Here is a 506,833-nt window from a genome sequence, read left to right on the forward strand (position 1 = left end):
TTCTCTCCAAACCTGGGAACAGGGCTCAGAATCTATTCACAGTTCAGGGATCCCTGCCATAATAAACACAGACACACACACGCACGCACGCACACACACATAGTGTGGATCACTCAAATGGTGCTAACCCCAGTGGTAACATCCCCATTATGAAAATGTCTCTTTTCTAGAGCAGGAATATAAGAGAGAGATTCTACTTAGCCCCTACCTCTGAGAGCGTATTTTGAGTTCTTCTGTATCATAAAAGGGACATTGGAAGTTATGTACGGTGCTTCTTAAAGAGATGGTAGACATTAGTATGAATATGAGTTGAACCATAAAGAAGGCTGAGCACTGAAAAATTATTGTGATGCTGGAGAAGACTTTTGAGAGTCCCTTGAATAGCAAGAAGATCAAATCAGCCAATCCTAAAGGAAATCAACCCTGAATATTCACTGGAAGAACTGTTGCTAAAGCTGAAGCTCTAATAATTTGGCCACGTGATGTGAAGAACTGACTCATTGGCAAAGATCTTGATACTGGGAAAGATTAAGGGCAGGACGATAAGGGGGAGACAGAGGATGAGATGGTTCGGTGACATCACCCATTCGATGGACATGAGTTTGAGCAAACTCTGGGAGACAGTGAAGGACAGGGAAGCCTGGTGTACTGCAGTCCATGGGGTCACAATGAGTTGGACACCGCTTAGAGACTGAACAACCACCACCTTTTGTTCAGATAAATTTCCTTGACTGTTTCAGAGACTCTTGGAAGGGACTGTTTCAGAGACTCTTGGAAGGAGAAGGGTGGTGATATTCTCTTGGGTGGGATGATCCCTGAGGCCCTCCCATTCATTGAAAAATATGCTATTTTGATTTTGAATGTATTGAATTATAATCATCTTTTACTCACTTTAGCTCTCCTATGTTTGTTGTCCATAGCAATGTTTGTTAACCTCTGCCTGACTTTCTCTGGGAATCTAGAGACACCATGTGAATAGTTCAGATGAGTTAAAGAAGGTGGGAGAGTCAACTTATATGTATATATTGAAAAGTGGGCTTCCCAGGTGGCACAAGTGCTAACGATCCTGCTTGTCAATGCAAGAGATGTGGGTTCGATACCTGGGTTGGGAACATCCGCTGGAGAAGGAAATGGCAACCCACTCTAGCATTCTTGCCAGGAGAATCCCATGGACAGAGGAGCCTGGTGGGCTACAGTCCATGGAGTCACAGAATCAAACACAACTGAGCATGCACACACACATACATTGAGAGATGTGAGCTGCTACAACAGATAAACCCAGAAATCTCAAAGGCTTTAGTTTCTCATTTATGTAGACCCAAACCAGTGTTTCTGAATGCTTGGGCACTGGCTTTTGGATGGAGTTCTTTTCCTCACAGAGCTGTTCAGGGATCCAGGTTGGCAGTCTCTGTTCATACAAGTGACTTCCAAGGTCACCATGGGCACTGGTATCCAGCCAGCCAAAAGGCAAAGAAAGTGAAAGAGGCATACCCCCTCTTTCACCAGGAAGTGACTCACCACCTCGATCCGCAAGAACTAGGAAATAAAGTTCCTGCCTAAGGAACTTCTTCCCAACAAACACCAGACAACAGAAAAAAAGCAGGAATCTTTCATTCTGTTTTTTTTTTTTTAACTTTTAATTTTATATTGGAGTATCACTGATTAACAATGCTGTGATAGTTTCAAGAGACTCAGCCATACAGATGTATGTATCCATTCTTCCCCAAACTCTCCTCCTATCTGGACTGCCACGTGACATTGCACAGAATCCCCTGAGCTATACAGTAGGACCTTGTTGGTTATCCATTTTAAATGTAGCAATGTGTACATGTCCATCCCAAACTCCCTAACTATCCCTCCCCACCACCCTTCCCCCCTGGCAACAATAAATTCATTCTCTAAATTTGTGAGTTTGTTTCTGTTTTGTCAATAAATTCATTTGTACCAATTCCTTTTAGAGGACTCCTTCATTCTAGGTGAACATCTAGGCATACTGTATATTCTCTACTTCTACAATACAATTGAGAAAAGTAGCATGATTGTCAAAAGGTGACTAATGAAGTATGATATTTTAAATATGAAGTCTTATTGAATTTTGGTAAATATTTTACTGCAACTCTGAAAAAAATTTATTTTCAGTTGTTCTGGTCTTTGCTCTGGTACACACCTTGTTGCGTGCAGGCCTTCTCTCGTTGCAGCGAGGGCGGATTACTCTAATTGCCAGGGCTTCTCACTGTTGTGGCTTTTGTTGCCGAGCACAGGCTCAAGGCGTATGGACTCAGCAGTTGTGGATCACAGGCTCTAGAGTGTGGGTTCAGTAGTTCATAGAACCCATGTTCCCTGCCTTGGCAGATGGATTCTTATCCACTGTACCACCAGGGAAGTCTGCAACTTCAAAAATTATTTTGGACTATTTGCAGATCTATAGAAAAGTTGCAAAGATAGCACAGAGAATTCCCACATATCCTTGACCCAGTTTTTCCTAATATTAACATGCACCATGGTACATTTATCAAAACTAAGAAATTAACATTGGCACATTAATATTAACTAAGCTATAGGCTTGATTCTGGCTTCACTAGTTTTTTCACCGTCTTTTTTCTGTTCCAGGATCCAATGTGGGATACCGCATTACGTTTAGAGGTCATGTTTCCTTTGTTCCTCTAGTCTGTGACAGTTTCTCAGTCTTTCCTTGTTTTTCATGACTTTGACACTTTTCAAAGTAGCAATCAGGTATTCTATAGAGTTGCCTTCAATCAGGGTTTGTCTTGTATTCTCATGATTCGATGAAGCTGGGAGGAGGTAAGAGGCTTTTGGGAAAATACCACAGAGGTGAAACACTTTCTCATCACATCAGGATATCTTATTATATCAATATATAGAATATTTTATTATTATATCAATCTGTGGGGCTTCCCTGATGGCTCAGCAGATAAAGAATCCACTTGCAATGCAAGAGAAGCAGGAGACCTGGGTTCAGATCCCTGGGTCGGGAAGATCCATTGGAGGAGGAAATGGTAACACACTCCAGTATTCTTGCCAAAACAAATCCCATGGACAAAGGAGCCTGGCAGCAGTCCAAAGGGTTTCAAAGAATCACACGAAACTAAGTGACTGAGCATGAACACACACACATATTAATCTGTAGAATATAGAACATCAGTTTACTACTGGTGATGTTAACTTTGATAATCTAATCAAGGTCATGTTAAGATTTCTCTCTGTAAAGACACCTTATTAATCTTTCCATACTGTCATCTTCAGAAGTCAGTAAGTTCAGTCCATATTCATGGAGCGGGGACACTGCAGCTTTTAGAAGAGAGAAATAATTGAGGCTTTTCAGTTCAGTTCAGTTCACTTTAGTTCAGTCACTCTGTCGTGTCCAACTCTTTGCGACCCCATGGACTGCAGCACACCAGGCCCCCCTCTCCATCACCAACTCCCAGAGTTTACTCAAACTCATGTCCGTCGAGTTGGTGATGCCATCCAACCATCTCATCCTCTGTCATCACCTTCTCCTGCCTTCAATCTTTCCCAGCATCAGGGTCTTTTCAAATGAATCAGTTCTTTGCATCAGGTGGCCAAAGTACTGGAGTTTTAGCTTTAGCATCAGTCCTTCCAATGAACACCCAGGACTGATCTCCTTTAGGATGGACTGGTTGGATTTCCTTGCTGTCCAAGGGACTCTCAGGAGTCTTCTCCAACACCACAGTTCAAAAGCATCAATTCTTAAGCACTCAGCTTTCTCTACAGTCCAACTCTCACATTCATACATGACCACTGGAAAAACCATAGCTTTGACTAGATGGATCTTTGTTGGAAAAGTAATGTCTCTGCTGGCTTCCCTGGTGGCTCAGAGGTTAAAGCATCTGCCTCCAATGTGGAAGACCTGGCTTCATTCCCTGGGTCGGGAAGATCCCCTGGAGAAGGAAATGGTAACCCACTCCAGTATTCTTGCCTGGAGAATCCCATGGATGGAGGAGCCTGGTAGGCTACAGTCCATAGGGTCGCAAAAGAGTTGGACACGACTGAGAGACTTCACTTCACTTCACTTCTAGGTTGGTCAGAGCTTTTCTTCCAAGGAGCAAGCATCTTTGAATTTCAAGGCTGCAGTCACCATCTGCAGTGATTTTGGAGCCCCCCAATATAAAGTCTGCCACTGTTTCCACTGTCTCCCCATCTATTTGCCATGAAGTGATGGGACCAGATGCCATAATCTTAGTTTTCTGAATGTTGAGTTTTAAGACAACTTTTTTACTCTCTTCTTTCACTTTCATCAAGAGGCTCTTTAGTTCTTCTTCGCTCTCTGCCATAAAGGTGGTGTCATCTGCATATCTGAGGTTATTGATATTTCTCCTAGCAATCTTGCTTCCAGCTTGCCTGTGAATAAAAACATAGAGATTAAATAATGTTGAGGGAAATGGAATTAGCGATGCTAATTTTCGTACTCTCTTTTCTGATAATTAAAGAGCTGCGTAATGACAAATGACCAAGATATTGAACTGTGAATTCTAAAAAGCTGCTTTTGCAAAGAAAAAAAAAAAAAAGAGAGAAAGACAAGGATCTAATGCAATGCCTCAACTGCTGCTTATAAAAACGCTGGACTCAGAAATTCAGACAACTGAGAAATCTGAGGAAATATAAAACCATCTTAAAAGCATCAGATTTAACCAAAGAATAAGGAGTTACTGGGATAGGACCTCCAAAAAGAATAGAAATCCAGAGGTGTGGGCCCAGCTCTGGGACTGTATTTGGTCAGGGGCATCTACCCTGAGTAAGTGCCACTGAAATTTTAGGCTTTCAACTACCTTCTAAGTAAGGAATTTAAGCATTAGAGACCAGGGTTGTGGGACCAAAGAAAGGGTGAGCAAGAAATAACCAGCCCCCAGGATGTCCCAGGTGGTCCAGTAGCTAAGACTCTATGTTCCCAACACAGGGGGCCTGGGTTTGATCCCTGGTCAGGGAACTGGATCCCTCATGCCACAGCTATGATCTGCTGCAGCCAAATAAAGAAATGTTAAAAAAAATACAGAGATGGAGGTGGTATATGATGAAACTACAATAGGTTATTAAAGCAATGAAATTGGTACTACAGTTTCAAGTAATTTAGAATGTTAACATGGATTTTTAAAATGTTTGTATTGTCCTTTGACAGAGCAATCCCATGCATGGAAATTTACCTAAAGTGGATAGAAAAGCAGAAACCTGAAATGTTTGTAGAATGTCATTTGAATGTCATTTAAATGCTATCTGGATGAGCATAGTTTATTTCACTGCCCCCAGTATTTAACAATTTGGGGCATGAAATAAACTATAGCTCATTAATTCAGTGGATAAACACCAAGTAAAACTGGTAACTCAAAGAATGTAACAACATGGAACAGATGTTTCATACATAAAAATAATCAAACTACACACTTGTAACTACAGTTTGATTTTAACTATTCCTATTTAAAAGAACAAAATAGAAGCTAGGAAATTGAGAAAGTTGACTTATTGCCAGGGAATTATGAATGCTTCTCAATTGTTTATGTTATTATACATTGTGTAAGTTTTTCAAAATGCATAAGTATATCCATACAAAAGTTTAAAAATAAGATAACTGTGTATATCTTAAGGGTTTCCTTCTGTAATTCTGGAGTTTGGGGAATTAGAATGGTGAGGCAGTTCCTCACAATGGTTAGGGTTACAGTGTTTTGAGTCAGATAAACCTGAATTCAAATTCTGCACTTCTATTCAATAACTTAATGGCCTTGAATTTTAGTTTCCTCATCCATACAAAGAGGATGATACTTGAGCCTTGATATGAGGTTTGTTTAGATCAGAATAACACTGCCTGTCAGTAAATGATGGTCATCAAGGAAGAATGACTTCATCCTCAAAAGGACAGCCCACTGAGATCCTTACTTTGAGACAGAATGACTTCCTTTGACAGAAAGAATCAAATCCAGGGGAGAAGCAAAACATTTATTATACATCTTAAAGGTAGATAATAAGAAGTTTATTGATATATACATCTCATAAGTGCGTGGGAGAAACTTAAATATGAGTAACGAAGGGAGAGCTAGGACTTGGGTGTATACAGCATCTTAACAAAGAAACAATAAGTTTGTACAGAAACGACAGGACAAAGGAACATGTTTGTAGGCTTCCAAGGGCAGGAAACTGTGGAAATGTATCATATTGGGGGAAGTGAGTGGGGTGAGGCTTGTTTGCAGATTCCTCTGGTGTCATCTCTGGGCTAAGAAACTAGAACTCTCTTCAACAAAGGAAACTTATATTCTGCCTTTAGACAGAAAGGGGCTTCCGAGGTGGCACAGTGATAAAGAATCTGCCTGCCAATGGAGGAGATGCAACGGATGCAGGTTTGATCCCTAGGTCAGAAAGATCCCCCAGAGTAGGAAACGGCAGCCCACGCCAGTATTCTTGCCTGAAAAATCCCATGGAGAGAGGAGCATGGTGGGCTAGTCCACAGGGTCACAAAGAGTCGGACACAACTGAGAGCAGAAGAGAAGAGTTAAAACAGAAAGGAAGAGGGTAGAGAGAACTTTTTCTGCTTTTGCTCCTTCTTAATCGGATTCAGCTCAAACCAGTATGTTAAAGAGACATATTTGGGGGTGACATATTCTGGTTTCCTTCACCAGTAGGAAATACTGTTTTTCAGTATTTTTGCATTTCTTATCATATAAACTTTACCATTCTAAGGAGTGGGTGTCATAAAATTTATGGCATCAAAAGCTTTTGGAAGGGAAAGCAGCCCTGGGTTCCTTAGGACTGGTAGACACCATATGTATATGCATACAGTTATACTTATGAATCCATTTTAAATATATACATGTGTACATACTTATGTTAAGCAACAAAATTCTTAATACCTTTATAGTCAGACAACTCCTGTATGTTTGGATTAAAAGTGGTTAGCCGGGGGAAAGGGATGGCTATGGAGTCTGGGATGGACATGTACACACTGCTATATTTAAAATGGATAACCAACAAGGACCTACTGTGTAGCACAGGGAACTCTGCTGGATGGAAGGGTAGTTTGCGGGAGAATGGATAGATGCATATATATGGTTGAGTCCCTTTGCTGTCCACCTGAAACTATCACAACACTGTTAATCAGCTATACTCCAAAGTAAAAAGTTTAATAAAAACAAACAAACAAACAAAAAGTGATTAGCCAATTGATTGTTTAAGGGACTTAAGGAACAGAGAGATAAAATGATCAAGTGAATTCCATTTGATGTCATAATTCCCCTGCCTCAGGGAGGGTTTTTAAAATCAGATCAGTTGTAGATTGGGCTCCCCTGGTAGCTCAGACAGTTAAGAATCCATCTGCAATGTGGGAGACCTGGGTTCGCCCCCTGGGTTGGGAAGATCCCTTGATCCCTGGGTTGGGACGATCCCTTGGAGGAAGACATGATGACCCACTCCAGTATTCTTGCCTCCAGAAGCCCCACAGACAGAGAAGCATGGTGGGTTACAGTCCATGGGGCTGAAAAGAGTCGGACATAACTGAGCAACTAAGCACAGCACAGCACAACATGTTTGCAGAGTAGAAGAGAAACAGGAGGTGACAGGGAAGGGAAGGAAGGCCAGGGAAGAGAGTGGGTTTTCAGAACAGAGAAACCCAAGTAGAGACCTACAACGGGTCACTAAGGATGCCAGCTTTTGTAATATTTTCTTAAAAAGAAGTTTAATTAGAAGCTTCTGCTTTATTGGATTTGTGGTCACTCCTCCCACAGCCTCAATGATCTCCTGAAATACAAGTCTGTCCATATTCCTACTCCCCTCACTGCTGCTGCTGCTGCTGCTAAGTCGCGTCAGTCGTGGCCGACTCTGTGCGACCCCATAGACGGCAGCCCACCAGGCTCCCCCATCCCTGGGATTCTCCAGGCAAGAACACTGGAGTGGGTTGCCATTTCTTTCTCCAGTGCATGAAAGTGAAAAGTGAAAGTGAAGTCGCTCAGTCGTGTCCAACTCTTCCTGACCCCATGGACTGCAGTCCACCAGGCTCCTCTGTCCATGGGATTTTCCAGGCAAGAGTACTGGAGTGGGGTGCCATCGCCTACTCCAACTCCCCTCACTACCAAAACCAAAACCAGACAAATAAGTTTCTTAGTAGGGTTCAGGTGCTGCAGCCTCTTTTCTCACCTCTCCGTTGTCCACCTTACAGTAGTGTGTTTTCTTGTCTGTCTTTATTTTAATGGTTCACTTATTTATTTGGTAGTTCTGCGGCACAGTGGTAAAGAATCACCTGCCAATGCAAGAGAGGTAGATTCGATCCCTGAGGAAGATCCCAGGAAGAGGAAATGACAACCTCCTCCAGTATTTTTGCCTGGAAAATTCCATGGAGAGGAGTCTGACGGGCTACAGTCCAAAGGGCTGAAAAGAGAGATGACTGAAGGACTAAGCACACACACTGCACGTGAAATCTCAATTCCCCCACCAGGGATTGAACCCAGTGACTTCTGCAGTGGAAGAGTGTAGTTCTAACCACTGGATTACCATGGAGTTCCTCTTGCATGCTTTTCCAGTTCCAGAAAACCAGGTAGTTCGCAATCTATGTATTTTCTCCTGCCCTCTCCTTGAATTACAAATGTTAGTCTCCCCTTTCTTTGTGTGAAGAGCAATCGTTTAAAAACTGTAATAACTGTCAGGGAAAAGTTCTTGGTTCTTCATCTGAGCAGCAGCACCTGCCTCTCAACTCTATGCGTACCATTTTTTTAAAAAGATTATATTTGTTTGATATTCCATACAATGTATTTTATTTTGATATGTCAGTCGCCTAAACCCCATGAAACTATTTAAATCTTTGTATCTTGTCCCCTAGCAAAGTGTGACACTCAAGAAATGTTTATGTGGCTTAAAGGAACCCACGTTTGGTTACCAGTGACCCCGTGACGTCACATACCTTGGGCTCAGAATTCCTGAGCCCTATCTCAAAATCACCGTGCTTGCAAGTGCCTCCGGAGCACAGATCCCTTTCGCAGGGTTTGAAATGTACCAAGTCACTATTTACCAGTCTTACGACATAGCTCCAAGCCTGGGCTAACCCTGATCCGTGAGAGAAACAGAAACTTAATTTCTAGGAAAGAAAAGCCCGCCTGGGGGTGGGAGGGACGAGGGAAGCAGAACTGTGGGCGTCACAGGCTCTGCCAGAGCTCAGTCCGGCCCCCCACCCTCTCTCCCGCAACCCCCAGCCCCCACACGCCCCGGGTTTCCAGGTGGACGGCACCCACGTGGGTGCCACATCCATGTCCCATGGCCTGGAGAACGCCACCCAACCGTTCTGCCCGGAGCCGTGCAGCCGGGCTGGACGCGGTAGATGTCACCACGCGGCGGTCACGCTCTCCTTGGCGACGCGCGGGCGGCGGGACCACGCAGAGGAAGCCGTCGGGGTTCGAGCCCCGGTACCCCGGAAACCCCGAGGGGAGAAGGAGGGGCGGGGAAGAGTCGATCCTTTTCTCCGGAGTTGCGCAAGGGGCAGGACGGCGCGGGTAGACTGGGACCGCCTGCGCGGGCATCCCCGCCGCGTCCCGCGCCGGGAGGCCGAACCCAAAGCGAAAGGAGCCGGGTCCCCCGCAGCCCCGGCGTCGCGTCCGCGGGGAGGTCGCCGCGCGCCGGGCAAGTCGGCGAGGGCCGCCGCTTTGTGACTTCACTGGTTTCGCAACAAGCCCGGGCCGCCCGCGCCCCACCCACCCCCGGCCGCCGCCTCGCCGCCAGCTGCCTCGCTCCGCTCTCCGCGCCTCCCCGCCCTCCGGAGCCGGGCCTGCCCCGCCGTCGCGGAGCCTCGGCTCAGCCCGGCCGCCCGCGGCTGTTCACCGCACGTGCGCCGCCCCCGCCTCCCGGCGGCGCGGAGCAGCCCGGCCGCCAGCCCCGCGGCCCGGCCCCGTAGAGCGCAGCGCCCTCCCGGCGGTGGCGGCGCGATGCTGTGCTTTCTCCGGGGAATGGCCTTCGTCCCCTTCCTGCTGGTGACCTGGTCGTCCGCTGCCTTCATCATCTCCTACGTGGTCGCCGTGCTTTCCGGGCACGTCAACCCCTTTCTCCCCTACATCAGGTGAGGAGCCGGCGGAGTGAGGCTGGACGCGGGGCACCGCGCGGGAAGCGCTGCTGATGAGCAGGGGACGTGTTCAGACCCCACTGGGCGTCCTGCCGGAAGATCGGGTACCCACGTATAGAAGAGGGTGCCCCCGGTGGTCCCGGGATGGACTGGGAGACGGGGCGTGGGAGCTGAGCAGTTCCGATTTTACCCCGACACTGAACAGAGTGGCATCCTGAGAGGCTCAGGATAGACAGAACTAGCAGACTGGGTACCGGGCAGACGCCTCTTGGGCGGTGTTGAGACCAGAGTGGGTCCTGATAGATGGCACTTGCTGAGTGTGTAAGAGGTAGTCGCCCAAGTCGCGTCCGACTCTTTGTGACCCTATGGACTTTAGCCCGCCTGGCTCCTCTGTCCATGGGATTCTCCAGGCAAGAATACTGGAGTGGGTTGCCATTCCCTTCTCCAGAGGATATTCCTGACCCGGGAATGGAACCTGCGTCTCCCAGGTAGAATCTTTACCGTCTGAGCTACCAGGGAAGCCCTATGCTAAAGCAGCTCCTGGATTTCACTTCCTCTTCCCAAAATCCTCGAGAAGCGGCTGTCTGGCTCCTCTTTCTTGCGAGAAAACTAAGTTTGAGCAGATGTTGAAATACCATCAGTGTGACACTGATGTCACAGCTGGGAAATTGGAAGCAGAACTCACACCCAGATTAATCTCTATGCCATAAGCACCATCGTGCTACCCTTGGGTCTTTGAGAGCGGCTCTCAGTTCTTTTGTATGGAGCTGCCCAAGATCCCTTGGTCTTCAGATTGTCAATGATTGGTGACATCTCAGGTGTTGTTGCCATACAGTTTCATTTTTCATGAGTTTTTGCCTCTACTTATTTTTGGGGGTGGGGGCACACTGCTGGGATCTTAATTCCCTCACCAGGGATTGACTCGTGCCCCAAAATTAGAAGTCACAGTCTGAACCACTGGACCACAGGGGAAGTTTGGCCTCTACCTTTATTGAGAGTCACTTTATCAGTGCCCAGGACACATGTCTGGATTTCCTGTGGCTCCCAGCTCTGTGCCTTGTCCGTGTTAATGGCATTCCTTAAACGTCAGAAAGATCCATCCTTATCCTAGTGGTGTATCCATCCTGTCTTACCCCTCTGGATCTGTATTGATTGTTGAGGGGTTTAGAAAATTGGTGAGACCTAGGGTTACTGCTTAATTATTGTAGGGATTGTAGAGATTACAGAAACTGCAGGGCCTCTTCCTCTTGCAGCAATGCCCTATATAGTCTTTTTAGTAGGCAACGAAGGGGAAATGAAGGTGGAGCAGGTGGGGACTAGAGTTTAAAGCTGCAAGGAAGCAAGCACAGAAGGATGCACAGAAGCCAGTCTGGAGAACAGTGGGTTTGCCGACGCAAGATGACTTTCCCATCAGGCCTGCTGCCCCTGCAGAAACCTCGGCTTGGTTTCTCCTCGATAGTCTCTGTTTTCATTGTCTCGCTTTTCTTGATTCTGAAGTGGGATAGATCATTTTAGACTGGTGTAAAAAGAAAGAGTTCTCTCCTGTAATGCTTTTTATTGAGAAAGTAGTAGCTTTGTTTGTCACCAGTTTGAAGGTCGGGGCAGATAATAAAAGTGAAAGTCGCTTAGTCGTTTCTAAATCTTTGTGACCCCATGGACTATACAGTCCATGGAATTCTCCAGGCCAGAATACTGGAGTGGGTAGCCTTTCTCTTCTCCAGGGAGTCTTCCCAATCCCAGGATCGAACCCAGGTCTCCTGCACTGCAGGCAGATTCTTTACCAGCTGAGCCACAAGAGAAGCCCAAGAATACTGGAGTGGGTAGCCTATCCCTTCTCCAGTGGATCTTCCTGACCCAGGAATCGAACCAGGGTTTCATGTATTGCAGGTGGATTCTTTACAACTGAGCTATCAGGGAAGCTGGGGCAGATAGTATTTGGTATGAATTGGGTAGGTGATTGGACTTCCCTGGTGGCTCAGATGGTAAAGAATTGTCTGTCTACAATGAGAGAGACCTGGGTTCGACCCCTGGTTCGGGAAGATTACCTGGAGAAGGAAATGGCAACCCACTCCAGTACTCTTGCCTAGAAAATCCCATGGACGGAGGAGCCTGGTGCAGGCTACAGTCCATGGGGTCACAAAGAGGTGGACACGACTGAGCGACTTCACTCTCACTTTCACTTGGGTAGGTGATCAGAGGCAGCATTTGAGTCTTTGTAGGGGTTTCTGAGGGCTCCCCGGGTGGATCAGTGGTAAAGAATTCACCTGCTAATGCAGGAGATGCAGGAGACATGGGTTCAATCCCTGGGTTGGGCAGATCCCCTGGAGAAGGAAGTGGCCGCCCACTCCAGTATTCTTGCCTGGAAATCCCATAGACAAAGGAGCCTGGCGGGCTACAGTCCATGGCATTGCAAAGAGTCAGACATGACTGAGCAACTGAGCATATGAGCACAAGAGTCTGATATGGTAGTGATTACTACCACGTCCAGGTGAGATATTAGATGTGCAGAAAAGGGGAAACAGCTGACAGGACCAACCTGTTGTGAGATGCTCAAATCATAGACGTTCCAAGGAAGAAATTTTAAATTTAGCAAGGAAAGAAAACTTTCAGGAGAAAGCAGAATTATAGAAGAAAAAGGTACAAGATTGTTCTCTTGTTGCCTGGAGCCTTCAGCCTACAAGCACGTGATTGCTTGCCTAAGTGTGCCTGTGGCCTTTAGGTTGTTTGCTCTTTGTGCCTACAGGAGTGGCTAGAGCACTGGATTACCTCTGCCCCTCCTAGAAAACCTAAGTCTTTGAGGCCAGGGCAAGGGCAAGATTAGAAGGGCAAGGACAAGATGGGATTAATTCCAAATTTATCTGGTTGGCCTAGACCTTAGGTGGTAAAGAAGTCACCTACCAATGCAGGAGACACAGGAGACTAGGGTTCGATCCCTGGGTTGGGAAGATCCCCTGAAGAAGGAAATGGCAGCCCACTCCAGTATTTTTGCCTGGAAAATCCCATGGACAGAGGAGCCTGGCAGGCTGCAGTCTATGGGGTCGCAGACTGAGCCTGCACAGCAACTTAACTGTCTAGCTCATCTCTGCCCTCAAAGAAGCCTCCAGTTCTTCCTTACCCTCATTCCCTCCATTTTCCTCCAGCCTCCTTGGCCTCCTGTCTGGATCTTGAGCATGTTAGGCACACATCTTCCTTTAAGGAAGGAAGGCACACATCTTCCTTTAAGGAAGGAAGGCACACATCTTCCTTTGCACTGGCTGTCGTCTACCAGAATGCTCTACCTCCAGATTATCACAGGCTTTCCTCCTTATCTCCTTTGTTTGAATGTTATCTCTGTGAGGCCTGCTCTGATGGCCCACAGGGCTCCTTATCCCCTGGCCTCAATCCAGTCTTGTTTACCACAGCACCTATTACCTTCTAACAAATGATATGATTTGCTTATTTAGTATGTTGATCCTGTAAGATCCATGAAGGCTCCTGATATTTGTTGAGTTTTCTTGATATTTCTTGGGTGTTTATCTGTGAGGCTTGTTTCTCTTTCCTCTAGGGTGGGGCAGAGCCCTTTAGGGAAGGCTTGATAGGCCCTTGGTGGTGGGTCACTGATTTGGACATATTTAGGGTGAGCACCCAATACTTTGGCCACTTGAGGCAAAGAGCCAACTAATTGGAAAAGACCCTGATGCTGGGAAAGATTGAGGGCAGGAGAAGAAGGGGACAACTGAGGACGAGGTGGTTGATAGTGTTATGCCCAAGTCGCGAAATCTCCCAGTGACCACCAGGGAGCCGATATCCGAAGCAAAAGCAAGAGAGTTTTTATTAACAAGCTCGAGCTGGGGCTTCCACCGTTTTACCGACACAGCAGCTATAGGGAGGAGCCCCGGGTTTTGGATTACATTGCTTATATAGGGAGTGTTCATGAAAAAAAATTTCTAGGTAGGGGGACGTCTTATTGGTCACTTTATTTCGAAGGGTTGTGTGTTGGTTTTTGATTGGTCCCTATTACGTAGGTAGACCACAAGTTCCTGAACGCTAAGTCAGGAGATTCTGGTCTGGGGTCCGATTGGCTCCTGGGTGGTGGGGTGGGGTGAGGTCAGGGGATTTCCAAAGGCTCTTTTCCCGGAACCTTACAAAATAGAGTTTTTCTATTAACAAAATGGAGTAGTTTAGGTTCTTCAATAGCATCACAGACTCAATGAAGGTGAGTTTGAGCAAACTCCAAGAGATAGTGAAGGACAGGGAAGCCTGGCATGCTGCCGTCCATGGGGTCGTAAAGAGTCGGACACAATTTAGGAACTGAACGACGACCCTTTGATGTGAAGTCATTGTTCAGTCAATCTGATCTGATGTTTTTAAGCAACACTGAACACTTTAAATAAAAGCCATTGCATTTTACAATTTTACTTATCTTCCAGTTTTATTGAGATACAGTTAACATACAGTGGTGAATAAGCTTAAGGTGTAGAGTATCATGATTTAACTTGTGTACATCATGAAATGATCATCACAATAATTTTAGTGACTACCTATCATCTCATATAGATAGAAAATAAAAGAAAAAATATTTTTTTCCATGTGATGAAAACCCTTAAGATTTACTCTCAACATACAGCAGTGTTCATTATATTACTCATGTTGTACTTTACTTCCCTAGCACTTCCTTGTCTTATAGCTGGAAGTGTGTGCCTTTTGGCTTGTTGTTGTTCAATCGCTCAGTAGTGTCTGACTCTTTGCAACCCCATGGACTGCGGCACGCCAGGCTTCCCTTTTGGCTACCTTCATGTTATTCCTCCTTCCTTTCCTCTGGAAACTTCAGATCTAATGTTTGTTTTGAAGTGTAATTGACTTATAACAGTTCCTTAGTTCCTGGTGTGCAACATAGCAATCTCTGTACATTACGAAACGATCACCGCTAGCCATTGCATTTTAATGTTACTTGTTTACTTTTGGCTATGGTGGGTCTTTGTTGCTGCCCTGGCTTTTCTCTGGTTGAGTTGAGCAGGGACTACTTTTCATTGCAGTGTGTGGGCTTCTCCGTGCAGTGGCTTCTTCTGTTGAGGAGCACAGGTTCCAGGGCATGCTGATTTTCGTAGTTTGCAGCACATGGGCTCGATAGTTGGAGTTCCTGGCTCAGTAGTTGTGCACGGGCTTTGTTGCTCCGCAGCAGGTGGTATCTCCCCAGATCAGGGATCAAACCCTAGTCTCCTTCATTGGCAGGCAGATTCTTTACCACTGAGCCACCGGGGAAGCCCTAGCCAATGCATTTTAAATAAGATCCAGAACTGTGGAAGGACTTCTTTCCAGTAAAATAATCAAATTCAGCTTTCTTATCAGACATTTTCTGATAACATTGTTATTCTTCAGTATATTGGACAAATGGAAATATACTCCAACTCATGAATGGAACAAAAATTAAAATCTACTGGATTGGCAGAAACCCAAATGTTTGATAACACATTCTACTGTCGAGATTTTGGGACAATAGGCTCCTGTACATCGCTGGTGGGAATGTAAAATGATTCAGTCTCTGTGGAAGGACTTAAGCACTAGTTATCAAAATGACACAAATACAATATCTATAGTATTAATAACGGCTTTTAATAACAAAGGGTTGGAAACAACACAAATGTCCCTCAGTAGAGGACTGGCTAAGTAAGTATGATTTACCTAAGAATACCTCAAACATAAGCTCTCTACACATAGAATGCGCTCTTTAAAATTTCCATTACATTGTTACATGGAAAAAAGCAAGACTTAGAACCAAATAGCTACCATGGTAAAGATGGTGAGGGAGAAATAATATACATTTGTATTAGCTTGCATGAAGAAACTAATAAAAGTGGTGTATCTATGTAGGATTGAAGGAGGTGGTCATGACCACATGGTCATTGAGACCTTAGCAGATGGAAATAAAAGGGAAGGAATAAGACTTGCCTTGCCATACTTAAAAAAAAAAAAGAATGTTTTAATTTTAAGATAACTGTCATTTTACATCCAGTTATAAAAAATATTAAAGATCCCATGTGTCTTTTTTAATTGGAGGATAGTTGCTTACTATGTTGTGTTAGTTTCTGCATACAGTAATGTGAGTCAGCCATAAGTATACATGTATACCTTCCCTCATGAGCCTCCCTCCCATTCACACCCCGTACCCCCTCGATGGACGTAAGTCTGAGTGACCTCCAGGAGTTGGTGATGGACAGGGAGGCCTGGCGTGCTGCGATTCATGGGGTTGCAAAGAGAGACTGAGCGACTGAACTGAACTGAACTGAATCCCCTGTAGTTCATCCTCATGTATCTTTTTACCCAGTTTCTCCCAAAGGTAACATCTTCTAAACTTGGCATACCTTTTTAGATGAATTTATTTTTTAGCCAAATGAATGTTTCCTATCAGAAAATTAAATTAGAAGCATGGGGATTAAAACAGTCACCAAATTCAACAAGTAGTTTCTGTACTGCGTGCATGCTAAGTTGCTTCGGTTGTGTCCCACTCTGCGACCTATGGACTGTAGCCCGCCAGGCTTCTCTGTCCACGGGATTCTCCTGGCAAGCGGAGAATTGGAGTGGGTTGCTGTTTCCTCCTCCAGGGAATCTTCTCAACACAGGCATACCTCTCCTGCATTGGCAGGCAGATTCTTTACCACTAGCGCCACCTGAGAAGCCCATTAATGCAGGGATGTGAAAACCAAAGACAACTAAAAATCAACCTCAAAGAATTTGTTTAGATTTTTACAAGGCCACACCCATATTCTTAAGTACAATTATGCTTAGTTTGTTATAGTTTCTTTCATTTCTTCTCCTACCAAATCCCTCAGGCTATTTTCAGTCACCTTTATCCCAGCTGATAAGCCTTTCCCTTTTTATACCTTCTGCTTCGGCCCGTGTCTTCTACTTCCAGAGTGTTCTGTGGCCCTTTAGTTTTAAGTTTTTGCCATTTCTGCATCCTGATTGCTTTTCATTGGCTTAGTCTCACTTTTTGTGCAATTACTGTTTGCTGGGTGGCTTGTGTATACATGTTAGTCACTCAATCGTGTCCAACTCTTTGCAACCCCATGGACTGTAGCCCATCAGGCTCCTCTGTCCATGGGATTCTCCAGGCAAGGATACTGGAGTGGGTAGCCATTCCCTTCTCCAGGGGGTCTTCCCAACCCAGGGATTGAACCTGGGTCTCCTGCACCGCAGGCAGGTTCCTCACCACTATGCCACCTGGGTGGCTTGTGGTGAAAGGTTGCTGCTGACCCACGAAACACGCCGGGATTCTTGGCCTCCGAAGGAGAAGAATTCAATCTGGGGCCAGAGACAAGGCTTGATTGCTCAGAGCTTTTGTGTAATCAAGTTTTATTAGAGTATAAAGGAGATAGAGAAAGCTTCTGACATTGGCATCAGAAAGGGGCAGAAAGAGTACCCCCCTGCTAGTCTTCAGCTGGATGTTATATAGTCACTAGCAGTCTGTTAATGAATGAAAGGAATGTCTTAAAACTCAGAATGGCACCAGGCCCCTCACCCATAAGATGCATTTTGGGATAATCTTGGCACCAAATGGTTCATCCTGGGCCATAAAACGATAGACTTGAATCTTGTAGAAGGGCAGATTACCATACAAATAGTTTTATTTACATAGATTAGGGGAACAAATTCTGAGTTCAGCATAATGGTTTGTCGAGTAGGTTCTGAGCCATTTGGCGGAAACCAACTTGAAGACAGAGTCTAGGGTAAATGCTTAGTACATGAACATAGCTTAAGACAAATATTTCCATAAGAAAAATGCATTGGTTAACTCAAGGTTTGAGAATAATCAACTTAAGGTGAAACCAGGTGTCATTATGGCAAGACAGTATTTAAAGAGAAACCTCCTTTTAAATTTGTATAGAGAAGGGGAAAAAATACCACTAGTTTGTTTCCTCCTGCCGCTTAAGCGAGATGAAAATGTCTGACACTTGTAGCCTATTTCCTCTGTTTGGAGATCCCTGGCCTTCCTGCCTGTTACTCTCTCAGTGGTCTTTGGCTATTCCCTTTGTTCCTCCTCATGACCACACACCCTGCCTAGTGAGTGATGGCAGAAACCTGGGATCACCGAGGATTAAGCCAAAAGGGAGGCCAAATCACATAGTGAACAAAGTAAAAGAGGTTGGGTCTTTAACTCCAAAACTGGATCTAAAAATTATCCTTATTTAGTTAATAATCACAAAATTTAGGTTTTATATATATAATCATAACTATGTGCTAATGCTTATAAGGAACAAAATCCATTTCTAATGGATAAACCAGAATGAAAAGATAAAGCTCCTACAGGAGCAAAAGATAAAGTTCCTGTAATGAATAGATGGGGGAACAATGGAAACTATGACAGACTTTATTTTGGGGGGCTCCAGAATCACTGCAGATGGTGATTGCAGCCATAGAATTAAGAGATGCTTGCTCCTTGAAAGAAAAGCTATGACAAACCTAGATAGCTTATTAAAAAGCAGAGACATTACTCTGGCAACAAAGTCAACTGAAACATGTAGTAGGTGATTAGTATATACTGTGTGATTGCTAAGATCATTTGCAGCACAAGGGTCTGTATTAGTCTTCTCAGCCTCTCTTCAACTGTTAGCTCATTCTGCCCGTGTTCATTGTTCATTACCTTTGACTGTGATTCCAGTTGTTCTCCAAGATCATTTCTGTGGACTTCATGAAAGTTTCCATATTTTACACCCTCACTTTGTAGTGCTATTTGTGAGTATTTACAACACTTGATAATCATACTGAGAGGTAACATAGTGTGCTAAGTAAGGGAACAACTTTGGAGTAGATACCTTTGATTTGAATACAGCTCTGCCATGCACACCAGCTGTGGGAGTTCGGACAATTCATTTGACTTTCTTTGCTTCTCTGTGGGTTAATAATAGCACCTGCCTGATGCATGAACACGTGAACTCACTTAGAACTCGTCAGTGCCCTGGTCAAGAACATAAGTTCTCTGTTGGTGTTTGCTATTAGTCATATCAAGGGACCAGTCTACATCGGTCTGGATAGATGCCAGTGTTAAGTGGGAAAAGACGTTTGATTGAGGTGAGGGCTAATTTTATAACCCCTCAGTTTGTGAATATAGTAGTAGCTTTCTTAACCAACCTCGACTTAATCAACTTGCTCTCCTAACTGGTAAACTCATTCTCTGAAAAACACAGTGATGGAAGCTGGGGTTCCCTGGAAGCCTCTCCCAGCAGTGGCCTCTCTCAGGGCTGCTCGCTCTCTTCTCTCATCTATTTCTTTGTCCACCTGTTAAATGCCAGCTGTGTTGGTTCCCAAATGAGTTTATACCAGTTGTATTTTCTCTACTGTGATTGTGTGATTTAAAATCAATGTACAGGAACTGTTGGTCTGCGAATGCAAAAAGATAGTTGTCATTTCTAAGGGGACTCAGTTGAATGCTTTGGAAAGATTCCAAAGAGACAAGTTGTCAAAAACTGCAGTCCATTTAGTAGTGTTTATGACAAGTGTAAAGATGTACAGAACCTGATGAAAAACTAGAAGGATTCGGTGCTGCAACTGCTTCAAAAGTGTTTTTAAGATTTCCCTTCACTGTAAAGACACTGAAACTGGAAATGAGATCATCCGCAGCACACGTGCTGTGTACGCCAGGAGGACTCATGTAACACATGTTACAGCCTTGACCAGCGCCCGTACGCAGGCGAATGAATGGATGGACAGTTGTATATTTGTGGTGTGTACATATTCATATGATTTTTATTTATTGTTTTTAGTTGAAATATAGTTGATTTACGATGTTTTGTTAGTTTCAGTTGCATAGCAAAGTGATTCAGTTATGTATATACATATTCTTTTTCAAATTCTTTTCCATTATAGGTTATTATTAAAAGATATTGAATATAGTTCCCTGCGCCATACAATAGATCCTTGTTATATATCTATTTTATATATATTAGTGTGTATCTGTTTATCCCAAACTCCTGATTTACTTCCCACCCCACTCCCGCCATATCCACATAGTTTTTGATGGCTTCCTGCTTAAACCAGGTTTTTTGATTATTGTGGTTTGGTCACTAAGTCGTGTCCAACTCTTGTGATCCCATGGACTGTGTATAGCCTGTCAGGCTCCTCTATCCATGGAATTCTCCAGGCAAGAATACTGGAGTGGGTTGCCATTTCCTTCTCCAGGGGATCTTCCCAACCCAGGAATCGAACTCAGGTATCCTGCATTGCAGGTAGATTCTTTGCTGACTGAGCTACAAGGGAAGTCCCAAGTTTTTGATTCTTAACTACAGTGAATTTCAGGCAATGGTGACTTTTGCTTCCTTGTTCAGCTGCAACAATGGGACTTGAAATAATAAATAATAGGATAATGAGGTTTCTGTGTATATAGTCAGAGAAGGAAATGGCAACCCACTCCAGTATTCTTGCCTAGAGAATCCTGTGGACAGAGGAGCCTGGTGGGCTGCTGTCCATAGGGTCACATAGAGTCGGACACGACTGAAGCGACTTAGTATGCATGCATGCATTGGAGAAGGAAATGGCAACCCACTCCAGGATTTTTGCCTGGAGAATCCCAGGGATGGAGGAGCCTGGTGGGCTGCCGTCTATGGGTCGCACAGAGTCAGACACAACTGAAGCAACTTAGCTATAGCTGTAGCTGTATACAGTCACATTCAGTTCAGTTCAGTTCAGTCGCTCAGTCATGTCCGACTCTTTGCAACCCCATGAATTTCAGCATGCCAGGCCTCCCTGTCCATCACCAACTCCCAGAGTTCACTCAGACTCACCTCCATCGAGTCCGTGATGCCATCCAGCCATCTCATCCTCGGTCGTCCCCTTCTCCTCCTGCCCCCAATCCTTCCCAGCATCAGAGTTTTTTCCAGTGAGTCAACTCTTCTCATGAGGTGGCCAAAGTACTGGAGCTTCAGCTTTAGCATCATTCCTTCCAAAGAAATCCCAGGGTTGATCTCCTTCAGAATGGACTGGTTGGATCACCTTGCAGTCCAAGGGACTCTCAAGAGTCTTCTCCAATACCACAGTTTAAAAGCATCAATTCTTTGGTGCTCAGCTTTCTTCACAGTCCAATGCTCACATCCATTCATGACTACTGGAAAAACCATAGCCTTGACTAGACGGACCTTTGTTGGCAAAGTAATGTCTCTGCTTTTAAATATGTTCTCTAGGTTGGGCATAACTTTCCTTCCAAAGAGTAAGCGTCTTTTAATTTCATGGCTGCAGTCACCATCTGCAGTGATTTTGGAGCCCCCAAAAATAAAGTCTGACACTATTTCCACTGTTTCCCCATATAGATGGCAAATAGTTTCCCCAAATAGTTGCCATGAAGTGATGGGACCGGATACCATGATCTTAGTTTTTTGAATGTTGAGCTTTAAGCCAACTTTTTCACTCTCCTCTTTCACTTTCATCAAGAGGCTTTTTAGTTCCTCTTCACTTTCTGCCATGAGGGTGGTGTCATCTGCATATCTGAGGTTATTGATATTTCTCCCAGCAATCTTGATTCCAGCTTGTGTTTCTTCCAGCCCAACGTTTCTCATGATGTACTCTGCATATAAGTTAAATAAGCAGGGTGACAATATACAGCCTTGACTTGCTCCTTTTCCTATTTGGAACCAGTCTGTTGTTCCATGTCCAGTTCTAACTGTTGCTTCCTGACCTGCATATAGGTTTCTCATTTCTCCTCTGCTTAAGGTTTTCAACATCTTTGAATACATAAAATTCTTTTTTTTTCACCGACTTAAACCTGTGCATGTTTTTCTTCTGCTAGCCCTACTTTTTAAAAGGCAATAGAGGGTTGCTCAGAAGTCTTGACCGATGCAGGGTTGACAGCTTTTCATCATTAATGCTCAATTTCAACTTTTAGAGTGCTCCACTGAACAGTCCTCTTTCCAACAGTAATTACGTTTCGGTCCATCAGGAATATGAAGTGTAGAGTCACAGCATACTAAGGACAACTTACTAATGACTTCAGAAGGGAGCTGGTATGAACCCAATTGTAAGATACACAGTTCTGTAAATTCATGTGGAGAGGATATGTTATAATAAAAAGAAATGTAACCTAGTAGCAGAGAAGAGTTCTGAACTGTATCCATCGAAGTCAGACAGCTGCAGATGCATGCCTTGGCTTCCCCATTTACAGTTTCTGTGGCCTTGGGCAAGTTTCTTTTCTAAGACTCAGTTTTTCTTCTTTAAGGTGACAGTAAGTACTTTCCTTTATAACATTCTAAACACCAAATAAGATGAACCTGGCCAAGTATAAGTGTTGAGGAAATGTTAACTTTTTTCCTTTTGTAATCTTAGCAGCTATAGTCCAAGCAGAGATGGTCTTTTAGAGAGTCCTCTGAGAAAAATTCTCAGAATCTGACCTCTTATGCCTCCCTCTTCATTACCATTGGGGTCCAAGCCACTGTCCTCTCTTGATAAACTACTGAAATTACTTCCTAAGTCTCCCTGGTCCATGCCCGCCTCTTCACAGTCTTTTTGCAACATTCTTTAACATCAGTCAACTTGATATCACTTCTCTGCTCTCAGCCCTCAGTGGCTTCCCTTCATGTTTAGAGTAACAGAGTCCTTGCCTTGACTCACATGACCCATGGGGCTCTCCATGATCCCTTTGCCCCTGTGCACTCAGGTCTTGGCTCACTCCCCACCAGCCATGCCTCTTTCCTTCCATTTCCTCTGATATATTGCCACTTTCTGGCCTTTGACTTGGCTTTGCCCTCTGCTTGTAATTTTCCTGGCCCAAACATTCCGCTTCATTCAGATCTCTGTTTCAAGTACCCTTCCCACGTTGCCCTGTCTCGGGTGGGTGGCTCATCTCTCTCTCCCTGTCCTCTTATCCAGCTTGCCTCTTCTTCACAGCATGCATTACTCCTAGATGATTTTTATTGCCCCCCACAAGAATGTAATTCCACAAAGGAGGGACTTTTTCTGTTTTGCTTGCCACTGCATTTGTGACTAAGATCAGTTGCTTAGTCATGTCCGACTCTTTGTGATCCCATGGACTATAGCCCACCAGGCTCCCCTGTCCATGGAATTTTCCAGGCAAGGATACTGGAATGGGTTCCCATTTCCTTCTCCAGGGGATCTTCCCGACTCACAGATGGAACCCTGTGTCTCCTGTATTGGCAGGCAGATTCTTTACCGCTCGCTGAGCCACCTGGGAAGCCCTTCTACAGAATTGCCTGCTGCATAAGAGGCTATCAGTAACCATCAGATGAATCAATGAATCTGATTTTTGTTGTTGTTGTTAGATACTAAGCTTTTCCATGGGGTTGCAAAGAGTTGGACACAACTGAGCGAATGAACTGAACTGCCTGAAGCTTCTCAAAGTGAATTATCTGTTCATCTTTGTATCCTCATCACCAGGCACAATTCCCACCAAGTAGGAGATGCTTAGCACTGTTTTGAAAATGTTGTATGAATGAACAAAGAGGGAATTTGGGTTGATAGAGGTAATTGCATGTGGATAAAGTGAGAAAACAACAAGTTATTTGCGTTTATGACTAAGATATTCTTCTCAAGTTTAAAAGTAGTTGAATATAATATTGTATATTAACTACACCTCGAAAAAAAGTTTACATAGCTATGGGGTACCTCTTGCCCTAGAATAATCACTGAGTGAAGCTGCCAAAAAATTAACCCTAATAATTTAAGGTAATAAAAGGGTATCTTTTTTGGCCAAGAGTCTTGTGGGATCTTAGTTCACTGACCAGGGATTGAACCTGGGTAATGGCTGTGAAAGCATTGTGTCCTAACTACTGGATCACCAAGAGAATTCCCTGGAATGACTATTTATTATAATATTTACTTTGAATAATATATTTAAATGTGAAGAAAAAGGAAACGATCGTCTCCTTTTACTGGTGCATTAAGTGTTTTTCGGTTCTAAGTCCTGGCTGTCCTTGGTTCTAAGTCCTGGCTATCCTTGGTTCTAAGTCCTGGTTATCCTTGGTTCTAAGTCCTTGGCTATCATCCAAACAATGGGCCTAGGATTTTAGGGGAATCTAATAAACCTCAGTCTGGGCATGCAGATAATTTTGCATACTGTCAGCATCTCAGTTCCCCCAATAAACCATGAGCTTAGGCTTTAGGGTAATGGAATGGAATCACAGATATCCAATGTTTTAAAGAGCAGCATTCGATCAAACATATTATCATGTGTGTCTTACTTGTAATGTTTTTCTTCCTCTGAGCATCATCAGGTAGATTATGAACTGGCTTAATGTTTACATTATTTTGGAGAAAGATGTTAGATAAACCACTTGGAATTTTCCGTGATGAACTAAACTTGTAGAATGTAAACACAGTGAAGAAAGAAAGAAAGTGAAGTCACTCAGTCGTGTCTGACTCTTTATGACCCCATGGATTGTAGCCTACCAGGCTTCTCCTTCCATGGGATTTTCCAGGCAAAAGTACTGGAGTGGGTTGCCATTTCCTTCTTCAAATACAGTAAATATAGGTGTAAATTGGTTTCCTAGGCACAACTGTGTACACATAACAGCCTCAATAGCTTCTAAGCCCCAAGCAAGTGAACAGTGAGTTCCTATCCCCGTACAGTTTCCAGGAATTGCCTCCTTTACTGGGAGGCAAGTGAGGATGTGGATGGGACTCAGGCAGGGCTTAAGTCACGTGACAGAGAGTTCTATGATGGGCGTTGGGTAAGAGGACTCCTTCTGCCAAACTGGGAGGCAACTGGTTCGACTTGGTGTTTATTCTCCACTTTCCTAAACCAGATGCCCAGGTACTGCTGTGCCAGTCAGATCCCACTGCCTCTTCCTTTGCACAGTATGGTCATTCACTGTGAGCTTAAAAAGTGTAAAGTGAGGGGCTTCCCTGGTGGTCCTGTGCCTAAGACTCCATGCTCCCGATGCAGGGGGAGTAGGTTCAACCCTGGTCAGAGAACTGCTTCCCACATGTGGCAACTAAGACCCAGCACAGCCAAATAAATAAATAAAAAAATTTTTTTTTAATAAGAGTACCATAGATTCCCTTGGTACTCCCTTGGTTGTTATGCTCTGGATTCTAGTGTAGGGCAGAAAATGTGATATAATATTTACTTATAATGTATATTAGCTTGGAGACCAAAAGACTTAAAAGAGCATTTTAAGGTCAGAAAGTCTTACAGCCAATCCCCCGCCACCTCTGACACACACACACACACACACACACACACACACACACACACACACACACCCTTGATATTCTCCTCAGCTCTTCTGCTGAAGAATTTAACCTTCCTGATGATGTTACTCCCAAAACTGAGTCTATCTTTTGGTGGATATCAAGCCAGGAGACACAACCAAGCCAGAGAATGGAATAAAAAAGGATTTATTAGTTGCAGAAAGTAAGGAAAACACTTTTTCCCAAAGCTGTATCCCCCCCAAAGTAAAATTAGGTAAGTTTTAAGCTAAGGGTATAAGCATACTCATGAAGGGGCTTGAGTGGAGGGGAATTCAGTATAGAATTGAGGCAGAGGTCAACAGTATCCAAGCTTGAGAACCACAAGGTCAGAAAAGGTCAACATTCTCATCCCTTAGGGTCCCCTGGATCTGGTGGGTGAGCCCTCAAGAGGGGTTTTTCTCGGTTGCTCAGTCACGTTTGACTCTTTACAGCCACAGCTCTGTACATGAGATTTCCTAGGTAAGAATACTGGAAGGGTTGGCATTTCCTTCTCCAGGGGATTTTCCCCATCCAGGGATAGGACCCAGGTCTCATGCAGTGGAGGCAGATTCTTGACCATCTGAGCCCCAGTTCAGTTCAGTTCAGTTCAGTCGCTCAGTGCTGTCTGACTCTTTGCGACCCCATAAATTGCAGCACGCCAGGCCTCCCTGTCCATCACCAGCTCCCGGAGTTCACTCAAACTCACGTCCATCGAGTCAGTGATGCCATCCAGCCATCTTATCCTCTGTTGTCCCCTTCTCCTCCTGCCCCCAATCCCTCCCAGCATCAGAGTCTTTTCCAATGAGTCAACTCTTCTCATGAGGTGGCCAAAGTACTGGAGTTTCAGCTTCAGCATCATTCCTTCCAACGAACACCCAGGACTGATCTCTTTTAGAATGGACTGGTTGGATCACCTTGCAGTCCAAGGGACTCTCAAGAGTCTTCTCCAACACCACAGTTCAAATGCATCAATTCTTCGGTGCTCAGCTTTCTTCACAGTCCAACTCTCACATCCATACATGACTACTGAAAAAACCATAGCCTTGACTAGACAGACCTTTGTTGGCAAAGTAATGTCTCTGCTTTTGAATATGCTGTCTAGGTTGCTCATAACTTTCCTTCCAAGGAGTAAGCATCTTTTAATTTCATGGCTGCAATCACCATCTGGAGTGATTTTGGAGCCCCCAAAAATAAAGTCTGACACTATTTCCACTGTTTCCCCATCTATTTGCCATGAAGTGATGGGACTGGATGCCATGATCTTCGTTTTCTGAATGTTGATCTTTAAGCCAACTTTTTAACTCTCCTTTTTCACTTTCATGAAGAGGCTTTTTAGTTCCTCTTCACTTTCTGCCATGAGGGTGGTGTCATCTGCATATCTGAGGTTATTGATATTTCTCCTGGCAATCTTGATTCCAGTTTGTGCTTCTTCCAGCCCAACGTTTCTCATGATGTACTCTGTATAGAAGTTAAATAAGCAGGGTGACAATATACAGCCTTGACGGACTCCTTTTCCGATTTGGAACCAGTCTGTTGTGCCATGTCCAGTTCTAACTGTTGCTTCCTGACCTGCATATAGGTTTCTCAAGAGGCAGGTCAGGTGGTCTGGTATTCCCATCTCTTTCAGAATTTTCCACAGTTTATTGTGATCCACACAGTCAAAGGCTGTGGCATAGTCAATAAAGCAGAAATAGATGTTTTTCTGGAACTCTCTTGCTTTTTCCATAATCCAGCGGATGTTGGCAATTTGATCTCTGGTTCCTCTGCCTTTTCTAAAATCAGCTTGAACATCTGGAAGTTCATGGCTCACATACTGTTGAAGCCTGGCTTGGAGAATTTTGAGCATTACTTTACTAGCATGTGAGATGAGTGCAATTGTGCGGTAGTTTGAGCACTCTTTGGCATTGCCTTTCTTAGTGATTGGAATGAAAACTGACCCTTTCCAGTCCTGTGGCCACTGCTGAGTTTCCCAAATTTGCTGGCATATTGAGTGCAGCACTTTCACAGCATCATCTTTCAGAATTGAAACAACTCAACTGGAATTCCATTACCTCCACTAGCTTTGTTCATAGTGATGCTTTCTAAGGCCCACTTGGCTTCAAGCCAGAATGTCTGGCTCTAGGTGTGTGATCACACCATCATGATTATCTTGGTCGTGAAGCTCTTTTTTGTACAGTTTTTCTGTGTATTCTTGCCATCTCTTCTTAATATCTTCTGTTTCTGTTAGGTCCATACCATTTCTGCCCTGTATCGAGCCCATGTTTGCATGAAGTGTTCCCTTGGTATCTCTAATTTTCTTGAAGAGATCTCTAGTCTTTCCCATTCTGTTCTTTTCCTCTATTTCTTTGCATTGATCGCTGAAGAAGGCTTTCTTATCTCTCTTTGCTATTCTTTGGAACTCTGCATTCAGATGCTTATATCTTTCCTTTTCTCCTTTGCTTTTCACTTCTCTTCTTTTCACAGCTATTTGTAAGGCCTCCCCAGACAACCATTTTGCATTTCTTTTCCACGGAGATGGTCTTGATCCCTGTCTCCTGTACAATGTCATGAACCTCCATCCATAGTTCATCAGGCACTCTATCAGATGTAGTCCCTTAAATGTATTTCTCACTTCCACTGTTATAATCATAAGGAATTTGATTTAAGTCATACTTGAATGGTCTAGTGGTTTCCCCTAGCCTCTTCAATTTAAGTCTGAATTTGGCATTAAGGAGTTCAGGATCTGAGCCACAGTCAGCTCCTGGTCTTGTTTTTGTTGACTGTATAGAGCTTCTCCATCTTTGACTGCAAAGAATATAATCAGTCGGATTTCCGTGTTGACCATCTGGTGAGGTCCATGTGTAGAGTCTTCTCTTGTGTTGTTGGAAGAGGGTGTTTGCTATGACCAGTGCGTTCTCTTGACAAAACTCTATTAGCCTTTGCCCTGCTTCATTCCATATTCCAAGGCCAAATTGCCTGTTACCCCACGTGTTTCTTGACTTCCTACTTTTGCATTCCAGTCCCCTATAATGAAAAGGACATCTTTCTTGGGTGTTAGTTTTAAAAGGTCTTGTAGATCTTCATAGAACCGTTCAACTTTGGTTTCTTCACCATTACTGGTTGGGGCAAAGACTTGGATTACTGTGATATTGAATGGTTTGCCTTGGAAATGAACAGAGATCATTCTGTCGTTTTTGAGATTACATCCAAGTACTGCATTTCAGACTCTTTTGTTGACCATGATGGCTACTCCATTTCTTCTGAGGGATTCCTGCCCGCAGTAGTAGATATAATGGTCATCTGAGTTAAATTCACCCATTCCAGTCCATTTTAGTTTGCTGATTCCTAGAATGTCACCGTTCACTCTTGCCATCTCCTGTTTGACCACTTTCAATTTGCCTTGATTCATGGACCTAACATTCCAGGTTCCTATGCAATATTGCTCTTACAGCATCAGATCTTGCTTCTATCACCAGTCACATCCACAGCTGAGTATTGTTTTTGCTTTGGCTTCATCCCTTCATTCTTTGTGGAGTTATTTCTCCACTGATCTCCAATAGCATATTGGGCACCTACTGACCTGGGGAGTTCCTCTTTCAGTATCCTATCATTTTGCCTTTTCATACTGTTCATGGGGTTCTCAAAGCAAGAATAGTGAAGTGGTTTGCCATTCCCTTCTCCAGTGGACCACATTCTGTCTGAGCCCCAGGGAGACCAAATTCCACAAAACAGTTCCAGAAAGTGTTTCAGGCTAACTTTACCATTGAAACAAAACTGTGAGTCTTTACAATTATTTATTACCTTTGCTAGTTTTATTCCTCTTGCTTGATAACAGTTGTTTGTTCTTTTGTTCCCTTAAGATCCTTATTGCTGGGGCATGTTCTAGGGGAAACATTGTGGCCAGGCTTAGATGACAAAGTGGCTTAGGCCTAAAGTGGTTTCTCTTGTGTCAAATAGCTTCATCTGGTTCACTTCCTCCAGGGCCCCCTACCCTATCTGCTTACAAGGACAGGATGCTTTGGGAGCTCTCTTCCTCAAAGCTTGATAGTAGCCGGATCACACCTCATCAATGTTCAGAGCAGCTCCAGTCTTGTTTTTGACACATATTTTCCCCTAGTTGGTCCACACTTTATCAAGGTTGACAATCTGGACAGAAGCTCTGATTCCTCTCTTAGGTGGTGATGTCTTATTCCAACTTTCCCAAAGTAAGCTGGGTGATATTCATCAAGGCTGACTGTGTGGTGATGAATGCCGTCAGTATTACCCAGACCTCCCGGTCTTTCTGATGTTTGATGATGCTCCGTGGCCATGACTCACATGGACCCTAAGTTTCTGGGTCTTCCTTGTCAGGATGGCATGTCAGTGGCTGAGATGAAAGGGGGAGACTTCTGTTTGTATTAACAACAGTAGGAAACCACTACTATCCTTAAAGAGTTTCCCAGGTGATACAGTCAGAGAAGGCAATGGCACCCCACTCCAGTACTCTTGCCTGGAAAATCCCATGGACAGAGGAGCCTAGTAGGCTGCAGTCCATGGGGTCTCGAAGAGTCGGACACGACTGAGCGACTTCACTTTCACTTTTCACTTTCATGCACTGGAGAAGGAAGTGGCAACCCACTCCAGTGTTCTTACCTGGAGAATCTCAGGGATGGCAGAGCCTGGTGGGCTGCTGTCTATGGTGTCGCACAGAGTTGGACACGACTGAAGCGACTTAGCAGCAGCAGCAGCAAGTGATACAGTGATAAAGAATCTGCCTACCAGTGCAGGAGACACTGGAGACTAAGCTCACTCTCTAGGTCGGGAAGATCTCCTGGAGGAGGAAATGGCAACCCACCCACTCCAGTATTCTTGCCTGGAAAATTCCATGGACAAAGGAGCCTGGCAGGCTATAGTCCATGGGGTCGCAGAGTTGGACATGACTGAGCACATATACACACTATCCTTAAAAGTTCTTAGAAGTGGCCACTTTTTTTTGTTTTTTGGTCCCCACCCCCTGGGGGCCTTGCAGGATCTTAGTTCCCCGACTATGGATTAAACATAGGCCCAAAGCAATGAAAGCTTGGAATCCTAACCACTGGACCTCCAGGGAATTCCAAGATTCTGCCTGTATGGTTTAAAACGTACAGATAAGCAAGGACAAAATAGCATTCTGAAATCCTGAGCTTTCGAATGGCATGTTTGATGTCATGTGGACTGCACACCTGGGCCCTTGAAATATGTCCTGGTTTGTTCTCCCTGGATGGATGGCCCCCAAGTCTGGTCATCTTCTCATCTCCTGTTGGAGCACCTTTGTCCCCACTTCTGCCTACCCCCTTACGTGGCAGATTCCTCTCAGACCCATGACAACAAGTACTCTTGCATGAGTCACTGGGTAGCTGCTTTTCTATACTCTGAGGGCAAGGAAAGAAGGCTTCTTTCCCCTGTGAATTACTCTTCTGGCAAAGTGCTGCCCAAGGGCACGCATGTGCTGTCTCCACTTCTCCCCATCACTGATTCCCATCCCCTCCTCACCCACTCAGAGCCTTGTCGTGCTCAGAAGGGTGTCCTGCACATCGGGCAGCCTTCTCCATGTCAACATCCCTTTAGTGAGAAAAAGAACTATTAATAGGAAAATGGTGATGTTAACTCTTACAGTTACAAGGGACACTGAGGTTGGTTTGTTTGTTAATATTTATTTGCTGTGCCAGGTTTTAGTTATGGCACACAGGATCTTCTATCCATTGTGGTAGGCAGGGTCTAGTTCCCTGACCGGAGCCGGAACCTAGGGCCCCTGCGTCGGGAGTGCAGAGTCTTAGCCACTGGACCACCGGGGTAGTCCAGGTGTCACTGAAATTGAAGTAATTGGGACCAGAGGCATTTGTGGAAAGGGAAACATTAACGTCTTCATACTCGCCAACTATTAAATGTTCACAAAGCTCAAAGGCTCCTGCTTCCTGTACATACAGGACACTTCACTTTGAAGTGCATCTTTTCAACTCGATCCATTTTTCAGTACTTAAATTTCAGAGCTGTTTTAAAATGTGGAAACATTTAAGACGGGTCTGAGCTGTTTTATATTGGGAACGCTTTTGCTGTCACTTTGAAATGCTGCTTTATGTGAGCAGCTTGAGAGCATAAAAATGTAAACCTGGGCGTGAATGAATAGAAACCAGCATATGCCAAATGCTGCGTTCCAGCTTTAATTCCTTGATAGACTACATTTGAAAAATGTCTCTTAGCTATTTTTTTATTAAAATAATTTATCATCATGAGTATGCCCTTGATAGCTTATTATTTCCATAAAGCACTGATAAGCCTCAATAATATTTATTGTTCAGCCTTCCATCATCTTTTCAGCAATGTAAATTTTTATGGATCAATTGTCATTTTAAAAATTAAAATGATGTGTTTATATATATTTAATATTCAAATAGTAGATTTTTCAAATGTGATTTTTGGTCTCTTTTTTCCTCCTCCCTGGAAGAGTCAGTACCTCACCAGGTATGAACACACACACACACACACACACACACACACACACAAAATGAACACATGCATCTGAGTTTTCAGGTGGAATCATCTGCGAAACACCACCACCATTCACTTTAAGTATTTCCTCACATAGCATTGTCACTTATACTTCAAAACAAACAAATGTACAAACAAACTCATAGAAAAGGGGACCAGAAAAAGGAAACAGTCTCATAGCAAAAGTGGTTTTCAGATAAATGAGTACCAGAGATGTAATGTACAACATAGGTAATATAATTAACACTGTTTTATGTTACATGGGCTTCCCTTGTGGCTCAGCTGGTAAAGAATCTGCCTGCAATGTGGGAGACCTGGGTTCAATCCCTGGGTTGGGAAGATCCCTTGGAGAAGGGAAAGGCTACCCGCTCCAGTATTCTGGCCTGGAGAATTCCATGGACTGTGTAGTCCATGGGGACACAAAGAGTCAGACACTACTGAGCAACTTTCACTTTCACTTTCACTGTGTTACATATGAAAATTAAGAAAGTAGATCCTAAGAGTTCTCATCATAAGGAAAAAATTTTCTTTAAAAAAAATTATATCTTTATGAGATGATAGATATTCACAAAACATTGTGATGATCGTTTCATGATGTCTAAGTCAGATCATTATGCTGTACCCCTTAAACATATACAGTGCTGTTTTAAAATTGTATCTCAATAAAACTGGGGAAGAAAAGTGGATTTTTTAATTTTTCAGAGCCCACATGAAAATACTTTGGAACAAAATCAGATCAAATCTTTGGAATTCAAAGTGGCTGAACACATGGAAGGAACACAATATAGTACCTGCCAATTATGTGCCTGCCCAGGGGGCTGAACTGAATTCCTTTTTACTAATTTGGACATGCCTTCTCTTTCTCAGTGACACAGGAACAACACCTCCAGAGAGTGGCATTTTTGGATTTATGATAAACTTCTCTGCATTTCTTGGTAAGTACACAATGAAGTGAAGTGAAGTGAAGTGAAGTCGCTCAGTCGTGCCCGACTCTTTGTGACCCCATGGACTGGAGCCTACCAGGCTCCTCTGTCCATGGGATTTTCCAGGCAAGAATACTGGAGTGGGTTGCCATTTCCTTCTCCAGGAGATCTTCCCAATCCAGGGTTTGAACCCAGGTCTCCCACAGTGTAGCCAGACACTTTAAGGCAGAGTCATTAAGTACACAATAATTATTATAAGTAAATTAAAAACTCCCAATCTCATGTGAAGTAAAATGTTATAGTTTATGTATCATTTTTTATTGTTACTTTTTAACAGGCATTATTTTTTAAAAAATGTTTTATTTTGTAATAGGGTATAGCTGATTAACAGTGTTATGATAGTTTTAAGTGAACAGCAAAGGGGCTCAGCCATGCATATACATGTATCCATTCTCCCCCAAACTCCCCTCCCATCCAGGCTGCCACATAACACTGAGTGGAGTTCCCTGGGCTATACAGTAGATCCTTGTTGGTTACCCATTTTAAATGTAGCAGTGTGTACATGCCCATTCCAAATTCCCTAATTATTCCTTCCCTATTCCTTCTCCCTGGCAACTATAACCTTCTGGAAGTCTGTGAGTCTGTTTCTAACAGACATTACTTTTTAGAACACTTGTAGATTCATGGAAAAATTGAGCAAAATGTAGAGATTTCCCATATATGCCTTACTCCCTTGCACTCTTCCTGGTTGCTTTCTTCATTATCAACATCTCCCCATCAGTGTGGCTTTTTGCTTTGAGGCAAGGCGGAATCTGACATGAGTATCTTTGTTTAAAATGCTCTCTGATAAATGATTAGCTTGTAGTCTGCTTTTAAAAATTCAGTAAAAAATATGGCCGTCATACACTACTGAATACATAGAAATCTACTTTATCCTGACACATGCATAATATCCATCATGGACATATGATGATTTATAATCCAATCACCTTTAGTTATATTTTAGGCTGTTTCTTATTTTGCAATTTACATTGCTAAAGTGAATGTATTTTAAATATATCTGTGCATATCATGTGGAATTTTTCTGTAGGCAAAATTTGCTGAGTTAAAAGGAACAGTACCCTCTCACACCATTCACAAAAGCCAGTGGCGATTAAAGAACTGAACATGAAGAACAAAACCATAAGAGGATTTGGATGTAACTGTGGAAAAATATTTTTAAAACCTTAAGATGGAAAAGCTTATCTAAGCTTACACAAAACCCAGAAGCTAAATAGGAAAGAATTGACAGATTTAGATAGATAAAAAATTAAAACTTCTAAGTGATGAAAGATATGCAAAGTTAAAGACAAACAACAGACCAGAAGAAAATTCGTAATATTTATAGAAGACAATAGACTAATGTCCTTAATGTGTATAAAAACAGCTACAAATTAAAGAGGAACAAACTCAAGAGAAAAATAAAAAAAAAGATAAGCATACAATTTTCAGAAGAAATGCAAAGGACTAGTGAACATACTAACCCACTCCAGTGTTCTTGCCTGGAGAATCCCAGGGACTGGGGAGCCTGGTGGGCTGCCGTCTATGGGGTCGCACAGAGTCGGACACAACTGAAGTGACTTAGCAGCAGCAGCAGCAGTGAACATACTAAAGGTTTCTCAGTCTCATGGACAATCAAAGAAATGCAAATTAAACCAACAGGTTGCCATTTTTCATTTGTTAGACTGGCAATAATTAAAAGGACAATGGCATGCAGTAATTGCTTTCAGACGCTTCTGTGGGAGTATAAATTGCCTCAGTCTTGGAGCAATTTGGAGGTACTTCTTGGCATTTTAATTGAGCATAGTTTTTTTGACCCAAGAATACTACTTCGAGGAATTCGTCTTTCAGAAACACGGAAAGTGTGCCAAAGACATCGATACGAGGATGTTCACTGAGCATTGCTTATAGTGGGAAAAGCACATAATGTAGAAATCTATCATTAGGAGAATGATGAGATAAGTATGGCATTTCACTGTACATCATGGTGAGGTATATAGACCTATTTGTACTGACATTGGCAGGATCCCCATGGTGCATTTTTTAATTTTAATTTGTTTGTTTCTGACTACACTGGGGCTTCGTTACTTCTGCAGGATTTCTCTAGTTCCCGAGATCGGGGAGCTACACTCCAGTCACAGTGCTCGGGTTCTCAATGTGGTGGCTTCTCTTCCTGTGGAGCATGGGCTCCAGGGCTCATGGGCTTCAGCAGTTGCAGCGTGTGGGCTCAGAAGTGGCTCATGGGCTTAGTTGCCCCGTGGCATATGGGATCTTCCCAGACCAAGGATCAAATCCTCGTCCCCTGCATCAGCAGGTGGATTCTTAATCACTGGGCCACCAGGGAAGTCAGGTGTGTGTGTGTGAAAGAGAAAGAGAGTCGAAGTCTGAGTCTGATGGCAGAAAACAATAAGGTGAGCAAGGGCAGGGTTGAGAGCATGGGAAGACTGTTGCAATCAGGGGGCTGATTACGATCTTGATTACAACCAATACAATCTTGGTAAAAGCCATACAAAACTGTTCATGTATTTTTCCTTCCAAAAGGTCACTAAAAATTCATCACAGTCTGTTTCCTTTTCAGGGGCAGCCACAATGTACACAAGGTATAAAATAGTAGAGAAGCAAAATCAAACCAGCTATTTCAGCACTCCTGTTTTTAACTTGGTGTCCTTGGTTCTCGGATTGGTGGGATGCATCGGAATGGGTATTGTAGCCAATTTCCAGGTACGACCTGAAGTCTTTTCAGTTATTGGGGGTGATGGAGTTTGTGTCCGGAAAGAAAAGTGAAAGTGGTAGTCGCCCAGTCGTGTCCGACTCTTTATAACCCCAGGGACTGTATGTAGCCCCCCAGGTTCCTCTGTCCATGGTGTTCTCCAGGCGAGAATACTGGAGTGAGTCACCCTGCCCTTCTCCAGGAATATGTATCTGGAGGGAAGAAGCAAGAACAGCAGAGGCACGCTTGTGCCAACAGATCTCTCAAACAGCTGATGAGCATATGAAAATTGGGACAGTTTGCTTTTTAGAAACAAATCATGTTTGTGTTTTTTTTTAGATTGATTCATTTGTTTTATTTTGGCTGTGCCGTCTTCGGTGCTTCGCGGGCCTTTCTCTAGCTGAGGCAAGCGGGGGCTACTCTTCATCGCAGTGGCTTCTCTTCTCTGTAGTTGTGGCTCAGGAGTTGTGGCGTCCAGGCTTAGTTGCTCCGTGGCATGTGGGACCTTCCTGAATCAGGGATCGAACCTGTGTCTCCTGTATTGGCAGGCGGATTCTTTACCACTGAGCCCATGGGAGAACCCAGAAACAAATCTTTATCATTTGCAAGTCAAGTCTTGGGAGAAATGGGATGCACGTATGTATGACTGTGAAAAGGAGCATGCTTCAGCCCGTGCTGTGGGCTCTGGATGGCTCTGTGCCCTTCCTGAGGTGGTTTAATGTGCTGGGAGAGCTTCTTCAGTCATTGTGATGGTTTCGTTAACCGTGTGAACGTATTTCTGCATGTGAGTGTGTGTATATTTTCTGATGCTACTGTTTGAACCTCTGGTTTTCAAAGAGAAACATGTGATCTCTACCTTTCACAGATGAGGACCTAGGTGCATGGAGGTGAAAGAATCTGCCCAGGGTTACTCAGCTAATCAGTTGCGGGGCTGACATATGGCCTCGTTGGAACATATTAACTTATATGACGGCTACTGAAGAGTCTGCTTGATCTGTTCTTACTGTGTCAAGGGTTGGAAAGACATTGTTTATTCGGCCACACTGTGTTGCTTGAGGGATCTTAGTTCCCTCACCAGGGATTGAACCCATGCTTCCTATAGTGGAAGCACAGAGTTCTCACTACTAAACTGCCAGGAATTCTGCCAACTTATTTTATTCTAACTTGGGAATTCCTATGATTCCAAGGTCTCTTTCAAGGAAAGCTGGGACCTCTTTGTCGACGGAGACAATATTTTATATTTAAAAAATGTATTGTATTTCAAAGGAGTACTAACTACGAGTACTCACCTCACAGGGTTATTGCTGGCATGCAATGAGATAATGCACAATACCTGGAAATCTGTACTTGGTGGTCATCACTTGGTGATGGTCATTGGTCCATCACTAGAGGCCAGCACCCCAGAGGGCCTGCTCTGCCATCACCATTGTCCCTTTGTGGCCACGGTGTGGAGGTTACTCCTAGAGGACTTCTGGTTCTGCCCAGGAGATCTCCTTCAACCATTTTCCCAACGGAAGTGAGTTGATCTTGTGTGATGCTTACTTTCAAAAGAAGGTGTCAGCCTTCAATGCTAGCTGGCTGATCAAGTCCATTAAAGCCACAGCAGGAGTGTGCTTCCCCCCGGCGTGGACCTGGGAGGCTGATAACCTCGGGCCTCCACCTGCACCGTTTGCGGTGCCCCTGTTCTCTAGTGTCTGCAGGCATTAGGCCATTGTCAGAGAGCCCGCTGCCTCACCTGCACCACATGGGCCTCAGGGAATCACCTTTTCTGCCCTGCACCTGGAGGAAGCCATCTGTCGTCCTCGTCGTTTAGTCGCCAAGTTGTGTCCGATTCTCTGTGACCCCATGGACTGTAATCCTCCAGGCTCGTCTTTCCTCCACTGTCTCCCAGAGTTTGCTCACATTCATGTTGTCTGTGAGGGAGAGTATAATAAAGTGCTCTGGGAAATCCAGGGCTGGGTCATGAGGGGTGAGGCACCCTCCCTTATATGACACAGAATCTTCAGGACAGCCCAGGGCAGGGATGTTCCTCCCAGGTCAACAGCCAACGTGTTTTTGTTTGGGGCTGTTACCAGTCCACAACTACCAGTGTTTCCCTGTTAACACTGGCAAAAGGTGAGCGCCCAAACTGCAGCTCTCTGGAGTAAAACCTATCAGGCTTCCAGGGCGGCATCTGCAAACTTAGTTTGCTTCTGGCTCTGTTGAATTTTCCTACTGTTGTTGTCTCATATGAGGAAATAAGGGCTTCTCAGGTGGCTCAGTGGTAAAGAACTTGCCTGCCAATGCAGGAGACATAAGCGACATGGGTTTGATCCCTGAGTCAGGAAGATCCCCTGGAGGAAGGCATGGCAACCCACTCCAGTATTCTTGCCTGGAGTATCCCATGGACAGGATCACAAGAACTTCGGGCTTCCCTAGTGGCTCAGAGTATAAAAATCTGCCTGCAATGTAGAAGACCTGGGTTCAATCCTTGGGTTGGGAAGATCCCCTGGAGAAGGGAGGTGGCAACCCACTGCAAAATTCTTGCCTGGAGAATCCCATGAACAGAGGAGCCTGGTAGACTATAGTCCTTAGGGTTGCAAAAAGTTGGACACAGTTGAGCAACTTAGCACACACTCACACACGCATGAGGAAATAAACACCACTTGTTGCCACATTGTCATGTGGTAGAGCCCCTTAATGACATTTCCTTTTATTTTATGACTGTGTGCATTTTACATTCCATAAAAAACAGCATTTAGTGAAGTTTTCTAGGTGATGGACGTTTATGAAAACATTTCATGCTTTACTTGTATAATTCTAATAATGACCTCAGAAGATAGTTAGTAGTTTATCAATGGAGACATGGAGACACAGAGAGGTTAACAGTCTCCCCAAATCTCATGAATCATGAGAGGCAGAAGTCACCTTTGAATCAAAGCAATCTGCCCAGAACCTATAGGGAAGAGTTGATGTCAAGGCCAGAATGAGGCAAAGTCTGTGAGAACAAAAGCATGTATACAATTCACAGCTCTAGTGTCAGAAAGCACGATGGAAAGACATTTTTTTAATGGAAAGGTGATGAACTGGAAAGTTACAATTTGTCTGGTGGAGTGTGGTGTGAATTGTTCAGTGGGGGACAGTATGTCCTGTGGGATATCCTGCCAGGTCATTCTCACAGTAACGCAACATCACGAGTGATGCAGGTGTCTGTGTTCAAACCATAAAGGGCAGACTTTAGGAAGAAGACTTAGGTGGTTAGATAATTACACTTTTGGTTCCCTTTAAGGCTTGTGTGAAGTGATTTTATCTTCATAAAGACCAGAAATAGGATCTCTAACTTTTCCTGAGAGCAAAGTGTTTACTTTGTCATTGGGTCTATAAATATATCTTTACAACTTCCTTGTTTGATATCCTGTAATTCATTTTCAGCCTACTGTGAGCAAACCAACATGAGCAGTTATCTCAAGAAGATTTAGAGATGTGAGGGCAAGTGAGAGAGTTGAGTGGTGGTTTTTCCTGAGTTGGAGGAAACCTCATTTATCAGAATCTCACAGCCGGCTTTCTCTCCTGCTGTGTTTTAGTGTGTTCTCACCAAGCAACCTCTGTCATGCTTTTGAGTCCCTCACAAAGTCTCCTTTTTGGAAAAGTCATTTCCCGAGGTTGAATCCTGTCAATAGTCTAGTTTTCTCTAGTGTTACTATTAGGTTGTCCAAAATGTTCATTTGGGTTTTTCCATACAGTCTTACAGAAGAAACTATGAGCTTTTTGGTCAACTCAATATCAAGAGAGTTTCAAAAAAAAAAAAGGTTTTCATCTTAACCTCTATGCAAAATTCATGTCTGATATGAGTCATTTGCCTTCTGAAGGACATCTTGGATGAGAGAATATGTATTCCACCATGAAAAAAGGCACACTGAAAATACAGCTCCTGCTAAATTGAGGGCCTTTGGACCTGACTTCATCAGGGTTAATTTGGGTCTCTTAAAGTTTGCAGAATAAGATCCAAAAGGATACGTTGAATTGGCCAGGGTTGAGGAAGCAAATTTCCTGATAGTGCTAGTTAGAGGGGTAGGGTAGCAGTGGAAAACAAAGTATGTAAATTCCGGATCTGATTTGCTTACCAGCACGAAAAGAAACTGGAGGGTGGAAAGTACCAGGATCATCGGAAGATGCTCCTAAAATAACCTCAGTGCCTTCACAGTAGATGCTTTGTCTTTTGTTTATCTTTCCTTGCTCAGTTGTGCCTGAGTCAAGGGGTGAAAAGAATTTGTTTTTCTTATTTCTTTTATATATTTTTTCATTTAATATGGGCTTTCACACTCCCCTGCTCAGTTTTATTGAGATACTTTTACTGAACCAGGCCCATTTTGCTCAGCTCTTAGCAAGCCAAACGTATGCTGTGGAATAATCAAGTTGCTGGCATTTACTTCAATGCTGGAAAGGCCTTGATCATTTTCTGTAAGCTGCTGCATTTTCCCAAGACGGGGTGGGTGCCTTTGTGTTGCCTGGTGGGCTTGAGAAGCCCAGAGGCAGTGAGTGTTCGACTCTGGATGTGCGTGGAGTAACAGCGCGTGTGTGACGTTCTCTCTAGGAGCTGGCCGTTCCCGTGGTCCATGACGGCGGTGCCCTTCTGGCGTTTGTCTGCGGCGTCGTGTACACGCTCCTGCAATCCGTCATCTCTTACAAATCCTGTCCCCAGTGGAACAGCCTTTCCACGTGCCACGTGCGAATGGCCATCTCTGCTGTGTCCTGCGCAGCTGTCATACCCAGTATCCTTTGAGCGTTTGTCAGTGTCCTTGCAAGCCTGACACCGCCTTCACCTTGCTCCTATTCCCCTAAAATGGAGAAAGCTAAGGCTGACAGCCAGTTGCCAACAGGCTTCAGAAGAACAACTGGGCAAATCACAAGGAAAATAGCTCAGTCTTGTCTGGTTAAATCAAAAGAATCTTTGGGGGAAAGAATGGTGTGAAGGGAAAATGGAAAAAAAAAGTGTCAGGACACTTCAGTCTCTGTTTACTTTCCTTCAACAGGGTCCGTTTCATGAGCCATGTGAAAATATGTATTTTTCTTTGTAGTGGTTGGCTAAAGACATCAAATATTGATATTGTACTTAAGGTAATAGCCCAGTGGAGTTCCAAGAAGCAAGACTGTCCCTTCTCCCCACAACTAGTTGATTAGAGGGTTTGAATTACTTGTCCACGTTAAGAGGTTTTAAAAAGCTCTATACTATTTATTTATAAGTCATTTAAAACACATTTAACCTTTTCTTTTTACCACTGATTTCATTTTCAAAATGAAATTTTATTTTTTTCTATGTCAACAGTGTGGAAGGAAAACATAAATTTTTCATACTTATATATTCTGATTTAGAAGAAAAGAAAATGAACCCTTCCATTTTTTTTTCTTTCTCATTCTTTCTTTTCCTTTTTTCTTTCCCTCAAGAGGTATTTAACAAAATAAAACTGGTCTTTCATGGGTAGAAAATTTCCCATCTTTCAAAATATCATCTGCAGTCATATCGAATACTGAAGAGTCATTAAAAATTGATGATTGCTGTCAGATTATTGGAAAGCAGCAACAATTTTATTCACACTGGTTTTGTTCATTTGGGTTGGGTTGTGGTATGTGGTGGACAAGCTTGAGTAAAAAAAGCATGGTGTCCTCATGTGCTTCTAAGTATTAAGCCTTGCCTTTCTCTTTCAAAATTGAAGCTATACAAAATGTGAAGTCTAAGGATGGTTTGGGATTTTGTTTTTGTCATTTAGGGAAGGAAATATTTAATTATAAAAATTTCTAAGCACAAAGGAATGAAATCCTAGTATTGAGAAATGTAACAAATTATAACTGGTTCCTGAGATAGTTCCTTCTCTGTTTCCTCATCCTATTTATGGATCGAAGACATTCATGCTTTCTCTTGACACATATCTCCTCAAAACTTCTAGGTTGTATTAGTTGTCGGATTTATAAAACCATTTGTAAAGTTAGAAACAAAATTTCTCTATGCAGGAAAGCTTTCCTTGCTTCCAACTTTGGAGACAGATCTCTAGGTATTAAAATGAGAGAGTTTTAATAGAATTAGCATTTCAGGCCAGAGTTTCACATACTAATAGTTCCTGTTTCTAGAAGTTCCTAGGAGACATGCTGAGGGGTAGAATCCCTGAACAGAAGCAGATTGATCCAATTAACTTGAACAAATGCACCCATATGAAAAAGTCTGTCGTCTTAAACATTAGCATCATGGATTTATATTTCCTTACAAAGCTTTTCAGGCATCTTTAAAATGTTCTGTATTAGTTCCATGAAACAGCCTCATTTGACTCCTGAAGAAACCAAGGCCTGGGGTCAGGCTTCTAAGCTCTTCCCGCTAAATTGTCCATCTTGCATCCAGCTCCTGCAGCTTTCAGAAGCCTTCACAAAATCACTTATGATGCAGGCTCCTTTTCTTGAGATGTGTAATTGGAGGCTGCCTATTTCTCCAACCTCAGTTTTACACTTTCTCCCCTGTGTGTGTGGCTCTTTGCTATTCTCTGCGTTTGCTGGTGCTCTTCTCTTACCCAGATAACCTTCTCCACCTTGTCTTTCTAGAACTGAGCTGTCCGGCCAGCACAGTAGCCACTGGCCACACGGGGCTGGGGAGCACTTGAAACGGGGGTAGTCTGTGCAGAGATGGGCTGTAAGTGTAAAACACCAGATGTCAAAGACTTAATGAGAAAAAATGTAAACCATCTCATTAATAATTCTTTGCAGTATTACATGTTGAAACGAGAACATGTTTGGTATATTGGGTTAAATAAGATATGTTAAGATTAATGTCACTAGGTCCTTTTTTGTCTTTGTCAGTGTGGCTACTGTAGTAGAAAATTTGAAGTTATATGCCTGAATCTCTGTGGGATGACGCTGTTCTAGCTCACATGCTTGTGTGCTTAGTCCTGTTGGACTCTTGCGATCCCATGGACGGTAGCCCGCCAGGCTCCTCTGTCATAGGATTTCCCAGGCAAGAATAATGGAGTGAGGAGCCATTTCCTCCTCCAGGGGATCTTCCCAACCCAGGAATCAAACCTGCGTCTCCTGTATTGGCAGGAGGGTTCTTTACCACTTGAGCCACCTGGGAAGGTGTTCTAGAGAGCTCCTCAAATCCCACAACTTATTATTGTTGTTTTTTTGGCTGTGCTGCCTTCACCAACCAGATATCTAATCTTCCCTCTGAGTCATCACTGCACCCTATTCTTTTCTCTCCAACGAGGCACATTCCCTGGGTCCATCAAGGCTGTGATATTTCTGGGAACTGAAACCAGGTCTGTTTTGCCAGAGTTTTCTCCACCTCTCCACCTTCTCCCCAGCATGGTACTTGATGGGACTAAAGGTGAGGTAAAGAATTAAGTGAAAGAATTAAGAGAATTAAGCTATTAGAAACAGAAGTACGGTCATGACATGATCAGGGCACCTTCGATGCTCTCTACTTTTACTTTGAGAAACTGAGAAGTGTTAAGAATGGCAAAACATGGGAGGTGGGGAAGGGCAGGGAGAGAGGGTGCTGACTCCAAATTCAGAGATGCTCAACTTGGCATTAATTGACACGACACTTGGAATCCTTAACTCTTTGCAGAAGCTTCTCATTGAAGAGCATCCCCATTACTCTCTAGCTTTCTTTCGTCTTTCAAGTTCAGTCAGAATGGCTGCAACCATCCTTGTGCAGACAGTTTTGTCTACCTTGCTCTGTAGCCTCAGTTCCTGGCTTTATTAGACTGGCCTCTCAGAGTTTGTCTTTCATCCCCTAGGTCAGATGTAGGACGTCGGATGTAGGATGTATCTCTTTGATTTGTAAACCCTTTGGGCCAAGGACTGGGGGCTTCCCAGGTGGCCCTTGTGGTAAAAAATCCCCCTGCAATGAAGGAGACCAGGGTTCGATCCGATCCCTGGGTCAGGAAGAACCCCTGGAGGGGGCGTTATGGCAACCCACTCCAGTATTCTTGCCTGGAGAATTCCATGAACTGAGGAGCCTGGCAGGCTGCAGTCTATAGGGTCACACAGAGTCAGACACGACTGAAGCAACTTAGCACACATGTGGGCCAAGGATTAAGGGCTCTACTTATACCCAGTTACTCAATGGAAAAAGTCTGTTTTTTTTTTTTTTTTAAACAATAATATCTTAACTTACTGTAGCTTATTTTCGTATATGAGCCTTGGTACTTTGTAAATGCTTTGGTACTTTGAAATGTTAATTTTTCCTTGAAGCTATTGCCTGAACATAATATTTTAAGGAAAAAGAATTTTAATTGACATTTTAATTTAAGGAAAATAGTACTTTAGAAAAAATTACCCATATTAGACTGCTGTGTCAGTCATTTTGACCAAATTTAATCAACAGGATCAAGCAAAATGTAGCCACAGATTAAAAATCTTCTATACATAACTGCCAAAGTGTTGCTAAGGAAGGACTATTTTCATGTTGTATTTAAATTTCTGTCATAATCAGGCTTAAGGTTTCAGATGATAAGAAGCTGATATAACTGGTACTAACATTTGAACACTGTGTAATGGTTATATTATTAGAAGAATAATCTAGTCTTTAACACTAAAGGACCTAGTCTGCAGTTTCCTTAACCAAGTCCCCTTTTTCAGTGATTGCCTGTGCTTCACTAATTTCTATAACCAAGCTGGAGTGGAATCCAAAAGAAAAGGTAAAATTTAAGTTGTTTTAAATGTGACTGTCAAACCTGGTTCCTGCATTTTCAAAATTATTTTTAAAAATGTGAATTTCTAATTCTATCTTAAACCCTTCAACCATTGAGGCTTAGTGAAAGAAGTGAGATTGAAGGGCAGGGAAATGATGTGAATGAAGGTGTGTGGCAGTCAGAGGAAAGAGACATGCTAAGCAGATGGGGGATCTGCTTAGCAGGGGATGGCAACAGAGAAGAACAGTTTCTCAGCATAGCGTGAGAAATAAATGTGGATGGGGTAAGTTTGTGGAGGAGTAATCACCCATTCGATGGACGTGAGTTTGAGTGAACTCCGGGAGTTGATGATGGACAGGGAGGCCTGGCGTGCTGCAATTCATGGGGTTGCAAAGAGTTGGACACGACTGAGCGACTGAACTGAACTGAATTTGTGCAAGTCTTTAAGAGGTGGGCAGAGAGGCTCATGCTTAATGTAGGTGATCAGAATAAGCCTTTGAAGGCTTTTGAACAGGAAAGTAAAAGAATATTATTGGATGAGTATCATTAGAAGCAACTCCTGGGATGGATTGAAGAGGAGAGAGCCCGGAGGCAGGATGGCAGGAAGAAGGTAGTTCAACTAGATAAGATTTCAAATCGAGATTCACCTACACTGGAATTAATAGCATGAGCATGAAAGGAAATGAAGTGAAATCACTTCCAAGCTTTTGTCTTGGGTGAGCTGAAGAACATGTTCTTATGAACAGATTCAGTTCCTAACAGGAATTAATGATTCCATGGGGGGAAATGGATGGGTTTGGTTTTAGAATAGTTGAATCTGAAGCTACAGTGAAACACCGAAGAGAAATGTCCAGTTAGACACCAGGGACAGGATCAAGAGCTATCAGAGCATAGGGTGGAGTGACAGGTAATTTCCAGGCCAAACATGGGAACATGAGGAATCAGATGTTTTGAACTGAGATCAGCTCATGCCCTTAGTTAACCTACAGAGAGACGGGAGTTACTGACGAGCAGGAGTTTTTTCCCAAGGCAGATGCTTTTCGAAAAGCAGTTTCAAGGATTTCTCTGGTTGTCCATTGGTTAAGACTCTGTGCTTCCACTGCCGGGGGCATGGATTTGACCCCTGGTTGGGGTAACTGCAGGGTCTAAGGAAGGATTTTCCACCATTACAGAGGAACCTGGCAGGAGGCAAGAGAGACTGAAGGTGGTGAGGACCAGCCAGGCAGAAATTAGGAGGAAAAAGTTCTTCCTGAAAAGGAGAGCTCACAGCAGAGCAGCCTCAGGTGTATTTTACTTTTTAACCACTGGAGGGAGGCCTTCCACCACAAATCAAATGAAACACGTCTGCTGCTGGGAGATTAATCAATCCCCCAACAGTTAACCATCCCCTTTTTTCCCCATTCATTTTCTATCTTAAAAATATGGAGAGTACCTGATTTTCTATTCACTCCACAAATTGCTATCCCACTCATATTGCCTTCTGTTCCCAATATCCACAAATGCAAAGAAAACCCTTTACATCAATTCACGGAATACAATGCAGTGCAAGAGTCTGGACCCTTGCTTCAGTGTACTGTTATTAACATACAGATATCCTCCCCTCCCCCCAAATTCTGCTTCTATCTGGATAAGCCATCTTCATTGTCCAGGGATGACATGAGATGGGGTTAATGTTGTAGTGCTATCGCTTTTGAAAAGGACGTGGCCCTCGTTCTGGACCCCCTAATATAGCTGGTCACATGCTCCCCAGGGTGGCCTGGGTGAGAACAGCGGGTGGATGCAACCCTCCATGGGGAGGAGGAGCAGTGATATCAAGTTTGATGCACCTCGATGAGATCTTTGTGGTGGAGCAAAGAAAAGAACCCACCTGTAATCTAGCACATTTGTTTGTTCACCTTTGTAACTGACAGCAGAGCAGACAGTGAAGCAGGAAGAAAATATAGGTTATGATCTGAAATCGGAGGGCTGGAACTGATGACAGTCCACAGGCTAATTTGGCATGTGGGCTAAAATCAGAATGTAGACAAGCATTTTCGACTTGGACTCTACTGCTGCTGCTAAGTCGCTTCAGTCTTGCCCGACTCTGTGCAGCCCCATAGACGGCAGCCCACCAGGCTCCCCTGTCCCTGGGATTCTCCAGGCAAGAACACTGGAATGGGTTGCCATTTCCTTCTCCAATGCATGAAAGTGAAAAGTGAAAGTGAAGTCACTCAGTCGTGTCCGACTCTTAGAGACCCCATGGACTGCAGCCCACCAGGCACCTCCATCCGTGAGATTTTCCAGGCAAGAGTACTGGAGTGGGGTGCCATTGCCTTATCCAGACTTGGACTCTAGACAGTATTTAAAACTGTTTTTGTTTATCATTTTTTAAAAGATTTTTTGATGTGAACCATTTTTTATAGAGTCTTATTGAATTGTTACACTATCACTTCTGTATTTTTTTTTTTTTAATGTTTTGAGTTTTTTGGCCCTGAGACATGTGGGATCTTAACACCCCCTGTATTGGGATCTTAACCACAGAACCACCAGGGAGGTCCCTAAAAATGCTTTTAAAGTGGTTTCCAGCATTTAAAAAATCAGGGAAGATATCTTTGTCTCTGACACACGCACACACACTCCATGGGCTTTTTTTTTTTTTTTTTAATCTCAAAGTAACACTGGGGTCGTATTTTCCCACTTGACAAGAATGGAACAGAATGGATGAGGCATTGGCTCCCCATTGTCCCTGTCTTTTTGCAACCAGCTGTTTCATTTCTTTTTCCTGGCCTTCAGAGGTAGCCAACTTTGGAACCCCAATTGAAGCCCTTCTGTTTCATGCCTTGCACCCTCTCATTCCTGTCCCCAAGAAGAGAAGTCTCAGTATTGCCTTTGCTTTGTAGCTGTGCTAACCTTATAACAAGCAGACCTATTGTCTGAACTGACGTTTTCTATAGCAACAGAGAAACACAGAAGCCAGTCTCCTTAGATGAACACTTCAGATCTTAGGAATAAGCACACAGACGCTAGATAGGTGTTTTTCAAGCCTGTCTTTCAACTTTGGGGTTCCCAGTGGTGGGAAAACCAGTCATGCTTTGTATGGAAATTTCCTTCTTCTACTGAGTCCACATCTGCTTTCCACTCTCAGCCATTTTGTGGTCTTTCTTCTGCCCGTTGAAATTCCACAGACAAGTTATAAAGCCAGAGTATGCGAGAACCAGAGAGAACTTTGGGGTTATGTATTCACATTCTCGTTGGGCAGCTGCCCCGACGCACACCCACACGGCCTTGCTCACCATGTTTCCTCCGGGGGTTGATTTATGCTCCCTGGACAGCTTTTTCCTCTGTCCCGCCCTGCTCATTGTTATTTCAATATGTCCACTAAAGTGAATGCATGTAGGCTCAATTCTGTTTCTTTTGTTGTTGTTGCCCTTAGGATTATGTATATCACGTAGTGAGTGCGATCTGTGAATGGACAGTGGCCTTTGGTTTTATTTTCTACTTTTTAACATTCATCCACGATTTCCAGGTTGGTATTTATCCAGTCATATGTTATAAGTTACTGATGATAAGGGTTAGTAGGAAGCCATAGAACATTTCTCTCATTAAAGAAACATAAGAGCATTAGCTTTCTTTTTTACCCTTATGTGTTTGAAAAAAAAAAAAAAAGCAAGTATTGTGCAACTTAGTGTATTCCCAAAGGAGAGCATCTTGAATAGTTCTCCCAAACAAGGAAACATTCATCTGTCCCCTGCCATTTGATGCTTATGGTCATAGATCCTGGTTATTTACTTTGTGAGGAGGTCTCACTTACAAGTTCCAAATAACAGGAAATATGTCTTTTCTTAAAAATAAAAGTGTGTTGTTGAAAAATGTTCTGAAGGCGGAGAGAAGGTGGGACCTTGTCAGATTTGGCAACAGGGAAAGTCTTGCATCTTGAAACAAGTGAATTATTAACTAAAAGGTTACAGAAAGCCAAGAAAATTCTTGAGGACCCAACTCAAGCTCACTACAAACCATAGTGAGATCATCTCTGAGGGGGTGCAAAGCTCTTAGGAGTTTCAGAGCTGGCACTGGTGTTGTTTACCTTCTTTTAAACTTTTTTTTTTTTTAATAGAGTGTCACCTTAAGAATATCCACAGAAATCAATGGTGATGTTTGAAGAAAGAAGAACTCTATCTCCGTCAGTGGAAGTGGCAGACAATTCCTGGAAGTGGTACAGAGGACAGACAGGGTTTTAACGCTACCCTGTATGGAATTCATTTGCAGCACATCCAGGACTTGAATTTCTTTAAGAATTCCCAATAGTTGTACTATTTCCAAAGGTATGTTTTCCTAGAGAATGTAGAGCATTTATGACATTGTAGCAATGTTTTTATAACTTTCCAAATAGACACTCTTTTTGTATTAACAAATTCCTGACAGACAAAATAAGGTATTCCAGCAAATGGAGACCTCTTATTTTTATACAAATTCTGTTTTTGTTAATTTCTGTCTGTGTGAGTGATTTGTGGAGATACACTAACTGAGGAATTCATTCAAAAGTAAAATCAGGGGATGTTCTTTTTAAGATTTTATTTTTAGAGAATGCACTGTATAATTTTATATCATAAGAGCATTTCTAAAATTCCGTTTAAAATGATCATTAAGATTTAGTTAATAAACTAACACTAACTAAGAGACTGATTTTTAGATGAACCAAGCAAAAAGCTTCTATCAAAAGGCCTTAAGACCACTATGCACATTAACTCAGTGGCTATGGAAGACCTCAGTCTTGAAATTCCGTCCCCCACCCCGTGGGCCTCCCTGCTCACAGAGACCCAGCTTTTACCCTTGCTGCTCACTGACGGCAGGCTGTAGTGATGAGTTCCAGGTGGGATGGTTTCAGCCAGGCAAGTTAGAAATCAAATCCTGCTAACAACAGAGTGAAATGGAGGTGAGCAACTAACAAGAAGAACTCACTGGATTCCAGAGTGATGAGGGGAGTGAGGGGAGTGTGTCTCAGGGAACATCTGAGGAATGCGGGATTATGGGAAGGAGACTTGCTCAATCCTAAACCTCTGCAGAAACCAACCTGTGAAAAGCATTACACATTCCACTTACAAAGCTGCCCTTTATTGTTCCTGGCGTGACTCGACACACTGTCTGACTCAGAAGCCGCACCACACATCTCGCATTCCTCTCACGCCAGTCCACGGCGCTGACGGGAGTGCAGGTCTGAGAGGGGAGGGAGGGGAGCATGGTGCGGGATGGAGTTACTCTGCTCCTCTTCTTCATCCCCACGGCTGGATGTTTGCACACTTCATGAGGTGTGAAGCAGATCCTTTGCTCGGTAACAGCACATCATGAATGACGAGTGAAAAGCAAGTCATTCCAGGGGAAGAAGTGAGTCTTGAGATGCAAAGGTTTAAAAGTGGAAGAGAAGGAACTCACCTTCAGGGACCCTCCAGACCAGAAAGCCATGACTGGCCAAGAGGTTCCAGACCTTGAGGGCTCATGCCAAGGGCAGAGCAGCTCACTTGGCCAGCCGTGGAAGAAGGAGGCTCAGTAGTGGTCAGCCCCCTCAGCAAGGACAGACCCTATCTCCCCTGAGGGTTCAGCAGTGACAGACTGAGACCCACCCCTGGGTTGGTGGTAGCTTGGAACTGAAACGCTGGTTACATCTGTGTTCTGTGGAGGACGAAAGCCTCTTACCTTTGCTGTGGAACCTTCAGTAGAAGGAATCCAGGGTTGGGTCTCCCTTGGAACAGACTGTTGTTATCAGCCCTTCTTGACACATTCATTGTCAGCCTTCATTTCTGTGTCTCTCTGTGTGATTTAGATTGGGAGCTCCTTGAGGGCAGAAGTCTGTGCCTTAAACTTTGTTACTCCAGCATTTACCAGGCTGCCTCCTGGTACACAGTAGGTGCTTAATAAATAAAAACTCACTGAATGGATGAATGAGGGAGTGAGCAAGTGGAGACATGGCTGGGGGATATCTGTAGTACTGCATAATGAGATTTACTCTGGTTTACTAATGAGGTAATAAATAGTCTATGTCACCTTTTAATATTGACTGTTTTACTTTGTGTGCTGTGAACGTTTCAGTTGTTTGGGCCTCTCCATTCTATGATGACACTCATCATCCTGGACAGTTATCACAGAAATTGTTCCATGGGCTAGACCAAATGGTACACCTGGCTTGGCAAACTGAGAAGGCCAAAACTCACTCCAGACAATCACGTTCTGCTGATATCATGAAATCTCAAAAGCTGGTCTCCTCCATATTTTGGTATTATTTCTGATTTCCGTGAACTTGCATTTCCTTGGACCTCATGGCTGAAAGAGTAAAATAAAATGAAATATTTCTTTATTTTAAATCTATGTCTCTGTTAAATTATAATATGTTGACTTGGTACTACTATGAAGTATATTTATTCAGGAAAGTATTCTAGCTCCACTTGGATTCTACAGAGGTAGAGTTTAAATCTTATTATTTTAAAAAATTTTGGCCATACCATGCGGCATGTGGGATCTTAGTTCCCTGACCTGGGATTGAATACTTACCCACTGCATTGGAATGGAGAAGGCAATGGCACCCCACTTCAGTACTCTTGCCTGGAAAATCCCATGGGTGGAGGAGCCTGGTAGGCTGCAGTCCATGGGGTTGCTAAGAGTCGGACACGACTGAGTGAATTCACTTTTCACTTTCATGCATTACAGAAAGAAATGGCAACCCACTCCAGTGTTCTTGCCTGGAGAATCCCAGGGATGGGGAGCCTGGTGGGCTGCTGTCTATGGGGTTGCACAGAGACGGACATGACTGAAGTGACTTAGCAGTAGCAGCAGCAGCAGCAGCAGCAGCAGCAGCAGCATTGGAAAGTGGAATCTTAAACACTGGACCTCTGAGGAAGTCCCAAACCTTATGTTTTCTTAATTCATGTAGTTTTGCCTGTGGGCAGGATGGCTCATCTTTGTAGAGATTTTTGAATGGTAGTATTAGAAGTTTGCACAGAAATCCGACTTAACATTGTTGAAAGAAAGAGAGGCATCTATTGATTCAAGTTATGAGAGGTCCTGGGTGGAGCTGACTCTAGGGATGCTGGATCAGAAAGTCACCAGGACTCCATCTATTCTCTCCTTCTCTCTGTTGGCATCATTCTCAGGCAGGCTTTCCCCTTGGTGGGTGTGAGATGGCTTCTAGAAGCCCCAGGCTACAAACTCTCCAGTGGAATGAGAGGGCTTCCTAAAAGTTCTAACCAAAGCCCTCCAGTTGAAACTCACTTTTTCTGATTGGCTGCCTTGGGTCACATGCCCACCCCGTCACCCAAGGAAGTGCAATGCTCTGATTGGTCAGACCAGTGTCACATGTTCACCTCTGGAGCACTGAGAAGGGTCCACACCACCCAAACTACTGGGCTGATGGTGCTGGAAAGTTGTTTCTCAGAAGAAAGGGATGGGAAATGGGTCTTGCACTAATGTAAAGCTGCAGATTCCACTACAGAATTCAGTTCTCCCTGACCCCAGAGGCCTGAAGAGCCAACCTAACTTGATTCAGAGTAAACCAAATTTTATCAGCTGCCAATCTTTTCAGGTAAAAAAAAAAAAAAGTCATACAGGTGATCAGTTTGCCTTCAGTTAACTTCAAAGTCATGTTTCTATGTTTTCAAATTTCTTGTGTTCTTATTTAATCTCTGAGGTTAGTCAGACAGTAAACTGTCACATGTTTCAAATGAAGAAGCTAAGGCGAAAAAAAAAAAAAAAGAAGTTCAGTGACCTGTAAGTGGTTCTACTGCAACAGATTCCAGTCTGGAGCTCTTCTTTTCTTGATTAATAATCAAGTGCATCTCCCCTGCCCCCTAAACACTAACAGAGGATTCCACAGAAATTGCATTTCATAAACCAAATTAAGTGCATTACTGTTGTGCTGTGTCTGGATTTCCTAACATCCCTTACATGTGGCATGGTCCCATGCTCCCATTTTTCACTCATTTGGAGACGCCCTGGTCTGGTATTTGGGCCTGGAATGAGGAAGGGGCAGTGGGAGGAAGATAAGTGGTCTTCACTCTCTCCCACTCCCTGATTCTGGCAAGCCTGTAAGCCCAGCCGTCTCCCCACACACATACTCTTGGTCTGGCTCTGAATGCCCCGCATTCTCCAGGCCAGAATGTCATACATCTGTATCCTGTCTGTTGCACAAGAGAGCAAGCAACCACAGCCTCAAGCCCTGGAGGGGAAGTTTCTGATGCTCCTGGGTCACCCCCAGCAGATCCATCTTCTAAAATGAAGGGCAACAGGATGCCAAAGTCGCATTGGGGGTGGTGGTGACCTCCAGAACTGATGCTTGGAAAATGCTGACACGGCTACCAGCCATCTGCCCTGTGGTTTGGGCCAGGGTGCCGTGAGATGATGCCTATGAAGCCTGCAGCCTAGGCAGTCCCTCAGTGATGCGGAAAGCCCTCCATCCCCGGAGCCAGCTTCACCTCTGGACTCTTCAGTTACGTGAGTCTCTCTTTAACTTTGGTAGACTCGGGCTGGATTTCTCACACTTATTCCTAAAAGAGCCCCTATTTATACAAACACTCAAGAGTTCGAATATGCAGATTTAGCAAACTACTGTTTCCTGAACTTACTGTGCTGGGGTGGAAAGATAATTTCTAGATAAGTGGCCATTCAGCCGTTCCTCACTTGCAGTCCTGCAACTCTGAATCATGTTTTCTTATTTTTAAAATTTTGAATCAGTCATATATTGATGCGATTCAAACATCAAAACAGTATAAAAAGGTCCTCTGTGGAGAACCTTTGGACTTGCCTCTTCCCACACTTAATTCACCCCTCTTCTGGCAGATAGCCCCTTTCAATGAAAATACAAGCAGAAACATACCTATAAAATGATTTCCCTTTTAATTTCTTTCCCAAATGTAGCATACCTTGCAAACAGTTTTGAGCCTGCCTTTTTTGACTAGGCAGTGTGTCTCGGAGATATGTCCTTACCAATACATAGAGAGCTTCTTCGTGTTTCTTTGTTGTTCTGTTTTAACCCCTGTATAGTATTCCATGTGCCATCCTTTATTTATCAAGTTCGATGATCAGTCATGTGGTTTCCAAACTTTGCAATTACAAGTGAATGACCTTGTACCTACAGCGTTTCACATGGTTGCAAGGACGTCTGCAGGAGAAATCCTGTAAGTGGGAATGGTGGCACCCACAGGAACTGCATCTGTGATTTGACAAATTACTGTCATCTTGCCTTTGGAGCCGCTTTACTTGAGCATTTTTTGTTGGAAAATCTTCCCAGCTATTTTGCCTTTTCATCCAAACTGGGGATACTGATGGTAAATTCACCTTTTTTAGGCAACACATTCATTCATCATGTGGATTCTGCAGTACAGGGTATGGGGCAGAGACCAGCTGACTGTGTCACTGGTCTTCTACAAACCCCTCTTCCTTCCCCCTTGCATTTAAGCTCCCCAGGGTAGGGGAGGGCAAGGCTGTTTGCTCCCCTCTCTGCAAACAGAACACCATCCCTGTCTTCTGCCTCCTCTCAGGTGCCTGCTCTCCTGTCCATGGTCAAGAGTGTCTCCATCTCAGTCCAGTTCAGTTCAGTTCAGTCACTCAGTCATGCCTGATTCTGTGACCCATGGACTGCAGCACTCCAGGCCTCCCTGTCCATCACCAGCTCCCGCAGCTTTCTCAGACTCATGTCCATCGATTCAGTGATGCCATCCAATCATCTCATCCTCTATCGTCCCCTTTTCTTCCTGCCTTCAATCTTTCCCAGGATCAGGGTCTTTTCAAATGAGTCACTTCTTCGCATCAGGTGGCCGAAGTATTGAAATTTCAGCTTCAGCATCAGACCTTTCAATGAATATGCAGGACTGATTTCCTTTAGGATGGACTGGTTTGATCTGCTTGCAGTCCAAGGAACTCTCAGGAGTTTTCTCCAACACTACAGTTGAAAAGCATCAATTCTTCGGCACTCAGCTTTCTTTATGGTCCAGCTGTCACATCCATACATGACTACTGGAAAAACCATAGCTTTGACGAGATGGACATTTGTTGGTAATGTCTCTGCTTTCTAATATGCTACCTAGGTTGGTCATAGCTTTTCTCCTTCTCTCTTGGGTTTTTCATTGTGATCTTGTACTTCTGTCTCTGCCTATTCTAATCTTGTCCCTTTTCTATCTACTCTGTCTTTTGGGATCTCTTTGAAGGCCTGCCATTTCACTTACATTTCCTTACATACTGAGAACATTTTGCTTTTATAGACATCAGTCATCAATCACCATATTCTCTTTCCTCTTTCTGACAATTTGACTCACTACAGAACCCTGGGGGAACTCACAGGCTTTTGGTCCTCCCTGACCTTATAGCTTGGTGGTCAGTGTGGAATGACCAGTGGGAAATAGGGGGCACAGAGAGAGAGATTCCAGGTTTGAGAAACGTAACTTAGAAATAATAGGCTTTACCTATTATACAGAGTGAAGTAAGCCAGAAAGAAAAACACCAATATAGTATACTAACACATATATATGGAATTTAGAAAGGTGGTAATGATAACCCCACATGCTAGAGATAGCAAAAGAGACACAGATGTATAGAAGTATTTTGGACTCTGTGGGAGAGGGTGAGGGTGGGATGACTTGGGAGAATAGCACTGAAACATGTATATTATCATATGTGAAAAGGATTGCCAGTCTAGGTTTGATGCATGAGACAGGGTGCTCGGGGCTGGTGCACTGGGGTGACCCAGAGGGATGGGATGGGAAGGGAGGTGGGAGGGGGGTTCAGGATGGGGAACACGTGTACATCTGTGTTGGATTCATGTCAATGTATGGCAAAACCACTACAATATTGTAATTAGCCTCCAATTAAAATAAATAAATTTATATTTTTTTAAAAAAAGAAATGATAGGCTTTAAAGATGGCCTACTTTAATACAGGCCCTTGATCCACCATAATCCATAGCGTCCATGAGGGTTCACTCAGTGTGGTGCACATTCCACGAGTTTTGAAACATGTATACTGAAACGTATCCACTATTGTAGCATCATACCAAATACTTTCACTGTCCACAAAATCCTTTTGTCATTTTGAAAAAAACAAAATTGGGTTTACCTATGGGGAGACAGTGTTCACTTCTTTTCAGTGTTTTTCAGGTTTTCAGGGAATTTTGCTTAACCACTAAGAACGTTTTTTTACTTGCTTGCATTATTACTCATGTCCTGTTAATACTGATTGAGCATCCAACCATGGCAAAGATGATGTGAGAAGGTGATCATCTCATAGTTAGCTGCATTTTACCACCGAGGAAATTAAGGTGCGTGCAGTGAGGTTGTCACCAGGCAGGTACCAACCAAGTGATGACGCTTGGACCAAACCCAGGGATGGGACCTCGACAGCCAGCCTTCCCACCAGGACCATGCAGTTATCACCTGTTCTCACGTGAGTGTGAATTAACTCATCAGCATCTGTAGGATCACATCACACAAGGCCTTGAGGGGGTGAAATCCCTAAACCAGCAAATTTAGAAAAACGGGTGAAATGTCCATTTTCTTGCTTCAATAGAGTGAATCCCGGCTGTGCTCTGTGCTTCCAAGACTAACAGGGGTGGGGCAGGGTGGCAGGGAGAGGGCAGTGGGAACACATGAGGGAGAGGGCTCCCGTGCCACACCAGTCTTTAGTGGGAGTTTGAGATGAGCCCTCCCACGCCATGCACGACCCCCGAGGAGAAGTAACCAAAGTGGCCAAGGAGTCCATGGGGCAGCGAGGCTGCAGGCCAGGGGTAACACTCAGCATGGCCAAGTCTCTGGTGGTTATGAGGGTGGGTTCCTAGGTCTCTGAACTCTTGGTATGTCTTGCTTTTGGTTGCTGCAATAAGACAGGCTTGGGGTTAGAAACATCTGCTCTCTACTAGCCAAGCATGTGGCCATAGTAGGGTGAAGAGAGACCACTTAGGCTGCCCCCAACTGGGTAACAGAAGTCCTCACACTTGACAATGGGCTTGGCATTTGACCTCCGGCAGGCGACGTGGATGTAGGATGTAGAGTTCTTAGAGCCTCTAGCAGCAGCAGAAGGGTCTCAGGGCTCGGAGTCCTGGGTTCCAGCTCTGTTGCTCATCAGGCTAATATTAGCACAAGTGATAGGAATGCCTGAAAGACAAAATTCACCTTCCAGAACAACCTATTGCTCAGGGTCAGGCCAAAGAAGCAAGTTTCGGGTACCGCTGAAGATATCTGATTTAGGGTGAAGAGTGATGTAGTTAGGGTTGGCCAGCGATTTGACAGCTGCTAACATAACCTTTAACACGTGTATTAAAATGAATACTGAGCTTAGTTCTGTCTGTCATTTCCTCTTAATACTTGAAAAGCCACAGTTTTGTTTGCAGGTTCCCCCCAAAAGCTCTAGCTAGTGAATTTATTCTTCTGCTTGACTGCACTTGGAACTCTGAAGTCAGAGCCACCTTGAAATTGAAACTGGGAAAATCCCTGGTGTCTCTGCCTGGGAGAAGAAGCAAAGGTATATTCTGAAGTTTATTAAATAATTACCCAGTTGTTGACATGTTGTAGGAGGAAGAAAGAGCTGAGGTGCTGGCAAGTAGGGATAGAGATTAGTTAGGATTTGGGGTCACAGGGCTTATAAATATGGTAGAACATTCCAGTGTCCCCTGACCTTTGGCTCAAACCAGGGCACGTGTTCTTCCGAGTAGACTCAGTTCACCAGGCCTTGGCCTGCAACGTTGTTATTTTGACTGTCTGAATGACCATGGTCAGCTTGGATCCAGTTAATGCTGAAGATACTCAGAAGTCTTTAGCTGTTGGGAGCAGATATAGCAGTGACTTGAAAGGAGTGAAATAAGTGAGAAACAGACGTTGGAATTGGCCATTTCGAATCTCATCTGCAGTCGGTGTGAATGGCAGATGAGGGCAGGTTTCCTAATGAACTGTCCTGAAACTAATTCGCTTCCAAGGTTCAGAGTGGAAGGATAATCCTTTCACTCGGAATTCCCCAGACTTCAGCCATTTCTGTGTCTCCTTTGTGACTTTTGTGATGCTCTTAACTGCAATTTACTGAATACTTGTCAATGACTTAGCCATCTTTTCCATTCATCTGCTGAGGAACATTTAGATTGCTTACATATCTTGGCTCTTGTAAATAATGCTGCTATGAACATAGGGGTGCATATATCTTTTTGAATTATAATTATGTGTGGGTATTGCCCAGGAGTGGGATTTCTGGATCTTCTGGTAATTCTATTTTTAATTTTCTGAGGAACCTCTATACTGTTCCATAGAGACTGAACTAGTTTACATTCCCACCAACAGTGTAGGAGGGTTCCCTTTCCCCACACCCAATTTAGCACTTGTTAACTTAACTATTTTTATTTTACAGAGAAACTTCTTCTCCCACTGCTTCTTCTGGACTGCCTGGTTGGTAAATGGTGTTACCATTCACTGGGTCGCTCAAGGTAGAAATGCTCTGCTCCTCACCCCCACCTCATGTTCTGTTAACTTCCTCTCCTATGTACAGTGTTAAAAGATAATTATCATCCAAACCAGGGCATTCTGTAAATAAAAGTGACATTATTAATAAGTGTGCCAGAAATAAACTGGGTCTGTCGAAAGCAAATGGGGACTGTGTCGTTAATCATCTCTATGGCCGTGAATCCTCTTCCTCCTTCCTTTCCCACCATCACTATCTTAGTGCAGGCCTTCATAATTATTTGCTTGGACTAGTGCAATAGTCCTTGGAGAAGGAAATGGCACCCACTCCAGTACTTTTGCCTGGAAAACCCCATGGGCAGAGGAGCCTGGTAGGCTGCAGTCCATGGGATTGCTACAAGTCCGACATGACTGAGCGACTTCACTTTCACTTTTCACTTTCCTGCATTGGAGAAGGAAATGGCAACCCACTCCAGTGTTCTTGCCTGGAGAATCCCAGGGACGGAGGAGCCTGGTGGGCTGCCGTCTATGGGGTCGCACAGAGTCGGACATGACTGAAGTGACTTAGCAGTAGCAGTGCAATAGCTCACTATGGTTTTCTTGATTTCATTCTTGGTTCTTTTCAACACATGTTACACACAGCACATACATACACATGTGTTATATCAGCCTCTTAAAATCCTTCAGTAACTCCACATAGCTTCAGGATAAATTTCAAATTCCTTAGTGTGGTTTACCAGGCTCTTCACAGATCTGGTTCTCTTTTATCCTTCCAACCTGTGAGCTCATTTATTTATTCATTCATTCAACATTTATTGAGAGTTACTCTGGGTTGACACCATGCTGAGTTCTGGAATATAACAATAAAGAAGATGGCTTTCTGCCCTCAAGGTATTTATAGTGGAGAGGAGAAACAGCCAAGGAAACACTAGAGTAAAGAAAGTGGTGAAGTACTGCCCTTTCTGACCTCACTGCTCAAGGGACCTGGAAGCTTGATAGAAATGCAGAATCTTAGGGCCCCAACTCGGACTCACTACATCCAAATCTGCGTTTCAGTAAGACACACATGATTGGAGTTAACACTAGTTTGCAAAGCTGGGTCTGTGAGACCATGCTCGTTGAAGAGCTTGGTTGGGTCCTCAGGGAGGGTCATGCCCGGAAGGAGACTTGAAGGAGGAGACAGTCTGCTCAGTGGAGGCGAGGTAGGAAAAGGGATTCACCTGTGCTGTGGCACTGAAGCAACAGAACATCTGTTGTTTGGTGGGAATTGGGCTTTCCTGGTGGTTCAGATGGTAAAAAATCCACCTGTAATGTAGGAGACCTGGGTTCGATCCCTGGGTCAAGAAGGTCCCCTGGAGAAGGAAGGAAATGGCTACCCACTCCAGTATTCTTGCCTGGAAAATTCCATGGACAGAGGAGCCTGGAGGGCTACAATCCATGGGGCTGCAATGAGTTGGACTGAGTGACTAACACCTTCACTGCACACATTGTTCAGTATTTAGATTTGAGGTGGGAGCCTCATCTAACTCAGAGATACCCTTATTCAAGGAAGAAATTTGATCAATTTCAGCATCTCCATTTTTTCTTTGGGCCTATCTGGAAACCGTGATTTAGAATGTATACTTTAATTCATAGAGACGAACAATAGAATAGAAGTGACTAGAAGCTCGGAGCGGTGGGTGGGGTGGGGGTGGAGAGGAGAATGGGGAATTATTGTTTAATGGGTACAGAGTTTCTATTTGGGATGATGAAAAAGTTCTGGAAATGGATTGCAGTGATGGTTACACAATACTGTGAATATACTTAATGCCACTAAAACTGTATGCTTCAAAATGGTGAAAGTGGCCGTTTTTACGCTGTGCATATTTTATTGCAGTTAAGAAAAAAGAATCAGTACTTTTTTTTTGTCAGAGTCAAAGATTTTATTTTCAAGTTCCTGCTTTGGCACCCCAGCAAGTCAGGTAACTTCTTGGAACTTCAGTCTCTTTACCTGTAAAATGGGAATACCGATATCACCTGCCTCATAAACTTGTCATGAAGATTCACTGAAGCAAAGCACATAAGATATTGGGGAGTATGCTGGGTTTTCCTTATGCCCATCAATGACACTTTCAAAGTATGTTCTTCTTTTGTCTATTAATTTTTTTTCTTAATTTTGACTGCTTTGGGGTTTTGTTGCAGCTCTCAGGCTCCAAGAGCGGGTGGGCTCAGTAGTTTGAGGGTTTAGTTGCCTCAGGGCATATGGGATCCTAGTTCCCTGACCAGGGATAGAACTGTGTCCCCTGCATTGGAAGGCAGATTCTTAACCACAGGACCACCAGGGAAGTCCCTTGAAAAGCATGTTTTTATATCTTTAGCACAATGCCTGGCACAACTAATCCTCTACATCACTGCTATTTTCACTCCTTCCACATCCTCTTTGAGGTAGCTGTAGCTCTTTGAGCTGACACCTCTAATGCCTGGAACAGCTAAATCAATTTCAGGAATAGAGCAGAAGCATCATTATTCCAAGTGATTCCAGTGTGGAACCAAGGCTGAGGAACTCTGCTCTAGCAGTGGCTCACAAACTTTAGTGTGTATGGGAACCACCTGAAGGACTTGTCAAAACAATTTCTCGGTACTCTCCCCTTCTCCAAGTTTCAAGTTTAATAGATATATAACAGTCTCTCACTTTATTCATCTATCTGGTGGCCCTTCATTTTGTTTGGAGTCTACCCACTACTTAACCTCTTCCAGACCCATCACTCTACTGAACAATAACACTTAGCAATTAACACTTCTCTTAACAATGCTTGCCAGTCACCTTCTTCAGGCCAATGGTCTCAATATTTGCCAAATGTGGCATAAGACACGATTCACCATGTCTCAAAGTTCTCCTCCTTTGAACTCAGAGTTGCTACTCTGGGTAGTGTTGTCCTAATTTCTCTTTCCTTCTCCCTCTCCCTCTCGGAAGTAGGGATTCCCATGTGGGACTCCCATGACCATGTTCTGGGTTTCCTATATTCATCCCTTAAAATGAGCACAGTCTTAGAAGTGAGATGGACATGGGTTTATATCTTGCAACCTGGACAGTTCACACGGAGTTTCATTTTCCTCATTGGTGAGTCTTGCATGATGAGGATAGTACTCCTATAAACCATAAACATGTAACACCCAACGGTTACAGTGTTTTACCTTTAAGAGCATGGTAAAATCTTGACCTTGAGGAGAACTCCAGAAGTGGTGGGACTGACCTATAGGATGCAGAAGGCAGAGCCAGGGATATCAAAACCACAGTGTGGAGGAATAAAGCCAAGATTTACCAAAAAGCAAGGAAATGGGCCCAACCAAGGATTTTCCAGGATACCTGGGCAGATAGGGAGATGAGAGATGGGCTCTGAGAAAAGGAACTGACTGAGAGATTCCCTGTGACCGCATTAATGTGTGAGCCTACATACTGGCACCTGTACAGGATGGGGTGGTTAATAGTGCTATCATGGGCTTGTCTTCCCCAGAAGACACCCACAAGGGGATTTCAACCCCATCAGTGTGGAATTCAGTCCCTTTGGCAAGAAACAAAGTGATAAACCTGTTACAGTTTGCACCATTTATTATGGTCATGTGCAAAACATGAGCACGGGGTGTTACGCAGAGCTCTTGTTACGCAGAGACGAGGTCTGAGTGCTGTTTCCCGTTGGTGGTGTTATTCAGCAGGATGGCTCACATGTTGAAATCTGAGACTCCTTGGGTGAAGCACCCCTCTGCAGGCTGTACCAGATGTTGCTTGTGTAGCTCCCCAAGCCCAGAAAGATGAGTTAATCCTTGAAGGAAATTATTCTGAACTTGCCTCAGACTCAGAGGCTTTGATCCAACAGGCCATGGCAATAAAACACTAGGCTATCAGAGAGCTGTGGGTGGTAGTCCCATCTCTGAGAGGGGAACAGGGCCACTGGCCGCCAGCTGCATTCCGGAAGGCCTCCAGATGCAGAGAGCCAGGAGCAGAGGCCTCATTTAGTGTGATATCGTGAAAATCTTGCACTTTAAACACATGTAGTCATAAATGAAAACTTCCTCACCCTTTACAGACCCTGCTGGAGTATCACGCTCTCCAAGATGCTTCCTGGGAATGTTCCAGGCCTCACTGACCCCACTCACTTTCCTTTACCCTCGTGGTCCATAGCACACAGCCTACCCCTTCATGATTCTCCAAATACAGTCTTCTGCCTTCAGTTAAGTGGCAAGTTCCTAGAGATCCTAAACCAAGTCTAGTTTGTATTTCTTTGCATCTCTGAATGTCTAGCATTCTAAGAGCATCATGGCCATCGTTTCTTCCTTAGGATCCAGCAGAGTACCTGGCACACAGCATATGCTCAGTGAGTGTTTATTAAATGCTTATGAAATGAATGGAATTATTGGTTGATAGCAAAGCTGAGCTGGCATGACAAAACAAATAAGAGAAGGTGTTACAGGTACCTCTTGTTTTGTTTGCCCAGCACCTCACCCACTTTCTTCCAGAAGTTTCCTCATTCTTCACCCATCTTTGTGGTTCCATAGAAGCTGCCATGTTGTTTGATGGTTCTCTGGAGTTTATCTGACTTAACACTACTTCACTGAGTCCTTCTAGGGGGGTTCTAACCTTGGAACCAGAAGGAATGTTAAAACAATCTCTTTTAGGTGTCCAAAGCTATGTAGCTATACTGGTACATTTAAGAGCTATCCACCCCCATGTTTTTCACCACCTGGAGAAAGGTAATGGCTAGCTAAAAGGAAGAATGTAAGTAAGAAAGTGAAGGAATGGAGGTACAGAGACAAGAAGAATAAACAAGAACCCTGATGGTCTTGGAGTTCTGTGTTTTAGTGTTTGCTGTGCCCCAGGCATATGCTTGTCTTTGGGTTCCACAGGTGTCACATTATCCCTCATAACAGCCCCTTCTTTTGCATCAATGAGTTTGAGTTAGCTCTCTGTCATTTGTAACCATACAAGTCCCAACTAATACAGAAGCTCCTGTTCTGTGGTAGAGGTAAAGACTCCATCAAAAAATGAATAAAATCCCATTAAGCCACATTATGAAGTTTTGAAAACAGGAATATTTCAGAATTTCCCATCCTCATTTGTGATTTTTAATAAATCCCCCTGATAGCCCACCCAGAGCTTGCCCAGTTCTGAGCAGAGGGAAGGCACCGGGAGGCTACAGTTTCTAGTAGGTTGAGTCTTTATTTTTCATTTTTGATGACTTTTAAAAAAATTTATTTTTGGCTGTGCTGGGTCTTCATCACTGTGAAGGCTTTTCCTTAGTTGCAGCGAGTGGGGGCTATTCCCTAGTTGTTGTGTGCAGGCTCCTCATTTCAGTTGCTTCTCTCATTGAGAACCATGGGCCTTAGGGTGGGGGAGTGGGCTTCAGTCATTGCAGTTCCTGGCCTCGACAGCACAGGCTCAATAGTTGTGGCTCACAAGCTTAGTTGCTCTGAAGCATGTGGGATCTTCCTAGATCAGGGATCAAAACCATGTCTCCTGCACTGGCAGGTGGATTCTTTTTTTTTTTTTTCTTTCTTAAATTATGGAAGTATGATAACACATTTACAGGAGACTTGGAAAATATAGGACAAAGTTACATACAGTTTCATTGTATATTACAATTATTTTTTAAATAGCTAAATTAAGATTTTTAGATAGAGTTTCAATATCAAATTCTCAAAAATTAAACTGTACAGAAAAGTAGAAGGATATAGTAGACCTGAAAAGCACCATGAAGCAATTCAGCGTAAATAAGATTTATATGGGTTTCACACAAGAGATGACTTTTTATCTATGTGTGCATTTGCGTTTGCTGAGAATCAGATGTTTGGGGCTGCAGGGCCAAGTGCATGCAGAATAGTGGGCTCTGAATGGCAGTCAAGGACTAAACATGAAAGGATGGCCTTCATGAACAGAGGTGATGGAAAAGAGCCCTTGAACAGCTCCATGTGAGACAAGATGCTGCTAGAGACTTACCCACATTGTCTGAGCTTCAAATCCAGGCAAGTGGCCCAGTGCATAAGCGGGAACTTATGGGAACAATGGGAGAAGCTTATTTGATGTTGGGTCCCTAGCTCTATGGCTCTGGTGACCATATTTGTACAGCTAATCTTTGGCATCAAACCCTTCTCTAGACAGACTGGTCTACTTATTGCCACCCAAATAGGCCATGTGGATTTTATCCTTGGCACATCCGCTCTCAAAATTCCTGGTGCCAGATACCTCTCCTTCCCTTACTTCACCTCTTTCTGTTCATGTTAAACTCATTCTCCAAGGTCCAGCTATCTTATTTTCTACAGAAATGACTTTATTGTAATCAGTCACATCTGGCATTTCATCATTTATTCTAACAGTGGTAAATATGTGCAGTATAACCTCATTCATACGCCTCATTCCAGGAAAACATCACCAAATGGGATGGGTGCTCTCTTTCTCCAAGACTGTCAAGAACATTAGAATTCTTCTCCACATAGCGCTTGAGGCAGCCACTGAAGGCTGACGGCAAGTGAACGAGACCTAGTTGCTATCTCTGTTGCATCCCCTCATACTGTTATTTGAAGTTTCTAACTGTGCATGTCTTCTGTCACCAACTGGGCTATTAAGTCCTTCAGGACGGGAACAGTAATAGTAACAAGAATCTTAATAACAATAATAATATCCACAATCATTATAACAAAAACAACAATAATAGTAGCCACAAATACTTTTTAAACACCTACAGGCGCCGACACCCTACTATTTTACACACGCAGTCAGCCCTCTGTATCCAGGCTCTGCATCTGCAGATTCAAACAACCTTGGATTTCAAATTGGTTGGCTGAATCTGCATGGATGTAGAACCTTGGGTGCGGAGTGCTGACTGTACGACCCATTTATATAAGGGACTTGAACATCTGCAGATTTGGGTATGTGTTGAAGGTGAGTGGGTGGTGGAACCAATTCCACATGAATACCAAGGGACAACTGTATTCTCTAATTTAACACTCAACACAATTCTGTAGATGAGGGATTAGTGTTATCTCTGTTTTATAGATAGAGATTCTGAGTTTCTTATTTATTTTATAAATTGATTTTTTAAATAAAACTTGTAAATGTTTTAGGTGTATGGCATGGTGATTTGATAAACATATGTAGTGAAATGATTACTGCATTTAGGCTAATTAACATATCTTTTCTCATAGTTACCTTTTTTGGTTATTGTTAGTGAGAGTGCCTAAAATCTACTGTCTTAGCAGATTTCCAATAATCATTATGGTATTCTTGCCTGGTAGGCTGTAGTCCATAGGGTTGCTACGAGTTGGACACGACTGAGCGACTTCACTGTCACTTTTCACTTTCATGCATTGGAGAAGGAAATGGCAACCCACTCCAGTGTTCTTGCCTGGAGAATCCCAGGGATGGGGGCGCCTGGTGGGCTGCCCTCTATGGGGTTGCACAGAGTCGGACACGACTGAAGTGACTTAGCAGCAGCAGCAGCAGCAGTAACTACAACCTGAACACTAGATCTCTAGACCACATAACTGCAACTTTGTACCTTTGACCAACATCTCCCCACTCCCCTCACCTTCCCACCCCTGTTAACCACCATTCTATTCTTAACTCCCATGTATTCAACTATTTCAGATTCCACATATAAGCGAGATTATTCAGTTTTTTTTCTGTCTGGCTTATTTCAGTTAGCATAATGTCTTTCAGGCTCATTCACATTGTTGCAAATGGCAAGATTTCCTCCTCTTTTTTTTTTTTTAAAGCTGAATAATATTTCATTGTATACATTGGGTTGACCAATATATGGAAAACCGGAATAAACTTTTTGGTCAACCCAATATATACACTATAATTTCTTAAGCCTCTCATCTGTCAATCAACACTTAGATTGTTGCCACATTTTGAGCCGAAAGATGATAAGTAACTTGTCCAAATGTACATAACTGGAATGTGGCCGAACTGGAATTTGACCTCCAAGCCTTTACTCTTACCCAACATGGTATATCATCTTCCAAGAACCAGAAAGTCACGTGCATCATAAGTATTTGCTAAATATAGATTTGGGTTTTTTTTTTTAAATAAAACAATGAGTTCAGTTCAGTCACTCAGTCATGTCCGACTCCTTGGGACGCTGTGGACTGCAGCACGCCAGGCTTCCCTGTCCATCACCAACTCCTGGAGCCTACTTAAACTCATGTCTATCGCGTCGGTGATGCCATCCAACCATCTCATCCTCTGTTGTAATAAAACAATGAGGTTCTTCAAAAGAGAGAGTGAAATTGAATTGAAAATAAAAGAAGCAATTTCTCCTCCCAAAGAATTGGAGCATTCTTGAAAGGGATTTCTCGCCTAATGTCCTTGGCTGAGGGTGATGCCGTTTCGCATTCCCCAAACAAACACACTTTATGGAAACAGGAATACTAAGGATCAGCTCTGGGGAGGAGATGGACACTCACTCGGGTGAAGAAGCAGCTCTGAGAGCCTGGGAGCATCCTGGTGGATCTTCATGGTGGCTCTGCCACCTCCCAGCCTCTGGCACCTCTCTGAGACTGTACCCTCATTAGTAGAAAGATTCATTTGAACTCAATGAGCACTTTCCCAAAGTCTTCTCTGAAATATTAGCCCTACAAGAAATTCATACATAAAGTGGTTCTTGTTGTCAGATGATATTGAGAAACTGCATTTCCCCTTGGGAGACTCACAATCCATGTTCAATGATCTGAGATGATCAGCTGGAAAGAACCTGCTTATTTAGTATTTAATTAATGTTAATTTTTTTTTTTTTCCATGCCACATGGCACATGGGATCTTAATTCCCCAACCAAGGATCGAACCCATACCTCCTGCATTGAAAGCACAGAGTCATAACCACTGGACCACCAGGGAAGTTCCTAATTAATGTTTACTTAACCCAGTGTTTCCCAACCCATTTTGGTTTCACATAATAACTGCTAATATTTCTCAGAACTAATACCTACATTTAGGTAAAAACAATTGGCTAAATATTTTCTAAAGAGCCTTCCTACAACCCTCTATGTCTAGAAACAATAATATAACTTGACTATAAACTGCCCTTCAGTGAATCAAAGGTGGAAGCATAGTTTCAAAATTTTGAGATTTCTTTGTCAGAAAAGTTTTCAGGGTGTTAAGATAACTTGCTCAGGTTTAGCCATTCACCCTGCCCTGTGAGTTTCTGGAAGTGGACGATAGGGGGCACTAGTAGACTGCAGTAATGGTCACCCCTCCACAAACAGCAAGAAAGAGCAACTGTGGTTGTCGCAACCAGAGCTGTTCCTTTTCCAGGGCAGTGGAAAGCTACTGAGAGTCAACTCCTCCTTTTTGGGTCTCTCTCCCTCTTCTTTGGAGAAAGAATTGGGATTGAATCAGGACAGATAACATTGTACAATTGCCCTTTACCTTTCTATGTAGAAAATCATGTAAAGCAACTCTTTCCAACTGCTTGTGGTCGGTTGTGTTCACTTTGGGGCTTTGTGTTAGTTGTGTTCGCTTTGGGGTTGTGTTCACATTCGTCCATGGAAGTTCTTAGTGGACTAAATGTAGAGTCTATGAGTTGAAAAAGGAATTCTTTAATCAATTCTCTCATTAAAAAAAATTGTACAGGTGAAGAAAAGAACAAATTTCACAAAGATATAAAAAGTTCTTTTCAATTAATATTTTTCTCTAATCTTTGGGTGTAAGGCTTATACAGTAAGCCTTTTCAATTATGTGGCTCTAAGAGACTCGGAGGCAAATGGGGTATACACAACTCAACTTTTTCTCACCTATCCCCTCTTTGTCCTCATTTTCCTGTGAAGTAGGACAAAGTGGGCAGGCTTCCCTGCCCAAGTCAAACACAAGAGATTGGAGTGACTGGTTCTAAGTCGATATTTTCATTTTCCCAACATCTTCCCTCACTGTTAACTCCCACCTCAGCCCTGGGCTGCCCCTATATAGAACACATCCCTTAGGAAAAAAAAACTTTCCATGGGTTACACAACTTTTTCTTCAAGAAAAGCATAAATAAGATTCAGGAGTGTAGCCCACAGAAACTAACAAAGGACAGAGAAATCAATTTCTGCAGATAGAAATTCTCTACATCCCGGCTCAGATGAACTTTGAGCTTGGAGAGTCTTCAGCCTTCACACGATTTCATCTGGTTGTGTGTACAAGGGACCCGAGTGCCCAGGCCACACAGGGAGGTGTGCCAGCCTGGCCGCCAGAGCTTCCTCCCCCCTCAAGCTGGACCCCAGGCCCAAGCCCTTAGGTCCCAGGCAGTGTGGGGCACAATCAAGAAACAGCTACATTCCTCCCTGATTCTCCCCATTTGTATGCATGCTAAGTCACTTCAGTCACGTCTCACTCTTTGGGACCCCAAGGACTGTAGCCCACCAGGCTCTTCTGCCCATGGGATTCTCCAGGCAAGAGTACTAGAGCGCAGCTTCCCTGGTGGCTGAGAGGTAAAGAATCCACCTGCCAGTGCAGGAGACACACGTTCAGTCCCTGATCGGGAGGATCCCACATGCCTTGGAGCAGTTAAGCCCGTGAGCCACAGCTACTCAGCCTGCGCTCTACAGCCTTTGAGCCACAACTACTGAGCCTGTGAGCGGCAGCTACTGAAGCCTGTGCGCCCTAGAGCCCGTGCTGTACAATAAGAGAAGCCGCCGCAGTGGGAAGCCCGGGCACCGCAGCTAGAGAGTAGACCCCACTTGCCACAACTAAAGAAAGCTTGCATGCAGCAACCAAGACCCAGCACAGCTACAAACAAACACATAAATAAACAAAACAAAAAAGAATACTGGCGTGGGTTGTTTCCTCTTCCAGCAGATCTTTCTGACCCAGGGGTCAAACCCAAGTCTCTCATGTCTCCTGCGTTGGCAGGTGGATTCTTTACCATGCTTACCGTCTGAGAAGCCCTGCTTCTCCACCCTACGTGGAGCACCTTGCTTTCGACCATCCCATTCTTGTCCCACTGAGGACAGTGGAGACAGTGGAACATGGAGGGTGATGCTGGGCCAGGGGGCAAAGGCCAAGTCATGGGCCTGATGTTTTGGTCCATCTTTACCACTGGCCTCTCTCAGACAGGAAGGGTGGGAAGAGCTAGGAAACTTGAAATCAGGCAGCTGAAGCTCCTCAGAAAGTTTTCAGAGCCTTAGAATTCTAGGAAGTCCAAATCATAGTCTCAAAAGAGGGGAAGATTCATGAGTAAAGGACGAAATGACAAACACAGCATGGTATAGCAACCATACTCCAATGATAATCAGGTTTTAAAAAGGATGAAATGAGCATTTATTGGACACCTCCCCTTTTATTGGACACATTTCTTTCTCTAGGATTTTATTTTCTTTATTTTCTGGCTGTCTGGGGTCTTTGTTGCTGCACAGGCTTGTCTCTAGTTGTGGAGGGGTGGTTGCTACTTTCTAGTTACAATGCATGGGCTTCTCATTGCTGTGGCTTCTCTTGTGAAGCAGGGGCTCTAGGGCACGTGGGCTTCAGAAGTTTTGTGGCATGTGGGTCTGGAGGACAGGCTCAATAGCTGCAGCACACAGGCTTAGCTGCTCCGTGGCGTGTGGGATCTTCCTGGATCAGGACTGAACCCATGTCTCCTGCATTGGCAGGTGGATTCTTTACCTCTGAACCACCAGGGAAACTCTATATTTTTCTTCAATCCCATAGTCACTCTCAGAGTTAGGCATATTATAATCTCCTTTTATAAAGGGAGGGAGGGGATCTGAGTGGTTAAGGAAATGGGCCCGAATCACTGAACTAATTAACTCAGTTTTGAACTCAGGTCTGTGTTCACAGCTCAGAACCATTACACCATTACTTTCTGTTCTCAACTCCTGTTTTCTGCTATAATAACATTCAATTCATATCCTCTAAATGTGAAAGATTTTTTTCCTTTACTTTCTTCAAGTTTGCAGAGATAACTATATTTGACAATGACATTTGTGTCCACCTTTCATAGTCACTGGAGCAAGCAAGTTCCCTAACTTAACCCTGCACCCCATGTGCAATGGGAGCCCCTGCCTTGCCCTCAGGGAACTTGGATAATGGCTACAACATTCCAGTGAGCAGCAGCTCCTCCAGTCCTGCTTCCAAACTGCTTCTGTTAAAAGAATTGTCAGTTCAAAACAAATGTGCCGTCATGAAGTCTCACTCCTATCCCAGATGCTCAGCTCTGGGCCCCTTTTAAGGTGAGTCTGAAATATCAAATTGCCAACATTCATTGGATCATGGAGAAAGGGAGGGAGTTCCAGAAAACATCTCCTTTTGCTTCATTGACTATGCTAAAGGCTTTGACTGTGTGGATCACAACAAACTGTGGAAAATATTCTTGAAGAGATGGGAATACTAGACCATCTTACCTGTCTCCTGAAAAACCTGTATGCAGGTCAAGAAGCACCAGTTAGAATTGGACATGGAACTGGTTCAAAGTTGGGAAAGGAGTGAATCAAGGCTGTATACTGTCACCCTGCTTATTTAACTTATATGCAGAGTACATAATGCGAAATGCCAGGCTGGATGAATCACAAACTGGATTCAAGATTGCTGAGTGAAATACCAACAACCTCAGGTATGTAGATGATATCACTCTAATGGCAGAAAGTGAAGAGGAACTAAAAGAGCCTCTTGATGAGGGTGAAAGAGGAGAATGAAAAAGATAGCTGAAACTCAACATTGAAAAGAATGAGATCATGTCATTTCGTCCCATCACCTCATGGCAAATAGAGGAAAAGTGAAAGGAGCGACAGACTTTATTTTTGGGGGCTCCAAAACCACTGCAGAGGGTGACTGCAACCATGAAATTAAAAGACGCTTGCTCCTTGGAAGGAAAGCTATGACAAATCTAGACAGTGTATTAGAAAGCAGAAACATCACTTTGCTGACAAACATTCATACAGTCAAAGCTATATTTCTTCCAGTAGTCATATACAGATGTGAGAGTTGGACCATAAAGAAGGCTGAGCACTGAAGAATTGATGCTTTCAAATTGTGGTGCTGGAGAAGACTCTTGAGAGTCCCTTGGGCTGCAAGGAGGTCAATCCTAAAGGAAATCAACCCTGAACATTCATTGGAAGGACTGATGCTGGAGATGAAGCTCCAGCCATCTAAGGCCAAGAGCTGACTCACTGGAAAAGACCCTGATGCTTGGAGAGACTGAAGGCAAAAGGAGAAGCGTGAGGCAGAGGATGAGATGTTTAGATAGCTTCACTTACTCAGTGGACACGAATCTGAGCAAACTCTGGGAGACGTGGAGGACGGAGGAGCCTGGTGTGCTAAGGTCCATGAGGTTGCAAAGAGTCAGACACGACTAAGTGCCTGAACAGCAACAACAGCAACAACTGAAATATCACTCAGAATCAGGCCCTCTTATCCAGGCTGCAGCCAGGATGGATTGAGGCTTTTCTTCTGCCACCATTCCTGGGCTGAGCACTGATCAAATCCTTTCTTTAAAGTACAGTCCAGGGTTAACATTTTATGGGATCAAATACTTGGTCTATTCACATCTGAGCTGTCAATGACCAGAAAACAAAATTTCTTACTTGGGGAATTTGGGCACCTTTTTTGATTTTTTACAAAAAATTAAAAAAAAATTTGTTTTTAAATTTTGTGTTATAGAAAAATCTAGCCTGGGAATTCCTTTGCAAAAGATGTATGTGTCCACTGTATTTAACATGGATAACCAGCAACGTCCTACCGTAGAGCATATGGAACTCTGTTCAATGTTATGTAGCAGCCTGGGTAGGAGTGAGGGTTTGGGGGAGAATGGACACATGTATATGGATGGCTTCACCCCTTCGCTGTTCACCCAAAACTATTATAGCATTATTAATCAGCCATACACCAATACAAAGTAATAAGTTCAAAAGAAAAAAATGTATATGTGTCAGGCGTCTAGAAAAAGAGAACATGTAGCAATATAACAGCTTGCATTTAAGAACCAGTGAAGGCTTTCAGAAAATGTATGGAATTTGGAAGTAAAAAACTTGAGTGTGAATCCTATCACAACCTCTTATTGCTTAATCTCTCTGGGCTTGCATTTTTTTCTCTGTGGAATGCAAGTAATAATGCCTACATATACAATACATAGTTCATATATAACTGTTGAACAGATTCCTATAAAGTACTTCATAAAATTGTAAAAGATACTATTATTGGTATTGCTGCAACACTAAAAGACCTGCCTCTGATTTGACAGGATAACCTTCAGTCTTGCTCCCTTGGGGCACACTTTTACTCTGGGTGTTTACTGTGTGCCAGGCCTTACATGTGGAGAAGGAAATGACAACCCACTTCAGTATTCTTGCCTGGAGAATTCTGCGGACGGAGAAGCCTGGTGGGCTGCCATCTATGGGGTTGCACAGAGTCAGACACAACTGGAGTGACTTAGCAGCAGCAGCAGCAGGCTTTACATGTTTTCAGGTTCACAGACTCTAGCTCATTCCTACAACAATCCTAGATGGTTGATGCTGTCTTTAGCATCTACATTTTATTTATTTTAATTTATTTATTTGGCTGCACTAGGTCTTTGTTGTGGCATGTGGGATCTAATTCCTCAACCAGGGGTTGAACCCAGGCCCCCTGCATTGGCAGTTTGGAGTCTTAGCCCCTGGACCACCAGAGAAGTCCCTAGCATCTACATTTTGTAGCTGAGGCCAAGAAGTGGAACAAAATCTCTGTGGCTATGAGCTAATAAGTGATTGAGCCTAGGCAGTCTATTCCAAAATCTATTCTTTTAAGCACTGTATCAGTAAAGTCTCACTTTGGAGGTGAGTAATAGAACTCAAAATAACACTGGCTTGGGACTTCCCTGGTAATCCAGTGGCTAAGATTCTGTACTCCCAATATAGGGGGCCCAGTTTCAATCCCTGGTCAGGGAACTAGATCCCACATGTCGCAACTAAGATCCAATGCAGCCAAATAGATAAATTAAAATATTAAAAAAATAACACTGGATTAAACTAGATAGAAGCATATTTCTCTTTTATGCAAAAGTCCAGAGGTTGACAGTTCAAGACTAAAGCAGAGATTCAGCTCCATACAGTACTCAGGACTCCTAACATGTTGTCTCATTCTCAGCATCTGAAAAAGAGGCTAGAGCTTCAGTTGTTATAATACACCTGCCTTCCAAGCAGCAGGATGGAGGAAGGCACAGGATAGAAAAGGGATAAAACACATGCCAGTTGTTTATTGTGGACTGTTCCTGGGTGTGGCCATACGACATTTCTGCTAATATCTCATTGAACATAATAGCAAGAGGGCTGGGAAATACAGTCATTATTCTAGATGGCTTTGTGACCCATGGAAACCAGAGGGTTCGATTACTGAAAAAAGGGGAGAGGCAGTCAAGGGCTAGTGGATGTATGGAGTAACAGTGGCAGATAAAGTTGGAGAGGTGGGAAGGGGCTGGGTGATGAGAACTTGTAAGGCCCTACAGCTCACCACTCAGCTCACCAGTCTTTGGGTTCATCTCCCATTTGGGCATGTACCAAGGGAAGGCAGGGATGTCCCTTGAAAACCACCACTTGTGGCCATTGACTGGCCCTCAGAAGCTTTGTAATAGGCACTCCCAGAACACAGTGCAATAGATCCCCTTGGTGGTGGACTTGGGACTGGTTCCAGTCTCAGTCTCATTAGCTCTTTAGGTTAGAATGGGTATAGGTGGCTTCTGATTCATGTTTCCAGAAAGTCCAGAAAGAGGGGGTGGGGTAGGAGGATTCCAGGACAGACTACACAGCCACCAAATGGCCTTTTGCTGGCATCTCTGAATCTCTAGGGAGAGCCTGGATGCCACATGCTGGAAAGTGACTTCACTGTTTCCAAAGATCTTTCCCATATACTATTTCTTTTGGAACACATAATATTACATCATGAGAAACACTGGACTGGAAGAAACACAAGCTGGAATCAAGATTGCTGGGAGAAATATCAATAACCTCAGATATGCAGATGACACCACCCTTATGGCAGAAAGTGAAGAAGAACTAAAGAGCCTCTTGGTGAAAGTGAAAGAGGAGAGTGAAAAAGTTGGCTTAAAGCTCAACATTCAGAAAACGAAGATCATGGCATCCGGTCCCATCACTTCATGGGAAACAGATGGGGAAACAGTGGAAACAGTGTCAGACTTTATTTTTTGGGGCTCCAAAATTACTGCAGATGGTGACTGAAGCCATGAAATTAAAAGACGCTCACTCCTTGGAAGAAAAGTTATGACAAACCTAGACAGCATATTCAAAAGCAGAGACATTACTTTGCCGACTAAGGTCCGTCTAGTCAAGGCTATGGTTTTTCCAGTGGTCATGTATGGATGTGAGAGTTGGACTGTGAAGAAGGCTGAGCACCGAAGAATTGATGCTTTTGAACTGTGGTGTTGGAGAAGACTCTTGAGAGTCCCTTGGACTGCAAGGAGATCCAACCAGTCCATTCTGAAGGAGATCAGCCCTGGGATTTCTTTGGAAGGAATGATGCTAAAGCTGAAACTCCAGTACTTTGGCCACCTCATGAGAAGAGTTGACTCATTGGAAAAGACTCTGATGCTGGGAAGGATTGGGGGCAGGAGGAGAAGAGGACGACAGAGGAAGAGATGGCTGGATGGCATCATGGACTCGATGGACGTGAGTCTGAGTGCACTCCGGGAGTTGGTGATGGACAGGGAGGCCTGGCGTGCTGCAATTTATGGGGTTGCAAAGAGTCAGACATGACTGAGCGACTGAACTGAACTGAACTGAACTGAACTGAATATCATGGTGAAAGGGGTTGCTCTGCTCCCTATTTTGCCAAGGAGGAATAGAAAGTCAGAATCCTATGTGATATTCAGTAGGATGAGGGGAGGTCTTAGAATCTGCTTTTTTTTTTTTCATAAGAGTACCAGGGGTTTCTTGTATGTGTGATCAGTCATGTCTAACTCTTTGTGACCCCATGGACTGTAGCCCACCAAGCTCTTCTGTCCATGGGATTTTCCAGGCAAGAATACTGGAGTGGATTGCCATTTCCTGCTTCAGGGGATCTTCCCAACCCAGGGATCAAACCTGTGTCTCCTGTGTCTCCTGCATTGGCAGGCAGATTCTTTACCCCTGTGCCACCCACGAAGGTGATTCTTAGGTTGAAATAACTCTGAGAAACTGGTCCCATCTTGGGAGGGTGGCAGATGAATCAGGAGACCATAAGCTCCATGATGACTTTCAGGTGTGTCTTTTGTAATTACTGCTGCACCTCCACCTGTCACAGTGCAGGTACTCAATAAAAACCTGATGAAAGGATGAATGAAGACAAATTTAGGTATCCAGCCTCTTGGATACTACTGTTGGGACCAGCCCAACAATGAACTGACCTGAAGGAGTGGTGCACTTGGTGCAAGGGCCTTAGACTTAAGAAAAGACGAGGTTATGCTCTTGTCATTTCAGATGATGGACAACAACATTGGATACCAGGAAGACATGTCAAAGAAAGGAAAGAAGAGGACATGGTTCAACATCGATCCTCCTGGAAAGCCGCCAATGATGGAGATAACAAGACTGACAATCAGCAACTGCCCCGAACCGGCTCCAAGGACCAGCAAAGCCAAACTGCCCACTTGGGATCAATTGGAGAAATTTGATCACTGAAGGGGAAAAATGGGTCAAAGAACAGGGACAGCCTTTAACCTCAGCTACCTTGTTCTTGGCTATGTTATCTGCGGTAACTACCACGGTTAGTGCCAATCATACTTATTGGGCATATGTGCCCAATCCTCCCCTATTAAAACCAATTACATGGGAGGATTCTTCTGTTCCAATTTTCATAAATGACTGTTCTTGGTTACCTGGACCTCTTGACCTGAGCCTTCCTTTAAAACCAGAAGAAGAGGGCCGACAACGTTCAAATGTTAGTGTTAATTATACTGTGGGAACATATCTTACCCCTATATGTATGGGAGTGGAAACTCATTGTCTTAAAAGAGGATTACAAGTTGGCTATCTATAGTTAAAGAACCTCAAGTGAACAAAATTCATTTTTTCTTATTAGAAGCATTTTCCTTTAATACCACAGGAGAACATATTTCTATGTTCCCACCCCATCTACCTAACTGTATTATTTCTATAAAATCAGGAATAGAACACTGGGTACAATGGAAATTTGTAAAGCTAATACTGGACATATTATGGCCAATACTTCTGATGGAGAAATTATTGATTGCGTCCCAAAGGAGATCCTCTGGATAAAAATAACAACTTGGATTTGCCTATATTGTTAAACAATACTTTAGACTCCATGAATAACATTGTTAATAGTTCTATATATTGGCATGGAGGGAGTTTCTCCCCTCCCTTACCTCAATTACCTCATATGCCTTTACATTCAAAATTATGGAAAATATCAGCTGCCTTCCAACTCATAACAGCATGGAAGGGGCAATTTAATTCAACAGTAGCCTGTGTGCCATAGCTACTGAGCCCATGCTCTCTAGAGCTTGCGCTTTGCAACAAGAGAGTAACTCCTGCTCGCTGCAACTAGAGAAAGCCCATGCACAGCAATGAAGACTCAGTGCAGCCAAACAAACAAAAACCAAAAAACCAAACAAAACCCCTCAAACCCTCTATTTAGAAGCAGTAACTGAAGTTAAATGATTTGCCTAAGATTATAAAGATAGGAAGGAAGCACTAGAAAAGCATTCAAATTCAGGCTCTTAAATATCATGCTCTCTTTTTTCTCTCATAGAGAATAACTATTCCATGTCAGGAAATTTCCCATAGCTCAAATCATTCCCCATGAAACAGAAAGTCTATTCCATAGATATTTAACATAACAGTTAACCTGATACACAGATATGAGTCCTGTCATTTGACACCAATGTTATAGAAAAGTTCCACTCCACTTTATAGCCTATTTGCTTGTATTGAAGTGCCAAACTAGATTGCTGGAGAGCAATGTATATTGACCTTGAATGTTGACTTCACTAGTGAGCACACATCTGTTTTTGTTAATGGGGCTGAGGGCAATCAGAGTGAGCTGTCAGAAGCAGACATTCCTGACGTGGAATTCTCTCCCAGTCTGTGAAGTGTTATCTATCATCCCTTGGGCTGGAGAGCAGGTTGTCAGTTTAGACAGTGGCCTGTTGAACCCAGAAGCTTCTGGACTCTTCTGCTCTTTCAAAAGAGGCCTTGTTTCTTCAGCGCCTTCAGCTGAATTTGAATCTTGAAGGAGATGTGAGATTTTTGTGGAGTGACTACTTCAAAAGGACCCCAGGCAGGCTTGGAACAGTCACAACAGCTCTGTGGGAGTCCTATCTAAACACTCCTTTCTTTTCCAGCAACAGATTCCAAATACAGGAGCCGACCTCTTTTCTGATCTGCCTTCTCAGGGTCACGTCCCCCCCATAGCTCTCCTTTGCCCACTTTTGTATCCACTGCCCCGGCGCTAGCTTGTGTGGGGGAGGGGAGGTTGTCCACGCTGGGAATGACTTCCTTCCTTGACTGACATTCCTTTATAGACCATGTGACACACACATTGCACAGGCAGCACTGCCTTGTAACATGTTGGGCATTAGCAGCCTTCACGTGTTTCCTTGCAAGTTCCCCATCTGTCTTCTATGCAGGGGAGTTGGCTGACTGACCTCTATGAGATAGGCACATAGGTCAGTTAGCAGGTTTTCTGGGGATTCAGCTACCTTACCTGAAGTGTTAGTCACAAGTCCAACTCTTTGTGATCCCATGGACTGTAGCCTGCCAGGCTTCTCTGTCCATGGAATTCTCCAGGCAAGAATACTTGAGTGGGTAGCCATTCCCTTCTTCCTGGGACCTTCTCAACCCAGGTCTCCTGCACTGCAGGCAGATACTTTACCGTCTGAGTTACCAGGGAAGCCCTTACCTGAAAGAAGAGTTGATGACAGGACTGTATGCTTCTTGGAGGCCAGCAATTGTGACTGGGTTTGGGATCCACTCCACCATCCCAAGCGAAGAGAACAGTTGTTGATTCATCGACTGACTAAAACTGTATCCCCTGACATTTTGGTAAAGTGAAGCTTTTTCAAAGAGCAGTGTATGAAAAAACAATGGAGCTTCGAGGTGTGAATCCAGAGAGTCTTGACAGTAAGTCTGCTAATGAGGTGGTATTCATAATCTGATTTTATATTTCTTTTCTAACTCAATAAAAATGTGATTTTTTTTCTCAGTTACAAAAGAAATAAGATGACTTATGGTTCAATAATTCCATATGCAATTTCTTAGACTTTTGACATTTATATCCTGCTCTGAATAGTTATACTGCTTATCATCTGAGATATCTGCTCATTTCATTGGGAGAAGCTTTTTATTATTATTATTATTTTTAAAAGCCAGAACATTTATCGTCCAACTAATTGCTGAAATCCTTAAGAGGGACTGGATGTTGCAACAGCTGCTTCCTTGGGTTTAGGTGTTGTTTTTTTATGGAATCCGTGCCTGAATCTGAGGTATAAAATTTTTAGGTGCCTCATTCGACCAGTCTCTGTAGTATTTTGTCTTTTAGCTTTAACACTTCAATTATACTTTCTCTTTTGCTTGGTCGGGTAACCACACTTGCCACGGGTCAACTTCTGAAGCTGGTAGGCCGAGACCAAAGAGCAGGAGAAGTATTTTGAAATACCTGTTACCTCTGGTCATCCCAGCCATGTTCCATCACCTCTCTATCCCCCACACACCACCTATAAGTTTCCCAAATTATAACTTGGTCAAATCAAAGGAACTAGATGTTTGCATCTTGGGAAAACAACAAGTAGTTAAAGATATGAGCTGGAGGGGACCTGCACCCACTCTGATGCCCTTGAGGTAGCTGGACCTGAATAAGATATGTCTAAGTGTGAGAATTGGACATAACCTTCAAGGTCATGGGAACCCAGATGGACTTAGCTCTTCCTGGAGCTTCCCCTGCCTAAGCTTGCAGGGCAATAAGCCATCAGCACTGAATCTCATATCTTTACATTGCAGAGGTCCGGATTCTCCACCACCCTGGAAGCTAGGAAAGATACCTGGTATTGAGATTCCTGACAATTTTGTCCTTTGGGGCACTCAGATTGGATTTAATTTAATGTAGAAAAATAGGGAAATACTATCATATGCACTCTGAGTGTGGTGTAGGAACTTTTAACTATGAATAATATATGAAAGAAAAAGTCAACCTCAATTTCAAACAAATTTAAATTTAAATGAAATTTTTTTCTCCCCTGTTAAATTATTGCTGTGCTTAGTTGCTCAGTCATGTCTGTCATGTCCAACTCTTTGTGACTCATGGACTGTAGCCCACCAGCCTCCTCTGTCCATGGGATTCTCTAGGTAAGAATACTGGAGTGGGTTGCCATGCTCTCCTCCAGGGGATCTTTCCAACCCAGGGATCAAACCAAGGTCTCCCACAGTGTGAGCGGATCCTTTACCATCTGAGCCACCAGGGAAGCCCTGGTGGATGTTAGATTAGTAAAGAGATTTTTTAAATCTCGCACTTGATAGTGAGTGAAGGTACAGTGAAATGGGTATGCTTGTCTACTTTCATTAGATAAATAAATTGATGAAATCTTTGGTTTCACAATTTGGTAACTATTAAGAGGTTTAGGGACTTCCCTGGTAGTTCAGTTGTTAGGACTCTGTTCTTTCACTGCAGAGGGCACAGGTTTGATCCCTGGTCGAGGGGCTAAGATCCTGCATGCTGCATAGCTAAAAAAACAAAACCAAAACCAAAAACAAAACTTATTAAGAGTCTTAAATTTTGACCCAGTAATTCTTTTCCACCATTGATTATAATTAAATAATCAGAAATGTGGATAAGTATTTATGCACAAAGATATTCATGGTAGTGTTTTAGCTGTAATAAATGTGATATAATGAATTAGGTAACAATGTGGCTCTAAGAGCAAGAATATGGTTAAATAAATGACGGCACATCAAGATTTAATATTGAAATAGTCATTTTCAACTCAATTCAATTCATTTCAGTTGCTCAGTTGTGTCTGACTCTTTGCGACCCCATGAATTGTAGCATGCCAGGCCTCCCTGTCCATCACCAACTCCTGGAGTCCACCCAAATCCATGTCCATTGAGTTGGTGATTCCATTCAACCATCTCATCCTCTGTCATCCCCTTCTCCTCCTGCCCTCAATCTTTCCCAGCATCAGGGTCTTTTCAAATGAGTCAACTCTTCACATCAGGTGGCCAAAGTATTGGAGTTTCACTTTCAAGATCAGTGCTTCCAATGAACACCCAGGACTGATCTCCTTTAGGATGGACTGGCTGGATCTCCTCGCAGTCCAAGGGACTCTCAAGAGTCTTCTCCACACAGTTCAAAACCATCAACTTCTGAACACCACAGTTCAAAAGCATCAATTCTTCTGCACTCAGCTTTCTTTATAGTTCAACTCTCACATCCATACATGACTACTGGAAAAACCACAGCCTTGACTAGATGGATCTTTGTTGGAAAAGTAATATCTCTGCTTTTTAACATGCTGTCTAGGTTGGTCATAATTTTCCTTCCAAGGAGGAAGCATCTTTTAATTTCATGGCTGCAGTCACCATCTGCAGTGATTTTGGAGCCCCCCAAAATAAAGTCAGCCACTGTTTCCCCATCTATTTCCCATGAAGTGATGGGACCAGATGCCATGATCTTCGTTTTCTGAATGTTGAGCTTTAAGCCAACTTTTTCACTCTCCTCTGTCACTTTCATCAAGAGGCTCTTTAGTTCTTCACTTTCTGCCATAAGGGTGGTGTCATCTGCATATCTGAGGTTATTGATATTTCTCCCAGCAATTTTGATTCCAGCTTGTGCTTCCTCCAGCCCAGCATTTCTCGTGATGTACTCCACATAAAAGTTAAATAAGCAGGGTGACAATATACAGCCTTGATGTACTCCTTTTCCGATTTGGAACCAGTCTGTTGTTCCATGTCCAGTTCTAACTGTTGCTTCCTGACCTGCATACAGATTTCTCAAGAGGCAGGTCAGGTGGTCTGGTATTCCCATCTCTTTCAGAATTTTCCACAGTTGATTGTGATCCACACAGTCAAAGGCTTTGGCATAGTCAATAAAGCAGAAATAGATGTTTTTCTGGAACTCTCTTGCCTTTTCCATGATCCAGCAGATGTTGGCAATTTGATTTCTGGTTCCTCTGCCTTTTCTAAAACCAGCTTGAACATCTGGAAGTTCATGGTTCACATATTGCTGAAGCCTGGCTTGGAGAATTACTATACTAGCATGTGAGATGAGTGCAATTGCGCAGTAGTTTGAGCATTCTTTGGCATTGCCTTTCTTAGGGATTGGAATGAAAGCTGACCTTTTGCAGTCCTGTGGCCACTGCTGAGTTTTCCAAATTTGCTGGCATATTGAGGCAGCACTTTCACAGCATCATCTTTTAGGATTTGAAATAGCTCAACTGGAATTCTGTCACCTCCACTAGCTTTGTTAGATTTTTAAAAAGTTGCCAAGGTTCCCTCCCAGATGAAATTAGATGTAAACATGTATACAAGCCATCTCAGGCTGTATAACAAACCATCCCAAGATTAAACAGCTTAAAACATGCTCAAAATCTGTGGACTGGCTAAACAGTTCTTCTGGTCTGGGCTGACTGGAGCTGGATGGCTGAAAATGGACTCACTTACATATTCAGGATGCCCAGAACAGTTGTGGTCTGTCATCCTCTTGGTCAACATTGGGCTATTCTAAATGCTCTAGGGGAGATCAACTCCTAATGCACAAGGACCTTGTAAGTCTCTGCTTAAGTTATATTTGCTAATGTCCTATGAGCTAAAGTAAGTCACATGGCCAAGCCCATAGTCAAGATATAAAAAAAAAGACTCAATCTTTTTTAAAAATAATTAATTTATTTTTCATTGGAGGATGATTGCTTTACAATATTGTGTAGGTTTCTGTCATATATAAACCTGAATCAACCATGGATACACATATTGTCCCCTCCCTCTTGAACCTCTCTCTCCACCTCCCAACCCATCCCATCCTTCTAGGTTATCACAGAGCACTGGATTTGAGCTCCCCGCATCACAGAGTAAAGTTTCACTGGCTATCTAATTTTACACATGATAATGTACATGTTTCAATGTTAGTGTCTCTCAGTCCCACCCTCTCCTTCCCCATCCTGTGTCCACAAGTCTGTCCTCCATGTCTGTGTCTTCTCTGCTGCCTTGCACACAGGTTCATTATGTGTTAATATAAAATATTTGTCTTTCTCTTTCTGACTTACTTCACTGTGTATAACAGGCTCTAGGGCCACCCATCTTATTAGAACTGAGTCAAATACATTCCTTTTTATGGCTGAGTTGGACTGTGAAGAAAGCTGAGCGCCAAAGAACTGATGCTTTTGAACTGTGGTGTTGGAGAAGACTCTTGAGAGTCCCTTGGACTGCAAGGAGATCCAACCAGTCCATTCTAAAGGAGATCAGGCCTGGGTGTTCTTTGGAAGGAATGATGCTAAAGCTGAAACTCCAATACTTTGGCCACCTCATGCAAAGAGTTGACTCATTGGAAAAGACTCTGATGCTGGGAGGGATTGAGGGCAGGAGGAGAAGGGGATGACAGAGGATGAGATGGCTGGATGGCATCACCACTTGATGGACATGAGTTTGAGTGAACTCTGGGAGTTGGTGATGGACAGGGAGGCCTGGCGTGCTGCGATTCATGGGGTCACAAAGAGTCGGACACGACTGAGTGACTGAACTGAACTGAACTAAATACTCCATTGTGTATATGTACCACAATTTCTTTATCCATTCATCTGTCGACGGACATCTAAGTTGCTTCCATATCCTAGCTACTGTAAATAGTGCTGCAAGGAACATTGGGGGGTGTGTCAGACTCAGTCTTTTGAAGATCTGCAAAATATTGTGGTCATTAAAAAAAAAATCACAAAGTGTGATTTACTTTAGCTAATAAAATGTGAAAGCTTTGAGGGCAGAAGCCTTAAGACCCAATGAATGCTTCACTAGATTCTCCTTTCCTTCCTACAATGTAACCAGATGCATTTAGATGGTAGCTGCTCTGTTTGCCTCTATTCCAGAGCAATCAAGATGAGCACAGTTTTCATGCCAACCTGCACTGCGCATGTGGTTTCAATAAGAAATAAAGCTTTGTGATCTGAAGCCAGGTTACAAAGTTGAGACTTTTGTTATTGCTACAAAACCTGGTCTGTCCAAACTAATATGAAAATTGTGCAGGCATTAAGGTGATAATTTAAAAGAATGATTATTTATGTGGGTTCGCTATATAATTCTATATAAACCAGAAGGCTATAAAGCTGGTATACATTTGTATATGTTCAGTTCAGTTCAGTTGCTCAGTTGTGTCCAACTCTTTGCGACCCCATGGACTGCAGCATGCCAGGCTTCCCTGTCCATCACCAACTCCCAGAGCATACTCAAACTCATGTCCATTGAGTCAGTGATGCCATCCAACCATCTAATCCTCTGCTGACCCTTCCCCTCCTGCCTTCAATCTTTCCCAGCATCAGTATCTTTTCAAATGAGTCAGTTCTTCGCATCAGGTTGCCAAAGTATTGGAGTTTCAGCCTTAGCATCAGTCCTTTCAATGAGTATTCAGGACTGATTTCCTTTACGATGGACTAGTTGCATCTCCTTGCAGTCCAAAGGAGTCTTAAGAGTCTTCTCCAATACCACAGTTCAAAAGCAGCAGTTCTTCGGTGCTCAGCTTTCTTTATAGTCCAACTCTCACATCCATATATGACTACTGGAAAAACCACAGCTTTGACTAGACAGAACTTTGTTGGCAAAGCAATGTCTGCTTTTCAATATGCTGTCTAGTTTGGTCATAACTTTTCTTCCAAGGAGCAAGCGTCTTTTAATTTCATGGCTGCAGTCACCATCTGCAGTGATTTTGGAGCTCCAAAGAATAAAGTCTGTCACTGTTTCCATTGCTTCCCCAGCTATTTGCCATGAAGTGATGGGACCAGATGCCATGATCTTAGTTTTCCGAATGTTGAGTTTTAAGCCAACTTTTTCATTCTCCTCTTTCATGTTCATCAAGAGTCTCTTTGTAATTTTCAAAACAAGCAAACACATAAGCACATATCCTGGAAGGAGATATATCAGAATGTTAACAATGGGACTGCAGGTAATTTTTTCTTCTTTCTGCTGTATATTTTCCAGATTATCTATAATTAGCTTGTATTACCATGGTAGAATATATTATTCTTTCCAACCACTACCCACTCACCCCCTGTCCATTGTCAGGTGATTTACTGTGCCTCCTATGGGGAGATTTTATGTCTTCATCTCCCTGGATTTGGTTCGGTCATGTGACATGCTTTGCCCAGTGAAATGTGGGCAAACATAGCATTTAGCATGTTGGAGCAGAAGGTTTATGACTCATCTTGAGTTCTGGCCAATGCTCTTGCTCTTTCCCAGACATGACCTATGCAGAAGCTGTTCTTTCAGCCTGGGTCCTGAAATCAGAAGACAGAGCAGAGTCCAGGGTGTAAGATAACAGAAATATATATTTGATCCCAGTTCCTAGCCCATAGCTCCTAAAACCCTTGGAATTCTCTTAGTGATAAAAGCACTGGTGAGAGTATCTTTTGGTCTAATATCTGGTCTCTGACCCAGGTTCCTGACACAGAGCTTCTAAATCCCTTGGAATTTCCTGGGTGATAGCAATGTCTTTTGTTCTAATGCGGTGACTCCTGGTGGGTAGGAGGCTGATCAGCAGAAAAATAAAGAAGTGATTAGAAGCTTGGAATTTTCAATGCTCTGTCCCATTCTCCAGAGAAGGAAGGGGCCTGGAAATGGAGTTAATGATTGGTTATGCCTATGTGATGAAACCTCCACAAAAATCCTAAAAGTACAGGGTTTGGAGAGCTCCTGGTTTGGCAAGCACATGGAGGTGCTGGGAGACAGGCACCTAAAGAAGGTACTGAAGTTCCTCACCCCTTCCCCATACCTTTGCCCTATTTATCTCTTCCACTGGGATGTTCACCTGTATCCTTTATCATATCCTTTTATAATAAACAGATAGTAAGGGAACTCCTTTCCTGAGTTCTATAAGTTGCTCTAACAAATTAATCAAGCACGTGGAGGGGGTGGTAGAAACACTTGATCTATGGATGATTGGTCAGCAGCACAGATGACAACCTAGACTTCTAACTAGCATCGGAAAGGGTGAGGAGAGGGGTTGTCTTGTGGGACTGAGCGCTGAAGTTATAGGATCTGACACTATTTCCAGGGAGATAGCATCAGAACTGAGTTGAATTGTGGGACATCCAGCCTGTGTCATAGACCTGTTTGGTGCGGGAACACCCTCATCCCCACATCTGGTGTCAAAAGTGTTGTGAGTGTGGTTGTGGTGTGAGAGTAAATAGGAGACACACAGGAGGAGGCCTGAGTCTTTCTTGCCCACAGGGCCTGGTGAAAGTCACAGCCTAGCTCAGCCTCCAGATAGCATGAGGAAGAAATAAACCGTTCTTGTAATAAGTCCCTGAGATTTACTTACTAAGAAAATTCCTTTTTTTACTTTTAAAGACATACATAAAGATAAGGCCAACTGTGACTCTCAAGTCACCAAATTCTAAGTCTTGCCTGTAAAAGATACTGCTTTCTTCTTAATCCCACACCATCTTTCTTCCTCCTTTGCTTTCAATGACAAGGTGTACCAGGGTTGTCATGTCTTTGGACCTGAGAAGAAGTAAAAAAGGAGCTCATTTCTTCTTCAGTGAGAAACATGTTAGGACTTCCCTGGTGGCTCTGCTGCTGCTGCTGCTAAGTTGCTTCAGTCGTGTCCAACTCTGTGCGACCCCATAGACGGCAGCCCACCAGGCTCCCCCATCCCTGGGATTCTCCAGGCAAGAACACTGGAGTGGGTTGCCATTTCCTTCTCCAATGCATGAAAGTGAAAAGTGAAAGTGAAGTCACTCAGTCATGTCCGACTCTTCCCGACACCATGGACTATAGCCTACCAGGCTTCTCTCTCCATGGGATTTTCCAGGCAAGCGTACTGGAGTGGGTTGCCATTTCCTTCTCCCACTGGTGGCTCAGTAGTAAAGAATCTGCCTGCCAAGGCAGGAGACGCAGGTTCAATCCCTGATCTGGGAGGATCCCACATGCCAAGGAGCAGCTAAACCCATGTGCCACAACTACTGAGCTTGTGCTGTTGAGCCCAAGAGCTGCAAATACTGAAGCCAACGTGCCCTAGAGCCCCTGCTCTGCAAGAGAAGCCCCACAGTGAGAAGCCCAAGCACCACAACTAGAGAGCAGTCCCAGCTCACTGCAACTCGAGAAAAGCCTGTGCAGCAACAAAGACCCAAAACAGCCAAAAATAAATAAATAAAATTATTTTTTAAAAAGAAGAAGTACTTCAGCCTTGGTAGAGAGTATGGCATGATTTAGAAATCACCAACCAGCACTGAATTCTCATCATTCCAAATTAAAATAGTATTTCACCCAAAACCCAGCCAGGGATGTTCATAAACCACACATATAGGGGTTGATCATTTGTACACAGGATACTCAGTTATTCAAAGAAAATGTGGCTTTCTCAGTTTCCTACAACTGATTCAACTTTCCTTATGAGCCCAGTCTGCTGAGTCACAAGGAATTTATGTTTAAGTATCTCAACATCCCCTCCCTGTCTTCTCCCAGATTACCTGGAAGTAACAAGGGTTTGCTTGTTGTCACTGTAGAGGTAGGCACGTGGAGATACTGATCCCAAGCTGCTCCTTGGCTCTTCATTGACTTTGAAGAGTGATTTCCCCTTGTACCTTTACTCCTCGCTCTACTAGCAACCTTCTGCAGACACCTGGGGCTAGAATACCCCAGGTCTGCTGTTTCTCAGTTCATCAGGGCCTGGGGTCTTCTTAGTTAACTTGTCTCTTCTCAGCTTTCTGAGGTTGTGTGTTTCTTTGAAGAACAGCTGGGATTTCCGTTTGATTCCAGCTCAGGTGGTCTGCCTTATAGTTCCCCTTTGGTCACCCTCTACTGAGCTTGCCAGCAGCACCACTGACTACTTTCTGTGTCTTTCACTGGCCCTGGAGGTGGGCAGGCACACTTCTGGATGATCTCCATGCCAGATGGGAGCTGGGGACAGCGGGGCTTAGCCATGTCCCTTGTGGCAGCCCAGATTGGTAGAGGGGGGACTCTCTTTCTTTCCAGCTGCTGTCCTTGGGCAGAGGAGAAGGATGTGAGCTAGACTTCCTGCCCTTGGCCTTGGGTGAAGGTCATGGAAGAAAGTGGGCCATCGACCAAGGATCAGAAGTGAAAGCTCACTGGACTCCTCAAACTGAAGCAGGATTCTCTTCTGTTTCTCCAAGAACCATGCTCAGGCCATGTCTGGGAACACATTTCCCATCTGTTTTTCATTCCTCCAGCACAGAATGTGGGAGGCCAGCATCACACAACATTCCCTTCTTGCTCCCCAGATGCCTCTGAACTCCCTTGAATTTTTTGTTCCCATCCATGCTGAATTACTTGAATGGCTCCCAGCACACACCATACTGTTTCATACTTCTGAGCCTTTGCCCATGCTGTTTTCTCTTCACAGATTGCCCCTTCTAACACCCACTTCTACTCAGACCCCAAGACACTGCATAGGACTCTTCCCGCAAGCTGCTCACTTGCCTCTTGGCAACTTGCATGATGAACTTCTTCAGAGAGATCTGCTATGTGTGTTTTCATCACAAGACTCTGGGGTGCTGAAGGGAAGATTTCTTTTTAATAATTGAGGCTTGTTTTTAAATATTTATTTTATTTATTTTAACTGCACCTGGTATTAGTTGTGGCAGGCTAGATCCAGTTCCTTGACCAGGGCTCAAACTCAAACTCCCTGCATTGGGAGTGCAGAGTTTTAGCCACTCGACCACCAGGGAAGGCCCTCATCTGAAACATTTTTATTTTCCTGAGGCACAGAAAAAATGGTCAGTAGATGTTGGTTTAAAAAATTAAACCTCTCTCTCTACAGAGAGACATGGTATCTCTTTGTATTTCCTACAACTGCATGTGAATCTACAATTACAGCAAAATAAAAAGATTTAGTTAAAAAAATACTCAACTTTAATGTAGAGCATCAGTTATTCTCAGAAGCTCCCTAGTTACCCCCTGGGAGAAAATCAGATTTTGAAGCAAGTCCAAGGGCTTTATGAAGTTGCTATTTCCAAGTGTGTGTGTGGGAGAGTCTATGAACTACTAGGAGTCGAGTGCCCTGCATCCCACTTGCTCTCAGATCAAGTCCTGAAGGGCTTTGAGTTGAGGGACTAGCACCTACTAGCACACAATGATAATACCTATTATAAAAGGGATCTTTTCAGGCGGATTAATTGGAAAAGTGGTTTCCTCTAGGCTTTGTAGGCAGGTAGTGTCTGTGTGAGGAAGAAGACTATGGGGTCTTCTCCTCCGGGTGCTTGCACCTACACACACAGACCGAAAGAGTAATAAAGGCCAGTTTCAGCACCACCCTGCCCCTCAGCCTTGCACATATGTTTAAGGCCTCACCTGAATAGATCCCTGGCCTGAGTGTTCACCATCTTACTTCAAAGGCCTGATAGCTATGATTCCATCCACTTGGGGTGTTTGCTTATGTTGAAACATTACTTGTGTGTGTAGCAAAAACTTATTTATTGTTAATTTTTAAAAATGAGTCAGGGTAAGTAAAGAGTTACTGTGCAGTTCATTCATTACAAAAATTAGTTCCTTTTCCACAAAAATCTCCTGCTTGGAGTTTGTTCCTAGTGAAAGTCATCTATGCGGGGATTCTTTTTTCCCTGCGGGGTGAAAATGAGGATACCCCTTTATATGTGGCCCACCAGGACTTTGTTAATCAGGCAGGAGATGAGTTTTTAGTAAGATTAAAATCTGCTGCCTGAAGTGGGAGGTGCAATCATGGCCTGTCAAAATCCTTTCTTATATGTCTATACATGTTTGTTGTTCAGTCATTAAGTCATGTCTGACTCTTTGCGACCTCACGGACTGCAGAACGTCAGGCTTCCATGCCCTTCACTATCTCCTGGAGATTGCTCAGACTCATGTCCATTGTGTTGGTGATGCCATCCAACCATCTCATCTTCTGCTGCCCCCTTCTCCTCCTGCCCTCAATCTTTCCCAGCATCAGGGTTTTTTTCTGATGAGTCAGCTCTGTGGATCAGGTGGCCAAAGTATTGGAACTTCAGCTTCAACATCAGTCCTTCCAATGAATATTCAGGATTCATTTCCTTTAGGATTGACTTGCTGTCCAAGGGACTCTCAAGAGTCTTCTCCAGCACCGCAAAGTGTATTGGTGTCTGTTTTGTCTTTGACTTCTTTTTCATGAGGCTGTGAGCTCCTTGTGTGTTCTTCACACCTGCGTGCTGTCACACCAAGGTGGCACAGACACTTGACCGGTGACATGCAGCAGGAAGTAAAGCATGGTTTCCTGGGGAAGCCTCCACACAGAGAGTCTAGAGAATATGTGAGTACCTGGGCTTCCACAGTGGCTCAGTGATAAAGAATGTGCCTGCAATTCAGGAGATGTGGGTTAGGTGAAAAAGTCCTTGTACAGCTTTTACCATAATGCCTGGTTAATAGCCATGAGTAGTGGTGTAGTAGCGGGGCTTCCTAGGTGGTGCTAGTGGTAAAGAATTCACCTGCCAGTGCAGGAGACACAAGAGACTTGGGGTTCGATCCCTGGGTTGGGAAGATCCCCTGGAGGAGGGCATGGCAACCCACTCCAGTATTCTTGCCTTTAGAAACCCATGGACAGAGGAGCCTGGCAAGCTATAGCCCATGGGGTTGCAAAGAGTCAGACACGACTGAGTGAGTGAATGTGCACACACACATGAGGATGTACCCTGGGCCTACACCATTTAAGAGAGAGAATATGTGCTAGACCAACCAAAGTCGAGTGCACCCTGGAGACCATTCTGGGGGAAGGGTCCCACTCTGTACTGATCTGGTGTAGCAGGTAATATGGGGGCATTCCTGGTTAAAGAAGCTGTTTGGTTGGAAGACAGTGCTTCTAGAGCTCAGCCGCTGCACAAGGCTGTTCTTCCCTCCAGTGGACACAGACCCTCTCAGCCAGCCTTTTGCCAAACTACGGAGGGGGTGTCTGGGGTTTGTCTCTCCTCTGGCACCAAGCAGGTGATTGGGCACTCTGTAAGTGTTGAATGGATAGAACTATTATTGTTAGGAGGAGAAGGGGATAACAGAGGATGAGATGGTTGGATGGCATCACCGACGCTATGGACATGTGTTTGAGTAGGCTCCGGGAGTTGGTGATGGACAGGGAAGCCTGGCGTGCTGCAGTCCATGGGGTCACAGAGTCGGACATGACTGAGCGACTGAACTGAACTGATTATCGTTAAGAGGAAACTCATATTGATTTCATTTAAATTTTCTCTCCTCCTACACGGCTAGCTATGGTAAGGCCCCTTAGGGGTAGATGAGCTGGGTAGGGTGGGGGGATTTACTGTGCCTGTCCACTTCACAGGGAAAGGAGTGGGCCAGTTAGCTATGACGGTTTATTTTTGTACCTAGATCCCTATAATGGAAACCAAGTGAACTTCTTTTCCCTGCTGGGTAGAAGATGCAGCCTCTGGAGAGGCATGGGTGCAGAGGGACCAGGTGGTGTGCTTTCTGCTCTGCATCACAGCTTGGGCAGAGCAGCCCCTGCTGTGTCCAGGAGAACCTCGTGACCATTCTGGACAAGGTCTGGTTAGGTATGGCAGTCATGTTGTCTCGACCAAAACATGAGGGCACGTGGCAGCCATATGGAAACTGTTTGGTGCTCTTTTGGAGATAGGTGAAGGGGGAGAAACAACCCAAGATCCATCAGGAAGATGGGTTTCTATAAGCTCTGAAGCCCCAGCAACCCTAGAAGTTTCAGATCTGCTATTCTGGGCTCAACATGGAGCAGGATGAGGCTATGAAGTGGGAGAGTGAGTGAGAAGAGTCTATATCACTGAATGGCAGGCTCCCACAGTTGCTGTGATCAGGAGGGCTCACATTTTTTGGGGTCAGGGAAGTCAGGGCTCAGTGTGAGGTATCCTGGTCATAGCCAGCTGGCAAACACAGGGTAGAAGGAGCTGCATTTTCTCCCATGAGCAGTAGGAGCCACTACAGCTTTAGAAGGCAGAGGTTGTGCTTCTGAGCATGGGGCAAGCCTATTTTTTTTTCCCCTCAAATTTAAGAGACTCCCAGGGTGGGATGATTCCGTGACCTCCTGGTGATGGCTGGGTCCATGAACTTGCCATGGCCTCTGCTGAGGGACAATATGACCCACCTACTACTTCTATGGTTACTACTACTAATATCTGGTACTATGGTGGTGCTCAGTTGTGTCTGACTCTCTGTAGCCCCATGGACTGTAGCCCGCCAGGCTTCTCTGTCCATGGAATTTTCCAGGGAAGCATACTGGAATGGGTTACCATTTCCTACTCCAGGGGATCTTCCGGACCCAGGGATCAAACCCAAGTCTCCTGTGTCTCCTGCACTGGCAGGTGGATTCTTTACCACTAGTGCCACCTGGGAAGCCCCACTATTACACCACTACTCATGGCTATTAACCAGGTGTTATGGTAAAAGCTGTACGAGGACTTTTTCACGTAACTCTCAAAATAACTCTATGAGGTAAGTACCACTGCTTTAGGAATCTGAAGCTTAGTGAGGCCATGTCAATTGTTGAAGATAAAACAGCTTAGGGTGGTATAGCCTGGATCTGAGCTCAGCCCACAAGCTTCACTATTAATTACTCTGTTTAGCATGTGCCTCAGATGTCTCAACAGTCAGAAATCTTTGCAGCCAAGATATCTTCCTTGAGAAAGTGCCATGTGGCAGGAGTTGTATTATCCTCTTCACCTCTGTGGTCCCAATGCCTAGGCCAGTGCTTGGCCCATAGTCGATACTAGATACATATTTGGAGAATGAATACAGGGGTGTGGATGTAGCAGAAAACCAGCAGTCTGTCCTGAGCCTCTTTTGTGAAGTGAGCTAGGAATCGTATTCCTGTATCAGGTCAGGGGAAGGGAACCGAGGACTATCAGGCTATTCGTGCTTTTTTGTATTTCAAATTCAAAACAAGCATTGTTTTATGATCAGAATGAATTATCCTGACATTCTATCACATCTTATCAGACTCTTCTTTATTCAAAACATTGTTGATACTATTACTTAATAAACTGGAGCAAGCAATAAATTCCACTGGTCTACAGAGACTAAGGTTGGGTTCCCAGTACCAAAATGATTTTGATTATTGTGTTGGCATATACCCCTAAACATTCCTAAATCAGTGGTTGGCAGCGGCAAGATTCTGAGAGAAAAAGAAAAAAACAGTGCACGCGTGTGCTCACACACACACACACATACACACAGACACACATACCCATCCAGCAGCTTCAATGCATCTTGCACGTTAATGGATTCCTTATGGATTACATGGCTGTGATTGTGAAAGAGGACAAAGAACTAGAAGTAACCTTATTTCTCTAAACAACAAAAAAATTCTTTTTAATATTCCTTTGAAAAGTCATTTTTTTTTTCTGAAAAGAATAGAAAAAAAAAAAACCCCTAATATAATGGAACTCTTAAAAATGTGTGTCAGCAACACAATAGGAAACCAGAATAAACGGCAAGGCAACCACATGAAGCCGATCACAGAGTGAGTTCATTTGTGCTCTACCAGAGGATTGAGATGGAGAAAACAACCCGGGAGAATGCCGACTCATAGTAAGACGGCCTGGCGTGGGGGCAGGGGTGCAGTAGGGGAGGAACATTCTAGAATTCAAAGCAACAGACTATTCCTATCATATTCCTAAAGTCTGTACAATGAAACCTGTTTATATTATCCTCAAATTAATTGTTCACTGTTCAGGTCTCAGAGTCCTGGCCAGTGACCCACCAACGATTTCCTTATTCATAACATTTTCTTTTCTCGGTCCCTTGAAAAAAAATAACGAATGAGTTTCTCCGTTTGTAAAGCTGCTCTGAAATGTTTCCTTACGTCATGGGGGCTGGGAGGTCATCTTGGGACACTGGATGCAACGGGGGGCCCTTGGGCCGGGAACCAGGAGATTTTGTGACTGTGAGGCAACTTCTGATCCCATTAGCTGATGGTTGACTGACATTTTGGAACAAGATTTTGCGAGAGGCTGGGGAAAGAAGGAGCATGGGAAGGAGGCACTTAAAGGATTGAAAAAGCAGGAATGAGCTGAGTGCTCCCAGATTCAAGGAGAATTTTATTATTGGACACAGATCTGTGGTGAGCCTTCAGCTGGGATCTCAGAGGCCCAGCTTGAGGGGCATCATACAGGTTTTCTTAGCATTTTGCTGACCTTACCAAGAAAACTGTGTCCATGAGAAAAGACAAGTTAACTTCTCATTTAAAAACAGCAGCAATGTATACAGACATAATGGTGCAGCCCTTCCTGGAGGGTTAAAAGTGATATTTTAGAAAAAAATAAAAGGAATTACAGCTTCACATGCATGGAACTTGTTTATCAGAGATGTAACATAAGCTAAAAATAACTAGTATCATGAAAGATTAATCTAGATTCCTTGGTACTAGGTTTCTAATAATTAATTACTGGAAGTTAAGGACTTCAGGGGATATTCTTAAATTTTCATCAGTGTTCCTACCAGAGGCAGAATATTGGTTGGGTTGAATAGAGTCTGACTGAATGTTTAATTTCTCATTGAAAACAGTAATTGCATTTTGAAAGATCTCAGGAAGCTCCTCTATCCAAAATGTGTTGGAGGATTAAAAAAAATAAGAAAAGATTTTTCAGTTGGTGCACTTTGAAGCCCACTTGCACTCCATTCTGGTCATTCTTGGCTGTGGGACCTTGGTTAAATTATTTAACCTCTCTGAACTTCCACTCAGTGGTATAAAGACTAAAAACATGTGCCTAACAAGGTTTATGTGATGAGCATGTGTGATCATATGTGTAAAAATCTAGTGTAGGGCCTGGCATATAGGAGGTTACCAATAAATATTAGTACCATTTATTTTCTACATCTTCATTTTCACTCCTGCCCCACTATCTCCTGCTCTCTGGTTCTTGAAATCTTTTCACCAATGACAGAGCCTTTTCTTGCATATTTAAAAATAGGGATTTCCCTGGTAGTCCAGTGGTTAAGACTCTTTGCTTTCACTGCCATGGCCTGGGTTTGATCCCTGGTCAGGGAACTAAGATCCCACAAGCTGCATGGCATAGCCAAAAATTTTAATAAATAAAATATAAAATAATGTAATCAGTACAACATAAATATATAGCATAACATCATTAAGTACTGTACCATATATTTCATCTTGTTTAATCCTCAAAACAATCCTATGACATAGGTGCCATTATTGACCCCATTTTACAGGGAAAGAAACCAAACCTAAATAGGGTTAAAGACTATTTCAAAGATCTATTGCTATATAATAAAGACCCCAAAACTTGGTGGCTTGAAGTAATAACTATTTTATCTCATGATTTTGAGTTGTCTGGGCTCAGCTGGTCAGTTCTCCAAGTGATGTTGTATGCCCATGATGATGTGCATTTATCTGAAGACTCCATTTTCCTAGAACATCCAAGATAGCTTGCTCACATGGCTGGCAACTGGTGCTGAATGTCAGCTAGGAGCACAACCAGGACTGCCCATCAGAGCACATCCATGTTCTTCCATTGCCTTTCTTGGGATGGCTGCTGGACTCTGAGAAGGAGCGGTGCAAGAGGAAAAAAAAATGGAACCTTCCAGTTTGCTTAAGGCCTGGCCTCAGAAGTCTCATAATATTATTTCTGCTGTGATCCAATGGTCAAAGCAGTTACAGGCCCAGTAAGGTTTAAGAGAAGAGGAAACACACTTCACCTCTCAATGGTGGGCTTCCCTTGTGGTTCAGTTGGTAAAGAATCTGCCTGCAATGTGAGAGACTTGGGTTCGATCCCTGGATTGGGAAGATCCCCTGGATAAGGGAAAGGCTACCCACTCCAGTATTCTGGGCTGGAGAATTCCAAGGACTGTAGAGTCCATAGGGTCACAAAGAGTCGGACACAATGGAGCAAATTTCACTTCACTTTGGAGGAGCAGCAGGGAGGCAAGGAGTTGATCACAGCCATGGTTGGAGACTATTTGCCACAAATACTTTGCCCAAAGTCACAGAGCTCGTGGGGGTCAGAGTTAATAGTCCATATGCTCAGCCACTAGGTCACACACATACACATGACAATATACAATTAAATGCCAAAAAAGCACCATATCATTTCAGAGGAGAGATCATTACAAAGTCAAGAACTCTAAAAAACCCTAAACTGAAAAAAGTACCCATTTTGTGCCCCTTCTCCCCATGTAATATAGAATGAACATTATTTCTTGAAATGTCTCAAAGGTTACATGTGCTAAAATAAATTCTTTCTAGATTTTTACATTTCAAAATTCAGGATACATTAATTGAATCTGAGGTTTCTCTGTGTGTCTGTGTGTGTGTATGTGTGTGTCCATGAATGGTGAGGCAGGGGCGTGGGGTTAGAACCCTGACTTACAAGCACTCTGAACATTACTCAGCCTGCTAAATAGACTCCCCATCTTCAGAGGTATCCCAAAGTAGCATTTAGAACCAGATTACAAAGAAGGAAGATCTGCATGAAACCCAGGTGCAGCTGTGTAAACTCTGTTTTGCCTTGGCCTTGCTGAAGGTAGATGCCTAGGGAGCCCTGTTGGGGGCTGGGTAGGAAAGATACTGCTTGAGATCTTCCCAGTGACTGATGGAACATCCAGGTTTGCACCACTCTTACTAGTTTCATTTGGAAAGGGATTGACAAGCATAAAGCACACCCAGTCATCATAACCCACCTTACAAAATTTTCCAGAGAGTTTATCAACCTAAATCTGTCTTACATTACCTATCTACCAGGACTTCCTGGTAAAGACAAGGACTTGGGGACTTTTTTGAGTCATTCTCAGCAAGCGTCATCTTTAGATTATTCTCTTGCTAAGGTGGCTTCTATCATTTTCATTTGCAAAACCTTTTCTCTTTCTTCATATTTGAAAGAAACCCAGTATGACTGTTGTAATTTTTTCATGCAAATTACAAATATTTAGAATCCCTGTCAAAGGAATGAAATAAAAGCAGATGTTTTTCCCTTATGCTAGCCCCAAGTAATACCACATTAGAAAACAGAGAGTATTTTCAAGTCTCTTTAAAAAGTATTTCAAGAAAATAAACATTTGTTGGATGCAAACAAGAACAGAATATGGTATTTTTTTAATATGAATGTAGAATTTAGAGCTAAGCAGCCTAAGGCCCAGAGAGACTTGAGTGACTTGTGTAAGGTCACAGAGTGAGTTTATAGCCAATTCAGGATGTGAACTCAGTTCTCTCCAATTCAGCCTGATGTTCTTTCTATGCTCCATGTGGTAGATGGATTGCAAAGATGGCTCTGATACTTCATGCCTTCTTGCATTGACATCTTTGCAGTATAACTTAGCAGGTCCTCTCATCACCTCTGGAATCTGGGTCAATATCCCATGTAGTAGAAGGGTGGGATGTGATAGAAGTGATGGTGTACCACTTTGGAGCCCTAATCTCAAGACTTCTTAAGTGTTTCCACTTGTTCAATTGGAATCTTACTAACACCATAAGGACAAGCCTACACCATCCTGATAGAGAATGAAAAGTCACAGGGAGAAGATCCAAGTTACTCAAGCTAAAGTCAGACTAGCCAACAACCAGTCAACTAGGACATATGACAGAACCTAACTTGAGCATCAGAGCCCACAGCTGATCATGAATGAGCATAGCTGAGACCAGAAAATCCAGCTGACTCATGAGCAATAAAATATACTTATTCTTTAAGCAGACTCCAGCAAACCTTTTTCTAAAAAGGGCTAGATAGTGAATATTATAGGTTCATGAGGCCTATGCTCTATAGTAACTGTCTTCTGTTTGTTGTTTTTGTTTTACTGATTTGTGTCTGACTCTTTTGTGATCCCATGGACCACAGCCCACCAGGCTCCTCTGTCCACAGGATTTCCCAGGCAAGAATACTGCAGTGGGTAGCCATTTCCTTCTCCAGGAGACCTTCCCAACCCAGGGATGAAACCCATGTCTCCTGCATTGGCAGGTGGATTCTCTACCACTGAGTCACCAGAAAAGCCCTCGGTTTATTGTAGTGTAAAAAACAGACAAACATATAACGCAGATAACATGTAAATTAACAGGCACAGCTATGTCCAAATAAAGTTATATTTACAAAGACAAGCGTCTGGCTCACAGATTGTAGCGTGCGGACCCTTCATTATAAGTCATTGACTTTGGGACGATTTGTTATACAGCAAGAGTCAGCTGATACACTGATTTTGACTTCATATCCCAAACAAAGAAAAGTAACTGCCAAAGAACTTAGTTACAAAGATAAAATGGAGGAGTAGAAGGGAAACATCTCCATTTTTTTGAAGTTCACAATTTACCTGTAAAGTCTGTCACCAACCTTTCTCAAAATGGAACATATTATGATTGAAAACTCAGTTTTTAAGCTTGATTCTGGATTCCAACTCCAACTGAAACAGAGATGTGGAGAGACCTTTTTTCTTAAAAGTATTTTACTTATTTATTTATTTAAACTGGCTGCACTGGGTCTTTGTTTCTGCACATGAGCTTTCTCGAGTTGTGGCAAGCAGAGGCCACTCTTCATGGCAGCGTGAGGGGGTCTCATTTTGGTGACTTCTCTTATTGTGGAGCATGGGCCCCAGGCACACGGGCTCAGTAGTTGTGGCACAGGGGCTTAGTTGCTATGCAGCACGTGGAATCTTCCTAAACGAGGAATCAAACTCATGCAGCCCTGAAGGCAGATTCTTAAGCGCTGGACCACCAAGGAAGTTCCTGGAGAGCTTTAAAAGCCATAGTTGGAATCCTCTGCCTAGTTCTCCTCATTCTCAAGGTTTCTTTAGCATTGGTTCTTCTGATCACATCCTCCTTGAAACCAACTCTTCCCTTGGCTCCCATCATGCTTTGAGCTCATTTCTTTCATCTCTGGCCTATCAGCAGAAACTCCCTACTCAGAGTTGCTTTTCCTTTTTACATTTTGGCCCTGAGCCACTTTTTCTTTTTATTCTATACCAGTGGGTCTGAGGTAGAAATATGTATCAGAATTCCTCATAGAACTTATTTAAAGTTTGGAAGCATAATAGTCATGATTTGAAAAAGCTCATGTGACTTTGGTGGACACTCCAGTAGCATATAGTATTTTCCAAAGATAACCCCCAGTATTTCCCATTTCACATGCCCTTCCACAATGTGACTGTGTCATTTTACCTATCAAGAAGTAGAATCTATTTCTCAGCCTCTTGGATGTGGTTAGGTTCTGCAAAGTTTAATAGAAGTGAGACTGCCGGTCCTGGACATGGCCCTTGACTGACCTGGTAGCTTTACTCCTGCCTCTTGCAAGAAGTGTGACCAGAGATCCTGAGACTACTGTGATATGTGAAACCCAAGTCATATGGAGCAGCCCAAAGGATAAGACCTTACATGCAGAACACTGAGGCACCATGTGTAAATGAAGAACCGTCTTGAAAGTGGCTCTTCCAGGCCCAGCCATTAAAGTTAATACCATGTGGAACAAAACTATATAGCTTAGTCCTTACCAAAATCTTGGCCCACAAGATCATGAGCAAAATAAATGATTGTGTTAAACCATTAAGTTTGGGGTAGCTGTTACACAAAAACAGGTAAACCAGACCAACCTCTCTCTCCATGCGTACATACAACTGTGTGAAGAACTATTGCCCTATATTGTCTACCTGGCTTATATGGTTCCAGCCACTGATGATGGGTTGATAGTTCAGAAATCATCTTACCTCTTTTCTGAGTTCTGGACCTGGTATTTATTATATAGATTTACATAGGAGTCCTACTGGCAATACACTTCAAGTGCAACACATATTGAACTGAACACATCATCTCCTTTTTACAAACTCCTGTTCTTTTTTGCAATTAATTGCTCCCACTGTCTACCAAGTCACCTTAGAGTAATTTTTCACTATTCTCTCTTATCTGGGGCAGCCAGTAAGTCACAAAATCCTCTTTTTTCTCTCCACTGTCATGGTTCTGGTTAGTTCTGTCATCTCTCAGCTGCATTATGATGGTGGCCTCCCATGTGGTCTTCTTACTTATCCTTTCTTTCCTCCACCTTCCACATGATGGCCAGAATGGCCTTCCTAAAATGAGTCACTTCACACTTCTCACTGTGGTAATCATACCACTCATTGTTGAGGAACAAAGTAACTCCTCCTTTATAACTCCCAGCTACCTGGTCTATGAGTTCCCTTTTGAGGACTCTCATTTCTGAATGGGCTCTTTTCTCAGCATACAATGGCTTTGTCTTCCTTTTTCACATGTAGAAATCCTTTGTATTAATACATGCCAAAACTCAGTTCAATGTTCATGCTTCCCTGGATGCATTTTCTGGTTGCTCTTTTGCCCAGGGCTGCCTCTTACAGCTGTGCAGGACGTGTACTACACAACTGCAAGCAGAGCTGTTCACAGTGACTACAGAATTGCATCTCCTAAAGTTATATAAATGTATATAAAGTTATATAGTCATAAGTAATTTTTTCTTCTCTGCACAACTTCAACATGGTTCTTTATTTTATTTCCTTAAAAATCACTTCTATAGTACCCACTATATGCCAGGCACTGAATAAAGACCACAGACACAAAGGTATGTTATCAGGTCTCAGTCTTGAGTGACTTAAAGCTGGGGTAAACAGACATATAATGAAATGTATGTTATTTACAAAAAGAATTTCACCTCTATTTTATCTTTGCCTTATTTTTTTTTCCATTTTGGAGTTGGTTGAAAAAATAAAAGAAAAAAGGGAATTCCCTGTCAGTCCAGTGGTTAGGTCTCAGTGGTCTCACAGTAGGGGCTCTGGGTTCAATCCCTGGTCAAAGAACTAAGATCCCACAAGCCACAGGGCACGGAACCAAAAAAAAAAAAGAGAGAGAGAGAGAGTTGGTTAAGCGTTTCTATTTTAGAACACAGTTCTTAGGGAGTGAGGTCCTGTCTTATTTATCACGGCCCACAATTAACACTTGGCTTTGCTCCATATAGTCTCAGATAATGGTTATTAGCTTGTATCAGATGTACTGATTGTTAACAACAAGAGCAACCATTTATTGGCCTTTACATGGAACCCTGTTAGCAGCATGATGCTGTATGGAAAGTACACATGTAGAGCTACGGCAGACTGCTGTGAGTTCACTCTACCCTAGTTCCTTTTCTTACTGGGCACTCTGCTGGACTGCTTTTCCCAGTCTTCCCTGAAGTTAGGCAGGACCATATGACTGAATTCTGGCCAATAAAACGTGGGTGGGAAATGATATATATCTAAGTCTGTTCTACAAAACTTTTTGCTTAATCGTCCAGTCTTCCAGTCTCTCTCTTTCCCTCCTGCAGCTTAGTGGAGAAGACTTTGAAGATCTCGAAGAGGTAACACTTCAAAGACAAAAGAACTTGGGTCTCTGAGATACTATTTAGGGCATCATTGACTAACCAAGAATACTTGCATTACACTATTGCATGTGTCAGCCATAAACTTTTCTTTTTCTCTATCAAATGTGGTTTTTATTCAACTGACAAGAACTTTTCTACAGCTACACTTTTGGAACATCACATGGCAAAAAGAGGAATTTTTTCCTCTAGACTTTCCCCCCCTTTTTTTAAACGTTATTAAAAATGAGACTGGTCCTAAAAATATAGAAAGAAGTTGAAGACTGTTTTTTATTATTGTCAGTTTAAACTTGACTAATTCAAGTGCTAAGTTTAAGGCAACCTTCCTAGATTGATCATGATGACCTACTTTTCAAGAGTACCCAGTAGATTCCAAAACTGAATCTACTACTCTGTTTAAGTATGAGCTCTCTTATCTCCATGGTCAGAAATAACGGCTTGTTTAATCTCTCACTTTTATAGTCCTTGAAATATATATGAGTGGTAACAAAACCAAAGAGCTGATCAACTTCCCCAAAATATACTTTAGTAAACCCAGAGAAAACTCTTTGGTGTAGAATGTGAAAATGTCTAGGGATCCCCATGCCTGGTTGCTGCTAAGTCGCTTCAGTCATGTCCGACTCTGTGCGACCCCATAGACGGCAGCCCACCAGGCTCCCCCATCCCTGGGATTCTCCAGGCAAGAACACTGGAGTGGGTTGCCATTTCCTTCTCCAATGCAAGAAAGTGAAAAATGAAAGTGAAGTCACTCAGTCATGTCCGACTCTTTGTGACCCCATGGACTGCAGCCTACCAGGCTCTTCCGTCCATGGGATTTTCCAGGCAAGAGTACTGGAGTGGGGTGCCATTGCCTTCTCTGCATGCCTGGTTAGGACCAGGCTAACCAGTCTATTACCTACAGAGGCTGCCTAGGATGAGGTGGCTGATGTTTAGGTCTGTGAATGCTTGGAAAGAAATAGGGAGAACTAAGTTTTGACTTCCTTAATGCCTTGAGCCAGATTGGTACTTGTCACCACTCAATGGCTTGTACTCATGTGACAACCTTACCACTTCCTGTTTTGATCCAAAAAAAGGAACCCTAAGAGAGAAATGAGGCAACAAAACTGAAGAAGGCCCAGTATGTCCTTTTTTTCTCTTCCATTTATTCAACATACATTTCATGTTATGTTGTTATATTGCACCTATTATGTTCACAACTCTGTGTGTATGTTTGGAAGGATGGACTTCAAGTAAATGTAATAAACAGATCTGCTTCCAGGGAAATGTTTAGATTGATGGGATTAGACATGGCAAGTAGTTGTTTAAAAGACACTATAGAGAAGATAGGGCACTGAGTCTTATGAGGTTCAGATGCAGGCTTCACCAATGACTGTGGTTCGAACTTGAGCTCCTACTTAAACACCTAAATTCAGTTTCCTCATCTGTAATTTTTGAAGATTGCTGAAAGAATTAGAGCATTTCCTAGCACAGTGCCTGGCAAACAGTAGGTGTTTAATAAGTGATAGCTCTTCTTACATGGGGAGACAAGGCACACACACACATCTGAGCAGTTGGATGTTTAAGAAATGGCAAACAATTGGCATAGATAAGAAAAATTGTTTAGTATGGAGGAGGGAAATTATATTAGGCTGGAGCAGACAAAATAAGTCATTAATTTTTCTTTAGTCTTCCTTTTGAAACATTTCTCAGTTCTAATCTAATATGGATGCCAAATCTAAATGTATAATTCACATGCAGGCATCACCCTGAAAGGTATACATGGAGAGAAGAATTCATTGTTCTAGGAGAAAATTTCCTCTATTGGATGAAAAATTCACAGCAGACTTTGCTGACTCATATATACACATTTACATGTGTGTGTGCATGAGTGTGCACTCACATGTGTGTGACAGATATGCTACATACATGAGAGGTAAGTCATAAAAATTGTTTATGTGCTCAGGAACAAAGAATTATGGTACAGTTTCTAAAATTATAGAGATCCAGAATTCAAAGAGTTTCTCTCAATCCAAGCCAATCATCTTACTACAGAGGAAACAGACCCAAAGTGGTGATATGACTTGTCCAAGGCCATATAACTAGGTAACTGTAAAGCCAGGACTTGAATCTTAAATCTTCTGTATTTCTGGCCCAATGCCCTTACCACTAACTCCTTTCTAGTCAAGGCTTAAGGAGCTATTCCATAATGCAACTGGACAGAGCTCCCTGGATGTCTTAGTTCCAGGGAGTGAAGACTTCCCCCGAAGACTTACCAGTATTATGGACAGAGGTCAGATTTGAACTAAAACTCTATTAATGGAGTTCACAAAATAGTTAAACATACTTAAAACAGCCCTCATCTACTGAACACTTGCTATGTGCCAGGCGCTGTGCCAGTTGCTTTATATATATATATATATTTCATTTATTAAGTTACTTAACTTTTTATTTGTGAGACAGGGATCTAAGCTCTGTGCTAGGATCCAATAGTGAAAAGACATGGTTCTTGGCCTCACGGAACCCCTAGCCTTCCATGTGTACTGTGTTCTTAGTCTCAGTCATGTCTGGCTCTTTGCGACCCCATGGACTGTAGCCTGCCAGGCTCCTCTGTCCATGGGGATTCTGCAGGCAAGAATACTGAAGTGGGTTGCCATACCATAGTCCATGGGATCGTCCCAACCCAGGCATTGAACCTAGGTCTCCCGCATTGCAGGTGGATTCTTTACTGTCTGAGCCTTCCATAGGTTTGTTTATTACATCTATTTACAGGTGATTTAATGGGCCCAGAGAATAACAATGATGGCTACCAAACATTGACAACCTACTCCACGCCAAACACTTTTCCAAGCAGCCTCTGAGTAAATCTGTACAACAACTCTGAAATAGGAAACAGGGCATAGAAAGCTGAAATGTCTGGTTCAGGGTCACACAGGTAGTAAGCAGTAGAACACAGACTGGAATCATGGTTTTATGGTACCAGTGTCCATGATTTTAGCCACTACCTTACACTGACCAGTTGGATTCCAGTTATGCATGCTAAAAGATGGTACAGATGATGTCAAAACTCTGCCAATGATCCAAGAAGCATAAATTACTTTGTTTACAGACAAATTCTGTGTTTTTGGCAGTTGTATATAGATAATAATATTTGCTTGAGTGCTTATCATATGTCAAAGTACTGTGCCTGAATACCTGATATCTAGGTAAAACACAAGCATACTACTGGCCTGTAGTAGATCCTGAATACAGTAGGCAAATGGTAAGGAGTAGGGATAAATAAGTAAGGTTTGAGTAAACCTAGAAATTATTAAGAAATAGAGGCTGCTGGTAGTTATGTGTTGGATATGCATTTGGACAAAGATATGTTTATATTTTTTCAAGGCTGTAGTTTCTTACTTTAAATATAGAGATAACAAATCTCTATATAAACCTTCACTCACCTGTTAGAAAGAGGGCAATTTCTGCAGAATTATAAATTAGTCATAACATTTATTATGTTCTATATTTTATCCATCTGTTTAAGGCATCCTGTTGCAAGGCATGGACACACTCCTTGAAAATAAAAACACAAACTTGAATGATTTTTGGTTTCACATAAATTCTATTAAAGAAAAACAAAACAGTGAAATCACAAAATTTCTCCATTCCCTTCCACCATATGGGTTTCTTTGAGGTTTAATAATATTATAAATAAAGCAGCCTCAAGATTAAATGCAAAACAGTGAACAATTTAGAAACATTTTGAAGAAGCAAGTATTATATCCCAGTGTTGCCAGACTTTCAACAAAAGTAAGATAGAAAACAGAGCAAGGACTCTCATTTGTTCTATCAAGAAAGCATAAATATTGGCTCCGTATTAAGCCAACCTCTTGCAGCTGTACACCAGCTCTCCACTATTAAAAAGATTCTTAAATTCCCAGGGAAACAAAAATCAATTTCAACCCTATAAGTCTGTATATAAATCTATTGTGTTTTATTCCAAATATTTTCTCATCAAGGAGCTTGGAACACACTTTTTTTTTCCCTGAAAGAGAAAATCTCCAGTTCACCCATTACACCATTATAAATATTTGAATGACTTCCAGTAACTTTGCTCAGAAAAATCTCAATGTCTGCATAACATGTTAATGACAGCTCAGCAGCAATGTCAATACATTTCATTTCCCGGCAAGACAATCATTCATAGCAATAGATTGGAATTCTGATTGCCCTTTTCATGTATTATATTTCACTTTTGTCACAGCACATTGGATGGTTACTCTTGCCCTCTTGGCAATATACTCATTTCTGAGCTTATATTAAAAATCTATTTTATCTGTTAAAGCTTAGAATGAGCTAAGTGATTACTATTCTAATCCTAAATCAATATGCATAGTCAGGTCTTGAAAGAATTCCAATTCCAATTCACCGTAGTCCTCGTTTATATTATAGATGGATAATAATGCCATTGTGCTGTTTTCCTTGGGGCTCATTTTATATATTCTATTTGTCAGAATTAAGGTTGCTGTTCTAGTGGTTATGGTTCAAACAAAGAAACGGATGTGATATTAATTTTTGGCAAAGTGAAATATATATATTTGCTAAAGTTTGGAGAAATAGAGTAGGATAGAGTTGTACTTCTCAGACTTTAGTGTGCATTAGAATTTCCTGCAGAGCTAGTTAAAACAGATTCCTGGGCCCCACAGCCAATGATTCTCATTCAGTAAGTCTGTGTAGAGTTTGGGACTTTGATTTCCAACAAGTTCCTAGGCGATGCTGATGTTGCCAGTTCAAGGACCACCTCTTGAGGAGCAGTGAAACAAAATGGAGTGGTCAATAACAAAGGCTAAACTCTTGCCTTTGCCATTTACAGGCTTGTTGATTTGGGGTAATTTGCTTAACCTATTTTTAAGCCGTAGTTTCCTTATCTGCTCAATGGGCTTTTTATAAGGATTAGATAATCCTATGCGTCACTTGGCAGTGCTACACAGATACCTGGTGTGTGCTAAATAAATTACAATCTTGGCTATTAGAAATGATGAATTCTTCTTTTCTGGGGTCTGTCTGGTTGAATGTGTAGTTCTTCTGTTCCCTATTTTAGTGTGTTTGACAAATTCTTTGTTAAGTATGTCTAGATTAAGAGTTATCAGATAGATGCATGAGCAATGATTCAGGATTTGAATTGCTCAGGTGGGACTTAAAACAGTTAAATATTTTGATCCCTGGGCCTTCCAACCAAATACCATGCTGAAACTTTGATTCTCTCTCCTTTGAAATATTTTCATTTAAATTGCTTTCTAGTCCACATCTCTACAGTTATATTTCCTTATGAATGATCTTTTAAAGAACAACATCAGTTTATTTTCAAAATCAAACTCAAATCTTTGGAGACTAATATCCATTCTCTCCATATTTTGCTACTAAGAAGCCTGGTGTTCTGCCAAGGCAACATATTAATAAATTTAAGCTTGAGATTTTCATTGTCATGTGAACATTGAAATTGGCTCTCAATTACACAAAGCAGCCAATTCAAAAGGATACATGTACTGGATTTACAACAAATGTGTTTGTGAAAAAATTAGTTTTAAATCCCTGATTTTGTGGTTTGTGTTCAATTTGTTAAATAGGCATAATCCATCAGTTATAAGCATCTCAGCCAATTCAGGGTAAGTTAATTTTGAGAAACTTAGAATTTTACTTTAATCAAATGTTAACAAGTCAATTTGTCTTGCATTCAATCACTTATTGGTTTCTGCTTAACACTAAGTCCCATTTCTGTGGTAGGTGATGGCTTAGACTCTTGGGGAAAACACTTACCCTATGCTCACAGAGTTCACAGTTTAGGTAAAAGCACAGTTATTAGAACCTCATTTTAACAGGCTGATAAATCTCCAGTCTTTACCAGTTAACAAGCTGTAGAAAGTTTCAGTCCATTATTTGTACTTATACTTTGGCCACCTGACGTGAAGAACTGCCTCACTGGAAAAGACCCTGATGCTGGGAAAGACTGAAGGCAGGAGGAGAAGGGAATGACAGAGGATGAGATGGTTGGATGGCACCACCGACTCAATGGGCATGAGTTGGAGCATGCTCCCGGAGTTGGTGATGGACAGGGAGGCCTGTGTCCTGCAGTCCATGGGATCACAAAGAGTCAGACACGACTGAGTGACTGAACCGAACTGAACTCATGAATCTGTTAGCCATCATCCAAATCTTCAGATACACTGGAAAATGTCTTCTAGAAGGAGAACATTTCCAGAGCTCCTAACCAAAGGAGAATGTTACTTCCTATGATTTTTTTCTTTTTGTAAAATGAATGTAGAGAAAGCAAATCAAGTCAGCTTTGTAGCTTGTAACTAGCTGTTACACAAATTCTCTTGTAAAATGACATGATTGAAGACAAATGCGTGTGTGCACTAAGCTGCTTCAGTAGCGTCTGACTCTTTTTGACCCTAAGGATTGTAGCCTGCTAGTTTCCTCTGTTCATGGGATTCTCCAGGCAAGAATACTGAGGTGGGTTGCCATGCCCCCCTTCAGGGGATAGTCCCAAACCAGGGATCAAACCCACATCTCTTGTGTCTCCTGCACTGGCACACAGGTTCTTTACCACCATGGGCACCTGGGAAACCCTGAAGATAAATACTAGTCTGTATATCAAACTTGATTTTTTGAGCTTTTCAAAAAATGCAGAGATTTACATTCAAATGACCGGTTATGCACCAAATGTTGTGACTCTACCTACAACCCCCAATCTTACCAAATTCATCTGTTTAAGGCCTACCGTTCAGTGTAATGATATCTGGAGATGGAGCTTTGGGGAGGTAATCAGAGTTAGATGAGGTCATGAGGGTGGGACCTTCATGATGTTATCAGTGTCCTTATAAGAAGAGGCACTAGAGAGCTTGCTCTCTTTCTCCCCAATGTGAGGACAGAGCAAGAAGTTGTCTGTCTATGAATCAGGAAGCAGCTCTCACCAGAAACATGGCTCCTTAGATATTGGACTTCCCAGCCTCTAGAACTATGAGAATAAACATGTTTTTGTTTAAGTCACTAAGTCTATCTTACTTTGTTATGGCAGCCTGAATAGACTAAGACATGATTTAAGAAAGATGATTTGTTTTAATGCAAAGGGATTAGTATTAATACAAGAAGGTGGAACACTTCAAACTTATCTCTTATCCTCAAGCAGGGGCCTCAGCCTCGGTCTGTCAGTCTGGCTCCTGGCCAAAACCAGCACACGATTTGCTCTTTCTTGCCTCTGGTAGGCACTCTTTGTGCTATTTTCTTTACCCCAAAGCTTCCACTTCTGGCTCAGAGGCTCATATCAAAGTAATCTTGATTAGGCCTAGTTATTTCCCAAATGATCCTTCACTGCAAAGTTTGTTTCACAGTATACACTTATTTGCATTTCTCAACTGTGTCTTCATGTGGTTCAAGGATATAAATTTTATCTCCTTAACAAGACCTTGAGCATCTCCAGGACAAGCCTAGGGTCTAGACTTTTCCAATCTGTTGTGTTCTCTACTGGCCCTTGTAGAGTGTTGTGCAAATAAAATGGGAATAAAACTTACCTAATGAAGATTAAACTAAATGCTGAGAGCCAACGAATGTTCTGAGGCAAATGAATCAAGTAATGCAAGGAAGTACAATAAAACCCTGGCTCCAAAGCCTATGGGTGGGGGTGCAAGAGGGTTGTTCTGGACAAATGAGTTTAATAGATGGCTGAGGATTTATCCTTTTAAATACCAAGAGTTTTAATTATCTTATATGGAAACCTTTCCAGTATATTAATCTTCCCTGCCTTCTAAAATAATGCATTGTAAACATCATCCAAATTGTAGTATTGTGCTATTACGCTGAGAAGCCCTCAGGCTCTTTGGAGGTATGCAGAACTGTTTGTCTCTGTTCTAAATGGCTGCAGATCACTGTTTTATTTTTTTTAATTGTTGTTTTGTTTTTTAGCTTCTTTTGGGTCCTCCTTTGTTGCTAGACTGTCAGTCTCACTGATGCCAATGTGACTGATTATGCCATGTCTATTCCCTGCTCCTAATTTGCTGCTTCTCATCTGAAATGAGCTTGTAAACCAAATACTGGAGCTTGCTGTGGTTGTTGTCTTGATTGTTATTGTTAAGGATGTGTGTAATCCGAGAGCAAAGGGCTCTGTGTGAGGGCTTGCCAGGGTCTCCAGGGCTAAACTGCACAAGAGACAAATACATATATATGTTATGAACTCCTAGTTCAGCTGCTCTGAAGTCTTTTAAACTTCCATTTTTGCTTTTCTGGTCTGAAAGTAAAACTTTCTGGAAATTCATTTTCAGATCAATTAGGAATTTAGCCATGAGTTTGGCAAGGAATCACTGAGTGCTTACAAAGTGCAACATACATGCTGGGTGCTGTAAGCTGGGTATTTAAAATGGGTACTCTATTGTCCAGCTTACTCTCTGCTCTGTAGTAGCACATAGTAGGTACTCAAGAAATATCTGTTCATCAATGAAATGAACTTTATTATCTGAGCATATACAAGATATTGACACACCTACATACACAAACAAGCTTGCAATATAAGCTGTAGTAAGGAGATCCAACCAGTCCATTCTGAAGATCAGCCCTGGGATTTCTTTGGAAGGAATGATTATAAAGCTGAAACTCCAGTACTTTGGCCACCTCATGTGAAGAGGTGACTCATTGGAAAAGACTCTGATGCTGGGAGGGATTGGGGGCAGGAGAAGAAGGGGATGACAGAGGATGAGATGGCTGGATGGCATCACTGACTCGATGGACGTGAGTCTGAGTGAACTCTGGGAGTTGGTGATGGACAGGGAGGCCTGGCATGCTGCGATTCATGGGATCGCAAAGAGTTGGACACGACTGAGCGACTGGACTGAACTGAACTGAACTGAAGGATTAAAACAAAAATACAAAAAGGTATATACAAGGACTAAAAGATTATTTCCTGCTGGAAAATGCACAAAGTCTTCATGGAAGAGGCAGTGGTTGTGACTGGGACTTGAAGGATGGGGTCATATTTCAATTAGCAAGAAGTTAAAGAAACAAAAACACCACCCACAAAGGCCAGATGCTAAGATGGGCAGGGCGTATTTGGGGGACAACTAGTACATTTTGACTGTAGTACATGGAAGGGAGTAGGGAGATCACATTATAACATTATATTGGGGTCACAGCATGGGTGGGCTTTGACTATCAGGCTAAAGAGTCTGGATTTTGTTTATTAGGTGATGGGGAGGAACTGAGGGTTTTTGAGCTGGGAGATGACATGCTTTGAGCTGGGCTTTAGAAATCTTGGTAAATGTTGGAATTTAGGAGTTAAAGGGAAATAGGGCTGAGGTAATTCCAGGGGCACAAGTGGGAGACAATATGGGCCTGAACCAGGATGTAGGCAGTGAGAACAGCAGAGAAGGAGTGATTGTCAGAGACACTGCAGAGGTAGAATAAGAGGACGTGGCAACTTATTTTTGTCAGGAGCGATGGAGAAGGACATGTTGGGTATAACTCCAAGTGATGAACTTTCCAAAACAAACTAGAAGAGTCCAAAAGAACAGGCTTAAAGAGATGGTGATGAGTTTGTCTTGGGACATGGTGAGGTGTGAGAGTCAATTGTTGATAGCTCTGCTGTGAAAAGCATGAATGGGAAACTGCCCTGAAAAACACTAAAAGGATAACAAATATAAAATTAGGATTTACGTGAGCTCAGCTCACAAAAAGGAGTTAAAAGGTCAATGTCCTATTTTTAGTTCTTTCTTGACATGACTGTATTAAAAAATAGAGTTAAAAATGTAATAGTCATTCTTACTTTCAAGTGCACTTTGAAAAAACTTCTACTTGTTTTTCCTTCTCTTATCAAGAGTAATCTTGATACTCTTATCAAGATTACTCTTGGTAAGACTGGCGCTATAATATTAGTAACTTCCCTGGTGGCTCAGATGGTAAAGCGTCTGCCTGCAATGCGGGAGACCTGGGTTCCATCCCTGTGTCGAGAAGATCCCTTGGAGAAGGAAATGGCAACCCACTTCAGTACTCTTGCCTGGAAAATTCCATGGACAGAGGAGCCTTGTAGGCTACAGTCCATGGGGTCGCAAAGAGTCAGACATAAAGAGTCAGCGCTATAATACTACCTGAGCATTATTGGAATTGTTCATGGATTAGTAGCAGCTCTCATCTGAAATAAGACAGCGAACAAGAAATATACTGAGAAAACTTCCTCCAAACAGCAGGTGGATTTGACTTCTACCATCAGAAACAAAGGTGTTTTCAGATTAGCAGGCAGCTTCCCTCCATGGAACAAGAACAAGTACGGAAGCTAGAATATTAACTTGGATTTTGTAGATTGGAAATACAGGATTCTGACCTGTGAACAAGAGGGAAAGTACATTCTAGGCGAAGAAAGCTGTGTATATAAACCTAGCATGAGAGAATGATATGGCACCATCAGGGGATGGCAAGAAGCCATCTGGCTGGAGCATGTGTGTAGAGAATATGAGGGAGAGGCCACACAATAGGGAACTAGACAGAGCTGCAGCTTGAGAGCTGGGCTGGGGCCAGGGAGTGGGGTGGGCCTCATATACAGCACTAAATAAAGTCTGCATTTGACTAACAGTGGGAGTCATCCTAGGGGCCCGCTGGGGAGGCACGACAATCAGATGTGTCCAAGCAAACTCTGGTGGCTCTCGTGGATGACTTAAGAATGGAGGAACAGAAGCAGAGATGAGGATGCTTTGAGGTACTACTGAAAGCAATTGAGGATCTGAGTGAATGAGATTATGAGCTTAGTTTAGCCTATAATGGGCTTCCCTGATGGCCCAGATGGTAAAGAATCCACCTGCAATGCAGGAGATACTAGAGACACAGTTTTGATCCCTTGGTTGGGAAGATCCACTGGAGAAGGGCATGGTTACACACTCCAGTATTCTTGCCTGGAGAATTCCATGGGCAGAGGAGCCTGGTGGGCCCTAGTCCCAGGGGTCTCAAAGAGTCAGTAAGACTGAACAACTAACACTTTCACTTCTTTCACTTTAGCCTATAGTAGATACTCAGTGTGCGCTAGCTCATAGACTGTTCAGGTTGACAGCAGCGTTTAACCCACCCATCAGAATTGGATGAGCCTCCTTTTGGATTCAAATCAGCTCTAGCAGTAGGTTGCTGGGCCAGATGCCCTGAAATGTGAAGGGTGTATGTGTGTGTGTGTTAGTCGCACGGTCGTGTCTGATTTTTTGCAATCCCATGGACTATAGCTCACCAGGCTCCCCTGTCCATGGAATTCTTCTGGCAAGAATACTGGTAGCCATTCCCTTCTCAAGGGAATCTTCACAACCTAGGAATATAACCTGAGTCTGCCTCATTGCAGGCAGATTCTTTACCATCTGAGCCACCAGGGAAGCAGGAAGTGTGAAAGGTACTAGAAGATTAATAATGTAGCCAGAAGCCAAGTTTTATCTTTGGCTTGGGGCACATTTTAATGCAGAAGATACATGAAAGTGAAATACCACCAGCTTTTGTTTGATCTGCTTCCTTACAGCATACAGAGCACCCTGAGGCATAGTCATACTGGACAGGGACATGGCAAGTCCTTTGTAGCGGGGCACAATGGAGTTTCTAAAAAGTTCAAGGGAAAACTGCAAGAGAGCTCTGTTAAAGAGACTCTATTTGTTGTTTAAACATAGTGAATATGTACTGCACTATAGCTTCATTCTGTCCAACACAGTAATCACTAGACATTAAGCATTTGAAATGTGACCAGATTATCTGTGAGTATAAAATATACACCAGATTTCAAAGACTTAGTGTGAGAAAAATAATCTAAAATATCTCATGAATACTTTTTGTATTGGTTATATGTTGATAATACTGTTAGATTTATTAGATCAAGCAAAATGTATTATTAAAGTATACTTTTTGAAATGAAGCTCTTTAGAAAATTTTAAACAATTTTATGTAGCCTATATTCTATTCTGCGGGATAGGACTACTATAGAAATTTCAGTGTTATTTTTTATTGCAAAAATAAAATAGTTCTATCTCCTCTGATTTTTCTGAACTTTTTCCTTGTAGTGAAGCTGTCAACATGTGTACTAGGAAGAAATTAAAAGTGTAATAAACAGGTTAGTGTATTCATGTCTATTATCCAGAATTGTTTATCTGCCTTTCAATATTACTATGGATATTAGCTCAACCTGTGCACAGAGTTGGACACGACTGCAGTGACTTAACAGCAGCAGCAGCAAGCTTGTTTCAATGTTAATGGCCATGGTGTTCTGTACAGTTTGCAGAATATAAAAATTATATATATACATTTGAAACAGTTCATTTCTGGAGGTTATTAAAAGGCAAGAAAAGATAAGGAAGGGAAAAGGTCCCATGTTAATAACTTTCATATCAGGGCAAGCTGTATTTTGACATATTTGAATGGACTCAATATTTCTAAAGAAGTTGTTTGTTGTTCAGTTGTTAAGTCATGTCTTACTGTTTGCTACCCCATGGACTGCAGCATGCTAGGCTTCCCGGTCCTTCACTATTTCCTGGAGTTTGCTCAAATTCATGTCCATTGAATCAGCGAGGCCATCCAACCATCTCATCCTCTGCTGCCCCCTTCTCCTCCTCCCCTCAATCTTTCCCAGCATCAGGGTCTTTTCCAATGAGTTGGGCTCTTCACCTCAGGTGGCCAAAGTATTAGAGCTTCAGCTTCAGCATCAGTCCTTCCAATGAATATTCAGGACCGACTTCCTTTAGAATTGACTGGTTTGATCTTTCTGTGGTCCAAGGGACTCTCAAGAGTCCTCTCCAGCAACACAATTCGAAAGCATCAATTCTTCAGTGCTCAGCCTTCTTTATGGTCCAGCTCTCACATCTGTCCATGACTACTGGAAAAACCATAGGTTTGACTATACAGACTTCTGTTGGCAAAGTGATGTCTCTGCTTTTTAATACGCTGTCTAGGTTTGTCATAGCTTTCCTTCCAAGGAGTAAACACCTTTTCATTTCATGGCTGAAGTCCCCAACAGCAGTGATTTTGGAGCCAAGAAAATAAAATCTGTCACTGTTTCCACTTTTCCCCCTTCTCTAAAGAAGAGATTATTGCAAAATACCCCTCTCTTGCAAAACTTGGAGCCAATATCTCTTCCATTAGAATATCAAGTAACAATTGGGAATTCTCAAACCAGAGTACTCGAAGGATCAGCTTGCTTTCACATTGGTAAACACCAAGTAACTGTTCAGAAAAAGCATACCTGGATTCAACTGCAAGGCTTCCAATTCTTTTCTTTTTTCCCTGTGGGTTAGTGGAAAATGTAACACCTGAGTATCATACTGATCTTTAGCTTAATTTCCCCTAATTTTGCAGAACCATCCTGCTTCACACCCCTATGATTCTATGTATTTGGTGTGTTTTTAGCATTTAACATAATGTGAAATAATCTCAAGGATTCTCCACCAAATGGAACTGATTATGCAATGAAAATAAACTTGAGGAAGGTTCTGAGACATCACATAAAGTATTTTACTATGTTTCTGTAAGGCTCTTTGCATGTAGAAAGCAAGTAAGTTTGTTTTTTAAATAAAAATGGCCTCAAAAAAAAATAAAGCAAAGTCTTATTCACTGTCTTTGAAGTGTGAGAAAAAAATTTTTTTTCATATGTTAAATGATGACTATGAAATTCAAAGGGGAGAATTACAACCTGAGTGGTGCCTGCCACATGGATGGTCTGCTATGCTTCAAAGCAGTTGGGAGAAGTAATTATGTAGACACTCTGATAGTGCTCAGTAGATACTGAACCTTTTGGACAGAACAGGCAGTTCTTAAATACCTGTCACCAACATTACATGGCAGAGCAAGATGGAACTGAAAGATTCTTATGTCAAGCCTTTAATATTGGTACAACAAAGATGACTTCATCTGTGCAGTTAGTGTACAAGCTGTTCCCACTCATCTCATAGCTCCATGAGGAGAAACTTATTTTGACTTTGACTTGCCCTATTTTTCCTGCATACTGAATGTTGCAACCTTATGTCAACTAAAATTTCTCGGCCTAATAATTATAGCCAGCATTGAAAAACTCTTCCCTCAATTACTCGTGCAAACAAAATGAGGGGAAATAAACTAAACACAGCCTTCTCATCCTCTTGTTACCGCCCCTTCTTCACCTCACAAGCTGTGGTCAAAATGTTTCAGCACCTTTTTCATCTGTAAAATCAAACTCTTTTTCTGCTTAGTTTTACAGAGCTTTGTTTTACTACTATTATATTTTCATTGCTTTATTGCCCTGTTTGGGCAGTGTATTCCCTAAATTTTTAAATCATATTTTTTTCTTTTTTTGGCTGCCCACGTGGCTTGTGGAATCTCAGCTCCCTGACCAGGGATTAAACCTCGACTCAAGGCAGTGAAAGCACAGAATCCCACCCACAGCAGTGAAAGCACTGAATCCTAAACACTGTACAGCCAGGGAGCTCCCTAAATTCTTTGACTTAAAGGAAAGAAACACTATGAAATTATTTTTTCCCCCATTCAGATTCTGATGTCTAAAGGGAGAAATTTGAAGAGGCATGGACTTCTAGAAATATAGGGCTATTATAAGGCTTGTGTATATGAGAAATGAATTTTGACTTGATAGCTCATATACAAGAAAATTTTTAAAAACAAACATATTATGCCCCAGAGAAATCAGGAAATAGATTTGTGGCTTAATTTTGACTCAGCGGTGAGCCTAAATAAACAGACTCACTGCTTTTTCCATCAAAATCTGAGAAGAAATATCCAATACCCTTTCAGACTTACCATTCTTCCATATCTTGCTATGATAAGCCCTAGGAGTCTGGGGACTGTCCTCAAAGTTACTTCGAGTGCTGCCAATTTCTCCCAAGACATAAAGGGTCCATATTCATTATTCCAGAGTGAAAAATGGAAGTAGAATAAGGACAATAAGTTGGGAAATGTTCCCTTTGAAAGTATCAGTAAAAAGTCACATATGCTATGGCTTGTAGGTGGCACTCTCACCCAATGCCATGTTCCATTTTAATTTGGGGAGAATATGTTACCAAAAATTTTATTCTCACTTAAAATGTATTTCCATTTAATTCCACATCTTATTTATAAAAAATGAGGGGGGAAAAGATTTTTTCCTCTTAGTGTTGGAATGATATATGTAGTTTTATTCTCATGTCATTCTACTTTTCAAAAGAGCAAATGTGCTAATAGAGACAAAAGAAGACCAGCTGTAGAGATGATGGAAGAAGCCCAAATGCTCACTATGTACTAATACAGTTATTAGCTTTGAACCAAATTTACTTTATCCTTCTAAAAGACGATCTGATTTAGGGGATGATTTCACTCAAGACTTTTTTTTTTTTTCTTCTAGCATTTAGCCTGGTAGCCTGGAAGTAACAGAGTCAATGTGCTAATATTAGCCTTTTTTTTTTTTTTAAGCACTTTATAGTCTTCAGGCCATAAATTACAGTGTTAGACCAGGGCCAGGCTAACTTATTTTGGCAGATGAGGCATATGAAGCATTTCCTTTGAGGAAAACTAAGGCCACTGGATTAGATCACCATGTGATGGGTACACAATTGATTAGAAATGCTGCTCAAGGAGGTATCAGTAGATACCTCTGTAAGTTAACCAGAGGCACCTACAGTTTATGCAGGTTCTCTCTTAGGATCTTTTATTTTGTTCCTAAACATTTTATTTTTAAAAATTAATTATTTATTTTTTGGTTGCACACAGTCTTTCTCTAGTTGTGGTGAGCTGTGGTTACTCTCTGGTTGTGGTGCACAGGCTTCTCATTGCAGTGGCTTCTCTTGTTGTGGAGCACAGGCTCTAGGGGCAGGGGCTTGAGTAGTTGCAGCTCTGGGCTCAAGAGCACAGGCTTAATATTTGTGATGCATGGGCTCTGTTCCTTTGTGGCTCATGGGTACTTCCTGGACTAGGGATTGAATCTGTGTCCACTGCCCCACCAGGGAAGTCTTTTCCTAAACATTTTAGAACTGATATGGATGAATGTTAACTACACCAAGATGAATATAGGAAAAAACAGGGTATATTTTGGAGAAGAGAATCAATAATGTTCTTGGCATATTAGGAAAATGGTTAGAATTAAAAGAGGAAAAGTTCATTGAGGACAAACTTGGGAGGAAAGAGGATCCCATTCATTCAAAAAAATTATTGAATGCCTATGATGTGCTAAGCACTGTTCTAGGTGGTAGCTGAATTTCCAGAAGCTCACAGAATAATTCAACATTAAGGGTCTAAAGTTGACACATGGGGCTTCCCAGGGGCTGCTGGTGTTAAAGAACCTGCCTGCCAATGCAGGAGACATAAGAGACATGGGTTTTATCCCAGGTTTGGGAACTGAGAAGATCCCCTCAGGGAGGAAATGACAACCCACTCCAGTATTCTTGCCTGGAGAATCCCAAGGACAGAGAAGCCTGGTGGGCTCTTTGTGACCATATAGGGTCACAAAGAGTTGGAAATGACTGAAGTGACTTAGCATGCACACAAAGTTGACACACTGAATTGCCACTTGAATTTGTGGAGGATTAACAGGGACCACATGTATCCTTCCTCCTTAAACAACTGAAAGTCTGGTCAAAATCTATGAAGCTGGTTTTTGGACATTGGAAAATAGGCAATTCAGGGCAGAGAATTTTCTGCCAAAAAGGAGGAAGAAAGCCTAAGATGAGCCCGATGAATGTTTCAGTTTACTGCCTGGGGAGTTCTCAGGTCCTGCATAGAGAAGGGGATACCAGCAGGCTGGGTGATCTTCGTGAGCTGCAGGACAGAGTTCAGGGATGCTCAGGCAGATAGACTTCACAGGGCATAGAACTTGAGAGAAGGAAGTTGCAATGAGAGAGTTCCAGATATCTTCAGAGGTTCTCCCTGAGTCTTCAGTTAAATAATAATTCCCAAATTTCACAATATTCAGGAAACTACCAACACTGGAGAAGAAACCATAGCAAAGGAGATGGTGGCTAAGTTCCCAGAGCACACAGAGATCTGGGAATAGTTTGTTCCTGCTAGCTAGAATAGAAAGACTTCCAAACATACAAGGAACTGAGGGAGACTTCAGAAGCATATTGCCTCAATAGAAGGCCCAAATTAACCCTAAAGGCTGTTCTGCACCCACCAAACAAAGCTCAAGAGCAAGTCTTGAAAATATCAAACTCTTTCCAAGTAATTCAATTGCATCTTATTGGAAAGTACAAAAATATTTAAAGGATTACAAACATATCCAATACCCTCCAAAAATTAAACTTGCAAAGTCTGACATTAAAAATTACCAGATGTGCAATGAAGCAGGAATATAAGATTCAGTATGAGGAGAAAATCAATAGAAGCAGACTTAGAAATGATATAGATGGTGGAAATAGTAAAAGACATAAAACAGCTACTATAAATATATCCCATGTGTTCAAGGAGTTGGGAGGAAAGCATGAGCATGACCAGAAGAGTAAAAGACCCAAGTCGAACATCTACAGTTGAAAAGCAAACTGGATGGGACACAGATTAATGGAAGATTTGACATGGCAAGAAAAGATCAGTGAATTTGAAGACTGCAATAGAAACTACCCAAAATGAAACACAGAGATTTAAAGACTGGAGAACATGAATAGACCATCAGTGAGCTATGGGACAACACCCAGCAGCCCAGCATATGTGTACTTGGAGTTCCAGAAGGTAAGGAGAGGCAAGTGGAGACAGACCAAATATTTAAAAGAAACAATGGCTGAACTTTTCCATGTTTGATAAAATTTGAAGCATGGCTTGGAAAAAGATCCAGGGGATCTTTTTTTCTTTTTTAAACCATAGCTAGTTTTTTTAAAAAAAATATTTTTTGGCTGTGCTAGGTCTTCATTGCCGTGAGGGCCTTTCTCTAGTTGCAACAAGTGGGGGCTACCCTTTGTTGTGGAGCACGGGAACTAGGGCACACAGGCTCAAGTAGTTGCAGCACGTGGGCTCAGTAGTTGTAGCTCCCCGACTCTAGGGCACAGGCTCAACAGTTGTGGTGCTGGGCTTAGTTGCTCCACAGCATGTGGGATCTTCGAGGACCAGGGATGGAACCCACGTTTCCTTCACTGGCAGCAGATTCTTTCCACTGAGCCACCAGGGAAGCCATCAGCAGCCCTTTAAAAATTATTTTTATTATACAAAGCACTATCTCAGAAGCCTCTTTAGGTAGAAGGCTCTCCTTCTGTTTCTCCATCTTCTCTGCTTAGCATAGACTTTTAAAAAAAACTATAAATTAATTTATTTTAATTGGAGGCTAATTACTTTACAATATTGTAGTGGTTTTGCCATACATTGACATGAATCTGCTACAGGTGTATATGTGTTTTCCATCCTGAACCCCCCTCCCACCTCCCACCCCATCCAATCCCTCTGGGTCATTCCAGTGCACCAGCCCCAAGCATCCTGTCTCATGCATCGAACCTGGACTGGCGATCTGTTTCACATATGACAATATACATGTTTCGATGCCATTCTCCCAAATCATCCCACCCTCTCCCTCTCTCACAGAGTCCAAAAGACTATTATATACATCTGTGTCTCTTTTGTTCTCTCACATATAGGGTTGTCATTATCATCTTTCTAAATTCCATATATATGCGTTAGTATACTGTATTGGTGTTTTTCTTTCTGGCTTACTTCACTCTGTATAACAGGCTCCAGTTTCATCCACCTCATTAGAACTGATTCAAATGTATTCTTTTTGATGGCTGAGTAATATTCCATTGTGTTTATGTACCACAACTTTCTTACCCATTTGTCTGCTGATGGACATCTAGGTTGCTTCCATGTCCTGGCTCTTATGAACAGTACTGTGATGAATATTGGGGTACATGTGTCTCTTTCAATTCTTGTTTCCTCGGTGTGTATGCCCAGCAGTGGGATTGCTGGGTCATACGGCAGTTCTATTTCCAGTTTTTTAAGGAATCTCCACACTGTTCTCCATAGTGGCCGTTCTGGTTTGCATTCCCACCAGCAGCGTAAGAGGGTTCCCTTTTCTCCACACCTTCTCCAGCATTTATTGCTTGTAGACTTTTGGATAGCAGCCATTCTGACTGGGGTGAAATGGTACCTCATTGTGGTTTTGATTTGCATTTCTCTGATAATGAGTCATGTTGAGTATCTTTTCATGTGTTTGTTAGCCATCTGTATGTCTTCTTTGGAGAAATGTCTATTTAGTTCTTTGGCCCACTTTTTTGACTGGGTCGTTTATTTTTCTGGAATTGAGCTGCAGGAGTTGCTTGTATATTTTTGAGATTAATTTTTTGTCAGTTGCTTCGTTTGCTATTATTTTTCTCCCATTCTGAAGGCTGTGTTTTCACCTTGCTTATAGTTTTCTTTGTTGTGCAGAAGCTTTTAATTTTAATTAGGTCCTATTTGTTTATTTTTGCTTTTATTTTCAATACTCTGGGAAGTGGGTCATAGAGGATCCTGCTGTGATTTATGTCGGAGAGTGTTTTGCCTATGTTTTCCTCAAGGAGTTTTATAGTTTCTGGTCTTACGTTTAGAGCTCTAATCCATTTTGAGTTTATTTTTGTGTATGGCATTAGAAAGTGTTCTCATTTCATTCTTTTACAAGTGGTTGACCAGTTTTCCCAGCACCGCTTGTTCAAGATATTGTCTTTAATCCATTGTATATTCTTGCCTCCTTTGTCAAAGATAAGGTGTCCATAGGTGTGTGGATTAATCTCTGGGCTTTCTATTTTGTTCCATTGATCTATATTTTTGTCTTTGTGCCAGTACCATACTGTCTTGATGACTGTGGCTTTGTAGTAGAGCCTGAAGTCAGGTAGGTTGATTCCTCCAGTTCTATTCTTCTTTCTCAAGATTGCTTTGGCTATTCGAGGTTTTTTTGTATTTCCATACAAAATTGTGAAATTATTTGTTCTAGTTCTGTGAAAAATACCGTTGGTAGCTTGATAGGGATTGCATTGAATCTATAGATTGCTTTGGGTAGTATACTTATTTTCATTATATTGATTCTACCAATCCATGAACATGGTATATTTCTCCATCTATTTGTACCTCTTTGATTTCTTTCACCAGTGTTTTATAGTTTTCTATATATAGGTATTTTGTTTCTTTAGGTAGAAATATTCCCAAGTATTTTATTCTTTTCATTGCAATGGTGAGTGGAATTGTTTCCTTAATTTCTCTTTCTGTTTTCTCATTATTAGTGTATATGAATGCAAGGAATTTCTGTGTGTTAATTTTATATCCTGCAACTTTACTATATTCAATGATTAGCTCTAGCAATTTTCTGGTGGAGTCTTTAGGGTTTTCTATGTAGGGGATCATGTCATCTGCAAACAGTGAGAGTTTTACTTCTTCTTTTCGAATCTGGATTCCTTTTATTTCTTTTTCTTCCCTGATTGATGTGGCCAAAACTTCCAAAACTATGTTGAATAGTAGTGGTGAGAGTGGGCACCCTTGTCTTGTTCCTGACTTTAGGGGAAATGCTTTCAATTTTTTCACCATTGAGGATAATGGGTTTGCTGTGGGTTTGTCATATATAGCTTTTATTATGTTGAGGTATGTTTCTTCTATTACTGCTTTCTGGAGGGTTTTTATCATAAATGGATGTTGAATTTTGTCAAAGGCTTTCTCTGCATCTATTGAGATAATCGTATTGTTTTTATCTTTCAATTTGTTAATGTGGTGTTTTACATTGACTGATTTGCGGATATTGAAGAATCCTTGCATCCCTGGGATAAAGCCCACTTGGGCATGATGTATGATCTTTTTAATATGTTGTTGAATTCTGTTTGCTAGGATTTTGTTAAGGATTTTTGCATCTATGTTCATCAGTGATATTGGCTTATAGTTTTCTTTTTTTGTGGCATCTTTGTCAGGTTTTGGTATTAGGGTGATGGTGGCCTCATGGAGTGAGTTTGGAAGTTTACCTTCCTCTGCAATTTCTGGAAGAGTTTGAGTAGGATAGGTGTTAGCTCTTCTCTAAATTTTTGGTAGAATTCAGCTGTGAAGCCGTCTGGTCCTGGGCTTTTGTTTGCTGGAAGATTTCTGATTATAGTTTCAGTTTCTGTGCTTGTGATGGGTCTGTTAAGATTTTCTATTTCTTCCTGGTTTAGTTTTGTAAAGTTATACTTTTCTAAAAATTTGTCCATTGCTTCCAAGTTGTCCAATTTATTGGCATATAGTTGCTGATAGTAGTTTCTTATGATCCTTTGTATTTCTGTGTTGTCTGTTGTGATCTCTCCATTTTCATTTCTAATTTTGATGATTTGATTCTTCTCCGTTAGTTTCTAGATGAGTCTGGCTAATGGTCTTTCAATTTTATTTATCTTCTCAAAGAACCAGCTTTTGGTTTTGTTGATTTTTGCTATGGTCTTTTTTGTTTCTTTCGCATTTATTTCTGCCCTAATTTTTAAGATTTCTTTCCTTCTATTCACCCTGTGGTTCTTAATTTCTTCCTTTACTAGTTGCTTTAGGTTTAGAGTTAGGTTATTTATTTGACTTTTTTCTTGTTTCCTAAGGTAAGCTTGTCTTGCTATGAACCTTCCCCTTAGCACTGCTTTTACTGAGTCCCACAGGTTTTGGGTTGCAGTGTTTTCATTTTCACTCATTTCTATGCAGATTTTGATTTCTTTTTTGATTTCTTGTATGATTTGTTGGTTATTCAGCAGCGTGTTGTTCAGCCTCCATATGTTGGAATTTTTAATAGTTTTTCTCCTGTAGTTGACATCTAATCTTACTGTATTGTGGTCAGAAAAGATGCTTGGAATGATTTCAATTTTTTTGAATTTACTAAGGCTAGATTTATGGCCCAGGATGTGATCTATCCTGGAGAAGGTTCCCTGTGCACTTGAGAAAAAGATGAAATTCATTCTTTTGGGGTGAAATGTCCTATAGATATCAATTAGGACTAACTGGTCTATTGTATTGTTTAAAGTTTGTGTTTCCATGTTAATTTTCTGTTAGTTGATCTATCCATAGGTGTGAGTGGGGTATTAAAGTCCCCCACTGTTATTGTGTTACTATTAATTTCCCCTTTCATACTTTTTAGCATTTGTCTTACATATTGCAGTGTTCCTATATTGGGTGCATGTATATTTATAATTGTTATACCTTCTTCTTGGATTGATCCTTTGATCATTATGTAGTGTCCTTCTTTGTCGCTTTTCACAGCCTTTATTTTACAGTCTATTTCATCTGATATGAGTATTGTTACTCCTGCCTTCTTTTGGTCTCTATTTGCGTGGAATAACTTTTTCCAGCCCTTCCCTTTCAGTCTGTATATGGCCCTTGTTCTGAGGTGGATATCTTGTAGACAGCATATGTAGGGGTCTTGTTTTCGTATCCATTCAGCCAGTCTTTGTCTTTTGGTTGGGGCATTCAACCCATTTACATTTAAGGTAACTATTGATGAGCATGATCCCGTTGCCATTTACTTTGTTGTTTTGAGTTTGAGTTTACACACCCTTTCTGTGTTTCCTGTCTAGAGAAGATCCTTTAGCATTTGTTGGAGAGCTGGTTTGGTGGTGCTGAATTCTCTCAGCTTTTGCTTGTCTGTAAAGCTTTTGATTTCTCCTTCATATTTGAATGAGATCCTTGCTGGGTACAGTAATCTGGGCTGTAGGTTTTTCACTTTCATCATTTTAAGTATGTTCTGCCATTCCCTCCTGGCCTGAAGAGTTTCTACTGAAAGATCAGTTGTTATCCTTATGGGAATTCCCTTGTGTGTTGTTTGTTGTTTTTCCTTTGCTGCTTTTAATATTTGTTCTTTGTGTTTGATCTTTGTTAATTTGATTAATATGTGTCTTGGGGTGATTCGCCTTGGGCTTAACCTTTTGGGACTCTCTGGGTTTCTTGGACTTGGGTGGCTATTTCCTTCCCCACTGTAGGGAAGTTTTCAACTATTATCTCCTCAAGTATTTTCTCAGGGTCTTTCTTTTTGTCTTCTTCATCTGGGACTCCTATGATTCGAATGATGGGGTGTTTGACATTGTCCCAGAGGTCTCTGAGGTTGTCCTCATTTCTTTTAATTCTTTTTTTCTTTTTTCCTCTCTGCTTCATTTATTTCTACCATTTTACCTTCTACTTCATTTATCCTATCTTCTGCCTCCGTTATTCTACTGTTGGTTTCCTCCAGAGTGCTTTGATCTCATTTATTGCATTATTCATTATTGATTGATGCTTTTTTATTTCTTCTAGGTCCTTGTTAAACCTTTCTTGCATCTTCTCAATCCTTGTCTCCAGGCTATTTATCTGTAACTCCATTTTGTTTTCAAGATTTTGGATCATTTTCACTATCATTATTCAGAATTCTTTATCAGGTAGATTCCCTATCTCTTCCTCTGTTGTTTGGTTTGGTGGGCAATTATCCTGTTCCTTTATCTGCTGAGGATCTGCCTTTTCATCTTGTTTACATTGCTGTATTTGGGTTCAGTTCAGTTCAGTTCAGTCGCTAAGTCGTGTCCGACTCTTTGCGACCCCATGAATCGCAGCATGCCAGGCCTCCCTGTCCATCACCATCTCCCAGAGTTCACTCAGACTCACGTCCATCGAGTCCGTGATGCCATCCAGCCATCTCATCCTGGGTCGTCCCCTTCTCCTCCTGCCCACAATCCCTCCCAGCATCAGAGTCTTTTCCAATGAGTCAACTCTTCGCATGAGGTGGCCAAAGTACTTGAGTTTCAGCTTCAGCATCATTCCTTTCAAAGAAATCCCAGGGCTGGTATCCTTCAGAATGGACTGGTTGGATCTCCTTGCAGTCCAAGGGAACTTCGAGAGTCTTCTCCAACACCACAGTTCAAGCTCATCAATTCTTTGGTGCTCAGCCTTCTTCACAGTCCAACTCTCACATCCATACATGGCCACAGGAAAAATCAAAGCCTTGACTAGACGGACCTTAGTCGGCAAAGTAATGTCTCTGCTTTTGAATATGCTATCTAGGTTGGCCATCACTTTTCTTCCAAGGAGGAAGCCTCTTTTAATTTCATGGCTGCAGTCACCATCTGCAGTGATTTTGGAGCCCCCCAAAATAAAGTCTGACACTGTTTCCACTGTTTCCCCATCTATTTCCCGTGAAGTGACAGGACCAGATGCCATGATCTTCGTTTTCTGAATGTTGAGCTTTAAGCCAACTTTTTCACTCTCCTCTTTCACTTTCATCAAGAGGCTTTTTAGTTTCCTTCACTTTCTGCCATAAGGGTGGTGTCATCTGCACATCTGAGGTTATTGATATTTCTCCCAGCAATCTTGATTCCAGCTTGTGTTTCTTCCAATCCAGCGTTTCTCATGATGTACTCTGCATAGAAGTTAAATAAGCAGGGTGACAATATACAGCCTTGACGTACTCCTTTTCCGATTTGGAACCAGTCTGTTATTCCATGTCCAGTTCTAACTGTTGCTTCCTGACCTGCATACAGATTTCTCAAGAGGCAGGTCAGGTGCTCTGGTATTCCCATCATTTTCAGAATTTCCCACAGTTGATAGTGATCCACACAGTCAAAGGCTTTGGCATAGTCAATAAAGCAGAAATAGATGTTTTCTGGAACTCTCTTGCTTTTTCGACGATCCAGCGGATGTTGGCAATTTGATCTCTGGTTCCTCTGCCTTTTCTAAAACCAGCTTGAACATCAGGGAGTTCACGGTTCATGTATTGCTGAAGCCTGGCTTGGAGAATTTTGAGCATTACTTTACTAGCATGTGAGATGAGTGCAATTGTGCAGTAGTTTGAGCATTCTTTTGCATTGCCTTTATTTGGAATAGGAATGAAAACTGCCCTTTTCCAGTCCTGTGGCCACTGCTGAGTTTTCCAAACTTTCTGGCATATTGAGTGCAGCACTTTCAGAGCATCATCTTTCAGGATTTGAAACAGCTCAACTGGAATTCTATCACCTCCACTAGCTTTGTTCGTAGTGATGCTTTCTAAGGCCCACTTGACTTCACATTCCAAGATGTCTGGCTCTAATTAGTGATCACATCATCATGATTATCTGGGTCGTGAAAATCTTTTTTGTACAGTTCTTCCGTGTATTCTTGCCACCTCTTCTTAGTATCTTCTGCTTCTGTTAGGTCCAGACCATTTCTGTCCTTTATTGAGCCCATCTTTGCATGAAATATTCCCTTGGTATCTCTGATTTTCTTGAAGAGATCTCTAGCCTTTCACATTCTGTTGTTTTCCTCCATTTCTTTGCATTGATCGCTGAAGAAGGCTTTCTTATCTCTTCTTGCTATTCTTTGGAACTCTGCATTCAGATGCTTATATCTTTCCTTTTCTCCTTTGCTTTTCACCTCTCTTCTTTTCGCAGCTATTTGTAAGGCCTCGCCAGGCAGCCATTTTGCTTTTTTGCTTTTCTTTTCCATGGGGATGGTCTTGATCCGTGTCTCCTGTACAATGTTACGATTCTCATTCCATAGTTCATCAGGCACTCTATCTATTAGATCTAGGCCCTTAAATCTATTTCTCACTTCCACTGTATAATCATAAGGGATTTGATTTAGGTCATACCTGAATGGTCTAGCGGTTTTCCCTACTTTCTTCAATTTGAGTCTGAATTTGGCAATAAGGAGTTCATGATCTGAGCCACAGTCAGCTCCTGGTCTTGTTTTTGTTGACTGTATAGAGCTTCTCCATCTTTGGCTGCAAAGAATATAATCAATCTGATTTCGGTGTTGACCATCTGGTGATGTCCACATGTAGAGTCTTCTCTTGTGTTGTTGGAAGAGGGTGTTTGCTATGACCAGTGCATTTTCTTGGCAAAACTCTATTAGTCTTTGCCCTGCTTCATTCTGCATTCCAAGGCCAAATTTGCCTGTTACTCCAGGTGTTTCTTGACTTCCTACTTTTGCATTCCAGTCCCCTATAATGAAAAGGACATCTTTCTTGGGTGTTAGTTCTAGAACATCTTGTAGGTCTTCATAAAACCGTTCAACTTCAGTTTCTTCAGCGTTACTGGTTGCGAGCAAGCGCACTAAAGCGCAGGTGGCGAGGTCAGGGGCAGCGGCCTAGAGTGCCAGGCTGCCACGATGCAGGAACGGCGGAGAGGAGCTACCCTGCATCTGAGGTCAGTGGCGGCCAGGAGGAGACACCCCGCATCCAAGGTCAGGGCGGTGGCCTGGAGGAGCTACCCCGTGCCTGAGGCCAGTGGCGGCCGGGAGGAGACACCCCATGTCCAAGATCAGGGGCGGCCAGGAGAAGCCACTTCATGCCCCAGGCCAGGGGCAGTGACCTTGAGGAGCCACCCAGAGCCCGAGGCCAAGGGCGGCAGCTGGTAGGAGCCACCCACGCCCAAGGCCGGCCGGGAGGAGCAGCCCGAGGAGTGGTGGCTGTGCAGGCACAGGAAGGCCTAAAGGAGCTATCCCACATTGAAGGTCAGGAACGGCGGCGGTAAGGAGATACCCCTTGTCCAAGGTAAGGAGCAGCGGCTGTGCTTTGCTGGAGCAGCAGTGAAGAGATACCCCACGCCCAATGTAAGAGAAACCCAAGTAAGATGGTAAGTGTTGCAAGAGGCCATCAGAGGGCAGACACACTGAAACCATACTCACAGAAAACTAGTCAATCTAATCACACTAGGACCACAGCCTTGTCTAACTCAATGAAACCAAGCCATGCCTGTGGGGCAACCCAAGCTGGGTGGGTCATGGTGGAGAGGCCTGACAGAATGTGGTCCACTGGAGAAGGGAATGGCAAGCCACTTCAGTATTCTTGCCTTGAGAGCCCCATGAACAGAAGGAAAAGGCAAAATGATAGGATACCAAAAGAGGAACTTCCCAGGTCATTAGGTGCCCAGTATGCTACTGGAGATCAGTGGAGAAATAACTCCAGAAAGAATGAAGGGATGGAGCCAAAGCAAAAACAATACCCAGCTGTGGATGTGACTGGTGATAGAAGCAAGATCTGATACTGTGAAGAGCAATATTGCATAGGAACCTGGAATGTTAGGTCCATGAATCAAGGCAAATTGGAAGTGGTCAAACAAGAGATGGCAAGGGTGAATGTCAACATTCAGTGAACTAAAATGGACTGGAATGGGTGAATTTAACTCAGATGACCATTACATCTACTACTGCAGGCAGGAATCCCTCAGAAGAAATGGAGTAGCCATCATGGTCAACAAAAGAGTTCGAAATGCAGTACTTGGATGCAATCTCAAAAATGACGGAACGATCTCTGTTTGTCTCCAAGGCAAATCATTCAATATCACAGTTATCCAAGTCTATGCCCCAACCAGTAACGCTGAAGAAACTGAAGTATTTGGGTTGGCCTTTCTGTATTCTGGCAGTTTGTGGTTCCTCTTTATTGTGGAGGTTCCTTGCTGTGGGTGTGGTTGGGACGGGTGGCTTGTCACGGTTTCCTGGTTAGGTAAGCTTGTGTCGGTGTTCTGGTGGATGGAGCTCGATTTCTTCTCTCTGGAGTGCAATGAAGTGTCCACTGGTGGGCTCTGAGATTTCAGTGGGTTTGGTGTGACTTTGGGAGCCTGTATATTGAAACTCAGGGCTATGTTCCTTTTTTGCTGGAGAATTATCATGGTATTTCTTGCTCTGGAACTTGCTGGCCCTTGGGTGGTGCTTGGTTTCAGTGTAAGTATGGAGGCTTTTGATGAGCTCCTATTGATAATGTTCCCTGGAGTCAGGAGTTCTCTGGTATTCTCAGGATTTGGACTTGAGCCTCCTGCCTCTGGTTTTCAGTCTTATTCTTACAGTAGCCTCAAGACTTCTCCATCTATACAGCACCAATGATAAAACATCTAGTTTAATGATGAAAAGTTTCTCCACAGTGCGGGACACCTGGAGAGGTACACAGAGTTACATGGAGAAGAGAAGAGAAGATGGAGGAGGGAGATAGAGGTGACCAGGAGGAGAAGAGGGGGAATCAAAAGGGGCGAGAGCAAGCTAGCCAGATATCTCTTCCCTATGTGCTCTCCACAGTCTGGATCCGTCAGAGATGTTCATGGAGTTACACAGAGAAGAGAAGAGGGAGGAATGAGACAGAGGTGGCCAGGAGGATAAAGGGGGGAATCAAAAGGAGAGAGACAGATTCAGCCAGTAATCAGTTCCCTAAGTGTTCTCCACCGTCTGGAACACACACAGAGATTCACAGAGTTGGGCAGAGAAGAGAAGGGGGAGGGAGGAGACAGAGGCAACCTGGCAGAGAAAAAGGAGTCAAAAGGGGGAGAGAGCAATCAAGCCAGTAATCTCATTCCCAAGTAAAAATGGGTACTGAAGATTGGGTTCTTAAAGGTACAAAATTGTACCCTCCTGGCGGATGTCAACCATCCAGAATCCCAAGAAGACTTGGTTAGCAACAAAGCCTACTTGCAGTTGGTAGAGGATGCCTCTCTGGGGCCAGGATTGCCCCCCTTCCAGCTGTGGCTGCTCTCACCCACCTGTCTCTGGCGGGGGATGGGCTGGTCCGCAGCTGGCTAGCTCTGCTCAGTCCTTTGTTCTGTGAGTGGGCCTGGCAATGTCTTGGGTTAGGGCTTTTTGTGGGATAGCTATCTCAAGTCTGGGCTGCTATCTCAAATAGTTCCCTCAGATTGCCCTCAGGGCATTCAGACCTGGTCCTTACCCTAAGCAATGCAGCCCACGCCTCCCTGTCCAGCCCCTTCTTGCTAGTGGTGGATGCGAGCGTCTGGGCTGCTTCTCTGCTGGGAGTTGCCATTCGGCATGTAATCTGTGGGTTTTATTTATTTATTTTTCCTCCCGGTTATGTTGCCCTCTGAGATTTCAAGGGTTGCCACAGACCCGCCAGTGAGAGTGTTTCCTGGTGTTTGGAAACTTCTCTTTTTTAAGACTCCCTTCCCAGGACAGATCTCCTTCCCTACCTCTTTTGTCTCTTTTTATCTTTTATAGTTTGTCCTACCTCCTTTCGAAGACAATGGGCTGCCTTTCTGGGTGCTTGATGTCCTCTGCCAGTATTCAGAACGTGTGTTGTGGAATTTGCTCAGCATTCAAATGTTGTTTTGATGAATTTGTGGAGGAGAAAGTGGTCTCCCTGTCCTATTCCTCCACCATCTTAGGACCGCCCCCCCAGCACAGAGTTTTAAGATCCAGCAGATCCAGCTCAAATCCTACAGTCTCCCCAAAAGTTCCCAGTCCCATGCAACTGATTTCATCCTTTCCTGACATGGATCCCTTTTAATTACCATTTGTTTGACAATTAATCATGTTGACAGGAGTTCTTGTATAGTTGTTTCTATTTGTAGCATTGTGTGTGTGTGTGTGTGTGTGTGTGTGTGTGTGTGTGTTCAGTAGTGTCCGACTCTTTGCAACCTGCCAGGCTCCTCTGTCCATGGGATTCTCCAGTCAAGAATAACTGGAGTGAGTTGCCATGTTTATGTTTTTCTTTCACCCAAGCTCTGGATTCTATCCCTTCAACCTTCAGAATAGTCTCCTCTTTTCCTATTCAGGTATCTACTATTGCCAAAAAAATTTAAAGGTTTAACGACTAAAACCTTCCCATGTTCCTTCCACCCTACTTGATTCCTAGCTATTGTTTCATCTCTTCCTCTTCTTAACTAAATCTCTGAAAAGATTCTTCTTTTTTTCTCAGTGTCACTTATATCTCCATCCACTGCTTTATAGTTTTCCCCTCACCACTTTCCTAAAATTGTTCTCATAAAGGTCTCCGGTTACCTGTTGCTGTTGTTCAGTTGCCCAGTTGCCTATTTGCTACCAAATCCAGCAGATTCTTTAAGCTTTAATCTTTGTTTATTCAACAAATGTTATTAAATATATGCTGTGCACATGGAGCTGGAAATATGATGGTAAGAAGTACAGAAGTCCTCCTAGAGCTCAAGTCTGGCATGGAAGTCAATTAAGTAACAAGATATGGCCTTGGTTGATGGTGGCTACTCCCTCCCATCTGAACAACTCTTTGATATTGGCTTCTGAGATGCCATCTTTTCTGGACCCTCTTTACCTAATTCTAACTATACCTTAATGGCCTTTTGCTGGCCTGCTCTTCCTCTACCTGTCCCGTGAGTACAGGGGTTCCTTTCCCTCTGGTTCCTTCCTTGGCAGCCTTCTGAATCTACATCTCAAGTTTCCACATGATCTCATCCAGGTCCCTGGTTCCATCTTTGTACTACAGGCTGTAACAACCAAACCTATATCTTCAGTCCAGACTTTTCTCCTAAGCTCCAGACTTGCTCTACTGAACAGCTTCATGTGGATGTCCACAAGTGGTCCAAAATAAACAAGTCTCAAATTGAATTATTATTTACCCTAAATTTGTTCTCCTTTGTAGTCCTTAAATTAGTACATGCTACCTTGTCATTGGCTCAGATGGTAAAGCATCTGTCTACAATGCAGGAGACCCGGGTTCCATCCCTGGCTTGGGAAGATCCCCTAGAGAAGGAAATGGCAATCCACTCCAGGACTATTGCCTGGAAAATCCCATGGACAGAGGAGCCTGGTCAGCTACAGCCCATGGGGTCGCAAAGAGTCAGACACGACTGAGCGACTTCACTTCACTTCACTTCACTTCATCATAGCCTTAAACCTTGGCATCATCCTCAATGTCTCTGTCCTTCAAATCTCACAACCAGTTGGTCACCAAATTGTATTGATTTGCTTTGATGGGTCTCAAATGAGTCTTTATTCCTATAGCCAGTGCCTTAATTCAATCTTATAATTCTTTTGGATCCATTAGTCATACCTCCCTGCTTCTGGCCTTGGTTTCTTTCAGTCAGGTCCATGCATCAAGTAGATGCATCTAAAGTGGAACCCAATTATGTCACTTCCATATCTCGAATTGAATATCTTTTGATAGCTCTCCACAGATGTCCAAATAAAACTCAAAACTCACATCATGACCCATAATGCCCCAACCGCCCACCTCCTCTCTCTCTTCATCCAGAATTACTCAGTTCCTTGGATGCCTCATATATCCTGGTATTTGTCCTTGAACCTCTTTCTACTGATCTTGCCCCCTCTTCTTGGCATTCTTTAACACTCATATCACCCACTGCTCCACCTAAACAATTTCCCTGATACTTTCCTTCTCCAAGGTGAGATTAGATGTCCTTCCTCAGTACATCCATAAAATATTCCACATGTATTCTTTGTGGAACATTCATCTTTTTAAACTTTTTTATTTTAATTAATTAATTTATTTGGCTGATCCAGGTCTTAGTTGTGGCACATGGGATCTTTAGTAGTGGCATGCAAACTCTTAGTTGCATCATGTGGGATCTAGTTTCCTGGCCAAGGGTTGGATCCAGGTCCCCTGCATTAGGAGTAGCCACGTGACCACCAGGGAAGCCCCATCAGTATTTTGGATTTTAATCATTTTAATAGGTATGTGGTATAATCACCTTGTAGTTTTAATCTGCAATTTCCTAATTATATATGATGATAGCAATTTTCATATTTTTATTAGAAATCTGTATATCTTCTATAATAACAGATTCAATTTGCTAAGATATTTTAAAGAATATTTACCTCTGTTTTCATGAAAGGTATTAGTCTATCGTCTTATTACAATGTCTGTCTGCTTTGGGTATCCTATTAATTTTGGTCTCACAGAATGAACTGGGAAGTGGTTTTTCCTTTCCAATGTTCTGGAAGAGTTTGTGTAGAATTGGCATTATTTCTTCCTTAAATGTTTGGGAGGATTCACCAATGAATCCATGTGGGTGTCCAGTTTTTTTTATGGGAATATTTTCAACTATACATCCAATTTCTTTTATAAATATAAGGCTATTCAAACTATTTATTTCTTTTGGAGTAATTTTTGATAGTTTGTGGAGTTTTGTCATAGATTTTTACCCTTGGGGTTTTAAAAATTTTGCTCCCTAGGTACTCTGTGTTTATATAGGCCATTTAATTTAAAAACTATGCTGACAGTTTCTTAGAATTTTCTAAGGTTTGATTTGGAAAATTAGACTGATAGCATAACAGTGTATAAACTAGTACGGTTAAGATGTCCCTAAGAAAATGTAAAAGTAGCATTACTTGATTGTCATGGGGTCACATATTTTAATATAAGTAAAAAAATTGAAATATTGATATTGGAATATCTTTAATCATAAAACATTTTTCACAACTCTATTTTGCAGATTACAATGTGAAATTTTAATAAGATTACTGAAATTTTAAGTATTTTGTTTTGGTATAAATAACTATTAGTATTATTGTATTAATAACTATTAGTAACTATAAGTATTAATATTTAAGATAAGAATATTACTGATAGATTAAGCACTTCTGTTTATATAGGTCAACCTGTTCTCTTTTTTACTTTTCTTGGGGGTAATCATTCAACTCCTCTGGGCTTCAATTTATTCACTGATAAAAATGAGGCAATTAGACTAGATATTTTGCTAACATTTCTTCTAGAATGGTATTATTCCAGTACTTAGAACTTACCATGAAAAAAGCTTGTGATGTTAACTGTGAATCAAAGTATTTATTTTTAAAATGCTTTAATCTAATTATGTTAGTTTAAACATAAGTATACACAGATACCTAGTAAATATTTTGTAGAGAGTTTGTGAAATGAGTTTTTTCCAAATTTATTTATTTGTAAGCTGCCAATTGAAAGTAATATTGTTTGGGGAAGAGAAGAAATGGGGTCACAAATAAAATTGTTACACTTCATGTTCCAAAGGAAGATAAATGCTTAATTTAAAGCTATCTATCTGAAAGCAAAGCCAGAGGGACACTTGCTTTAGTGTCAGTTCTTTTGTTTATTAATCTTACTAAAAAGAAAGGTAAAATGGAATGATTTTGAAAGGATACCTTGGCACCATTGCAGCATTTGTTTAAAGTACAGGGTTAAATTGTGGGAATTTAAGTTCTTCAGGAATTCTGAAAATCAAGTTTGTTTCGGGGAAGAACTTGATCAGAAACAAAACAGTTTTTGCTGAATGTTACATTGTCTGGGCACTTCACCAGCACATGGACACAATTTATTCTTTGATGAGAGCCATGCTCTAGTTCAGATAAAAACATTTCACAGAGGGTCTTGGTAGAATATATTTAAAAGGAAACCTTTAAAAATCATATTATGATTACAACATACTGTATAAAGATATAGATTGGTGATGGACAGGGAGGCCTGGCGTGCTGCGATACATGGGGTCGCAAAAAGTCAGACACGACTGAGTGACTGAACTGAACTGAAGTCATTGTTTCTCCTTTGCTCATTCTTGGAATATTTTTAAAACTAAAAATTAAAAATTTTAATGAAAAGGTTCTGGAAATCTTGAGGGTGGCTTACCATTCAGTTTGTCTTTCTATCCCAGAAGAAAATTATACATTTTAAATAAAGGTAAGTTCAGGTTGGGCTTCCCAGGTAGCACTAGGGGCAAAGAACCTGCCTGTCAATGCAGGAGATGTAAGAGACACAGGTTCAATCCCTGGCTAGGGAAGATCCCTGGAGGAGGGCATGGTAACCCACTCCAGTATTCTTGCCTGGAGAATCCCATGCATGGATAGAGGAGCCTGGTGAGCAACAGTCCATATGGTCGCACAGAGTCAGACACGATTGAAGCAACTTAGCCCACACACAGGTTCAGGTCAGTTTGGTGTTTTGGATGCTTCTGGTAGTGCCTTGAAACACCTCCCCCAGGCCCACGTTAGACTTCAGCCACAGGTAGTGGACAGTTCACTTCAACCTCAGACTCACCTCTCACTGACAACCACTCCCCTCAAATGAATGCCTCATCTCTCCACTTCCCAACAGTGTCCTTTTCCAGGTCATGGGAGCCCTTGAGGCCTAAAGGAAAATGTATCCCCAAAGTGGAGAGGAGAAATGTCCTCAACTAATGGATCCAGACTAGTGGATATACAATCCAACCTCTAGTTCTTCTGGTGGACAGTTCTGAGAAGCACCTGCTCATTTCTAAAGGGGTGCTGGGCATGTCCCTGGTGGCTCAGTGGTAAAGAATCCACCTGCCAATGCAGAAGTGGATTTGATCCCTGATCTGGGGAGATCCCACATGCTGTGGAGCAACTAAGCCCCATGCACCACAACTACTGAGCCTGTGCTCTAGAGCCTGGGAGCCACAACTACTGAAACCCGAGTGCCCTAGAGCCTGCGCTCCTCAACAAGAGAGGCCACAGCAAGGAGAAGCCCACGCATCACAACTAGAGAGTAGCCCCCACTCACTGCAACTAGATGAAAGCCCAGGCAGCAACGAAGAGCCGGCACAGCCAATATATAAATAAATAAGTCCTTGTCCTGGAATCAAGTCCCAAACACTCCCAACAGATATCTTGATAATACATCCTTGTGTTACATTTTCTTCCCTCTCTCATTCTTCCTGCCCTCCTACTCCCTAGGATTAATTCCCAGATCAACTACTTGTACCCCAATGTTTGTCTCAAGGTCTGTTTTGGAGGACTATAACACACGATTTTGGTTTGAGAGTGATCCTCACAACAGACCATGAGGATGGGATTCTGGAATGGGATCACTTACCTCACTGATAGGATAAGCAGGGTGGTGGTAATCCCTGGCCTGCATCTCAGTTCCTGGGAATCTCACCTGGGATGGAATGAAACAAGAAGAAATGGGTTATCCAGTATCTCTGTCCCTAGAATGTTTTGGGGGTAAAGGACTTTGGAATTTGTTAGCATTTGTTAACTGTCTTGGAAGCCTTGCAAAAAGAAAGTAACAAATTCTGATCAGCCAACTGTCAAATTAGGGCACACTGAAAGCCAGAAGGTCACCTTGGCAGTGTTTAGAGTGACCAATATCTCCTTAGCCATAGGACTTCCATAGTGATAATCAGGCTCAGAGTGTAAGTTTAAGGGTGGCAGAGCTTCAAAGGAGATGAAATTTGCAGCTTGCACAAGTCTCCTTTGCAAGTATCATAGCTCTGATAGCAAAGGACAGGGACTGACGCTTGGGTTAAGATGATTTTGGGAGATGTGTTTCAGCTTGAATTCCTGGTTTTCTCTGAATCTTCCACACCAGACAAAGCAGCTCATTCTCCCTCTCTAGAGAAGAGCAGCCTCCCCATAGCTGGAGACTATGCAGTGGCCACCTGAAGTAGATGTCTTATAAGATGACTCTGATGACCTCAAAAGTGGACTATTTTCCTCCCATTGCCATGAGAAGAATAACTAATGCCAAGTCTGAGCTGAGAGAGAAAACATAGTTCTTGATTTGGGAACAGATAGCTTTTACTGAAAGAACTGTAGGAACTGGCTAATAATTACTGGCAGGAGTTTGGAGAACATGTGTGGGAACAGATCTTGAATGTGCTGGACCAGAGTGGCAGAATACAAGACTGGATAGAGGAGAGTTTATTGATATGGGAACACTCTCTTATGATTTAAGATTTAACAACCTGGCAAGGACAGTAGGTGCTAACAGGGTATTGGAATGACTTCTTGAAATTTGGTGGCCTACATCAACTGAGATGGAGATGCTGGAATTGCCTTGTCAAAGTACTAAAGAAGAGGCAGGAATGTTAGAATGGATTTATGTCATGTGTTGAGAAAACTAGCCTACTGTTTCCCCAGGAAGAGCCCAGAGACTACTCTGTTTACTAAGGCATTAAAGACTGTATTAATGAGAATGGCAACAATATCATTGAGAAAATTAGAATTACCTAGACCAGAATTCACAGTTGGAAATGATGTCACAAGATTGGGCTCTCTTGCATTAATTGAGATGATAGAGTAATGGCAGGGGCAGGTAGTATCCCAAATATCTCTGGCAAAGTAGCAGCAAAGCTGAAGGGGCAACTGAGGTTCCTTGATGTGTAGGGAGCACAGTGTACCTCATGTTCAAGGTGGAAGGCAGTAGACTAGAGTGTAGTTTTACTTATAAAACCCAAGAAAGCAAGAGCTGGTTAGCAGAAAATTGATGTCAACTGTTATATAATGGAAAAGTGTTATCCTATAACTATTATTTTATGTCCATCGGTTGAAAAGGTGGCCAGTGCTCTTTGAAGGATGCTATCTAAGCGACTACAAATATATAGAATAAATATTTGCCCACTTTCTCTAGAGTACCATAAACAACTTATCAAAGTAACTTTCCAATGCAATCATTTCAAAGGTAGTTGGATAAGAGGGCTGAATTGACTTGATACCAAGTGATCTAAAATGTCATGTCCCACACTTAAGAGTGGGAACTTACAGATGCCAGGTAATAAATGAAGTCCCAGATGGGTCCCTGTAGCAGTCAGATGGGTCCCTGAAATTTTCTTAACAGTTTTACATTGGTTCCCTGCCATGTGGAATAAAATCCATATGCTGGGGAGGATCAGGCAGAAATCCCTAAAATTGTACTTCTTTCCCCCAGGTAAGATAGTCATCCAAAACCAATATTGCACTCTGAGTAGAACTGCAGAGATGGGCACCACCTTCAAAGACGTAAAGAATGCAGAGGTGGCACCTTCTGCATTCACCTGTAAGGCCCCTGCTCAAACCACAAGCATCATGGTAGGAGACAGCTGACTACCATAAACTCAACAAAGTGTCAGAACTGATCGTGGCTGCCATGACAGTTAATATACTTTTTTCTGGAACGTATCAATGCAAGCTCTGGCATGGCACGTGGTTGCTGATTTGACAAACTTTTTTTTTTTTTTCCAATCATTAAGAACATCAAAAGTGCTATATTAACATAGGAAGGATAGCACAATGCATGTTAACGTATTGTCACTCTACTCTTCTCTCTTCCACAGGGACGTCTGCAGGTATCTTGTTCATCTTGTTATTCCACAGAACCTCATTCTGTTCCCCTATGCTGATAAATCAGGCTAATCAGATCTGGTGAAAAGGAAGTGGAAAAGACTCCTGGTGCTCTATAAGACACACACAAGCCGGAGAATGGGAGATTCAGACCCTGCAGATTTTAGGGGTCCAATGGTCTGGAGGATGCTGGGACATGCCCTCCAAGTTAAGGATAAGTTATTGAACTTGAACCCTCTACCATTAAGACGGTAACTTTGACTCTTGAAGTTAAATGCTGCTCTCACTCAATATTTGGGGAAGAGTGGAAGCTTCTCATTTGAAGTGGGACTCAGAGCAAGAGAGAGCACTCTGCTGCAGGCTCAGGCTGTGATGCAAGCGGCTCTCCTGCTCAGGCTATATGACAGAGTATCAATGCTACAGATATATGTGGTAGGACATTTTATGGCATCTCTGACAAGCTCCAACGGAAGACTAACAGTACAGCCATTAGGTTCTGGAATAAAGGCCTGCCCTCTCATTGTTTGAAAAGCAACCCTTGGCATGCCTCTATGCCTAACAGACTCAAAATCTGCTCCCATATGACATCAAGTTATGAACCAGAGCTACGCATCATGAGCTAGGTGTCAGGTTCATCAAATCATAAGGTCAGATAGTAACAGTAACAATCCATTATTTGATGCAAATGATACATCTGGGATCAAGCCTGAGCAAGTCCAGAGGGCACATGTAAGTTACATAGACAGTAGCCTAGGTTCCCGTATCATTTACTTCTCATGTAGTGATGTAGCTCCTTAACCTACTCCTGTGATCCATGGAGAATCCCCTATGGTCGGTTGTATCAGTATTTATTGCTGCAATAATATTTTGTAATAACCAAAAAAATCTTTGATACTCAACCATGAGCATTCATTATCGAGCAGTCAAGGGCCATCTGGGAATTGGCTAGGGGGATTTTCTGATCTTGGCTGGGCTTTCTCACATCCTGGGATTAGCTGTTAAGTCACTAGAACAACTTAGTTTTGCTCCACACATCTCTTTCTCCATCAGATTATCCCAGTCATGTTTCCATATCAGTGGCAGAAGCATGAGAGAAGGCAGACCAATCACTCAAGTATTTTTCAAGTTTTTGCTTGGATCAGATTTATTAACATTCTATTGACCCAAAGAAATCACATGTCTAAGTTCAAAGTCTCAAGTGAGGCAGAATGTTCCACCCAGAAAGCAAAGGCAATGGAATTTTATGAGAAAGGGTATGGAGACAAGGAGAAGTAAAGAAGTAAGGGTACTGCTGAGGTATTAAATAGCAGATGGCAGAGAAGGAAAATTTGGGCCTTGTTCCTGGATGGACCAGTTTGATATCTTGGTGTGAGTCAAAAATGGCTGGTTTTCACACTTAGCCTCTCTCAGAGGTGGCTAGGGTTAGTGACTGGGAAAAAATCTTCCTGACAGACACAGCTTCAGATAATGTACTTGGGTCATTCATGGTGATGGAGAAAGATGTGGCCTGAGTTAAGGATAAATATGAATTTTTCTATAACTTTTTAAAGGAAAGTGTGTAGATTTTTGTATCATGGAATGTCAACAAAAGAGTACTCAGCTGAGGAGGCAAAGATTAGGTGGACAGGATGATTCTTTCAGTAGATTTCAGCCAGCCTTGTCCTTGACCACTCGAGGCTTCCACAATAAACCCATTAAGTGAAGTAAGTGTGATGGTAGAGACAGAGGTTATGCATGAATCCAACAACTTGGGCTTTCTCTAAGGCTAAGCCAGGCCTCAGCAATACGTGAACCGTGAACTTCCAGATGTTCAAGCTGGTTTTAGAAAAGGCAGAGGAACCAGAGATCAAATTGCCAACATCCGCTGGATCATCGAAAAAGCAGGAGAGTTCCAGGAAAACATCTATTTCTGCTTTATTGACTATGCCAAAGCCTTTGACTGTGTGGATCACAATCAACTGTGGAAAATTCTGAGAGAGATGGGAATACCAGAGCACCTGACCTGCCTCTTGAGAAATCTGTATTCAGGTCAGGAAGCAAGAGTTAGAACTGGACATGGACCAATAGACTGGTTCCAAATAGGAAAAGGAGTGCATCAAGGCTGTATATTGTCACCCTGCTTATTTAACTTACAAACAGTGTACATCATGAGAAACACTGGGCTGGAAGAAGCTCAAGCTGGAATCAAGATTGCCTGGAGAAATATCAATAACCTCAGATATGCAGATGACACCACCCTTATGGCAGAAAGTGAAGAGGAACTAAAAAGCCTCTTGATGAAAGTGAAAGAGGAGAGTGAAAAAGTTGGCTTAAAGCTCAACTTTCAGAAAACGAAGATCATGGCATCTGGTCCCATCACTTCATGGGAAATAGATGGGGAAACAGTGGAAACAGTGTCAGACTTTATTTTTTGGGGCTCCAAAATCACTGCAGATGGTGACTGCAGCCATGAAATTAAAAGACGCTTCCTCCTTGGAAGAAGTTATGACCAACCTAGATAGCATATTCAAAAGCAGAGACATTACTTTGCCAACAAAGGTCCATTTAGTCAAGGCTATGGTTTTTCCAGTAGTCACGTATGGATGTGAGAGTTGGACTGTGAAGAAAGCTGAGCGCCAAAGAATTGATGCTTTTGAACTGTGGTGTTGGAGAAGACTCTTGAGAGTCCCTTGGACTGCAGGGAGATCCAACCAGTCCATCCTAAAGGAGACCAGCCCTGGGGGTTCTTTGGAAGGAATGATGCTAAAGCTGAAACTCCAGTACTTTGGCCACTTCACGCGAAGAGTTGACTCATTGGAAAAGACTCTGATGCTGGGAGGGGATTTGGGGCAGGAGGAAAAGGGGATGACAGAGGATGAGATGGCTAGATGGCATCACCGACTCGATGGACCTGAGTTTGAGTGAACTCTGAGAGATGGTGATGGACAGGGAGGCCTGGCGTACTGTGATTCATGGGGTCACAAAGAGTCAGACGCGACTGAGCGACTGAACTGAACTGAATTGAACTGAATGTAGTTTTGCCACTATTGAATATGCGACCTGTCAGCAGTAGAGACCAGTGATTTTGTAATACTCCAGAAGATAAATTAGTCACTATGCAGCAAGTTATTTGCATTAATTTTCTTCCATCTTGGAGGAGGAAGCAATTCTCTCCCATTGTAATTAATTTGCATTCTTGTTTTCCCTTTCATCAGTCCCTCTGTCATCATAACTGATAGTCTACAGAATGACTATTACCAACATGGTATCTTGCATTACCTCACCTCAGATCAAGGAACTATTCTGTGGCAAATGAAGAGCAACATGAATTACTGGATCCATGATCCTAACATATACAGTGTTATCTGGAAGCAGTCAAAAAGGAACCACAAAATGAACTATTGCAGCGTCTGCTTAGATACCAGCTTGGAGACGGCAGCCTGCAGGGTTGGGGTGCTGTTTCTCAGGATGGGATACATGCACTGTACCAAAAGCCAGTATGTGATTCCACGTCCCCAGCTGCTAGGATTCATGCAGCGAAGAGCCAAGGGTATAGAAAGAGGACTGGCCCTCCAGCATTCTCAGTGACCTACAGGCATAATGGTGCTTCCCACCCTTACCACCTTGGAGGTTACCAAGGTGGTCACCTTGACCTTGGGATTGGAGGTTATTTCCAGGGAACAGGAAAAAGCTAGCACATTTCTATCAAGAAGCACAGTAAGATTTAAACAGAACTTCTGCCAACTGATTCTGCTGGACTGCTCATGTCTCTGGGGCAACAAGCAAAAAAAAAAAAAAAAGGGAGTTAATGTGTTGGTTAACGAGGAGCTAAGATTACAACTACAAAATGAAACAAGGAAGATGTATCTGGAACTCATGCAATTCAGTGATTTGCCTGATTCCTGATGCTTCCATGCCTGGTGTGAACAGCAAACAGACAAATGCGGTAACTGTAAAGGGGCACAGTAACCAAGGCCCTAGATCTCTGAAAGGATGAAGGTCTGGATCACTCTACCAGGCAGCTAAACTAGACCTGCTGAATTTCTGGAAGAGAGCAAGCAAAGTCTCAAATTGGTAGTGCAGGAAGGAGATGATGAATATGAGTTTTGGTCTTTGGTTCAGTTGTAGCAACAGGAACTATAGCTTGTCTCACTAATCCTCCTGGGTAGTCTTCAATAGACTGTGACTGCTCATCACTTTGAAGATATGGTGATGGGTAGACTTAACATGGGACTCGATTCTGAATGGGCAAGGGGTAGACAGCAGAAAACACTTCTTTTGTCCCACATCACATCCTTCTGTCAGCTTCTGCTGTCAGCTCACTCTGAACCACACTGAAACTACCTACAATTTAATTTCTATCTGATGACAAATATCTGACTTTGATGGTATATCTAACTAATGCACAAGCTGTGAAAAGCTTTACATGCTAATAAATACTACCAGTAAGTTCCAGACCCACAATAAACGTGATATATAAGCTTCCAGTTGTCACAAAAAATTTCAATCCAGTATTAATTTCTGACAGAAATTTAACAACTCTTATGATACAAGTGTACATAATACTTATCATGCTAAAGTATTCACAAAAATTGAATCATTCACTTTGCCAAATTCACTTTTTTTTTTGCATTGAGTCTATTTTTGAACACTAACCTCACACTGACTTCATTCTACATGCTCCTTGCATCTCTGAAATACTCCATCTTAGTACTTTATTTAGGCTATTCTATTTCTCAGCAGGGACCTTTATTTTGGTAACAAGACATACTGCCAGCTTATTATAAATGCTTTATTTATTAATTTTTTAACACAGAGGAAGCTTGGTGGCAGATCTGTAGCCACTTGATGTTTTTATAACTAAGAATTAGTTCATGCTGTCTTATAGAATGTAAAGGTGTACTAACACGTGTATATGTAATTGTTATGAAAATTAAGCTTAGTCACTAAAAGAAGATTCACTATCTGAACTTTCTTCTGTGTTTTTTTCACCTTCACCATCAGGCACTGGAGCATCTGGCCTCCTGAAAGAGAAGGAAAAAAAAAAAAAGAAATTTAAAGGTTTTTCCAGTTGAAAAAAAAAATCACTAACTGTAAATTAGGTTCATCCTAGAATATTGCTGCTAATAAATCTGCCAAGTCTGCATCCCTAACTGAGAGCCCCCTGCTCTCTACCACAGCATGCTTCTCGCAGGCTTCTCCAGTACCATGGGGATTCAGTGCTATTCCTGTACAGGCCATGGCACCACTTCCTCCTGCCAGTCCTTACACAGTGTGCTACTTCAGCACTTTCTGCTTCTCATTACCACGGAGACCCAATGACAGACAGAGATGTGATCTGGAGAGGCTGGCATGACCAGTGCTAAATCCTTGCAGCCTCCAAGTGTCCGTAAGGTACAGAGAGAGAAAAGCTAGAAGTGGGGGAAAAAAAAGAAAACCTTCATGTTCAGGAAAGCTGAAGGGAGTAATTTTAAAATGGAAGAGATTTCAAACGGCCAGTAAGAAACACAGACAATACAGAAATCTTGTAGGGGAGGAGAGTGACTGTTCAAAGGTGGTTCTTAATGTCTGCTGAGTGTTTTCACTTATATGCTTTATCATCAGATAAACATAAGAAGAATTAGTTCATAAAAATAATGTTTTCATTGGTGTCATTGAAAACAGTCAACTTGATAAGTTCCATAGTGTTTGTTAATAAATCATTTAATCAATGTGGCAGCACTATCACTCAGCACCTATTCACTCTAACCAAGAAAGCAAATTAAGCTTGGGGGAAACTAAGAGGGAAAGGAAGACTAATACAGCAGCTCTGTTTCAGTAATTAAAAGCTACAAAACTTATTTTTCTCTCAGGCTCCTTGATTCTTAATAAGATTTAAGATACCAACAAACAAAACTCTTCTTTGCCACAAATATAATAATTATTGCTAAAATACAATGTATAGTCTACTAACTTATTATGAATTATGTTATTAGTTATTATGAATTATGGCCAAATTCTGACTTAGTTTTTAATACCATGTGTGTTGTGCTATGAAACAGAAGAAATGCTGGCACTGCTCCTTAGCAATGGGTCAAATATAAACCCCTTTGCTCTGCTGTACAATTTTAGATTATGGGGGGGCAGCCCTAAGATGGTAGAGGAATAGGACAGGGAGACCACTTTCTCCCCCACAAATTCATTGAAAGATAATTTGAACGCTGAGCAAATTCCACAAAACAACTTCTGAACATTGGCAGAGGACACCAGGCACCCAGAAAGGCAGCCCATTGTCTTCAAAATGAGGTAGGACAGAATATAAAAGATAAAAAGAGAGACAAAAGAGTTAGGGATGGAGACCTGTTCCGGGGAGGGAGTCCTAAAAGAGGAGAAGTTTCCAAACATCAGAAAACCCTCTCCCTGGCAGGTCTGTGGGGAGTTTTGGAATCTCAGAGGGCAACATAACTGGGAGGAAAAATGAATAAAACCCACAGATTACGTGCCTAATGGCAACTCCCAGCGGAGAAGTAGCCTAGATACTCGCATCTGCCACCAGCAAGGGGGTGCTGAACAGGTTTAGGGTAGGGCCTGAGCCTGAATGCCCTGAGGCCAATGTGAAGGAGCTAACGCGAGACAGCAATGCAAACAGTGTGACAGCCAGAGAGAGAGAGGAAAAAAAGAGAGAACTTTCCCATAAAAAGCTCTAACCAAAGGCACTGCCGGCCCGGTCACAGAACAAAGGACTGAGCTAATAACACAGGAGAGCTAGCCGTCTTTGGACTGGCCCATTGCCTGCTGGAGGCAGGGAGGCAGGCAGGCAATAGCCAGAGCCAGAAAGGAGAAATCTCGGCCCCAGAGATGGCATCCTCTACCAAACTGTGAGCAGGCTCCCAGTTGCTAACCAAGTCTTCCTGGGATCCTGGACAGTTGACATCTGCCAGGAAGGTCACAGCCAGAGATCAGTTCCCCAGAGGAGACACACAGCACACTTGAGGTGGTGCTCCGGCTGTGTGGCCAGGAAACCGAGCGGCTGGGACTGGGGAGGAGACAAGTCGCCCCGCCCCACCTGGGGAGAGTGCGCTCACCAAGCACCTGGTCACCTGAGCTGCTTGGACCTAGGAAAGGCACAAAATGCAGGCCCAACTGAGTCTCCGCCTTTGTGGAGTACCCGAGAACCTGAACCTGAGCCTGGGCGGCTTAGACCTGGGAAGTGCACGCAACCCAGGGCCCGCTTTAGACAGTTCGCCTGCAGAGCAACCTGGAGTCTGAGCAGTGCAGACTGGGAAAGCACACACACCGTGAGCTGGGGCAAACCCAGTGTGGCCGTGACAATGCGAGCACTCCTCACACACACCAGTGATATTTGTTTGCAGTGTTCCTCCCTCCCCACAGGATGACCGAACAAGTGAGCCTAAATAAGTGATCACCACCACCCCCTTGTGTCAGGGTGGAAATTAGACACCGGAGACTTGCAAACAGAAGAAGCCAAAATAAACAGAGGGAACCGCTTTGGAAGTGACAGGTTCAACAGATTAAAACCCTGTAGTTAGCACCAACTACATTGGAAGGGACTTATAGACCTTGAGAAGTATAAGTTGGAACAAGGAACTATCTGAAACTGAACTGACCCCACACTGCCCACAACAGCTCCAGAGAAATTCCTAGATATGTTTTTCTATTTTCATTTTTTTAATTAAAAAAACTGTAAGTCCTTTATTACTCCTTTAATTTTCATTTTATAACCTACTATTACCTTTCAAGAAAAAAGGACCCTATTTTTAAAGCAAATTTCATCTATTTTTTAATATAATTTTTGTGATTTTGTTTTTTTAATATTGTATTTTTGAGAGTCTAACCTCTACTCTCGGAGAAGGCAATGGCACCCCACTCCAGTACTCTTGCCTGGAAAATCCCATGGACGGAGGAGCCTGGTAGGCTGCAGTCCATGGGGTCGCTAGGAGTCGGACATGACTGAACGACTTCACTTTCACTTTCCACTTTCATGCACTGGAGAAGGAAATGGCAACCCACTCCAGTGTTCTTGCCTGGAGAATCCCAGGGACGGCGGAGCCTGGTGGGCTGCCGTCTATGGGATCGCACAGAGTCGGACACGACTGACGTGACTTAGCAGCAGCAGCAACCTCTACTCTAGATTTTTAATCTTTGCTTTTTGGTATTTGTTATCAATTTTGTACCTTTAAGAATCCAATTTTCAGTACCCCTTTTTACTTAGGAGTGTGATTACTGGCTTGATTGCCCTCTCCCCCTTTTGACTCTTTTTCTCCCCTAGGTCACCTCTATCTCCTCCCTCCCCCATTCTCTTTTCTACTCAACTCTGAATTTCTTTGGGTATTCCGGGCTGTGGAGAACACTTAAGGAACTGATTACTGGCTAGGTCTGTCTCTCTCTTTTGACCCCGTCTCTTCTCATCCTGTTCACCTCTATCTCCTTACTCCCTCTTCTCTTCTCTATATAACTCCGTAAACCTCTCTGGGTGTTCCAGGTGGTGGAGAGCACATAGGGATTTGATTACTGCCTAGATTGCTCTCTCCCCTTTTGATTCCCTTCTCCTCCTCCTGGTCACCTTTATCTTCCTCCTCCCTCTTCTCTTCTCCATGTAACTCAGCGAACCTTTCTGGGTGTCCCTCACTATGGAGAATCTTTTCTACATTAACCTAGATATTTTATCATCAGTGCTTATGAATGGAGAAGTCTTGAGGCTACTGTAAGAATAAGACTGAAAACAAAAGGCAGGAGATTAAACCCCAAACCTGAGAACACCAGAGAACTCCTGACTCCACGGAACATTAATCAATAAGAACTCATCCAAAAGCCTCCATACCTACACTGAAACCAAGCTGCACCCAAGAACCAACAAGTTCCAGAGCAAGACATACCATGCACATTCTCCAGCAACACAGGAACATAGCCCTGAGCTTTAATATACAGGCTGCTGAAAGCCACACCAAACCCAAGACATCTCAAAACTCACTACTGGACACTTCATTGCACTCCAGAGAGAAGAAATCCAGCTCCACCCACTAGAACACCAACACAAGCTTCCCTAGCCAGGAAACCTTGACAAGCCACTCATCCAACCCCACCCACAGGGAGAAACCTCCACAATAAAGAAGAACCATGAACTGCCAGAATACAGAAAGACCACCCCAAACACCGGCAGTCTAAACAAGATGAAAAGGCAGAGAAATACTCAGCAGGTAAAGGAACATGATAAATGCCTGCTGAATCAAACAGAAGAGGAGGAGATAGGGAGTCTACCTGAAAAAGAATTCAGAATAATGATAGTAAAAATGATCCAAAATCTTGAAAACAAAATGGAGTTACAGATAAATAGCCTGGAGACAAGGATTGAGAAGATGCAAGAAAGGTTTAACAAGGACCTAGAAGAAATAAAAAAGTCAATCAATAATGAATAATGCAATAAATGAGATCAAAAACACTCTGGAGGGAACCAATAGTAGAATAACTGTGGCAGAAGATAGGATAAGTGAGGTGGAAGATACAATGGTGGAAATAAATGAAGCAGAGAGGGAAAAAGAATTAAAAGAAATGAGGACAATCTCAGAGACCTCTGGGACAATGTCAAACACCCCAACATTCGAATCATAGGAGTCCCAAAGAAGACGACAAAAAGAAAGACCATGAGAAAATACTTGAGGAGATAATAGTGGAAAACTTCCCTACAGTGGGGAAGGGAATAGCCACCCAAGTCCAAGAAACCCAGAGAGTCCCAAAAGGTTAAACCAAAGGTGAATCACCCAAGACACATATTAATCAAATCAACAAAGATCAAACACAAAGAACAAATATTAAAAGCAGCAAGGGAAAAACAACAAATAACACACAAGGGGATTCCCTTAAGGATAACAGCTGATCTTTCAACAGAAACTCTTCAGGCCAGGAGGGAATGGCAGAACATACTTAAAGTGATGAAAGAGAGAAACCTACAGCCCAGATTACTGTACCCAGCAAGGATCTCACTCAATTATGAAGGAGAAATCAAAAGCTTTACAGACAAGCAAAAGCTGAGAGAACTCAGCACCACCAAAACAGCTCTCCAACAAATGCTAAAGGATCTTCTCTGGACAGGAAACACAGAAAGGGTGTGTAAACGCAAACCCAAACAATAAAGTAAATGGCAACGGGATCATGCTCATCAATAGTTACCGTAAATGTAAATGGGTTGAATGCCCCAACCAAAAGACAAAGACTGGCTGAATGGATACAAAAACAAGACCCCTACATATGCTGTCTATAAGAGATCCACCTCAAAATAAGGGACACATACAGACTGAAAGTGAAGGGCTGGAAATAGATATTTCACACAAATGGAGACCAAAAGAAAGCAGGAGTAGCAATACTCATATCAGATAAAATAGACTCTGACGTAAAGTCTGTGAAATGAGACAAAGAAGGACACTGCATAATGATCAAAGGATCAAACCAAGAAGAAGATATAACAATTATATATGCACCCAACATAGGAGCATTGCAATATGTAAGGCAAATGCTAATGAGTATGAAAGGGGAAATTAATAGTAACACAATAATAGTGGGAGACTTTAATACCCCACTCACACCTATGGACAGATCAACTAAACAGAAAATTAACAAGGAAACACAAACTTTAAATGATACAATAGACCAGTTAGACCTAATTGATATCTATAGGACATTTCACCCCAAAAGAATGAATTTCATCTTTTTCTCAAGTGCACAGGGAACCTTCTCCAGGATACAACACATCCTGGGCCATAAATCTAGCCTTGGTAAATTGAAAAAAATTGAAATCATTCCAAGCATCTTATCTGATCACAATGCAGAAGATTAGATGTCAAGTACAGGGAAAAAACTGTTAAAAATTCCAACACATGGAGGCTATCCAATATGCTTCTGAATAACCAACAAATCACAGAAGAAATAAAAAAAGAAATAAAAATCTGTATAGAAATGAATGAAATTAAAAACACAATAACCCAAAACCTATGGGACTCAGTAAAAGCAGTGCTAAGTTCATAGCAATACAAGCTTACCTCAGGAAACAAGAAAAAAGTCAAGTAAATAACCTAACTCTACACCTAAAGCAACTAGAAAGGGAAGAAATGAAGAACCCCAGGGTTAGCAGAGGGAAAGAAATCATAAAAATTAGGGCAGAAATAAATGCGAAAGAAACAAAAGAGACCATAGCAAAAATCAACAAAGCCAAAAGCTTATTCTTTGAGAAGATAAATAAAATTGACAAACCATTAGCTAGACTCATCAAGAAACAAAGGGAGTAGAATCAGATCAACAAAATCAGAAATGAAAGTGGAGAAATCACAACAGACAACAATGAAAGACAAAGGATCATAAGAGAATACTATCAGCAACTATATGCCAATAAAATGGACGGCTTGGAAGCAATGGACAAATTCTTAGAAAAGTATAACTTTACAAAACTGAACCAGGAAGAAATAGAAAATCTTAGCAGACCCATCACAAGCACAGAAATTGAAACTATAATCAGAAATCTTCCAGCAAACAAAAGCCCAGGACCAGACGGCTTCATAGCTGAATTCTACCAAAAATTTAGAGAAGAGCTAACACCTATCCTACTCAAACTCTTTCAGAAATTGCAGAGGAAGGTAAACTTCCAAACTCACTCCATGAGGCCACCATCACCCTAATACCAAAACCTGACAAAGATGCCACAAAAAAAGAAAACTACAGCCCAATATCACTGATGAACACAGATGCAAAAATCCTTAACAAAATCCTAGCAAACAGTATTCAACAACATATTAAAAAGATCATACATCATGCCCAAGTGGGCTTTATCCCAGGGATGCAAGGATTCTTTAATATCCACAAATCAATCAATGTACAACACCACATTAACAAATTAAAAGATAAAAACAATATGATTATCTCAATAGATGCAGAGAAAGCCTTTGACAAAATTCAACATCCATTTATGATTAAAAAACCCTCCAGAAAGCAGGAATAGAAGCAACATCAGTTCAGTTCAGTTCAGTTGCTCACTCGTGTCTGACTCTTCACGACCCCATGAATTGCAGCATGCCAGGCCTCCCTGTCCATCACCAACTCCTGGAGTTTACCCAAACTCATGTCCATCAAGTCGGTGATGCCATCCCTCAACACAATAAAAGCTATATATGGCAAACCCACAACAAACATTATCCTCAAAGGTTAAAATTCAAAGCATTTCCCCTAAAGTCAGGAACAAGACAAGGGTACCCACTTTCACTACTACTATTCAACATAGTGTTGAAGTTTTAGCCACAGCAATCAGAGAAGAAAAAGAAATAAAAGGAATCCAGATTCAAAAAAAAGTAAAACTCTGTTTGCAGATGACATGATCCTCTACATAGAAAACCCTCAAGACTCCAAGAGAAAATTACTAGAGCTAATCAATGAATATAGTAAAGTTGCAGGATATAAAATTAACACACAGAAATCCCTTGCATTCCTATATGCTAACAATGAGAAAACAAGAGAAACTAAGGAAACAATTCCATTCACCACTGCAACGAAAAGAATAAAATACTTGGGACTATATCTACCTAAAGAAACAAAAGACCTATATATAGAAAACTATAAAACACTGATGAAAGAAGTCAAAGAAGACACAAATAGATGGAGAAATATACCATGTTCATGGATTGGAAGAATCAATATAGTGAAAATGAGTATACTACCCAAAGCAATCTATAGATTCAATGCAATCCCTATCAAGCCACCAATGGTTTTTTCCACAGAACCAGAACAAATAATTTCACAATTTGAATGGAAATATGGACCTGGAGGAATCAACACTATGGTACTGGCACAAAGACAGAAATATAGATCAATGGAACAAAATAGAAAGCCTAGAGATAAATCCATGCACCTATGGACACCTTATCTTTGACAAAGGAGGCAAGAATATACAATGGAGAAAAGACAATCTCTTGAACAAGCAGTGCTGGGAAAACTGGTCAACCACTTGTAAAAGAATGAAACGAGAACAGTTTCTAACACCATACACAAAAATAAACTCAAAATGGATTAAAGATCTAAACGTAAGACCAGAAACTATAAAACTCCTTGAGGAAAACATAGGCAAGACACTCTCTGACATAAATCACAGCAGGATTCTCTATGACTCACCTCCCAGAGTAATGGAGATAAAAGTAAAATTAAACAAATAGGACCTAATTAAACTTAAAAGTTTTTGCACAATGAAGGAAACTATAAGCAAGGTGAAAAGACAGCCTTCAGAATGGGCGAAAATAGCAGCAAACAAAGCAACTGACAAAAAATTAATCTCAAAAATATATAAGCAGCTTCTGCAGCTCAATTCCAGAAAAATATACAACCCAATTAAAAAATGGGCAAGAGAACCAAACAGACATTTCTCTAAAGAAGACATACAGATGGCTTAACAAACACACGAAAAAATGCTCAACATCACTCATTATCAGAGAAATGCAAATCAAAACCACAATGAGGTACCATCTCACTCACGCTGGTCAGAATGGCTGTGATCCAAAAGTCTACAAGCAATAAATGCTGGAGAGGGTGTGGAGAAAAGGGAACCCTCCTACACTGCTCGTGGGAATGCGAACTAGTACGGCCACTATGGAGAACAGTGTGGAGATTCCTTAAAAAACTGGAAATAGAACTGCCGTACGACCCAGCAATCCCACTGCTGGGCATACGCACCGAGGAAACAAGAATTGAAAGAGACACGTGTACCCCAGTGTTCATCGCAGCACTGTTTATAATAGCCAGGACATGGAAGTAACCTAGATGTCCATCAGCAGACAAATGGGTAAGAAAGTTGTGGTACATAAACACAATGGAATATTACTCAGCCATTAAAAAGAATACATTTGAATCAGTTCTAATGAGGTGGATGAAACTGGAGCCTATTATACAGAGTGAAGTAAGTCAGAAAGAAAAACATCAATACAGTATACTAATGTGCATATATATGGAATTTAGAAAGATGATAACAATGACCCTATATGTGAGACAGCAAAGAAGACACAGTTGTATAGAATAGTGTTTTGGACTCTGGGAGAAGGTGAGGGTGGGATGATTTGAGAGAATAGCATTGAAACATGTATATCATATGTGAAACAGATCACCAGTCCAGGTTCAATGCATGAGACAGGGTGCTCTGGGCTAGTGCACTGGGATGACACTGAGGGATGGGATGGAGAGGGAGGTGGGAGGGGTGTTCATGATGGAGAACACATGCACACCCATGGCAGATTCATGTCAGTGTATGGCAAAACCACTACAATATTGTACAGTAATTAGCCTCCAATTAAAATAAATAAATTAAAAAAAATTTTAGATTATGCCCATGAGGAAGTCACATGTACTCAGTACAATAAAGTTTTAGAGCTAAGTACAGCATTTAGTGGTTTTGACTGATTCTCCACTGCATAAAATGCTAACATGGGAACACAGTCTTCCTTATTCTCCACAGAAGCAAGTACTCTACTAGTAGTGGGTATAAATATTGGGTTCAAATCCTAGCCTTGCTATGTAGTTTCTGAGCAACTTTGGGGAAACTATTTAACTAGTCTGTGTACCCAACTGACTGACTGGATTGTTGCGAATATTAGGATGAATTACTAACTGCAAAATACACTGAATACTATGTGGCACATTGTTGTTGTTGTTCAGTCACTCAGTCGTGTCCCGACTTTTTGTGACCCCATGAACTGTAGCATGCTAGGCCTCTCTGTCCTTCAATATCTCCCAGAATTTGCTCAAACTCATGTCCGTTGAGTGGGTGATGCCATCCAGCCATCTCATCTTCTGTCATCCTCTTCTCCTCTTGCCTTCAGTCTTTCCCAACATCAGAGTCTTTTCCAATGAATCGGCTCTTTGCATAAGGTGGCCAAAGTATTGGAGCTTCAGCTTCAGCATCAGTCCTTCCAATGAATATTCAGGACTGATTCCCTTTAGGATTGACTGGGTTGATCTCCGTGCAGTCCAAGAGACTCTCAAGAGTCTTCAACACCACAGTTCGAAAGCATCAATTCTTCAGTGCTCAGCCTTTTTTATTGTTCAACTCTCACACCTGTACGTGACTACCGCAAAAACCATAGCTTTGACTATACTGACCTTTGTCAGCAGAGTGATGTCTCTGCTTTTTAATATGATGCCGAGGTCTGTCATGTGGCACATAGTAGGTATATTAAATAATGGCTATCTATTATTATGATTATAATTCTCATTGTTATCATGTACCTACTACTTGGCCAAGCAAGTTTTTAGGTGCTGCAGGTACAGAAACAATAAGTAGTTGCTGCTCTGAAGCTGATAATTTAGTGGGGGAGACAGAAGGAAATAAACTATTCTTATACAGTGTGATACACAAAATATAGTTGTAGTAACTACACTTGTTTGAAAGGAAAAGGTAATTCATTCTACTAGCGTTACTGATACGGGAGACCCGGGTTCGATCCCTGGGTTGGGAAGATCTCCTGGAGAAGGAAATGGCAACCCACTCCAGTATTCTTGCCTAGAGAATCCCATGGACAGAGAAGCCTGGTAGGCTGCATAGGTCCACGGGGTCGCAAAGAGTCAGACACGACTGAGCAACTTCACTTCACTTCACTTCAGTGTTAATCACAGAAAACTCAAGAAAGGTGAATACACTTGTGAAGAGTGTTGGGATAGGCATGAATTTGTCAGAAACAGAAAATGTGGGAATAAGTGGGGATGAGAGCATTCTGAATAAAGAAAAACAGGGATGGTGCAGCACAGTGCATTTGGGACCTATAAATCTTTTGGTAGCTAGGGTGTAGAAAAGTAACTGGGGTAAAACAATAGATGAAATTAGGTCATTTGGTAGGGACAATAGGTGGAGAGTGCAGAGAAGTTATATGAAATGTCAGTTTTCAGTGAAATCACACAACTAAGTTTAGGAGTTTTACGAAGTCATTTTTAAAAAAATTTAAGTATAGTTGGTGTACATAATTATATAAGACACAGGTGTACAATGCAGTGATTCACAATTTTTAAAGGTAATATTCTATTTATAGTCATTATAAAATATTGGCTATATACTCTGTGCTGTACAATATATCCTTGTAACTTACTTATATATAAGTTTGAACCTTTTAATCCCCTCTTGATATTGCCCCTACCACCTCTCTCCCCCAACTGGTAAGCACTAGTTTGTTCTCTATATCTGTGAGTTTGCATCTTTTTTGTTATACTCACTAGGGTTTATTGATATTTTTCAGATTCCACATGTATAAGTCGTATCATACAGCATTTGTTTTTCTCTGCCTGACTTGCTTCACTAGCATAATACCCTCCAAGTCCATCCAAATGGCAAAACTTCATTCTTTTGTATGGTTGAATAATATTCTATTAGATATATATACCAAGTCTTTAACCATTCATCTGTTGATGGACACTCAAGAAGTCATTTATTTTTTTAATTGAGATATAATTCACATACCATAAAATTTACCATTTAAAATTTTACAAATTAGAGTTTTAGTATATTCACAAGGTTGTGCAATCATTACTGCTATCTAATTCTAGAACATTTTCATTACTCCAAAAAGAAACCTAAAACTCATTAGCAGACACATTCCATTTCCTTTCACCCTCATCCTCTGATGACCATGAATCTACTTTTCTGCATCTATGGATTTGTCTATTCAGGACATTTCATATAAATAGGATTGAGGATATTTAGCCTGTTTTTCAAGATTCTTTCACTTAATAAAATGTTTTCAAGGTTCGTCCATGTTGTAGCATTTATCAGTACTTCATTCCTTTTTATGGCGAATATTATTCCATTGCATGGATATACCAATTTGTTTATCCATTCATCAGTTGATGAACATTTAGGTTATTTCTACTTTTTGGCTGTTATGAATAATGCTAGTGGAACATCTGTGTACAAGTTTTAGTGTGAATGTATGTTTAGAATAATCGAGTACAAACCTCAAGTAGAACTGCTGAGTCATCTGGTTAACTCCATGTTTGACTTTTTGAGGAACTGTCAAACTGTTTTCCCCACTGAATGCATCATTTTATATTTCCACCATCAGAATATCAGAGTTATAATTTCTCCATATCCTTGTCAACACTTGTTATTCTCTTTGTTCATTTCTTCCTTTTCTCATTTCTTTTATTGTGGTATAATACACATAACATAAAACTTACCATCTCAACCATTTAAAAGTGTACAGTTCAGTGGTGCTGAGTACATTCACAGTATTGTGCAATCATCACCACTTAACCAACCTCCAGAATTCTTTTCATGTTGCGAAACTGAAACTCTGTACCAGTTAAACAATAACTCCTCATTTCTCTCTCCTTCTAGCCTGTGACAACCACTCCGCTACTTTGTCTCTATGAATTTGTCTACTCAGGTACCTCATGTAGGTGGAATTATACAATACTTGTCTTTTTGTGACTGTCTTCTTTCATTTATCATGTCTTCAAGATTCATCCATATTGTACCATGTATCAGAATTTGTTTTCAATTTTAGGATTAATAATACTTCATTGTATGCAGATAATACATTTTGTTTATCCATTCACTTATGGATGGGCATTTGGGTTGTTTCTACTTTTGGACTATTGTGAAAAATGCTGCTATGAACATGAGTATACAAGCATCTATTTGAATCTCTGCTTTCACTTTTTTGAGTATATGCCCAGAAGTGATTTTTGGAGAAATTGCCATACTGTTTTCCATAGCAATTATATAATTTTACATTCCCACCCAGAGTGTACAAGGGTTATAATTTCTTCATATTCTTACTGATACTTTTTTGCTTGCCCTCATTCATTTTTAAAATAAATTTAAAGCTACTTTGAATTGTAATTGCTATGAAAACAAAAGAAAAGCTGCATACTAGAGTTCCTTTTGTTATATAAAAAACTTCAAAAACTGTGAAAATCAAATGAGGTTAATACATGAAAACATTTTATAAGTTATAAAGCTTTAAAAATGTTAATGTAATAATAAAACTCTTAACAACATTTCCAGACTGGATATTCATATTAATATTCTTAGGGGGAATAGTATTTGGCTTTTTAATAATCAGAACTGCTCTGGCTTGATTCTGTGTGTGTGTGTGCATGCACGCGTGCATACCTTTTAATTTTCTTTCATAGAAAGAAGTTTTAAAGATATGTTTTAAATGGTTGCTACTTTACTAGTCACACTTCACTACTAAATTGTGGAAATGAAGATTTTATAATACTCTCAGTATTTTAAACAATATAAATGAATCACTAAAAATGACTATGTCAGCAAAATGCAGAAAAAAATAAGAAGTCATATTCATGATTTATCATGTATATATTTTTAAAAATCTCAATCTTTGGTGTTATCTTGGTAGCTATATTTTAATAAGCATACTTATATAATTTGTGGCATTAAGATTATCAATAAAAGTCTTAGTAAAAGCAAAATTTTTAAAGCTTAACTTTAAACTCCTTACTGTTTAATTTCTTTAAAAAGAGATATTTTCAAAGATTACTAGGTTGACCTCAACTAAAACTGAGCCAAAATTTAGAAAGGAAAGGACTGCTGCTGCTGCTGCTGCTAAGTCACTTCAGTTGTGTCCAACTCTGTGCGACCCGGGAGATGGCAGCCCACCAGGCTCCCCTGTCCCTGGGATTCTCCAGGCAAGAACACTGGAGTGGGTTGCCATTTCCTTCTCCAATGCATGAAAGTGAAAAGTGAAAGCAAAGTTGCTCAGTCATGTCTGACTCTTAGCGATCCCATGGACTGCAGCCTACCAGGCTCCTCCGCCCATGGGATTTTACAGGCAAGAGTACTGGAGTAGGTTGCCACTGCCTTCTCCGAAAGGACTAACCATATACAAATCAGTACTTTTTAGCAAACAGGATGCTGTGTGCATGTTTTTCTGTCATCTTTCTCCCATTTACATAAATAAGACTGTCAACCACAATCCCTGCTGTCTTCATCCTTTCCTTATACCGTTCCTCGTTTCAGTCACATAATCCAGGACTGGCAGGTCAGGAGAATCATTCTCTGTAAAGAGACTGGCATAAGGGAGGGCTCATAAGCCAAACGGGGACAATCAGAATGCTTCCCTAGAAATGAGCTATGGACTGTGGAGAAGGGGTTTTCTTTCCTTTCAGCTGGTGAAACTAGCAATATTACAGCCATTTAAAATATAAAGCATATATTATTTGCTAATTCCTTGTTTTCCAGGAGGAAGCTTATCAGCAGTAGGAGAAAAGTGGATTATTATGCCATGTTTGATTAAAGGCAGACCGAGGTACAGGTGAGAGAAAATACCAACCAGCCAGCAATAATGGTGCTGTGACCCTGATTTTGTCCTGCTTAGACTTCTTAGGAATGTGAGTCAATAACTTCCCTTTTTACTTTAGCTAGTTTGAGTTACGTTTCTGTGATCCTGTACATAAAGGAGTCTTAAGATATAAATATCATTGATCTGTTTTCATTAAAAAGAGATTTATATTTGTGCTTAAAATCAAAACCACTTTGATGGCAAACATTATAAATATTCTTTGGAAAAACATTTATTTATGTAGGTAAATAGTTTAAAGATATTTTTCATTTTCTTTCCATTTAAAACAGTGGAATTTAAAGCAGATGAAGTGCCAAAAACATGGTTAGAGCAAATACTGCTGAGTAGCAGGGTTGTGGGGATAGGGTGTGATAGTTATTCAAATCACTTTTCAATATCAACTATAGCACACACAGTTATAATGTTACATGATACTTGTCAATAAGTGTTGTTCTCAGTGTTAGTTGCTCAGTCATGTCAGACTCTTTTTGACCCCATGGACTGTAGCCCACCATATTCCTCTGTCCATGGGATTCTCCAGGCAAGAATACTGGAGTGGGTTGCCATTCCCTTCTCCAGGGGATCTTTCTGACCCAGGGATTGAACTCAGGTCTGCCTGTGTTGCAGGCAGATTCTTTACCATCTGAGCCACCTATGCAATAGTTAATAAGTGGTCTTAAGGAAACAGCCAAACACTGAATTCCTGAACTAAGATTCAGTTCAGTCCAGTTCAGTCGCTCAGTTGTGTCTGACTCTTTGCGACCCCATTAATCGCAGCACGCCAGGCCTCCCTGTCCATCACCAACTCCTGGAGTTCACTCAGACTCGTGTCCATCGAGTCAGTGATGCCATCCAGCCATCTCATCCTCGGTCGTCCCCTTTTCTTCTTGCCCTCAATCCCTCCCAGCATCAAAGTCTTTTCCAGTGAGTCAACTCTTCGCATGAGGTGGCCAAAGTACTAGTTACATTGACTATATAAAGACATTTGGGATAGTTAAAAAAAAAAAAAAAGACAATTTTGACTACAGTAACTAGTAAGACTTATTTCAGCACTACGTTTACTCAAACTACACACAGTTTGGTCTTTTCTATTCTGAATGCCCATCAAGGCAGGTACACCTGTTCTTTGCTGTGGTAAGCAGATTCCCCAGCCAGAGAAACAACACAATGCCTAATATGATAAAGAAAAAGAAAGCTAGTTATCCTAGGTAAGATGGGTTTCTGCCGTTTATCTTGGGGTTCTTACATCCCAATAGCTCCCCTAACTTCTTGCTTGCTAGACACTGGCAGACCCCAACTGTTTTTAACACTGCTTCTTCAATATTTTTATTATCTCTTATCTCTCACTGTTGTGAAGCAACAGTTAGAACTGGACATGGAACAACAGACTAGTTCCAAATCAGAAAAGGAGTACATCAAGGCTGTATATTGTCACTCTGCTTATTTAACTTATATGCAGAGTATATAATGAGAAATGCTGGGCTGGAAGAAGCACAAGCTAGAATCAAGATTACCAGGAGAAATATCAATAACCTCGGATATGCAGATGACACCACCCTTATGGCAGAAAGTAAAGAAGAACTAAAGAGCCTCTTTATGAAAGTAAAAGAGGAGAGTGAAAAAGTTGGCTTAAAGCTCAACATTCAGAAAATGAAGATCATGGCATCCGGTCCCATCACTTCATGGGAAATAGATGGGGAAACAGTGGAAACAGTGGCTGACTTTATTTTGGGGGGCTCCAAAATCACTGCAGATGGTGATTGCAGCCATGAAATTAAAAGAGGCTTCCTCCTTGGAAGGAAAGTTATGACCAACCTAGACAGCATACTAGGAGAAGGCAATGGCACCCCACTCCAGTACTCTTGCCTGGAAAATCCCATGGACGGAGGAGTCTGGTAGGCTGCAGTGCATGGGGTTGCTAGGAGTCAGACACGACTAAGCAATTTCACTTTCACTTTTCCCTTGCATGCATTGGAGAAGGAAATGGCAACCCACTTCAGTGTTCTTGCCTGGAGAATCCCAGGGACGGGGGAGCCTGGTGGGCTGCCGTCTATGGGGTTGCACAGAGTCGGACACAACTGAAGTGACTTAGCAGCAGCAGCAGCAGACAGCATATTAAAAAGCAGAGACATTACTTTGTCAACAAAGGTCCATCTAGTCAAGGCTATGGTTTTTTCCAGTGGTCATGTATGGATATGAGAGCTGGGCTATAAAGAAAGCTGAGTGCCCAGGAATTGATGCTTTTGAACTGTGGTACTGGAGAAGATTCTTGAGAGTGCCTTGGACTGCAAGGATATCCAACCAATCCATCCTAAAGGAGATCGGTCCTGGGTGTTCATTGGAAGGACTGATGTTGAAGTTGAAATGCCAATACTTTGGCCACCTGATGAGAAGAGCTGACTCATTTGAAAAGACCCTGATGCTGGCAAATATTGAGGGCAGGAGGAGAAGGGGACGACAGAGGATGAGATGGTTGGATGGCATCACTGACCCAATGGACATGGGTCTGGATGGACTCCGGAAGTTGGTGATGGACAGGGAGGCCTAGCATGCTGTGGTTCATGGTGTTGTAGAGTCGGAAACGACTGAGCAACTGAACTGACTCTTGTGATCTAAGTCTCCAACAGTGGACTAATCACAGTTTTCTGACATTGTTTTTTCCTGTCCTATACTTCTTTCTAGTCAGTATGCCAGCCAGTGGTCAAGGACTGGTTGTTGTTCACTTGCTAAGTCATGTCTGACTCTTTGTGACCCCATGAACTATAGCACATCAGGCTTCCCTGTCTTTCACTATCTCCCAGAGTTTGCTCAAATTCATGTCCATCGAGTAGGTGATATTATCCAATCATCTCATCCTCTGTTGCTCCTCTGTCTCATCCTCTGTCACCAATGACTGGTAATTACCTTGAATGAAATACCAGTTAAGCAAGAACCAGAAAAATGGAACAAATAAAAAAACCTGTTTTTGGAATTGCTCAGATGGGGAATTGAGATCAATTGTATGCTCAACTAGTCAAAATCCAACCTTTAATCCATTATGTTGTTTGGTAGCAGGAGACAGGCAAATCACTGGCAGATAAGGAATTCCCTTAGAGGGCAGGAAACTCTGCTGGATATGCCTTGAATATAATTAAATAAAGTTTTCTTGCTTTCCAATATCCTTTTTTTATCACTAATAAATCTCTCATCCCAGTGTAAGTAGGCTGAGGTGGTTACTTTTACTCCTGGCAACCACAATCATGGTCACTGCACAGTCTGAGAAAAGGGTATAAATGTCTTTTGAATAGATATATCCAGGACAAATGCCAACTTAGCTGGTTCTGTTTAAAGCCTGCATAACTTGATTTCTTCAGCCAAATCAGTATGCTGCAAACTGTACTCTCCTACTAACATTAAGAATGTGACCAGTTAAATTTAAATTTCAGAAGTCTGTTCTTTACTACAAAGTTGAAAATACAGATTTTTCAGTTTGGGAAAACAGAGAATATAACTCAAAAGGATAATTACTCTGTGTACATTATATATGTCTGTGTTGAGACCACAATGGTATACAGGCAACTACGGGACTATAAACAAGTTGTGATCTGAGAGCCTGGTAAATCCAGTTGTTTAGAACTTGCTACATATTCTTCCATTAAAACATTCATAAATCACAACTAACATTTACTGAACATTTACTGCTTGTTCAGAGCTGTGCTGAGTGCTTACTTAGTCTGAATGAATCTATAAAGGGTGAACTCTTCTATTTCACATTTACGAGGAAATGGATGCACAGATTGATTAGGTAATTAGTTCAGGGTCATACAGCTAGAAAGGAGCAGGACAGAATCTGGACCTCAGCAAATAGACCATTTCTAAAGTCTGCCTTAGACTGAGACTTAACCATCACGAATTTCATCTCTTGCTAGACAGGTTCAGAGGCTATTTATCTTAGAGTAGTAAAAGTAGTAATTACTAGTAATAGTAACCTTAGTTATGGGACATAAATGAAGCCATAGAATAGGATAGGGAGAAACATTTTTCCTTTTTCTTGGTAAGAGAATCTAGGCACTGACTGAAAAAATTTATAAGGCATGATTTATCTGTTCTGTATTTCTAAAACAGATCAACCTGAAAATTTTCTATTTTCTTTCCTTTGCATCAACTTGAGTGTATGATGACAAAGGTGACAAAGGTACTCTTTCACATATCTTTTTAATTCACTGCATTTTTTAAAACTAATTTTTACAAGCTAAGAACTAATTTTTACAAGCTAGAACTAAGAACTAAGTCTTGGTTATATAAGCCCTATCATCATTTTTAAAAACTTAGATTTTTAAGAAGATTAAATAATCACTAAGAAGTAGCAAACAAATACTATTTATTTGGTAATTATCTGGCATTTTCTTCAGTTTTATAGACTTTCTAAAATTCAGTGATAGTCATTTTTGTAAGAAAATAGCCAGGTTCTCTTCTCCCTTATCAAGTAAACTGTTTTGGTTCAAAGTTACATACTCTTAGTTTCCAAACTTATAAACACAAGCTAATTGAGTAACAGTATATTTTCTGATCAGTACTTATTCCTATATTAACCTCAGTTTTACTCTTTGTTCAGTGCAAACAGATTTAGACTACTTCTTCCTACAGTTACATATGTTTGTCTCACTACCTAGGGCTAAAAAAAAAAGTTTATGTTTATACTTTAAAAGAGAAAAGAACCGTCTTTACTCAAAGTTCTTGGCTTAGGCTTAATATGTACCTAATATTCTAAATAAAAGCACACTCTTTCCTTGGATGGTGCATTTTCTTCATCTCAGACTTTCCCCTTAAAGCAAGGCTCCTTAACTTTTATGTAAACATGATTCCTAAAGTGACAGAAGTCCTCTTTAACAAGGTGGTTGATTCCACTTATCATATCTAGCTAAATGTAGTTGCAGCTGGTTTTCTAGCTGTAGTGGTGATAGGTTATAGTGAGTCACCCTACTCCAACCAGTGCCCCTTGTGACCAATGGCATGTACTCATGAGGTAATGGGTCAGAATTCAGGCTCCAGGCTGTGGTTGAGGAGCAGCTTTTCTGTAAGACAATGTTAACTGTTACTGGAATTCTACTCTAAAACTTGGCACCACCTTACAGCTGAATGTTTCTCAACATTTACAGACAATGACGTGCGCTCAAACTTGCTAAGTGAGATACATCAAGAAAGTACTGGAGGTCCTAGGGGTTCTCCCGTTGGTAGTCATCCACTAACTTCTTAAAAAGGTGATACCTAAATGGGATCTTAAAGAATATCAAATCAGCCTGGCCAATAACATGGGGGAAGGAAGTTCCATGGGGAAGAATACAAACTTTCAAAGACACCAGGAAAATGGTACAGTCAGAGAACCATATAAGTAGTCTGCTACAGCTGTAAGAGACAGGGATGCATGGATGATTAGCAAGAGATGAAGCCAGAGTCTTGATGATAAATGCATTTATTTGCAATTCTAAGATGTCAGAGCATATGTTAGGGGCAGCAGAGAGTCACAGGAAGACTTGTATGTATGAACAGATGAACTATATGAAGACATCCACTTAAGTTTTTAGTGATGGACTGAAAGAGAATAGAAAACCCAAAAGGAGCAATTAAAATAAATCAGGTGAGAAATGATGAGGGCTTGAACTAAACAGCAATGGCATGCAGGCACATGGTCAGATATGAGATTAAAAATGAGAAAGCCACAGTGACTGACATAGTGAGGGGAAGGGAGGAGGGCAGAATCAAGGGTGACTTTCAAGTCGTTAGTGTGGTTAGCCAGTTGAAGTAAAGGATTATGAAGGAGTTTTAGGATAGGCAGGGGATGCAATGCAGCCAGGAGGGGGTGGAGGGAATGGAGAAATAGCATATGCTAATGCTCACAGGGCTGCTAGTTTCCCATTTATTACATTTTCTCCAGAGAGAAAAAATTATCATTTTAAAGGTCATTTTAGCTCTCTGTTAGTACAGAAGCTCTACGGTGTATTTCCAGAAGTAAAAAAGGGGTCATGGTCAATGTTAGATATATTTACAACATATATTCCAATGAGTACCAAAATGGATTGGACCCATATGTTCAAATCACATTAAAGTATGTGTCACAATCCATCTGCTTTTAAACTGTGTCAGAAACAATTTCCAGAACAAATGCCAAATATCCTGGAGATGTTTGGTTCAAATTACCAATCCATACCATTGTACTTGAACTGTTTGCTACTGAAATATATACTAAATGGAGATACGTGCAGGAAATCTGTTCTTCTAGACTTCAAAATATGTTTTTAAATTTCACATTTTGAAACATAAAATGAGAAAAAGATTGCATTTATGAAAGAAAAAATGCATACATTTTCTTGAAGGGCTCAGAGCCAAGAAGAATTCCAAAGTATACTGCTAGTATAGTATGAACGCCTGGAGAGCTAACATAGCTAAATACATTGGGATGAACTAAAACCCCCATACTGGAAAGACTCTTTACATGTGTCTAGATACTTGCAAAAGAGAATAGTTCTGAATAATCCATTAAGATATTTCTTATCCAGGATGAGCTGTGTAGCCAGGTTTGCCTGGATGGAATAAATAACTGTCAAATTTCTGAGTCACAACTTTTCAGCATTAAAAAAAATTTTTTTTTATAAAACTCACACAAACAATATCTAGTTCCATAATAACCATTACTATAGACTTACTCTATTTATTTTCCCATCTGGCTCAACCTACGTCATGTAGAGTAAATTTTCTATATACTAAGGTTTTATACATAAAAAACTGCAGAGAGACTAAACAACAACAAATTAAGAAAAAGAGGATGGGGAGGGATGGAGAGAAAAAATGCCTCACAGAAAGAAAAGGAACAATGCTTCTTGTGGATACTACTGCTGTGAAACAAAAATGTCATCAATTTCCATCTCTTTTGCATATACAGGTTTATCACCAATTTATTGAAAATACTCCTAAACTGCTTTAAGGCTAGTTTTAGTAGTATAGCATAGATTTTTCACTTTTTAAACACAGAAGACACATTATTTGTGGAGGAGGTTTACTTGACCATAAAACAATGTACAGGAAAAACATATATAGAGCTTGAAATGTTTTTATGAAGACTGATAAATTCAACACCTTGATAGTAATATCATTATATCAGAAGAACTACTTACTCAAGAAGATCTGGGTCTAGTCCTTCTGATATCATTTTGTTTCTTATTGCCATCACTGGAACACCCTAAACAAAGAACACAAGATAATTCAATTATTAAATATGCCTCCTTCATAAAGACATACAAATAAACCAGTGGAATAGAACTGAAAGCCCAGAAATAAACCCAAGCAACTAATATTGGACAAGAGAGCCAAGAATACTCAGTGGAGAAGAGTCTCTTCAATAAATGGTGCTGGGAAAATTAGATATTCACAGGTAAAAGAGTAAAACTTGACCACTATTTTGTACCACCCATAAAAACTAACTTGACATGGGTTAAAGACTTAAATATAAGACCCCAAACCATGAAACTCCCAGAAGAAAACACAGAAAGCTCCTTGACATGGGTCTAGTAATGGTTTTACAGAAATCATACCTAGAGATTAAGAGGCAATGTTAAAAGTAAACAGGTGAGACTACATCAAACTAAAAAGCTACACAGCAGAAGAAAACATCAGCAAAATGAAAAGACAACCTATGAAGTGGGAAAAATATTTGCAAATCATATTCCTAATAAGAGGTTAATATCTAAAATATATAAAGAATTCATAGAACTCAAGAACAACAACCAAAAAAACAATTTAAATAAAAAATGGGCAAAGAACTTGAATAAACATCTTTCCAAAGAAGATATATGAATGATCAATAAATACATGAAAAGATGCTCAACATCACTAGCCACTAGAGAAATGCAAATTAAAATCACAATGAGATATCACCTCATGCCCGTTAGAATGGCCATGATTAAAAGATAACAAATGCTAGTGTGGATATGGAAAAAAGAAAACCCTGCACACCATTTGTGACACTGTAAACTGGTACAGCCACTGTGGAAAACAGTATAGTATATAATTCTCAAAAAAATTAAAAGGAGAACTACCACATGGTCCAGCAATTCCAGTTCTGACAGCATATCCCAAAACCCCCCAAACACTAACTTGAACCGATGTCTGCATCCTCATGTTCATAGCAGCACTATTTTTAATAGCTAAGACATGGAAACAACCAACATGTCTACTGAAGGATGAATGGATCTACACTCAATGGAATATTCAGCCATAAAAACCAACAGAATCCTACCATTTGTGACAACATGGGTGGATTTTGAAAGCATAATGCTAGGTGAAATAAGTCAGACAGAGAAAGACAACTACTGTATGATCTTACTAATATGTGGAATCTAAACACAAAACAAAAAGCCAAACTCCCAGACAAAGAGATCAGACTTGTGGTTCCAGAGACAGAGAGGAGGGGCAGGAGTAATTGGAGGAAGATGGTCAAAAGGTACAAACTAGTAAAAGTTATAAATAAATATGGACTAAGGATATAATGTACAACAGGATGACTACAGATAATACTTTTATATGATATGAAAGTGTTAGTCACTTAGTCGTGTCCGACTCTTTGCAAACCCACTCTTTGCAACCCCATGGACTGTAGCCCACCAGGCTCCTCTGTCCATGGAATTCTCAAGGCAAGAATACTGTAGTGGGTAGACATTCCCTTCACCAGGAGATCTTCCCAACCCAGGGACTGAAACCAGGTCTCCTGCACTGCAGGCAGATTCTTTACCGTCTGGGCCATCTAACAGTAAATCCTAAGAATTCTCATTACAAGTGAACTTTTTTCTTTATATTGCAGCTATATGAGGTTATGGATATTAACTAAACCTATTGTTATAATCATTTCATGACAAAAGTGAACTAAAACATCATACATCTTAAATTTATATAGTGATGTATGTCAATTATTTCTCAATAAAACTGGAAAAATATAGAAGCCAGAAAAAAGGCCTCCTTCTACATGGTTCATTATTTTAAATAACTCTTATTTTGCTTTTATATTAATATGTGCACAGCACTTGAATAATCTAATAAGGTATATATTTTAAATGACTTAATGGAATCAGTGCTATCCAATACCACATAAGCCCAAATTAAATCATTTTAATTTATCCATTACTGATTCTGCTGGATAGAAGCCAGATATCATATTCTCACTCTTCTTATATCACCAAAAAAGAGAAAACACTGATAAGTCAAATGATTAAGGCCTTGGCCGGGATGGTGCCATGAACACTTAACAATATGAATAAATGTCTTTTCAAATCAAGATTTCAGGGCCTTCCCCTCTTAAGTATAGCTATGTCAATGTTCCTTTCATAAGCAAACGGTCCAATTTCACTTGGACACATTACGCACAAAGGTCAAACAGAATTCAAGAACTCTTCTGGGATTACATTATATATTGTCTCGATACCAATACAAACACAATGTAATGATAATCCTAGAAGTGTGTAAGTCACAAAAATATTGAGAACATGTGAATTTGAAAGTTCAGGGTAAGAACATTAAAACAGAAGAGGATATGTCAGAAATAAATATAAATTTACTTGAAAAGGGGGCTGATTTGATATAAACATTTATTGAAAGCTCACTTATACAGCTCTAAGGGGAGCAGATGCAATCAAGTCTCTTTGTCAACTCCTCCGCTTTTCAAAAGATGAGGAAACATTAATCTGATGTGTTAAATTTTAGGACCTGGATTGTATCACCTTCAAAATAAGTGAGGTCACCAAGCTTTAAAATGTTGTACATATGGTGGGGACCCTTCTCCCTCATATTGCTTCATCCCACAAGGCAGAAAGGGTAAGCTGAGCCAGGGTCCACATGGGAAAATCTCAATCACCTCTCTATGGTGTTGTGTGCTCTTCTCTTTGGCCCTCCCTTGTCACTAGTCAGTTGTGACATTCAGTTTTGAACCTAATGTATAGAAGAGGCCACTCCAGTCCAGTTTCACAGAGCCTTACCCGGAAGTTTCTGGGCAGTAACCTAGATAAGGGTCCCCTGCTTTCTTCTGCAGTTGTTCCTTGTATGTTTTCTGGTCTCAGGGATCTTACAGGGTGAAAATAAATTTACTGGGGTTAGCAGTAGAATTCTAATATCACAATCCCACACCTCAGTATTTAACACCACAATGGTAGCATAGTGCTTTATGATGAGAAAATAAAGACACAATCAGCCCCTGCCATCAGAAAGTATAGTCTAATAGATGTGTTAAAAAGATGATCACAATACAGTCATAAAATTGGTAACAGAGATCTGCACAATGGACAAGGTGAGATCCAAGGAAAGGAAGACTGAGTGAGAAACAGCAAAGAATTCGCTGAGGTCTTAAAAGAGGTGACGGGAATTTATTAAAAACAAACAAACAAACACAAAGACTTAGAAATATGTATAAATCTTCAAATAATCTATTATATATAAGCTTGTTTCAAAAATATTTTAAAGAACAAATATAGGTATTTCTCTTCAGAAGGCTGATTTTATTTTACATTTCACCCAATAAATATGTATTGAGATCCAGGCAAGTATATATAAAAATATGAGAGTAAAATGGCTTATAAATTTATATGCAGAGATTTCAAAGTTAATGATCTGTCACCGAAGTGGTACAGTTCAGTTTAGTCGCTCAGTCATGTCTGACTCTTTGCAACTCCATGGACTGCAGCATACCAGGCTTCCCTTTCTGTCACCAACTCCTGGAGTCTACTTAAACTCATGTCCACTGAGTTGGTGATGCCATCCAACCATCTCATCCTCTGTCGTCCCCTTCTCCTCCTGCCTTAAATCTTTCCCACCATCAGGGTCTTTTCAAATGAGTCAGTTCTTCCCATGAGGTGGCCAAAGTACTGGAGTTTCAGCTTGAGCATCAGTCCTTCCAATGAACATTCAGGACTGATCTCCTTTAGGATGGACTGATTTGATCTCCTTGCAGTCCAAGGGACTCTCAAGTCTTCTCCAATACCACAGTTCAAAAGCATCAATTCTTTGGCACTCAGCTTTCTTTATAGTCCAACTCTCACATCCATACACGACTACTGGGAAAACCATAGCCTTGACTAGACAGACCTTTGTTGGCAAAGTAATGTCTCTGCTTTTGAATATGCTGTCTAGCTTGGTCATAACTTTTCTTCTAAGGAGCAAGTGTCTTTTAATTTCATGGCTGCAATCACCATCTGCAGTGATTTTGGAGCGCCCCCAAAATAAAAGTCTGTCACTGTTTCCATTGCTTCCCCATCTAGTTGCCATGAAGTGATGGACCGGATGCCATGATCTTAGTTTTCTGAATGCTGAGCTTCAAGCCAACTTTTTCACTCTCCTCTTTCACTTTCATCAAGAGGCTCTTTAGTTCTTCTTCACTTTCTGCTGTAAGTGTGGTGTCATCTGCGTATCTGAGGTTATTGATATTTCTCCTGGCAATCTTGATTCCAGCTTGTGCTTCAACCAGTCCAGGATTTCTCATGATGTACTCTGCATATAAATTAAATAAGCAGGGTGACAATATACAGCCTTCATGTACTCCTTTCCCAATTTGGAACCAGTCTGTTGTTCCATGTCCAGTTCTAACTGGTGCTTCCTGACCTGCATACAGCTTTCTCAGGAGGCAGGTCAGGTGGTCTGGTATTCCCATCTCTTTCAGAATTTTGAAGTTTGTTCTGATCCACACAGTCAAAGGTTTTGGCATAGTCAATAAAGCAGAAATAGATGTTTTTCTGGAACTCTCTTGCTTTTTGCATGATCCAGCAGATGTTGGCAATTTGATCTCTGCTTCCTCTGCCTTTTCTAATTCAGCCTGACCATCTGGAAGTTCATGGTTCAATACTATTGAAGCCTGGCTTGGAGGATTTTGAGCATTACTTTACTAGCGTGTAAGATGAGTGCAACTGTGTGGTAGTTTGAGCATTCTTCGGCATTGCCTTTCTTTGGAATTGGAATGAAAACTGACCTTTTCCAGTCATGTGGCCACTGCTGAGTTTTCCAAATTTGCTGGCATATTGAGTGCAGCACTTTCACAGCATCCTCTTTCAGGATTTGAAATAGCTCCACTGGAATTCCATCACCTCCACTAGCTTTGTTCGTAGTGATGTTTCCTAAGGCCCAATTGACTTCGCATTCCAGGATATCTGGTTCTAGGTGAGTGATCACACCATTATGGTTATCTGGGTCATGAAGATCTTTTTTGTATAGTTCTTCTGTGTATTCTTGCCATCTCTTCTTAATATCTTTTGCTTCTGTTAGGTCCATACCATTTCTGTCCTTTATTGAGCCCATCTTTGCATGAAATGTTCCCTTGGTATCTCTAATTTTCTTGAAGAGATCTCTTGTCTTTTCATTATAGGGGACTGGAATGCAAAAGTAGAAAGTCAAGAAATACCTGGAGTAACAGGCAAATCTGCCCTTTAAGTACAGAATGAAGCAGGGCAAAGGCTAATAGCATTTTGCCATGAGAATGCACTGGTCATAGCAAACTTTGTCTTCCAACAACACAAGAGAAGACTACACATGGACATCACCAGGTGGTCAATACCCAAATCCGACTGATTATATTCTTTGCAGACAAAGATGGAGAAGCTCTATACAGTCAGCAAAAACAAGACCAGGAGCTGACTGTGGCTCAGATCATGATCTCCTTATTGACAAATTCAGACTTAAATTGAAGAAAGTAGGGAAAACCACTAGATCATTCAGGTATGACCTAAGTCAAATCTCTTACAATTATACAGTGGAAGTGAGAAATAGATTCAAGGGATTAGATCTGATAGAGTGCCTGAAGACTATGGACAGAGGTTTGTGACACTGAATAGAGATCTTGACACAGTGATCAAGACCATCCCCAAGAAAAAGAAATGCAAAAAGGCAAAATGGTTGTCTGAGGAGGCCTTAACAAATAGTTGTGAAAAGAAGCGAAAGGCAAAGGAGAAAAGTAAAGATATACCATTTGAATGCAGAGTTCCAAAGAACAGCAAGGAGAGATAAGAAAGCCTTCCTCAGAGATCAATGCAAAGAAATAGAGGAAAACAACAGAATGGGAAAGAAGTGGGACAAATCTTGCCAAATTAAGTTCAAATTATTTTTAATTACAATCCTTATTTTTAAAATCAGAAAATGTATTAAAAATTTAATCCTTACTTAAAAAGAAAAAAAGCCCAGAAAAGAGCGCTGCAGCAAGAATCAGAGATGCCTTCTACAACTATAATCTCTTATTTTGGCTATGGAGGAAAAAAAGTTGAGGTCTCTATAGCTTGCTAGGTTAGAGGAGGCTGGGAAAGCAATGGCTTTCAGATTCACAGGTTACCAGGAAGACTCTCTTGTGGAAGAGGCAAGGCTGCCATTTACAGGCCCATCTACATATTCACCTTCATAACTGCTACGTTTTATAAGTTTGTTATATCTAATCTATTAAGACTCTGATAGCAACAGATACTTTAATGCATCCTAAATACTAGATGGATGAAAATAAATAGCATCATTGTAGAATTCTCTTTAATACCATACTTCTCAAAACAATACTGCAATCTTTTAAGGTATTCTGCAAAGTGAAATATGGTAGGTTTAGAAGACAAAGGAGATAGAAGACAAAATTTTGGACCTTTTGCTAGCTTATGAGGTTTAAGGATAAATGAAAGATAGGGAGAAAAAATGCAATTATTTGCTTTAGGGCATCCAGTGTGAACAGACTCTAACATTTGGAATAAAGTATGCTCAAGATTAAAACCTGCACCACTTTAAAAATATATTACCTGGAGCAAAGACTTGAAAGATTTTGAAATAAAATGTACTTAATAATAACTTTTTAATAAAAATTATTTAACAGTAGAGGAGAAAGCTGATCACTTGAAATACAAGTTTGGAAATTTTTAGTTGATAATTTAAATGCCACTCAACTCTTTTGTATAACAGGGAAAGTTAGGAGTTTGAAACATTGCATAAAAAACACTGAAGTGCTCGGGAGAAATGGGAAAAGAACAGAGTTAAGGTCATACTTTAAAAAAAACTTTCAGTTTTTATTAACTATGGTTTGATGGTATAAGGTCTTTGAAACTCAACTACATGATTTATTTTTTATAATTTAGCATAATCCACAGGATATCATTGGAAAGGTTATATAAATAAGTTATAAAGCCGAGAAAACAGAAGGGAGGAGAAATGAGGATTGAAAAAAAAGTTTCCTAAAATATAGCAGAGAAAGTGTGTACGGGATTGGAGAGGGGAGGTAGTGGGTGGAAAGGGAGAACTGGGGAACAGGGAAGTTGGTAAAATTAGAAAAGCTTCCTATTTTAACATTAGTTTCATGGAAATGGTTACAGTATAAGAGAAGCCTGAATCTGTAAGCTCTGTATTTTATCCTTAGTTTCTTAAAACTGGTTACATCATGAGAATATAGGTATTATCAAAATTTGGTGCATCTTTAGTCATTTCTGTATATTAATATAAAGAAAAATACATATAACTATCTTACCCTATATTAAAGACTTTACTATTATCATTACCTTAACACAAATCTGATTAAAGCACAATACAAAAATAATTTGGCCTATGTTCCAAACAATCTATTTCAAACAGATTTGCTGCTATGTTTCCAGAGATGTTGCTTAGAAAATGCTGTTTTGCTATATTCTTCCTTAGAGGTTAAGAAACAGTCTGGTTTGTTAGACATCAAAAAGAAGCGTCCAATTTCTGATCTCCAAAAGACAAAGCTACTGGTGGTCTAAGGAGGACATGAGAGACCTCAAAACTAAAGTCTACTAAACTGTGGGATTATTTTTGGCAAGTGATAATGGTAGTTGGTCCAACATAAGTAATGAAGAAGAGAGAAGGCAGCCATAAGCCTGATGTTCCAAAAAATCATGTCTGTATTTGCGTCACTGGAGAAAGTGTGTAAAGAAGCCACACTAATGAAATTATGATGGCAATACTAATAGTTAAACACTACTTTCTTATATCACAAAAACTGTTGGGAGGCCTATAGGACTGCCAGTATTTACATCTATTTATTATTATGTTAATGAAAACCAAGATACTAAATTCCTTTATAAATCCTGTTGAAATTCTCCTACAGTTTAAGATTAGAAGAGGGAGGGGGGAAAAATAACCCTCTTACTCAATCTAACAGAAATAAATGACTTTCCTTTTTAAAAATAATAAGACACATATTTCCAAGTTTTTTCCTCTCAGTTTATGAGCTTGTATATTAAAGATGGAAAATATGTTATCTCCTATTTAGGTAAACAATAAGGATCTATGGAGTTGATAGGTAGATGGTACTTTTTGTTTTTGGAAGGAAGAGAGAGTGAGTAGGAATTGAAAAAAATGCTACGAGTTAGAAAAAAGCAGCCAGTCCTCCAATCAGGCTGTGTTTACTTAAATTTTAATTTAGGTAAATGGACTCAACCATTCCTTTGCCTTCTGATTTGCAATAGTGCTGTATTTAAAATATCTATATTCCATTATATGCAATATAAAGTATTACATTTAGAATAAACATTTTAGGTGAAATAGTCTATATAATAAATAAATGTTTACTGAACAAATAACATAAAAACAATTACATGCTCAATTATCTCTTTGTGAAAGCTTTCCATGAAGAGATATAAAATTTATTTAAATAAATCTCTTATCTTAATCACTGTAAAATGGATGATGGCTATCTAAAAAAAAGCAAGCTTCATTTCTAATAGTGTACAGATTTAGAAAATGCTATGACACTGATATTAACTCTCATACTGCTGCCACCAAGGGTCATTAATTTGAACCTAAAAATGTGGTCAAAAAAGAGGCTCACAAATCTTGCTAAGCTGCTAAGTCACTTCAGTCATGTCCAACTCTGTGCGACCCCATAGACAGCAGCCCACTAGGCTCCCTGTCCCTGGGATCTCCAGGCAAGAACACCAGAGTGGGTTGCCATTTCCTTCTCCACAAATCTTGACTAGCACTAAATACAGTGGTTTCTATGGAGCTAAAAGTAATTTCTTTTTCAGTGATTATTTCAAGTGATTATTAACCCAGTGAGAAAGTGTTTCTCACTGACTGCCCATCAGATATCTTTAAACATGTAAGAACAAATCATATGATAAAATGGACAAAACTGACACCAGCCATGATGACCAAGGCCCAGGCAGTTATTATTACTTCATTCATGTTAGCAGTTCCATCTATAGCTTTTAGACCTTAACGTAAATGCCTATCAAGAAAAACCCTTAAAGAAATTATTTCAAAAACTGAGGGATCTATTATGATGAGATAATTCGCAATACAGCTGTATCAATTTCCTCATGTGTTGATTTTTCCCCAGGATATTCCTGTAATATGTTAACTATTAGGTGTAATGACCAAAAAAGCACATGATGTTTTCTTTGTACTCAGGTAATTGTTGATTTCACAGTACTCTGTGGAAGACTCATTTTCCCCCCTTCATTATAATGCAATGATAATATCTATAATTTGAAGTCTTGCTTTGTTATGTCAGTTAATGCTATAACTCCATTATAAACGTCAGCTACACTACAATCTCTAATTTCACGCAAATGATATTTGTTCTCTGAAATATGTATTAATAGCATTTTCTAAATTTAATTATACTTTTGCTTTCTAGCAATTAAAAACATCAAAAGAACTTAGCAAATCATTCTGGAATTTGCTGCTTAAAAGTGTAATAAATTCAGATGGACTCCTGTTCAGTTTTTGAAAACTTATTATTATATATGCCCATTAAAAAGGACTCAGTGAAATATCTGCAAATATGGCAAAAAAAGCTAAACACATACCAGAATTCTTAGTAGTTAATTATAAGGATATTCTACTGATCAAAATCACAGAATATTTACTTTTGAATAGTCTGATGGTGGTAATGTGTTTGAATTAGTGTTTCAGGAGTCTTTCATTCAATGGTCCTAGTGATGCATTCAAAGAAAGATGACAAAGATGAGGCATTCTATGAGGGTTCAGAACCACAATGAAGGGGACTGAATCAACTGGTCATCAGCACATGGTCTAACCAACCAACTGAATGAAAGTCATTCGTGAACTTGGGCTAGAAAACAGAACAAGAAGAGAGAAGTTAGGATGCTGTCTTATGAAAAACTTTGGTAAAATATATGTACATCTGGAATTTTTTTAAAAAATTGCAGTATTAAGATAAATACAAAAGAGGTAGATATCTTCAGGTAAAGGAAAAGATAACTTTCATTTTTTTTCCAATAAAATTAAGTATTTTAAAATCTACTTTATTTCCCTTTAAAACATACAGTTAAATATATTAGCATTTTCTCCAAATTATAGCATAATACTTACCAAAATATTAACTCACAAATGATGTTATCAATTCAAGACAAATTATCTTCTATACTAGGACTGACCACCTCCTTGTGAATGCCTATGCTGAGATCCTTGTTAGAGTATGGTACTGAAAGTGGCCTTCCTGGGACTTCCCTGGTGGTCCAGTGGCTAAGACTCCATTTCCCAGTGCAGTGGGCCTGGGTTTGATCTCTGATCAGGGAACTAGATCCCACAGGTCGCAAATAAAGATCCCATATAGGATGACAAAGATGCAACACAGCCAGTAAATAAACTTTCAAAATTTAAAAAAAAAAAAATGCTTTCCTCAAGTTGATGGTCTCTAAAACCTCTATGACACTTTATCCCACCTGAGGTGAGCCCATTTAGTTATTAAAGCTCATTTGCTTCTCTGGTCTTTACTTTTTCTCCCATTAATTTACACATCTTAGACAACTTCTTTATAGTTAAGGTGAAAATCGCAATATTTCTAAAAAGAGTAAGCAACTACTTGATTTACTTAACTATTATTTCCTCCTTACCAATCTGTAAAACTTTTATGTGAGGGCTCTTACTTCTGTCATAGGTGGTCAGCAGGAAAAAACATAGATGGGGAAATCAGTTGGGTAACTAAAAAATTACCCAAATTATAGTTGGTTTCAAAGTAAAAGAACCATAGCACACATTTCAGCAAGCATTAAAAACTGTCATTCTTAGTAAATCTTCAAAAACTTCCTTATGAACTTTAATAGTGGTGTACTGTTCTTTCTGTCACAACTTCTATCATAAGAGTTAAGGAGTTGTTTACATTAGTTGGAATGAAAGATATGAAGTCAAAAGATAAAAATATTTTTCTGCTAAATCCCCTGGTCTTTATTGTTTCCCATTTATATATCACTTAAAAAAAATCCCTAAAAATTTTTTTAAAGGAAATTCCTACTAAATTTAAAACTACCTTAAGCCTATCCACTAAAAATTATCTCCCCTTTATTAGATTGCTTACTTCTACATCTTTTTCTTTCTTTTGTGCACTATTATGGTGTTATAATGAATGTAACGCAGATGAAGTAAAGTTCATTGGTGCTTAGCAAAATAAATAAACTGAAACAAGGAATTAAATCTGAAAGAACTGTTTCAGATAAACTGTCCCACACATTACCTGAATTATTTTACTTATGAGACTGAAGATACAAAATATGATGTAGAGAATAAATTCTTGCAGAAATATAATCTTTTCATATCTACTCTTAAGAAAAACTGATGTGACAAATTCAGCATCCTATATTTATTACCTTATCAATTATTTTTAAAAGAAGATTATTTTGTCTTCCCAATTCTCTTATGTGGCACTTATTCCTCCTTTAAAAAGTTTTTATTTACATTAATTCAAATTATCTGATACATTACTAAACAACAAAGAGTTCATACGGCAGCCAAATAACCCTCTACAACTCAGGCATCTGTGTAGATCAGGTTGTTGATGTGTGACCATTCATCAAATATGACTAAGAATTCTAAACTCTCCTGAAGTATACAGTTTAAAACATGTATATGTTTCTAGAGATTATAAACACCATAAATAAAAAGTTATGGTTAAACAACTAGTTCCCATAAACAAATTATTGAAATCAATACTTTCATGGCAACTGAAGGCTATACAAGGATAGCTATAATAAAAAAATATGGTAGCATTAACATTCTGAGCTGTATGGTTATGGGCAAAAGTGGTATTAGTGAAGATTATATGAGGAACAGATAAGCATCAAGGCAGGTGAATCACCAAATGGATACTGACAATCATCCAGCTTAGTAGTCTCTGCCCACTACATGCATTCCCTTCAGTGTTGTAAGGAAAACAAGAAATCAGGAAAACAGATACATAAGGAAAAGCAAAAAATTTCGAACATGAATTTAGCAGTATTATTGTTTACTGCTCTAACAAAAACATGTAAGAAAAATAAAATAGCAAGGAATAAACATAAGAGCAAATACATCACAAAAGCAAAATTTCTTAACTTTAAATGTGTTCATGGCAAGACTGGTTCTGACCTTCCAAACTTTCAATTTCAAGACAACATGGGAAGGATTCAAAAGACAGCTAAAATATTGAAAAATCATAATCTGGAAAACTGGCATGATAATTCTTTACATGTGGTTTCCTTAGAGGCTGGTTCACTGAGTTTAGCAGAGAATAAGTAATTTCAGTAGTGCTTTTTTTTGTTCTTTGCCAAATACAATGAAAAGTACCTGTTTCTAGGTTTCCTAATTACTCAGGCCATGGCAAAGCATGGGTTATTACCTCAGGGGCTCTCCATTGGCAGCTAATTGTCACATTAGCTTAGGAAAAATCTTTATCCAATCTTTCGTTTGATGAAAGACAGAATGTAGAGGAAACAGGATAACTGTGGTCACTGAGTTCCACTGTGTGTGCTCAGTGCTCAGTTGTGTCCGAATCTTTGCCTATATACCCTATGGACTATAGTCCATCTGGCTCCTCTGTCCGTGTGATTTCCCAGGCAAGAATACTGGAGTAGGGTGTCATTTCCTTTTCCAGGTGATCTTCCTGACCCAGGGATCGAACTGTCTCCTGCACTGGCAGGTGGATTCTTTACCACTGCACCACCTAGAAAGCCCTGAGTTCCACTTAATGTCAACTCAAAGTAACTACTCATGTGGTTTATCATTCTGCTAAGCTTTGCTTCTTTCTTTCAAATGGAAAGAAAGTTATAGTCAAATGGAAATGGAACTGGGAAGGAAAAATATTTTCCCTTTTCCATTTTCAAAGTTGGCTAAATTACACAATTAAACAGACAAATATGTTCACTTTTATCTCTTCTTTATCTACATTCATATGTGTGGGTAATCAGTCACCGTCCATGCCAGCTTTTACCTTCAATGAATAGTGTGATACTAAAACACCAGAGAAAACTGTCTGCCCCTAAACCTTTATGTAATGAAAAAATATTGACCTTGATACTGATCAGTAAACGTTAGCTATTATAAAGGAAACAAAACACATATTAAAATACCTACAGAATTAAAAATTTTTTAAAGGTGACATAGAGTTGTTAAAACTACATCTGCAATAGAGCTTTCCATACCTTTGACTACATATGAACCAGCAGCTCCTCCTTTTGACTATATTGTTAATCAGTGATGAGAAACCTATCCTGGAACTCTCTACACCATGATAAGTCACATGGAGGTCATATCACAAAGGAGGTTTTAAAGCCCTGAACCACTCTTAAAAACCTATGCCTTACCTAAAAAGTATTCTACTTTATGCTTGATTAGTTTCCCCAGGTCCAAGGTGTATAATTTCTTGATGCACATTTTAAGAATCAGCTGGAGATGCTTTCCTTAGGTAATGGAAGTCACATTTCCCCAGGCCAACATCCAGGCTGGCAACAGATGCATCAGAACCATCAGAACCAAGGAGATTATTCAATTCACATTTAAATCCAGCCAAAGAAAACAGAGCTTACAAAAAAAAAAAAATTAAGTGTCCGAAGAGACTGTTTTGGCAAATATGGTTTCAAAAAATACAAGTCATTAGCTTCTTAATGTGGAAGTCGGATTTTCCCAATGAACAATTTATTACTGGCAAAGTATTCACCAAGCTCTGCCAGTAAAAAAGGGGGAAATTGTTGGAAAAGTGATCTAGGCACACAATTCCAGTTAAGTTATAAATGCAATATGTAATTTAGTAAAGACTTGCGCTGCACTATTATGACAACAAACGTTAAATCAGAATCAATTATCTGCCACATTTGGAACACAACAGTATTACTCACTGAAAAGTCTTGTGCAAAACTTGCTTTAAAAGGAAAAAAAAAAATCAGAAAAAGCCAGCAGGTGTTCCAGGAACATTCGTTAATAATGAGATCCAATTTGGAGATCAATTAATGGGTCAAAAATCTAGAAAGAACTTTAGATATCGTTTTATGAATGAAGGGACTGAGATCTCAAGAGGCAATACGGTCAGAATATGGTCACATGGGATTGAGTGACAAAGCTAAGAAAGTATAGCATGATGCATCCAGAAGTACAGGGTAAAGATCTGGGTGTCCTCGGAGGCACCTGAATGGTCTCAGAGGTAAGTGGTTCCTGGAACTGTAGTCATTCTTGCATCTCACAGAAGGTAGTAATCCAGGGGTGAAAGAAAAAACAAATGAGACTAAAAACCAAGGTACTGTTTATTTCCCTGTGCATTGGTACTTGTGATTTTTAAAAGACTTTGTTGGCTTCTGTTTAAAGCAGTTTATATCAATTAAGCCGTTTTAATTGCCTCATCTCTAAAGTGGATTTACAGGGATGTGACAGGAGAAGCAAGGCCAATTTTAATATAAAAGTAGCACACTCCAGGAGACATCTAGGACGCGGGAAGAGGAAGTTTTCAGGGTAGCTTACAAAGAAAGCTAGAAAAGATTGTAGTCCATCCTGATACCCAGAAAGCCTGAAATGTTTTTTTTAAGTTTGTGTTTGTAAGTTATAGGATTTTCTGTGTCTTCCAAGTGATCACTACATTGGAAGTCAGAAAATTCAAACATCTATACAAATGGAGAAGCTAAAAGAGCTTGAGAAACACACTCACTGTCTTCTGAGAGAGAATGGCATGGTTCTAAGTAATACTTCAGGAAGGAAGGAAAAGCAAAGATTACAAGAGGGTTGAGGGCCTAGTAAGCGTTAAGATTTTGGAAAAAGATGAGAAACAGTATATGCGGGATTACAGGTATACGACACTGCTTATGTACAATGGAGATAAGACAATCTCTTCAACAAGTGGTGCTGGGAAAACTGGTCAACCACTTGTAAAAGAATGAAACGAGAACACTTTCTAACACCATACACAAAAATAAACTCAATAAAGATCTAAACATAAGACCAGAAACTATAAAACTCCTTGAGGAAAACAGGCAAAACACTCTTCGACATAAATCACAGCAGGATTCTCTATGACCCACCTCCCAGAGTAATGGAAATAAAAGCAAAAATAAACAAATGAGACCTAATTAAACTTAAAAGCTTTTGCATAACAAAGAAAACTATAAGAAAGGTGTAAAGATAGCCTTCAGAATGGGAGAAAATAACAGCAAACGAAGCAACTGACAAAGAATTAATCTCAAAATTATACAAGCAGCTCATGCAGCTCAATTCCAGAAAAATAAACAACCCAGTCAAAAAATGGGCCAAAGAACTAAACAGATATTCCTCCAAAGAAGACATACAGATGGCTAACAAACACATGAAAAGATGTTCAACATCACTCATTATCAGAGAAATGCAAATCAAAACCACAGTGAGCTATCATCTCACTCTGGTCAGAATGTCTGTGATCAAAAAGGCTACAAACAATAAATGCTGGAGAGGGTGTAGAGAAAAGGGAACCCTCTTACACTGTTGGTGGGAATGCAAACTAGTATAGCCACTATGGAGAACAGTGTGGAGATTCCTTAAAAAACTGGAAATAGAACTGCCGTATGACCCAGCAATCCCACTGTTGGGCATACACACCAAGGAAACCAGAATTGAAAGAGACACGTGTACCTCAATGTTCATTGCAGCATTGTTTACAATAGCCAGGATGTGGAGGCAACCTAGATGTCCATCAGCAGATGAATGGATAAGAAAGCTGTGTGTACATATACACAATGGAATATTACTCAACTATTAAAAAGGATGCATTTGAATCAGTTCTAATGAGGTGGATGAAACTGGAGCCTGTTATACAGAGTGAAGTAAGTCAGAAAGAAAAACACCAATACAGTATGTTAACGCATATTTATGGAATTTAGAAAGATGGTGACGATGACCCTATATGCGAGACAGCAAAAGAGACACAGATGTCAAGAATAGACTGTTGGACTCTGTGGGAGAAGGCAAGGGTGGGATGATTTGAGAGAATAGCACTGGAACATGTATATTACCACATGTGAAACAGATGGCCAGTCCAGGTTCAATCCATGAGACAGGGCATTCAGGGTTGGCGCACTGGGAAGACCCTGAGGGATGGGATGGGGGTGGATGTGGGAGGGAGGTTTAGGACGGGGGACACATGTATACCCATGGCTGATTCATGTGAATGTATGGCAAAAACCACTACATAATGTAAAGTAATTAGCCTCCAATTAAAATAAATTAATTAATTCACAAAAAAACGGCACTGCTTATAGAGCAGCAACTCAAATTTTAAATGACAAAAATATAAAGACAATTAAAAACAAGAGAAATCATATTACTGCCCTCATATTAGTGTCCTGCAGCACTGTTAACTCCCTTTTGAGTACAGAATGGTTATTTTGGGGATCTTAGGAGTAGATTTATTTTTTACTGTTGGTATATAGAGATTTCTTTCAGAAAGACAGGTTTTCTGCAGACCATGCTCTCTTTCCTTTTTTTGTACAAACAATTCCTTAAATTCTAGAATGCAGGCTTCTAAAATTCAGCTTTAATAACATGTAGTAATGTTTATGGTGAGTGACAAACTACTTAAGATCATAGTGAAGTTGCTCAGTCGTGTCTGACTCTTTGCAACACCCCATGGACTATAGCCTACCAGGCTCCTCCCTCCATGGGATTCTCCAGGCAAGAGTACTGGAGTGGGTTGCCATTTCCTTCTCACTTAAGATCATAACAATAAGACAAAGTAAAACTCATTTGATGAATTATGCTGATATGGTCTTTCTCTATGTTAATAACTAAATTTTTAGTAAGTGGGTAGGCAAGAAAATCTTACTCTCAGAAATTGAGAAAAAAAATGGGCATTTTAATGAAAATCTACAACCTTGTTGGGAAAGTGAATCATTTTCTAGTATTGATAAGATAATTTCTAATAAAGCTACCCTCTAGAATTAGCTGGGGTTAGGCTCTGACATCAAATTTATTTTTCTTTCTTATATTCCTTGCTCTCAGTCACTGTCAAGGAACTGAATCATCTTGGAAGAATAAACAACTGTTTAGAATAGGAAGGTAAATTACTATCCTGGAGTACAGAGATACAAAGCTATCTAGATTATTCCCATGCTAATGACAGAAACTGAAGGATTCAATGCCACAGATTGCAAAGGGTCTCTAATGACTCTTCTCCACTTGCGTGAGGTGTTTTCTAAAGGAGGGTGGTATTGTACTTTAAAGCTATAGTTTTGTAAAGACAATGATAAAGGAACCACAACTAGCTTATGCACATGTTGCTGAATCATATTTTAGGGGATGACTTATGACACTGGAATGATTATACTCCTGGAAAAGTGTTAAGTAATTTAGAAGAACCAAAATTATGCTTAGCAAGACCCACAGGTATGATCAAGGGGCTTTAAATTGAAATCAAAGGATAAGAAAATTCCTCAACTAAAACTCTGAGACTACGAACAATCACAACATTATAGGACAGAAAAATAAAGTAGAAGAACTATCAAGTTAAAAGATATAAACAAATAGAAAACAAATCCAACCACCTAAAAAAAAGTGTGTGTGTGTATTTGTACATAGCAAACTTGAAATTTCAAAGTAAGTAAATTTCAGGGACTAACATTAGTGGGAAGGAATTCATGAATGGCAACTGACATTTGAAAGGAGTATGTTACAATGTTATATAATGGAAGGCAGAAGATACCTTTAAACCAAAATTCCTTTAAACCAATTCATATAAACTACATGGAGATTCTTGAACATGGGATAAAGGAATCATCAAGCTAAGTTAAAATAAGGTAAAAGCTGTATTACCAGAGGGGACATATTTTTTGGTTGCCTGATCAGATGGAGGATTTAGGTCAAGTTTTCCTGAAACAGGTTGCAAACAAACACAAGGATAAGATACAACCATGATGGGCAGGTGACATTAGCTCTTTATATGTACTGGCAGCTTTAATTTCATTCAAATCAGAGCATGTGACAGACTCCTAAGTTACCTTGAAAACTGCTAAGTTAAGTTGAAAACTGCTGCTGCTGCTGCTAAGTCACTTCAGTCGTGTCCGACTCTGTGCGACCCCATAGACGGCAGCCCTCTAGGCTCCTCTGTCCCTGGGATTCTCCAGGCAAGAACACCAGAGTGGGTTGCCATTTCCTTCTCCAATGCATGAAAGTGAAAAGTGAAAGTGAAGATGCTCAGTCATGCCCGACTCTTAGCGACCCCATGGACTGCAGCCTTCCAGGCTCCTCTGTCCATGGGATTTTCCAGGCAAGAGTACTGGAGTGGGGTGCCATTGCCTTCTCCCGCATCCTTCAACAAAGGAAGCAATGAGAGGAACTGATTTAATGATTTCATACTTAAGTTTAAACAAAAAGCCAGAACTGAATGATGATGCAGAAGTGACAAGAAGTCTAGAGTGACCATGCCAATGGAAGACAATTCTGGGCTCTGTCAAACAAGCTGCCACATCTGCAATTGGATGTTTTGAAGGTAACTCATGATATTCTTAGGAGACAGGAAAAATAGTGGATTTATAGATAGCTTAGTAACTGTCATCTGAAGAGTAACGATCAGCAAGTTCACATCAACCTTGAGGGTCTATCTTTGGTTTGGGTCTATAAAATATTTTAAATCAATAACTTGAAAAAACAGGACATTTATACACTTCCAGTGGATACAAATTGGGAAAGAGTTAATATGCAGGATAAAATAGTACATTCAACAAATACTGGGACTTCCCTGGTGGTCCAGTGGTTAAGACTCCACACTTCCACTTCAGGAGGTGGTGGCTTGATCCCTGACTAGGGTAGTATGATCCCACATGCCATTCAGTGTGGTCAAACAAAAACAAAAAAGAACAACAACAAAAAAACAGATATTGATTGAGCAACCTTATAAGCAAGGTGTTAAAGTGAATATAAAGATTGGTCAAGGCATAGGTCTTTTGCTCATGATTTTCTTTTCAACACAGTAGATAAAAATATTTTTAAATTATCAAGGAACAAGATATGAAGTGATAAAAAAAAAACAGATAAAGTGGTTGAACAGATAAATGAAGGGAGACATCACCTCTGGCTTTATATGTCAGTGGGTTCAGGATCCTAGGTAATTTAGTCAAAGTGTTCATAGGAATGTGTCAGATGAGCAGAATTTGGACAGGTAGTGATCAAGAGGAGGATCGAGATCCAGAGGTGGAAAAGCATGGAGCTTATATTGAGAAAGTTTTGTGGTTTTCTCTGAAGAATGAAATGTAGGACAGGGAGCAATAGGATACAAAAGTTGGGTAATAAGGTTCTGGGATACAGGTTGGCACAATGAACTAAAAACAATAAAATTAAATTTAACTTGGATGAACTTATAATTTCAAAGCAAAGATGTTGGTCCCTGCTTTCTTCTTGAAAATTATTACCCCCAAATACTAAGGCAAAAAAGAAATAACATGAACTCCAATTTTAATGACTAAGAGGCATCCATGAACCACAATAAATGGAAATTAAAAGCAGATAAAAGAATGATGACTTAGCAGAGCAAAGGAAGGCCAAGTCCATGTGCCTGAAGAGGAGGATACCACAAAGAAGCAGCACTTCCAGAACCCTGGAAATGTTTAGGAATTAGAAACACCCGTACCAAAGGCAGGAGGCAGAGGACTAAAATCAAGAATGTTGGGTTAAAAACAGCAAAAACATTGAGGCAGAAGAAATTGAACTCCTGCTCATGGCCACACCAAACAAAAAGGATGCGCTTGAGCTAAGAGCCAGGTACCACTATAGAATAAGATAATTTAAAAAACTATAGTTTTAAAAAATAGTTTAAAAAATAAGGAAATAGTTTTGAAAATAAGAAAAACAACAATTTACTGCTTCTTAAATGTTTTTAGATAAAAATTACTTGAATGATGTTATAAAACAGTGTAAAATATTTGTAAACAGTTCTTAATCAGAAGAGCATTTTCCAAAACACATATGCTCTGGCTCCAAGTCCCAACTGCAGAGATTCTCGTTTAATGGGTGGGAAGTAGCAACCTGTATCCAGAAAGTTTCTACTCTGAAGACCACTGAGCTAGTGTAAAAAAAGTAATCTATCACCAAAACCTATCAAAGGTTAAACTGGCATTTCATTTTCATTCATAGGTGTATCCTATGTGCCTGGTATGGTTCTAGGATCTGGGAATACTAAAGTAAACAAAAAATTCCCCACCCTTGTGGAGTTTATATTCTAGAAGCAGGAGAGACACCAATAATGTATGTAAAATACGTAGTATTTTGCACATAATTGAATGGTCATATGAAGAAAAATACAGTTGGGAAGGAGTCAAGGGAGTGGGACCAGAAAGAAGGTAATATTGCTGCAAATATTTGAAGTAATAAAAGGAAAAAATGTTAAAGATATTTGGGAAAAGTGTTTCAGGGAGAGAGAACAGATGCAATGGCCCTGAGTTAGGCAACTGTCCATCGATTTATTTAAGGTACACCATGGAGGCCTATAGAGCTGGAGCCCAGTGAGTGAAGATACAGAGATTAAAAAGGTAATAAGGGAGCTGAATTGTACAAGATCTCACAGGCCTGTGAAGGAGTTTGACTGTTATTCCTAGTGAGATGATAGCTATATGATTAGAAGAATGAATATGTAAAGAATCCATTTACAGATATACAGACAAACATATATGTTATATATGAGATTCTGGAAAGCAGTGAAAGTTGTCTAAGTAATTAATAACAAAATAAAAATGTCAAGTGGTGTCTGGAAACCTTAGCTGGCTAAATAAATCTAGACAATACTTAATATGGTACTTTAGAACAAGTGTTTAATAAATATTTGTGGAATAAATGGACAATGAATTTACACTGAAAAAGGAGATTGAGAGTTTTTCAAGTTCTTGTAAAATTTGAGGCAATGTATTAAGAATATAACAGTTACCCTAAGATTGGGTCTTTTATTAAATATTTCAAGGTAGTCTTACAGATATAAAGCAGATTTTACTATTTCCTAATTATATCAGTTAGGCAAGAAGAGACTAAATAAAAAGCCTTTCAGAGTTACTCTAAAACTTTTGAGTTTTCTTTTGTTTGAAAGAGTCAGAGACATAGTTTTTAACAGTTCATATTTTAAGCTTAGCTTAAGCTTTCATCGGTTCTAGTTTTAAAAATTCATTCATCATGATTCACACTCAAACTAGTGCCATTTTATCTTTATTAGTTTAAAAAATTTATATATTTTCACTCCAAAGTCTGTTTTTCTCTCCTCAAAGCCTAAAACCCAGAGTTCTGACTGCCAATGAAGAATTTTGAAAGTGACAAAGCCATTTCTTCTGATAGTTAGAAAAAGTGAATGTACTTTCTTCTCTCCACTGTCACCACTGTAGCTTCTCAATAAGCCAATCTACTCTTTCTGGTTGTCAGACAGTCTTTGTTTTTAAATAATTTTGGTGATAATGCCAAGGTCAGCAGAACTGTTCTTATTTAATGTTAGTATACTTCTTGTGCCTGATAATAAAATTTTACAAAAGCATTACTTTTTTGATCAACTGAAAAAGGACAGTTAGCTCCTTCCACTGCTGTAATAGGACTTTCCACAGGAATGAAAAGAAACTAACTTCTGCTGTTACAAAACAGCAAATATTGTTATATTTTTTTGTATCATACCATGTAATGATGATTTCTTAGAAAAATTACCCATTCTCAAGTCATAATATTAAAAGCATTACTTTATATGCCAAGTAACTTATGCTCTTTTCTGTGAACCAAACTATTGATAGGTGAAATTCAGAATAAAAATACACAAAAAACCCATGTGTTAGAATATAGGAAATTAAGCTGTGTGATGTACTAAGTGAATAATTCACTTTCATTCTTCTGATACATCCAAGATTTGCAAAGATTATGAAAGGCAAAAAGTTTACATAAATCTATATCAAACTATACTAATTTGAAGTGTGAGATCAGTTTTCATTAGAAAGATTTGACTTTTGCTTACTCTTTATCAGGGCATTCATTAAACATAGGAAAGAAGTAAGAGGATAGAAAACTTGGTCACTTGGTTTAGCAGTTTACTCAGATTGAAAAAATAACAATGAAACCTCCAGGGTTAAGAATTTCAAAGGAGGCTGCAAGACAGAGAAGATAGACCAAATCAGCTTACCACTTGAACCATTTTGAGATATCTGGCATATCTTGGATCCTTGGCTACAGTTAAGATATTTTCTGGTGTTACTTCACTTTCCTGTGGTCCAGAGTCTTGTAAACTGTTCTGCTGTAGAGAGCATGGTGTATAAATCTTTAGACAATTCACAAAAGGGGTCCATCATGTTACTTAAAAGGGATGTTTCTTTTTATTATTCTAAAGCAAACGATATCAGAAAAAATCATATTCTAAATTTAAATACCAATAATTTAATTACAGGATATATGTTTCCAAGTATTTACAAATACTTAAATAAGATTGCAGAGGAAGTTACATGTAATGTCAACACTATATTGTTCCCACAAAAGTGCAAACATATTCAAGGCATTAAAAGTTAAAATTCTGCTTTACTTGTCCCTTGAGTATGGATACAAAACATGAATTATTGATGGACCTATTATTTTAATAAAACTTTTAATAAAGCTAGTAAAGCTATTTGATTTGTCAATTGTTCAACTCCAGTGGACAGAAAATTGGTTTTCTAGGTATCTATACCATCTACACAATTATACTTCTCATTCATTGAATAATCTTGTTCTAAGTGGATATGGCTATTCTAACATCTCTAAAGGCAAGGCCTGGAGAATTTGTGGAAGAGAAGCTCATTTCTCAAACAAAATTATGTTTATATATATTTCAGCTACTTATGGAATTATTAATATTCTCCAAAGAGTGGTTAAGATTATAAATACTACTTATAATGAAGAATTTGGGTAAAAATGGTTTCATCATATAGGCAGTTCTCAACTTTGCATGGTACCGTGTAAACGGTAACTCATCCAAACTGGAATCCTATCTTTATTTAAGTACAAAGCCAAGACTGTCTGTATATAGTTCTTGATTTTTCTATCAACTTAAACATTTATAGTAAGTCCACTCAGTGACTTACTGTATGTTAGCATTAAGGGTAGTTCCTTAACTGAATGATATCAATTTTATGTCTGCATATCTCTGTTGAAGTACAAATAAATAAAAAAATATCTTTCAGTATTCATAGTTATTAGAATATAAATTATATGTTAAGGTTTTCCCCCAGATAATTCAAATATAGATTAAATCTCTTTTAAATGCTGAAGCAAGTAAAATATCCCCAAATTCTTTAGGTTACTCCAGTTATACGACAGTGTCAAGTGTACAAAACTGCATATATGTGTGTGTGTGTAAATATGTATATACATATACACATTTATCTGCACATTGCATTAATTACAAAACATCGAAAACATTTAATTAAACAAAAAATTTCAACAAGACCCATGTATGCTTTTAAAAAAATAAGGACAATAAACTCATACAATAGCACAATGGAGCAAATGGTAATTACATATAAGACCACTAGATTTTAAAACTCAGCCTTTAACTTCAGCCTAATAACCAAGACCTCAACAAGGTTTAATTATATCAGGTCTTAAACACCTTTGCTATTTGTATGACCCATTAAATCTTCTATCGTATCTCTCAACTGTCCTTCATTTTATTCTGAAATTAATCTCAATCTGTACAATTAGATGTTCTACTGTGAGTAATGATAAGATCTGAACCATGAAATTAAAGGTGCAGAAAAATCAGAATGCAAACCTTGGGTCTTTGACTCATATATAGATTGGAGATTGCAATGAATGGATGACTTAAAAAAAAGTTCATGATTATCTTTTAACTGATAAGCAAGTTGACTGTAATGTCAATGGAAATTCTGTGTTAAGCAATACTTCAGTCCATTTCAAAATATTTTATATAAAATATACCAATTAAAAACAATGGAGAGAAATAAAGAGTTGATTTCAATATTAAGAACATACTGAACAGTTATATTAAGCCAATCAATACACAACTTTACCATATTTTTTAAATTCAGGAAGCCAATAGTACTTCATAAATCCTCCAATGAATTAATAACTATTTTTCAATAAAATTGCCAGAATATCAAGTAATTCTGAATTTTAGATATTCAGTTGTGATTACTTATAATCAATTTTTTGAGACTTTAAATAGGCAAGACCAACACAATTGTACAAGTTTTAAATACATATTATATATGGGCGTGCACAGTAACACCTGGAAAAGTTAATACTGAAAGTCAGATATCATTTTATAAATTTCTAGAAATATAATAATGGCTAGTATCCACCAAAGAATACCTACTAGGTAGAATGGAAACATGTAATAGCTTTTACATATGCCTTGTTTTAGAAAAAGGATGGTTTATCTTTAATTGATAAAACCTTGTAAAGTTAAAACTCCTCTAAACATTTGAATTTATTTTTGTATATTATATATATTCCAGTGATCATCACAATGGAATTTGTTATATTAATTAATGGATGTTAAATTTTCTAATACCTAATTGTTAAGTAAAGCGAAGTGAAGCAAAAGTCATTCAGTCATGTCTGACTCTTTGCAACCCCATAGACCTCTCTAGGCCAGAGAAGTCCATGGAAATCTCTAGGCCAGAATACTGGAGTGGGTAGCCTTTCCCATCTCCAGGAGATCCTCCCAACCCAGGAATCAAACTGGGGTCTCCTGCACTGCAGGTGGATTCTTTACAACTGAGCTATCAGGGAAGCCCTAACTGTTAAGTAAACAGTCATCTAATTCATCCACCGAATATACAATATTTCTAAATTATAGCTCCTCCCACACAGAGCCTTGGACCACATGTGCTCAGTTGCTCAGTTGTGGCCGACTTTTTGTGATCCCATAGACTATAGCCCGCCAGACTCCTCTGTCCATGAAATTTTCCATGCAAGAATATGGAGTGAGTTATGTTTTATGAATTCAACACAGGTGCTAGAGACAGTGCAGTGTAGGAGATAAGAGATAGGATTCTTGACACCAGATTGTTTGGGTAAAAATTCTAGTTCTTACATTTATTGTCTGACCTTCAACAAGTTAACCTCTGTGTATCTCATTTGACATACCTGTAAAGTATTAACAGAACTTATAAAAGTATTTACTTCATAGGGCTGTTGTGAGAATTAAATGAGTTAATTTATAAAAAGCACTTAACACACCACACATACAGTCAGAAACCTTTACATGGGAGGTATTATAATCACAGTCAACATCATAATGATCTAAAAGATATCCCATAAAAAGTACCTCCAGGTACAAATGCAAAATTCCATATACATAGGAAGTCTGTTTGTTTGGTATTACTTGTTAGACCACCATTTTAGTGATTATCTTATTTTGGATTTTAATACCTCACTGAGATATACTAGCAATTATTCTTAAACAATGAAGAATTTTTATTTCTTGAAATAAAAAGTAATACACAATTTAAATTTTTACAGTGCATAAATGAACATTAAAACATAAGAGCCAAACATAGAGTGCAGGCCTTACAAGGACGCTGATTTGAACAAATCAACTCCCCAAACACACTTTTTGAGACAAGTGGTGTTTCTTAGATTAGGACCTCTCAAATTTCAAGAGCCTTCAAATCACACACGGATCTTATTAAAATGAAAATTCTGACTCAGTGGGTCTGGGGTGGAACCTGAGATTCTGTATTTCTAACAAGTTCTCAGGTAGGTTGCTGGCCCATGGAGCAGAGTTTTGGTAACAAAGAGTTAGATATTATCAGGGAATTATTGCTCATTATATTGTATATGATGAAGGCATTGTGGTTATACAAGAAAATGTCAGAACTTTTCACAGATGCTCAGGGAATTATACATGGGTGAAAAGATATGATGCCTGGAATTCACTTCAGTGACAAAAAAAGACAGATGAAGCAATTGCAACAAAATCTCAACTGGTGAATCCAGGTAATGAGCACTTGGTTAGTCACTGAATTATTCTATTTTTATTCATGTGTGAAAATGTCATACTAAAACATTTAAAAGACACATTTCTTACAAGAACCAAGAAAAAAATTTCCAGAGGGAACTTGAAGAAAGTAGTTAAGTCAAGATTATTCCTAGTCCTGTATAGGTCAAATTTCTGTTTTATAGGCAAGAAAAATATTAACTTCAGGAAACTGTTCAGAATAACAAAATGAAAAGCTAATAACTTTTTTCAAACTGTATTTTTTATCTTAAAGTTTAAAATATTATTAATCAAGTGCTATATTTTTATTTAACTTCTTTATTTGAACCTGCAGATTTGGTCTATCTGGTTCACCCAAGAAGAGGTGCTCATGCTTCCCGGAACTTAATTACATACCTGTGATTGCTCTGAAGTGGCTTCAGAATGTGTTCCATTTGTGATCCTAGTGACATTTACAGGAGATACTTCAAATGTGACATCATCTAGGCCCGGGATAGATGATAACTGAGAGGAGAAAATTAATGTTGGTATATGAGGATAATATTAGATCTTTAAAGAGTAAGTTTCTAAGTATGTGTTGTGTTTCAAATAGTTTTCTTAAGTTTTAAAGCTATAGAAGTGGTTTCATAAAATCTCATCTTTGGTTGAAATTCTCCATGCCATAAACTACTTAAAAGTGAAAGGGATTGACAAATAAAACATTTTTGAAGAATTTTTCACTAATCTAATTTAGGTTGTCACCATTCTTTCTCAGGAATTATTATTTTTTTAATAAGGAATCCTAGTGTAAGGAATGAGAGCATGGGCTTTGGAGTCAGATTGCCAAGGTTTAAGTCACAACATATGTTGCTGCTGCTGCTGCTAAGTCGCTTCAGTCGTGTCCGACTCTGTGCGACCCCACAGATGGCAGCCCACCAGGCTTCCCCATCCCTGAGATTCTCCAGGCAAGAACACTGGAGTGGATTGCCACTTCCTTCTCCAATGCATGAAAGTAAAAAGTGAAAGTGAAGTCACTCAGTCGTGCCCGACTCTTGGCAACCCCATGGACTGCAGCCTACCAGGCTCCTCTGTCCATGGATTTTCCAGGCAAGAGTACTGGAGTGGGGTGCCACTGCCTTCTCCGACAACATATGTAACCCTGTGCAAATTTTCCTAGGCCTCAATTTTCTCACCTGTGCAGTGGGGGATAAGAAAACTTACATCCCAAATTTGTAAAAAGATTTTGATTAAATATATTTTGTTCCCCTTCAAAATGTGCTCTGTAGCACATTTTAAGTTTGAATAATCTGGGAAATGAGAAAACTCTTGCCACATGTTAACATATGATGCAGCTTATTCTTTTCTTCTTTCTTTAGTAATATCACTTTATGTTACTACAATGTGTTAGTTTCCATACATAAAAAATGAGCATGATGTCAGTGGTTAAGCATTTTAGGTTGGATTTCCAAGATCCATGCAAACATTCTTTTCTGATTTCATTCTGGTATCAGTGACACACATCTGTCAAATGTTTGGCTAACTTTGAGGAATTAACTCTATGGTCATGGAAATAATTAAGGTTAACCTGTCCACATGGCAACTTAACTTGTGACCGTGGACTCTAACTTAAGAATTCCACAAACATTAAAATAATATACATATTCATAATAAAGAATAATGAAAAAAACAATGGCAATAAGATCTAAAGCAACAATATTCATTGAAAACTGTTGACTGATGACAGTATTTAGCACATTGGCTATGGCCCTAATAGTTTCAAGTGGGTATGGCTGCTAAGAAACTATTTTGAACATGTTCAAGGCCAAATATCCTAAATTACAAGCTAAAGAAATGTTCTGAGGGAAATACAGTAGCTGAAGACCACAGGAAGATGTAAAAGCATAAATCAGACATTCTGATCCCTATGCTAGAAGATATTAGTAATTTCACTTCCTTCAGTTCAGTTCAGTCACTCAGTAGTGTCCAACTCTTGGCAAGCCCATGGATTATAAATAGTCAATAAATATTTTTTCAGGTCAATTTTTTTTGATAAAAGAACAAAGTCACAAAAATATATTAGCATCTCCATTATTTTATATACAAGAAAAGCACACAAAACCTGCAAGCTTTCAAACTGAAACAACCTTCTATTTTTGCTTTTATATGACAGTTACCTTTTGTGATATCTGACATCAGAACTGGTACTACTCACTAGCATTTAATATATTTACAAATGGAAAATAGCTGAGATTTTCTCCAAATTTTGTTCTGGAGACATGTAAAGTTTTACAGAACTTTTTCCTGTGTTATCAATGACTACTATTAAGATAATTGTGAGTTTTCCATTAAATGAAGCAAACTATACAACATTCAATTTGTTAACATGTTACTCATTATGTTTCTGATTAAATAATGAAAGAAACCTTGACCCACGTGTATATTTAAACAGACTCAGTTAGTGGTTCATAATGAAGATTATTTCCTTTGCAATTATAATAAATTAAACAAATGAAAGCACTGCACCACATCATGGATGCAGGAGCTAAGTTGAATTCATTCCTAAATACAATTAAAGTTAAATGCAACTGAGAAAGTTGATATATGTACAGCAAGTTTATCCTATAAATTATTCAGAAATACAAACCTTTGCATCTAAAATATTGAGAGTTGTTTCAATTTGCTGGATTCGAAGAGAAAGGTCTGCTAGTTTCTGAAAAAGAAAGAGTAGAAACAAAAGGATAAAGTTAAAAACTATGGTTAAAATATTTGTGATTTTCTAATATACTACTCTCTTATTTACAAGAGTAAGAATTGAAACTCAAGTATTCAATTATCTTTATTAGGATGTTTCATGGTTATTTTATAAAACTGTATTCATAGAGAAGCTGTTACATTTTCAGTCTTATGAAACTCATTATCAGAGCCACAATCAATCACTGGGACCAGAATGTAAACTCCTCTGAAGACAGAGTTTTTTATTCACTGTTATACCCCTTGTGACCAGAGCACTACTTGACACTTAACAGAAGCCTGATAATTACTTGTTGCTGAATGAAGGAATTCTTCATAGAACACAGGATTAAAAACTAGCCCCAAACAGAAAGGAGCAGGGTCTGCCTTTGTATATCACTTAAACACAGAAATATATACAACTAGTCCCAAATTCAAACTTTCCAAGTTTGAAAAGAAGATGAAATTGGAAGATAAGTAGTTAATGTTGGGAAGAATTAAAACAGAGGAAAAAAAAAAAAAGAATACTAAAAAAACAAAAGGAATCAACCAACCATTAAAACCCAAGATAAACCAGAAGCAAGAGCTTACCATGCTCTAGTTATTCTGTACCATTAAATTAGCCATATATATGTGTTGTGTGTTAGTCGCTCAGTCATGTCTATTTGCAACCCCATGGACTGTAACCTGCTAGGCTCCTCTGTCTGTGGGATTCTCCAGGCAAGAATACTGGAGTGGGTTGCCATGTTCTTCTCCATTTTAAAGTATGCACTTGATATCATTTATAATCCCATATGTTTTATTTTATGCATTTAAAAACATTAATTTCATTTCACTAGACTGCCAAAGGATCCACGGCAAAATTAAGAACCTCTGCTTTTCAAAGATTATTCAGCATAATAAATGTTTTTGAGTCTGTTCCCATGTAATTACTGTTATAATACACATAAATATGTACTTTCTAAAATGCCACTGTCCCTTGACAAAATACACCTGGTTTCATCTATGGGCTGCTAAAGCGCATTTCTATGATGTTTATGTCGTCTGCATTTTCCTTCTAAACTCCTAGACCACCAGAAAGCAGGTTTCTTAGTCTTGGCTCTATAGACTGAGCTCAATTGACCGGCTCTATTTTGGGCTGGATAATTCTTTGTTGTAAAGGTCTATCCTGTGCACCATAGGATGGTTAGCAGAATCTCTGACCTCTACCCACTAATTGCCACAAAAATTCCCCAACTGCAACAATGAAAAATGTTTCTAGACATTGCCAAATGTTCCCTGGTTGAGAACTACTACTCTGAAGTGTAGATGACTATGGATATAAGTAACATGATCAATAACAGTAATTGTCCCCACCTTTGAAAGTTTCAGCAGAGAGGAAACAGAAAGGTATGTCTACTTTCCCATCCATCCTCTTTATAAGTATTTAAAGCAAACCTGAAATATCTTGAGTTGGGACAACAGGGGAATTTACAAGGTTCCTAGTTTTTCAGATAAAGTTGAAGAGTTCTTGATGCACCACCTACTTATTTGCAAGGCAGTGCATTTTACTCAAGTGGAAAAAAAAAGAGGAAGAAATATGGAGCTAAAAGTTGAACATGGGAAAAAAAACACTGTGGGACTTCAGGTTTGTAAAATATCCCATTTGCAGATCCGGTTCTTTAAAAGAGAAACAATAAGTCATTTTGGGTTGAGTATGTCCTAGAAGCCAGAGAGGGAAGCAACTGATGGTTTTACTAAGCTTCATCTGACACTTAAATCCAGCAGTTGTAAAAGTTTTAAAAGCAGTTGTAAAAGTTATAGCAGTAAATAGGGTTTTCAGCAAAACCTTATTTGGTTTAAGGTGAAGTCTGATGGTGGGCCTAAAAATTGGACATAAAAGATAAGCACTAAATTTTTTTTTTAGGTCATGTGAAAATTCTCAGAGCTTTTGCTTGTATTTAAAGTTGTTGTTTTTTTTTTTTAAAGAAATGTTTTACAATATTTAGAAATGACTAAAATCCCAGTATTCTAGGCATGTTACAAGTCTGAGTCAAATATACCTGATTGCCCTGTTTGCTGAATACCTTTAACTTTAAAATTTACAATAAGGTTAAACTTCCACTCAGTCTTATCTGTGCTATGCGCAGAACTTGAGCTGTTCTCCACGTACTTCCTATTTAAAATTTGTAATCCCTGTCCCTGTGGACTGCCACAAGATTTTGATGATTAGGACCAGAATAGAAATGCTTACTGGAGACTTGTGAGGGAAGAGGAGACGGACCCTGAGTAACTCTGTAACTTGGGTCAGATTCAACTGCTTTCCTTTCTCCATCTTGTAACTTTTCTCCTATCCTGGTTCTAGTCATTAGAAGAGTTACAAAGTAGTTCAGTATCCAGAAAGTTTTTTAAAAGCTAACTTCTTCACTTTTCTCTTTATCAAAGAATTCTAAAACCAGTATTAGTGATGAAGAAAGACCCCTATTGATTTCAAATTTAATTTTCATTTGAGTTTAGCTGTGACTGAAGATACTGTTTGGGTTTGGTTCAAAGCAGATTAAGTGAAAAAGTTAAAACAAAAAAACCCCCAAGAGCCTCTCCTCTCACAAAAAAAACCAAACAAACCAAAACCCACCAGGTTTTCTTTTCCCTCCAGTTCACTTTAAGTTCAAAAAGTAATAGCTGAAGTTTAATTTTTTTTTTTTTTGGAGGGAAACAGAGTGGTTTTGGTCCTTGTTTAAGGCTTTAACTAAACAAAGACCACAGGTTTAATAGCTGCTATAAACAAACAACAACCCAGTTTGGAAACTGATCTTAACTTGGGAGAAAATGGCCCTTCATGTATGAATATGTATATTATATCCCTGGAGTTTATCATATAAAAGACATTTTATTAAATAGAAATGGCATGGTAAAGAAGAGAACACAAATCTAAAAACTAAATTTTGAAATAGCTATAAAGAAGACAGTGTAATCTCTCACTTGAAAATGATATAAACATGCCTCTTATTCAATTAGATGGTGCAACAGAACAGAAGATTGCAACCAGGTAACAGATCAGAATTGGAATCCCAGCTCTTACTTTCTAGCTGTTTGAATGTAGGCAAGTAGCTACTGCAGCTATAAATACTATGCCCTCAAATATATGAAGAGTGCATGAATAAATGACTAAGTAAATGATTTAAGCCTTTCTACATCTCAGTTTCTGTGTTTCTAGAAAAGAGATAATTGGACCTTTCTTAAAGGTCTGGGCTGTGATAATTAAGTACACGTAAAGCACTTAGCACAATGCCTAGCACAGAATAAGTACACAATAAATATTATTGTCATCACACCAAGTAAAAAGTCTACAATTGACATAAACATCCAAGATGAATGCTACAAGCTGAATTCTAAATGAGTGACAGTCAATCCTAAATTACCATCCATTAAGGAGAAAAAGGCAATTAGCTACTTTTAAATTTCATGAATTTTTGTCAACAAAGTTTTTTTCTGGGGTTCAAGGAAGCAGCAGGAAATAGTGATATAGTCAAAACAGTTGGAGGGGGGTAGTTGAGAGAGGAACAGAAGGGAGGAAAGAATGAATCATGACGCTTTGATAATGGATAAGCAATCAACAAGATAGTTTTTGTTATACTCTATCTGTATGTGTGCTCAGTTGTGTCCAATTCTTTGAGGCTCAACTCTCAGAGACCTGACCCTTTGATACCCTGTGGACTGAAGCCCATCAGGCTCCTCTGTCCGTGAGATACTTTGGGCAAGAATACTGGAGTGGGTTGCTATTTTCTTCCTCCAGGGGATCTTCCCCACCTAGGGATCAAACCTGTGTCTCCCGTTTCCTGCACTGCTAGCAGATTCAGCTGAGCCATCGGGGATTCCCCACAGAAGGGGTATTTAATTTTGAGTGGTCACTGAACTTTTGTAAAGTAGAATTTGCAAGCTTATGGAGAAATACTGTCCTATCTGTGTGGGAATTTTCTCTAGCCTATGGACTGAGCACAATGATTTTAATATATTAAAGTATATATAAGTGTATCCTGTTCTTAACACAGAATAATGGCCCCAAGGACATCTATATTCCTACACTTTATAGGCAGCAACCATCCCTCTATGAACAGTCTCATTCAAGGACTGGATCGTGGGGGATCTCAAATGATGAACAGTAATTTCAGCACTCAGGTAGTTCATGACCCCAAAGTGGAGCCCTAAGATTTTACATGATCCTCAAGTATTAAAGAAAACTGATCAAGAACACCTTTGGTTTTAGATGACTGTCCCACTTCTTTGTCCTCTTTTTCTCCTTTCTTCAAACCAATTTCAAGTCATGCTTCCCATTTTCCTTCCCACTCTCTTTTAGTTTTTTGTTAAGACAGGTGTCCCTGGATATGGTACCTAACCTGTCACTGGGCTGTGTGTGCATGCTATTGTTTCCGACCCTTTGCGACCCCATGAACTGTGGCCCACCAGGCTCCTCTATCCACGGGATTTCCCAGGCAAGAATACTGGAGTGGGTTGCCATTTCCTAGTCCAGGGGATCTTCCCTACCCAGGTATCAAGCCCATGTCTCCTGCACTGGCAGACAGACTCTTTTACCACTGTGCCACCTGGGTCATTGGGTTACTTGATCCTTAATTCAAAACTCATTTGCAGAAAGTATTTTTACTTCTATCATGATATTTGATGCCCAAGTTATGTTTCTAGGCTACCTCCCCAATCATCTTTTCCATGAAGCAATGTAACATAATTTTAATAGAAACTGAAACAGTATATATTTAAAATGCAATCCTTAGGGTAAGAGAAACTTCAAAATTTAAAAAAAAAAGTTTTTGTGAAATCTGGAAACTGCTTTTGTTGTTTAATCACAATAAACCTTACTGAACTATTTCACAAAGCCTCCAGAAAGTTCATTCAGCAGAGATGAGCTGTAGGAACTGACGGTAATAGAATCAAAGAGGATTTAAGCTATGTCAACACAATAACTGGGGGACAAGAGGTCATAGTACATGACTGCATACACCATAATTCTTACTTTACTCATTTGTTACCTTCTAAAGTGCAAGGTGACATTGGGCCACTCATTCAACCAGTATCAAAGGACCTACCTCCTCACAAACTGTAGAAAAGCGGTTGAGGAACTGTACAGTGTGCACCACAAACTGGTTTAGAAAAGCCACCGTTCTTTTCTGTTGAATAGCTGGCACCTGTTTTACGTAAAAATAAACATGATCCGTACAGGCCGAAACGTACAGCACGAAATCACCTTGATATTAATAATAAGGAGGCGTTCTCCTGTGTGATAGTTACTGGAAGTACTGCGAATAGTCATTAACTTGTTTTCCTAAACTGTGGGGGTGGGGTGTCCAAAATGACAGAGGCTGCAAAGTTTGAGAACGGGTTCTGGATTCACAGATGCGAACTTTCGCAGGTAAAGGGAACACACACAAACACACGAAAAACTGGAAGGGCCAAATATAAAAGAGGTCGGAACAAGTAAGAGTTCTTACCCTTGAACATAAGAACTCGTGACTCGGGAAGGGAAGGAGAGGAGAGGCAAACTACTCCCGCCCCACCTTAGAAGGTTCGGGAAGGACCCATTTTTAAGGTGAACTGTGGAACCCTCCCTCCCAAGAGAGGGGGAAGACGCACAGGCCAGGGTTGGGCAGAGTGGTGGGGTCTTTCTGGGAACCCAGAGTCCCTTCCCCATCCTCCTCCCAGGTCGCCGAAATCCAACTCCATCTTTACAAACCTTAGTTAGGTCTATGCCTGAGCCCATGAGAGGAAGCCCATCCTCATCCATCTCCTCAGCGGGCGGGGGACTCAGGGCTCACCCCCAAACCCCTCCCCAGCCAGGCCCGCCCAACGCGGTAATAGCGTCCGAACGCCTCTCCTAGTCCACGCCTCCCGGTCCGGGGAAACGCCGGAAGGAAACGCCTCCTCCCGCCAATCACTCGGCGCCTTCCAGAGAGCCGGCCCATTCGCACGGCATTCTGGGAATGGTAGTTCCAGCTCCGGATTGTGACGTCAAACAAGGCGGGGTCGGGTGGAGCAAGGCTGTAGTCTAGCAGTCTTAACTACCTACCTCCAGTCTGCCCCCACTCCAAAATAAAAAAGTAAACCGTGGGGTCTGTTTGAGTTTATCCCTGCTTAGTCTGGTGTGTTATATATGCAGCTAAGTTATTCGTTAATTTAAAAAAAAAAAGTGCCAGATACTATGCTAGGCCTTGTGGTGAATACAAAGATTGAATGAGGTTTAGCATACGTATCTATATAGAAAACTATGCATTGGAGAAGGAAATGGCAACCCACTCCAGTGTTCTTGCCTGGAGAATCCCAGGGATGGGGGAGCCTGGTTGGCTGCCGTCTATCGGGTTGCACAGAGTCGGACACGACTGAAGCGACTTAGCAGCAGCAGCAGTAGAGAACTATAGAAACGTTATCCTAAGTCGGACGATTGACAAAAAAAAAATTTTTTTAAGTGCTCTTTAAAAAAGAAAAGAAATATAATGCTATGAGATGTAATTTCTAGTTAACAGAAAAGTGGGAGTGTCTCTCCATCTCCTAGGATCCTTGATCATTACTGTTCATCAATCATCCATAGCTCCTGACAGCAGTGCCACTCACAACTTAAGTGAATTTCCAGGGCTGTTAAAAACAATATCTAGAAGTTTTGGACAACTGCCAGAAATCCTGTGGAATATATAATCCTTCCTCTAGAGTTTCTCTCATTGGATTTCACTTATTGTACTAAATTCTGGAGACAAAGCAAGTAAATTGTAATGAATACTGATTTGAAGAGTCAGGCATTTGAAATGCCACCTGCATATAGCCATTAAATTAAAAAGTCTTTAAGAATATTTTAATAGTTATCTTTGTTTTCATAGCAGATAACTAGAAAGTCACTTTTATCATGAGTCAGTTCTTAGGTAGGGGAAATGAGAAGACTGTGTTCCTATTTCTTTGTTTTTCTTTCTGCTCTGCTTCAGGATGAACAATTAGAGGAGTATAGTATTGGTTCAGCATAGTGGGAAAATAAATTTAAATACCCCCTACCCTGCTCCCCACTTCCTCCAGGAGTGATGCTGTGCTTAGATCTCTCAGATGTGTCCGATTCGTTGTGACCCCATAGACTGTAGCCAGCCAGGCTTCTCTGTCTGTGGGGATTCTCCAGGCAAGAATAGTGGATTGCCATGCACTTCTCCAGTGGATCTTTCCAACCCAGGGGTCAAACCCAGGTCTTCTGCATTGCAGGCAGATTCTTTACCATTGAGCCACCATGGAAGCCCAAGAATATAGGACTGGGTAGCCTATGCCTTCTCCAGGGGATCCTTCTGACCCAGGAATCGAACCAGGGTCTCCTGCATTGCAAGCGGATTCAATCATCTTTTGGGATTTGGTTAACTAAAGGAATTCTAGCCTCTTTATTCATTCTAGGCTAGATATAACCTAACCTAGTGAAGAATCCATTGTTTTAGGCTCCTTCTCTTAATTGTGCCTACAAAGTTGGGTTGTAGGCTTTTGTAGGCAGTAGTCCCTAAAAAGTGGATTACCTCAGGAGAAGATATCTGGATATATTTACAGTTGGGGGGTGCCCAATAAAACAGCATATAGCCTAATGATTAAGAAAACTTGCTTAGTAGGGGGGAGGTCCTTTTGCTATGTTGTACCCTGGGACTTTTAACTTATGTAGTTGATGAGTGATGATTGAATGGTAATTACCATTGAAAGAATGTTACTTATGTTTCCCAAGAGAAGGGGACCCGTGATGCCACACAGGTTGTAGGGGAAACACCAAATTTTGGTTGGGAGGAAGACAGAAGCAAAAGCCAGGGGAAAGCCTATTCCATATCCTTTATTGTGACTTCTGTGGTTGAAAGGCAAGGCAGGACAGGAGAAGCAAGTGAAGGCTGGCTGGTGTGAATAATTGGAGTGGGTTTAGGGCACAGGAGTTGTCCGTTTTGTCTGTACCTTGCCCTGGGTTAAATTATGGCAGGGGAAATATTGGCTTGGTGTAAAAGTTTAGATAAGGAGGTGGTTGGGGGTAATGGTCTCAGATTGGTTGGTTGGTGTTTATGGCAGGGGAAATATTGGCTTGGTGTAAAAGTTTAGATAAGGAGGTGGTTGGGGGTAATGGTCTCAGATTGGTTGGTTTGTGTATGAAAAACGTGCTTGCAAGTAAATTGTTTGACTAACTTTGGGAATTAGCTAGTCCTGGTAGATGCTTGTCTTTCCCAGGATCTTTAAGTTCACATATGTCAGAGCTTCAGGGATACAGAAATTTATATATATATATACACACACATAAATATAGTGTTATATATATAGTTACATATATTTATGTATAATTATACATATAATTAATATAAGTTTATGTGATGAATATGTGCTAAAAAGACAATGACAGAATCCAAGAAAACACAGAACACTCACCTTTCAGGTAACAGTTTCAGAAAGGTACCTCATTTCTGGATCTAGAGCCTTATTCAGTTTCTCAAGAAGTGATCAGAGGGGAAGGAGTAGCTGCCTGGCTATGGAAACCATGGGGAGGGTATTTAGGAGACAGAGTCTTATCATCCCTTATCCAGACTCTCAATTAAGCCTCCTGTTTTAATAACTCCTAAAACATTGCTTTGCCAACAAAGGTCTGTCTAGTCAAGGCTACGGTTTTTCCAGTAGTCATGTACGGAGGTGAGGGTTGGACTGTGAAGAAAGCTGAGCACCAAAGAATTGATGCTTTTGAACTGTGGTGTTGGAGAAGACTCTTGAGAGGCCCTTGGACTGCAAGGAGATCCAACCAGTCCATTCTAAAGGAGATCAGTCCTGAGTGTTCTTTGGAAGGACTGATGGTAAAGCTGAAACTCCAGTACTTTGGCCACCTCATGCAAAGCATTGACTCATTGGAAAAGACTCTGATGCTGGGAGGGATTGGGGGCAGGAGGAGAAGGGAACGACAGAGGATGAGATGTATGGATGGCATCACCGACTCAATGGATATGAGTCTGAGTGAACTCTGGGAGTTGGTGATGGACAGGGAGGCCTGGCGTGCTGCAATTCATGGGGTCGCAAAGAGTCGGACACGACTGAGCAACTGAACTGAACTGAAAACATTGCACCCCACTTCTGAAGAACTGGTGCCCCCCATCGAAGTGTCTTCTAAACTGTCACTTCTCTTTTAGTCCACAGAGCAACTTGCTTTCATCACTCATTTGATACCTATCACATTGTGACCATGTGGTATTGTTAACCTCTTTGTAATTTCCTTGAGATCACAGGCCGGTTTCAATTTCTTTGTTGTTGTTGTTCAGTTGCTCAGTCGTGTCTGACTCTTTGTGATCCCATGGACTGCAGCACGCCAGAATTCCCTGTCCTTAACCATCTCCTGGAGTTTGCTCAAACTCATGTCCATTGAGTCAGTGATGTCATCCAACCATTTCATCCTCTGTCATCCCCTTCTCCTCCTGCCTTCAATCTTTCCCAGCATCAAGGTCTTTTCAAATGAGTCAGCTATTCGCATCACGTGGCCAAAGTATTGGAGCTTCAGCTTCAGCATCAGTCCTTCCAATGAATATTCAGGATTGTCTTCCTTTAGGATTGACTGGTTTGATCTTGCAGTCCAAGGAGTCCATTTCTTTATACGCTTATACCTATTACAGAGCCATGCACATGATAGCAGAATCTGCTTATTTTTAAGTTAAGAATTTATTATTAAAAGTGAAATATTTATTTATGGAAAACATAAAGAAAAAAGCATAGGAAGGAAGAATGTAACCCACAATCACTCTTCTTAGAACTAACCATTACCATTTTGATAGAACCAAGGTATTTTTATCTTGAATTCCTAAATCAGATTTTTTTCTTTTCCACATTGGTGGGGGTATTAATGAGAAAGGCTTCAGTCATTAGCTTTGTACACCTTCTATAGTACCCTGTCTTCTTCACAGAATAACCTTCTCCATTTATTAAAAAAAAGGGAGCAAATGATGCCACTATCAGCTGCTTCTAATTAATCTCCTCTGGTAGTTTCAGTGAGTGACTCAGCACCTGGACTCCTTAAAGCAGTCAGGTTATTTTGAATCACAACCTCATAAAATCACTTAACACTACTCTGTAAGTTCAATGTCAACATTTCTTCATGTAGCCTTGTTTCGAGAATTCAAAATGATGATGTTAGAACCTTTTCTATTACCCTTTAAAAAATGACTGGGCTATGAGCCAGTTAGTCTAGGAAAGTGGTTCACAATATTTTATAGCATGAGAAGCTGTTTTTAATAGAAAAATATATATTGAGGAGCCCCAGATTATTGTGGCTTGATATTTAATATTTGCTAAATAAATACATATACATTGTTGAGGATTTAAAGTGAGAATATTAAATGGAAATGGGTTAACTATATTGGAAATCCATCTTAAAATCCCAAGTTTTCATTCAAAGATAGTATTTCAATTCCTTTTATTTTCTAGGCCAGGTCCTGCTCATTTTCCTGTAATATATCCTGCTTTAGAAAATCTTGCCTTACATATTACATAGGCAGGGATAAAGTATTCTAGCTTTCATCTGAACTCGAGCCAAACCTTGGGTCACAAAATAGTTATCAAGATGACAGGCACACCTTGATGTATCTGGGAACTTTTTAACCCTCTCAAGAATTCTGAATTAGATCTTCAAAAAGCCAATGTCTTTGAACTGGAGGGAAGGCCTTATTGGCAGGCTCATTCCTTCTACTGTTAATGGGCGTTTTGGGGGAGGAAGTGGGAAATGGCAGGACGCTTTAGGTCAACGTCTGTTAGAATTATGTGGGCAGTTTGATTTGGGGGCCATCTATGTTATCTTAGGACCCCAGGAGTTCACAGTTTCCAAGGAAGAAGAGGATTATTATAGTGGTAAGATGATTGAGAAACTCTTCCAATACTTTCATATTCTCCCAGTTGTTTGCGATCAATAGGTTGGGAAGCAATGACCCAGGGTTTTGTAAAGATTATACATACATGCAAACATATCTTAGTTACTGTGGTAGGTGGGTAGAATGATAGGGAAAGGAATAGGTCAAAAACACTGATAGAATTTCATAATTGCTCCATGGGTCCAAGTACATGGGTTAATGTACTTGTGGTGGGGAGGCCCAGGATGGGGTGAGACCTCTGAAGCAGCTAGCTGTATATATGATCAGGTTTTGTACTTTCCCAGGGAAATCTCATTAGAACTCTACAGATTTCAAGTGAAGGATGCTCCCACAAATGTTCTCTTTAGTATATAAATTCGGAGAGAACGGAGCAAAGTTAGCTGTTCACAACACAGCTTGAGGCACTTGTGTCCAACTTTCAGGAGGATCAGTCCTACAGAACATTTAGCAAAGTATCTAAAATGCCAGAGAATTTACATCTTAATGGAATCCTCTCCCCCACCCCCTTTTTTTGGTAGGCTGGAAACCAAAGTGAGGCAAGCTATTATACAATAATAATAAAACATGGGCCTCCCTGGTGGCTCACCTGGTAGAGAATCCACCTGCACTGTGGGAGACCTGGGTTCAATCCTTGGGTAGGGAGGATCCCCTGGAGAAGGGAACAGCTACCCACTCCAGTATACTGGCCTGGAGAATTCCATGGACTATTCCATGGGGTGACAAAGAGTTGGACACAACTGAGTGACTTTGTATCTGAGTTATTTTATCTGTTATATATAAACACTGTTGTTGTTGTTCAGTCTCTAAGTCATTTCTGGCTCTTTGTCACCCCATGAATGGCAGCACTCCAGGATTCCCTGTCATTCACCATCTCCCAGAGTTTGCACAAACTCATGTCTATCAAGTTAGTGATGCCATCCAACCATCTCATCGTCTGTTTCTCCCTTCTCCTCCTGCCTTCAATCTTTCCCAGGATCAGGGTCTTTTCTAATGAGTCAGCTCTTCACATCAGAAGGCCAAATTATTGGAGCTTCATTTCCAGCATCAGTCTTTCCAGTGAATATTGAGGATTGATTTCCTTTAGGATGGACTGGTTTGGTCTCGTTCCAGTTCAAGGGACTCTGAAGAGTCTTCTCCAACACCACAGTTCAAAAGCATCAATTCTTCGGTACTCAGCTTTCTTTACAGTCCAACTCTTGCATCTGTACATGACTACTGGATAAACCATAGCTTTGACTAAATGGATCTTTGTTGGAAAAGTGATGTCTCTGCTTATTAATACACTGTCTAGGTTTGTCACAGATTTTCTTGCAAGGAACAAGCATCTTTTAATTTTATGGCTGCACTCACAGTGATTTTTGAGCAAAAGAAAATAAAATCTGCTACTGTTTCCACTTTTCCCCTTTCTATTTGCCATTAAGTGATGGGACCGATGGCACATTTTTTAAATGTTCAGTTTTAAGGCACCCTTTCCACTCTCCTTTTTCACCCTCATCAAAAAGCTCTTTAGTTCCTTTTTGCTTTCTACCATTAGAGTGATATCATCTGCATATCTGAGGTTGTTGTTATTTTTCCCAGAAATCTTGATTCCAGCTTGTGATTCATCCAGCGTGGCATTTCTCATGATGTAGTCTGCATATAAGTTAAATAAGCAGGGTGACAATATACATCCTTGATGTACTCCTTTCCCAATTTTGAACTAGTCCGTTGTTTCATGTCTGGTTTTAACTGTTGCTTCTTGACCTGCATATAGGTTTCTCTGGAGACAGATAAGGTGGTCTGGTATTGTTGTTGTTGTTCAGTTGCTCAGTCATGTCTGACTCTGCGACCCCATGGACTGCAGCACTCCAGGCTTCCCTGTCCTTCACTATCTCCCAGAGCTTGCTCAAACTTATGTCCATTGAGTCGGTGATGCCATCCAACCATCTTGTCCTCTGTCATCCCCTTCTCCTGCCTTCAATCTTTCCCAGCATCAGGGACTTTTCTAATGAGTCAGCTCTTTGCATCAGGTGGCCAAATTGCTGGAGCTTCAGCTTCAGCATCAATCCTTCCAATGAATATTCAGGATTGATTTCCTTTAGGATTGTCTGGTTTGACCTCGTTGCAGTCCAAGAGTCCTCATTGACTCTCAAGAGTCTTCTCCAACACTACAGTTCAAAGGCATTCATTCTTCAGCACTCATACTTCTTTGTGGTCTCTCATATCTATACATGACTACTGGAAAAACCATAGCTTTGACTTTGCGAACCTTTGCTGGCAAAGTAATGTCTCTGCTTTTTAATATGCTGTCTAGGTCTGTCATAGCTTTTCTTCCAAGGAGCAACCGTCTTTTAATCATGGCTGCAGTCACCATCTGCAGTGATTTTGGAGCCCGGGAAAATAAAGTTTGTCATGGTTTCCATTGTTTCCCCATCTATTTGCCATGAAGTAATGGGACTGGCTGCCATGATCTTAGTTTTTTGAATGTTGAGTTTTAAGCCAGCTTTTTAAAGAGTTTGGTATTCTCATTTCTTTGAGAATATTCCACAGTTTGTTGTGATCCACACAGTCAAAGGCTTCATCATAGTCAATAAAGCAGAAATAGATGTTTTTCAGGAATTTCCTTGCTTTTTCTATGATCTACTGGATGTCGGCAAAATCCTAAAAGATAATGCTGTTTAAGGACTGCACTGAATATGCCATCAAATTTGGAAAACTCAGGAGTGACTACAGGACTGGAAAAGCTGTTTTCATTGCAATCCCAAAGAAAGTAATGCCAATGGATGTTCAAACTATTGTACAACTGCACTCTTTCCACATGCTAGCAAGGTAATGCTCAAAATCCTTCCACCTAGGCTTCAATAGTATGTGAACCTAGTACCTCTAGATGTACAAGCTGGATTTAGAAAAGGCAGAGGAACCAGAGACCAAATTGCCAGCATCTATTAGATCACAGAATAAAAATAAACACCTAGTTTTCATTAGTCCTAGTGGAAGAAAGAACTAGCAATTAAACAAAGAAATATTAAAGTAAGAAAAGGTCATTGAAAGTTACTTAAAAATAATTTGTATTGGTCTGGTTTAAACTTAAAGGTCAACTAAGAAATTAACTTCTTACAGTTATAGTCTAAGTAAAAATGAACCAAAAATTTGTTTAGACAGTCTCTACCTTCTTTATCACTGTGGTCTAATTTACCACTAGTTGCCTCTGGCTTATTTGGAAGTTAGTTGTCTGGGTCTGATTTCCTTGATACAGTCTCAAAAACAGATTCCCTAAAACAGTATTAGAAAGCTCTTCTTCAGATGGTTGCAGGGATTAACCTTAATTTTGGCCAAAGTCTAATCTTGTCTGGATTTGGCTTACTGATAGGACAACAGCTGTGTTTATAAGAAAGATGAAAGTTTTGTGTTTAACCACCATTAGAAGCAAAGGGATCAGCAGCATTTACTGTCTTTTATTACAAAGGGAGGAAACACTCAGTTCAATATAGCACTAAAACTGCAGCTGATAGAAATGCTTGTTTCATAGATCTTTTAAGTCTATTGGTTATTCAAATTGTTTGCAAAGGCTGAGAAACCTGGTGACCTCACTTTTACTTACCAGTGTTCATATGGATTTTATAAGCTTATATGTGTTACAAGTCCCAGGGTAGTGTATTCTGTTGCAAGTGAGTCAACAAGACAAATAGCTATATAACAAAGGCATAAGTGAAAACAGAAATAAGCTCATCCAGAGAAATTGTCAGGCAAATGTAACTGGATCCTCGTAAGGTCAACAATTGTTTTTACTAAACTACTAATGCAGTTTAAAGAACAGCCGAGTAGGTCAGCAAGACAATTCAATGTTTTTGATTTCCCATGAAGTCTGTGTCAGTGCACGCAAAAGAAATTGGTTCTGTTGAGTCTGAGTAATGGATATGTCATCAAATGTGTGCTCGTTTTTCCTTTTGTGAAATGAGATCCTCAAAGCTGATATCCTAATTATTTTGTTGTGTTACTGTGCTTAGTGAACAAATGGTAGCTATAAATTAAAGCCTCATTAATAATAACAAAAGAAAACTTCTACCTATGTTTTAAATGGCACATTTCTTTAGATGTATAATTAGAAACAAATGTTAGCTTGTTTGAAATTCTTTTCAGATGCCTGTTAAACATAAATGTTTTTGAACCAGCAAGGTTGTTGTTCTCGCCTGTCCCTGCTGTTGAGCACAACAATAGCTTGACAGAATATACTGGAACAGAATGCTGCTTCTGAGGACCTGAGCAAGCTCTCATCAAGAATGTGTGGAAATGGACCATCATCATGATCGTTTTTACTTAAAGTTTTTTATTTGGGCCTAGAACCAAGGATATTACTGGTATAGTCTAAAGTTGGGTTAAACTGAGTTTTTTTTTGAGGTACAAAAAATATGGGGAATAATTTGGAGCAAATTTCTCTCTTCAGAAATTAGTCTTGGGCACAATACTGTCTCATAACCTCCCAATCAGCATTTCTGGGATAATGTCAGATTTTGGACTATTACAGAAAACCAGACACAAATGTGGAAACCAGATTTCAATTTCTTCTCCACTGACATGAGATTTAAAACAGCAACAGGAACATTTCAAGGTCAGTGTCAATATGTAGTCACAAATTACCAAAGAAAGAAACAAATTGGAGAGCATGGGTGTACGATTTTGTGTTTTTGGCATGGGAGAGACATTGAAATACTCATAACATAAAAGCCAAATCATAAAAATAAAATGAGACTTATGATCCCATCATTTTGAAAGGGTAGGATTTAGTTCTGACATCTTGCAGATTTGTGATGTCCTGACTTTTGCTTCAACAGTCCTAAATAATGCAAGTTTTAGAACATAAGCACAACCTTTTTTTCTTCTTTCTAAAATGTTTGTAAGAGAAGCAATCCTGAGAAAAACTTATTCAAAAAAGAGAAACCTCTTAAGCATATTTACAAACAAACACGGAAAAACTAAAACTAGGGGACATATACACAATCAGGTCTTGTATTATTTATCAGGAATTAGAAGTGATGACCAATAGTTAATTCCCCATCAAACATTTCCTCCCATCTTAGTTTAAACACAGTTTACTAAGAACAAAGTTTACTAAGGAAAAAGAGTATCTTTGTACCATTTAAAGTACTTGTTGGCCAACCCAATAATTGAATACAGTAAGTTAACAAAGTAGAAGCTGCAAAATGGTCAGATAGCCTATATATGAGATCTAAACAAAGAGGTTAGAATTCTCAATGCTTCAGTCAGTTCAGTTCAGTTCCTCAGTCATGTCCAACTCTTTGTGACCCCATGGACTGCAGCACACCAGGCTTCCCCGTCCATCACCAATCCCAGAGTTTACACAAACTCATGTCCATTGAGTCGGTGATGCCATCCAACCATCTCAACCTCTGTCATCCCCTTCTTCTCCCACCTTAAATCTTTTCAAGCATCAGGGTCTTTTCAAATGAGTCAGATCTTCACATCAGGTGACCAAAGTATTGGAGTTTCAGCTTCAGCATCAGTCCTTCCAATGAATATTCAGTACAGATTTCCTTTAGGATAGACTGGTTGGATCTCCTTGCTGTCCAAGGGACTCTCAAGAGTCTTCTCCAAAACCACAGTTCAAAACCATCAGTTCTTTGGTGCTCAGCTTTCTTTATAGTCCAACTCTCACATCCATACATGACTACTGGAAAAACCAAAGCTTTGACTAGATGAACCTTTGCTGGCAAAGTAATGTCTCTGCTTTTTAATATGCTGTCTAGGTCTATCATAGCTTTTCTTCCTAGGAGCAAGCGTCTTTGAATTTCATGGCTGCAGTCACCATCTGCAGTGACTTTGGAGACCAAGAAAATAAAGTTTGTCACTGTTTCCATTGTTTCCCCATCTATTTGCCATGAAGTGATGGGACCAGATGCCATGATCTTAGTTTCCTGAATGTTGAGTTTTAAGCCAACTTTTTCACTCTTCTCTTTCATCAAGAGGCTCTTTAGTTCTTCTTCCCTTTCTGCTGTGAGTGTGGTGTCATCTGCATATCTGAGGTATTGATATTTCTCCCGGCAATCTTGATTCCAGCTTCTGCTTCATCCAGCCCAGCATTTCTCATGATGTACTCTGCATATAAGTTAAATAAGCAGGGTGACAATATACAGCCTTGACGTACTCCTCTCCCTATTTGGAACCAGTCTGTTGTTCCATGTCCAGTTCTAACTGTTGCTTCCTGACCCGCATACAGATTTCTCAAGAGGCAGGTCAGGTGGTCTGGTATTCCCATCTCTTTCAGAATTTTCCAGTTTATTGTGATCCACACAGTCAAAGACTTTGGCATAGTCAATAAAGCAGATATTTTTCTGTAACTCTCTTGTTTTTTCAATGACCCAACGGATGTTGGCAATTTGATCTCTGCTTCCTCTGCCTTTTCTAAATCCAGCTTGAACATCTGGAAGTTCATGGTTCACATACTGTTGAAGCTTGGCTTGGAAAATTTTGAGCAGTACTTTGCTAGCATGTTAAGATGAGTGCAATTGTGCAGTAGTTTGAGCATTGTTTGGCATTGCCTTTCTTAGGGACTGGAATGAAAACTGACCTTTTCCAGTCCTGTGGCCACTGCTGAGTTTTCCAAATTTGCTAGCATATTGAGTGCAGCACTTTCACAGCATCACCTTTTAGTATTTGAAATAGTCTCAAAGTTTACTCAGGATAAAATGCATTCCACTCCCAAAGGGCTAAAGACATCCCTCTCATTTCTTGAGAATGTCTTATCTCAGAGTCACCTTAATTTACAGATGTAATCACCTTTTCTCTTTTGAGGGTAACACTTACTGCCTCTCTTTGGTAGAACTGTATTCACACAATCACCATGAGTTTTTCTTCAGTATGTTCCCTATAGACGCCAGGCCCAGTGGGTAATTTCATTGGATAACTTTTATAAATGGGTAAGCCCTTATTCCAGAGGATCCATCTCCAAGATACCCAAATACCCAAGCCCCAACATACTTCTCCAAACTCTATTCCTAAGCCCACTCAATTCTTAAGTCGAAGACAATTTTCAAATATACTGACCCAACTTGTCATTTTTGACATACACCCTAAAATGACAAAACTCTTACAAAGTCTTTGGTATATCTTCACACTTTTAGGGTTCTCTGTCCCCTCACAAAGATTGTTAATGGGAACCATGTCAAAATTCCTTCAACTTTGCCTCAAGTTAAAAATCTACTTATGAAAGGGTAAAAGAAAATATTTTTAATATTTGGTAATAATATTTTACTGTATTCGGTACTTAACTTGGGAACTGCTATGCTATTTGACCTGATGTGAAGAATTGACTCATTGGAAAAGACCCCCATGCTGGGATTGAAGGCAGGAGAAGGGGACAACAGAGGATGAGATGGTTGGATGGCATTACCAACACGATGGACATGAGTTTTAGTAGCTCTGGTAGTTGGTGATGGACAGGGAAGCCTGGCGTGCTGTAGTCCATGGGGTCACAAAGAGTCGGACATGACTGAGTGACTGAACTGAACTGCTATGCTATACAATTTTTCCTTGTAATTAAACACATTTGCAGTTTATACATGTACATGATTACAAGATATTACTAAAAAAAAAATTACCTGTAACAATTCTGTATCTCTCAAAGATAATTTTGATTTCATAAGACGTGTCATAAGATACTTAAGATGTCTTATGAAAAGAAAACTTGAATATTTATTTGCATTATTAATTAAAAATAAATCTCTAGTTCTTCAAAAATAAGAATTATTCATCTCTGAAATAAATTAATATTACCTACAAATCTGTGCTGGACATGTTACGTATCTTCATTCACCTCACAGTGAATCCATGAGACAGTAACTCCTCCCAGTAACTCCATGAGACAGTAAGCCTCCCAGTAACTCCATGAGACAGTGATTCCCTTCTCCATTTTATAGGTGGAAATGCAGTTTCAGAGAGGGCATTAACTTGTAGGAATGCAGAGTTTGTAGAAATTTATTTAGCTGTATTATACTCTTCTGACTAGATCACATGACATGGCTGCCTTAAACAATGTTTACTTCAATGACTGTGAAGAGGGTGCATGTAGTTCTATTGCCACCAGGTGCCATTTCAAAAACTTTGATAAGAATGGTGAAGATTTATAAAAGGTGGAGATTGTTAAAGTTATTAAATCATAAGTTATTTTCTAAGGTAAGCTTTATCCCATATACCAAATGTTCTGAGAATGATGAGATGCCCAATCAAAAGGAATTCGTATATAGTAAATAAACAGATTGATAACATAGTGATATAAGAAAATAATTTCTTATATCAAATTGAATACTAATCCTTTATAATTACTGAGAAAGTTGTAATAAGACTCCTATATTTATGAGGTGAAAGTCGCTCAGCTGTGTCTGACTCTTTGTGACTCTATGGACTGTAGCCTGCCAGACTTCTCTGCCCATGGAATTTTCCAGACAAGAATACTGGAGTGGTTGTTATTTCCTCCTACAGGGGATTTTCCCTATCCAGGGACTGAACAGACGTCTCTTATGTCTCCGGTTATATGTATATACTGCTAACAGAAAATGCATATGCATTTACCCACACATACATTTAATATATTCAACCAATTTCCAGAATAATGGTGAAAGGAGAGGCCTTTTTTCCCTTTTGTAAATGACTGTGTCTTTGAGAATTAGGAAAATAATATATATTTAAGGTATAGAACATAAGATACCCTTTGGAAAATCCTGTGATAAAATCAAAAGCATTAAGCTTCCCTAATCATCTCTTTCCTAGAGCTGCTGAGTTAGTCATAGTCTTAAAACTTGACTTAGGAAAAAAAAAAGGAAAACCACACACATACAGAGAATAGAACAGGGAAATGATTCAAACCATCAATATTTTATTTAACAAAAGCAACAACTGGAACATTTCTAGATCTTACAGTATATATTTGATATAAAAATAAGAAATTCTCCAGAATATGTACTAAGGTCCAGTTTTATGGATCTAAGTACACAGAAAATTTACTCTACATTTCAGTCACCCAAAACAACAGCTTGTGGTCACTTCCGATTGCACACAGTGGAAGAGTTCTATGCCAGGAAAGGCCAGATCCAACAGCTACAGAGCCAATGAGGATGGGCTATAAAACATGTGAAGGATTAAAGAAGTTCAATACATCACCAACATTAATAAATAAAAACTACCTTTCAAAAACAAGAAGTACATTGAAAAACTGTCTTTGTTTATAGTGGAAACAGAATTAAAAAATGTGCTCCCTCATAAGTGAAATACATAGTATTTGTTTGTAACTGACTGGAATGAAGTGTACAAATCAACTATGGATAACTGGTGCAGCCTAGACACAAACATTTTCACAGTCTAAACCAACCGGGCAAGCACAATTATATTTAAATGAAGAAGGAAATAGAAGAAATAAAATACTTCGTATGTGAATACTAGCAAAAAGTCTGTTACCACTGGTGATTTAAACATCAAAAAATGCTTTCTCTTTCATAAATCCTTTAGTTACTCACGTATTACAAATCTGGGGAGCTATAAGTGGAAAAGTAGAAAACACACATTTAAAAACACATATGCCACATTACCAAACATCACCACATTACCTGAGGATGTCCTAAATGATGAATCTGAAACTGACTCGTCATTTTGCCAGGATAACCAGTGGTTGCAAATAAGTTTTCATTAATCGTGGACCATCTAAGAAAGGACAAAGGATGAAAATAAGTACAGAATCCTACAGACAAACACAAGCTTTTCTAAAATTGGTTATTTCTCTTTGTACCAAAATGCTAATTTTATAAGTCTAAATTTGATAATATGGATTTACAATCAGACTGGGAATTTCAGGGAAGTTAGCTATAAATATTTTCTCATTTTGTGAATGTTTATTAATTGCTTATCATGGGCCACTTCATTAAATTTCAAAGTTACACAAAGTCAGCAGTTCCCAAAAGTCTGACAATATGGCAGGAGATACAAACAAGGAATCAGACAAAAAATATTTCACAGCACAATACATTAAAAACCCCAATACATTTAAAATTCTATTGACATTTGTTTTAAAATTAATGATAAACTCATGAGTTTAAACTCTTTTGTATAAACACCTAGAATACAGAAATGTTTAAGTATTCAAGTATTAAGGCAACATAGACATTGGAATACATTGAATCAATGAACCACCAAGTGTTAATGGACCTCCAGCAACAAGTGTGCCACAATAATAAGTGCAGTGGGGGAGCTATGAGGGGAAGAAAAAAGATTCCTTGACCAAAAAAAGAAAAAAAGGCTATAAGTCTAGTTAATACTTTAATGTGTGGTAGATATGATTAGTTGCTGTCCAACAGACATTCTGCCCTGTTTCTGAGCTAACTGAACCCCAGCTGGGGCCTGACACAGGGTGTCTGACCCCAAGGGGTAAGACAATTGGTATAAGGCAAAGATAGCAATCCCCAATAAAAGGGGAGTGGCTTCTTCCTCTCCTCTTATTTTGGACAACATGGTATGAGGCTATGGTGTCTGGAACACTGGAAGTCATCTTGCAGCTGGGAAGCACGAAGTCAAAGCCTTGCCAGTGAGCATAGCAGATGGAAAGACATGAATTCTTAATGATATAAACCAATCCTGAGATGACCTCCTTTATACTTAAGTACCATAGTTTGCTGGTTTTATTTTTAGTAACTGGGAAAAAAAAATTAAAACTGAAGTATAGTTGATCTATAATATTATATTAGTTTCAGGTGTACAGCATGGTTATTCAGTTATATATATATTTTATATATACATATATATGTATTTCTTTTCAAATTCTTTTCCTTTATAGGTGATTACAAAATATCCCCTGTGCTATACAGCAAATCCTTTTTGGTAATCTATTTTATATATAATAGTGTGTATGTGTTAATCTCAAACTCCAAGTTTATCCCCTCCTCTCCCCCTCTTTCCCCTTTTGTAACCAAAATTTTTCTATGTCTGTGAGTCTATAGTTTGTTGATTTTAAAATGTGAATTTGCTCCATCTCTGAAATCAAGATTCACCTTATAATCTACGGCATGCTTACATTTAGTTGAATACATTTTTTTTCTTAGAATACATAAAATAATAGTGTCCTTAGGTTCTACAGTTTAATTGGGGGTATTTTAGATTTGATGAAATACAACATATAATAAATGTCCTACTGATTTTAGTCTCTGTTAGTAAATTTTCCAAGACTACACTATACAGTGCAATATTATGTAAAAATGAATGAAATGAAAAACAAGCACATTAATTTAAGTGGAAAAAAGGCCACAGATCTATAATATCCAGTGTGTTCTCACTTGAGGACAACAATGTATGTAGTTTTTACATGCATAGACATGGGCCCACGTACATTTCACATCTTTATCAGCAGAAAAATTATGAAAGCAAATGCTCTAAATTGTTGAGGTGGTATTAGTGGAGTAGTAACATTCTGTATTTTATAAACATTTTCAAAGAAAATATGGAAAACAATCTCTCACCGAGACAAAAAAAAAAAAAAAAAAAACCCAAAGCAAAACACCCATTTATAAAACAACCAGAAAAAAAGAAAAAAGTCAGTGCAAAGGAGAGGACTGGAAACATATTCTAGAAGTTGGCACAGCATGAACAAAGTAATCAAATACAAAAAATCAAACTATAACCACCCTCCCCCCAAAATGGTACATTACCTGAATAAGCAGGCTCGATCCATGTGGACAGGTCTCTTATCTTGAGGGTAACTAAAAGATATTATTTTGCATCTTATGAATTATGTGTTGGTCTCAGGTAGATGAACTTAAATTAAGGATTACAGTGTTATTTTCTCTTTAAAGGACACAATGCCCAAGGTACTTAAATTGTGACAGAATTCCAAATAAGCACTGAGTTAAAATGGCTGAAATATGATAAAGATATGAACATGATTTAGAACCATTATAGAACAACATCATTTAACAGGGTCAGTGTTCTTTTTTTAAACATAAGTAAACGTTGCTTAATGGTTTCCCAGGTAGCTCAGTGGTAAAAGAATCCACCTGCCAATGCAGGAGATGCAAGTTGGATCCCTGGGTCAGGAAGATTCCCTGGAGTAGGAAATGGCAACTTGCTCCAGTATTCTTGCTTGGAAAATTCCATGGACAGGGGAGCCTGTTGGGCTACAGTCTCATGGGGTCACAAAGAGTCAGACATGACTGAGTGCACACACACACGTGCACATGCACACACACACACACACACACCCCTCAATGAAAGATCTCCTCTGCATTATTCTTTTTGTTACTCTCAAAGTAAATCTGTAAAACCCATATCTGTTATGTAAAAGCCCATTAACTCTGGCCCTTTTGTAGGAGAGTCTTAATTTTGCTTTACAATGTGGCCCAGGTATACAAGAATAGGTCAATGGATCATTTAGCAATAGTGACTGATTCTTTGGTACATAATAGATAAATATACTAAGGAAGTACCTGGATCGAGTAATATCCCAAATTAACCAATCATTCCCTGCAACAGCTCCAACTTTGAAGGTGTTTTTTAAGCACCAATGTGCTGACATTAATGGCATCTGTTCTGATTCAAGGGATAAAATAGCCTGTTGAGCCAAAAGATCATAAAACCGAATTGTTCCATTCTTCTCTGCAACCATCAGCTGTAAGACAGAAAAACAAAGAGAATTCACAGCCTAATTTACTAGTCAAATCTGAGGAGGAGACAGAGATTCAATGTCCTATATACAGTAATATGTAAACATGTGCGTATATTACAAAAGGGAGGTAAAAATGCAAAGGAAATAAGGTAAGCCTAAGTAAAAAAAAAATCAAATATTAAAAAACTTCACAAGAAACTGGCAAAAAGAAAGACACAAGGAAACTGGGTAGAATTTTAAATGACTACACATGGTCCCCAGGAAGAAGAGCGTAAGGATTCACTCTAAGTATATACATATATATACACATACACAGTTGAGTTATTCACAGTAGTTAAGGTTTTATAAAGTTGCTGCAAACACTGAGTTAGTGAATATCAAACCACTGATCCTAAAGGAAATTAAAGGGTTGTGTTCCTGTGAGTCTCTGACCACAACATTTTTGTCAACTGATCAATACACAAGCTTATTTCTGTTTATAGACATCTTATTTAATACATATTGATTCATTAACATAGAAGTCACAGGCAACAGCACTACAACTCATGCCTGAACAAAGATTATCTAACACATATTTTCTCTGTAAGGCGTCTCACAGCCTTCCTGCGTTTAGGAATACTAAGTAGCTCTTCAGCAGTGTGCTTGGGGGTCATTTTACACATTAAAGAAACTGCCAACAAAAAGCATAAGAATGTGGCACTAAACAGACCACGAATAGGGTACTTGTTTACAGTATGAGGGCTTACACAAGAAGGCAGAGTACTGCCTCATTCAGCCCTAGCTGGGAATGTGCATATTAGTCAACTCAAATTTTGTGTTGCTCCATGCATGTCTGTGACAGTCAGAGTGATGAGTAATAATTTTGGGGTTACAAGTAAGTTTTAGTGAGTAGGCACACTTGCAAATGTAGGATCTGTGAATAATGAAGATCAACCACATAAACATTTGTATGTAAAACACCATGCTACGTTCAGTAAAGGTAAAAGACATGATCCTTGATCTTTAGAAACTTTCCATTGAGAGAGAATTATGAAAAAAAAAAAACAAACAAAAAACTGACTATAATTTAAGGGGAAATACAGTGGGATGCAAAGGAGGAGTAATTATTTAGGACACAGTCAGTCTTTAAAATTAGGGGATTCTTAATAGAAAAGGTGGAATTTAAAACTATTCTCAATAACATGAGGTCAGTGACAAATACACAACAAAAATAATTTGTTGTATATATACAATACATTATTAATATAATTTGTAATATATAAAAATATTTAGTCCTCATGACCACTATCTGAGGAAACTGCTATCATCAATCCCATTTTTCAGAAAGGAGACTGAGGTGCAGAGTGATTAAAGTAACTTGTGGAAGATCTCATCACTAAGCCTGTGGCAGAGCCTGGGTTTGAACCCAGGTCTAACTACAGCACCATATGTGTTCCTTACTACAAGACTAGGTTATGAAGATTGGTGAGTGATCTGGTGGGCTGTGTAAAGTCATGGGTCGGGAAGGATTGGAAATGGGAGAAGACCAAGGAAGATTTATTTTGGACCTAGTAAAAACACTTGAGATTTTGAACCTGTCTCCAAAAGTCTTGAGAATTTCAGGTTTAACTTATGAGCTATGGAAGGGCCAAGTCTGTCTGGACCTCAGTTAGGACAGGCAATAAAGCATGGTGGGTTAACAGCACAGCTTCTTTAGTCATGTGGATTCTTATTCACTGTACCACCAGGGAAATCCTACTACTATCAACGGCTGTGCCATGTGGCCTGTGGGATCTCAGTTACTAGACCAGGGATCGAATTTGGGCGCTGAGAGGGAAAGCACTGAGTCCTAACCGTTGGACTGACAAGGAATTCCCTGTAACTTTATTATTAATTGCTGGCATTTGCTTGGTGCTTTCTAGATTACATGGCTCTCTTGTGTAATTTGTAACTGACTCATTCGAAAAGACCCTGATGCTGGGAATGACTGAAGGCAGGAGGAGAAGGAGATGACAGAGGATGAGATGGTTGGATGGCATCACCAACTCAATGGATATGAGTTTGGGTAAGCTCCGGGAGTTGGTGATAGACAGAGAGGCCTGGTGTGCTGCAGTCTATGGGGTCACAAAGAGGCGGACATGACTGAGCGACTGAACTGAACTGAAGACTTTCATAAGAATTTTAAGAGATAGGTGATCACAGACTTACCTTTCTTCTCTGGGTGCCTCATTTTTATCAAGATCAAGCAAAACAGAACAAAAATTTTGGGTTTGATCTGACAGACCAATGAGAACCACCACCTACCACATTTAGTAGTAACGATAGTATCTACAATGACAAGCAGCTGAAATTGACTGAGTGCTTATGATGCATCAGGTTTTCTTTTAAGGACTTTATAAGTGTTCACTCTTTTAATCTTTGTAAGCTTCCTTTTTATAAGATGAAGAAGTGATTGAGAAGAGATTTTGTGACTTGCCAAAGATCATTTAGCTAGTAAGTGGTAGAACTGGGCACTGACTCTAGGCAGTTAACTCAAGAGCCCATACTTTTAACTGCTATTGTACTGCCCTTCTATAATTATAGGTTTCTGAGTTAAGTAGTGACACAGTTAAATTGATATTTAAAGGTCAGTCTTAACTAAAGTAGGCAAGAAGAATCAGACTGAAAAGCCAAAGATTTTATAAACAAGCTAAGGATTGGCAGGGATTACTTGTGGGAATAGAAACGTGAAGAATACACATTAATGACTAAGAGGAATGTATTCTAGAGACAGTGAAGAAAAACTTTAAAGATCTGGAAAAACTTGCATATAGGAAAGGAAGATATCAAAGATGATTTTAGGATATCGTTCAGTTCAATTGCTCGGTTGTGTCCGACTCTTTGCGATCCCATGAACGGCAGCACGCCAGGCCTCCCTGTCCATCACCAACTCCCGGAATTCACCCAAACCCATGTCCATTGAGTCGGTGATGCTATCCAACTATCTCATCCTGTCATCCCCTTCTCCTCCTGCCCTCAATCGTTCCCAGCATCAGGGTCTTTTCAAATGAGTCAGCTCTTCGCATCAGGTGGCCAAAGTATTGGAGTTTCAGCTTCAATATCAGTCCTTCCACTGAACACCCTGGACTTACCTCCTTTAGGATACTGAGTTGATGCAATTTAGAGCAGGGACTCATGGAAACAAGAAAAACAAGGAGATGGGTAAGGTGAAATTTCAAAGACATAGAGAAGATTAATAGAAACTAACTTAAAGCATATGGAAGAAAGGAATCTTAAATAACCATGAATTAAGTATTAAGATATAAATTTTGGGATAGAGATTATGATAAACATCCTTATTTCTCACCTAGGTCACAGGTTTTTGTTTTTTTGGGTCACAGTTTTTAAAAAGTAGCCTATTACATTTATACATGGTAATATTAACATTCTGGTAGACTCTTTGATTATGCTTCTTGTAAACTCACTGCTGCAAAGGAGAAATCTAGATGTAAAATAAAATTTAGAATCTGGATTCAGAAATAATATACACATGGAAATAATATACACATGTAATATAAATAAATGATAAAATTTCACTGATCTTCACAAACAGAATATAATTCTACTGATAAAATATCCAATAGGCCTGAAACAAGATTTCATGGTATCCCAGGGTTCAGAGAACACACTAATGTAGTCTGGAGCATCTCAGCTCAGGATTACTTTGAAGGCTGTGAGCATATATGGTTGATCTTTCTTTATGTCATCAGTTTACTTAACTAGATGTTTGATTCTAACACTTAAAGTCTGTGTAACTGTATTTACATGTTTTTCTTACTTATAAGTCAGTGTGTAACTCAATGACAAGGACTTCATTCTTTCTTTTATCCTCTATTATAATAAAGGGTACAGTGTAGGTGAGAAATACTCTTTACAACAATTTATAAATACATAATGAAAGAATAGTTAGCAGAGGAGAAAGAGAAAGGAAATATACATGCATAGATGCTCAAGATGGCTAGAATAATGCAGCTTTAAAGATCAAGTGAGCAGGGTTTCGAGGCGGAAATGATCAACAGTATAAAAAGCTGCCTTGAGATTAAGAATGGAAGAAAAGCCCACTGGATTTGTTAAAAATAACACTCATGATTTTTGAGAGAGTAGAGGAGATTTAGATCATAGGTAAAAAGATGGGTAAAAAGGTACTTAAGTTCAAAGATGTGATGGGTTCAAACATTCAGAAATAAGGATGCGAAGGTGATAGACTAAAATGGGGAAACAAGAATGCTAGGGTTAAGAGCGAGACCTATGGATTACGCTGCTGGGGTACAAATGTCCATTTTTCCAGTTAGTAGCTATGTGAACCTGGGCAAGTAACTTTTCTGAGCTTTGGTTTCCCTATGTGTAAAATGAGATCATCACAGTACCCATCTCATAAGGCTGCCATGTGGATTAAATGAGCTAACTACATGAAATACTGACCATGAGCCAAACATAAGTAGGTATTATTAATCTGCTGTGATAAGTCAAGTTTATCTTTTTGTGGAAGTGTGAAGACAGAAAAGTCATGGGGAAGTATGAAGACCTTAGAGGGCTATGAAAAGCAGGGTGCCTACAAACTAACAGGAACTCTGGACAACGTAAGAACTCACTTTAAGAAGATGAATGTGGCAACGTTTTAGATTCTGGAATGTAGAGTAATGCCCAGGAGAAGATACTGGCAAATGACAGAACTCTTGTTGAATGGCTCCTATCTTCTCAATGGAATTTAGGTCAACTGATAATAACTCAGTGTATTTTTAGAATTTTAGAAAGCTTTAGTCTGAATAGAAATTGAATACCACTGCAGCTAGGTCAAATTTGTCTTATGCCACTGATGTTTTCTGTTTACACACTATGGCTCACAAGCATGGATGTAACATATATTTTTTAAAACAAATACTGCTTACTAGATAGTCCAGGCATTAGTGTAGATTATAACCTATCAAAAGGCATGAAAAGTATACTCTGAGTAAATAGATGATGGTTGTCAAATAAAAACTTGATTACAGAGAACTTATAAGGTTCTAGACTAACCTAAATGCATTTGTGACAATTAAGAGTCTCTGAGGTGAAAAACAAATCATTGATTTTTTTTTCTTCTCTGTGCAGGTATTTCACATCTGTATGTCTTTTCCGCTTGATAAAAGAAAGCTAAGTTATAAATAATAACCTTAAAAGTTTCTTCAGGATGCCAGCACACACTCATTCCAGGGGAATGAAGAACAAAATGAGCTGTCTGTATTCCTTCCAAGTTCCAAATCCTGAAATAACAGGAGTATAATGTTAAAAATTTTTGATACACTGCTAAAAAAAAAGAAATTCCCTACATTTATTCAAGGCTATCAACTAGAGATTATAGGGTAGATATCTGTATTTAAAGCATCTTTTATAGAAAATTATAACAATTATACTTATTTTAGAAAATGTAAAATCAGTATGAAGAATTTAAGTTTTACCACATTCAATAATGGAAAAACAGTCACATACATTTTCTAATTAATCTAATACAGCAATACCATAACACAGTAACTAAATTAAATTATTCATGAACTCTTTATTTTGTGGACAGAATCTTGAAGTTTCTAGGTCACTAATCAGGTTGTATTGCTACTTCAGTGAGTCAAAGTGAAGTTGCTCAGTTGTGTCTGACTCTTTGCAACCCCATGGACTGTATGTAGCCTACCAGGCTCCTCTGTCCATGGGATTTTCCAGGCAAGAGTACTGGAGTGGGTTGCCACTTCCTTCTCTAGGGGATCTGCCCAACCCAGGGATTGAACCCAGGTCTCCTGCATTGTAGGCATGCCATCTGAATCACCAGGGAAGCCCCTTCAGTAGTCACTTCAATTAACAATAATTTCTACCAGGGGTACTTAAAACATACACCTGCACCCCTCTCTTCCACCCCAGTGCTCCCATTTTAAACATAAAGAAGCTAGTATGAGGTGATGTGAATTTAGGGAGATAGGAGTTGTTCACTCCTTCTGCCTTTGGGTTCCCAGGTCAAGGGTCAATTTCCTATCATTTACCTTTTCTGATATGGCTCACTTCCTCAATTCTTCTCAAAAGGAGCCTTGACTAATAAAAAATTAAAGGATAGAATGGCTGAAGGAACAAGCATCTGGTTCCCTGTACTTTCCCTCTCTTCAACACTTACAATGAACCTACTCAATTTCCATCTCAATTTTCTTCCCATCCCCAGAGAAGAGATCAAGATTCAGAAGTCTCAATAATGACTCTTTTGTGAGAAGTCCTATTCTTCATCTAGACTAATGGTTTTTGAGCTCATTCTTCACATTCAATCATTGTTATATCTCACTGGTACAGAGTGTGGCATAGAATTAGGATGGCAAGAGACAGAAGGTAAAGGGTAGCTGGCAAAGTGTCCACAGAATCTGGTCCTTAAGAACTGACTGCATTTATTAGAATGCCTTGGACTTTTTCGTCTATATTATAGTTCATATCTCATTAGGGACCATAAAACAGTTTCAAGAAACTTAGGGAATGTTTTTAAGGTTGAGGCAAAATTTTATTTCAAAGAAAGCAGACATATTTAGTTTACAATGCCTCTACTATTCTGGGTCAAACCACAGGATTTAAATATTTTTCCTTTCTAGAGAAATTATAGGACCTCCAATCTTTAAATATCTTAGTTACATATAAACTAACATAAATATGCTTTAAAATGATTATCTACTTGATTAAATAGAAGAAGCACACACTTTTTTTTCCTCTCGCTAAATTAACACTTCATCTGTGTTTACATAGGGAGACAACTACAATTTAACTGAGGAGGTTGGAATCACATTTCCTATGGGTTTATTCAATTGTGTTTCCATTTTCCACAGGAAATAAGATTATTAGTCAAGGCAACTGAATATTTCTTTCTTCTTTATTACTGTTTATACAATAAAGTAGTGGGCTAGCATATATTTTACCACTATTGAAGTAGCAGAAATTTGTCTTGCATATTCAGTGAATCCCATGAGAGAATGGTTTAAAGGCTCCATTCTTTTGATTTTATTCTAACACATATTTGACTTTTGTTTGCTATTATATTGAATGAATACAGACCAGGATATTTTCATGATTTTTTAATTTCAAATGGAGGAAACCAAAGAGATTTAAAAAATGGATATTCTATAAAAACAAGCCAACTAATGAAGTTTATTCTTGTCCACTGAACCAAATTTTAATCTCATTTTTAGATAGTATTTAGCCTGAACAGAATCTGATACATTTTGGGAAAAAACAAAACAAACAAAAAAACCAAACTGATTTAAAAAATGAGCAGAGTGATCCAGATTACTTTATGGGATTAGGGTAAAATGATTTATAGCTTATAATTATATGCTTATTAAATAATTCTCAGCAGTTGCATAATCCAAGTACTAAGCATGCAAAATACAACCAACTGGGCTGAAATGAGTTATCACAGCTAAATTAGCTACAGATGGTACACTTTAACTTGTTAGGTTTTATTTCCCATTTTGATAGATTCTATAATTAAGCTTCTCTTTGTGGAGCTCAACTTATTTTCCTGTGTCTTTACAACATATCTCATCTAGTTAACTTAGTCCCATCAGATGAAATCACATTTCTTTTTTTGCAGTATACCATAAATAATAAAAATACATAAATCTTAAGCATGCAGCTCAAAGAGAACACACCTGAAGCATCCAGATTAAGATAGCATTTCCAGAACTTCAAATGTCATCTGTGCTTCCTTATAGTCCCTATTTCCTTTGTTGTTGTTGTTGCTGTTCAGTTGCTAAGTCATGTCCAACTCTTTCTGACCCCATGGACTGTAGCCTGGCAGGCTCCTTTGTTCTTCACTATCTCCTGGAGTTTGTTCAGATTCACATCCATTGAGTCGGTGATGCTATCTAACCATTTCATTCTCTGCCACCCTCTTCTCCTGTTTTCTTGCCTTCTCACAAAAAGTACCCACCATCCTGACTTCTGCTGGTTTGGGATATCATAAAGATGGAATCCTATGGAAAATACTATCCAGTGTATTTTCTTGGTCTGGCATCTTTTATTCATTATTAAATCTTGTGAAAGTTCCAACATTGCTGCATGTTGTCCTTTGTTCATTCTCATTGCTGTACATAGTATTCCATTAATTAAGTACACTGCCAAGTATTTACCCATTCTACTGCTGACAAACATTTAGGTTGTTTCTAATTTATGGTCATTACTAATAATCCTTCTACAGATTTTCCTGTACATGTCTTTTAGTGAATATAGACATCCACACACCCATTCCTTTCTTACACAGACACATGCCCACATCTTTCCACCTCTACTTTCTGGATACTCACTGGATCATAGCTTACAAATACATTCAACTTTAGCAAGTATACTGTCAAATAGGTTTCAAGACTGGCTGTAACTCATTTATCTTTTTTCCCCCTTTCATCTTTCTTTGTAATCACCAACTGAAAATGCCTAAATTTTCTCTGACAAATTTTCTGACAAAACCATCTTAAAAGAATTATTTGTCTCAATAGCAAAAGGCACAACTTTTCAGTTGAGCTTATCTGTAAGGTTGATTTCTCAAATCATTCCCTTTCCACTTGCATTTTATGTTATTTTCATGTATTTGTAAATGAATAAATTTCCATCAGTTTTAAAATGTAGTGAACACAATATATAGTAAAAACTCTCTTAACTGACCTCCTTCTGAAAGATTACTTTTTCTCTCTCCAGAACTGACAAGAGTAAGATTATTTTCTAATAGCTCACATGTGCATCTATTGTAGGCTCACCTCACAGAAAAATGGGCATAGTGAACTGCTGCTTGTAAGTCATGTAAACACATGCTTATTAGTCTATTGTAATTACATAATTATATAAGCTGGCAAAATATGAATGTGAAAGAACTGTTTCAATGGAACTAAGTTGATGGTAACTAAATGAAGGTAAGTTTCTAAATGAAAAAAATGCTCTTAAATTAGGCATGCATGACAGTTACAAAAGATTAAACAACTAAAACAAAAACCTAGCTATATTTGAATTATGACTGCTTGACAAATTTTGTTTTCATTGTAGTCACTGGATTATGGGTGTGTTTTAAGCAAAAGAGAAGTCCAAAGCAAATCAATGGGCACATAATTTAAGAAAAACAAAATCCTTGGTCTATACCAAAAAATTGGCAAATTTTCATATATACATTATTTATTAAAATAAGGTAAGACTTTCCTGGTGGTGCCCTGGATAAGAACCCACCTGCCCATGCATGGGATATAAGTTCAATTCCTGGTCCAAGAAGATTCCACATGCCGCAGAACAATTAAGCCTCTGGTGCTGTAACTATCGAGCCCGTGCTCTAGAGCCTGTGAGCTGCAACTACTGAGCCCATGTGCTGCAACTACTGAAACCGGCCGGCTTACAGCCTGTGCTCTGCACAAGAGTAGCCACAGCAATGGCAAGTCCACATACCACAACTGGACAGCAGCCCTGTTCTCTGCAACTAGCCCACGTGCAGCAACAAAGATCAAGTGCAAACAAAAATAAAAAAAAGTGAATTAAATAAATTAGGTAGACATTGCTTTAAAATGATTTCCTAAGTTTGCTGATGTTTTGGTTATCTAAGGAACTGCAAGTTCAACCATGTTAGATAAGAGTTTCTACTATAACTGGAAAAAACCCCCATAAATTCATATTTTAATATTTCCAAATTTATTGCTAGTATATTTGTTTATAATATGTAAAATAACCTAAAAGTTCATTATAACTGAAGAAGCATACTTTTCAGGCAAGCGGTATAGCAAGAAAAAGAAAAGCTATAAGGGTTTATAACTTTCTTAATACACATAATAAAACATATTGAAAGATAATAGACTCTTTGTAAAAGTATAAAAATATAACATTATCAAGTTAAACTATTATGGTCAAAAATCAGGAGCTATATAAAACATAAATGTATACCTATTCAAATGTTTGCAAGGGAAATTTCAAAACAAAAGCTTTTAAGGTAACGCTGACATATTAAGAAATCAATAATATAGACTGAACCTAAGAGCACTGGATACAGACAGCATTACTCTTGAGGTAAATAAAATGACAGTTTTGATGCAATTTGACTATGACTATAACTTCCCCACCCCTCTCAACTCTGTGGTCTTAAGTAGAACTCTCAGATTTAGTTCTTTGATGTACAGGTGAAGAGGTATCCTGATCTAAGATTAGGAACTTATCTTACTTTTGGTAGTTCATTGTCAAAATTATTGCTTCATTTCAGGCTGAGTGCTTTTCAGTAGAATATTAAGTTTGGAAAACTCAGCAGTGGCCACAGGACTGGAAAAGGTCAGTTTTCATTCCAATCTCAAAGAAGGCAATGCCAAAGAATGCTCAAACTACTGCACAATTGCACTCATCTCACATGCTAGTAAAGTAATGCTCAAAAATCTCCAAGCCAGGCTTCAGCAATACATGAACCGTGAACTTCCAGATATTCAAGCTGGTTTTAGAAAAGGCAGAGGAACCAGAGATCAAACTGCCAACATCCGCTGGATCATGGGAAAAGCAAGAGAGTTCCAGAAAAACATCTACTTCTGCTTTATTGATTATGCCAAAGCCTTTGACTGTGTGGATCACAATAAACTGTGGAAAATTCTGAAAGAGATGGGAATACCAGACCACATGACCTCCCTCTTGAGAAACCTATGTGCAGGTCAGGAAGCAACAGAACTGAACATGGAACAACAGATTGGTTCCAAATCGGAAAAGGAGTACCTCAAGGCTGTATATTGTCACCCTACTTATTTAACTTATATGCAGAGTACATCATGAGAAACACTGGGCTGGAAGAAGCACAAGCTGGAATCAAGATTGCCGGGAGAAATATCAATAACCTCAGATATGCAGATGACACCACCCTTATAACAGAAAGTGAAGAGGAACTAAAAAGCCTCTTGATGAAAGTGAAAAGTGGAGAGTGAAAAAGTTGGCTTAAAGCTCAACATTCAGAAAACGAAGATCATGGCATCTGGTCCCATCACTTCATGGCAAATAGATGGGGAAACAGTGGAAACAGTGTCAGACTTTATTTTTGGGCTCCAAAATCACTGCAGCCATGAAATTAAAAGACGCTTCCTCCTTGGAAGAAAAGTTATGACCAACCTAGATAGCATGTTCAAAAGCAGAGACATTACTTTGCCAACAAAGGTCCGTCTAGTCAAGGCTATGGTTTTTCCAGTAGTCATGTATGGATGTGAGAGTTGGACTGTGAAGAGAGCTGAGCGCCAAAGAATTGATGCTTTTGACCTGTGGTGTTGGAGAAGACTCTTGAGAGCCCCTTGGACTGCAATGAGATCCAACCAGTCCATTCTGAAGGAGATCAGCCCTGGGATTTCTTTGGAGGGAATGATGCTGAAGCTGAAGCTCCAGTACTTTGGCCACGTCATGTGAAAGCTGACTCACTGGGAAAGACTCTGATGCTGGGAGGGATTGTGGGCAGGACGAGGAGGGGACGACAGAGGATGAGATGGCTGGATGGCATCACTGACTTGATGGATGTGAGTCTGAGTGAACTCCGGGAGTTGGTGATGGACAGAGAGGCCTGGCATGCTGCGATTCATGGGGTCGCAAAGAGTCGGACATGACTGAGAGACTGAACTGAACCGAACCATATGGTTGGAGGAGGAAATGGCAACCCACTCCAGTGTTCTTGCCTGGAGAATCCCAGGGACGGGGGAACCTGGTGGGCTGCCGACTCTGTGGTCACACAATCAGAGACGACTGAGGTGACTTAGTAGCAGCAGCAACCATATGGTACTTAAATGGTAAGTGTCCCATTTAATTAAGAAAAAGGTCTCATAAATTGGGTGCTGGCTTATAGGGGATGGCCAAGATATTCTCAAGAGGTCTTTTACTTAGAGAGACGTGTTTGCCCTGAAAATTCAAAAGGAAATTTCCTGGATAATTTTATTTTCCATTTTTAATTGGCAGCTCATTGTCTATTAAGGAGTTCATCACAGAAGGAAATTTCTGCTACCAAATGTTTACAACATAGACAAAAGAAGGGATAGATGACATTAAATGACACATCTGTATTCATTTGGCCCTTTCTAACTGGTAAAGTGAAAAATATAAACCATAATTCTTTTAAAAGACAGGACTGGAACACATGAATCACTGTGTTGATTAATTAAATATAAAAGAATAAAAGTAATACTTAGATGTAGTTATAAAGATGAGAAGGCAGTTTACAAATGTTGCTTGTACAGGAAAGAGACCTTCAACACTCCTAGACAAGAAACAATTTTCACTGAGTTTGTGACAGCAAAATGAAGATTCTCCCCCTTCATTTCCTACTAATCAATCACTAAGTCACTCACCATGCTATGGATGATTCAAAAAAGGAGAAAATGTGGTATCTTTCCACAGTAAGTGAACACACAAATAGGAGGAAGAGTGAAACAAATTATAGAACTATTCAGTGCTAAAATATCTGGGTTTAAGTGCAAAAGTAGTTCAGAGGTGGGGAATCACATAATTGAAAGCACAAATCTAGGGATTAAGTAGACAAATCTTGACAGGGATATGGGAGGTTAAAGAGATGAATGAATAAACTGTCAGCTTGTGGCTTAGACTATAGAGAACTCTGATAGGTAGGGAAAGGCTTTAACAGTGGAGGTGACAAAATGGTGAATAAAGTGAAAGTCGCTCAGTTGTGTCCGACTCTTTGCAACCCCATGGAGTACACAGTCCACAGAATTTTCCAGGCCAGAATAGTGGAGTGGGTAGCCATTCCCTTCTCCAGGGGTTCCCAACCCAGGAGTTGAACTGGGGTCTCCTGAATTGCAGGTGGATTCTTTACCAGCTGAGCTACCAGGGAAGCCCACAAAACGGTACGACAGTGTAAAATAAAAATTTTGCAAAGGATACTTTCAGGATATGTTAGTGTTTCAAATAAATCAATACTTGATACTACTAAGCAAATAGTATTAATAATAGATGAAATGGACTACCAGAAATTTTACTGACAAGAAGAATTATAAGGGTGAAAATGAAAGATAATTACTTATGCTATTTTATCTGTCAATAATTAAAAATTATTAATCAACCAGAGGACAGTGTGAAGGCCAGATATACAGCTATCCCTCCTCATGCCCAGAAGTTTTATTAGATTCTCCCTGTACCCAGGAAGTGTTTGGGGAAGGAAGAGGGCAAGGAGATATCCTGAGAAGTAAATTACCTTCTGGGTTACTACCCACAAAAGACTATTAAAACAGAATAAACTAAGATGTTTTAACTAAAAAGACTAAACAAAGTGGTTTCTGAAAATCACATGAATGAGTGCTTAAGAAAAAGGTGTAATCCATGATAGGAACATTCATGCTCTATTATTTGTACATCTAAGCTGTGATATCTTTATACTGACTTGTCTACAAATAATATTAAAATTTATGAACACAAAAATTTATAAGTCAAAAATAGAGTCAATAATCAAAGGCTGTACTTTGAAAGGGAGAGGAAGTGGCCTGTTCAAATATAATACTAATAAACCAACTTTACCACACAAACAACAATCTACTATTACACATCATGAAGCTTCGGAGGGGTTAAAAAATCTTACACGTTTACATGTCATTCCTTCATTTTTTCTTAAAAATATAAACAAATGCAGCAGAAACTACCAATTTATCATACCTGAGGGCCACCCCAGAGGAGAAGTGACATCTTATTTAACTTACAAAGACAAACATTTCTGAAGCATAGGAATTGTGAGATATTTTGTCAGATTTAAAAATAAACCTCGAAATTAAACTCTCAACTGCAAAGAAATAGCATATGGTAGTTTTCAAACAGATATTTAGTTATTTCATCTTCAAGGAATTCAGAATAAAAGGACTTTTCCTTTAACTAACATAAACCTTAACACAAACACCACTAATACTACCCAGGAAATACGCCCCTTTCATTACTTTCAAGAAAAATTTTGATATACTTTGTAAGTTATTTGACTATATGCTACAGAAGAGGGAAGGTACTCCTTATCAGTTACATTAATGGACTTTCAAAATAAACCTGAATGGATATGTTTCAAGAATATGGTGATTATTTGTACAATTCACTTCTTACAACCACACAATGGCTACAATGGCTAAAAAGCAAGCTTTAAGTTACTGCAGTCACTGATAGGGTGATACGCTTTATGAAGTACTTTATGAAGTACTTTTATATTTCATTTCCAAGAGCACATGAGAGATCAAAGGGCTGAACACCACAGTGGTATTACCAGTCCACGATCGTATGAAATTTCAGAAAATTCTTTCATCATTTTATAACTTTTCACTCTATTACATTCTTTTATTAACACACTATTTCATGGCCTTAACAGAGATCTGCAAAGGTGATCAAAAGATTTTACTATAATTTTTGGATGGTTCTTATAAAGACATTAAATCCTTACGTTTCACTTACTAGAGGTAAATTCAATACAAGCTGTCTCTTTTATCTCATTTTTAAAGCTCTTATTAGAACTATGAAATAATTAATCTTGATTCAAAATGTTATAAAAAACTAGAGGAAATTTTAGAAGACAAGCAGAAAACTTTATTTCTATAATTATTTAACCATACATTATAATGAATGGTATACATTCTCCTGATTTCACTTTGTATCTGTAATTATCAGGCATCATTTAACTGCTCCTAAATGCACACTGATCTTCCAAGCAATGCTCTCTTGGCCTGTCTTCAGAAGGCTCTCAGTCTCCATTCTTCTCTGTTTCCCATAAGGACTAATTTTAAGTAAATCACTTATTTTGTGATCTTAGCTGGGGTGGGGTTCGGGGAGGAACACTGTCTTAACTGTGGATCTTAAAGATGCAAATATACATGAGCAGAAGTATTATGGGAAGAATTTAGCTAACATGGGATATATGGAAGACAGTTGATAAACATTCTATTTCTCTCATAATAATTTTCAAAAAACAGCATTATTGGCTTAGTGGATATCTAAGGTAATTCAGTATTCCCTTATCTAGCAATTTGGTTATATTTCTTAAAAAATCATTATTTTTTATGTCCCACCCTTCCTCTCATTCTAGTTAAATTGATGACCGCGAGAACATGACAACTACTATTCCATGTTTTATAGACAAAGTGAATGGGACATTGCACGCCTCTCTTATTTTAGTCTTGAACTAAGAATTCCTTGGTTTTTGGAAGCCAATTTTCCTTCACCATAAATTTTATCTAATATTTTAAAAGATTACTGGGGAGGAGGAGGAAATGGATTTAGTTCTGACATCTTCTGTAGTTACAGTGAGTACTGCATCTTCTATTTCTTTTGTATCCCCCAAAGTACTAAATGTTGGCTATACTAAACATGTTTAATAAATACTTGTTGATCTGACTTGTTCTTACAGAACGGTACTGTTTTTAATATACAAGAACATCTGTTATTTGGCACTGACTAGGGATGAGATGTTCTGTATTAGTGAGTTTTTAAAATAATAAGCTTAACCCATTAAACACTTAAACACCATTTTTACCTTCTTTGAGAAGGAAGGGGATAATAAATCTTTCTAAATATGCATTTACTTACCTCTCAAAAATAATTTTAACTTTCTTCAGATGATGCTAGGTCATAATTTCAAGTACTAGTACTTATATTTTCCTGTACATAAATGTATGTATATGATAGATCTATAAATGGAGGACATGAAGAGGGACCATAAAAGAATGGTGTTCTAACATGAGGCCGAATGACTAGCAATCCTATGATTTACTTGGGAATTCTTTTCTTAAACACATCTCTTGTCAGATGTTTGTTTGGTAATGGCATTTTTTTTTTATAAAGACGTGGTGACAGATACAGGATTGTACTCATTCCTTCACTTACTCACTAAATACTTAAGAGCATACTCTTCTAGGGCTGGGATGACTCTAAGGTAGCCAAGCATGGCTGACCCTGCAAAATCCCTTAGTGAAAAGGGCAGTCTACTCTAGGGTCATTTTCCTTGTCCTCTGCCAAACTCCATTTCTCCTTTCTTGCTCCTCATCTGAAAGTTGGCCTAATGACACATGAATGAATATGACATCTTCGTTACAAGAATTGGCACTAGAGTGTTTTAGCAAAAGTATCTTTCAAAAATGATAAATTCTTCCCAAGCAGAAGATGAAAACATGTCTGTAGATATTACACTAAGTATAATTCTATCAATTTTATTAAACCCTACATAATGCTTGACTTTGATCAGGGCATAGAAATAATATGAATATTTGCTTTTTCAATAATATAAAAAGATAAAAACTTCAATTGGAGAATCTACCAAACAGTATTTTTGAGGAGTAAATGAATTAATTTATATAGAACACTTAGTGTGGTCACTTACTATTAACTGAATCAAAATTCCTCAACAGGGTATGGTTCCAACACCTAGTTACAACATTTCTGATTGTCCTAATGAGTGGGGTGCTACAAGCATTTAGTGAAAGGGAACCAGGGATGCTAGCCATTCTACATGCCTTTTGAATGTCACAGTAAAATCGAGAAATACTAGATGGGGCTTAGTATTAGGTGGAGCCTAATAGGTGGGGCCATTTCAAGAGAGGAAATATGTTTTTTCAATCTTTGTTAGTGTTCCATCCCATGTTGTAACAGTGAATTACTCTGACACCATCCATATAAAAATTGGCTAATTTGCAAGATTATTATCCTTCCCTATTTTTTCAACTTGACATCCTATAATCTGTCTTGTCAGGTTATTTCTGTTTTGATTAGCCTTTATTTCCATACACTTTCACTTCCCATAGTATTAATTTTTTTTTTTAATTACTACTGACTTCAGTTTTTAGTCTAATACCAAGTTCTGCTCAAGGTTATGACATTGCAGAACTCCAGATGGCACTATTTACATTGTACTCTGTAAGCCATAGCCCTGGAATTGTGCAGCTTGGCCTCTGCCTTACATTTTCCTGTTATCTTATTTTTCCAATACGCAAATTTATTCCTTGTAAAGAGTGAAAAGACTACATTTTACTATATCTTCTTATGTGGTCATGTCTGAACATATATACACTGTACTGCTATTCTATAACTACTTGCTTTTTTATGGATATGTGTAATATAATTAAAACATTTTATTATATAATATTAAAATATTAATATTTTATAGAAATGTGGTACAATCAAAATATTTTTATCATTATATATTTTGATAGGTTATGTTTTCTATGAGGTTCATTCAAAATCGTACACTTTTTTCTCATTCTTTTTTCTTTTCAATATTGTATTGGTTTTGCCATACACTGACATGAATCCGCCACTGGTGTACATGCGTTCCCCATCCTGAACCCCCCTCCCACCTCCCTCCCTATACCATCCCTCTGGGTCATCCCAGTGCACCAGCCCTGAGCATCCTGTATCATGCATCGAACCTGGACTGGCGATTCATTTCACATATGATAATACAGAATGTATATTATGTTAGAATAATATAGAATGTATAGAATGTATAACATGTTTCAATGCCATCCTCCCAAATCATCCCACTCTCACCCTCTCCCACAGAGTCCAAAAGACTGTTCTATACATCTGTGTCTCTTTTGCTGTCTCGCATACAGGGTTATCATTACTACCTTTCTAAATTCCATACATATGTGTTAGTATACTGTATTGGGGTTTCTCTTTCTGGCTTACTTCACTCTGTATAATAGGCTCCAGTTTCATCTACCTCATTAGAAGTGATTCAAATGTATTCTTTTAAATGGTTGAGTAATACTCCATTGTGTATATGTACCACAGCTTTTTTTTTTTTTAACCTCAAATGCTTTATTAAGAATGTCGTCCTTGTTGTCACACTGGTTTTCTAGCATGTCTTCATAGATATCCACGAGAAAGGCAATTAGGTAGGGAGAGCTGTGACTTGGTTGTAAATCAAGTAATTGATTTAACAGATTGGGATATTTGGAAAGACCACGATCCTGCAAAATCCCTTTCAAATAATTCCATGCACTTTCATTATGTGGGACTAGTTTGATCATTTCCAGAGTGTACTGGACTTCTCGCTCCAATATAGCACGATCATTATAGCCTGTAGTGTTAGAAATTACAAAATATCTTTGGTTCCAGACAGAGTTATTTCTCACATCCTCTTTAAGAAGTTGGTCTACATATTGCAGTTCATTATCCCAAAGTTTAAATTCCTGAATAACCCATTGTCGGTGTTGCCAGGCATGATAATTCTTTGCATCCTGAGTAAGAATATCTGCAATAAACAAGCTCCTGTGATGGGTCTCTCAGCCATTCCACCAGCACTCGCCTATGATGCCAAACTTGATTGTTTTTGGGCTGCTCCTCGATTATTGCGAAGATGTAGTTCATTTCCTCATGTAGATCCTTCTGAAGTGACTTTAGGAGTACTCTCCGGAAATGCCACACTGTGTAATTGGCTGCATTTAACTCAATAGCATCTCTGGTTAATTTAAAAGCCTGCTCACTTCTCTTGTCACGCTGCAGGACAGCCTGGAAATAATCATAGATGTCCTGAAATTTCTCACTATAAGTGATCGTGACCACTGGATTGGGGCCATCATTCTGCAGCACTGGATCTATTTCAGCCCATTCTGCTCTGAACCTGTACAGGACATAGGTGGGCAAGTCCAGACTCAGGAACCAGTTGTCCATAGGGGACGTTGCTGCCACCACCTCTTCCTGCAGCGGCTGGGGAGGCGGCGGAGGAGGATGGGGCTGAGGAGGCTGCAGCAGCTCCAACTGACTGGGCTCCTTGCCCTGCTCAACCTCCCAACCCAGCTGGCAGCCGCCATCACTGCTCTGCCCCGAGCTGAGGAGGTGGAGGAGGCCCCACCACCGGGGCTACCACAGCTTTCTTATCCATTCATCTGCTGATGGACATCTAGGTTGCTTCCATGTCCTGGCTATTATAAACAGTGCTGCGATGAACATTGGGGTACACGTGTCTCTTTCAATTCTAGTTTCCTCCGTGTGTATGCCCAGCAGTGGGATTACTGGGTAGTATGGCAGGTCTATTCCCAGTTTTTTAAGGAATCTCCACATCGTTCTCCATAGTGGCTATACTAGTTTGCATTCCCACCAACAGTGTAAGAGGGTTCCCATTTCTCCACACCCTCTCCAGCATTTATTGCTTGTAGACTTTTGGATAGCAGCCATTCTGACTGGGGTGAAATGGTACCTCATTGTGGTTTTGATTTGCATTTCTGATAATGAGTGATGTTGAGCATCTTTTCATGTGTTTGTTAGCCATCTGTACGTCTTCTTTGGAGAAATGTCTGTTTAGTTCTTTGGCCCATTTTTTGATTGGGCTGTTTACTTTTCTGGAATTGAGCTGCAGGAATTGCTTGTATATTTCTGAGATTAATTTTTTGTCAGTTGCTTCATTGGCTATTATTTTCTCCCATTCTGAAGGCTGTCTTTTCACCTTGCTTATAGTTTCCTTTGGTGTGCAGAAGCTTTTAATTTTAATTAGGTCCTATTTATTTATTTTTGCTTTTATTTCCAATATTCTGGGAGGTGTGTCATAGAGGATCCTGCTGTGATTTATGTCAGAGAGTGTTTTGCCTATGTTCTCCTCTAGGAGTTTTATAGTTTCTGGTCTTATGTTTAGAGCTTTAATCCATTTTGAGTTTATTTTTGTGTATGGCGTTAGAAAGTGTTCTCATTTCATTCTTTTGCAAGTGCTTGACCAGTTTTCCCAGCACCACTTGTTAAGGAGATTGACTTTTCTCCATTGTATATTCTTGCCTCCTTTGTCAAAGATAAGGTGTCCATATGTGTGTGGATTTATCTCTGGGCTTTCTATTTTGTTCCATTGATCTATATGTCTGTCTTTGTGCCAGTACCATACTGTCTTGATGACTGTGGCTTTGTAGTAGAGCCTGAAGTCAGGTAGGTTGATTCCTCCAGTTCTATTCTTCTTTCTCAAGATTGCTTTGGCTATTTGAGGTTTTTTGTATTTCCATACAAATTGTGAAATTATTTGTTCTAGCTCTGTGAAAAATACCGTTGGTAGCTTGATAGGGATTGCACTGAATCTATAGATTGCTTTGGGTAGTATACTCATTTTTATTATATTGATTCTTCTGATCCATGAACATGGTATATTTCTCCAATTATTAGTATCCTCTTTGATTTCTTTCACCAGTGTTTTATAGTTTTCTATATATAGGTACTTTGTTTCTTTAAGTAGATATATTCCCAAGTATTTTGTTCTTTTTGTTGCAATGGTGAATGGAATTGTCCTTAATTTCTCTATTTTCTCATTATTAGTGTACAGGAATGCAAGGGATTTCTGGGTGTTGATTTTATATCCTGCAACTTTACTATATTCATTGATTAGCTCTAGTAATTTTCTGGTGGAGTCTTTAGGGTTTTCCATGTAGAGGATCATGTCATCTGCAAACAGTGAGAGTTTTACTTCTTCTTTTCAAATCTGGATTCCTTTTATTTCTTTTTCTGCTCTGATTGCTCTGGCCAAACTTCCATAAGTATGTTGAATAGTAGTGGTGAGAGTGGGCACCCCTGTCTTGCTCCTGACTTTAGGGGAAATGCTTTCAATTTTTCACCATTGAGGATAATGTTTGCTGTGGGTTTCTCATATATAGCTTTTATTATGTTGAGGTATGTTCCTTCTATTCCTGCTTTCTGGAGGCTTTTTTTTTTTTTTTTACCATAAATGGATGTTGAATTTTGTCAAGGGCTTTCTCTGCATCTATTGAGATAATCATATGGTTTTTATCTTTCAATTTGTTAATGCGGTGTATTACATTGATTGATTTACGGGTACTGAAGAATCCTTGCATCCCTGGGATAAAGCCTACTTGGTCATGATGTAATATCTTTTTAATGTGTTGTTGGATTCTGATTGCTAGAATTTTGTTAAGGATTTTTGCATCTATGTTCATCAGTGATATTGGCCTGTAGTTTTCTTTTTTTTGTGGCATCTTTGTCAGATTTTGGTATGAGGGTGATGGTGGCCTCATGGAGTGAGTTTGGAAGTTTATCTTCCTCTGCAATTTTCTGGAAGTTAGAGTAGGATAGGTGTTAGCTCTTCTCTAAATTTCTGGTAGAATTCAGCTGTGAAGCCGTCTGGACCTGGGCTTTTGTTTGCTGGACGATTTCTGACTACAATTTCAATTTCTGTGCTTGTGATGGGTCGAAGATTTTCTATTTCTTCCTGGTTCAGTTTTGGAAAGTTATACTTTTCTAAGAATTTGTCCATTTCTTCCACATTGTCCATTTTATTGGCATACAACTGCTGATAGTAGTCTCTTATGATCCTTTGTATTTCTGTGTCGTCTGTTGTGATCTCTCCATTTTCATTTCTAATTTTATTGATTCAGCTTTTCTCCCCTTTGTTTTTTGATGAGTCTGGCTAATGGTTTGCCAATTTTACTTATCTTCTCAAAGAACCAGCTTTTGGCTTTGTTGATTTTTGCTATGGTTTCTTTTGTTTCTTTTGCATTTATTTCTGCCCTAATTTTCGGAGAAGGCGATGGCACCCCACTCCAGTACTCTTGCCTGGAGAATCCCAGGGATGAGGGGAGTCTGGTGGGCTGCCGTCTATGGGGTTGCACAGAGTTGGACACAACTGAAGCTACTCAGCAGCAGCAGCAGCAGCTGCCCTAATTTTTAAGATTTCTTTCCTTCTACTAATCCTGGGGTCCTTCATTTCTTCCTTTTCTAGTTGCTTTAGGTATAGTTAGGTTATTTATTTTTTTCTTGTTTCTTGAGGTAAGCCTGCATTGCTATGAATCTTGCTCTTAGTACTGCTTTTACAGTGTCCCACAGGTTGTGGGTTGTTGTGTTTTCATTTTCATTCGTTTCTATGCAGATTTTGATTTCTTCTGTGATTTGTTGGTTACCCAGCAGTGTGTTGTTCAGCCTCCATATGTTGGAATTTTTAATAGTTTTTCTCCTGTAATTGACATCTAATCTTATTGCACTGTGGTCAGAAAAGATGCTTGGAATGATTTTAATTTTTTTGAATTTACCAAGGCTGTATTTATAGCCCAGGATGTGATCTATTCTGGAGAAGGTTCTGTGTGTGCTGGAGAAAAAGGTGAAATTCATTGTTTTGGGGTGAAATGTCCTATAGATATGAATTAGGTCTAACTGGTCTATTGTATCATTTAAAGTTTGTGTTTCTTTAATTTTCTGTTTAGCTGATCTATCCATAGGTGTGAGTGCGGTATTAACGTCTCTCACTATTATTGTGTTATTGTTAATTTCCCCTTTCATACTTGTTAGCATTTGTCTTAAATATTGTGGTGCTCCTATGTTGGCTGCATATATATTTATAGTTGTTATATCTTCTTGAATTGATCCTTTGATCATTATGTAGTGTCCTCCTTTGTCTCTTTTCACAGGCTTTGTTTTAAAGTCTATTTTATCTGAGTATTGCTACTGCTGCTTTCTTTTGGTCTCTATTTGCATGGAATATCTTTTTCCAGCCCTTCACTTTCAGTCAGTATGTGTCCCTTGTTTTGAGGTGGGTCTCTTGTAGACAATATATACAGGGGTCTTGTTTTTGTATCCATTCAGCCAGTCTTTGTCTTTTGGTTGGGGCATTCAATCCATTTACATTTAAGGTAATTATTGATGAGTTCGATCCTGGTGCCATTTACTTTGTTGTTTTGGGTTCGACTTTATACACCCTTTCTGTGTTTCCTGTCTAGAGAAGATCCTTTAGCATTTGTTGGAGAGCTGTTTTGGTGGTGCTGAATTCTCTCAGCTTTTGCTTGTCTGTAAAGCTTTTGATTTCTCCTTCATATTTGAGTGAGATCCTTGCTGGGTACGGTAATCTGGGCTGTAGGTTATTTTCATCACTTTAAGTATGTTCTGCCATTCCCTCCTGGCCTGAAGATTTTCTGTTGAAAGATCAGCTGTTATCCTTATGGGAATCCCCTTGTGTGTTATTTGTTGTTTTTCCCTTGCTGCTTTTAATATTTGTTCTTTGTGTTTGATCTTTGTTAATTTGATTAATATGTGTCTTGGGGTGAATCGCCTTGGGTTTATCCTGTTTGAGACTCTCTGGGTTTCTTGGACTTGGGTGGCTATTTCCTTCCCTATTGTAGGGAAGTTTTCAACTATTATCTCCTCAAGTATTGTCTCATGGTCTTTCTTTTGTCTTCTTCTTCTGGGACTCCTATGATTCAAATGTTGGGGTGTTTGACATATTGTCCCAGAGGTCTCTGAGATTGTCCTCATTTGTTTTAATTCGTTTTTCTTTTTTCCTCTCTGTTTCATTTATTTCTACCATTCTATCTTCTACCTCACTTATCCTATCTTCTGCCTCCATTATTCTGTTGGTTCCCTCCAGAGTGTTTTTGATCTCATTTATTGCATTATTCATTATTGATTGACTCTTTTTTATTTCTTCTAGGTCCTTGTTAAACCTTTCTTGCATCTTCTGAATCCTTGTCTCCAGGCTATTTATCTGTAACTCCATTTTGTTTTCAAGATTTTGGATCATGTTCATTATCATTATTTGGAGTTATCAGGTAGTTTCCCTATCTCTTTTCTCTTTTGTTTGGTTTGGTGGGCATTTATCCTGTTCCTTTACCTGCTGGGTATTTCTCTGCTTCTTCATCTTGTTTATATTGCTGTGTTTGGGGTGGCCTTTCCGTATTCTGGCAGTTTGTGGAATTCTCTTTATTGTGGAGTTTCCTCGCTGTGGGTGGGGTTGGACAGGTGGCTTGTCAAGGTTTCCTGGTTAGAGAAGCTTGTGTTGGTGTTCTGGTGGGTGGAGCTGGATTTCTTCTCTCTGGAGTGCAATGAAGTTTCCAGTACTGAGTTATGAAATGTTAGTGGATTTTGAGTGACTTTGGAGAGCCTGTAAATTGAAGCTCAGGGCTATGTTCCTGCGTTGCTGGAGTATTTGTGTGGTATGTCTTGCTCTGGAGCTTGTTGGCCCTTCGGTGGAGCTTGGTTTCAATGTAGGTATGGAGGCTTTTTGATGAGCTCTTGTGGATTAATGTTCCCTGGAGTCAGGAGTTCTCTGGTGTTCTCAGGATTTGGACTTAGGCTTCTGCCTCTGGTTTTCAGTATTATTCTTACAGTAGCCTCAAGACTTCTCCAACTGTCACTTCCAAGGCGGTTCCTTCTGTTTTAGTTTCTTCTGTTTGCTGGTCTCTTCAGTGTCTAAAGGGGGTGGTGGTGGACACTTTTTTAGGCTCACTTGTTCAGTCATGCTGTGGGGAGGGAGGAACACTGCAAACAAATAACACTGGCGTCTGTGGGGAGTGCTCCCAGTGTCTCGGCTACACTGGGTTTGCCCCTGCTCACAGCATGTGTGTTTTCCTGTCTACACTGCTTAGGTTCTAGGTTTCTCTGCCGGGAACTGTCTGAGGCTGGTCCTGGGTTGTATGCATTTCCCAGGCCTAAGTCGCTTAGGTTCAGGCACTCGGGTACTCCACAAGGGCGCAGACTTGGTTGGGCCTGCGTTTTGTCCCCTTCCCAGGTCCAAGCAGCTCAGGTGACCAGGTGTTTGGTGAGTGCAGTCACTGTGACTTATCGCCTCCCCCATCCCTGCCGCTCGGTTTTCTGGGTGTATAGCTGGCGCACCTTCTCAGGCAGATGTCGACTGTCCAGAATCCAAGAAATCTTGGTTAGCAACGAAGCCTGCTTGCAGTTTGGTAGATGATGCCTCTCTGAGGCACGACTAACCCCTTCCGGCTCTGGCTGCCCTTGCCTGCCTGTCTCCAGTGGCGGATGGGTCTGTCTGCAGCCAGCTAACTCTAATCAGTCCTTGGTTTGGTGAGCAGGCCTGGCAGTGTTTTAGGTTAGGGCTTTTCACAGGGTAGCTATCCAGAAGTCTGGTCTGGTATCTCAAGTTAGTTCCTTCAGATTGCCCTTGGGGCATTCAGGCCAGGTCCTTCCTCTAAGCAATGCAGCCCGCACCTCTCTGCCCAGCCCCAGCTTGCTAGTGGAGGATGCAGGCATCTGCACTGCTTCTCTGCTGGGAGTTACTGTTGGGCACTTAATCTGTGGGTTTTTAAATTATTTATTTATTTTTTCTCCCCAGTTATGTTGCCCTCTGAGGTTCCAAGGCTCGCCACAGACTTGCCAGTGAGAGTGTTTCCTGGTGTTTGGAAACCTCTCTTTTTTAAGACTCCCTTCCCGGGATGGATCTCTGTCCCTACCTTTTTTGTCTCTCTATCTTTTATACTTTTTCCTACCTCCTTTCGAAGACAATGGGCTGCTTTTCTGCTGCCATTCAGAAGTTGTTTGTGGAATTTACTCAGCATTCAAATGTTCTTTTGATGAATTTGTGCGGGAGAAAGTGGTCTCCCTGTCCTATTCCTCTGCCATCTTAGGACCGCCCCCCCAAAACTGTATAGCACACTTTAGAAAATGTTTACAAAAAAGGTAGTATTGGGACAGATAAAGAACTGTTAAATGAGAACTCAATTTTCTTAAGAACTTGCAGATATTACAGAATATTAAAACTAGATGAAATCTTAAATAAAAAGTCATATTACAGAATGTACATTAGTAAGAAATATCTAAAATATTATATACAAATACTATCTTCTCACAGGATGAATCTGAAAATTGCCACTGAGAAGGGTGAATGAATTAAGAGTGCAGGTACTAGAGTCAGACTGCCTGATATTTGAGTTCCTCTCCTTAATAGTTATGTCCTTTTCCACAAATTATTAGCCTCTCTATGCCCTGTATCCCCATCTTATAAAAGGAGGGTAAAAACAGAACCTATCTCAGATGTGTTGTAAAAATTAAAATTACATAGGTAATTAAAAAAATAGTATTTAAAAAATTAAACTTACATAGGTAAGGTACTCAGCGTGGTTAGTATGCAGTAAAGTACTCCATAAAATATTTAGCAATATTATTTTTATTATAATTCATTTACAGGAAATAAAACACCTGTGTGAGTCTTAGAGAAGCTTAAAATGGTTCTGAAATGATTATTTACAGGTTTAAAAATATATCGGTCATTACCAAGAACCTAGCACAGTGCCTGGCACATAGTAGATACCTGACATTTGCTGTCTGGATGAACTAGTCCACAAACTTATTCTCTATACATTCATTCTCTGTATTAAGAGACAAACAAGTCAAAACTTTTAATGGATAGACTGAGACATTAGTACAAGTGAGACTATCTTCATTCTGAATCAGAATTGGGGAATTTTCAATAAAATAGGTTAAATTTTATGAACTTCTTGAAGGGATAGTGTGTTCTGAAATGGTGTCCCTAAGGACACAAATCTCTTACCTGATTATAATATTGTGTCTCCTTGAAAACGCCAAAGTCAAACATCTGAAGATATGCATAGATCAACAGTGTATGTAAAAGAATTTTTTTTGAGTTGCAGAGAGAAACATTCTTTCTGCTCTTTATAGTACAAAATAAGAAGAATCTATCTTGTAGCACTGTTTCATACTGTAGGATTACATAATAAAGCTTAGTATTTAAAAATTTTTATTCACCATTTAAATCGTTTTAAAGTGTATAGTTCAGGAGCACTTTGTACATTCACAATGTTGTGCAACCACCACCACTATCTAGTTCTAGAACATTTTTATAATCCCAAAAGGAAACACTGTACCCATTAAGCAGTCACTCCTATGTCTGGTCCTCCAACTCCCGGCAACCACTTATCTATTTTGTCTATCCATCTGCTGCTTCTGGAGAATTTACCTAATGGAAACACAGAGTATTTTATCTCTGGCTACTTTCACTTAACATAGTGTTTTCAAGTTTCATCTATGATGTACCATGTATCTATATTCATTTTTGTTTACAGGTGAATAGTATTTCATTGTGTGGATATCTGTGCTTAGTCACTCAGTCGTGTCCAACTCTTTGTGACCCCATGGACTGTAGCCTGCCAGGCTCCTCTGTCCATGGGGATTCTCCAGACAAGAATATTGGAGTGGGTTGCCATACTCTCCTCCATGGGATCTTCCCAACCCAGGGGATCGAACCCAAGTCTCTTGCGTTACAGGTGGATTCGTTACCATCTGTGCCACCAGGGAAGCCTATGTATGGATATACATTTATTTGTCCATTCATTTACTGATGGACATCTGGGTTGCCTCCATCTTTTAGCTATTGTGAATAGTGCTGCTAGGAACATTCCTTTGTAAGTTTTCATTTGAATGAACATCTATTTTTAATTCTCTTGGGTCTATACCAAGGATTGGAAATGCTGGGTTACATGTTTAACATTTTGAGGAACTGCCAAACTCTATTCCATGATGGCTACACCACTTTACATTCCTACCAGCAAAGTATGAGGGTTTCAGTTTCTTCACATTCTTGCCAACACTTGCTTTTTCCTTTGTGTTTAGTTATCTTAATGCTCAGTGGTAGTTTATTTTGATTTTCATTTCCCTAATAACATTTAGCATCTTTTCATGTGCTTGTCAGCAATTTATATATCTTCTCAGGAGAATCATCTATTCATGTATTTCGCATATATTTTTTTCTAAATTGGGTTGTTTATCTCTTTATAATTGAATTAGAAGAGTTTCTTGTATATCTTGGATGACACTCTTATCAGATATATAATTTGCACATACATTTTCCCATTCAGTGGAATATCTTTTCACTCTCTTAACAGGGTCCTCTGGTATTCAAAAGTTATAAATTCTGATGAAGCCCAATTTATTTATTTTTAATAGATGTGTTTTTTTGTGTCATAATTAAGAAACCATTACCAAATCCAAGACCCTAAAGCTTTGTCCCTGTTTTCTTCTTCTAAGAGTTTTCTAGTTTTAGCTGGATATTATTGAGGATTTTGCATCTATATTTGTAAGAAATACTGGTGTGCAGTTTTCTTTTTTGTGAAATCTTTGTCTGGTTTTGGTTATCAGGATAATGATGGCCTCACAGAATGAGTCATAAAGTGTTTCCTCCTATTCTACTTTCTGTAAGCATTTGAGAGACAGGTGTTAATTCTTCCTTAAATGTTTGGCAGAATTTACCAGTGAAGAATCTTGTCCTGAGTTTTCTTAGTTGAGAAATTTTTGATTATTGATTCAGTTTCTTTATTTTTTATAGGTCTATTCAGATTTTCTATTTTTTTTCTTGAGTTTTGGCAGTTTTGTGTTTCTAAGAATTTGTCCATGACACCTAGGTTATCTGATTTGTTGGCATATAACTATTCATAGTATTCTCTTATAATCCTTTTTATTTCTGTAAGGTTAGTAGTAATGTTCCCACTTTTTCTGATTTTTACCACTTGTAGTATTCTCCCTTTGTCTAGCTAAAGGTTTGCTAATTTTGTTATATCTTTTCAAAGAACCTCTTTTGATGTCACTGATTCTATTATTTTCCATTCCCTATTTTGTTAATCTTTGTTCTAATCTTTCTTATTTCCTTACTTCTGTTAGTTTTGGGTTTCTTCTTTTTAAGCTTTGTAAGGTATCAATTTAGGTTATTTGAGTTCTTCTTTTTAATGTTAGTGTTCACAGCTATAAATTTCCCTCTGAGCACTGCTTTTACTTCATCCTACAAATTCTGGATGCTATGTTTTCATCTTCACTCATCTCAAAGTGAAATCTAATTTCCTTTGTGATTTCCTTTTTTACTTATTGGCTGTTTAACGAGAGTGTGTTGTTTACTTTCCATGTACCTGTAGCTTTTCCTTCTGTTAAAGGCTTTTAGTTCATTACACTGTGATTAAAGAAGATACTTTGTGTGATTAAAAAACTAACTTTGAGGACTAATAGATGGTTTATTTTAATGTGTTCCAGGTGCATTTGAGAAGAATGTACATTTGGCTGATGTTGGGAGTGTATAGATGTTTTATATAGGTCTGTTAGGTACAGCTGGTTTAAAATGTTAAAATCCTCTACTTCTTTATTGACCTAGTTATTCTATTTAGCATGTTCTTTAAAAGCATAGTATCACCGGCATACAATTCTAAATCCAAGAAGACACAGGTTTTGAATATGATTGCACAAGATTTCACTAAGGTACCTATATCACCAACATACACAGATCCAGACTCCAGTAGACATCATTTTAGTACAATGATAGGAATGATTCCTGGGATATATTTGGCTATATCTTCTACCCAAATTGCAGAGCTGTCATTTGGCTGGTGTCTTTATTTGTAACTCGGTAATTGTATACTTTGAGTTAATGAAGACAGTTGTACTGAAACATTTTCTGATTGCAGTTTGTCCCCTCAGAATTCCTAATTTCTCTGTTACTTTGAGAGTGTATGTTACTACTCTTTCTTAAACTTCTTGATTTAGCTACATCTTCTGTTTCTTTTAAAGATCTTATCTGTATTGTTTAGCTTTTAGTCCAAGAGGTTTGACTTTGAAAGCCAATCAGAATTGTCCCTCTGGTTGGCAAATTAAGCTGATAAATACTAAAGTTAGCTCCCTAGCCACTGCTGCAATGATATTATCAACCTCAAGTATCTCAGACCTACAAAAATAGGCATGTATTTCTTGCTTACGGGTCTGGGGACGCTCTATTTCATAATGCCAGATGGGTCCATCTCTGCTTAATGTATTTCTCACTTTGGGGCCAGTAGCTATCCAGGATATGTTTATCTTAGAGTAGAAGACAGAGGACAGCAGGTCAAGACAAACTAGGTAAAACGTTTAAAGTGTCCGCTTGAGTCACATCTGCTAACATTACACTGGCTTCAACAAATCTCATGGCGAAGGTCAACAGAGCAAGCAAAGTCTCTGTCCACAGGAGTATGGACGGGAGAGTATTTACTGAACAGTAACACCATCAACCACAGGCTAGCAAAGTAAGACAATTAGGAGCAACATAATAAATTTTAAATTAAATTGATTTAAATTACAGGACTCATTTTGAAGTAAAGTCCTTTCTCCTATTTAGAGTAATAATGATTTTTTTAAAAATAAAATGATAATAATAGAAGGCAGTAGACTTTTAAAAAATTCTTATCACTTGACAAAATAAAAAAGCGGCAACCCTCTGCTACTCCCCCAAATTTTAGGACAATTTTACAATTCTACAAAAATCCCAAAGTCGCCTATAAGAAATAAAAAAATCACAGACCTCTGAATGTCATCCGAGGTCTCTGGGGGGTATTCACTATTCACAGGATATTCCTTGGCCTGCAAAGACACTCATTTTCCCCCTCAAAGATTTCATTATTCCAAAAGCTGTGATTAGGAAACTCCATGTGTTAGAGAACTAAAGTGTCATTATTTCTTTCTAGTGATTTAAGTTTTACATTAAAAAATGGTCCCACTAACTCTTCAGTCTCTATAGAAACTCGGTTTTTTAACACTTGGGACTCTACTATCTTAATGTCATGTAAATCTTTTATGTCTCTAACATGAAAATCTTAACAGGCAGTACATAAAAAATAATGGCTTATGACTATAACTTTAAAAAGAGCTACTGAGAATATTAAAATTGAAAAAGAAGTTAGTGGCTTTACTTCCAATGTGAAAGGTCACATACTTAGTAGTTTTATATTTGTACAACTATTTATAAATACTAGCAATTTTGTCATAGCTTTATCAAACATTAAAACTATGCAAAATAGCAGAGCAGTGGTTTTTGGTGTGTGTGTGTGTGGGGGGGGGGTTCAGTTTGCTCACAGCACTGTTAAAGCAAACGAGGCAACTGGCATTCCTCTAATGACTGCTTTACTTTTGATTCCTTAGCTTATCTCTACCTCCTACACTTGGTCTTCATCTTGTTCTTTACTTGTGATATTCTCCAGCTTTAGGTACTAGTAAAATGTTATAGCTACCTCATCTGTTCAATCTAGGCGGGGTTGAGGGGTGGGGGTGGTAAGGTGGAAGAATATAATATTGAAATGTACTATATTCAGTATCTACAGAAAAGCTTTAGAAAGAGACTTTTGACTTTGTCGAAACACTAAATTCTCCCTGAGTCTTGCTTTAGCAAATGAGATTCTCAGTTCATTATTAAACATTAACTTACCAGATAGAATCTGTGAAATAACTTCACAGAATGGCAAATGCCTTTTATTATCCTACTGATTCTGTTCAATGTTTGACCTGATATATACTTAGATTTCATAAACGCGCAAACCTAAAATAAGACGGAGAGAGGCACCCAAGAGCTAGTTAGGGAATTTTTCATTAACTGAGATGAGAATTCAACTTACTGGTTTTGAAACTCCTGTTGGTGCCATACTTACACTTTAAATAAAGTATGCTTCTTTTATAACATTTTGTGGAATATATGTAGAAATTTACATTTTCTAATGTAATTCTCATTAACATAAGATGAAAATTCAAAACTTTTGTTGTAACATAAGCAACATACCTGCATGTATGATCATCACTCACACTTGCAATTTCTTGGCCTTCTCTGGGATCAAATACCAAACCATTAATGAAATCTGAATGGCCCTCTAAAACCTGACATCAGGGGAAAAGTTAGTAAGAACACAATAATCTACAATATTCCGACCTAATATTTTTACTTCACTGCATGCTTCTCTTTTCTATAAATATTTCCTAAGTAATCTGCAATTTTTACAGCATGACTTATACACCCATTTTTTGGGAAGGTTTATTTTGGAAAGAAGCTGATCATTCAACACACTGTTATTAGCTTGATCTTTCTTTTCTAGTATGCATTTCTTGCAAAAACACACTTTGTTTTTATTTTTTTAACTGTACCTGTCCTCAAATCACCTCATTTCTCACTTATTACATAAAGCTTATACAAAAGTTAAAGCCAGGAGAACTTCCTAGGAGCCCTGAAATAAAAGTCCCCTTTTGATTTTCTATCTCATACCTGCTGCTCTGTACACTGGCTGCTACCTAATAAACATACAGCAGGGACTTCACCTTCTACTGTTTTTATTTATTTGTTCAATGTGACTGCCAGCACTTTAGACAGCTAGAATTATAAGTCCATTATAACAAGAACACAGAAACCCTCTTTTGGCCACAGAAGGAGCAAACGGGAAGTTGTAAGTTAGAGGACTATGCATGCAGGTTAAGGTCCAATTAGTCTAAATCTTTAAAACTGAAATCCTGAACAGGCCTGTCAGATAGCAGATATTTAAATAATTTAATGGATATTGTTTTTGCTTCCTACTTACCTTCTAGACACTTGAATTTGATCTCAGTTTAAGATTAATACAGTAATTCTATTTGGTACTACTTACTATTTGGAAATGAGGGAGGAAAAAAAAGGCTTTCATTCAAACATTCTGGTGTAAGTTTAACAAGTCCAGGTCCTTCTTCAGAGCTTATGTCACAGTTTTTATAAGCCACATCACATTAACTATTTAATGTCTTTTTTAACTGGCAATAATAGTTAGTAACTATTGACTCTTGATGGGTCAAAATTCTATGTGTCACTGTACACTCAGATGTTCATTGATATGGCTTTAAATAAACTAATATATACAGTGCATTTATTATGGTAAAATTGTATATAGCCCATTGTATATAACTTAGAGCATAACTTTTACTGTTTTCTAAATGATTAGGTTTATAGTTTACCTTTGTTTTATAATATTATTCATAGGTTTTATTTACTAGAAAATCAGGAAGGCAATACTATTCTTATAAAAAAACATGACTCAATTTCAATCCAAACTGTGAGGTATTTAATGAATTTCTCCTCACTTTATTGAGAAATGTAACACTATGTAAGTTTAAGGTGTATAACATGATGATTAGTACACAATGATACACATATACATTGTGAAATGATTACCATAACAGGGTTAGTTAAATGACTACCATGATAGGGTTAGTTAATACTTCTATCACCTCACAAAACTATCGTTTTTGTTTTGTGGTGAGAATACTTAAAATCTAGTCTTTTAGCAACTAGCAAGATATAATACAGTATTGTTAACTATAATCATCATGACGTACAGGAGGCGCACCCCCCCCCCCCCCCCCCCCGCTGAACTTACTCCTCTTAAAACTGGAGGTCGGTACCCTTCCATCATCGTCTCCCCATTTCCTACACCCTCCAAGCCATTGACAACCACCATTCTATTTTCTGTTTCTATGAGTTCAGCTTTAAGAAGAGCTCCTCACATAAGTGCAATCATATAGTATTTGTCTTTCTCTGTCTGACTTATCTTACAGGGTTATTTATCATACCAATAGAAGACTCACATACCAGGCTTACTATGTAAAAAGCACTGTTCTAAGTGTTTTACATGAATTAGCTCAGCCAATGCTCATAATCCCATGAAGCAGATGCTATGATCATCCCATTTTACAGGTAAGGAAAGAGAACAAGAGATTGGGAATTTGACCAAACTCATACTGTAACTAAGGTGGCACAGCTGGGCTTCAAACCAGATGTTCTGGCTCCTGTGTCTGTGCCTTTAATCACTTTGTAGTCCTGCCTTGCACTGCGTTGTACTGAGCTTGTTCCCTTCAAGTTCACCTCTATGTGTGTTCATGTCTATTATACCAAGTTTCTAATTCCCTCTCATTTCTGTGCTTACCTACTATTTTAATTTAATAAGTGATATTAGATTTATAATTCCCAGTCCTTACTATGATCCTAGTTCCTTACTATAGCCTAAAATAGAGTAAATGAGACTCTAAACTACATATTTCAAAGACAACCATAAAGTCATTTTAAATTGGGATAAATTCAATAAAAAAGCAAAAATAATAAATGTTTTGAAATAGATTTACAAATTAAACCTGTCAACATACCTTGTATTCATTTTTATCTTGAAGATCTGAAGTAAATAATCTAATTTTCATATCAGCAGCAGAAGTACAAAATCTGGAAGTAAGAAAACAAAAATAAGGCCATTTTTAGTCTAGGTAAGTGAAAGTTCTTCCCACCTTTACCCACCAAAGCCATCTTCATAACTCATACTCATGCTGTTGTTTGGGCAGAAGGGGAATGCTATTGCTCCGTTGTAAAATCTGTTATACAACTATGGGTGAAAGTAGGGGACACAAATTTTTATTGGAAAACATACAAATATTAGTATATTGGATTTGTCTCTTTAATTATAAAAGCATACAATTTTATTATAAATCACCACATGAATTTAACACTTAACTTTTTCTTAAAGGTTTAAAATGATGGGTTTAAAAAAGTATCTTCTTTTAGCCAGGTCAACATAAGGTATAAAAATATAGTTATACATCTATCTTAGCCTTTGCCTCCTTCAGTTATCTATAAACTTTCTTACTTTAAGATACATTAAATTCACTAAATTAGATGAAATATAATAATCTTTTTATACCTATAAATGCTGGTGTATTTATTACTAAAAGTTGGAGTATTATCATACTGACCCTATTATTTAAGGTTCTTGTTTAGATGTACATCAATGTATACTACAAAACAAACTAGTAATAACTATTTTTTAACTCGTTTGCCTTTAATCCTAAAATTCTTAGATTCTTAGCATGTCAGATTATGGCTGAGGAAGAAAGAACTTATATATCTGTATGTACGCGTATGCGCTCAGTCTCTCAGTCGTGTCCGACTCTTTGTGACCCCATGGATTATAGCCTGCCAGGCAGCTCCGTCTATGGGATTTTTCAGGCAAGAACACTGGCTGCTGCTGCTAAGTCACTTCAGTTGTGTCCGATTCTATGCGACCCCATAGATGGCAGCCCACCAGGCTCCTCCGTCCCTGGGATTCTCCAGGCAAGAATACTGGAGTGGGTTGCCATTTCCTTCTCCAATGCATGCATGCATGCATGCTAAGTCGCTTCAGTCGTGTCCAACTCTATGTGACCCTATGGACAGCAGCCCACCAGGCTCCTCTGTCCACAGGATTCTCTAGGCAAGAATACTGGAGTGGGTTGCCATTTCCACCAGAGCAGTTGCCATTTCCTCCTCCAGGAGATCTTCCCCCTAGGTATCAAACCCATGTCTCCTGCATTGGAAGGTGGATTCTTTACCACTGAGCCAGGTGGGAACCCTTTGTATGCCTGAATTAAAAAATAGAGCTTATTTCCAATTGTCTTTAAGTAAATGAGTATCATATGGATCTAAATTTCTCAAGTTTTGACTGCATTAAAGCTAATATTTTTTTCTCACCTAAAACATTTAGTTTATTTAATTTAAATACAGCTTAATTTAAAACAAGTCTCCTAATCTAGAGATCCAGATATGTTGATAAGTCTCTGGTACCATGCCTTTTCAATGATTTAATTAAGAGTCATTGGAAGAAATAGGTTAATTAGGCAAAACTAATTTCTGATAACAGAAATTGATCAATAGTTGCTTAGACAGAGGATGGGGTGCAGGGATTAACCACAAGGAGCACAAAAAATCTTTTGGGGGTCACAGAAATGCTATGTATTACTAGCATCTAGGTTATAAAAGTACATGCATTTGTCAACACTGATCAAACTGTTCCGTTAAGAGTTGAGTTCACTGTATATAAATTATCCCTTAATTTAAAAAAATTAGGTTAGCTCAGTAAGAGCTAAATTATGATTGTTAAATACTGTTTACTAAAAGAAGACATACATTTTAGAATTGACATTTATGGAAATAAGGTTAGTGTTTTGTAACAGACCTTAAATAACCTGACATATCATTGCCTTTGTGAAGAAGGCCTCAGCAAGTATGTTAATTTTTTTTCTCAAAAAGTAGTCATTCTTTTCAAATGTTTTCAACAAAACTGAAGCCCAAAGATTAGAAGTACAGTTGGTGGCTCAGATGGTAAAGCATCTGCCTATAATGCAGGAGTGAAAGTGAAAGTGAAGTCACTCAGTCGTGTCTGACTCTTTGCGACCTTGTGGATTGTAGCCTACCAGGCTTCTCTATCCATGGGATTCTCCAGGCAAGAATACTGGAGTGGGTTACCATTTCCTTCTTCAGGGGATCTTCCTGACCCAAGGATCGAACCCAGGTCTCCCTCATTGTAGGCAGTCGCTTTAACCTCTGAGCCATCAGGGAAGCCTGGGTTCAATCCCTGGGTTGGGAAGATCTTCTGGAGAAGGAAATGGCAACCCACTCCAGGATTCTTGCCTGGAAAATCCTATGAATGGAGGAGCCTGGTAAGTTACAGTCCATGGGGTCGCAAAGAGTTGGACATGACTGAGCGACTTCACTTTCCTTTCCTCACTTTATGTATGGGGCAGTAAGGCTGATTAACGACTCAACCACATTTAGTTATTTTAACAAAGTTGCACTTTCAATAAGTGGTAAATTCAGTGAAGAATTTATGATTCATAGGAATCTCACATAAACAGCTTTGTAGTCAGGCTCAAACACATGCTTCAAGGCATCTCTGCTATATTTGCATATAAGTCACAAATTTAAACAATAAGCCTAAATTATGAAATAATAGCAAATATTAAAATACCTAATACCTGAAGTTGGGGAAATGGAGGAAAAATGTCCCCATGATCAGAGGCTTCAGATCACTTAACACAAAGGATATTAATAAATGCTGCATTTAATAATTTTCAACTTACTTGATTACTGGAGGCAATGAATCAAGTCTAGTCTCTGGGCTCCAAGCTATGCCATCAACTCTGACTCCATGGTGGAATGTTCGTAGTGTTTTATACTGAATTCCTTCAACGTCTGCTTCTTCCTCCTAAGCATACACAGTAAATGTTTAAATAAGTCATGAGAACAAACAATATAAAACTGAGTATTTTATTATAAGGAAGAATTTATCAGGGGGCCATGAATATTCTTTTGGGAAGTTCAAAAAGCAGATCAGGTATTAGGCTATAATCCATAGGGTTGCAAAGAGTGAGACACGGCTGAGCGACTTCACTTTCACTTTCTTTCAACCAGTTTACTGAACGACAACAAAAATATTCAAAGTTGTCTGTTACAAAATAACTCCCTAAGATAATTAAAAACAATATACTTGTTATACTTTATCTCAAGAGACATTTTCTTCCTAATAGTAAATATATTTCACATCAAACACAACGAAAATACAATGCTCTAAGAATCAGAATGTTCTAGTAAATGAAGTAACATGCATGGATTATCAAATAACAGTATCAAAAATATATACTGAACGCAGTTTTGATTATGTATAAGATACCTTGTACCTTATGATGCCTCAAAGTAATTATAAAGAGTATCAGTGATTTACATGGAAATAGTTGGACATAACTCAGCAACTCACACTTTCACTTTCATACATGTGTGGGATTGAACAAACTGTTGTTCACCTATACCATTACTATGAGCAGTGGATGTGCAAATTAGTGATCAGTCTTTTAGATATTTGATTCTGGGTAAGATGTTTAATAAAGTCAGCTTATCTATTTAATTCAGTACTACTAAAATGATTTCAGTTTATTCTCATAGGAAGACAAGAATGAATTTTGAAAAGTCAAGTCATCTTTGTCTGGCAATATGGACAATAACCTGAAAAGCTTTCTGACTACAAAAATAATGCAAAAATCCAAATCCAGAGAAGCAACTTAGCACAGAAGCACAAAGCTATCTTAAGGACATCTGCCCATATCCAATAATTAGTAATGTTTGTTGGTAGGAGACAGAAGACAAAACTTAGTGCCTACACAAAGAAGGATGCAGATCAGGGACCTTTGAATAGATCCAGGACCTTTAAAGTGGAAGTAGGGAAAACAAAAACCCCAAATCAAAAGTGCCATGCAAAATATATACCCTGGCTCAAGGTCAAGAAAAAGAAAAAAGTAACTTGTGAGAAATCTCAACCACTGGCTGGCCTTAACATAAGTTTGGGGCTTGAATTCACATTAACTATGTGCCCCAGAAAATGAAAACTTATTTCAAAATGTCCATATGTTGTTAGTGGCCCTAAGCACTTGACGACTAAAGGCAAATTCATTTTGGATTAACTTCCTCTACCCAGGTCTCAAAATTCTCACAGATATAGTTCAATCAGATATGATCTTACATGCATGCACTGCTACATATGAAAACAAAATACCACAAACACAAACAGAAGAATCAACCTGGAGACATTAAAAAAATCAGATTAAAAAAATGTATTTTTGAGGATGTAGACAAAAGAATCAAAAAATTTGACTAAGCAACATGAGATTACCCAAAATGACCAGACAGGTATTAAAGAACTAAATGAAAAAGTATAGATGAAAATACTATCATAAGAAAAAAATAAACAAGGCTCAGAGAAGCTGGAAGACAGATTTGAAAAACTTATTCAGAATGTAGTTAAGACAAAAAGCCTGGCTTGGAGAATTTTGAGCATTACTTTACTAGCATGTGAGATGAGTGCAACTGTGCGGTAGTTTGAGCATTCTTTGGCATTGCCTTTCTTTGGGATTGGAATGAAAACTGACCTTTTCTAGTCCTGTGGCCATTGCTGAGTTTTCCAAATTTGCTGGCATATTGAATGCAGCACTTTCACAGCATCATCTTTCAGAATTGAAATAGCTCCACTGGAATTCCATTACCTCCACTAGCTTTGTTTGTAGTGATGCTTTCTAAGGCCCACTTGACTTGGTTTTAGAAAAGGCAGAGGAACCAGAGATCAAATTGCCAACATCTGCTGGATCATCGAAAAAGCAAGAGAGTTCCAGAAAAACATCTACTTCTGCTTTACTGACTATGCTAAAGCCTCTGACTGTGTGGATCACAATAAACTGTGGAAAATTCTGAAAGAGATGGGAATACCAGACCACCTGACCTGCCTCTTGAGAAATCTGTATGCAGGTCAGGAAGCAACAGAACTGGACATGGAACAACAGACTGGTTCCAAATAGGAAAAGGAGTACGTCAAGGCTGTGTATTGTCACCCTGCTTATTTAACTTCTATGCAGAGTACCTCATAAGAAACGCTGGGCTGGAAGAAGCACAGGCTGGAATCAAGATTGCCGGGAGAAATATCAATAGCCTCAGATATGCAGATGACACCACCCTTATGGCAGAAAGTGAAGAGGAACTAAAAAGCCTCTTGATGAGAGTGAAATAGAGTGAAAAAGTTGGCTTAAAGCTCAACATTCAGAAAACGAAGATCATGGCATCTGGTCCCATCACTTCATGGCAAATAGATGGGGAAACAGTGGAAACAGTGTCAGACTTTATTTTTTGGGCTCCAAAATCACTGCAGATGGTGACTGTAGCCATGAAATTAAAAGACGTTTACTCCTTGGAAGGAAAGTTATGACCAACCTAGATAGCATATTCAAAAGCAGAGACATTACTTTGCCAACAAAGTTCCGTCTAGTCAAGTCTATGGTTTTTCCAGTGGTCATGTATGGATGTGAGCGTTGGACTGTGAAGAAAGCTGAGCGCCGAAGAATTGATGCTTTTGAACTGTGGTGTTGGAGAAGACTCTTGAGAGTCCCTTGGACTGCAAGGAGATCCCACCAGTCCATCCTAAAGGAGACCAGCCCTGGGTGTTCTTTGGAAGGACTGATGTTGATGCTGAAACTCCAATACTTTGGCCACCTGATGCAAAGAGCCGACTCATTTGAAAAGATCCTGATGCTGGGAAAGATTGAGGACAGGAGAAGGGGACGACAGAGGATGAGATGGCTGGATGGCATCACTGACTCGATGGACGTGAGTCTGAGTGAACTCCGGGAGTTGGTGATGGACAGGGAGGCCTGGCGTGCTGCGATTCATGGGGTCACAAAGAGTAGGACATGACTGAGTGACTGAACTGAACTGAACTGAAGACAAAAAGAGATGTTAAGAGGGATTCAGTGAGCAGTTCCACCATATAGCTAATTTGGGTTGTAGGAGAAAGCAGTCAAGGGAATGGGGGAAGAGGCAAGATTTGAAGAGATAACAGCAAAGGATTCTTCATACTTGATTACAAGCACCAATCTGTATATTCAGAAAGAACAATAAATCCCAGGCAGCTTAAAAAGAAATCTGCAGCTAGACACTATACAGTAAAACTCCAGAACACACAAACTCTCACATATGTGTGTGCATATATGTGAGAAGAGGGGAATGAGGGAGAAGGAGCAAGAGTGAGATAAGAGTCTTAGCAATAGCAATCAGAAAGAAAAGATAGGTATCCTATAAAAGAGTAATAATTAGAACAACCATCAGCTTCATAGCAGAAACACATGCAGGAAGTCAGTGAAATATCTTCAAAATGATACGAAAAACTGTTGAACTATAGCCACAACAAACTAGTGTGTCAAGAATGAAGCTGTTTTAAAGGTATTTTCATAAAAACCAAAACCAACGATTGGCATCAATAAAGCAGGGGCTGGCAAACTATGACCAAAGAGCCAGATCTGGCCTATGGTCTGCTTTGGTATGGCTCACAAGCTGAGAATCATTTTTATATTTTTAAGGAGTTGTTAAAAAACAAATAATAACTTGCAACAGACACCTTAAATGGCTGATAAAGCTTAAAATATTTACTATTCCACAGAGGAAGTTTAAGCTTTTTCTTATAATAAAGAATATCTTTCAGGGAAAAAAATGACCCCAGAAAGCAGACCTGAGATGTAAGGAACAGTGAATGAAAAATCAAAGGCAAACATGTGGGTTAAACAAATACTAGACACATAAAACAATGCTGAATTTGTGGGTTGCAATGAAAAGAAAAATGAGAACTAAAATATAATAATAATATAAGTCTGCCGTGGGTGATAACAGTTCAAGTGTCAAAGGTTCTTGCTCTATTCATGAAGTAAAGATATGAATTTTAGCTTTGTCTAATTAAGAATACGTATTAAATACCTTTGGTAACCATTAAAAGAGAAATAACATGTAAACTTCCAAACTATCAAGGAGGAAAAAGATGAAAGGAGAAGGTAACAAAACACATGGAATATGCATACTACACTTTCAATAGCAAAATACTTCCTAATTAGGAATAGATTAATTGTGGTATTTTCATATTATAAAATATCATACTACAATGAAGATATATGAACTTTGACAAGGGAGAATCTAATAGTTAATTTGGTGGTGGTGGTGCTCAGTTGTGTCTGACTCTTCACAACCCTATGGACTGTAGCCCACCAAGATCCTCTGTCCATGGAATTTTTCAGGCAAGAATATAAGTGGGTTGCCATTTCCTACTCCAGGGGATCTTCCCGTCCCAAGGATCAAGCCCATGTCTCTTGTGTCTCCTGCACTGGCAAGTGGATTCTTTACCACTGGGCCACTTGGGAAGCCCTTTAATAACAAAGAGAAAAATACAGAATGATTTCACTGATACAAAGTTTAAAACATGAAAAACAATATATTGATTTGCAACACCAAGACATGGAAACTGAAGAAAAATGAAATTTCACACATGGTTACGTCCTGGGGCTGAAAAGAAAAGGGGGTAAGGAAAGAAAACCCAGGGGGCTTCAAAAGAGTTGCTGTTCCCTTTCTGAAGCTAGGTAGTAAGTATACAGGGATCTACTATTATTATTCTTTATACTTTTTATCAGTAATATATATTTTAAAACGCACTGTATAAGCTTAAAATATTGTCATTTAAAAAATAAATCATCTTCTTGTTATTTAAATCAAAACCCTACACGGATCTAGAGACTAAAGCAAAAATTTTCATGACAAAGTTGCCCAAGGGATCTTCTGTGTTAAGTGACTACAGTTATCCTTTATAAAAGTTTTTTAGATTATAAAATAGGATCTGGAGGAAAATTCAGGTGAAACTTGATATTTAATTGAATATATATGTCTACATAGATAGAAGTTATGTGAAGGATTGTTCTAAGAATTCCATTCATCCTGAATCTAAATCCAAAGATTTACAATGTGTACTTTAATTGAATCCTAGTGGATGTGTTGATTTTTCCAGGATAGCCTTTGGAATCCTAGCACAATCATTTCACAAACATTACACATACCTTTCTCTACATAATTCAGAAACCCCTTGAAAATAACTTTACATTTCAGGTGAACTTAACAGAAAAAACATAAAAAGGGAAACAAATGTATTTATCAAGGAAAAAAAACCAGTCAAATTTTATTACTTCATAATTTGTCTGTATAATAACTGTATAATGAACAGTTAGATATGCTGAGGCAGCAATCACTAAGGAACTTAAAAATAAGGTTAGGAGCCAAATCACAGCTGACTTTATAGACTGGGTTATAACTATTTTTCCACATTGACAAACTAATCTTTAAAAATGAACTTTTTACCATCAAAACACACTATTTTTGCTAATGTTAACAACAGTATTGACAATTAGGTCCTATAGTTTGTTATTAAAGTACATACGGAGTTATTGGGTGGTCATGGGGATAAAGACATCCCAGTGACTATATAGTCTGCATTTTATGTATCACCAGTGAAATCTTTTTTCCTGGCAGCAAGGTCTACCACTGAGCCAACTAAAAGGCCAGGGTGTGTGCGTGTGGTATAGGCAGAGATGAATGCTATTTTGGGTTTAGCTTGAGGTGTAGGCAGTATTGTATGGGCAGGAAATTAAGATACTTTGGAAAACTTGCTATAATGCACATCATTATACAAGTCTCCAGCATATTTGAGGTTGGGGCAAAGCCAGGTTGATGAAAGGGCTATTCTAAGGGTTTGAAATTGGCTGTTCTTCCCACCACACCCATTTAAGGCCAAATACAGAATTTTAGTTGGATGAGACTGTAAAGTTTACCTAGTCTACTTCTTTCATCTAATGCTTAAATCTCTATTAGAACATTTGAAAAAAAGTTTACATAACCCTTCCCTGAACATTTCCAAGTGAGAGAGAACTAGCTACTTTTGTGGCGAATTTATTCAGTTTGGGGGTAGTTTTAACTATTACAACAGTTCTCTTTAACATTAAACCAAAATCTGTTTCCATGTAAATTCTATTCATTGCTCCAAATTCTGCTCTCTGGAACCATCACTGAGGTAGTTTAACTCAGTGACAACACATGTCTGGTCATTAACTGATCTCCACTAGGTGAACACACTCAAAGAGGCAGTTTCAGCCTTAGTCCTAAAGCACTGTAAGTAACAACTCCACTCAAACAGAATTGATGGCATAAAAGTTACCATTCTGAGTCTAATCCCTCTTTCACATGATGGTTTTAAACTTTTTAATGCCACTTTGAAATCTGTCTTCAAATACATTATCTCCTTTGAATCATAATACACTGCTAAGAACTGAAGTAAACACTAGATATTACTGTCAATTTACAGCACAGGATATAGAGCTGTGGTGCCAAATCTGGTGGCCATTAGCCCCATGGGGCTATTTAGCACTGGAAAAACGTGGCTGGTCCAAGATGCACACTTTATAAAGTGCAAAATCCACACCAGATTTCACAGACTTAGTATAAAAGGAATATGTAAGGATCTCATTAATAATTTTTATGTTCGTTACACACATAAAATATATTGGATATGCTGGGTAAAAATACATTATTAAAATTCATTTCACCTGCTTTTTACTTTTCATAATGTGGTTACTACAACATTGAAATTTATATTTGTGGCTTACATTCTATTTCTATTGGACAGCACTGAATTAAGTTCCTTTGGCAGCTTAATCCAATTTTGGATTGGATCTATTAAAACAATATTCGGATTCTGAGCAGAGTTTCTGGCATATAACAGGTGCTCAATAAAAATTTGCTAAATTAAGTCTGTCACCCAAAGCATTAGGTAGCCTTTTCAACTTCATGTTCTATATAAATTCAATGTGCTTGTCCTAGTCTTCTCATCCAAGTCCCAGCAGAGGTTGCAATTCATTATTTTTTTTTAAAAATTTTTATTAGAGTATAGTTGATTTACAACAGATTTACAACATTGTATTAGTTTCAGGTGTATGCAATTTATTATTGACCACCGTTTAAACAGAATTAGAAACCTTCATGCTCCCTCTCCTCTTTACTTTTTTAGTGTTATCTTATTGCATTGCATTACATTTAAACATCTCCTTGAGGGCAGGGTCCTTGCTTTTTTAAAATATGTATTGTTAAAATATGTCAGGTTCCCAGCACCTGATCTGCAATTAATGAGTATTTGACAAATATATGACACCAACCAATAGTACTGTCACTTGGCTCAAATTTCCAACATAGTCAAAACAATATCATGAAATTCTGAAAAATGCTTTGTTGAAATTCAAATTTACTGTACCAGCAGTGTTTTCCTAATAGTCTTAGAGTGAGGATTGCCTTTCTGACAGAAATGTGAACTCTTTCAATTCAGTTTTTCCTAGTTTTTTCCTCAAGATAAGAAACTGAGTGCTACAGAACTTGAAAGTTCTAACATGAGAGACTAAGAACAATGTTCAACAGTGCTTAATTAAATAAGAAAATAATTTCAGAAGCAGCAATCTGAATCCCTGCTGGCAAATTACTGGAACTCATTCTCTAGAACTGTTTGAACTATGGCTTCAACCTCTCTGAACAGCAGCACAGGAGGAAAAGAACAGGGACTTAAAAATCTGGTATAGAGTTTGTTTTTTCAGTTATTAGTCAGATAAATCCTTGCATTCCTTTAAAGTAGAATGGAAACTCCATGAGGACAGAGACAGTTGTTTAACTGTATCCCCAATACCTGGCACAGAAGATAATTTGTGTTCACTGCTTGAAAAATTAATAGAAATCTAATTCTTTCCTTAGGTTATTTGGGGTTAAGACCCACATTGCCAGCCTCACAGTCTAAGGGTCCACAGGGATAATGCCTATGACCGCAAACAGTAACAGAGCAATACAAATGTTTTTGCTTTTTTTCTTTCTCATTTTGTCACTTTCCACCTTTTGCTCCCTTTTTCTCTCTGCTACCCATCACTTCTTTGCCTTCTTTTTCCTCTCTTTCTTGACTTTCTCCCTCAGAATTTCTTAGGTGAACATAAAGCAAAGCTTATTTTTTCAGTACTTTTGAATACAATTAGCTATTAATTTCAAAAGCACTGAAACAAAATTCAATTTCATCTGTAGGGGGCTGCTTTTTTCTTTTGCAGATTAGTAGTGTGCTTTAGGAAACTAGTTTCCCTTCGGTTTTTTTCAAGAGTGTGTTGTATTATTTCTCCAAACTATGTGACTTTTTATGATCCTAACCTGATGAGATCTTAACCTGGTCCAGCTGAGATCAGGCTGAAGGTCATATTCAGCATAAAAGCTAGAAACTCCTACCCCAACCCTAAGAGGCAATGTGGGATAATGTAAGAACCCCTGTGTTCTACTCAGACACCAACCAACAGAAGCTTTTAATTCATACTTTCTCTTTAGGATAAACATACATGCAGTCTAGTTGTGTATAACCTAATACATTTATGCCACTGTAAAATGTCAAATTGCATTTATGATGTTAAAATACTGTAAGATACTGAACTGCCTCCTCAGTAAAAGAGGAAATAATGTTTACAATGTTTATAATATCACTTTGGTGATAAAGTTATTTAAAATCTTTGAAAATTTGTCACTGCCAAATTACCTCACTGATTAACCTTAATCTACGAAACAGTGTTACATAGTTAACATTCTGATAAACAAAGGATTAACCAGAGATTCCTGAGGGTTGACCTCTTATTGTTCAAATTCTGACACATAGAACTAGCTTTCCTGTGAGAAAATGTGATGTGTGCCACACCATTAAATATGGGGCTGTGCTTGAGTGTGCCTGACCAAATCGATGAGTCATATGTATTAAATGTTTCAGACACTATGTAGGAACTCTACACGCTAACTTATGACATTCAGTACAGTTAAGTACAGTTCACTCTTGAAAATCATGATTTTGAACTGTGTTGACTTATATACAGATTTTTTTTCAAAACATATCTACTAGAGGACTATATGATTTGCTGTTGATTGAATCCATGGATGAGGAATCAGGGAACTATAGCTACACGTGGATGTTGACTGCATCCATTGTCCCTTACCTCCACAATGTCCAAGAGTCAAGTGTATAATTGTTCTCATTTTTATAGCAGAGAGGTTAAGTACCTGCTCAAGGTCACCTAGCTATTAAGAGGTAAAGCCGGGCAGGAACAAAAACCCAGGCATTTTGGCTCAAGAGTTCACGGTCTTAATGACTATGCTGAATTGCCTGTTCAATTCATAGAGCTCATACTCTGTATACTCTAGATATATAAAAAGCATGAAAGTGACTAGGAAAGCTGATATCATCACAGCTATAAAATCTCCTGGAAGATCATTTTTAAGCTCTCAATACTACTAGCTTGTTTTTTTTTTTCCTATGTCAAAGTGGAATACAGAAAAGCTGGATTTAGTAATTAACCAGATCTAATTGGTATTTTTCCTGCACATAACAAGGTATAGTTAATCATAACCTTCAATTACTAGAATATTCCATTTCTAATCATAAAGCATAAAGCATACATAGGCCTTATATACGTATATATGTATATAGCCTTGCCCCTGAATAATGGGGTTTAGGGCAATGACTCCACACAGTTGAAAATCCTGGTTTAACTTGCAGTAAGTCTCCCTGGTGGCTCAGATAGTAAAAAATCTGCCGACAATGCGAGAGATTCAGTTCGATCCCTGGGTCAGGAAGATCCTCTGGAGAAGGGAATGGCAACCTTCTCCAGTACCCTTGCCTGGAGAATTCCATGGACAGAGGAAGAGCTTGGCAGGCTATAGTCCATGGTGTTGCAAAGAGTCTGACAGCACTAAGAGACTAATACTCTCATTTTTCTCCCTGTGGGCAATTCCTTGGCATCTGCAGATTCAACTAACTGTAGATTCTACAGTATCCTAGTATTTACTACTGAAAAAAAAATCCATGTATAAGTGAACTATGCAGTTCAAATCTGTGTTGTTTAAGGGTCAACTGTATTCTTCCTTTTCAATACTTATTCAATGTTTGCACAAATATTAGGCATATATTACTAGGAATGTCTTTCTCAGTAGTTCTTCATCTCATGCTTTCAAAGTTTAGTGAAAATTACCAAAGTTTGTGTAAGTTTTCTTTTCAGTGAAACATCTTCACTGTCACTCAGTGCACTAACCTGAAATGTTCAGGTTCACACTAACCTGAAATGTACAGGTGCCAATGAACACAAAATTATTGCCACCATATGCAATTAGGTTTCCTGAATCCCCACTCTCAAAGGGACTGAATTCTACCACGTGCACACAATCTTCACAATCCACAGTGTAGGCAGCATTTCTTGTGGCATCTTGCTTCATCTTGTATGGCAAAACTTGTGCAGCTGCAAAAACAGCCTTCTATTGGACAAGGTCACAGAACTGTGGATTACAGCACAGAAACAGAAACCATCAAAGTGTTAGGATGTGATGACAGGCAGCTCAAAAAAAAATTATTCAACTACTTTGTGAACGGTACTTGCAGAGAAAGTCACTACAAAATTCTGTCTAGATTATTTTAAGGACAGGGAGTACTTAAAGATGGAATTACACTACTAGGAAATATACTCATAAAAAATTAATGATCATTAACATTATGGAGCTGTACCTGCAAGCGCCACCATTAAGTATTTTACTAACATTACCATGCCTAATACTTGCACAAACCTAAGAGGGAGGTACTATGGTCCCCTTTTTACAGATGGAGAAATCGGGACTTCAGATTAACTTGCTTGCCAATCTCATAAGAGGAGCCAGAATGTGAGACTTTCTAAATGTTGGACACCAGTACAAGAAAGAGAAACACAAAAGCCTGTTTTGAAAAAGCTCACAATCCAGGGTTATTTATGATTCAGTGTGAACAATACTATAAAATAAGCAGATACAAAATATACAATCTGGAGGAAGGAATGCCAAAATGGGATACAAAATAGTATTCATAAAACCAGGAACAAAACTTCAGCTAACGTTTCATGGCCTGGTGTGCATTCTGAAAGTAGCATTCCCAGATGAGACTTATAGATTCTGAAGAGGTCACTTTTTTGTTTTTGTTTTTAATAGGACGGTAGGAGTTGTCCTGAAAACAGCTGGGCTTGATAGCAAACACATCAAATATCTTGTGAGTATCTACTAAGAAATCATATGAGTTCCACCTCGGGAAGTCTATAACCTAGTAACCTTAAGAGTGGGCATCTGGGACTAAACAGTTGTAAAAAGTGACCAACAGGTAAGGCAGCAGTGTGGAAGTGCAAAAGATTCCAGATTAGGAAACTCCGTTTCTAACTGTTCATTAAAGCAGTGTCCAGTCTAATTACAGTCTCAGGGTCTCACTGTACAAAGCGGGCTGGACTTGCCCCTCTAAAATTGCGAAAACAGCGGAGAGAGGGAACAAGAAAAGTCCCCGCATAGCCCTGACACCTCTTCCAGAGCCACGCAAATACCGCGATACCCCGCCACTACCTCCCGGAGCCCGAGGTCGAAAGGAAGAGGGGTGGGGAACGGCCCGAGGAGAGGAGGAACTCCCAGGGATAGATTGAAGGCGCGTGGCGACCGGCAGCCGAGCCATGCCCCTTGGGCTGACGCGCGATACGCACCGGAGGGCGCCTGGAAGCAGATGGAGCCGAGCTGCTGTTCACCTTGGGCTGCTGCGGCGCGCGCCGGCTCTGCTTCCGGGTCAGAGGGCGGGAGCTGCGATTGGCTGGCGGGCCCTCCCGCGAGATTTAAAATGTAAACCTGCGCTCTCTCGAACAGTCACCCTTGTGCAGCCGGCTGGAGTTTTCTTCAGGGGAGTCTGCACCTCCTGGGTTCTCCCCGAGCCAGGTGAGTGTCACCTTTTTCTCTCCCGTCTGCAGGCTTTAAGCTGCGACTTGTGAGGGTTTTTCGGTAACAGTAGAGCGCCATGTGGTTGCCTAAAATAATATTTGTGGAGTGTTTTTGTTTTGGTCTGGGGATATTGAACAGAGTTCTTATGTTCCATTGATGGAGCTGGAAGGTGCTGAGGGATCATCTGCTGACTGGAAGAATAAGGTCCACAGAGCCCTACTTAGATGAGTTAATTAGGCAGGAAACCAGGATTAGGTAGACTCCACTTTCGCCCTCTCCGTTTTACTTCCGCCCAAGGGACTGTTAGGACCTGCATACCATGAGCAGCAACGGTGCCCTTTTTTATTGAGCACCTCCATTTACTGTCTCACTAACGTGTCCTAATTTTATGAACTAGGAGATAATCATTTCCGTTTTACAGATGAAGAAATTTATGCTCATCAGAGGTTTTAAATACTGAAGGACATACAGCCAGTAAATGAGGACCCTAGTATGTCTCTTATCCATCTCATACTGGCTCCCCAGTGACATTTTCCTGCCTTACAATTTTTGCTTCAGTGCAGCTTGGAATCCAAATGCTAAAAACAAGTGTTTAATATCGCTGCTATCTTCTACTACTCTTTGTATGTTGCAGCCTGACATTCAGAATACTTGTATAATCATTGTCTCCTTGATTTCTGGAAGTATTCTACCTCTTCCTAGGCAGTCAGGGCTTATTCCTTGGGCTCACGCAGCCAGCTAGCTACTGAAAGAGTCAAGGCTAGAGGCTTGGTGAACTCGTGGTACTGCCTGTTTTTGTGCAGCCAGTTCGTGAGCTAAGAATGGATTTTACATGTTTGGTTGGTTGAAAAAAAAAAAAGTCCAGCAGAATAATATTTTATAATATGTGAAAATTTTATGATCTTTAAATTTCTGTAAAATTTTGCTAAAGCCGAGCTGTGCTCATTTGTTTATGTATTGTCTGTGGCTAGTTTCACCCACCAAGATGAAGTTTGAATAGTTGTAAGAGACCTTATGTCCTGCATGCCTCAGTGTTTACTGTTGGAACCTTCCCGAAAGTGTTCTAACTCCTGAATGAGATGGACTTTTATATGTGCCAGGCGTTGTTCTAAAAACTTATCTTGTACTTACATCATTTACTTTTCACAAAACCCTCTGCGATAGTACTATTATTATTTTTGTTTTCAGTACAAGGAAGCTGAGGCGGAGAGAGGTGACATAACTTGGAATTCTCACAGTTTGTAAGTGGTGGAGCCAGAATTCAGAACAGTCTAATTCCAGATTAGTTTTCATTCTTAGCAATCCGAACTCATAGTATGTTTAAATAATGCCAGTAAATAATTTACTACTAAATATTGATTCTAGACAAACTGATCATGTTACTGAAACTTTATTTCTTTACTTTATATTTTTTTCTTATAAGAGATTAAGGTGATATTTTGAAGACAATTTTACTGTTTACTTGGATTTGTATTTTTGTAGGTACTTTGTAGTCTTCTACCTGTATCTTTAAATTGCATCCCTGATTATGTCTGCAAATTATTGTTTTGTAAATGGCACATACCCATTTTTTTTTTTAATCATTCAAACCCAAGATACCTAGTAAACATCCTGGATTCTGTTTATGTCATATAAAAAAAAGAAGAAAAAGATAACAGGAGTAAATTGATTGAATGTGAATAGTAAAATACCCCAAATTAAATAATGGCATGTGACTATGTTGGAGACTAGGGTACTTAAAAGAAAGTATGGAAAAAATGTTGTAGTGATATAAAAGCGCACCACTTTTGGAGTTAGGCATCTTGAATTTAGGTTTGTTTGGCCATTTGCTAGCTCAGCAGTATAGGGTATCACTTTCTTTAGGTGTGAAATGAGGATAATAACAGACCTTCCTCAGGACTCTTGTGAAGATTAAATGAGGTAATAAATATTAAGCTTTTGAAAAGTACCTGGCACCGAGAAACCTTCTATGTATTAGCTATTATTGTTTTGATTGTCTGTTGCTGTGTAACAAACCACTCTGAAGTTTTAAGTGGTGTTAAACAACAGCCATTTTAAATGTTTATGATTCTGAGGATCAACGATTTGGGCTGTACTCAGATATGTGGTTCTGCTGGTCTTGTCTAGGATTACTTAGGGTGCTGTATGTCGTCTCACAGGTTGATTGGGTCTAGATAATCTGTGATAGCCTCACTCACATGTCTGTTCATAGTATTGGTTATCAGCTGGAGTGCCTATCAGCTGGTTTTCCGCCACACAGCCTTTCCAGCAGGCTAATTTGCAGTTCTTCATATGGCATTCTGAGAATAGCGAGAGAGTAAGAGCTAAAACTGTAGGCTTATGTCAGGAGGCCCCCAAGATTACCCCAGGTTAGATAATTTGCTAAGAGGACTCATAGGACTCAGCATATAGTTGTACTCTTGCAGTAATATGTTACAGCAAAAAGATGCCAAGCAAAATCAGCAAAGGGAGAAGTTACATGGGGGTGAACTCCAGGAGAAATCAAGCACAAACTTCCAAAAGTCTTCTCTTAGGGGAGTCACACAGGATATAGTTACTTCTCCCAGCAACAAGTTATGACAGCACATGAAATGTTGTCTGTCAGGGTAGCTCTTTAGAGATTCAGTGCCCAGGCTTTTTACTGGGGTTTGAACGTGTAGATATCTTCTATGTTCCCAAATTCTAGACTAAAAAGAAAAGCCTATCAGCATAAGCTATATTGTTTGTACAAATAGTTTAAGTGCAGTGAACCATTGTTACTGAAAATCTTCCTGAAATCTGAAGTTTCCAGATGCCAACCAATGGCCAACCCTGTAAACATGCTTTTTAAAAGATAGTAGTCGGGTCTGCCATATTAACTGTTTCTGTATGGGCCTTTGGGAACTAGGTCTAGGCTTGGAACTCCTGTGATGTCATTCTTGTCACATTCTATTGATCAAATCAAGTTACAAGGCTAACCCAGATTCAAAGGGGTGGAAAATAGACCACCTCTTTTGGGATAATACAGGGATGAGAGGAAATTGACTTTCTTTGTTTTGTCTTCTGCCATAGATGTTACCATCTATTTCAAAATAAATATTTTTAAAAATACAGCTCACTATGTTTGTGTCTATAATCATGTTTGCAGAATTTGCCTTTATCTGTTTCGTATTAATTTTCAGATCGATGGTTGGATTTCATTATTTTACAAGATTTACAAGAAAACTAACGGAGAGGGAAATATGATTGGGTGGAAACTGTATTACTCTGTTTTTCTAAATTTAATTAAAAACAGTCATAGTAAATATGAAATGACCTCTTGTTCACTATTTTTCTCTTACTCTGCTTCCTTACACATGTTAAATATTAATTCCCAATTAAAATGTGGCTTTTTAACATTGCATTCTGTCCTACATTAAGAGAATGGCTGGGCTTAATCAGAAGTCTATCTTGGATATGATTAAAGAGTTCAGAAGGAACTGGCACACTCTTTGTAACTCTGAGAGAACTACTGTGTGTGGTGCAGACTCCATGCTCTTGGCATTGCAGCTTTCCATGGCAGAGAACAACAAACAGGTTAGTAGACTGTATTTAGGTTAACTTTTTTTTAAAAGTGAATTTTGGTTGGTGCCCATTTGAATAAGCTTAATTGCATTAATTTCTGGGCAATATGTGCCCTTCTATGATAATGTCATTAAACTACATTCACAAATGCCTCTGCATGTCTGTGTCAAAATATTGCAATTGGATTTGAAATGATTGGTTAATTTGTCAAAAGTGAAGCTTTTATATGTATAATTTAATGTGTAACATGCACATTTGATGTTTAATTTATAATTTTAAGGTAAACATACAACTATTATGATTATTATGGTTAAAAATTATTTTTATAAGACTTCTGCAAAAAGTTCTAGAAGCCACACAGAAATACTGTTTATTTAAATGTAATCAAGTATTGTATGACTAATTTCAGACTCTGTGGTATAGATTAATTATTCCTAAGCCAGGCTGTGAAGCAGAATCACTTGGGAGGGCTTTTAAAAAGTACTGGCTCCTGTGCCCTAATCTTGGACACTGATTTTCCTTATCTTCACTGAGACTCTGGAAATTATCTTATTTTTTAAGCAGACTTAATCTTTATAACCTGAAGTGATTTTTGCACAGTTGGCTTGGGATAAGAGTGTTTGGAATGAGTTCTACTTAAGGGTTGAGAGATGTTCAGATGAAAGAAGGATGAACCTAGGCTGGAGTGGTAAGGAAAGTCTTCTTGGACTTTACATAATATACTTAAAAGAAGGAAGTCTTCGGATGGGAAGAATTTGAAGTGGTGAAGGACGAGATAATCAGTTCAGAGGAAGCAATCCAGGGGGATTAAAATCATGATGGTCTGAAAATGGTCAGGAGACGACATTATCTTGACTAGAGAAGAAAATTTTTGAAGGGTAAAATGTTTTCAATGAGTCTGTTGGGCTAGATAGTGAAATGACATTCTGATGAATTATTTTAATTCTATATGTCAGTAGTTCCCAGACTTTTAAATTTCATATACTAGTGAAATTTCCCTCTCAAATTAGACATTGACAGATTTGAACATTTCTCATGTTAGCACATAAAGCCATTGAGAAAAAATAGTGACTAGAACCATCATTTTGAAATAGAAAGAATAATTTAACACCTAAAAATCAGGAATTTTAAATGGTGCTTAAGTACACCTTTAAAAGGATATCTTTTGAGGTATCTTTTTCCTAAACTGTCTATTCGTATCCTATGCTTATTTTGTTGTTGAATCGCTAAGTTGTGTCCATCTCTTTGGGACCCTGTGCCAGGCTTCCTTGCTTACTTTACCGTTGACTTATTTTTGCCTCTTTCTTACTCTTTGAAAGAGTTCTGCATGTATTTTAGATGCCCTCTTGTACACTTTGTCAGTATCTTTCAGTGTGCTCCATTTACCCATGTTCACTGGATATACTTCCCTTATACTTCAGTTCAGTTCAGTTGCTCAGTCATGTCCGACTCTTTGGGACCCATGGACTGCAGCACGCCGGGCCTCCCTGTCCATCACCAAATCCTGGAGTTTACTCAAACCCATGTCCATTGAGTCGGTGATGCCATCCAACCATTTCATCTTCTGTCGTCCCCTTTTCCTCCTGCCTTCAATCTTTCCCAGCATCAGGGTCTTTTGAAATGAGTCAATTCTTTGAATCAGGTGGCCAAAGTATTGCAGTTTTAGCTTCAACATCAGTCCGTCCAATGAATATTCAGGACTGATTTCCTTTAGGATAGACTGGTTGGATATCCTTACAATCCAAGGGACTCTTAAGAGTCTTCTCCAAAACCATAGTTCAAAAGCATAAATTCTTTGGTGCTCAGCTTTCTTTACAGTCCAACTCTCACATCCGTACATGACTACTGGAAAAACCATAGCCTTGACTAGACGGACCTTTGTTGGCAAAGTAATGTCTCTGCTTTTTGATATGCCATCTAGATTGGTCATAACTTTTCTTCCAAGGAGAAAGTGTCTTTTTATTTCATGGATGCAGTCGCCATCTGCAGTGATTTTGTAGTCCAAAAATATAAAGTCTGTCACTGTTTCCACTGTTTCCCTTTCTATTTGCCATGAAGTGATGGGCCCAGATGCCATGATCTTCGTTTTCTGAATGTTGAGCTTTAAGCCAACTTTTTCACTCTCCTCTTTCACTTTCATCAGGAGGCTCTTTAGTTCTTCACTTTCTGCCATAAGGGTGGTGCCATCTCTCTGTATATCTGAGGTTATTGATGTTTCTCCCAGCAATCTTGATTCCAGCTTGTGTTTCATCCAACCCAGCATTTCTCACGATGTACTCTTGTCATACCTCTCTACTGAGTCTTACTCTGATATGGTCAGATACTTGCTGAACATTTCTGTCCACATCAGTTTTTAAAAGTAGATTACATTGTTTGCTCCCTGAACTTCTCAACCTAACCTTCCATTGTTTACTCAGTCACTGAAGCTGGACACCCAAGGAATATCATAGGGTCTCTTTCCTTTGTTCCCCTTTGCAGTTGATTTCCAAATCTTACCAAATTTACTGTCTGAGTATTTAAAAAGGAATATGTCCTTCTTTAGTAATCTGGAGAAATGGTGCTAAGGTAAATAACAAGAGTATGAGGATATTGTAATATTGTAATGGAATGGGCTAGCTGAAGGTTAAACCTTGGTCACCATGCACTAGAAAATAAGAGAGAGAAAATGAAATTATTAAGAATCACTATTGTATAGTGATTGAGGAGGGGTGTTCTGGAATCAAACAGATCATATTCAAATTACCTCTTTTGCTGGTTTATGAATAATTTAAAAATATATCCACAAGCTAAGTGATATATACCCTGAAGAAAATTTAGTTCTCATTGTAAAAATTTTGACATATTAAAATATTCAATCCAAGTCATTTTTTCTTTAGGATTTGCCTGTGTAGAGTTCACTCAAGATCTCTTTCTCTTTGTTAATTTTCTACTTGTTAATTCTCTTAATTTACTGAAAATGCAGGCTCTGGGTGGGAAAGAAGAGGAAAGATGAAAGACAGCTGAACTTTTCGCAGTTCGTGTGTATATATGCACGTTTGCAGTGGAGATGGTGGGTTGTGGATGAGTTTTGCTTTACTCTTCATGGGCAGTTTCAGCTCAAGCATTCCATCTGTGCCTAGACTTTCTCACTTGGCAATGTGCAGCATACACCTGCCTGCAGCTGTGTTCACAAGTAGCGGGTAGTAAGGTGGACTTGGTTGTACATATCCTTCATCTATATTTTCCATCCTGTGCTTTGAGCTTTAGGTTTTTAATTCTCTGAAGTTTAAGAATAGAAGTCCCTAAAGTATAGTCTTTACAACTGAATTTGACGACAGTAAAGCCTTTGAATACCTGGTTGTTAGTCTGTTTATTGGTGTGTTTGCATTCTTAACCGCTTTGGTGGGGAGAAATAAAATAACCTTTGAGTTTCAGGGTTTTGGCATATTTTCTGAGGAGGAGAAATATTTTAGCTTAAATAATGTAACATATCTCTAGCAGTTTTATACCACTAAAGATTTAACCTATAATAGATTCACTGAGGAGTTTTGACTTCATTATATGGCAGATATATATAACTTCATTGTTGTTGTTTAGTCCCACAGTTGTGTCCAACTCTTTGCGACCCCATGGACGGTAGCCTGCCGGGCTTCTCTGTCCATGGGATTCTCCAGACAAGAATGCTGGAGTGGATTGCCTTTCCTTCTCAATAACTTCATTCAGTTCAGTTCAGTCACTCAGTCATGTCCGACTCTTTGTTACCCCATGAACCACAGCACGCCAGGCCTCCCTGTCCATCACCAACTCCCAGAGTTCACCTAAACCCATGTCCATCGAGTCGGTTATGTCATCCAGCCATCTCATCCTGTGTTGTCCCCTTCTCCTTCTACCCTCAATCTTTCCCAGCATCAGGATCTTTTCAAATGAGTTAGCTCTTTGTATCAGGTGGCCAAAGTATTGGAGTTTCAGCTTCAACATCAGTCCTTCCAATGAATACCCAGGACTGATCTCCTTTAGGATGAACTGGTTGGATCTCCTTGCAGTCCAAAGGACTCTCAAGAGTCTTCTCCAACACCACAGTTCAAAAGCATCAATTCACATCCATACATGACCACAGGAAAACCATAGCCTTGACTAGACGGATCTTTGTTGGCAAAGTAACGTCTCTGCTTTTGAATATGCTGTCTCAGTTGGTCATAACTTTCCTTCCAAGGAGTAAGCATCCTTTAATTTCATGGCTGCAGTCACCATCTGCAGTAATTTTGGAGCCCAGAACAATAGAGTCAGCCACTGTTTCAATGTTTCCCATCTATTAGCCATGAAGTGATGGGACCAGATGCCATGATCTTAGTTTTCTGAATGTTGAGCTTTAAGCCAAATTTTTCACTCTCTCTTTCACTTTCATCAAGAGGTTTTTTAGTTCCTCTTCACTTTCTGCCATAAGGGTGGTGTCATCTGCATATCTGAGGTTATTGATATTTCTCCCGGCAATCTTGATTCTAGCATGTGCTTCTTCCAGCCCAGCGTTTCTCATGATGTACTCCGCGTAGAAGTTAAATAAGCAGGGTGACAATATACAGCCTTGACGGACTCCTTTTCCTATTTGGAACCAGTCTGTTGTTCCATGTCCAGTTCTAACTGTTGCTTCCTGACCTGCATATAGGTTTTGCAAGAGGGAGGTCAGGTGCTCTGATATTCCCATCTCTTTCAGACCTTTCCACAGTTTATTGTGATCTTCATAGTCAAAGGCTTTGACATAGTCAATAAAGCAGAAATAGATGTTTTTCTGGAACTCTCTTGCTTTTTCCATGATCCAGCGGATATTGGCAGTTTGATCTCTGGTTCCTCTGCCTTTTCCAAATCCAGCTTGAACATCTGAAAGTTCATGGTTCACGTACTGCTGAAGCTTGGCTTGGAAAATTTTGAGCATTACTTTAGTAGCATGTGAGATGAGTGCAATTGTGTGGTAGTTTGAGCATTCTTTGGCATTGCCTTTCTTTGGGATTGGAATGAAAACTGACCTTTTCCAGTCCTGTGGCCATTGCTGAGTTTTCCAAATTTGCTGGCATAGTGAGTGCAGCACTTTTACAGCATCGTCTTCCAGGATTTGAAACAGCTCAACTGGAATTCCGTCACCTCCACTAGCTTTGTTCTTAGTGATGCTTTCTAAGACCCGCTTGACTTCACATTCTGGCTCTAGGATATCTGGCTCTAGGTGAGTGATCACACCATCGTAATTATCTGGGTTATGTAGATCTTTTTTGTACAGTTCTTCTGTGTATTCTTGCCACGTCTTAATATCTTTTGCTTCTGTTAGGTCCATGCCATTTCTGTCCTTTATCGAATCCATCTTTGCATGAAATGTTCCCTTGGTATCTCTGATTTTCATGAAGAGATCTCTAGTCTTTCCCATTCTGTTGTTTTCCTCTATTTCTTTGCACCGGTTATCAGATTTGAAAATGATCCAATAGTGACATAACAAATAAGAAACAGTTTTAAAAATTGTATTCTATTTATCTACCACCCTTCCCGCAACAAACTGTTATATTACATTGAATGAGAAAAGAGAAAGGAAACTGACAGTTTTGGTTGGTTACAGTTTATCAGGTGTTATTTAATATGTACAGTCTTACTTTATAACCAAGGAAGCTGACTCAGGGATTTCAGTATCTTATTCAAGGTCATACATCCAATTAATGCTCTTAAGTAAACTTACTATCTTTTCTCTTTCAATAACAAGAATTCCAGTTAGTGAAAAAATAAAATTTATTTAAAATTTTGAATAATTATACAAGTATACATTCGGTAAAATGTAAAAAGTACAAGTACTCTGATAAGTGTAACTCATTTTTTCTCATTTTATTCTTGTGAAATGCAATCCTTTTTATGTCCATCAGAGAACTAAAGGATTGAACGTTTTGAACTTCCTTCAGATATTTGCCAGCTGGCATGTTTTCTTAGCAAAACATTTTCTGATTTGACCGCAAACTCTCTCAATCAGTTGTTACTGGTTTGAATAATAGAATATGCTGTCATGATGGACACCTGATCATGAAAACTGATATTTGGAGTGCATTTTTATTTGGATTTAAAATGTTTTTACAATCCCAGTATAAACACTGTTAATGTAGTCAAAACCTTTTCTCACAAGATTAAGAACTTGTATAGTTTCCTTTAGTTATAGTCATTCGGATAGGACTTCCCACGTGGTGCAGTGGTAAAGATTCCGCCTGCCAATGCAGGAGACACAAGAGATGTGGGTTCAGTCCCTGCGTTGTGAAGATCCCCTGGAGTTGGAAATGGCAACCTTCTCCAGCATTCTTGCCTGGAAAATTCCATGGACAGAGGAGCCTGGCAGGCTACAGTCCATGGGGTTGCAAAGAGTCGGACATGACTGAGAACAGCACAGAGTCATTAGGATGAAATCTGTACATTTATATTAGGCAAAATCTTAAGTTATTTTTAACATAAAGGTTGTTATTCCAAAATGGTTTTTAGGAATTTTTGAGATATAACAGTGTAGTTTTGAAACTCTAAATAATTGAATTAGTTTAACTAACTAATTAATTAATTAAATTAGTTAAACTTACATACCATTTGGAAATTCTTTGGTGTGTAAGTAACCTTTGTGGTATTGGGAAGTAAAGTATACAATTTTGATGCAATGCTGAGAAATTACAAATCTGTCTTACATCTGGGTTATGGGTCCAGTGTTTGAGAGTTACTGATTTTTTTTTTTGATTGTGCATTGAACTAATTTCATGAATTCAAATTAATTTTAATAATTTTTATATAACGGATCCTTACTTTAAAGACAATAAAGATAATTTTCTTAGTTGCTGCCATATGGATAAATAAAAAGTTACTTACTTTAAGGCAGTTTGGGCATCTTGTCTTAAATTTGGATATTAGTTAGAAAATATGGCTACTTTTTATAAAAGATACAGAGATTTGAAAGAATCAGATATGTAGAAAATAACATTATTTGGCTTCCTTTTATTTCTTTCTATTAATCTTCATTGGCTTCAGATGGTGTTATAATTTAGTTCTAATGAATAGTGCTATGTAAATACCCACCCATTTTTAAATGCTATTAATGGAAAGATATTAGTGTTAGCAAAAATGCTAACATATTAAACTTAACTGTGGAAGAGGGCAGCAAAATATATTTCTCAAAACCACATACAGATACTTAAAAATATTTGTTACTCATCCTGCACTGGAAAGCAGTACTTAGATTTTTTTTTTTTAACTAAATAAGGTCTAGCATGTTTTGGAGGGCATCATTGTTAATATCTTGGATACTTAAGTGGAACAGAATACAATCAATTAAAAAAAAATCTTCAACATGACCACTGAGATAATTTATCATGAAGATATTGAATAAGAGGGAAAAATGAACAATTTTGCCTAGTTAGTAACATCTGACACTTATAGGAGAAACCTGAACTGTTGCTTTTTAGCATTTGTTTGTGATAGTTAAGTGTGATGATAAGCAGGGAAGGTTCAAAATTCTTCACTGACCCTAAATTTTAGCAGATATTTTAGCTTCCCTGGAAATAGTAATAAAACATAATTTTTTAAAATTTAAGTTTTATGATCATGTTTTAAGACTAACATTTGGGATAATGTAGTGTGTAGGATGACATACTGGATGGCATCACAGACTCGATGGACGTGAGTCTGAGTGAACTCCAGGAGATGGTGATGAACAGGGAGGCCTGGTGTGCTGCGATTCATGGGGTCGCAAAGAGTCGGACACGACTGAGCGACTGAACTGAACTGAGTATGTGGGAATCCAGTGTGGCATTGAATTTTTAAATAAGAGACTAAAAATACCTTAGCAAAAAGAACTAAAAGGAATTAATGTTTCCTTAATCAATGGCACTTAAGTACAACTCACTACTCACCCATCCTCTCCCATTTTTGGTAGAGTAAATATAGTAAAGTTCAGGAAATAAGATGACTATATATGTTAAGGGTTTCCTTTGTGGCTTTGATGTTAAAGAATCTGCCTGCAATGCAGGAGACCTGGGTTCGATCCCTTGGTGGGGAAGATCCCCTGGAGAAGGGAATGGCAACCCACTCCAGTATTCCTGCCTGGGAAACTCCATGAACAGAGGAACTTAATGGGCTACAGACCATGGAGTTTCAAAGGACTGGACATGATTAAGCGACTAACACTTTGACTTTCTTTCGTATTTGTTAACTTTATCAAGTGCAAACTTTTTATAGTTGATAGTATTTTTAAAAATCGTCAAAATCTTTTTCTTTTATATCAGGTATTAATATTATTCTTTAGTTCAACTTGGCTGTTCTTTTAAAATCCGGTGGAATTCAATGTAGAGTTTTCTATGACAAAACTCAATTTGTAACATTCAGAAAACAAAGATCATGGCTCACCGACTCAATAGACATGAGTTTGAGTAAACTCCGGGAGTTGGTGATGGACAGGGAGGCCTGGCATGCTGCAATTCATGGGGTTGCAAAGAGTTGGACATGACTGAGTGACTGAACTGAACTGAACTGATCTTAATTGTAAGTTAATGAGTAACTAGCATCCAACTTAATCATTTTATTTTGGGTAATTTTTAATTTTTATTCTCTTTCAGCATAGTGGAGAGTTTACAGTCTCTCTCAGTGATATCATATTGACCTGGAAATACTTTCTACATGAGAAATTAAACTTACCAGTTGAAAATATAAAAATGATTGACCATTATGAAGACATCAGGAAGATTTATGATGATTTCTTAAAGAATAGTAACATGTTAGATCTGATTGATGTTTATAAAAAATATAGTGATTTGACTTCTAATTGTGAAAATTATGCGAACATATCCCCGGTAAGCATTTTTTTAAATAATTCTGTCTTAGTTGAATTAAAATTTGGCTAGATTTATTTTTATTTTAAGTGATGGTATTAGCATTTATAGTAACTTGATGATGCTTTTGCTTTTTGGATCATGTTAAGAGTGGAAAATTTTGCTACCTGAAAGCTAGTCGTTACTTGAGAGAAATATTTTGGTGGTAAATTTTGTTGAACTTGTGTTATTAATATTTTGTTAAATTATAAGGACAGCTAATTATTAGATTAAAACATTGTTAGTAAATCAATACCAAATGTGTGATTTCTTTTTGAATAATGTCAAGGATTGCTTTTGTATTTTACTTTCTTGGTTTAGGGTGCATCTGTTCATTTGGCATATATAGTATAAATAATTGCTATGACTATGGATTAATAGTTTTTTACTAAGGTGGAGTATGATTTAATGAGAATGTTCAGTATGATACACTCTGTATGAGGTAATATTCTATTCCTTTTTTGCAGACATATTCATTGCTTTATTTTTTTTTATAGAGTATGAATTTTAAAGTTAATGGAGTATCATCCTTCATAGCTTGGTTGATATACTATTCTAGAATATATTTGAATATATCTAGTATGTTTTAACATATTGAAATATATTTCTTTATCTTAATATTTACCAAGTGCCACTAAAGTAGTAATTAAACAGTGGTAAAAAATAATAATAATTGTAGCCATAATTAGAAGAAAATGTTTCCTGGAATTTCTAAGATAATAAAATATTTTACAAATATTTCTTTTCAATAACTTGGCAGTAATGTTTTGGCTTCTTAGAATAGAAAACTCCACAATAACAGTTATTTAAGATAATGGAAGTTTGTTTCATTCCTTTGTAAAAGATGTCTAAAGGTGAGTAAGCATCTAGGATTTGTATGATTGGTTCATGGTTATCAGATACGTAGGGGTTTTCGGTCATTCTGCCCTCTCTCCCATCTTAGTTCTTCACTTCTACTCTCAAGATCACTTGTGGTTCAAGGTAGTTGTTGGAGCTCCAGATGTTGTATCAGCATTTCTTGCAGCAGGAAGTGGTAAGAGAGGACAGTCTCTTTTCCTTTCAAGTGGTGTACCTCTTTGGCTTCCATCTCACTAACCAAAGCTTAGTCACATGGCCACACCAAGATGCTAGCCAGGATGGAGAATATAGTTTTTATTCTGTGTAGTAACATGCCAGAAACAAAAAGAAAGCTCAGATACTAAGGAAGAAGGGGAGAATGGATACTGGCAGCTGGTTTGTTGTCCTTGCCTCATTGGGCCATCATGAAAATCCTTGCCCATTTGTAACTTCTCAAAATACATTCAGGTACATGCATATCCTGGCATACACACCCCCACCATAATAAGGATACTTGTGATTGAAGACAGTTTTTTTTAATAATTCCCCTCTAGTTATATTTTATGTGCTTACTTTTAGAGATGATTTTTAACTATTTTTCACAAAGCTAATTTAGAGAGACTAATGAAACACAAGTTTTTAAAAGCCAGTGAGAGTATTATCTGCCTGAGGTCTTTGTTTTCATTTTATCCTTTGCCTCTAAGTTCTCTAACAAGTTTCTTCATTTAAGTGAATTAACTAATAGTGTGCGATATATAAGGTTCTACATTTGAAGATGTTCTGCCTCCAGATATCAGTATGTCTCCTCTGCAGAACATCAGGAAAGAAGCGGGAACTGCTGAGATAGTAATATATGAAGTAGAACATTTTCTGCGTTTAAATCTTAGAAGACTAACAACTTGGTCGATACTTACATTACTCAAAGGAAACTTGGAGTGAGGAAAAAATGAGCAGGAAAATATCCTTAGATTGATTTTTTTAAAAATATGCTAAATATCTTAAAGTATCTTTAAAGATATGTATCAGAAAGTTTTAAAGATTTCTGAATTTAAAGATCCTGAAATTTCATGATCCTGATAAGCATTCTTTGTTTTTGATTTATTGTAGCCTAAATAAGGTAAGAATTATAAGGAGTTAAGATAAAGGTAATGCAGGGAAGTTCTGGGAACATAATTTGAATGATACCCCTCTCCCTTTTATTTCCTACTTTTATAATTCTGCTCCTGAGGGATATGGATGCAGGGCCCCATGGGCATATAGGAGCATAAAGTGAAGTTGCTCAGTTGTGTCTGACTCTGTGGCCCCATGGACTATAGCCTACCAGGCTTTTCTGACCATGGGATTTTCCAGGCAGGAGTACTGGAGTGGGTTGCCATTTCCTTCTCCATGGGATCTTTCTGACCCAGGGGTTGATCCCTGGTCTTCTGCACTGCAGGCAGACGCTTTACCCTCTGAGCTATAAGGGAAGCCCCATCTAGGAGCATAGAAGTCTTTCTTCTAACTCAACTCTAGGGAGAACTGGTACAGTGATTGCTTTCATAAACTGAACAATTATCTGGAGGACAAAATCCTCCAGGAGACCTAGGCTGAGGAGCAAATATGGTGAATCTTGAGAAGAGCTTGGTGGTGGTAGTGGTGGTTTAGGCACTAAGTCATGTCCAACTTTTATGATGCCATGGACTGTAGCCCTCCAGGCTTCTCTGTCCATGGGATTTCCCAGGTAAGAATGCTGGAGTGGGTTGCCATTTCCTTTTCCAGGGGATCTTCCCAACCCAGGAATTGAACCCCAGTCTCTTGCATTGCAGGCAAACTCCTTCACTGCAGGCAGACTCCTGCGCTGCAGGCCAATTCTTTACCAGCTGAGCTACGAGAAAAGTCCTGAGAAGAGCTTAGCAGTCCTTAGAGATCTCGGGAACGTCAATACATGCCTTCTATGAGTGTGCCAGGGTTCCCTGACTCTCAGGAAGCCATTAAGTAGCCCAACAGATGGTTTTACTGTTGGTGAGGCTTGAGAGACCACAAGAAGACTTTCTCAGCCTAAGCAGGTGACTGGCAGCCTGTTTATTTCTCTACAGTCAGCTGAGCCTCAAAGAACTAGTGAAAAAAAGGTCTTTGGGATTCAGTTGACTGTTTAGGTATATTAAATGATGACAGTACTATGAATAATGGAAGTTGAAACGATCTCTACTCCTTATGGGGGCTTCCCAGGTGATGCTAGTGATAAAGAACCTGCCTGCCAATGCAGGAGATGCAGATTCAATCCCTGGGTCAGGAAGATCCCTGGAGGAGGGCATGGCAACCTACTCCAGTATTCTTGCCAGGAGAATCCCATGGACAGAGGAGCCTGGCAGGCTACAGTCCATGGGGTTGCACAGAGTCAAACACAACTGAAGTGACTTAGCACACATGTACTACTCCTTATGGAGCAGCAGTGGAATTCTCAGCTGATTGTAGTAATATTGTGTAATTCTTACAGAGTCGCCTATTGGATTTTCTGTCTGGCAGAGAGTATGCAGTAGATGATGAGACTGATTTTTCTGAACCAGCATCACCAATGAGTAAACACAACCAGGAAAATGAAAAGGTATGGGTAAACTGAGTAAATTAAAGCTGGATATGATCCTCTTCAAATCGCTATGAATTTGATTGTATATTACAGTTTTTTTTTGTTACTTTTTACAAGTTTTTAATTTGTTGAGTAAAAATATATTTGCAAAGAGCAGTACATTAGAGACTGGCAAGAGCATGATATCAGTAATAATCAGTTTATTGTTTTGTACATGGTAACAGGCACTGTGCAAAATAGGTATCTCTCTAAGTATCTAAAGATACTTAGAAAAGTAGCTAAAGATACGGGTGGCCAGAGTTCTTTGAATTTTTGTATTTGGTATACTTCCCAGTTAGCCTTTTAAATGGTTGATTCTTAGGAGGATATGTACAATTGAAAAATCTATTCTCTACTCTTGGCAGCAGAATAAATGATGTATCATGAGTTCTGATAACAGGATTTGTTGTGCAAACAAACCATAGAAAAGTAATACAGGCTTGGTCTACTGTAATTTGCCTTCAGTTGAACAGTTTGCTGGATTCCTAATAACAGTAGTAATCCCTCAACTTTTTTTTTTTTTAACTGCTCCTCAAAGCTTGTGGAATCTTAGTTCTCAGACTAGGGATTGAACCCTGGCCCTCAGCAGTGAAAGTACAGAGTCTTAACCACTGGACTACCAGGATATTTTCCAGATTGCAGTTTCAAAAATATATTTTATCACTATGGGATTCCCTGGTAGCTCAGATAGTAAAAAATTTTACTGTAATATGGAAGACCTGGGTTTGATCCCTGGTTTTGGAAGTTACTCTGAAGAAGGGAATGGAACCCCACTCCAGTATTCTTGCCTGGAGAATCCCATGGACAGAGGAGCCTGGTGGGCAACAGTCCATGTGGTCGCTAAGAGTTGGACATGTCTGAGTGACTAAGCCTCAGGTAAATACCTGTATGCCTACTTTTTAAACTGAATAATGTACTTTATGGTCTTCCCAGGTGGCTCAGTGGTAATGAATCCGCCTGCCAAGCAGGAGATGTGAGTTTGATCCCTGGGTGGGGAGTATCCCTGGAGGAGGAAATGGCAACCCACTCCAGTATTCTTGCCTGGGAAATCCCATGGACAGAGGAGCCTGGTGGGCTACAGTCCATGTGGTTGCAAAAGAGTTGAACACAGCATGGTGACTAAACAGTAGCAACAATGTGGTGTATATCTGCATCTAATATTTTTTCTGTCCTATTTGAAAGTTAAATTGCTGACATCATGACGATTAAGCCCTAAAATTTTTCAGCATATTATTTCCTGAAAATGAGGGCAGAACTACAATACCATTATCATATACAAGAAAACTGAAGTAGTCCCTAATATCATCCATTTACTAAATTTCCAGTTCAAATTTCTCCGTTTGTCCCCATAATGAGTTTTATGTCTCCGTAGATTCTTAGCATTCCATTCTTTTTTTTTCCCTTGTTAATTTTTCTGTTGAGTTCCTCCTGGTATTATTTAACTTGTTCCTCTATTTCCAATAAACTGGAAACACCTAACTGCTTGCTTAGGTTGAGGTTTAACATTTCCTGATAAATACTTCATAACCAATGCTGAGTATTTCATTTGGTATCATACCAGTAGACTTCCCTGATAGTTCAAAAGGTAAATAATTCACCTGCCAATGCAGCAGACCTGGGTTTGATCCCTGGTTTGGGACGATCCCCTGGAGAAGGGAATGGCAACCCACTCCAGTATTCTTGCCTGGAGAATTCCATGGACAGAGGAGCCTGGTGCACTCCAGTCCACGGGGTCTCAAAGAGTCTGACACAACTAAGCAACCAATACACAAGAGACACAAACTCAAGTTGTCCTGAATTTGTGAGTTCTTCCCAATATAAAGATGTAGTTTTTCTTTTGCTGTCAAAAAAGGTCTAGTGATAGTCTGACACTATAAATATCCTGTTTCCCAGTAACCTTTCACCAAATGGTTTTGAGCATGCATTGATAATCCTGGTATGAATCAGTTATTTTTTTAGAACTTGCAGAATGGTTAGTTTCCAAGTCTGTCATGTCTTTGCACTAATTTTCTGTCATTTCTCAGTGAAGAAGAGCTTTATCTCATTAACTGGGATGAAGTACAGTTCCCTAAAAATGGCAGGATCACTATTCCCTTTAATTACCAGTTTAGGAGTTAGCGTAATAGTTACTTATAGGAAGCAAATTAGATTTTTTTTTCTGTTTTCTTTCTCTTTTTATGTGTGTTTATATTACTATGTACTTACAAATTTTTATTTATTCAGAATTTTAAAATCAATTAGTCATTAATCTTTGGTGCTAAAATGTAGGGGTCCACTTCAATTTGGGTCCTCTTAGACTTTTGAGTACTTCCTTCTTTTCTGGTACAAGAAAATATCCAAGCCTACCTTTGACTGTTTCCTGCTTAGGCATAGGTTCTTTCAGTGATTCTAACTGTTTTCTCTTGCTTGCTTGTTTTTTCCTCCTACCTTGACAAAATGCTTACCAAGTTGCCTCATCTTTTCTTGTGATACTTAAGAAGTACTTTCATACCTCAAGAGGGTAGATCACTTATAGGTCTTTTTGATCTATCTTAAAGACTACAGGGAGGAAGCAATAATTGTTATTGTGCCTTTTATTTAGAAGGAGTGAACTAATTTATACATGTAAAATGACCTAAATGACCAGCAATGAGGTCCAGCCTATTCCAATGGAATATCCTAATAAGGAGCCTCTTAAAAAATTATATCTTCTGTGGAAAATGGGTAGATTATAAGAATGTACAGCTTTTATCCCAGTTTATTTCTCTATTTACTAGATGAATTTATGGAAGGGATATAATAGGTCTTTGTTAGAAGAAACAAAAAGAAATTATAAAAATGATTAAGAGAGCCCAAATAATGGGGTTTATGCCAGCTGCATATAAGGATCCAGCATAACTCAAAGATCCTAATATTTGTAGCTTCAAATACTGGGTGTGAATTATATAAAGTTATCACCACTAAACTTATTTTACAATAAAAAATTATCTTAAAGGGATAACCATGAAAAAGGATTTTATTAACAGCCCACAGGATAACTGGAATGAACTTTTTATGTACTTGGTACATAGAAACTGAAGGCCTTCATTGTAAGCCTTTAGTTTTTTATTTAAAACAATGGGAACCCTCTTACACTGTTGGTGGGAATGCAAACTAGTACAGCTACTATGGAGAACAGTGTGGAGATTTCTTAAAAAACTGGAAATAGAACTGCCATACAACCCAGCAATCCCACTGCTGGGTATACACACCGAGGAAACCAGAATTGAAAGAGACAGGTGTACCCCAATGTTCATCACAGCACTGTTTACAATAGCCAGGACGTGGAACAACCTAGATGTCCATTGGCAGATGAATGGCTAAGAAAGCTGTGGTACATATACACAATGGAGTATTACTCAGCTATTAAAAAGAATGCATTTGAATCAGTTCTAATGAGGTGGATGAAACTCGAGCCTATTATACAAAGTGAAGTAAGTCAAAGAAAAACACCAATACAGTATATTAACGCATATATGGAATTTAGAAAGATGGTAACGATGACCCTATATGCGAGACAGCAAAGTAGACACAGATGTAAGGAATAGACTTTTGGGCTCTGTGGGAGAAGGCGAAGAGATTAGCATTGAGAGAATAGCATTGAAACATGTATATTACCATATGTGAAATAGATCGCCAGTCCAGGTTCGATGCATGAGACAGGGCGCTCAGGGCTGGTGCACTGGCATGACCCAGAGGGATGGGATGGGGAGAGGGTGGGAGAGAGGTTCAGGATGGGGAACACATGTACACCCATGGCTGATTCATGTCAATTTATGGCAAAAACCACTACAATATTGTAAAGTAATTAGCCTCCAGTTAAAATAAATTTTAAAAAACAACAATGGTAGTTTCTTAGTTTCAATCTTTTACTTTTTATCTTTTGCCTTCTTGGATTATATTTTCTGAGAGATTTTTATCCACCAGTTAGCTGATGGATTTGATTTTATGAGGACTATTAAAGTAACAGCCATCCTCTCAACCATTTTTCTGTTACTTGCAGAACTCTAATTTTTCTTTTGCAGAGTATTTTTGGAAGGCAATATATTTCTATTAAAATTCCAAAATAAGTTTTTGGGCTGTAGTCTTGCGAAGATATATTTTGATCACCAAGTGTGCCTACTAATGCCATACCAGTTCCTCAAGTAGATGAATGGAATGAGTTGGAGAAACAATGTTTTTGTTGCCTTATTTTATTTTACTTCATTTTGTTTTTCCCTGAAGTATTAAACTATTGCTTTAGAAATTCTGAAGTAATGAAGGGAAAAATAGAATAAAGGCCACACACACAAAAAATCAGCTAAATAAAAAATTCTATGAGTATATTAGTTCTGGTCTAATTTTTTTGTTCATTAAATGTAAGAATTTATGTATTGACAAAGAAATAAAAAAATACTTGTATAAATTTTAATCTCAAGTTAGAAAAACTGACTTTCTTCAAATTAAGATTGAGTATATATGCATTTCAATAATAGTTAAGGGATAGGAAAAGAAACTTGAAGTTCTCAGAAAGTTTAAATAAAATTGTTCAACTCCTAAACAAACATTGCAAGTATTTTGTGGTATGGATAGAATCAGCTTATTAAACAAATAAATGGAACAGTATCTTTATTTTTGGTATCTTGGTAAAAGCTTCAATCTTGTGGATTTTTTCAATTTAGGCCCTTGCTTCTGGGTATCATAACTGTATTTATGTGGAATGCTTTTCCAGAGAGCCACTTTAAAACCTACTTGCAAATACAAGAGCAGGGAAACCATAACTGCCATGTTATCTGACCATAATGATAGGGGTAGATTTCCAATTGTAGCCATGAGTTAAAAGAAACACTCTGTGAGGACTCCAAGATGTTTTTGCCTGATGTTTTCCTAACATCACAAAAGGACAGAATTTTCTAACCCTAAAGAAAATCTCCTATAGCTGGAGACGTGGGAGTTTAAGCCCTGATTTTATACCCAGTGAGGATCACAATTATACATATTGGTAAACTCTCATTGTTTTTGGACAGGAGAAGCACAGTGAAATAGAGATTGCATGAAATTAAATGTAGAAAGAGTAAAAAAGTTTCTGACTACAACGTCTCTTTTCTCTGCTTTGGTTTTTGGGAATTTGTGTCACCCTTTCTGTGTGTTTTAGACTGTGCACTGTGAGGTTAAAATGGAAACTTTTGCGTTATAGATTCACATGATGTATTATGATTTACTGTGAAAGTAGAGATGAAAGACTTTTGAAATAAAGCAGAGAACTATGTTATACCTTTTATTACAATAAAATTTTAGATCTTAATGACAATTTTAGTTCAGTTGTACCTCAGTACTTTTCTTTGTAAGCCAATGTAATAAAAAATATGTAATCACTAATTTGATCCCAGATAAGGGCTTCCCAGGTGATGGTAGTGGTAAAGAACCCACCTGCCAATGCAGGAGACATAAGAGACATGGGTTTGATCCCTGGGTCCGGAAGATCCCTTGGAAGAGTGCATTGCAAACCATTCCAGTATTCTTGCCTGGAGAATCCCATAGACAGAGAAGCCTGGTGAGCTATGGTGCATTGGGTCACAAAGAGTCAGACACAACTGAAGTGACTTAGCACACAAGTTTTTGTTAATAATTTCAATTTTGAAATAATCTAAAAGGGCCAGCTACATGTATTAGTTTTTCCTTCATTTACCATTGAATAAAAGCAGATTGAGAACCTATTAATAAAAATGGATTAATTACCTGCTATAATGCCAGTCATTCTTTTAAGCCCTGAGGATACATCATTTGCTCTCACAGAACCCATAAAGTAGTAGAAAGACTTAAGAAAACAAAGTATTAGAAAGTATTGATACTTATGTAGAGAATTATAATTGACTGATATGCAGAGTTATAACAGGTGATAAGAAGGAAAATATGTGAATTGCTACTTTATACTGGAAAATCAGAGATCCTCTCTGCAAAGGTAACGTTTAGTATCTTTAATACTTAAGAAAAATAATTTCATAGAGTTAAGATTCAAACTTTGTTTTAATCAGGTTTGCTTAAATTATATTTTGAGTCCATATTTAAGGTAACCTTTTCCTGTCCATTGAGATTTTTTTAATTGACCTTGACTGCCTCCCATGTTTCAAGAATTTTTTTTTTTTTTAACGTGAAATTTAAGTAATCCTAAAGCATGTTATCTTTAAAATTGCTTTTAAGATATATATGAACTTGAAGCTTCCTTAATAGTTGTCTAAGAAACTTTCTATTGATTTGTAAGTTTTAATTTCTACCTTTTAACTCTTTTATGCTTTTTAATTTTAATGAGATTAGACAGAATATGAAGAAATCTTAATTTTAATAAGGAAAATATTTTCTTAGAGTTTACAGATGATAAATTATTGTGTCTTTAGCTAAGTTATCAGTCACTGCATAGTTTATGAATTTTATAAGTTTTGAACATAAGTTGAGGTTAGCCTTTCTGAATCTATTTTCTTAAGATAATAGCCAAGGGGAAGATTTCAAGTGAAGATTCTAAGAGAAACATCTAAGAATTTAAAAAAAGAAAGTAAAAACAGGATTCTAGAGCAGGGTGAAAGTAGTTGAAAGGGTGAGAATAAGAAGAGAGTGCATACAGGTAATTTAATTTTGATGAAATCCAATTTATCAATTTTTTTTCATATTATGGATTGTACCTTTGGTCTCATATGTAATAACTTCCTAATTCAAATTCATGAAGATATTCTCCTGTTTTCTTCTGGTACATTTAGGTCTGTGGTCTATTTTGAGTTAATTTTTATAAAAGATGTGAGGTATAGGTGAAGTTCATTTGTTTTATATGTAGATGACCAATTGCCCCCACTCTCTGAGATAAATGAAACAGAATAGTCCAGAAAGACACCCAACTCAGAGAGTGTAAATACTGTGCTATCTTTTTTTTTTTTAACAATTTTTATTTACTTATTAAAAAGAAATATTTATAATCTCAAGGTTGAGAAGGCTTCTTAAGACCCAGAAAACAAAAAAGATTAGGGAAAAGATTAATGAATTTAATCATTATAAAGCGTAAAATTTCTTGACCTGTTCTGTTAACAGTAGTAAAAAGTAAGCAACAGACTGAGAGGAGATCTTTGCTGGGGTATAAAAAGAACTACTGTTAATAATAAGAAAGCAAACAAATTACACAATAGAAAGTTATGCAAAAGAATGAGCAGTCAATTAATACAAAAAAAAAAAGATGGCCACCACAATTTTAAAAAGATGCCTAGTCTTTCAGGTAATCAGAGGAAATCATTAAAAATTTTAGTTTTATAACACTAAGCATTGTCCAGGGTATAGGAAAATGGGAACTCTCCTACACTATTGGTGAGGGTATAAGTAGGTACAAGTGAACGACACTTGGCAGTATGTATTAAAATAATAAAGTAGTACAGTAAAAACACAACATGTATACTGGGAGATCAATATCAGAATATACAGGCAGCAATGTTTATAATAAAAATTTGGAGGAATCTAAATGATCCTCGTTAGGGGAATGACTAAATTGTAATGTTTTTATATTAGAAGGCTTATATTAGTGTTTATATGAAGACAGGTTAAGTCCATCTTTATAGGCCTGAAAACTTCCTGATATTCATTATGTAATATTTTTTCCTTTTTTTCACAGTAGGTGGAATTAAATTGTAACATATTAGCAATTTGCAAGAAAATTTGTGTATTTTCCAGGAATATATATACTCCTGTGAGAAGTCTTTTCATTAAAACATATTTTCTACTCTATTTAAAGTATCTGTTAAAAAATAAGAGGGGGAGCACCCCTTAGTGCCTCAAAGGAAATAGGAAAATTAAGACTGAGTATCTCTTGGGTTCCAAAGTTTCTGCCATGGGAAGGAAATCAATACTATGCCATCTTGACTACTGTAATTATGAAGTAATTTTTAAGATCACGTCTCAGCATATTTAATATGTTGTTTCTGTTTCTTCTCGCTTACTTTTTTTGATGATCTGTTCACCTTATCTTGCATACTTAATGTGTCATTTTGCTCTGGCTGCTCTTAAGATTTTTCATCTTTGGATGTCAGAGTTCAATTGTAAGTTACAGGAGTGAGTTTCTTTGTGTTTTCCTACTTGAGTAGCTTCTTAGGTCAATAAATTAATGTTTTCCACCAAATCGGGGTTGCTTTTGTCTATAATTTCAGCAAATATATTTTCTCTTTAACTCCTCCACAGAGATTTCAGTTATAGATATGTTGGTTTTTTCTTCTTTTTTTTTTTCCTTCTCTTTTGTTTTTCAGATTTGGTAATTTCTATTGATACATCTGTATGTTTGCATAGTTTCTTTTACTTTCTCCAAATTGCTGTTGAGCACACCTAGCAAATATTGTGTATCAGTTACTGTACTTTTTGTCTGTAGAATTTTCTTCCATTAGAGTGTCCACTTTTCTGTTGTCATTTCCTCTAAGTCACCAATAACATACTTTCCTTTAATTCACTGAACACATTTTATTTTAGTTCTTTGACTCCAGCAGTTTCTTTGATCTCTGTCAGCTAAATTCTAATAACTCTAATAACTCTAAGGTCCACTTGGTGACATTTTCTATTGACTGCTTTTTATCTTGAAAAGAAGTCACACTTTCCTTTTTCTTGGACTGTCTAGTAATTTTTGGATGAAACCAAGACATTTCAGGTAATATTTTATAGCAACTCTAGTTTTTTCTTGTGTTCAGAACATTGGTTTTTTGTTCTGGTATGCAGGTGACTTGCCTGGATTCCAACTTTATATTTTGTCTCCTTGGTGGCGTGCAGCTTTTTGGATATCTCTCTTATGATTTCCCTTTACTGTTTTTTTTTTTTTTTAAGCTTGGCTTTTGTAGCCCTTCCCTCTGCCTGCCAAATTTGGCAGGTAGCCAAGTATTTGGGGACGATATGGAGCTTATTCTTTCCATGGATTCCTTTTTCCTAGGGATTTTCCTGAATTTTCCAGTTGTTCTGACAGGTGTTGGCTTTGTATATTGAATATTTCAAGCCTGTCCAGCTTCAGCTTTCTGTCACTTAAGCTATCCACAGTTGTGGAGTGCACTTGGTTTAAGAAACCTTCAGACCCATAGCTCCAGTTCTTTATAACTCAATCTTTCTAGTATATATTTCTTTCTGATTGCTGTCTGTGTTTTAGATGGAGCCTTTGAAATCTTCCCTATGCTTGCATAATTTCGCTGTCAGCTAGGGATTTTGGCTATTTATGATCTCAGTTGTTTCCAGAATTTCCTCTTTTAAATTTCTAGCTGTTTTCCCAGCTCTGAATTCTAATCTCTGGCACCTTCAGTCACGTCTATTTTCCACAGCCATAGTCATGAAACTTGGGCCAGTAAACCTCAAACTTAATTCATACCCTTCTTATTGGAATTCTTTTAAAACTAAATGTTTCTCCAGCTTCTATTTTTTGGATACTTCCCAGTATCTTTTAGTAGTATTTAAATTTTTTAATTTACTATTTAATGTTTGTTATTTAAAGGGTTCACATGATCAGTCACTGTTACTGGAAATCACAATTCCCTAGTATTGAATAACCACAAACTTGAAATTCTTACCCTTTTTGTTGCAGTTCTTCTAAAATTAAGTTCTTCTCCAGCTTGTATCTGCTCCTGGATGCCATCCAGTGTCTTTACATAGTTAAGTTTTAAAAAATTTACCTAATATTTTGTAGTTGTTACCTGTGGGAATTAATATTATTAATTCTGTAGTAGTAGAAGTTGCAAGGCCTTGAAAAGCTATAGTTAACTAATTTGAAGAAAAAGATCATTGAATGCCCCAGTTTATCATTTGACTGTGAAGGATTATTCATATATGAAAGAACTGATGTCAGGTTATTCATATATGAAAGGTTATATATATCAGGTTATGCATATATGAAAGAACCTGATATCAGGTTCTCCCAAATATTATTTTTATCTTGTGCTTCAACAGTCTCTAGTTCTGTGTTTTAGGGTAGTTAATGTCAGCAACAACTACTTGATATTATTTGCTAACATTTGGTTGAATCTCTTTTAATACTCAGTTGGTTTCTTGGTATTAAGTCAGTATCTTGTAATACTTAAGAAATTTAGCAATTTAACTTCAGCCCTTATATCTTGCCCTGTAAAGAGACATGGGTATAGTACCAAATAGTGCCCATAGGCCCATCCCTTATGCTTCAGGGGAGTTCATTATTGGCTATTATTTAGTGGCAAATATATGTAGGGGAATGAGATCAGGTCTCATCAGAAACGCAGCTGTACCTTTTATATAATTTCTTAGAAGACATTTTCCAGCAATTATGATAGTTGTTATTTACAGATTTTCATTGATGGCAGGTTAGTTTCATGAGCAAGGATATGTTCTTTGTTCAAACCAAATTTTTCGTTTATACGGCAATTCTCATTTCCCAAAGAGCTGAGTGAGCATTTGTCATTGAATGATCATAAGTATTTTACTGTATATTTAAAAGATTTGTGAATTTAGAAATATTCAATAAAGGAAATATTTTATTGTACAGGTACGGTTACTAGCAAAGAAAATTATCTACTCATATTTAAACCTGCTAGTGAATTCGAAGAATGACTTGGCTCTGGCTCATATTCTCAATATTCCTGATAGAGGACTTGGAAGAGAAGCCTTCACTGATTTGAAACATGCTGCTCGAGAGAAACAGATGTCTATCTTTTTGGTATGGACATGTTACATTTTCAAGATTTTCTAGAGATTCTGAACTGTGGATCCATGTACCTTAATGTAGAATTCTTGTAGCTATGATAGTACAACTTTTAAATTGTGAATATGTGTTCTACCTCATGTATTTGAAAGTCTTCGGTATTTTTTTTCTTACTATATCCTTCAAAGTTAATAAGGGAATATTTTCTAAAGCAGTGTTTGCCTACATGTGTTCTGTAGAATGCTAGTGCAGTTAAATTTTCCTGAAATAAATAATTTCAAGATGCAGAAGTTCCTATTCAGGGCTCCTTGAATAAATATTTCCAAGGGCAAAAAGTTGGAAATCATGTATACCCTTTTTGGATATACAGAATTCATGAGTTTATATCAAAAGCTCTGAGAAGTCCTGCCATAAGGAACTCTGCTTAAGTTAACTTTGCTATTTAATTTGTTGTTTCCTAAATAATTTAACTATGGAACTTTTTTCAGATTGTTTAAATTTCAGAGATTTTTCTTTTTCTTTCTTTGGATATACTTTGGAAAATGCAGCTTTAGAACATTCTGTTTTTGATGGAGATGGTCTAATGTATAACCATCAAGCGTGTATTTTTTATCATGGTAAAAGCAAGGCCTTTTGAACTACACGTGGTCAAATAATCCTAAAATGTGAAAGCTAGATGGGGCTTAGTAATTATCTCATCTAAATCTTTATTTTACAAATAAAGAAGCTAAGATTTAGAAGAGTTGAATTAATTGTCCAACCTTGAAGAACTCAACACAGTTAGCACTGAAAATTCCCTTTGTTCCATATAACAATTCCAGTAGCCAGTAGTTAATCTATTGAAGAATATATTTATTCTTTATAGAATATCACTGTCTAATTCTTTATAGACAGGGATATACTTTCTTTTATTTTTTTGCTGCTGCTACACTGTAAAGCTCCCAGACCAGGGACTGAACCTGTCCCTTCTATAGTACAAGTGTGGAGTCCTACCACTGGACCACCAGGGAATTCTCAACAGTGATTTACTCTTGGGAACATATTCTTATGCCCTTAATTTGTCCCTAACTCAACTCTTCAGTCTCAGTTTCCATCTGTATGTTGCCATCACTCTGGCTGGCACACCTTCTGCAGGACACCTGTTTGTTTGTTTGTTTGTTTGTTTGTTTGTTTTGCTTCTGAATGAAAATGTAGCATGAATCATAAAAAAATGCATCACCTTACCTATATACATAGAAATATGTAAATGTGCTTAATTCATAAAATAAGATGTAGTTTTAACTTACTAAGTCATTAAACATAACCATCTGTTTTAATTCATAGGTGGCCACATCGTTTATTAGAACAATAGAGCTTGGAGGGAAAGGATATGCACCATCACCATCTGATCCTTTAAGGGCACATATAAAAGGATTGTCTAATTTTATTAATTTCATTGACAAATTAGATGAAATTCTTGGAGAAATATCAAATCCAAGGTATGACAAATATGTGTTATTAGTCTGTCTTTAAAATTCACAGAATCAAGCGGATAGAAAAATAGGAGCTATTGAGATGATCAAACATCAAACCAAACTAGGAATGAGAAACAAAATATCCAGATAAGGAGGGGGGCAGAATTTAGGAAGGAGAGATAATTTGGGAGTTTTGGATTAGCAGATACAAACTATTGAATACTATATATGAAACAGGTAAACTACAAGGTCCTCTTGTTTAGTACAGGGAACTATATATCCTGTGACAAACTGTATTGGAAAAGAATATGAAAAAGAATATGTATATTATAACTGAATCCCTTTACTGTACACCAGAAATGAATACATTATAAATCAACTGTACTTCAATTTTAAAAATCTAGATTAATAAATTATAATCACATGACTATTCCACCTAAATTCTAGATAAATACTCAATTTAGAGAGGAAAAAACTGAATTTAGTCACATCGTTGTTAAGTAGCACAGTTGGGACCTGAATTCAGTTCTAACCCTGGAACCCATTCTCTTAATCACTGTTTCTTATTCTGTGAAACTTCTTTCCATTTTAAGATTCCAGGAAGAATTATTCTCAGGATTTTGTTCTGAATTGTTTCCTTCTATCATCTTATGCTTGTGCTCAGTCGCTCAGTTGTGTCGGACTCTTTGTGACCCTATGGACTATAGCCAGGCTCCTCGGTCCATGGGGTTTTCCCAGAAGGAGTACTGGAGTGGGTTGCCATTTCCTCCTCCAAGGAGTCTTCCCGACCCACGGATCAAACCCACGTCTCCCGTGTCTCCTGCATTGGTGGATTCTTTGCTGCTGAGCCACCAGGGAAATCCCTATTTTCTTATATGGATATCTATTACAGTGAAGTGAATTTGGAAGAGGATTTGAATATGACTTATAGTCAATATCAGTGACATCTTCTGCACTTCCAAATAATATATTGACTGGTCATTTCTTCACAGCAGATAATTAATTTTAAAGAATATTTTATTTTTAGTAAAACAAAATAGGTATATTTTTGTTAAAATCAAATGGTACTACAGACTTACAGTAATAAAGTCCTCAGAGGAATCAACTTTTAATATTTTTTGTGTTTGTTTCTATATTCACCTCACTTAAATGGAATTTATATACAGCTGTTTTTTTATTGGAATGTAATTGCTGTACATCATTTTGTTAGTTTCTGCTATACAGTACAGTGAATCAGCTATATGTATACATATATCTTCTCCCTCTTTGACCTCCTTCCCACCCTCATCTCAACCATCTAGGTCATCACAGACTACCGAACTGAGCTTCCTGTATTCTATAGTGGGTTCCTGCTGCTGCTGCTGCTAAGTTGCTTCAGTCGTGTCCGACTCTGTGCGGCCCCATAGACGGCAGCTCACCAGGCTCCCCTGTCCCTGGGATTCTCCAGGCAAGAACACTGGAGTGGGTTGCCATTTCCTGCTCCAATGCATGAAAGTGAAAAGTAAAAGGGAAGTCGTTCAGTCGTGTCTGACTTTTAGCGACCCCATGGACTGCAGCCTACCAGGCTCCTCCGTCCATGGGATTTTCCAGGCAAGAGTACTGGACTGGGGTGCCATTGCCTTCTCTGTAGTAGGTTCCTGCTGCTGCTGCTGCTGCTGCTAAGTCGCTTCAGTTGTGTCCGACTCTGTGCGACCCCATAGATGGCAGCCCACTACTAGCTACTTATTTTACATGTGGTAGTGTGTGTATGTCAATCCTAATCTCCCAATTCATCCCATTCTTCCCATCCCCCATGCATCCACATGTCTTTTCTCTACATGTGCATCTCTATCCCTGCCCTGGAAATAGGTTCATATGTACCATTTTTCTGGATTCCAAATATGTGTTCAGTTCAGTTCAGTCGCTCAGTTGTGTCTGACTCTTTGTGACCCCATGAATCGCAGCATGCCAGGCCTCCCTGTCCATCACCAACTCTCGGAGTTCACTCAGACTCAACATTCATCGAGTCAGTGATGCCGTCCAGCCATCTCATCCTTGGTCGTCCCCTTCTCCTCCTGCCCCCAATCCCTCCCAGCATCAAAGTCTTTTCCAATGAGTCAACTCTTCGCATGAGGTGGCCAAAGTACTGGAGTTTCAGCTTTAGCATCATTCCTTCCAAAGAAATCCCAGGGCTGATCTCCTTCAGAATGGACTGGTTGGATCTCCTTGCAGTCGAAGGGACTCTCAAGAGTCTTCTCCAACATCACAGTTCAAAAGCGTCACCTCTTCGGTGCTCAGCCTTCTTCACAGTCCAACTCTCACATCCATACATGACTAATAGAAAAACCATAGCCTTGACTAGACGGACCTTAGATGTGTTAATATATGATATTTGTTTTCCTCTTCCTGACGTACTTCACTTTGTGTGACAGACTCTTTAAGTCTATCCACGTCTCTACATAGCTAAAGCTAAAGTAACTAAAGTGAAAGTCGCTCAGTTGTGTCCAACTCTTTGCAACCCCATGGACTATACAGTCCATGGAATTCTCCAGGCCAGAATACTGGAGTGGGTAGCTGTTCCCTTCTCCAGGGGATCTTCCCAACCCAAGGATCAAACCCAGGTCTCCCACACTGCAGGCTGATTCTTTACCAGCTGAGCCACCAGGGAAGCCCAAGAATACTGGAGTGGGTAGCCTATCACTTCAGCGGATCTTCCTGACCCAAGGATCAAACCAGGGTCTCCTGCGATAGTTGATTTACAGTGTTATGTTAGTTCAAGTACAAAGCATTCAGTATTTTTGCAGTTTATATTCCATCATAGGTTATTATAAGATAGTGTGTATATTCCCTGTGCTATACAGTAAATACGTCTTGCTTATCTATTTTATGTATAGTAGCATCTGTTAATCCTATATTCCTAATTTATTCCCTACCCACTGTGGTAACCATAAGTTTGTTTTTATGTCTGTGAGTCTCCTTCTGTTTTGTATATACGTTCATTTTTAGATTCCAGATGTGAGGGCTATCATTTAGTATCTCTGACTTTACCAGGCATGATATTCTCTAGGTCCATCCACATTGCTGCTAATGGCAAGATTTCATTCTGTTTGTATGGCTTAGTAATATTCCATTGTGAATATAGACCACATTTTCTTAATCCAATTACCTGTTGTTAGGCACTAGGGTTGCTTCCATGTCTTGGCTGTGCTAATAAAGCTGCTGTGAATATTAGGGTACTTATATCTTTTCAAATTAGTGTTTTCAATTTTTCCAGATATGTACCCAGGAGTAGAATTGCTGGGTAATAATGGTAGTTCTATTTTTAAGTTTTTAAGGCACCTTCATACTGTCTTCCATAGTGACTGCACCTGGTTATATTCCCTCTAACAGTGTTTGAGGATTCCCTTTTCTCTGCATCCTCTCCAGCACTTGTTATTTGTAGACTTTTTGATGATGACCATTCTAACAGGTGTGAGGTGATATCTTATTGTGGTTTTGATTTGCATTTCTCTAATAATTAGCGATGTTGAACATCTTTTCATGTGTCTGTTAGCCATCTCTATGTCTTATTTGGAAAAGTGTCTATTCAAGTCTGCCCAGTTTTTGATTGGATTATTTGGGTTTTGATAGTGAGTTCTATGAGCTGTTTGTATATTTTGGGTATTAAACCCTTGTCAGTCTATGCAGCTATACTTAAGTTCCAAGTTTAGACATTACCTGTTAATTTCCTACCATGGCAGATGAGGATTTGCCACCTACTCACTAACCTCCCAACACTCCTCTTTTCCTCTCCCCCTCCTTCCACACACATAGACACATATGCACACTTGTTATAGCTCTGTAATTACTGCTTGCAGCTAAACTATATTATATACTATTATTATACTTCCTATCTTGTGTACATTTTTGTTTTTTCTGAAGTCAATGATTATCTACTTTTTTCTTCTGCTTTGCTTTTTATACATTTATCATTAATTCTTTATCAAGTTTGCTGATGAAACTATACAATTTCTTCTTTTTATTAGGTCATCTATCAGTTCTGGTTTTTGCCCTTGCAGACATTTTTCTCTGGAAAGTCATCTGTCTTCTTCATTTAGTCTATGTACTTTTGCTTGCCAGGCCTGTTTCAGAGTGTCACCCATGAAGCCTTATCACCTTGTGAATTTTCTTTGCCTCTGCTTTGTTTCCTGGATTTCATGACTTTGTTTTTTTTATTGGTTAGACCTTTTATTTTGCTCAAGTAGTTTCCTGAGAAAGAGTAAATGGGAGATAAGTATCATTATTCTCCCATGTGATTGTATGCGGTCTTATGTTTTATTTATCTCTTTAAGATTATTTAATTTTTATGATAATTTTTATCTGCTTCCTGGATAGTCTTTGTTTTATCTAAGCTGAGTGCTTTTGTTTCTTTTGCCCTCTTTCAAGTTAAAGGTGCTCCTAAAATGTGGTGTGATTCTAGACTGTTGTTTCATATTTAAGAATGAGGCCTGATTAGACAGCATAGTCACACCAGTTGGCTTGTTTATTGGGAATTCTCCAAATGTGAATAACTACAGGTCTTTCCTTTGGAACTTATCCCCAAATTTGCACAATGGCATCCTTTAGTCTCCTTCTGAATATAGTCCATCTGGCTAGCAATATTCTGGGATTTGAAGTAGTGTAACTTGATTTTGAGTCGCCCAATTGAACATGCAGACTTTTACTCAGTGTCTCTTTTCAGTTGTTGGTGCCTCTAGGTCTGGAGCCTCCCTGGCTTAGTTACTTCAGCATGATCCTGCTTTCCATTCTGAAATTCACTAGTCCTGACTGCTCAGAATAAGACAGGAGATTTAGGGGTCTAAGTGTTCCTTGTTAATCAGCTTTCTTATTTGCAATGACACCTTCACCATAGCCTTCAGTTTCTGAGATGACTACTTCTTGGTGTTTCTCTGAGCAGTTACTTGGCTTGTAGCTTTCTCTGTTCTGGGTAGTCAGTTACTACTTTTCCATCTGCTCTTCTTCTTTCTGTAGTTTCATAACATGCCTCTGCTCTTGACTATTGTCTCCTCTCTCACACTCTTTTCCCTTATGGATTTAAAATCTTTGCCTTTTTTTGTTGCTTTAGTGGTACTTTAGAAGAGAGCAGATATAAGTGCGTATATTTAATCCATTTGTTGTAATTACATTCTTTTTTGGAGGAATTTCTGGTTGGCGTAAGTAACAGGGTAAAAGTACATTTGTACATACGCTTTTGTACAACAGGGTAGAAGTATGTTTTAGAGAAGACATCTCTTGGATAAGAGAACAGCCTTCAGTTCTTCAGTTTAGCAGCTGATTATTTTGAATATCCTATTTGGTCATCAGTTCAGTTCAGTTGCTCAGTTGTGTCCGACTCTTTGCAACCCCATGGATTGCAGCATGCCAGGATTCCCTGTCCATCACTAACTCCTGGAGCTTGCTCAGACTCATATCCAACGAGTTGGTGATGCCATCAAAGCGTCTCATCCTCTGTTGTCCCCTTCTCCTGCCTTCAGTCTTTCCCAGCATCAGGGTCTTTTCTAAGGAGTCCGTTCTTCATATCAGGTGGCCAAAGTATTGGGAGTTTGAGCTTCAGCATCAATCCTTTCAATGAATATTCAGGACTGATTTCCTGTGGGATTATTTGGTCATAATGAGTAATTATTAATATTCTATATTCTAGAGAAGATACTGAAGAAGTGGGTGTCTAAATAATAGTTGATTGAGTACTCCTTATTTTCTTCTGTAACGTGATGTTTTCATGTGTTAAATATATATTCATTTCATGATTTTAAATAGTAAAGTTATTACAAACCAAAGACATATATTCTGTTTATATAATAATAGAAGGATGTACAGAGGAAAGGACAATTGACCTAGTTTGTGGGAGCCAGGGATAAGATTGTCAGGAGAGTTTACCTGAGTGGTTGTTAAAATTGAGCTTAATCTTGAAAGGATTGAAGGATCTTGAAATCTTGAAGGATGAACTTGAAAGAGTTAAACATACATGGAGAATGGGGGTGACATGAAGTTCAGATGGGGAGAAGGGAGGATATTTCCTATGGTGAGTATAATTAATATAGGTAACCTGTTGGGACAGGGGTTCATTGATTATTCATTTTGTTTCGTAATTTCAGCTTCTGCCAGTCCTTCTGTTGTTGTTTAGTCGCTTGGTCGTGTCTGACTCTTTTGTGGCCCCATGGGTTGTAGTCCGCCAGGGTATCTATCCATGGGATTTCTCAGGCAAGAATATTGAAGTGGGTTGCCATTTCCTTCCCCAACTAGTCCTGTAGCCCCAGTCTATCAACATTATAAGAAAAAACAAGTCATTTTCTCTGTTTTTGTCAGTTCCTTTCTTTTATAGCTCAAATTCTTGAAAAAAAATGCTGTCTTTTATTCCAATTCCCAATTATTTTCCCTCCCAAGTGCTAATAGTTTGAAATATGTTTCTCGTGAGGCTGTAAACTCTGAGGGCTTTATTGGTTTTCTTCACCAATATTCCCTAGCCCTGGCACAGTTTCTGGCATAGAGTAGGCATTCAATATTTATTTATCTGTGTTTAACTGACTCACACTCATTCACTTTTCCGTTCCTCTGAAGCTATTCTACCAAAAATCTTTTATGATCTTCTAGCTGTCATAGTTTCTGGTCTCTTTTGAGTCCTCAAATTTGATCGTTTTCTTTCATAGAACTCTTTCCCCATTAACTTCTGAGGTGTCATCCTCTTATTTTCCATCTGCCTCCCTGACTTATATGTGCAAATTCTAACCCATATTTCAGTGAAATTCAAACTCTTTTCCTAGCTTCAAAAATACGAAATTCAAACTCTTTTCCTAGCTTCAAAAATACATTCCTTAACTTCCCGTATATTGTTACCTCAAAGGGACCTCAGACTTAGCGTCTCCCAAACTAAATCTTTGTCTTTCCTGGCGAGCCTGCTTATCCTCCTAAAGTACCTAGCTTGATGAAGCCTCTTTCCCTCTAGCCATCCAAACAGAATTTGGAACACATCTTAAACTACTTTTTTCCCCTTTTACTATCCCTTCAGTTGCGAAGATCCAATAGTTCTTCTTACTTAGCATTTTTGATACTCTCTCTCTTTTTTTAAATCTCTATTCCTATTGCTACTATCATATTCCCCTTTTTCATCGAAAGTCTGTTTTCAGTCTTTCATCCTTTTTTGCCTGGATTTTTTGGTTTACTTATCTCTGAGTTGTTCATTCTGCCTCCAGTCTTGAGTTGCTCCATCCTGTCATCCTCACTGCTGCCAGGGTTTTTAAAACAACAGATGTTACCCCCTTAATTAAAACCCTTCAATGATTCAATATTAGGTACAGGATGAAACTTCAGAAGTGTCAGTGTGATGGACACATTCTACACTCTCCACCCGCTGCTTGTATCTTACCCTGGCCTCTGTCTCTCAACCTTAAAACTCAGAGAGAAAAATATGTTTAACCCTTGTAGCTTGTCTTATAATAGGATGGTGGTGGTGGGGAATCACAGTAATCTTTGAGTTCAAGGAAAGGTGGACGATAGACAGACAGGGAAGGAATCAAGATCACGCTTGCCTCCCCACTGCTAGCTGTTGATCAGACCTTCTAAGCTATAGTATGGCTGCATTTCTATACTTTGCCAGTAGGTGCCACCATAAAATGCACTCTATACTTTCACCTGAAAAACATCTTAAATTAGGGGTTTCAGGTTACATAGATTAGTTAGTTCCCTGTTGTTCAAATGTTTAAAATTCTGTGTTTCCATTTTATTACACAACTTTTCAGTGCACACCTGCATTATATTTATTGGACTAAATATTGTGCATTTATAGAATGTTAAGTCTGATTGAAATTAGCCAGTCCAGAATCCTAATGTTACATTTCTCATTTCAAAATAGTTCAGAAGCATTTTTGATATATTTCATATAGCACCTTTAATCACATTTAATTTTTAAAGATATAATTTACTATGGCAAATAGTTACCAAATTCTTAAAGATGTTAGGGAAAAGGCAAGTCATTCTATATAGTAAGTGAAAGAAAGTGAAGTCACTCAGTCGTGTCCAGCTCTTTGCGACCCCATGGACTGTAGCCTACCAGGTTCCTCCGTCCATGGGATTTTCCAGGCAAGAATACTGGAGTGGGTTGCCATTTCCTTCTCCATTCTATATAGTAAAGATAGTCAATAATTATAGTAAAATGTTGCCAATTATTTGTATTATTGCTTATTATCCTCTTTCAGTCACTATGTTTTGATTAGTCTTCAGTCTAAGGATTTAGTTGTGCTTTTCCTCACTTGCTTCATTTTTCTATTTCTGCCTCAGGGCTTTAATGGGATGCATTTATTAGTTAGGAACTTTAGTTTATGTCTTTCTCATCCACATTCTTCCAGAGTAGTAATTTCTTCTGAGTGCTTTCCTGAAGACCCCCTTCTTTCTTACCTCCCCACTTAAATTACTGCTATACCTTCCATATCTCATTGTATCAAATGATCAACTGTGACCTTTTAAAAAGAAATATTCATTTTGTATCTCTAGTGCTTAGCACAAATGTCCTGGCATCATTTGGGTTAAAACTTCAGGAGTTTCTTAGACTCTAGAAGTAAGAATTTGAATTATGTTATTGTGTTGCTGAGCAGATATTTGAAGAGCTAATATTGGCTCTTGTCATGAATGTATAGCAATAGAAGTCATAGCACCAGTGTTTGCGGATTTTGTTAAGGGTCAAAATGCTGAGCTTGGCAAGCATGTGAAATACAAATCTTACAAATTTTTCCTAAGTACAGTTCATCCAGGGGATTATATCATCTTTAAAATTTAGAATATTTGGTCTTATAGAAGGAATGAGAAAAGAAGGCAAAGGTGACTTTTATCTTTAATATTATTGAAAGCTTTTTCTTTTGTTCTTATAACTGACACTGTGATGCTCTTTCATATTTGATTATGCTTTTGAATCTTTTCCAGAACTCTTCCATTAGAGATTAATTCCCAGAAAAAGCACACAGTGTTTAACTATATTTTCATTTTGACTACATTTCATCTAATTATTTTCTATGGTTTTAATTGAAAATTAAGAAGAAAAACCAGTTGTAAAATGAATGTTTGTTTACATAAAAGAATTCTTAGAGTTTGTTCAGACTTCTGATTACAGATATGTAGCAGACTAGGTCACCTGATTGACCATTCCATTGAAAATAATATTGTTGGATAACATATTTATAAACTAATTCTTAGATGTATTGATTAGGAGGTGAATGTAATGAAAATACAGGCCAAAAATAATGGGAAGGAAGAAAGCCAGAGAGGAAAGTCAAGAAGGGAAGCCAGCTTTTATTTTGAAAGTACTTACTGAATTTGGTGATTTGGACGGTCTGTTTTTTATAGCCACTAAAGTCTAAAGGGGCAGGGGGACAAGCCCAGGGATTACTCAAGGTGGGATGTCTATTGGGATATACCCAGCTTATAGGGCTACTACCCTTTCAGTGTAAAATGAACTAAGAATAAGGACTTTAACTTGATAAAGGGTTTTTTTGAAAACCTACCTAATGATAAAATGTTTTAGCATATTATTTAAGATTTAGAACATTTCTTTTCAGCATAGCATTGGATGTCCAGTTCAGTGTACTAAGGTAAGAAAAAGAAACAGGAGATACAACAATTGAGAAGAAATAAATGTCTATTTAGTGATAATATGAATATGATTGTATGTGTAGAGAACTCCAGGAATCGAAATGCAAATTACTAAAATTAATGGTAGAGTTTAACAGTGTTGCTAGACACATATCAATATAAAAAATTGTATATCTATGCCATAACCAAATAGAAAATACAATTTTTTTTAAAGCTTCAAAAATACAAAATATTGTAGAATAAATATAAATAAAACTGATACTAGTTCCTACCCACTTGGAAGGTTCAGACTCTGGAAATTTTTCACACGTAGGGTTTGGGTCCTGATCACATTGCTACTAGAGCTTTTTGTCCTCACCAAAACCTTCATTCATCCTGCTTACCACTCACAGCTTCCAGCTTTCCACTCCAACTTTTGTTTGTCACTTTTTAGGGATGAAATTGGGTTGTACTTGGACATTTTCCCTGATTCCTACCAAGCCTAGTGGAATGTTCCCCTAGAGTAACTAGTCTGCCATAGTGTAAGTTGAAACTAAGTGCTTTTCTACCACAAATAATAATATAAAAATAGTAAAACATATGTCTTTTGTCTTACAAGTAAAAACTTCAGACTGTTGCTTGTGATTGTTGTTGTTTAGTCTCTCAGTCATGTCTGACTCTTTATGACTCCGTGGACTGCTGCCTGCCAGGCTTCTCTGCCCATGCGGTTTTCCAGGCAAGAATATTGGAGCGGGTTGCCATTTCTTTCTCCAAGGGGTCTTCCCATAGCTCTTGTCACATCTTCTGCATTGCAGGTGATTCTTTATCACTGAGCCACTAAAGAAGCCCCGTTGCACGTGATGCTATTCTGCTTAGTTGCCCAGTCATGTCCAACTCTTTGTGACCCCATGGCCTGTGGGCCACCAGGCTCCTCTGTCCATGGGATTCTCCAGGCAAGAATATTGGAGTGGGTTGTCATGCCCTCGTCCAGGTGATCTTCCCAACCCAGGGATCAAACCCAGGTCTCCTGCCTTGCAGGTGGATTCTTTACTGTCTGAGCCACCAGAGAAGCCTGTTGCATGTGATAGTGGTCATTTATTCAATAGAAATATCAATTATTTCTTCTGTTTGCCAAGTTAGTGTGAAGATTAGTAAAATATGGTTCCTTTCTCAAGGAGCTAATTTTTTCATGAAAATTTTCCCAAGCTTGTCTAGTCATAAGAAACACCTGTGGTAACTGCAAAATAAATGCAGCTCTTTAGTACCCTTTTTTGAAAATTGTGATTCTGTAGGGTAGGCTCTGGAGTTGATCAGATATCATATATAACTAAATTATTTCCTTCAGCTTTCAAATCAAGGAAGAAGTAACTTACCTTATTGAAATAACTTGCTTTTAGAAAAACTTTAAAATTTTGTTTCTAATGGTTCTTATGCTTTTCTTAAATGTGTTACTGTTTGATTCATAAGATCAAAGCCATATTCTCTGAAAAGTGTTGATTAGCTCTGAGCATTATATTTTCAAGCTTATAAACATATTGTCATCTCAAAATGTTATTATAAAAGTGATCTTATTTCTATTTTCAGCATTGCGGGGGGTCGGATACTCTCAGTGATAAAGATGCAGCTGACTAAAGGCCAGAACAGCAGGGATCCTTTTTATAAAGCAGTAGAGGAAGTTGCTCAAGATTTGGATTTGAGGATTAAAAATATTATCAATTCTCAACAAGGAGATGTAGCTCTTAGTACCACTGACATCAGTCCTGCACGGGTAATGAGGTTTTTATTTTATCCTTCTATACAAAACATTATCTTTTCTAGTGGCTGTAGAAATGATTTACTATTGCTACTTAAATCAGAAGATTGTTTCCTCTGTTATAAGATGATGTTGAAAATGTGAGTTTCTCAATAGGATTATACAGGATTATGTTCAACTTGGGGAAATCATAACATCTATGGGACAAATTATCTCTGTTTATCAAAGGAAGGCACTGGATAATCTTTAGCATCCCTTGTAGCACTAGAAATTTATAGTTCTTGAGGGATATTAAGGTGTTTTGTCATATTTTTCAATAATTATTTTTACAGAACAATTATTTCCTCATGTACTCAGATGTGAAAGAAGAGTGGTTTCTCTGGTTATGATCCCAGGGCTAGGCACTCCATAGAAAAACCACAGAAATGGTTTTTATTCAGCAGTTTATTTTTCTTCTATAGAATTTTTCTATTTCCATGATCTCTTATTTTCTACCTCCGTTGCCAATTTACTGCTAATATTAGGAATTTTTCCTATACTTAGTAATCTTTTAATTATATGTTCCAGAAAATTTACCTCTTTCTTTTTTTTTTTTTTTCACATAGATAGTCAAACATTATAAGGTTTTGTAAGTATAGTTTTATAGGGGAAATTGACTACCACTCTTTTAATTCTAAAACAGAATTTTGGAGTATGTGTTACAATAATTCATTTGTTGCAATTTAACTCTTCAGGTAACAAAATCCTCTTTTCCTTAGGTGTAATTGTGATAGCCTGTGGATGAAAGAAGACTTTCACTTAATTTTTGTAATTCATTTGTTTATTTCCAGTCTTTGTGCACTATTTTTAGCTGTTTTCTGTACCAGTGCATGCTTTTAGCTTAATTTGAAGGCAGGAGAGATTCTGGGTTGTTTTCACATGTATTTTGTGTGTGTTAACACTTCCTTTGGCTAACTTGGCTCAAATGACCACCAGGTTTTATTATGTCAGGAACTATCACAGTGCAGATATATAAGAGCATCGATCTCTGCCATTTCCTATCACAAGAAATGAAGTTGTAGACAACTTGGTTCTTCATTTCATGTTTTCATCCAAACCGAAAATCTTTGAAAAATATAATCCTATAATTCTCAATGAAATTAGTATTAAACAGTATGGACTTATTCGGTACCAATGATAAATGTGTTTTAAGCACCAGTTTTTGATAGGCAGTTTGTTAAAATTCTGGTGTAGCTAGAGTCAGGCTACCAATTCTTGGTAGCCTGAGTCAGCCAAGTAGAGAAAGGAGGCCAAGACCATGTTGATGAAACTTGAAGAAAATGGTACATCAATAACAGATGACCCCAAAAGGGCAACTCTTGCTATTTAAGCACAATGTCCAGCAACCCTCTAGTTAGGCACTATCATTATTCCTATTTTACCTGTGATTTAACTGAAGCACAATGAGGCTGAGCAACTTTTCCAGAGGTTTACAGCACACACAACTAGTTAATTGGTATGAACCCAGCCAGAAATGCCATCAAAGTTCTTAATGTGTATCTATGTATAGTATTATCATATATTTTCCCTATTCTTCTGTCTTGTTACTAAGTTTTTCCAGCTCTCCCCTTTTAATCTACTATTTCTTTATTTCCACTGCTACCGTTTTAGTTCACTGCTACTACCTTCTTCATTTCTGAGCTGGACTATTACAGTCTCTTAATTTGTGGTCCTGTGTCCCAGGTCGCTCAGTGGTAAAGAAACTGCCTGCCAAGCAGGAGATGTGGGTTTGATCGCTGGGTCAGGAAGATCTCCTGGAGAAGGAAATGGCAACCCACTCCAGTATTCTTGCCTGGAAAATCCCATGGACAGAGGAGCTTGGCAGGCTACAGTCCCCGGGGTCACAAAGAGTCAGACACAAACGCAGGGACTGAGCACACACATATGCTCCATGTTTAATAACAATCTTACCCTGGAATATATTTTATACATTTCCATCATTGCTTTTTTCTAAAATGTAAAAGGTATCATTTTATTTCCTTTTTTTTAATAAAGTAAGAGGTTTTAACTTTGTAATAGACTGACTTGTAACTTCTTTGTGTAATATACAAAGCTTTCCCAGCCTCATCTCACATGACTCCCTCTATGTTGCCCTTTGCTACCTGGTCCCTGAAAATACCGAATTCTTTCTTACCCCTGTGTGTCTCCTCTGTGAAACCATCCCTGATACCAGGGTAAATTGGTGTGCTTCCTTTGGTGTGCTCCCACTGCATAAGGTATACATGGTCTTCAAAATAGCTTTTAGCACTCTGTAATGCCTTTATTGGTTACTTGCTTGTTTTGTCAAAGAGACTACGGGTCCCTTGAGGTATTGGTTATTGCCTTTCAAACACAGTTCTTGGGACTTAGGATGTACTTACGGGTGATTACTGAAAGAATGAAGATCAACCAGTCTTTTTATTTTTGCATTTGAGTAGATCTTTACAGCCATCTGTGGGGTTGGTATTCAGATCACCAGAATCCCACTTCTGGTATAAGAGAGAAAAAATAAACAGAGATTAAGTCATGCGGCTGAGGTCTCATTTGTTGTTGTTCTGTCGATCAGTCGTGTCTGACTCTTTGCGACCCCATGGACTGTAGCTCCCCCAGGCTTCCCTGTCTTTTACTGTCTCCCACAGTTTGCTCAAACTTATGTCCATTGAGTCGGTGATGCCATCCAACCATCTCATCCTCTGCAGCTCCCTTCTCCTCCTGCCTCAATCTTTCCCAGCATCAGGGTCTTTTCAAGTGAGTTGACTGTTCACATCAGGTGGTCAAAGTATTGGAGCTTCAGCTTCTACATCAGTCCTTCCAGTGAATACCCAGGGTTGATTTCCTTTAGGATTGACTGCTTTGATCTCCATGCTGTCCAAGGGCCTCTCAAGAGTCTTCTTCAGGACCACAATTCGAAAAAGTCAGTTCTTCAGTGCTCAGCCTTCTTTCTGGTCTAGCTCTCACATCCATACAAGACTACTGGAAAAACCATAGCTTTGACTATATGGACCTTTGTCAGCAAAGTGATGTCTCTGTTTTTTAATATGCTGCCTAGGTTCATCATAGCTTTTCTTCCAAAGAGTAAGCTTCTTTTAATTTCGTGGCTGCAGTCAACGTCTGTGACTTTCTTTGAAGCCCAAGAAAATAAAATCTGTCACTATTTCCATTTTTTCCCTATCTGTTTGCTATGAAGTGATGGAACCAGATGCTGTGATCTTAGTTTTTTGAATGTTGAGTTTTAAGCCAACTTTTTCACTCTCCTCCTTCACCTTTATCAAAAGGCTCTTTAGTTCCTTTTCGCTTTCTGTCATTAGGGTGGTGTCATCTGCATATCTGAGGTTATTAATACTTCTGACAATCTTGAGTCCAGATTTTGATTCATCCAGTGCAGCATTTCAAATGGTGTACTCTGCATATGTTAAATAAGCAGGTTGACAATATATATAGTCTTGACATAATCCTTTCCCAATTTTTCAACCAGTCCGTTGTTCCGTGTCCTGTTCTAACTGTCCTGTTCTTGACCTGCATAAAGTTTCTCAGGAGGCAGGTAAAGTGGCCTGGTATTCCCATCTCTTTAAGAATTTTCCACTGTTTGTTGTGATCCACACAGTCAAAGGCTTTAGCGTAGTCAGTGAAGAAGAATTAGATGTTTTTCTGGGATTCTTTTGCTTTTTCTATGATCCAGCAGATGTTGGCAATTTGATCTCTGGTTACTCTGCCTTTTCTAAATCCAGCTTGTGCATCTGAAAGTTCTCGGTTCACATATTGTGAAGCATAGCTTGAAAGATTTTGGACATTACCTTGCTCGGTCACATAAATTGTAGTTAAACTTTTTGACGTAAAGCTTAGTGTTATTTTGTCCAAAATCTAATGTCTTCATTTGATAATATTATTTTCTATATTTTTTGGTGCTTCTGGAAGCTCATAAGGTAGATTTTAATATGGCTCGAGGGAGAAATATTCACAAGCCTTAAAGCCACTTCTCGTGGCTGATTTTTTATAGCTTAATAGAAGAGGAGGGATAACAATAGCACATGAAATGGAAAAGAATGGTTGATTGACCCAGCTGGAGTGATTATTACATTTACTTGAAATTATTTCTTGTTCTAGCCAAAATATCATACCATAAACCATGGCACTGCATACTGTGGCAGAGATACTGTGAAAGCTTTGCTAGTTCTTTTGGATGAAGAAGCAGCCAGTGCTCCTACCAAAAACAAAGCAGAGCTTTTGTATGATGATGAAAACACAATTCATCCTAATGGAACTTCTGTTCTTACACTTTTTCGGTAAGTAATGTGGAAGTTATATGTATGTGAATGTTAGGTCTATAAAGAAAATTTTTGAAAAAGCACCTCATTGGTTATAAAAGAAGTATATATTATGGTAGGAAACTTGGGAACTACAGGAAAAGTGTGAAGAGAAAAAACAAAAGTTAGTTAAAGGGAGATGGAACATTTGAATGTGAGGAAGTCATATATAAAATGGTATTTTGTGAGATTATGGCCAATAATTTTTGTTTCTTCGTTCTTGTTTTTTGTTTTGGAAATATTTGTTTGCTAAGATATTTGTGTCAAAAACATTGCTGAATGCTTCACTTGTTTCAGCCTTCACAAGAGTCTCTTTTAGTAGTATCCCCACTTTATAAGTAAAGAATTAGATTTGAGAAAGATGGTAAGCAATTTGTCCAAGTTAGCAAGTGGCAGAGTTGTACTTCTCCAGAACCTGAAGTCTCTGGGTTGTGCTCTTTTGCCTGGGAATAGGAGAGTTGCTATACTCCAGACTTGCCCTGGAATTGACAGTTACTTGTTCTTCCTCACATTAGAAAGAAAATACTAAATTACCTTTGGTATTCTGTACAAGACATTATGATACTCTCCAGTTTTAACAATTTAGTCAAAACATTGAGTAAGTTGGTGATATTTTAATTAATGAATATTTATTTAGAGAAACATTTAAAATTTTAGAACAACCATTTAAAATTGTATTTAGTACATTGTGAAGGATTTTTAAAAATTAACCTGTTTGATCTTTTCTATTTTCTGCTTGAACTACCTTTTAGAAATCTGACTTTCATCTAAAATTGTTCAGATCCATCCATGATTGCTTTATGCTCTTTCTCCTGTGCTTCACTGTCTTTTCTCTTGAAAGACTAACTTCATGATTCTCTATCATTCAGTGTTGTCTTCTAATTCCTTTACAATAAAGGTTTATTTTATCAGTGATTTACTCATACCCTGGGTTGGAATCCCAGAGAACAGTATAAAGAAGATGAACCTTGTTTTTTTTCCCCCTCCTGTTAATTTACTTCTGTTTAATAAAGCTTGCTTTTAGGTAGAAATATTAATGGTTTAAGTTTTCTCTTAGATTGAATTATGTAATTTTCTAAGAAAAAGTTATTTTGTGTTTATAGGATTTTCTAAACAAAATTAATCCCCATATCCATTTTAAAGAGATACTTTTCTTTACTCAGTCATGTGCCCAAACACATGTTTATAGTTACCTTAGCATTTTCGGTTGTCATTGTGCAGACAAGTACCAGTCCATGGTGTGTGTGTGTGTGTTAGTCGCTCAAGTGCGTCCGACTCTTTACGACCCCATGGACTGTAGCCCACCAGTCTCCTCTGTCCATGGAGTTCTCCAGGCCAGAATACTTAAGTGGGTTGCCATTCCCTTCTCCAGAGGATCTTCCCGACCCAGGGAACAAACCCAGGTCTCCTGCATTGCAGGCAGATTCTTTGCCATTTGAGCCACTAGGAAATAATGGTCTGCATTGAAATGTTAAAATTAAGGACAGTGTATATGAATGTAAGTCAATGTAGTGTTATAAACTAGTCTTTCTTATAATAGACTATCCTTTATTCTTATATAATGGTCTTTTGACTCTAAGAGGTTATGACTCTGGCTCTATTAAGCTAAAAATGGATTTATTGAGGAGTCCAGGTTTGACTGGCTCCAAAGTGCCAGTGTCTACTTCTCTATTGTGTCTTCCCTGACCCTCCTATTTCTAAACTATGTTTTTCTCTTTTGAATTTCCCTGCTATGGCATCTGTCCTTTTTTACTTTGAATTTTAGTTATGTGTTTATCTTATTTCACTTAGATCAAGATTCCTGAATTCAGAGTCAGTGAATGAGTGAACTTTCTGTTCTTCACAACATCTTATACAGTGCCTTACATATAGTAGAAGCTCAAGTGTTTAGTTACTGAACTAATTAATTAAGCAAATTATTAGTATTTAGAACTCTGAGAATAGGAATATGAACACTTTTATATAGTACTGTAAACCACTAGGTTCAGAATAAACTTTTATTCTCCAACTGTAAGGTCAAGGAGAGGTGAAAACAAATTTAAAAGCTACTTTGGTTTGTAAATTTTTACTTTTTTTGGATGTAGATCTCCCACACAAGTGGATAATTCATCGATGAAACCCTTAAGAGAACGCATCCATAAGTCAATGGAAGAGAAAAAAATCAAGGTACAATTCAATGTACTATCATGAAAATGATAAAAATTTGTTTTGCTTTTAGAAGAAATAAATATATAAAGCTGAGCTGGGTATTATAAATATACATTATACATGGAACTATAGGGATTAAATGGAAAATACATTATGACAGTTGATATACAGAAACTTTCCTTTTAATACAATCTTGGCTAATCTGTCTCTGATGTATTCAATACCCTGGACCTAAAAGAAGGAAAGGAATAAGTACCTGATATGGTAAGTGGTCAATAAATATCTGTTCAGTGAATGAAGGGGAAATTAAAGAGAACATGGTTTTCTCATTTACATTTCTGGTATCTTACACTGAGTCTTGAGAGTCTGTGTAGTTTCAGTTTTGTTCCTGTCTGAAGACATAATGGCAGAATGTAATTGATTGTAGATTGAGACAAGGAGAACATTTCACATTGTTCATTCACTAAAGCTATTCTTTATATTTTCATTTAGCATCCCTGTTCACATATGAAACGTTGCACCTATATGTAGTTAATAACATGTTTTTAGGCATTTAAATTTTTCTTAATCTTTTTCTCAAAAAGAAGCTTATTTTTAACTCACTTATTCATTTAATATATATATTTATTGAGTATCTGCTATATGCCAGACACTGTTCTATGGTTGGGAATTCATTCATTTAACAAAATTTTCACGTAAAATTTACAATTATCCTTAAATTATCAAATAATTATTCATCTCTTAATAAAACTTGAGAACTCTAATTTGTTCTTTATATTCATATTTGGCAAGTTAGTCCTAGTTAGTAAAACTTATAGTTATCTGTTTCATCTACATACTGTAAATCCATTTAGTTTATTTAGATTAATAAGCCTGATCTTTCTATTGATTATTAGTAGCTATTAGTAATTAACATCTATGGAATACATCATTGAGTTTTGCATAATTTTTCTTTGGAAAAACTTTTCCAATTCTTTGTTAACCCAAGTACTTATAGCCAAGGCATAAGATTTTTGAAAAACAATCTCTCCTTTGGACTTGATTAGAAACAGAAATGTAACAAATTCTTTCATTTTTCCCTTCTATGGATAATGACAAACTTTAATATTTTCATTTAAAGATCATTGGGGTATTTTGTTAAACTAAGTAAATCAAAATAAGACAATCTATCTGAAGAAAGAGAAGGTCTTTTTAGAAATTGATGAGTCAACTAATTGCTATAAAATTTATTAACCAATTTGTAAAGTTTGGGAAGTAGAAAACAGCTTATCTGATCCAGTCTTATTTATAGATGAGGAAATCAAAATCCTTGAGAAAGCACCTTATCCAAGATATCATAACTACCAGGACATATTTTATGCCATTGTGGGAAGCTATGGATAAGTACTAGTGAGACTGTAATTACATTGCTTTTGTTACTTAATAGTGGAGCTGGCTTAGTCTACGTAGCTCTGAAACTAAATGGCAATAGAGAAAGGAAGGAATTGATGTTTATGGTTATATTTTATAGTACAGTACTCTTTATGAAAGCAAAGTGTGAAAATAATTGGTTTAGCCAGGTATATAGCTGAACCATGGCCAGGTTGAATACTTGCTGGAATAACAAAAAAATGCTGCTAATATTTACTACTGAGTAACTATGGAAAAGTAGTTTAACAACTTTTATTACTTTATTATCCTGTTACTTTTTCTCTTTTGGTATTTAGTTCTTTTCTTTTAGTCATGGAAAGAATATATGATCTATGCTTGAAATACTGTCTTGGAAAGACAACAGTAGATAATATTAAAGAACTTAGAACTTTGATGTAAATCATACTTGATTGTGAAATATCCATGTCATTACTATTTGGGGCAAATTAACTTTTCTTGGATTTTCATTTCCTCATAAATAGAAGTGGGCACTCTTGATCACAAAATCCTATGAAACCACTTTGGAAAGTGTTCATTAGCTCATTTTAAGTGCTCAAGTTTTATTTCCTACTGTACCTTATTTGAAAAATTGTCTATGATGGTCAAATAAAATCCCCCGTGAAGGAAATTAGAAGGTTCTTCCTGAACCTTCATGGTTCTGGTAGGAACCTTTAGGGAATGCTTTCTCTCCATTCTTACTGCCAGTTTCCAAGTGGTTTATACAAGTACCTTCATACTTTTTTATTACAGTATATTTTAGAGATATTTACCTTCTTAGATTCTTGTAAATTAATTAGTTTTGTTCCTTCCAGCTTGATTTAGCAGCATTTTGCTTATCAGATGCAACTGAAAAGTTGTCTATACATCTCTTTTCCTTATTCTGAGTCTAGTATTTTCCTTCATATTATATGTATGTCAGAATAATTATGAGTGTTAACTAAATAGCTTAAGTCAACAGATCAGAAAAACACTGGATCCTTAAAGCTTGGCATAGTTGGGACAGTAAAAACTAGCATAGGTAGTGTGAAAAATAGGCTGGATCTAACTCTAGTACCTTTATAAGCAGCCAGGCAATAGAATGCACATGGCATTAGAAAATTAGACTCCGTGTTTAACCTTTAGGATACTTGAAAACTGAGTATATCCAAATTAAAATGGTGGATTGAGTTCAAGTCATAGAATTTCCCTCCTCAATACTTAAAATGATTACAGAATAGCAAAACCTAGTAAAAATATTCACCAGAAGCAAACAACAGAAAATAATGTAATTGGATACTGTAAACTTCAAAAATGATAGCTAAGCAAGGAAACTGATTTCAGAGGGAAAAGGCACAACATGATTTAGCAGCTTAATCTAGCTCCAGTGTCCATATAGTGTGCTAGTGAGTTGACAAAGTCCTGAGAATTATTACTGAAATATTTCCAAAACTGAGAAGCCAGCTAAGTGTGTGGTGTGTGTGTGTGTGTGTGTGTGTGTGTGTGTTTTCCTTTTTAGAGAAATAATAGAAGTGGCAACTGCATAGTAATGTGGAAAATGAACTCTGGAGTTTACACATTGACTCTTTGGAGGCTCTAGTGCTGCATACTGAATTGTGGCAATTATCCAAATGATCACCTTCCATTTGAGTGAAATACAGACTCTAAGTAGAGGGACTTTTTCTAGTACATATGATACATAATAAATTCTTAGAAGAAAGTACAGAACCAACCCAGACATTTTTTCAGATGATCTGTCTCCTCTATTGAGCATTACTTCTACCTCCATCATTCTTCAGGCTACAGAAAAATGGGGGATAACAGAAAATATGCAGCCTTCAAAATGTTATTGAAGAGAAAGTAAAATGCCCTCAAGGAGGGAATAGAATCAAGAAATGACTCAGATTTGGAGGCTTCTGTTTCTAACTAGGATATAGTAGATCATCGCAAAATACCATTTCTGTTGCAGTAACAAAATAAAAGGCAGACAAGTTGGGGAAAATATATTTGAAAGACATAGGAAAGCTGTGTAAGCAAAGCAGTTTAAATAAACAAAAAATCTGGAGAGGGTAAAGTTCTGAGGTGAACAGTCTATTATCAGAGTTTTCTTCTCTGGGATTATTTTTCCACTTTTGGGTATGAGCCGGGGATTGCTCTTGGCCCATATAAAGGAACTTCAGTGAAGCAAAGAGGAACTGATAAATATTTTGGTGTCTTGAGGGGCTGGCAACAATTTGGAAACACTGGATGCACACTTATTTTTACCTAGGATACCTATGCTGAATTTTAGAACTGAGTAGGAAGTTAAGGAGTCTCAGTCCAGTAGACTAAAATCACCTGCAGTCTTGCAGTTGCTCAGAAGACACGGCTCCACTTGAGGAGTGGGACCTGCCTCAAACACATGGTTGTTGCTTCTCAAGATATTTCCCACATTTGGAAATGAAGTGGGTTGGGAGACCAAAGAACACGATGTTTAACAACCTTTGAAAGACAGAGTCCTTCAACACTTAAAAGTAATTAAAGGGATAGAAGGGCAAATTGGATGTAAAATTGGGAAATTCCAACAGAGAATCTTTTTTTTTTTTGACTATGCCATGCGGCCTGTGGGATCTCAGTTCCCCGACCAGGATTTGAACTCAGGCCACGGCAGTTAAAACGCCAAATCCTAATTCCTAGACCACCTGAAACTCCTGAGAACCAAACATTTTAAATCAAAACCAAATAGAATTTCCAGAACTGTAAAAACATTATCTAAAATTAATAATTAGGTAAATTTAATAGTAAATTAGACATAGCATTAGGTAGTACAAGTAGACATGAACATAGGTCATTAGAATAATATACAAACTAAAGCAAGGAGAGAATAAGGAATGCAAAAACAAAAGAGAAGATAAGAACACAGAATATGCGTAACATATGCCTAATTGGATCCCCAGAATGAGAGGAGAAAATAGAATTGAGATAGTATTTGAAGATATACGATTATAATGTTTTCTGAAGCTTAACTGGCCCTTTCACATCAGGTAGTAGTTAAAGATGGGAGGAACAGATGCATGGTTTCCTTTAATAATGTAAAGCTACGTCTTGGTTCCAATATTATGGACCCAGAAAACTAAAAAATGTCCCTGAGTCTTTTGAAAATCCATCTGCCCTTCGTGTATGTACCATGGGAAATAGATTGTAAAGCTTTGTTACATAGTAGTGTTCAACAGAACTCTCTGTGGGAATGTTCTGTAGTTTTTGCTGTCCAATATTGTGGGTGTTAGCCACATGTCTCATGAGCACTTGAAATGTGCTACTGCTACTGAGGAACTCCATTTTTAATACTGTATAATTAAGAAGAGGTGGCAAGAATACACAGAAGAAATGTATAAAAAAGATCGTCACGACCAAGATAATCACGATGGTGTGATCACTCATCTAGAGCCAGACATCCTGGGATGTGAAATCAAGTGGGCCTTAGAAAGCATCACTACTAACAAAGCTAGTGGAAGTGATGGAATTCCAGTTGAGCTATTTCAAATCCTGGAAGATGATGCTGTGAAAGTGCTTCACTCAATATGCCAGCAAATTTGGAAAACTCAGCAATGGCCACAGGACTGGAAAAGTTCAGTTTTCATTCCAATCCCAAAGAAAGGCAATGCCAGAGAATGCTCAAACTACCGCACAGGTACACTTATCTCACACACTAGTAAAGTAATGTTCAAAATTCTCCAAGCCAAGCTTCAGCAGTACATGAACCGTGAACTTCCAGATGTTCAAGCCAGTTTTAGAAAAGGCAGAGGAACCAGAGATCAAATTGCCAACATCTGCTGGATCATGGAAAAAGCTAGAGAGTTCCAGAAAAACATCTAGTTCTTCTTTATTGAGTATGCTAAAGCCTTTGACTGTGTGGATCACAATAAACTGTGGAAAATTCCTGCCTCTTGAGAAACCTATATGCAAGTCAGGAAGCAACAGTTAGAACTGGACATGGAACAACAGACTGGTTCCAAATCGGAAAAGGAATACGTCAAGGCTGTATATTGTCACCCTGCTTATTTAACTTATATGCAGAGTACATCAGGAGAAACACTGGGCTGGAAGAAACGCAAGCTGGAATCAAGATTGCTGGGAGAAATATCAAATAACCTCAGATATGCAGATGACACCACCCTTATGGCAGAAAGTGAAAAGGAACTAAAAAGCCTCTTGATGAAAGTGAAAGTGGAGAGTGAAAAAGTTGGCTTAAAGCTCAACATTGAGAAAACGAAGATCATGGCATCTGGTCCCATCACTTCATGAGAAACAGATGGGGAAGCAGTGTCAGACTTTATTTTGGGGGGCTCCAAAATCACTGCAGATGGTGATTGCAGCCATGAAATTAAAAGACGCTTACTCCTTGAAAGGAAAGTTATGACCAACCTAGATAGCATGTTCTAAAGCAGAAACATTACTTTGCCAACAAATGTCCATCTAGTCAAGGCTATGGTTTTTCCAGTGGTCATGTATGGATGTGAGAGTTGGACTGTGAAGAAAGCTGAGTGCTGAAGAATTGATGCTTATGACCTGTGGTATTGGAGAAGACTCTTGAGAGTCCCTTCGACTGCAAGGAGATCCAACCAGTCCATTCTAAAGGAGATCAGTCCTGGGTGTTCTTTGGAAGGACTGATGCTAAAGCTGAAACTCCAGTACTTTGCCCACCTCATGCGAAGAGTTGACTCATTGGAAAAGTCTGTGATGCTGGGAGGGATTGGGGGCAGGAGGAGAAGGGGACGACAGAGGATGAGATGGCTGGATGGCATCACCAACTCAATGGACGTGAGTCTGAGTGAACTCCGGGAGTTGGTGATGGACAGGGAGGCCTCCTGGCGTGCTGCGATTCATGGGGTCACAAAGAGTCAGGCACAACTGAGCGACTGAACTGAACTGAACTGAATTTTAATTAATTTTCTCCAGCATATTCAATAGTTTCGGTTCTAGTAGATTAAAGATACACACAAATGCGATAAATAGAAACCCTTTATAAGACTAAGAAATGGTGCTCTGACCATGAGAGACTAGAATAAATAGGATCTAAATAGGAAGAGAGAATAGAGGAGAGCATTTCAGGCTGAGCAAGCAACCCGATGAAACTATTAGATTTCTTTTCTAGTTTAAAGAAACTGTGCTTTCAGTAGTATACAAAAAGAGTGAATAAAATATGGGGCAAGATTAAGGAAGGTGTGGCTTTTGTGATTTTAAGGAACAGTTATTTTTTGTAGGGCTTATTTTAAGGATGTGTACATGAGAACCTAAGAAAGGCGGAATATTTAAAAACGAAAGGAATGGTGGATACAGTGGGGCTTAAGGACTTTAGCTGCATGGTTCACTCCACTTGAATGTGATATAGCTCTTCTGTGCATGTATATCTCTCTCTTGTTTCTGTACCAAATGGTTTTCTTACTATACTGAACAGAGTAGAGTTTACTCTGTACCTGTTTTTCTATTTCAGAGCTTTTGTCCTTAGGGTAATTTAGCTGTTCTTCACCAATCTACTTCTCTCATTTCTGAACCCTGTGGTTTCTTTACTCTCTGTACATATTTTTTCCTACCTCTAAGCTTTTGCTTCCTCTTGGTTTCTGTTACCTCATACCTTCTGCTCATATACACCTGTTAGAATCTGTTATAATTTTACTTAATTCACTCAACAAACATGTATTAAATGCCTGCTGAGTATCAGGCTCTGTCCTAAGCATTGGAAATACATCTGCAAACACACACACTCCCTGCCCTGCCCTGATGGACAAGTCTTCCCCCAGTATTTATGGGACTGGGGTGCAAGAATATAAATGGAAACCTCTGGTCTGCCCCTGTTGCTGCTGCTTAGTCACTTCAGTCGTGTCCGACTCTGTGCGACCCCATAGACGGCACCCCAGCAGGCTTCCCCGTCCCTGGGATTCTCCAGGCAAGAACACTGGAGTGGGTTCTGGTCTGCCCCTACAATTCCTTTAATCCTGGTTCTGTTCCTTGCTCTTAGAAACCCGCCACCCAGAAACATACACATCCCATTCCCCAATACCCGTGTCATAAGCAGTAAGCCCTTGCAAGAGGAAGAGGCCAGTGCTGGCCCAGCACCTTGGCAGTTTGTGCAAGGAATTCTGGGGCCCTTAGACACTTGGAACAGGATCTAAAAAGAGAGGTCATAGTCTCTTACTCCTCACCCTGTGGGAATGAAGAGCACTGTAAGAGGACCAGAGGACACCATCGGTTGGCAAACTAAGGGTTTGTTCATGGAGCGTACCTTTTAGTTGGGAGAGGGAGAAAATAAATAAGATAATTATATTGTATCAGTGTATTAGATGGTTATCAGTGCTATGGAGGGAAATAAAGCTGGGAAGGGTTATAAGGAGAGTATATTCTTTGTGTGTGTTTTGGTTTTAAAGAGAATGATCAGTACCAGTCTCTTTAAGAAGGTGACTGAAGAGTATTTTTCATTAGAATGATATGGAATGTTTGTATTAGTTTGAACTAAAATTTGAACTCATTTTGACTGACAGAATGAGGGTGGGATTTATTGCATACCTTCTAAGTGTTATACTAGATATTTTATATACCTCCTTCCAATTAATCCTTGCTGAAGTCTAAAAGGCATTATTTTCCAGTCCATATACCTAGTAAGTATCAGAGTAAGGATTGTGTTTAGATGTAAGACTTCTAGTAGTCATGTATGGATGTGAGAACTGGACCATAAAGAAGGCAGAGTGCTGAAGAATTGATGCTTTTGAACTGTGGTGCTGGAAAAGACTTGAGAGTCCTTTGGACAGCAAGGAAATCAAACCAGTCAATCTTAAAGGAAATCAATCTTGAATACTCGCTGGAAGGACTGATGCTGAAGCTTCAATACTTTGGCCACCTGATGCTAAAAGCCAACTCATTGGAAAAGACACTGATGCTGGGAAAGATTGAAGGCAGAAGGAGAAGAGAGCAATAGAGGGTGAGATGGTTGGGTGGCATCACCGGTTCAATAGACGTGAACTTGGGCAAACTCCTGGAGATGGTGAGGGACAGGGAAGCCTGGCATGCTGCAGTCCATGGGGTTGCAGAGTTGGATAGGACTTGGTGACTGAACAATAACAACTTCATAGTTTGTGCTGTTTCTAAAGAGTAAATAAAGGCATAGTAATTATAATAAGGAGTCATAAAAATATCATGCTATTACCTAGGTCATAATATTATCTTTCCGTTATTTAGCAAAGTTATATGAAATTTTATTGATGAAGAAATGGATCATTTGATATACTCACAAGTTCATATTTCACTAAGGACAGCAAATCTCAGGCTTTCCTGGTAGCTCAGTGGTAAAGCATCTGCCTGCCAGTGCAGGAGACACAGGTGTGATCCCTTATCTGGGAGAATCCCACATGCCATGGAGCAGCTAAGTCCATGTGCCACAACTATTAAGCCTGTGCTTGAGAGCCCAGGAGCCCTATAGAGCCTGTCCTCCTCACCAAGAGAAGCCACTGCAATGAGAAGCCCTCTCATTGCTACTAGAGAGTAGCCCCGATCACCACAACTAGAGGCAAGCCTGCAGCAACAAACACCCAGCACAATCAAAAATAAATAAAGAAAATTATAAAAAAAATCATAGCAGATCTCTTTTCTTTGGAAAATGTGGTATTGTAAGAGTGAAAAGATAAATTCTGAGTAGTTATATGTCAAATAGGTATGTTGAGTAATTTCCAAACTTGTTAATAAAATATATCAGTATAGTGGGGGCTTAGAAATTTCATTCCCTTATTAATACAGGTAACTGGAAGTTTCTATGATGTTTTAATATTCTGGCTCATTAGTCTTAATTTAACTGGAGTCAGGCTTTCCTTTGTGAAGTACTATTTTCCTTAAACTGGGAACCTACTACTAATTTCAGTTTTAAAAAAAGTTGTGGCAAAAGGACTTTTCCAATTCTTGGCAGGTTTGAAGTTCATTGCAATTTTACTGTGGATAGAAATGTTTCCAAAGTGGGGAAATCACTCTACAAAGGAAAACTTTGAATCCTTTTCTCTCATGTGACTTGAACATAAAATGATTTTAACAGCCATGTATGAATCTGAACATTATTCTTAGTTGTTTAGTACTTCAAAAGCATTTTCAGAAGGGAATTGTTTTGCTTATTTGTGATTCCAAATCAAATACACAGAGAGATTTGGAAAATTTGCAACAGGAAGTAATCTCAGTTCTATGTAGCCACTAATCTGGTGCAGAAAAATTCAACTTTTATGAACAAAGGAAAAGCAATCTCTTTTAAGTTATAAATACAAGTCAGTATAGCTTGTATTGTTTTAATAACTAAAATGAAGAAGCTGACTGTAAGTTCATTGTTTGAACTACATTCCTAGAATCATTTTCGAGTTGACTGTGTCCTGAGAAACCTAATTCAACGGATTTCCTACTCTATAGGAATATTCTCTTTATGTGTTACTACACTAATAACTATAGAGTATCTGCATATATCTTTAGAGTTATATATAACTCTTCCATATTTTTCACTTCACTTAATCTTGACAACTCTATGAGGCAAATATTCCCATTTATGTGTGGATAAGAGAGATTTTGAGGTTTACCCAAGATCATCTAGTTAGTAAGTGATAGGACCAGTATAAGAAGCCAGGTCCTTTGATGGCAAATCTGATGCCTTTTGCATCATATCATCTTGTCTTTTTATGTGCATTTCTTAGTTTGATATCACAGTGTTGGCTCCAGTCAAGTTCATGATCAATTAAAATCTGTAAATCTTTTTCATATGTTTTTAAGTCAGATTCTCATCCTGTACATCTGTAATTGGTATTTTGAACTTAAATATAGGACTTTGTTTATCCTCATTCATTTTCATTTTGTTATTTTCTACTTACTGTTCTAGCCTTCTGAGATCTTTTCAGTCTTGATTCTATTATCCAATTTTATAAGTAGAGTGTCTTTGTGATTATAGAAGCCATCCTAGTAGTCTAGTATTCTGTGTTCCTGTTACATAGTTGGAACTTAATAAGTGATAATTGGTTTAAAAAGATATTTGTACAGGGCAGAGAAAAAACTCACATAGAATCTCTTACCAAAAAAAAAAAAATCCTCAATATAACTACTTTCAGTTTTGTATATAAATGTTGCAGTGTTACCATAGCACCATTATGGTTCTCTCTTATATTTTGTTATGTTTATAAATAATGTTTTTCATGGTAAATATAGTGGCTAACTAATTTCCTTTCTCATATCAACTTGTTATCAGTATTTTAAGAATCCATTGCCTTATAACTCTAGTTTCCTGAAACTGGCCTACTCTGGCTGAGGACTAGAGAATTTCTACTGGGGCCCTGGAGAGAAGAAATCTAGTTGTCAAGAGGGCTATTGAACTTATTTTACAACTGTATTTATATAGCAAAGAGAGGTTTTTACTCAGATGTAAGTTCCCTGGTGGCTCAGAGGTTAAAGCGTCTGCCTGGAATGCAGGAGACCCGGGTTCGATCCCTGAGTTGGGAAGATCCCCTGGAGAAGGAAATGGCAGCCTACTCCAGTACTCTTGCTTGGAGAATCCCATGGGGGAGGAGCCTGGTGGGCTACAGTCCATGGGGTCATGAAGAGTCGGACACAACTGAGCAACTTCACTCACTCACTCAAGTTTAAAATTAGCACAAATAACTTCTAAAGAAATTTTTATTCATATGAGGTATAAAATTGAGACAATGTCAGTTGTCTGTGTTCAATAATATAATTATTGTCTTTTTATGTAGAGTGTTTTATGAGTGTTACTAGGGCTTCCCTGGTGGCTCAGACGGTAAAGAATCTGTCTCCAGATTTTAGGTTTGCCTGCAGGATACTTGGATTTGATCTCTGGGTCAGGAAGATCTCCTGGAGAAGGGAATGGCTACCCACTCCAGTATTCTTGCCTGGAGAATCTCATAAACAGAAGAGCCTGGAGGGCTACAGTCCATGGGGTCACAAAGAATCGGACACTTCTGAGTGACTAAGCACGCACACATAAGTGGTACTGATGAAGGTATTTTGGTGGGAGGTTGAAGTCCCTCAAGCAACCTGTAGGTGCCATCACTGTTTGGGTGTTATGGGAGTGCTGCTTGCCAGTCACTTAGCATCCGTTTGCTTTCATGGTCTTATTATACTCTTTATAACTCTTTGCAAGCAGTAAATTTATAATTTTCTATATAGGCAGTCACCTTGGTGAAATGAAAGAAACATTGTGTAAAAATATATTAACAGTTAGTATTGGAAGTAAAAGTTTTTGGATAATTTGCTACAGTAATGATATGATGTAATATAAAATTTATTTCATTAACTATTTTAATAGCTTTATTAATGGTTTTAATTCTCTACTTATGAAATTAATACAATCCAGAAAGGGATTAAAGTTAAATCCCTAGTTAAAGCCTTCAGTTGTATTTTAGGGCATCTCATGGTAGAACCTATTTAATAATAGTTGCATTCTTGTGGATTCATGAAGATCTTGGGCTATAGCTCCATCCATTGTCAAAGCCTACTGTATTTCACTTTAAAAAAAAATATTTTTGATCTTTTACATTTTCACATTTTTTCAGTTTTGTGTATTTTTGTGCTTAAATGGAAGATAAATTCTAATTGTCTGAATCTTCAAGCAAATTAAACATAATTTTTAGTGTTCTGGGAGTTAGAGGCTCTCATAAATACCATTACTCAAAAAGATATAAAATTTGTCATCCTGAGAAAACTTGCTTTTATCAAGCAGCTGGACTGGGGACTATTCTAATTTCTTCTAAATTATAGTCAGTGGGTTTCACTGCCATTATCTCTGCAAACCTCTGAGGGGGTTAATGCAGTTATCTCTCTGAATATAAAACACAATATATAATTACTGAATATATAATATAAAATCTTGCTGTTTTAGACTTCGTGAAATGTATCAATATATGCTCTGTGAGCTTTGTTCAGCATGATGTAGTTATACTTTGAAGTATTAATTTTTGAATTGTTGAAGTCCTCTTTATTTAATCATGTATTTGAAATTTAAACTTGTCTATTTCTGAAAAGGATTTGAGATGATTTCTAATTATTTGGAGAAATCTCACTATTATAATAACTAAATGGCATTATACAGCAGCTGCAATTGTTGAAATTTGCCTTATCTGTGTGGATTACTTTGTTTTGAAATTAATTCCTGTTCTTAAAACAGCCGCTGGTTTTATGTTTACAGAATGCATTTCCAAAAGTGTTTTCTTGACATCCTTTTCAGTGCTTAAGAATTAAATTTAGCCTTCTAATTTTCTCCTATTTCTCATGTTTTAAGATAATTACAGGAGTATACTTTGAATACTCAACTATTAAATCACTTGGTCAAATCTTATTTGTTGTTGTTTAATCACTAAGTCCTGTCTGACTCTTTTGCAATCCTATGGACTGTAGCCTGCAGGCTTCTTTGTCCATGGCGTTTCCCAGGACAGAATACTGGAGTGGGCAGCCATTTCCTTCTCCATGGGATCTTCCCAGCCCAGGGATCGATTCCACGTCTCCTGCATTGCAGGCAGATTCTTTACTACTGAGCCACCAGAGAAGCCCATCTTATTTCTTAATTTTCTGAATATTCAAGTTTTTAATTAAGAAATAAAGCCTTTCATTCAGTACTGTTTTATCTTGTTTCTTTCTTAGTTGCCTATTTTTGCTTCTTTTACCTTCTCCTATTTCTCTATTTCATCCTAGTATCTCTCCCTTCCTTAGTTTCTCTAATTTCATTTTTTTCCTAAAAGAGTTTGCTCTGTATTTTAAGATTAAAAGCTTCTATTTTTCTAGGATTATGTATATCATGTATATCATTATTAAACTTATAATAAAACCCACTTTCTAAGGCAACTCGGACATAGGAATGTGTAACAAAGGCCTTTGTAGAGTTTATAATTGATTTGGTAAGCTTTTACAAAAATTATCAAAAACATACACAAAACTGATATTACTGGGAAAAGAAAAGCTAATTGTAGCAGTGAATGAGTTTGCAAACTATGGAATATTAAGGATTAAACGTTCCCAATAGATAATGAAATTTTTAAGGGAAATTTTTATGGTACCTCAATTACTACAGAGTATATTTCTATATAGATGAAAAAGTAAGTCAAAATAAAGGGAAAATTGCATATTTTCTTCTTCTTTCTTCTTGTTACCAGACGAAGCAAACCTTAATTAGATCTCAGTTTGCCTGTACTTATAAAGATGACTGCATGATAAGCAAGGATAAATGGAATAATGTTAATTCAGCATCAAAGCCTTTGTGTGTTCTTCACATGGAAAATGACCTTTCTGGTAATTGACCTAATTGAACAATTTTAATTAACAATTTAATTCTAGTGTACTGATTGGTTTTAACTTAAGTAAAACTAGATTTTTTTTTTGTAATGTAAAAGTTTATATTTTTAAAGACTTGAGTTTATTTTAAAAGTTATATCTAAGTACAAATTAGTGTATAGAATTAGGACTTAGTTTGACTTAGCTAAATGTATTTAAGAAATAACTTGTAGTAGCATTTAAGGATTGTGTTGTGCATTCAAACAAAGCAAATTTATTGTTTGTAGGGATGAAAAGTGATATGGTAAAATGAAATGAAATGTGATAGTAATATTGCTGTATCTGTTAGTAATGTAATTTATAGCATTATCTGATTGTAAATCATAAATTTTAAAATATTCTATGTCTATTTTAAAAGTTTATAAAATCTCATGTGTAATAATTTCAAGTATTATATAATTTCTTTCCTCTTTTCATCTTGCATAACAGAAGGTGTAAATTCTTCTGTTGGAAGACCAACAATTGGAACAAGTTCTGGAAATGTTCATCTGGGCAGAAATGAAAAAGAAAAAGTAGCAAGAAAATCAAGTAGTCTGACAGGAAATACAAGCTCAAAAAGGAGACAGGTGGATTTGGATGATGAAAATATTCTCTGTGATAATGGAAATGAACCACTTCAATACAAAATTGTTAAGATACCTAAGACATCAAAAGATTTGCAGAATAAATTGGATGGCAAACTACTCAGAGTTGCAAAAAGCAATAGATGTACCACCAAGGACAAATTGATTACTGGCCAGACGAAGTTGACTCAGTTTTTTAGACTATGAAATTATCTTTTATGTTCTTTAGGTTTGTGTGTGTGTATATATATATATGTACATATATATATATATATAAAACCATTTACCAAATTCTACTTAATTTTTAAGAAATGAAGGTGTAAGTTATAGTGCTTTATTATTTTGGTCTGCAGTGTATGTATGGTTAGCATGTTAAGCATTTAAAAAAATACTAGTAAGTCATAATTATGCAGAAAATTCATAAAGTTTAATGCACAAGTAAAGCAATCATTTAGGTATAACTTAATACCACTTTCTTTTAAAACAGACATTTAAAATAATACAAGTTATAGTAACATTAAGGGCTTTTTTCCCTAGAGGCAATTAAATGATTTTGCTTTCTTTTTAAACGATGATGTAGACCAGCAGGCATCAGACTTGCCAACAAGGTCGATAGACTCTTCCCAGCATACACCTGAGCACTGAAGGAAAAAAAAAGTTAAATTGTTTAAAGGACTAGTATCACTCAAAGTTGATTAAAAATAAAAGAATGGGTTTGGTATAGCTAAATCTGAGTAAATTACAATTATAATAACTAATTAAATGCTTTTTAATTTCACATCTTTTGCAGGAGTCACTTAATATCAAGTACAAGTTGAACCATGGTCTTAATTGATTTTGTTATGAGTGGACCCAAATTCCATTAAATTCAAAGTTCTATTTTATGATATTAAGGTATAAGAATTCAATTTTTAAAAAAACTACTCACTGTCAAAATCTCTCCTTCCTATAGGAAATTTAGCTGAGTTTTCTTCATCCCCAATTTCTCTCTTTTCTTGTGTTGATTCAGTATTTTGAACTTCATTCTCAGCTGGAAAAGCTACAGATCCTTTTAGTGCAAGATAAGGTTTTATAGCCAGATTCAGTGGCAGGCCATGATTTAAGAAATTATGTTTGGAACCTGCATTCTGTAAAGAAAAGGTTGATATGTGTTTTAACTTCTATTGTAAATGGAACTATAATATAATTGTGTAATATTCTTATTGATCAATTTAAAGATGCCCTGCACTGTTTTGACTCTTTAAGAAATACTTTAGATACAAGATTTTCGGGGAATAAAAACTTTTTGAATAAGAGATATTTCCCAGAATGGAAGAACAACCTGGTATGTATGAAATTTGCTTAATTGTTCTAATGCATACTGTGACTTGTTTTTACATGCTTCTGCTTATAAAAGTATCAACTTTACTTTCAAATGATTCATAAAGATCATTCAAATTTCCATTGAAATAAAGGACAAGTCACACACTTACCTTTGAATTTTTGTTTTCTTCATCATTCATGAAACTGCTCTCATCATTTTTATATTGCTCCAGGGAAGGAACAACAATTGATTTTTCTGCAGTATCTTCCTTCTGAAAGGCTTTCCCCAGCCTCAACGTTTTAAATACCATGTCATCTTCTAAATTTCTTATCGACTTGGATGCTGAAAGTGAAATGCCTTGAGAAAGCAAAGAAAAAGTTAGTATTAATATGTAGGAAGAGAAATTCATTTTTGCCATCCTTAGTTTGATGTTTGCATAGAGTCAAACAAGGATGTATAAAATGAAGTGAAATTTCTCAGTCATCCTGCTTTGTAAATGATTCTTGCCTTTATATATTTTCCAGCTTGAATAAAAAGCACTTGAAAAACTTTCATCATTTTAGAAATGACTCATCAGATAGAAACCAAGCTTTTGTATAGCTGGTAATACCCACATTGTTTTGGTTTTAGTGGCATATTGTTTAAGTGTGAATTTTCTCAGAATCTTATTAAGATCCTTGGTAGAAAGCTTAGTGTTGAGGAGATTATACTCTCTTGAAAGTGAGTTCTTATTAAGGAAAACCACAGGACATCAGACTCTCCATATTCTTTTCTTGTTTATTTATATTGTTTCCTTCTGTATATTTTCAATTAAGTACAATATTAAAACTAAAGTTACTTCTTTTACTTAGGATGTGTGTGTGTGTGTGTGTGCTCATGCTCAGTCATGCCCAACTCTTTGTGACCTCATGGACTGTAGCCCACCAGCTTCCTCTGTCCTGGAATTTTCCAAGCAAGGATACTGGAGAGGGTTGCCATTTCCTACTCCAGGGGACCGTCCCAACCCAGGGATAGAACCTGTGACTCTTGCATTGGCAGGTGGGTTCATTACCACTGTTGACACCTGGAAAGCCCTTCACTCAGGATTATAAGGGTCAAAGTTTAAATACTTTCAATCCTGATTAAATTGAAATAATTTTCAAAAAGATTTTTTTTTCCATAAATGCTTGGGAGTAGTCTTTGGTGTTTAAAGTATATATGCCTGTCAGTGTGAAAAAAAGGTCACATGTGCTATATTGACTTATCAGATGTGTTTCTATCTTTGTATTTACAGAAGATTATTACTAATATTTATTAGTGAATTTAGCAGGTCCACAAAGAGAATATTTATATTATCCATAAACCTTAATTTTAGATAATGAGTGTGTTGTATTTAGTAAGAATTGAATCGCCAGTCTATGTCTGACGCAGGATGCAGCATGCTTGGGGCTGGTGCATGGGGATGACCCAGAGAGATGTTATGGGGAGGGAGGTGGGAGGGGGGTTCATGTTTGGGAACACATGTAAGAATTAAAGATTTTAAAATTTAAAAAATAAAAAACTAAAAAAAAAATAAAATAAAATTGGGAAGGGATGTAAAAGTATAAAAAAAATAAATAAAATAAAAACAAAAAAAAATTTTTAATTAAACATTTCAGAGTTAATTTCTAATGGTGACCCTGCCAACTAAGAGAATACATTCTTGTATGTATTCTTCTGGTATGCATGTGCCATAGTTTTTCTAGGGTATATTTCTAGTTTTGGCATTGCTGGGTCATATAGTATGTGCGTTTCAGCTTTATTAATGCGGAAATGGTTACAGAATAGTAGTAGCCAGTTTAAGCCCCTACCTGCAAGGTATGAGAGTTCTTACTGCTGTAGGTTCTAGTTAACACTTGGCTATCTTATTGTCATTTAATGTTTATTTCTCTAATTACCAAGGAGGTTGGATGTCTTTTCATATGCTTATACCATTTAAAGAAAAAAATTTTCATTATTGGGTTGATGATTTTTTCTTGTTGATTTATGGAAGTTTAATATATGTTAGATATTAATTCTTTGTTATGTGTTTTGATATTTTTTTATTACAGTGTGTCTTATCTTTTGAATCCCTTCATGATGTCTTTTGGTGAACCAAGCTCCTTAATTTTAATGTTTTAATTATTTTTGTGCTTTTTGTGGTTAATATTTTTAATATGCTGTTATTGGAAGTCCTTCCAAACCCTGAGATCATTAACATATTTCTATATTTTCTAAAAGTTTAAATGTTTTGACTTTCAGATTTAAATTCTTAATTCATCTAGAATCTTCTGTTTAAGAACTAAATTTTAACTTTCTCCAGACGTCCTTAACTTCTTAAATAACTCATCTTCTTCCCACCAATCTGCAATGCCATCTCTGCAGTGTATTAGGTTCCTATGTATGTGTAGGTCTCTTTCTGAACTCTCTATTCTACTGCCAGATCTACAGTATTAATTGTTATAACTTTGAAATAACTTCTGATATCTGGTAGGTCAAATTTCTCAGCCCTCTACTCAGTGACCAGTTTTTCTTCCGTAGAAGTTTCTTGGCTGATTTTGTCCGTTTCTTTTCCATATAAATCTTGGAATTTTGAAGGGAATTGCATCCGTTCTAGAGATTAATTTTGGAGGTGAATTGATACTCTTAAGATAATTTACTTATTCATGAATATGGTACTTTTCCATATTTATTAATATCTTCCTTAATCTTTTAATGATATTTTATTGTTTCCTTCATATCTTTTTCTTATATATCTTTGTTGTAAGAATTATAATTGTTTATAATCTTCCCAGGTCGCACTAGTGGTAAAGAGCCCATCTGACAATGAAGGAGACTTGGGTTCGATCCCTGGGTCGGGAAGATCCCCTGGAGGAGGAAATGGCAACCCACTCCAGTATTCTTGCCTGGACAATCCCAGGGTTAGAGGAGCCTGGCGGGCTATAGTCCATAGCCTTGCAAAGATTCGGACTCAACTGAGCAATTAATTACAGAATTTAATTAAGCTCTTAATTTTTAGTTATTATAAGTTGTATCTTTTAAAAATTTACCTTTTCTAAGATTATTGCTGTTTTGAACACATGCAGTTGGCTTTTCTCTAGTGTTCTTATATACAAAACACTTGTTAAAATCTTGAATTCAATAGTAACAATAATTCTTTAATTCAGTAGTTTATATTAATTCTTTGGGATTTCCCATGAAGACAGTTGATATAAATAATAATGATATGTTATTTCCTTCTTGCAAGTGTGTGTGTTTGTGTATGTTTATCTCTGTGTCTGTCCATGTGTGCAAACAGACTGACTCAAACCTGTGGATGTTGGATATGGAAATAATTCTGTGCAGTATTACTGATTTTACAGAGAATGCTTTTAACTTTTCACCATTGAACATGATGTTTGCTCTAGATTTTTTTGTAGGCTCCCTTTATAACTTGCAGGATGTTCTTTTCTATTTTTAGCTTATAAATAATTTTTATCGTGAATTATTGAATGTTATTGAATGCTTTCTCTGCATCTCTTGAGATGATTATATTTTTTCTCTGCCAGTCTTTCATTTAGAAAGTGAACAGATTCTCCCCATATTAAACCAACCATGTATTTATGAAACAAACCTTTTGAAATATTGAATTCAATTTGGTAATATTTGACTTATACATTTTGCATTTATTATCATGAGTGAGACTAATCTGTAATTTTCCTTTCTTTTATTGCCAACATGATAATATGTTGTTCAAATCTTGTTTGTCTTACTGATTTTTTGTCTGCATGAATTATAGAGAAGTATTTGCAAATCTTTCATTATGATAATGGGTTTATCTAATTCTATTTCTGGTTTGCAATTTTTGCTTCATTTATTTTGAGCTTATGTTATTAGGACATTACAAGTAGAAGTTGTTCTGCCTTTCCCATAAACTAAACCGTGTATCGTGACTCTCTAGCTTTAATAATGTGTCTTTTACTATCACTTTTCCTGTATGTGTATGTTTTATATGTGTCTGTTGTAAATATCATATAGCTGAATTTGGAATATTTTGTCTTTGTCATCTTTGTCTTTTGCTTGGATAGTTTAGTCCATTTATGTTTATTTTATTTATTGAATTACTAATATTCAGTGCTACTTTCTTTTGTGATTTTTATTGGTTCTAATTGCTTTCTCCTTCCCCTTATTGCCTTCTGATTTAAATTTAATATATTTTTTGTTCTTTTCAGGGAGAATTGATCTTAACTAATTTTTGTTATTGTTGTAGTTGGGTTTTTTTATTTTTGTTTTTTTTTTTTTAAAGCCAACTTTGTAAAGAAGGATTTTCTATAGCACAAGCAACTGTATTCAATATCTTGTAATTTTCTGGAAGAGTTTGAGGAGGATAGGTGTTAGCTCTTCTCTAAATTTTTGGTCTTCCAAACTCATTCTATGAGGCCACCATCACCCTAATACCAAAACCTGACAAAGATGTCACAAAAAAAGGAAACTACAGGCCAATATCACTGATGAACATAGATGCAAAAATCCTCAACAAAATTCTAGCAATCAGAATCCAACAACACATTAAAAAGATCATACACCATGACCAAGTGGGCTTTATCCCAGGGATGCAAGGATTCTTCAATATCCGCAAATCAATCAATGTAATTCACCACATTAACAAATTGAAAAATAAAAACCATATGATTATCTCAATAGATGCAGAGAAGGCCTTTGACAAAATTCAACATCCATTTATGATAAAAACTCTCCAGAAAGCAGGAATAGAAGGAACATACCTCAACATAATAAAAGCTATCTATGACAAACCCACAGCAAACATTATCCTCAATGGTGAAAAATTGAAAGCATTTCCCCTAAAGTCAGGAATAAGACAAGGGTGTCCACTTTCACCGCTACTATTCAACATAGTTCTGGAAGTTTTGGCCACAGCAATCAGAGCAGAAAAAGAAATAAAAGGAATCCAAATTGGAAAAGAAGAAGTAAAACTCTCACTGTTTGCAGATGACATGATCCTCTACGTGGAAAACCCTAAAGACTCCACCAGAAAATTACTAGAGCTCATCAATGAATATAGTAAAGTTGCAGGATATAAAATCAACACACAGAAATCCCTTGCATTCCTATACACTAATAATGAGAAAGTAGAAAAAGAAATTAAGGAAACAATTCCATTCACCATTGCAACGAAAAGAATAAAATACTTAGGAATATATCTACCTAAAGAAACTAAAGACCTATATATAGAAAACTATAAAACACTGATGAAAGAAATCAAAGAGGACACTAATAGATGGAGAAATATACCATATTCATGGATCGGAAGAATCAATATAGTGAAAATGAGTATACTACCCAAAGCAATTTACAAATTCAATGCAATCCCTATCAAGCTACCAGCCACATTTTTTACAGAACTAGAACAAATAATTTCAAGATTTGTATGGAAATACAAAAAACCTCGAATTGCCAAAGCAATCTTGAGAAAGAAGAATGGAACTGGAGGAATTAACTTGCCTGACTTCAGGCTCTACTACAAAGCCACAGTCATCAAGACAGTATGGTACTGGCACAAAGACAGACATATAGATCAATGGAACAAAATAGAAAGCCCAGAGATAAATCCACACACATATGGACACCTTATCTTTGACAAAGGAGGCAAGAATATACAATGGAGTAAAGACAATCTCTTTAACAAGTGGTGCTGGGAAAACTGGTCAACCACTTGTAAAAGAATGAAACTAGATCACTTTCTAACACCGCACACAAAAATAAACTCAAAATGGATTAAAGATCTAAATGTAAGATCAGAAACTATAAAACTCCTAGAGGAGAACATAGGCAAAACACTCTCAGACATAAATCACAGCAGGATCCTCTATGATCCACCTCCCAGAATTCTGGAACTAAAAGCAAAAATAAACAAATGGGATCTAATTAAAATTAAAAGCTTCTGCACAACAAAGGAAAATATAAGCAAGGTGAAAAGACAGCCTTCGGAATGGGAGAAAATAATAGCAAATGAAGCAACTGACAAACAACTAATCTCAAAAATATACAAGCAACTTCTGCAGCTCAATTCCAGAAAAATAAATGACCCAATCAAAAAATGGGCCAAAGAACTAAATAGACATTTCTCCAAAGAAGACATACGGATGGCTAACAAACACATGAAAAGATGCTCAACATCACTCATTATTAGAGAAATGCAAATCAAAACCACAATGAGGTACCACTTCACACCAGTCAGAATGGCTGCGATCCAAAAATCTGCAAGCAATAAATGCTGGAGAGGGTGTGGAGAAAAGGGAACCCTCCTACACTGTTGGTGGGAATGCAAACTAGTACAGCCACTATGGAGAACAGTGTGGAGATTCCTTAAAAAATTGCAAATAGAACTACCTTATGACCCAGCAATCCCACTTCTGGGCATACACACCGAGGAAACCAGAATTGAAAGAGACACATGTACCCCAATGTTCATTGCAGCACTGTTTATAATAGCCAGGACATGGAAACAACCTAGATGTCCATCAGCAGATGAATGGATAAGAAAGCAGTGGTACATATACACAATGGAGTATTACTCAGCCGTTAAAAAGAATTCATTTGAATCAGTTCTGATGAGATGGATGAAACTGGAGCCGATTATACAGAGTGAAGTAAGCCAGAAAGAAAAACACCAATACAGTATACTAACACATATATATGGAATTTAGGAAGATGGCAATGACGACCCTGTATGCAAGACAGGGAAAGAGACACAGATGTGTATAATGGATCTTTGGACTCAGAGGGAGAGGGAGAGGGTGGGATGATTTGGGAGAATGACATTCTAACATGTATACTATCATGTAAGAATTGAATCGCCAGTCTATGTCTGACGCAGGATGCAGCATGCTTGGGGCTGGTGCATGGGGATGACCCAGAGAGATGTTATGGGGAGGGAGGTGGGAGGGGGGTTCATGTTTGGGAACACATGTAAGAATTAAAGATATTAAAATTTAAAAAATAAAAAACTAAAAAAAAATATCGTAATAACTAAAATGGAAAAAATTTTTAAAAGGATATAGTTATATACATATATGGGTGTATAACAGAATCATTTTGCTGTACACCTGACATTAACACAATGTTGTAAATCAATGATACTCCCGTATATATACATTCTTTTAAGGACTACCCTAGTGAATAACACTTTCACTAACACTTCACTAGACATTTTAGTGTAATCTTCAGTTATTTACATTTATTTAAAGTTATCAGTATTTTTGTCCTCCTCCCAAATAATGTAAAGACCTTAAAATCTTTAAATCTGGTCACCACTATTCCTAATTTGTATGCAATTATTTTCAAAGATTTAAGTTCTATCTTGATTTTTTAATGAAACAAATTAGGGATTATTTTATGGGCTCTCCTGATGGCTCAGTTCGTAAAGAATCCGCCTGCGATGCAGGAAACCCCGGTTCAATTCCTGGGTTGGGAAGATCTGCTGGTGAAGGGATAGGCTACCCACTCCAGTATTCTTGGGCTTCCCTGTGGCTCAGCTGGTAAAGAATCCCCCTGCAATGTGGGAGACCTGGGTTCGGGGTTGGGAAGATCCCCTGGGGAAGAGAAAGGCTATCCACTTCAGTATTCTGGCCTAGAGAATTCCACGACAGTCCATGGCGTCGCAAAGAGTCGGACACGACTGAGCGATTTTCACTTATTATTTTATACATTTAACATTGGTTTAGATTTACCTACAGGTTTACTATAATTTCCCCACCATTTCCTTTTATAGCTGAGATCTTCTTTGGATAACCATTTTTCTTCTTTTTGATGTACATGTTTTTAAAGTATACTAAGTTAGATGCTAACTTAGTGAAGTTCTGTTAGCAATAAACAAAATAAAAAAAGTTTTGTTTGAATGTCTTTTGCTGTTCTTGAAAAATACTTTCTTGACTATACAATTACTCATTTGATGATTGTTTTCACTTAGTACTTTATTTTATTTCAGTTCTTCTGGTTTTCATTGTTGCTGCAGAAAATTTAGCTATTGGTTTTAATCACGATTCCTTTATAGGTAATCTCTGTACTCTATCTAGCTGCTTTTAAAATCTGCTCTTTGGCTTCAGTGTTCTGTAGTTTCATATGATGTGTCTGGGCATGAGTTCCTTATAATTTATCCCGGCTTAAATTCTTGAATCTGAGGGTTGATGTTTTTCATGAGTTCTAGAAAAGTATTACTTAATATTTCTTTGTTTTTCTTTCTTTCTTTTTTTTTTTGGCTGCACTGCACTGCATGCAGGATCTTCGCTCCCTGACCAGGGATTGAACCCACCCATGCACACTGCAGTAGAAGGGCAGAGTCTTTTCACCTGTACACTTTCACTTGTAGTTAATCTGCTATTTAAACTGTGTATGGAGCTTTTAATTTAACATATTTTCTTAAAGTTCTAGTTGGTTCCTTTTCAGATCTGCCTGGTTCAGTTAGGTTTTCTATTTTTATTCATATTTTCAACCTATTTTATTGCTTTAAATCTGTTAAACATTAATATTTATTTTTAAACATTTTATATTTGTATCTAGTTATCCAATGTCTGCTGTCTTTGCTTGTTTGATTCTACAGTTTGTTATTTCTGCTGATCCTAGCTCATGGTATCTTCTTCATGTATTCACTGAATTTTCCTTTTGTGCATATATTCATTGAACTGTATCCCAAGGAATTTTTGAAATTCCTGTATTTTCTTCTGCCTGGCACCTGGAACAGTATACAGGGCCACTTCAAACCAAAATTTCTTCTTGAAGCTTTTTAGGCCCCAGAGTCAGTGCAAATCCTAAACTAAGTGAATATTCTTTTGTCATTAGGAATTCTTTGGGATGTAGGGGTGTGTGTGTGTGTATGTGTATGTATGTATGTGTGTGTGTGTATATATATACATATATATGTATACATGTATATATATACACACATATATATGTATACATATACATATATATAACTTTATCCCTCTTTTCTCAGAACCACTCCTGACACAGACACATTTCCTTCTACTAGCTGATTTTCTTTCTAGTGTACTTCCTTAGGCGGGTTCTGAGCTTTAAGAGGGAGTTTCTTATCTGCTCTCTCATTTTACATGATTCCTACGTTTTGTCCTCTGTTCAGCCTGTGTGGGCTATTAACACCAAGTGCTAGGACACCAGGGATTCACAGAATCTCTCAGAGACAATGCAGACTCTAGTCCTTGTTAACTCCTGTGAAATATTGTACTTCCTTTTTTCTGGTCCTCTGTTGCTCTCCTTATTTTACCACCAATCTAGCCATACTTAGCGTTTTAAGGTGTTTTTGACTGAGAGGTGTTCTCTACACAAGTAGTCTGCCATATTGCTAGAAATGGATGTCTTAGTTCATTCTTCAGTGGAAAATTCTCTCTGCAAGTGAGTTTGAATCCATTTACATAAAATGTATGTATATATTGTGTATTAAATTATTTCCTTTTAAACTCATGCTATGGGGCTATATTTCAAGTTCTTAAATGGTAGTGTTTAATATTCTAATTCCTTTATATTGGATCAGAGATGAGTATAGTTAGCTGCTAATTCTCTTGGAGACTATTTAAATCTAATTAGGCACATATTTCCTGAGACTGTATTTATAAATAAAAGATTTCAAAGTCCTCTGACTTCTTTGCTCTTAGGGCTTCTTTATTTTTTTAATGTAGCTAATTGTGCCTTGGTTTGTTTCCCAGGGTATGAACCTGCTTTTGAGGTGGTTGTTTAATCTACAAAAGTCCTTATTAATGGTAACTTTTTTTCTTAGCTGTTGTTCTGGAAGTGTAATAAATATTAGCAATTATGTATTTTGTTTTAAATTTCCACCAGATGAATTGGTTTGGCTGATCTTCACCCAAAATTGGGACCAAATCCAAACCATTTTGACAGTTTAGAAAAGTTAGTTAATGTTTTCCTCTATTTTGCTTAAATTGTCATAGTCTCTGAACATTATGAGGTTTTCCCATAACCATTTAATTATGGAGATAGTTTCCAATTTTTTTTAATGATAATTTTTTTAAACATTGGTTACTCTGATGTGCAATGGAGCATAGTAGATTTCTTTTCCATTGATGCTGAAAATTAAGTGTCCCCAAGTGGTAGAGAGGAACTTTGAAGAAGAAAAACTATTGCCAGATGGGCTTGGGTGGTTCAGAAAACCTTGGAAAGGCAAAAAGTTTATATCAAATGAAATCTTAATTTTTTAAAGAACTACTACTAACACTATATATTTGTAAATAACTTTTTCAAAATTCTCTTTCCTTCAATTAACATATCTTTGCCATGTAATGCCAATAAATTCAGTGCACCCCAAATTAGAGATTGGTCATTGTTTTACTGAGAACCCTGAATTTCTTAATGGCTAATTTTATAAGTCCCAAAGCAAAGATTGCTCACTTACATTATCAAAAAATATAAGTAAACTTAGAATTCCTTCTCAGATTTATACAGTGCAAAACCCATTCACCTTCATGTAGTTTTATGAAAAAGATCACATTTCATGATGAGGTAAAGTTTATTTCAGCAATGTAAAATGGTTTAACTTTTTAAAAAATTCAGTGAAATTCAGCACATTAAATGAATAAAGGAGAAAAAGCATGATTGTCTTAGTCAGTGAGGAAAAGCACAGTGGCATCAGTTATGCCAAATGCTGCTGAGTGTATAAGATAATAACTGAGAATTTATCTTTGATTTGGGCATGTGGTAGCCATTGGTGACCTTAATGAAGTTTCTCAATGCTGGTAGTGATCAAATACCAATAAAAGAGGATTTAAGAAAGAATGGGAAGAGAAAAAGTGGTGATGGTGAATACAGACAGCATGCCAGTAATTTACACTGAGTAATGCAGAAAAATTAGGCTGTGGATCCAGAAAAGGGGTGTAACACCAAGGGAGGATTTCTATTTAAAGATGGAAGATAGAGCATGATGATAAGGAAGAGAAAGAAGTGGCATTGCTGAATTTGTGGGATTGAACTAACAAGGTTTTACAAGCTACTGACAGTGTGAAATAAAAAAGGACATTAATCCTCATTCCCAACAATTAAGTATGTGTGGTGGTAAAAAGATCAGTGAAATGGAGGCCATAGAGTGTTCATTACCAAGGAGGCATAGTGCAAAGACTGGAGAAGGAGGAGAGGGGAAGCACAGAGCTGTTTGGAGGTGAGAGTATGGGGGAGATAGATGGCTGGAGTGGGTCACATTTAGATGGAGAGAAAGGACACTGGTATATGGAGTGGTAGATTGGGTTGGCAAGAGAATTACTCCTGGCATTTCCTTAGAAGAGGGGTTCACTCTCTCTGATGTTTATGTAGTTGGCAGAGAAAGGTATCTCTGGGTGGGCATTTATGCCACTCAGAATTCTGCAGTGGAATTAGGAGGTTACACTTCTGAAAGAGTTTGAATCTGGTTACTTTCTTGTCTCCCTTTCCAGAAAGAATCCGTTTGAGTCTGTCTTTAATTTGAGGGTTCAGAGAAGAGATTGAAGGCTTCTAGAACCCAGCCTTGGCAGGGAGTGTTTAGAGACTCTTCATGTACATGGGGCCCAGCTGAGAGTTGTGGAGGCCATAAAACACTTCAATTTTGCTCCAACAGTGGAGATAGGTAGGGGTTCTTCCCATCACGCAGGGGATTTGTGGTATGGTAGATGGGAGATGTGGAGAGAGTTGGTGATGTTCTATCAGAATTAGTTCAGGGACTATGAGCCCAGGTGAGTAGGAATATTGGTATCCTCAAGCTTTGTTCTACTGTTGCAACTGCTAAATGTGAGTTGATCTAAATATTTATATTGCAAATATATATTTGAATTACGGTCCTGCCTTGCATGCATTTCCCTCTTAGTTAATTATATAAAAATTTGAATTCATGTTTGTCTGTGAAGGCTAGTGGACTGGCATTTCTCTGAGTCTCATAATGAGATGAGATGTTGCTATTAGTGTCGTACAAGCAGAATTAATAGCATGTTTAAAGAGCCAAATGAAGAGCCGGAACTAGTGAATTACACATTACCAGATTTTAGAGATTAGACTGGTATCTTGATAATTGACTTAAAACCTTAATGCCACAAATCAAGATACAACTAACATCAAGAGTTATATGAACATACTTGAGATTAGGTTTCTGGATAAATTTTTCAATTTCTTTCAAAGTTGATCCTTGGATATTGTTTTGATTCTTGGCAATTTTGGAGACATATGATAGCATCCTTCCAAAATAACAATCTGATTATAGCTTTTAACATTGGGCTACCAAAAAAAAATTATTGTATATGTTTATTCATAATTTTAGGTTTCTTCATCATTTCAGTGAATACTGCATTGAATCTTCATTGTCACACATATTAGGAATCCTAATGTTTGTACTCTCTAGCCCTCAGACATACCTGGTTATCACATTGAGAACTCTGTACTCATAACATTTTAAAAGCAGTGGTTTCTACTATGTAGGATGAATATGAGATTAAATTGCTTTACTTCATTTTCTTCTGTTTGTGACAGAGATTAGACAAGATAGAAGCATCTTGATATACATGACATTCTTTTCTTTCTGTTTAGGTACAGCACTCTCTTCTGCTTTCATAAATTTGTTCATGTAATTCTCCACTCTTAGAATTCCCCCATTTTGTCCCTCCACCCATCTGAAAGTGAAAGTCACTCAGTCATGTCTGACTCTTTGAGATCCCATGGACTGTCCATGGAATTCTCCAGGCCGGAATATTGGAGTAGGTAGCCTTTCCCTTCTCCAAGGGATCTTCCCAACCCTGGGATCCAACCCAGGTTTCCTGCTTTGCAGGCAGATTCCTTACCAGCTGAGCCACAAGGGAAGCCCAAGAATACTGGAGTGGGTAGCCTGTCCCTTCGCCAGTGGATCTTCCCCACCCAGGAATCAAACCGGGGTCTTCTGCATTGCAGGCAGGTTCTTTACCAACTGAGCTATCAGGGAAGCCCTGATTCATGCATCTAAATCTCAAATATTCTTCAAGACCCTTCTCTTTTTCTTAAGTCCTATATTTGTAATGCAATAACATCCCATTTAGAAAATAGTTGTTTATATTCATAAGTTTATCAAGACCCTACATACCTGCAGAAACTTGCATTAATAGCTTCAGTTGTTCATTGTTTCCTATATCTGTACCATGTAATTTTGCTTTCCCAACTTGGGCAGGATCACCTGCCCACTCCTTGACTCTGGCCTTGGGTGGATGACTTCCTTTAACTAATGAAGAAGTTGTACACTGGAGGATTCCCTCTTGAACCTCTGCCATCACCATGAGGTCATTCCCCTGCCAGCCTGCAGAAGAGAGGGCCACATGGAACAAAGCACCAGTTGTCACACTGAGGCCATCCTCAGCAGTCATCCATTCAAACACCAGACAGTAGAGCAAGTCAGTCACTTGAGGTCAGAAGTGCTGCCTAGCAGACTCCCAGCTCACCTCAGAAGCACAGGCTATAAGGATGAAGTTTTGTGTGTGTTCACAGCATTACTATAGCAGTAGATAATTGATACAAATATCCTACATAGTGTGACCCACGCCTTGCTAAACTTATTTCTTACTCTTGTCTACTTTCATCACTCTGCAGCCATATTGGCCTTCTTTTATTTCCTCTTTTATACCAAGATAATTTTTGGCTTCAGATCTTTGCCCTGTTCCGTCAGGAGCATCTTCCTTCTCTTATTTGTGGGGGCATCATCATGAGTTTTTTAATGTCTTACTTTGAGATTGCTCCCTTGACCCCACTGCCTAAAGGAGCCTTCTTCCCAGCTATTCCCTATTCCTTTTCACTGTGTTTTCTTCACTTTGTTTATTATTTTCTCAACTTATTTATTTACATGTTTATTGTCCATCTTCCCCAATGTTCCTGAGGTAGGGAGTTTATTTTTTTTTATCCCTAGTATCAAGAATAAGGAGCTTCCCAGGTGACTCTAGTAGTAAAGAACATGCCTGGTAATGCAGGAAACATAAGAGAAGTGAGTTTGATCCCTGGGTTGGGGAGATTTCCTGGAGGAGGTCATGACAACCCACTCCAGGAGAATCCCATAGACAGAGATGCTGGCGGGCTACAGTCCATGGAGTCACAAATTTGAACACGACTGAAACGGCTTAGCACATCAAGAATAGAGTCTAGCACCTAACAGACTTTCAATAAATGAGATAAGTCTATGAATAAATTTTTATTAAGAGGACAGATGGGACAAGGTATATAGGTTCTAGAATGTGATAGAGTATTATATTAATTTCCTAGGGCTGCTGAAACAAATTTCCATAAATGCAATGGCTTGAAACAACAGAAATTTACTTTTCACAGTTCTGCAGGCCAGAAGTCTGAAGTCAATCTGTAGTCAGGGCCACACTCCCTCCACAGGCTCTGACATGGTCTTCTACCTGTATCTGTCCTCTGTGTGTCTGTCCCTAATATCCCTCTGCCCCTCTTTTATTCATGTGATGGCATTTAGAGCCCACCAGGATAATCTAGGATTATCTCTTTATCTCCAGATTCTTAAGTTAGTCACATCTGCAAAGATGGTTTTTGATATGAATACATTTACATGAGTGAGGGAGCCATTTTTTGGCCTATAGTAAGCATAGATATGGGGCTTTACAGAAGGCTCAGTGGTAAAAGAATCCACCTGCCAATGTAGGAGACGCAGGTTCAATCCCTGGGTTAGGAAACCCCCTAGGAAAAGAAATGGCAACCCACTCCAGTATTGCCGGGAAAATTCCATGAACAGAGGATGCTGGCACGCTGCAGGCCATGGGATCACTAAAAGAGTCAGACACAATGACTAAACCAGAAAATATGGACATGATCAACTCAAGCACGTGGGAGGCAGAACAACATAGTTTAAGATCCTGTGCTGTGGAGCCAGAGTGTCTGGGTTTGAATCTCAATTTTGCCACTTACTGTATGCATGTGGCCATGTTACTTAATCTCTCTGCTTAGTTCCTCTCCTGCAAAATCCAGATGACAATGGTTGCTGCTGCTGCTGCTGCTGCTAAGTCGCTGCAGTCGTGTCCAACTCTGTGCAACCCCATAGATGGCAGCCCACCAGGCTCCCCCTTCCCTGGGCCTGGGTTTTTCCAGGCAAGAACACTGGAGTGGGTTGCCATTTCCTTCTCCAGTGCATGAAAGTGAAAAGTGAAAGTGAAGTCGTTCAGTCGTGTCCGACTCTTCGCAGCCCCATGGACTGCAGCCTACCAGGCTCCTCCATCCATGGGGTTTTCCAGGCAGTACTGGAGTGGGGTGCCATCGCCTTCTCTGGATGACAATGGTAGCCTCTTCAAAAGATTGTTGTGAGAATTGATGGGACATGGTATGTGTTTGATGCTTATCATTACAGTTGTAAAGCAACACCTACTGAGCATTTCTGATATGCTAAGCTCTGTGTTAAACACATTTTTTATCTTAGCTAATTTAATCCTCACAACAACCCTATGAGGTAGAGACTAAGCCACTCACTCAAGATCACACATCTAAAAAGTGGTAGAGGTAAGAGTCAAGCTCATAGTCTGTGCTCTTAGCCACTTCATACATAGCTTCTCTGCTGGTGCTGCTATTATTTTACAGTAATTGCTGTGAGATTTCTTTTGGCGATTAATATTTCCAGGAAAACCAGAGATTTATGGAGGATGTGACTTGGAATCGAAACCATGAATCTGTATAGCCTTTTGTAAAAACCATTTAAAAAATTGAAACAACATTTTAGTTTCAAGTGTACAACAGAGTGATTCATACATACATACACATAAGTGAAAGAGAAGTCACTCAGTCGTGTCCAACTCTTTGTGGCCCTATGGACTGTAGCCCATCAGGCTCCTTTGTCCATGGGATTTTCCAGGCAAGCATACTGAAGTCGGTTGCCATTTTCTTCTCCAGGGGATCTTCCTGACCCAGGGATCGAACTCAGGTCTCTCGCATTGCAGGCATACTCTTTACCCTCTCCAGGGAATCCCATATATAAAATACTATATATAAAATGTATATATTCTTATATAATATATATATTCTTTTTCAGATTCTTTTCAATTATAGGTTATTACAAGATACTGAATATAGTTTCCTATGCTATACACTAGGTTCTTATTGTTTACCTGTTTTATATATAGTAGTGTGTAGTTGTGAATCCCCAGCTCCTAATTTATCTCTCCCCCCATCTCCCTGATATCCCTTTGGTAACCATAAGTTTTTTTGTCTGTGAATCTGTTTCTGTTTTGTAAATAAGTTCATTTGTATCTTTTTTTTTTTTTTTAGATTCCACATATAAGTGATGTGATACTTGTCTGACTTCATTTAATATGATACCTGTAGGTCCATCCATGTTGCTTTCTTCAATTTAAGCCTCAATTTTGAAATAAGGAGCTGATAACTTGAGCCAGTCAGGTCCAGGTTTTGTTTTTGCTGACTATAGAGCGTCTCTGTCTTCAGCTGTAAAGAATGTAATCAATCTGATTTCAGTATTGACATTTTGGTGATGTCCATGTGTAGAGTCATCTCTTGTGTTGTTAGAAAAGGGTGTTTGCTATGACCAGTGTGTTCCCTTGACAGAACTCTGTTAGCCTTGGCCCTGCTTCATTTTGTACTCCAAGGCCAAACTTGCCTGTTACTCCAGGTATCTCTTGACTTCTAACTTTTGCATTCCAGTGAAATACAAAAGGACATATTTTTTTTGGTGTTGATGAAAAAGACATTTTTGATGAAAAATGAAGAAAAGGACATATGTCTTTGGTGTTAGTTCAAGAAGGCCATAGAACCGTTCAGCTTTTCTGGCATCATTGTTTGGGGTATAGACTTGGATTACTGTGATGATGAATGGTTTACTTGGAAATGAACGAAGATCATTGTGTCGTTTTTGTGATTGCACCCAAGTACCACACGCATTTCAGACTGTTTTGTTGACTATGAGGGCTACTCCATTTCTTTTAAGGGATTCTTGCCCACAGTGGTAGATATAATGGTCATCTGAGTTAAATTCTCCCATTCCCATCCATTTTAGTTCACTGATTCCTAAGATGGCGATGTTCACTCTTGCCAGCTCCTGCTTAACTGCATCCAGTTTACCTTCATTCATGGACCTAACATTCGAGGTTCCTATTTAATATTGTTCTTTACTTTCACCACCAGACACATCCACAGCTGAGCATTATCTCTGCTTTGGCACAGCCTCTTCTTTCTTCCTGGAGCTATTAGTAGTCTCCCTCTGCTCTTCCCCAGTAGCATACCGGACACCTTATGATCTGGAGAGCTCACCTTCTGGTGTCATATCTTCATGGAGTTCTTGTAGCAAGTATACTGGAGTGATTTGCCATTCCCTCCTCAGGTGGACCACGTTTTGTCAGAACTCTCCACTATGATCTGTCCTTCTTGGGTGACCCTGCATGCCATAGCTCATAGCTTCATTGAATTATACAAGCCTCTTCGCCACCCCACGGCCGTGATCCATGAAGGATTTACTGCCTTAGACAGTGGAAACTGAAGACTAGTCTAGATATTAAGATATTATTTTATGTTTAATCTCTTTAGTGAGGAAATATAAGTATTGTATCTTATAATTCACTTGCACATTTATTCATTCAACAAGTAGTTATTATGGATCTAATAATATATGCCAGGCACTGTGCTAGGCACTGAGAATTCAATAGTGGACAAGATAGCCTCAGACCCTTCTATGTGAAGTTTATATTCTATTGGGAGAGATCATAATTAAACAGTCATATAAGTAACTATAATCTGCATAGTGCTGGGTGCATAGTAGCTGTTTAAATGAGTGCTGATTAATTAAGGTGCCCAGTCTTACTTGCTTCTTAGATCCTGACAAATTGTAGTCAAAAAAAGCAATGTAGTAATTCATATTTGAGGTCTACAGACAACATAAAAAATTTCAGTGCAGTCAATAAGTTTAGTAATAGTCAGGCTGTTTTCTGTATTTTTCTTATTTCTGACATAGAGCAAAGATTATGTCAGTTGCCCTGTGGTTTAAAGCCACAGTTATTCTGGGAGTACACAGTGGCCATCACTGAGCAGTAATTGATCCAAAAGAATTCCAGCCAAAGTCTTGCCAATGATGGAAAGAAGTGATGTGCCCTGGAAGTTGCCAAAAAGTATGTTTTTCTTGTTCATGGCAATCATTGTGTCTTTGAAATTCTTCATATGTTGTGACGTGTGCATATATGAATGTTCCCTGTGAGGCAGAGATGGTGCTGTCAAATTCATTCAAGCAGTACTTAACTCTGTATAATTTGTAGCTAATCAGATGCCTAATAAATGTTTTGATGCTGCTGCTGAATCATGTTGCCAATGACATTCAAGAAAGTTCTAGAAGATAAACCATCAAGACTGGCACTTTAACATCGTTGATTATTTAAATTCCATTTCCCCCTTCAAATTATCAAGGCTTGTTTATGCTATTCAGTTCTAGTACCTCTTCTTTAATATGAAAGGAAATATGAAATGCAATTTCCACCTCTGAGGGTTCTTTTCCTTTTTTTGCAACTTCATTTCAGCTTCTCTAAAGTGGTGGATCTGTGTGTAGTTTTTATTGTTAGATACTGACCCTGCTGATATTCAGAATATTGCTTCATTATTCTCTTTTATTTACAGTGTTGAAAACAATGAGTTGGTTCCCTTTCATTCCTCAAAAGGTGATTATTTACTTTCTTTTCGCTGTTTCAATATGAATTCATAGATTTAAACATATTTTCTGTGTTTCATTCAATCCATTGAGATTACTATCCAATTTGTAACTCAAATTGTCCCTTTTTTTTTTTTTTTTTTGCCAATGGGAGCTTTTTTTATGTGAATCTTGAGTCTTTGACAGCTTTTTTTGCTATCTAATGTGACATTCTATTCCAGGTTCATCTTGTACAGGTTTTTCCCCCGACCTGGAATTTGTCATTTCTTCAAGAAGTCTTGAAGTTAGAATTGGAATTTCAGTGCCACAATCTGGAGAGCAGAGATGCTCATTGCTTATGGGCTGATCATTTCTTCTAAAACTCTTCAGTGGATAGAACAAATAAAAACAGTATGTTAAATAAAATATCTGATGCATTCATACTGATGCTTCCTGTTAAAATTCAGCTATAAGGATTTTAAATTTACCTCTTCTATATTTATCTGTGTCTCCTTTTTTCTTTCTGCTAAAAATCCTAGTTCTTAAGGATACAAAGGATATTAGACTATCTCATAATTACTTATTTATTTTAAATTATATATAGCAATCTCAAAATAGTAATCTATAACTAATATTTCTACTACCAGTATAATTAGAGAGAAGAGTTTTAAAGGTGTATGATTTTTTCCATATGCTCACTCCATTTTTTAATCATTTGTACCTCTTATCATTGAAGATCAGTTTTACTGGGTATAAAATTCTTAGGTCACATTTTATTTCCTTGAGCATGTTAGTTATGATTATCTTGACTGATACTCTGTAAACATTTGATGAAACTTCACAGATGTTCATTAAAAAATTTTTTTTTCAGCCTCACCACAAAGCTTGTGAAACTTAGTTTCTTGACCAGGGATTGAACTCAGTCCCCAGCAATGAAAACTCCAAATCCTAATCACTAGACTGCCATGGACTTCCTCCCCTCAAAATTCTTTTTAATAAATTAGAAATGACATGACAAAGAACATAAGCCAGAAACCAACATCAATATGATAATTAACTTAGAAACATTTCCAGAATTGATGAGAACAAGACTTGATGCCCTTGTTACTGCTATTATTCATCATTGTTCTGGAAATGCTTTAATAAGAAACAGTATATTCTGGTATTTATCAGAATTCAGGAGACAAAATTGCTGTGGTTCACTGATGATATGAATGTCTAGCTAGAAAGACTACAAAAACCAACAAAAAAGAAACAAATATGTTCAGTATGCTGCTGCTGCTGCTAAGTTGCTTCAGTTGTGTCTGGCTCTGTGCGACTCCAGAGATGGCAGCCCATCAGGCTCCCCCATCCCTGGGATTCTCCAGGCAAGAACACTGGAGTGGTTGCCATTTCCTTCTCCACTGCCTGAAAGTGAAAAGTGAAAGTGAAGTCGCTCAGTTGTGTCCAACTCCTAGTGACCCCATGGACTGCAGCCCACCAGGCCCCTCCGTCCATGGGATTTTCCAGGCAAGAGTACTGGAGTGGGTTGCCATTGCCTTCTCTGAAATATGTTCAGTATAATACCTGGCTAATGTCAATATATAAAAATCATTAGTGCTCCTATTATATAGGAAAGGGTTAACTCAAAAGGCTGGGTTGCTCAAACCCTGTACTTTCCCAAGAAAGGCCCATTTTCAGGACTGGCCTTTAGTTGGCTCCTGGGAGCTGAGATCTTGGAATGTTCTGTCTAATAATATTTTTCCATGCTCAAGGCCTTGAGCCTTGCTATACCTGTTTGTTCAAATAACTGATGCTAACAATGTGATTTAGGATGAACACCTGCTTTCTTTATGGGGTCTGGAACTTGGGTAACAAATCTGTGAGGCAATGCTATATGTCTACATGAATGACCCCAGTAAAGAATTCAAGCATTCAAGCCTGCTTAGGATAACTTCCCTGACTGGCAACACTTTGCGTATGGTTGTCACACATTGTTACTGGAGGAATTAAGTAGGTTCAGTGTGGCTCCACTGGGAGAGGATATCTAAAACTTTGAGCCTGGTTTCCTCTGAAAATGCCCCATATGATCTTTCCTTTTCCTACTTTTACTCTCTATTCTTTCACTGAAATAAACCATAACCATGAGTATAACAACTTCTGGATCCTATATAGGAGTCCTAGTGAACCATTGAGCTTGAGGATGATCTTGGAGACTCCTCACATCTCTGTATATTGGGAATACCTTTATAAAAAATAAGATCCCATTTATCAGAGTGATAAAACAGTGCTTCGCTCAGTCGTGTCTGACTCTGCCACCCCATGGACTGTAGCCTACCAGGCTCCTCTGTCCATGGGATTTTCTAGGCAAGGGTACTGGAGTGGGTTGTCATTTCCTTCTCCAGGGGATCTTCCCAACCAAGGATTGAACCCGGGTCTCCCTCATTGCAGACAGACGCTTTACCATCTGAACCACCGGGGAAGCCCCTTTAGAATATATATTCCACTTATAAAACACTATAAAAATTTTTAAGTAGGATAAAACAAAAGGTAAAAATTTTTCTGAGAAATTTAAGAGAAGACTTGAATAAGGGGAGAGCACTTATGAAAATATCAATTCTCCTGAGAGTATTAAAAATTGTAACACAGTCCCAACTAAAACTATAATTTTTAAAAAATTTGATCACCTGAGAAAATAGCCTATACATTTTGAAAGAAAGAGTTCTGGGCAAGGCCTTTTCTCTAGATAATAAAACTTGGTTTTTAAAAAGCTATAATAATTAAAGTAGTATAGTACCGAGAAAGCCAGGAATAGATATATACATGAATTATATGGAAAGCTCAGAAATATACCCAGATATTTATTAGAATTTAGTATAAGCTGAAGATTGCATTCAAGTCAATGAGGAAAAGTTGTTTTATTTGATGACTGGTGTTAAGAAAACCGGCTAATCTTTTTAGGAAAAGTCAAATTAGAAACCTATTAGTCCATTTAGGAAAATCCAGCCCAGGTATAAATATTTAAATTAGGAAAAACTAAAGTATAAAAGGACTTGAATAAAACATAAAATGGTTAGATGATCTCATGGTAGGAAAAGACCTATATATAATCCCAAAGTTGTTATACTATTAGAGAAAATATTTATACCTTGTAAATATTCAAATCTGATTCCTATGGCAGATCTACAAAACTGAAAAGAAGCCATCCCTCCAATAAAGAAATGCAAGTTAAACTCCAATAAGTTCCTAGATTTTTCCTACTAGATTGGCAGTGATTTAGAATAATGATAAAGGCTAGGATTAGTGAAGATGTGGGTAAATATGAATTTCCATATGCCGTCAGTGGAAACATACTGATACAGGATTTCTGGGAGTAATTTGAAAATCTGTATCAAATACCAATGTGTATTTTTTACTATTCCACATCTAGAAATCCTTTCTAAGGGTATCATCAGATATGCCACGAGATATATACAAAATCTGTTTGACAACCTAAAGGTCCATTGAGATGAATGGATAAAGAAGATGGGGTATATATATATACACATGATGGAATATTACTCAGCCATAAGAAAGAATGAAACAATGCCATTTGCAGCTACATGGATGGACCTACGGATTATCACACTAAGTAACGTAAGTCAGAAAAAAAAAAAAGACACGTTCCATATGATGTCATTTATATGTGGAATCTAAAATATGATAAAATGAACTTATCTACAAAACAGAAACAGACTCACAAACAGAAAACAGATTGTGGTTGCCCAGGGGAGGGGGGGAGTGGGGGTGGGTTAGACTGGAAATTCAGGGTTAGCAGGTGCAAACTATTATACCTAGAATGGAAAAACAACAAGGTCCTGTTATATAGCACAGGGAACTGTATTCAATATTCTGCAATAAACCATAAAGGAAAAGAATATGAAATCAAATTGTAGTACAATATACATATAACATGGACTTTCCTGGTGGCTCAGATGGTAAAGAATCTGCAATGTGGGGGACCTGGGTTTGATCCCTGGGTTGGGAAGATCCTCTGGAGAAGAAAATGGTAGTTCACTCCAATATTCTTGCCTGGAGAACTCCATTGACAGAGGAGCCTGCAGTCCATGGGGTTGCAAAGAGTCAGATAAGACTGAGTGACTTCACTTTTATTTTTCACCTCTGAAAAAAATGTGCTTTGAAAACTTATAAACTGTTTCAAATGATTATAAATAGGAAATTGGCTAAGCAAATTATGATACAATATTGTCACCAAGAATAATGTTGTAGGTATGTATTTGTATACATAGAAAGATGTTTTTAGTATATTATTTAATGGAAAAATGATAAAACCATTATAAGACAGCTTTTAAAAACTATAAGCATATATTTATTTGTGTGTGTGTCTAAAATATTATACACTAAAATATTCAGTGTTATCTCTGGGTAGTAGGATTATATTTATAGATATTTGTGCTTATCTGTATTTTAAATTTTCTATAGTAAATCTTTTACATAAAAACAATAAACTGTAAACAAACCAGCTCTCCTCTATTCACTTTAATCGTATCAGGATTCATATAAGGGATGTGCTTTAATGTAGAGATTCCTGGCCATCCTGTTACTGATTCTCAGTGATTCCACAGTTCTAGATTGAGACTGCCCTCCTCCTGTACTGATGCATAGTTTGATCTGCTCCCTAGACTGTCAACATTCCTGATTTGTCAGTGACCCTTTAATCATGATGCTAGAATTCCCCACATCTGATGATTGCCCTATGGTCAGTTTTGTTTGGACATTCTCTTCTTCAGAGAGCAGTTATAGATAGTTATGACTGCTCATGATAATATTTACAAAGATTTGAATGAAAGACATTTTTATCTCTTCAATATTGGTGGTAAGGGGAGATTAAGAATCTGAATCTAATGCACCAGACTTGCCCTCGTAATGCTCTTTGGAGAAACATCTAGGTTATATTGGTTATGGGGTTTCTATCAGATGATATAAGGCGACCTGGGTCCCAGTATTTCCACAATAAAGATGTTCAGCAGGACTTGAGGAGCATCTCATTCTGAATTTGGCTTGCTTGCAAATGACTCCCTTTACAATTCCTAAGAGAGAGTGTCTGGCTGGGTCAGTATGATGTTTGTTTATTAAACAAAAGTTCATGGCAACTTCAAATGCATTTGATTTTGTATTTAGCCACACTGTGGATTTCTGTATGAGCAACTTATCATCATAGTGATGAAAAATGAGACAGTGCTAGTGATGTTGTGGTTACAATTGCCCTTTTCATCCTTGATTTTCTGGGGAGTCGGTCTTCCTTGAAACTCTCTCTTGACCGTCAATATGAAACTCTGAGCTCTCACTGATGGAGCGGATCCCTGAGCTGGCGTGCACCCAAGCCAGGAATAGACTGGAGTATGCTTATTGAGAATGACACAGTTCTTGATTGCATGTCTGATCCATGGATTACATTGTCTTCACCACAGCAAATGGTTCTGCCATGAAATCTTATTTCTCCTTCCTTTACTCTCTCTGCTTCTTTCCCTCATACAAAACTACTCTGTCCTCAGGGGTCTGTAGATTTCAGTGAGTCTTCCAAGTCCAAAGGCTTAAATCTGGGCACCTCTCTCTTTTCTATCCAGTTATTTTTCCGAGGTGGCATTGAGGATGTTACCATGTTTGTTTAATTCTTAGTTATGATTGTTATGATGGGTAATAGCTATTTTATTTCAAGTCTGAACTAAAATTACTGGCTTGCTTTTTTCATTATGCTATGGTTTTTAGAAACATTGCACTCCAGCTTTGCCACTGGATGTTTTAATCATGTGGTAGATATTAGGAGAATAGAATATAAGAGAAGCCTTCAGAGAAAATTAAAAAAAAAATTAGTTCCAGAGTTGACCGCCTTGCTATTCCTATCGAGGCCTACCTTCTCTCCCTGCAGTTAGTCACCACACTTGGAGGGCTGCTTCTCACACTGGCACCAAGGAGGTCAGTTTTTCCACTCTCTCCCCCAGAAAAGATCAGGAAGTGCCATAAGGTTCATGAAAATTTAAGCTTGAAGTTTAGAAAACTCAAAACAACCCAAACCCTCAAACATTCAGTTTGGTTTGAATCTTGGACAAAGGTTTGCTATGCAGCCAGTGGAGTCATTCCAGTTTAAGGGCTGTAGTAACTTCATTTCAGGGCTAGTGACGGGGAAATTATGAAACCATAACTTGGATCTTATTTTAACAAAACCAAGAAACAAAAACACTTACTGGGGAATCTGCATGGGAAAAGGGGCCTACCTAACCCGAACTGGTGCTATTTCACTGTGGCAGCTCCTCTTACTATAGGAATTATGAAACCGTTCTTTCCAATTCCTTCAGAGAAAGCTGACTTTTGAAAGCAATTGAGTTGCCTGCATCCAATTTATAAGCCTCTTGTGTACAACAGGGAAAGATCTTTCATAGGTGATTAAATCCAGCAGGGTTAGGGCCTGTCATAGTGATCTCCCATCATGGTCAGTTTTCATTTCAAAAGTCATCCCAGGAGAACAACTGTAGTTCTTTACCTAGCTGACTTCTGAAACAAATTTTCTACTTTAAAGAGAGCCCAATAATTTAGACCCTATCCTCCTTGGATACCACTTATTTATTCCAGGGATAAGAATTCAATTTAATGACTGTTTCTTTAGTGGCTTTATTATATCCAGCACAGGAGAATGTATTTCAGGCAAGGGTATGTAACATAGAAAAAAATATATATATGATTCTCAAATATCTAATGGACCAGTCTATAATCAGCAATGAAGACCTCTTAGAACAAAAACAAATACAAAAAAGGATTCATTCTGCAATAATTTAGAAAGCTTAAGTTGATTTCTAAACATACCCAATAGAGTATCTCACCTTGTTTATAGCTGTTCACTTAACAAATATGGCAAAGCAAAAATGAGGTCAAGCCTCGGGCTGTGCAGGTGTAGAAGACAGCCTGGAGGGGCAAAGAGTCAAGAGGGGCCTGCTGAATTTCTGAAGTACACAATCTCAAAGGATTTTAGGAAGATTTGGGGCCTCAGTGTGCTCAGAGATACCAAGAATTTAATAAAGTATGCCTTTTCTTATTTAGGTAGAGACTTTGACTTGGCCCATTAAATGACTAAGTTGACAAAGTTCCAGTTGGCAAATAACATAAATATTCCCCAAAGTATCCATATTCTTATCAAACTGGATGGTTCTCTTAATTGGGAATGTATTTCGTTAGCAATTTTGGTTGGATTATATTAGGCATTCCCCATCCTTTTAGGTGATTGTTTCTGCTATTACATGGAATCATGTTACTGTGAAATTTGAACTAATTCACATGAAATCGGATATGCATCACAAGCTGATGAGCTGTGGTTAATAATATTTGTTGTAACTTGAAAATTTTCTATTAGTGTTTCTGTTACACTCTGTAATGACATCAATAATTAACTCCTTTTCTTCTTCATATTTGAACTTTAGAACTACAGGAAGCAAGTCTGCTTCTCAGAATGTAAATGCTGCTGCTGCTGCTGCTAAGTCACGTCAGTCGTGTCCGACTCTGTGTGACCCCATAGACAGCAGCCCACCAGGCTCCGTTTCCTAATACTGGAGTGGGTTGCCATTTCCTTTTCCAGTGCATGAAAGTGAAAAGTTAAAGTGAAGTCGCTCAGTGTGTCTGACTCTTTGCGACCCCATGGACTGTAGCCTACCAGGCTCCTTCGTCCATGGGATTTCCCAGGCAAGAGTACTGGAGTGGGTTGCCATTGCCTTCTCCAAATGTAAATACATCTAGTTAAATTTTCAAAATTTGGAGATTCCCTAGAACTATTTTCCGAACAAATAGTGATACTGTAATGTTTACAGTTTAACAGTGGAAATATAGGAGCATAACATTCTTTAATAATTGAGGATTTAAATTTTTGGTACTGAATATTTATCAAAGCTATTAATAGGCAATCAATAAATAAGTAGAGCCTTGTGCTCAAAGAGTGAACTGATGGTTGAGAAAATGAAATAAATATAAGTGTTAAATGCCTACTAAGTGTCAGGGACAGTCAGTTCTGAACAAGGAAATAATCATTTCCAGATGGAGATGGTCAGAGGATTCATGGAAAATACGAGATTTGTGTTGGCCTTTGTGGTTGTGGTTTAGTCACTAGGTCATGTCTGACTCTTTTTGTGACCCAGTGGACTGTAGCCCGCCAGGCTCCTCTGTCCATGGAATTCTCCAGGCAAGAATACTGGAGTCGGTAGCCATTCCCTTCTCCAAGGGATCTTCCCCACCCAGGGATGGAACCTGGGTGTCCTGCACTGCAGGTGAATTCTTTACTGACTTTGAAGGTTATACAAATTTGGAGTAAAGTAAACAGGTTGTTTCAGATGTGAGGAATCAGAGCATCAGAGACTTGAAAATACAGTATAGAAGGGGAGAATTAATGTAAGAGAATAGTGGGAATTAGAGCTTGAAAGAAAGGGTAAAATCAGATTTTGGAAGGCTAGCCAAGGACTCTGGGTTTTATCCAATCGATACAAGGAGTTATTCTATATTTTTGAAATGGGAAATGAAATAGTGAAGTAATGTTTTAGGAAGATAATGCTGGTAATAATAGGTTGAATAGATGGAAAAGGAAGTGGTTGAAGGCAGAACATTTGATTAGAAAACCCTTTCACTGGCCTAAAAAAATGATAAAAGTCTGGTGTACAGTAGTGGAAAGGAAAATGGAGAGGAAAAACATCATTAGGAAGAGAAAGAGAAATCAATACAGCTGTGAGATTATATGATGTGGAAAGTAAGGGACAATTTACGATGTCATCTTTTGGTTTAATGTGTGATTTTAGACCTGGGTATCAGAATGGTTGCAAAACATTTCTCATGTTCATAAATGAGAAATGTGAAAAGTAGCTTAGGTTGGGGTTGGAGGAGAAAAATAGGTTTTGTTTTAGGTTTGTTGCTTTTGAGGTGATGGCATACTCTTTAGTAAGCAGTTGGAAATGCGGGGCTCAATTTTGTGAGAGACAGATAGACAGACAAAGGTTGGGACTAGTAATAAAGATTTTGATATTGTCTGTATGTAAGTAACAGTTGAAATTGGGGAGATATATTTTAGAGGAGGATCTGCACAAGCAGTGCAAGGTGAGGAATTGTCTCCTGGAACACTGATTTGGAGTAGGTTTATGTGCAGAGCCTACTATTTGCCCCTGGAATGATATTTTCTTCTGTGATGTCAAACTCAGAAGAGTGTATTCTTTTTAACATACACAACATGTCTAGGAGATAGCTTTATCAATTTGTGTCCTGGTCAAATAGGATTAAAAATTCAACTCAATGAAAATATTTTTATAAATGTTTCTCCATGTTTCTGCCTCTGATAAGTTTTCTGAACTTGTTCAAGTCATATAGCTAGTTTGGGGCCAAAAATTTCTCATTTGTAAAATAAGGGTGTTGACTAGAATTCTCAGATGACCTCTAAGGTCCCTTCCAGTTCCTCAATCCTAGTGTCAATTTCTAGGATATTTCTCTAGTGTCGGTTTCTAGGGTATTTAGCTGATTGACTTGAGTCTTACCAGCAGGGAGCAGACTATTCCACAATTTCTTGAGGGCATAGCTATCTCTTTGGAGGACTGATGGTCTAGGGGGTGTTCTTAGCAGTGTTCCTAAATCCACATTATCTTGGAAAAAGTCTTATATTTATAATCCTTTTAGAGGCCTTTTACAATCTCCAGTAGCTGGATATCAAGCAAAAATCTTTGAGTTAATGAAAGCTGGTTGTGACGAATTAGTTATTCAGGAGACATAAGAGATGTGAATTTGATCCCTGGGTTGAGAAGATCCCCTGGAGGAGGGCATGGCAACCCACTCCAGTATTCTTGCCTGGAGAATCCCATGGACAAAGGAGCCTGGTGGGCTATGGTCCATACGGTTTCAAAGAGTCGGACGCAACTGAAATGATTTATCTGCAGCAGCAGCTACATGACATGTTCTCTTCTCTACCCAAGGCTTCTCTACTAGGAGAAACTTAAAGGTAGATTCAGTGTTGAGTCCTTCTAGAATTTCAGTTTCAAGAACTTGGTGTAGACTAATGAGTGTATATATATATATCTTAAAGTAGAGTTGATCCTTGAACAACACAAGTTTGAATTGTGTTGGTCCACTTACACACATATCTTTCAGTAAGTATATTGAAAAAAATTTGGAAATTCACAACAATTTGAAAAATTCACAGGTAAGCCATGTAGCCTAGAAATATTTTTAAAAATAAGGAAAACGTATCTCACAAATGAATAAAATATATGTAGGTGCTAGTCTATCCTTACATAAGCATAAGGTGAATGGTATTTAATATAAACTTAATAATGTGTTTGTTTTCTTATAGTTTTATGACTTTTAAATAATTATATCACTGTGTTGTATGCCTCTGGAGAGGCTTATTAGCCTATTAGCCTATTTAGCCTATTAGCACAGGTAACTGTTGTTTTTTATTTTAAATAAGTTTCTAAAACTGTATTATGAATATAGTCATACAATAGTACTGTATCACATAAAAATTTATAATGATACAGCCATTAGCATATAAGATACACTCTGTAAAACAGTCATATCAATTATGGGCTACCATAAGAATAAAAGCCATAAAGTAGTCATATTGTTGCTTCCTCATTATCAATTCATGAATTCAGTTATACTTGTAAGCATATATGAATTTATCTTGCATATTATGTTTTTATTTTTGATGTTTAGTGTTAGTGATATGTATGATATCTATAGTATTTTATATTATATAAGACAATATTAATGGAGGTGCTGACAGACAAATGGTTTCATCTGATAAACAGATGAAGTAAACCTATAGTATCAATGAGGTATAGTACAGTACTGTAAATGCATTTTATTTTCCTTATGGTTTTCTTTTTTTTTAATTTTTATTTTTACTTTATTTTACTTTACAATACTGTATTGGTTTTGCCATACATTGACATGAATCCACCACGGGTGTACATGCGTTTTAGCACCCTTAACCCCTGCATTGTACAAGGGTCCACGTACAGTCATTTTTAGAAGGTTGAGTTCAGCTTACTCACTCATTCGTGTCCAACTCTTTGTGACCCCATGGACTGCAGCACGCCAGGCCTTCCCTGTCCACCACCAGCTCCCAAAGCTTGCTCAAACTCACGTCCAAGTCAGTGATGCCATCCAGCCATCTCATTCTCTGTCGTCCCCTTCTCCTCCTGCCTTCAATCTTTCCCAGTATCAGGGTCTTTTCCAAGGAGACAGTTCTTCACATCACGTGGACAAAATATTGGAGTTTCAGTGTCAGCATCAGTCCTTCCAATGAATATTCAGGACTGATTTCCTTTAAAATTGGCTGGTTGGATCTCCTTGTAGAACAAGGGACCCTCAAGAGTCTTCTCCAACTCCATACTTCAAAAGCATCAATTCTTCAATGCTCAGCTTTTTTATAGTCCAACTTTCACATCCAAACTGGGAAAACCATACCTTTGACTAGATGGACCTTTGTTGGCGAAGTAATTTCTCTGCTTTTTAATATGCTGTCTAGGTTGGTCATAGCTTTTCTTCCAAGGAGCAAGCACCTTTTAATTTCATGGCTACCGTCACCATCTGCAGTGATTTTGGAGCCCAAACAAATAAAGTCTGTCACTGTTTCCATTGTTTCCCCATCTATTTGCCATGAAGAGATGTGAAGTGGAAGTGCTGCACTCAATATGCTAGCAAATTTGGAAAACTCAGCAGTGGCCACAGGACTGGAAAAAGTCAGTTTCATTCCAATCCCAAAGAAAAGCAATGCCAAAGAATGCTCAAACTACTGCACAATTGCACTCATCTCACACACTATAAAGTAATGCTCAAAATTCTCCAAGCCAGGCTTCAACAGTATGTGAACCATGATCTTCCAGATGTTCAAGCTGGATTTAGAAAAGGCAGAGGAACCAGAGATCAAATTGCCAACATCTGCTGGATCATGGAAAAAGCAAGAGAATTCCAGAAAAACATCTATTTCTGGTTTATTGACTATGCCAAAGCCTTTGACTGTGGACCACAACAAACTGTGGAAAATTCTGAAAGAGATGGTCAGACCACCTGACCTGCCTCTTGAGAAATCTGTATGTGGGTCAGAATGCAACAGTTAGAACTGGACATGGAACAACAGACTGGTTCCAAATCGGGAAAGGAATACATCAAGGCTGTATATTGTCAACCTGCTTATTTAACTTATATGCAGAGTACATCATGAGAAATGCTGGGCTGGATGAAGCACAAGCTGGAATCAAGATTGCTGGGAGAAATATCAATAACCTTGAACATGCAGATAACACCACCCTTATGGCAGAAAGCGAAGCAGAACTAAAGAGCCTCTTGATGAAACTGAAAGAGGAGAGTGAAAAAGTTGGCTTGAGGCTCAACATTCAGAAAACTAAGATCATGGCATCTGGTCCCATCACTTCATAGCAAATAGATGGGGAAACAGTGAAAACAGTGACAGACTTTATTTTTTGGGGCTCCAAAATCACTGCAGGTGGTGACTACAGCCATGAAATTAAAAGACGCTTACTCCTTGGAAGGAAAGTTATGGCCAACCTAGACAACATATTAAAAAGCGGAGACATTACTTTGCCAACAAAGGTCCGTCTAGTCAAGGCTATGGTTTTTCCAGTGGTCATGTATGGATGTGAGAGTTGGACTATAAAGAGAGCTGAGGGCCAAAGAATTGATGCTTTTGAACTGTGGTGTTGGAGAAGACTCATGAGAGTCCCTTGGACTGTAAGGAGATCAAACCAGGCCATCCTAAAGGAAATCAGTCCTGAATATTCACTGGAAGGACTGATGCTGAAGCTGAAACTCCAATGCTTTGGCCACCTGATGTGAAGAACTGACTCCTTGGAAAAGACCCTGGGAAAGGTTGAAGGCAGGAGGAGAAGGGGACAACATGGGATGAGATGGCTGGATGGCATCACTGACTCGATGGACATGAGTTTGAGTAAACTCTGGGAATTGGTGATGGACATGGAAGCCTGGCGTGCTGCAGTCCATGGGGTCGCAAAGAGGCAAACATGACTGAGCAACTGAACTGAACTGAACTGAACTAATGGGACCGGATGCCATGGTCTTAGTTTTTTTAATGTTGAATTTTAAGCCAGCTTTTTCACTCTCCTCTTTCATTTTCATCAAGAGGCTTTTTAGTTCGTCTCACTTTCTGCATAAGTATGGTGTCATCTGCATATCTGAGGTTATTCATATTTGTCCTGGCAATCTTGATTTCAGCTTATGCTTCATCCAGCTTGGCATTTCCCATGATGTACTCTGCATGTAAGTTAAATAAGCAGGGTAACAATATAATGGCCTTGACGTACTTCTTTTCCAATTTGGAACCAGTCCATTGTTCCATGTCCAGTTGTAACTGTTGCTTCTTGACCTGCATACAGATTTCTCAGGAGGCAGGTCAGGTGGTCTGGTATTCCCATCTCTTTCAGAATTTTACAGTTTGTTGTGATCCATACAGCCAAAGGCTTTGATGTAGCCAATAAGGAAGAAGTAGATGTTTTCCTGGAACTCTTTTGCTTTTTCTATGACCCAACGGATGTTTAAAAGGTTGGAGACATGCAATTCAGCAAATTTTAAGTATCTTCTAGGCATAATAATAAATAAATGTATGAAGATGAATAAGGAACAATTTCTGTCTTCAGGGAAGCTTACTGGCTCATAGGAGAACCTGGAATGTAAGTAAATACTCCACATGAGTACATGAAAAGGGTGGTACAGTAGAAGGAAGCACTGAGTGTAGGGTGACTGAGATGCCAGCCTCCTGTTGCAAACTGGAATAACTATCTTCTGGTATGTGCTGTTCCTAAACTGCCTGAGCATGTGGTTGTTAGTCAGTATCCTTCAAGTCTTGGGTCTAAAGTAGGTGATTGATTTATTTTGAGCAAATGTCTATGAAAGCTTTTAGTCTATCTTAATAATCAACTTAGATCACAGCATATTGTTTGTGCTAGATATGCAAAAGGACTGACTCACTGAAAATGATTGACTAGTTATAAATAGACACTACATTTTTGGCAAGATGCAGATGAAAGCTTTTATGAAGTTATACAGTTGTGGCAAGATATTGTCAACTGTTGTACTAGTATTCAGATCATTGGAAAATCACATCAATATTGTCAGTATACTACTTAGCAGACAGGCATGCTGACATAAACAAGTTATCAAGCTGCAGACTAAACTGAAGACCTATAAAAGAATGATGCTTTACAGAACATTCTATGAATACCATATTTGTTACATATATTATATCCAACTTCTGGATGAGTGTCATTTTTAGATTTCCTGTGTTGAATTTAACATAAAGGTGACCAAGTTAGATTTATAAATAAATATATGACATTTATGTCATTCAGAGTGCTTGCTAAAATATTCTTGTTCTATAATGTCATTCATCTGAAAGATAACTACGTTTTCTGGTAGTGAAAAGGTATTCTTTCCTGTTTGGTGCTTATATATTCTTTTTCAATTTAACACATCAAAAGACAGAAATTAGAATATTGAGGATAAATAGTCATAGGTGCACTGACTAAACTTCCAGATGTAAAGAGTAATGGAAAGCTATGTAGCCTGGAAAGTGATCTGGGGGAGGCAATTATAAACTTCAGCTCATTATGAAAGTCTTTGAATGATTTGATTATTTAATGTAGGGATAAATCTCTAAACTGTGATAAAAGTTCTGATTCCAGATTTGTGTCACTAGTTTTTGAGTGGGAGCAACACTTCACTTTCGTGCATTGGAGAAGGAAATGGCAACCCACTCCAGTATTCTTACCTGGAGAATCCCAGGGATGGGGGAGCCTGGTGGGCTGCCATCTACGGGGTCACACAGAGTTGGACACAACTGAAGCAACTTAGCAGCAGCAGCAGCAGCAGCAGCAATCCTAAAAATGACTTCCAAGATGTGTGATCTGAATGAGGGCATCAAAAAAATCTAAGCCACCCATAAGGTATGTTTCCATTGGCTCTAAACCCCCAGACCCCACCCTGAGTGACTTTGTATATTGTGTTTAAAGAACCTTTGTTAAAATGAACTATATTATCTGGCAGGAGTAACATATGAATAATACTGGCTAACATTCAAGTGCCTAAATCTTAGTTAATACTTACCATACCTTTATGAATTTGATATTACTGTATTTAAACATTTTAAGATTCACTTTCCCCCACACACATTTTCACAGTGAAATTAGTATGTATTTTAGAATTAATGGTGTCTTTACTAGCATAATTTAGAACATATTCTTCTCTTTTACAAGCCTTGGGGCTTGTCAAATCATGGTGAGACTGACAAGAGACGGCATCATAGATTAGATGAAATATGGTACTAGCCACCACTCCCCTTCATCCAACCTTACCTAAAAGAAAATTGGGACATGAAGCTAAGTAAACTGTTCAAGATCACAGAACTGTTAAGTATTTGAGCCAGGATTCCACACAGATATAATTAATTCAATCCAGGACTGATGTTTACAACCACACCCTTCTGCCTTCTGGTAATCTAGCAAAATTGGTATATCTGAAAAGCTATCCTCACAAAGCTGCACTCTTTAGACAGTGGAGATGGGAAGAAAAGGAATTTATAAAGGACCACAGTGGACTGTTCAGTGTAGGAGTACAGTAGAGGACCCTTCGAAGCCAGGGTAATTATGAGCAAAACAGACCCTAAGAGGACAGGAAAGCTACAGGAATGTTGGGAAACACTGAAAGTGATGAAGGTGAAGGTCATTCACTTCATTTTTTGTCCAGGGCCAGAACTGTGTATGCAAAAGCTTCCAAATGGGATGCAGAAAGAAAATCCTTATGTAACAGGGAGTTATTTATCTGTATCTCTCATCTGTATCTCTACATTTACATCTATACCGATGCATGTGTGCTAAGTCGCTTAAGTCGTGTTTGACTCTATGTGGCCCTATGGACTGTAGTCTGCCAGTCTCCTCTGTCCATGGGATTTTCCAGGCAAGAATATTGGAGTGGGTGCCCATGCCCTCCTCCAGGGGATCTTTCCAACCCAGAGATCTAACCCATGTCTCTTAACGTCTCCTGCACTGGCAGGCAGGTTCTTTATCACTAGCGGTCACGTGGGAAGCTCATCTGTACTTATACCTATATCTATTATTTGAAAGAGAGATTTGTATTGGGCTTTTTTTTTTTTTAAGGAAATGTTACATTATTAGCAAGCATTGGGAGGGGAGTTTGGGGAAGAATGGATACATGTGTATGTTCCTACATGTATGAAGGAACAGCCGAGTTCCTTCGCTGTTCACCTGAAACTACCACAAATGTTAATCGGCTATACTCCAATACAAAATAAAAGTTTTAAAAGCAACTAAATATTTTTTAAAAACATTTTCTTATCCTACATTTAGATTTTATAACTTTATGTTATTCTTTCTTTTTTATTATTTGCTTATTTTATTTTCACAGTGCCTAGCATAGTTCAATGTAACTTGAAGCTCAAGTATTTATTTAATAAATGAAACATAACTTTCTCTCTTGCTGCAAATACTACATGGACTCTTGGAAGCCTATTTGGGTGAGAAGAAGGATGCTTTGAGTGAGGGTGGGACACCTCTGAAAGGGTTTTATCAGCTGCAATAATAACAAAGAGTACTGTAATTTCTTGTCCTGCTTGTCAAGAAATGAGGTAAGCAGATTAAAATCAGTCAGGATCTAGCATTGCTGCTCTACCTCCAAAAGTAAAGATGAGCCAAGGAAAAGACAATCCAGTGAAAATACTGTCATTACTCCCTGTCAACTCCAGTGAGCATTCGCAAAAACATGACACGCAGCAAGACACACACAGGCACACATCTATATAAATTTTTGTATTTTCTTTTGCCTTTGTGTCTAGTCATCTCAAATGGGTCGACTCATGTTTTGGCTAATATAACCAAACCAGACTCTTTGGCTCAGCTCTACCTGCAAACTTTCTGGCCTGTTTGAGTATAGTGAAGTGGTTTGAGTTTCTGAGAACAAATAATTAGGCTCTAAGAGAAGGCCAGGGTTATACAAAACCCATTCGTTTCTGCCTCTGTGGGTTCTGTAACCCTGTTGAAAGGAAAACAAAGTTAGATTAGGACAGTGCTTGGCTACATGGGCTTCATGAGATTTTTTTCCATTTAGTGTTATCAGAACATGTATTTAATTATTGTTGTTCTAGACTTGATAAGCTTAGGGATTTGTATCTTTAAATTACATCTCCTTTAATGAACCACATACGATATCTTGGACTCAGAATTAGTGTTGGTGTGGACCGGAATGCTGACCTTGTCTTTTTCTGTTTAGTCTCATCCATTGGGCTTTAAAGATAGATGAAGTTTCAAACTAGGTCTAAGAGTATCATCAACTCAAAGAGACTGAGAGTATAGTTACTTATTAGCTTTACTCCACCATTTTTCTGCATCTTTTCATTTCATTTTCATTCCATAAAAACATCAGATATTTGTGTTGATGTTGGGGAGAACAGTCAGTTACAGTACGGACTGATGGAGACCACTGACCCTTGTAAGTGAGTTTTGATGACCAGAGGGCAATGATTAGGCCAAATATAAGACTTCTTTCCATAGTGTTCATGGTGATAGTGTTTAAACCATTTTTAAGTAGTTTTAAAATGTGGTAGAACATAAATCTCAGTTTGTAGGTATTTTTTCTTTATCAGGGACAGAGCATCTAGAAATTCTGCTCTATTAATTGTTCAGTTCAGTTCAGTCGCTCAGTCATGTCCGATTCTTTGCGACCCCATGAATTGCAGCACGCCAGGCCTCCCTGTCCATCACCAACTCCTGGAATTCACTCAAACTCACGTCCATCGAGTCAGTGATGCCATCCAGCCATCTCATCCTCTGTGATTCCCTTCTCCTCCTGCCCCCAATATATTCAAGCTCTTTTCCAAATCATGAATCACCTGACTACAATCACTTATTCATATATACTCTCTCAAATAACTTACAGTGAATTGCGTGAGAGTTGGACCATAAAGAAAGCTGAGCACCGAAGAATTGATGCTTTTGAACTATGGAATTGGAGAAGTCTATTGAGAGTCCCTTGGACTGCAAGGAGATCAAACCAGTCAATCCTAGAGGAAATCAATCCTGAATATTCATTGGAAGGACTGATGCTGAAGGTGAAACTCCAATACTTTGGCTACCTGATGTGAAGAACTGACTCATTGGAAAAGATCCTGATGCTGGGACAGATTGAAGGCAGAAGGAGAAGGGGACGACAGAGGATGAGATGATTGGATGGCATCACCAACTCTATGGTTATGAGTCTGAGCAAGCTCTGGGAGTTAGTGATGGACAGGGAGGCCTGGCATGCTGCAGTCCATGCAGCTGCAAAGAGTCAGGCACAACTGAGTAACTGAACTGAACTCTGTGTGTGTTCATGTACCCAGAGGCAACTGCTAATATTATTTTTTATAGAAATTATATACATTTAATTTCCCAAATAAAGCACCTGTAGCCTACCAGGCTCTTTCCTCCATGGGATTCTCCAGGCAAGAGTTCTGGAGTGAGTTGCCATTTCCTTCTCCAGGGGATCTTCCCAACCCAGGGATTGAACCTGGGTCTCCTGCATTGCAGGCAGACGCTTTAACCTCTGAGCCAGCAGCTCACAAATAAAGCATAGCCTTGTCTATTAAGCATGAGGCAGGTATTTAAGAAGGTAGGAAGCACTTTTCTCATACTCAAGCTCAGAACTCATGTCCAGGTGAAATGAAATAGAAACCACCTTCCCAAATGGTGGGGCTTTTAATTTCCTAAGCAGGAGCAGAGAGGGAGTGGTGGTCAGCTCAGTGGGCCAACTTTCTGCTTCTGATCTCATTTATCAGATGATATTTTAGGATTCAGGCTTCCCTGGTGGTTCAGTGGTAAAGAATCTGCCTGCCAATGCAGGAGACGCGGGTATGATCCCTGGGTCACGAAGATCCCCTGGAGAAGGAAATGGCCACCCACTCCAGTATTCTTACCTAGGAAATCCCATGGACAAAGGAGCCTGGTTGGCTACAGTCCATGAGGCCACAAAGAATCAGACATGACTTGGTGACTAAACCACAATAACAACAATTCTAGGATTCAGTGACTATCAGTATCACCTATGAGCTATTAACAGAATTGAAAGTTTTGTACCAGTGAGGCGGGAGAAGACAGACAATAACACTAGTAGCTGCTCACATTATGAAACAGGGTTACGAGGTCAGAGGAGGGTAAGAATAGTCTGAGGAATATATAAAAGTTAACTCCATAGTCATTATTCCACTCCCACCCCCAAATAAATTTTTTTGTAATCATGATTCCTTAAACTGAAAATAATCACAAAACTCTTGTAAGACATTGGTTCAAAACCCAGTACTTGGGTAAGTGAAAGAAGGCGAGAAAACACCAGATGAAAAAAGTTTGAACACTGGACATATTCCTTCATGGCACAAGAGCAGGGTTATAACTCTTCAATGGTGTTTTGGTAACTGTTGGATTTTTAATTTCCATGTGCTTATTCTTTTTTTTTTTTCTTTGAAATGCCAGAGAGCATTGCCTGGGCCCTTCAACATCTGGCTTGGTCATAACATAGTAGTCAGACTGGGATTTGCACTTTTCATTGGAATACTGAAAATTTACAGTTAGGCAAAGATCAGGAGGGCAATCTCATTGGAGCTAAGCCAATGTTGGTCATTAGCCACATGAACACAGCCAGATCTTTCACCAGAAAGACACACATAATGAGTTTTGGGACCATGTTGACCATATTTATGGGGTTACTCTCATAATTATGGAAAACTTCTGAAGATAGCTCTATTGCATGGCCTTTTGAATTTTGTACAGCTTGGATGACAAACTTGTAGACCCTGAAGTTGATAGTGAGAAAGAGGGAAGCCAGGATGATATAAGAAGCCACACTGATGATGCTGAAATCTCCAGGGTAAGCAGCACTATCAGTGTGGGGTAAGATCCAAGCTCAGCTTTCTTCACATTGTGCCAGAAAATCAGATGGTGTATTGCAAAGGAGGCATCAGAGCACGTTCCCAGGCAATTCCCTCCCATGTCCCCTTCCCTCATTAGTGGGCAAGGAGGGTTGGGCCCCAGAGGATGAAGAGGAGTTAGATGGGATTGACAGGCTTCCAATGGCTCTACCATGAGCTTTTCCAAGAAGGGCAGGGGAGAAGGCAGGGAAATAAAATAATCACTTTGTCAGCTCCCCCAAGTGCCTTTGCTCCTTCTAATTCGTGCTTAGGCTCTGACTACTAGTGATGTTTTGATATATAGCCTTCCAGACTTTATTATTTTATATGCTAACTGGAAATTTTCCTGTTTAATATTTCACTTATAATCCCCTCTCCCTTTGCATTTTTTCCCCACTGAAAGGGTTCCTTAATTGTTTTCTTTTGTCTCTCTGCCTCTGCCCTAATCCCATTCTCTTGAGGTAGATTCTAGTAATGTTTTGATATATAGCCTTCCAGACTTCCTCAATTATTTTATACGCTAACTGGAACCATGACTGTTTTCACTGGATGGGACCTTGGAGATCATCTTTCCATCTCTCTTTACTCCCTCCTGCTGCCCTCCTAGCCCTGCCATGGCAGGCTTCCAGAAGATGCATGGGCTAAATGCCCCACCTGAGACACCACCTCAGCCAGTGATTGGCATAACTTGGACTAGAGCCCAGGTATTTCAGTCCTGGTTAAATGACCTTTCTGCTGCATCCCACAATTTAGTTTCTTAGCCTGTTTCATGACCTAAAGAAACAGTTTCTATAAGATAGATTCAAGTGGTTTATGGGCAAATTTAGTTTACAAGGTGACCATTCATTTTCGGATGGAAAACAAGCAATTAGACAAACCAACAAACAAACTTCTAACCAAATAGATGGCTATGGTTCGCCTCTGTTTTTTCTTTGGCCTCAGTGACTGGCCCATAGGCCCCGTGCTCTGCCTTCCTGGAACAGTTTTCTTATATTAAGATTGTCCTTAGATACATCTCTCATACAGTCAGCTTTTGGTGCTTCTTCTTCTTCTTTTTTTTTTTTTTTTAAATAAACATACGCTTTATTTTTCTTTAAGATTTTTTTAATGTAGACAAGTTTTTCAAAGTCTTTATCAAATTTGTTACAATATTGCTTCTGTTATACGTTTTGGCTTTTTTGGGTGAGAGGCCTGTGGGATCTTAGCTTCCTGACCAGTGATCAAACCCACACCACCTGCATTGGAAGGTGAGGTATTAACTGCTAGACCACCAGGGAAGTCCCAGTTTTTTGCTTCTTATTCTGTTTTCTTATTGGTCACTTGCTTTGGCCTTGGGTACAGCTCTCCCTTCTGTTTCACAAGTGCTTCCAGAAAGGCTAAACTTAAGCCAGCCAGGTCATCCAAGTTGCTGACTTCCTGGGTATGTTCAAGGTGTTCCCCGTAAAAACCAGGACTCTCCCCTGGTGTGGGACATCATGTTTCTTATTCATGTACTTTCAACTGAAATTTATAGCTTGAACAGTAAATTCTGACCCACCTTAAACTGCTCATCTTGACTTTTTCTTTAAAATTTTTAACAGCCCTCTCTCTAAGCTTTCTAAGTTCAACTCAAGCACACACCTACATCCACTTTTATAGATAGTGCACACTTTCCCAAAATAACGTTAATGAAAACCTTGGGGTCTCATTCTACCGCCATCCCAAACACTCTCAGAATTTCTCACCCAGCTTGCCTAGAAGTCCTAAGATCACTCTTCACACCAGGCCCAGATCTTTGGACTTTGTTCAAAGTCCATCCTGTCTTCTAACTCACAGTAAACATGGTCATGTTAACTATAGTCAGATCTCTGACACAGACAGAATTTATAGTGAGTTTTGGATATGGGGATTCTTTTTTTTTTTTTTTTTTGCTAAGGATCCAATTTAATCAAACTTGAGTTTTCAAGGAAGAGAGCATCAGAGAGTGAATGCCAGAGATACCCACTTTGCAAACATGTGCAATTGTTAGACTGCAAGTGAGCTCTTCTGAGTTTGACAGTGGTGGCTGTGGCTTGGGGGAATCTGTTTCTTTCCCATAAGCCTCTGGCTGTTGTTGTTTCCCGTTGTGTGTGCTTGCACGTGTGCTATGAGGGATGTTAAACAAGCATCATTTTTGTTTCATATGACTGCAGAATAGTGCTTTCATGTTTACCTTTCATATCCACTTTAAGGATGGAATCTGTTTTACAACTGGGACTGCTGCTATGACCAATTCTGTAGCATTGCCTTCAGTTCAGGCACATGCCTCTGAAACCTTAATCACTAACAGATGCTGCTTTGAATCAAGAATTCCCCTCTCTGGCTACTCAGCCTGAGCAATGAGCTGCCTAACTTGGATCCTACGGGCTTCTTGAGAAACTCCATAGCCTGTATTACTAGCACACTGGTAACAGGCAGAAGATTGATGTTTTCCAGGCCCAAGTAGGACTTTGAAATAATACGTAGCGGTTGTAGAGAGCTATTTATTTTCTCCTCCTTCTACAAGTGTTTTCACATACATGATCTCATTTTACCCTTCAAATAGTCCTTGGAGTTAAGTAGGGAAAACAGTATTTTCCCCTAGGAACCTGAGGTCCAGAGATGTTAAGTAACTTGCTCAAGGTTACACATTAGCTTTGACTCCTAGTCTGCCGTTACTTCCACTAAAGTGACACTAGTATTTACTTTGTCCTGTGTCAAAACTGTCTAAGGTCTTTTCAGGTGCTGCGTGAAACCAAACTGTCATTCTTACAGCTCAGATTTAATTAAATTTGTAACAGCTTTAGTATTTTTTTGTACCCCCCTCCCCTGCCCAGTCCTTAAATTATAACTAAAAGGCAGTGACTTTGTGTGCCTAGAAGTTATTTGGGGAGCTGTTCAGTAGATCCTGGTTTAGCAGATGGAAGGTGCAGCCTCAAATTTAGTATTTTTCATAAAAACCACCCACATGTTTCTGAATCAGATGGTCTCTGTAAATAGTGTTGTAAGAGCTAAAGTAAGCACAGCACTTAAGATTTCTAGGCCTCTGTTTCCTAAGTCAAAGAACAAAAGAAACAAGACTAGAATTATTAAATTATCTCCAGAAATTAACTTAGATTCTAATCTAAATTTAACAGTTTATATTGGAATTCCTCTTATGGAAGAAGCAGTATCTGTCTGGAAAAATACCTTGGAGGGGAAAAGTGAAACCTCCAGGGTCTGAGCTTTCTGGAGAGGGAAAAGAGTAAGAATAGAGGGGAATTTACAGAAAGACATGAAGCTAAGTGCTGATTATGTAAAGAACCAACTGGGGAATCCCTGGTGGTGGGATTACTAGAAAGGACCCCGGTGAAGAAGAGTGGTTGATGTGAAGCTGTTTGCTCTGGGTGCAGGCTATGATCCTTCCTTGTGGTCCTTCTGTATTCAGCTAAGCTGTATTTTATGTGAATGGAGGCTTTTCTATGGGAATTAATGAAGAGACTGAATTTCACTTCTGAATGACATAATGGAGAACTGAGCAGAAGAGACCATAAGAACTCTTGGTGATTTGAAGAAATCTTGGGGAGAACTCAGACTAGAACTGCAGACTTAAACTCACTGCACCTAGCTACCTATGGGATGGATATGATCAGGTGGCATCTGGGTGAATAGACGATAGTTAGCATGAGGACCGGAGAAGGCAATGGCACCCCACTCCAGTACTCTTGCCTGGAAAATCCCATGGGCGGAGGAGCCTGGTAGGCTGAAGTCCATGGGGTCTCGAAGAGTCAGACACGACTTCACTTTCACTTTTCACTTTCATGTATTGGAGAAGGAAATGGCAACGCACTCCAGTGTTCTTGCCTGGAGAATCCCAGGGGTGGGGGAGCCTGGTTGGCTGCCATCTATGGGGTCACACAGAGTCAGACACGACTGAAGCAACTTAGCAGCAGCAGCATGAGGACATTATAGAAAATATTATTTTTTGGAGTACTCTGATGGCTTGAGCTGAACTGGGATTTGATTAGATCTGTCTTAATAAAGGTACATATTGAGAAAGTAAATGTGAACAAGAATGTTTGCAAATAGAGGGGGTGAAAGATAAGGAACCTTCAGAAGCATTTCCAGCTTTGGCCCCAGTTGAAGAATGATTTTAACTAAGATCTAGTGCTTCTGTTCCCTTTCCTATATGCAATATGTAATTGTAGTTCATATGGATAGTTTTAATCTAACAGCCAGAACCAAAAAGAAGAATTTTCTATATCTGGAAATGCTTTAAGATCTTGAGAAAGCTTTCTTAGTCTGAAGGAGCAGAGGATGGGGAGATGCAAGGCATTAATTTAAATTCAGAAAAGAACAGACATTTTACATGAATGTGAAGGGCAAAAAGAGCAAAAATGTCCTCTTTGCAGATAAATATGAATACAGCTATGCTGGCTTTAAAAAAATGGGGCCATGTCCTCATCGGTGGTATGGAAATGGGAGAGTCCCAATTTAGGGGCTTAGATGATAACAGGATTCATTGAGAACACTTGTGTTAAATAATTTCAGTCCTCTCAGTAATGAAGTGAATTAGAGTTGGGATTAAAGAAGTTTGTGAGCTTCACAAGAGATCTGGACTAGTTCTGGGAGAAGTAAACTAGGGAGGAAATGATAAATTAATGGCAAGGCTGCCTATTAGTGGCTAAGGTCAAAGAACCTTTACATAATCTTAGACAAACTTCTCAAATAAAATCTCCCTCTTTTTTATGGGCTTCCCAGGTGCAGGAGATGTAAGAGACTCAGGTTTAATCCCTTGGGTCGGGAAGATCCCCGGAAGAGGGCATAGCAACCCACTCCAGTATTCTTACCTGGAGAATCCCATGGACAGAGGAGCCTGGTGGGCTACAGTTCATATGGTCACAAAGAGTCAGACACAACTTAGCTCACACACACCACCTTTTTACTGTCACTAAATTCAGTTCTTTCTGAGAATACTGCTCAAGTGGGCTTCCCATTTTCCCCCTCCCTCCTCATCATGGGACTAGGAGAAGCAAGCAGAGAAAATGCCTTTATTCTTCTGGCTGCCTTTTCATTACATATTCTTGGAATCAGCAAATATTTGGTGAGCAGCTACTAGTCCAGGTGTTCTGGTTTAGGTGATGGGGATGCAATTGCAGACAAAACAAAGCCCTCCTGGTGAACTTATTTTAACTCCTTGGATAAAAATACTGCCACTGAATTTTATGCTGCATGTAAAAATACCACCCTTTCTGTTTCTTGTTGCTATTGTTTAACAGATAACCCCTTTGTTGAAGGTTTTGATGTTCTCTGAGTCTGGGTTGTGGGAGGGAGAAGAGCTGAGCATTCTTTGAGCTGTCTCCCTTCTCTTCAGATGTGAGAGATCGTGCCCTGAATCTCTTTTTTGTAAGCCATTTCCTATCACTGAAAAGACTGAGTGGGCATCCATCACAGTTTTTCTCTGGGACATTGTCATGTATTCAGCAAAGTTAACAAAAAAGATAATGGCCATACCTTTGGTTTGCGCCTTCCCTTGAGTCTGAGTTTTAACCAGTATTTATTGCTAAGTTGCATATTTTTACCATTTGGTATAAAAAAAAGCAATTGCTTTCTCTAACCCTGTAAATCCTCAAATTTCTGAACATATTCTCTTTTATTCCTGCTTATACATTGATCAGTTCTTTTCTGAGCCCCACTCTTTCTGGTAATACCTTGCTGTGTTACTTTGATGTAATAAAATACCACAAACTGGATAACATAACAGAAATTTACTATCTCACAGTATTGGAGGCTTTTCCTGCTTGTCATTTTGGTAAAAAATATATTATGTTTTATGAGGTAAATATTAAATGTTCCTATATAAACTCTGGCTAGAAAATATTGTATTGGAAGATACACACATCTCTGAGGTTTGGTCATTAAAACCCAAGAGTTGTTTCATCAGGAACATATTAACTAGGGAGATAGTCTGTGGAATTACTTGGATAGATCACTATATATAGTAGTCTATTTGTATGTATGTACATAGTTTTACTCCTATCCAGCCATTCTCCTTTTGATGGTCATTTAGATTGCTTCCAATCTAATTTTTATTAGAAATAATTTTGCAGTTAATATTATTGCATATTTTTGCACATTCATGGATGAACAAAGCTACCTGTAGCATAAATATCTATAAGCAATGTTTCTGGATCAAATACTATGTGCATCTCTAATCCTTAGAAATGTTGCTGACTGAGCTTCATAAGGTTGTACCTGTTTAACCTGCCTACTAACAATGAGTGGTTGTTTCCCCACATCTCAGTGACGATAGTGTTAGCAGACATTCTTTTTTTTTGCCAAACTGAAGTTAAAAATTACTTCTCATTGCAGCTGAATTAAAAAAAATTTTTTTTATAAATTTACGAGTGAAGTTTGAGCTACTTTCATGTTTATTCAATCTGGACATTTCCATTGTTAGCTTTTTTTTTTTCATTCCTGCCTTCTTTTGATTTGAGTATTTTTCAAATTCCAGTATCTCTTCATTGTTAACTTTAATGCTTTGATGGGTGCTCCAGGTTTGAAACATGCATCTGTAACTTCTAACACTTTTCTGTCAAATAATATACCACTTCACATATAATGTAAGAAACAACAGTATACTTCCATTTGCCTGTGCTCTTTTATCTTATTGTTGCCATGCATTTTACTTCTGAATGTTACAAATTCCACAATACATTATTATGACTTTTTCCTTAAATAGACATCTTTTAAATACATTTTTAAAATGAGATAAAATATTATATTTATCCATATCTTTATCATTTATTCTTTTCTTCATTCTTTTCTGTAGATCCAACTTTCTACCTGGTATTATTTTTCTTCTGTCTGAAAGCTTAACGTTTCTTTTAATACAGATATCCTGGTGATAAATACTTTCAACAACATGTATGTCTTTAACTATGCTATGTTTATTTCATCTTTATTTTGAATGATATTTTTTACTGATTGTAGAACTCTATATTGACATGTTTTCTTTTTTATTTTAGTAGTTTAAAAATGTTGTTTAATTATCTTCCAGTTTACATAGTTATAATAATAAGTTCAATTATTTTTGTTTTTGTTCCTTTGTTTATCACATAATTTTTTCCTAGCTGCTTTTTTAAGATTTTTTTCTTCATCATTGGTTTCCTACAACTTATCAGCTTTCTCCTATCTTTGAAACTGTCTCCAGACTTCATAAAATTTCTTTTCTTACTGTGTGTGTGTTTTGCTTTAAATACTTCAATATAGTGTTGTTGTTTAGTTACTAAGCTGTGTCTGCCTCTGCTGCAACCCCATGGACTGTAGCCCACCATGCTCCTCTGTCTCTGTGATTTCCCAGGCAAAAATTCTGGAGTGGGTTGCTATTTCCTTCTCCAGGGGATCATTCCCACCCAGGGATTGAACCTGAATCTTCTGCACTGGCAGGTGGATTCTTTACTACTGAGCCACCAGAGAAGCCCTCAGAGTAGTTTACAATAGCTATTTTAACACTCTTATTTGCTAGTTCCATCATCTTTATCATTTCTGAACATGTGTCTTTCTAAAACACCTTGTTTATGGTCAAATTTTTGTTTTTCTTGGCATGCCCACTAATTTTGTATTAAACACAGGTTATTGTCTGGTTTGCATTGTTCAGTGTTTTTCTTTTATTGTCTTCTTTAAGGAATTGTTAGGCTTTGTTTCAACAGGTGGTTAATTTACTTGCAGATATATTTGATATCTTTGAAGCCCTTCTGAAAACCAGTATAATGTATGTTGGGCTTCCTTGATGGCTCAGACAGTAAAGAATCTATCTGCAATGCAGGAAGCCTGGGTTCTATTCCTGGGTCAGGAAGATCCCCTGGAGAAGGAAATGGCAACTCGCTCCAGTATTCTTGCCTGGAGAATCCCATGGACAGAGGAAGCTGGAGGTTGCAAAACAGTCCATGGGGTTGAAAAGAGTCAGACATGATTGAACAACTAAAATAAAATATATAGTTTATCTAGAATAGTAACTCTGGATCTTCAGTATTTCTTCTATTTCTTTTCCTCTTGATTTTCAGCTATTTGTCTCTATTTCCTGATATATGTTATAATTTTTTATTGAGTGATAAGACTTGCATATGAAAAAATTTTAGAAATAATTTGAGGGTCTAAATTCTGTCCATTCCTTCAAAGAAGATTTGCAGTTGCTTCTGACAGGCAATTTGCTTCAATCCAGCCTGGGACTGAGCTGATTCAAAGATGGATTCCAAAAAAAAAAAAAAAAAAAAAGATGGATTCCACTGTGAAGACTAATCCATTTCCAATTTGGCTTTAAGATGTAACCTCTCAGGGGACCTAACTAAATGTCGAGCATGTTTATTAGAGTTCCTTCCCTTTTATGGGCCTTGAGGCCCAATTTTTGTCTCTCTATCGTCAGTGAACTGCCTAAAGTTTTTCTCTACTTCTTAGGCCCTCTTATGGGCTCCACTGTATCCTTCCTAAAATCATATATTGGGATCCTAACCACTAGTATCTCAGAAGGAGACTCTATTGGGAGATGAAGGCGATAAACCCTTTAAGAAGGTAATTATGTTAAAAATGAACTCATTACATTGAACCCTAGTCCAATATGACTGCTGTCCTTATAAAATGAGATTAGGACAGAGCCAGGCACACAGGGAAGACCATGTGAAAACACAGATAGAAAATGGCCATCTACCAGACAAAGAGAGAGACCAGAGAAGAAACCAGCTCTACTAATACCCTCCTTGATCTTGGACTTCCTAACTTCAGAATGGTGAGAATTAAGCCACCTAGTCTGAGGTCCTTTATTTTTTGGGAGCCCAAGCAAACTGATACAGGATCCTGGTTGCCACTTTCTGCTTGGCTTCTTATGTTCTCATCTCCATATTATTTACAAATGAGCAGATTCCTAGAGGTTAACTGCATCGCTGAACGTTGGATTCATTTTAATATTAATACACTTCCATTCCCCCTGATGATGATCTTGTGTTTTCAAGTCTTAGTTGTTTTGTTGAATTCCAGGTTTTTTCCTTCAGTCTTGCGAGACCACAGAAAGTTTTGTTCAGCTTCCAGCCTCATAGCCATCCCTTTCTGTTTGGTTCTCAGACGTGAAACTCTAAACTGCTTGTGAACCAGCAAATGCATTCAGAGGAATAATGGAGCAAAATTTGGGGTTTATCTCAACACCCTTCTTGCCTCTTGTAGAACTTCACCTCTCAAGTTCTAGTGACTTGATAGTTCTTCATGCTTTCAAACATGTACTTTTCATTTTATCCAAATTTTCTATGGTTTTGTTTGCTTTTGTATGGTTTTGTTTGTTTTCTATGGTTTGGTTTAATATAAGAATGTCTATCAAAGCTGTAACTGGAATAATTTTATATTAATTTTTAACTTAGACATTTTATTAAATTCTTTTACTGTCTATAAAGAAAGCTGAGCATCAAAGAATTGATGATTTTGAACTGTGGTGTTGGAAAAGACTCTTGAGAGTCCCTTGGACTGCAAGGAGATCCAACCAGTCCATCCTAAAGGAGATCAATGTTGAAGCTGAAACTCTAATACTTTGGCTACCTAATGCGAAGAGCTGACTCATTTGAAAGACCCTGATGCTGGGAAAGACTGACGGCAGGAGGAGAAGGGGATGACAGAGGATGAGATGGTTGGATGGCATCACCAACTCAATGGACATGGGTTTGGGTGGACTCTGGGAGTTGGTGATGGACAGGGAGGCCTGGCATGCGGTGGTTCATGGGATCGCAAAGAGTTGGACATGACTGAGCGACTGAACTGAACTGAACTGGACTGCAAGGAGACTCTACCAGTCCATCCTAAAGGAGATCAGTACTGAGTATTCATTGGAAGGACTGATGTTGAAGCTGAAACTCCAATACTTTGGCCACCAGATGCGAAGAACTGACTCATTTGAAAAGACTCTGATGCTGGGAAAGATTGAAGGCAGGAGGAGAAAGGGACGACAGAGGGTGAGATGGCTGGATGGCATCACCAACTCAATGGACATGACTCTGAGTGAACTCCGGGAACTGGTGATGGACAAGGAGACCTGGCATGCTGCGATTCATGGGGTTGCACAGAATCGGACATGACTGAGCGACTGAACTGATCTGAACTGAACTGAAGTCGCTTTAGTCATGTCCTACTCTGTGCGACCCTATGGACAGCAGCCCCCAGGCTCCTCTGTCCACAGGATTCTCTAGGCAAGAATACTGGAGTGGGTTGCCATTTCCTTCTCTAAAAGAAAAGGATGAGCATTATCTTATTAAAGATGGTATTCTTATAATACCATCTATGTATTATCTATTCTTATAATACCATCTATTGTATTCTTATAATACCATCTATATATTATATGTCTATAATAGCTTCTTCTAAAATTTTAGTTTATTGAAATATAGTTGACTTACAAAGTTGTGTGATTTTCTAGTGTTCAGCAATGTGATTCAATTATACAATATGTATACATCCTTTTTTGTATTCTTTTCCATTATAGTTTATCACAGGATACTGAATATAGTTCCCTGTACTGTAGAGTAGGACCTTGTTGTTTATCTTTTTTATATATAATAATTTGCATCTTGTAATAGCTTTTTGATTGGGTCTTGCTTGTGTCCTTCCAAGATTCACTTGTTGAAAACTAATCTCTAAAGTGATAGTATTTGAAGGTAGGGATCTGGGGAATTGATGGTGTCATGAGGGTGAGCTGTCAGGAATGGGATTACTGCTGTGGTAAAAGAGACCCCAGGGAGCTCCCTCACTTGTTCTTCCATAGGGAGATACAATGAAAGGACAGCCATCTACAGATCAGGAAGCAGGCCCTTACTAGACACCTTCAGAACTGTGAGAAATAAATTTATGTTTTTTATAAGCACCCACTATATAGAATTCTATTAGAGTGAAAAGAAAGAAAGAAAGTGAAGTCACTCAGTCGTGTCCAACTCTGCGACTCCATGGATTGTAGCCTCCCAGGCTCCTCCATCCATGGGATTTTCCAGGCAAGAATACTGGAGTGGGTTGCCTTTCCCTTCTCCAGGGGATCATCCCAACCCAGGGATCAAACCCCAGGTATTCTGCATTGTAGACAGACTCTTTACTGTCTGAGCCACCAGTGAATCTGCATTCTATTAGAGTAGCCCTAACTAAGACAGTATCATACCTAAGTCTACAGTGTTGAGTATTATTGTGAAGTATGAAGCCAGTCTAGCTTTTCTCTTTGTATTAGGTATAATAAAGAATATGATACTGAAACAAAGTATAAGATACAGTGATTTAAATAAGACTGAACAATTGCACTCATCTCACATGCTAGTAAAGTAATGCTCAAAATTCTCCAAGCCAGGCTTCAGCAATACGTGAACCGTGAACTCCCTGATGTTCAAGCTGGTTTTAGAAAAGGCAGAGGAACCAGAGATCAAATTGCCAACATCCGCTGGATCATGGAAAAAGCAAGAGAGTTCCAGAAAAACATCTATTTCTGCTTTATTGACTATGCCAAAGCCTTTGACTGGGTGGATCACAATAAACTGTGGAAAGTTCTGAAAGTGATGGGCATACCAGACCACCTAACCTGCCTCTTGAGAAATCTGTATGCAGGTCAGGAAGCAACAGTTAGAACTGGACATGGAACAACAGACTGGCTCCAAATAGGCAAAGGTGTATGTCAAGGCTGTATATTGTCACCCTGCTTATTTAACTTCTATGCAGAGTACTTCATGAGAAACGCTGGACTGGAAGAAACGCAGGCTGGAATCAAGATTGCCAGGAGAAATATCAATAACCTCAGATATGCAGATGACACCACGCTTATGGCAGAAAGTGAAGAGGAGCTAAAAAGCCTCTTGATGAAAGTGAAAGAGGAGAGTGAAAAAGTTGGCTTAAAGCTCAACATTCAGAAAACGAAGATCATGGCATCCGGTCCCATCACTTCATGGGAATTAGATGGGGAAACAGTGGAAACAGTGTCAGACTTTATATTTTTGGGCTCCAAAATCACCGCAGATGGTGACTGCAGCCATGAAATTAAAAGACGCTTACTCCTTGAAAGGAAAGTTATGACCAACCTAGATAGCATATTCAAAAGCAGGGACATTACTTTGCCGACTAAGGTCCGTCTAGTCAAGGCTATGGTTTTTCCTGTGGTCATGTATGGATGTGAGAGTTGGACTGTGAAGAAGGCTCAGCACCAAAGAATTGATGCTTTTGAACTGTGGTGTTGGAGAAGACTCTTGAGAGCCCCTTGGACTGCAAGGAGATCCAACCAGTCCATTCTGAAGGAGATCAACTCTGGGATTTCTTTGGAGGGAATGATGCTGAAGCTGAAACTCCAGTACTTGGGCCACCTTATGTGAAAGTTGACTCATTGGAAAAGACTTTGATGCTGGGAGGGATTGGGGGCAGGAGGAGAAGGGGACGACCGAGGATGGGATGGCTGGATGGCATCACGGACTCAATGGACATGAGTCTGAGTGAACTCTGGGAGATGGTGATGGACAGGGAGGCCTGGCGTGCTGCGATTCATGGGGTCACAAAGAGTCGGGCATGACTGAGCGACTGAACTGAACTGAACTTTATATCTCTCTCATCTATCTGGTCTGGTCTGTTATCAGAGCAACTACTGCATAGTCATCCAGGGAGCAATTTATTCTGTCTTATTGCTCCACCATCCCCTAGGGCATTATTCTCATTCCCAAGATTAAAGGTGTGTTGCTGGCACATCTATATTCCAGTTTGCAAGAGAGATGAAGTGGCAAAATTCGGAGAAAATAGCTTTTCTTTAAATTTTCGATTACTTTGCACACTTCATTTTAGTGTGTATCTAGTTATCCAGAACATACTCATATAGCCACCCTAACTAACTGCAAGGAAGGTTAGGAGATCCAGTGTCTAGTTGGGTGGTTATACAGCCAGAAATAAGAGTAAATTTAGGGGTAACAAATAGGAATGTGTCTCAGGCTTGTAGGTTGCTTAATCACTTTGCCTGCACACCTGAAGTGTTTTGGTTTTTGTTTTTCGTCTTTGAAGTGTAGATCATATTGCATGAAGGCTTCTTTTTTTTTTCTTTTCTTTTGGTGGTGGGTGTTATGGATTGCTAGACAAGTTATAGATTTAAGTTTTTCAGGTATTTCAAAATTATGTCTTTGTTTTTTCTTTTTGTTTTGTATTGATTTATGTTTTTATCTCTGATTCATATCTATCACTTCACTTGCTTTCCTTAATCCTGTTCTTCTATCCTTTAGTGTGATTTCAATGATGGCTCTTTGTACTGCTTAATGTCGCCATGATTTGTTGGACGGATTTTTTTTTTCTATTCATTTTTTAAATCTGCCAGCTTGGGTTTCATCTCCTCCATTTCTCTGCTTTAAGCTCTTTGATTCATTAGGTGCCTTGTATTTATGACCCTGTTTTTGGTCGTGACTTTTATCTGAGCAGTGGTCATGTTTTTCTGGTGTGTGTTCCTCACCTGCCATGTGTTTTCCCCACATTTTTCTTCCTTTTCCTGGAATAACTTTGCATGCATACTTGTCTGGTTCCTTTTTGCTTATTACTTTTGTGAATGAGCTGAATTCTTCCAGTTATTTTTGAGATATTTCTTCAGCGAAGACCCTAGAGTAGTGTTCCAGGTAAGCATTAACTTTCCTTGGTTCACAATAAAGCTCTTTATGGCTCAGCAGTGTGTGTGTGTGTGAATTGTTCTAATCTTCATTTCTCCCCAGTGCAAAGAAATCAGCAGTTTCTGGACTGCTCATAATTCAGGCTCTATATCCTTTACCCTTCCTTAACAACACATTGCTTTTCTCAAAAAAATGTGTGTTTCCTCGTTCATTTTTTTTTTTTTTTGTCTTTCTATTCTACAGGGTTTGGGAGACTTCCTCTAAAGACCCAGGCATCCTATTCCCACTGTCCCAGACAACACTTGTGGTTTTGCCCCTCATGTTGTGCTCCATGCTTTGATAACTAACTGGGCTCTGCCTCATTTGTTTGAGATCTTCTCCCACAGATGTCTCTTTTGGCATTTCCCTGCACTCCTGTTTGACTTTCCTGGCTTTGGTAACTCTTTCTCAAACATAGTTCAAAGTTACAAGTATATACTAGTTTTACCAAAGATCATCCCCCTCTCTCTCTGTCTCATTGTTTTGATTTGATTTCTTAAAAAACAAAGTGAATAGAGCCATTTTTTGGTCTGATGTTTTATAATCAGGTACTATGGATGTCCATTTAGAGGAATCTATTATTGTTTTGTTAGGATTAACTCCCTTAAATGGTATATTTACAAAATTTCAAGAATTCCAATCTATTTTTCAAAAAAATTATACAAATCTATACCATTTCACAATGGCACCCCACTCCAGCACTCTTGCCTGGAAAATCCCACAGACAGAGGAGCCTGGTGGGCCGCAGTCCATGGGGTCGCTAAGAGTTGGACACGACTGAGCGAGTTCACTTTCACTTTTCACTTTCATGTATTGGAGAAGGAAATGGCAACCCACTCCAGTGTTCTTGCCTGGAGAATCCCAGGGACGAGGGAGCCTGGTGGGCTTCCGTCTATGGGGTCACACAGAGTCAGACACGACTGAAGCAACTTAGCAGCATACCCTTTCACCGGAGAAAGCAATGGCACCCCACTCCAGTACTCTTGCCTGGAAAATCCCATGGACAGAGGAGCCTGGAAGGCTGCAGTCCATGGGGTCACTGAGGGTCAGACACGACTGAGAGACTTCACTTTCACGCATTGGAGAAGGAAATGGCAACCCACTCCGGTGTTCTTGCCTGGAGAATCCCAGGGACAGGGGAGCCTGGTGGGCTGCCCTCTATGGGGTCACACAGAGTCGGACACGACTGAAGTGACAGCAGCAGCAGCAGCAGCATACCCTTTCACTACTATATTTTCCTATACCCTTACTAATACATATATAGAGCTTTGCCTATTTGATATTCTAACATGGCATGCTCATTAAGTTGCACTTTTAATTATTATGTGGCAGGTAATTACATCTTTTGAGAGTTTTCTATCATTGTCTGTTAGTGATTTTTATTTATGACAAAGACTCTTTGTCAGCTTTCTATGGATTCATATGAGCTTTTTCTTAAAGGTATATTTTTCTCAGTTAATCATCTGCGTGTTTGGATTTATATTCAATGTATTATTTTGCCAAATAAAATATATTTATAGAAATAAATATAAAGAAGTTTAATATATTCCTGTATGCCTTGGGTGTCATTTTCTTCACCACACCAAGATTACATATTCACATATGTATTTCTTTAGTGGTATAGATCTTATTTTTCTATTTAAATCTCTAATAATCCTGGACTTTATTTATTTTTTAAATTTAAATTTATTTTAATTGGAGGCTAATTACTTTACAATATTGTGTTGGTTTTGCCATACATCAACATGAATCTGCCACAGGTGTACACGTGTTCCCCATCCTGAACCCCCCTCCCGCCTCCCTCTCTGTACCATCCCTCTAGGTCATCCCAGTGCACCAGCCCCAAGCATCCTGTATCCTGCATTGAACCTGGACAAAATTCTAGCAATCAGAATCCAACAACACATTAAAAAGATTATACACCATGACCAAGTGGGCTTTATCCCAGGGATGCAAGGATTCATCAATATCTGCAAATCAATCAATGTAATATACCACATTAACAAACTTAAAAATAAAAGCCATATGATTATCTCAATAGATGCAAAGAAAGCCTTTGACAAAATTCAACATCCATTTATGATTAAAAAAAAACTCTCCAGAAAGCAGAAATAGAAGGAACATACCTCAACATAATAAAAACTATATATGACAAACCCACAGCAAACCCATTATCCTCAATGGTGAAAAATTGAAAGCATTCCCCCTAAAGTCAGGAACAAGACAAGGGTGCCCACTTTCACCACTGCTATTCAACATAGTTTTGGAAGTTTTGGCCACAGCAATCAGAGCAGAAAAAGAAATAAAAGGAATCCAAATGGAAAAGAAGTAAAACTCTCACTGTTTGCAGATGACATGATCCTCTACGTAGAAAACCCTAAAGACTCCACCAGAAAATTACTAGAGCTAATCAATGAATATAGTAAAGTTGCAGGATATAAAATCAACACACAGAAATCCCTTGCATTCCTATACACTAATAATGAGAAAATAGAAAGAGAAATTAAGGAAACAATTCCATTCACCATTGCAACGAAAAGAATAAAATACTTAGGAATATATCTACCTAAAGAAACTAAAGACCTATATAGAGAAAACTATAAAACACTGGTGAAAGAAATCAAAGAGAACACTAATAGATGGAGAAATACACCATGTTCATGGGTTGGAAGAATCAATATAGTGAAAATGAGTATACTACCCAAAGCAATCTATAGATTCAATGCAATCCCTATCAAGCTACCAACAGTAATTTTCACAGAGCTAGAACAAATAATTTCACAATTTATATGGAAATACAAAAAACCTCGAATAGCCAAAACAATCTTGAGAAAGAAGAATGGAACTGGAGGAATCAACCTGCCTGACTTCCAGCTCTACTACAAAGCCGCAGTCATCAAGACAGTATGGTACTTGCACAAAGACAGAAATATAGATCAATGGAACAAAATAGAAAGCCCAGGATAAATCCACACACCTATGGCCACCTTATCTTTGATAAAGGAGGCAAGAATATACAATGGATTAAAGACAATCTCTTGAACAAGCAGTGCTGGGAAAACTGGTCAACCACTTGTAAAAGAATGAAACTAGAACACTTTCTAACACCATACACAAAAATAAACTCAAAATGGATTAAAGATCTAAATGTAAGACCAGAAACTAGAAAACTCCTAGAGGAGAACACAGGCAAAACACTCTCTGACATAAATCACAGCAGGATCCTCTATGACCCACCTCCCAGAATACTGGAAATAAAAGCAAAAATAAACAAATGGGACCTAATTAAAATTAAAAGCTTCTGCACACCAAAGGAAACTATAAGCAAGGTGAAAAGACAGCCCTTGGAATGGGAGAAAATAATAGAAAATGAAGCAACTGACAAACAACTAATCTCAAAAATGGACTTTATTTTGAATTGTGTTGAATATTAATCTAACTTATTTTCCCCAAAAGCAATAGTCAAGCTCTCCATTCCTATTTATAGACTAATTTACTTTCTCACTGATTTAAGATTCCACTATTAACAAATTAATCTTATGCTTATGAAGAAATTGCTCTAAACTTTAAATTCTCTCTCACTCTTGCTTGTTTTATGGAAGTACTACAATGTTGTAATTATTATTTTGTATATGAATACATTTTATTTCCTAGTAGAATAAAGTCCTGTCATTACTATAATTTCCTGAATATCCCACTTAGTTTCATGTATTATTCTTCCAGATGAATTTCAGAATCATTTCTTGCATTTCCAAAAATAAATCCTCAAACCCACTGAGATTGCACTGAGTTTATTTATTTATTTGGGAAGCAATGACATCTTGATAATATTAAATCTTCTGACCCAGTAACATGATATAGTTCTCCATTTAGACAAGTTTTCTTTTATGTTCTTCAGTAACAATATTGTGGTTTTATTCACAGAGATTCTGTACATTTCTCATGAGTTTAACTCTTAGGCGATATATGTTTTGCTATTAGGAATGCAGTTTACTTTCTAACTTCTTATTGCTGGAATGTAGACACTTATTGAGCTTTATTTATTTTTTAATTACTACTCTACTAATCTTTTGTATAAACCCTGGTTGCTTTTCAGATTATTTTGTTCAGTTTTATACTTATACAATGAAGTCCTCTACATAATGTTACTTTTTCTTCCTCTTTCCAATATTTGTACTTTTAAATTTTCTTTCTTTCCCAATTATGTTGGCAAACTTTTCCAGAACAATGTTAATTAATAATAGATCTAGCAGACATATTTTACTTGTTCTTGGTTATAGTAGTGATGCTTCTATTTTACTATTAAAGTAGCTTTTTTGTAGTTGTCTATTAGAATATTTTGATTTTCTCATCTAACAATCACTGACTTTTAATTGGTATGTGGATCATTTACCATTAATGTAACTACTGATTATTGCATTTGTCTCCTTTATAAATTATTTGCTTTTTTTGCTTGTCTCCTGTAGTTTTTGTTCCTTTTTCCTTTTCCTGCCTTATTTTTTTGGTAACCTATTTTAATTCATTGACTTGCCATATCTCTTAGTATTTTTAGTGCTTCTTTTAGAGATTATGATATATATAACTAAGTTAATATCTTTTCAATTTAAGCAAAATGCAGAAGCAAAATTTGGAGTAACAGAGTGTTTGGGGCAAAAGAGCTAAATTAATCTAATTGTATTTTAACAAGATAACTTTGTTGCTCTGTTGAGAATAGGCTCTAGGAGTGAAAGGCTAAAGTAGGGAGACTTGCCAATAAAGGGAAAAACCTTAAAGGAATTTCCTTCTATTATGATTTTTCTGCAAGTTCTTATCTAGAAAAAGTGTTAATTTTGTTAAATGTTTTTTCTACTTCTATCGGGGAAATTATTGAGGTAATCATTTTATTCTGTTAACTTGGTGAATTGTATTGATTTGGTTTTCGCTGCAATGAAAACCACTTAGCCATGAGGTAGCATCCTTGTTATGACTCATCCTAGATGCTCTGTCTTCCTCTCCCACCCCACATTGTTTTCTCTTCTTTTTTGATCAGTTTTGGCAAGATAATGTCAAGTTTATTAAACTTTTAAAGAACTAGTTTTTGGTTTTATTGATTTTTGTATACTGTTTGACTTTTTAATTTCATTGATTTCTTCTCATATTTATTAATTGTCTACATTTTCATATATGGGGTTTCATTTACTCTTTCTTTTCTAGAGTTTTAAGGTATAAGTTTAGACAATTAATTTTCAATCTTTCTTTTAAAGGAAAAAGATCCAGTACATATATAAATTTCCTTTTAGACGATACTTTAGATGCCTCCCATAGTTTTTGACATATTTGTTCTCCTTATTTATTTCAAAGTATTTTCAAATTCTCTTTTTGATTTCTTTGATGTTGGCTTCTTTAAGTGTTGAAAGTGAAAGTGAAGTGAAAGTGAAAGTCGCTTAATCATGTCCTACTCTTTGTGACCCCGTGGACTATAGAGTCCATCTCATTCTCCAGCCCAGAATACTGGAGTGGGCAGCCTTTCCCTTCTCCAGGGGATTTTCCCAACCCAGGGATCGAACCTAGGTCTCCTGCATTGCATGTAGATTCTTTACCAGCTGAGCCACAAGGGAAGCCCCAAAATACTTGAGTGGGTAACCTATCCCTTCTCCAGCAGATCCAGGAATTCAATTCCCAATCCAGGATTTGAACCAGGTCTCCTGCATTGCAGACAGATTCTTTACCAATTGAGCTATCAGGGAAGCCTTGTTTTTAAAATTTTATATATTTGGAAATTTTTTGATATGTATTTGTTATTAATTTTTAATTTGGTTTCTTTTTTTCTTTTTCTTGGCCATTCCACATGGTCCACAAGATCCCAGTTTCCTGACCAGGGATGGAACATGTGTCCTCAGAAGTGAAAACATACAGTCCTGACCACTGGACCACCAAGGAATTCTCTCTTTATTAATTTCTAACTTAATATGACTTAGTCCTTCTAAACTCATTCGTATTTGTTTATGCCCAACATATGATCTATATTGATGAATGTACCATGAGTACTTAGATTCTTTAGTTGTTTGGGTATGGCATCCTATATTTTTCAGTTAGATCATGTTGGCTGGTAAAGATATCTCTTATCAATGGCTGTGTAACATATATCTCCCATATTTAGTGGCTTAAAACAGCAACATTTATTTGGCTCAAATGCTGTTGTCCCAGCAAGGTTTAGTGGGAATAGTTTACTGTGCCTCAACCAGCATCAGCTGGGACATCTCAAAGGCAAGTTCCACTCAGCATTAGCTGATTGGGGCTGGGTTGGAACCTGGAATCATCTTAAGCTTCTTAGGCATCTCTATTTTAATGTGGTCTCAATGTGTGACCTCTGCGGCATGGTGGCTCAGGGAAGATGTTGGTTTAAAGCACTCAAGTTTTGTATTATGAGAGAGGGAGAAAGCTAAGTAGGTGATATATTACCTTTATTGACTTAACCTTGGAGGTCATAGAGCTTACTTCTGCCATGTTCTGTTTGTAGTGGCAGTCACAGAATGCTGTCTGTTCAGTCTAGAAGAGAGTCCATTGACTCCATGTCTTGATGGGGATGTGAGGAGGTTCTAGAAGAGCATATGAGGCTGTAAATATTGCTGAGAACATTTGTGGAAAGTAAAACTTGTCACAATATTGTTCAAATCTTTTTCTAATATTGCCAGTTTTTTTTTGTTTGTTTGTTTTTTTCTCTGTTGACAATAGAGAAGAGGGTTAACACCTTAAACTATGAGTATGGACTTATACATTTCTTCATTTGGTTCTGCTGGTTTTTGCTTCATTTCTTTTTAAACTTTGTTACTATTCACATACACATTTTAAATTGTCTTCTTGATGAATTGTTCTGCACATCTTATAAACTCCACAGGAAACTATTATCCTTGCTTTACTTAGTCAAATCTTTAGAGAAATTGAGAAAAGTCATTTATTTTTGCCCATATATATTTTCATTACTCTTCATTCCTTGCAGATCTAAATTTCTGTCTGATATTTTCCTTGGGCTTGATGTGCAGGTCTACTATTCATGAATTTTCTCAGATTTTATTTGACTATATATTTTGCCTCCAATTTCAAAGCATATTTTTTTCTGGATATAGGATTCTAGGTCAATGATATTTTACTTTCAGTGTTTTAAATGTGCCATTTCATTGTTATCTGGTTGTACTATTTCTAATGAGAACAGAACAGTTATCTTATTTGTCTCTATGTAATGGACTCTTTTTCTCTGGTCCCTTTGCAAATTTTCTCTCACTTTTTAGTTTTCAGCAATTTGACTATTATGTGCCTAGGTCTAGTTTTTCTTAGGTTTATCTGGCTAGAGTTGAGCTTCTTGAAGAATTTGTGGCCATTGTTTATTTAATTTAGAAAATTTTTTGACTCCAATGTCTTTTCCCTCTCCTTCTAGAATTCCAACTATATATATATGTTAGATAACTTGATATTGTTTCACAGGCCACTGCAGCTGTATTCATTTTTTTTCAGTCTTATTTTATTTTTTATAAGCTTTGGTTTAGATATAGTTCCTTTTGTCCAGTATCCAAAACTAATCTTTTCACCTGCAATGTGTAGTTTATAGTTAATCCTAAGTATTTCAGATATTTCTTTTTGAGTTCTAGAATGTCCATTCTTTCCTCCCCGCCCTCGCCCTGATTTTTATTTCTCTTTTTAGGTTCTGCTTCTATTCACTCAACACTTAAACATATTTATAATATAGTATTCCCTTGGTATCCACAGAGGATTGATTGGTTCCAGGCCCCACTGTAGATACCAAAATCTGTAGATGTTCAAGTTCTATAGTTAGCCCTCTGAATCTGCAAATTTTGTATCCACAGACTGAACCATTGCAGATTGTAAATGTAGTATACATGATGCACAGTTAGTTCAGTCTGTGGATGAAGAACATACTGGTGTGGAGAGCTGACTATATATTCATCTAAAAAGCCTGTGTATAAGTTGACCCATGCAGTGCAAATCCCTGTTGTTCAGGGGTAAGCTGTAGTTATTTCAAGAGTGTTAGTTGCTCAGTCATGTCTGACCCTTTGTGGCCCCATGCACTGTAGCCTGCCAGGCTCCTCTGTCCATGGAATTCTCCAGTCAAGACTGGGTTGCCATTTCCTTCTCCAGGGGATCTTCCCAACCCAGGGATCAAACCTGTGTCTCTTGCATTGCAGGAAGAGTCTTTACTGTCTGAGCCACTTGGGAAGCCCCAGTTATTTTAAAGTCCTTGTTATTGAATTCCAACATTAGTGCAGTCTCTGAATTTCTACTGACTTTTTCTTCCTAGTTTTGGGTTTTAATACATTTTTCCAGCTTCTTAATCAGTTTAGTACTTTTTAATTGTATGTGAGACATTTAAGATGCAATGTTGTTGCAAATCTGATGAGAGTGTGTTTAACATTATGTCTTTCTTTAAACAATGTTGAAGTTTGTTTTAGCTAGCAGGAACTTTACTCAATCAGCTTGATCCTACTTGATTTTAAGCTTTCTTTGGGAGAGTCTAGAATAGTCCTTAATCTAGTGATGAAATAAGCCTTCCTTTAACGTGTGTCCATTCTGGGGTTGCAACTAGATATCTGTGGGTATTCAGTCAAATCTCTTCATTTGGCTTGTGAAAATATAAACATCTCTCAGTATTGTGAGAGCTTTTGGATCTGCATTAATCTCATGGCTCTGAAGCAGCTGCTCCCTATAAGACCTCTTGGAGTCTTTCTCTGTCCATGCATAACTTAGTATTCATCCAGAGACTAAAGGGGATCTCTGTGCAGATATATGGGGCTATTCCATATAGCTCTCTCTTCTTTGGTATCTTTGCTCACAAATTTCACTTTGCTGTTTGTTAACATTTCTCCTTTCTATTTGTGATCCACTCTTTGTGCTGCTATTTGTAAAATGTAGAAAGCAAGTGACATATGAAGATCACCTCATGCATTTTTCTTCTCTCAAGAATAATACTTGTATTGTTTTGTCTACTGCCTAAAGTAGTTTCTTCATTTATTGTTGTTCAATTTTTATGAAAGTATAATTGACATACTAATTTTGGGTGTACAACATAATGATTCAATATTTGTATATGTTACAAAATTATTTTTGTTCAATTTTCAATTGTTTATTGTGGGAAGATAAATATGATATGAATTACTTCATCATAGTAAGAACTGTATGTCTAAACATGTCAAATTTGAGATGTCTATTCAGTAACCAGATAGCAAAGTATGGTTGACTGTTGAATACATGAAATTGGAGTTCAAGGACAAGGTCCATGCTGTAGACATAAATTTGGTATTCATTAACATAAATATATAAAAAGCTTTGAAGTGGGTGGCATCATCTAAAGAGTTAGTATAGATTGAGAGGAAATATAAATACTGAGTCTTTGGGCAACTTTAAAGTATCAGGGAGATGAGGAAGAATCAACACATTTAGAAACATCAAGTGGGTAAGAGCAAAACTAGCAGCATGTGATGACCTAGAAGACTATGGTTTCAAAGAGGAAATGATTGACTGTGTCAACTTTTGCTTATTAGTTAAAATAAGATAAGAATGCAAAATGACCATTGGATTTGTCAAACACTGGTGTCATAATGACCTTGACACTAGCAGTTCCAATGGAGTGTTGGGGATGAAAACCTAATTGGAGTGAATTCAAATCAGCATGAGGGTGGAGGGGATCAAGGGGAGTATGAAGACCTATCACCTACATCTTACCTTATGAAAGGTATTAATCTATTTTTGAAGTTTTATTCTGTTTCCAGTATTCTAAGAAACTCTAAGTTTCTCTATTGGCCTCTTTGTTTGCTTTTGTTTTTCCCTTAAGTGTTATAGTCTTTTCTCAGATGTTTGTTGAACTTGGTAGCCCCATCATATTCAAAAGCTAAGAGGTTCTGTATTTGTGTGTTTGTGTAGAGGTTTTAAATGATATGCTTCACTTTTGGTTAATAGAAAAGGACTGTTTCTTTGGGAAACCTGTATATATATATCATGATTATGATACATATATTCATATATACATATTATATATATATATATGATTTTTCCCCAGTGGGTCAATTTCTCCAGAGCAAAGTTCTTTAATTCACTGCTTGAATGTTGTAAAATTGTGGCTATTAGTATTCTGGGAATGAAGTTAAGAATGGATTCTCCCACATATCACCATTTAGTATGTTCTTTCCAATATTTTCTCATGTTCTTCTTTTAATAACACACCTTACCTTAATTCTCAATGAGAATGGTGTTCCCAAGTCCAGGGTCCATTTCAATGTGTAACAGAAGAGAGCCTTCAAACTTCTACCAAGGCTGTAGAAGAATAGACATTCAACTTGTACAGTGAACCGGTGGCCCAGGAATCCTACTGCTTCTTGTTCAGATTTTTCAATGAGTTCACCCCTATTTAGCTCCACCATTCAGTTTCTGGATACCTGAGGAATTTCCGAGGCTCTCTTGGATTCTGCAGCACAAATCAATTTAGTTCTGGGCTTCAGTTTGGATTCAGCTTTTCCTGGTCTGCTAGTCAGTTCTACTTGTCCATCAGCTTTCATGTTTCCAAACCTGCATTGCTTTCATGTCCTCTGCTATTCTCTATACCTGTGAGTTGTTAATCTTAAACTTCTTTAATCCCATTTTAGTGAGGTTTCAGGAGTGAGTCAAAATTAACATTAAATTTTGTCTTCTTGGTTCAACTATAATTTGTCTAGCTTGAGTTTTATTTTTATATAGAACTACCTTTCCCTCTCTTTCTGATTTCAGAGACCTTTCAACCTTAGACATGTCTTTTTAGCACAGGAAATGTTTATTCTATCACTGATTATAGTGTATGCTCTGTTTTTTAAAGCCATTTTCTGAGATTGCCTTTCCTGTGAACCAAATCTGACCTACCCAAACAGAGCCAATCTCTACATTCTCTGTATTTCCAGAGGACTTTAAATAATCCTGCAGTATAGCACTCATCAGGCTTCTCAGCTAGTGCAATGGTAGAGAATCCGCCTGCAATGCAGGAGACACAGGAGACATGGTTCGGTCCCTGGGTCAGGGAAAGTCCCATGGATAAGGGAATGGCAGCCTACTCTGGTATTCTTGCCAAGGAGATCCCATGGACAGAGGAGCCTGGCAGGTGACAGTCCATGGGATTGCAAAGAGTCAGATATGACTTAGCAAATAAACAGAGCAGCAGCATAGCACTCCTAACAGCATTTCGCAAACGAAGTTTTGCTTTGTGTTTTTCCCCTGGCTACAAATACTTTGAGGCACATTTTATGCAGCTAATATATATAATGGAGTAAACAGCTTATACAGTGTGATTTAAAGAGGTTACTGATTAGATGAGTCACAAAAAAGAAGTGAAGAAAAAAATTGTGACTGTATCACAGTAAATTGAAGACTTTCTAAGACAGTTAGGATTAGGGTTAGGGTTATTGACAGGTGGGGCAGGAAGAAGCATGACAAGAGTTCAGGAGCATTTATCAGAGGCCAACAAGGGAAAGGCTTTTACTGAGTAAAAAGAACGTGTGCATTGCATTGTGGGGAAAAGCCAGTAAATGACATTACATAGAAAAACAGTTCTGTAAACAGAATGCCAATAAATTCTTCTTTGAATCATTCCATTCTAAATTGAGCCTCAAAATTCTTCCTGCTGTTTATATCTCTTTTGAAAGTGAAAGTGAAGTCACTCAGTCATGTCTGACTTTGCATCCCCATGGAGTGTAGCCTACCAGGCTCCTCCATCCATGGGTTCTCCAGGCAAGAGTACTGGAGTAGCTTGCCATTGCCTTCTCCATTGGTGTCTGCACTTCTGTATAATATATTGGGTAGTGGTTAGAGTGTGTGTGTGTATGCTTAGTCGTGTCTGACTCTGTGACCTCATGGACTGTAGCCAGCTAGGCTTCCCTGTCTACGGGATTTTCCAGTTGAGAATACTAGAGTGGGTTGACATTTCCTCCTCCAGGGGATCTTCCCAACCCATGTCTCCTGCATCTCCTGAACTGGCAGGTGACTTCTTTACCACTAGCATCACCTGGGAGAAGGGTATTTAAATGAAATACTCTCTAGGATTCCAACCTTGGTTCATAGTGCTTGCAGTGATAGCTAAGAGAAAACTTATTAGCAATTACCTACCAGATTTAAAAGCTGGTACTTGAGGGATAGGAGGGGATGATTATATATAAAATTTCAATGAAAAAATAGCATTTTTGACGTATATGATATGAATTGGCTATACTGGTTGAACCAAATTTCCTTGAGAAAGCTGATTTGGCCTTATCTGTTAGTCGTCATCTCTTGAACTTTTTGGTGCCAATGGGCCCCTTGGCCATCTGGTAGAACTTAAATGAATAAAATGAAATACACTGAATTACAAAGAGAATGTTATATTTTACATACGGCTATCAAAGTATTAAATTCATGGCATAGACATATATGTACTTTATTAACACAAGATACTACATTTAAAAAGCTAAGTTAAAGCTAATTTTATTTATTAAAGACAGTATTACTATAGTATAGAAACTTTTGTTGCTTAGCTTGAATAAGAACATTAAACTCTGGTGTAATATCTGAGTCATCTCTTTCAATGATTGGCCAATCACTATATATAGGAAACACTGAAAAGCAACATGGATCTGGGTCCCCTGTGTGAGACCACGTGGCTTTCATGGTAAAACATTTGGAAAATATGGAGGCCGGATGACTATGAACAGCAGAATTGGTGTCCATGTTTTGCTGAGCATCTGTGAGCAAGAAGATATAATCACATGCAATTCTAGCCACAAGTTGGCTACTAGCATAGTTTTGAAGTAGTGAAACAGTGTAAGTGATATTTTTAGATCTTTGTAGTAACTATAATGCGATATAAAAATATTTGTGATTTCTATTGGTAACACAGTTACAGATGCAGCTAATATTACTGTGATGTGTTGCCTGTATTTGTACTTGAGGGAAATGTCAAGTTAGAGTCTAGTGAAAAAGAAAAGATGTATTTTGTCTTCCATGCATGATCACAAACCTCTCCAATTCTACCCTTGGACTCTAGGTTGAGCATGTTTGTCTTAGATTCTTTATTCTAGTTTCACTCATGACCCTTTACCATATTAATCAAGAGTTTTTAGATAATAACATGGGAACTGATCTCAGATCCTTCTCTGCTATACTGCTTTAATTTAATTGGTATTGAATCTTAAAGAAGGTGTTTTTGGCAAAGACATTTGATTCTAGTTGGCGAAATCTGAGAATAGTGAACTAAGCCAGAAACCGTGGAGTCTGGTTGTTTTCAGATCTAAAAAGTGACTTGCTCTTAAGAACAAACTTGCCCTGCTTTTCTTCAGGACTTAAAGGTTGAGCCCATTTTTGTTTCCATGTTGAACCTTTTTCTTTGTCAACCACAAGGAAAGATCTGAATCAGAGACACATGGTGTGATATCTGGCCCCCCAGAGGTATAGTTAGCCTAACAGAGCTAGTCTGCAAAGCATACTCTGAATTTATGGTTTTAATCAAAGCAACTAGTCTGGATTTGTTTAGTTTCTTTTTTTGGGTTAATGGAGATAGTGTGTAGGGAAAAAAGAAACTTTATTTCTGTTATAGGCTTAGATCCAGTCAGAATGCTGTAGTGAACCCTAATCCTGTAATCTATGTTGAGTTTTCTAAACATATACATTTCAGATATGTATAATTGAGCTATATATAGTAACAATCACTTGAGTGGAAAGTAGCTTTACAACGTTTGGTCTAGTGTTTCTTCCAAATATTATGGCTTTGAGGCTGTCCTTATAATTTAGAAGTGAACACATTGTTCAAAAGTTGAACATATTGTACCTAATTCTCTAAGTGCAATGTTTTTTGAGGTTTGGAAAAATAGGCAAGACTTTCATTTCGTGTGAGATTCTCAAATGAGAACAAGGAAAAGGGACTTAACAGTTTAAGTTTAAAAGTCCTTAGACTCCACTTTTGTTACGCTCTTATGTCACCACAATCAGTACAAAATGGGTCCTAGAAAAAGCGTACTTTTAATTGGAGTCCATTTTAAATAGTGACAAAAATTTTAAGATAAATAATGAAAAAAGATTTAATTAGGCTGTAAGCTTGAAAAAGAAATAAAATCATAAAAATTATTTCACTTACAAAATTCAGCTCATAACTATGCATTGATTTAAAGCAAGAAATGGATCAAGTATTGGTATTTTGGCATATATTCCCTGATAAATAATATGTTGGTAGGATATGACTTATTTCTCTCCAAGTTTTAAATTTTTTTCTTAGTGCAATCATATTTAGTCCTTTTTTTGGGGGGGGGCAAACATTTTCAAGGGCTTTACCACTTTTCCCAACAGGTTTGTTTCATATTTTATATTCTCTTCGAGGTGACTTTCCTTCCTTTTTCACTTTGCAAGACCTTAATTTTCTGTTTCAATCTGTTTGCTCCGTGCTGTCAAATGTTGAGAACACTGAACCTCCGTGTTGGCAGATGTCAGTGTAGCATGTGGGAAGAAGTATTGAGTAGTAATTTATTTCATAGGAGGCTAGTTTAATGGGGGCTTCCCTGGTGGCTCAGATGGTAAAGAATCTGCCTGCAATGTGGGAGACCCAGGTTTGATCCCTGGGTCAGGAAGATCCCCTGGAGAAGGAAATGGCAACCCACTCCAGTATTCTTGCCTGGGAAATCCCATGGACAGAGGAGCCTGGTGAGCCACAGTCTGTGGGTCACAAATAGCTGGACACAACTGGGCAGCTAACACTTTCACTCGTTTGTTAGTGGAAAACATCAGGTTATAGCTATTGTTCCCCTATATATCCTCCTAACAAGGAGGCAGGGAGAAACAGTCTCCAAACTCCCCTTTGAAATATTAATAAAGATAATAGAGGAAATACGAAGCTATAGTAGCACTAAATCCCAAACATAACGGCCTTTCTAGCCTATACCAAGAAGAATTTTCAGTAATCAGATTGTGGAAAGAGGCCTGAGGAAGGATGTGGGATTGAGCTGGTCAATGGTAGCATATTTCTACCCATTTCCACTGTGTCGTCTACCTTGGAGAGAGGGAAATTTCACTGACCGTGAGGTTAAAGTAAGTAAGAGAGTGTCTTTTACATTGTCTTCTATATCTGTCTTTCTATATCTGTGCTAGTCACTCAGTCCTGTTCAACAAAGGTCGTACAAGATTGAGCCACTAAACACAGCAGAGCACAGCACATCAGCTTCCCTGATGATGCAAATGGTAAAGAATCCATCTCCAGATTTGGATCTCCTGAATTGGGAAGATCTCCTGGAGAAGGGAATGGCAACCCACTCAAGTATTCTTGCCTGGGAAATCCCATGGACAGAGGAGCCTGCTGGGCTATAGCCCATGGGATTTCAAAAGTCAGTGAAGTCAGCAATATGACTTAGTAACTAAACAACAATATGTGCACTTGGTAAAAAATTCAAAAGTCATCAGCTAGTATACAATGAAAAATAGGTCTCCCTCCTCTCAGTCCTACCAGCTATCAGTTTTTTGTTTCCTATGATATCATGTGTACATATTCTCATATGTATATATAATCTAGAAACAGACCCACAATAATATTTCACATATAGTGCTATACCTTGTTATCCATATAAAAAGATGTCTTGGATATTATTTCAGCGTTGTGTTTGACATTCCATTCTAGAAATACTCTGTGGTTTGTTTAAGCAATCTTTACTGGTGGGAATTTAGGTTGTTTCTAGATTTGTGTTATTATGAGTAGTGCTATAATGAATTGTTTGTATATACTTCTTTGCATATTATTTGAATATACCAAGTCCTGATTCTAGAAGAAAATATAGGAATATAGAAAATATAGGAAAATATAGGAATTATGTGTATTTAAAATTTTGACATTGCTCAGTGGCTTTCATATGGATTATACCAAGTGAAATTCCCACCTGAATGTATGAGTGCCTGCTTCCTCTTATTATCAAACATAATATTTTTTTCTCATCTGATAAATAAAAATTAGTATCTCATTATAGTTTTTCTTTCTATTAAAAATTAACAAAAGAAAGTACAAATTAATTTTTTGTTGTTGATGTATAGCAAAACCAATACAATATTGTAAAGTAGCCTCCAATTAAAATAAATAAATTTATATTAAAAATAAAATTAATTTGTATTTTCTTTTGTATTCCTACTTCTGTTATGTGTTTATAACCTTTGCTTACTCTTCTTACTGCCTTTTTGTATTCTTTGTACGTTTTATGAAATTAACCCTTTGTAATTTGTATTGTAAATGTTTCCTTTTAGTTTATTGTTGTACTTTGTGTTGATTATTTCTTTAGACAATTTAGAGTTTTCATTCATATATAGTTGAACTCACCAATAAAAAACTTTTATAGTTTTAGTCAGATCTTTCCTACTCAAAATATTTTCTTTTTAAACCTCATGCTTTCCTTAGTATTTCATTTTGTTTTGTTTTCATTTTTATGTTTAAATCTTATTGTTGTAAAGGAGAAAGCAAGCTGTTAATTACCATCCTGTGATATTCCTTTTATAACTTTTGCATTAAATTAGGTTCCTGATGAGTCATGTGCAATGGAATAAGATTTGGCTTTGTACCTTCAAAATGATGTTTGAATCAGTTGTTTAATTGCAAAAATAAATTCTGCAAGAAGGAAAGTCTTAAATATATTTTTTCATTCTTCAAAAGAAGTCAACCAGTCTGGTTGAGTTAATTGTAACAAGACTGGAGCTGGGAGAAGGTCAGGGAGTGTTTAACTATTGTAAACTTAGTGAGCAAATGCAAACTATGACAAACATGGTTTACAGTTTTATGTGAACAAAGACAATTCTCTAGGGCCAACATTGTAAAAAATGTAGTTTCCTATAACAAGAATTTATATTCTCAACATTTTACAAATCAACAATCTTTGAAATTATTAAAAACAAACTTTTGAATATTATAGGAAAACTGTCTTATTTAAACTGTCTTATGTAAACTTAGGCAGAAATTCCACTTTAAGATAACAAGATACAGAATAAGTATAGCTTTAATTTAAATTTTATGGTAACTGGTATATAAATATTCTCTAAACTCCTTCATTACCTAGCTAAAACAAATGGTAATGGCTAGCTTAGTGCTTTGCATTTTTAAAAGCACTTGTGCTAACAGTTGAAAGTTTCTCATTAAATAACATTGAAACACATTGCTACCATACAACTATTACTGTAATCAAGGCTGAATCAAAGACCTTGGACATAAAGTAATGTACTTTAACTGATAACAAATAATAATATTAATGCAATATGACATTGCAAAAGATGGCACTTTGAATTTAAGTTTAACATTGATGAAAATTCTTACAAGAATTCTTCCTGTTGTCATGCTTACTAATTTTTAATCATCCTTAAACTTTTTAAAAATTTAATTTTTAATTATATAACAAAATATGAATACATTTGCTTTTGGGAATAGTAAATGCAAAAGGCAAAACTAAAATCTCTTTACCTTTACTCCTTCATCTATTTCAGTGAGTCAGTCAATTCAGTCACTCAGTCATGTCTGACTCTTTGCAACCCCATGAACCCAGCACGCCTGGCCTTCCTGTCCATCACCAACTCCCAGAGTTTACCCAAACTCATGTCCCTTGAGTCGGTGATGCCATCCAACCATCTCATCCTCTGTCGTTCCCTTCTCCTCCTGCCCCCAATCCCTCCCAGCATCAGAGTCTTTTCCAATGAGTCAACTCTTTGCATGCGGTGGCCAAAGTACTGGAGTTTCAGCTTTAGCATCATTCCTTCCAAAGAAATCCCAGGGCTGATCTCCTTCAGAATGGATTGGTTGGATCTCCTTGCAGTCCAAGGGACTCTCAAGAGTCTTCTCCAACACCACAATTCAAAAGCATCAATTTTTCGGCACTCTGCCTTCTTCACAGTTCAACTCTCACATCCATACATGACCACTGAAAAAACCATAGCCTTGACTAGACGGACCTTAGTCGGCAATTACTTCCTGGCATAAATCCTTTATGAAAATGATTTCTTCTCTGTTATTAATCACTATACTGATATATTTCCTTGTTTTCAGAATCTTTGTATTGGTCCATTGTGATTTTATTTATTTATTTTCCAAAATTTTGATAGTCATTTAAAAAACTAAGATAACAATAAACATTTAAATGGTGAATTCCATTGAAAGGAACTAGCTAGGGAAATGAAATGTACACATCTGCTATATGATAAAAGGTAAAGCAGTTGAAATGAAGCATTCAAACATAAAAAAATTTTTAAGCTAAACATCAGGTTGAAGGAACTTAAGCCTTAGCTTTTTACTTGTGTACAACATTTTTAACAGTATATATAAATGTGTGAAGTTATTTGGATCAAAAAAGAAGTCAGAAGTGAAAAATTCCAATAACAAGCCTTAGGAATGTGGATGTTTAGATGCTTTCTGCTTGTCTAATTAATTCTTACTCATTAAAAGAAGTGGAGAAATGGGGATAAGTGAGCAAGATTAAAGCAAGATAGAGACAACAAGTGGGTGTACCTGTTGATACCACTTTAAGAAGAATAAATTCCTTTTGAAAGTACTTGTGAATATCCAGTCCATAAAAGAATACATTCAGAAAACATTTATTGAACTTACAATGTGGCAGACACTGTGTTAGAACTTGGGGTACAAAGATTTTATTTTTGAGAATTGGGGGCTAATAAACACAAACATTAATAAATAGTCATACCATGAGTTGACTCATTGGAAAAGACTCTGATGCTGGGAGGGATTGGGGGCAGGAGGAGAAGGGGACGACAGAGGATGAGATGGCTGGATGGTATCACTGACTCGATGGACGTGAGTCTGAGTAAACTCTGGGAGTTGGTGATGGACAGGGAGGCCTGGCGTGCTGCGATTCATGGGGTCACAAAGAGTCAGACACGACTGAGCGACTGAACCGAACTGAACTGATCTTATATCTTGGGATATACAGAGGAAAATGAATCATCTGTATCTATACAAGGAAGCTAGTCACAAAGACAACATTTGTGTGAAATATTTTGCCCTGTTAGTTTCTGGTAGAACCTAGAAACCACCAGGATTCCTGAAATTTTAAAGCAGAACTCAGATACTCCAATAATTTCACATCAAGTACCTACTAGTAGCTACACATCTGCTACACAATAGTATACAAAAATCTAGAAGGTAATAAAAATGGTGCAAATGGGTTCCCCATTTCTTTTCCAAGAAAAACCTCCTAATGGGCTGATGATGAGCTAATCAGGTCAAGTGTTCTCTGAGTTGCCCTTTTTATACAGAGTCAGCAAGCATAACATTTTGTTAACCTATTGACACGGAGGAAATTTGTTTTCCATCTGACCTTTTACACTAACTACTCAAAATTACTTTCTCTTCAGCTAACAAAGTTAATGAATAAATTATCCAAGTTTAGCATTCATAGACAGTAACATATAAATTTTTGTTGTTGTTACATTCTGTTTTCTTTTTCAGCCATTACATTTTCCTTAAAAAATGTAATTTTTATTGAAAATCTGCAGTTTTGTTTTACAGAGTCATACTCTTGAACCATTTGGAACCAGTCACAGTAACTATTTATTTTGCAGATATTATATTCTTATATGTTGAAATGGCTACATGGTAATTTTGTAATGCATAGAAATTCTTTTCATTAAAAATTTATAACCATTTGTATAAGATAGAATGCAAGTTTAATTTTGGGCTACCTGTGAACAAAGGATTTCCTAAGGAAATATTTATTAAAACAAAAGCATAGAGAGCATTTTAAACCTGGGAATAAACTCTTTTCCTATGGAAAAGTGAATTGTGGGTACTGGCTATGTTTTTTTTTTTTTTTAATTAAATCTTGATTCTAAGAATCTCTACTCACCAAAATTTTGTTAAATATATTCTTTCAAATTACTAAAAAATTCTTCAAAATACTAACACCTTATTTCAAATTACCCTAAAGTCCAGCTTTTTATCTGTTTCAAATGATCTTTTCCTAAATAGACCCAAATTGGAAGTTAACTCCAGTAAATTAGTTTTTAATCATGTGCGATGTTCATCCAGCTTCAAAGGTGGTCATTCAATTCAGTCTCTAAGGGAAGCCTTCTTTTACTCTCAAGTGGTTGGACCAGTTAAATACTTCTTGCTGCTGCTAAGTCATTTCAGTTGTGTTCAACTCTGTGCGACCCCAGAGACGGCAGCCCACCAGGCTCCCCCATCCCTGGGATTCTCCAGGCAACAATACTGGAGTAGGTTGCCATTTCCTTCTCCAAAGAGAATGAGATTAAATATATATTTCTGTGCAGACTATCCTAACATTTGCTATTTTAAGAATATTATTTAAGTCTCATTAAATCCATTCACTTCTCCAGTTTTCAGAGAGGAAATCAAGCTTGCTCACATTACATTTATCATGGATCTGCTATAGGCTATGAGCTTATCATTTTCCACCAATGTAAGCAGATAGTATTATTATTTTACACTTCTTAGAAAAGTTCAAAGAACCAAGATCATTTTGGATTATCATCAGCAAGTGGCCATTGTTCCTTTTGGAAGATATTCTTTGTCACTGAAAAGTCTGTTGTTTTAATTGCAGCTCATTAAATTGGATTCAGAGACCCACAGCTTATACCACCAGCAACATTTCTTTCAGTTGAATATTCTAAGTCTGTTTTTATTCTCTATATGTTTGATTCAACTACCTTGAACAGTGTTATAATGAAATGAGTTAAAATTATTAAATTTTTTTAATAGAGAAGTAACTCATTTGAGGTTTAAATAATAACTTTTTGTTATTAGGCACACTTATAAAATATTTCTCCTAAGATATAACTTAATTTGGGGGCATGTTGAGTGAAGCCTCCTTTATTTTAATTATTTATAGACTGAAGTACCAGACAGTCATAATATCTCTTTGTTTCTTTTAAAGCAGAAAAACATAGGCCTTGCATGGAAATTCTTAAGAAATGTCAAAGAGCTAGTCCTGTTGGAAAGGTTAGTAGTTATAGAAAAATATTTCAAAAACATAAATGCAGCAGTTTCAAACATGGTTTAGTGCCCAGAATAACTTCTTGGTTTCGTTTTTCATTTTTAACATAAATATCAACTGCCACTGGGTAACTGAGTCACAAACACATTTGAATTCAGGAATTTTTATACTGAAATACTTCTCTGTGGACAAATCCCATGTTACCAAACAGAAAGATTTTGTTACTGTTTGTGTGTTTTACAAGCGAAAAAGCCTTGTATTACATAATACTCTGTTGGGTGTTTTATGTATCTCTGTACTTTCTTATTCCACTCCACTTGTCATTTTTGTGTTCCTCAAAATATCTGGGACAGCATTTTTGCATGCTTGCATATACATAAGAATATAGTGTAGTTGTTAAAAAACTTGGATTCTGTAGCAAGACTGCCTGGGTTCAAATCTTGTTCTGCAACATTTAGCTCTATAACCTTTGCAATTCATTCAAACCTGTTGTGCTTCGTTTTCTCATCTATAAACTGGGAGCTGCATTAAATGTTTGTGGATTGAAAGAATTAGCACATGTAAATCACATAAAATAGTGGCTAGCACATAACAAATTCTTAGTAAATGTTAGCTGTTATTTTTAACAAGTATGTATCAAGCACCTATTACACTGATGCTGTCCTAGAAATTCTGGGGGTGCCACAATGAGTAAAAGAGTCATAGTTACTCTTCTTATAGAATTTACAGTTTAGTGCAAGATTCAGACAAATACTGGTGGCTCAGATGGTAAAGCGTCTGTCTACAATGTGAGAGACCTGGGTTTGATCCCTGGGTTGGGAAGATTCCCTAGAGAAGGAACTGGCAATCTACTCCAGTACTCTTGCCTTGAAAATCCCATGGACGGAGGAGCTTGGCGCAGGCTACTATCCATTGGGTCGCAAAGAGTCGGGCACTACTAAGCAACTTCACTTCACTTCAGACAAATACATAGGGTGTGATAATACAATAAAAACTACTCTGATGGGGTAGTGTAGGGTGCCACCATTACCTAATAGGGGACACTTTATCCAGGCTAAGGAGACCAGGAAGGTTTTTCTGGATTAAGAGTATCTAAGCCAGGATCTCAAGGATGTGTTTGCTTTTGCCATGTGCTCATGGACAGGGTGGAGGAATAGAGTTTCAAGCAGACAGAGTAGCCAGAGAACCTATTACGAGAAGTTTCCATAGAGGAGAGAGAGCACGGCACATTTAAGCACTTCAGGAGGCTTGGTCAAATGTACCATACTGTTCAGGGCAGGGGAATGGGGGTGGTACACAAGGCCACTTTATTTTGAGAAGAATGAGGAGTCACTGAAGACACAGAAGGGAAGTGTGTCATGTTCAGATTTCAGTTTTTTAAAGATTCCTCTAATTCCAAACATCATGTATTAAAGTGAGTTAAAAGTAGATATGGGGAGGTCAGTTAAAATGCCAGTATAGCATCCGGGAGAGAGATGTTGGAGGCTTGGAACTAGAGTGTAACAGTGAAAATAAAGAGAATTTGAGAGATGGGGAGATGTTTACAGGGAAAGAATCAAAAAGATGTAGTAATAGTGTGGTGCTGGATGGGGCGTGAGCAGGAGAAAGGCCTGAGGGTGGATTCCCAGGTTTTGTGCTCGGGCGTGTGAATGGCATGTTAGCTGAGACAGGAAAGAGTGCGGTGGGTGCACAATGGTGGTTGTTGCCACTCAGCATATATCCTCAGTAATTACGTCCCAATTTTCAGCCAGATGTAGCTCCCTCCTCCATCTCAATCCATTTGTTCCTAAATGGAATGGATTCTACCTCCATTTCCAGGAGTGAAGCACATGATCCCGGAGGAGCCAATCAGTGTATTCCATTCTTTCTAGACACGTATCAAGATAGGTTAGAGCATCTCAACTGATACAGTCAGCATGAATCTCTGAGCTTTTGTTGGACCTACTAAACAAGTCATGGACATGGCAATTGGCAGAGCTACTGTAGTTATCTTGAACCCATTACAGGAATGTCTGTCTGAGAACGGAGCCAGTACAATGAAGTCAAAGCTCAGAGACAGAAGCAAAATCCTGATGGTGTCCTTAAAGTACTAAAACCAGCCATTTCTGAAGCCATCCTTTATTTTGGACTTTTTGATTTATGATAGTAGTGTGTTGTCTTTTGTCTTAAGCCAGAGGGGTTAGGTTTTGTAAATTTATATATTAAAAAACTGATAAAGATAAGAAACCATGTATGAAATAATTTGTTGAGGGGAAAGATGATGAGTTTAGCCTTGGCTGTGTTGAATTCAAGGTGTTTGTGAGGCATCTTAGTAGAGTGGACAGGTGCAGTAGAAAATATGCATAGGAAATTAGAGACGTTTGATAGTCTTTGGTAAAAAATTTTAGAAAGGCATTTGGCAATGCACACAAAACCACCCTGGTAGCTCAGCAGTAAAGAATCTTCCTGCAGTGCAGGAGATGGAGGACACACAGGTTCGATCCCTGGGTCAGGAAGATCTCACAGAGGAGGGCATGGCAACCCACTCCAGTATTCTTGCCTGGAGAATCCCATGGAGAGAGGAGCCTAGTGGGCTACAGTCCATAGGATCACATAGAATAGGACATGACTGATGCAACTTAGCATGCATGTAAGCACAAAAAGAATTCTCTCAAACATGGTCACATTACTTAACTTTCTAGTAAACTCAAAAGAGTTTGAAGAATATAGTTCTTTAATTTCAGTTTCTCCAATGATTAGTGGTGTATTCAGAGTTTCTACTTCTGTGATATTCTGATGTAACAAGAACAATATGATGTTATAAAGCAATTATGCTTCAATTAAAAATAAATAAATTTTTAAAAAACAATACAAAGAAGAAATATGTATCTAGCATTCACCCTTGGTCCCTTGCATAGAGCTCCTAAAATCTTTGTAATTTATTAAGTTATAGAGGTGCTAGGAGCGTCTTTTGTTCCAATATTTGGTCTTTGACTCAATTCCTAACACAGAGCTCCTAAATCTCATGGAATTTCCTGGACAATAAGGTCATCTTTTATTCTAACAAGGTAACTCTTAGAGACTTCTGGAATGGGGCTGATCCCTAGAAAGACCAAGCCATGATTAGCAGCGTGGAACTTTTAGTTTTACCCCTCATCCTCTGGGGAGGGGAATGAGGCTAGAGACTGAATTAATAATTGATCATGCCTATGGCCTCTGTGAAAATCTCCAAAGTAGGGGGTTTGGAGAATTTCTGATTCAGTGAATAAGAACACATAGAGATTCTGGGTGAACAGTGTGCCTAAAGAAGGCACAGAAACCCCATATCCCTCCTCATGTGCCTTGCTCTATGTACCTCTTCATCTGATTATTCATCCGTATTCTTTATCATATCCTTTATAACAGACTGGTAAATATAAATAAGTATTTACCTTAGCTATGTGAGCTGTCATAGTAAGTTGCAGAAGGAGGGGATCATGGGTACTCCTCATTCATAAGAGTCATCCAGAATTAAGGGTAACCTGGGTACTACTACTCAAGACTGGTATGTAAAGTGGGGAGCAGTCTTGTAACTTATGGGATCTGAAGTTAGCTTCAGGTAGACAATGTCAGAATTGAGTTGAACTGCAGAATACCCAGTTAGTGTCCAGCAGAGGACCAGAACAAATTTTTCTGGGTGAAAACCAAAAAAGCAACAGAGATGTTGAAAGTTGTGTGTATAGTAGAGAAAACTGCCTTTCCTTTTCAACTTTCCAAGTTCCAGGACTACGGAAACTTTGCAGTTACTTGTGTGCGTGCTACGGAGAAGGTAATGGCACCCCACTCCAGTACTCTTGCCTGGAAAATCCCATGGATGGAGGAGCCTGGTAGGCTGCAGTCCATGGGGTTGCTAGGAGTCAGACATGACTGAGTGACTTCACTTTCACCTTTCACTTTCATGCATTGGAGAAGGAAATAACAACCACTCCAGTATTCTTGCCTGGAGAATCCCAGGGATGGGGGAGCCTGGTGGGCTGCCATCTATGGGGTCACACAGGGTTGGACACGACTGAAGCAACTTAGCAGCAGCAGCATGTATGCTAAGTTGCTTTAGTTGTACCTGACTCTTTGTGATCCACAGGACTGCAGCCCACCAGTCTCCTCTGTCCATGGGATTCTCCAGGCAAGAATACTGGAGTAGGTTGCCATGCTCTGCTCCAGGCTTCCCGACCCAGGGACTGAACCTGCACCTCATGTCTCCTGCATTGGCAGGCAGGTTCTTTACCACTAGCACCAGCTAGGAATCCCTTGCAGTTACTTACTGGGTTTTAACTGGTGTTTTGTGGTAGGAGAAGGAGACAAAAAGGAGATTGCTAGTTTTCTACCACATTATTAGATTTAGATTTGGATACTCTTGTATAGCAGCAATTGTAATATTCCCCCAAATTTCCCAAGAGTCTAACAGTTGGATTGAGTCATATAACCAATTGTGGAAATGGACTATGGGTATAAAGGGCAAGGGCTTGTGAAGCTTAAAAGAGCCCACAGCTTTCTTTTTCTTTGCCCTGTTGACCTAGAAGGCCAGTAGAATCTCCATTAAACTGGATCCCTAGAATAGGCACCCTCTTGACCCAAGTGATTAGAGCTCCTTAACAAGTAGTGTGAGCCATAGTGAACTTTTTTTTTTTTTGGTACAAGCTAATGAGATTTGGGGTTGGTTTGTTTCAACAGTTGCTTATCTAGATTAATGTATTGATATCTTCTTTCTATACAACTAAACTCAGATTCTATCAAAAAGTTGATGGCAAAATGAAAATCTCTCCAGATGGCTTCACAGAATTGAACATATCATATATCTTTTAAGTGTTGAAGGAATGAATAGATATGGCAGAGAGGTTGTTCGTAATTGAACAGGATAGTGGTTTTTGAAACATCCTGTGCTATATACTAGGCTTGCTTTTTAACAGATGCAATAGTGAGGTAAATATCTTTATCAGTATTTATTCTCCAGTTTAGGAGGGACATTTAATTTAAAGTGATAGGTCTCTTCTACTAGAAATGTTTCAGGGAGTGATTCCCTTTACTTTTTTTGTCCACTGGTTATTACTTATTATATATGCTTTGCACCTGTGACAAGTAAGTTGCAAAATGATTGTTTGCCTTTAAACTTAATCAAAATAAGCTTTAAATTCATTAGGCATGTGATTATTAGTTTTTTAATAAAAGATCATTCTTTTCAGTATGTGGTTTAAATCATGGAAGCATAATTGTTTACAGGCAATTCTTTAAAACTTAGGGCTTCTGTGTTTAAAGGGATGCTAGGGGACCAATCCAAGGGTTTTAGTATGAAAAATATATCTATATTAATTTAAGGTTCTTCTTATTTAGGCTTCCCAAGTGGCAATAGTGGTAAAGAACCTGCCTGCCAACAGGAGACATAAGAGACACAGGTTTGATTACTGGGTTGGGAAGATTCCCTGGAGGAGGGCATGGCAACCCATTCCAGTATTCTTGCCTGGGAAATCCCATGAACAGAGGAGCCTGGCCAGTTATGGTCCACAGGGTCACAAAGAATTAGACACAACTGAAGTGACTTTGCATGCACAGCACACACTTATTTAATAAGAGGTGTTTTCTGAGATGGAAGACATTGGGTAGATTCTATGTAATACAGATGAACATGAAATTCTTTTTTTTTTTAACCTGAGAAAACTCTATAAGATCAACTATACTCCAATAAAAGTTTAAAGCAATAACAAAAACAAAAAACGTATGGGAAAAGTTTGGGAAGACTCAATGATAGGTGTAAAATGGACTTAAATGGATGAATCTCAATGATATAATGTTGAATGAAGTAATAATATGCACATTATGGCTCCATTTGTATAATACATTTTAAAAAATTAAATGATATATTGTACATGGTTAGTAAAAGGATAACGAAAAAAGTGTGGAAATGATGAACACAATATACAGACTAAAGGTTACTTTGGGGTAAAGGAAAGAGGGCTACAATTAGAGAGATGTGTATGGAGGCTTCTAAACCGCTTTTAATACCGTAGCTCCAAAGTTGAGTGGTGGATACACAGATGTTCATTTTTATTCCAGTTTTTAAAACTGTACATATGTTTTCTACACTCTTTTGGAAGCAAGCCATATTTTACTATCAAAAATAATGGTAAGTTCAATATGAATTGATGATATGCTATGGCTTACTCAAAAAAGTTAATTACTCTTGTACATGGTATTATAAGAAGTCTGGAATTAAGGAAATTGAGGGTATTTCTCTATCTAGTCCTGATTACACCATACTTTAGTACTTTGTTCAATTCTATGTATCCCACTTAAGGGTGTACAGATAAACTAGCATGTGTTCATGCGACAGTGATAAGGCCAGTGATAATTTTTGAAACTCTGCCACACATGGGAACAACTGAATAAGGAATTGAGAAGAGCAAAATTGAAGAGAAGAAAATGACCCACTAGTACATAAATTTTCCTGTATTTGAAAGACAGGCATGAGAAGGAGGGCTTAGATGACTACTACATATGGTAAAGCATAGAATCAAAACCAATAGGTGAATGCTGCAAGGAAATAGATTTTGTCTTAATAGAACCCAAAATTTTCTAATCATTACATCTGTTCAATGAGTTGCCTTGAGAAGCAGTGGGTTTCCACTGGTGGCAGTATTATAGAATAAATTGAATGTCTGCTGGTGAGATATTATTGGGAGGTGATTCTAAAAGCCCCTCTGGGCCCTAAGATTCTTAGAAGACTTGCAGAGATTTCCAGTCAACCTGAAGTTTATATTCAGTATCTCCTACTTGAGTAGCATCATAGTTTAGCGACTAAGGGCACAGACTCTGGAATCAGATTTCCTGGGTTGAATCCTGGCTTTGCCGATTACCATCTTTGTATCTTTGAGCAAATTACCCAACCTCTCTGTGCCTACTTTCTGCAATCTGTAAAATGGGTTTGGTATCTCTCTCACAAAGTTGTAAGACTTAAAAGCATGGCATGTAATCCCCGATAACTATTTGTTTTTTTAAAGAAGTACTTTCTTCTAAAGATCAGTTGCTCAGTTTACTTTGAATTATTTACATTTGTGCTTTTGCTTTGAATGAAAAACCCCCTTTTCTTCTATTTTTATGAGTACATATCTTTAATTATCTCTCAATTTACAAAGGAAATGGAGAATCTGTTGGGCTCCAAACATAAGCAATTCCAATGAGTGTAGAAATTTAACTAAAAAAGCTCTTAACTTGACTTAAATGGCTTTAGAATAGCTTTATGACATAATCACAGGGCCACAGAGCCCAAAAAGAACCTTGAGAGGATAATCCAGCCTCTTTTCTTGCTCTTGAAATTAGGTACCTTGTCTGCCAAGACACTTTGTCCCCAAGGGATTGCTGTAAATCCTGTCCCATTGTTGAACCTTTACATGGCTCTTCCAATCATCACTAGCAGGAGGTGGATTGTCTGTTAAAAGTTAATGATGATGAGCTGGAAGTCTGTTATTCTCAGTTTATGCATGCAGAAGAAGGGGTAAGTCTATGTCAGTCAAACTATTAACTTTGGAAGCTTACATTCTTTACACACTCTGTCCTGCTTTTGAAATGACAATTTGTAGGATAAGGAATATTGAAGTGATGTTCTGGGGTCCACAACAAGTATATTTTCTGGTCATAAGTATAAAGCAATGATAAAAACCAGATTTCCTTTCTAGGAGATGCAGAAAAAAGCAAGAATGATTAAATTTAGGTTTTTAATGAGGAGAAAAAAAAGGAAAGAAAATGAAGACACATGAAAGGAGGTAGTTGGTTCTTTCTAGACCTGATTTCAGTCAGTTCAGTCGTTCAGTCGTGTCTGACTCTTTGTGACCCTATGGACTGCAGCATGCCAGGCTTCCTTGTAAATCACCAACTCCTGGAGCTTGCTCAAACCTGATTTACATGGGTACATTTCCTGCTAATGATTCGTCTTGGTTGGGAGGGGGCAGGAAACATAGAGGTCCAAGTCCACAAGGATGAGTATATACCTTGGCAGAGGTGAGACTTGAACCTTAATTGTTACCTAAGATTCATATAAGCCTTGAGAAATATACTGTTGGTTTGTTTCAAACATTCTATATTCTTAGGAATGATTTGAGCATTGTGCCACTTCTGTAGGTAGTAAAGCAAGGCAGCTCTGAATGACTCTGTGTGACTCTGGAGATCAGCCTGCTTATTAGGACTTTCTGAGTTTGATATAACTCAGTATATCAGTCAGGGTAGAATGGGTAATGCTGCTATGACAAAGTACTCCCAAATATTGATGACTCATAATCTAGAGGTTTATTTTTCCTTATACAACATGCTTCCTCTGCCTTATCCTTTCTTCACAAACCATTAGGGTCTGGGGGTAAACCTGTCTTGTTGGGACTTTCTCTATGTCACAATATTCTCCTTGCTGTAGGGGGTATTTCTCTTGGGTTATAATAGTTAAACAACGGTTGGAACAATACTAATGGAAAAAAGCAAAAAAGAGAACATTGGTTTAATATTTATGAAGTATTAACCCCATTAAATTTGTAATTAAGCTGAAATTTTACAACTCTATATATGAGAGCTATTAGAAACATGGTAATTGAGTATAGAGAGAAATAAAGATTGGCTGCTAGGTTTGTGGCCCATCTAACCTAATTGGTGGGTGACAATGCCATTCAATAAGATGAGAATGTTGGGAGATGGAAAAGGTTTTGAGGCAGAAAGTCAAGAATTCTGTTAATATTTGCTAGCTTAAGAAGGTATAATTACGGGTGATTTTCTTTCTCTGCCTGTTTTTTTTTTTTTTTGATCCTAAGTTTTTCTTAAAGATGCTTCAATAGTAAAAATAATTTAATGACCAGAATAAACATGTAGGTTGCATCCTGAGTTCTGTGTCTGGGACATCTGCTGGTTCTCAGGCTCCATCCTGGCCAGTGTTGGATCCAATCCGAGAATAAGGAATGTTGCTGGAGGAGCTTGGGATGAGCTTGCTGTGGTTTCTTAGATGCTTCTTGCTGGGTAGACAGGGCAGGGCATATGGCTCAGGTTGCCAGGATGGTGTTAAATGCCTCCATTTGGTGCAGAGTGGCTTGATGGATGCTTTTGAACTCTTTTTTAAAATGCTTCTCAGCTTGAAAATGTTTCCAATTTCCATCTTTTTCATGGGAATTTATTGAACATAACTAAGTCAAATGTTTTTCTCATTAACTAGAGAACTTAATCATGTAGCATGACAAAGGAAAGAAAGGCAGAAAGGATTCACAATTCCCAAGAATGGGCAATTCCCTTGAAGGGATGGATCATTCAGGGAAGCTGTTTGTTTGGCCTGGATTTGCTCTGAGTTGATTGTTTTCCTCATTTTGGCCCAATTAAGACTTTGAGTATTTCTGACTACCTTTCCTGACCCAATCACTTGGCTTGTGGTACCGGGGCCCCTAGTTAATGCCGTTTGTCCCCCAACTCCTTTCTAGAAAGGTAAATTTTCTTGTGAGGAAAAAGGAAGCCTGTGTACATTACAGGCTAATCCTATTAACTTGAGTCATGGCAGTTTGTGCTTTTTGTTGGTCTCAACTGTTGCTATTGAAAAAAATCTTAGAGAAGGATTTAATTATTTTCCTACTTTGGTACTTTGGTATTTTGCTACTTTATTTTCCTATGGCAAATGAGAATTATGATTGTGTTGTGGTATAAATATGGAAAGGGTAGACAATGAGTAGAGATAGGAGACACAAGATATGTTTTCAAGTATTTCTTCTATAAACTATTTATTCATTCTTTGATTCCTAAATGCTGTTTTATATATTGATATTCAACTGAGTACTCAGAATTATTTTTAAGAATGGTGAGGAATATTAAGATCATGTCCCTGATCTTAGGCTACTGACAAACTAGTTGGAAAGAAAAACATACACTTGGGATGGTAACTACCAGTACATGGAAAAATACGACCAGAGCCATATGAGCAAAATGCAGAGAAACTAAGTTATAGGAGTTCAACAAGGGTGTAATCCCTGTGGACAGCATAATCTGAGACGTCTTCTTGGGAGAAATGGAATGTGAGTTGAAATCTGAGGTCTGGATTAGCAGAGAGGGAAGTGGGAGGGAATTTTCAGGGAGTAAACAGGCAAAGGCAGTGAGAAGAAAAAGTACAGTACATGTTTGGGTAGGGCCAAGGGCAATAACATGAATATATCAATTTGTTTGGAGCAAAAACCTTCCCACTCCCCCTGCTAATTCCATTAGATAAGTTCAGTTCAGTTCAACCACTCAGTCGTGTCTGACTCTTCATGACCCCATGGACTGCAAGCATGCCAGGCCTCCCTGTCCATCACCAAATCCCGGAGTTTACTCAAACTCATCTCCATTAAGTCAGTGATGCCATCCAACCATCTCATCCTCTGTCATCCCCTTTTCCTCCTGCCTTCAATCCTTCCCAGCATCAGGGTCTTTTCAGATGAGTCAGTTCTTCGCATCAGGTGGCCAAAGTGTTGGAGTTTCAGCTTCAGCATCAGTCCTTCCAATGAATATTCAGGACTTATTTCCTTTAGGATGGACTGGTTAGATCTCCTTGCAGTCCAAGGGACTTTCAAGAATCTTCTCCAACACCACAGTTGAAAAGCATCAATTCATCAGCACTCAGCTTTCTTTATAATCTAATTCTCACAATCCATACTCTATTAGATAAAGAGTTCATTGATTTGAAGTAGAAATAGAGGAAAAGAACAGAATGGGAAAGACTAGAGATCTCTTCAAGAAAATTAGAGATACCAAGGGAACATTTCATGCAAAGATGGGTTCGATAAAGGACAGAAATAATATGGACATAACAGAAGCAGAAGATATTAGGAAGAGGTTGCAAGAATACACAGAAGAACTGTACAAAAAAGATCTTCACAACCCAGATAATCACGATGGTGTGATCATTCATCTAGAGCCAGACATCCTGGAATGTGAAGTCAAGTGGGCCTTAGAAAGCATCACTATGAACAAAGCTAGTGGAGGTGATGGAATTCCAGTTGAGCTGTTTTGAATCCTGGAAGATGATGCTGTGAAAGTGCTGCACTCAATATGGCAACAAATTTGGAAAACTCAGCAGTGGCCACAAGACTAGAAAAGATCAGTTTTTATTCCAATCCCAAAGAAAGGCAATACCAAAGAATGCTCAAACTACTGCACAGTTGCAATCATCTCACATGCTAGTAAAGTAATGCTCAAAATTCTCCAAACCAGGCTTCAGCAATACGTGAACCGTGAACTTCCAGATGTTCAAGCTGGTTTTAGAAAAGGCAGAGGAACCAGAGATCAAATTACCAACATCTGCTGGATCATGGAAAAAGCAAGAGAGTTCCAGAAAAACATCTATTTCTGCTTTAGTGACTATGCCAAAGCCTTTGACTGTGTGGATCACAATAAACTGTGGAAAATTCTGAAAGAGATGGGAATACCAGACCACCTGACCTGACTCTTGAGAAATCTGTATGCAGGTCAGGAAGCAACAGTTAGAAATGGACATGGAACAACAGACTGGTTCCAAATAGGTAAAGGAGTATGTCAAGGCTGTATATTGTCATCCTGCTTATTTATGAGAAACGCTGGGCTGGAAGAAACACAAGCTGGAATCAAGATTGCCAGGAGAAATATCAATAACCTCAGATATGCAAATGACACCATGCTTATGGCAGAAAGTGAAGGGGAACTAAAAAGCCTCTTGATGAAAGTGAAAGAGGAGAGTGAAAAAGTTGGCTTAAAGCTCAACATTCAGAAAACGAAGATCATGGCATCTGGTCCCATCACTTCATGGGAAATAGAAGGGGAAACAGTAGAAACAGTGTCACTTTATTTTGGGGGGCTCCAAAATCACTGCAGATGGTGACTGCAGCCATGAAATTAAAAGATGCTTCCTCCTTGGAAGGAAAGTTATGACCAACCTAGACAGCATATTCAAAAGCAGAGACATTACTTTGCTGACTAAGGTCTGTCTAGTCAAGGCTATGGTTTTCCCAGTAGTCATGTATGGATGTGAGAGTTGGACTGTGAAGAAGGCTGAGCACCGAAGAATTGATGCTTCTGAACTGTGGTGTTGGAAAAGACTCTTGAGAGTCCATTGGACTGCAAGGAGATCCAACCAGTCCATTCTGAAGGAGATCAGCCCTGGGATTTCTTTGGAAGGAATGATAATAAAGCTGAAACTCGAATACTTTGGCCACCTCATGCGAAGAGTTTCCTCATTGGAAAAGACTCTGATGCTGGGAGGGATTGGGGGCAGGAGGAGAAGGGGACAACAGAGGATGAGATGGCTGGATGGCATCACTGACTCGATGGACGTGAGTCTGAGTGAACTCTGGCAGTTGATGATCGACAGGGAGGCCTGGCTGCTGCGATTCATGAGGTCACAGAGTCGGACACAACTGAGCGACTGAACTGAACTGAAAGCCTTAGTTCCTTACCTACCCTCTGAGCCTCAGTTTCCTTATTTGTAAAATGGAGTTCCTGTATCTAACAGCCATGGATGTTACAAGGATTGAATAAGATACAATACTAAGAGGAAAGTGCTAGGTAGGGCTTCTTGTACTTTTTCATCCTTGTTTACTCAGTTCCTAGAGTTCAGCTTAATCTTAGTCCCATTATGCTATAAAAAATTTCTCACTCCTCCTTATAGATAATTTAAATTTTACTTTGCATCTCTCTAGACTAGTTTCCAGTCATCTCTGGTTTAGGAGAATTTTCTTGATATAACCCAACTCAATGTGAAGGGAGACCAGTGTCACATTCAATAACTCATCACTAACTGTTGCAGGGTGGCTGGAGCCTAACAAGCTGAAAAGGAGTAGTTAGAGATAAGAAAGCATACTTTTCTTTTTGCAATTATATCAACATCTTCCTTGACATAAACATCACAGTAAACAATAGGCATAATAAATGCCATTACTCGGAAAAATCCAATTAAAAACTGACTGTGATTGCATTTGATCTCTGGAGGAAGGTGACTCAGGTCTGGGAAGAAGGAGCACTGTACTGAATCTAATCCCCATGCCATGTTAGAGTGTTTACACCAGCTTGAGTGGTTGTGATGGGGTCGTCTGCATCATTTGGTTCTTGTCCTCTGACTCACTGTTTCTGCTGTGGGGTTAATTCCCTGCAGTGGAAAAGGGGGGAGTTACTTGCCAGACCATATGGAGCAGAAAATAGCAGATTGACTTAGGTTTTGGTGGAAGCTGAAAGCATATAAACTTAAGCCTCCCAGAGGATAACCTTGGAAAATTCTTTTAAATAGCATCCTTGCAGAGGTGTCTAATTTTCAAAATCTATCTTGAAACTTTTAGTAACTTTCCAAAGTTACTTTATGGAAAAAGGTTGAATGAGGACAAATGGTAGAAGGTATGCAATTTCACTGCCTTTGCTTACGTTTTCAGTTTAGAGAAGCTGGAAAAAAGAATGCCTCCCTGTGATTTGCTATAATTCTGCCTGGGCTAGGAGGTATGATCATGTCCACGTGTGTATAGGAGATTCAGGAATTTCAACTCTGTTAAACCAGGGTTCCTGTAGGCATAACTAGACCAGCTAATGTTAAAGAATTTGAATGAGCCAATGAACCTGGAAAGCTGGAAATGCATGGGTTTTCAAGTTGGATTAGACAAGATTCCTTCTGGCACATAACCCTGACAACTCACGGATTTGTTAATCGTGGCCTAAGATTCACAGTGTACCTTGATTATATGAAGAAGATATATATATGATATATATATATATCAGTTCAGTTCAGTTCAGTCACTCAGTCATGACTCTTTGTGACCTCATGAATTGCAGCACGCCAGGCCTCCCTGTCCATCACCATCTGCCGGAGTTCACTCAAACTCATGTCCATCGAGTCAGTGATGCCATCCAGCCATCTCATCCTCTGTCATCTTCTTCTCCTCCTGCCCCTAATCCCTCCCAGCATCAGGGTCTTTTCCAATGAGTCAACTCTTCGCATGAGGTGGCCAAAGTATTCGAGTTTCAGATTTAGCATCAGTCCTTCCAGAGAAATCCCAGGGCTGATCTCCTTCAGAATGGATTGGTTGGATCTCCTTGCAGTCCAAGGGACTCTCAAGAGTCTTCTCCAACACCACAGTTCAAAAGCATCAATTCTTTGGTGCTCAGTCTTCTTCACAGTCCAACTCTCACATCCATACATGACCACTGGAAAAAACATAGCCTTGACTAGACAGACCTTTGTTGGCAAAGTAATGTCTCTGCTTTTGAATATGCTATCTAGGTTGGTCATAACTTTTCTTCCAAGGAGTAAGCATCTTTTAATTTCATGGCTGCAATCACCATCTGCAGTGATTTTGGAGCCCCCCAAAATAAAGTCTGACACTGTTTCTACTGTTTCCCCTTCTATTTCCCATGAAGTGATGGGACCAGATGCCATGATCTTTGTTCTCTGAATGTTGAGCTTTAAGCCAACTTTTTCACTCTCCTCTTTCACTTTCATCAAGAGGCTTTTTAGTTCCTCTTCACTTCTGCCATAAGGGTGGTGTCATCTGCATATCTGAAGTTATTGATATTTCTCCCAGCAATCTTGATTCCAGCTTGTGTTTCTTCCAGCCCAGTGTTTCTCATGATGTACTCTGCATATAAGTTAAAGAAGCAGGGTGACAATATACAGCCTTGATGTACTCCTTTTCCTATTTGGAACCAGTCTGTTGTGCCATGTCCAGTTCTAACTGTTGCTTCCGACCTGCATACAGATTTCTCAAGGGACAGGTCAGGTGGTCTGTATTCCCATCTCTTGAAGAATTTTCCACAGTTTATTGTGATCCACACTGTCAAAGGCTTTGGCATAGTCACTAAAGCAGAAATAGATGTTTTTCTGGAACTCTCTTGCTTTTTCCATGATCCAGCAGATGTTGGTAATTTGATCTCTGGTTCCTCTGCCTTTTCTAAAACCAGCTTGAACATCTGGGAGTTCATGGTTCATGTATTGCTGAAGCCTGGTTTGGAGAATTTTGAGCATTACTTTACTAGCATGTGAGATGAGTGCAATTGTGCAGTAGTTTGAGCATTCTTTGGGATTGCCTTTCGTTGGGATTGGGATGAAAACTGACCTTTTCCAGTCCTGTGGCCACTGCTGAGTTTTCCAAATTTGCTGCCATATTGAGTGCAGCACTTTCACAGCATCATCTTTCAGGATTTGAAATAGCTCAACTGGAATTCACCTCCACTAGCTTTGTTCATAGTGATGCTTTCTAAGGCCCACTTGACTTCACATTCCAGGATGGCTGGCTCTAGGTGAATGATCACACCATCATGATTATCTGGGTCATGAATATCTTTTTTGTACAGTTCTTCTGTGTATTCTTGCCACCTCTTCTTAATATCTTCTGTTAGGTCCATGCCATTTCTGTCCTTTATTGAGCCCATCTTTGCATGAAATGTTCCCTTGGTATCTCTAATTTTCTTGAAGAGATCTCTAGTCTTTCCCATTCTGTTGTTTTCTCTATTTCTTTGAACAGATTGCTGAGGAAGGCTTTCTTATTTCTCCTTGCTATTCTTTGGAACTCTGTATTCAAATGCTTATATCTTGCCTTTTCTCCTTTGCTTTTTGCTTCTCTTCTTTCCACTGCTATTTGTAAGGCCTCCCCAAACAGCCATTTTGCTTTTTTTGCATTTCTTTTCCATGGCTATGGTCTTGATCCCTGTCTCCTGTACAATGTCACAAACCTCCGTCCATAGTTCATCAGGCACTCTATGAGATCTAGTCCCTTAAATCTATTTCTCACTTCCACTGTATAATCATAAGGGATTTGATTTAGGTCATACCTGAATGGTCTAGTGGTTTTCCCTACTTTCTTCAGTTTAAGTCTGAATTTGGCAATAAGGAGCTCATGATCTGAGCCACAGTCAGCTCCCGGTCTTGTTTTTGCTGGCTGTATAGAGTTTCTCCATCTTTGACTGCAAAGAATATAATCAATCTGATTTCGGTGTTGACCATCTGGTAATGTCCATATGTAGAGTCTTTACTTGTGTTGTTGGAAGAGAGTGTTTGCTATGACCAGTGCATTCTCTTGGCAAAACTCTATTAGCCTTGGCCCTGCTTCATTCCATATTCCAAGGCCAAATTTGCCTGTTACTCCAGGTGTTTCTTGACTTCCTACTTTTGCATTTCAGTCCCGTATAATGAAAAGGACATTTTTTTGGGTGTTAGTTCTAAAAGGTCTTGTAGGTCTTTGTAGAACCATTCAACTTTGGCTTCTTCAGCATTACTCGTTGGAGCATAGACTTGGATTACTCTGATATTGAATGGTTTGCCTTGGAAATGAACAGAGGTCATTCTGTCATTTTTGAGATTGCATCCATGCACTGCATTTCAGACTCTTTGGTGACCATGATGGCTACTCCATTTCTTCTAAGGGATTCTTGCCCACAGTAGTAGATACATGGTCATCTGAGTGAAATTCACCCATTCCAGTCCATTTTAGTTCGCTGATTCCTAGAATGTTGACGTTCACTCTTGCCATCTCCTGTTTGACCACTTCAATTTGCCTTGATTCGTTGACCTAACATTCCATGTTCCTATGCAATATTGCTCTTTACATCATTGAAACTTACTTCTATCACCAGTCACATTCATAACTGGGTATTGTTTTTGCTTTGGCTCCATCCCTTCATTCTTCTGGAGTTATTTCTCCACTGATCTCCAGTAGCATATTGGGCACCTACCAACCTGGGGAGTTCCTCTTTCAGTATCCTATCATTTTGCCTTTTCATACTGTTCATGGGGTTCTCAAGGCAAGAATACTGAAGTGGTTTGCCATTTCTTTCTCCAGTGGACCACATTCTGTCAGACCTCTCCACCATGACCTGCCCATCTTGGGTGGCCCCACACATGATATAGAGGAATCTAATTTTCCTCTCTAACTAATTCATCATAAACTTACTGAGTAACTACTATGTACCAGGCATGTGTTAGATAGAAAAATGAAAAGAACACAGTCCTGTGGGAATTTATAGTCTAAGAGAGATAACTATGTATCAACAGTCATGGAATAATGACTGTGTTATGATAAAGGAATCTGTGTGAGCTATGGTAGCAAACAGGTAGTTGTTTAATTGCTAAATTATGTCTGACTCTTTTGTGACCCCATAAACTGTGGCCCACCAGGATCCTCTGTCCATGGGATTTTTCCAGGCAAGAATACTGGAGTGAGTTGCCATTTCCTTCTCCAGAGGATCTTTTCAACCCAGAGATTGAACCCTTATCTCCTGCATTGGCAGGTGAATTCTTTACCACTGAACCACTAGGGAAGCCCAAGAGGAGAAAGCATTTAAATCCACTCGTGGTTAGAGGGACAGGTCAGGCTCTGTAGGAGAGCTGACCCTATAGTGGGTCTCGTAGGTTGAGTAGGAGAAGGTGGTACTACAGGCAGAGGGAAAAAGACAAATGTTGCACAGCAGATGTATCCTAGGTTCATACACGCAGAGAGAAAAGCATGGGCCTGTGGGGATGGGCAGGCTGGGGGTAGGAGGAACATGCAAGTTAGATTATTGAATACACTAAGCCCTTACTTCTTTTAATTTCTGTAGGATAAATAACCCAATCCCCAGTGAGGCAGAAATATCATCAGAGAGACCTTGAAATTAATTGGCTGATAGGTCCCAAAAGATAGAGAAGAGAAATAAGAAAGAATTAGACTGGTGGATTCTTTACCAGGTCTGAGCCACCAGGGAAACCCATACGTTAGAGCATGAGCTAACAAAAGTGGATGAGTCAGGGAATTCTGGCAGGAAACATGCCATATTTGGAAGAGTTGAACTGTCTTATGAATGGACTATTTCAGGGCTAAGTTAAAGGAACCAACAAAGGATGGTGAGGTATCCTGGGACTGGAAATAGCAGGAAGCCACTACTGCTTTTTGCTCTGAAAGGGCAAGAGGAGGAAATGGTGTTATTGCAGGTCAGGGAGAGGTGGAGCTGCGAAGGACAAGCCAGTTCCGGAGCCATGGATGTAAAGACACATAGGACTACAGGAGAGGTAGGGAGGGGCCAGAGAGTGAGTACCCCAAACTCTACTTCCTTTCACCCTCTGCTATAGCCAAATCAACAGCGGCCAGAGTATGGGAGCCCAGATGATGAATTCTGTAGAGATCAGCCCTTTGATTGCTTCTCAGCCATAATACTATCTACTTTATGTGCAAATGTGTCTTTGTTGTTGTTCATTGTTTAGTCACTCAGTCATGTCTGACTCTTCACTATTCATGACTGTAGTCCTGCCGGTCGTCTCTGTCCATGGGATTTCCCAGGCAAGAATACTGGAGAGGGTTGCCATTTCCTTCTCCAAGGGATCTTCCTGACCCTGAGATCTAATCCACATCTCCCTGGGATCTAACCCAAGTCTCTTGCTTTGTGGGCAGATTCTTTACCTCTGGGCCACCAAGAAGGGTGATAATGTATGTTCAGTTCAGATCATTTCAGTTCAGTTCAGTCACTCAGTCGTGTCCGACTCTTTGCGACCCCATGAATCGCAGCACGCCAGGCCTCCCTGTCCATCACCAACTCCCAGAGTTCACTCAAACTCACGTCCATCGAGTCAGTGATGCCATCCAGCCATCTCATCCTCTGTCGTCCCCTTCTCCTCCTGCCCCCAATCCCTCCCAGCATCAAAGTCTTTTCCAATGAGTCAACTCTTCGCATGAGGTGGCCAAAGTATTCGAGTTTCAGATTTAGCATCAGTCCTTTCAAAGAACACCCAGGACTGATCTCCTTTAGAATGGACTGGTTGGATCTCCTTGCAGTCCAAGGGACTCTCAAGAGTCTTCTCCAACATCACAGTTCAAAAGCATCAATTCTTCAGTGCTCAGCTTTCTTCACAGTCCAACTCTCATATCCATACATGACCACTGGAAAAAACATAGCCTTGACTAGACAGACCTTTGTTGGCAAAGTAATGTCTCTGCTTTTGAATATGCTATCTAGGTTGGTCATAACTTTTCTTCCAAGGAGTAAGCATCTTTTAATTTCATGGCTGCAATCACCATCTGCAGTGATTTTGGAGCCCCCAAAATAAAGTCTGACACTGTTTCTACTGTTTCCCCTTCTATTTCCCATGAAGTGATGGGACCAGATGCCATGATCTTCGTTTTCTGAATGTTGAGCTTTAAGCCAACTTTTCACTCTCCTCTTTCACTTTCATCAAGAGGCTTTTTAGTTCCTCTTCACTTTCTGCCATAAGGGTGGTGTCATCTGCATATCTGAAGTTATTGATATTTCTCCCAGCAATCTTGATTCCATCTTGTGCTTCTTCCAGCCCAGCGTTTCTCATGATGTACTCTGCATATAAGTTAAATAAGCAGGGTGACAATATACAGCCTTGACGTACTCCTTTTCCTATTTGGAACCAGTCTGTTGTTCCATGTCCAGTTATAGCTGTTGTTAGGATACAATAAAGTTCTAAAGATGCTCCACTGGGTTCTCTTACCCCAGACTCAAACCAAGCTATTCATTCTCTGACACCCAGAACAGAATCTCTCTGTGTTAGATTAGCCCTTTTTTCATTTTCTTCAGTCTAAGAAATCACACACAAGCCAATATCCCCATTAGGGTGTCACATTTCACACAAAATGCTTGTGTTGTACCATCCAGAGACTTGGCCCTCCTTCAGAATCAAGCATCCATTTCCCTAGATGCTGCAAATATTTGCTATTGATCATTCACAGCTCGTAGTTCCCTCCTTGAAAACTGTCTACCCAGGATTATGCCTTACTCTCTTACATGATTTTTATCTTTAGCAGGTTGAATGCTGCCCCTCCATCACCGATGATATGTCCATGCCCAAATTCCTGGAACCTGTGAATGTTATCTTACTTGGGAAAATCTTATTTGCAGATGTCATTTTGTTGAGGTGCGATCATTCTGGAATACCTGAGTGGGTCCTAAACACAGTTATAAGTGTCTTTATGAGAAGAAGAAGACACAGACACACAGAAGAAAAGACAGTAAGAAGATGGAGCCAGCGATTGGAGTGATGTGGCCTCACGTCAAGGAAGCCAAGGAATGCTGATGGTCACCAGAAGACAGAAGAAACAGAAAATGTCTTTCTGAGAGCCTCCAGAAAGAGCTGATACTTTGATTTCAGCTTTCAGGCCTGCAGAACTGCATAAGAATCCTTTGCTCTTGCTTTAAGCCACCCAACTTGTGGTAATTTGTTCCAGAACCCCTAGGAAATACATGCATCTCTCTGTTTAAGTTCGCCATCTCTTCATTCATGTATTATACTTTTCCCACTAAATCCTTTAACACATTAATTACAGTTATTTTGAAGTCCTTGTCTGTTAGTTTCAACATCTATGCCAAGTCCTGAGTCTGTTTTTTCTCTTGACAATGGGTTGTTTTGTTCTTGCTTTTTATGTTTATCATAATTTTATTTACATGCCAGATAATGTGTATAAAAGAACATTAGACACTAGGCTAAGTAATGTTTATGCCCAGAACTAGGCATGCTTCTTTTTCTATTAGGTCATGATTCTTCAGGGAGTTGAGGCTATCTCATCTGTAGCTGAGCTGGGTCTGGATTTGCTATTGTTGTTGCTAGGTTGTGGTTAACTTCAGTGAACTCTAGGCTTCAAATTCCTCCAGTGGTGAACTACTAAGAACCTTGTTCTTAGTGTGAGGTCTGGACTAGAGGGATTTTCTAGACTTTTCTTCTCTTATCCTCAGCTTTTAGCAATCACTAGTGCCCTTGTCATAGAAGAGATTTCTCTCCATGTTCTTGTCCTTTCCCTAGCTTTAGCCTTCTGTTGCTTATTACTCTGTGCAAGGCTCATGCTGGGGTATTTTTTTTTTTTTTTAACCCATCCTGCTCCAGCCTCCTTTGTTTGCTTTGAGCTGCCTTTTGCCCTTTAGAATTTAGTACACCTGATCACCTTGTAATCTCAGCTCACTGTTGAACTCAAGAGAGACTATTTTGTAGCATCTGTCCTTCTTAGGATAGTCTTAGGCAGACACTGTGCTCTGGAGCCTCATATGCCAGGCTTTTTCATCACTCCTATTTCTCTCCTGTGACCAGCTAAGCCATCTTTGACTCTCTTCAGGTCAGTTCATCAGTTCACTCATGTGACGGTGAACTCTATCTTTTAATTAATTATGAATTTACTACTCCTCCTTGAGCAGTAGCAAGCTCTGCTTTGTATCGGTGTAGGGTCTTGGGCAGAAGCAAGGTTTCTGCCATTCATCCAGAGGCAGCCAACTTTTGCCCTGGAATAGGGACATGGCAATGCTTCTTGATTCTCCCGTAGGACATGATGCATTTTACTCCATGTAAAAGCACAGTCATATCTAGGATATGAATAGGTTCTTTTGACTACCCTCAAGGCAGATGGATTTTTGCCTCCTATCAAGAAGATTTTGGGCTGTGGGCAGTGGCAACTGTTTATCATCCTGAACTCATGCAGAGCCCAGAGTGAGACAAGATTCTATAGGTGTTCTTGTATTACTTTCAGATTTTACCAGGCCCTGTACACTTGTGCCATGAAGAAGGGTGTTCCAATTTCCTATCTGCCCCTAGGCTTCCTTGTTTTTTGATTTTTGCTTATTTATTTTTGTTTGTGCTGGGTCTTTGTTGCTGCGTGTGGGCTTTCTCTAGTTGTGATGTGAGGGCTTCTTATTGCGGTGGCTTCTCTAGTTGTGGAGCACAGGCTCTAGGGAGTGCAGGCTTCAGTAGTTGCAACTCCTGGGGCTTACTTGCCCCACAGCATGTGAAATCTTCATGGACCAGGGATCGAACCTGTGTCCCCTTCATTGACAGGCACATTCTTAACCACTGGACCATCCTAGGCTTTCTTGTAAATATCCAGTGGAGGCCTGTGGAAAGTAACTGGTGAGTGGGTGCAGACCCTCTTGTGCCTGTGGCTCCTGAGGATTCTATATTTTCATACTAGTCCACAGGAGTGCTTTAACAGCATGTTAAAATTTTAGTTGTATCTTCCTTACCCACTTCTAAGGCTGCCCCTTTTCCTTCCATATTCACTCAGAGGTGGAACATGGAGTATTCTATGTTTTCTTTGAGTTGCGTTTTGCCCTTCAGAATTTAGTTAACCTGATTACTTTGTAATCTCAGATCATTGATGAACTCAAGACTGATTGTTTTGTAGCATCTGTCCTTCTCTAAGGCAATGTAAGTTATTTAAGAGTCTAGATTATTGGAAGCAAACAGACAAATCCAGAAAATCACATTGTTTCTGGGACATTTGTAGGACAGCTGACCCAGCTTCTACAACAAGTCAATGGGATGGGAAAAATAAATAAAAGGAGAAAGTACTCAACAGTTAGAGACCTAAAAGATACAATTACACAAGGTAATTTGCAGACCTTGTTTGTCTCTTGATTCAAACACACCAATAGTAACAAGACGTTTCTTAATCAAGTGGGAAAATTTGAATATGGCCTAGATACTAGAGGATACCATAGAATTAATGTTCATTGTGAAGAACAGATAATAGCATTATAATTATGTTTGAAAACCAGTATTTTTTAGAAATACATAATAAAATATACAGATGTGAAATGATGATGTCTGGGATTGGCGTTAAAATACTCCAAAGGTTGCGGGTTAGGAGGGGGAAGCAGATAGATGAAGCAAATGTGTCCAAATCTTGATCATCTTGGAATTTAAACAGATCTACTGTGTGTAAGGTGAGGAGAATGGACCATAGGGTGCAAGAGTTTAAGTAGAGAAACCACTGCTGTGGTCTTCGTGAGAAATAATGATAGCCTGGGTTGAAGACAGCAGTACACAGTAGATCCTCAATAAAGATTTTCTTAAATGAATCCATGATAATGATATGTTTTACACACACACAAACACATAGACACGGGTTTTCACTTTTTTAAAAACAAATATAAGAAAATAGAATGCATTCTTTTTGCAAACTGCATTAACTTCAAATCAAAATTTAGTTGGAAAAGAGCTCCTGGACACTGGGAACCTCAAATTGCTCAGGTCATACTCTGCCCAAAGAAATATTTCCCTCTAAGCCTGTCTGATGACCTGGAATTCAAATATTATGGGTACTCGGACTTAAAAATAGAGTATAGACTATCAACTTTTCCTGTTTCGGTGATAATGGCTTTATTATTATTTTTTTATTTTTGGTAGCTTCTCCATCCTAGGTGGAAGCAGAACTACATTTATTGATTTAACAAGTATTCATTCATATCAACAGATGGACATCCAAAAGACTAGCTGATGTCTCAAACTTCACATATACATAATGGAATTTTTGAGTTTCTCCAACTTCTTCCTGTCCTACCCTATACCCATCACAGTAAATGGTACCACTGTCCAGCTAGCTGGTCAAGCCCAAAGCCCAAGAGTTATCCTTATTTTCTCTCTTTCACTTCACACACCCAATCCAACAGTAACCACTATGATTCCAAAACAGTTATAAAATGCACTCTCTATTCCATTATTGTCATCACTATTGTTATCCAGGCTATCATTGTCATTTGTCTGGACTACTATGAAAACCAGCAAACTGTAGACCACATTATCCACCCAGCAGCCAAAGTCAAAATCTAAGTCAAATTACACTCTAAAAACTTGTGTTCAGTTTGTTATTGTTGTTGTTCATTCACTCATTCGTGTTTGACTCTGAGATTCCATGGACTGCAGTAAGCCAGGCTTCCCTGTCCTCCACCATCTCCTGGAGTTTATGCAAACTCATGTCCAGTGAGTCAGTGATGCTATCCAACCCTCTCATCCTCTATCACTCCCTTCTCCTTCTGCCCTCAATCTTTCCCAGCAGCAGGGTCTTTTCCAATGAGTTGGCTCTCTACATCAAGTGGCCAAAGTATTGGCACTTCAGTTTCAACATTAGTCCTTGAATGAATACTTGGGTAGTTTCCTTTAGGATTGACTGGTTTGATCTCCTTGCAGTCCAAGGAACTTTCAAGAGTCTTCTCCATCACCACAGTTCAAAAGCATCAATTCTTTGGTGCTCAGTCTTCTTTATGGTCCAGTTCTCACATCCCTACATGACCACTGGAAAAACCATATCTTTGACTAGACAGATCTTTGTCGGCAAAGTAATGTCTCTGCTTTTTAATACACTGTCTAGGGTTGTCATAGCTTTTCTTCCAAGGAGCAAGAGTCTTTTCATTTCATGGCTGCAGTCACTATCTGCAGTGATTTTTAAGCCCAAGAAAATAAAGTCTGTCACTGCTTGCATTGTTTCTCCATCTATTTGCCATGAAGTAATGGGACTCGATTCCGTGATCTTAGTTTTTTGAACACTGAGTTTTAAGCCAGATTTTTTTCACTCGCCTCTTTCACCTTCATCAACAGGCTCTTTAGTTCCTCTTCACTTTCAGCCATAAGGGTGGTGTCCTCTGCTTATCTGAGGTTATTGATATTTCTCCCAGAAGTCTTGATTCCAGTTTGTGTTTCATCTAGCCTGGCATTTTGCATGATGTACTCTGCATATAAATTAAATAAGCAGAGTGACAATATACAGCCTTGACATGCTCCTTTTCCAATTTGGAGCCAGACTGTTGTTCCATGTCTGGTTCTAGCTGTTGCTTCTTGACCTGCATACAGATTTCTCAGGAGGCAGGTCAGGTGGTCTGCTATTCTCATCTCTTTAAGAATTTACCACAGTTTGTTGTGATTACACAGGCAAAGGTTTTAGCACAGTCAATAAAGCAGAAGTAGATGTTTTTCTGGAATTACCTTGCTTTGAGAATAATCATGAACAGGGATTTGACTGCCCTACTCATGAATATTCAATATCTTCCCATTACCCTTAAAATAAAATTCTAACTCCTCTCCATGGCCTAGAAGGCTCTGAATGATCTAGCTTTGACTATTTCTGCAACTTCATTTTGAGCCACTTTCTTCCTCATTCGGTCTATCCGGCTACATTGACATCTTTCTTTTTCTTGAATACACCAACTTCTCTTTCCATGTAATCTTTGTCTTTGCCATTTCCTCTGCCTAGAAGCTCTATCTTGGAACTTTGCAGTGCTAGCTTCTTCTCATCCTTCATGTCTCAGTTCTAATGCTGCCTCTTTAGATATGTCTTCCATGATCCCCACATCCAAGACAGCTTAATCTTCTTAAGCCCTCAAGTCCTATTATTTTCTTTCTCAGCATCCAGTTTGTTTCCTTTATAGCACTCATTATGTAAACATTTGTCTATTTGGTTTTTGTTTCTCTCCCTTACTAGAATGTGAGCTTCTTGAGGGTTAATTTAGTGTTGCACCCCTAGTGTCAAAAACAATGGCTAGAACATAGCCAGTACTCAATAAAATTTGTTGAACAGATAAACTTATTTAGCACCATCTATATATCATCCTCGGATTGCTGGTGGCTCAGATGATAAAGAATCCGCCCGCAATGTGGGAGACCTGGGTTTGTTCCCTGGGTTGGGAAGATCTTTTGGAGAAGGGAATGGCAACCTACTCCAGTATTCTTGCCCAGAGAATTCTATGGACACAGAAGCCTGGCGGGCTACAGCCAATGGGGTCACAAAGAGTTGGACACAACTGAATGACTAACACACACATATGTCATCCTGGGCTTCCCTGGTGGCTCAGTGGTCAAGAATCCACCTGCCAATGCAGGAGACGCAGGTTTGATTCCTGTTCGGGAAGATCCCCTGGAGAAGAAGTGGCAACACACTCCAGTATTCTTGCCTGGGAAATCCCATGGACAGAGGAGCCTGGTGGGCTACAGTCCATGAGGCTGCAAAAGAGACTGACTTAGTGACTGAACAACAACAATATATCATCCTAGACTTGGTGATTTGAAACTAAAAGACGCTTGCTCCTTGGAAGAAAACTATGATGAATCTAGATAGTGTATTGAGAAGCCAAGATATCCCTTTACTGAATAAGGGTCTGTATAGTCAAAGTTATGATCTTTCCAGTAGTCATGTATGGATGTGAGAGTTGGACCATAAAGAAGGCTGAGTGCTGAAGAATTGATGTTTTCAAACTGTGGTGCTAGAGACTCTTGAGAGTTCCTTGGGCAGCAGGGAAATCAAACTAGTCAATCCTAAAGGAAATTAACCTGAATATTCTTTGGAAGGACTGATGCTAAAGCTGAAGTTCCAATACTTTGGCCACCTGATGCAAAGAGTTGACTCATTGGAAAAGACCCTGGTACTCAGAAAGACTGAAGGCAGGAGGAGAAGGGGTGACAGAATAGATGGTTGGATCGCATCGCTGACTGGATGGACATGAGTTTGAGCAGACTCCAGGAAACGGTAGAAGGACAGGGAAGCCTGGTGTGCGGCAGTCCGTGGGATCACAGAGAGCTGGACACGACAGCGACTGAACAACCACAAGACTTGGTGATGGAGACACAGTAGCAAGCAAGCAAGAGCAGTACTTTTTCTTTTGTAGTTCAGTACTTAATGAGGGAGACATATATTAATCATCAGGTACAAAATTAACAATTTAACTATTATTGTGGTTGGAGCTGTGGAGGAAACACATACAGGGGAATGTGACTTTATTTCCCCCCAAGGAAGAAGTGTCTGAGATAAACTGTCTGAGATTCAGAGAGAGTAAACCAGTGAAAAGGAGTGGCGGAAGATCAGTCTTAGAAAAAGAAATAGCGTATGTATAGGACCTGAGGCAGGAAGAAGCATGGATGTGAGACAGCAGAAATATCCTGGAAGGTTTTAGTGCTGAGCTCAAGAGTCTTCTTGGGCCCCCTGCTCCGGGTAGTTCTGATCTTAGGGGTTCAGTGTTAGGCTGTTGCCTTGCTCAGTGGTTCTTGTAAATTTTCATAGACATACGACTTTGTACAACAGGCACAGACTGTCTGCTTTAATTGGAAAGATAGATTTTTTTTAGCATTTCAGAGAAACCCAGGAGAGGAGGTGGAATAGTTTTTCTTTCCACCTCGACCTCTCTTCATTCTGATGTATATCAAAGGCAAGGGAGCCTCTTCTTTAATTTATATTTGGAGACTAATATTTAAATGTGTGACAGTAAAATGGTGAGAAGCAGAGTTGAGTCTGGTGAGTATGAAGAGCTCTGATGTGACCCCAAGGAGTACCTCCAACCCTGACTCCGTGGTGGTCCACCTGCAAGATTCTGCAAAAGCCATTAGCCCTCTCCAGGCTTCGGTTGTCTTGTTTGTACATTTGACAAAGGACATTTGAAATACGTTATTGTATGAACTTCCTTACAAAATGGAAAGAGACTCACAGACTTAGAGAATGAACTTGTGGTTGCTGAAGGGAGGGATGGGAAGAAGGGATAGTTAAGGAGTTTCGGATGAACACATACACACTGCTATATTTAAAATGGATAACCAACAAGGACCTATTGCATAGCACAGAGAACTCAGCTCAGTGTTATGTGACAGCCTGGATGGGAGGGGAGTTTGGGGGAGAAAGGATCCACATTTATGTATGGCTGAATCCCTCCAATGTTCACCTGAAACTGTTACAATATTGTTTGTTAGTCGGCTATACCTCAATACAAAATAAAAAGTTAAAAGATATCTTATTGTTAAGATTTTATTTATACAATTCTTTTCAGGAATACCTGTTGAGAGGCATTCCCAGCTTACACATGTTTGAGGAATCAGAGCATTTGTGAGCATATCCCTAACCTCTGTAAACTTTAAAATATAAGTGTTACTCAAAAAAGAATCCTGGGATCTAAATCACCTTTATTTATTTCAGCTTTGCTTATTTTTATGACATATGTGCAATATTATTTCATCGCTTTCTGATCTGCCTCATATTCTCCACAGATAACTGTGGTTTATTTTTGTGAGAAGATTGTTGAATCAAAGCACTACATGTGCTAAGGGTGGTGGATTCTTCTGAAGCTCTTTTTTAAACTCTTATTGGTAAAATATCCCTTTGTTATAGAGCGCAATGTGGTTTGCTTAGGGTAAATATGAAGAAGGCAGAATGTCTGTCTTTGCTTGGTATCCTAGCCCCTGTCTCTCATTTGGAAGAAGTCCGCTTCAGGTAGTTACATCCTGAGAAGGAAATGGCAACCTGCCTCAGTATGCTTGCCTAGATAACCCCATGGACTGAGAAGCCTGGTGGGCTACAGTCCAAAGGGTCACAAAGAGTTGAACATGACTGAGGACAAGAGCCTACATTCTAGTGGAAAATATCAAACTACTGTGTGGCCTAGAAGGCGTTTAAAAATATTGAGTTATCTCTGAGAGTCTATGAATTCACTTCTAAGACTTGTAGAGGTATTATTGGAAAAGGAAAATGAGAATGGTCTTTGAAGCCAGACAGTACTGTTTTGAAACCTGGCTGTACCACCTCTGGGCTTTGCAAGTCTTGGGGAAGTTCCTAAAGCTTCTGAAGTTCAATTAGTGTTTTTACCTTCAAAAGGAGAGTATTTGGGGGAGGGCTAAATGGGATAATACACATAAAGTCCCAGCACCTATTAGGTGTGATAGTTTGAAGGCGTGTTTAGTGAAAATGAAGACTGGATTAAACACAGTGACTTCAGGGTCTTTTGTTTTTTTCTTAATATATGTGTCTGTGGGATTGGAGGAATGAGAAAGGGAAGATGTTTTATAATAAAAAAGTAAAAAGGCAGAAAAATGTGACTATCTAGTTTACTGGGGAAGCAAGGCAATCCTAGGCTAGTGATGGGTAATGAATGATGTGGACTGAGCCGGCTCTGAAGGCAGGGGCCTCAGGTAGCGCATCCCAGGTGTACCCAAAGAAGATTAAGACATTCAGCACGTCCCACTGAGTGTGTCTGATGATAGTTTTGTGGTCAGGCTTTATTTGCCATCTCAGAGAACATGGAAAAGTTAATTTTAGTACTGCTGATTTTTTGGACAAAAAAATTCTTCTAAAAATATTTAATTGTTTGACTCACAGTCTTCAAGAACAAGCTTATGGTTATGGAGGGAAGGATAGGGGAAAGGGATAGTTAGGGAGTTAAGGATGGCCATGTACACACTGCTATATTTAAAATGGATTACCAAGAAGGATCTACTGTATAGCACAGGGAACTCTGCTCAGTGTTATGTGGCAGCCTGGATGGGAGGGGAGTTTGGCGGAGAATGGATCCAGGTATACGTATGGAGAAGTCCCTTCACTGTCCACCGGAAAGTATCACAACATTGTTTGTTAATTGGCTTTACATCAATACAAAATAAAATGTTTAAAAATGTTTATTTTTAATATTATTATTATTTTAAAATATTATTATTTCTCATTAAGGAAAGAATAATGCTTTCCTGGCCAAATCCTAACTTGTTAGCAGCTAGTTCTTTGTGAAGCACTTGAGTGATAATTGCCAGTGTTTTGTTGTAGCTTTTGACAGTGGCAAATGCTTTTCCATGGACAATCTCATTTTTATCATCACGATATTACAGATGGAGAAGAGAAACTCAGAAATTATTTGGTTGAAGTAACACAGATAATATGTGTTTAAGTTGAGACCTCAAGTCTGGTCTTTTCCATCATACAGGACATAAAATTATGGGCCAAATCTTGGATTAAGAGATCAGAATTTTCAATGAAAGTAAAATTAAAATTGGATTGATACCTGTCATTCTATTTTCTTCTATTTTATCTTAAGTGTGAGTGGATAATCTTTGAAAAGCTTTCGTATTATTATCTAATTTAGCTCTGCTGAGCAACTGACTATCTAGACTCAGTTTTTATATTCTACTCAATATTATGTGACTGAAAACTTCACAGATTATAATAAGCTGGTAAGATTGAACAAACAACTCCTCACTCACTCAAAACACACACACACATAAGCATTTATTTGAGTTCAAGAACTGTATGGAATAATTAATTTAAGCAATTAAAATTTGATTATTATGTTATTGCTGTTACTTTTAAATAATCCCATATAAATACTATGATGTAAATTAACTTTAATTCATACCATAGGAGTGGTCAGGTATTGTCATGTGCTGGTAAATGTTTAACAACGAGCCCTAGGGAGGAGTGAAGTCCTGATTTTTGGCATTTGTTGATTTCTCCTGTGTAAATATTCCCACCATGGCCAGTTTCAAGCTACCAGTGTAAGGTTATGAAATGCAGGGATGTGCACGATAGGTTCACAGCCAGTACCACCTGCTCTCCTACAACACTATGACCCCTGCAGTTCTCTGCTCAGGGATCCAGACCCAGAGCTCTTCATATGTTGCACCAGAGGGTTCATTGATCGATATAAGGAATGTTTGACATAATTTGGGGAGTAAGTGAATCAGTTCAGTTCAGTTCAGTTCAGTCGCTCATTCGTGTCTGACTCTTTGCGACCCCATGAACTGCAGCACGCCAAGCCGCCCTGTCCATCACCAACTCCTGGAGTTCACTCAGACTCGCATTCATTGAGTCAGTGATGCCATCCAGCCATCTCATCCTCTGTCGTCCCCTTCTTCTCCTGCCCCCAATCCCTCCCAGCATCAAAGTCTTTTCCAATGAGTCAACTCTTCGCATGAGGTGGCCAAAGCACTGGAGTTTCAGCTTTAGCATCATTCCTTCCAAAAAAATCCCAGGGCTGATCTCCTTCAGAATGGACTGGTTGGATCTCCTTGCAGTCCAATGGACTCTCAAGAGTCTTCTCCAACACCACAGGTCAAAAGCATCAATTCTTCAGTGCTCAGCCTTCTTCACAGTCCAACTCTCACATCCATACATGACCACAGGAAAAACCATAGCCGTGACTAGACAGACCTTAGTCGGCAAAGTAATGTCTCTGCTTTTGAATATACTATCTAGGTTGGTCATAACTTTTCTTCCAAGGAGTAAGCGTCTTTTAATTTCATGGCTGCAGTCACCATCTGCAGTGATTTTGGAGCCCCTCAAAATAAAGTCTGACACTGTTTCCACTGTTTCTCCATCTATTTTCCATGGAGTGATGGGACCGGATGGGAGGTAATATATGCATCAGGCTAGAAGTGTCCCTGAAGGAACAGCACTGAAGGACCTAACAAACCCAGAAGCCTAACATCTTCAAAGTATGTCCTGGGTCTAAAATTTTGTTCTTTTTCTCCCTATTTAATCAAGACTCTGTGACCTGCTCCAATTAGTAGGTTTGCTATTTTTTAGATATATTGTTAGAGTATTATTGTAAAGCTTGTTGGAGTGCCAGAAAAGTAGAGAGCAGGAACTTTTTCAAGCCCATTGGAATTGTCTTGTTTGACTCTTTTGCAGTTTTCTAGCTAATAAATATTTCTAGGGGGCAGAATTTGGCCTGACATTTACTTGCACTATGCTTACTGCCTAATGGTGAGGTAGAGGAAGCTGTCACAACTTCTATTTATCTCTTATCTTGTCACCAAATATTGAGAAAAGCAGTGTTTACCAGAAGAATTGGAAAATTATGTGGGGCCAACTTGGCATGTCAATTTGCATTGTCATGAAGTGTCTAGTATGTTTGGGACACTAAAGTGTGATCAAATCCCTGTCTAAAGAGAGCTTTTAGGTTGATTGTTCCCAGTGTTATTTAAAAATGTGATGTTACCAGTTCTACTTGTAAAGTGAGAAAACAATTTGGATGCCAAGACCACACATGCCAGCAGAGAATGGTCTTGTTTATAATACGGAGAGAAGTTATGGTCCAGGTGAATACACAAATCCCTTCACTCTCTGATGGGGGGAGCAAGGACTTAATGAGAAACTAGCAAAAGTGTCCAGGTAATTTTTAACTGTAATGATTGTGCGGTACCTTGACTTTAAAATGCAGCCATGGAAGTTACTGAAACTCCTTCTTTCTAGTGGTGGAAGGTCTGTGTCTCTTCGCCTTGAATCCTCATGGATTATGATTGCTTGGCTGATAGAACATGGCAGAAGTATTGCTGTCCCAGTTTCTTAAAATATGACTTTGGAAACTGGCACTGGATCTGGTAATGAAGAAGGAATTCATAGGGCCTGGACTCCATCTTAGGTCTGTTCATGCTGATCATGCTCGGCCAGCTTTTCAATGGACTCTGAACACTGTGTTTAGTGCCTATGAACAACAACAGAAGGATAAGGCCCCCTCCAGACAGGGGAACCTTGACGATTGTATCTAGGTTACTCATCACCTAAGAGAAAACATACACTAATCACCCCTTCCTCCAGACAGGCCACACATTTTCCTGTATCTATCGGAGTGTAACCTCGGGTTTATTGGTTATTGGCTAATTGTTTGACTGTTAGAGCACATAGCACATGAATGATGGGGTTGTTGGGATTGTATTTTCCTTGGTTTATGTAAGTCTCAAGGAATTTGGGGTGGTGGGTTCAGACATGTACACATGGGGTATAAAAGATTTTCACAAATGCTGGTCGGAGTCCTTGGCTAAGAGGAGACTCTGCCTTGGGCCTGCCGGTATAATAATCTGCACTCCACTATCTGCATTGTCCTGAGTGAGTTTGTTTCCCGGAACATGTGGCTACAACATTTGGTGCATTGGCCGGGAAACTCCTCACTTTGAGGAGACAGGTCTCATTTGAGGCCACCCCGAGGCTTTGTGGCTTGAATCTCCTAGAGGGGGGAAGGCGCCTCGCCCCTCTGGAAGAATTCAGCCTTTCAACTCCAGGTTTCTTCGCTTTGGCAGATAGTGAACGGCAGCAAGGGAACTGAGCGCTCAGGTGAGGAGGAACCCACCCAGTAGGGTGGAAGAGGGGGCCTGATCACCCCCCTGGGAGGGACTAGAAGAGGCACGGACCCACAGGGGCCTAGAATAGGCAGGAAGCAGCGATTGCTTGGTACACAGGTCAAGAAGCGTGCTACGGTTTAGGAAGGAAATTTGTGAAGGTCACTTAGGAGGTGTGTCCATGCCATCTCAGGGAAAATTATTACCAGCAATCGCCAGGGGATTTTTAGGATAGGAAACTGGTCCTTGTATGCTCGTATTCTGCCCTCCCCCAGGATGTGTCTCGTCTGCTGTGAAATTCTTGACCCCCTCTTAATTGTTAGGCTAGAAGGAAGGGGATACTTAAGTGAGTATGAATTGGCTTTCCCGGAAATGGCCTGGGACATGGGATATTTAACTCATCTGTGTTTTCATCCACACCTGATCAAGCCCACCAAAGCAGAATGGACTATAATTGAGAAACAGTCTTGGACCACGTGGTGTTTGAGGTTTGGCTGTGCTGACTGGCAGGTGAAGGCATGCCGATGCCCCTTCTCCCTCTGGGATCTGGCAGGTAAGGCTCTTCTCACCCCAATTAGGAAGGAGGCAGAATGGCAATTTAAGTGTCATTGAGTGGAAATATCAGAAGTACATAGGGTACTGAGAACTTCGTAGACAGAAAGAAAAGGAAAAGTAGAAGAAGGTCCGAGAAGGTAAGCAAGATGGGGGGAAGTGAATCTAAGGCAACTGTATTGGAGTGCATGATTAAAAATTTAAAGAAGGGATTAGGAGATGATGATGATTAGGGGTGAAGATGAAGCCTAACTGCCTCCACATACTCTGTGAGGTCAAATGGCCCCCTTTGGGAGTAGGATGGTCACCAGAGGACACCATGAACTTAAAAATAGTGGAAGCAGTCTATACAGAAGTCACAGGAGAGCCAGGACACCCGGATCAATATCCATATATTGGCTCATGGCTAGGGTCAGCTCAAGACCCTCCTACTTGGACACGGTTCTGTATCCAGAAGGGAAAGGGAAAAATATTAATGGCACAAAAATTGACTGATGATAAAAAAGGAAATTCTACAGGATTTGGACAGGGATGACCTTCCCCCTCCCCCATACTGGATGATGACGCGCCCGCCGCCCAGTGCTCCACCAGGACTGGAGGCCGCCTTAATGCCCGATCCAGGGCCAGGTGAAGTCCTGCAGCAGCCGCTGCTCCTCTTCGAGCTCTCCCTGAGGTCATAGAGCCGCCACCTCAGCAGGTGACAGAGTGACACCTCTGGCCAACACTTCCAGGATCCGGCTCCAGCCAAACCGCCCAAGCTATACCTGCCTCTCCCAGTGAGTACTGACAAGAAGGGGAGGGAGATGTTGGAATTAAGCAGAGACTGCGCTCTGCCAGAGAGCTGGAGGGAATGAAAGAGAACAGACAAGAGATTTACAATGCTAGCTGCTGCTCTGGGAAAGTCTATCTTGGGCCCTCCCAAAAACCGCCTCTGCCCCAGGGACAGGACAGTCCTTCAACCGGTCCCAACGGAGGCCCTGGGCCCCGTTACAGCCAAACCAGTGTGCCTGGTGCAAAGGTTTTGGCCATGGGAAGAATGAATGCCCTAAGGCAAGGAAGGAAGAGGAAGCTCCCGCAGTTGTGGGGCTTGCAGACTTGGAAATTAAATAGGGCTGCCGGGGCTCAGAGAAATCAGGTCCCCGAGATCCCATGGTAACCTTAAAAGTGGGGAACCAAAACATTGACTTCATGGTGGATACAGGAGTGGAACTGTCGGTAGTAACAAAACCTGTGGCACCACGGTCCGAAAAGACTGGGGTAACTGGGGTATCAGGAGAAGAGATGATTAAATCATTTTGCCAGCCCAGAAAATGTCAGATGGAGGGTGGGGGGAGCACCAAGTGATTCATGAATTCCTCTACATTCTTGAGTGCCCAGTACCCTTGTTGGGAAGAGACTTGCTCTCCAAACTAGGAGCACAAGTGATTTTCTCCCCTGAGGAGAGGCCCACCTTCCAGATGGGCACTATGACTTATTTTCTCTCTCTATCAATACCACCCTAAGATGAGTGGAGGTTGGATGAGCCTCTGAAGGAAGGACCAGGTGGGCCGGAAAAGCATGAGAGAGAGCTAACTCAATTATCCCCCAAGGTCTGGGCAGAAGACAATCCCTCCTCCCCCCAGGCTGGCTAAACATCAAGCCCCAATGATAATAGAACTCAAACCAGGCACCATCCCTGTTAGAAAGCGCCAGTACCCGCTACCGATAGAGGCCTGGGCCGGCATACTGCCCCACATCAATAGATTGAAACAAGTAGGTATTCTAGTGGAGTGCCAGTCAGCTTGGAATATGCTGATCTCGCCAGTCAAAAAGGAAGGAGGACAGGACTATAGGCCTGTACAGGATCTCAGGCTAGTCAACCAGGCTACTGTGACTTTACACCCCACTATTCCAAACCCCTATACCTTACTTAGCCTCCTCCTGCCGAGGACTAAAGTTTATACTCGCCTAGATCTCAAGGATGCCTTCTTCTGCGTACCCCTCACCCCAGCGTCACAGCCCATCTTTGCCTTTGAATGGGAAGATCCAGTCGGGGGCACCAAGCAACAGCTCATCTGGACCCCCCACAAGGGTTTAAGAACCCCCCAACCATCCTTGGGGAAGCCTTGGCTTCTGACCTGAACTCATTTCATCCGGAAGAGTATGGATGTTGGCTCCTACAATATGGGGATGACCTGCTGCTGGATGCCGAGACCAAGGGAAAATGCTGGAAAGGGGCAAAAGCATTACTCCAGCTGCTGATGGAAGCAGGTTCAATTCAGTTCAGTTCAGTTGCTCAGTCATGTCCGACTCTTTGCGACCCCATGAATCGCAGCACGCCAGGCCTCCCTGTCCATCACCAACTCCCAGAGTTCACTCAGACTCACGTTCATCGAGTCAGTGATGCCAACCAGCCATCTCATCCTCTGTTGTCCCCTTCTCCTCCTGCCCCCAATCCCTCCCAGCATCAAAGTCCTTTCCAATGAGTCAACTCTTTGCATGAGGTGGCCAAAGCACTGGAGTTTCAGCTTTAGCATCATTCCTTCCAAAGGAATCCCAGGGCTGATCTCCTTCAGAATGGACTGGTTGGATCTCCTTGCAGCCCAAGGGACTCTCAAGAGTCTTCTCCAACACCACAGTTCAAAAGTATCAATTCTTCAGTGCTCAGCCTTCTTCACAGTCCAACTCTCACATCCATACATGACCACAGGAAAAACCATAGCCTTGACTAGACAGACCTTAGTCGGCAAAGTAATGTCTCTGCTTTTGAATATGCTATCTAGGTTGGTCATAACTTTTCTTCCAAGGAGGAAGCGTCTTTTAATTTCATGGCTGCAATCACCATCTGCAGTGATTTTGGAGCCTCCAAAAATGGAGTCTGACACTGTTTCCACTGTTTCCCCATCTATTTCCCATGAAGGGATGGGACCGGATGCCATGATCTTCGTTTTCTGAATGTTGAGCTTTAAGCCAACTTTTTCATTCTCCTCTGTCACTTTCATCAAGAGGCTTTTTAGTTGCTGTTCACTTTCTGCCATAAGCGTGCTGTCATCTGCATATCTGAGGTTATTGATATTTCTCCCGGCAATCTTGATTCCAGCTTGTGTTTCTTCCAGTCCAGTGTTTCTCATGATGTACTCTGCATAGAAGTTAAATAAGCAGGGTGACAATATACAGCCTTGACGTACTCCTTTTCCTATTTGGAACCAGTCTGTTGTTCCATGTCCAGTTCTAACTGTTGCTTCCTGACCTGCATACAGATTTCTCAAGAGGCAGGTCAGGTGGTCTGGTATTCCCATCTCTTTCAGAATTTTCCACAGTTTATTGTGATCCACACAGTCAAAGGCTTTGGCATAGTCAATAAGGCAGAAATAGATGTTTTTCTGGAACTCTCTTACCAGGTGTCAAAGAAGAAGGCACAGATCTGCAAGGAGGAGGTAAGGTATCTGGGGTTTGTTTTAAAGGAGGACACAAGGTTCGAGATCCTAGTTGGGTCCTATATAGTGATGGCACTAGCCTGATAAAACAAGGACAACGGCTGTCAGGTTAGCCAGAGTGGAAGGGGACATCAAGATTGAAAACGGATGGTGGGAATTGCAAAGTGGCAAATTATCGGTACTGGAGGAGCTGGCATACAATCTGGTAAGCCAAACACACCAAGCGACCCACCTAGGCCATGCTGCCTGCTCACAGGTTAATGCTGCCTCTCGGGTACTCAGACAAAAACTTCCGGCTATTTAGCTGAAAGGCATGTTGCCCTTTGAACACCTGGGACTGGACTTCACTGAAATGAAACCTCACTGACACTACCATTACCTGGTGGTCATGGTATGTACATTGTCAGGATGGGTAGAAGCTTTTCCTACCTGGACTGAAAGAGCATCAGAAGTAGCCCGGTGCCTGCTTAAGGAAATAGTTCCCAGCATTGGTTCAGACAATGACCTGGCTCCTGTAGCTGATTTAGTACAACAAGTAAGCAAAACTTTAAACATCAAATGGAAACTGCACACTACATATAGGCCTAGAGTTCTGAGATGGTGGAATGAACCAACTGGACATTAAAGAGACTCTCCAAATGAATCATAGAGACTGACTGCTCCTGGGTGGACTTGCTTCCGACAGCTCTGCTCAGACTCAGGATGACCCCACAGTCCCAAGGCTATTCTCCATAAGAGATTGTGAATGGGAGGCCCCCTCCCATCATAAAACAAGTGTCAACAAATTTACCTCAGGTAAGGGGGGATAGGATTTCACAACAGATGGAACTGGGTAAGGCAATAAATCGGGTAACTAAGTTTGTACAAGAAAGGGTGCCGTTCCCCCTTGGGGAACAGATTCATGAGTTTATGCTTGGTGACCAAGTATGGGTCAAAGATTGGAAACATGATTGAACCCCTTGGTGAAAGGGCCCTTATGTTATTCTAACTACCCCTACTGCAGTTAAAGTTGCAGGTATTGTCCCTTGGATCCGTCATACGAGGGTGAAGAGAACATACCACGCAGACTGAAAAAAAATGCTTAATGGACTGCACAGAGGGACCCCTCTGACCCTCAAGAGACTAAGACCAGACTTTAGAAGAAGGAAAAGAAGATCCCGGACCAGCCCCTTCAGGAAGCCGCACAATCAACTCCTGCTGCTTGGGCTCATCAACATGATTTTGAATTTAATTTCCGTTTCAACTTATGACAGTGTTTTCATCTCATGGGCTCATTCCTACGCAGACTTCCACAACACTTCCAGCTGCTGTAGGGCTATGCCTCTGTCAGTGATGGATGGACTTCCTTGGTGGGTGTCACTGCTCTTCCAAGGAGATTTTTAAACCATTCTGCTCTTTTCTGGGATGACAAAAAGAGACTTTCCTCTCTCTCATCAATCATAACCTCTCCTTGCTCTCTTGGTGTAAGACCTACAGGCAATAGACTTGGGTCATGGGGTTACATTTGATATAAATGCCAGTGTAACAAAAGCCTAACCTACAACAAGCCCCAGTAAATCTACCTTATTTACATGCTAGGTGGACAAGATCCGTGTTTCAATGGTATGAGTATATTGCTGCCTTATTCGTACCCTCTATAGGGACAACAGATATCATGATTAAAGTAGAGGCCTTGACAAATTTCACAAAATGGGCCCTCCTAGATAGAACAAAAGCCATCCAAGCCTTAAATGAAGAGCAAATCCAAATGAGAAAAGCAGTAATTCATAATAGAATGGCTTTGGACACACTCACAGCTGCTCAAGGGGGGGCCTGTGCTGTAATTGAGGTGGAATGCTGTGCGTACATTCCTGACATTGGCAATGTATCGACTGCTTTAGATGACGTGAAAAACCAGGGAAAAGCAATGTCAAATGAAAACATTCCCTTCTGGACTTCGGTCCTATCTTGGGTGAAAGGCGATTGGGGGAAAACTATATTTACCATTGTTATAGTTGCCTTGATAGTTCTGCTTTGTGGACCCTGGATTTTACAATGTATTATGAACTTTGTAACCCAAAGGTTGATGTCATTCTCCCAAACTGGTGGTCGGAGAGCCAGGGTGCAATATATCCCTATGAATAATGCTCATAATATGAGTTAAGAGCATCAAGAGACGGGAATGAAGAAGGAATTCAAAGGGCCTGGACTCCATATTAGGTCTGTTCATGCTGATCATGCTTGGCCAGCTTTCCAATGGATTTTGAATTCTGTGTTTAGTACCTATGAAAATAAAAACAGAAGGATAAGACCCCCTCCAGACAGGGGAACCTTGAAGATCGTATCTAGGTTACTCATCGCCTAAGAGAAGACATACACTAATCACCGCTTCCTCCAGACAGGCCATAAATTTTTCTGTATCAATCGGAGTGTAACCTCAGGTTTATTGATTACTGGCTAATTGTTTGACTGTTTGAGCACATGAGCACATAGCACGTGAATGATGGTGTTGTTGGGATTGTATTTTCCTTGGTTTATATAAGTCTCAAGGAATTTGGGGTGGTGGGTTTGGACACGTACACATGGGGTATAAAAGATTTTCACAAATGCTGGTCAGGGTCCTTGGCTAAGAGGAGACTCTGCCTTGGGCCTGCCGGTGTAATAAACTACACTCCACTATCTGCATTGTCCTTCTGAGTGAGTTTGTTTCCCGGAACGTGTGGCTACAACAGTAAGATCCAGATCTTAAGAAATTAGTTGCTTTTGCTTCCTATCTCTTGGGATGCTTGCTCTTAGGAGCCAGTCTCCAAGTTTTAAGAAAGAAGGCAATGGCACCCCACTCTTGTACTATTGCCTGGCAAATCCCATGGACAGAGGAGCCTGGTGGGCTGCAGTCCGTGGGGTTGCTAGGAGTCGGACACGACTGAGAGACTTCCCTTTCACTTTTCACTTTCATGCATGGAGAAGGAAATGGCAACCCACTGCAGTGTTCTTGCCTGGAGAATCTCAGGGATGGGGGAGCCTGGTGGGCTGCCATCTATGGGGTTGCATGGAGTTGGACATGACTGAGGTGACTTAGCAGCAGCAGCAGCAGCAGCAGCAAGCCTCCCCCATGGAGAGACCCACATGGAGAGAAACTGAGAGGCGGCATCAATCAGCTTTGCTGGAGGTGGACCATTCAACCCCAGTCAGGCCACGTGGAGTAGAGATGAGCTGTTCCCCTCGAGACCTGCCCAAAGTGCAAAGTGCAGACTCTTTATGCCAAATAAGTGATTGTTATTTAAGTTACTAAGTTTTGGGGTGACTTGTTATGCAGTGATTGAAACCTAGAACACCTGGTAAGTCCTCCAGCTGTGAGAAGAGGCTAATAGATTCTTTTACTAGAAGTTCCCTATAACTTCCCTGTTATGTTGTCAGTCATCCCTTTGGAAGCTGTAGATATGTTTCTCTTGCTCCCTCATGAAGTTTCCTTGCTCTTTGCCTGGCTTCTCTGGACAGGAATCCACAGCAGGTAAAACCCAAGGTGAAGCAGGGAACAAGTACTAACACCAGTGGAAGTTTCTGCAGAGGTGTTTCTGGCAAGTGAGATGCAAATACATTGATTTGCTTAATTCCTTTTGCTTTCTGGTTAGGGGTTATTAAGTCATATGACTGCTAATTCTTCTGATATGGAACTCTCTTCCAGCTTTATGAAGCTTCTCTAAAAGACAAAACCCTTAGATGAGAGATTGAAGGTGCAAGTTGTTGCTCTACCACCTACTATGAGAACAGTGCAGTCATTTGACATTTCTGAATCTATGGCAAGATTAAGATACTTGGAAGCCCTAAACAGTGAGCATATCATGACAACATGACCCCAGATGTAACTGTCAGCAAATACAAGAACATTCGGATTCTCTCCAATCTGATTACTTGATGCCTTTTTCAAAAAAACAAATGACCAGTTGTCAAATTTGCTTATCTTTTGTTCTTTTGGTGTCCCTAATTGAGTCTACTTATTGAGTAACCATTGTCTTGCTCTCAAATATGCTTCATCCACAAAATGAATAAATAGATGGTTTGCTTTGTTAAATTTCTTTCAGATCTAAACTTTGATTCTGATTTTTAAAAAAATCTTATTTATTTATGGCTGTGCTGGGTCTTCATTGCTGCACAGACTTTTCTCTGGTTGTGGTGAGCAGGGCTGCACTCTAGCTGAGGTGCGCAGGCTTCTCATGGTGGTGGCGTCTCTTATTGAGGAGCATGGGCTCGAGGGGGCGCAGGGTCAGTAGTCATGGCTCTCAGGCTCTAGAGCGCCGGCTCAATAGTTGTAGTGCATAGGCTTAAGTTGCTCTGCAAAATGTGGAATCTTCCCAGACACAGGGATTGAACCTGTGTCTCACACTGACAGGCAGATTCTCCACCACTGAGCCACTGGGGAAGCCCTCTGAATCTGTTTTTAGTCCCTTTCTTTTGTTTGCTATGTTCTTTTTTTTTTTTTTTTTTTTTTTTGCCCTTTGCAATAGCTTTACTGGGGGCTTCCCAGGTGGCACTAGTGGTAAAGAACCCACCTGCCAATGCAGGAGACATATGAGACAGAGACTTGGGTTCCATCCCCGGGGTGGGACGATCCCCTGGAGGAGGGCGTGGCAACCCACTCCAGTATTCCTGCCTGGAGAATCCCATGGACAGTGGAGCCTGGCAGGCTATAGTCCACAGGGTTGCAAAGAGTTGGACATGACTGAAGCGACTTAGCGCTCATGCACGCATAGCTTTGTTAGTTGCTCAGTCGTGTCTGACTCTGCAACTTCATGTATTGTAGCCCGGCAGGCTCCTCTGCCCATGGGATTCTCCAGGCAGGAATACTGGGGTGGGTTGCCATTTCCTTCTCCAGGGGATCTTCCCAACCCACGGATCAAATCCAGGTCTCTCGCATTTCAGACAGATTCTCTACTATCTGAGCCACCAGGGGAACACATTATTGAGGTATAATTGACAAATCATAAATTGCATAAATTTAAAGCATGCAAACTGAGAATTTTTGACAGACTTATACATCCATGAAACCACTGCCATAGTCAGAATAGTGAACACAGCCCTCGTCCCTACAATTTCCTTGTTGTCTTTGGTAAGCACCCCTTCCATCTTTACTCACCCCAGCTACCAGGCAACTATTGAGTTAGTTGTTTTCTGTTACTATAGATAAGTTTACATTTTCCAAAATTTTATATGAATGGAATCATACAGTATGGACTTCCCGTTTTCTGGCTTAACTCAGCATAACTATTTTGAGATACAGCCGTGTTGTTCATGTATCAATTGTTCATTCCTTTTAGTTGCTGAGCAGTACTTCACCATGTAGCTATACTATAATCTATTTATCCATTCTCCTGAAGATGGATGTTCGTATTGTTTCTAGATTTTAGCTATTTTGAATAAATTTGCTGGAAACATTAAGGTATGAATCCTTATAAGAATATATGAAAGCTCCATTTCTTCCATATTCTCACCAACACTTTGTATAGTCATTTTTTTAAATTTTATCCATTCTAATTAAATTCACATTTCTCTAACCTAATGTTGTTGAAAACCTTTTCATGTGCTTATCTCCCATCAGTGTATCTTCTTAGGTAAAACATCTGTCCAAATCTTCTGTACAATTTTTTATTATTGAATTTTGAGTGGTTTTCAAATATATGTACATTCTTGATAACATTTGTTGTATATATAATTTGTGAATTTTTAATTTTACTCTATGGCTTATTTTCATTCTCTTAAATTATACTTTTAAAGAGAGAGTTTTAACAAATGTAAGTTATTTTGCAAACTCTGTTAAGCTCAAAGAGGAGCATATGTGAATCTGGGAATTAAAAGGATATAAGCAAATAATTCTACATTTTAGCATTGAATTCCTTTTTGCATGATTTTCTTTAGTTAGCACTTATTGAGTGACTTTTCTGTGTAAAACACTGTAGTATAAATAAGCACTGTGGTAAGTAAAGTTTAAATTTGAATTCCAGGCTCAAATCAAACTTTTGAAATCAGTCTCCAGTTTAGATAAAACTTTTATTGTCATGGTTCTCACAGTATCATGTCTGGTCAGCAAACAGTCTAAACTAAAATATCCATGCATACCATCTATATATCTATACCTACATCATCATCCATATGACTTATATTTCCATATATGTATGTATGACTTGTAAAAAGCAATCTAACTTGCATTCACATTCAACTTATGTCTTTGGTCAGACATAACCATTGTGGAGACTGTTATGAACTTAGAGGTAAACTAAATGATAATATGAAAATACATGTCACAAAGCCAATGAACTTTACTCCACAGTAAAAACATGGATCTTCCTTCAGGTCTTTATCCAGACAATTATTTATAAAGTAAGATATATTATAAGCAGCAAGGCCAGCATGTGGAATAACAGTTTACAATGATGGGAGGAGAGAAAGCTAAAATACAGAGCCAAAAGCTACAATGCACAGAAGCCTGGATTTATTTTGTATAGCTACAGTAAGCTTAAAAGCATGAATTCTCCAGAGGACCCTGAGTCATGCAAAGTTTATAATAATTTATTTCAGAAATGGTTGGAATAAAATATAAGTTCTCAAAGGGAATAAAGTTTTAAGGAACATATAATTAAATCCTTGATAATGTAAAAAAATTATATTATGATATAACTTGAAGCTATAAAATGTGTAAGATTTTAAAAGAATGGAGCCAGAGATCTGAACAAAGTGAAGGTCAAGTGTTTATCTTGAAAACACTTCCGCTTTTAATAGTCTAAGAACAGATAGGAAATTACAGTTAATTCTATGTGAGAAAGCAATAGCTATTAAATGGATTTCTAGTGGATACTGAATAGATAGTAACAGTAATTGAAAAAGGGTACTCTCAAGTAATCTTGAGTGAAAAAAAAATGCTTAAAACTCAACATTCAAAATACTAAGATTGTGGTATCTGGCCCCATCACTTTATGCCAGATAGATGGGAAAACAATAGAAACAGTGACAGACTTTATTTTCTTGGCCTCCAAAATCACTGTCAATGTTGATTGCACCCATGAAATGAAAAGACGCTTGCTCCTTGGAAGAAAAGCTACGACAAACCTAGACAGTGTATCAAAAAGCAGAGACATTACTCTGCCAACAAAGGTCTGTCTAGTCAAAGCTATTGTTTTTCTAGTAGTCATGTATGGATGTGAGAGTTGGACCATAAAGAAGGCTGAGCACAGAAGAACTGATGCTTTCAAACTGTTGAAGTTTTAAGGAACAGCACTTGGAGAAGTTTTGGTGTTGGAGAAGACTCTTGACAGTTTCTTGGACTGCAAGGAGATCAAACCAGTCAATCTTAAAGGAAATCAACACTGAATATGCTTTGGAAGGACTGAGGCTAAAGTTGAAGTTCCAATACTTTGGCCATGTGATGCAAAGAACTGACTGATTGGAAAAGACCCTGATGCTGAGAAAGACTGAAAGCAGGAGGAGAAGAGGACAAGAAGATGAGGAGAGAGATGAGATGGTTGGATGGCATCATCGACTCAATGGACATGAGTTTGAGCAAGCTCCAGGAAATGGTGAAGGACAGGGAAGCCGGGCATTCTGCTATCAGTGGGGTCTCAAACAGTCAGACACGACTGAGTGACTGAACAACAACAGGCAACCTATTATTAAACTTCATAGTATCAAACTTTTAATCTAACATTTGAAAATTTTAAAGGTAGGACTTCCTCCATCGTTTGTTATTTCCATTGTTAGAGCTAATTAGTGCCTAACAGCATGCACTTTAGAAACTGTCCAATGTGGGTGTGAGTCCTAATACTATCACTGGGCTGGATTCTATAAACCACAGGATTCTCATCTGCAAAACAGAGCTAGAAATCCTCACCTCATGGGGTGGTGGTGAAACTGTTAGTTGCTCAGTTGTGTCTGACTCTTTGAGACCCCATGGACTGTAGCCTGCCAGGCTCCTCTGTCCACTGAATTCTCCAGGCAAGAATAGAGGGGTGGGTAGCCAATATCTTCTCCAGGGAATCTTCCTCACCCAGGGATTGAACTTGGGTCTCCTGCATCGGAGGAAGATTCTTTTATCATCTTGAGCCACCAGTTGGTGAAGATGACATGAAATACAGAAAAAAAAGGCTTATTCCAGTGCCTGGGCCAAGGTTTCAAATAATACATATTAAATATTACAGTCATTATTATTGTTTGTTCTAGGCAGAAATCAGAAAGTGAAGAAACATTGGAAAATTCAAGCAAAGAATACCAGTTGTTGGTATTCTATAATTTAGAATTGCGGATTGAAACTAGGTTTTATTTTCATCTGTTTTTGTTTCTCTGATTTTAATAATAATACTTGAGGAAGCCCCGAAACATACTTGGCCACTTTTAGGGGAGTCTCTTGATGCTTCATGTGCTCCATCTGGGCTGCAGCCATCATTCTAGCTCTACAGACGAGGAGGTCACTGAGGTTAAGTGTCCTTCACAACGACACCCAGGTCGATGGCAGAGTTAAAGTATGCCCCCCAGGTCACATAACTCATTCTCTGTTCAAAAATCTTCCCTAATCCCTGTGCCATTTGGGAATGGTTTCAAAGGCATTCCAACTGCAGAATCATGCCAGTGCACTGGTTATCAATTATTTTGTTGATCCTTTAGCAAATCCTCAAACTGATTTTTCTGCCCTCCTGGGACACAAGTCACAAAGCTGACCTTAACCGCTTTGGCATCCCCCTCCTACCCCCAAGGCACACAAAAGAGCTGTGCAAAAGTTCTGATTTATTGTTTTCCCACACAGGTCATGCTCGAGCCCAGACAGATAGAGAAGATCTGTCTTCAATGAGAGAAATGTACCATTACTTGGTCGTAAATTCAATGTAATGGTAATTTTAGTAGGGCAGCTTGCCCAGGGTTTGTAGCAACACAAATCAAAAATCCCAAATTCCAAGCATATCCTCCTAGAAACTCTTTTGGCAACTCCGTTCCCTTTGCTTTTTAAGGAACTCAATTTCCCTAGTTATGGTCCCTAGTTGCTTAGGGTAGATTTGCACAAGGGCTAGAATCACTGTGGCAGCAGAGAGTAGAGTGAGTGGCATGCTGCTCAAATTATTTCTGCCAAGCATCAGACCTTGACTTCAGTCGTCAAGGAGGCACAAGTGAACTGACACACAGATTCGGTATACAGCCCAGAAAAGTAGTTTGCAGTAAGAATATTCAAAACAACTCCAAGGAAAGGTTTTATTTATTTATTTCAAATCCTCATGTCCTTGGTCAATTCTAAACTGACTCTTATTGGTCATTACCACTCTCAGATCTCAAAACAACTTTTTTTCCTAAGATTTATTTTTTTTTTGGCTGACCTGGATCTTCATTGCTGGGCATGGACTTTCTCTAGTTGTGACAAGTGGGGGTTACTCTTTGTTGGGGTGCATGGGCTTCTCATTGCAGTGGCTTCTCTTGTTGCAGAGCACAGGCTTTAGGCTTATGGGCTCAGGAGTTGTGGTGCATGGGCTTAGTTGCCACTTGGCATGTGGGATCTTCCCGGACCAGAACTCATGTCCCCTGCATTGGCAGGTGGATTCTTACCCACTAGACCACCAGGAATCCTCAGAATAAATTTTAACCTCTGCAGAGTTGACTTAGTTGGTGGTACTGGGTTAGGAGGATATGCAGAGTATATTCAGGCCCAATGCTGCTAGATACCCCATTGAACTTTCAGAAGTAGATTTGAATATACCCTCTTGTCTTATATCATATCCTATGCTCACTTTCATCACAGCAACTAGCATCTCCTTCTGGGCTTAGTTATTCAAATGCATTGCCTTCTACTAAACTGTATGCTGCCAGGTAGGGAGATATCACACCTGTGCATTTTTCTCCAGTTTCTAGCCCTATGCCTGACATGTGACACATGGTGTATGTAGATGGGTGAGACAGTGCTCTGGAAGACATTGGAGAGAAAATAGAAGTGAAGATAACCGCCTTTCATGGAGTCTGTTAAAAATATTACTTCTTTCATCCGAACAAATATGTATAGATTGCCAATACAGCTAAAGTGTTAGTGCCAGGTATTGAAGGATATTCAAGATGAGTAGAAATCAAAGAGCCTGCAATTTACTTCTATTAATAACATCCAATGTGTAATCTTATGTTATTTTTCCCTAAAAACATAGATCTGCTTGGTGAAAGGACATGAAATCTAGTTCTCCTTCAGTGATTTGGTTTTGCAGTGGGGTGTACCTAAATACTCTCTCCAAATATAGAGGGGAGTTTAACTGGCACTTTATTTGTATTTTATTCACACATCTAGCATGTGGGAAGGTCAGGTTTAGAGCAGAAAGGGAGGCCTGGAGGCCATGAGAAACTCTGGGCTGGATGAAGCACAAGCTGGAATCAAGATTGCCAGGAGAAATATTAATAACCTCAGATATGCAGATGACACCACCCTTATGGCAGAAAGTGAAGAAGAACTAAAGAGCCTCGTGATGAAAGTGAAAGAGGGGAGTGAAAAAGTTGGCTTAAAGCTCAACATTCAGAAAACTAAGATCATGGCATCTAGTCCCAACGCTTCATGGCAAATAGATGGGGAAACAATAGAAAGAGTGGCTGACTTTAAGCCACTGTAGCCATGAAATTAAAAGATGCTTACTCCTTGGAAGGAACATTATGACCAACCTAGACAGCATATTAAAAAGCAGAGATGTTACTTTGCCAAAAAAGGTCCTCCTGGTCAAGGCTATGATGTGAGTGTTGGACTATAAAGAAAGCTGAGCACTGAAGAACTGATGCTTTTGAACTGTGATGTTGGAGAAGACTCTTGAGAGTCCCTTGGACTGCAAGGAGACCTAACTAGTCCATCCTAAAGGAAATCAATCCTGAACATTCATTGGAAGGACTGATGTTGAAGCTGAAACTCTAATACTTTAGCCACCTAATTCAAAGAACTGACTAATTTGAAAAGACCCTGATGCTGGGAAAGATTGAAGGTGGGAGGAGAAGAGGATGGATGAGGAAAGAGGAGAGATGGTTGGATGGCATCACTGATTCAATGGACATGAGCTTGAGTAAACTCCATGAGTTGGTGATGGGCAGGGAGGGCTGGCATGCTGCAGTCCATGGAGCTGCAAAGAGTCGGACATGACTGAGCGACTCAACTGAACTGAACTGAACAACAATAATAACAAAAAGGCAGTGATGGGCTTCCCTGGTGGCTCAGTGGTAAAGAAACTGCCTGCCAGTCCAAGAGACATAAGTTCAACCCTTGGGCCAGGAAGATCCCATATGCCACAGAGCAATTCAGCCTGCGCTCCACAACTACTGAAGACTGTGCTCTAGAGCCCAGGAGCTGCAACTACTGAAGCCCACTTGCCCTAGTGCCTGTGCGCCACAGCAAGAGAAGCCACTGCAGTGAGAAGCCTGATGTATCGCTGATCCTGTTCGTGATGCCAGTGGCCTTGCTGTTCATATTGCACCATTCGTTGGACCCACTGTAGATAAGGTGCAAGCGGGGACGCTGGAAGAAAACTCAAGGAACCGTAGGAACTACAGACATGTTTTATTCTCTGCTGGCTGGTGCAGCAACTGTAACAGTATTCTCTCTCGGCTGGTGCATCCGCCATAGCAGTAGACATACTGCATTCTCTCCTCTCGTGCTTGACCCAACACACACAGCTGGGATGCAACAGCAAATGCCGCCACTTTCTACATGGAACTCACTTAGTAAAAGTAGCCTGTGGCCAAGCGAGTGCCTTGTGACACACATGTGCAATGTTATAAATGATCTCAGCTGTTACATAATCATTATTTACAAATCATGGGGCAAGAACAAGGAGCTGTGGGGTGAGAGAGCCTGACTATGCCATCTTGGCTAATTTGCTCTTTCCCTACACTTGAACACTGCAACAAAGATCCAGCACAGCCATAAATATTAATGCATAAATAAAATTTTTTTAAAGGCAGAGAAGGGCATGACAGAGGATGAGATGGTTGAATGGCATCACCGATTCAATGGACATGAGTTTGAGAAAGAAAGCTGTTGTAGATGATGAAAGACAGGGGAAACTGGCGTGCTGCAGTCCATGGGGTCACAAAGAGTCAAACATGACTGAGTGGCTGAACACAACAAAAAAAAATTTGTTTTAAAGCAGTGACTTTTAAGCTTGAGCAGGTTTGAGAATCATCAGTTTGATGATTTGAGAATCATCTGGGTCTGTTAAGACCCAGACTTCTGGCCCCCACCTCCAGAATTTCTGTGTCAGGAGGTCTGGGTTAGGATTCTGGAAGTTGCATTTCTAACTGGTTTCCAAACAGTGCAGATGCGGTAGGTCCAGGACAAGCTGATCTAAAGTAAGCCCTGACACTTACCTTCTACCAAAGTTTATTCTCCCATTCTCTTGAATAACCCCACAGAGTGATTCAATTTGTATGGTTGTGTCAGGGTGGCCTTGAACTGAGGTAAAAAAAAAACCAAAAACCAAAAAACAATTTGGTTTATTTTGTAGCCATGTGCTAGTGATTGACCAGATTTTTCACGCTGGTGTTTTCCTTTAGCCATTTAGCCCATGGAGTTATAGGCTGCATCTCCTAGCATTAGTTCAGAATAAGAATAACTGTGTGGATCACAATAAACTGTGGAAAATTCTGAAAGAGATGGGAATACCAGACCACCTGACCTGTCTCTTGAGAAACCTATATGGAGGTCAGGAAGCAACAGTTAGAATTGGACGTGGAACAACAGACTAGTTCCAAATAGGAAAAGGAGTACATCAAGACTGTATATTGTCATCCTGCTTATTTAACTTCTATGCAGAGTACATCATGAGAAACGCTGGGCTGGAAGAAGCACAAGCTGGGGGTCAAGATTGCCGGGGGAAATATCAATAACCTCCGATATGCAGATGACACCACGCTTATGGCAGAAAGTGAACAGCAACTAAAAAGCCTCTTGAAAGTGAAAGTGGAGAGTGAAAAAGTTGGCTTAAAGCTCAACATTCAGAAAACGAAGATCATAGCATCTGGTCCCATCCCTTCATGGGAGATAGATGGGGAAACAGTGGTAACAGTGTCAGACTTTATTTTGGGGGGCTCCAAAATCACTGCAGATGGTGACTGCAGCCATGAAATTAAAAGACACTTACTCCTTGGAAGAAAAGTTATGACCGACCTAGATAGCATATTCAAAAGCAGAGACATTACTTTGCTGACTAAGGTCTGTCTAGTCAAGGCTATGTTTTTTCCAGTGGTCATGTATGGATGTGAGAGTTGGACTGTGAAGAAGGCTGAGCACCGAAGAATTGATGCTTTTGAACTGTGGTGTTGGAAAAGACTCTTGAGAGTCCCGTGGACTGCAAGGAAATCCAACCAGTCCATTCTGAAGGAGATCAGCCCTGGGATTTCTTTGGAAGGAATGATGCTAAAGCTGAAACTCCAGTACTTTGGCCACCTCATGCGAAGAGTTGACTCATTGGAAAAGACTCTGATGCTGGGAGGGATTGGGGGCAGGGGGAGCAGGAGCAGGGGACAACAGAGGATGAGATGGCTGGATGGCATCACTGACTCAATGGACGTGAGTCTGAGTGAACTTCGGGAGTTAGTGATGGACAGGGAGGCCTGGCGTCCTGTGATTCATGGGGTCACAGAGTTGGACATGACTGAGCAACTGAACTGAACTTAACTGAATATGAATAAAAATAACACTTAGATAATTTGTTAACAGAGGGAAGTGTACATGTAAAGTATTTCGCTTATGCCATTGGCCTTGTGTGAAAAACTCTGTGAAATGATGAATTTAACATTGTCCCTTGGATTCCTGCTTCTTCCCCTCACCTGCTCTGACTAGGAAAATAATTGTAACTTTAGTCTGAATGGGAATGTATCAGCCAGGTCTTTCTGACTTTTAGATGGCTTCTGTAGCCTGGCCAAGCTATCTGGCTTTCTGATTACACAGTTTTTATGAAGAGGGAAAAAATATTTTTGTAGGAATCCTTTTTAAATTATTTTCTCCTCTAACAGAGGAGATCTAAAGATCTAAAAGCTGGCACTTCATTCAGGACTGTTTCCTACTCTTTGGTCATTCCCCATTCTTCCCTGATGCCACCTACCCCTTAGACAGTCAGGGATTTAAAAGTATGTTGGAAGATTTTGATGGTGTCTGCAGAGTTGAATTACATTCTTCTATGTAACATTCGGACACCAAGCAGAAAGATAGCACAGTCTGTCTAGCTCTTTGTAATTAGTTTCACGTTATTGTTTTAATTGTGGCACAGCTTAATCACTGGCTGTGCCCAGATTATGCCACATGGTTAAAATAATTATGGGGATTTGATAAGATAATGCTTTGAATTCATATAATGCTTCTTTTCCAAAAAGCTCTACACTTTAAAAGGAGAGGGAGAGAGCAAAGAAGGACAGCCATTCAATTCCAGCTTTGGTTGTTTTTTTGCACCTTGTCAGGGCTTGTTGGTAATTATGTATATATATGTGTATATATATACATAATTATTTCAGGTCATAGTCTACTTGTCTAAGGAAATATTTTATCCAGTACTCAAAGGTTCTAAAGGTAGTGTGAAATGATACATACTTGATTTGCTGCTACTGCTCCTGCTGCTAAGTCGCTTCAGTCGTGTCAGACTCTGTGTGACCCCATAGACGGCAGCCCACCAGGCTCCCCCGTCCCTGGGACTCTCAAGGCAAGAATGCTGGAGTGGGTTGCCATTTCCTTCTCCAATGCACGAAAGTGAAAAGTGAAAGGGAATTCACTCAGTCGTGTCCGACTCTTCTCCAACTTGATTTGCTAGCTAATACTTAATACAGACTATACAACTGGTAGCCTAGGCAAGCCTGTATGGATGCATTAGTTCTAAATCTAAACATTTGCTTACAAAGCTGATGACTACTGGCTCTATGAGCAGTTGTTTACTTTCAGAAGAGTGCAGTCTGGTCATAAACCTTTCTTAGAACTACCATACAGTTTGTATGGTTTATTGAACATTCATTCATTCATTCCAAGTAGTATGCCTACTATGTGCTAGTCAGTAAGTTCAGTCACTCAGTCATACCCGACTGTTTGTGACCCCATGGACTGCAGCACGCCTGGCTTCCCTGTCCATCACCAACTCCCAGAGCTTGCTCAGACTCATGTCCATCGAGTCAGTGATGCCATCCAATCATCTCATCCTCTGTTATCCCCTTCTCCTCCCACCTTCAATCTTTCCAAACATCAGGGTCTTTTCCAATGAGTCGGTTCTTTGTATCAGGTGGCCTAAGTATTGGAGTTTCAGCCTCAGCATCAGTCCTTCCAAAGAATATTCAGGGTTGATTTCCTTTAGGATTGACTGGTTTGATCTCCATTCAGTCCAAGGGACATTCAAGAGTCTTCTCCAAGACCACAGTTCAAAAGCATCAATTCTTCGGCACTCGACTTTCTTTATGGGCTCAGTCATTAAAGAGTCTGCCTGCAATGCGAGCAACCTGGATTAAATTCCTGGGTTGGGAAGATCTCCTGGAGAAGGAAATGGCAACCCGCTCCAGTGTTCTTGCCTGGAGAATTCCAAGGACAGAGGACAGGGCTGCAGTCCATGGGGTCACAGAGTCAGACACGACTAAGTGACTTTCACTTCACACTTTTCTTTATGGTTCAACTCTCACATCCATACATGACAACTGGAAAAAATAGCTTTGACTAGACAGACCTTTATGGGTAAACTAATGTCTGTGCTTTTTAATATGCTGTCTAGGTTTTCCATAGCTTTTCTTCTAAGGATCAAGTGTCTTTTAATTTCATGACTGAAGTCACCATCTGCAGTGATTTTGGAGCCCAAGAAAATAAAGTCTGTCACTGTTTCCATTGTTTCCCTGTCTATTTTCCATAAAGTGATGGGACCGGATGCCATGATCTTTGTTTTTTAAATGTTGACTTTTAAGCCAGCTTTTTCACTCTCCTCTTTCACTTTCATCAAAAGGCTCCTTAGTTCTTCTTCCCTTTCTGCTATAAAGGTTGTGTCATCTGCATATCTGAGGTTATTGATATTTCTGCCAGCAATCTTGATTCCAGCTTGTGCTTCATCCAGCCTGGCATTTTGCATGATGTACTCTGCATATAAGTTAAATAAGCAGGGTGACAATATACAGCCTTAATGTACTCCTTTCCCAATTTGGAATTAGTCTGTTGTTGCCTACGCCGTTCTAGCTGTTGCTTCTTTCTTTTTTTGTCAGTATTTAAATAAATTTAATAGGACCAAGCCGATATTCCTCAACGTTAAAGCAAATCTTGAGAACAAACTGAACATTTACAGCTGTTAAAAACAGGTTCTACATCTTATTTTTAAAAAAAATCATCTCAAACTTCTTCAATTAGGGCATTTGATGAATGTTAGTGAATGTTTGTTAACTTGAGCAGAATATAAAGGTTGTTTAAAGTGTTCCCTTTAATACAACAAATACAAAACCTTGTGAGATCATACCTCTATAATTTCATGCATGTCTTTGAACAAGTGAAACTATGGTTACCAAACAGCCACTGTTGTCATAGTGTCTGATACAGGGTAACAATAAATAGCTGTATATGCAGCACAAGACACCCATTTATTTAGTCACAGTAGCAGGACACTTACTGAGCGACTTCACTCTCACTTTTCACTTTCATGCATTGGAGAAGGAAATGGCAACCCACTCCAGTGTTCTTGCCTGGAGAATCCCAGGGACGAGGGAGCCTGGTGGGCTGCCGTCTATGGAGTCGCCCAGAGTCGGACAGGACTGATGCGACTTAGCAGCAGCAGCAGCAGCAGCAGCGGATCTTACTCCTCATTTTTTTCTAAATTCTGTCTTTACTGTTCAGATTCTCCAGGCTTATGGATGTTGTCAATCTTCAAAGTCATTCTAACCATTTGTGTTACAAGAGAGATCTGCTGCTTTTTGCCGATCAAGGTTTCTATGACATGTTGATGTTTCATATTATTGGTTCCCTTGTGCAGACAGCCAATCCCTGAGGGCGGGGTTCACCTCCTTCACATGTCTGGCCCGGATTTCAGTCATGGTCTGGATGGGGTTCATGCCTCTGTTCTCCGCGAGCTCCATAGGGATGACCACCAATCCCTCGGCAAAGGTGTGCATGGCCTACTGCTCCAGGGCTGGGCACTGGTCGACCTCCTGGCTGGCCACCAGGGCACAAGCGATCTCGGTAGTGCCCCTGCAATATACCATGTGGTTGTCCCGGATGAGGTTGTGGATGACACACAGAGCGTCGTGACGGGAATGCTTGGCCTCCTTGATGATCATCTTATTTCCTCCTCTGATGAAAATGATGACGGCTCTGGAGTTCTTACACTGCTTGATGACCAGCCTCTTGTCTCTTGTGGTCCCAAACGAGATCTCCTTCACAAGACCTGCAAGCCTAGCTTCTCAGCTGTGAGCTCTGAAAACCTAGGGATGATGTGGCCACCTATGGCGATGGCGATCAACTCAATTTCAGATCCTTCAACCTAGTGGACCGCCAACAGGTTATTCTGGAGAAGTAAATGATTGGCTTCATCATCAAAGCCCCACTGGCAAATAGCTAGATTAGCACCAGTTTCTTTAATGTGCTGGATCATCCCTTCAAACTTCTCCTTTACAGAAGTGCTCCTTCAGTACTTCTGAAGGGCTTTAAAATCTTCCACAGATGTCACATCCACCTTCTACTTCATCTTTGGTTTCAGTGGCTCAAATAAACATGTGAGGATTGCAACCTTAGCATCTTCCACTTGCTTGGGCATCTGCAGATGACTGAAGTCCTTGTCCATGATCAAGCCCTTGATCAGCTTGGTGTCCTTCAGCCACTCACCCACCTTGCCTTCTACCTTGATGAGCTGGAAGTCAATGTCCCTGAGCTGCATGTCGGCCACGGTGAGGATGGCATTCACAGTGATCTAGGTCATTTGTCAGTGACAGCTGTTAATTACTTTGGAGCCCAGCATGGTCTTTGCTGTCTGGATCAGGGGCTCAGTGTTCTTCGTGTTGTCAAGGACACTGTTGCTGATCTTGTCCAGGTGCTCAATAGTGATGCAGGTGACCTGCTCTTGGCCATCGGTGATCCTGATTGGGTGAATGTGGAGGTCCATCAGCTGCTCAGCCTTTTCCCACAGGACAAACACTCCTGTGGTTCCATCTCATCATCCTGTGATTTGGACAGTTCAGCCATCAGCTTGGTGATCTGATGGTCAACATTCATCATGCTTAAGAGGGTGGCACTATCATTGGTCATAGTCATGGCCATACTTATTCACCATCATCTTATCAAGCCCATTTGGTCCAAGTGATGTTTTCATTGTATTTGCTACAGCCTTTGCTGCCATTATATGAAATTTGAGGGCCTCAAGTACCATAAGATGAGACTTGCAGTCCTGATCCTTGATGATGAGGAAAGGACTGCCACAGTTGTCGAAGTCAAGGGTCCCCACGGTCCCCAAGTTGCAGTAGCGAGAGTTACTCTCCCTCAGCCGGCGGAGACCATGCCAGAACCCAGAGCCCACCTTCCTCTTCAGGGCTATCTGTTGCTTCTTGATCTGCATACAGGTTTCTCAGGAGGCAGATGAGGTGGTCTGGTATTCTCATCTCTTTAAGAATTTTCCACAGTTTGTTGTGATCCACATAGTCAAAGGCTATGTGCCAAGTGCTGTTCTGAACTCTTACAGTAAACAAGTTAAGCAAAATTTATACCCTCATGTCCTTGACATTCTAGATGTAGGGGAATTGACAATAAACAAACAATAAAGCAATGATTTCAGATATGATTAGTCCTATGAATAAAATAAAACACAGTTGGGGATCAGAGTGACTTGAGTGGGGAACTTTTAGATAGATTAAAATGTATCTTTTTCAGAAGATGACACTGAACAGGGTCCTGATGGTGAGAAGGAATCTGACATGTGAAGGTATGGGAAGGGAATTTTAGGCATAAGGAAGAGAAAGTGTAAGGGGCTGAGTCAATGATGAGCTTAGTGGTTCTAGGAAAAGCAGGTGGGGCAGAGGGGTTGGAGGAGAGTGAGTAAAGGGTAGACTTATTGGAGCTGAGATGACACAGAGGCTAGGTCAGAGGACTGTACCCCATGGCACCACGATTTCAATTTTAAGGTGATGGTAGGTCATGGAGGGTTCACATGGGCTGGTTCACATTTTTGAAAGGTCATACTAGTTGAGGAGATTAGACTAATAGGCAAAAACAGATAGGAAATACTAAGGAATGCAAGCCTTTTTTTTTTTTAAGACATGTTGAGTTTGACATAGGTATTATACATACAAGTGTGGGGTCTAATTGGAGAAAGAAATGGCAACCCACTCCAGTATTCTTGCCTGGAGAATCCCATGGACAGAGGAGCCTGACAGGCTACAGTCCATGGGGTCACAAAGAGTCAGACACAACTGAAGTGAGTTAGCACACATGTGGTTGAAAGTGTAAATCTTAGAGCTTAGGAGATAGGTCAGAGTTGGAGATGTCTATGTGGGAGTCCTCACTGTATACATATAATCATTATGCTGTGCTTAGTTGCTCAGTTGTGTCCAAGTCTTTGAGACCCATTGGACTATAGCCCACCAGGCTCCTCTGTCCAAGGGATTTTTCAGGCAAGAATACTGAAGTGGTTGCCGTTTCCTTTTCCAGAGGATCTTCCCAACCCAGGGATCGAATCTGCACCTCCTGCATTGCAGGTGGATTCTTTACTGATAAGCCACTGGGGAAGCTCTACCCTGAAAGAGATTTTTAAATACTATCTTTTTTTCTGATGTGCATAATGAATAACAGAAGTTAACAGAGTGTGACTTGAATACAATTTTTATTATCTCATTTGTTTGTTTAATAGCAACTAGATCAAAATTTAGGTCTTAAATAAGTCTTATCTTTCAAAGGAGCCATGTGGGAGGGCTAGCCAATTGGGCCAACAAAGCCACCACTGCTTAGAACTTTCTTGGAGTGATTGGGGCTCCCTTTTAGATTTGCTTTTGCCTCACAAGAAAGTCAGCCTAACTTTTTCATAGAATTGTCTCATTTTTTATTGAAAAATAGAACCAACTTGGAAATTCATCTGCTGTTGTACTTATAACAAAGTTAAAAAAAAACCCAAAAAACTGAATATTTCACCAGAGGGAGATGACTTGATTCCACTGATGATTTTAAAATGACTTTGTCATTTGCTTTGGCAATTCTCAGAATGGTGTCTAAATATGTCTGGGTCAATAAGGAGATGATCAGAATAAGTACACAGTTTTCCAGGTGATAACTTTGAAGGAAATACTATTTATTTGGATTTGAAGTTTTAGCTTTATTCATTCATTCACTTATTCATTCATGAAAAAATTTATTATCTGCCACATTCCAGGTGGTTTTTTAGGCAGTGAAAAGGCAGTTACAAACAATGAAAGGCATAAAACAATGCTAGCTTTTAGTACTTCATCTTTGAACTGAAGGATACCTTAACCATCAAAAATCCCATTTTTACAAATGGTTCAGTTAATCAATTTATTGAAACAAAAACATTCAAGTGAAAGAATAAAATTTAATGTTGCTTGCTTTTGCCTTCCTCATCTGTTTTCTTCTTCCTGTCTTATTTCCAGAAACCTGCCTCTCAACCTCTGATTTTTAAGTCTTACATGATCTGTTCCTTATGCTATAAATTTCCCCTCAGACACAAAGCATCCTTTTATTTTTCTTTCTCCTCCCATTTTGTTACTAGAAGGTATTGATGAATCTTTGGGATAAGATTCTAATACATGAGTTAATTCATAAGAAGGTATAAATGATCTGATGCTAATTTATTACAGTCTGAATTTTTTTAAACAAAAGAACAAAACAGATTGAAGAAATGCATCTGTAATAATGGAAATTAAAGAATTTGCAAGTAATAAAGTAATACATTTCTTGGTTGAGAACCTTCTCCATGTTTCTGATACCACAACTATATAGCTTATATTGCCAATCAGTATCTCTAGGAACCAGAAACTTTCAGTTTCCCTGATGCTACTATCTTTTTTTTTTTTTTTTGAGGGATATTCTGCAGCCCTCATGTGCCTTGTAATATAGTAGCAAGATATCATAATAGTTTTGCTAGAGTAAAGGGCCAAATTTTGCCTGGCCTTTGTTTAGCTGGAAGGTGCCTACCCCTGAGCTGGGGCTCTCCACCACCATAGCGCCTTCAGCCTCATGCAACATATTATTACAATCAGCTTTACTTGTTCCCAGGGCTTTCAGCATCTGTAGTGGCAGCTGGCACATCTCCCACTTCATCAGGAAGTGCATTCAAGGGTATCCGGCTAAAAAGTTCCCCCAGCAAGCACTTCTTCATATTGCAAAATGAAGAAGCAAGGTTTCAGTTGGAGGTATTCATATCTGGGGTCAAGTAAGGTAGAGGAAAGTTGGGGAGCTCTTCCATCACCAGAGTGTCTTCTTCATGGGTGAGAGCAGTAAAAAAAAAAGCCACTCTTTTTCTTCTAGTAGACTGGCATTCCTTTGACCCTGGGTTTAATCAGAAAAAGGATGAGTAGAATTATGCGATTGGCACTGCCCTTGTTTGTTTTCCAAATTCTCAGAGAGAATTGCTCTCATACCACGGGTTTCCCTCAAGATCTACATTTCTGATTTCCATGGTTCAGTTTTGTGCAGAGTTTTCTGTTTTGCCTGTGAACACCCATATTTCTCTTTCCAGCAGTTAATAGGAAAATTCCATTGTGCTGAGTATACTTTGCTCTTCTTTCCTGTGAAAATAACCTCTATTGTCCTCCACCTGCTTTTACCTCCAGCCATCTGCACTAATATGTAATTGCGTGTCAAAGAGGGTGGTGATGATGACCAGCATATGTCAGAAACATTTGAAAACTGTTCTGGATAATTAGAAAGAGCTATGGTTTAGGAGATTGAGCTCAACTGAAAATAACGTGGCCCAGAGATCTAACTCCTCTTTTTTCTCCCTTTGAGAATAAGAACTTTGGGACAACATTGCTCAAGATCATTCATTTTTATCTTTTAATTATTAGTATGCCCAGTGTCTAGTCTGGAGTAGGAAATGGCAACCCATTTCAGTATTCTTGCCTGGAAATCCCACGGACAGAGGAGCTTAGAGGACTATAGTTCATGGGGTTGCAAAGAGTTGGACATGACTGAGTGACTGAGGATGGTACTGGTGTCTAGTAATCAGCATTAGAGCCAGAAGCATTGAGCCTTCAGGAGTCTTTGGTGGATACTGAAATAGATGTATCTCCTGAAGAAAAATTAATTGAAGTCTGATATGTTTAAGGAAGCTAACGATTATTGAGTACTCATTTTGTGCCAGGCAATATGTTTAGAATTTTTGCACATATTATCTCATGTCATAAATTATCAAATTTTCTGTTTATTCCAGTCATTCTTTGGTGTCTGTGGGGGATGGTTTCAGGACCCCCACTTTCCCCACTAAAATCTGCAGATGCTCAAGTCCCTTGCGTAAAATGGCTAGTATTTGCATACAATCTACATATAATCCTCATACACTTGAAATCATCTCTAGATTGCTTATAATATCTAATAAAATATAAATACTATATAGATAGTTATAAATTCAATTTAAACTGCTATGTAAATAGTTGCCTATATGTGGCAAATTCAAGTTTTGCTTTTTGGAAATTTTTGGAATGGGGGGGATGTTTTTGATCTGCAGTTGATTTAATCCATGGATGTGGAACCTACAGAGATGGAGGATGATTATAATTGGAATATAGATTTTATTTGGTTTTATTCAAATCTTATTTTTATTACTCTGGTATGAAATGTTACCTATGTAGTTTTATGCTTGAGGGAAAATATAGTTAGTGTTCTAGAAGAGCAGTGGTCGTTGTGTATAATTTGGAATTAAACTTGTTCGTGACATACACAAATAAATTCAAAGTACACCAACAAATTTAAATTACAGACTCAAGACTGGTCAACACAATGAGAGTGAAGTAAGTTCACAAGACAGTTTCATGAATTTGGCACTATTGTAGTCATTAGGACTATGCCTCAATATTTCCAGGCAGTGCTCTTGTGCCATATAAGAACAAACAACCCTTATAGTTAGACTGTGTTAATCCACATCTTTAAAATTATATGTGGCTATGTAACTTGCTTCAGCCAAAGAAATGTGAGCAGAATTGATGAACATTGTGTGTGGGTGCTCAGCTGCTCAGTTGTGTCTCTGGATCCCATGGTCTGTAACCCACCAGGTTCCCCTGTCCATGGGATTATCCAGGTAAGAATATTGGAGTTGGGTTGCCATTTCCTCCTCCAGGGAATCTTCCCCACCCAGGAATTGAATCCATGTCTCCTGCATATCCTGCTTTGGCAGGCAGATTCTTTTACACTGAGCCATCATCTTCAGATAAAAGCTTGTAAGGCCAGTCATGAGTCGCCATCTTCCCATTCTCCAGCCATAATGACCAACACTATTTCAGATGGTGAGGGTCTGCCAGTCTGAGTCCTGTGTGAGGATCATGTGATGCCAAATTCATTGTGCGTGTGTGTGTGTGTTAGACGCTCAGTCGTGTCCAATTCTATGTGATCCCATGGACTGTAGCCTGCCAGGCTTCTGTGTCCATGAAATTCTCCAGGCAAGAATACTGGAGTGGGTAGTCGTTCCCTTCTCCAAGGGATCTTCCTGATGCAGGGATCAAACCTGGGTCTCCCACATTTTGGGCAGATTCTTTTACCATCTGAGTCACTAGGGAAGCCCCACCAAATTCATTACTGACTTCATATAGCGTGAGTGAGAAATTAAATTTTGCTATAAGACATTGAGACTTGGGGATTGTTTGTTACAGTAGCACAACCTGTTTGAACTAATGTAGGCACCATTCATCCAGAAAGTAGAGACCCCAAAAGTCCTTCCTAAATGTACCTTTTTTCATTATCTGTGTAGTTTAACCAGAAGTTTGAATTGACCAGACCCTTGGAATGATTAAATGGCATAGACATTAAGAGGTCTGTGCCATCAGGCTGCTTCTGTGCAAATACTGGCCCTGCTGCTTTCCTCCTGGAAAGATTTAAATGAGTTACTTAATCTCTTTGAGTGTCAATTTCCTTGTTTGGAAAATATGACTAATAGTAATATCTACCTTATAGAATTATTTGAGATGAAGTAAAATAATGTATAGAAAACACCTGGCTTTTCAGGTGGCTCAGTGGTAAAGAATCTGCCTGCCAATGTAGGAGATGGAGGAGACTTGGTTTTGAAGCCTGGGTCAGGAAGATCCCCTGGTGTAGGAAATGGCAACCCACTCCAGTACTTTTGCCTAGAAAATTCCATGGGCAGAAGAGCCTGGCAGGTTACAATTCATGGGGTTGTAAGAGTCAGACACAACTGAGCATGCACACACACACACACACACACACATACACAACACTTAGCGTGGAGAATAATGGTTTGTCAGGTCTTGAGAGAAGGGGGATGTGGAGAGTTCCTAATTAACAGGCATAAACTTTCATTAGACCAGGTGAATGATCTTTTGTACAACATTGTGCCTAATAATACATTGTACACAGAGACATTTATTAAGAGGGTAGATCTCATGTTAAGTATCCTTTCTCCAATAATAATTAAAGAATAAATGTTAGGTAGCGTTCTATTATTATCCAGTACACTTGACAATGACTTTATGGAGCCTATCTTTTCCAGTGTAATTGTCTGGGTAATTGATTGTGAAAGCCCCTTCCAGCTCTAAAACATGCTTTATGGTCCCTACCTTTCCTTAGAGTAGCTGTAGTTGTGGTTTGCGTTTTATGGTGCCTAAGTGAACTGATGGTATCAGAGTTCCTCTGGCTTAGTGAGAACTCTACAAAAAATCTACAAAAAATCAATTTATTTTGCTGCAGCTTTCTCTTCCTTCTTCTGCTCCATTTCTCTTAAAGTTGTCCCAGAATTCTGTTTGGCTTTGTAGTTTTCTGCTTCTTTCTCATTCTGAAGTTTTTTTTTTTTTTTTTTTTGGCTTTTGACACTGGACAACATAAATTTTTCTTTTAATCGATTTGCCCACGTATATAGTAAATAAGATCAGGACTATATCAGGGATGTTTCCCCAAGAGATCAGGCCAGTTTTTGATGGTGAGGAAAAACTTGCTATTCACTTACGCACCTAAAACATGTCAAAACATTTTATACACACACATTTGCAACAGTATTTCTGATTTACTATGTTTATTTACCAGTGTTCTCTCTAGGAAAGAATAGATTATCCCCTGAAAAACTAGTCATCATTAGCTAAAACTGTTTTGTCAAATATAAAAGTACAGTCTTAACTATTGTATTAGTGTGGTTGGGATCAATGACTATTGCTTTGAAATGCAGATGGGTGGTGAAGCGGGAATGTGCAAGGAAAATGGCACTGTCTAGGTGAGGGGAAAGCCTAGACCAGAGTCACATGGAGTTGCAGGTAAGGCCAAGATTATTTGTCAAAAAGATAATGGTGGGAGGGTGGCTGAATTCCTGGGACACTAGCCTGAGAAGTCAGGGCCTGGAAAGAGTAGAGGCAGGAAAAGTGAGCCTGAGGATGGAGGAGGGGGAGAATCCGAGGCAGGAAGAGGGACGAGATCAGAGAGGATGCATAATAAAGGCAGGGCAGCAGACAAAGCCCTCAGGAGCAAATGCCAGAGAGAATCCCAGTTTGTTTAGTGAAGAGACAGGAAAAAGGACATCCTTTCAAAGGACCTAGGTTATGGGACTGGATGGGTGAGATAGATAACAGGAAAGAACCAGGCTGCTCTAGGGACCCAAAGAGCAAGGCCTGTCCCTCCTTCCCCCCGCCACCCCCCACCCACTCCTTCATCCCTGCCCAAACCGTTCGTGTGTGTGTGTGTGTGTGTGTGTGTGTGTGTGTGTGTGTGTGTGTGTGTGTTCTTTGTTCAGTCACGTTTGACTCTTTGCAACCCCTGGAGTGTGGCCTGCCAGGCTCTTTTGTCCATGGGGTTCTCCAGGCAAGAATATTGGAGAAGGTAGCCATTTTCTTCTCCAGGGGATCTTCCTGACCCAGGGATTGAACTGGGGTCTCTTACATTATAGGCAGATTCATTATCATCTGAGTCACCAGGGAAGCCCAACCTTTCTCATAGGATAATATAATAGCTTGACTTGAGACAAATGGGACAAACTACCTGAAAGGAGATAGAACCAAGTCCTCAAGGCAGGAGACTGCCAGAGAAGGCCTGTTAGGAAGTCCAGCATACTGATGCATCCCTCAGTGACAGGCCGTCTCATGCTTTTTTTTTTTTTAAACTTTTAATTTTGTATTGGAGTGTAGCTGATTAACAATGTTGTGATAGTTTCAAGTGGACAGAAAAGGGATTCAGTCACATATATCCATTCTCTCCTAAACTCCCCTCCCATCCAGACTGCCACATAACATTGAACAGAATTCCTTGTGCTAACAGTAGGTCCTAGTTGGTTATCCATTTCATTTCATTTATTTATTTATTTATTTATTTATTTATTTTGTGGTAGGGGAGGAAGGAGGAATGGAGGGGAAAAAAGAAGGAGTGGGAGAAAGGAAAAAAAGAGAGGAAGCTCTATGGTGGGTCTTTTTTTAAAAAGTTTATTTGGTTAGATAATATATGCCAGTGTCTATAAACATTTATATATTATTAGAATTAAGAGTGCTGTTTAAACTTTTTATTTTGTGTTGAGGTATAACTGGTTAACAATGTTGTGGTAGTTTCAGGCATACGTGAAGGGACTCAGCCATACATATACATGTATCCTATCTCTCCCATGCTCCTCTTCCATCCAGGATGCCACATAACATTGAGCAGAGTTCCATGTGCTCTACAATAGGTATTTGTTTGTGCTTACTCACTCAGTTGTGTCTGACTCTTTGCAACCTCAGACTGGAACTGTAGCCCACCAGGCTCCTCTGTCCAAGGGGATTCTCCAGGCAAGAATACTGGAGTGGGTTGCCATGCCCTCCTCCAGGGAATCTTTGAAACCCAGAGATCAAACGCAGGTCTTCCGCATTACAGGCAGATTCTTTACTGACTGAGCCACCAGGAGAGGTTATCTATTTTAAATATAGCTGTGTGTACATATCTATCCCAAACTCCTTAACTAACCTTTTCTCCCATTCATCCCCCTTGGCAAAGCATTCTTTTATCAAATAAATGAATGTGTGGAGTGGGAAGTGGTGAACTTGAGCTGGGCTAACCAGCCGCATGGCATTCAACTTCAACTCTTAAAAGCTGAGATCCTGAAATTCCCTCCCAGGTGGTAAAATGCCTTGTCTGGATTTGGTGCCCATCAGACACTGAGGGAGACAACACTGAAGCTGAGTCAGATGTGAGCGCAGCTGCAGAGAAGGGGCAGAAGAGGTATGGTATCCTGGCTGGAAAGTGAGTGCAAATGAGGGAGTTCCCTCTTTTTCTTTCCTGCCTCTCAGATCAGGTGAGTAATGTGGAGCCCTGGTAAATCCATCACACTAAGTAAGTTGTGTTGTGTAATTCACTGAAACATTTAAATTGTTTAGTCTACATTAGGGGGTCACTGATAATCCAAAGCAGATACAGGAAGCATTTTGAAAACAACCAATGCTAGACAAGGTTCCAGGATCCTCTGTCAATTCAGTGTCATGAATGCCAACCTACTTTTCCCTTGCAATCTCTATGAATCCCAAGCAAATCACTCGTGAGTTAGTCCTAGGGAATTTGGTCACCCCACTTTGGGTAACTAGACCCAGAGTGTCCCTTGCCTCACCTCACTCCTCCTGAGGGGGCTTCTCAAACGTCTTCTGGGAGGATGACCTTGGTTCTCCACTCATTAGTTTTATGTCTTTAGGAGTCTGCCTTGCTTACCTGAGCTTCAGTTTCCTCATCTATGAATTGGAGAACCACCACTACCACATGCTGCTGCTGCTGCTGCTAAGTCGCTTCAGTCGTGTCCGACTCTGTGTGACCCCATAGACGGCAGCCCACCAGGCTCCTCTATCCCTGAGATTCTCCAGGCAAGAACACTGGGGTGGGTTTCCAGTTCCTTCTCCAATGCGGGCATGCATGCTAAGTCACTTTAGTCGTGTCTGACTCTGTGCGACCCTATGGACAGCAGCCCACCACACTCCTCTGTTCATGGGATTCTCTAGGCAAGAATACTAGAGTGGGTTGCCATTTCCTTCTCCACCACTACCACATAGGGGGTTGTATAAACTGATGACATGGTACATTGGAAAGGTTCTAAGGCTGGATGCGGGCTTTCATTGTAGCTCAGATGGTAAAGAATCTGCCTGCAATGCAGGAGACCTGGGTTCGATTCTTGGGTTGGGAAGATCACTTGGAGAAGGGAAATGGCAACCTACTCCAGTATTCTTGCCTGGAAAATCCCATGGACAGAGGAGTCTGGTGGGCTACATCCATGGGGTCTCAAGAGTTGGACACAACTTAGTGACTAAACTACCACGAAGGCTGGATATGGTATACAGAAGTTCTCCAGTAGATGCTTTCCCTTTTTTTCTCTCAAAATGCCAGGCCTCTAGTACATCATCTTTGCCCCAGTAACCCTGGGGGATCTTGCCCCAGAAAAAAGCAAGCTGAATTTTTGTGAGAGTCTTAAAGACTGCTTCAAGAAGATGAGTTTCCTCTTAGCCAAATGGGCTTGAGCAACAGACAATCCACTGTTACTTTCATCCCCCAGCTGTAGACCTGTTCTTGTAACACTGGCTGCCTGAAGGGTGGAGCCACTAACCCCTCCTTAAATCCATCAGAGAACAGGTTTGAGAACTGGTAAAAATGAGCACCAGTAGATGTACATGTAGCTCAAGCAGTAAAGAATCTGCCTGCAGTGCAGGAGACCTGGGTTTGATCCCTGGGTTGGGAAGATCCCCTGCAGAAGGGAATGGCAACCCACCCCAGTATTCTTGTCTAGAGAATCACATGGTCAGAGGAGCCTGGAGGGCTACAGTCCATAGGGTCACAAAGAGTTGGACTCGACTGAGTGACTAACAGTTTCCCTTTTCATTTCATGCATGCATGTTATGTGAGTTCTACTTTACTGAAGGTCAACTTGCAGGGAACAGGTCTCAGCAAGCCTAAGGATGGTATCAGACAGGAGTATTTGCCTGGTATAGCTTCTCAGAAACCCACACATCCTAATGAAAGACACTTTTGTCTACCTTCCTGACCCTCAACCACATCAACCCAAAACAGTATGGTTACTTCATGGTGGTGGTAGCATTGCACTGCTATTTTAGCCATGGCTATAAAATAATCATTAAGAGTCACATGAGTGCATCTATAATAATACTTCACATTCCAGCCATAAAGCCTAGAAGAGACTGAACACGTCCTGCCTGGCTGTGACCTTCCCAGGCCTGCAGTGTTAGTACTGCCAGAGCCTGGAGCTCAGGGGTTTGCATGTGTGAACTCCTGTTCCTTCCAGTGGGATGCCTGAAGAGCTTATGCCATCTGCATTGCAGGCAACTACATTTCCCACATTCCCTTGACAACTGGCTTTCAAGTAGATTTGACCAATGGTGGAAGACTGGAGGGCAGGACAAACCAGAGTATTTCTCCTCATTTTTGCTTCCAAAGAGGCTTTCAACACTGGCTGCTGTGTTTGCTTGCTTGTTTATGCAGTTTCAAGCCCATTCTCTGGGTTCCCAGCTCCTGCAGAACAGCCCCTGCCACATTGCTAACTCTCACCCAATGGCTTCAGGTTCTGGCTCTAGTAATATATATCCTTCCTGTGTCCCTTCAGCCCTAGGGATGGTGGCAGCTTTCTGCTCTTGCTAATATCTGAGTTGTTTCACCATCCTCCCTTTGGCTTTTTAGCTCTCTCATTACCTATGTTACCAGTTCCCTATGTTAAGTTGATTCTATTTAAAATGCATGGGTAGAGTCTGTTTTCCTGATGAGTTTCTCATTGCTCTATCTCCTTCAGTCAGCACTATTTTACCTTCATGTTGAACCTAAGTCTCTCATGTAAGGTCTCTCCTCTAGCAGGCCATCCACTGGGAAACTGGGCAATGGTTTCTTCAGCTCTCAGGTTTCCCCAAACATATCCTGAATTTCACTTACTTCTGTGGGCTTTTGAACTCATGAAGGGGACAGAGTATTTTTCATTTCTTGGTGACCTATTTGATATAAGCACCAGTCAAATTTCTTCAGATTGTCTTTGGCCTCCCACTCACTGGTTAAACTAATTTCTTTTAGAGTCCAAAAATGGCTGTAAGTTCACTATCTCTTCTCCCTCTTTCTTTGGTTTATGATATAAACTCTATGTTATCCTCCTAGACTTTGCTGTTGGGAGACAAGCCTTTAATAAAACAAACGCAAACATAAAACTAAGCTAACAAGCATTGAGGACCCTGTAGATCCATCCATTAAAGTGATTGGCAGCTGCATCCAGTTCCTAGGGACAGCAGTGGTTCAGGGCTGTCAGCAGTGTCTTGTGATGGGAGTATGGGTCTGCTATGACTGCTCGTGGCATGATGTCTTTCCCAACCAGGCTCTGCAGCATAATTTGAACATGATCCCTGAATGGGTAGCTTCTGAACTTGGTTCTCTGACTTTCCTTGAGAATTTGTGAGCTACCCAATATAATTTTTTCCCTCTAAATCCTTAAAAATTTGTTTTTGATGCGTATAACTAAATAATAGGTATAGACATTGGAACCATGCACAATGTTTTCTGATTCACAAAATCATGCATTTAGCTGTGTTCAGGTGCGCTCTAATCTGATATGCTCTCAAAAGAGGTCCACAAGGTCTGAGTTTCATGTAAATATTCACAAAAAGTCCTGGAGTACTTAGATGATCAATAAGATCTGCTCTTTGAATGCTAGTAGCTCTTTATCCTCAGCTGAACTCAGCGGGCTCCGTAGTTAAGTGGCTATGGTGACAGGAATTGATATACTAGCTCAATTATATGAACGTCTTCACCAAGGCTCTCCCAATATCACCAGCTTGCCAGCTCTAGTGACCAGCCATGACCTTCCCAACTGATAGCACTCCAAGAGGCTAGTCATTCACCTGATGGTAGGTTCATAGCATTTGAGTCCTTCCTTTGTGGAGAGAGAAGCAATATATCCTTACTAAAAGAGAGAAGATTTGGATTTACTTCTCTTCCCTTAATGCTTCTGCCAAAAACCATAATCTGTAGGTATTCTGAATGCCTTTTTCACTGTCACAGTATCTTACTCAATGTTGCTTCTCAATAAGAACCTTACCTGTTAGGAGAGGAAGACAATGTGCTGATGCCCATCGATATTCACGGTCTTATCTTAATCTCTGTTTTGGAAGCAACTGGCTTTATAAAACAGTGGAATGACTGAAGTAAGAATTAGTCATGGTGCCAACTGAAACTCAATGTCTTGAAGGATTGGAGTGCTACCTTAAAGCTGGTACTGATATCTACTTGTGTTTGATAGATGGTGCAGGCTCTTGCAGAAAAAGTGGATCCAGAGACCAAGGTGAGAAATGGGAATGTCACTTCTCACAGTTACATTTTATATCATACCTTTGACTTTAGGTAATGCTCATATATGGGCTTTAATACTTGGAGAAGAGATGCTTCCACCAGAGGAAACAACAGAGACTGCTACCCTGCCACTCCAGGTTCTTTTTAACACCAGGTTGGGCTTTCTTGGTGGCTCAGACAGTAAAGGATCTGCCTGCAACACCGGAGGCCTGGGTTCAATCCTTGGGCCAGAAAGATCCCCTGGATGAAGGAAACAGCTATCCACTCCAGCATTCTTGCCTGGAGAATTCCATGGACAGAGGAGTCTGGTGGGCTACAATCCATAGTGCTGCAAAGAGTTGGACATGACTGAGCAACTAATGCTTTCACTTTCGGGGAAAATATAGGCTATAGTCCATCCTAGTTATCAAAGGTTCTGATACATAGCATAGTCAGAGGGGAATATGATAAAATTCCAAGGAACCTCTTAGGTCTGCTCTATCCATGCATAAATTAAGGGGGGGTGTTTATAGAAATTCTTTATAACCAGGGACCCCTGAAAGCTCAGATCTCTCTGGAATAAAGTTTTGGGTCACTCCATGGTTGGAACGCTGGCTATTTGAAGAGAAATTGAAGCAAACATAGGATAAGTAGTGGAGAGTGGAAATAATAAACCTTCACTGTGGCCTTCAAGTCATGGTTTGAAAATGGATATGAAAAAAGCAGGAAGTATCTACACTTGCAAGAACATAAAGGAAACCTCCAAAGCTTGTAATGTCTGGGATCCTTGTTTTATCTCATGTTTATAGTGTTCCCCAAACAGTAGCTTAATATCTCAGTGTTGGACGCATAGTAAGTATAGTTTTAAAAAACAAAAAGCAATTGATTGACAGATTTTTGATTGATGCCTAATTGAGGCTTTTACTAAAATTTAGGTGAGTCAGTATGTGTATATATTTGAATATCTTTACCTCTATTTCAAACTTTTAGTAAAGCTACACTAGTTCTAATCTTTTCTTTGATTGATCCCATGACTCTACAGTGTGGATGAGTGTCTTACAGCTTCACAGAAAATCCACTTTTGACTATGCAACTTCAACTCCATTTCAAAGAAGGCAAACAGCAGACCCCCTGTCTTCTTCAGGCCTCTTCTAGCCCAATCTCTGTGGAAGAGGAGGTGCCACCAGAGACTGTTCAATAATGTGGGCAATCAATCAACCAGTTACATCTTTGTAATGACCCTCTAATAAAAACTCTGGACTCCAAAGCTGAGTTCCCCAAGTTGGCAATATTCTATATTGTCACACTAACGCCAGGGGAAGGGGGCGTTCCTGAATCCTCAGGACAACAGAAGCTTTGCATTTGGAATCCTCCTAAACACTGCCCTTCGTGAATTTTCCTTTTGTTGCTTCTAACCCTTCCCTATAGTAAATCATGACCATATGTAAATAGCTTTCAGTGAGTTCTGTGAATCTTCCCAGTGAATGGTTAAACCTGGGGTGGTTTGAGGAATCCCTTAAACCAGCAGCTAGTGTGAGAAGTAAGGGCAGCTGGGGAAGCTGTGCCTTGATACTGCAGTTTGGCTGACTCCAGTAATGACACCCCTCATTCCTCCTCTTTCAAGAGCTTGAAACATGATTGGAATCATAACTTTATATTATCGCAGTTTAGGAGAGACAGAGCTGACCTTTGCTTGTGTTCTGATTTATTTTTCTGCCTACTCTGCTGTCTTCATTTCTACAGGCTTTTTCAACTTTTAGTTTCTCTCTTCCTAATGTCCCTCACCATGTGCTCAACCTTACCCAACTCCAGGACTTCAGGAAGAAAGGTGGGCTACATGGCGGATTCATGTTGATGTGTAGCAAAACCAATACAATATTGTAAAGTAAAAATAATAATAATAATTTTAAAAAAGAGAAAAAAGAATATATAAATCACACACACAAAAAAGAAAGGTGGGCTAGAGAGGAAGAGCCACTTCTTAGCTGGTGCAGCCCACATTAAGGTCCTCTAAAGGTCTCTGGCCTCCTGGAACCCAGTGATGACCCTTGGCCAGTGCTTTTCAAACTTCAAACTTCCCCTTGTCCACATCAGATATGGACTTTGTGCTACCACAGCAGGTCATTCTGTGTCTGGGGACACTGGCTTTCTTTTGCATTAAAAACTTTTTCTACCCATTTTCAGTACTTCCTAAAGTTGCTTAACCAGGTGTTTCATAAACCCAAGTGATCCTAAGATTCTTGTTAAATGTTCAGGTTCTCTGTATATCTCATGGAGATTTCAATTGTAGGTCTGAACTTTGACTCAGGTTCTGTGTTCTTTTAATATATCTCCAGGCTTCTCTGTCTAAGGATTTTCCAGGCAAGAATACTGGAGTGGGTTGTTATCCCTTTTCCAGCAGATCTTCCCAACCCAGGGATCAAACCCAGGTCTCCTGCATTGCAGGCGGGTTCTTTACCAGCTGAGCTACTAGGGAAGCCCAATATAAATGATAAGTACCTAGTTATTCTTTATGATCACCAACCTTATCCATGAGCTTGGACTTCTGCTTCATATCTACTGTTGACTTTCAAGGACCATCAAAAACATTTTCCTGTCCCTACTAACATAGGGAAGCAAATCTGAGCCTGTCTGTATGCCCTCTGTGCTGGAGGAGTCATGCCTTCGGCCTGGCCCCAGGGCTGGCATTTCTCCTACCTGGCATTGTTATGGCCGGCTCTCCTCTCTGGCACTAGGATCCTTCCTGTGCCCTATCCCAGTGTCTGTAGTCTTGCCGCACATAGATGGATGGATATCTAATATGATGACCAGCTCTACAAACAGCTTCATTGAACTCAATAAACATTTACTGACTTGAGTTATGTCCCAGGCACTGTGCTAGGTCCTGGCAAGATGAAAAAAGGAAAATACTCATAGTTTAAAGGGTGTGACAGACACATAAAGAAACAGCCATAATATCGTGTGATAAATGCTTCAGCAGAAGCATGTACCAAGTGCTATGGAAACTCAGACGGGGGAGTAATTAATTCCTCCTGGGAAGGGTCAGGAAAAGTCACAGGGAAGAGTTTACATTTGGAAGGTGACCGAAAGTTCTCTCAGAGGTCAGGGAGAGGGGAGGGCATTCCAGGCAGAGAGCGAAGCCAAATCAAAGCCAAGGAGAGTGAGACTGCTCGCTGTACTCAGGCAGCTTGGATGAAGTAGTTTCATGGACCAAGAGCAGTGTTTTTTCCAAGTGTGGTTCTCAGGCCATCTGCCCCGTAATTCCCCTACATGCCTATTGAAAATGCACATTCAAGGACCCCACCTCACAGTTAGTGATTTAGAGTCTTAGGGGTAGGGGCCTAAGCAAACTTTATTCTTAACAGCCCCACTAGATGATTTTATTTTTAAAATTTTGGTGCTTGCCAATCAAATAGGTAAAAAGATGCTATTGCACATAGCGTTTCTTTCTCTTTTTTTCAAGAGATCTGCTGGATCTTCATTGTGTGTGTATGGGGGTGGGGGTGGGTTTTCTCTAGTTGTGGTGTGCGGGCTCAGTAGTTGTGGTGTGACACCTTAGTTGCCTGTGGGATCTCAGTCCCCTGACCAGGGATTGAACCCATGTTCCCTGCATTGGAAGGCAGATACTTAACCATTAGATCACTAGGGAAGTCCCCAGAAGATGATTTTTTTTTTAATTTTTATTTTTACTTTATTTTACTTTACAATACTGTATTGGTTTTGCCATACATTGACATGCATCTACCACGGGTGTACATGTGTTCCCAAACATGAACCCCCCTCCCACCTCCCTCCCCATAACATCTCTCTGGGTCACAGAAGATGATTCTTAAACCAGTGAAAGCAGTGATTCTTTACTTTGGTACACTATAATCACGGGGCAGGGAGGGGAAGCTTTTAAAACTCCTGATGCCTGAGTATCACCCTCAGAGAGTCTCATATAATGGGCCTGGGATGTGGCCTGGGCATCTGAATTTTTAAAGTTCCCTGGTGATTCTAATTGGAGAACTCCTGTACCCTGCTTGAGAACCACAGAACCACAGAACCAGAGCTTCAGACAGTCAAGCAGGCACATGAACAGCTACAAATTATGATGAAGATGCAAAAAGTTTATGAAGGGCTTCCCATGCCAGGCTGAGGAGTTTGGTTTTGATTTTGTAGGAGATGGAGAGAGAATGGGTGTGGTGGCACCTGCACGCTCATACTTCGATTTAGCTCTTACGAAATGGTAGTTTTCGGAAACAGGACCCAATCTGCTTTGTACTTCCTTTGTGTTCGGGAAGAGATGTTCTCCAGGGAGCTTGTCTGCACAAGTGTCTCAGCTGATCCCTCAGGAAAACTGTTCTATCCTGATATCTGGGCACTGAGTATTCCTGTTACTTTCTTCAGAGATGCATTAGACACCTATCCTGTGCCTATGGTTGAAAAATCCGCGTCTGTACCACCAGCAAATTCTGAGCCATGACAAATTCGAGGAGGCAAGACTATAGGCAGATTGGTAGTAGGGATTACACATCCACATAGTCTAGGTTAGGCTCAGAAGTGAGAGGTAAAACCTCAACCAAGTCCCTGAGTTTCATGAATGGAAAGAAGTATGTTGTGTGGGTTACGGTGCCTTTAGTGTGTAGAGGAGAAGCTTGCAATGGATCGCAATGGCATAGAAGAGCGAGAGGTCCCAGGTGAGAGAGAAAGTCTAGGAAAACAGGCAGTCACCACCCCAGGCTGAGGTCCAGGGACCTTAGTGGACCAATTTGATCAAAATAGAATCAGATATTTTGTGAACAAATGCATGAACAAAAAGGAAAGGAGGTCAGAAGTCCAGTCAGGAACCACCTGAGGGTCCTACCTAGCAAGCAGTCATGCAGACACTCAGTGAAAGTCTCTCCCTCTTATAATCTCCATTTTCTTCTCTTTTCTCTTCTTCATCTCTTTCCGCTCTTCTTTAACCCTCTGCATCTTCAGTATTATCAACAGGACTCCTGGGGACAACCACCAAAATTTACAACACTCCAAAGCTTTTTTTCACGAGCCTGTGAGTCACAGCCCTTGTTGAATCCCAGAGTGAGCCGAGAGAAATGTGGGCAGTTCTTTGGTCCAACCCTTTCAATTTGTAAATGAAGAAACAGAGGCTTGGAGAGGCGAAGTGACTGCCCAGAGAGACAAAGATCACATAGCTAGTCAGTGGTAGAATTATGACAGACTCATGTCCCTGGCTTACACTCTGAACCTGTGTCTGCTTGACTAAGCTGTTGTCACAGTGGTGAATTCTTGTGCTCTGCGCACTTTGAGTGGTGAATTTCACATTCATCATGCTTAGTTCCTACAGCCACTTTGTAAGAAGTCTATAGTGATTAGTTCCTCATGTTTGCTGAATCAAATGAAGGAGAATAGAACTTTCCTTAAAGACACAAGTGTTTTCAGAAAGGAAGTAGAAGTTTATAAAATAGGGAATATTAGGTTCACATGCTGTTAAGGCATATGATCAGAATTTTCATATAGTAGATTCCAGAATTACAGCTTACCATTATCATGATTTAGAGTCCCAGAAACCCCACCCTGGGATGAGGAGCGACTGATATTTCTGTGGTCAAGTGCGGGAAAGGACATTAAGTGGTTATGTTACTTTGGCTCTTTGAATTTTGTCTTGCTCCCTTTTTTGAGTCTTCTGACTTTGTCTGCTGGTGCTCTCACACTAGGTTGTGGGAAATGAGCTCATTACTTCCCTCACCAAGCAATACAATGACACCTTTGGCTTTATAGAACCAGGGAGCCCAATGTGGTGTCTGACTCAGTACCTGGCACATAGCAGGCACTCAAGGGATATTTGTTGACCTGAGTTGAGATGAAGTCAGAGGAGCTGCACTGAATTACTATCAGGGCAACCTTAGGCAAGTCATTTCCATTCTCTAAGCTCATTCTTTTCTCCTATAAAATAACAGACAAGAACCAGACAACCTCTGATGTTCCTTCCCGCTCAAAGATATGTTTTGGCATCCCTTTTTCAAAAAATCCCAGAAATTTGGACCTAGGAGTGACTTTGAAGGTCAATTAGCTCAACCCACAGTTGTTCAAGGCAGAGCCAGACTATTCAAAGAAGTAGAGATTTGGCAACTCTGTGGTTTGTGTAATAGTGAAAGTCAGCCAGGAAGAATAATTCAGATTAAAAATCATTTGAGGGCCAGAATTATTCTCTTTTGCTCAATATCCATCAAGTTAATGAGAAATAGTTAAGTCTCTGCTTTGGTTTTCCTCTTTATTTTTTATTACTGTATAACTTACAGCAAAAAGCACAGATCTTAAATGTACAGCTTAATGAATCTTTTACATAGGTATCCATCCATGCAACTACCTCCCTCATTAAGACATGGAACATTTCAACACCCAGAGAAACTTCCTCATGCCCCCTTTCAGTCATACCCTCTCCTAAGGAATAAAGATCTAGTTTCTACCACCATAGTTTGGTTTTGCCTAGTTTTGAACTTCATATGAACAAAAGCACATAATATATAGCTTATTGTATCTGACTCTTTCACTTAACATTTTATCTGAGATTTATCCATGTTGTTTCATATGCTAGTAGATGCTTTTTATTTTTAATTGCTATATGTGAATTGTATGAGTGTATCACACTATATGGGCTTCCCTAGTAGTAGCTCAGCTGGTAAAAAATCTGCCCGCAATGCAGGAGACCCCAGTTCAATTCCTGGTTCAGGAAGTTCCCCTGGATAAGGGATAATCTACCCACTTCAGTATTCTTGGGCTTCCCTGGTGGCTCAGATGGTAAAGAATCCACCAGCAATGTGGGAGACATGAGACGTGGGTTTGATCCCTGGGTTGGGAAGATCCCCTGGAGGAGGGCTTGACAACCCACTCCAGTATTCTTGCCTGGAGACTCCCCATGGACAGAGGAGCCTGGCAGTCTACAGTCCGTGGGGTCGCAAAGAGTCAGACATGACTGAGCAACTAAGCACAGGAGAGCACATCACACTGTGTAACTATGACAACTTGAGAATTCACCAGTGCAGAATATTAGCTATATCCTTAGAGAAAAAGTCGGGAGAAATATCAATAACCTCAGATATGCAGATGACACCACCCTTATGGTAGAAAGTGAAGAAGAACTAAAGAGCCTCGTGATGAAAGTGAAAGAGGAGAGTGAAAAAATTGACTTAAAGCTCAACATTCAGAAAACAAAGATCATGCCATCTGGTCCCATCACATCATGGCAAATAGATGGAGAAACAGTGGCAGACTTTATTATTTTGGGCTCCAAAGTGACTGCAGATGGTGACTGCAGCCATGAAATTAAAAGACGCTACCCCTATGACCAACCTAGACAGCATATTAAAAAGCAGAGACATTACTTTGCCAACAAAGATCCATCTAGTCAAGGCTATGGTTTTTCCAGTAGTCATGTGTAGATGTGAGAGTTGGACTACAAAGAAAGCTGAATGCCGAAGAATTGATGCTTTTGAACTGTGGTGTTGGAGAAGACTTTTGAGAGTCTCTTGGGCTGCAAGGAGATCCAGCCAGTCCATCCTAAAGGAGATCAGTTCTGAATGTTCATTGGAAAGATTGATGTTGAAGCTGAAACTCCAATACTTTGGCCACCTGATGCAAAGAACTGACTCATTTGAAAAGACCCTGATGCTGGGAAAGATCGAAGGCCGGAGGATGAGGTGGTTGGATGGCATCACTGACTCAATGGACATGAGTTTGGGTAAACTCCAGGAGCTGGTGATGGACAGGGAGGCTTGGAGTGCTGCAGTCCATGAGGTCTCAAAGAGTTGGACGCTGCTGAGTGACTGAAATGAACTGAACTGAGGAGAAAAAGTCAGAAGACTAGAGTTCTAATCAAGCTACCACTAAGTGGCTAAGTGAACTTTCTGGACCAGTTTTCCTCATTTGTGGATGAAGAAGTTGAACTAAAGCCATTTTTCCAACCTGAAGTTCAACAAATAATGTACTAATCACACACTCAATAAGCAATTGGAAGAGAGTAACAATCTTATATCTGTCAAGGAAGTCATACCAGCAATGTATAAAGATAGGGTGAGAGGTAGGAGGAAGGCAAGGGATATATGTATACCTATGGCTGATCTGTGTTGATGTATGACAGAAACCAAGACAATATTGTAATTAGCCTTCAACTAAAAATAAATAAATTAAAAGAACATATAAGGGCATCCTATCAGTAAGCAAAAAAGATAAACAACTCAACTAAGAACAGGAAATATTCTGTGTGTGTGTGTGTGTGTGTGTGTGTGTGTGTGTTACTGTTGTTACAGTGGAGGAGAAATTTGTTGAATGGGAAATCTTAAGGTGCTATGATGATGTAAAGGTTGTTTAGACACTCAGAAATATTTGTTATCTATATGCTGCAGAGGCTGATTTGTTAAAAAAAATCCTTTTGTATTGTTTTCTGTAAGGGAGACACCGTGTTTAATGTTAAAGAATGCATGAAAGGTACATAAAAGGCTTCATAAACTGTACAGCTTTCTGCAAATGAAAGGCATTATTATTATTCCCGGATACAATATGAATGCAGCTGACATCAACCGCCATTCATCCCAGTTGCAAGTAATGACCAACACGAGTATTTGTCTTTGTTCCTTTGCCATGGCCATGGGAGAATGTCTGAACCCAACACACAAATAACAGCTGTGATTTTAATGGAGACTTCTGAGAGGATAAGCAAGGTGTACATGGAACGCATAGCCACAGACAGATTTTCACTTGGGCAGCCACATTATTATTTCCTCAGACTTTGAAAAGGGAAAGTTTTAACAGACCTCTTGGAAGTGACCCTTGTTTTCCCCCCACCTGTTCACAGTTACTGTCGCAGAATGCGTCATCTCTCTCCCACGCACACAGTGGGAAACAACTTTGCCATTCAGAGCAAAGGCAGTGTTTTGCTGCGTCAGGGATATGGGAGTCTACATATGGTTCATTGTCCATTTCTTGATTAGGCTCCTTCCCTGAGCACTGGAGTTTCCTACCCAGAGAGCCTACCTTGGATCCTTATCTTTTCAGCAGAAATAAGTCAGTGTGAGAGGCGATAGCAAACCAGAATTTTGCCAGAATGCTTGTGGTCTCTGACTTGCCCTTTTGAAAAATATTTTGCAACTCTGGTTTTGCCTTAGCAGGGCAGGAAATCATCCCAACAACGTAATCAGCCCAGATTGGTCAACCAAAGGGAATGCGGTTATTTGTTCACATGTACTGCCTATGTCTTCTTGGACCAGGTGGTCCCTGAGCTCTGCCCCTCAACTGGGGTGTCTAACTATTGGTATTCTCTTTCCAGCATTATGCACAGATGTGTTTCAGACTTTGTATTTGCCCATGAACATTTCCCCTGTGATGGATTTAGCAGCTCTGTAGTAACATGCACACACACACCCCTAATCTAAATACTGTAGTCGTACACACTGCTATACTTAAAATGGATAATCAACAGGGTCTTACTGTATAAAAAGGGGATTCTGCTCAATGTTATGTGGCAGCTTGGATGGGAGGGGAGTTTGAAGGAAAATGGATACGTGTATAAGCATGGCTGAGTCCCTTTGCTGTCCACCTGAAACTATCAAAACATTGTTAATTGGCTATACTTCATACAAAATAAAAAGTTACAAGATACTATAGTTGTGGGGGTCTTTCCTGGTGGATCAGATGGCAAAGAATCTGACTGCAAGGCAGGAGACCTGGATTTGAACCATGGATCAGGAAGATCCCTTGGAGAAGGGAATGGCTACCCACTCTAGTATTCTTGCCTGGAGGATTCCATGGACAGAGGAGCTTGATGGGCTATGGCCCATGGGGTTGCAAAGAGTCAGACAAAGTTGTAGAGTGTAAAGGATCTCAGGATCTAGAAAACCTTGGTTTGGATCCTGAACTTCTTATTACACCCAATGATAGGCCTCGGCTGCCTTATCTGTGAAATGGGGATAAAAATACTTCCCTTGTTTCCAGGATTCTTGTAACATCAAAGGAGGCAATGCACGTACAGCTTCCCAGAGAGTTCTGGTCCATAGTTATTGTCTCATAAACAGTGATTGAGATGAGTTTTCTGTAAATGTTGCTTCTGAGACTGTCACCCAGGACACAGAAGTGGCCAGCCCAAGTTTTGCAGTAAATTAATGGCAGGCACAGGACAAAAACTAAGGCTCTTTTCCACTCCAGAGCAAAGGGAGCCACGTCCAAGAATTGCTTCTGCAGGTTTGGGGAGGAGACAAAACAAAACAAAATGGATTGAAATACACTTCAATGAGATGAGTTATTAAGCTTTGGTGATTTCTTAAACTTAGCGGCCTGTAGTTGACTGTCTTGAAAGAGAAGTTTTTGGTTTTGTTTTTGAAATACTAATCTCTCTTTAAGTTTCAGTATGTTTTCCCTAATACAGCCAGTAATCTGTATTACTTTGAGGAGAGCTAGGATTGTTAGACCAGGAAAGCAAAAAGGAAGAAACTGGTAGGTTTCTAGAAGGCTGCACAGCTTACAACAGAAGTGTGAATTTCAGTGCCAGAACTTTTGATTTTGAAGAACCAGGTTTTAAGAGAGGAAAGAGTCACTGAGAATCTGAGATAAAGGTTCTTAAGGAAGCAGGATATGGAATCTATGACATAAAATTTGGTGACATAGAGAATAGGGAAAGAACCAGGTTACTGGGCCCTGAGCCCCCTCTCTGAACTGGCAGGTGGTGGTCTGGCTAGCTGATTAGGAAAGGGAGAAGCGATGTGGTGGGCTGAGGGTTGGGATGAGCCAGCTGTACCTGAGGGGACCAGGTAGAAGGGAGCTGGTGGGCAGACATGGGTGGGGTGTTCTCAGGACTGTGCATGGCCATTTAAAGGAGGGCCATGTTGGCTGTTTCTTTAAGTCTTTTCTGTTAAGGACCTTCTGTATAAATAGCTGCCTGCATGGCACTCATGTATTGTCATCAGAAGTGATACCCCACAGTCTCCCAAGATTTTGCTAAATGCCATATGAGCTACCTATTTGGACATGACTCTTTTTAAAGACCAAGGATACTAATAAAAGGCTGTGGAGCACAGGCATAGTCCCCAGAAGATGGATGGAGATGTGGTGGGGAAACCCCAAGCACTCATCCCCAGCCATCTTTGTTAGATTTAATTTCTGTCCATAGAATTCTCCAGGCAAGAATACTAGAGTGAGTAGCCACTGCCTTCTCTAGGGGATCTTCTCAACCTAGGGGTCAAACCTGGATCTCCTGCATTGCACGTATATCCTTCACCATCTGAGCCACCAAGGAAGCCTCAGTTATTAGGATTGTGGTCTCTGGAGTCAGGCTGATTGCTTTATATCCTGGTTCAATTTCCTGATTAGTTGGGAAATTTTGAAGAAATTTATGCAACTCTTGGCTTCCTCATCTGCTAGAGGACATAATGACAGTGCCTGCTACATAGGTCTGCAGTGATCAAATGAATTAACACACACGGAAGGCTTGATTAGAACAATGCTTTATACATAATAGGGTTCAATAATTGTCACTGACAGTTGTTCTTGCTGTCTGTGTGTAGCCACACCAGGGCAAGTGTGTGTGTGTGTGTGTGTGTGTGTGTGGGTGTGTGTGTTAAAGAGCTGGCAAACTCTGACAGCATTTTATAATAATCAAGAGAGAAGTTACATTTTAACTCTCTTGACTTTATGGGGTTGTTCACTTGATCTTCTGTGCATTCATTGTATATGCTTTCAAGAAATAGTGGGAAAAAATAAATAAAGAAAGAAATATTGGGTCGGCCAAAAAGTTCATTCGGGTTTTTCTGTACGGTGGTATGGAAAAACCGGAAGGCACTTTTTATCCAATCCAATATTTATTGAGCCCTTTCTATATGCCTGTCAGGCACTATGAAGGTGCTAAGGATAAAATGATGTATCCTTCACATATCCTTGTCCTTCTGTAATTTGTGACCCCAACTATTCTCTTTCAGTAACCCTTTTCCCTTCATCTGATCTGGGGGCCAGGGCAAGTTTCTTGAGTGCATTCCTTAGTGCTGGCAATCTGGGGTCCTGCAACAGGCCATAAAATGCATGGTATATGGGTTTAATAATGTCAAGGGAAATTTTCAGTTAATCCCTTGGACTGTGGGTACACTCAGGATTCAAAGGCCAGACCAAAACGGCACGAAGAGAAACAGAGAACTGGTAATTATCTGGTGAATTTGGGTCATGTGGAAAGCCAAACCAAATTACTTAAGCCAAGGAAAAAATGATTTTTTTTCTCCTCGCATGAATTAGTCGTTTTGGTAAGATTTTGCTGGGGTCTCCCTTCCCCTTTTTGCTTTATTTCACCAGATATTTCCTAGAAACCAACTCACTGTGAGAAAAATACAAAGACAGGATTTAGAGGGAAATGACCACCATCCATTCACGGGAACCCTGGTTTTATTTCCAGTGCATTTGTAGATAGGAAGATTGAAGCAGGATTCTTGGTTGGACTAAGCTCTAAGTTGGCAGTGCTATCATAAACCCAGTCAACTGTTAGGTGCTTGAATTTTGAACTAAATCTGACAGATTCTCTCTATTTGTGAAACAAATGTTTGGAGTTAGATGCTCTCATATGTCTCTTTTAGTTCCAAATTATCTTATATTATGAATTTGTGTTTTTAAGGCAAAAGTGAATGACGAGAACACGCTTTAATTTTTATGTTTCAAGTCATTTATTACCCTTTTAATAGAAAGTTTCAATGTAGTCCCCATCCAGGAAACGGTAATGGAAATTGCCTACTTCCAGGTGTAATCTATAAAATCTCATTAAGTAGTATAAGGAGAATTTGTCACTTTGTCACCTAACTGACCTTTTACAATGCTGAGACCCACAGTGATGTGACACCCTCCCCAACTGAGATGAAATGCCCACATATTTTACTGTGTTCTCACCAAGAAAAGCCTTCAGCCAAAATTTCAGCTAGTCCAAGTCAATTTTTAAGCAAAGTGCATAACCAGAAATTGGCACAAACATTTGTGTATCATCCTTTCCATATTCAAAAGCTGTCTGAGACTCATTTGATTAAGCATAAAAATAACTCTGTGAATGTCATTAGAAAGGCTGATGAACATTCCATGTCTGGTCTCTTGAATTTGTATTCTGGAGATGTATTATTAAGTCACCACTAAATAGTTTCTCTTGTAAGAACCTGATCATGCTCTCTAGAGTCTGAAGGAATTATTTTCATCTTGAGTTTAGAAGGTTTAATTTTTCTATTTCCACTCAACAGAAAGGAAACAGCTGGTAAATTAAGGAAGGCTGGTATAATTTATTTGGCTATGTGGCCTCCACTGGTTTCTTCAGTTAACAGAGCATCTTTATTCCAATGAGGGTCCCCTCGCTGCCAAATCTCCTCATTAAACTGAGTTGTGATTAGAAAAGAATAAATGACATTTTATTTCATATGTGATTCCTTCCAAGCTTCCATACTCCTCTTTAAGTTTTCCTCTTACACAACTTTTCCTTTGCCTGGCATTTCTTCTCCCTGGCAGCTCTTCAACACAGAATGTGCAAAGTTCTTGTCCAGTCCTGTAGATGGCTACTCAAGGCAGCATCTCCTCAGCCCTTCCTTGGGTTCAGTTGTTATCCATTCATTTATTTCTTCCATAAACATTAATTCTTACACACAATATGGCCTCGTGTTCTTTAGATGCAGGCAGTCATCTCTGAGGATCATGTATTGGTCCAGAAATGGAAATCTCATTTCACTTCCTCAGATTTGTTTCTCTGTCATGTGGTGGTGGTGGTGGAATGCGTCTTTCAAAAGTCAGGAAACACCAAAATATGCCTTGCATGTGGTAGCATATGTTCCGCATGTGGGCTGATGTTGACTGAAAAAGTGCCACTTGAGGAACTTGTTAAAAATGGGGATTGTAGGATCCTAATTTTCAGAAGTTCTGAAGCAGTTTCGGTAGAGCTCTGAGAATTCTTATGTACAGCTGGCTTTGGTGCCTGTACTGTGTAGGGCTAAAGCAATAGAAGTGATTATGGAACAAGAGGACATATTGCAAAAGGATGGTCCTAGAAGGTAGAATGGGAGGGCTTGATGCTTATAGGTGGTGAAGGGAGTGAAAAAGATAGAAGAGCCTTTATACATATTGTCCTCAGTTCATTTATAAAAACAAAAAGAATGCTTCTCATTTAAGGGATGGAGAAGCTTTCAGAACAGTTTTAATGAAACCGTACCAAGGAGTATTCCCCATGTAATTCTTTGATCTCAAAAACAAAACACCAGTTAGAATGCATACTTTTTAAGAAGAATTTATTTTTAATTGGAGGACAGAATGCACACTTTTTGACTGACTGTAAGGGGTTTACTGGAGGTTAAAGAAAGTAAAATTTAATGCTGTATTTAACAAATGCTGTATTTGACCTTTTCCTCTAGTATATGCAACCGATAGCCACAGATAAGTGGTCACACTGGTACCGCTATGTATTTGTAATCCTCACCCTCAAATAGACATTGTCTGCTAACGCGTTTCTCTCCTGTATGAGCTTCTACCCTCTGCAACAGATAGATTTCCCCTAATTACCCACCACAACGAATATATCTTTTACCTTTTATTCCCACCTCAGACTTCTACCTCCCCTGCCTCTTCTCCCCATCTCACACTGCCCTCAATTTAAATGATGATATTGAATCCTACTTCATGGAGAATGTAAACATCATCAGATAGACACACCTTTTTTTTCCTACAAATTTTTGAACCTACCTGAAGCTCCACTTCTTTTTTTTCTTTTTCTCTGCATTGTTCCCCTGCATTGTTATCATCGAGGAAGTATCCTTTCTCGAGTCAAAGACCATTTTAAAATTTTAATCTGTTGGGGTCTGGAGCTCATCTTCATGTTTTCCCTTTTATCTCTTTTTCATTTTTAACTTTTACCTTTTTTACTGGGTCATTTCCATATGGCTGCCTCAAATTCATATGCTGCTGCTGCTGCTGCTGCTGCTGCTAAGTCGCTTCAGTTGTGTCTGACTCTGTGCAAGCCCATAGACGGAAGCCCACCAAGCTCCCCCATCCCTGGGATTCTCCAGGCAAGAACACTGGAGTGGCCGTTTCCTTCTCCAATGCATGAAAGTGAAAAGTGAAAGGGAAGTCGCTCAGTCGTGTCTGACTCTTAGCGACCCCATGGACTACAGCCTACTGGGCTCCTCTATCCATGGGATTTTCCAGGCAAGAGTACTGGAGTGGGGTGCCATTGCCTTCTCCACAAATTCATATAATGAAATCTTAATGCCCAATATGATGGTATTAGGAATTGGGGCCTTTGGGAAGGGCTTCGGTCATGAAGCCCTCACGGATGGCATTAGTGCTTTTATCAAAAAGACTTCACAAGGCTCCCTACTCTTATGCCATGTGAGGACACAACGAGAAATGTGCAGTCTGGAAGAGATCCCTCACTTGACCATGCTGGCACTCTTAACTCAGACTTCCAACTTCCAAGACTGTCAGAAACAAATTTCTGTTGTTTGAAAGCCACTCAGTCTATGGCATTTCCTTATAGCAGCTCAAATGAACTCAGATATCTGTCTGTCTGTCTATCTACCTATCTATCTATCAGGTTGGTGCAAAGGTAATTGCAATTTTGCATTGCTGAACTTCACTATTCAATATTGGAATATGTTCTTCTATAAATGTGGTTATATTATACATCAATTTAATGCACATTTCTTGCTTTCTGTTTTTTGCTGATGACTTATTACTTGCTGTTTGTTCTATATGTAATTTAGACTATGGAAATGATGTTAGACAAAAAATAAATTTGAGTAATTTTTTTATTCGAGTTCAAAATGGGTCACAAAGCAGTGGAGACAATTCACAACATACAACGCATTTGGTCCAGGAATTGCTAATGAATGCACAGCGCAGTGGTGGTTTAAGAAGTTTTGCGAAGGAAATGAGAGCCCTGAAGATGAGGAGTGTAGTCACCAGCCATCAGAACCTGACAATGACCAACTGAGAGCAGTCATCGAAGCTGATGCTCTTGCAACTACATGAGAAGTTGTTGAAGAACTCGACGTTGACCATTCTTTGGTCATTTGGCATTTGAAGCAAATTGGAAAGGTGAAAAGCTCGATAAGTGGGTGCCTCATGAGCTGACCAAAAATCAAAAACATCGTCATTCAGAAGTGTCTTCTTTTATTCTACTCAACAACAATGAACCGTTTCTCTATCAGATTGTGATGTGCAATGAAAAGTGGATTGTATACGACAACCAATGATGACCAGCTCAGTGACTGGACTCCAAAGCAAAACTTGCACCAAAGAAAGGTCATAATCACTATTTGGTGGTGTCTGAGCTATTACAGCTTTCTGAATCCCAGCAAAATCATTATACCCGAGAAGTATGCTCAGAAAATTGATGAGATGCATGGAAAACTGCAACGCCTGCAGCCAGCATTGGTCAACAGAAAGGGCCCAGTTCTTCTCCATGACAATGCACAACTGCACATCACACAACCAATGCTTCAGAAGTTGAACAAGTTGAGCTGCGAAGCTCGACTTCTTCTGCCATGGTCACTTGACCTTTCGCCAACTAACCACCACTTCTTCAAGCCTCTCAACAGCTTTTTTAGGGAAAACGCTTCCACAACCAACAGGATGCAGAAAGCGCTTTCCAAGAGTTCATTGAATCCTGAAACATGGATTTTTATGCTATCAGTTCAGTTCAGTTCAGTTGCACAGTCGTGTCAGACTCTTTGCAACCCCGTGAATCACAGCACACCAGGCCTCCCTGTCCATCACCAATTCCCAGGGTTCACTCAGACTCACGTCCATTGAGTCAGTGATGCCATCCAGCCATCTCATCCTCTGTTGTCCTCTTCTCCGCCTGCCCCCAATCCCTCCCAGCTTCAGAGTCTTTTCCAATGAGTCAACTCTTCACATGAGGTGGCCAGAGTGCTGGAGTTTCAGCCTTAGCATCATTCCTTCCAAAGAAATCCCAGGGCTGATCTCCTTCAGAATGGACTGGTTGGATCTCCTTGCAGTCCAAGGGACTCTCAAGAGTCTTCTCCAACACCACAGTTCAAAAGCATCAATTCTTCGGTTGGTCATAACTTTTCTTCCAAAGAGTAAGTGTCTTAATTTCATGGCTGCAGTCACCATCTGCAGTGATTTTGGAGCCCCCCAAAATAAACTCTGACACTGTTTCTACTGTTTCCCCATCTATTTCCCATGAAGTGATGGGACCAGATGCCATGATCTTCGTTTTCTGAATGTTGAGCTTTAAGCCAACTTTTTCACTCTCCTCTTTCACTTTCATCAAGAGGCTTTTTAGCTCCTCTTCACTTTCTGCCATATGCACTTTCTGCATATCTGAGGTTATTGATATTTCTCCTGGCAATCTCGATTCCAGCTTGTGCTTCTTCCAGCCCAGCATTTCTCATGATGTACTCTGCATACAAGTTAAATAAGCAGGGTGACAATATACAGCCTTGACGTACTCCTTTTCCTATTTGGAACCAGTCTGTTGTTCCATGTCCAGCTCTAACTGTTGCTTCCTGATCTGCATACAGATTTCTCAAGAGGCAGGTCAGGTGGTCTGGGATTCCCATCTCCTTCAGAATTTTCCACAGTTTATTGTGATCCACACAGTCAAAGGCTTTGGCATAGCCAATAAAGCAGAAATAGATGTTTTTCTGGAACTCTCTTGCTTTTTCCATGATCCAGCGGATGTTGGCAATTTGATCTCTGGTTCCTCTGCCTTTTCTAAAACCAGCTTGAACATCAGGAAGTTCATGGTTCACATATTGCTGAAGCCTGGCTTGGAGAATTTTGAGCATTACTTTAATAGCATGTGAGATGAGTGCAATTGTGTGGTAGTTTGAGCATTCTTTGGGATTGCCTTTCTTTGGGATTGGAATGAAAACTGACCTTTTAAGTCCTGTGGCCACTGCTGAGTTTTATGCTATAGGAATACACAAATTTATTTCTCATTGGTAAAAAATGTGTTGATTGTAATGGTTCCTATTTTGATTAATAAAGATGTGTTTGAGCCTAATAATGATTTAAAATTCATGGTATGAAATTGCAATTATGTTTGTACTAACTTTAACATCTAACATCTATCAATCATTTCCATGGAAAATGTATTTTTTGCTATTGTATACATGATATGTTATTACACATATTTTTCTAAATCTTGCTTTTTTATTTAGATTGTGTCTTGAAAATCTGATCATATATTTCATAGAGATCTACCTTGTTATTTTAACTGTTTCATAGTGTTCACTACCATGAATACATTCACTGTTATGTAATTGTTCCTTCTACTGTGGACATTGACTTTTACAGATTTTCACTCTAACAGACAGCACTTCGGTGAGTATCCTTGTTCTTTCCTTCATGTACATGTGGGTGAGAGGACTTCTCTAGGACAGAAGTAAAATCGATGGATCACAGGATATGGGCATTTAAAATCTTAATTATTATTGCCCACTTGCCCTTCAGTGAACCAGCTTATACCATCTATAACAGGATACACATGAGAATATCTGTTTTCCCATATTCTAGTCAATATTTGGTATTACCAAACTTAAGAATTTTGTCAATATGAGTAAAAATTCTATTTCATTGCTTAATTTTTTATTTTCTGCTTACAAATGAAATGGAGCTCTTTTTTTCCAAACACTTTTTTTTTCAACATAGAAAAGACAGCCGTTTGTATGTTTATTTCCATGAGTTCTATGTTCATATCTTTTGCCCATTTTTTTTTACTAGGTTATTTGTATTTTTATACTGACTTACAGGAATTTTATATAGCTACTGGATACTTCTACTTTTTTACATTTCATATTTTATTTACTTCTTTTTAAAATTAATTTTATTGGAGTGCTGTTGCTTTACAATGTTGTGTTAGTTTCTGTCGCGCAGCAAAGTGAATCAGATATACATATAAGAATACATTCTTTTTCGAATTTCCTTCCCATTTATGTCACCACAGAGCACTGAGTAGAGTTCCCTGTGCTGTACAGTAGGTTTATACATAGTAGTGTATATATTAATGTGTTAGTCCTAGTCTCCTAATTTCGGAGAAGGCAATGGCACCCCACTCCAGTACTCTTGCCTGGAAAATGCTATGGATGGAGGAGCCTGGTAGGCTGCAGTCCATGGAGTCGCTAAGAGTCGGACACAACTGAGTGACTTCACTGTGACTTTTCACTTTTCACTTTCATGCATTGGAGAAGGAAATGGCAACCCACTCCAGTGTTCTTGCCTGGAGAATCCCAGGGATGGAGGAGCCTGGTGGGCTTCCGTCTTTGGGGTCGCAAAGAGTCGGACACAACTGAAGCGACTTAGCAGCAGCAGCAGCAGCAGCAGCAGTCTCCTAATTTATCCCACCCCCTTTTTCCTCCCTTGGTAACCATAAGTTTGTTCTCTGTATCTGTGATTCTATTTCTCCTTTGTGAATATGTTCATCTGTGCCATTTTTCTAGATTCCATACACATATGAGTGATATTATTCAATATTTGTTTTTCTCCTCTGACTTGCTTCATTCTGTATGACGATCTCTAAGTCCACCAACATCACTGCAAATGGCATTATTTCATTCTTTTTTATGGCTGAATAATATTCCACTGTATATATATATCACATCTTTTTTATCCATTCCTCTGTTGATGGACATTTAGGTTGCTTCTATGTCCTGACTATTGTAAATAGTGCTACTATGATTGGATTGCGTGCATCCTTTTGAATTCTGGTTTTCTCCAGATATATGCCCAGGACTGGAATTACTGGGCCATATGATGGCTCTACTTTTAGTTTTTAAGGAATCTCCATGCTGTTCTCCATAATGGTACCAATTTACATTCCCACAACAGTGTAGGAGGGTTCCCTTTTCTCCACACCTCTCCAGTGTTGATTATTAGATTTTTAGATGATGGCCATTCTGACTGGTGTGAGATGATACTTCTTCGTAGTTTTGATTTGCATTTCTCTAATAATTAATGATATTGAGCACCCTTTCATGTATTTGATGGCTATCTGTATGTCTTCTTTGGAGAAATGTCTATTTAGGTCTTCTGTCCATTTTTCAACTGGATTGTTTATTTTTTTGATATTGAGCAGCACAAGCTGTTTTAAATTTTAAAACATATATAAAGATATATGGGGCTTCCCTGGTGGCTCAGTGATAGAGAATATACCTGCCAATGAAGGAGACATGGGTTTGATCCCTGGGTCGAGAAGATTCCCTGAAGAAGGAAATGGCAACCCACTCTGATATTTTTCCTGTGAAATCCCATGGACAGACGAGCCTGGCCAGCTACAGTCCAGGTGTGTATATGTCTGTTAGTCGCTCAGTCATGTCCAACTCTTTGTGACCCCATGGACTGTAGCCTGCCAGGCCCCTCTGCTCATGGAAACTTCCAGCAAGAATACTGGAATTTGTTGTTATTTTCTTATTTAGGGAATCTTCCTGACCCAGGGATTGAACCCACGTATCCTGCATTGCAGGCAGATTTGTTACCATCTGAGCTACCAGAGAAGCCCAAGAGGTTGCAAGGGTTGGACACAACTTAGTGACTAAACAACAACCACAACTACAACATGAGGATATATATATGCAGATAGTGAGAAAACAAACTTGGGATATATCTGTATTGGAGAGGTAATGGGGTTTGCTGATGAATTTGATTGGAGCATGAGAGAAAGATATCAAAAAGGACTTAAGTTTTTTTACCTGAGCCCCTGGGTGAGTAGTGGTATCATTTCCTGATAATGGAGAGAATAGCAAGTTCAGGGGAAGAGGATTATGAAGACTTTCCCTATTCACTCTGATAATACAGCATAGAAATTAAGAGCAAGGCCTCTGGGGTCAGATAGGCCTGGGCTCACAACTGGTGTTGTGTTTTGAAGCATTTACTTAATCTCTCTGGACCTTGGGATCCCTACCTGCAAAATGGGTGTATTAATAATATCTCCCACATAAGGTTGTTGGAATGATTAAATGTGACTAGGCATGTACCGACTCGATGGACATGAGTTTGAGCAAGGTCCAGGTGTTGGTGATGAACAGGGAAGCCTGGTGTGCTGCAGTCCATGGGTTTGCAAGGAGTCAGACATGACTGAGTGACTGAACTGAACTGAATTCACTAATACATGTGAGGTACTTAAGCGTTCATGGCAAATAGGCAGTACTCCCTCTATAACACTTATCTATTCATTATTTTGAAAGGATCCCACAAGGATGCCCAATGTTCCTTCAACTGCAGCATTCTTTGATTTTGTTATCAGTGTGCTAGATTTGGAAAACTGATATAGTATCAACATACAGGTTAGATGGGAATGGGGAGATTTGTTATTGTTTATTTGCTAAGTGTGCCCTACTCTTTGTGACCCCATAGACTGCAGCACACCAGGCTCCTCTGTCCTCCATTATCTCCTAGAGTTTGCTCAAATTTATGTCCATTGAGTCCATGATGCTATGTAACTATCTTATCATCTGCCATCCCCTTCTCCTTTTGCTTTCAATCTTTGCCAGCATCAGGCCTTTTCCAATGAGTCAGAAATGGGGAGATATGGAAGTGTACTACAGCCACAGCCCTTAGCACACGGCTGTGGCTGTGCACGGTTACTGACCCCCACACCCGTTACCTGGCAACAGTCACCCAGTACCATTAGTACTCCTGCTCTGCCATTGGTCCATGCCTGTCAGAAGGCCCCTCCCAAAAGCAACCAACTTCAATGAGCAACCATTAGTGGCAGCAACCATCACTGCCACAGTGGGCCCCTCCCACAAGCAACAAACTGTAAGTGAGTGACCGTTAGTGGTCCCATTTGTTGGTGGAATAGTGGTCCTCAAGCAGAGAGTGAGGTAAGAGGCAGATCCCGACTGTCTCCCCTGGGGCCCCCAGCCCACCAGGCCCTGGGCCAGCGGGTGAACTGGTGTTTCAGAGACCAGACTGGGGACTGCATGTTCCAGCACCAGGCAGCCCACTGGCCTTGGCCCAGGTCTTGAGGGAGCAGTGAACCTCTCTTCCATCCCTGTCTCTGTGACCTAAGGGCAGCAGTAGTCTGCCTGGGTCGCAGTCTGTGGGATCTGGCCATCCCCCACTTCCCCTCCCCGTGGGGTGGCCTGTGGAGTCTGAGGGCCAGTTGGGTCCTGGGCACTGCTACCGTTGGGCAGGGTCTGGGGAACTGGCCCTGAGGAAGCTGCCAACTGAGATCTGCCTTCTCTTAGTTAGGACTTGGCCATTGTGAGGTGAAAGCTGTGCCTTGGAACCTTGCCCTTTCTTGTTACAACAGAATAACATTTGTTTGGTAGAGGTTTAACAGGAACATCGTTACCTGATCATGACCTGACCTCAAGAACAAAGCATCTGACAGGAAGAAGTTTGCAACCCATGTGCCTCCCTCACCTTTCTAGAAAAGGGCTTTGCTGAAATTTTATGGGGAGTTCAGGGGTTTTTAAGGCATGAGCTACAAACCTTTGTTGTAAACCTTTCTCTGGGGCTTTGTTGCAGGGCTTTGTTGTAAACCTTTCTCTGCCCCAAAGTCGGACGTTTTGGTATTGCTTGGCCTTGTTGTTCATCGGGCACACGGACTTGTATTTCAGTAACATGAGCAGCGTGCAAGCTAAATTGCTTCAGTTGTGTCTGACTCTTTGTGACCCTATGGACTGTAGCCCACCAGGCTCCTCTGTCCATAGGGTTCTCCAGGAAAAATACTGGAGTGGGTTTCCATGCCCTCCTCCAGAGGATCGAACCCACATCTCCTGCGTCTCCTGCGTCTCCTGCATTGCAGGCAGATTCTTTACTTCTGAGCCACAAGGGAAGCCCAACAGGAGCAGAAATCTTACTAAATTATTCTTCGAGAGACATCAACAACAGTGGTATGAGAACAGAAGGGAGGGAGGAAATAGAGACCGTGCTACAGAGGAAACATAACAAGATTTGGCAAATGATGAGCTGTGAAAAAGAAAATAAAGATACCTGACTTCCTAACTTGGAAAAATTGGGACAGAATCATTAACAAAGATAGGAAGGCCAACATATCAGCTTCCCAGGTGGCACTAATGGTAAAGTATCCACCTGCCACTGCAGAAGATTCAAGAAGTGAGGGTTCGATCTCTGGGTAGGCAAGATCCCCTGGAGAAGGAAATGGCAACCCACTCCAGTATTCTTGCCTGGAAAATTCCATGAGCAGAGGAGCCTGGCGGGCTACAGTCCATGGGGCTGCAATACAAAACACATGTAATCCACAGGAAAGCGAACATACAGAGTAGCCTTGGGGAAAGGAAAAGACACCTTCAGTTTGAACTGAAGTACTAGCAATACTAGAAGTTAGGTATCAAGTAGAATCATGCCTAGCATACAGTAAGTGCTCAATATCTATTGAATGTTTCATAGATCTTCTGGGTAAGCACTGTCTGATAGAAATACAATGAGAGACACAAATGTAAGCCATGTGTCATTAAAAAATTTTCTAGCAGTCACATTTAAAAAAGTGAAGAGAAACAGATGAAACTGATTTTGATAATATATTTTACTTAATGCCAAAATATTATTGTGTCGACACTTAGTCAATATAAAAATGCCAAAAATACTAATATATTTTCATGCTCTTTGAAATCTAGTACATGTTTTATACCTACAACATATCCCAATTTCAACCTGCTGTCCAGTGGCTGCTGTACTGGACAGTTCTAGGTGGAGGTGATTGTCAGGCAGTGGATTATAATGACTGAATTCCAGAAAAGAGATCAGTCTAGCATCATCTTCATGGTGGAGAAAACCAGATGACAGGATGGACTCTGTTAAGGGAGAGAAGCTAGAGGAAAAGTGAACCCAAGGCAAAACGGGGTAATAATTCATTTTGTAAGAATTCGACTTCTCCATTGGATTGCTTGGCCCCAGAAAAGAGATGAATTAGTAATACTGATTTGATCCATGTTTTCTTGAATTGCCCTCTTGTTTTCTCCACTATTTGAAAGCATCTTGTTCATATATTTGTCTACTGTCCATATTCCTCTTATTATAATGTAAGTCTCTTTTGTTCATTATTATATTCCCAGGATAGTGTTGTTCATACATTAAGGCTCAGTAAATACCTGTGGGTTAAAAGCCAAATCTCTGCCTTCAGAGATTTACAATATGATCGATAGACAAGTGTTCCATAGAAGAAGAAATAACATCATGATAGATTATTAGAGAATTAAAGTCCTAATGAATAGTACTGCTAATGTGGGGTCCAAGAGTTCAAAAGAGATAGATCTATAGGGTTTCAAGTAGCCTAGAAAGACAGAAATGAAATATGCACTGTGTCTTTAATGGTGGCTAGCCTTTGAATATTTAGAAAAGAGGGGCATATGCAAAGATGGAGATGAACAGAAATAGTTTAGTTGTAATAGATTTCGGGAAAATGGAAGATATCAAGTTGGAACAGTAGCCACTGAAGTTTCTGAGAGGTGTACAAAGCAGAATTTTACAAATGGTATATAAAATGGATCAGAGAAGCAAAAGCTGCTAGGCAGTTATCATAACCAGAAGGTGATGAGGTTTGGATTGTGGTGATGCTTCTGGGGATAGGCAGGAGCAGAGAGATGAGAGATGTTTAAATAAAGGCCTTAATGAATTTTGTTTTGGACTAAATATGCATTGGATGATCGAATGTGTTGCTAAGGACAGCTCCAAGTTTCTGAACTTGGTTGACTGAGTGATGGTGCCATAAACTGAAAGTTCCAAATGGTAAATTCCTTTCAGGGGTGGGGGCTGAGGGAGGAAAATGGTTGAAGTCAAAATGATGGAAGATATCCAAGTGGAAATTTCCAGTAAGCCTTCAGATGACTAAGGGATTCAGAAAATGTAGGCACTTTCCAAAACGTCTGTTCTTTTTGCCTATATACAAAGTGTTTACTTTATGTGTTTCCCTGTGGCTCTGTTGATTACATTCTTAAGTGTGGTTTGAAGCTCCTCTGGCTTCAAACTTATATTTGTTTTGAGCATGGTTGGAGTAGAGCGCTAATGAGCACAAGGTCATAGGTTTGATCCCCAGAAGGGTCAGTTCATTTCACGGAGAGGAAAATTGTGTTCCATGGTTCACAGACCTTACCCTTAATCCTGTCTGCCTGTCTCTAAACTATGTAGCATGGGTCTCCAGGGGGCCCAGTGAGAAAGTGTGAGTGGTTGTTTGCAAATCATTAAAACTACTGGAAGAATGGCTCCACGTGGGTTTATTTGGGATGCCTCTTCAAAAAGCTTAGTCTTCCTTCCTCCCTCAGCTAGTGGGACAGAGGTCAGATTTTCAGAGGCAATAACCTGACCAAATGCACATGGAACTGTCCTGGTGCTGGCCACCCACATCTGGTTCCCACATTCATTTACTTCCTAGGTAAAAAGCAGTGTACTGATCCAGGAATATGTGGTACTCAGTGCAAGAGCTTACTTATGAGTTTTGGAGTTTTATCTGTTTGACTTTTAGAATTGGCTTATTAATACTAAACAAATAAACCCTGGAGGGCTTAAACATGCCCCAGAGCCTCTAAGCAAAACTTTCACTGATTTTCCTTATCTTATCCAGCTGCTTTTAGCTTGCTATGTACTCTTTCTGGGAAATACAACTCTACACTCAGAATTCTTGCAATAGTCATACAAGGATACAGCATAGAATGTGCTGTGTTTAAGAGTGATGGTCTCCACAGACAGCAGCTGGGCAAACCCACAGAAGGCATCTTCCACAGAAGTGTAGAGTTGCCAGCGTTTGCTGGGATAGTACCTGAGGTCTGTTTCTGTGGACACCGCATTTTCAAAAATCAATCCCAGAGATTCTCAAGTTGCTTTTCCAGTGACTGATACACCCCTTGGGTCCTGCAGGAGTAACCCCAAAGAGGATTCGGAATAATGTTACACACACAATGAAAGATAAAAAATAAATTCTTACAGCTTAAGAAGACTTGAAAATATATTCTCTTCTCTTTCAGGGATGTGTTTGCCTCATGAAGGATATTTCTATTATTTGATATTATGGAAAACTGAAAAAACTGAGAAGTAAGAGACCAGACCATCAAATATCATTTAATAGCAATTGCTAAGAGTAATCATGATGACTTAGAATATGAATTGGAACAAATATGACTAAAAGTAAAAGGCGGAATAATTGAAGGTATGTGCTGAAAAAGCCAGTAAAACTGGTTGAGAAATTATTGAAAAATAAAAGCCAATGGAGATTTTGCATGATGACAAATAACTGACTTATTTGCATTGTTTCTTTGAATTACTTATATTAAATGTCTTGGTATTATTTAGGAAGGGCCTGAAAATATCATATAAATAGTTAAAAATCATTATATGGAAACTTTGTCACTGTGCTGACTGGGATGGGCTGGGCTAGGGAGAGGAAAGAGAAAGGATTAAAGTGACACAGCAAGAAAATGTTAGACTTGAACTTTTACATTCGCTTTTGTAGTATAAGGATTTTTTTTTTTTGGCTCAAACATTACATTCCCCCTGAAATGCTAAGTCAGAGTAAAATTAGGGGAGGAGGTGGTCACTTCTTCAGAATAGTTGGGGCCATGAGTCAGAGTGTACATGGAAAAGAGTGTGACAAAGCCCGTGGAGAGAATTGTGCCTTGAATATCTTAGATCCTTAATAAGTACTGTCATTCCTAATAATAATAGTAGAAGTAGTGACAACAAAAGTATCAACAAGAACTGAGGAGCTGATTAGTGCTGGGCTGTGCCAGTGTTTTCAGCCATAGAAAAACCAAATAGATGAAATGGATAAATTGAGATGATGTGATGAATTTACCATAAAGATTTATTTATTAAATTTAAGAGACTGCTCTTTAGTCTGAGATTATATTCATATCAAGTTTTCAAATGATTCCCTTTGAATCACAAGGACGGCGGCCGGGAGGAGCTACCCCATGTCTGAGGTCAGGGGCGACAGCCGAGCCACCCCGCGTCCAAGGAGTGGTGGCTGCATGGGCACAGGAGGGCCTAGAGGAGCCATCCCACATTGAAGGTCAGGCAGGAAGGGCAGCGGTGAGGAGATACCCCTCATCCAAGGTAAGGAGCAGTGGCTGTGCTTTGCTGGAGCAGCCGTGAAGAGATACCCCACGCCCAAGGTAAGAGAAACCCAAGTAAGATGGTAGGTGTTGCAAGAGGGCATCCGAGGGCAGACACACTGAAACCATACTCACAGAAAATTAGCCAATCTAATCACACTAGGGCCACAGCCTTGTCTAACTCAATGAAACCAAGCCATGCCAGCGGGGCAACCCAAGCTGGGTGGGTCATGGTGGAGAGGTCTGGCAGAATGTGGTCCACTGGAGAAGGGAATGGCAAACTACTTCAGTATTCTTGCCTTGAGAGCCCCATGAACAGTATGAAAAGGCAAAATGATAGGATACTGAGAGAGAAACTCCCCAGGTCAGTGAAAGTGAAAGTGAAGTCACTCAGTCCTGTCCGACTCTTTGCAACCCCGTGGACTGTAGCCTACCAGGCTCCTCCGTCCATGAGATTCTCCAGGCAAGAATACTGGAGTGGGTTGCCATTTCCTTCTCCAGGGGATCTTCCTGACCCAGGGATCGAACCCGGTCTCCTGCATTGGAGGCAGATGCTTTAACCTCTGAGCCACCAGGGAAGCCCTAGGTGCCCAATATGCTACTGGAGATCAGTGGAGAAATAACTCTAGAAAGAATGAAGGGATGGAGCCAAAGCAAAAACAATACCCAGCTGTGGATGTGACTGGTGATAGAAGCAAGGTCTGATGCTGTAAACAGCAATATTGCATAGGAACCTGGAATGTCAGGTCCATGAATCAAGGCAAATTGGAAGTGGTCAAAGAAGAGATGGCAAGAGTGAACGTCGACATTCTAGGAATCAGCAAACTAAAATGGACTGGAATGGGTGAATTTAACTCAGATGACCATTATATCTACTACTGTGGGCAGGAATCCCTCAGAAGAAATGGAGTAGCCATCGTGGTCAACAAAAGAGTCCGAAATGCAGTACTTGGATGCAATCTCAAAAATGACAGAATGATCTCTGTTCGTCTCCAAGGCAAACCATTCAATATCACAGTAATCCAAGTCTATGCCCCAACCAGTAACGCTGAAGAAGCTGAAGTTGAACGGTTCTATGAAGACCTACAAGACCTTTTAGAACTAACACCCAAAAAAGATGTCCTTTTCATTATAGGGGACTGGAATGCAAAAGTAGGAAGTCAGGAAACACCTGGAGTAACAGGCAAATTTGGCCTTGGAATGCGGAATGAAGCAGGGCAAAGACTAATATGGTTTTGCCAAGAGAATGCACTGGTCATAGCAAACACCCCCTTCCAACAACACAAGAGAAGACTCTACAATGGACATCACCAGATGGTCAACACCGAAATCAGATTGATTATATTCTTTGCAGCTGAAGATGGAGAAGCTCTATACAGTCAACAAAAACAAGACCAGGAGCTGACTGGGGCTCAGATCATGAACTCCTTATTACTAAATTCAGACTCAAATTGAAGAAAGTAGGGAAAACCACTAGACCATTCAGGTATGACCTAAATCAAATCCCTTATGATTATACAGGGGAAGTGAGAAATAGATTTAAGGGACTAGATCTGATAGAGTGCCTGATGAACTATGGAATGAGGTTCATGACATTGTACAGGAGACAGGGATCAAGACCATCCCCAATAAAAAGAAATGCAAAAAAGCAAAATGGCTGTCTGGGGAGGCTTTACAAATAGCTGTGAAAGGAAGAGAAGTGAAAAGCAAAGGAGAAAAGGAAAGATATAAGCATCTGAATGCACAATTCCAAAGAATAGCAAGAAGAGATAAGAAAGCCTTCCTCAGTGATCAATGCAAAGAAATAGAGGGGGAAAAACAGAATGGGAAAGACTTGAGATCTCTTCAAGAAAATTACAGATACCAAGGGAACATTTCATGCAAACATGGGCTCAATAAAGGACAGAAATGGTATGGACCTAACAGAAGCAGAAGATATTAAGAAGAGGTGGCAAGAATACACAGAAGAACTGTACAAAAAAGATCTTCACAACCTGGATAATCATGATGGTGTGATCACTCATCTAGAGCCAGACATCCTGGAATGTGAAGTCAAGTGGGCCTTAGAAAGCATCACTATGAACAAAGCTAGTGGAGGTGATGGAATTCCAGTTGAGCTGTTTCGAATCCTGAAAGATGATGCTGTGAAAGTGCTGCACTCAATATGCCAGCATATTTGGAAAACTCAGCAGTGGCCACAGGACTGGAAAAGGTCAGTTTTCATTCCAATCCCAAAGAAAGGCAATCCCAAAGAATGCTCAAACTACTGCACAGTTGCACTCACCTCACATGCTAGTAAAGTAATGCTCAAAATTCTCCAAGCCAGGCTTCAATAGTATGGAACCATGAACTTCCAGATGTTCAAGCTGGTTTTAGAAAAGGCAGAGGAACCAGAGATCAAATTGCCAGCATCCACTGGATCATCAAACAAGCAAGAGTGTTCCAAGAAAACATCTCTTTCTGCTTTATTGACTATGACAAAGCCTTTGACTGTGTGGATCACAATCAACTGTGGAAAATTCTGAAAGAGATGGGAATACCAGACCACTTGACCTGCCTCTTGAGAAACCTGTATGCAGATCAGGAAGCAACAGTTAAAAATGGACATGGAACAATAGACTGGTTCCAAATAGGAAAGGGAGTATGTCAAGGCTGTATATTGTCACCCTGCTTATTTAACTTCTATGCAGAGTACATCATGAGAAATGCTGGGCTGGAGGAAACACAAGCTGGAATCAAGATTGCCAGGAGAAATATCAATAACCTCATATATGCAGATGGCACCACCCTTATGGCAGAAAGTGAAGAAGAACTAAAGAAACTCTTGATGAAAGTGAAAGAGGAGAGTGAAAAAGTTGGCTTAAAGCTCAACATTCAGAAAACGAAGATCATAGCATACCGTCCCATCACTTCGTGGCAGATAGATGGGGAGACAGTGGAAACAGTGAGAGACTTTATTTTTCTTGGCTCCAAAATCACTGCAGATGGTGATTGCAGCCATGAAATTAAAAGACGCTTACTTCTTATAAGGAAAGTTATGACCAACCTAGACAGCATATTAAAAAGCAGAGACATTACTGTGTTTACGAAGGTCCATCTAGTCAAGGATATGGTTTTTCCAGTGGTCTTGTATGGATGTGAAAGTTGGACTATAAAGAAAGCTGAGGGCCAAAGAATTGATGCTTTTGAACTATGGTGTTGGAGAAGACTCTTGAGAGTCCCTTGGACTGCAAGGAGATCCAGCCAGTCCATCCTAAAGGAGATCAGTCCTGGGTATTCATTGGTAGGACTGATTTTGAAGCTGAAACTCCAATACTTTGGCCACCTGATGCGAAGAGGTGACTCATTGGAAAAGATCCTGATGCTCGGAAAGATTGAGGGCAGGAGGAGAAGTGGACGACAGAGGATGAGATGGCTAGATGGCATCACCAGCTCAATGAACATGGGTTTGGGTGAATTCTGGGAGTTGGTGATGGACAGGAAGGCCTGGCATGCTATGGTTCATGGGGTTGCAAAGAGTCAGACATGACTGAATGAATGAACTGAACTGATTAGTTAAGGTCCAGAGAGGGGAGCAGAAATGGTTCTAAGTATTTTAAGCAGAAGATATTTAATACAGGTGATGGGAGAAATAAGTAGTCAAATAAGAGATGGGAGTCAATCCAGAGATCAGCAACATCAGGAAGTCACTACCATCTCTAGAACTGGGGAGACACAGAGAGGAAGTCATGATCCCATCTGAGAAAAGCCATGTGGATGGATCTAGGTCCAGCTGGGGGACAGTGTGCTGTTCTAAGTGGGAGGCAGAGCCTGCAATTACTGCTGAAGATGCTATTTGAAGCAGAGAAAAAAAGGAGGAAACACCCTGGCTTATTCCTTCTTCCTGATCTCTATTGCTGTTAGTGCCTCCTTGTCAGCCAAGGAGGAAATCAGAGAAACAGGAGCTAGAAAATAAAGCTCCTTATGAAACAGAGCAGATAAACAGAACGTTGGGAAATAGATATGAGAGTAAATAGATGAACATCCAGTACATTCTAGCATAAATATATAGTAAATTATTTCACTGTATCTCTTACTACTGCAGTGAAGACTAGAGACACCAGAAGAGCATTTTCCATATTAACTAAGAGAATGGCTCAGATGGTAAAGAATCTGCCTGCAAGAGACCCAAGTTCAGTCTCTGGGTCGGGAAGATTCTCTGGAGAAGGAAATGGTTACTCACTTCAGTATTCTTGCCTGGAGAATTCCACGGACAGAGGAGCCTGGCGGGCTACCGTCCAAGGGGTCGCAAAGAGTCAGACAGACCTGACTCAGCAACTAGCACTTTCACTTTCACTTCAGGAAAGGAATGGAGATGTTTCCATTTCCAAAAGATCTTTAAAGGAGAGAGAGACAGAAAAAAGAAAAAAAATAGGGAGAGAATATTGGTCCTGGAGTAACCTTATCTGAATATTTTAGATTCTAGAAGAATGGCTGAATTAGAAGATCTGGGCCAAATAAGGTGTGAGAGTACAATCCTGAGTATGCTTTCTGCCTCTCTTACTGCTGTCTCCTTCCCACTCTAGGGGGGCACTTTCTCCATCTGTTTGTCTCTCACATCCTTTAGACACTTACACTTGAGTTCTGTTTGTAGGGTGGAATGGAGGATTCAGCCACAGCACTTATGTAGAGAAGTTGCTGTGATACAGACTATGAATCCCCCAAATTTCCATTTGGAGAGCCTCTCCCCAGTGTTCCCTCAAGTGGAGGAGTTTGAGGACTAGTGGGAGCCACTGACTTCAATAAATGCAGTAGGGTTAGAAAGTCATAGGACAGTTACTCGCTCTTAACTTGCCTGGTAGTAACCATTATAAAGAGAAACCTCCCTTCTAGGCCACATTTCCGACCTTGCTTGAAATCCAAGGTCAAATTTTACTTCTGATGTATTGCTGCTATTGTCTCAAATCCAATTTACATATGTTTCTGTTTTCACTGATTGCTTTATTCTTTTCCAAATCATCTCATCCCATCACAGGGTGAAGGAAAGAACATTTAGAAAACAGATGTTGTATTAACCATAACCATTATCCTTTATTGGATCCCAAAGAGGTTTATCTCTATCCATAAACAGGTGAGGGAGATACAAGCTTTCAGCTCAGCTCTACACTTTAAATGCCTCACTGGGAAGAGGGCAAAGGCTCTGCCATCCATCTGTCATCATGACTCAGGTAGGATCATAATTGTTGTATTCAGCCCTATCATACCCAAAGCTCCCCTTTTTATAGCAAACATTTTATGATATACTCTTTAATATCCCAAAGTGAAATTCACAGATAATACATACACAAGTTCAACAAAAATAAAAGTGAAGCCTGAACTGTAATATAAAGTAGAATGAAAACAGTTTGTAGCAAAATAACTTGCATTGCAGAATAGAAATGCTAAAGCTCAACTCTATTAGAAAACATAGTGAACTAGTCAGATATTCACCCCATGTGGAAAATTATGAACATGACAGCTGTACGAGGACTGATACAGGGAGAGAATGAAGAGATTCAAATAGCACAGTTAGCATTGCCATCAATGATGCTTTTTCTGCAACAGTGGACAATGCTTGATAAAGTTCCAAATGAAATAAGTTACCACCTTCCACTTAGTTTACAATGGTAGCATTCCTGGAAAATTCAATTTATGTTAAAATCATGCTTAGGTAATTATAAATAGGTTTATCATCTGCCTGAAGTGTCTGGAGCTCTAACTTCTGCCCAAGAAATATCCATAATACCCCTTAATCATTTTGATTGACAACTCCAAATGTCCCTTCACATTTCCCAAATGCCATTAGGGCAAGAACTATACCCACTGGGAATCCCTAGAGTGGGATAACTAAGGCCTTTTAGAAGGACAGGGATATAGAAACTAGGAACATGAACTCCAGGAGCCCATATTTTTGTCTGTGGAAGCCTTGCTTCAACCCTGTTTCTTGAGACCTCACTGACAAAATGTCACGAGAACAATAGGTGTATTGTTGCCAGAGCTCTTGGCAAGATTCTTTGTGATCAGTTTCTAGTTTTACTTTTTCAGAAACAGTTTATTTCTGAACTATGTAAGGACTCAAGACATACCTTTCCTGGCTGAGACTGATATTCCCTTGGGGATTACATGCATGATGGGAAGGGCTATCACAAAACGACACTGGGATGTGGACTGTAAAGGAATGGCTGTAGGTAAGGTTAAAGGCCCAGTTAGATATATTGATTATTGAGCAGAAATGCTGATTTATCTTAAGTTCATATTCAAAAATAATTTACCCCTCAGACGTCCAATTAGCTCTATTTCTGCCTTGTACAGCCAAATATGAACAAGAATGTATCAGTGTATAGAATTGTCTTTGCATCTGGATTGGGGCATGAATGATGAAGTAGTGAAAGCACATGTTTTGATGTCTTCAAACCCAGCTTTCAGGCTGCTCTGCCTGTCTCTGACCTTCAGCAAGTTAAATAATGTCTTTGAACCTCCATTTCCTCATGTGTATAATAGGGCTCATAATAGTGCCAAACTCATAGGGTTTTTATAAAGACTAATGATAAAATATAGGTGAACCACTCAGTGTAGTGACTGATCCATAGTTAGTGCTCAGCAAATATTAACAATTGTTGGGGTGGTGATAATTTATCACTCGCACAGATCTTATAGGAAGGAAAATATAATTTTTAAAAAGAGACTATAATTTGACCTTGATGATCTTGAAAGAAGACAATTCTTTGGGGACAGAATTGCTCTTTTGTTTAGGAAAGAAACAACTTTTGGGCATATGCAACGATAAAAGGTGAGCTGGCCTGCCCCAGTTCCCACTATGGGCAAAGCTGTGGTGGAGAACTGTAGCAGAATTTTCTTGCAAATTCTTTCAAGGGGAGAAGATGAAGGGTTGGATAGGAAGTAATTTCTGGGAGAGTTTGCAGAAGAGAGGAAGGGAACTTACTAAGATGACAGTTATGTTTGACATCTTTCTGTCCTCTTACTTCACCATCCACAAAACTTCTAATGAAAAGGCTGTACCCAGATTAGCTACACGCATGTCACATGCTGTACACAATGCACTTAGAAGCTTATGGTCACAGGAGGCATGGTGCTGAGCACAAGCAGAATGAGCAAGTTTAGCCCTCACGTTGGTCCTAGGAAGAACCATGGAGACTCTGAGTGAGTGAAATTGAGTGTAATGGTGAGCCCCAGGTGGGAAAATGATACAGGAGCCTTTAGTAATATTATTAGTTCCTTAAAATCAAGTGTAAAACTTGTGAGCCTTTTTTACATTTAGGTAAATTTCCCAGTAATTCACAGAGGGTTTAAGTAAAGGGAAACAGAATGAGATGCTTTCAAACAAGAGGAAAATTATCAATACTAATTTCCACCTGGTGCTTCCACAAATGCTACTGTGAGTTTGATATTCACAGTGTCTATTCAGTAAAGAATGAGATTTATTGAAACAAAAATTCAGTGTTGAGAGATCACATTCTTATAACATCTCTCCATATGGGAGTGTATTAAGTGCTGCTTGTATATTATGTGCCCTGTGTGATAGAAAAGTTTTTCCTAAATGCTTTGTGTCATGAGTTATAACTCACTGTTGGATTACAGTGAGTGGGATGGCTTACTTAAAACTGCTTTATTGTTAATGCATCTATCGTACAATTTATACATCTCTTACATAGTTTGTACAAGTTCTTTGAAATATTTATTTTTAAAAATAACCTGTAAATTTTGTAAGATCTCTCCATTCTGGTGTATGATTAGTTTTATTTTCTTGGTAAGTTTTCATGTTTTATTTGCTGCAATGATCTTAATAAAAATGCTACATTACAATATAATTATTAAGGAATGACACATTACACCAACATTGTCCAAAAGAACTAATTAATCAAACATGAATAATTTTAATGTAATTACTAAAGAAAGATATATCATTTTATTATGACGCTCTAGCCATACATTTTCAAAATATGATTATTAAACAGTAAATGTCAGATAATGATTCAGTTAGTTACATTTTTAGAAGTCATTAGGATCGATATTCCTCTGCCATAAATGAATTGAATAATAATTTCAAATACAGAGTTATTTTAATAAAAAATATGTTTTGAATTAAGACAGATATAATGAATGACCAATCATTATTTTCTGGTTTCAGAGTAGCAGGGAAGATTAATTCAGTGTCTCTAAGTTTACTTATCACACTTGGCCTATAAATGTGATAAAAACAAATGAAGCAAAACACATGAAGTAATCCAGGTTTCAACTTCATTAGCTCTTTCAGCAAAAAGAGGTCTGACATAGTACTTGGGGCCTTTGTATAAACTGAATACAAGCTGCATGATGTTTGAAAGTTTTTGATATTTGAATAGACATTTTAATAATACACAGACACAGATAAGAGATGTGAGTAGGTGGCTTGAGGTTTCAGAGTCCCTCCTGCAGTGTGTTTAGCAGCAGGTACAAGATAAATATCCAAAAAAATCAGATTAAGGGATTAACAGTAGTGATTTTGCTATGGGTAAGTGAGTGGGGCCAGTGGGTGGTTTGGAAGGGATTTTTGAGTTCTTCTTTCATTTTTCCTACTTTTACATCAGTGCATTTTGGCTTGGGCAATTAAAAAAAAAAAGCATATCCTAAGGAGAGTGAAGGCCATTTGAAGGTGACAGGTGAGATTTAGCAGGGGTTAAATAGGAAAAACTATATCTTAATTTACATTTCAATTGGGCAGTGACATTCAGACTTTTGTGTTCTCTTTTTAAGTGGTTTTTTCTTGAAAGACCTTATCAATGACAGTTGAAGAATGGGGAGAAACGGGACCATGTTTAAGATCAATGTGGCTTCATATATTAAGAAAACAGGTGAAATGTATGTTTTAAAAGAGGTCCCTTTCATTTCAGGGTTTCAGTTTGGTCAGCCCTCTACAAAATTTTGAGACAGATACTAAATGAATAAGGACTAAAAGGAAAAAAAGAGTTTCAAAACTTCCCTGGGCCTCTGTCTCATCTATGAGAGGTTCTCTACAAAAAGTATTGCTCCAGATAGGATTTGATTGTTTAAATTTGTATCTTTATCCTGTACCACATGCACTTAAAGCTCAGACAGTCAACTCATCTCCTTTTTTTTAAATAGAAATCACACAAAAAAGATATCTATGTATCAATTTCTAATACCTAACAGAAAAGTCTTTTAAAATATTAACATAGCAATAAGCAAATATGTACTATAGGATTAAACACTAGCATCAAAAACAAACAAACCCAAACAAACCAACAAAATTTTCTCTTGTTTTTTGCCCCTTTCAGATTTTGGACTTTATGAGCATTACAGGAGAGGGGCATGAAGAATCACACTTATTTTATTTTAAAATTTTAAAATAAATGATGCCATAATGATGCATAAATCAGATGATTCTTTTGAAAACATCAATGGGAAAGCCCAGGTGATTTGAAGGGAAATGCTCTTGCTAATGAAGAGAGCCAAATAAGATCTGTCTCTAATAAATTAGTACAATCTTTTAAGATTAAAAATAGCAAACACATTTTTAAATAGTCTGATTATAGCTTCAACAAGTCAAACATACATTTCTATCTAGCCTATAGCTTTAAAGAGTCAGTCTATGTGGGTTTAACTTATCATCCCTTATTCCAATATAAAAAAAGAAGAAAAAAACAAGTCATATTTGAACATTAAGATATTCATAAAGACTGTATAAAGTAAAAAACAAAAACAAAAAAATCTTCACAGATTGTTAGCCATCTCTTTCAACGATTTCTCATAAATTTTTCTCTGTTCTTATCAGTAGATAACCCCCATCTCAGAAGGAAATACTTTCCAACACTTCCCAATGAGATCAGTGATTGCTTTTATGAGAGCTACTGCTCTTTGAGATGTTTAGGTGAAGGGAGAATATCTTCTATTAAACCAGTTGACGCCAAAGAACTACTCAAGGGGGATGTGGCAGAAGCTATTTTTAGCAGGTGAATCTATGTCTTTTTCTCTTTGTTTTTATTTTCTCCACTTGCTGAGTATGTTTTAGAGCAAAGCACATACACACACACACACACACACACACACACACACACACAAAGCAATGAGTAACTCAATCATCTTTTCAATACTGCCATTTGCCTATAAGGTCTTTTTTTTTTTTTCTTTTTTCTTTCCCTTTTATACTCCATGCTCCTGAATTAAAGTGTTCAGATTGGATAATATATTGCTAATTTTGTTGAGTTTGAGAGCCAACAAAACAATGGAGCCTTCTAACTTAAAACAATTTTCATCTTCTGCCTTTGCACCCCCAAACTCACAATTTGGTGAACAGTACACTACTTGCAAGTGATAAAAAGTTGAAAGGTGGTGGTGACTAGACCTAATGCTATTTTCTTATGCCATCTAGCTATAGAATTGTTGTTTTCATACTTTAAAAAAATATGTCTATGCTTTCTTTTTTTTCTTTTTTTCTTTTTTTTTAGTCAAGTACTTTCTTAAAGAAACATTAGCACCACATTGGCATAGCCGGCCAAACAATAAATGGGAAAGCAAAATGTGCTACATCTTCCATTTTAAAGCATTCTCCCAAGTGCATAAACTAGTAACAAAAACCCTGAAGCCACAGTGCATGAGATGGTTTCATCTACACAAACATTGACATTCCAAGGAGGGGAAGGATTCTCAAGGGATACCAGGCTTTTTTTTTTTTTCTCCTCTCAAAGATTTTTCAAGGAAGTGATTTCTTCTCAATATTCCACTGGACTCTTAGGATGTGTGTGTGTGTGTGTGTGTGTGTGTGTGTGTGTAGGTGTGTGTGTGTAGGTGTGTGTGTGTAGGGTGAGTATTGGGAGAGTTTTTCCTTATCTCTAGAAGAGTGGATTCTGATGGAAAGATGCTTTCACTTTTTTAGTGGGTCTTCCTCATTTTAAAATGTTCTAATAATACAATTATATTATTTGAGGAACTGGGAATGGACATTTGACCTAGGTATTCAGTGTTGTCAATTAAACTGGAAATCAATCCATAAATTGAAAGCTCACTCGTACATGTATTTATAGTTCTTTTGTAAATATCGTGATATTGCCTCATCTTAAAATTCTAAGGTAAAGCTTATGAATTGAGTTGTAAGATATTATGTGCTTCCTTCTGTCAATACTGGGTCATTCTGCTGTACTATACAGTGATCAGCTGGCTTTTGGAGTTGACAGCAATTTGACTTCTAGTTTTAAACAATTTGAAAATAAGATAGTGGGTTAGCATAATTAACTAATTTTTAATTAGCTGATTTACGATACAGTTGAATAGGACTATGTGTTAGAAAAAAATAAGAAAAGTAATATGGCTTTCCATATTTAAGCTTTCCTCACTGGGATATTTTTGTTTATGAATAGAATTATTAGTGAATCAAACAAGTCATAGACACTCTTAAGAATCAATATATTCACCTATGTCTGGAAACATTAAGTCTGTAGAAGGTTTCATATAACATGTTATTGGTAGTCAGTAATTTTAAAAGGTATACACTAGGAATAAGAAATAAAAATCAGAAGTGCCATTTTGGGAAAATGGATCCATTATCTCAATCCACAGAACCCATATGTCTAGAAAACAGATGAAGAGCAAAACCACCTATGGTTTCTTTTACATTGTCCACAGTGATCAGAACATAGCTCAGCATGATGGAGGTGCTGAATTCAAATAACACTGTGGACTGAGGTTAAAATACCAGTTGGCTGAAAGGGACATCCATTAAAGAGGCCTCTTTTTGCATAAGTTTGGAGATATAAGAAATCTGTTGTTCTCTGGCCTCTGAACCTTGAGGTGAGCCAGTGGGATGGAAACTAAGGAGGGCTATTTTTGTTTTGCATGTACACTCTCCAAGAATAAAAGGATATAATTTACATGAAATAATCAAGTCTGGTTGCTTTTTACCAAAAAATTCTAAGGCAGATAAAAAGATATGAATGATGAATGATTTGTTGTTTTGATAAGAAAACCTTGATATATAGACAGGAAATATTTTTCTAGGTCAGCATGGACTCGTTCTTATCATTGGGTTTTCTTGATACCAATTTTTTGAATGGATAAGATACATCCACAGAGGACTAAAAGCCACTCTTCTAAGCAGACATGAGTTATGAGCTAGAAAATTTCTATCTGTGAAAGAAACTTTTGTCTCTCAATTTGCAACTCTATTTAAGCATATTTTTGTCAAAAAATTTAAAAATATATGTTTATGGATTTACTTCCAAGGATAAGAACAAAATACATTCAGGAAGGTAAATTTGTGACTTTTTATTAGTTATTATTTCAGCATTTGAAATCTTGGTGTTAAAGAGAGGAAATAACTGTGGCTTTCAAAATGAATATTCTCATTTATGATATTAAAATAAGTATTATTAGATTGGGTTTCCCAGGTGGCTCTGTGGTAAAGAATCTGCCTGCCAAGCAGAAGATGTGGGTTCGATCCCTGGGTTGGGAAGATCCCTTGGAGGAGGTAGTGGCAACCCACTCCAGTATTCTTGCCTGGGAAATCCCATGGACAGAGAAGCTTGGTGGACTATGGTCCATGGGGTCGCAAAAGTGTAGGACTGATTGAGTGACTAAACAACAACAAATTATTCGATTATTAGTAAATGCCTGGAAGAGTCAGTATGTGCTAACAAAAGGAGTAACCATCCTTTCACTTGTAGAAACCTTTTTTTCTCCTTCTTTCCTTTCTCCGTTTTCACTTTATATTTATAAATCCAAATGCAGAATTCAAAATCAAATTGTAGATTCAAATGTTTCTAAGTTATTTTGAATAGTGTTTTAAAAGAGATTGAACTGTTAGCTTTTAACAGATAGTTAGTTGGATGGCCTCACTGACAAGAACTGGCATGTCGAGAGCATTCAGCTTATCAATTTTGTAGCTATACTGTGAATGGGTTGTTTATAGAATTCTTTGCATCCTAGCAACTCAAGGGCTCTGATCTTGATGCCCTCATAACAACTCAGGATAAAAATCTGGAGCTTTATCTTTTTAATCCTCATACCACCCCTGTGAGGTAGGTAGATTACATATTGCCCCCATTTTGCAGATGAGGAAACTGAGGCACAGAGAGGTGAAGTGACTTGCCCAAGGTCACACAGTGGTGAGTCCGTGGCAGAGTCGTCAGATGTTTGTTTCTTCAGCGAGAATAAGAAACCAGGATTATTAAATTCCTAGCCTTCTGCTTTTTCTACTCCTCTCTGGACTCGCCAATCAAATTTGTTATCAGTGGACTTTGTGTCTTATTTTTCTTGGAAGGCATAATTGGGGAGCTTTTCTTTCCCAAATGTTTGAGTTTTGAGTACCCTTCCCCTCTGTGTCACCTTTGGCTCCAGGCTTCCTCTTTAGTTTTGCTTTCACCTTTTACCGTTTTGGCCAGACTCTTTCATATAACAAACTACAAAATAGCACCATTGTACTAAAAAACAGAGTTTTACATACTGTTTGATATATCCTGTATTATTGATATGCTAAATTTACATAGTGCTCTATATGGAAGAAATAAAAAGAGAGAAGTACTGATCAGGTCACACACTAACTCATCTCTTGAAGGAACCATTCAGAGTTTGAGACATTCTATGCTTAAAACATACACCTAAAATGATTGGCCTCAAAGTTGTAACTACATGCATCTTTTAGCAAGATGTGGAAGAAATAAAGCTTTGTGTCTAAAATAAATGCATCCAACTTATATTTGGTACACATGCCACAGATGGAATCTTGTGGGTTAAAAACTTGTATGCTACTTAACTGCTTGCTGCTGCTGTTTAGGAGG

At 39.4% G+C, this 506,833-nt stretch overlaps 5 protein-coding genes, 1 long non-coding RNA gene and 3 pseudogenes across 9 annotated transcripts; 2 read left to right on the top strand and 7 right to left on the bottom strand.

Annotated features, from left to right (window-relative positions):
* Positions 1-9,129: 9,129 nt before the first annotated feature.
* DRAM1 (DNA damage regulated autophagy modulator 1) lies at positions 9,130-50,053 on the top strand. Its single transcript, XM_069585173.1, has 7 exons — positions 9,130-10,060; positions 32,567-32,634; positions 35,240-35,382; positions 39,945-40,122; positions 43,976-44,034; positions 47,441-47,533; positions 48,122-50,053. Exons 1-7 carry the CDS (start codon positions 9,930-9,932, stop codon positions 48,164-48,166), a joined length of 717 nt encoding a protein of 238 aa, XP_069441274.1. The 5' UTR covers positions 9,130-9,929; the 3' UTR covers positions 48,167-50,053.
* A 43,726-nt stretch (positions 50,054-93,779) lies between these two features.
* Positions 93,780-134,263, bottom strand: LOC138437599 (uncharacterized). 2 transcript variants are annotated; one of them, XR_011256037.1, is made up of 4 exons: positions 134,184-134,263; positions 113,022-113,062; positions 103,243-103,354; positions 93,780-94,028 (listed from the first exon to the last, which is right to left on the bottom strand). It is a non-coding gene; the product is annotated as an uncharacterized lncRNA (long non-coding RNA). The 2 variants fall into 2 exon arrangements; XR_011256036.1 differs by lacking the exon at positions 93,780-94,028 and adding an exon at positions 96,460-96,872.
* Positions 134,264-141,168: 6,905 nt separating this feature from the next.
* On the bottom strand, positions 141,169-197,580 carry WASHC3 (WASH complex subunit 3). 2 transcript variants are annotated; one of them, XM_069585174.1, is made up of 7 exons: positions 197,307-197,580; positions 196,663-196,761; positions 191,496-191,561; positions 189,269-189,376; positions 185,060-185,170; positions 162,858-162,922; positions 141,169-141,414 (listed from the first exon to the last, which is right to left on the bottom strand). In XM_069585174.1, exons 1-7 carry the CDS (start codon positions 197,355-197,357, stop codon positions 141,330-141,332), a joined length of 585 nt encoding a protein of 194 aa, XP_069441275.1. In that variant the 5' UTR covers positions 197,358-197,580; the 3' UTR covers positions 141,169-141,329. The 2 variants fall into 2 exon arrangements, with proteins under 2 accessions (XP_069441275.1, XP_069441276.1); XM_069585175.1 differs by having other exon boundaries at positions 185,060-185,167; positions 197,307-197,502.
* A 13,727-nt stretch (positions 197,581-211,307) lies between these two features.
* Positions 211,308-263,424, bottom strand: NUP37 (nucleoporin 37). The gene is made up of 10 exons (XM_069585170.1): positions 263,336-263,424; positions 261,909-262,124; positions 251,474-251,598; positions 248,735-248,807; positions 246,357-246,451; positions 220,266-220,356; positions 214,917-215,098; positions 214,143-214,193; positions 212,055-212,148; positions 211,308-211,570 (listed from the first exon to the last, which is right to left on the bottom strand). Exons 2-10 carry the CDS (start codon positions 262,062-262,064, stop codon positions 211,457-211,459), a joined length of 981 nt encoding a protein of 326 aa, XP_069441271.1. The 5' UTR covers positions 262,065-262,124; positions 263,336-263,424; the 3' UTR covers positions 211,308-211,456.
* Positions 228,457-234,127, bottom strand: LOC138435225 (protein farnesyltransferase/geranylgeranyltransferase type-1 subunit alpha-like; annotated as a pseudogene).
* Positions 263,340-325,064, top strand: PARPBP (PARP1 binding protein). 2 transcript variants are annotated; one of them, XM_069585167.1, is made up of 12 exons: positions 263,340-263,561; positions 266,964-267,119; positions 275,699-275,932; positions 279,264-279,371; positions 289,903-290,073; positions 291,382-291,536; positions 302,673-302,856; positions 306,964-307,142; positions 309,248-309,329; positions 322,853-322,988; positions 323,460-323,596; positions 324,384-325,064. In XM_069585167.1, exons 2-12 carry the CDS (start codon positions 266,967-266,969, stop codon positions 324,426-324,428), a joined length of 1,584 nt encoding a protein of 527 aa, XP_069441268.1. In that variant the 5' UTR covers positions 263,340-263,561; positions 266,964-266,966; the 3' UTR covers positions 324,429-325,064. The 2 variants fall into 2 exon arrangements, with proteins under 2 accessions (XP_069441268.1, XP_069441267.1); XM_069585166.1 differs by having other exon boundaries at positions 323,460-325,064.
* PMCH (pro-melanin concentrating hormone) lies at positions 324,514-325,314 on the bottom strand. The gene is made up of 2 exons (XM_069581977.1): positions 325,066-325,314; positions 324,514-324,720 (listed from the first exon to the last, which is right to left on the bottom strand). The coding sequence occupies exons 1-2, from the start codon at positions 325,312-325,314 to the stop codon at positions 324,514-324,516; spliced, it is 456 nt and encodes a 151-aa protein (XP_069438078.1).
* Positions 325,315-362,963: 37,649 nt separating this feature from the next.
* LOC138436375 (reticulon-3 pseudogene) lies at positions 362,964-363,584 on the bottom strand (annotated as a pseudogene).
* An 87,851-nt stretch (positions 363,585-451,435) lies between these two features.
* LOC138438306 (T-complex protein 1 subunit epsilon pseudogene) lies at positions 451,436-452,967 on the bottom strand (annotated as a pseudogene).
* Between the last annotated feature and the right edge of the window lie 53,866 nt (positions 452,968-506,833).

This window comes from Ovis canadensis, chromosome 3 (genome assembly GCF_042477335.2).
Source record: "Ovis canadensis isolate MfBH-ARS-UI-01 breed Bighorn chromosome 3, ARS-UI_OviCan_v2, whole genome shotgun sequence".
Classification (NCBI taxonomy): Eukaryota; Metazoa; Chordata; class Mammalia; order Artiodactyla; family Bovidae; genus Ovis; species Ovis canadensis.

Bases quoted from the DNA above. Each gene is read 5' to 3' on its own strand.
- DRAM1 (XM_069585173.1), top strand. From the start codon at position 9,930: ATGCTGTGCTTTCTCCGGGGAATGGCCTTCGTCCCCTTCCTGCTGGTG. The intron at 40,123-43,975 runs GTATCCTTTGAG...CCCCTTTTTCAG, and splicing joins CTGCGCAGCTGTCATACCCA to TGATTGCCTGTGCTTCACTA. The intron at 47,534-48,121 runs GTTGGTATTTAT...TTTTTTTAATAG, and splicing joins CATTCATCCACGATTTCCAG to AGTGTCACCTTAAGAATATC.
- WASHC3 (XM_069585174.1), bottom strand. From the start codon at position 197,357: ATGGATGAGGATGGGCTTCCTCTCATGGGCTCAGGCATAGACCTAACT. The intron at 196,762-197,306 runs GTTTGTAAAGAT...TACGTAAAACAG, and splicing joins CAGGCATAGACCTAACTAAG to GTGCCAGCTATTCAACAGAA. The intron at 191,562-196,662 runs GTAGGTCCTTTG...TTTCTTTTTCAG, and splicing joins TTTCTACAGTTTGTGAGGAG to AAACTAGCAGACCTTTCTCT.
- NUP37 (XM_069585170.1), bottom strand. From the start codon at position 262,064: ATGAAGCAAGATGCCACAAGAAATGCTGCCTACACTGTGGATTGTGAA. The intron at 251,599-261,908 runs GTTAGTGTGAAC...GTGTATGCTTAG, and splicing joins TTGGCACCTGTACATTTCAG to GAGGAAGAAGCAGACGTTGA. The intron at 214,194-214,916 runs GTACTTCCTTAG...AATATCTTTTAG, and splicing joins TGGGATATTACTCGATCCAG to TTACCCTCAAGATAAGAGAC.
- PARPBP (XM_069585166.1), top strand. From the start codon at position 266,967: ATGGCTGGGCTTAATCAGAAGTCTATCTTGGATATGATTAAAGAGTTC. The intron at 302,857-306,963 runs GTAATGAGGTTT...TTCTTGTTCTAG, and splicing joins CTGACATCAGTCCTGCACGG to CCAAAATATCATACCATAAA. The intron at 322,989-323,459 runs GTAATTGACCTA...CTTGCATAACAG, and splicing joins CATGGAAAATGACCTTTCTG to AAGGTGTAAATTCTTCTGTT.
- PMCH (XM_069581977.1), bottom strand. From the start codon at position 325,314: ATGGCAAAAATGAATTTCTCTTCCTACATATTAATACTAACTTTTTCT. The intron at 324,721-325,065 runs GTAAGTGTGTGA...TTTTCTTTACAG, and splicing joins AAGAAAACAAAAATTCAAAG to AATGCAGGTTCCAAACATAA.